Below are 509,971 nucleotides of genomic sequence, written 5' to 3'. Positions count from 1 at the left end.
TCTGAGACTACCGAGTAGCTGGGACTATAGGCACATGTCACCATGCCCAGCTAGTTTTTGTATTTTTAGTAGAGACGGGGTTTCGCCATGTTGGCCAGGCTGGTCTCTAACTCCTGACCTCAGGTGATCCATCTGCCTCAGCCTCCCAAAGTGCTGGGGTTACAGGGGTGAGCCACCACACCCAGCTGTTCTTCCTATAGCTCTTAAGGCAGATACTGTTATTCCCATCACACAGCTTAGGAAATTGAGGCTCCAGGATGTTAGGCAACTTATCAAAGTCACACTGTGAATCCAAGGTTAGGATCTAGGTCTGGGCCAGGCACGGTGGCTCACGCCTGTAACCCCAGCACTTTGGGAGGCCGAGGCAGGTGGATCACCTGAGGTCAGGAGTTTGAGACCAGCCTGGCCAACATGGTGAAACCCCATCTCCACTAAAAATACAAAAAATCAGCCGGGTGTGGTGACACGCATCTGTAATTCCAGCTACTTAGGAGGCTGAGGCAGGAGAATCGGCTTGAACCTGGGAGGTAGAGGTTGCAGTGAGCCGAGATAGTGCCACTGCACTCCAGCCTGGGAAACAGAGCAAGACTCCATCTCAAAAAAACAAACGAACAAGCAAACACCCTAAGTCTGTCTGCTTTTTCCACAGCAACACACTATGTCTCAAGGCTCCAGCCAGGCACACTGATGTCTGGGGGAAAAGCAGGAGAGGTCCTGAGTGGAGATGAGCCCCCAGAGGACTTCAGGTGGGGGATACAAGAGGATAGCACCTGCCCTTCGTGCCCTGCCATTGATTTCTGTCTAGGTGAGCCAAGTATTAGTGTGAGGAAGCGGGATGGAGAGATACAGAAAGGGGACGGGCTGGTGTGGCCAAAGGCTTATCTCAGTCCGGGGCACTGGTCAAGCTCAAGGAGATAATGTCCATGAGTCACAGAAGGATTTGCGTTTCCACCATCGCCAGACCGACACGCTCACATGCACGTCCCACCTGCTCTGATGACCAGACCCCACCCTCCTCACCTGAGACGTTACCACCCACGTAGATGGCTATCGTAACGGCCAGAGAGCCAGCCAGAAACATGGTGAAGAAGTTGCCTTTGGTTTCTCCACTGGTGACAGCCTGGGCCACAGCTCCTTGGGTGAGGAGCTGCTGAGAAGAGGAGAGATGAGGAACAGGGAGCCCAGGAGTCCAACAGGGAGAAAGGTTGGGAAGGCCAGGGGAGCAGCCAAGGAGATGAATGAGCACGGAAGACAAGCAAGGGAAGGAGAAAAGCAGAAGGAGGGAAGGGAAAAGAAATGGGGAAAGTGGAGGAAGAAGAAAGGGAAAGAATGTGGGAAAAAAGGAAGAAAAGTGACAAGAATAAAAATGATGAAGTAGGAGAGGAAAGGAGATTAGGAGAGACGAGAGGATGCAAATGAAAACTGATAGGGAGTTGAGAGGAAGGGGGACGCCAAGAGAAAGAGATGAGGACACCAGAAGGAGCCAGGAACTTTTGCCCAACCCCCTTCTTTCCTTCCCCCAGTGACCCTACCTACCATGAGTACAAACACACCCAGAAACTCTGCCAGGCACTGCCGGGCCAGGAGGCTGCATATCCGGAGGTGGCCCATGATTTCAGCCGGGGCCTGAGTGAAGACCATGGTGGAAACACCCTGTTGCTGTTCACTGCTCCCTCTGTCTGCATAGGCACACTGCCACTGTGCAGCTACTGCCTGTCCCCAGCAAAGATAAGGAAGAGACTGTTGCGGGAAGTTAGGGACCCCAAACGGAGGGACCGGCTGAAGCCATGGCAGAAGAACGTGGATTGTGAAGATTTTATGGACATTTATTAGTTCCCCAAATTAATACTTTTATAATTTGTTATGCCTGTCTTTACTGTAATATTTAAATATAAATTGTGAAGATTTTGCACTTTGGTTCACACCTATAATCCCAGCACTTTGGGAGGCCGAGGTGGGCGGATCACTTGAGGTCAGGAGTTCGAGCCCAGCCTGACTAACATGCTGAAACCCTGTATCTACTAAAAATACAAAAATTAGCTGGGCATGGTGGTAGGCACCTGTAATCCCAGCTACTCAGCAGGCTGAGGCAGGAGAATCTCTTGAACCTAGGAGGCCGAGGTTGCAGTGAGCTGAGATAGCGCCATTGCACTCCAGCCTAGGTGACAGAACGAGACTCCATCTCAAAACAAACAAACAAACAAACAAACAAAAACCATTAGCTCAATTCCTGAACAGCATCTACTGTCTGTGCACATGTGTAGGCTAGGAAACAGAGAGATAACAGGAGAATGTCTGGGAGCAGGCTATGAGCACAGAATCTGAAGTTTGCCCAATCTCTGTCTCTTCTATCCTTCATTCCCATTCATCACAGGACTAGCCTCCCCTATCCTGACAAATGGAAGGAAGTACCCTGCTTCATATACGTTAGATCTCTTGGTCCTGAAGTCAGCTCTGCAAAATAGTACTATTGCTTCCATTCTACAGATGAGGCTAGTGGGCCTTAGAACTCCCCAAGATCATACAATTTTTTGTTTCTGGTTTTTGTTTTTTTTTTCAGACAGTCTTGCTCTGTCGCCCAGGCAAGAGTGCAGTGGCACCATCTTAGCTCACTACAACCTCCACCTCCCAGGTTCAAGCGATTCTCCTGCCTCAGCCTCCCAAGTAGCTGGGACTACTGGTGTGCACCAGCATGCCCAGCTAATTTTTATATTTTTTAGTAAAAATGGGGTTTCACCATGTTGGCCCGTCTGGTCTCAAACTCCTGACCTCTAGTGATCCACCTTCCTTGGCCTCCCAAAGTACTGGGATTACAAGCGTGAGCCACCATGTCTGGCCCAAGATCACACAACTATTTCATGGCTGAGTGAATTCAAATCCAGATCTTCTGACTCTCCAACTGGTAACCCACAAAGCCTCTCATTTAGAACCTGAAGCCTTTCCCCAAACCATTTGGATGCTTGAAGAACTCAATAGGCATCTGGAGAGACTGGGCTAAAGACCATAGACTGTGGGAATGAAACTCACACATTGAGTGCTTGTACTTTCCTTATGCCAAGTGTCACACAGGTTAGAGAATACTCCATCTTTGGCCGGGCACGGTGGCTCAGGCTGTAATCCCAACACTTTGGGAGGCCGAGGCGGGCCGATCACGTGGTCAGGAGATTGAGACCATCCTGGCTAACATGGTGAAACCCCATCTCTACTAAAAATACAAAAATTAGCAGGGCATGGTGGCGGGTGCCTGTAGTCCCAGCTACTCGGGAGGCTGAGGCAGGAGAATCGCTTGAACCCGGGAGGCGGAGGTTGCGGTGAGCTGAGATCGCACCTCTGCACTCCAGCCTGGGCGACGGAATGAGACTCTGTCTAACAAAAAAAAAAAAAAGAATACTCCATCTTTGTGTCCCCTGACATGGCTTGACATGAGGCCTTCACACTCATGCTGAGCTCCACCTGGCCTTCTCTGGGTGCATGCCACTCTTGCTCTGCATGAAGTAACTGCATCCTACTTCTTCATATCTCAAGCCTCCAATTAAATGCATTCAAAGTATCTACTTGTAGACACTGGAGAAACAGTGGTGAACAAAACATAGTCTCTGCCCTCCTAGAGCTTACGTTCTAGTAGGTGGAAACAGACAATATGCAGTTTTTTTTTTCTCTTGAGATGGAATTTCACTCTTGTTGCCCAGGCTGGAGTGCAGTGATGCGATCTCGGCTCACCGCAACCTCTGCCACCCGGGTTCAAGTGATTCTCCTGCCTCAGCCTCCCGAGTAACTGGGATTACAGGCATGTGCCACCAAGCTCGGCTAATTTTGTATTTGTTAGAGACGGGGTTTCTCCATGTTGGTCAGGCTGGTCTAGAACTCCCAACCTCAGGTGATCCGCCAGCCTCGGCCTCCCAAAGTGCTGGGATTACAGATGTGAGCCACTGCGCCCAGCCAATATGCAGTTTTAAAAAATACCATATACGGGCCAGGTGAGGTGGCTCAAGCCTATAAATCTAGCACTTTGGGAGGCTGAGGCAGGTGGATCATTTTTAGTCAGCCTGGCTACTCTGGAGGCTGAGGCAGGAGAATCACTCAAATCCAGGAGGCAGAGGTTGCAGTGAGCAGAGATCGTGCCACTACACTCCAGCCTAGGTGACAAGAGCAAGACTCCCTCAAAAAAAAACAAAAACAAACAAACAAAAAAACTAATCACCACATCAAGGCAGACTATAAAAGCCAACAGGCCTTTTTGACAGCATTTAAGGAAAACCTAATCCCTTGTATCCATTGGGCATTGAGTGAAGGAGCAGCTCAAGTGTTAATTATATAAGTAGTAGATCTTTAGAGAAGGTTGAATTCTCAGCCCCTGTAGATCTCCTATGCCAAGGTTAGGGTCAAAAAGAAAAACTGTAGGATCTTGAGACGGGATAGAGACATCTAAGTAGATACAACAGAATCTTGAGTCCCCAGATTCCTCTGAAACCTCTGTCCAAGCCTGCAGAGTTAGCTCACTATATATATATATATATATATGTGTGTGTGTGTGTGTGTGTGTGTGTGTGTGTGTGTGTGTATGTGTGTGTGTGTTTTGAGACAGCGTCTGTGTTAGTCCATTTTCATGCTGCTAGTAAAAACATACCGAGACTGGGTAATTTATTACAGGAAAAAGGTTTAATGGACTCACAGTTCCACATGGCTGGGGATGCCTCACAATCATGGCAGAAGGCAAGGAGGAGCAAGTCACATCTTACATGGATGGCAGCAGGCAAAGAGAGCTTGCCCAGGGAAACTCCTTCTTATAAAACCATCAGATCTCTGGCCAGGTGCAGTGGCTCATGCCTGTAATCGCAGCATTTTGGGAGGTGTAGGCGGGCAGATCACCTGAGGTCAGGAGTTCAAGACCAGCCTGACGAACATGGCGAAAACGTGTCTCTACTAAAAATACAAAAAATTAGCCAGGCATGGTGGCAGGCACCTGTAGTTCCAGCTACTTGGGAGGCTGAGGCAGGAGGATCTCTTGAACCCGGGAGGCAGAGGCTGCAGCAAGCCTAGATGGCACCATTGCACTCCAGCCTGGGCAACAAGACCAAAACTCTGTCTCAAACAACAACAATAACAACAAAACTATCAGATCTCGTGAGACTTACTCACTATCACAAGAACAGCATGGGAAAGACCTACCCCCCATGATTTAATTACCTCCCACCAGGTCACTCCCACAACACGAGGGAATTCAAGATGAGATTTGGGTGGCGACACAGTCAAACCATATCAGGGTCTCACTCTGTTGCCCAGGCCGGAGTGCAGTAGTGCAATCTTAGCTCACTGCAACCTCCATCTCCTGGGCTCAAACAATTCTCGTGTCTCAACCTCCAGAGTAGCTGGGACTACAGGCATGTGCCACCATGCCCAGTTGGCTCACTCTTCACTTGCAAAATGATCATACAAAGGCTTCAAAGGAAGCAGGTGCTTTACAAGATGATACTCATCCTCTCCAGGATCTATCGCCACCTCCTCTCCTGGCAACAAGACAAATAACAAGGATTGAATTCTAGCAAAGACCCAAAAAGAATGTTCTGGCCTACTAAGAGAAGGGAGAAAATATATGGTAAAGGAACTTCAGGATCTTGTTAATATGTACCTGCAGAATTTGGGAGAGACACATGGAACTGGATACTGAGAATGTTGGATCAAGGGAGGTGGAACACAAAGTTAGACATGGAAGGTATAGATATGGAAGAATTTATTGATATGGGAACACTCGCCTGTGACATAGGATTTAACACCCTGGTGTAACCACCCAATGGGTTCACCTTGCCCACTGCCTAGACAGAGATGATTTATCAAGGCAGGGGAATTCCAAAAGAGAAAGAGTAATTCACACAGAGCTGGCTGTGCAGGAGACCAGAGTTTTATTATTACTGAAATCCGTCTCCCCAAACATGAGGGGATCAGAGTTTTTAAGGGCGTCTTAGTGAGTGGGGGAAGTCAGTGAGCCAGGAGTGCTGATAGGTCAGGTCAGAGATGAAATCATAAGGAGTCGAAGCTGTCTTCTTGTGCTGAGTCAGTTCCTGGGTGGGGGCCACAAGATCAGATGAGCCAGTTAATCGATCTGGGTGGTGCTAGTTGATCCATCAAGTGCAGAGTCTGCAAAATATCTCAAGCACTGATCTTAGGAGCAGTTTAGAGAGGGTCAGAATCTTGTAGGCTCCAGCTGCATGACTCCTGAATCATAATTGCTAATCTTTTTTTTTTTTTTCTGTCTTGCTCTGTCACCCAGGCTGGAGTGTAGTGGGGCAATCTCAGCTCAATGCAACCTCCACCTACTGGGTTCAAGTGATTCTCCTGCCTTACCTCCTGTAAAAATTGATTAGATCATGGCAGATGGCAGCAGTGTACCCCAAACTTAACCAAACAACAACCCCAATTGCAGTTGCTGTGTCCCACATGGTAACTTTGTAAAACAGTTTATTATAGCCCCCGGGTGTTGGTGTACGCCATTAATTTGGTTTGTGAATGTTATTTTCCATCCCAAATAGATCAGAAGGAGAATCAGAAGCAGGATCATTTGCATCCACATGGGAAGGACAACAATGTTTGTTTATGGGCTTGTCCCAAGATTATGTTTTTTTGTTTTGTTTTGTTTTGGAGATAGTCTCACTCTGTCACCCAGCCTGGAGGGCAGTGGCACAATCTCAGCTCACTGCAACCTCCGCTTCCTGGGTTCAAGCAATTCTCCTGCCTCAGCCTCTTGAGTAGGGGGATAACAGGTGCACGCCACCACGTCCAGCTAATTTTTGTAATTTTAGTAGAGATGGGGTTTAGTCATGTTGGCCAGGCTGGTCTCGAACTCCTAACCTCAAGTGATCTGCCCACCTTGGCCTCCCAAAGTGTTGGGATTAGAGGCATGAGCCACCATGTCTGGCCAGTTCTGCCTTCTTAACATTTTTTGTTTTTTGTTTTTGAGATGGAGTTTCGCTCTTGTTGCCCAGGCTGGAGTGCGATGGTGCAATCTTGGCTCACTGCAACCTCCGCCTCCCAGGTTCAAGCAATTCTCCTGCCTCAGCCTCCCAAGTAGCTGGGATTACAGGTGTACACCACCATGCCCAGCTAATTTTGTATTTTTAGTAGAGACAAGGTTTCACCATGTTAGTCAGGCTGGTCTCGAACTCCTGACCTCAAATGATCTGCCTGCCTCGGCCTCCCAAAGTGCTGGGATTACAGGCGTGAGCCACCATGCCTGACTCCAGGATTATGTTAACTCTCTGGCCCTTTGTCATAATATACTCTGAAGGCATCTTGACTACATGAACATTCTGAAGAACATCATATTAGCTCCAAAGCAAGCTTCAAAGCAAGTGGCCCAGTCTACTGTATATGTATAACATCATGCTAATCATACGGGAAGAGCAAGAAGTATCCTTGGAAAGATACATGTATTCAGAGAGTGGGAAATAAAACCCTGCAAAGTTTCAGGAAATTTCTACATTGGTTAAGTTTTTAGAGGTCCAGTGGTCTGAGACATGCTGGGATATCTATCCAAAGTCAAGGTCAGATATTGCATCTCATGCCTCCCACCACTAAGAAAAAAAGAAGTGCGATGCCAATCTTCTTAGGACTCTGGAGCAATATTTCACAGTTAGGAATACAACCCTGACCAATTTACTAGCTGACACTGAAAGACATCAACTTTGAGTGGGGCCAAAAGCAGAAAAGGCCTCTGCAGCCTTGTGACCTAGCAGAACGTAAGAGACTGGAATGTCTGTGGTTGGAGAAGATGTTGGTTTTGGTTTGGCAAGCTCTCAGAGGAGAATCATAATGTAGGCCCCTGAAGCTCTGGAGCAAATCCATGCCATCTGCAGCAGGAAAATACCCACCACTTGAAAAGCAGCTCTTGAAATGCTCCTGGGCTCCGGTAGAGACACAGAACCTGACTATAGGACATCAAGTAACCAAGTGGCCAGAACTAACCATCAAAAGCTGGGCTCTGTCAGATCCTCCATGTCATTAGGAAGAGTGGGCCCAGCAAGAACATATTGTGGCGACAGAGTGAGACCCTGTCTCAAAAAACAAAACAAAACAACAACAACAACAAAAACATTGTAAGATAGAGGTGGCATCTTTGATATCAGGCATAAGCAGGATCAGAGGGCAAAGCAAGCTTCAAAGCAAGTGGCCCAGACTCCCAGGTCACTCAGCAGTGTTGCACTGACATCTCTCTTCAGCTCTCACCTATGGCCCTGTCAGGGATCCCTGTGACTTGCTGACAGGGAAGGCAAAAGCCCAAGCTTTGCTCACAGATGGATTGGCATGGTAAACGGGGAAAAGCCAAAAAAGAGAATCCTGCTGCATTGCAGCCTCACTCAGAAGCAGCTCTGGAAGATAGTGGTGAGGGGAAATCCTTCCAGGGACAAAGATTTGGACAGTATATCTGGTCATCCCCTTTGTGTGGAAAGAGAAGTAGCCCTACATGAGAATATTCACATGGGCAGAATATTCACACAGTCACATAGTCAGTGGCAAATGCCCCGGTTGGTTCGTCAAGGGCTTGAGAAGAAAGAGTGAAAGAACAAGGACAAAAAGGTCTGAGAGCCAGGGCATGGTGGCACACGCCTGTGGTCCAGCTTGGGAGGCTGAGGTAAGAGGATTGCTTGAGCCCAGGAATTCAAGGCTTCAGTGAGCTATGATTGCAGCCCTGCACTCCAGTCTGGGCAACAGAGTGAGACTCTGTAACGATAGGAGTGGTCTTGAAGTGTACGATCTTTGTACAACATGTTATGCCCACCAGAGAGCATCCATTACAAAGGAAGCATTGAACAGATAAGTAGACAGAATGACTCAGCCATTGTCATCAGCCACCCCAGCTCTGAACAATGGGTACAATGAATGGAGTAACTGGTCGTAGAGATGGAGGTGATGCATGGGCCCACCAGCATGAGCTCTGTGATGACTAATTTTAGGTGTCAACTTGACTGGATTGAGGGACGCCTCCATGGCTGGTGAAGCATTGTTTCTGGATATGTCTATGAGGGTGTTTCCAGGGGAGATTGACATATGAGTCAGTAGACTGAGCTTTAAAATCCCCTCTTCTTCTCTCTCTCTCTCTCCCTCCAGTATATCCTATTGGTTCTGTCTCTCTGGAGAACCCTGACTAATACAAACTCCTACTCACCAAGGCTGAAATAGCTATGGCTGCTGCCAGTGTTCAATCTGTCATTAATAAACGCCAGGGCTAAGCCCCCATATGGTTCTATCCCACGAGAAGAACAAGCAGCCGTTCAGGGACAAGTTGATGACATTATACCCCACCACCTTTGACTGAAATTGACACGTATTCTGAATATAGGTTTGCCTTTCCTGCCCATAGGGTCTGCCCGTAACTAGTACCACTCTCCAAGGACTTACAGAGTGTTTGATCCATCAACATGAAGTCTGGCCGGGCACGATGGCTCACACCTGTAATCCCAGCACTTTGGGAGGCTGAGGCGGTTGGATCACTTGAGGCTAAGAGTTTGAGATCAGCCTGGCCAATGTGGTGAAACCCCGTCCCTACTAAAAATACAAAAATTAGCAGGGCATGGTGGTGCGCACTTATAATCCCAGCTACTTGGGAGACTGAGGCAGGAGATTTGCTTGAACTTGAGAGGCAGAGGTTGCAGTGAGCCAAGATCATGCCAATGCACTCCATCCAGGGCCACACAGTGAGACTCCAACAACAATAACCAAAAAAAAAAAAAAAAAAAAAACATGGAAAACAATGAAATCTGAATTACATTACTCTAAAAGATCAACATTACAGCAGTGGGGATATGGCAGTGGGCATGTGACAAAAGGATCTACTGATCTTTCTTTTTTTTGAGATGGAGTCTCTGTTGCCCAGGCTGGAGTGCAATGGCACAATCTCAGCTGACCTGCTACCTCCACTTCCCAGGTTCAAACAATTCTCCTGCCTCAGCCTCTCAAGTAGCTGGGATTACAGGCACCCGCCACCACGCCTGGCTAATTTTTGTATTTTTAGTAGAGACAGGGTTTCACTATGTTGGCCAGGCTAGTCTTGAACTCTTGACCTCAGGTGATCTGCCTGCCCCCAAAATGCTGGGATTACAGGCATGAGCCACTGTGCCAAGTTCTTTTTTTTTTTTTTTTGAGACGGAGTCTCACTCTGTCACCCAGGCTGGAGTGCAATGGCGCGATCTCGGCTCACTGCACACTCCGCCTCCTAGGTTCAAGCGATTCTCCTGCCTCACCCTTCTGAGTAGGTGAGATAACAGGCGCATGCCACCAAGCTTGGCTAATTTTTGTATTTTTAATAGAGACAGTGTTTTGCCATGTTGGCCAGGCTGGTCTCGAACTCCTGACCTCAAGTGATCCACCTGCCTCGGCCTCCCAAAATGTTGGGATTACAGGTGTGAGCCACTGTGCCTGGCCTTTTTTTTTTTTAGATGGAGTTTTGCTCTTGTTGCCCAGGCTGGAGTGCAGTGGCGCGAACTTGGCACACTGCAATCTCCACCTCCTGGGTTCAAGTGATTCTCCTGCCTCAGCCTCCTGAGTAGGTGGGATTACAGGTGCGCGCCACCGTGCACAGCTAATTTTTTGTATTTTTGGTAGAGATGGGGTTTCATCATGCTGGCCAGGCTGGTCTCGAACTCCTGACCTCAAGTGGTCCACCCACCTCGGCCTCCCAAAGTGCAAGGATTACAGGCATGAGCCACTGCGCCCAGCCTTGTTTTTTAAATTAAAGACAGTCTTGCTCTGTCAGCCAGGCTAGACTGCAGTGGCGTGATCATAGCTCACTGCAAGCTCAACCTCTTGGGCTCAAGCAATCCTCCTGTCTCAGTCTCCTAAAGTGCTGGGATTACAGGCGTGAGCCTCCATGCCTGGCCAGGAAGAATACTTTGGCATTCAGGTCATCCACTGGGATGCCTCTTGGTGCTACTGTGATCAATTCTAACAGTAAATAGAAAAGAATTCTAACAGTAAATAGAAAAGTATAGCAGCCACATGGTAACCAAAGGCACTCTCAGGATTTAGGGTCTGGGTCACTCTGCTACCCAGCTCTCTAGACCAGCAGAAGTGCTAGCCAAAGGTGAGGAGAATCTGGCATTAGTGGTACAGGAGGGGATAATGAGAAGTTCTTAGAACCTCAAAACTAATTGCAGCAGTAAAAAGGCTATAAACTTTTCCACTTAATCCTTCTCTCAAAGTTCCCCCAGGAAATGAAACCAATCAGAACGCTATAGATGCTTTTCCCCAACAGGGCAAACTAACTATAAGAAGAATGAATTGGGTCGGGCGCGATGGCTCACGCCTGTAATCCCAGCACTTTGGGAGGCCGAGGCAGGTGGATTACCTGAGGTCAGGAGTTCAAGACCAGCCTGGCCAACATGGTGAAACAACATCTCTACTAAAAATACAAAAAAAAAAAATTAGCTGGGCATTGTGGCTTATGCCTGTAATCCCAGCTACTCAGGAGGCTGAGGCAGGAGAATCACTTGAACCCGGGAGGCAGAAGTTGCGGTGAGCTGAGATTGCACCATTGCACTCCAGCCTGGGCAACAAGAGCGAAACTCCGTCTCAAAAAAAAAAAAAGAAAATTTAGCTGGGCGTGGTGGTGCACGCCTGTAATCCCAGCTACTCCGGAAGCTGAGGCAGGAGAATCGCTTGAACCTGGAAGGCAAAAGTTTCAGTGAGCAGAGATTGTGCCACTGCACTCCAGCCTGGACGGCAGAGTGAAACGCTGTCTCAAAAAGCAAAAAACAACAACAACAAAAAGAAGAATGAATCATGCGGTGGCTCGCGCCTGTAATCCCAGCACTTTGGGAAGCTGAGGCGGGTGGATCACGAGGTCAGGAGTTCAAGACCAGCCTGGCCAAGATGGTGAAACCCCATCTCTACTAAAAATACAAAAAAATTTAGCCGGGTGTGGTGGCAGGCGCCTGTAATCCCAGCTACTTGGGAGGCTGAGGTAGAGAATTGCTTGAACCCAGGAAGCAAAGTTGCAGTGAGCCAAGATCGCCCCACTGCACTCCAGCCTGGGCGACAGAGCGAGACTCTGTCTCAAAAAAAAAAAAAAAAGGATCTGAGTAGTGCAAGTGGTAAACTGTAGAAAACACCGGTGTTTCACCCAGATTCCCTTTCTAGGATCATAAGCCTACTCCCCAGCTGCTAGGAATATCAGCCACTGATGGCCCACCGCTGCCTCCCTCACTGGACATTACCATCAGCCACAGGAAATTGTTTTGACCTTTCTTTCCTGCAGCCAATGATTGGCTAATGCAGTGACACAAAATCATGGTCCCTTTGCCTTCATTTGGGACAGCTCTGAAAAATTATCTTCATTCCAGGGCTGTCTGTAAAATCCAAGGATCAGTTAAGGTTCTGCTGCAACCACATTGTGTGTCAGCTACTCCCTCTGCTCAATTCTGCCTTCTTAACTTAAAAAAAAATTTTTTTTTCTGCTGGGTGTGGTGTCTCATGCCTGTAATCCCAGCACTTTGGGAGGGTGAAGTGGGTGGATCATTTGAGGTCAGGAGTTCGAGACCAGCCTGACCAACATAGTGAAACTCTGTCTCTAATAAAAATACAAAATTAGCCAGGTGTGTTGGCGCATACACCTGTAATCCCAACTACTCAGGAGGCTGAGGCAGGAGAATCACTTGAACTCAGGAGGCAGAGGTTGCACTGAGCCGAGATCGCACCACTGCACTCCAGCCTGGGTGACAGAGCATGACTGTCCCCCGCCACCAAAATTGGTTTTTAAAATATTTTCTTCCCTCAGAGATCCCTGTTCTGAATGTTTTTATTTATTTATTTATTTATTTATTTATTTATTTATTTATTTGGTAGATATGGGGGTCTCACTATGTTGCCCAAGCTGGTCTTGAACTCCTGATCTCAAGTGATCATCCCACCTCAGCCTCTCAAAGTATTGGGATTACAGGCAGGAGCTGCCACACCCAGTCTGACTTTTGATATTCTTTAACCTGAAAGACTCAAGGAGGGTGGCTAATGGTACAAAGTGTGTGGGTTGGAAAAACTAAATGTCTTAGATTGGTTCTCCCTGGAAACAGGCCCTGATATGGAGAGTTCCATGTAGAAGGTTTATGTGGCAGTGATCTTCAGAGATACACTTGTGAAGAAGTAAAGTGGCTGGGCGCGGTGGTTCATGCCTTCCATCCCGGGCGTGAGAATCACTTGAGCCCAGGAATTCGAGACCAGCCTGGTCAACATAGTGAGACATACCCCCATTCAGGCCTGGCTCTTTTATTCTTCTTTTTCTGGTAAAGGAATAAAAGAATGGCTACTCCATAAGCAGAGCAGCCCCGGCTCTTTAACAAAAAACAACAAACACATTTAGGGCTGAGTGCGGTGGCTCAAGCCTGTAATCTCCACACTTTGGGAGGCTGAAGTGGGAGGATCACTTGAGGCCAGGAGTTCAAGACCAGCCCCCTGGACAGCATACTAAGACCCCCATCACTACAAAAAAAAAGAAAAAAAAATCAAAAGGAAAGAAAAGAATATCAAAAGTCACCATATACGGCTGGGTGCCGTGGCTCACGCCTATAATCCTAGCATTTTGGGAAGCCAAGGTGGGTGGATTGCTTGAACTCAGAAGTTTGAGACCAGCCTGGGCAACATGATGAAACCACGTCTCTACAAAAAATACAAAAAATTAGCCAGGCATGGTGGAGCATGCCTGTAGTTCCAGCTACCTGGGGAGCTGAGGTGGGAGGATCACTTGAGCCCAGGAGGTCGAGGATGCAGTGAGCCAAGATCTCGGCCACTGCACTCCAGCCTGAGTAACAAAGTGAGAGCCTGTCTCAAAAAAAAAAAAAAGTCACCATATCCTGCATCGAGATCTCTCCCCTGTCACTTTGAAAAAGAAGAAAAAATTGGTTTTATTTTCATAGTTTCTAAAGTAATATGTGCTTATTATTCTTATACCACATACTCATGTTTCCAGGTAGAAGAACTTCTATTAGACCTTTTTTTTTTTTTTTTTTTTGAGACAGAGTTTTGCTCTGTGTCATCCAAACTGGAGTGCAATGGCGTGATCTCAGTTCACTACAACCTCTGCTTCCCAGGTTCAAGCAGTTCTTCTGCCTCAGCCTCCCAAGTAGCTGGGATTACAGGCACCCACCACCATTCCCAGCTAATTTTTTTTGTATTTTTAGTAGAGATGGGGTTTCACCATGTTGGCCAGGCTGGTCTCAAACTCCTGACCTCAGGTGATCCACCCGCCTTGGCCTCCCAAAGTGCTGAGATTACAGGCATGAGCCACTGTGCCTGGCCTAGACCAGTTTTTAAAACCAGGAATACTACTATCTCATAGGGAGAATTTTGAAAATTTGTAAGGCCAGGTGTGTGAGTACACGCCTGTAAATCCAGCACTTTGGGAAGCTGAGGTGGGCAAATTGCTTGAGCCCAGGAGTTTGAGACCAGCCTGGGCAACATGGCAAAAGCCCTTTTCTACAAAAAATACAAAAATTAGCCAGGCATGGTGGTGCATGCCTGTGGTCCCAGCTACTCAGAAGGCTGAGATGGGAGAATTGCTTGAACCCAGAAGGTTGAGGCTGCAGTGAGCCGAGATCACGCTGCTACAATCCAGCCTGGGCAACAGAGACCCTGTCTCAAAAAAAAAAATTGTAGTCAGAATTTTTGTCAATGTTGTTTCACAATGGGTGGGAAAGGGGCAGTAATTCTTACATTTAGTAGTCAGAGTCCAGATATTCTAAACATTCTGCAAGACACGCAACAAAGACTTGTTCTATGTATGTCCTACATGACTTTAGAATGTCCTACCATAGTGCATATAGGTGAAAAACTTGTTTATAATTATATGATCTCAGAATGTGACTCTTTTTTGTATATAAATACAAAGTAATTTTAGCAGATTTTTTTTTTCTTTTTTTTTTTGAGATGGAGTCTCACTCTGTCACCCAGGTTGGAGTGCAGTGGTGCGATCTCAGCTCACTGCAACCTCTGCCTCGCGGGTTCAAGCGATTATCCTGCCTCAGCCTCCTGAGTAGCTGGAATTACAGGTGCCTGCCACCATGGCTGGCTAATTTTTGTATTTTTAGTAGAGACAGCGTTTCACCATGTTGGCCAGCCTGGTCTTGAACTCCTGACCTCAGGTGATCTGCTTGCTTCTGCCTCCCAAAGTGCTGGGATTATAGGCATGAGCCACCTTGCCTGGCCCTAATTTTAAAATTTTTTTGTGGAGATGGGGGTCTCCTTATGTTGTCCAAGCTAGTCTTGAACTTCTGAGCTCAAGTGATCCGCCCACCTCAGCCTCCCAAAGTTCTGGGATTACAGGCGTAAGCCACCACACCTGGCCTCTCTTTATCCTCTTATTTTGCTTTTTGTTTGTTTGTTTGTTTGTTTTGAGACAGAGTCTTGCTCTGTTGCCCAGGCTGGAGTGCAGTGGTGCGATCTTGGCTCACTGCAACCTCTGCCTCCCGGGTTCAAGTGATTCTCCTGCCCCAGGCTCCCAAGTAGCTGGGATTACAAGTGTGCGCCACCATGCCTGGCTAATTTTTGTATTTTTAGTAGAGACAGGCTTTCACCATGTTGGCCAGGCTGGTCTTGAACACCTGACCTCAGGTGATCCACCCGCCTCCACCTCCCAAAGTGCTGGGATTACAGGCTTGAGCCACTGTGCCTGGCCTGTTCTTTAAGTGTTGACATGATTTAGCAATAAAGCATCTGGACCTGGGCATTTTCTTGTGGGACGATTTTAAATCCAAATTCTTTTCCTTTTCCTTGGTATAGGTCTATTTGGATTTTCTTTTTTTCTTTCTTTAGTTAGCTTTGTTAATTTGTCTCTTTCTAGGGTTTTCTCCATATCATTTAAATTCCCTACAATTCCTTCCTTCCTTCCTTCTTTCTTTCTTTCTTTTTTTTTTTTTTTTTTTTTGACGGAGTCTCACTCTGCCGCCCAGGCTGGAGTGCAGTGGCATGATGTTGGCTCACTGCAGCCTCCACCTCCTGGATTCAGGCAATTCTCCTGCCTCAGCCTACTGAGTAGCTGGGACTACAAGCATTCGCCACTACGTCTGGCTAATTTTTTTGTGTTTTTAATACAGACAGGGTTTCACTATGTTGACCAGGCTGGTCTCAAACCCCTGACCTCATTTGATCTGCCCGCCTCGGCCTCCCAAACTGCTGGGATTACAGGCATGAGCCACCACACTTGGACAAGATGTCCCTTCTTTCATTCTTGATTTTGGTAATGTGTATGTTCTTTCCTCTTTTCTTGGGCAATCTAGCTAAAGATATGTCTGTTTTGTTGATCTTTCCAAATAACTAGTAGTATTACTCTATATATATAGTACATTTGCTTTTATTTTTTCTTTTATTTACATGTAAAAATATGGAGTGCTTCACAAATTTGCATGCCATTCTTATACGGGAGACTGGCTAATCTTCTCTGAATTGTTCAAATTTTAGTATATGTGGTAGCCAATTGTCTTTAAACAAGTTGACCGTGATGTGTCTAGGTATTTGAGGTTTATTGAGATTCTTAGATGTGTAATGTTTTTCATCAAATTTGAAAAGTTTTTGGCTATTATTTTTTTTGTTTGTTTTTTGAGATGGAGTCTCACTCTGTCTCCAGGCTGGAGTTCAGTGACAAGATCTCAGTTCACTGCAATCTCTGCCTCCCAGGTTCAAGCGATTCTCCTGCCTCTAAAGTTTTTGTTTTCTATTTCATTGATTTTTCAGTCTGGCGTTTATTATGTTCTTTCTTCTATTTACTTTATGTTTGATTTACTCTTATTTTTCCAGCTTCTTGAAGTGAAAGATTGGATTATTGATTTTATTTTATTTTGTTTTTTATTTTTTTGAGGTAGAGTCTTGCTCTGTCACTCAGGCTGGAGTGCAGTGGTACAATGTCGGCCAGCTACAACCTCTGCCTCCCAGGTTCAAGCGATTCTCTGTCTCAGCCTCCCAAGTAGCTGGGATTACAGGCATGTGCCACCACACCCAGCTAGTTTTTGTATTTTTAGTAGAGATGGGGTTTCGGGTTTCGTCATGTTGGCCTGGCTGGTCTCAAACCCCTGACCTCAGGTGATCCACCTGCCTCGGCCTCCCAAAATGCTGGGATTACAGGCGTGAGCCACCATGCCCAGCCTAGATTATTGATTGTAGACCTTTCTTTCTTTCTACTAAAGGCATTTAAGCTACAAATCTTCTTCTAAGCATTGCTTTAGCTTTATCCCTTAAATCTTTCTTTTCTTTTTTTTTTTTTTTTTTTTTTTGAGACAGAGTCTCAGTCTGTCACCCAGGCTGGAGGCTAGAGTGCAGTGGTGCCAATTTGGCTCACTGCAACCTCTGCCTCCCGGGTTCAAGTGATTCTCATACCTCAGGCTCCCGAGTAGCTGGGACTACAGGTATGCACCATCATGCCCAGCTAATTTTTTGTATTTTGTTATTTATTTATTTATTTATTTAGAGACGGAGTCTCGCTCTGTTGCCCAGGCTGGAGTGCAGTGGCAAGATCTCAGCTCACTGCAAGCTCTGCCTCCCAGGTTCATGCCATTCTCCTGCCTCAGCCTCCTAAGTAGCTGGGACTACAGGTGCCTGCCACCACACCTGGCTAATTTTTTGTATTTTTAGTAGAGACAGGTTTTCACCATGTTAGCCAGGATGGTCTCGATCTCCTGACCTCATGATCTGCCTGCCTCTGCCTCCCAAAGTGCTGGGATTACAGGCGTGAGCCACCGTGCCCAGCCTTGTTATTTATTTTGACATGGAGTCTTGCTCTGTTGCCCAGGCTGGAGTGCAGTGGTGTGATCTTGGCTCACTGCAACCTCCGCCTCCCAGCTTCAAGTGATTCTCCTGCCTCAGCCTCCCGAGTAGCTGGCATTACAGGTGCCCGCCACCACACCCAGCTAATTTTTTTGTAGTTTTAGTAGAGACGGGGTTTTGCCATGTTGGCCAGGCTGGTCTCAAACTCCTGACTTCAAGTGATCCACTTGCCTCGGCCTCCCAAAGTGCTGGGATTACTGGTGTTAGCCACCACGCCCAGCTAATTTTTTTTTGTATTTTTATTACAGTCAGGGTTTTGCCATGTTGGCCAGGCTGGAACTAGTTAATTTTTAAAAATTTTTATGTAGTGATGGTGCCTTGCCATGTTGTTCAGGCTAGTCTCAAACTCCTGAGCTCAAGTAGTCCACCTGCCTTGGCTTCCCAAAGTGCCGAGATTACAGGCATGAGCCACCACACATGGCCGTAATTTTCTTTCAGCTCTTAAAATATCTCATTCCATTGCCTCCTGGTCTCCATTGTTTCTGAAGAGAAGTCTGCCGTTAATTGTGTACTTCTTCCCCCATATTTGATGAGTCTTTTTTTCTTGCTGTCTGAAAGATCTTTTTTGTCTTTTTATTGTAATCACTTATTTTTAAATTCATTCTTCCATGCTCAGATTTTTTGTATTCATCTGTGTATTTAACACAGTAGTATTACTCTCTATATATAGTACATTTGCTTTTATTTTTTCTTTTATTTACATGTAAAAATATGGAATGCTTCACAAATTTGCATGCCATTCTTGTACAGGAGACTGGCTAATCTTCTCTGAATTGTTCGAATTTTTGTACATGTGGTAGCCAATTGTCTTTAAACAAGTTGACCGTGATGTGTCTATGTATTTGAGGTTTATTGAGATTCTCAGATGTGTAATGTTTTTCATCAAATTTGAAAAGTTTTTGGCTATTATTATTATTTGTTGTTTTTTGAGATGGAGTCTCACTCTGTCGCTAGGCTGGAGTTCAGTGGCAAGATCTCGGTTCACTGCAATCTCTGCCTCCCAGGTTCAAGTGATTCTCCTGCCTCAGCCTCCTGAGTAGCTGGGACTACAGGCACACACCCCTACACCTGGCTAATTTTTGCATTTTTAGTAGAGATGGGGTTTCACCATGTTGGCCAGGATGGTCTCAATCTCTTGACCTTGTGATCTGCCCGCCTCGGCCTCCCAAAGTACTGGGATTACAGGTGTGAGCTACACACCTGGCCTTTGTATTATTTTTTCAACTACTTTTTTCTGACCCTTTGTCTCCTCTCCTTTGGACATGTATTACATGTATATCGGCATGCTTGATGTACCACTGGCCTCTGAGTCTTTTTGTTTTCGGTGTTTTTTTGTTTTTGTTTTTTGGTTTTTTTGTTTCTTTTTTTGAGACAGTCTTGCTTTGTCACCCAGGCTGGAGTGCAGTGACATGAACATGGTCACTGCAGCCTTGACCACCCAGGCTCAAGCGATTCTTCTGCCTCAGCCTCCCAAGTAGTTGGGACTATAGGGGCACACCACCATATCCAGCTTACTTTTGTATGTTTTGTTGAGATAGGGTTTCATCATGTTGCCCAGGCTGGTCTTAAACTCCTGGGCTCAAGCAATCCATCTGCCTCAGCCTCTCAAAGTGCTGGGATTACAGGTGTGAGCCACTGTACCCAGCTGTTCACTTTCCTGCAATCATTTTTGTCTCTGTCATTCAGACTAGATTATTATTATTGATCTATCTTCAAGTTTATTAAATTTTTCCTCTGCTATCTTAAATCTGCTATTGGGTTCATTTAGTAAAATTTTCATTTCAGTTATTTTACTTTATAATTCTAGAATTTCTGTTTGATTCTTTTTTTATAGCTTCTATTTCTCTGTTGAGATTCCATATTTATTGAGTCATTGTTAAACATTTTTATTTAATTCCTTGAACATATTTATAATATGTGCTTTAAAGTCTTTGTCTGCCAAATTCAACTTCTGGGCCTACTCAGAGTCAGTTTTTATTTTTATTTATTTTTTTTTTTTTTGAGACAGAGTCTCACTCTATCACCCAGGCTGGAGTGCAGTGGTGCCATCTCGGCTCACTGCAAGCCCCGCTTCCCAGGTTCACACCATTCTCCTGCCTCAGCCTCCCAAGTAGCTGGGACTACAGGCGCCCGCCACAATGCCCGGCTAATTTTTTTGTTAGCCAGGATGGTCTTGATCTCCTGAGCTCGTGATCTGCCAGCCTCGGCCTCCCAAAGTGCTGGGATTACAGGTGTGAGCTACTGTGCCTGGACTCAGTTTTTATTTTGTTTTTTATTGTTTTTTTTTTTGGAGACAGAGTGTTGCTCTGTCACCCAGGCTGGAGTGCAGTGGAATGATCTCAGCTCACTGCAACCTCCGCCTCCCAGGTTCAAGCAATTCTCCTGCCTCAGCCTCCCCAGTAGCTAGGATTATAGGCGCCCACCACCATGCCTGACTAATTTTTGTATTTTTAGTAGTGACAGGGTTTCATCATGTTGGCCAGGCTGGTCTCAAACACCTGACCTCAGGTGATCCACCCGCCTCGGCCTCTCAAAGTGCTGGGATTACAGGCGTGAGCCACTGCACCCGGCTAGTTTTCATTGACTTTTAAAATCAGGATATGAGTTACTGTTTTTTAGGTTTCTTCGCATGTGTCATAATTTTTTTCTTGAAAACTGATCATTTTATCCTCTTCCTCCTCTAAAAAACTGGTCATTTTAGATAATAGACTGTAATAACTCTGGATTCTGTTGTATTTTTCCGAAAGGTGGTGATGCTGGTGATGCTGATGGGGTGTGTGTGTGTGTGTGTGTGTGTGTGTGTGTAATTTGGAGTTAAACCGTAGAGTCTGGATTCTATTGTATTTTTCTGAATGGTGGTGATGCTGGTGATGCTGATGTGTGTGTGTGTGTCATTTGTCTGGAGTTAAACTGTAGAGTCTATCATTCCACAGTGTGCAGCTGCTAATGTGTCTGCTCAGTTTTTATTCTCGTTTTTTTTGTTTGTTTGTTTGTTTTGTTTTGTTTTGTTTTGTTTTGTTTTGTTTTGTTTGAGATGGAGTTTTGCTTTTGTTGTCCAGGCTGGAGTGCAATGGCATGATCTTGGCTCACTGCAACCTCTGCCTCCAGGGGTCAAGTGATTCTCCTGCCTCAGCCTCCTGAGTAGTGAGTAGCTGGGATTACAGGCATGCACTACTATGCCTGGCTAATTCTGTATTTTTAGTAGAGACAGGGTTTCTCCATGTTGGTCAGGCTGGTCTTCAACTCCTGACCTCAGGTGATCTTCCCACCTCGGCCTCCGAAAGTGCTGGGATTACAGGCATGAGCCACCATGCCCGGCCATTTATTCTTGTTTTTAAAATTTTCCCACAGGGGTCAGGCATGGTGGCTCACCTTTAATCCCAGCACTTTTGGGAGGCCAAAGCGGCTTGAGCTCAGGAGTTTGAGACCAGCCTGGGCAACATACCAAGACCCCATCTCTACTAAAAATACAAAAACTTAGCAGGTAGTGGTGGCATGTACCTGTGGTCCCAGCTACTCATGAGCTGAAGTAGGAAGATTGCTTGCGACTGGGAGGCAGAGGTTGCAGTGAACCGAGATCATGCCACTATACTTCAGCCAGGGTGACAGAGTGAGACCCCTATCTCAAATAATAATAATAATAAATTTTTCCAGCCAGGTGCAGTGGCTCATGTCTGTAATCCCAGCACTTTGGGAGGCTAAGGTGGATGGATCACCTGAGGTCAGGAGTTTGAGGCCATCCTGGCAAACATGGCGATACCCCATCTCTACTAAAAATACAAAATTTAGCCGGGCATGGTGGCACCCAGCTATACTCTCAGCTACTCGGGAAGCTGAGGTAGGAGAATTGCTTGATCCTGGGAAGTGGAGGTTTCAGTGAGCCAAGATCGAGCCATTGCACTCCAGCCTGGGCGACAGAGTTAGACTCCGTCTCAAAAAAAAAAAAATGTTCCCTCAAGGATTAGAACAGGAATTAAAAGAAATTAAAGACTGTAGGCCGGTCGCAGTGGCTCATGCCTGTAATCTCAGCACTTTGGGAGGCTGAGGTGGGTGGATCACAAGGTCAGGAGTTTGAGACCAGCCTGGCTAACACGGTGAAACTCCATCTCTACTAAAAATACAAAAAAATTAGCCAGGCATGGTGGCGGGCACCTGTAGTCCCAGCTACTCGGGAGGCTGAGGCAGGAGAATGGCGTGAACCTGGGAAGCGGGGCTTGCAGTGAGCCAAGATGGCGCCACTGCCCTCCAGCTTGGGCAACAGAGTGAGACTCTGTCTCAAAAAAAAAAAAAAAATTAAAGACTGTGTAAGCAAAAACTCAGTTGTATGTAAGAAAACCCAATTCCCCCTTGAGGAACAGAAAGGGCTGGAGTCCTTTAAAATTAACTGCCTGTTTTTCTCTCTGTGGCTAGTGAGCCTTATCTCTCCATTTACCAGGCATTGTGAAGACTCTGTTTCTCTAGCTGTGCAGCTGCAAGGTCACTAGACAGATAATCTCAAGTCGTAAAACATGTTGTTCCTTGAACAGTAAGAAATAATGTAATGCATGCCTTAACTGAATAACTGTCTTTGTCTCTCGCTTCTATAATACGCTTCCCCCCGCACAGATCTCCCCCCACCCCACGAAATGCTTAAAAGGTAGCTTGACTCTTTGTTCCAGGCTCAGTCCTTTGGATGTTAATCCAACTGGGTCAGTGAACCTAAATAATTAAATAACTCCTCCTCAATCCCTCGGTCTCTCTGATTCCTTAATTATCCCGCAGCAGTATCACCCCTATGCTTACATAGCACAGTGTTCAGCCAATGATTAGAATAAGCATTGTGTTCCAACACCTCAAGCCCATATAGCATCCACTTCTGCCAATATATCTGTTTGAAGGATGAGAAGTGTATTAAAATGTGCAGCAGTGTTCAAGTCTTCCTTGTCTTTTATTTTTCAGGGAGCTCTCTGAGCTATCCTCCATGCATATGATAGTTTCCCAGTGAGCCAGGGATGTGGGAGAGCTTATCTCAGCCCTTTTGTAGTTTCCTATTTTCCAGCTAAATTTCTGGCTTTTCCACCACTGAACACAACTAGGAGTGCTACTTTGAGTTAGTACAGCTAGAGGGTTTTTTGCCTGTTTATTTCCTACCAACTTCATATCATTCAGCTGAGAACATTGTAGGCTTTTGTCCGCCTCCACCTAACTAACTCCTACAATTTCAGTCTACCCACTGTGACAGCAAACATTGCTGATTTTCACAGCCAGTTCCATACTGGTAAAACTACAGTTCCCAGCCACCAAGGAAGTTGGATGGGAGCAGCCTCAGGCAAGAAGGCTGCAAACTCACATTGCTTTTGCTTGAAGCTGTAGCAGTTTTTCAAGAATAAAAGCTCCTCAATTTGTTTTCTGCCTTGCTCAGTTTCCAGAGACTTGAAATCATTGTTTGGGGCAATTTTATTTAATTTCATAGTTTTTTTGGTGAAGATTCACAGATCCCTTTACACTGCTATAGCCAGAAGTTCCTTGGTGTAGTTTTTATTTATTTATTTATTTTAATGTATCTTATTTTTATTTTTATTTTTTTTGAGACAGTCTCGCTGTGTTGTCCAGGCTGGAGTGCAATGGTGTGATCTCGGCTCACCGCAACCTCTTCCTTCAAGGTTCAAGCGATTCTCCTGCCTCAGCCTCCCAAGTAGCTAGGATTACAGGTGCCTGCCACCATGCCCAGGTAATTTTGTATTTTTAGTAGAGATAGGGTTTCACCATGTTGGCCAGGCTGGTCTCAAACTCCGGACCTCAGGTGATCTGCTGCCTCGGCCTCCCAAAGTGCTGGGATTACAGGCATGAACCCCGCGCACGTTCCTTGGTGTAGTTTTAAATTGACATGAGTGTTACTGTGCAAACAATATGGTTTTGTTTTTTCACTCATTACTATTTTTAAGATCTCTCCATGTTGTCTTTTGAATATTTTGTATATCTGCTGAGTAGCATTCTATACTATGCAACTCCCATATTTAACCTTTCTTTTTCTTTCTTTCTTTCTTTTTTTTTGAGATGGAGTCTCGCTCTGTTGCCCAGGCTGGAGTGCAATGGCGTGATCTCAGCTCACTGCAACCTCCATCTCCCAGGTTCTAGCGATTCTCTTGCCTCAGCCTCCCAAGTAGCTGGGACTACAGGCGCCTGCCACCATGCCCAGCTAATTTTTGTATTTTTAGTAGGGACAGGGTTTCACCGTGTTGACCAGGCTGGTCTCGAACTCCGGACCTCAGGTGATCTGCTCTCCTTAGCCTCCCAAAGTGCTGGGATTACAGGCGTGAGCCACTGCACCAGGCTTATATTTAACCTTTCTACTTTGCTAATGAAAGTCACCCAAAACTGAGTTCTAACATTGAGCTTCCACAAATAATGCTGTGATAAATATTCTTGCATGTGACCCCTTATGAATCTAGACACAAGTTTCTCTGTAACGTATATGAAGGAGTTGAGGACTAAACTCTAATTTTTTTTATCTTGCCCAAATTCCTATCTAAGGGATCTGGGGAGTCATGACCTACAAATCATAAATTCTCATCAGATAGGTTTTATTTAACCCTATATATCATGATTTACTTTCCAACCTGACTCTGGTATAACATTACGAGACAAAGAAGAAAATCAAAATATTTTACCCCAAAACATGTTTCTTTGTCATATTTTAAAATGCCCCTGCAAAGCTGTTCTTTGTGGGGAAAATCTACATCCATAAAGAATCTCTATTAACATAGCCAGGGCTGGGGGCGGTGTCTCATGCTTGTAATCCCAGCACTTTGGGAGGCTGAGGCAGGAAAATCACTTGAACCCAAGAGTTGGAGGCTGCAGTGAGTGGAGATCGCGCCATTGCACTCCAGCTTGGGAGACAGAGCGAGGCTCCATCTCAAAAAAAAAATATATATATATATATATATTTATACATAAATACATATATATAAAAATACATATACATATACATATATATAAATATATATATGTGTATATATATATACATCTTTTTCTTCCAGATCCTCCCAATCCTAAAGAGACTAACTGAGATCTGAATAGGAAACATTTGTCACCTATTGTCTCCAAGGCAGCCATTATGAGACTTCAAAAGAGCTTTGGTCTCCACAATCTTTATCTTAACCTGAACATTCCCTTTCTATCTATCCCAGCTCTTTAGACAACCTTAACCAATTGTCAACCAGAAAACATTTAAATTCACCTATAGCCTCGAAGCCCCCACTTTGAGTTGTTCCACCTTTCTAGACCAAACCAATGTATGTCTTAAATGTATTTAATTGATGTGTCATTCTTCTCTAAAGTGTATAAAACCAAGCTGCACTCCAACCACTTTGTGCACAGGTTCTCAGGACTTCCTGAGGGTTGTGTCACAGGCCATGGTCAGTCATCTTTGAGTCAGAATAAATCTCTTCAAATATTTTACAGAGTTCCACTCTTTTGGTCGACAGAGTAGAATTGCTGGGTCATAGAGCATGTGCATATTTAATTTCACAAAGCTCTGCCAGATTCTTTACTACAAAAATGGAAACGGCTGCATGTCTCACACTCCAGGAGTACAGCAGGGATTTGTTTCCTCTCATCTTGGATCTTGCTAATATTTGGTATTACCGGACTAATTTTTGCCTACCTGATGGGTGTAAAGTGGTATCTCATTATTATTTTAATGTGCATTTTTCTGATTGCGTTCAAGGTAGAGGATTAATTTATACTGTTGGTATTCAGATTTCCCCTTCTGTGATTGCTTACCATGTTTATTTTTTTCCTTCCCAGGAATGGCATCTGGGTTCAGCAAACTCAGAATGAAAGTCAGAAGCTACTCATCAGTGAGTGCTTAATCATGTTTTTTACCTATTTTCTTTTTTTCTTTTTCTTTTTTTTTTATTGATCATTCTTGGGTGTTTCTCGCAGAGGGGGATTTGGCAGGGTCACAGGACAATAGTGGAGGGAAGGTCAGCAGATAAACAAGTGAACAAAGGTCTCTGGTTTTCCTAGGCAGAGGACCCTGCGGCCTTCCGCAGTGTTTGTGTCCCTGGGTACTTGAGATTGGGGAGTGGTGATGACTCTTAAAGAGCATGCTGCCTTCAAGCATCTGTTTAACAAAGCACATCTTGCACCGCCCTTAATCCATTCAACCCTGAGTGGATACAGCACCTGTTTCAGAGAGCACAGGGTTGGGGGTAAGGTCACAGATCTACAGGATCCCAAGGCAGAAGAATTTTTCTTAGTACAGAACAAAATGAAAAGTCTCCCATGTCTACCTCTTTCTACACAGACACGGCAACCATCCGATTTCTCAATCTTTTCCCCACCTTTCCCCCCTTTCTATTCCACAAAACCGCCATTATCATCATGGCCCGTTCTCAATGAGCTGTTGGGTACACCTCCCAGACGGGGTGGTGGCCGGGCAGAGGGGCTCCTTACTTCCCAGTAGGGGCGGCGGGGCAGAGGCGCCCCTCACCTCCCGGACGGGGCGGCTGGCCGGGCGGGGGGCTGACCCCCCACCTCCCGCCCGGACGGGGCGGCTGCCGGGCAGAGACGCTCCTCACTTCCCAGACGGGGTGGCTGCTGGGCGGAGGGGCTCCTCACTTCTCAGACCGGGCGGCTGCCGGGCGGAGGGGCTCCTCACTTCTCAGACGGGGCGGTTGCCAGGCAGAGGGTCTCCTCACTTCTCAGACGGGGCGGCCGGGCAGAGACGCTCCTCACATCCCGGACGGGGCGGCAGGGCAGAGGTGCTCCCCACATCTCAGACGATGGGTGGCCGGGCAGAGACGCTCCTCACTTCCCAGATGGGATGGCGGCCGGGAAGAGGCGCTCCTCACTTCCTAGATGGGATGGCGGCCGGGCAGAGACCCTCCTCACTTTCCAGACTAGGCAGCCAGGCAGAGGGGCTCCTCACATCCCAGACGATGGGCGGCCGGGCAGAGACGCTCCTCACTTCCCAGACGGGGTGGCGGCCGGGCAGAGGCTGCAATCTCGGCACTTTGGGAGGCCAAGGCAGGCTGCTGGGAGGTGGAGGTTGTAGCGAGCCGAGATCACTCCACTGCACTCCAGCCTGGGCACCATTGAGCACTGAGTGAAGGAGACTCCGTCTGCAATCCCGGCACCTCGGGAGGCCGAGGCTGGTGGATCACTCGCGGTTAGGAGCTGGAGACCAGCCTAGCCAACACAGCGAAACCCCATCTCCACCAAAAAAATACGAAAACCAGTCAGGCATGGCGGCGTGCGCCTGCAATCACAGGCATTCGGCAGGCTGAGGCAGGAGAATCAGGAAGGGAGGTTGCAGTGAGCCGAGATGGCAGCAGTACCGTCCAGCTTTGGCTCGACATCAGAGGGAGACCGTGGAAAGAGAGGGAGAGGGAGACCGTGGGGAGAGGGAGAGGGAGAGGGAGCCCTATTTTCTTGCTTTTAGTTTAGTGCCTTATTGATTTGAGGAGTGGGTTGTGTGGTCTAGATATTAACCCATTGCTTGCTTTAAATTTTGCAAACTCCGCCCTAGGTCTATTCACTATTACCTTTGATTATAGTTTCCATTATTGAGCAGGATTATTTAATTATATATATATATACAGGGTTTCGTCACCCAGGCTGGAGTGCAATGGTACGTTCTTGGCTCACTGCAACCTCCACCTCCCTGGCTCAAGTGACCCTCCCGCCTCAGCCTCCGAAGTAGCTGGGACCACAGGCACGTGCCACCATGCCCAGCTAATTTTTTGTATTTTTGGTAGAGATGGGGTTTCACCATGTTGCCCAGGCTGGTCTCAAACTCCTGAGCTTAAGCAGTCTGCCCACTTCAGCCTCCCAAAATGCTGGGATTACAGGCGTGAGCCACCACATTCAGCCCTTAATTTTTTTTTTTTTTTTTTTGAATCAGAGTTCCGCTCTTGTTTTCCAGGCTAGAGTGCAAAGGTGCAATCTCGGTTCACCACAACCTCCACCTCCCAGGTTCAAGCGATTCTCTTGCCTCAGCCTCCCGAGTAGCTGGGATTACAGGCATGCGCCACCATGCCTGGCTAATTTTTGTATTTTTAGTAGAGACGGGGTTTCACCATGTTGGTCAGGCTGGTCTCGAACTCCTGACCTCAGGTCATCTACCCGCCTAGGCCTCCCAAAGGGCTGGGATTACAGGTGTGAGCCACCATGCCTGGCCCCTTAATTTTGATATAAAAAATTAACCCATTGTCTGACTTATGGTTTGTATTTTGGGGTCTTATTTAAGAAGCCCTCCTTTGCCTCAAAGTCAGAAAGAACACAGGTTCTTCTATTACCACTATAGATTTGAGGCAGGAAAATAGGGTCTGGAGGCAGGGAACATAAGGCCAATTCACACTTCAGCTATGACAGGAAATAACCTCTCCATAGGGCCTAGGCCAAGTAAATGACTTTGTAACTTTACTTCATCCTCTCCATTTACATAGGGTGTACACCACATAACCAATGGAAACCTCTAGAGTGGTATTTAGACTCCCAAATATTTTGTAACAGGGCCTTTGAGCCCCTATGCTCGGGCCTGCTCCCACACTGTGGAGTGTACTTTCATTTTCAATAAACCCCTTCATTCCTTCCTTGCTTTGTTTGTGCATTTAGTCCAATTCTTCTTTCAAGACGCCAAGAACCTGGACACTCTCCACCATTAACAGTTTCACCTATAAGCTTTGTATTTCCAATCCATCTGAACTGGCATGCATGTAATTTTCTTTTCTTCCAGTTTTTCCAAAATCATCTCTTAAAACAATCCATCCAGGCTGGGCATGGTGGCTCACGCCTGTAATCCCAGCACTTTGGGAGGCCAAGATGGGTGGATCACAAGGGAAGGAGTTTGAGACCAGCCTGGCCAACACGGTGAAACTTCATCTCTACTGAAAATACAAAATATATATATATATATATTAGCCGGGCATGGTGGCGCACACCTGCAATCCCAGCTTCTCAAGAGGCTGAGGCAGGAGAATTGCTTGAATTCGGGAGGCAGAGGTTGCAGTGAGCCAAGATTGCACCACTGCACTCCGGCCTGGGCGACAGAGCAAGATTCTGTCTCGAAAAGAAAAAAAACAATCCATTCTTCCTCCACTGGTCTGTTGTATCAACCCTGTCAAATGTCAAGACTGCTATAAATGTATTTTCTTTACATTAACTCACTTTTTTTGCATTACATTTATAAATTTAAATTTTTAATTTATTGCTAATATATGGATTTTTTTTTTTTTGAGATGGAGTCTCGCTCTCTCACCCAGGCTGTAGTACAATGGCACAATCTCTGCTCACTGCAACCTCCGCCTCCCGGGTTCAACAGTTCCCCAGCCTCAGCCTCCCAAGTAGCTGGGACTACAGGCTTGCGCCACTGTGCCTGGCTAATTTTTTGTATTTTTAGTAGAGACAGGGTTTCGCCATGTTGGCCAAGCTGGTCTCAAACTCCTAACCTCAGGTGATCCACCTGCCTTGGCCTCCCAAAGTGCTGGGATTACAGGTGTAAGCCACTGTGCCCGGCTACATGGATATATCAAGAGTGAAATAATTAAACATTTTTCTTTTCTGTTTTTTTATTTCTTTCTTTTTTTCTTTTTTTTTGGAGGGGGGGATAGGATCTTGCTCTGTCATCCAGGCTGCAGTACAGTGGTCTAGTAATAGCTCACTGCAGCCTCAGTCTCCTGGGATCAAGTGATCCTCTTGCTTCAGCCTCCCCAGTAGCTGGAACTACAGGCATATGCCACCACGCCCAGCTAATATTTTTTGTTTAGACAGGGCTCTAAAAGGGCTGGGATTATAATCATGAGCCACTGTACCAGGACAAAGTCAAATAATTCTACAACACATGAAAAATAGCAGCTTCCTGACTTCAGTGTCAATATGGTCCATCCTTTTCCAATCCCCAGAGGCAACTATTACCAACTTTTTTTTTTTTTTTTTGAGACAGAGTCTCCTTCGGTGGCCTGGGCTGAAGTGCAGTGGTGTGATCTCGGCTCACTGCAACCTCCATTTCCTGGGTTCAATTGATTCTCGTGCCTCAGCCTCCTGAATAACTGGGACTCCAGGTGTGCACCACCACACCCAGCTAATTTTTGTATTTTTAGTAGAGATGGGGTTTCTTCATGTTGGCCAGACTGGTCTTGAACTCCTGGCCTCAGGTGATCCATCTGCCTTGGCCTCCCAAAGTGCTGGGATTACAGGCGTGAGCCACCAGCCCTGGCCAACCATTACCAACTTTTAAAATATTTTCTTTAATATTTACCATTATATACCTAAATATGCTTACAGTGATACTTACTTTTTGTTTTAGAAACTAACTATTGGCCGGGCGCAGTGGCTCACGCCTGTAATCCCAGCACTTTGGGAGGCCGAGGCGGGCGGATCACGAGGTCAGGAGATCGAGACCATCCTGGCTAACATGGTGAAACCCTGTCTCTACTAAAAATACAAAAAATTAGCCAGGCGTGGTGGCGGGTGCCTGTAGTCCCAGCTACCCGGGAGGCTGAGGCAGGAGAATGGCATGAACCTGGGAGGCAGAGCTTGCAGTGAGCCAAGATTGTGCCACTGCACTCCAGCCTGGGGGACAGAGCATGAGACTGCATCTCAAAAAAAAAAAGAAAAAAAGAAACTAATTATTGTGTTTACAGTATGGAAGATAAGGATTTAGTTACATATTGCACTGCCCACAACAAATATATGCATTGGTTCCTCCATCTTCCCAATGTAGACAAGTACTTTTTATTTTTATTTTATTTATTTATTTATTTATTTATTTATTTATTTATTTTTATTTTTATTTTTTTTTTGAGACGGAGTCTCGCTCTGTCACCCAGGCTGGAGTGCAGTGTTGCAATCTCGGCTCACTGCAACCTCCGACTCCCGGGTTCAAGTGATTCTCCTGCCTCAACCTCCCGAGTAGCTGGGATTACAGGCACGTGCCACCACGCCTGGCTAATTTTTGTATTTTTTTGTAGAGATGGGGTTTCACCTTGTTGGCCAGGCTGGTTTCAAACTCCTGACCTCAGGTGATCCTCCTGCCTTGGCCTCCCAAAGTGTTGGAATTACAGGCATGAGCCACTGTGCCCAGCCAACTACATTGTTATTAACTGTAGTCACCATGATGTACAATAGATCTCTTGAACTTATTCCTCCTGTCCAACTGAAATTTGGTATCCATTGACCAATGTCTCCCCAGCATTCACCACCCCCTAGTCTCTGGTAGCCACCATTCTACTCTCTACCTGCATGAGGTTTTTTTAAGATTCCATATATAAGTGGGATCATGTGGTATTTGTCTTTCTGTGCCTGGCTTACTTCACTTAACATAATGTGCTCTAGGTTCATCGATGTTGTAAATGACAGGATCTCATTCTTTGTTTTCTATTTTTTCTGTAAAGAATGTCTTTATTTTAGAGATGACGTCTCGCTATGTTGCCCAGGCTGACCTTGAACTCCCTGGCTCAAGCAATCTTCCTGCCTCAGCCTCCTGAGTAGCTGAGACAACATGAGCATGCTACCGAGCCAGGCTTCATTCCTTTGTAAGGCTGAATAGTACTGCATTGTGTATATATGCCACATTTTCTTTATCCATTAACCCACTGCAGGAGACTTGGGTTGATTCCTACTCTCAGCTATTGTGAACAGTACTGCAGTGAACATGGCAGTGCAGGTATCTCTTCAACATACTGATTTCAGTTGCCTTGAATATATACCTAGTAGCTGGATTGCTGGATCTCCATTGTCTTATACTTTGTGTTGCTGATAAAGTTTGAGAATATTATGATTCTTGATCCTTTAGGTTATTTTGTTATCCACTGACACAGCCCTCAGGAGATCCTGAGAACATGTGCCCCATTTTTCTTTCTCTCTCCCTCTAGAATCTTTTAAACTCTGTTGTCTCCAGTGTTCTAAAATTTCATATGGCATGCCTTAGAGTGGGTTTATTTTCACCCTTGGTGTCTGGCATGTGGCAAGTCCTTTCAGGTTAGAAAGTAATATCCTTCAGGCCGGGCACAGTGGCTCTTTCCTGTAATTCCAGCACTTTGAGAGGTCGAGGTGGGAGGATAACTTCAGCCCAGGAGTTGGAGACCAGCCAGGGCAACATGGCAAGACCACCGTCTCTACCAAAAACAAAACAAAACAAAACAAAACAAAAAACAAAAAACAAAAATTAGTCGGGTGTGGTGGTGCACACCTATAGTCCCAGCCACTCAGGCTGAGGCAGGAGGATTGCTTGAGCCCAGGAATTCGAGGCTGCAATGAGCTATGATTGTGCCACTGCACTCCAATCTGGGTGACAGAGTGAGATTCTGTCTCAAAAAAAATTAAGTAATATTCTTCAATTCTGGAATATTTTCATGACTTATTTCATTGATAATTTATGCCGTTCTAGTTTTATGTTTTTCTTTCTTTTCTTTTCTTTTTTCTTTTTTTTTTTTTTTGAGATGGAGTCTCACTCTCTCTCCCAGGCTGGAGTGCAGTGGCGTGATCTCGGTTCACTGCAAACTCCACCTCCTGGGTTCACGCCATTCTCCTGCTTCAGCCTCCCAAGTAGCTGGGACTACAGGCACTCGCCCCCACGCCCAGCTAATTTTTTGTATATTTAGTAGAGATGGGGTTTCGCCGTGTTATACAGGATGGTCTCGATCTCCTGATCTCATGATCCGCCCGCCGCGGCCTCCCAAAGTGCTGGGATTATAGGCGTGAGTCACTGCGTCCAGCCTTTTTTCTCTTATTTTTTGATCAGTTATTTTGTTTACTTTGTGGAGAGTTCAACTTTGGAGAGTTGAACTCTATCACATTTGTGGGTTTTATTTCTGTTTTTAGAGACAGAGTCTCACTCTGTCACCCAGGCTGGAGTGCAGTGGCACAATCATAGCTCATTGCAGTTTTGAACTCCTGGACTCAAGCGATCCTCCTACCTCAGCCTTCCCAGTAGCAGGGACTACAGTGTGCACCACCCTGCCTGGCTAATCTTTAATTTTTTGTAGAGACGGGTCTCACTATGTTGCCCAGACTGTCTCCAACTCCTGGGCTAAAGCCATTCTCTCCCTTCAGCCTTCCAAACTGTTGGGATTACAGGCATGAGCCACTGCACCCGGCCAAGTACATACATCTTTATAGTGCTTAGAAATATGAATCAATAGGCTAGGTGCAGTGGCTCATGCCTGTAATCCCAGCACTTTGGGAGGCCAAGGTGGGTGGATTACTTGAGGTCAGGAGTTCAAGACCAGCCTGGCCAACATGGTGAAAGCCTGTCTCCATTAAAAACTCAGAAATGTAGGCTGGGCGCAGTAGCACATGCCTGTTATTCCAACATTTTGGGAGGCCGAGGCGGGCATCTGAGGTCAGGAATTCAAGAGCCTGGCCAACATGGTGAAACCCCGTCTCTACTAAAAATACAAAAATTAGCCAGGCGTGGTGGTATGCACCTGTAATCCCAGCTACTTGAGAAGCTGAGGCAGGAGAATGACTTGAACTCGGGAGGCGAAGGTTGCAGTGAGCCAAGATCGTGCCATTACACTCCAGCTTGGGCAACAGAGTGAGACTGTCTCAAAAAAAAAAAAAAACAAATTGCCGGGTGTGGTGGCTTGAGCCTGTAGTCCCAGCTACTCGGGAGGCTCAGGCAGGAGAATCGCCTGAGCCTCCACTTACAGGTGGAGGTTGCAGTGAGATGAGATTGTACCACTGCCCTCCAGCCTGGGAAACAGAGCAAGACTCCATCTAAAAAAAAAATTGTGTACATTTAAAGTTTTTAATCTCTCTGCATAGTCTCTGTTTCTTTCAAGTTGTTTCGTTTGTCTCTACCACTCATGTTAAATGCTTTCTTCACATATCTGGTGATTTTTAGCTCCATTTATATTTGTGATGGTACTCTAAAAAGCTGATTAGAAAAAACAATTGTATTTTTATACAATAGAAGGGTTAAAAAATAATAAAAAGGTAGGAAGACTGGTTTTACTAAATAAAACTATAGTATTTTAAGGTATGATATGGGCACAAATATAGACAAATAGACTAATAGAATAGAAAGACCCAGCACAGTTGTGTGTGTGCATGTGTGTGTGTTGTTGTTGCTATTGTTTTGGGGCTGTTTTAGTTATTTATTTATTTTTACCTGGGATTACAGGTGCCCACCACCATGCCCGGCTAATTTTGTATTTTTAGTAGAGATGGGGTTTCACTGTGCTAGCCAGGCTGGTTTTGAACTCCTGACCTCAGGTAATCCACCTGCCTCAGCCTCCCAAAGTGCTGAGATTACAGGCGTGACCCACCGTACCCGGCCTATTTATTTATTTACTTATTTATTTATTTATTTATTTTTGAGGCAGAGTCTCACCTCTCGCCCAGGCTGGAGTGCAGTGGCATGATCTCTGCTTACTGCAACCTCTGCCTCCTGGGTTCAAGCGATTCTCCTGCCTCAGCCTCCTGAGTAGCTGGGATTACAGGTATGCGCCACCACACCTGGCTAATTTTTGTATTTTTAGTAGAGACGAGGTTTCGCCATGTTGGTCAGGCTGGTCTTGAACTCCTGACCTCGTGATCCCCCCGCCTTGGCCTCCGAAAGTGCTGGGATTACAGGCATGAGCCACCGCACCCAGCCTATTTATTTTTTGAGATAGGGTCTTGCTCTGACACCCTGGAGTGCAGTGGCGTGATCATGGCTCACTGCAGCCTCAAACTCCTGGGCTCAAGTGATTCTCCTGCCCTAGCCTCCCCAGTGGCTGGGATTACAGGCACATGCCACCATGCCCCACTAATTTTTTAATTTTTATTTTGTACAGATGGTGGGGGGGTCTCACTTTGTTGCCCAGGCTGGTCTTAAACTCCTGTGCTCAAGCAGTCCTCCCACCTATCCCTCCCAAAGTGCTGGAATTACCAGCGGGAGACACAGTGCCCAACCTTGTTTTTTAAAAAGAAATATTTATATATTTGTGCATATTTTTTCCAAATTGGACCCAAATTAATACCATATACAAACAAAAATTCCAGGTAGGTCTAAAAACCTAAACGTAAAACACAAACTTATAAAGATAAATTAGGCTACAATAAATCAACTTCTGTTCACCAAAAGATACAATAGAGAATTAAAAGACAGAGCTTCATTACTATCATCTCCTGTCCTTTGTTCTTGTGATATACCTCTTTAGAGAAATCCCTTTGTCATAATTTAGTGGGATTTCCAGAGGAAACAGAAGTAAATAAATATGTCAGATTTACCACTCTCTTTTTTTTTTTTTGAGATGGAATTTCACTTTTGTCGCCCAGGCTGAAGTGCAGTGGCACAATCTCTGCTCACTGCAACCTCCACCTCCTGGGTTCAAGAGGGTCTCCTGCCTTAGCCTCCCTAGTAGCTGGGATTACAGGCGCCCACCCCCACACCCAGCTAATTTTTTGTATTTTTAGTAGAGACGGGATTTCACTATATTGGCCAGGCTGGCCTCGAACTCCTCACCTCAGGCTATCCACCCGCCTCAGCCTCCCAAAGTGCTGGGATTACAGGCGTGAGCCACCATGCCCGGCCACCACTCTTTTTTTTTTTAAATATTTATTTTTTATTTTATATTTTGAGACGGAGTCTTGCTCTGTTACCCAGGCTGGAGTGTATGGTGCAATCTCGGCTCACTGCAACCTCTGCCTCCCGGGTTCAAGTGATTCTCATGCCTCAGCCTTCCGAGTAGCTGAGATTACAGGCCCGTACTACCTTGCCTGGCTAATTTTTGTATTTTTAGCAGAGACAGCAAGTTATCCGCCCATCTTGGCCTCCCAAAGTACTGGGATTACAGGCGCGAGCCACCACTCTCGGCCTTTTTTTTTGAGACAGTCTCACTTTGTTGCCCAGGCTGGAGTGCAGCAGCATGGTCATGGCTCACTGCATCCTTGACCTCATGGGCTCGACAACGTCCCACCTCAGACCCCTGAGTAGCTGGGACTACAGGCATGCACCACCATGCCCAGCTAATTTTTAAATTTTTTTGTAGAGACAGGGTTTCCCTATGTTGCCCAGGCTGGTCTCAATTGATCCTCTCCGCTCAGCTTCCCAAAGTGCTGAGATTACAGGTGTGAGCCACTGTGACTGGCCCCAGATTTGCCCCTCTTAACCACAGTACTAAAAGCTTTTGTTGTTGTGATTGGGTCTCACTCTGTCGCCCAGGCTGGAATGCAGTGGTGTGATCATAGATCACCGCAGCCTCGAACTCCAGCCTCCAGGGATCCTCCTGTTTTAGCCTCCTGAATAGCTGAGACTACAGATGTGGGCCACCATGCTCAGCTAATTTATTTATTTATGTTTTTTGAGATGGAGTCTCGCTCTGTCAACCAGGCTGGAGTGCAGCAGCACAATCTCAGCTCACTGCAACTTCCACCCCCTGGGTTCAAATGATCCTCCCGCCTCAGCCTCCTAAGTAGCTGGGATTACAAGTGTGCACTACCACACCCAGCTGATTTTTGTATTTTTAGTAGAGTTGGGGTTTCACCATGTTGGCCAGGCTGGTCTCGAACTCCTGACGTCAAGTGATCTGCCCACCTTGGCCTCCCAAAGTGTTGGGATTACAAGTGTGAACCACAGTGCCCAGCCTGCTTGAACTCCTGACCTCAAGTGATCCACCCGCCTCAGCCTCCCAAAGTGCTGGGATTATAGGTGTGAGCAACGATGCCCAGCCTGCTCAGCCAATTTTTAAAAAATATTTTGCGGGGCGTGGTGGCTTACGCCTGTAATCCCAGCACTTTGGGAGGCTGAGGCAGGCGGATCACAAGGTCAAGAGATCGAGACCAGCTTGGCCAACATGGTGAAACCCTGTCTCTACTAAAAATACAAAAATTAGCTGGGCGTGGTAGCACGTGCCTGTAGTCCCAGCTACTCGGGAGGCTGAGGCAGGAGAATCACTTGAACGCGGGAGGCAGAGGTTGCAGTGAGCCGAGATTGCGCCACTGCACTCCAGCCTGGGTGACAAAGCGAGAGTCCATCTCAAAAAAAAAAAAAAAAAAAAAAATATATATATATATATATATATATTTTAGAAATAGGATCTTGCTATGTTGCCTCCGCCTCCTGGGCTCAAGTAATCCTCCTATCTCAGCCTCCCAAGTAGCTAGGATGATAGGTACAGTCTAACACACCTGGTTAAAAACTTTTATAATGAGAAAAGGAAGCCTGGGCAACATGGCAAAACTCCGTCTCTACAAAAAATACAAAATAATAATAATAATAAAAGGAAAAAAAACGAGAAAAAAAATTAGCTAGGCATGGTGGTGTACGCCTGTAGTCCCAGCTACTCAGGAGGCTGAGGTGGGAGGACTGAGCCCAGGTCGAGGCTACAGTGGGCCAACATCGCCCCCTACACTCCAGCCTGTGTGACAGAATGAGACCCTGCCTCAAAAAGAAAAAAGGACCTAGTAACGTTTGTGCCAGGTGTATTTTCTCTAACATACATAACAATTTTTTGAGATGGAATTTCGTTCTTGTTGCTCAAGCTGGAGTGCAATGGCATGATCATGGCTCACTGCAACCTCCACCTCCTGAGTTCCAGCAATTCTCCTACCTCAGCCTCCCAAGTAGCTGGGATTACAAACATGTGCCACCACATCTGGCTAATTTTTGTATTTTTAGTAGAGACAGGGTTTCACCGTATTGGTCAGGCTAATCTCGAACTCCTGACTTCATGTGATCCATCTGCCTCGGCCTCCCAAAGTGCTGGGATTACAGGCGTGAGCCACCACACCCAGCCACATAACAACTTTTTAAGGCCAGTAAAGTAAGGGAAATTTACCCATGTGCTTCCCCAGTTACTTCATGAACTCTCCAGTCAGTGATCCCACACTCAGGGAAGCAGTTAACCCCTACTTCCACACCCACACCCTTTTTTTGGGAATCTGATGTATCCCTCTCTAGAAATTTTCCTGAAATTATTTCTAGTCATCTCCTCAGTAAGAAAAATCATTTTTCTTTTTCTTTTCTTTTCTTTTTTTTTTTTTTTTTTTTTTTTGAGATGGAGTTTCACTCTTGTCGCCCACGCTGGAGTGCAATGGCGTGATCTCGGCTCATTGCAACCTCCTCCTACCAGGTTCAAGCGATTCTCCTGCCCTAGCCTGGGATTACAGGCACCCGCCACCATGCCCAGCTAATTTTTGTATTTTTAGTAGAGACAGAGTTTCACCACATTGGCCAGGCTGGTCTTGAACTCCTGACCTCAGGTTATCTGCCTGTCTCAGCCTCCCAAAGTGCTGGGATTACAGGCATGAGCCAACGAGCCCGGCCTCTTTTTTTTTTTTTCTTGCTTGAGAAAGAAAAATCATTTTCTACTTGTGCCTGACCCTTACTTATGAAATCAGGTTTTAGATGCAGAATAAAAAATTAAGGAATAAGGAGAAGGCAGAGGACCAAGATAATTTCGGAAGTGTTGGATGGTTCTAGAAACTGAAATAGCCTTGACAAAACCAAGACAAAAAATTAGCATAAATAAAGGTTTTATTGGTCAGTTTGGGTGAGTGACAAACTGACATGGCCCCAGTTCACTATTCCACATATCCAAGCCCCTGAGGTGGCAAGAGAAGCTAAGCTTATTAATGGTGGGCAATGGGTGAGAGGTGGAAAGGACTTGAAGGCCTCTGAGGGTTAACAAGGCTACCGGGACCGGAACCAACGTCCCAGGAATAAGTCCAGGATGGAAAAGGCATCATCCAGGGCTGGAGGTCTTGGTGATTCTGGATCTAAGGAAGAAAGTCATACACGTAAATAGGCTAAATGAAAGAGACTAGGCAGAAGCAAAGGACAAGGGTAGAAGAGTAAGATTTCCCTTCCCCAAGGAATCTTGAGATGAACCCCTTTGTCTTTTAACTTACCACCCCTAGGACTGCTATCTGCTTCGTGTCGGGTTACTGTAGTCTCTGTCCGGCCCTCACTGTCCACCACAGTCCGGCGCTCCTCCACTATCTACAAAGAGAAGTCCCCACCATATTCCGAATGTTACTAAAGGTTATGCTCAGCAGTTTCTTTACACAGATCCCTGTTTCAGGGCATTCGTTCCCTGGCCATACTTTCCTTTACCTCTTTCTTTCAACTCACCCCATCTGGTTTAGTGATCTTGGTCACAGAGATGCTCTTGAAATAGGATTTGGGCTGGGGCTGTAGAACCGGGCCAAGACCCTCCTGGGAAACCTGGGAATCAAGATCTGGAAGAGCAGAGAGATGAAGAAGCAGGAGAGAAAGAGTCCAAAGGAAAAAAGGAGACAAGTGTACAGGAAGAAACTTCAGGGAGGGAGAACACACAGAACTTCAGAAGAATAACAAAAGGCTGGTAAACTTCCCCTTCCTCCAGACTTACCATTGTCCTCTCTGGTTCTAGGATGGGGGTCCATAGGCCATACATCATCAAACTGCAGAAGAAACCATAGTAAGTGAAAAGACTCCTTCCAATCTGAAATTTGAAAGGTCATAGACCTCAAACTACTCCCGAGCTCCAAAACCCCCTTCCACAGAAGAGATAATTCCATTCAGAATAGCCTTATTTACACACTCCTTCCTGGCTGTTTTATGTATCCTTCTACCAGAAAGACTTCCTGAACTGATATATTCCTATCCTCTGTGCACAATCCTGCCTTATCCAAGAATTATCTAGACCAGTGGTGTTTTTTTGTTTTTGTTTTTTAAAAGAAACAGAACACCCATCTCCCCCCAAAGAAAATCCCACAAGCTTAATATAGAAAACAGAAAACACTAAATGGAGGGCTTAGGATTCCAACCCAAGGCTATCAGATTCAAACAAGAATTGCAATCTTTGGCCAGGCATGATGGCTCACACTTGTAATTCCAGCACTTTGGGAGGCCGAGGTGGGTGGATCACCTGAGGTCAGGAGCTCAAAAGCAGCCTGGCCAACACGGTGAAACGCCATCTCTACTAAAAACACAAAAATTAGCTGGGCGTTTGGCAGGCGACTGTAATCCCAGCTACTCAGGAGGCTGAGGCAGGAGAATCACTTGAACCTGGGAATTGGAGGTTGCAGTGAGCTGAGATTGTGCCACGGCACTACAGCCTGGGCAACAGAGCAAGGCTGGGTCTCAAACAATTTTTGAGATGGAGTCTCCACCTCCTGGGTTCAACCAATTCTCCTGCCTCAGCCTCCTGAGTAGCTGGCATTACAGGCACCTGCCACCATGCCCGGCTAATTTTTTGTATTTTTAGTAGACACGGGGTTTCACCATGTTGACCAGGCTGGTCTCCAACTCCTGACCTCTGGTGATCTGCCCACCTCGGCCTCCCAAAGTGCTGGGATTACAGGCGTGAGCCACCGCACCTAGCCAGTCTTTGCACTTTATTAGTGGTCTCTCACAAGCTCTCACTTCAGGACCAGATGGGATACTCACCCTATGAAATGGCCTCTGGGAGCCCCAGTCTGGTGCTGGTTGGGGGGATTCACTTCTTGCATCACTCTCCAAGACCCCCCCAAAGATCCTGGGCTGGTGACTATCTGGATACTTAAGCATTGAGTCCCGAAGTGTCTGTCCCTCCCGTAGTCTCTCACCAGGTGTCTCTGACTCAGGACCTGGAAGTTCTGCAGAAAGGTGGCAGGTGTTTGCTGGGATGGGAAAGGACTTGGGCTCTATTAATCTCTCTGAAATCATCAGTCTTCTCACACTTCCCATCCCCCAGCTACTCCCTGCAGGCTCTTTATTTCACCCACCAACCCACCAGAAACCACAGGTTGCCCCTTAGGGAAAGCCACACACCAGGAGGATGGGAAGGCAAGGTCCAGGCCCCCATATCGCTGAAGATGCTATTGAAATCTCGTACTAGGTCATCAAAGCCGAAGTTATCGTGGAAACGTATCCCTCCTCCTGGGCTGAAGCTGAAGCCGAAGCCAAATTCCTCAGGGGGGTGCTGAGGACTATGGAACCTTGGGTTCCCACGGCCCCATGAGCCCCCTTCTTCTTCTTCTTCCTCATCATCATCTTCATCTCGAGTCATCCCTCCAAAAAAGGGATCTCTGTGGCTGAGAGTGGAGGCAGATTGGCCACCAATATTTCAGCACTATTTAAGCCATTAAATCAACTCATGGGTGGCAAAGTGGGACAAGAGCAAGGGGTCTGGGAAGCTAGGGAGAGGGTCGGAGGACTGGCTGCCACATCAAAACATTAATACAATGGCTGACAGTTCTTTTTTTTTTTTTTTTTTTTTAATCAAAGTCAGACCTCAGCTCGCAGCTCCCTTCATACACCTTCCCCCAGTTTTTCTTCAGTGTGCCCCAGTCCCTCCTCTCTCTCCCAAGGTCCTGCTCACTTGCTCACTGTCTTATTCCCCAGACCCTCACGGTCTTCCCCGCCCGGGTCCCTGTTGCATCACCCCAGGTTGGAGAAAGGCTTAGTTTGCTGTTTCTCCTCTTAATGACCGCCTTGGTTACTGTGGCGGGGTGAGTGTTCAATGTTGCGACTTCTGTCCTCTCTGCAGGAGTTGAAGGAGTGGGACAGAGGATGTTTTTCCAAAAATAAGACGTAGGGGTCAAGCTCCCCTCAGACGACCCCCACCCTTGTCCGAGCCGGACCTACTCTCACCTCCGAGGTCCAGGAAAGCCGAAAAAGCCCCGGAAGAGATCAAAGAGGCTCATTCCCGTACTGGGACGCGAACCTTTGAACCCCTCCAGTGGTCCATTCGCAGACGGGGGAAACCTGCGCAGCCCTGTGAGAAATTGAGCGAGGCGTCAGCCCACGCTACCGGAAAGCAAGCCCGCGATCCTGACACTGTCGTAAACGACGGTAAGCCGGACGTGAAATGGAGGCGGGACCGAAGGTCTTCCTCAAATTTGAAAGGCTTTATCTTTACCCCACCTTTCAGAGACCAGTTTCCGTGACGGGAGTGGGCGTGACGCACTTTCAGTTTCCTATGACCGCCTTCCTCCTAAATCTGTTCTTCTTTCTGCAGACCAACTCAGTACGAAAAGCGATTTCGAGGGTTTGACTCTGGATGGCACCCGGATAAAGCCGCCAGAGGGCAGCCCAGCCGCACAAATGGACCGGCTTGAGGGCGTCCCTCAACCACCCCACCCGCGGGGCTGGCCAGCCTCACAGCAGAAGCCACCTCGCTCCTTACTCGGGCGTTCTTTTTGACTGACCTGGGCGATGTCTGCTGTTAGAGGGATGAACAAAATGCTTTTCCAAGCTCCTTCTAGTATTGAATTTCCCAGAGAAGAGATCAAGACATAAGAGACGCATGGACTTAACTTCCTCCACCTCTCTAGCTACTAGGGAGTTTGTTATAACTATATAGAATTCTTTTTTCTAAGCAGGCTCTGCAACCAGCAAGACAAAGGATTTTTAAGAAAGCAAGGGAAGGGAAGCTAGTTGAGTCCTGAGAAGGAACAAATTGGGGGTTATAAAGAAATATCCCTTTGGTATCTTTTTTTTTTTTTTTTTTTTTTTTTTTTTGAGACAGAGTTTTCTCTCATGTTTCCCAGGCTGGAGTGCAGTGGCACCATGTCGGCTCACTGCAACCTTCGCCTCCCAGGTTCTCTCCTGTCTCAGCCTCCCGAGTAGCTGGGATTACAGTCATGCGCCTCCACGCCCGGCTACTTTTGTATTTTTTGTAGAAACGGGGTTTCACCATGTTGACCAGGCTGGTCTCGAACTCCTGACCTAAGGTGATCCGCCCAACCCAGCCTCCCAAAGCGCCTGTCCTCATTCCTTTTTAAAAGTGTTTTGTTCAAAACCTCTCCGAGACCTGTCTCTCCCTGTACCCCATCCCCAAGCCAGACCTTGCTCTAGATTCTTTTTCAAAGAATTGGGTATAGCTATGTCACAGAGAAGCATCCAAGAAGCCACTACTACAGTAGTCCATTCCTAGGGGGAATGGGCCCCAAGGTTTTGTTTTTTTATTTCGTTTTTGGGGTACAGGTGGTGTTTGGTTACATGGATGAGTTCTTTAGTGATTTCTGCGACTTTAGCGCACCCATCACCCGAGCAGTGTACACTGTACCCAATATGTAGTCTTTCATCCCTCACCCCACTCCAAGATTTAGTTCTGCCAGACGATACATGTTGCCTTCACTTCTTTTTAGTTTATTTGCCTGGACCCATCTAAGTCATACTTAAAACTCTATAAAGCATTTTTTTTCTTTGAAATGGTCTCAGCTCCTTCTTGATCCTCTCCATTTTCCACCCAATCTCCTCTATCCCTCTCCCTTTACTGCCTGAAATCGGCTGTAGATGTAGCAGTTTCTGGAGGAAATGAAGATTTGTGGTGGTTCTTTCCAGTCACCAGGTTGTGAAAGTCTTAGGGGTGAGGGGAAGGAAATCCCCTCAAGGACAAGATACTACTACCACATTAAGGTCAGGAGTTCTTAAAGGGCGAAGATTTCATTTTATTCCACTGCCTTCAGGGGCCTGCTAGAGGAGGCCCAGTTGGTACAGTAATACTTATTCACCAAGCTGGTCATCGACGAAATTGAGGATGTCCTAGACGGAGCAAGAATAGGCAGAGGCTGAAGGTAGAGGTTTTCTTTTTATATATACAAGACACATTAATCCATTAAATTTGAGGACACAGTACAAAAAAAAAAAAAAAACAAAAAAAAAACCACTTCAACTAATTCATCTGACAATGCTGTTCATATTCATGACGCCATTTTTTTGTTTGTTGTTGTTGTTGTTTTCCTAATAATAAAGAAGGAGACTTAGGGCTGTTGGGCTGATATATGTTTGGGGGTCCCACCTCCCCGCCTCATCCGTACACCACCAGGGTGAACAGGAGGAAGCAAAGGAAGTGCAGGGCCCATAGCAAAGTTTCATAATCTTGAATGCAAGAGGGGAGAAGGAATGGAAGGGGGAAAAAAAAGGAGAAAATACAAATCCTATAATACATACAACAGGGTGGGGATGGTATAGGAATGGGACAGACATGAAGCTGAGGCATGGGGTGGGCCGCTGGGGGTGGGGGGCAGCGGAAACCCCCCACATTCCTTTCTCTTTGATGCTGTTTCCATAGTTTCCAGGCTGAGAAGCCCTCTCAGAAGATGGGACCGGGAGAAGAGGGTCAGGGCCTCAGTTGGCCCCCCAGCTGTAGCTGTTGTAGGCAGACTTGTTGGTCTGGGGCTTCTGCGGGATGGAGCTGGTCTGGCTACGTTGCCCGCTGCCCGTCTGCAGGGGAATGGGAGGATCATGAGGAGGAAAAAGGTGTCTAGTTAGTGGTACAAATTTGTAACATCTTCAGGTGGAGATGTGCAAACTGTCTTGCTCTCCCATTCCCCTCACTACTATTAGAACCATAGAAAATTTGGTCTGCATAGCTGCTAAAGCCCCTTTCTTACAAGCAGGAAGGCATTTTTGACTTTTAAATAGGGAAAAGATGAAGAGGGCAAGATACCTTTAGAGACAAGGTAGTGAGTGAGTTCTACTCATTTTCAATTCTACATTCTCACACTACCCCCTCTCTCCCCTGCTCTTGGAGATGGGTGATCACAAGGCAATTTCATTTCCATTGATCCCCATTAATGCCTCAATTTGGAAAGCTGTCTTTGAGGAAGGAAGCCCTTATTCTAGCTCCAGCCACCTATAATGGAGCTCTCAAGAGGCCACTTGCATCGCCCCACAGATCCCCACCCCTACCACACATCACATCTGTGAGCCCATTTCAGGCAGGTATGAGAGGCAGTCTGAGGCCTCAGGCTCCAGATGCTGCCCCAAGAATCTTTTCCATTCTGGTAACCGAATGTTTTCCACAGCTGGGGAAGGGTACAAAGATAAAGAGGGTGTTGGGGAGGGGAGGAGGAGAGAGGAAGGGGAGGCCAGAGAGCTCAGCAAGGTGTTTGTGTTTGTGTATCCCGATTTGTGACCGCGCAGTCTTTTCAAGTTCCCTGAGGCTGTGAAGGTGAAATGGGGACTGAAAAGGAGTGGGTTCAAGCATATGATCATTCAATTTCATTACCTGCTCCTCCTGCTGGCGCTGGCAACAGAGAATCATCTGCAAATATGGTAGCTGAGGCAGAACCAGGATATATGGAAAATAAAGGGACAAACTTTGACAATAGAACTCCACCATTAGAAGGGAAAGCTAAAATGTCAGGGAAGAGGGAAGGCTGGGAGAGGAAAGAGGGAAGGTGTGACCCAGGTCTGATGGGATGAGGACAACTGTGGCACAGGAGGAGAAGGGCACCAAAGGAATTGGGCAAAAAAGGTTTCAACCCGGCCCTTCTCTGAGATTTCCTTTGCCGGCCGCTCGTGTTATGTGCGCTTGTGTCTGTATGTGCTGTGTGCCCATGACTGGCGCTGGGGAGGGATTGGGTGAAGGTGGTGGTGAGGAAGGGTAAGAAAAGGAAAGGGAAGGCAGTTTTAAGGGATAGGAAGGAAGAGGAAGGGAAAGGAGAGAAGGGGAAGGGCTATTACCTGGCCATCCTGCTGCAGGTGATGGTGAAGGATCTGAGAATGCGGCTGCTGATGGGGGGTCAGAATGTGCATAAAGGGGGCAGGTGGGTAGGCAGCAGCTGTGGCCGGATTGATGGGGCCCCCACTTCCTAGGGCTGAAGGCAAGTTGAAGGAAGCAGCAGGAGTACCGGAATGAAAACCTTGTTTCTCAAAGGACTGCTATCCAGGAGGCCAGGAGGAGACAGAGTAAAAGGGATCAGCAAACTAGTCTTGGGATTTTTCCTGAGCTCAAGCTCCCTGACCCTCAGAAAGCAGCATGGTGTCACAGAAGGCACAGTACACTTGAAGTCACATATTCAGGTCTCAGTCTCAGCTCTGCTCTTATTTAAGAACTGTGTGAACCTGGGCATACTACTCAATCTCTTAGCCTCAGTTTCCTCAGATATAAAACAGGGATGCTACAAACCTGTTGTAAAGACCAAATAGGCTGGGCATGGTGGCTCACATCTGTAATCCCAGCACTTTGGGAGGCCAAGATGGGTGGATCACACAAGGTCAGGAGTTTAAGACCAGTCTGGCCAATATGGTGAAACCCCGTCTCTACTAAAAATACAAAAATTAGCCGGGCATGGTGGCGGGCGCCTGTAATCCAGCTACTTGGGAGTCTGAGGCAGGAGAATCACTTGAACCTGGGAGGTGGAGGTTGCAGTGAGTCAAGACTGTGCCACTGCACTCCAGCCTGGGAGACAGAGGGAGACTCCATCTCAAGAAAAAAAAGAAAAAAAAAGGCTGGGCGCAGTGGCCCATGCCTGTAATCCCAGCATTTTGGGAGGCCAATGCAGGCGGATCACCTGAGGTCAGGAGTTTGAGACCAGCCTGACAAACATGAAGAAACCCCGTCTCTACTAAAAACACAAAATTACCCGGGCATGGTGGCACATGCCTGTAATCCCAGCTACTTGGGAGGCTGAGGCAGGAGAATCGCTTGAACCCGAGAGGCGGAGGTTATGGTGAGCCCAGATCGCACCATTACACTCCAGCCTGGGCAACAAGAATGAAACTCCGTCTCAAAAAAAAAAAAAAAAAAAAAAAAAAGACCAAATAAGAGGATGGAATGTGGAAGCACTTTGTAAAACTGAATGTCATATGTGAACATCATGAAATCCGAACTTAGAACTCCAGGCTGGGCATGATGGCTCACATCTGTAATCCCAGCACTTTTGGGAGGCTAAGGCGGGTGGATTGCTTGAGCCCAGGAGTTCGAGACGAGCCTGGGCAACATGGCAAAACCCTGTATCTACCAAAAAACAAAAATACAAAATACAAAACAAACAAAAAACAAAAATACAAAAATTAGGCAGGCCTGGTGGTGTACACCTATAGCCCCAGCTACTCAGAAGGCTGAGATTCCACCACTGCACTCCAGCCTGGGTGACTTCTTGAGACTGTCTCCAAAAAAAAAAAAAAAGGCAAACCAATAGTGTCCCTACCCCTTCCAATATTCCTTACAAAAATAGTAACTCCGCTGGGTGCAGTGGCTCACGCCTGTAATCTAGCACTTTGGGAGGCCAAGGTGGGCAGATCATGATGTCAGGAGTTCGAGACCAGCCTAGCCAAGATGGTGAAACCCCGTCTCTACTAAAAAATACAAAAATTAGCAGGCGCGGTGGTGGGCACCTGTAATCCCAGCTACTCAGGAGGCTGAGGCAGGAGAACCGCTTAAACCCAGGAGGCAGAGTTTGCAGTGAGCCGAGATCACACCACTGCACTCTAGCCTGGGTGACAAGGCAAGACTCCATCTCAAAAAAAAAAAAAAAAAAAAAACTCGTTGGATATTTCAAAAGAAATAAACACATACTGAGATATTTGAAGTGCTGAAGGTCTTGTGCATGAAGTGCCCCCCCAGACCCCCAGTGCTTTATAGCAAACTTTAAGTATTTATGGTGATGGGGGATAAAAGCAACATAACAAACCTGTGGATCACTCAAATGCTTCATTAGTTACTAGGTCGTCTCCTTTCCCACTCCCACTGTTATAGATTTACTCAAAGAATGGAATGAACTAGTTTCCTGTCACTCTCATACTTATTCTCTTGAAAAGTTATGAAAAAGGTTGGGAGTAGGTAGGAAAAGGGGCCAGGAGAGTTGCACAGTAAATTACATGACACGATAAACAATTTGCCACGCTTTACCTTCCTATTACGTTTCTCGTTTTTTTTCTCAGAGGGCTAAATTTTAACTTCTTAGAGGAAGTGAAGTCTAGAGAAGACCTTTCATTTAGAAAAAGTAGGATGGGTTTCCTGCCACCTCTCCTAGGGTTCTTCTTGTCCACTGTTATTTCTACCATTGCAACTCCACCTCCTCTATGTCTATCTCTTTTCCACTTTTATCCAGAGCCAGGCACCTACCTGGGTTTTGGAGTACACAGAACCCGAGATATCTGGCACGCCCGTGTTACTGGAGGTGACTGAAACACCTGGGGGAGGAGGAAACAGACAGGAGGATTAGCTCAGCTAGCTACCTGGCCCTTATTCCTGAGATGAGGTGATATCTGTAGCCTTTCTAGCTATACCAATGCAAGGGAATTTTGGTCGGTTTTCCAGCTTCAAGTTAGTCCTGAGAGGTAAGAGTTCATGAAACAAAAGCTCCCTAAGGGTTCTTTGGCCCTTCCCAGGTACGTGTTGAGTATACGTGAGAGAGAGTGAGGTAAGTTGTTTTTTGGTGGGCAAGGGGATATGACCAAACCTCACTAGCATACACTGTTTTCAAAACACTTCTGTGCCAAAGTCTAGCAGGAATATAATAAACTTTTAATTTTAATGTCCATTTCAAATCAATCCACCCAAATGCCACTCAGTTTTATTCCTGGAGACTGGGGCAGTCTGGCCCTCTCTCTTCCTGAAGTGACATTTCTGGGCTCAAAATCCATGCCTCCACTGCATAAGTACTAGAGGAGCAGTCCACTTTAATCCCCAAGGGCACTCTCATTCTCAGAGCCTCAGCTCAATTAGTCCAGCTTCTTTAGTCTTGGAGCATCTAGGCTAAATCTTCAAACTTAAGATGTAAAGGTCTAGTATCAAGATCAATTTCCATGTACACAATTTAAGCCTAAGTGTAGCGGGGTGGGGAGGGATAGGTAGACAGGAGTAGGCCATCTCCTATAGCCTAGGTGGAACACAAAAACCACGTCATTTTCAGTATACAACTTCAGCTTCTCCGTAAGATAAAAGCTCTCATACCCCAACTCTCATATTTCCTGTTGAAAAAAACTCCCTACTAACCACTACAACTTTAAAGAAACCAGAGTAGTACAACATGTCATTCTAATTTGTACTCCTCAAACAAATAAATACTCATACTATATTCCATCACCTGGGGTATAAGGCATCGGGTCAAGAAGATAGGAAAAGCCATGAAATAAATAACCTAACATCTTTTATACTTTCCATTTTGAAACAAAGATGTGAAGAAAAGTAAGTAATTTAACTAGGAATATAAAGCATGATTTTAAAAAGATATATTAGTTTTTATAAAAATAAAACAAAGCTTCAGAAAAACTTTGCCTGTCTATGCCCTTGGATCCTTCCCATCAGAGGTACACATTTCCTTCTCCTCTGCTATCAGGAACACTGATGGAAAAGAGTTTTAGAAGCAGTGTACTAGAGTGGCCAAATCACAAATAAGGAATCCTCCATTCACCCACAATTCAAACTCTAGAACCTAAATCCTCCCAATGCCTCAGACAAAGGCAGCCTTCCAAAGTTAAGCCCACCTTGAACAGTCACTTTTGAAGTGGTATCTTAATCTGGAAAACCTTCCCAACATCCTAAGTCCAGATAGTTCCTGGGAGGGGCAAACACTAACTAGGAAAAATAACGGAACTACAGAAAACCAAGCAAGAGAAAATACTTCCTCATCTCCGAAGCATCAACTGTCTAAAGACACTGAAGTAAAAGAAGGGAACGATACAGGAGTATCTTAAAGGGCTAATGGGGTATTTTTTCCATTCCCTTTTCAAACCCGAGGTGCCCATCTGGCAAATCACTGAGTAACAGGCATAACTTTTAAGAATAGGAAGTTCAGTTATGGAAAAGGCTTAAGCTAGTAAGTTCATGTGGAAGGGTGGAGAGTAAAGGTGGAATAAACAGGATATAAGTAGAACATTTTTAAGTCAAACCAAAAGAGAGAATTTATCTTTACTGCAAAGGCAAAAAAAAAATAAAAAAATAAAAAATAGCATAGTTGGTCACCTTCTGCAGTGAGGCTAGGCTGCCTATATTGGATGGAAGAAATGACTAACTGGATTCTCAAGCCGAGTGGTAGGGAGGAATTCAGCTCCAGTGTGCCCCTACCTGATCTCATTCTTTCCAGAGTTTAGGCTAAAAACAGCTTCTAGTCCAGAGGCCTTATCTTTGATATGAGGTTGAAGGGACTGAGAATGCAGGAACCATAATACTCTGTAGTAGCCATAATAATCTCAATTACAGTATTAGAGACCTAGAAAATAATGGGTACTGATTTCACTACCCCTCACCAGTTATTAGGAAGATCTTCAGACTACAGAGTTCTCTTGCTTTCCTTCCAACATCAACACCCCCTACTTATCCCCAAACAGTGACAATACCAGAATCACGTGGGCAGCAGGGCAGAGACACATGAATCTATCTCTCCCACCATGGCAGCCCCTGGGAAAGGTGGTCACACTCCACAGAGCAAAATTACTCCAAAGGGCTGGGAACAAATACAAGGAAAGCTGAATACTTTGGTTTCTAATTCACCCAGGGTGGTGATCTCACTGTCCACGTTAACTTTATAAACAAAGGGCTAATGTTGTATGCTAGCTGGACTGGGAGGGAATTAGAATTTCCATAGTCAAGGAGATATCTGACCAAACCGCTCCTGCACATCCTTAGCTTATACCCACAAATGCAAAACTGGTAATCCACGATCTCTGAAAAGCCATCAAGGGACTAAGAACAATGTTCCAGGATAGCACAGTCGCCACAGAGCCTGAGTCATCAACTAGCTTATCACTAATGACTTTATCAGATCTTAGCCACTTGGCCTTTAGGAACCAGATAGATGTGGGAATTAAGCCTTGAAAGATACTTCTCTAACAGCTCTGAAAACTCTCTCTTTTGCCTTTCACCATGACATGACACTCCAAACTTTTTTGTCCTTTCCCCCACTGCTTATGTAAGAGGCAAAGGAAAGATCTAAATGGAAAAATGAAGCAACATAAGCATGGAGAATCAGGTATTTCTACAAATAGTTTCCTTTACCAACTAATCAACAGGTGGGAAACTGAGGCTGTTTCCCCTCCCCCCACCTTCATAAAACCACCATACTGAAAAATTAATAGTTCTTTGGCTATGCTGGGGTTTGATTAAAAAGGCCACCCTCCACCCTTCATCCACAGCACAGCATTGGTTCCTAGTGTCCACAAAGACATGCACGGAAAGAACGCCAGAGTTAGCTAAAGAAATACCACAGTTTATTGAAGACTACAAATATTTTTGTTACAAGTTGAAACTACATGCCTTCCAGAAATCAAAAGCAACAGCAGGTGTGTGCATTGATGCTTCGAAGGTGCTGCACCGCTTGAACTTGAAATGGGTAAGACAGGGTCAGACACATGGGGGAGAGGGAAATGGGGGAGGGGCAAGTTCAAAAGCCCAGAAGGTATCCACCAACTCATTTCCCCAAGCCACGCAGGCCATGGCCTCAGCTCAGCAGGCTCTCCTCAGTGGTCTGGTTTCTGAAACAAGACTTCAGTGCAAATTTATACACACACACAAAACACAGCCCCCAGCCTTGGGCCAAATTAGCTCTCAGCCGTCCAGAAATGCTTGTAAGGGGGTGGATATTTTCTTCCTAAAAGGAATCAAATACATAAAAATAAATGAATGGAATGACAAAAGCCCTTTGTGGGGTTGGGAACTGGGGGTTCTCAAGGGCTGATATAATACGTTTCTGAATTCTGAAGGGAGGCAAGAAGGTGGGATTTCTAGAATCAGGTATGCCAATTCTCTTATATTATCCATCACCTACCTCTTAAAATTCGTGAACCTGGTCCAACTAAGACTTCAACCTAATGTCCTCAGAAAGGGGCCACCACTCCAAGTCAAAAGGCTTATAATCCTCCCCACCAAGATTTAGGGTGAACCTTGCTCAATGACAGGGGTGGCCACAAGGAGTCTATGTATTAAATCTCAATGGGGCTTCTCAGGATTTGTTTAATTTAACTCATGACCCACTCTAACTCATGCAGCACAGTTCAAAGCTCCACTTGGCTATCAGTTCCTAGCCCTTACTGCCTTCTGTGCTCTTCCCAATTATTGAAAACTGTGGGCAACTGACCCACCCAGAGCCCACATAAGGGTGAAAAACACATGCTGCTCTATCCAAATCACCATGAAACTGTAACTGAGCTGACAGCTTTGAAGGACAACCCCCATCCCCAACCCTAAGCAATCAGAGAAACCTACTCCTCCCCTATTCATCTACAAGTCGCTGAAAAGGTACAATTATATTATTCAAAGATTCCTTCTCACTCCCTGTCCTCCAAAAGTAGAGCACAGATGTCAGGTATGGAAGCAAGGGAGAGGCTGAGTATCTTTTAGGTAAGTACCCATCCAGAGGATTCCTACAATTCCCTCCCTGCCATCACATATGCAAAAAGACTTGCAAAGAGACCAGCCATACAAATGAAGGAACCTAAAGGCCCAACTCTCCCAGTCCAATTCCCACTCTATTAAGTATGGTCACGCCTACTCCTTTTTCTCCACAGTTTAGGTCTTCTAGCTAGGGAATAAAAAAGGACACATAAGAAAAGTAGTGCTACAAAGTGATTTAAGCCAAACCTATCGTAGGCTGCTAGCTATGAACCCATTTAATCCTTCTACTCAGTGAATACACCCCCCTTTTGTACTATCAGTGCCATACATACTATTAACACTTGCCTCCACTGACATTTCAGCAAAATCTTGGGGCTCCTTGCCCTACTTCCACCCACACTTTTGGCCAACCAACATATTCTAAAAACCAACACATACTCTTGGGCATTCCCGTCACAAATAGTGGACACATGTCCTAGTATCAAGCTCCTCTGTTGGTGCTGCTCCCACAGATACCCAAGTCAGCCAAGCATTAACAATCATACCTGGGGCAGCGGCACACCCTCACCAATCCCATTTTCTCAAGCACCAAGTCTTCCTCCCTGAAATTTATCCAATAACACCCCACAGATAACACCGAGCCAGAGACAAGGTCAGCTTACCAGTGTTGTATCCATGAGACCCATATCCACTCGGCTGTTGGAAAGGGGTGGCCGATGCATTCACACTGACATTCACACCATGCTGCTTGGAAGAGGTAGGAGCCACCTAAAGAGCAAAAAGGCCAGATTTGCAGTGACTTGGCAGCAGAATACCATCTGTCCCACTTGTCCTGCTCCAGGTACTGGCCATTCAGATGGCTACCTATCCTGATGCAAGTTGACTACAGTTTGCTTAGTGAAATTAGCTCCTTACTAACTGTTCTAGAATCTACTAATGAAGTCAAGAAATGGTAGTTTGGAGGAAGAAAAAGGGACAATGGCAGCAGGGAATGAATGAATCTGAGTGAAGCAAAGCTGTATGGTATCATATTCTCCCTTTGGCAAATTCTAAGACTAGGCAATCCCTATCCTAATTCCACCAATTCCAGCCCCATTCCCCCACCACCCTGCATCAGGCCAAAAACAGGCCAGAGGTGGAAACTGTTCCTCCTCATCCATTATTAAAGTCATTGACCCTTAAAAGCAGCTAGGATAGTGTCCAGGGCTAGGATCCTTCACCACAAGGAGTGACCAAAGCCAGGTACTCACAGGGAACACAGCAGGCCCATACTGGAAGGTGCTGGGGAGGCCCGGGACCCCTGTATAGTATGGCAGGCTGGTGTAACTGTAGCCAGGAGGCAGCGCCGGGTTCAGGAATGTCTGCTGCGTGGTATGGTGAGTCTGCGTCTGGTTCTGTTGGGGTTGGGCCAAGGTTGTGGCCGGGGCTGGGGAGGAGGCATCCCCACGGCCGAACTTTGTGAGGTCACCTGTGACAGGAGAAGCTAAATGTACCTGCCTCTTTCACCCCAATACCAATACAGAATTACCTCTTCTGATTTCACATGATTCCAGGAGATCCTGTTCAAAGACTATTAAAGTTCAATTCCTTGAATTACATTTCTTAGTGGCTCCAATTATTGTTGCTCAGCATACACTTAGCACAGTTGCTGCAAGTCAAGGACTAATGTTGAATAACTGTGCAATGCTATGGCAGGAGGCTCTTGGAATAAGGCACCTGCACAATTTCTCTGCCCACTTGTGTTCTCTTTCATCTTCCCTCTTCTTCCCTCCCCTCTTCTCCTCCATGGGGAATACCCCATGCTGGACTTGAAGGACAACGATGGATCAGGGAAAACGGTAAGTCAATGAGGACAATGATAGGTCAGGTAAAAGAAGGAGTGGCAAGGCAGTGAGATTGCCACTGTGAGTAGTAGCATAAAGGGGCAGAGATGAGCAGAGAAGACCACCTCAACCACTGTATTTCCTGGAAAAAGCTAGCAAATGGCTTGAAACTAAGTCAAGATATCACTTTTTTTGGAGATGGGGTCTTGCTATGTTGCCCAGGCTGGTCTTGAACTCCTGGGCTCAAGCAATTCTCCCACCTTGGCCTCCCAAGTAGCTGAGACTACAAGTGTGTGCTACCATGCCTGGCTAAGATATCATCTAGAAATCACAGGGAGACAACACAAAGTGGGATGAATAGGAAAAGCCATGACATGCCCAACTTTAGCAGGATTTTGAATCTACCAATCCTGATTTATCACATCCCTTCTTGCTACCAATCAGGTGTCTGCCATCAATCCCAACACTATCTCCCTTTTTATTTATTTAGTCCCATCCCAATCCTACCAGAATAAGGGTTGCTGGCCAGGCTACCATCCCTCCCAGTCAGCGGAGTAGTGGGTGTGGGAAATGGGATGCTGTAGTAATCCTAGAAAAGAGGGGAAAAAAGAGCAGAGATTCAATGTCACTCATTCCCCAGCATGAGTACTATTTCCACGGAGGAAAAAACAGAAGAATGTGAGAGTTGTGCAATTTATCCAGTCACTAATTAAGCTGGCTAGAGTTAGCACAAACTCCACATTACTCTTGCATACACTGTCCCCCCTGCCTGGCCATGAGCACAGTCAGACAAGGTCTACGGGTATGCCCACTTGAGAATACATCAAAGTCCACGAGGACCAATATTTTCAACCCTCTAGGTGTCATCCCTATCAGTTTATACCAAGCTTATTCTACTGAGAAAACAGATCATTCGATAATTTAAAGTGTCTGGGACAAACAGAAAGCACCCTGAGTGCTCCAGAGTACTTTACTGGGCTATAGAATAGGTTAAAATGTATTTACTAAGATGCCACAACTCTGATTTAAAAAAAGAAAAAAAAAAGGCTGGGTGCGGCGGCTCATGCCTATAAGCTCAGCACTTAGGGAGGCAGAGGCGGGTGGATCATAAGGTCAGGAGTTCAAGACCAGCTTGGCCAAGATGGTGAAACCCCGCCTCTACTAAAAATACAAAAAAAATTAGCTGGGGGTGGTGGTGGGCACCTTTAATCCCAGCTACTCGGAAGGCTGAGGCAGACAATTGCTTTAACCCAGGCGGCGGAGGTTGCAATGAGCCAAGATCACACCACTGCACTCCAGCTTGAGCGACAGAGAAAGACTCTGTCTCAAAAAAAAAAGTTATCTTCTGTTGGAAACCCTCCCCCAAATCCCTATATTCTAATATGCCTTAAATCAGAGTGTATGGAGGGCTGGGATGGGAAAGAGCTATGTCTGTGACGGAGATAATTCTCCCAACACTAATTTTAAGACTACTTTCTTTTCCAAAGCTCTATCCCACATACTCACCAATGGAAATCTTGTCTGAAGCATCTGCAAGTCATCATAACCATATACTTGTGGCTGAAAGATACAGACATATAGCAATAACAGGAACTGGTCATGATGTTAGCAAAACAAGGAGCCAAGAGACAAGCTAATTCAACAGAACATTCATCCTCATTCTGGGTTAGAACAGGACACGGATTATTTCCTTCAATTTTATTTAAGGAAAAAGCAGTAAAGTACACAGAGATTAAATGATTCATGAAAGGTCTTGAAGCTTTCCTTGAGCTAAATACTACTGATTCTAGTAGGCTGGCTTCTTGATACCAATAGAGTAGACACAAAACATACACGAACAACCAGTTTTACTCTCTATTCTACAAGTCTCTGTCTCTTATACTCTTCAAAATCTGGCTTAAAAATAATCTCCTCTGGAAAGAATACTTCACTTTTCTCCAATGTCAGGGTTTTAAGGTAGTGACCACAAATTAAAAATGTGTAACTGTGTTATTTGGATGTGTCATCGGTATGAAATTTATCTAGACTTTGTCTATGAGGGCAGGAACAGGTATCTTCTAAAACGTTTCCATATATCCTTCATCTTAATAGGTACCAAATACTTGAAGGTCACAGAAGATACACTAGGGCAAAAAGCTACTAATGTCAGCCACTTATTCTCAAAGTCCCAGATTGAGTCAGGAAACTTTCCTCTAACCAGGCCAGACCAGCAAACACACTCAGAGTTAGGGATTTAATCAAATCAGAGAAAATAATTCTTGGGGCCAGGAGTAGTGGCTCAGGCCTATATATAACCCCAGTTATTTGAGAGGCTGAGGCAGGAGGACTGTCTGAACCTGGGATTTTGAGACCAGCCTAGGCAACATAGGAAGACCCTGTCTCTAAAAAAATTTTTAAAACTTAGCCAGGCATGGGGATGCACACCTGTAGTCCTAGCTACTTGGGGAGTCTGAGGTGAGAGGATTGCTTGAGCCCAGGAGTTCAAGGCTGCAGTGAGCTAGCTATGATCGTTCCACTGTACTCCAACCTGGGTAAAAGAGCAAGATCTGCCTCAAAAAATAAAATAATAGTCATAATTATCTAAGAAACCAAAAAGGATTCCAGATGAACATTCTGGCCTTTGGCTTCTGAGGCCCAGAAGCTGTGTTTCAAACAGGGCAGATATTCTCATCACACATATACATACACATTGTACGCACACACACACATGCATACATGTGTGCACCATAAACCAAAGCAGATACACAATAGATGGGTTGGCCTCAGTTTAGTATTTTTTCCAAAACTGCAAAGATTAAAAACCAGTTTGATTACATGTGGCAATCCCTCATTTATTTTATATTTTAATTACAGTTGACCCTTAACACAGGTTTGAACTGCACGCTGTTTATATATGAATTTTTTCCAACCAGACACACAGATCAAAAATACGGCCACATTTACAGAATGCAAAACTCATATACATGGATTCCACAGAGCCAACTGCAGGGCTTGAGTATGTGCAAGTTTTGGTATTCACAGGGGTCCATCTGAAGCCAGAGCTATAAAAAGAGTAGCCACAACATCCTCACCTTTTGAAGAAGATCCTTTAGTCCCACTTACCGGGTAGGCATGTAACAGCCCTGGAGCCATAATATACGGATTAGGCAACAACGGCGGGACCCCAGGAGGGAGGTTGGGAGGAGCTTTTCCTAAAAGAGAAATTACATTTTTATCCCATCACACAATTACTTACCTCCTCCATCCCAGAGGAATGCCATCTGCTTATGCAAGGCTACCTGAAGTCGTAGCAACTGAGCTTCGAGTCGAGGCTGTGACAGTGGAGTTGCTGCCTAGGCTGAGGCCCAGGCTACTGCCACTATTGAGACTGGAGGAGACACTGACCACTGGGGGAGGTGCAGAGACTGTGCTGGATGTGGTGGAAAAAGTGCTGGAGGAAGAATGGAGATTCGCCTCACTCTCCACACTTGTGTGCTTCAAAAGGGGGAGCAGTGGAAGAGAGAAGAAGAAAAGAGATCAGCATCATAGGTCAGGAAAAATAAGACAATCCCTCCTGCTGAATATATTATGATGTCAACTTCCTAATTAAAGAGGCCAAGTAGGCAAGGTACCAAAGTACACCCTGCTAAAGTAGTTAGAAATAATCTCCAGCTACATATTCCTCAAGACTCATCTGGCAAGAATGGTAACAGACTCACTGCACATCATCATCCTGTTCAGAAAGACAGTAAAGCAAATGGAGACAGATTCCCCAGAGACTAACACTGGCTGATAAAGGAACAGAGAGAGTTGAGATGTAAAAAATATATCACAGCTTTCTCTCCCCAACTTTTCTTTACTAGTTGAGACCAGTTTGTGGACTAGGAAAAAGCAAAAATTCTGATTTTACATTTTTTTTGAGACAGGGTCCCATCCTGTTGCCCAGGCTGGGGTGCAGTGGTGCAATCTTGGCTCACTGCAACCCTGGCCTCCTGGGCTCAAACAGTCCTTCCACTTCAGCCTCCCGAGTAGCTAGGACTCTACGAATGTACCACCATGCTTGGCCAATCTTCAAAAAATTTTTATGGAGATGAGGTCTCACTATATTGCTCAGGTTGGTCTCAAACTCCTGGGCTCAAGCAATCCTCCTGCCTTGGCCTCCCAAAGTGTTGGGATTACAGAGGTGAGCCACTGCACCTGTCCACAATTCTGACTTTAAATCTGAAACTGTGTATTTGAATAGAGACTCCTAAAGGAGCCTTAGCCCTCATACCTCCCCAGGCTTCCGGCAAATCTGATACTTTTGTCCAAAATGGGTCCTTCCCTTTACAGGCTCAGCTTAATTCTATTAATAGTTGTTACAAATCAAAACAATAAAATTGACTCTTGGACCAAAAGCTCTCACCTGGCATCTACTTTCACAAAAATGTCCAGCCTTGCACTGATTCTTTTCAGAACTTGGGCATACCCAAGACCAAGGAAAGAGAACAGCTCTACCAGTTGGAAAGGTATGTTCTTCCAGAATTTATTAAAGCATACAAAGCCCAACTATATATTCAGTAGGGGAAAAAAATCAGAAAGTCACTTTCAGGGCTTTTAGGAATGACCCAGAGCTCAATGTTTAGGGATTCTTCTGCCTCTCTTGGCTTCCTAACATCCCTTTACTCCTTTTCCTGCAACCTCAAATCAATTATTTTGCCACCTCATGAAGAAATTTTCAATAATTCTCTCTTGGGACAATCTTACAGTTGGACAGTTCTAAGTGTAAGAAAACCACACATCCCTCTCAGCATCACACTTACCAAAAGAGTGGATGTCGAAGTGCGCCCAGAAGATGTTGATGATGAAAGGGTATTCTGCTGCGTAGATAACGTGCTGTCAGAAAAAAAGAGGCTGCCATCAGCCATAGTGCTATAGTTACGTGACCTGGAGCTTCAGTCAAGAACATAACAAGGAAATAAGACATAATATGGGACACCAAGGAGGTCTGAGATCATATGTTAAGCACAATGGCCAGCCAGGGGTAGAGAGCAGTTAAAGCAAAAGTGGATGTTGAAAGGGGAAAATTAAAACAAGCCTCCTCTGTCTTCACTTCCCACAGTTCTTAGGTCACCCACTTACGACAAAAGCAGGGCTAATGTGGTCTCTGCCAGGTCAAGGGAGTAATAAGGACCAGAGAGCTCTGTTATTGCTATTCACCAACCCCAACCTCCATCCTCACCCCAAATCACCTGCTGTGTTGTGTGGTGGTAGTATTTGGAATCTCCTCACTGTGGCTCAAGCCACCCAAGGAGGATGAATGCTGATTGGTTGTCGTCAGTAAGGAAGCTGCAGATACCGTTTCATTGAGAGGGGGGATGCTAGAAGTGGAAGGTGAATCAGATTTCACTGCAGAGCCTGTAGCACCTAGAAATTTAGAAGAAAGGAATTCCTCTCATCAGAAAAAAGGGAATGTCTATAGAGAGGTGACCACAGTCCAAGGCAGTTCCAAAGACAAAAGGATGAGTTATTTAACAATGGACTATATTAGGTAGAATCTTTTTTCTTTAATGCTGAGAATTACACAGCATGGGTCTCAATTGTCCAGTGAAGGGAACTAATGGATTATCACCATTTTAAGATAGAAAACCAGAAACTTAGGAGGGGAAAAGCCTGAAGAACACTCACCTTCAACAGATTGTGTGGTCTGTAACTGCGTGGCCTGCACAGAACTGAAGCCATTCTGGTAAAAAAAAAAAAAACAGAAGAGCAAGAAACAGACAAACTCATGTGAATGAGGAAAGTTAGCACTGATGCAGCTTTATTTTGGTCAACAAATCTTTAGGAGAAACTCTGTAAATTAACCAAAAGGATTAATATTAATACAATGTAGACTATCCAAAAAACCAAAATAGGAACAAAAATTAAACAACAAAACTGAGATATACCAACACTGTGTGACCAAAAGCAAAAGAAGGAAACCCTACAAATTGTTGAAGACACCCCAAACCTAAAACAGATAGAGGAAAGGCCCAAAGTCCACATCCAGTGATTTTTGGGGAAGGGTAAGTACAACAGTTCAGCCACACCACCTATTCCGCTGGCTGCATCTGACACTCACTCCACATCACCTCTGGCACATGCTGTCTCCCTCACCATGCCAGGACTTAGCAAGGTGAGGTCTACTGACACGCACCCAGAAATCTGGCAATCACATCTTCCCAGAAGACAGGACAGGCACTTGAGACTGATTCTACTAGAGGCAATGAATTTTTAGTACAAAGAGAATGGTTTCCTGGCTCTTCAGTCTCCGGGTTTGCTGATAAGAACTTTTAATTCACTAGCCACAGATGTGTGCCTTTTTCAAATTCTCAATCACTACTTCCAAAGTTTCTTAGCACCACTTGCTGAAAAGTAAAACACTAATATTTAAGGAATTTTTGCCCACTATTCTCCTAACCAATTCCCAAGGGTTCATGAAGCCACTACCTTTGCCTGAGTCAGGTCCTTTTGGGGTGATGAAGAGATGGAGCTGGGGTACCGCCGAGTCTGTGTGGATCTCTGTTCATAAAGAGGGCCCTGAGCATTATTTTGGGAGGTATAGGTTGTCGACTGAATTGGGCCGCTCTGATAACCAGACTCCTGACTCTGGTTAGATGAAATTGTAGAGGATGATTCACTGTGAGTAACGAAGAGAAAAATCTCAGAGAAACAAAATAGAGCATATCTACTCATACTAAGGAAATCGTGGAGATCTACTAGTGGAATAACTTGATTTGAATCAAGAAGAAATTTTTCAGCAACAAATAGAAGAATCTACCAAAATTTCCTCCTGATAACACTAGGAATCCCTACCTTCTATAGCGCCAGAGATCTGAATTAAGAATTAATCTTAAAAAAACATCTAGGCCGGGCGCAGTGGCTCACGCCTGTAATCCCAGCACTTTGGAAGGTCGAGGCGGGCGGATCACGAGGTCAGGAGATCAAGACCATCCTGGCTAACATGGTCTCTACTAAAAATACAAAAAAATTAGCCGGGCATGGTGGCGGGCACCTGTAGTCCCAGCTACTTGGGAGTAGGCAGGAGACTGGCATGAACCCGGGAGGCGCAGCTTGCAGTGAGCCGAGATCAAGCCACTGCACTCCAGCCTGGGTGACAGAGCGAGACTCCATCTCAAAAAAAAAAAAAAAAAAATCTTAAAAACATCTTCAAGTCTTCAAGGAAGAGAAAAGTCCCTTGGCTCCCCCCTACATTTTGCTGTTATAAGAAAAAGTGGACCCGGAAGCCGTGGCTCATGCCTGTAATCCCAGCACTTTGGGAAGCCAAGGTGGGCAGATTACAAGGTCAGGAGATCGAGACCAGCCTGGCCAACATGGCGAAACCTTGTCTCTACTAAAAATACAAAAAATAGCCAGGCATGGTGGTGGGCGCCTGTAATCCCAGCTACTCAGGAGGCTGAGGCAGGAGAATCACTTGAACCTGGGAGGCAGAGGTTGCAGTGAGCTGAGATCGTGCCATTGCACTCCAGCCTGTGTGACAAGAGCAAGACTCTGTCTCAAAATAAAAAAGTGGCTAAATGTCGGTATACAGGATACATTACTCTTGGCCCCTTCTATACATTATAACATGGACCCTAAGCACAGGAAAAGCCATCTTTTGTTCACACTCATTTTAGAGAATTCTGAATTCTAGGCTCCCTCAAGAACCATATAAGATTTGGGCCGGGTGTGGTGGCTCACGCCTGTAATCCCAGCACTTTTGGAGGCCAAGGTGGGCAGATCATCTCCATTCAGGAGTTCAAGACTGGCCTGAACAACATGGTGAAACCCCATGTCTACTAAAAATACAAAATTAGCTGGGCATGGTGGTGCATGCCTGTAATTCCAGCTACTAGGGAGGCTGAGGCAGGAGAATTGCTTAAACCTGGGAGGCAGAGGTTGCAGTGAGCGGAGATTGCACCATTGCACTTCAGCCTGGGCAACAAGAGCAAAACTCTGAGCCAGGCGTGGTGCCTCATGACTGTAATCCCAGTCCTTTGGGAGGCCGAGGAGGGCAGATCACCCGAGGTCAGGAGTTCAAGACCAGCCTGGCCAACATGGTGAAACCCTGTCTCTACTAAAAATACAAAAATTAGCCGGATGTGGTGGCACATTCCAGTAATCTCAGCTACTCAGGAAGCTGAGGCAGGAGAATTGCTAGAACCTGGGAGGCAGAGGTTACAGTGAGCCGAGATCACACCACTGCACTCCAGCCTGGCAACAGAGCAAAACTCCATCTAAAAAAAAAAAAAAAAAAAAAATCTGGGCTGGGCACGGTTGCTCACCCCTGTAATCCCAGCACTTTGGGAGGCCGAGGTGGGTAGATCGCTTGAGGTCATGAGTTCTAGACCAGCCTGGCCAACATGGTAAAACACCATCTCTACTAAAAAATACAAAAATTTGCTGGTTATGGTGGTGGGCACCTGTAATCCCAGCTACTCGGGAGGCTGAGGCAGGAGAATCGCTTGAACCCGGGTGGCAGAGGTTGCAGTAAGCCGAGATCGCACCACTGCATTCCAGCCTAAGCAACAGAGTGAAACTCTGTGTTTAAAAAAAAATTTTTTTTGTAGAGACAGGGACTCATTATGTTGCCCAGGCTGGTCTTGAACTCCTGGCCTCAAGCAATCCTCCTGCCTTGGCCACCCAAAGTGCTGGGATTATAAGTGTCAGCCATCACACCCAGCCCCTAAGGGGCATATTTCTACCTGTTTAGTTACAGATAACCCTAATAACAATATTTTAAAGCACTAAAAATGCTATGACTGACTACTTTCCCCCTCAGCCATGCAGAGGGGCTTGGCCTCTCCAGAGTTCTAGAAATCTCCCACAGATTAAAAAAGTAGTAAAGGTTAATAAGAGAGGTCTTATGGTTAATGTTTCCTCTACCTGGCCGTGCTGGTATACAGGCTACTTGGAGCCTGGCTTGAAGAGGCGCTCGTGGTGGGGGTGGACTCATAATCAGAAAGGACAGGCTCTGACCCAAACTGCAATGCCCCAAACTGCAGGTTTAGCCCTGAGATATCTGCTGAGCCAGGCATCTCCACAGCCAGAGCAGGAATCTATAAAGTTGAAGGAGAAGAGAAAGTAATGGCTTTAATACAACCTTACTAAAGACTAAAAAAAACCCTTCCCTTTAAATTTCCAAACTTACCCTTTTAATCTCAATTCTCAAGCCCCACACCCCTTGCCATAAAATGGTATCTACCTAAAAGTTTAAGTACCTTAGAAGTCAAGGAGGCTTTTTTCTTCTGCTGTTTCAGTTTCTGCTGAGCCGGCTGAGGGCTAGAGGACTGGTTGTCTGAAGATCCAGGCGACATCTGTGGAGCCGATGTGGATTTGCTTGGCAGAGGAGAAGACGGAGGTGGAGGTGCAGCTGTGGAGGTAGCCACTGCAGGTGACTTCTCCTGAAGGAACACCTCCATCATGGTTGAAGATGGGGTAAAAGCCTGGCGCTTTGTAAAGGGGCTGTGCACTGCTGAATCACTTGGGTTCTTCAAATCTGCAAGAGGAAACCCAGTATATGAAGCCAGAGATGCTAATGAATCTCAAGGAAATGCTATTGTCCTGCACTAGCACCATGAATGAGGACTGTAAAAATCAGAAACTCATATAAGCAGGCCCTCTTTTGGGGCTTAATCTCATTTCTATAGGTGACAATCACTGGATTACATCTTTTTTTTTTTTTTTTTTTTGAGATGGGAGTCTTGCTCTGTCACCCAGGCTGGAATGCAATGGTGCAATCTCAGCCCACTTCAACATCCGACTCCTGGGTTAAAGCAATTCTCTTGCCTCAGAGTAGCTGGGACTACAGGCGCGCGCCACCATGCCTGGCTAATTTTTGTGTTTTTAGTAGACACGGGGTTTTGTCATGTTGGCCAGGCTGGTCTCGAACTCCTGACCTCAAGTGATCCGTCCGCCTCGGCTTCTCGAAGTGCTAGGATTACAGGCATGAGCTGCCGCACCTGGCCTACAACCATCCTTAAATAAAGCCTAACTAAATCAACATTACCCTGTCTGTGTAAGACAGGAATGCACAAATTGTCCAAGTTTAAAGTACCGCAAGTTCTCATTTAACATCCATAGGTGCTTGGAAACTGGCTTTAAGCAAAAACAAGGCATGGCATATCTTGGCATAACGTTGTTTCCTTCAACATGATTTCATTATAATGTTGATGAGGAAAAAAAAATGGCCAGGTGCAATGGCTCACGCCTGCAATCCCATCACTTTGGGAGGCCAAGACCAGCAGATCGCCTGAGCCCAAGAGACACACCTGGGCAACACGGTGAAAACCCATCTCTACAAAAAATTAAAAATTAGCCAGGCATGGTGGTACAAGCCTGTGGTCCCAGCTACTCAGGAGGCTCAGGTGGGAGGACTGCTTGAGCCCAGGAAGATGAGTGAGCCAAGATAGTGCCACTGTACTCCGGTCTGGATGACAGAACTAGACCTTGTCTTATGTTTCGCATAAAGTCGCAAGAACCTATCAATGACATTAAGTGAAGACTTACTGTATAAGGTCTTAAGATGGCTAAGCCTAAGAACCTGGAGGCAATATGTTATTTTCAAACACTGAAGATAAATCTAAGGAGAATAATAATAATAATTAAAACCCCAATCAACAGAAGACTGCAACTATGTATATGGTTAAAAATTTTTCTTTTTTTTTTTTTTTTTGCGGAAAGCTAGCTTCACACTAGCTCACCCTCACTAGGGGCTGGGACCACAGGTGCACACCACCGCACTCAGCTAATTGAAAACAATTTTTTTAGAAATGGAGTCTTGATATGTTGCTCAGGCTGTTCTTGAACTCCTAAGGCTCAGGCTGTCCTCCCACTTCAACCTCCCAAAGTGCTAGGATTACAGGTGTAAGCTACCATGCCCAGCCTCTAAATGTGATGAGAAATACATAGCCTCAAATTTTATTATTCCCCAACTTCTTGAATTCAGCTTATTTGATTAGGGGAAATACATGTGGGAAGGTAACCAACTAGCTGCCCCTTTTCTTCACTTCAGGACACATTCTCCACCCCCTCCCCCTGCTAGCCTCTTGACAGTAATGCTCCAATGCTTTAAAGATTCAAGTCACTTTCCATCTTCTCACCATACTGCACCAGTGATGGGGATTGTGTCGTCGAGCCCATGTCCCAAGAGGAGGTGGTGGTGCTTCCAGACTGAGAATGCTGAGCTGCCAACTGAGCCAGGGCTTGGGCAGTCTTGAATTGCTCCAAGAACTGGGAGCCTGTAGTACTGCCGCCTTTAGCTTCACCGACATCACCAAATCCTTTCCCTAACATGCTCACCTGTAGATCAACAAAGAGATGAGAGAAACCTACAGCCAGTAACCTTGTTCAGCTACTCATAAAGACACTTATCCAGACCGAGAGCCAGTATAGATCAGGCAAGTAAAGAATACTGTCACACTGAGTATACAGCATAGTCCACTAGAGTATAGGACCTAGAGTCAGACTGTCTTAGATTGAAATCCTGGCTATGTAAGCTTGGAAAAACTATTTTTTAATCTCTCTTTCCTCATCTGGAAATAGGAATAAAAGTAAAGCTGTAGGAGGATTAAATAAATTAAAGCACTTAATACATGTATGGCACATAGTAATCACTAAAAAAACAGAGCCATTAAAACTTCATATCATCATTACTTCCTTCTCCCTGCTTCTCAGGGATAAAATTTGGCTGACTGGAGAATTTTTGTTTTTGTTTTTGTTTTTGAGACAGAGTCTCGCTCTGTCACCCAGGCTGGAGTGCAGTGGTGCTATCTCGGCTCACTGCAAGCTCCGCCTCCCAGGTTCACACCATTCTCCTGCCTCAGCCTCCCGAGTAGCTGGGACTACAGGCACCCGCCACCACACCCGGCTAATTTTTTGTATTTTTAGTAGAGACAGCGTTTCACTGTGTTAGCCAGGATGGTCTCGATCTCCTGACCTCGTGATCCACCCGCCTCGGCCTCCCAAAGTGCTGGGATTAGAGGCGTGAGCCATCACACCCAGCCGAGAATTTTTAAATCAACCAATACAATTAACATAAATGTAATATAAGATTTTACTTTTGCCATTAAGGTCCTTGCCCTTCTCATTAAAAAAACTCAAAAGAAACAACAATTAACTGGAGCCTCATCTCGATGCTGCTAATAACTAGCACAGAGGCAAAAAGGAAAAGTTAAAGGGCATCCCAACTTCTGCACTAGACAATCAAGTAGCAAGTCAGTATGATTTGATTGTTTTCTCCATGTACATACAAGTTCTATAGGGTAATCACTGGGCCGAATGCGGTGGCTCACGCCTGTAATCCCAGCACTTTGGGAGGCTGAGGCGGGCAGCTCACCTTAGGTCAGGAGTCCTAAACCAGCCTGACCAACATGGTGAAACCCTGTCTCTGCTAAAAATACAAAATTAGCCAAGCGTGGTGGCGGGCGCCTGTAACCCCAGCTACTCAGGAGGCTGAGGCAGGAGAATTGCTTGAACCCAGGAGGTGGAGGTTGCGGTGAGCCAAGATCGCGCCATTGCACTCCAGCCTAGGCAACAAGAGTGAAACTCTGTCTCAAAAAAAAATAAAAAATAAATAAAAAATAAAAACAATTAAAATTACCTAGTGTTCACTGTATTATACATAAAAATATAAAGAAACTCCCATGTTATTTAGCTCTATTAAATTTTAAGTGAAATTAATCCTCTAACATTTATTCTCAATAGAAAGGAAATTACATTATCTAACATATTGATTAGTACAGGCAACAAAAAAACAGAATAGTATTTATACTTAGTTTTCACATTTTTATTTAAAAAAAATTTTTTTTTAGAGAAAGGGTTTCATTCTGTCACCCAGGCTGGAGTACAGTGGTGAGCTCAAAGCTCACTATAGTCTTGAACTCCTAGTCTCAAGCAATCCTCCCACTTCAGCCTCCAGAGTAGCTGAGACTACAGGAACGTGTCACTGTCCCCAGCTGAAAACATCTTTTTGATATCAAAAGTCTGATTTCGTTGTAAATTTTCACAATTCCAGACATTAAGAGGGCAATTAAGAGACATAGATCACATAATCACATTTTCCAGTCATTTATCTTTAAGGGTTGGTAGTTACTTCTTGATCTTCATTACACCTTCTTACAACCTTTGTCCTATTTTCTTTCTTCTTTTTCTATTTAATCCCAACACTTCTCTCCATTTCCCTTCTCCTCCCACCTCTTCTCACCTGTTACCTTTCCTATGTGGCAGGACATCGACCACCAAATTACTAACTTAACACACACAAAAAACATTTTAAGACAACAATTAAAAACTGACCGAGTTCTGAATTAGTAGCTAGCTTGGCAGTTTTCTAGTTAAACTAATTACTCTAACTGGAAAAATAAAATTATATGCACACACATGGTCTGCTTACAACTTTAGTATCCCTCCATCAAAAAATAGGAGAGAAAAAGAGAAAAAAAGAAAAAGCAGTACTTCTCAGGACTCAATGACTATGAGAAAACTGGTACTTGTAGCATCTTTGTTTAGTTTAAATGATTCCTTTGATGTCGTTAATGACCTTGGATGTTTTAAATGCTCTGAGTCAACAAGTAATATGTCATAAGTTCTAAGTTATTTATAATATCACTACTGAAACCACACTTGTATAGCCACCTTTGGGAAGATGGGAAGGACTAGCACTTTTATCCCTATTTACATAGAAATGGAGACACAGCTAGTAAGTGGCAGAAATGGGAAGACCATAGGTTTCTGGAGGCCTTGTCTACAAATACCTGGTTTAAGTAAATATACAAGACAATTCTGATCCATCAAGAAATGGGGAACTGCTACAATCTCCCATCATAGTTTAATGAGGGCTGCAAAAGGATTAAAATGTATTGACAAGTTTATGTCATTGATTTTCTCTCAAGAGTAATGGCAAATGGTGTTCATTCAGCACAATGAGTAGTCAATAAATAATGTTAACTTATTCTTATAAGAATATTCAGTCTGTCCAGAACTAAGTCCTCTCTTAGAGCTACCCCCTATTACCCAACTCAAACATTTCTACAACCAAGTCTGCTTAAGAAGACAAAGAGGATGCTTCACCTGCCAAAAACCTGACTGTCTTTGGAAGGAACTGTGTATGTGTGCTAGGATTAGCAGGAAGGTTTGATTAGGATAAACCACGTTTCCTACTCACCATACTGTGATGAGAAAATGTGTTCCCTGAAGCAGGCTGTGATATGGCAGTCTGCTTCGAATTACTGAACACCAGAGGCTGGGCCAGAGAAGGAGCCTGAGACGGATCCAGATTAGATGAATCATTCTCCATTGTAGATGGTGTCTTCCCCAGCAGAACAGCAAGGTCAATTCTAATGGGGAAGGGAAGGGATCTTCATGAAGAATGACTGAACACGCTAACATTCCCCAACACTCAAATCAGATTAGATCAAAATGAAGCCACTTGCTGGGGCTTCTTCTAAAAGGGTTCAAACACAAAAGCCTTGAAATGCTTAAATGTCCCAAAATAACTGATGCATAAGAGTCACTACAGTATATAGCTGAATTCCACTGATGTTGCCAATAATAATGGTTAATTTTTTAAGTGAAGTTATTAATTTAATGAAATATCAAATGCTAGTTTTTGTTTGTTTGTTTGTTTCGAGAAAGTCTCGCTCTGTCACCCAGGCTGGAGTGCAGTGGTGCAATCTTGGCTCACTGCTAGCTCTGCCTCCTGGGTTCACGCCATTCTCCTGCCTCAGCCTGTAGCTGGGACTACAGGTGCCTGCCACCACGCCCGGCTAATTTTTTTTTTTTGTATTTTTAATAGAGAAGGGGTTTCACGTGTTAGCCAGGATGGTCTCAATCTCCTGACCTCATGATCCGCCCGCCTTGGCCTCCCAAAGTGCTGGGATTACAGGCGTTAGCCACCGCACCGCACCCGGCCTCAAATGCTAGTTTTAACATGGCAGCTCAATAACTCAGCCAAAACTTACAAGTACTTATCCATGATTTTAATACTGAATACCTGTCATTACCAATTCCTAAAACAGAAAATCATATACCAGAACACTGGAATCTTCAAATGGCTTTAGAACAGGGGCAGTCTGAGAGATATTTTTTCCCACAATTTTCGTAAAATTTCAAAAGTTACCTGTGGTATAATATATACTTGAGCTTTGCCTTGTTCCTGGCATGGAGCTCCTAAAACATTTAGAATTTCCTAAGTGATAGTGTCCTTTGTTACTCATAACACACTTCTTTCAACCATACCTGAATGCTAATGAGGTAGCCCAGGGTGGGGCCCCAGATAGTTTCAGGATGAGGGTTGGTCACTAGAAAGACCAGATAAGGCTGGATGCAGTGGCTCACACCTGTAACTCGGCACTTTGGGAGGCCAAAGCAGGCGGATACTTGAAGTCAGGAGTTTGAGACCAGCCTGGCCAACATGGTAAAACCCTACTAAAAATACAAAACTTAGCCTGGCGTGGTGGCGGGTGCCTACTATACCAGCTACTCGGGAGGCTGAGGCAGGAGAATCGCTTGAACCTGGGAGGCGGAGGTTGCAGTGAGCCAAGATTGTGCCACTGCCCTCCAGCCTGGGCAACAGAGTGAGACTCTGTCTCAAAAAAAGAGACCAGGTAAGAGTGTTGGAACTTTCAGAAGCCCCTCCCAATCCCACCAAATTCCAGGGGTGTAGGCGAGGTGGCTATTAAGTCCAATCACCAATGGCCAATGATTTAATCAATCATGCCTAGGTAATAAAACTCATAACAATAAGATTTGGAGAGCTTCAGGATACCTGCAGAGGACAAGGAGGTTGTGTGTGCCCCACCCACATACCCATTCATACCTTGCCCTACTCATTTCTTCCGTTTAGCTGTTGCTGAGTTGTACCTTTATAATAAACCAGTAATGGGCCAGGTGTGGTGGCTCACACCTGTAATCCCAGCACTTTGGGAGGCTGAGGTGGGTGGATCACCTGAGGTCAGGCTGGCCAACATGGTGAAACGCTGCCTCTACTAAAAATAAAAAATTAGCTGGGTATAGTGGTGCATGCCTGTAATCCCAGATACTAGGGAGGCTGAGGCAGAAGAATGGCTTGAACCCAGGAGAAGGTTGCAGTGAGCCAAGATCACGCCACTGCACTCCAGCCTGGGTGACAGAACAAGACTCCGTCTCGTCTCAAAAACAAAAACAAAAAAACAGTAACGGCAAGTAAAACTCCTGAGTTCAGTCATTCTAGTGAGTTATCAAACTTGAAAGGCGGTCATGGGAACCTCCAAATTTGTAGCTGGCTGGCAGAACCTCTGAAGTTGGGGCACTCTTGTAGAACTGAGCTTTCAACTTGTGGGGTCTGCATTAACTCTGGGTAGTTAACGTCAGAACTGAATTTTTGAGCTATCAGGCTCAGGTCTAGAAAAAATCCAAGAGGTTTCCAGCGAATTAAAAATATTCCCTGAAGAGTGTATCTCCTACCACTGATCCCTAGAGATTTAAATTCTAAAACGTTTATTAGCTGGATCCTGCTGATCCAAAGGAAAAAAACAACTGTTATACTCAGTGGGCTCAGAGAACAGGAGAATAAACTGCTGAACAGTTCTAAAAGATTCAGAAATAAATGAAAACATTTCCACTTTTGGCTCTTCTTTCCCTGACTTACTTCAAAACAAGTTATATACTCAATGCTGGTGATATGAAAGGCTGATCTTTGTAATTAAAGTGCTATTTGCAGGGAGAATCAACTTTAAAATTGTAACATATCAACTTCCATTCAGCAGATTAACTAGTACTAACTCTTAGAAGTCTCTCCATCAACTGGCGCGGTGGTTCATGCCTGTAATCCCAGCACTTCGGGAGGCAGAGGTGGGCGGATTACCCGAGGTCAGGAGTTCGAGACCAGCCTGGCCAACATGGTGAAACACCGTCTCTACTAAAAATACAAAAATTAGCCAGGCGTGGTGGCACACGCCTGTAATCCCAGCTACTCGGGAGACTGAGGCAGGAGAATTGCTTGAGCCCAGGAGGCAGAGGTTGCAGTGAGCCGAAATCGTGCCACTGCACTCCAGCCTGGCCGATACAGTGAGACTCTGTCTCAAAAACAAAAAAAAAAAGAAGTCTCTCCATCAACTTAAGAGGAATGTAATGATGTAATGTAATTTGGTTATTATTATTGACACCATGGGAGTTTACAAAGGCCAGTGCCACTTCTCTTTACAGTAATCTCAGCAGATGTGTTTAAGAAATGGTACTAAATTTTACTGCACACTTGCCTCTGACCAGCAGTGATTGTCACATTCTCCGCAGGCAGAGGCACTGAAGACACATTAGAGGCAGTGAAGATCTTGGTCTCAGAAAGCTGGAAAACAGAGGGATTAGTCACTCTTGGTGTCAGGGATGCTACAGTCAGAAACTTGGCATAGGTAAGGGGAATTCAACATCAAGAAAAAGTGAAAGCCCTATAAAGAGAAAACTATCTACCCTGAGGAATCCTGAATGGATTGACTTTCAAGCCCTTCAATATATGCTCAATAGTTTTAGCCAAAGAAAGAGTAGAAGCAAGGAACCCAATAAAATATAGTGGAGTCACATGATCATATGCATACTGAACTTACAGGCATGCTAGACATAAAAAAAAAAAAATAAAAGAAAGAAAATCCCTCTATATTTTCCCATTACAGTTCCCAACTCCCACCTCTTCCCAAACCACATTTGTCTTCTACTACTCCCTTCACAGCCCCACCCCTCCCAAAGAAAGATCATAACCAAGATGAAGAAATAAATAAAAGAAGTTCATTTTTAGCTTTTGAGCAGTAAGGGCCCAAGTGCTGCTGAATTAAGGTTTTTATGGGAGATCGTTTTAACTAGATGTTATTTTTGCCTTAATATTTGACTTTGTGACATCTAGTCCTTCCACTATTAAGGCATCAAACTTAGGTAAGCAAATGCAGGGATTAACTTTTCCTACTATTCAAAAGTTGATTTGGGTTTCAGTTTTATTTCTTGATTAAAATCGCTAAAGCACAGAAAATCCACTCTCCCCTCAATGCCCAACACCATTTATCATTCTCTGAAAGTTGCTTAAGCGGACAAGCCAAATCTCAGAAAGGAACATAATTTGCCCATTTTCACAAAGCAGTCTAGTTCATTGATTATACAATAGAAAATAATCACCCTGTGATGCTGATGCCTCTGAAATTTAAAAAACCCAGAATTGGCAACCAAAACAGTCTTCACATGTCATTTCCTCTTATCACAAAAGCTGTCTTGCCTAACTACATGAAAGTATAGAAAAGTACATAGATTAAAAATGTTAAAACAAGAGTTTATCCATGATCACTGAAAACCATAATTCACAGCAGAAGCTTGACTGTGACCAGGAATCAGCAAAATTCTTACTCAGGTAGTACTCAAATGAATTCACAGAGCTTGTTTACGTGCCACCCATCTATGAGGTTTCCAAGTTAAGTCAAGCTGGCAGATAGCCAATTCTACAGATATTCATCTCAATCACAATTATACAGTTGGGCTTCAAATAAATACAAGGGTTCCAGAGTCAACCAGATTACAAGTTTGAGGATTTGGTACCACAACACTCGCTTTGGATCCACTGCCAATCCATTACAGGACCTTATAGCAAATACTTAAATGCACCAAGTAGTCATGTACCACCAGCAGCTGTTACTCAATGCACTACCTGCCTAACTCCACTTCTGGTGCCCTACCCAACCACCAATCTCTTCCTGGGATAAATCCGACAATCAGATATTGGACTTACACAAGTGCACTTGCCCTTTCCATAGTGTGGTTCCACAGAGTCCTGTTCATGCCCAGTCTCCTTCATATAACATATGTGAAATGTTCTGGCTCAGAACACTATTTTGGATGTAAAAGTTTTGGGTCAGAATCTTAAGGGTGAATTTTGAGGGGTAGAAACATACCCATTTTCTATCCCTAAACAACACTTAGGGATAGAAGGCATTAGTGAGGAATGACCTGGGAATACCTACATCTTCATTCCAATCTTCAGTCCCCCACTCCTCTGTTGCAGTCCTCCATGCACCTGAGAATAAAGAAAAATAGTGAAGTAACTTCACTATTAAATGCCAGTACAAAGCATGTATAGAAAACATCAATGTATTAATTTTTTTGGCAGCCAAAAGTATGACTAAAATTTAGTAATCAGAAGGCCAGGTGTGGTGGCTCACACCTATAATCCTAATACTTTGAGAGGCCGAGGTGGGTGGATCACTTGAGGTCGGGAGTTCGAGACCAGCCTGACCAACATGGAGAAACCCTGTCTCTACTAAAAATACAAAATTAGCTGGGCGTGGTGGCACATGCCTGTAATCCCAGCTACGCGGGAGGCTGAGGCAGAAGAATGGCTTGAACCTGGGAGGTGGAGGTTGCAGTGAGCTGAGATCGCGGCATTGCACTCCAGCCTGGGCAACAAGAGTGAAACTGTCTCAAAACAAACAAAAACAAAAAACAAAACAAAAAAAAAGAAATTCTTGGGCTTCAAAGGTAAGGAAACACTCTTTAGAAAAGGATATCTCAGAGTACCAGGGTTTTAATAAGATTATGATTTCATAGCTACTTTCAGTTTTTGTTACAAAGCAGGAATGGGGGTGGGGGGGGGGACAGACAGACAACCACCCAATGCTCAAAGCAGTATCTTTAAGGTCCTCAGGTTGATTTAGTGGTCAATTCAGTGAAATGGCAGCAGCCAATTTAAACCATAACATGCAAACTACACCTATTTATCTAGTATAAGACAAAAAATACTGTAGGCAGTCTGAAGAAGGATAGTAGCACTGATAGAGAAACACAAATGGTTACCACATAATGGTTAGTGAAAGAGCAGTGAAGAAGGGTGGGTTTGAAACCCGAACTGAGGGCATTGAAAACTATCTGCTATGAGAATTAGATTAAAAATGCATACTCAGCAGAAGTCAAGTTTATAGATCTTATTGGTTTAACTGTATAAGAAAAGCCCCTATAGAGCTGTCCTCTTCAAAAGACAATGAACAAGACTGAAAAATCAGGTATGAATGATAGTTACTGTCCTAACCTTACTCATATAGAACTTGAAACCTGACCTGCTATGGTCATGGCACAGACAACGGGAGTATACACTGTCCTTGTGTTTGTTGGTAATACGGAAGCTGGGATACAGTTTCTACTGGAGAAATCCAAAAGCAATCAAACCACCTTCCACATTCCTTTTTTGTGCTTCATGTATACATATATTTTCAGAAAAAAAAAAATGTCCTTTCTTAAAAAATAAGGGTGAGAATTTCTAACAAGAACCAGGATTCTTCCCTTCAGCCAAAGGCACAGTAAAAACAAGAACCTGTCTGAAGAAGGGACAAGAGCACCCTTATTTTCTTGCTAGAATAATATATATTAAATAACTCTTCAATCCTTCCCTCCTACTGGAAAAAAGCTTATAAGAATGAAATGAAAAGTCTGACATTCAGATGCTGTGCCACTGAAGAGAAGTATTCTAACACCACATTAGAAGTATTCTAATACAAAGCCCATCTAAAATTCTTCTAAACATTTAATAATGCAAAAATCTTCTTTCTTAGAGGAAAATATATTCATTGTAAAGACTTTCCCAGGAAAATATTAAAATTGCACCAGGGAAATCCTAAACCACTTAATAATGACAATATTCTCAAAACCAAAGTCCAATCTCAGTACAGACAAGTTACAAACCACATTCTTTTCTCCTTCATTGATACCACACTTTCTTCTCATTGACATCCATCTTATCCTGGCTCGATGGAATCCAAGTTGCATTAGCACTTATACACAATCCTAGAGTTAGACATGATCTAACAGGTTATTTAATCTAGGCTCTTGATGCAAGAATTTTTTTCTGCACACTGATGACTTCAACTGGGATGGAAAGGAGGAACGTAGACACCTAACTGGTATGTTCCTATTCAGGATATACGGTCATGGCTGAGGAAGAGAGAGAGCTGAGGAAGCATTAAGGAACAGAATAGATGGAAATGCTCTAAACAACAGACTAGGGTTTCCATTCCATTAGCAGAAAGCAATCAGTGTAACTGTCAAATATTCATTAAATGAACAGAAAGGTAAGTGGACACAGAAAAATGAGAGAAAAAGGCAGAAAGAGAAAAAGCAGAAAGACATAAAAATGACATATCCACAGATATTTCAGCTCATAAAAATCTACAAAAATATCTGGGGCAGTTAGGCACCTGGATGTATCATACCAGGAGCAGTCTGGGGGATAATTTTGGGGGATAATTTGACCCCTCAACCCCAATGAAATCAAGTCCTGAAACAAAAAAAAAAGAAAAGAAAAGAAAAAACAACCAGTGAAATTTTGCTTGTAAATGAGAAAGTCTGCCCCAATACATAATCCCCATTGTACCTGTGGATATTTTAAAGGTAGGTTTGGATTTTTTTTTTAATTTAAAGGGGAAACTCAAGTTTGCTATCAGGAAAACACAAAAAGAAACCATGCATGAAGGTATGTTCATATCATGAAATTAACAACGACCAGGCGTGGTGGCTCACACCTGTAATCCCAGCACTTTGGGAGGCCAAGGCAGGTGGATCACTTGAGGTCAGGAGTTTGAGACCAGCCTGGCCAACATAGTGAAACCCCATCTCTACTAAAAATACAAAAATTAGCCAGGCGTGGTGGCGTGCACCTGTAGTCCCAGCTACTCAGGAGGCTGAGACATGAGAATAGCTTGAACTCAGGAGGCAGAGGCTGTAGTGAGCCAAGATCGCACCACTGCACTCCAGCCTGAGTGACAGAGCAAGACTCTGTCTCAAAAAAGAAAAAAAGAAAAGAAAAAAAAAATTAATGACAATGGGAATTCATGAAGCTATAACCAACACTTTTGCACTAACAAGACGATAGTGGCGTCACATTCAGCTACAAATCAGATTTCCAATTCCAGCCTTGCACATCTGCTCCCTTTTCTACTCAGTAGAAATTAACACACACACTACCTTTCGCTGTTTTTCCAACCAGATCCTTACTGAAGACAGCGAAGGCTAAGGACTGGGACCCCATGCCTGAATTTCTATTCACAACTAAAAACAAACTTTTCAACTTCTGCCATCTTACCTGCCAAAGATAAAAAGCCAAATACCCAGGAATAAGCTACAGCTCAAAAACAGTAACTTATTTGTTATTGAGACTGCTACCACTGCCTCTACAAAGCCATCAAGAGATGAATGAAGAACAGTTCTAATGCCTCCGAAGTATAGTAAGTTAAACTATAACAGGACATTTCGTAACTAAATGATGCAGAAATTCAAAGATACCTATCTTGTAACTCAACTTCAGCCTCCACCCATGAAATGTGTTAAAAATGAATTTATAAGATAGCAACTTGGCGAACAAAAAGCAGACGACATTCAGAGCCTCAGGAATAATATATTGTAGGAAAAAGGTGGAAAACTATTTGTGCCAAAGGCTCTCCTAAAGGCCCAGAGATCACGTATCTGTGAAAGGTGACAAGGCAAATTTAAACAGGTAAGGAGTCAAACATTTCAGGCCCTACTCATCCCCCTTTGTAAGAGGAAAAAAAGCCTTAGGCTCTCATGTGTTAGCTCAGCCAGAATGAGGCAGCTGTTCAAGAAAGCACTCCAGAGTTTTCTTACTAAAATGAACTGCTCTTATTGAAAGTGGCACACGTATCCACCCCCAAACACATCTTAGGTGTATACCACAGCTTAACATATCCTTAAACATTTATATCCAGCCCAGACGCAGGCACCAAAGTCAGTTAACAAAAAAGTAATCTTATTCAAACCCTGAATACTCCATCACACCAAGAAGGCTGTTCAACAGGGCACCAGAAAGGCTAGAGAGATTTCGAAATCTTCTTGTTCAGATACTGACATGTCCCAAAAATAAAGGGAAAAAAAGGATATTCTTATCTCAGTAACAGAAAACAAATAAATGGATAGTGTGGACTTTGATTCTAGGCCTTGTTCATCTTTACAAGCAGTGGCTTGATTAATTCTGGCTATCTTTTCAAAAGGCAACACTACCCTAACATAAACACTAGAAAATACACTTGGACCTAATAGCAGTGACATAGCATAGTTGAAAGGGCATGGACTTTCAGGGTCAAACAATGCTGAGTTCAAATACTAGCAAATTTATAACCTCTCTTTCGGCCTTAGTTTTGTCATCTGGAAAGTGATGATAAATAATGATTATTTCATACAATATCAAGCAGCATTAAGCGAAATAACATGTGTAATGTGCCCATATGCACGTTACATAAACAGTACACACAGTAATACAACTGCCAGCCCTTTCTCACCCTATCTCCATAACCAAACACTATTCTTCCACGTTTTAATGTAAGTATAATCAGAAAAAACTATTTCCTTAGATTCCCAGAGACAAGAAATGAATGATAAATGGTCACTCACTCGTCCCATCATCTGGTTCAAAGTGGCCAGTGTTGTTCCACGTATTGCCGCTGCTATTGCCATAGTTATCATCAGTATTGGCTGGCTCTGCATAATCAGCTGGGTTAAAGGTTCTGGAAAAAATAAAACTTAAGAGTCTCTGACCTCTAAGCAGCTTTGGCAAATATTAACTCAAAGAATCAAAATCTTGACTGCATCCTTCCTAGTACAAATCTGTCATGGCCCCATTCTATAATCCTGTGTGTCATCTACTTTTTCTCACTTATCACTCTACCCAAAATTTCATGGTATAATCTCAACATATATCTAAGATATTCTGAGAAAAGAACAGGTATATTGATTCAAATAAAGATATATAAAATATAGGTAATGATCCAGGTGGTAAAGGTTTATCCCTAAGAAATGAGCCCTAAGTCCCCATATCTTTCTGACCAGTCTAGAAATCATTCTGATCATTTTGGTTAAGGCTGCCTACAGTAATTTTTAAGGGAAAAAAAATTAAGACACTAGATCAATGAAACTTACCCCATTCCTTGAGCAGAAAACCTTCCTCCTCGCCTACCAGAGCCACCTAAAGAAAGAATGAGAAAAAGAGAAGAGAGATGTATTTTAGAAGTTGATATAAAACTTCCTTGCCAGGCAGGCACAGTGGCTCCCGGTGGTAATCCCAGCACTTTGAAAGGCTGAGGGCGGGCGGATTGGTTGCATCCAGAAGTTCGAGACCAGCCTAGGCAATAGAGCAAAACCCTATCTCTATAAAAAGTACAAAAATTTGCTGAGTGTGGTGGCACACACCTATAGTCCCAGCTCCTTGAGGGGCTGAGGCAGGAGGATCACTTGAATCCAGGAGGCAGAGGCTACAGTGAGCTAAGACCGCACTACTGCACTCCAGCCTGGGTGACAGTGAAACCTTGCCTCAAAAATACAAAAAACTACCCTGCCAGCTGAGGCAGCTCTGGAATAAAAAGTGGTTGATACTATCAGATGTTCTTTCTCTCTGTCCCATGTTACACATCAGTAATAGAGTAGGACAATCATTACTGTTGAGAGATTTTTCTTTTGCTCTCAGACTACCATGTCCTCAAGCAAATACAATACTAGCAATAAAGACTAGAGGAAATGACATCTACCTTCTTTCTCACTCTCCCCTTCTGCAATCTCTAGTATATGCATGACACCTCAGGAATTAACTAACTAGACTTCATGTTAATTTGTTTTTAAACAAAGTAGACCCTGGAGCCAAGTGCTGTCTCTCACACCTATAACCTCAGCACTTGGAGAGGCCAAGCAGGAAGATCTCTTGAAGCCAGGAGTTTGAGACCACCCTGGGCAACATATTGAGACTCCATCTCTACAAAAGCATTTAAAAATTAGCGAGGCGGGCGCATCACTTTAGGTCAGGAGTTCGAGGCCAGCCTGGCCAATGTAGTGAAAGCCCATCTCTACTAAAAATACAAAAATTAGCTGGGCGTAGTGACGCACGCTTGTAATCCCAGCTACTTGGGAGACTGAGGCAGAAGAATCGCTTGAACCCGGGAGGCAGAGGTTGCAGTGAGCCAAGATCGCGCCACTGCACTCCAGCCTGGGTGACAGTGCGAGACTCCATCTCAAAAAAAATTAGCCAGGCATACTGGCGGCCACCTGTAGTCTTAGCTACTAGGGAGGCTGAGGCAGGAGGATCACTTGAGCCCAGGAGTCTGAGGCTGCAGTGAGCTATGACTGTGCCACTGCACTCCGGCCTGGGTGAGAGTGAGACTACCTCCAATAAAAAAAAAAAATAAAGCAGACCATTAATGAATAAAGAGTAACCTGCCCCCAATATCCATCCCCCAACAAACTGATCACCTCTGCCTCGGCCACGGCCCCTTCTGCCTCTTTCTGTTCCTCTTCCAGAAGGCCCTCCACTCTTGGTGCCATCCAATCCATTTTCCTGACCTCGAACTGAAATAAAAATAAAAATTAAAACAACAACAACAACAAAAAAACCAAACCACAGATGGCCAGAGCACAGTCAACAGGATATATACAAATATATAAATGGTATGTAATATGGTATTGGGAATTAAAAAAACAACGAAGAGAAAATGAGCTGGAAGGATGGGAACATGTTTCTCAGGGAATGGTAATGTGCCTTAATGGAGAGCTGCAAGTCAAATTTAACTTTATAAATGACTACAGGGTAATCTCATGCCAGACTGGTGGCAGTTGGTAGAAAAGGCCACATGCAAGAGATGTCAAGGTCTCAGAACAGACGACGGCAAGAAAAGCAAAAGGATAATATAATGGTTCCTAGGTCCTGACTAGCAGGGCCCTGGCACATCCCTAGAGTCTAGACATTACTGACCCACAGCTGGTTTTGATAAAGCCCCATGCATACACTCTCGTCCACGGCTGGCACCTCTCCCCCGTCTTGGTGGCCCACCACGTCGCCGACTATAGTCTCTGTCCCGGTCTCGATTTTCTTTGCCTTCCTCATTGGATTCCGTCTGGCCACCATCCTTCTGGCCTGAGACTCCCTTCTTCTTCCCGACCATCTCCCAGGAATGCTATAGAAGGGTAGAGCATTCATATCTAATCAATATGGAGTGCTATCAGGACACTAGAGATGAAAGCTGGGATGACTGATTGACTTAACCATTCTCCACTCAGCATCCATGTCTAAAACACTTCCATTAGTTTGCTTTTACTTCTGTTTAAATATTTTATACATATCACTACAAAAAGTAAAGTCCTTTATTTTTTATTTATTTATATTTATTTATTTATTTATTTTTGAGACAGAGTCTCGCTCTGTTGCCCAGGCTGGAGTGCAGTGGTGTGATCTTGGCTCACTGCAACCTCCACCTCCCAGGTTCAAGCGATTCTCGTGCCTCAGTCTCTCAAGTAGCTGGGATTACAGGCACGCGACACCATGCCCGGCTAATTTTTGTATTTTTAGTAAAGACAGGGTTTCACCACGTTGGCCAGGCTGGTCTCTCAAACTCCTGACCACAGGTGGTCCACCCACCTCGGCCTCTTAAAGTGCTGGGATTACAGATGTGAGCCACTGCACCCAAAGTGCTGGGATTACAGACGTGAGCCACCAAGCCCAGCCATAAAGTCTTTTTTGTAGGGAAGGTACTTATAGGAAACATTGCAGGGATCACTTCCAAGAGGATTACAAAGACCTCTATCTAATTCAGTCACTTAGCATATTAGTCAAAGGACCAAGTTATTGGTCCCTATCTTTCAAGTGTTATTTCCTGGGCTAAAAAAAAAAAAGAAAAAACTAATTTCCTTCGGAGTCAGTGACCCACAACTTTTTATAGCATCATTCATACCAAATAAAGCAAAAAAGAAAATGTTTCTAAAAGTTACCTATGAATTCAGAATGAATGAGCAGCATTCTACTCTTGGGCACGTTCTCTAATCTCACCCATAAATTTAGGAGGAAAACAACTAGAGCTACCTACCTACAGACACACACACACACACACACACACACAGCAATTTCATTTAAAAGATCAGGCTGGGTGGCCAGGTGCGGTGGCTCACACCTGTAATCCCAGCACTTTGGGAGGCCAAGGCGGGCAGATCACAAGGGCAGGAGTTTGAGACCAGCCTGGCCAACACGGTGAAACCCCGTCTCTACTAAAAATACAAAAATCAGCCAGGTGTGGTGGTGCGCACCTGTAATCCCAGCTACTCAGGAGGCTGAAGCAGGAGAACTGCTTGAACCTGGGAGGTGGAGGTTGCAATGACGCAAGATCGCACCACACCACTGCACTCTAGCCTGGGCCACAGAGCAAGGTTCCATCTCAAAGAAAAAAAAAGAAAAAAAAGGGCCAGGCGCGGTGACTCACGCCTGTAATTCCAGCACTTTGGGAGGCCGAGGAGAGTGGATTGCCTGAGGTCAAGAGTTTGAGAACAGCCTGGCCAACATAGTGAAACCCTGTCTCTACCAAAAATACAAAAAATTAGCTGGGCGTGGTGGCAGGCACCTGTAATCCCCGCTACTCGGGAGACTGGGGCAGGAGAATCGCTTGAACCCAGGAGTCGGAGGTTGCAGTAAGCTGAGATCCTGCCATTGCACTCCAGCCTGGGCGACAGAGGAGTCTCCATCTCAAAAAAAAAAAAAAGAAAAAAAGGTAAGGCTGGGTGTGGTGGCTCACACCTATAACCTCAGCACTTTGGGAGGTCGAGAGATCAAGGCAGGAGGATCATTTCAGGCCAGGAATCTGAGACCAGCCCAGGCAACCAAATGAGACTCTGGTCTCTACTAAAAATTTAAAAATTAGCCAAGTATGGTGGTACACTCCTGTCACCCAAACCACTTGAAGGCTGAGGCAGAATGATCACTTGAGCCCAGGAGATTGAGGCTGCGGTGAGTCGTGGTTATGTGACTGTACTCAGTCTAGGTGACAGAGTAAGACCCTGTCTCAAAAAGTATATAAAAATAAAAATAAAAGAAGACCAAACGACAGTCGCAGCCCTGACCCCAAGAGATACTGATTATACAAAGCCTTCCATCCAGGTTTTACTTGCAGTGTTCTCCCTATATTTCCTAAATTGGTATCAGCCAATTTAACTTTCCCCAGTGAAAAATACATATCTATGATACATTCCTAACTGCAAGAGGGAAAGTCTGTGGTAAGGAAAATAAGCTTAACACCCTTGCAAAACACTCTTCCTCAGGAAAATGAGCATTGTAAACTTAAAAGTTTTTAAAAAAATGCATACCTTGATTTACACATATTTTTGTAAAAAACCTGTACAAATGGAACTTCCAGGACAAACACCAACACTATCAGATTTCTTTCCTTTTTTTTTTTTTGGAAACTTAGTCTCACTTTGTCACCATGCTGGAGTGCAGTGGTGCGATCTCGGCTCACTGCAACCTCCGCCTCCCAGGTTGAAGTGATTCTCCTGCCTCAGCCTCCCAAGCAACTGGGACTACAGGGCACCACCAGGCCCAGCTAATTTTTGCATTTTTAGTAGAGATGGGGTTTCACCATGTTGGCCAGGATGGTCTTGATCACTTGACCTCGTGATCCGCCCGCCATGGCCTCCCAAAGTGCTGGGATTACAGGTGTGAGCCACTGTGCACAGCCTCAGATCTTTATTATCTTACCATCAAACTCAATCATGGCCCTAGTGCTCAGTAACAGCTACCTAATGTCTAATCACTTTCAGAATATGGGCTGAGTATTAGATAATACAAAATTATTAACCTTATCAGGATTGATAATAGTATTATGGTAATGTAAGAGTATCCTCCTTTAAGGGAAGCATGTTGAAGAACTTAAGGGTATCAAGTATTATGTCTACAACTTCCAGATAATTCCAAGTGTCCACTGATGAGTAAACAAAATGCCACATATATGTACAACGGAATATTAGCCTTAAAAAGGAATGAAATTCTGACCCATGCCACAATATGGACGAACCTTGAAACATTACACTAAGTGAAGTAAGTTAGACATACAAGGTCAAATATTACATGATTTCACTTACATGAGATCTCTAAAACAGGCAAATTCATAGAAATAGAAAACAGGGCCGGGGATGGTGGCTCACACCTATAATCCCAGCACTTTCCGAGGCCAAGGAGGGTGGATCACTTGAGGCCAGGAGTTAGAGACCATCCTAGGCAACATGGCAAAACCCTGTCTCTACTAAACATACCAAAATCAGCCAGGTGTGGTGGCACACACCTGTGGCCCTAGCTGCTTGGGAGGCTGAGGTGGGAAAAACGCTTGAGCCCAGGAGGCAGAGGCTGCAGTGAGCCGAGATCTCACCATTGCACTCCAGCCTGGGCAACAGAGCAAGACTCCATCTCAAAAAAAAGAAAAAAGAAAAAAAAAAAAAAGCCAAGTGTGGTGGCGCACACCTGTTGTCCCAGCTACTAAAGAGGCTGAGGTGGGAGGATTGCTTGAACCCAGGTGTCCATGGCTGCAGTGATCATGCTACTGCACTCCAGCCTGGGTGACAGGGCAAGACCCCATCTCTTAATTCATTTGTTTTAAAAAGATTACCTACCCAAGACTTGGTAGTTTGTTGCTGCCTACTCTTCCAACCCAAGCCTATTATACATTACAGTTAGTGGGTCATTTTATGCTCACAGTAAGTTAGAACAACCCTGTAGCTAAATATACACCAGGAACACTCTGGAAGCTAGACTCAAAACAGCTTTTAGAATTTATGCTGCTATCTCAAAACCTGGCAAGTTTCAGGAAACTGTAACCTTTCTCCCTCCTCTGTATGCACATCTGTTGCTGGCACAAGATGGGTCAGGAGAAAGAATTACTATTATCTTCCCAAAGGCGACTTCAGTTTTCTGAAATGATCTCACCCACCCAAATACATCCAATATCCCTGGGAGCTGACTTTGCTTCCCATTGGTTTCACTAGTAGCTAGTTTATTCGTAACATAAACCTATATTCTCCAGCTTATTTTCCTTTTTGATACTGTATAACATCAGCCTTATAGCACTAGACAGAAGATGCTGGAAGGTAAGATAAAATGTGATTTGCGAAAAAACATTCAGACTTTTAAAAAAACATAAATAGCCCCACCTGATTCCCCCCATAAAATCTGGAGACAATTATTCTAGAGTAAACCCAAAACAAATCAAAAGCATATCTTGATTGGCCAGATAGTAAATATTCAAATAAGGTCAACAGTGTAAAATTTAATCCAGGATAACACTTTTGAAGAAAAAACCCACCAATTTAAATTCAATTGTTTTTAAAAGTTTTCCATTATTATTTCCCATTGTCTCAAAGAAATTGACAAACCTCCTGCATTTAGCTGGAGTGACTCTGTAGTATCAGAAAGCTGTTGTATCTGAGGCCAGGTTTCATGGCTCACGCCTGTAATCCTAACATTTTGGAAGGCCGAGGCAGGAGGATTGCCTGAGCTCAGGAGTTCAAGACCACCCTGGGCAACATAGTGAAACACTGTCTCCACTAAAATACAAAAAATTAGCCAGGCATGGTGGTGCATGCCTGTAGTCCCAGCTACTCGGGAAGCTGAGGCATGAGAATTGCTTGAACCCAGGAGGCAGAGTTTGCAGTGAGCCGAGATGTACTCCGGCCTGGGAGACAGAGAGAGACACCGTCTCAAAAAAAAAAAATTAGCTGGGTATGGTGGTGAATGCCTGTAATCCCAGCTACTCTGGAGGCTGAGGCACAGGATCACTTGAACCTGGGAGGTGGAGGCTGCAGAGAGCAGGTTCACGCCACTGCACTCCAGCCTGGGCAACAAGAGCAAGACTCTGACTCAAGAAAAAAAACAAGTTGTTATCTGTAAGGATGAATTTTGATATCTATTCCAACCAAAGAGCCCCAGTATAAGACCCAATAAATGAAAATGATTTCAAAATAATACACTGGGCCAGGTGCGGTGGCTCATGCCCATAATCCCAGCACTTTGGGAGGACGAGGCGGGCAGCTAGCTTGAGTCCAGGAGTTTGAAATCAGCCTGAGCAACATGGAGAAACCCTGGCTCTACTAAAAATGGGAAAATCAGCTGGACATGGTGGCCCATGCCTGTGGTCCCAGCTACTCAGGAGGCTGAAGTAGGAGGATCACCTAAGCCCAGGACGAGGAGGTTGCAGCATGTCAGTGTACTCCAGCCAGGGCCACAGAGTAAGACCCTGGCTCAAAATAATAATAATAATAATAATACACTGCTCATTAAAAAAACAAAATTTCTCTAGTAAGCACTGCAGGAACATTCTGAAGATCAATAAGGCAGTCAGAGGATTACAATTTGGTACAAACATAAGACAAGCATAAAAACAGAATTCTCATGAAGTGGGAAGGAGAAGTGAAAGCGACTTGTCTAAATTCCAGGGCAAGAGATCCTCCAAGATATCCCCTATCATCTCCAGGGATGGTCAGCAGGCTACAAAGCTTGTTTCTCTGCTACCTCAACAGAAGGAAGTTCAGGCAATGAAACAGTAGTGTGCAATGCGAAGCTGATATTGAGGGGAATGTCCTGAATTCAGAATCAAATATGTAAAATAAATAAAATAAAATAAAATAAAAAGAAAAAAAAACAGAATCAAGTATAGTGTGTGACTTTGTTCAACAGCAATATCCAAGGCTATCAAATCGCACCTCTAATTCAGCCTAACCCCACAGCCTGAAAACAGTCACTAGCCTGGAATAAATAATTTATTCCAGGCCAATTAGCAGAGACTGATTTCACTGTTTTCTCCTATGAGCATTATCCTCATAAAAAGGATGTAGTACACATAAATTTTAAGTATTTATAACCTGTGGTGAACAATCTCCAAGAAAGTTCCCAACTTTACTTCAAGAAAAAGGTGCTCTGCTTTAAGGTATGTTGCCATTTGCTACTTTTAGAACATTACTAGCCTCCCAATTGAGGACCCATGTCCTAGAACACTCTATAAGCACTCTACCGTGTCTGGGTTTCCTTCCAGAAGAACATTGATAGCTCTGTTGACATCTCCATTGCAGTCATGCAAAGCAATCACACATTCATCCTGGTTCTTGCCTGTAATATCAATCAACTGAAAGAGAAAAAACAGCAACCATCATGAACAGGCTTATGCTCACACTCCCAATGAAAGGAAACTAGGTGAAGGGAAACGCTATCAGTTGAGTTTGAAAAAAACAAGTTTAAAAAGCAAAAGATGAGGGCTGGGCACAGTGGCTCACGCCTATAATCCCAGCACTTTGCAAGGCTGAGGTGGGCGGATCACCTGAGGTCAGGAGTTTGAGACCAACCTGACCAAAATGATTAAACCTGTCTCTACTAAAAATACAAAAATTAGCTGGGTGTGGTGGCGGGCGCCTGTAATCCTAGCTACTTGGGAGGCTGGGGCAGAAGAATTGCTTGAACCCAGGAGGCGGAGGTTGCAGTGAGCTGAGATTGCGCCACTGCACTCTAGCCTGGACCACAGAGCAAGACTCCGTCTCAAAATAAAAAAAAAAACAAAAAAGAAAGAAAGAAAAATGATGTAGAATTTGCCTAGCAGGTTTTCCAGAACCACCCCCCCAACCCCCGCCAAAAAGGAAAACATGTAGAATTTTGGTATTCTATTTCCAAAAGCCAAATATTAACATCTGTGGTTCAGGGATGAGGTCAAAAGTATTTACAAAGCAATTAAGCATCAAATACAGAATCAAACTCTGAAACACACAGGCTTCAGCATGAATTTCCACATTTCCTATACCCACAACTGCTCAGTTTCTACAAAATGGCATCAGCAACAGGCAAGAGGTTAAAATTAAGATAAAATTTCCAAACAAAGTATCTATCCAAAGGGCTACAATAGGCTGGGTGCAGTGGCTCACACCTGTAATCCCAGCACTTTGGGAGGCTGAGGCAGGCAGATCACTTGAGGTCAGGAGTTCGAGACCAGCCTGGCCAACATGGTGAAACCCCATCTTTACTAAAAATACAAAAAATTAGCCAGGCATGGTGGTGAGCGCCTGTAATCCCAACTACTCGGGAGGCTGAAGCACGAGAATCGCTTGAACTCGGGAGGCAGAAGCTGCAATGAGCCAAGATCATGCCACTGCACTCCAGCCTGGGTGACAGAGTGAGACTTCATCTGAAAAAAAAACAAAAAACAAAACAAAGGGCTACAAAAAATTAGAGAATGAAAGCACTTATTTATTGGCCTGACCTATTATATTTCAGGTCAAAATTCTTTCAATACCTATAGTAGAAAGTATCCTGGCATCCATCTACAGTATTTGATTATGCCTTAATACTGGTATCTTTTCTCATAGTGTACAGTAAATTAGTGATACACTCACTTGTTTCACCTTCTCCTCAAAGTCAGCATCATTATGGTCCGAAATCATCTGTGCAAGTCTAATTTGTTCTGCAGTGGCCTAGGAATTGAGATGAGATCAAGAAAGCATAATCATGAGGCAACAGTTTAGAGAACAGGAACCTATTTCGTCAGCCTCCACTGCCCCAATTTTCTTTTCCTTGTAACAAATGAGCAAGTAATAAAGCACCATTTAGGACGCTTAATGGGGGATCAGGGATAGGTGCGGGTGGTGGCTCACGCCTGTAATTCCACACTTTGGGAGCCCAAGGCAGACAGATCACCTGATGTGAGTAGTTTGAGACCAGCCTGGCCAACATGGCAAAACCCCGTCTCTACTAAAAATACAAAAATTAGCCGGGTGTGGTGGTGCACACCTGTAGGTCCAGCTACTCGGGAGGCTGAGGCAGGAGAATTGCTTGAATCTGGGAGGAGGAGGTTGCAGTGAACTGAGATAGTGGCACTGCACTCCAGCCTAAGTGATAGAGCAAGACTCCACCTCAAAAAAAAAGATGCTTAAATCAGTAAAATGACAAAAAATTGAGTGAAACTGTTACAGAAAGAGTAAGGAACTCATTCACCAATCTTCACAGTTAAAGGGACTTCCGTCTTAGAATCACAGAACCGCTCTGAAACATCTGCCCCTTAATTCATATTAAGTCACAAAGCCATGTGTAAACTCTATTCTTATTTCTGTAATAACCAACGCCATCCTCTTATTCCTAGAGCTTAGAATACAAGTCTGACAATAGACTCAACACATCTTCTATATATCCAGTGTATGTTCAGATACTAGGAATTTTACTGCCCCAACTAAGTATTATAATTCTACTAGAAATCCACTTGAAAACACAGATGAAAGAAAAATGCGTAAGGGGGATGTCCTAATCTTACATATTCGATTTATCTGACCATAATCAAATATAAGTAATTCATTCACATTACATACCAACTAACATCAACCTGGTATGAGAAACAGAATATATCTACATCAAAGTTAATATCCAAGAGGTTAATTTACTCTTTAAAACTTAAAATTGAGCAATGCTCTAAGGTGTTTCATTTAATTTTGAAGAAACATAGTGAAGTTGCCAGCTCCTCATGGGAAAGGAATAATCAGGTAAGGTCTCAATGGAACCAGAGAGGAAAATAAAAGACAAGTTGGGGAAAAGAGGAGCAAAGGATAAAATCTGGAATGGAAAAGGCTTGCTAGAGAGGTATCAAGGTGGGGCAGGGCACAGCGGCTCATGCCTATAATCCCAGTACTCTGGGAGGCCGAGGCAGGTGGATCACCTGAGGGCAGGAGTTCGAGACCAGCCTGACCAACACGGTGAAACCCTGTCTCTACTAAAAATACAAAAATTAGCTGGGCATGGTAGCACACTCCTGTAATCCCAGCTACTCAGAAAGCTGAGGCAGGAGAATTGCTTGAACCTGGAAGGCAGAGGTTGCAGTGAGCCGAAGTGGCGCCATTGCACTCAAGCCTGGGCAACAGAGCGAGACTCCGTCTCAAAAACAAAAGAGAGAGATATCAAGGTGGAAGGTCTAAGAAATAGAAAGGTATTGCTAAAATGGCCCAGGTAAGAGAAGGGAAATGCTATCTTAAGAGTTATAGAGCCGGGCAGTGACTCACACCTATAATCCCATGAGTTCAAGACCAGCCTGGGCAATGCAGCAAGACTACCATCTCTACAAGAATTTTAAAATTAGCCTGGCATGGTAGTGTGCACTGGTAGTCCCAGCTACTCAGGAGGCTGAGGCGGGAGGATCACTTAAGCCCCAGAGGTTGAGGCTACAAATGAATGGTGACTGTGCCACTGCACTTTGACCTAGGCAAAGGGAGCTCCTATCTTAAAACAAAACAAAAAAAAAAAAGATAAAAAGCACAGGACCCATAATAAAGTGCTAAGCCTCATAATACAGTATTAAACAACAAAAAAGTAAGCATCTTGCCTTACAGCATGTCATGAACAGTTATCAGGACCTAAGTAAAAAAAGAGCCAAGGACTAGAAAACAAAAATAAGGAACCTAAACCAACAGTTCAAAGCACAGAATGATGCTGTACTGCATGGAAACCAGTATCAGCAGGCAACGCTATCCATGAATCCGTATGCCTTGGATTATTTACCTGTGGCCGCTGCTTGTGCTGTGTCTGGTTTTGGTTTTGAGGTTGTTCCCAGTTTCCCCGGGCTCGGTTAGTGCCCACCGATGTCATCATTTACAGTATATACAAATAACAGTATTTACAAGGTAGAATACTGAAAGATTTAAAAGAAAATTAGGTATTAAATGTGGGCAAAATATGTTTTTAACTCTCTCATCAGCACCTTCACCACCAAACACTTTCACTTCTTCAAAGGAACAAATCAATAAGATTCATTTATTCTTACAACATAATTAGCTTGATAAATTCCTTAAGGAGCTATGGCTGTTAATCCATTTTTATGTAACAAGAAATGTATAAAGCATGTGTAAGTGATGGATTTTTTTAAGAAGTTACAGCAGTTTGGTTACTAGTCCCCCATAAGCAGACTTTACATTTAACTAATAATCAAAAGCCTTTTACATAGATGCAAGTATCTGAAGTACCTTTGACAGAAGGAAAGATAATCAGTAAAGTCTGGAAACAAAAACCTTCCAGGAAGGAGATTAGTCTACACTCCAGAGAAATAATTTTAAATACTGTATTCAATCACCTAAGAAAACAGCCTTACCTGCCTTACAACCTTTTTTATGTAAGCTGCATGTGACCTCCATTGCTTGGGAAAGGACAAGTTCAAGTCTAGACTCTTCTTTGTCCCTCAAGTTTCATCTCTCTCAGTATGCTATGGGTTTGTTTTGTGTTTGTGGGGGTTTTTTGTTTTTTTAAACCACAGCCTTCAACAGGGTACGTATTAGCCCCAATGACTTTGTCCAGAATCTCTGTTCTCTGGAAAATAATTCCAACACACTGCTTTTACAGGTGCTTCTCTTGGTCTCCTAGTCCACATTTTCAAGAAACCAAAATGGCAATTACCCTCCACCACTCACCTTAATATACAGGGAATCTCAAATTTGTCTCAAACCAAAAGCATCTAGCACAAAGTTTTATTTGGAAGAAAGTGCTTCTAAGAAATCATTTTAAACTTGAGACCTTAATGCTGGCAAGATGACTTAGTTGAGTCTTTAAAGAGACACAGAACACACAGGGCCTTCCCCAAACCAGAATATAGTTTTTGTTACAAGACTTCTAACAAGGAAGGATTCTACTGAATTCAAGTTCCTTTAGTTCATACTTTGTTTTATAATACAATCTCAGCTGCTGCATTTAGTAAAAAAGAAAACATTAATCATATGATAGAGTGTTCAAAATAATAGGTTACTCTGCATTTATTCCCTTCCAAAGAGGGTAAGTTTATACTTTTCTGCTCTATATTTAATTTTTCTTGTTAATGAAACCTTATACAACGTAATTCTAGACTGCCCAGAGATATTACTGGATTTGAGTGGGAGGAAGGACTTCTAAAGAAATATGCAAGGATTAACTATTAGGGAAGTGAATTTCATCTGACTTTCTTGGATGTCACAGAGAAAGCTGACTTTTTCTGTGCATAAATTCTTCACCAAGTTGCGTCAATAGGTTGCATAGGTCTTTGTATCAAGAAAGATTTTTTTAAGGTAGCTTCTCAGGTAATTTTTAACCCATTACCTCTTCCCCCTACACATATTGGCACACAAAAGCCCATAAGTATTTCAAGCTAGAAAGGATTATTTGCTACACAGTAGCCCATTTTCCCAGGTTAGCATTATAGTCGTTTCAACTTTACAAAAAAAAAAAATGTTTAACCAAGTACCCCGAATCCAAATCAACAAGACTACATATACACATATATACGTATATATATAAAGACGAGAGGAAAACTATTTTGTTTTAAAATTGGCTCTAAGATGAAGTTTCTAATATGGCATAGTCATTTCCAACCCACTACTGTAACTTACAAATATTGACTGTTTTCTACTCCACATGTGATATCTATTTGTGAGGATAAGTTATATTGCAGGTATAAACTGCATGACTAGCTATACACTATTGCATATACTGTACCAGTCAGATGTAAACATATTAAAAAGTCATCTTGAAAGATATAATTAACCAAGAAAGAAAAAAATTCTCCTAATCACTCTTGCTAGTAACATTTCCCTCTTACAAGTGCTTCGAAATGTGACTAAGAAAATTTTTACCACCTAGTAGTGACAACACTGAGCAACAGGTCAAAAGTAAGTGATCTGGAATGGATCACTTGAGGGCACAGAATTAGTAGCAAGCAGACCCATTCCCAGCTATCACACTGGAGATGAAGAATCTTGTTACTTACTTGCTCTTTCTTAGAAAATAAAAAGATTTAAAGGAAGTAGGGTGAGAAGTATTGGAGACCAAGGAAATCGTGCGAGAGTAAACAGAGGTTTCAACACAGGAGTGCCCTTGACTCTTTTTTGAAAACTAGCTACTTAAAAAAATAGCCAGAGAAATTTCACTGAAAAAACTAAATAACAAATATTTATTGAGAATCTACTATGTGTCCAATACTTCAGGAAAATACAAAAGCAGTATGACTTAGTAGCTGCCCTCAGGGAGCTTACAATCTAATTTAAGAAACAATTCAGAAACTGAAGCTAGACTGAGTTGGGTAAAATTTGCTACCTCTAACAGAACAACTAATTTCTGTAGATGCTTTGTTGAAATGGCCCCTGCATCCCCTTCCCCACCACCTTGATATCTAGTTAGTAAGAGTACTTCCCAGTTAGGACATAGCAAGGAGGAGCTTTAAAGATGAAAAACAAAACAGGACATTTTTAGGCCTTTCATCACTAGTTTATGTGCCAGCAATATTTCCCATTCACAAAGGAAACAATCATTGAGATAGTCTAATCTTTAAGGACAATGGTGTCAGATCTCAAAGCAGTTTTATCAACTGATACACAGCCAAAATGTTTTAATTCTCTGTAATCATTGGGATAGTCTAATCTTTAAGTACAATGGAGACAGATCTCAAAGCAGTTTTATCAACTGATACACAGCCAAAATGTTTTAATTCTCTAGAAACGCTGGTTACTAGTAATGTCCATCACCTCCCAGCAAGTCACATCAGGTATCCCCAAAACAGGATATGCGGCGGAGGAAGGTAGGATGGGAGAGAAGACAAAAAAAAAGGATTTCTCCATTTAATAATCAGGGAGAGTCAAAGGCAAAAACGTTAACAATAATAACAAAAACGCCTGTTACTGTGGTGTTTTTCTTTCCACAACATCCTACACCAGAGGTGGCTACATTTCAAGAATGGTGGAAAAGGAGCAGTCTCCAGTTTGTGACATCAGTTTGCAAAGCAATTTAAGGGCTGTCCACAAGGTTAAGGGTTTGAAGAAACTGGGCATTCCTGTACCATTATGAGAAGAGTGAACAAATACCCCAGTGCTCTAGTGACGTCCCTTAAGCGTAAATACACCCTATGGGGGCCTCCATGTCCAGCTTCCCAAATAACACAATTGTTTGGGGTACCCAAACTACAGTATAAACAGGAAGCTAAAGACAGCAGCAAAAACATATTCCAAGAACTGGGTTGGTGAGAAAGAAGGGAGGGTAATAAGAGGAGCTGACAAAGAGCCTGGAAACGGAGAGGGGACGCAAGCCCACGGGTGGAGGATGGGAGGCTCACCCCCCTCAGCGCCACATCGAGAGCCCACGGGGCCAATCTCCTCCCTACCTCCCAGCCGGAACAAATTAATCCTTCGCACACCAAACTGAGGGCCACATGGGGGAGTTTGGGGGAGCTCCACCCCATCGCCCTCCCTCCCCCACGCCACCCCCAAACCAGGCCGGATCCGGATCAGAGGAGGCCCGCAGTGGGTGGAAAGGGAGGAGGCCCTCTCCTCCGCAGGCACCGGCCGGGGTGAAGAGAGAGCCCTACCTCAGGCAAGGCCCAGGCCTCGCTCGCTCGCGCTCTTTCTCGCTCTCCCCTCTCAGGCTCTAGCCGCATGGCCCCCCCTTCCTACGGCTGCTCCAAGCCCCGCCCCGGCCACGCTCCCAAATCGAGGCCCCGGCTCTGGCGCGGCCCACTAGGCCGCGAACCCAACCATAAACAAAACCTCCGGGGGCCGACTCGAGGTGGGGGGCGCCAGGGCTCGCATGACTCGGGGGGGGGTGTACAGTGGGGGAACACACGGTGTGGGGGGGCCTACCGAGGGAGGGGATACGGCGGGGGCAGGGGAGAAAAGAGGGAGGGTAAAAGGGGGATCGCGGATTTAAAGGGGCCGCGGACAATACCCGGCCCCGCCGCGCTGCCGCTGCCGCCGCCGCCGCCGCCAACGCCGCTGCGCTCCCAACTTTACCTCAGTCTCCTCCACACTGACACCCCGGGCCGCGCCGCCCCTGTCACGTGATATAAGATTCCCTCTTCCCCACCCCCTCCCTCCTTTTCCCTCTCGCGCTCGCTCTCGCGCCTTCCCCCGCCCACTTGCCTTCCTGCGTCCCTCAGCGCGTGACGCTAAAAGGGGCGCGCACGCAAGCGTGCGCGTGCCGCCTCGCCACGAGACACCTCTTTCCGGCTCCGCGAGTCCACCCCGCCTCCTTCACGGCGGCCCTGCCTCCACCACGTGACGCACGGATGGCCGCCGCTTCCTCTTACTGTCGTAGTTCCGCGTCTGAGCGCTCGACGCTCCTGGGTGCCATTGCCTGCCTGAGTCACGTGTCAGGGGGAAGCTGGAAGGCGTCGTTCTCCTTTCCCAGCTCTCCTGCCTGTCCGCCATGTTTTCAGGCCGGGTCTGGCTTGGTCTTCCCCCGTAAGGAAATGGCCGGGGAGCTCCAGGGGACCCAGGCGCCGTCGCTTCGGCGGAGCCTGGGCTGACCAGCCAGGACAGCGGGGTAAACCCGAACAATTCTGCGCGAGGTAGGGAGGCCATGGCGTCCGGCAGTAACTGGCTCTCCGGGGTGAATGTCGTGCTGGTGATGGCCTACGGGAGCCTGGTGAGGAGATTACCCCACCCCATTCCTGCTGTCGCATCTTACCCAGTAGAGACCCTCCTTTTGAGCTGTACCCCGTCTGCATTCTCCACCCACTCACCTGCGCCTATCCGGGCTTTGACTCCTTATTCCAGGAGTAGGTGGGAGTTTAAGTCACTTAGTCGGGCCGACCCGCCCTCGTTAGTCTAGAACCCTCCCTTTAACGCTAGAGCACAGACCCCACGCCTCCCTGCTGCTGGCTTCTTAGATCCACCCCCATCATAACGGCCTTGCTTTGCCCCAAGTTTTACCCTGAAACATTCCTGAGAGCCGGAATCTGGGGATTTGGAATGAAGGCATGCTTTTTTAAAAAAAAAACAAAACAAAACTGACTTTTTATTAAAGGATTTTTACATCTTTTTGGACAGGTGTTTGTACTGCTATTTATTTTTGTGAAGAGGCAAATCATGCGCTTTGCAATGAAATCTCGAAGGGGACCTCATGTCCCTGTGGGACACAATGCCCCCAAGGTAGGTCCTTAGGGCACAAGTTAAACATACTTCTCCAGATCTTTTAGGGTCAAGAATGAGATTTCCTCTGCCTTTAGTGATGACTTTAATTCTCATGTTTCTTTGCGTGCACTTGTCCTTGTACTTACTAAGTTGAGCAGGCACTGTGCGCTTTGGAACTTGGCTTACCTGCTCAGTGCTGTGGCAAGCATGTGGCTCATCCTGGAACTTCTGTTTTTGTATCTGCAGAATGAAGGGCTTGGGTCGAAGTTCCCAACTGTTTGTAGTAAAATATTTCCCAGCTCATCTTAAACTACCCAGTGTTTTTTGTTTGATTAGGATGGGGTTGAGATCATTAAGGTTAACCCAAGAGCAATGAGAAGGGTTACCTTTACATAATTTTAGACTTAAGAGGAGCTCCATAAATCATCTAATTCCACCATTCATGTTACCAAGAAGCCCAAGAAAAGGAGGCAGTTTACCAGAAGACGTATAGGAAGTGAATAACCCAGTGGTCTTTTATCTTTGTCTGTACTTTCTCCTTAGGTGACTGTCTTCCTTTCCTTGGCTTTAGCTACAGATGAAATTTTATCTCTATCCTAGAACTCTTTCCTGAGTTCCTTACATATATTGCCAACTGATTACCTGACATTTCCACTTAGATTTGTAGTAGACATCTCAAACCCAACATTTGTGAATCAGAATTATTGCTATCCCACTGCCACTCTCATTCTGCTTCTTTAGTCTTTCGCTTCTAAGTAAAAGACACCTGCTTCCCTTACCAACCCCCTTTTGTGTGGCTCTCCCCAGATCACTGGGACCCAGCTCCACTGGCTGAATTTTCCACCCTTTTTGCTCCTGTGATCTGGAATGGTCTTCAATTGGCTAGCTCATTCATTCTTTTGATCTTAGCTTAAATGTTACTTCCAAAAAAGGAATGCTTATTACCTATTTTAAAGTAGGTTCCCCCTCTCTTTATTTTCACATGGTACCCTGATTTTTCCTTCATAGCATTTACCATAATTTTTATGTTTGTCCATTTGTTTAAAACATGCCTCTCTCTTCCGCTAGACCGTAAGCTTCAAGAATGCAGGCACCATGCCAGTTTTGTTCACGACTATAAAGCCAGGACCTACACATAGTAGGTACTCAGTAATTTCTTGTTGAATGAAAAACAGGTTAGTGCCAGGGCCTACACATAGCAGGTACTCTGTAATTTGTTGCTGAATGAAAAACAGGTTAGTTGTAGAGCTAGAGCTCATGACTCCCTCAACTCCTAGAGCACTGTACTTTCATTAACAAGTGCTATTAACCTTCCCCTCTTTGTTCTTTGCTGACATAGTACATGAAAAGGCTCTAGGAGGATGTCCTGGCTTGAAACCTTAACAGTCCTGCCTGCCTCATGAGAAAGACATAGGGTTAGTTTCTAGCACATCATGAACCAATCAATACTTTGGCTATTCAGGGGTCCCTTGGTCTAGTTCAGAGCAATATTCCTTTTGCTTAAAAATTTTTTCTAAATTCTCAACCATTGCTAGTGAAAGTATAAATTAGTAAAACCACTTTGGAAAATAACTGGTCATTGTCTGGTAAGATTGCACATGTACCTAATCCATGGTCCAACAGTTTCTCTCCTACCATAGAGAAATTAAGTTTTGCTCATGTGTACCAAGAAACATGTGCAAGATTATTTATAGGGGCATTGTTCATAATATTTGAAGAAGAAACTTAATTCAAATGTCCACTTTTCAATTATTATATAGGCTGAGTGCAGTGGCTCATACCTGTAGTCCTAGCACTTTGGGAGGCTGAGGCCAGAAGATCATGTGAGCCCAGGAGTTACAGACTGCAGTGAGCTATGATTGCACTGATGCACTCCAGCATGGGCAAGAGCAAGACCTTGTTTCTAAAAAATAGGTAGTGGTATATTCATATTCTGGAATAGTGTAAAAAATGAAAAACTGAAGATAAATATATGAAGACAAGTCCTCAAAATACTTCTGAATGAAAAAAATTGCAAACATGAATCTCAAAAACATGCTGAGTGGGCCGGGCATGGTAGCTCATGCCGGTAATCCCAGCACTTAGGGAGGCCGAGTTGGGCAGATAACACTTGAGGTCAGGAGTTCGAGACCAGACCAGCCAACATGGTGAAACCCAATCTCTACTAAAAATACAAGAAAAAAATCCTAACTACTCGGGACGCTGAGGTAGGAGAATCCCTTGAACCCAGGTGGCAGAGGTTGTAGTAAGCTGAGATCAAACCACTGCACTCCAGCCTGGGTGACAGAGCGAGACTCTGTCTCACCAAAAACAAAAAAACCATGCTGAGTGAAGAAAGCCAAAATGCCGTTCACAAGAGAATATGTACCATGTGCTTCCACCCCATTTATATGAAATTCTAGAACAGGCAGAACTGTAAAAGAGTACATCATGTTGCCTGGGCTGGGAGAGGGGAGATTTCCAGGTGATGAAAATATTCTTTACTTTGATTGACGTGGTGGTGAAGGGGGTATGTTCATTTGTCAAACTCATCAATTTATATACATAAAATGAATGCATTTATTGTATGTAAATTCAACCTCAATAAAGTATATTTGAAAAATTTTGCTGGGTGCGGTGGCTAACGCCTGTAATCCCAGCACTTTGGGAGGCTGAGGCAGGTGGATCACCTGAGGTCAGGAGTTCAAGACCAGCCTGGCCAACACGGTGAAACCCCGACTGTACTAAAAATGCAAAAAAATTAGCTGGGCGTGGCGGTGTGTGCCTGTAATCCCAGCTACTCAGGAGGCTGAGGCAGGAGAATCACTTGAGCCCCGGCGGAGGTTGCAGTGAGCAGAGATCACACCATTGCACTCCAGCCTGGGTGACAGAGTGAGTCTCTGTATCAAAAAAAAAAAAAATTTAAGGCCAGGCGAGGTGGTTTACACCTGTAATCCTAGCACTTTGGGAGGCCGAGGCAGGCTGATCACGTCAGCTCAGGAGTTCGAGACCAGCGTAGGCAATATGGGGAAACCCTGTCTCTATAAAAAGTTTAAAAATGGGCCAGGCGCGGTGGTTCACGCCTGTAATCCCAGCACTTTGGGAGGCCCACATGAGAAGATCACAAGGTCAGGAGTTTGAGACCAGCCTGGCGAGCATGGTGAGACCCCATCTCTACGAAAAATACAAAAAATTAGCTGGGCATGGTGGCATGCGCCTGTAGTCCCAGCTACTTGGGAGGCTGAGGCAGGAGGGCAAGGAGAATTGCTTGAACCCAGCAGGCAGAGGTTGCAATGAGCCAAGATCATGCCACTGTACTCCAGTCTGGGTGACAGAGCAAGACTCCATCTCAAAAAAAAAAAATGTTTAATAATTAGCCATGCATGGTGGTGTGTGCCTGTAACCCCAGCTACTCAGGAGGCTAAGGCAGGAGGATCATCTGAGCTCAGGAGGTGGAGGTTATAGTGAGCTGAGATTGTGCCATTGCACTCCAGCCTGGGTGACAGAGTGTGACCCTGTCTCAAAAAAAAAAAATTTTTTTTTTAAACAAGTTGCAGAGGGATTCTTAAAGTATTTTTCCATTTGTATCAAGTTGAAAACCAGGCAAAGCTAAGCATCTTTTTTAGGGTGACACGATAAAACAGTGAAGAAGTGTATGAGGACTATTGACAAGTTAAGGTTTGGGGTGCGGAGCATTCAATGAGGGATGGGCACACAAGACTTGAAAGTTAGTGGTAGGGCCGGGCGCGGTGGCTCACGCCTGTAATCCCAGCACTTTGGGAGGCCGAGGCGGGTGGATCATGAGGTCAGCAGATCGAGACCAACCTGGCTAACAAGGTGAAACCCCGTCTCTACTAAAAATACAAAAAATTAGCCAGGCGTGGTGGCGGGCGCCTGTAGTCCCAGCTACTCGGGAGGCTGAGGCAGGAGAATGGCGTGAACCCGGGAGGCGGAGCTTGCAGTGAGCTGAGATTGCGCCACTGCACTCCAGCCTGGGCGACAGAGCGAGACTCCGTCTCAAAAAAAAAAAAAAAGAAAGTTAGTGGTAATGTTCCATTGCATAAACTGGATATTGGTTATAGGTGTTCATTATTATGCTTTTTATAATTATTTAAAATGTACATCTATGTTACCTGTATTTTGTGTATCTTATGTTTCACAATGGGAGTTTGTAAAAAGTTACAACAAAAAATTTATTTCCTGGGGCTCTGGTAACCCTCTTAGGTAAGAGAGATTAATATGAAACTGAAAATAGTAGTTGCTGCTGGGTAACTGAGAGGTGCTACCTTTAGTATCTTTTTTTTTTTTTTTGGAGACGTCTCACTCTGTCACGCAGGCTGGAGTGCAGTGGCGCAATCTCGGCTCACTGCAAGCTCTGCCTCCCGGGTTCACGCCATTCTCCTGCCTCGGCCTCCCGAGTAGCTGGGACTACAGGACCCCGCCACAACGCCCGGCTAATTTTTTGTATTTTTAGTAGAGACAGGGTTTCACCGTGTTAGCCAGGATGGTCTCGATCTCCTGACCTTGTGATCCACCCACCTCGGCCTCCCAAAGTGTTGGGATTACAGGCGTGAGCCACAGCACCCGGCCCCTTTACTATCTTTAAAATTTGTATACCATGAATTTGACTTGGCTATTTTAAAAGAAATATGTGTTAATTTTTTTTTAAAGTAGCCTCTAGCTAGGTGCATACCTGTAATCCTAGCTGCTCAGAAGGCTGAGGCAAGAGAGGCTGGGCGCAGTAGCTCACACCTGTAATCCCAGCACTTTGGGAGGCCAAGGCAGGCGGATCACTTGAGGTCAGGAGTTTGAGACCAGCCTGGCCAACATGGTGAAACCCCATCTCTACTAAGAATAGAAAAATTAGCCAGACATGGTCGTACGCGCCTATAATCCCAGCTACTCTGGAGGCTGAGGCAGGAGAATTGCTTGAACCTGGGAGGCGGAGGTTGCAGTGAACTGAGATTGCGCCACTGCACTCCAGCCTGGGTGATAGAGCAAGACTCTGTCTCAAAAAAAAAAAAAAAAAATTGGAAATAATGTTGGTGCTGTATAGCTTGAAGGATTTCTGGCACAAGTTAAATGTTCTAGCTTAGAGATGTGCAGCTTGGAGAGGTTATTGGAAAACCCAATCCCGTTCTTTCCTAAATTCTTACCTCTTATCTGGTAATTTTATTAACTACATGAGCATGGTCTCTATTTCTGTTGTCTTAGTTATTCATTAACTCTGCCCCATTTTCACATTGGTGGAAAGCAGAGTGCAGGGTAAATGATTGTGTATTCTTTTTTTATGTGAACAGGACTTGAAAGAGGAGATTGATATTCGACTCTCCAGGGTTCAGGATATCAAGTATGAGCCCCAGCTCCTTGCAGATGATGATGCTAGACTACTACAACTGGAAACCCAGGGAAATCAAAGTATGTGGCAAGCTCTTGGAATGCTTCAGTGAGGAGTCCCACAAGTCCAGAATTCCTTTTCTCTCAGAGTTGTCAAAAGCTGCTGGCAAAGCCTTAGTTATTCCTGTTATTGGATATATGTTAGATGCAGAGCCCATTTATTAGCTTGCTGGAGTTTGGGGAATTTTTTTTTTCTTTTTTGAGATGGAGTTTCACTCTTGTTGCCCAGGCTGGAGTGCAATGGTGCAGTCTCAGCTCACTGCAACCTCCACCCCCTTGTTCAAGCAATTCTTCTACCTCAGCCTCCTGAGTAGCTGGGATTACAGGCATGCGCCACCACGCCTGGCTAATTTTGTGTTTTTACTAGAGACGGGGTTTCTCCATGTTGGTCAGGCTGGTCTCAAACTCCTGACCTCAGGTGATCCACCCACCTCAGCCTCCCAAAGTGTTGGGATTACAGGCATGAGCCACCACGCCCAGCCTGGGGAATATTTTTAGGGTTATGCCTAACACCAGTCTTTTCCTCAACAGGTTGCTACAACTATCTGTATAGGATGAAAGCTCTGGATGCCATTCGTACCTCTGGTAAGGGCTACCTGACAGGGTCCATTCTAGGATCCTGAAAGCCCACCTAGGGAACAGAGTAATGAACCCACTTTGTATGTTAGGATTTGTCCTTTCTGCACATCCCTGGCTAGTAGGAAATTCTAGAGTTTTGAAAGTACTAGATTAGAGATTTTGCTGAAGGAAATGATATAAGCAGGTTATTCTCCAAAGAGTCTGGGTGTTTTGTTTTTTAAAGTTCTTCTCTTGAGACCTTTAGTTTCATGAAGTAGATGATAGTAATTTGCTTGTTTTTCCACAAAGGACAGGTGGCACCTGCTTTTTCACTAAGCCCAAGATAGATTGTTCTTGAATTTTTTCCATTCTGTCAACACTTGTCATATATGCTTTATCTCTATGAAAACAGTTTATATCTTAAACCTAGGATGGATGAGTAAGCAGGATGGTAAAATGTGTGATGACACTATCATGTGTCATAGATGTAGCTTACAACTGTGGTGTTACCACCAAATGACCACTCAGGCACAGCTTTATACCTTTGGTCTCAATCAGAATCTCCCTCTAACTCAACTTGCTCATTTCATTAGACCTATTTCTTTTTATTTTTGAGACGGAGTCTTGCTCTGTTGCCCAGGCTGGAGTGCAGTAGCACGATCTTGGCTCACCACAACCTCCACCTCCTGGGTTCAAGCGGTTCTCCTGCCTCAGCCTCCCGAGTAGCTGGGATTACAGGTACCTACCACCATGCCTGGTTAATTTTTGTATTTTTAGTAGGGACAGGTTTTCACCATGTTGGCCAGGCTGGTCTCAAACTCCTGACCTCAGGTGATCTGCCTGCCCCGGCCTCCCAAATTGCTGTAATTACAGGCGTGAGCCACTGCGCCCAGCTTCATTAGACCTACTTCTAAGTTTGGGGAATTAACTAGAAAGACTAAAGAATGGGGCAGGCGCAGTGGCTCATGCCTGTAATCCCAACGCTTTGGGAGGGCGAGGCAGACAGATCACAGGAGGCCAGGAGTTCAAGACCAACCTAGCCAACAAGGTGAAACCCTTTTGTATTTTTGTCTCTACTAAAAATACAAAAATAAGCCTGGCATGGTGGTGCACATCTGTAATCCCAGCTAATCAGGAGGCTGAGACTAGAGAATTGCTCAAACCTAGGAGGTGGAGGTTGCAGTGAGCCAAGATCACTGCCACTGCACTCCAGCCCGGGTGACAGAGCGAGACTCCATCTCAAAAAAAAAGACTAAAGAATGAGAAGAGATATCATTGTGCTGTTTTCTCCACAGAGATCCCATTTCATTCTGAAGGCCGGCATCCCCGTTCCTTAATGGGCAAGAATTTCCGCTCCTACCTGCTGGATCTGCGAAACACTAGTACGCCTTTCAAGGGTGTACGCAAAGCACTCATTGATACCCTTTTGGATGGCTATGAAACAGCCCGCTATGGGACAGGGGTAAGCCAGTTTTTTCTTCGGGGCACTAAAGAGATCCCTCAGACTGAGAGATCCTCACTCTTCCTTTCTCTTTCCTAAGGTCTTTGGCCAGAATGAGTACCTACGCTATCAGGAGGCCCTGAGTGAGCTGGCCACTGCGTGAGTTTGGAGGGGAACGTGTCAGAGGGAGCTGGTACAGTAGTGTTGGACTGTTGCCACAGTGCAGTGACCTTCATAAAGCATATAAACAAAATCCATGATACCATAAGAGTTGTCAGGTTCTAGACTATTAGATCAGTCTCTTACATTAGAAAGCAGATGCGGCCGGGCACAGTGGTTCACGCCTATAATCCCAGCACTTTGGGAGGCCGAGGCGGGAGGATCATCTGAGGTTGGGAATCCGAGACCAGCCTGACCAACATGGAGAAACCCCGTTCTCTACTAAAAATACAAAATTAGCCGGGCGTGGTGGCGCATGCCTGTAATCCTAGCTTCTGGGGAGGCTGAGGCAGGAGAATCTCTTGAACCCGGGAGGCGGAGGTTGCGGTGAGCCAAGATCGTGCCATTATACTCCAGCCTGGGCAACAAAAGTGAAACTCTGTCTCAAAAAAAAAAAAGAAGAAAAGAAAGCAGATGCAACTATACAAGCTAGTAAAAGAAGTTTTTACTAGCATTTTTCTTGTGTGCATTTTTCTTGTCTTTTGTTTAGCCCAATAAAATGTCAAAATTGGTGTAGCCTAGCAAAGGGAATAGTTTTTCAGCACACACAGGGATTCCTTCTCTTCAGAGTCTCAGCGTCCCTTTTGTGTCTTGGCCCAATAAAAGTAAGAATTAAATAACATTGGGCCGGGCGCGGTGGCTCACGCCTGTAATCCCAGCACTTTGGGAGGCCGAGGCAGGCGAATCATGAGGTCAAGAGATCAAGACCATCCTAGCCAACAAGGTGAAACCCTGTCTCTACTAAAAATACAAAAATTAGCTGGGCATGGTGGTGCGTGCCTGTAATCTCAGCTACTCGGGTGGCTGAGGCAGGAGAATCGCTTGACCCCAGGAGGCAGAGGTTGCAGTGAGCTGAGATCACGCCACTGCACTCCAGCCTGGTGACAGAGCAAGACTCCATCTCAAAAAAAAAAAAAAAAAAAAAAAAAAAAAAAGAATTAAATAACATCTATTTTTGGCCGGGCGCGGTGGCTCACGCCTATAATCCCAGCACTTTGGGAGGCCGAGGAGGGTGGATCACAAGGTCAGGAGTTCAAGACCAGCCTGGCCAACATGGTGAAACCTCGTCTTTACTGAAAATACAAAAATTAGCTGGGCATGCTGGCGGGCTCCTGTAATACCAGCTACTCGGGAGGCTGAGGCAGAAATCACTTGAACCCGGGAGGTGGAGGTTGCAATGAGCCGATATCATGCCATTGCACTTCAGCTGGGGTGACAAGAGCATGACTGTCTCAAAAAAAAAATAAAAATTAAAAATTAAAAAAATCTATTTTTACTACCACTTAAAGTATTAGTAACCATGTCTGAAACAAAGGCCATCGCTATAGAGTCAGCTGTTGAGCATTTGTGTCACAGGAGAGGATTCATGGCTTTTGTTTGGGAATGTTTTTAATACACACTAAACATAGTCTCGTATTTTCATGCAAATGTTAAAATCAAAGTTCTTGGCGAGAAAGGAAAGCCAATCTAGAGTAAAAACTTAGGCCGGGCGCAGTGGCTCACACCTGTAATCCCAACACTGGGAGGCCGAGGCAGGTGGATCATCTAAGGTCAGGAGTTCAAGACCAGCTTAACCAACATGGTGAAACCCCATCTCTACAAAAATACAAAAATTAGCCGGGCATGATGATGTGCGCACCTGTAATGCCAGCCACTCAGGAAGGTGAGGCAGGAGAATCGCTTGAACCTGGGAGGTGGAGGTTGCAGTGAGCCAAGATCGTGCCATTCCACTCCAGCCTAGGCGACAGAGCGAGACTCCATCTCAAAATAATAATAAACAGTTAGTTACCAGCCATAAAAATAATCTGTTTTCTGCTATGTTGAATATTGCTCTTTTTCAAGAGCTTAAGGGGTATGTCTCTCCTGTCTTCTCTCTGTCCCTAAAAATGAGCTACGTTGTCTTAAAAGATGAAAGGGCCAAGGCCTGGAGCAGTGGCTCACGTCTATAATCCCAGCACTTTGGGAGGCCAAGGTGGGCGGATCACTTGAGGCCAGGAGTTGGAGACCAGCCTGGCCAACATGACAAAACCTCATCTCTACTAAAAATATAAAAATTAGCCTGGTGTGGTGGCACATGCCTGTAATCCCAGCTATTCCAGAGGCTGAGGCAGGAGAATTGCTTGAACCCAGGAAGCAGAGGTTGCAGTGAGCCGAGATTGTGCCACTCCAGCGTGGGTGACAGAGCAAGAGTCTGTCTCGAAAAGATGAAAGGTCCTAGTAAAAACTGCTTAGAAGGCCAGCTGCAGTGGTTCGTACTTGTAATCCCAACACTTTGGGAGGCTGAGATGGGTGGATTACTTGAGCCCAGGAGATTGAGACCAACCTGGGCATCATAGTGTAACCCTGTCTCTACTAAAAATAAAAAAATTAGGCCAGGTGTGGTGGCTCACGCCTGTAATCCCAACACTTGGAGAGGCCGAGGCGGGCGGTTCATGAAATCAGGAGAGCGGGAACATCCTGGCTAACGTGAAAACCAGTCTCTACTAAAAATACAAAAAAAAAAAAATTAGCCGGGCGTGGTGGCGGGTGCCTGTAGTCCCAGCTACGTGGGAGGCTGGGGCAGGAGAATGGCATGAACCCAGGAGGCGGAGCTTGCAGTGAGCCAAGATCGCGCCACTGCACTCCAGCCTGGGCAACAGAGCAAGACTCCATCTCGAAAAAAAATTAGCTGGGAGTGGTGGCGACCACCTACCTGTAGTCCCAGCTACTCAGGAGCTGAGGTGCGTGTACCACTTGTGCCTGGGAGGCAGAGGTTGCAGTGAGCCAAGATCATGCCACTGCCCTCTAACCTGGGCAACAGAGTGAGACACTGTCTCAAAAAAAAAAAAAAAAAAAACTGCTTAGAGCACTGATGAAAATGAACATGTAGAAAGGCTGGAAAAGGGCATTTGGTCTAGAAGTCAGCAGAAGCCTGTTCAAAATTCACTTTCTTTGAAAGATAAATACTAGATGATTCCAGTTATATGAGATACCTAGGTAGTCAAACTCAGAGACAGAAAGTAGAATGATGGTTGCAGGGGCTGGAGAGTGGGGGAAATAGGGAGTTGTTCACTGGGTATAGTTTCAGTTTTGCAAGATGAAAATGTGGAGGTTGGTTGCACAACACTGTGAATATACTTAACACTACTGAACCATACATTTAAAAATTCTTAAGATGGTAAATTTTATGTTACATGTATTTTACCACAATCTTTTTAAAAATTATTTCTGAAGGCCAGGCATGGTGGCTCACGGCTGTAATCCCAGCACTTTGGGAGGCTGAGGCGGGTGGATCACCTGAGGTCAGGAGTTCAAGACCAGCCTGGCCAACATGGTGAAACCCTGTCTCTACTAAAAATAGAAAAATTGGCTGGGCATTGTGGTATGCACCTGCAATCCCCAGCTACTCGGGAGGCCGAGACAGGTCGCTTCAACCTAGGAGGCAGAGGTTGCAGTGAGCCAAGATTGTGCCACTGCACTCCAGCCTGAGCAACAGAGAAAAAGACTCCATCTCAAAAACAAAAAATTATGTTTGATTTGTAGTTTCTAGGAATGTTCATTGGGTTTAGTGAAGAGTATAGGCTTTGAAATCTGACAAACTTAGGTTTGAATCCCAGGTCTGTCACTTAACTAGTTTTGTGACCTCATACAAGCTAATTATTGGACCCTTAGTTTCCTAATCTGCAAAACAAGGTGATACCTATATTGGGGATACCTGTCTCTGAAAAAAAAGCTTGAGCCAGAGGCAAGAACTCTGGGAAATTGGTTTCTCTGCTGCTAGTTGTTTTTGGTATGAGTAGGTGTGTGTCAGGGTACCCAAACAGGGCCTTTATTCTGTCACCCAGGCTGGAGTGCTGCTACTTTTTTAGGGTGTGTGTGAGAGAGAGAGACAGGGTCTCAGTCTGTCGCCCAGACTGGAGTGCAGTGGCACATTCATGGCTCACTGCAGCCTCGAATTCTGGGTTCAAGCGATCCTCCTGCCTCAGCCTCCTGAGGAACCAGGACTACAGGTGCTTGCCACCATACCTGGCTAATTTTTTGCAGAGATAGGGTCTCACTTTGTTTCCCAGACTGGTCTCAAACTCCCCTGGGCTCAAGCGATCTCTGGCCTCTGCCTCCTGAAGTGCTGGGATTACAGGTATAAGTGACCATGCCCAGCCTCTCTGCTACTTTTTTTTTTTTTGAGATGGAGTCTTGCTCTGTCACCCAGGCTGAAGTGCAGTGGCGCAATCTTGGCTTGCAACCTCTGCCTCCTGGGTTCAAGTGATTCTCTTGCCTCAGCCTCCCGAGTAGCTGGGATTACAGGCACCCGCCACCACTCCCAGCTAATTTTTGTATTTTTAGTAGAGACAGGGTTTCACCATGTTGGCCAGGCTGGTCTCGAACTCCTGACCTCAAACAATCCACCTGCCTGGGCCTCCCAAAGTGCTGGGATTACAGGCGTGAGCCACCGCGCTCAGCCTCTTGTATTTCTAAGCTACTAGATGGGGTTTTAGTAACTAGTTTACAAAATAGGACAGATAGGACACAAATAACTATTTGTGACTATTGCTGCATTTATGGCCTGGGATAAGCCCTGATTTCTTTGATTAGTCCTCATTCTGTCAATGACCTCCCCTCTCTGTTCTTCAGGGTTAAAGCACGAATTGGGAGCTCTCAGCGACATCACCAGTCAGCAGCCAAAGACCTAACTCAGTCCCCTGAGGTCTCCCCAACAACCATCCAGGTGACATACCTCCCCTCCAGTCAGAAGAGTAAACGTGCCAAGCACTTCCTTGAATTGAAGAGCTTTAAGGATAACTATAACACATTGGAGAGTACTCTGTGACGGAGCTGAAGGACTCTTGCCGTAGATTAAGCCAGTCAGTTGCAATGTGCAAGACAGGCTGCTTGCCGGGCCGCCCTCGGAACATCTGGCCCAGCAGGCCCAGACTGTATCCATCCAAGTTCCCGTTGTATCCAGAGTTCTTAGAGCTTGTGTCTAAAGGGTAATTCCCCAACCCTTCCTTATGAGCATTTTTAGAACATTGGCTAAGACTATTTTCCCCCAGTAGCGCTTTTTTCTGGATTTGCATTCAGGTGTTATTCTTAATGTTTCTGTCAAAGCTTCTTAAAAATCTTCACTTGGTTTCAGCCATAGTTCACCTTCCCTGTTCCAGGTTTATTTAATTCCAAAGGTGAGAGTTGGAGTGAGATGTCTTCCATATCTATACCTTTGTGCACAGTTGAATGGGAACTGTTTGGGTTTAGGGCATCTTAGAGTTGATTGATGGAAAAAGCAGACAGGAACTGGTGGGAGGTCAAGTGGGGAAGTTGGTGAATGTGGAATAACTTACCTTTGTGCTCCACTTAAACCAGATGTGTTGCAGCTTTCCTGACATGCAAGGATCTACTTTAATTCCACACTCTCATTAATAAATTGAATAAAAGGGAATGTTTTGGCACCTGATATAATCTGCCAGGCTATGTGACAGTAGGAAGGAATGGTTTCCCCTAACAAGCCCAATGCACTGGTCTGACTTTATAAATTATTTAATAAAATGAACTATTATCAAATAAAACGTATGAATCAGTCCTTTATAGTTGTCTTTTAATAAAACAGGCATTTGATAATGTTATCTGCACATTTCTAACAGGGTATAGGGCATGAGGATTTGCCTCCAGAGAATTGGTGGGACTGTGTGCATACCCTGGACCTACGACCATACACATACTCCTTGGGACCCTAGCACAAGAAATCCTAAAATCAGGACTGTGGCCCTTGCTCATAGATGCCTGTGTCACCAACAGAAGGCTGCAGAACAAGGATTCTCTCAAGGTTTCTGGGGCAACAGGCCAGGTGGCCAATCAACTCCTAGGCCCAGGGTTATTGTTGGAGGTGTAAATGTTACTATGACTACTGAAACCTTGGTTACTGAACTAAACAGAGGAGCCTGTCAGTCTCCTCAGACTGTATCAAGCAAATCTATAGACATGTCTGTGGAAAAGATGACAAAAGTAGAAGAGGTATGCAGAGTTGGAAGGAGGGGCTGGGTTGAAGTTTGATGAAGTTTCCAGATCAATTTACTATAAGTGCATCTTTTACTGGGAAAGGCTTTTGATGTAACAAGGGTATAATGTAGTTAGTAACAGGAGTGGGAGGCTGTGTCTAGTACACAGTAGGTATTCAAATATGTGTTCTATCCAACCCCTGCGTGTTTTCTTTGATCCATTCTGAAAGTAGAGCTTTCCTCTCCCTATTTCCCCCCAGGAAATTGCTTTCTCAAAAAGGTCTATGTGGCTGGGTGCGGTGACTCACGCCTGTAATCCTATCACTTTGGGAGGCTGAGGTGGGCGGATCACCTGAGGTCAGGAGTTCGAGACTAGCCTGACCAACATGGAGAAACCCCATCTCTACTAAAAATACAAAATTAGCCCGGCATGGTGGTGCATTCCTATAATCTCAGCTACTCGGAGGCTGAGGCAGGAGAATCGCTTGAACCCGGGAGGCGGAGATTGCGGTGAGCCGAGATCACGCCACTGCACTCTGGCCTGGGCAACAAGAGCAAAACTCTGTCTCAAAAAAAAAAAAGGTCTATGTCTCTCATTAGAATAGAGGTTCTGGAGACTGAGGCAGATCAACAGAACTACCTTTTCTTGCAGAGTTTTCAAAAGGCCATGGGACTTAAGAAGACGGTCGACAGGTAATCTGCTTCTATCCCCTCCCTTTACCTTTGAGCTTGACCTTTCCACTCTGCTGTCTTCCCTGAGCCACCTCCCAACTCTGCTGCATCTCTTTAGGGGCTCATCAAGAGGAAAACAGATGCGGAAGGGGTGAGAAGCAGCCTTGTCCTCAAAGCAAATGAGATCAGCCTCTTAGTGCCTACTAGGTTAGGTGATATAGATTGGTTTTTATTGTCCCCTGCCTCATTCTCTGGAGAAAAATTGAAGCATGTTTTTATTTTCTTTTTTTATCAAGAATTCAAGTATTTGTTGCCTGGCTTTGTACTAATTATGTGGTTGGTAGTGCAGTATTTGTTGAACCAGTGAATGAGAAGATTCACAAGACTGGGCTACGTATCCTTTTCACCCTGATGAACTTTTGAAAAAACTGATGCAGCCGGGCGCGGTGGCTCACGCCTGTAATCCTAGCACTTTGGGAGGCTGAGGCAGGAGGATTGCCTGAGCTCAGGAGTTCAAGACCAGCCTAGGCAACATGGTGAAACCCTGTCTCTACTAAAATACAAAAGAAGTTAGCCAGGCATGGTAGTGTGCGCCTGTAGTCCCAGCTACTCGGGAGGCTGAGGCAGGAGAATTGCTTGAACTTAGGATGCGGAGGGTGCAGTGAGCCAAGATCGCACCACTGCACTCCAGCACTCCAGCCTGGGTGACAGAGCAAGACTCCGTCTCTACAAAAAAAAAAAAAAAAACACTGATGCAAGCCTGGCATGGTGGTTCACACCTATAATCCCAGCACCTTGGGAGGCCGAGGCAGGGGGATTGCTTGAGCCCAGGAGCTCGAGACCAGCCTGGGCAACATAGGAAAACCCTGTCTCTACCAAAAAAATTAAAATTAGCTAGGTGTGGTGGTGCATGCCTGTAGTCTCAGCCACTCAGGAGACTGAAGCAGGAGGATCAGTTGAGCTCAGGTCAAGTGATGCCACCACTGCATTCTAGCCTGGGTGAGAGAGGAAAACCCTGTCTCAAAACAAAACAAAATGAGCTGGGCACATTGGCTCATGTCTGTAATCCCAGCACTTTGGGAGGGCAAGGCAGGTGGATTGCTTGAGCTCAGGAGTTCGAGACCAGCCTGGGCAACATGGCAAGACCCCCATCTCTACCAAAAAACTTAATTTAAATAAATAAATAAGCACTGATGCCTAGTTCTTAACCCTAGGAGATTCTGATAAAAGTGGTCTGAAATGGGATAGGAGAAGCCTTTTTTTAAGGTTTCACGGGTTATATCCAGAGCTAGCAAGGATGTGAAGAAACAAGAACATATATGATTTTAATAGGAGTCTAGGTTGATACAGCCATGTTTACAAAGGCAGTTTGATAAAATCTATCAAAATTTAAATTTACATATCCATTGAACTGGCAAAAATAGGAATTTATCTTAAATATACATACTTGGAAAAGCACTAGAAGGTACATACACAAGAATGTTCATGACTATTGCTTTTATTTATTTATTTATTTATTTATTTATTGAGATGGAGTTTCGCTCTTGTTGCCCATGCTGGAGTGCAGTAGCACGATCTCAGCTCGCTGCAACCTCCGCCTCCTGGGTCTAAGCAATTCTCCTGCCTCAGCCTCCTGAGTAGTTGGGATTACAGGTGCCCGCCACCACACCTGGCTAATTTTTGTATTTTCAGTAGAGTCGGAGTTTCACCACGTTGGGGTTTCGCCATGTTGGCCAGGCTGTTCTCAAACCCCTGACCTCAAGTAATCGGCCTGCCTTGGCCTCCCAAAGTGCTGGAATTATAGGCGTGAGCCACCACGCCCGGCCTGATTACATGTTTTTTAAAAAAGAAGATGTACTTCCCAGTTTATGATAGAAACATTTTCTGAAAACATTCACAAGTAGCTGGGTGTGGTGGCTCATACTTGTAATCCCAGCACTTTGGGAGACCAAGGCAGAGGATCACTTGAGTGCAGGAGTTTGAGACCAGCCTGGGTAACAGTGAGACTCCGTCTCTACAAAAAAATAAAAATTAGCCAGGCACACACCTGTTGTCCTGGCTATTTAGACAGCTGAGGTAGAAGGATTGCTTGAGCCTAAGAGGTTGACATTGTAGTGATCCATAATCACACACTGCACTCCAGCCTAGGCAACAGAATGAGACCCTGTCTCAAAAAAATATATATGCAAAAGTTACCTGGGCGTGGTGGCACACGCCTATAATCCCAGCTACCCAGGAGGCTGAGGCAGAAGAATTGCTTGAACCTGGGAGGCAGAGGTTGCAGTAACCAGAGATCGCACCACTGCACTCCAGCCTGGGCAACAGAGCAGGACTCTGACTCAGAAAAAAAAAAAAGTAAAAACTACAGTCATTCCCAACAAAGTATATATATATATATATATATATATATATATATATATATATATATATATATATATATATATATTTGCCCAGTCAGAGATAACAACTTTTTTTTTTTTTTGAGGCAGAGTCTCTCTAAGACAGAGTCTTACTCCACCACCCAGGCTAGAGTGCAGTGGTGCAATCTCGGCTCACTGCAGCCTCCACCTCCTGGGTTCAAGTGATTCTCGTGCCCCAGCCTCCTGGGGAGCTGGGATTACAGGTGTGTGGCACCACGCTCGGCTAATTTTTGTATTTTTAGTAGAGATGGGGTTTCACCATGTTGGCCAGACTGGTCTTGAACTCCTGGCCTCAAGTGATCTGCCCGCCTCAGCCTCCCGAAGTGCTGGGATTACAGGCATGAGCCATTGCACCCAGAAAGTTTTTACTTTTCACTTAATGTATTTTTTTTTTCCTTGGGACGGAGTCTTGCTCTGTCGCCCAGGCTGGAGTGCAGTGGCACCATCTTGGCTCACTGCAAGCTCTGTCTCCTGGGTTCACGCCATTCTTCTGCCTCAGCCTCCCGAGTAGCTGGGACTACAGGCACCCGCCACTGCGCCCAGCTAATTTTTTTATATTTTTAGTAGAGACGGGGTTTCACCGTGTTAGTGAGGATGGTCTCGATCTCCTGACCTCGTGATCTGCCCGCCTGGGCCTCCCAAAGTGCTGGGATTACAGGCATGAGTCACCGCGGCCGGCCTCACTTAATGTATTTCTGTGTAGATTCAATTTTTTCAACATGTGGAAAATGTACTTTTGATTTTTTAAAAATGCCAACAGTAGATATATGTACATGCATGATGTATATTTATATTCTTTCTATATATTAAAAAACTTAAAACTGGCCTGGCATGGTGGCTCACTCCTGTAATCCCAGCACTTTGGGAGGCTGAGGCAGGCTGATCACTTGAGGTCTGGAGTTCGAGACCAGCCTGGCCAACATGGCAAAACCCCACCTCTACTAAAAATTTAAAAATTAGCAGCCAGGCATGGTGGCTTACGCCTGTAATCCCAGCACTTTGGGAGACTGAGACAGGTGGATTACATGAGGTCAGGAGTTCAAGACCAGCCTGGCCAACATGGTGAAACCTCTGTCTCTACTAAAAATATGAAAATTAGCTGGGCGTGGTGGCATGCACCAATAATCCCAGCTACTCAGGAGTCTGAGGCAGGAGAATTGCTTGAGCCCAGGAGACAGAGGCTGTAATGAACCCAGATTGCGCCACTGCACTCCAGCCTGGCTGACACAGTGAGACTCTGTCTCCAAAAAAAAAAAAAAAATTACCTGGGCGTGGTGGTGGGCGCCTGTAATCCCAGCTACTCAGGAGGATGAGGCATGAGAATTGCTTGAACCTGGGAGGCAGAGGTTGCAGTGAGCCAAGATCGGGCCATTGCACTCTGGCCTGGGCGACTGAGCGAGACTATTTCTCAAAAAAAAAAATTAAAACTTCAATGAAGATTCCAGTCTAGCCAGGGCTGAGAATCACTAGTATGAGGGAAGGGATATTAACTTTAGAGAAATTGGATTTGGGGCCAGGCGCGGTGGCTCATACCTGTAATCCCAGCACTTTGGGATGCTGAGTCAGGCGGATCACCTGAGGTCAGGAGTTCGACACCAGCGTGGCCAACACGGTGAAACCTCGTCTCTACTAAAAATACAAAAATTAGCCAGGTGTGGTGGCACATGCCTGTAGTCCCAGCGACTCAGGAGGCTGAGGCAGGAGGATCACTTGAACCCTGGAGGCAGAGATTGCAGTGAGCCAAGATTGCCTCACTGCACTCCAGCCTGGGTGACAGAGTGAGACTCTGTCTAAAAAAAAAAAAAAAAGCTGGATTTGAGTCCCAGGTCTGCCATTAAGTGACCTTGGGCATCTCACAACTTTTAGTTTCCTTACCTGTATCATGTAAAAATTAATGCCTATGGGCCAGGCGCGGTGGCGCATGCCTGTAATCCCAGCTACTCAAGAGGCTGAGGCAGGAGAATCACTTGAACCCGGGAAGTGGAGGTTGCAGTGAGCCGAGATCACACCATTGCACTCTAGCCTGGGCAACAAGAGCAAAACTCTGTCTCAAAATAAATAAATAAATAAATAAAATAACACCTATGCCACATAGTTACTGTAATGATTAAATGATATTATGTACTTAATACATACTAGGTTCTAAATTACCCTTTTAAGGATTTTACAGTCTTCTAACAGTGGGGCAGAGGTTCCAGGTGAAGAAACAGTCTTGGGCCAGGCGTGGTGGCTCACACCTATAATCCCAGCACTCTGGGAAGCCGAGGCAGGTGGATCACCTGAGGTCAGGAGTTCGAGACCAGCCTGACCAATATGGTGAAACCCTATCTCTACTAAAAATACAAAAAATTAGCTGGGCATGGTGCCAGGCACCTGTAATCCCAGCTACTTGGGAAGCTAAGGCAGGAGAATCACTTGAACCTGGGAGGCAGAGGTTGCAGTGAGCCAAGATTGCACCACTGTACACCAGCCTGGGCAACAAGAGTGAAACTCTGTCTCAAAAAAAAAGAAAAGAAAAAGAAAAAAGAAACAGCCTCACTCTATGGGTTTTTTGTCTCTACTCCTAACTCTAACCCACCCATTCAACCCCCACCTCTGTACCTGGAGCAGGTGGCGAAATTCACATACTCACTGTCTGTGGCAAATGGCATTGGGCCAGAGAAGAAACCCGTATGCCACCCTAAGGATGCAGGACACCATGGTACAGGAATTGGCACTGGCCAAAAAGCAACTACTAATGGTGAGTTCTAGCAGGGCAACCTGAAGTCTCATTCACTACTGCTGTGTGCCTTTGCCCATTGAGTTTTCCAAGCTCTTAGTGTGTGTCATTGCACATTTATCTTGTTTGCCTCTAGGTTTTCAGCATTACACCAGAGCAACACAACTCTAACTCCATTGCCAAAACTCTTTTTCATTAAGTGATTCTTTGCATCCACCTTACAGGCGGCAGGCACATGTTAAAGTCCCAAAGTATACTCTAGTTCCTGCTCCTTTCATCTTGGTGAGACTCAAAACTGCCTCTTAGATCGGGTGTGGTGGCTCAGGCCTGTAATCCCAGCACTTTGGGGGGCCAAGACGGGCAGATCGCTTGAGCCCAGGAGTTCAAGACCAGCTTGACCAACATGCCAAAACCACCTCTCTACTAAAAACACAAAAATTGGCCGGGCATGGTGGCACTTGCCTATAATCCCAGCTACTTGGGAGGCCGAGGCACGAGAATCACTTGAAACGAGGGCAGAGGTTGCAGTGAGCTGAAATTGTGCCACTGCACTCCAGCCTGGGCTACAACGTAAGACTTGGTCTCAAAAAAACAAAAAACAAAAAAAACTGCCTCTTAGTGCGTATCACTTGCCTCTCGGTACCTCTCTCTCTCCCGGGGTCCCCACTTGGTGCCATGTAACCATCTTTGTATCCCAGTTACTTAGTAGAGTTCCTGTTTCATGGTCTGTTCTCAGCAAATATTTGCTGAACATAGGGCTTTGCCTGTGGAGAAAAAAATTGGATAGGCTTCCCTCTGCTGGTTCAGCCTCTCTGCTACCACCCAGCTTTATGTCACAGCTAAGTCCAGCTCCAAGAGAACACAAATAATGGGAAAACAACTAGGAAGAAAGAATAAGAAAGGGTGGTAAACAGAGGCAAACAACACACTCTATTCTGCCCTCTCCACCAGGTCCGTCAAGCTGCCCTGCACCAGCTGTTTGAAAAGGAGCATCAGCAGTACCAGCAGGAACTAAATCAGATGGGCAAAGCTTTTTATGTAGAGAGATTCTGATGGCATCCAAAACACTGCTCTTCCATTCTCAACATGCCTGCTAACCTAGCCTTCTAGAACCTCTACCACCTTGAACCTCCTTCCCAAAACATACCTGGATCTTGCTATCTGTCAGGGACTTAAGACAGCACTTCCACTCTCACTTCTCCACTCTCTCGTTAATCCTTTGCCGCTATTTGGGAAACAATCTATGAAACAACAGTAACAACAAGAGTGACGCCTTGTGGTCATAGTGGGATTTACTATGTTGATGTAAGGGGGCAGGGGTGGGGAGGGGTGGACAATGAGAGTTGAGAATCCTGATTTGGTATAACAAATAAATTTACTTCCTAAAGGCTCAAACTTAGACCACTGGGCTCATTCTTTCATGTCTAAATCTTGATTTGTTTCAAAAGTGCTTATTTTTCAGCTACTGTAATCTTAACCTCCTGGATTTCACTTGCCATCTCTCAGATATCACTTTCACTTATCTTTTATTTATATTTGGACAAATTGTTCTGAATGTGGCTATTAATCTACAGACACCGTAGTGCTTGAGTGAGGAGGCCTGCATTTTGGGTTTTGAGTCAGCTAGTTATTGTGAAACTTTGGACAAGTCTCTTTCCACTGGGCCTGAATTCCCACCTATGCCAAGAGAGAGGATTCCAAACTTAAATGTCTCCAGGGGTCAGGCAGGTAATGTTACAGTTGTAAGGAAATAAGGAGTGGTGGGATTTGTAGGGGGCTGGAAAGAGCAGTCAAAATAAAGGCACTCAAAATTCTGAAAAATACTGAAAAGTACTGATTGACCATGTGCATCATATGAAGGCCATAGACAACTTTACTTACAAGGGTTCACTTTACAGGCTGGGTGAGGTGGCTCACACCTGTAATCCCAGCACTTTGGGAGGCTGAGACAGGTGGATCACCTGAGGTCAGGAGTTCAAGACCAGCCTGGCCAACCATGGCCAAAATGGTGAAACCCCATCTCTACTAAAAATACAAAAAATTAGCCTGGCATGGTGGCAGGCACTTGTAATCCCAGCTACTCAGGAGGCTGAGGCAGGAGAATTGCTTGAACCCAGGAGGCGGAGATTGCAGTGAGCTGAGATCATGTCATTGAACTCTAGCCTGGGTGACAGCAAGACTCCGTCTCAAAAATAAAAAGGGTCCACTTTACATGTGAATGACATCCCAAGCCAGAGAGACCCCCATTTCACAGCCAGTGACAGCTGTAGGAATACACCATGAGTCCCTGAATACACTCCCTGAACACACCATCGCTCCCTGATGTAAATGCCATTATACATTACTTTGTCCTGTGCTCTCACCTTGCCGTTGGCATCCTCACTGGTCACTCATCCTGTCCACATGATATTTTCCTGACCTCAACTCTATGTGCCTTTGTCTCCACTGCAAAACTCATACCCTTCCCTCCAACCAAGTCTGTCTCCATCCTTCAGTCTCCTACTGAATCCCCCATTTTTCTTCTAGCTGTCAGAGCTTCTTCCTCTGCCCCTACACATCCCACTGATCAAGAGGCAGTAGAGTATAAAAATAAGAGCACAGGCTTTGAAGTCAGGTGTGGGTTCAAATTCTGGCTTCACCTCTTTAATTCTTGTGTCATCATATGGAAGTAATTTAGCTTAACTGGCCTCAATTTCCTCTTCTAGGCTGGGCGTGGTGGCTCATGCCTATAATCCCAGCACTTTGGGAGGCCGAGGCAGGTGGATCACTTGAGGTCAGGTATTCAAGACCAGCCTGCCCAATGTGGTGAAACGCTGGCTCTACTGAAAATACAAAAATTAGCCAGGTGTGGTGGCAGGCCCCTGTAATCCCAGCTACTTGGGAGGCTGAGGCAGGGGAATTGCTTAAACCCAGAAGGCGGAGGTTGCAGCGAGCCGAGATTGTGCCATTGCGCTCCAGCCTGGGTGGCAGAGCAAGACTCCATCTCAAAAAAAAAAAAAAAAAAAAAAATTTCCTCTTTTGAAAATTAGGACAATACCCATCTCATAGGCTCATTTGAAGAATTAAGTAAGATAATGTATAAGCCCAGTGCTTGGCACACAGTAGGTATCCTCCATGTTCTCCCTCAGGAGATTTCTCTGTGACCCAGGTCCTCCAGAGGTTGCTTGCTGACCTCTAGGCCAGCCCTCTTATCCAATCAAATATCATTCTCCACCCATGCCCATTCCTCTGTCTGTGCTACATATCCGATATTCAACCCCCAACTCCCATCACCTCTGCTTCCCAAACCCTCTTATCTTTAGTCAATAACTACTCATGAGTGCTTACACACCAGATGACGTGGAATTCACAGCCTAGTTGAAGAGGCAGGCACTGAACAAGTAACGACAAGTATGGTGTAAGTTTTATAGGAGACAAAACATGTGACCTGGATCTGACCCAGAAACCTGAGACTGAGTCGCTCATTCCTTCTGTCTGCCTGTGTCCTCCCCGGCCCTCTATTTTCTGAAGCTTCATCTCACCTTCGCTTTTTTTTTTTTTTTTTTTTGAGACGGAGTCTCGCTCTGTCACCCAGGCTGGAGTGCAGTGGTGCAATCTCGGCTCACTGCAACCTCCCCCTCCCGGGTTCAAGCGATTCTCCTGTCTCAGCCTCCTGGGTAGCTAGGACTATAGGTGCCCACCACCACGCTCGGCTAATTTTTGTATTTTTAGTAGAGATGGGGTTTCAGCATATTGGCCTGGCTGGTCTTGAATTTCTGACATTGTGATCCGCTCACCTCAGTCTCCCAGAGTGTTGGGACTACAGGGATGAGCCACCGCACCCAGCCTTTTTTTTTTTTTTTTTGAGACAGTCTCGCTCCATTGCCCAGGCTGGAGTGCACTGGTACAATCATGGCTCACTGCAGCTTCGACCTCCTGGGCTCAAGCAATACCCCCTCCTCAGCCTCCTGAGTAGCTGGGACCACAGGCACATGCCACCATATCTGGCTTTTTTTTTTTTTTTTTTTTTTTTTTTTGTAGAGATGGGGGTCTCACTGTGTTGCTCAGGCTGGTCTCGAACCCTTGGGCTTAAGCAGTCTCTGCCTTGGCCTCCCAAAGTGCTAGGATTATAGGCATGAGCCAAATAGCCAGCTGCTCCTTCACTTTTTTTTTTTTTTTTTTTAGACGGAATCTCTCTTGTCACTCAGGCTGGAGTGCAGTGGCGCGATCTTGACTCACTGCGACCTCTGCCTCCCGGGTTCAAGTGATTCTTCTGCCTCAGCCTCCCAAGTAGCTGGAACTACAGGCACCTGCCACCACACCTGGCTAATTTTTTTGTATTTTTAGTAGAGACAGGGTTTCACTATGTTGGCCAGGCTGGTCTCAAACTCCTGACCACATGATCTGCCTGCCTCGGCCTCCCAAAGTGCTGGGATTACAGGCGTGAGCCACCACACCCGGACTGCACCTTCACTTTTTAAATCTTCCCCCATATTTGTCTCCCAGGCCGCTTATTGCTTCTTTTACACAGGCAGTATATTTTGGCGTTAGGAGAACAGGCTTTAACACTGGACAGATCTGGGTTTCAGTGCTGGCTCTGTCACTGACTGTGTGGCCTTGTGCAAATTATTTTAATTTTCTGGGTTACAGTTCTTTATGCTGTATGTAAAAAGGGAGATAATGCCTAATTCATTGGGTTGCTGTGGGGATTAAATAAAGCACTTAGCAGCAAGTAGCACAAAATGTCCAATAAATGGTAACCCATAATGATGTTTTCTTGCTCCTATGATAGTTTTTTTCCTTCATTCCTTTCCATTACATGGGCTCCCCTTACCTCCAACCAGACTCCCTCACCAACTCCTTCTATTTTGCTATTCTTCTTTCCTCTGTTCATCTGAACCCACAGAATGCCCCATCCCCTCTGCCTTGATCCCTGACCTTGGCCTCTTCCCCCAGGGCTTGTCAGTGCCAGGCTGGCTCCAGTATTGGCAGGTTGGCCCCCTACAGAGCCCATCTCTTCTGATCCTCTCTATCTATTCTGTCTGCTCTCATAACATCACCCCATCATACCCATTCAGCCCCTCTTCCCTCTGTGGCGAATGCTATAACCAGCTCCTCTGGCTCAGAGGGGCTCAGTCCTGTTTGAAATGGCTACATAGTAGATATTTCCAGGAGAGCTAAACGGCTTGTATCAAAGGCCATCTGATGTTTCTGCCTAGGTATGCCATACAAACTCTCCTTCCAAGACAGCTGCTTCTCCCCTGCATCCATATTCCCAGTCTGCCTCTCTGTTCCTCTAGTGCCCCAAACATTAAAGTCCTTTCATTCCTGCTAGTCTCTTTCCCAGCCTCTCTTCCTCCAGCTTCTGATTCTTGAATGTGGGTAAGCTTCTCAGAGAAGGGAACTAGAACTTGAGGGGTTAAGGGTAAGAAGGGAGAGCAAGAAAGTACAAATTACATACACATCCCCTTTAGGAGCCAAAAAGGAACAAAGACATAAGACAACATCACAGATGCCTACCTTGGGGCCTGTATATGCCGATTTGTTAGTCTTCCCCTGAAAGGCAAGAGCCACACAACAGGAATTGACTGGGGCTTGGGACAAGCTATTGATCTAGATCAAGGACACTGTGGAGTTGGTATATGCTGGGGTTTGGGGTGGGTGTCTGGAATGGGAACAAGGACACATGGAACAGGCCTAGGGGCTGAAGCAGAGTGTCCTCCTCCCACCCCCACACTTCCACTCAAGCCCCCCAGCCCCCAATGCAGCTATAACTTGGGCTCTTTTCTGCCACAGTGGAGAGAAGCATCTGCCTGCCACATGACATTCAACAGACCTGATTCTCTCCAAAAGAGAAATTTCCCATGTGGGAATCCGGCTGGATCCCTGTGAGGGAAGACCCTTGGAGAACGCAGCCTGGAGTTCTGGTAAAAAGCCCTAGAAGAGGAGAGGACTCCTGTGGACTGCAGGCTGCTTCCTGGCAGAAGTTTCCTCTCTTACCCTCAGTCTAAAGCCTTAGTTTCAATTCTGCCAGGCAAGGTGGGGAACTATAAGTCTTCTCTTCTGGAGCCCACGATGGAGCCTGCCAGGGAGACAAGTTATTCTTCTGTTCTGGACATCCAAGGGTGACTTTAAGGAGGATGCCTGGAGGACATGGGGAGAAGGTGAGAAGGGTTAAGCTGGCAGAAAGGGGAAGCCAAGCATCTGCAGCACTTAAGAGCAGGACGGTGCCAGGATGGTGCCTCCTGAACGGACCTCAGTAGTCTTGTGGGGGTGATCTGGGAAGGTTAGGAGTTCTGTTGGAAAGGTAAAGCAGGGTGTACAAGTCCTCTGCCCCCACCCCGGAAAGCCTCAGGGCAGCTGGAATGGCATTGAAGAGAGCAGGTGGCAATTTTGATGAGGAGCTGCTGACACGGCTGATCCTCTGGGCGCTGGGGCCGTGACATCAGGGTGAGAAGCTCTGTGTGGGAGCTCTAGGGAACGATAGTTGCCCGGATGTGGAGCCCTGCCAGGTATTCTTCCTGGTTTAGGCCAACGTGATCCAGCAAAGGCCAGGAGCTTGTAGAGGAGGAGCTGAGGCAGGGATGACACGTAGGACAATAAGCAAGAGCTGGCTGTCTTGGGAGGTGAAGAGCAGGAGCCAGTACCCTTCCTCAAGGAGATGGCTCTCCACCTAGACATGATTGGTGCCTGGTGTCTGCTCTATTCTTTCTTTGCAACTGGAAGGAAGGCAGATGACCCCCAAAGCTCTCCTGCCTGCTTCTGTGTGATATGTTTGATATTGGGTTGTTTAATTAGGAACCAACTAAATGTCAAACATATTCTTACAGCAGCAGGTGATTCAGCACCACCCTCTTTCATACTTCAATCTCTGGGGCTCCTGTCTCTTTTACTGAACCTCTTCTCTCCAGGACCCCCCCAAAAGTCCAGTAGCTGCAACCTATGTGCATTTCAATCTTAACCTAAGAGGGCTGGTGTGGGAATGGGAGAGAGTTGGAATTTGAGGATAGAATCTTTCTATTTCTTGTCCCCTTATACTAGAAGGGACATTTCTTTGCCTTTTCTTGTCCTCGTATTTTTCTCCCCCTTATTCACTTGCCCACCCCCCCCCCATTTTCCACTCCTTCCTCTCCCTGTTCCCTAACCCCTTTCCCTGGCTAATCTCCAGAGAAAGGAGACTTGGTTTCTCCTCTCTCTGTCGAGAGTCAGCTGATGGTCTATCTGCCTATCTACCTCTAGTGACTGGAAGCTCTCAATAGTGGACTCCAGCTCTGCTCTACCCACTGGCCTGGTGGGTGTCTCCGTTCCCCCATTGCTGGGGCTTAGCATTAACTCTCAGTATCCTGACATAAATGACTAACTAGAGCCATTTATATTTGTCCAATATATCTGGTCACCTTGAACAGTGCCCACCTCTCCCTTGGCATATTTTCAGGTGTATGGTGCCAGTGGACTGGTATCCTTGCCACCTGTTAGTAACAAGGCTCCCAATGGAAGAATAAACATGGTCTGGAACTAAACTGGAAAGAATAGAGCTGATAATGATGATTACGATGATGTGGTGAGTGGCAGCGTTGGGGAGAATTAAGAAGGGAGAAGATAAAGGGAAGAAGAGGAGAGAGCCACACAGACCAAAGTCTGTGTGGGTACAACAGTTCTATTTTAAGATTACTGTGGGAAAACAAAGGGTATGATCCTGTCTGGATTGTTCTGACCCTCCCCTGTTTCTCTCCCCACCCCACTTGAAGCTCTGGGATAGCCTTCAAGGATAGGGTTGGAGATTCCAACCCTACCTCTTACTCTACTCTTGTGGCTCTTGGTGGGGAGGAAAAACGTCTCCCTGCCAATCGGAGACTCCCAGAATAGCACAGCAATTTGATCTGGGGATCTGGGAGAATTGTTAAGGATCATGAGTGACCTCCCCTCTTCCCTGTGCCCAAGCTCCTTGAATACCAGGAATCAAAAGCTAAAACTCAACTAACGGAGTTTGACCAGCATTCAACACAGTCTGGGGGAGAGTGAAACGGGAAGCTGAAAGGCAACCAGGACCCCCTGGATGCAAACTGCCAACCTAGAATTGCCAAAGTACACTTCTCTATTTCAATGTTCTTCCCTCCCCTCTTCCTCTTCTTTTAAAACATCCATAGAGCTGCCCAGAATGAGTGGAAAGTTTCAGGGTCAGGGAGAACCTCTTCCCTCCCCCACTTTCCATTGTCTAAAATCAGCCTCAGCTGTTGCTAGATATTTTTTTTGCTGGTGATGTCAGTTCATCAAAGCGTCTCACCCTGTGTTCCCCCAGGAGAACAATGATGGGGTGGAGGGAGCTGGAAAGACCATATTAGGAACAAAAGGTGGAGCTATGAGCACAGATAAAGACTCAAGTCTGGGGACCTCCTGGTCACTCAGGCAGCAGCCCCTTCTTTCTTGCCCCAGTCTCCAGTTCTCCAGTGTTCACAGGTGAGCCTACCAACAGCCACTGCTCATGATGGAGGCCATCAAGAAAAAGATGCAGATGCTGAAGTTAGACAAGGAGAATGCTCTGGATCGGGCAGAGCAAGCTGAAGCTGAGCAGAAGCAGGCAGAAGAAAGAAGTAAACAGGTAGGCACTGGCATTGATCTCTCTCATCTGCTAGTGAACAAGACTGTGAAATGGAAGGGAGTTTTCATGGGAAAGACAGTGACTACTGGTGTCACCTCCTTTTTGGGGGTGGGATGGACTCCCCAGCCTCACTGGAGGAGCAGAGGATATCTAACATATCTGTCTCAGACTGCCTTTGTGACCTTGGGAAAGTCAGTGAGCCACAGTATGTCTGCTGAATTTAAGTAGAAATGGACCATGTTTTGGAAGAACCCTTGACTTCTAGAGGAAAAGGTAAGAGTTCTAGAGGGAAAGAGCATCTCTTTTCACTCAAATAGCATCACGGGCATCTACACTTTAGATATTTATCATCCAGGGGTCTTGGATGAAAACCCAGGATGGCTTGGTCATCTTAGGATCAGAGATTACAGGGTCACAGGCCAAGCTACGGCATAACTCCTGAGGCAGTGGGCTGGAAGTGGCTGGGGAGAAAGTGTGTCTCACTAGGGATGGTAACATGGAGGTTACACTCAGGGCTCCAAGAGCCCAGGGTCCAACCCTGCATTGTTGTGTTTGTGTGTTTTTGTGTGTGACTCTCTGGGCTCCTATAGCTGGAGGATGAGCTGGCAGCCATGCAGAAGAAGCTGAAAGGGACAGAGGATGAGCTGGACAAGTATTCTGAAGCTTTGAAGGATGCCCAGGAGAAGCTGGAACTGGCAGAGAAGAAGGCTGCTGATGTGAGTATTAGAGAGATGGAGGATGGGTTTAATCTACACATATAGATCTTTATGTTAATGTATGACGAAATTCCAAACACACTTGTGGGTTCATGGAACACAGACATATATACTCACATACATTTTTGCATATAACCACATGCTGGTATATTCTCATAATGGCATGTATTTTCTTTCTTAAAGACATCTCCAACATGTTAAAAGTTTTTTTTTAATACATGTAAAGGTCTCATTTATCTCCTATCACCAACCCAGGAATTTAATTATCTTTCCCAGGACCTGGACAAAGAGAGGGGACTCTAAGTTCAGAATGCTGTCACTTATCCTACCTCCTCCCCCATGCCACATTCTTAGCTTTTATGTCCAAGTCTTGGCATGTGGATATGTGTATTAATAGGGAACCTCTCATCTCTCAACTGTCCAACAAAACCAGCTCGGATTTCACAATGGGAAATGGAGGTCACACTGACCCTGGCCATATATGGGTTTATTTATCTTGGCCAATGCAGGCATTTGCCTTTATGCCATGGAGATGCCATATGAAGCATTGCTCCTAGGGCAGCAGAGAGATCCCTACAGTGACAGAGTATAATAGAAACTAAGAAAGAATCTTAGGGGGTAAAGGTATCACCACCAGACTTCACTCTATGACCGTGAGTAATTACTCAGCTTGTCTAGGGCTGAATTTTCCCATTCTCAAATAAAATAAATTCTCTTTTCCATCTCATATTATCCCATCATCATCACCTACTTTCCTTCATCTTTAACCTTGAAGTTTGCTGCAAAGATAAATGAGAGAGTAGATTGAAAAGTTTTTTAGAAGAAAAGTACCATAGGAATCTTACCAACAACAACAGAAATGTCCCAGTATTGGTGGAAACAAGTTTCTCAGTGAACTGAGTTAATAGGAAAAAAGGAGCATGTAATATTTAAAATCATATTTGGGCTGGGTGCGGTGGCTCACGCCTGTAATCCCAGCACTTTGGAAGGCCGAGGCGGGTGGATCACCTGAGGTCAAGAGTTTGAGACCAGCCTGGCCAACATGGTGAAACCCTGTCTCTAGTAAAAATACAAAAATTAGCCAGGTGTGGTGGCGGGTGCCTGTAATCCCAGCTACTCAGGAGGCTGAGGCAGGAGAATCGCTTGAACCCAGGAGGCGGAGGCTGCATGGAGCCGAGATCGTACCACTGCACTCTAGCCTGGGCAACAGAGAGAGACTCTGTCTCAAAAAATAAGTCAATAAAATAAAATCACATTTGGTTTTGGAAAATAGCTAGAAGGACAGACAGAGTGAACCATTCATAAATGCTTTCGGATCCTCATATTTGGTCTCTCTGCCATCCGGTTTCTTTCCTTTTCTTTTCCTTTTTTTTTTTTTTTTTTTTTTGAGACAGGGTTTCACTCTTGTTGCCCAGGCTGTAATAAAATGGTACTATCTCGGCTCACTGCCATCTCCACCTCCCAGGTTGAAGCGATTCTCCTATCTCAGCCTCCTGAGTAACTGGGATTACAGGCACGTGCCACCATGCCTGGCTGGCTAATTTTCATATTTTTACTAGAGACGGGGTTTCATCATATTGGTCAGGCTTGTCTTGAACTCCTGACCTCAGGTGATCCGCCTGCCTCGGCCTCCCAAAGTGCTGGGATTACAGGCGTGAGCCACCCCGCCCAGCCAGGTTTCTTTTTATTGTTGTTGTTGAGATGGAGTCTCGCTCTGTTGCCCAGGCTGGAGTGCAGTGGCACAATCTAGGCTCACTGCAAGCTGTGCCTCCTGGATTCAAGCCATTCTCCTGCCTCAGCCTTCCGAGTAGCTGGGATTGCAGGTGTGTGCCACCATACCCAACTAATTTTTGTATTTTTTTTTTAGTAAAGATGGGGTTTCGCCATGTTGGCCATGCTGGTCTCGAACTCCTAACCTCAAGTGATCCGCCTGCCTCAGTGTCCCAAAGTACTGGGATTACAGGCGTGAGCCACTGCGCCCAGCCTAAGCCACTGCGCCTGGGCTTTTTTTTTTTTTTTTTTTTTTTTTTTTTTTTTTTTTTTTTTTTTTTTTTGAGACAGAGTCTTGTTCTATCACCAAGGCTGGAATGCAGTGGCAAGATCTCGACTCACTGCAACCTCCACCTCCCGGGTTCAAGTGATTCTCCTGCCTCAGTCTCCTGAGTAGCTGGGATTACAGGCAGCTGCCACCATGCCCGGGTAATTTTTTATATTTTTAGTAGAGACAGTGTTTCACCATGTTGGCCAGGCTGGTCTCCAACTCCTGACCTCAAGTGATCCACCCACCTTGGCCTCTCAAAATGCTGGGATTACAGATGTGAGCCACCATGCCTGGCCTCTGCCATTAGGTTTCTGATCTGTTTTGTTTTCCACCACTTTCAGTGGCCAAGGAAAGTGGTAAGAATTGAATATATTATGCCAGAGGTTAGAAACACAAACTAAATATACATCATTTAAACTCATTCTTCCAAAAGTTAAGGCCAGCACAGGCTTTTTTTTTTTTTTTTTTTTGAGACGGAGTCTTGCTGTGTCACCCAGGCTGGAGTGCAGTGGTACGATCTTGGCTCACTGCAAGCTCCGCCTCTTGGGTTCACGCCATTCTCCTGCCTCAGCCTCCTGAGTAGCTGGGACTACAGGTGCCCGCCACCGCGCCCGGCTAATTTTTTGTATTTTTAGTAGAGATGGGGTTTCACCGTGTTAGCCAGGATGGTCTCGATCTCCTCACCTTGTGATCCGCCCGCCACGGCCTCCCAAAGTGCTGGGATTACAGGTGTGAGCCACCGCGCCCGGCCAGGCCGCCACAAACTATTAATTCTCCCTTCTTGTGCCCAGTGTGGTGGCTCAGACCTGTAATTCCAGCACTTTGCTTTGAGAGGCCAGGGCAGGAGAATCGCCTGAGGCCAGGAGTTCAAGACCAGCCTGGGGAACATAGTGAGGCCCTATCTTTACAAAAAATTTAAAAATTAGCCAGGTGTGGTGGCATGTGCCGGTAGTCCCGCGTACTCCAGAGGCTGAGATGGGAGGATCGCTTGAAGCCAGGAGTTCATGCTTGCAGTGAGGTATGATAATGCTACTGCACTCCAGCCTAGGTGACAGAGCAAGACCCTGTCTCTATTTAAAATGATAAAAATTCTCCCTTCTCAGAAAACTCAAAAAAACAAAACAAAACAAACAAACAAACAACCCTACCAAATCTACAGGTTACCCCTGGGCTTTGGGCAAGTGGATGGCTGGCTGGAGTTGTATAGCCTAGGTTCCTGGTATATTTGGATGGATCTCTCTGTTTCTAACATATGGGCATGAAGATAGAAGTTTTCACAAACTAGCACAATGTCAGGTTAATAACAGTTTTGTGAGAAATTGGGTAACATCAATCTGGGTCTGCTCTTAGGCTGAAACGGCTAGTATGTGGGCTTGAGGAGGTGTTTCCAGGAGCAAGAAAAAGAACAAGTCTAACCTGAGATCATGAGAAGGAGAATAACATAGAGGCTGTACGCAATACATCAAAATCATTAGGAATATAAAAGGATTTCCTGGGGATGAATTCTGTCTATCTTAATCTGTTTTACACATGTACAGACATACACATACACACACATAGCACCCCTCACCTAGATGTGGTCTACTCAGTATATTCATTTGAAAGAAGTTTCTTCATATTTACATAGGAATCCACCAAAACCCATTTAAATATGTAAAGTGAGGGTTAAAAATACTCATTCAACCCCTCTCCCCTTTGTTAGCTTTCCCAAGTCAGAAAGTACCCTCAGAGATATGCATAAGAACAAGAAACAGGAGAGGGAAGGTTGTGGCCAGGAGCAAGCAAGAAGAAAGGTTTCTTTCCTCAAAGCTAGAGTCAGCAAACTACCACCTGTGGGTTAAATCTTGCAACAGCCTGGTTTTGTAAATAAAGTTTTATCGGAACACAGTCATGCTCATTCTTGTACATACTGTCTACTGGCTTTCTTATCTCTCTGGCCACAAGACCCTAAAAGTTGGATGACCCCTGCCTCAAAGGGTCAAAGAAGGACAGTGTTTATAGGAATTGGGAGAGGTGCTGAATAAGGACCAACAAGGTTAAAAGCAGAAAGCAAAGGTAAGAGTCATCAGCAGCATAATATATGCATCTTTGGAGGGAGTATACTCTGTCCAATACAAAGGAAGTTAACAGCTCAGCTTCTGTCCTTGAGGTTAATAAATAAGTAAACAGAGCATATTATCTTGAAGTAGATATAAGCAGTAGAGAAGGAGGAGGGAGTCAATAACTACGTGTTTACACAAGCAGTTCTGGTTATCTGAGAAGCCTTTCTGAAAAGTGCAGGATTTACTAGGACTGCTTGAATAAAGAAAGGGCAAGGGTATGGCAAGGCGAGTCCAAACTTTTTTTTCCTCCCTAAATTTGTCTAACTTTGTTTTCTAAGTTGTGGTAAAATACGCATACATAAAACTTACCATTTTAACCATTTTTAAATGTCTAATTCAGTAGTAGCATATTTACATTGTTGTGCAACCACATCTAAGATCATTTTAATCCAAGATGAAATCAGATGCTGTTTAGGGAGAAACAAAGGGAAAGAGGAGTGCATTGTTAGGACATAGAGTCATAACACCATTTTTTAGGGACAGGTGGCAGGAAGGATGGGGAGAGAAGGGACAACGATGGACATATACACCTGTTGATATATTGTATTGCTGGTTACTAGGAACACAATAGCACTGGGCCCCTTGCTGTCTATCCATTGTGCTTCTAAAGGCTATCATGAGTCAGTCCATCTGTTTGACTGCATTAAGAGGAGATTATCTGCTCAAATCTACCAGTCTCAGAAATGCAGTGGTGCTCTCAATACCCTCTTGGTTTGGCTAGGATGAGGTCTTCTGCTGCTTTACCAGGGCACAGGGAGGTACAATAGTGCCCCCTGCTGAGCAGCACCCAGATGACAAAGTGTCACTTCTGCCACATCTTGATCAGACTTCTACAAAGCAAGTTAGAAAAATTCTTAGGCCATCAGGGTAGAGTCTATTAAGAGTCAGAACCCTGATCTTCCTTCCTAATTTCTGGGGGAAAAATCAGTGTGCAGGTTACTCTATTGAGAAAATTATTATCTATCCAAGTTGTTTCTTCTGAATAGTCTCATTGCTCGGTATTTCCAAAAGGTGATAGGAAAACAGAGGCTCTGCAGGGAGCATTCTTAGAACTAGACATTGAGGGCAGCAACTGTCTTGCCTACTATTCCTTTCAGGGATTAGGACTCTTCATTGTAAGTCCTGTTCCACATCCTAATTTTCTAGGAGAAAAGAGAGCTGTCCCAGAAGAAAAATTTATCACGATTACCTACTGGGAAGGTGGGAGGAATACAAAGAAATAAGAGGGAAGATAACGTTCTCAAGTCTCTTTACTATTGTGCTTCCAGAAATCCTGCATGGCAGTGCCTGTAGGGAAAGTTTCTTTTTTTGTTGTTTTTCTTTTTTTTTTTTTCAGACTGTGTCTCACTCTGTCACCCAGGCTGGAGTGCAGTGGCGCGATCTCGGCTCACTGCAACTTCTGCCTTCTGGGTTCAAGCAATTCTCCTGCCTCAGCCTCCCGAGTGGCTGGGATTACAGGCGCCTGCTACTGCACCTGGCTAGTTTTTTGTTTGTTTGTTTGTTTGCTTGTTTTTGTGGTTTTTAGTAGAGACAGGGTTTCACCATCTTGGCCAGGCTGGTCTTGAACTCCTGACCTCGTGATCCACCTGCCTCAGCCTCCCAAAGTGCTGGGATTACAGGTGTGAGCCACTGCGCCTGGTCTGTTTTGCCATTTTTTTTTTTTTTTTTTTGATACAGAGTCTCACTCTGTCACCCGGGCTGGAGTAGAGTGGCACCATCTCAGCTCACTGCAACCTCTGCCTCCTGGATTTAAGCAATTCTCTTGCCTCAGCCTCCCTGAATAGCTGGAACTACAGGTGTGCACCACCACACCCGGCTAATTTTTGCATTTTTAGTAGAGACGGGGTTTTGCCATGTTGGCCAGGCTGGTCTCAAACTCCTGACCTCAGGTGATCTGCCCGCCGTGGCCTCCCAAAGTGCTGGGATTACAGGCATGAGCCACCACATCTGGCCAAAGGGAAGTTTCTAACTCATAAACAGTTCCTTGGGGGTACTTGGAAGTACAGTGGCATTGAAATTGGTAAAAGTTGTAACAGAATGGAGGCTCAATTCTATAGTACAGTTTACAGGCACTCATGTCTGGCTGTTGCATGAAGGATCTAGTAACAGTCGTCTGTTTTTTATTTTTTTGAGACAGGCTCTCAATCTGTCACCCAGACTGGAGGCAGTGATACAATCTTGGCTCACTGCAACCTCTGCCTTCCCGGCTCAAGAAATCTTCCCACCTCAGCCTCCCAAGTAGCTGGGACTACAGACGTGCTGCCACCAAGCCTGGCTAATTTTTTAATTGTTTGTAGAGACGAGGTCTCACTATACTGCCCAGGCTGGTCTCAAACTCTGGGCTGAAGTGATCTTCTCGCGTTGGCCTCCCAAATGTTGGGATCACAGGCATGAGTCACCCCGCCCGGCTGACAGTGGTCTGTAATAGAGGATTTCTTCCTGATAAAATGGGGGCATATCTTTCTTACCTACAAAAGGAATTGTAAGTGATTATTAAATTATTTATTTATTTTTAGAGATGAGGTCTTGCTATATTGCCCAGGCTGGTTTTGAACTCCTGGGCTCAAGCCATCCTCCCACCTCAGCCTCCCAAAATCCTAGACTTACAGACATGAGCTACCACGCCCAGCTGATGATTAAATTGCCAAGTCCTGAATCATTCCAAGGTTTGGAGGGGCTGGAAGGTTGGTTAATTTGGTGCATGATGACTCTCAAAAGTAACAGGGACCTGTAATCCCAGCACTTTGGGAGGCCGAGGCCGGCAGATCACGAGGTCAGGAGATCGAGACCATCCTGGCTAACACGGTGAAACCCCGTCTCTACTAAAACTACAAAAAAAAAATTAGCCGGGCGTGGTGGAGGGCGCTACTCGGGAGGCTGAGGCAGGAGAATCGCTTGAACCCGGGAGGCGGAGCTTACAGTGAGCCGAGTTCGCACCACTGCACTCCAACCTGGGCGACAGAGGAGACTCCGTCCCAAAAAATAAAAAACAAAACAAAAATAAATAAAATAACAGGGAGCCTGACGGGGTGGCGTGCACCTGTAGTCCCAGCTACACCGGAGGCTGAGGTAGGAGGCTCGCTTGAGCCCAGGAGTTCGAAGCTGTAGTGAGTTGTGATCTCGCCACTGCCGCACTCCAGCAACAGAGCGAGATCTTGTCTCTTAAAAAAAAAAAAAAAAAAAAAAAAAAGGAGAAAAGTCTGTTCTAAATAGAACACTTAAGTTCATACCATGCCAAATAGAATGAGAATTTGTGCCATCTTGCCCATCCCTTCCACTCCGACAGTTCCATTCATTGACTTCCAGGAGACGGGAGAGAGAACCTACCTACCTGAGCCGACTTTGAAAGGAGACTGAGTGGGGCTCTTTTGAACCTGAGGCCCAGAAAGTCTTTTAGACTTTTCTTATAACTTGGTTTTGGAGTTTGTCGTGGGGTGAGTGGAAGCAGAGACTTGTAGGATGTTTATATTGTGGAGCAAATACAGTGAGGGGTGACGGGTATCGGCATTGCGGGAGTGAGGGGTCAATTGCGGGAGTGTAAGGTCAGCCGACTACCTGCAAAGGGGCCAACCATTGTGGGCAGCCAGCCTGGCGGGAGAGGCTAGGGCACGAAGCGCCGCCCAGTTACCATGGTAACACTCCCTCGTCCCAACCCCGTCCCAGTTTACTGGCCCAAGGTAAGGCCGGGAGCCGTACTCCAGGGCGACTGGGAGGATCCACTCCCTGCCGCGGCTCTCCCTCCAGTGGACTGCCTTCCCGCCTGCCTGGCGGTGGGAGGGCGCGGCAGAGGGACGTCACATCCGGGCGGGTTGGTGAGTTCCGGTATTTCAGGGCGTAGCAGGCGGAAGTAAGGGTGAGAGGAGGCTGCAACGCCGAGCGGAGGAGGCAGGAACCGGAGCGCGAGCAGTAGCTGGGTGGGCACCATGGCTGGGATCACCACCATCGAGGCGGTGAAGCGCAAGATCCAGGTTCTGCAGCAGCAGGCAGATGATGCAGAGGAGCGAGCTGAGCGCCTCCAGCGAGAAGTTGAGGGAGAAAGGCGGGCCCGGGAACAGGTACGGAGATGGTGAGGCTCATGAGGGAGGGGCAGGCGCTGGAGTATCCGGCAAGCGGAATAAGGTCCCTTTTGCCGTGGAGCACGGTCCTCTGAAGGCCGGCGGGCTCGGAGATGAAGTTGGGATCTCGGAGGATGGGTGGGGCTCAGCACCAGTAGGACACCAAGCGGACGAGGGGGAAACAGTGCTCGGGCGAGCAGGCTTGACCTTTGAAGAAATTGAGCCTTACGGGGTTTGGGGTGTGGCTTTCCTCCTCTTTTTTTCTCCACCTCATTCATTCAGTGCCTCCGATCCGGGCGCGGCCGTGGGAGGGGCTCAGCGGCTTCTCCCTCCCCCACTTCCCCATGGAGGGTGGGAGAACTTTGCTCTGGCTTGAGGTTTCCTGCCCAAGGGGTAAGAGTGGGTGGGTGCTTCTCTGTTCGGGGAGGGGCAGTACTGAACCTTCTGTGAAATGGTGAGGGTTTTGGGGTGGGAACCGTCGGAAAGACCCCGGCCTGCCTGCTGGCAGCTTTTCCGCTCCCTCCTCCTGCTCAGGAAATGAGGCAGCAGTTGGCTGAGAGGAAGCGCGGTGCCCTCCCTCCCTGGAGGAGCTCGAGGCCACAGGACCGCCTCTCATCCTCTGGCCAGGGGCCCTTTCCTCTTACGGGGTGCTCTTGCAGCTGCTACACCCACTCTCTGAATCTACGTGAAACGGCAGGGGAGGGGATAGTACTTCTCTCAACGTTAGTGCAAATGTAGGAGCCAACCAAACTTGCCTGGCCCTACCCACAATGACCTGGAAGGCAGGAACTTCTGTCAGATTCAGGCCTTTATTGCTGAAGTGTGATCAGTGCAAGCCGAACTGGTTAAGAACATTTCTTCCGAGCAGAGCTGATAAGCGAGTGTATGGCAGAGAATCAGATGGTGTGCCAGTCTCAAGGTTTCTGATTGACTTGGGCAATTTGGTGGAGACAATAATGAATTCCAGGTGACTCTAGTGGAATATTTGTTCAACTGAAAGTGGAAACATAAAATGTTGGTGGAGTGAACAGTGATTCTAGTGATTTCTTTCTTCCTTTCTTTTTTTTGAGACAGAGTCTCACTCTGTCGCTCAGGCTGGAGTGCAATGGCATGATCTCGGCTCATTGCAACCTCCGCCTCCCGGGTTCAAGTGATTCTCCTGCCTCAGCCTCCTGAGTAGCTGGGATTACAGGTGCCCGCCACCAAGTCTGGCTAATTTTTTGTATTTTTGGTAGAGACGGGGTTTCGCCATGTTGGCCAGGCTGGTCTCGAACTCCTGACCTCAGGTGATCCACCCACCTCTGCCTCCCAAAGTGCTGGGATTACAGGTGTGATCCACCGTGCCCAGCCTATTCTAGTGATTTCTTTAAACGTCTTTCTGTTTAAAAGTGGCTGATTAGTTTTAGTGTAAGCCATAAGATTTTCCAAGGTCTAGGGTGCAGTCTAATAGATGGAGCTGATACGAGTTGAGGCTTTGTTTTGGAGGATCTTGAGAGAGTAAAGTAACTGTTGCTAAAATTCAAGATCCAGTGAAAGTACTCATGTGGTTTATTCTTTGTTCTTTGTTCTTTCCCTTGGTAAGTTTTTGTTTTTGTTTTTCTTTTTGGCTGCTCCTCTGGGAAATAACTGAGAATGTTTTTGGGAGGGGGAGGGGTGGATTTCAGAAAAGGATGGTAATTGGGGGACAGCTGCCCTCCAGTTTAAATACTTAAAGATTGTTGGAATACTCACTTATTTTTATAAGTGGTCATGGAGATGCTGGGATGGGAGCTTGTTGTCTTCCTCAGACACCTTTTTCTAGGTAGATTTTTTTCCTCTGTTCAGTTTGCCAACAACTTCTTATTATCTGTGCAAGTGAGATGGACTGGCTGGGTGACTCTTTATGGCCAGTGGCACTTTCTCATCTCCTTTGTTCTGGAGACCAGATAGCTTTAAAGGGGAAGACAGAGGAACTGGCCATGTGTTGAGCTGCAGAATCTTAGGCTCAGTATTTAAATATGGACATTCTAGGAGTAGTTCTAAGGTGGGTGATTCCTGCCTCCCATCCCCCCTCTTTTTTTTTTTAGATGGAGACTTGCTCTGTAGCCCAGCCTGGAATGCAGTTGCACGATCTCTGCTCACTGCAACCTCCACCTCCCAGGCTCAAGTGATTCTCCTGCCTTAGCCTCCTGAGTGGCTGGGATTACAGGCATCCACCACCACACTCGGCGATTTTTTTTTATTATTTTATTTTTTTATTTTTAGTAGAGATGGGGTTTCACCATGTTGGCCAGGCTGGTTTCAAACTCCTGACCTCAAGTGATCTGCCTGCCTCAGCCTCCCAAAGTGCTGAGATTACAGGCATGAGCCACTGCGCCTGTCCTGGGGTGATGTTTCTTAAGCTACTTTCACTCAGAGCCTGCCAAATTTGCTTATTGAGCTGAGGTCTAGTGAGGAAGTCCTCAGAATGGGGAAGTAGAGTTATAGTTAAATATTGATGAAATCATTTCTTCTACTCCCCAGCCTGAAGAAGCTTAATCTTTTGACTTTCTGCTGCTCTGCTGAACTTTGAACCCCTACTGAGGAGGAGACACCTGTGGGAAGGGAGGGGGGTTGCTTGGGCTACCTGTTATCCTCTTAAGGCATTCTGGAATGTGGGTTTTGCAGACTCCTCCCTCCTCTGGAGCGGGAAACTGCACTCTCTGATGGTATCTCATGCTGTTAGTGGGATTGTCACTTAATTATTTTCCTGGTTACTTTGTGTGAACATCCAAGCCACCCTTGTTGGGAAGCTAGATGAGTCTAAAACTGAGACACTGGTGTTCTAGGATCCATCTTTCTTTTCTGCTCTCGGCCTGGAAATTGGTCTTTTATAATGTAGCACCTTGTCAAATTTACTTTCAGTTCTGTATTTCCTTTTTACTTCTGTCTAAATGGAAACAGATGGCAACATAATGTTTAAATGCAGTCTTTTTCCTTATCTCTTTTTTTTTGTGGTAGTGGTGATAAAAATACATGTAAAATTTACCATTTTAACCATTTATAAATGTACAGTTCACCTTATCTGTTTTTAATAACTCTCTCCTAATTGTCCCTGATATTTTTCTCTTTTTAATTTTTTTCTAGTCTAAAAAACTTAAGAGGCTGGGTGCGGTGGCTCACACCTGTAATCCCAGCCCTTTGGGAGGCCTAGGCGGGTGGATCTGAGGTCCACCTGTGGATCTGATGAAACCCCATCTCTACTAAAAATACAAAAAATTAGCTGGGCATGGTGGCGCATGCCTGTAATCCCAGCTACTTGGGAGGCTGAGGCACAAGAATTGCTTCAACCCTGGAGGCGGAGGTGGCAGTGAACCAGGATTGGATCATGCCACTGTACTCCAGCCTGGGCGAGTATCGGCACTGGGGGAGTGAGGGGTCAACTGCGGGAGTGTAAGGTCAGCACACTACCTCTGCCTCAAAAAGAAAAAAAAAAGTAATAACAAAAACCTTAAGAGTACTACCGAGGGAGTGGGCTTTGATTCTGGCCTTAATCCTAAATTCCTAGTCTCTGGAGAGGTTAGAATGCTTGACTGTTGTGTGGTTCTCTTCTATTCGTGGGCCTGGTGGACTAAGCAACCTTTCTTTGGTTGCTTTGCTTTCCTTTCTCTTTCCCCAGTACTAGAACACACACTCACAGGGGAGAGGCAGATAGCCCTTTACCCCTGCTTAGGCTCCGCCTTTGTTTACTGTGGGGCAGATAGCTCTACTCCCTTCCAACTTGCCTCCCCTTTGGTGAAGTTTAAATTCCCCAAGGACACGGTATCTCCCTGGGTAATGCATTTGTGAGCACAGTGAACTCAAATAGTCCTTTACTCACAGGGCTCAAGCCTAACTTTCTGATACTCTTTCATTTGAATTTTATCTGTGGCTTTTATCTAATAAGAGAAACCCCAGTGTGGCAGAAAGCCAGATTTAGGCTAATCCCCTTCTGTCCTTGGCCCTGTTCTGCCTGAGAGTACCATCACACTGTCAGTTTCTTGCCTGGAGGGGTTGACATATTTGGGAAATCTCTTTGGAGTGGAGGATAGCCGAAGGTGTTGTCAGCCATCTGGTAATGTGACTGAGTTGCTGGGGCATTCTACTCTTTCCCCAATCCCTCACCCAGGATCTTTGCTTCCTGGGCAGTGGAGAATCCTATTATTACTTGAAGGGAAGAACCACAGAGTACTGTATATCCTCCACACTGGGCAGAGATAGGTCAGCTGAAACACCAAAACCGCATCTGGATGGGCATGCTAAAACCTAAGATGATTAGGAAAGTGCAGAGCTTAACGTTTCCCAGGGCCACAGGTAGCCTGGTCTGCAAAAAGTAGGCCTGTTCAATCTCTTGGTACCCATTGGTATTATTTGACCTGAAAGGGACAGGCACTGTGCATAGACTCATGAGGGAAAAGTCAGCTTGTCTTCCTTGTTCCTTTAAACAAAGTATCAGATCTTGATTCTGCAGGCTTTTGTTTCATTGTAAAGAGAACTGATCCTCTGTGCTAGGAGAAAAGAGAAAGGCAAGGTCCCATTCCCTACCACTCCACCCTGGAGGGGGTCTCTGAAGCTTTTTCTAGGACTCCCATCTCAGGTTCTGCTTTTGATACAGGCTTGTTCATGTGTGCATGCTCTTAGGAGGGCACCAAGATGTGTTTTCCCCCTCTCCCTTTTCAGCCTTGCTAAGAATTCTATTGTAAATGCTGATTTGTGGGAGAAACTGCCTGAGCCAGCTTGCTGTCATGGCAACTGTACACCCCCGCCCCATAGCCTGTTATCTTCTACTCCAGTTTGGGTAACTACTGGTGAGCTGCATGATGTCTTACATTTCATGAGCTTCCTCTAAATCTAGTTGTATTTTTCGTCTGAGGGGGGTAAGTCATTTTACTAGCAGTGTCTCCTAGGTCTTGCCTGATAGCCTGACTTGCTCTTGATCCATGGCCTTGTTGGGTTTGTGAGGAGAAATGTGTGTTGTTACAGAGAACATCTATTTTTCTGGAAGAGGCAGAAGCAGAGAATACTTGTCTTTGTGGTGTTTTGAGTAGTGTAGTTAGAGGCACAAATGGTTTCTTAATGATTTCAGCTTATGTTGACTTCTCGATTTTCTTTGCCTGGTGGCTAGATTGTAGCCCCAGCCCTCTGCTTCCCTTCCTAGTCTCTTCAGCTTCTCATGTTTGTATGTGGAAGTTTTTGTGCCAGTCCTGATGGTTAAAAAGGAGTCTTTTGGTCTATATTCTTCCTCATCGGAGCTAGTGGCCCAGGCTGTTTCTATAGCTGCACCAACTCCTGCCTGCCAGGAAGAAATCAGGGTAATAGAATTCAGGCACAATCTGGGCTATAGAAGAGAGATCGTGTTTACCAGGCACTTGGATAAGCATCTGAACTGGGTGGTGTGCGGGGCATATTAAATTCTTGTATACTGTTGCAGTCAGGGTACCTCCCACCAGTAAAGGTAGCGGGGAGGCAGTCATGGAAAGAGGTTTTCCTACCATTAGAATTTATCCATCCACCTGCAGGCTGCCTCCTTCTTTCCTTGTTTCTTAGAGAAAACCCATCCAGGATGGGTTTACTTGGACTCTAACCTATATACTTCATTGTGAGATGGAGGCCAGGGGGAAGATTGTCGCTGTATTAGAGGGTGAAGCTAAGGGGATGGCTGGAGGAATAGAAAGGAGAAAATTCAGAAATTTGGAGGAATGGTAGTGGGTGTGGTGGAAATGTTCTTTCTTTTTTGTAAAGCTATCAAAGCAGATAATTTTAGCCAGAAGCAGCTCCTTGTAGCCAACTTAAAAAAGGAGTACGGGGGCACAAGTTGAAGGGCTGGTGAGTAGGCATCCCAACAATATTCCATTCTTTTGCTTTCCAGTCTGGAAGGCTATTCTGGAAGACATTCCCTTGGCTAGTTATTCTTCTGATGTGTTAGGGTAAAGTGATCATAGGAATAACGGTTTGAGTTAAGCAGCAATTAATAGGTAATCCAGGATTCCCTCTTTTTTTTTTTTTTTTTTTGAAATGGAGTTTCACCGTGTTGCCCAGGCTGGAGTGTAGTGGCGCAATCTCAGCTCAGTACAACCTCTGCCTCCCGGGTTCAAGGGATTCTTCTGCCTCAGCCTCCCGAGTAGCTGGGACTAGAGGTACGCGCCACCACACCTGGCTAATTTTTGTATTTTTTATTAGAGTCAGGGTTTCACCATATTGGCCAGGCTGGTCTCAAATTCCTGACCTCATGATCCACCCGCCCCAGCCTCCCAGAATACTGGGATTACAGGCATGAGCCACCACACCCAGTCAGGATACCCTCTTTAAGAAACCTTGCTTTTTTTTTTTTTTTTTTCCTGCTTTATGAGACACTTGAAAGGTTACTGAGGATGAGACATGCCTCCAAGCCAGAGCTCAGGCAGAAGGAACCCTTCATTGACTTTCTTTTCTGACTCCAGTGTGTTGAGGAATTTGAACTGAGTCCAGGAAGTGGGTGGTACTAACTCACTGGGCTGGGCAAGGAACTGAGTTTTAAAACACTCTTCCTGTGGAACATATGGGAGTTCGTTGATGGGAAAGGGAGGAAATATATATATATAAAGTTATGTCTGCTAGATCTTTTAACAGCTGAGCTAAGACAAGTTCTACCCTGCGAGACTCTGGCTTTTTCATGGTAGTCAACCCTGATCTTAATGTCATAGTTATTTCTTCTTTTCTCCATGCCTCTGCTTCCCTTGTCCATTCTTTCCTTCAAATGCAGGCTGAGGCTGAGGTGGCCTCCTTGAACCGTAGGATCCAGCTGGTTGAAGAAGAGCTGGACCGTGCTCAGGAGCGCCTGGCCACTGCCCTGCAAAAGCTGGAAGAAGCTGAAAAAGCTGCTGATGAGAGTGAGAGGTGTGTAGGGAAGCCTGATGGAGTGTGGATTTTAAAAGTTCATAATAGTTCTGATCAAGATTTCCTTATAGACCTGTTTTCTAAATAGCAATTCTGGCTGCGTGTGATGGCTCACGCCTGTAATCCCAGCACTTTGGGACGCTGAGGCAGGAGGGTGGCTCAAGCCCAGGAAGTTGGGGCTACAGTGAGCTCTGATTGCGCCACTGCACTCCTGGGTGACAGAGAAAGACCCTGTGTCAATCAGTCAATAAAAATAAAATACTAACTCCATCACACAGGATCTCCTTTCTATTCTGCATATTCTGTCCCCTTGAAGACAGTAAGGGTAACTTAGATGTTGTGACCCTTTTGTAATTGGTATTTCCTTACAAATTGGCCTAATGATCCTTAAAATGGGATCACCAGTATGACTTCTACTTTCTGGATCATAAGCTTCTATTTGTGAGATTAATTTCTCTAAAACAGAGGTTCTCTAAGTAAGGTCTCAGACCAGCAGCATCAGCAATACTTGGGAACTTGGTAAAAATTCACATTCTCAGCTCCTATGCTGATCTGCTGAATCAGAAACTTTGGATGTGGGGCCTGGCAATCTGTTTTTAGTAAGCCTTCTCAACGCTGGTTGCATTATTAGAATCATAGGTAGGGGTGAGGGGGGAAATCACTGGGGAATTTAAAACTGGATGCTTAGATCTCATCCCAGTTCCATTAGAATCAGTTGCAAGAGGGGTCTGGGCATTGATGTTTTTAAAGTTCTCCAGCTAATTTTTTTTTTTTTTTTTTTTTTGAGACAGAGTCTCGCTCTATAGCCCAGGCTGGAGTGCAGTGGCGCAATCTGGGCTCACTGCAAGCTCCGCCTCCCGGGTTCACGCCATTCTCCTGCCTCAGCCTCCCAAGTAGCTGGGACTACAGGTGTCCGCCACCACGCCCGGCTAATTTTTTGTATTTTTAGTAGAGACAGGGTTTCACCGTATTAGCCAGGATGGTCTTGATCTCCTGCCTTTGTGATCCTCCCGCCTCGGCCTCCCAGTGTGCTGGGATTACAGGCGTGAGCCACTGCGCCCGGCCTTCCCCAGCTAATTTTAATGTGTTCCTAGGGTTGAGAACCATGGCCCTTGAAACAAATTATAACTCATGTTTTTGAAAATAGCCAGTTGTCTCCTTGCCACATGTGAGTTAAACTAGAACAGAGGTGCTTGACAACTAAGGGTTTTCAGAATAAATAGTGCCTTTCTAAGGGTACGTTACTACTGTGCAGCTGTGAAAATGAAAGAGGCAGCTATGTGTATACTATTAGAGTAGCATGCAAATTATAGAAAGTGAGGGCCGGGCGCAGTGGCTCACACCTGTAATCCCAGCACTTTGGGAGCCTGAGGTGGACGATCACTTGAGGCCAGGAGTTCAAGACCACCCCAGCCAACACAGCAAAATCCAGTCTCTGGTAAAAGTACAAAAATTAGCCAGGCGTGGTGGGGCGCGCCTGTAATCCCAGCTACTCAGGAGGCTAAGGCACGAGAAGCACTGGAACCCAAGAGGCGGAGGTTGCAGTGAGCCTCCCTCTTTTTTTTGGTCTCAAAAAAAAAAAAAGAAAGAAAGTGAGGATAGCTGCATGCTGAATACCGGGGGGAAAAAAAAGAGTGTGGAAAACAAGTTGCAGAACCGTCTAGTATATTATTACTTTGGGGAAGCTGGGATGGGATTTTTGTGTGTATATATATATATATATATATATATATATATATATATATACACATATATTTAAATAATATTTATTTATTTTTTTGAGACAGAGTCTCACTCTATCCCCTAGGCTGGAGTGCAGTGGCACAATCTCGGCTCACTGCAACCTCCACCTCCCGGGTTCAAGCCATTCTCATGCTTCAGCTTCCCTCAAGTAGCTGGGATTACAGGCGCCTGCCACCACGCCTGACTAATTTTTGTATTTCTAGTACAGACAGGGTTTTGCCATGTTGACCAGGCTGGTCTCAAACTCCTGACCTCAGGTGATCTGCCGGCTTCGGCCTCCCAAAGTGCTGGGATTACAGGCGTGAGCCACCACGCCCAGCTGTATATATCCATATTTTTATTTAATATTTTAGTATTTAATTTCTTAATAAGTTTTTTTGGGGGTGGTGGAGGAGACGGTGTCTCACTCTGTCGCCCAGGCTGGAGTGCAGCAGTGCGATCTTGGCTTACTGCAACCTCTGCCTCCCGGGTTCAAGTGATTATCTTGCCTCAGTAGATGGGATTACAGGTGCTTGCCACCACACCTGGCTAATTTTTGTATTTTTAGTAGGGACAGGGTTTCACCATGTTTGCCAGCTGGTCTCGAACTCCTGACCTCAAGTGATCCACCTGACTTGACCTCTCAAAGTACTGGGATTACAGGCATGAGCCACTGCGCTTGGCCAGGATGTATTACCTTTATAACAAAAAGTTTTTTTTTTTTTTTTGAGACGGAGTTTCGCTCTTATTGCCCAGGCTGGAGTGCAATGGCTCGATCTCGGCTCACCGCAACCTCCACCTACTGAGTTCAAGTGATTCTCCTGCCTGAGCCTCCCAAGTAGCTGGAATTACAGGCATGTGCCACTACGCCCAGCTAATTTTGTATTTTTAGTAGAGACGGGGTTTCTCCATGTTGGTCAGGCTGGTCTTGAACTCCCGACCTCAGGTGATCTGCCCGCCTCAGCCTCCCAAAGTGCTGGGGTTATAGGCGTGAGCCACTGTGCCCAGCCATAACAAAAAATTTTAAATGAAATAATTAAACTAAGGTGTGGGAGTAGTAACATGGAATTTCCATTTGAGGGGCAGACAGAGAGGAGTGGGCTTTTAAAAGTACAGTTCTGAGACCCTTGGAGTGGAGCTGACGACACACTCCTCAGGGTGTCAGTATTGCTTTTGTCCTATTTCTGGCAGAGGTATGAAGGTTATTGAAAACCGGGCCTTAAAAGATGAAGAAAAGATGGAACTCCAGGAAATCCAACTCAAAGAAGCTAAGCACATTGCAGAAGAGGCAGATAGGAAGTATGAAGAGGTAAGTGACCTTCTGTTAGTCCCTCTCGTATCGGCCTTTTACAAAGCATAATGCGGTAAATGGCTCCTTTGCTTCACTAAGCTATACTGGGATCTTTTCCTGTAGGTGGCTCGTAAGTTGGTGATCATTGAAGGAGACTTGGAACGCACAGAGGAACGAGCTGAGCTGGCAGAGTCGTGAGTATCTAGCTCCCCAAATCTTGTCATTACCAATTTATCCCTTCCCCTTTGGCTTGGGCACTAATATGAATAAATTAGCATTCCTTCAACCTTGTTAAACAGGGCCTAGGGAATGGGAGTCATCTATAGTGCTTTTTTAGGCCCAAGAATGGTTTTAGGCTTCCTTATTCTCCTGACTAGTGACAAGTGACAAAAGAGGCTTTCTTATTTTTTGTTGGTAGGGTTTACAAATTGAGAGCAAATAAGGACTAATACATGGTGAACAGTTAATTGGAAGATCCTACTGGGTCCTTCCACCTGGGGTGGAAGACATCAAAGTGGCTATCCTGATTTAAGATCTAGTGTCTGGCTGGGTGTGGTGGCTCAAACCTGTAGTCCCAGCTACTTAGTATGCCAAGGCAGGAAGGTTGCTTGAACCCAGGAGTTGGAGGCCAGCCTGGGCGTCATAGGGAGACCCTGTCCCTAAAACAAATAAATTTAAAAAAAAAATCTGGTGTCTGTTTTGGCCACTTTGCCAATCTGCTAGGGAACCTTAGGGCAAGGGTAGATATTAACTGCTCTCCCGTCGGTACCTTCTGGGCCTTGATTAACAAAGTCAGTGCTGAATGCATATGTATTTGTGCTTCCCTCTTACATTCCCGTCTGCCAGACATAACATATCATGACCATGGTGGTGTTCTCTTCCCATTTTTTGAATTTTTTTTTTTCGTTTTGCTGCTTGTTTTCTTGCTGTGTTCCTTTTTGACCTTTCTCCCTCCCCACAACCTGGCTTGTGCCATCCCCGTGACTATCACTAACAGCCGTTGCCGAGAGATGGATGAGCAGATTAGACTGATGGACCAGAACCTGAAGTGTCTGAGTGCTGCTGAAGAAAAGGTACTAACCATTAAGCCCACAGCAAGGTTATATATGTGGTGTGGTTTTGTTTTGTTTTGTTTTTGTTTTGCAGCTGCCTCCCCTCCACTTGATTTTGTTGAGTGCTGTCTCATCTCTTCATGGAATGCTCCATTCTTTTCCACTTACTTGGCATCTTTCATCTCTTCTTTCCTAGTTGCTTCACTGCCTCTCCACAGGGTCTCCTTCCTTTGGGTGATTTGGGGGACTGTTTGGGTTGGGCATTTGTTCCCACCTCCACCCCAGGTAGCAGTTATGACTTGTTCCTGGTAGTGGATTTCTCTCAAGTGCTTTATTAGTATTCAAACATTTTTGAGCCCAGGAAGGTCTAGCTCCTGACACGTTCTATGGTAGAGGGAGGAGGGTTGATGCTTGCTCAGGTTACTTGGGAACATCTCTTCCCCAGTATGCCTTCCAACTCTCTCTACATATAGGTTCAATTCACGTCTATGTGTCTCTCTCCCTTTTTTTATTCTCTTCCTTTTCCCTTTTCCTCTCCTGTGGTATTTAAAATATTCACAGTAAGTGTTCTGAGCTGGAGGAGGAGCTGAAGAATGTCACCAACAACCTCAAGTCTCTTGAGGCTCAGGCGGAGAAGGTAGGGGCTGGTTTGTGAAAGTGACAGGCTTTGGGGCCTGGGCCCAGCCCTGCCCTTGATGAAAGACTGGAGACACGCATTCCATATATAATCCAGTGAGGCGTGTCCTCTTCCTACCTCCTTACCATGTATTCAGGTTCTGGGTTTAATGCTATTTTCTGTGCACTTTGATTGCTTTAATTAAAATAACTTCTTGGTCTCAGGTTACTGGAGTCATGTGCTCCTTAGGCTGATACTGCTGTGCTGAAAAGCAATAATCAAGGGCCCTAACAGGCTTTCTAGCAGACAGATGGGGGCAACAGACAGAATCAGCTCTGAGACCTAATGAGCAATCAAGACAGATGACTTCACTTTGCCATCATGTGGGTGTGTTTCAGTCATGTGACCTTGGGGTGCTACTACTCTTGCTCATCAAGCAGGGGAAAGGAAAAACACCTCCTTGGGTTGATCTGAATAATATCAAAGCTTAGATCCATCTTAAAAAGTCATGGAGAATTTTAACCTGAGGATCTCATGGCTCTAAAGACATAGATTTCTGAATTTCAAGGACCTATTGTCCAGAGCCAGGCCTTGCTCTTACTCTTGGACCATTCAGCACATTTAGTGCAAGAGGATATTCAATGTAAGTTAAATGTAGGGAGGGGGGTATTGCCTGTGTGACTAATTTCTACTCTGAAATTTTTAATCTACTTATCTTACAGTACTCTCAAAAAGAAGATAAATATGAGGAAGAAATCAAGATTCTTACTGATAAACTCAAGGAGGTGAGCTGAGGGGATTTATAGGGCAGAACCCAAAACATTTAGAGGTATATAAGGCATTAATATGGATTTAAACTGGCTGGTTTGGGTTCTGAAAGGTCCAGAAGTAGAAGGTGGAAGAAATAGAGATTGTTCTTCTTTGTCTTCATCTCTGGTTCTGACTAATTTCATATTTCCCCCAGGCAGAGACCCGTGCTGAGTTTGCTGAGAGATCGGTAGCCAAGCTGGAAAAGACAATTGATGACCTGGAAGGTATGGAACCTGGAGTAGGGATTGAAATAGAGAAATATAGAGGAAGACTGCCCATTAACCATTAATCTCTTTTTCTGTACACCAAAGGAAGTTGGTAGTGACTTGGCATGTATTAATATCATGTGCACTGTCCTATGCCACAGCTAGGCAAAGTGGGTCAAACTCTAGAATTGGTTTTTTAAATTTAATCTTTTCCTTTAAGAAGACTTTACCAAATAGTCTGCAATTTGTACCCTTCCCTTTTGAGGAGAATGATAATGGCTGCATTTACCTCCAATTTATTAGTCTTAAACCTTTAGTCTGTGGGTTTAAATGGAAGCCATGATTTCAGAAGGGCAAGATGTATGTCATTTCATGGCTACTTTCCACAGTTCTTTTTGCCACTCAAGTTGTCGGGTATTTATCCAATAAATGAAGTTGTGGAATAACCATATCTGAACATTGACCAATGTCAGGAGCTTTCTAAATACTTTCTGTCCCTGCAAGTTGGTAACTGCCATCCACCCTGACAAGGGAACGTACTCTTTGCTTTGAGAACTCTGATGTATGCTCCTTTGGTACACTCTCTTGGCAGAGTTGCAGGGGCAGCCTGTGGAGCAGAGGGGCCACTAATAGGTTCACATTTTGTAGGCAGAGAAGTGTCTGAATATGGATATATACTCTCTCCCTTTGCTATTTTTGTTCAATTAAGTGTTATCACTGCTAGGAATTGGGTACCTGGATGGGAGTGGTATCCTCTTGAGTGCTTTTGGTAATAGGAATTTCTAGTTATGACTGTGCCCAGGTTCTCAGCCCTTGCTGCAGTCGATTTGGAGTATCAAGAAAGGAAGTTGGTCATAGGAGAGAGTAGATCTGAAAATGTCCAGTCATGGTTGCCAGAGTAGATATTTTCCTAACTGTGGTATTAGACCCACAGTCACACTTTCCTAATTTCTAATGATTCCCTCTCTTCATCTGCTTCTGAAACTCTTCACTCTGTCCCCTCATTCCTCCCTGTGGTTCCTGTGCCTGTCCAGATGAGCTCTATGCCCAGAAACTGAAGTACAAGGCCATTAGCGAGGAGCTGGACCACGCCCTCAATGACATGACCTCTATGTAACTATCTGACAGTAGAGTGGGGCTGGGATCTTGGCTTGTGGGTGGATGGGGGTACAAGCTATGCATAGTGGTGTGCTTTGGTTTTATCCTTTGGAAACTAGAATCTCCACCCTTATCTTTGAAACATTGGTGCTGGTTATTTGTTTGGCAAAAGCTTTGGAGGCATGGCCGGGCGCGGTGGCTCACGCCTGTAATCCCAGCACTTTGGGAGGCCGAGGCAGGTGGATCACGTGAGGTCAGGAGTTGGAGACCAGCCTGGCCAACATGGTGAAACCCCGTCTCTACTAAAAATACAAAAAGTAGCCAGGCATGGTGGCAGTGCACCTGTAATCCTAGCTACTCAGGAGGCTGAGCCAGGAGAATCGCTTGAATCTGGGAGGCAGAGGTTACAGTGAGCCAAGATGTGCCACTGCATTTCAGCCTGGGCAACAGAGTGAGACCCCATCTCAAAAAAAAAAAAAAAGAAAAACATTAAAGGCTGGGCGTAGTGGCTCACACCTGTGATCCCAGCACTTTGGGAGGCTGAGGTGGGCGGATGACTCGAGGCCAGGAGTTCAAGACCAGCCTGGCCAACATGGCAAAACCCTGTCTCTACTAAAAAATATTTAAAAAATTAGTTGGGCTTGGTGGCGCATGTCTATAATCCCAACTACTCGGGAGGCTAAGGCAGGAGAATCACTTGAAACCAGGAGATGGAGGTTGCAGTGAGCCGAGATAATGCCACTGCACTCCAGTCTGGGTTGAAGAGCAAGACTGTCTAAGAAAAAAAAGCTCTGGAGGCAATTAATCTTGGATCAGAAGGAGAACCCTGACTGACTTGTAATTTTTATATTTTGTATTCATAGTTTCTTCATTATACTGTGATTTTTCTATTTGCTTCTCAAATTTAGTCTTCTCAGAAGGGATACTGCTAGAGGTAGAATCCATACAACTAAGGAAATAGGGCCCACAGAGCCAGTAACTTGGGCCCTGACACATTAAGACAAAATTCAGGCCTCCTGGGTGTGTTTAATTGGTTCCCTGATATTAAAGTTCAGGGAACTACCCAAGATGGGAAATACCAAATTCACCTAAGAATTGAGCTGAGTCCCAGAAGCAAGCCAAGTGATAAACAGCACCAAAAAGAGTTGTTGGGGCTTCATCTGTTTGCTGTGGATCCCTGATCCTTGATGCTAATCTGCCTCTTTGTATCTTTCCCACTAACCCTGAAAAGAAGCCACATTTCTCAGGCTGAAGTGTCTGGCTCTCTTTTATTATTCCTGCTGCCACCTCTTCCTTTTTTTCCTCTTCCTTTTTCCCAGTTTGCTATCTAGATTGATGCTAGTCCTTCTCACCTAGAGTATCCTTACTTTTTCATACAGATAATTATCACCGTTTCTGCTCTGTTCTGGATCTGCCCCCTTTACTCCTCGGGGAACCCAAGGCCCCACTCTCGCTCTGGATTCCATTTGGGTCAGCCTGGCTGGTCCCCAAGGCATTAGGATGGGGGAGCAAAAAGCAACTTATGTATTTTCTTCCACCCCCACCCCAAATTAAAATGTTAAGCTGCTGGAAACCTCATGCCACCCTGCATTTGTGTCATTGACAAAGCTGTTGCTGTCCCTAAGAAGGAGCCTTGGGGGTGTGATGTGGGGAAGAGCTATTGTAGGCTCCCCCTCCTCTGACTTATGTAATCAAAGCCACTTTTGTGTGTGTCTATTTTTTCTTGACATTTAAACTCAGCTGATCTGATTCTACCAGAGTGATGGATTTAGTACAGGTTACTCAGGATAGTAATTTTAGTTATACTCCTCAAGCTGAACAAGATTAAATTCCTTATTTCCAGGTTCTTAAATCATCCTGCCTGCAGTGTTTCCATTCTCTCTTCAGGTATTCCTCCTTTGGTGTGGTGTCATTGAGAAGCCATTGAAGTGACTCTCAATACACATTCTGTACCCTTTTACCGGTGGTTCAAATGGTGCATCCTCAGAACACCCAGTGAACCCAATACATTATTGCTAAGATTGACTAATTATGTCAACTCCAGTCACAGAAAAATACACAATGGATAGAATTCTGGACGGTTTTTTTACTTTTTCTTCTTTAAACCTTTCTTACATATTTGAGACTTGCTACCATTTGCCTGCTAGTGTGTGACTAGTGGGATATAAGATAAGTGATAAATTATTATTGGGAAAACTAAAATGACCAATCATGCATATTTCAAATAATGTGCATATGAGGCTAATGATTTATTACATACATAAATTTCTGCTAGTAAAATTTTCCTTGGTTCATATTGTGGAATTAAATATCAACATTTTAGAAATTCCCATTATAGGCCGGGCGTGGTAGCTCACGCCTATAATCCCAGCACTTTGGGAGGCTGGGGCAGGTGGATCACCTGAGGTCATGAGTTCGAGACCAGCTCGGCCAACATGGTGAAACCCCGTCTCTACTAAAAATACAAAAATTAGCTGGGCATGGTGGGTGGGTGCCTGTAATCCCAGCTACTCGGGAGGCTGAGGCAGGAGAATCGCTTGCACCTGGGAGGCGGAGGTTGCAGTGAGCGGAGATCGCGCCACTGCATTCCAGCCTGGGCAACAGAGAGACTCCATCTCAAAAAAAAAAAAGGAATTCGCATTCCAATTTACACAGCAGAGATTTCTTAATAGTATAGCTGTGAATTATACTAATCCAAGCACGTAAGTGTTGTTCACTTAGTACTTTAGTTTCCCAGCAGGGTATGTATTTAAAATTTGCTTTTCTTTTAGCTGGGTGCAATGGCACTTGCCTGTACTGCCTGTAGCTTCTTGGGAGGCTGAGGCAGGAGGATTGCTTGAGCCCAGGAGTTCTGCACTGTAGTGTGCTATGCAGGTCAGATGTCCTCACTAAATTTGGCATCAGTATGGTGACCTCCTGGGAGTGGAGAACAACAAGGTTGCCTAAGAAGGGGTGAACTGGCCCAGGTCGGAAATGGAGCAGGTCAAAATTCCTGTGCTGATCAGTAGTGGGATTGCACCTATAAATAGCCACTGTAGTACTCCAGCCTGGGCAACACAGCAAGATTCCATCTGTTAAAAACACTTTTGCTCTTCTTTTAAACAGATATAATCAGGTAGGGAAGTTTTCCTTAATCTAAAACTTTAAGTCATATCAAATTCACGTTTCCTTTTGTCCATTCCATTTCTTACTGCCGCATAGCCTTTGAGATTAAGGTTCAGATTCATTTATTCAGCTGACACTTCCTGGTATCTTCTAGGTATAGGATATTAAGATGGAGACAGAAATAAAGATGGAGGCACCATTCCTACTCTCAAGTTGCTTAGAATCTACTAGGAGAGAAAACATACATAAAGCTACAGATACTGTGTGATGAATGCCACAAATAATAGTGTTATGGGAATTGAGTAGAGGGGACGAGATTGATCCTAGTGGGAATGAATTGGAAAAACTCATGGAAGAAGGCATGTAATGGGTACTTCATAAACATGTTAAAACTTTTTTCTTTTTTTCTTTTTTTTTTTTTTTTTGAGACGGAGTTTGACTCTTGTCACCTAGGCTGGAGTTCAGTGGCCTGATCTCAGCTCACTGCAACCTCTGCCTCCTGGGTTCAAGCAGTTCTCCCACCTCAGCCTCCCGAGTAGCTGAGATCACAGGCGCCTGCCACCACACCCAGCTAATTTTTGTATTATTAGTAGAGGTGAGGTTTCACCATGTTGGCCAGGCTGGTCTGGAACTCCTGACCTCAAGTGATCCACCCACCTCAGCCTCCCAAAGTGATGGGATTACAGGCTTGAGCCACTGCGCCCAGCCAACATGTTAAACTTGCATATTCATTTTTATTGGGTTCCAAAAGTGGATTTTTGACAAGCAGAGTTGGGTTGTGGGATAGTGAATATTGAGCATTCCATTATTTATTTATTTTTCTCTTTTTGAGATGGAGTCTCGCTCTGTCACCCAGGCTGGATGGAGTGCAGTGGTGAGATCATGGCTCACTGCAACCTCTGCTTCTTGAGTTCAAGCGATTCTCCTGTCTCAGCTTCCCGAGGAGCTGTGATTACAGATACCCACCACCATGCCCAGCTGATTTTTGTATTTTTAGTACGGACGGGGTTTCAGCATGTTGGCCAGGCTGGTCGCGAACTCCTGACCTCAAGTGATCCACCCGCCTCTGCCTCCCAAAGTGTTGGGATTACAGGCGTGAGCCACTGCACCTGGCCTGAGCATTCCATTTAAAGAGAAACAAAATAATAAAGGCATTGATAGAGATGAGAAGGCCACAATAGCTCTAAAGGTAGATTTAGACAGAGTAGGGAACAGGTTGTGTCTTAAAATGAGGCTGAGGAGTTATAATTTTACTTGGAGTTAATGGGGATGCCACTGGAGATTTTGAATAGGATATGTTGTGATCTGAATAACATATAAGAAGAATTAATTTGGTAACTAATTTGCAGATTAGCAAAGTGATTCACTAACATGGTGTTTCTCACATTTCAGCCATTTATGTTACCATTTTTGATGGCTTTTTCCATATTCATTGCTGCCTACATTGTTTTCTTCAGATCTACTCATTTCCAGATTTATTTTGTTCTTACTTGACACAATTCTATTTTGAAATCAAAGTTTTGATGTGTTAGTGTTTTTTCCTAATCACATTAAAGTAACTATAGCAGTGAATACACCACACTTTGGAAAAAATTGGGTTAGGTTAATTTAGTTTTCTAGGAGAGAATAATCAGGGTCTGAGCTAGAGTAGTGGCAGGAGAGATAGCACTAAATAAAGACAGGCATTGTGAAAGGCCTGGCCACTTGATGTGAGGAGGAAAGACAAGGATGACTGGTTTTTAGAGTAGGAGAATTAGCCGGGTGCAGTGGCTCATGCCTGTAATCCCTGCACTTTAGGAGGCTGAGGTGAGAGGATTTCTTGAATCCAGGAGTTCGAGACCAGCCTGGCAATAAAGTGAGAACCTGTCTCTACAAAATATAAAAACTTAGCCAAACATGGTGGTGCGTGCCTGCAGTCCTATCTACTTGGAGGGCCGAAGCCAGAGGATCCTTTGAGCCCAGGAGTCTGAGGCTGCAGCAAGCTGTGATCACACTGCTGCACTCCATCCTGGGTGGCAGAATGAGACCCCCCCCAAAAAAAGAGTAGGAAAGTGGTGGGGTTAAAGATGTAGGGAGATCATGTTGTCCTGGTTTGGGGAGCTGGGGGAAGGGAAAGAAGATACGGCTGACAATCTGGCAGGTATCTGGGTGAAAACAAAATTCTAGGGCGTGAGGCAGAGAGGTTGACATAAGAGAGTTGGGAATCCATATGGGGTACAGGTAGTTTATGCCATGGAGGTAAATTAGAACCATGAAGGACAATTGCAAATACAAAAAAAAGAGGCCAGGCACGGTGGCTCACGCCTGTAATCCCAGCACTTTGGGAGGCCGAGGTGGGCGGATCACGAGGTCAGGAGATCAAGACCATCCTGGCTGACACGTTGAAACCCCGTCTCTACTAAAAATACAAAAAATTAGCTGGGCGTGGTTGCGGGCACCTGTAGTCCCAACTACTTGGGAGGCTGAGGCAGGAGAATGGCGTGAACCCGGGAGGCGGAGCTTGTAGTGAGCTGAGATTGTGCCACGGCATTCCAGCCTGGGTGACAGAGCAAGACTCTGTCTCAAAAAAAAATTAAACAATGAGGAAAACGTTATGTAAGAGGAGGAACCAAATGGAACTGATTGGAGGGAAAGAAGACGGTTGAGTAGTTCTTTAAAAAGTTCCGGGTTGGATGCTTTCTAGTGGTTTTTCAACAGAGAGGCTAAGAAGGAAGATAACTGAAAATGGGACATGCATTGATACTTTAGTAATTTGAGGGTACATTTTGAGTGTTAAGAAGTGAAGAGGAGGAGTCATTTTCAGGGGCAAAAGAGTGTATTGGTAGGAAGATTATATAGGCAATATAATTTACTTTAGAGCAGGGCTTTCCAACAGAACTTTTGGTAATGATGTCTAGTACATTAGCCACATGTGGCAGTCAAGCACTCAAAACATGGCTAGTGTGGCTGAGGGGCTAAAATTTAATTGTATTTCATTGTAGTTCATTTAAATTTGGCTACCTGTGGCTAGTGGCTATTATATTGGACAATGCATTTCTAAATATTCAGATCCTGGGCAGAAGTTGGCTTTGACATGAAGAAAGACTTCTTAGAAAGGAAGGAAGTAGACCGGGCATGGTGGCTCATGCCTGTAATCCCAACACTTTGGGAAGCCGAGGCAGGTGGATCACAAGGTCAAGAGATCAAGACCATCCTGGCCAACGTGGTGAAAACCTGTCTCTACTAAAAATACAAAAATTAGCTGGACATGGTGGCACATGCCTGTAGTCCCAACTACTCGAGAGGCTGAGGCAGGAGAGAAAAAAAAGAAGGAAATAAGAGGGAGATTGGGAGAAAAGTAAGGTGTTATAGCTCTGATCTGTGGTATCTCCTGTTTTCCTTGCGGTATGACTAGTGTGAGCCAAGGATAGAGACCAACAAACTGGGGTACCAAAGTGGACAATGAAGTACTATGTAATTAGTGCTAATGCTAAATTCATTCCTTTGTTTAAGGCTTAATATCCTTGCAGAAGCCATCCTGTGTTACTTGAGCCTGGACTAGTATTGGGGTGAAGTCAAGCATCAGAGTAAAACATTTGTCCCCTTAATGTTACCCCCTCTTAATTTCTAAGAACCACAGGCCCATTTTGCCCTTCCTTGTTACCATCATTGAGATAAGGAATAAGATGTAGTAACCCCAAGTTATCTGATAGGTACAACTGACCTATTCTGTTTGGCAGCTTTATCTTAGACCTATTCTGTTTGGCAGCTTTATCTTAGCCCCAACCAAATCTCTTCCTTTCACATGGTGTTGGTTGAATACTATCCAACTCCATGGGGTTGGTTTGTGTTTTTTTTTTTTTTTTTTTTTGAGACGGAGTCTTGCTCTGTTGCCCAGGCTGGAGTGCGGTGGTGTGATCTTGGCTCACTGCAAGCTCCGCCTCCTGGGTTTAAGTGATCCTCCTGCCTCAGCCTCCTGAATAGCTGGGATTACAGGCACGTGCAACCAAGCCCGGCTAATTTTTGTGTTTTTAGTAGAGACTAGGTTTCAACATGTTAGGCTGATCTCAAACTCCTGACCTCGTGATCTGCCCGCCTCGGCCTTCCAAAGTGCTGGGGTTACAGACTTGAGCCACTGCACCTGGCCATGGGGTTGTTTCTTAATTAGATATAGCTGAAAAGAACGCTAGACCAAATAGGTTCTCTGCCTTGCCTTTTCGTTTGTTTTGTTTTAGCTATTATCAGGGAACCAAAAACTTTAAGGAGCTAGTACTGGTCTTAATTTTTAATAACTAGAGATAGCAGAGTTAGAAACTAAGTTCAAAGTGAGAGAACAGCTGCATTTGTCTTTCTGACCTCATGCAATTCCTAGGAAACTCTGTGTTCTGTGATTTAGTCAGGCAATAAAATGCTCTCACTCCTTCTCTGTCTCTTTATTTCTTCCCTAAATGGAAAAGAATTGACCAGGCTGCTTTGAGGGATAAAGATCCTGATAACGCGGCTGGGTGCGGTGGCTCATGCCTGTAATCCCAGCACTTTGGGAGGCGGGCAGATCACCTGAGGTCAGGAGTTCAAGACCAGCCTGGCCAATATGGTGAAACCCCATCTCTACTAAAAAAAAAAAATGCAAAAATTACCTGGGCGTGGTGGTGGGTGCCTGTAATCCCAGCTACTCAGGAGGCTGAGGCGAGAGAATCGCTTGAACCTGGGAGGTGGAGGTTGCAGTGAACCAAAATCGTACCATTGCACTCCAACCTGGGCAACAAGAGTGAAACTCAAAAAAAAAAAAAAAAAAAAAGGATCCTGATAACATCCTTCTTTCCCAAGTGAGAATCACACAAACTAACTTGGTTATAGGTATTATCTAAATTCAGGCTGTTCACGAGATCTATATGTAATGTAACATCACAGGAAATTTGAGAGATTAGTTCACAAATTTCAACACCTGTTATTTTGACAAGGACGCCCCAGTGAATAAGACAGGTCCAATCTCAGGCCTCATGAAGCTTATATACCATTAGTATAGTTTTGAGTATTCCTTATTCAAAATGCTTGGGAGCAGAAGTGTTTTGGATTTTTGCTTTTTTTTTTTTTTTTTTTTTTTAATATTTGCATTATACTTTCCAGTTGAGCATCCCAAATTCGAAAATCAGAAATTTATACCAGGCATGGTGATGCACACCTATAGTTCCTGCTACTCAGGAGGCTGAAGCAAGAGGTTTGCTTGAGCCCTAGGAGTTCAGGGCTGTTGTGCACTATGATTAGGCCTATGAATAGTCACCACACTGTAGCCTGGACAACACAGTAAGACCTTGTCTCTAATACACACACACACAAACACACACATCTGTATGTGTATGTAAAATCCAAAATCCTCCAATGAGCATTTTCTTTGAGCATCATGTTGGCATTCAAAAAGTTTCAGATTTTGGAGCATTTTGGATTTTGGACTTTCAGATTTGGGTTCTCAGCCTGTATAGTGTTTGTCAATGGTGAACGTTTGTCATTTAGAGTAGGACAGTTCTGTTGATGTACAGAACAATCCTGTGTATTGCTGTCCCCTGCCCAACAGATACCTGTATGGGCCTTCTAGTCACTGTGATATCAAAACCTCCCATACATACTCAAAATCTCCCCTTGGAGAGAAGAGTGCACAATACCACCCCTATTGAGAACCATTGGTTTAATGGGGAGTGCAAGTTAAAGGTTCACCCTGATTCTACTGTTTAATACAGCTATTATTTTTAGTCATTCCCTCCCAGGCTTTTTACACATATATGCTTTCTGTTTTGATAGTGTACATAAAGTGGCAAGTATTACTGGGACCATACTGGTCTCTAGCTTCCCAGTCAATCTGGGGAGAGCCTCAGCCCACAAGGCAGGGTACCTGAGCAATGCTCACATATGCAGATGATTTTAGGACAGAAAAGTATCTTTTTCATATTGAGATCCTGAGACCATTTTGAAACGGGCTGTAAAATATAGGGAGAAACTTATTTGTGAATTTCAGAGGTTGATACTAGGAGTATACCAGGAAGAGTTTGGTTTTCCTGTCCCCAAAGTTGTATTATCCCTGTGCTAGTCAGATGTATTTGAATCTTCCATATCCCACTATCTCTTTAAAGTGTGCTTCAAATGGAAAATCCAGATAAACCTATTAGATTTGAGCACTTAGCTGCTTGTATCAGGAATGCTTGCTAAATTGTCCTTTAGCCTGATTTGTAAAAAAAAAAAAAAAAAAAAAGGAAATAACTTACTTAGTAGCTTAAATAAATATGGGATTTGTTTTTTAATCACATACATCTAGCCATGAGCAACTGTGGCCTGTTGTAGCTGGGCTTTCCATGATTCTCTTGGTCTTTTCTCTTAAGATTGAAATATGCAACTCTGGTCATCACATCCATGTTGAAGGCAAGAGGGAAAGCTAAAGTTTTCCCAGAAGCCCCCAGCAGACTATCTTTCTACATCTCATTGGTTAAAACTGGATCATATGATCACCCCTAGCTGCAAGGGAGGCTGAAAAACAACAGGATAGTCTTGAGTAGCTTATACCAGTAATTTGCCTTCCCTGGGACTAGGCACACTATTTGTTGACTCTTAACAGGTTTGGGGTTCTTTTAAAGAAGAAGAAGAAATTGAATATTTATTGGCTAGGCCACTGAAATGGGTCTATCACACAATATCTGTAACACAAAGCATTAGAAAGTATAGGAGTGAATGAGTGTGGGGATATTTCTCCCAGTATACTGTTTATAATGCTGTCTTGAATGCTTTCACAGAAAAATGTTCAGCTGTTCACTTCCATTCCTTTCAAACCCTGATTATTGTGAACACATTTCTTCGAAGCCAACTGTATTCCTTCCTTTGCCATTTCCCTTGTTTCAGTTTCTCAACCCAGGGAATAAATATTGTGAAGGAAGCATTTTTTCTCCCTCAAAATGTTGTCCTACCAACTTGTCAGTCTGAATTTCCTCTGTTGGTCTTTCCACCAACTGACTGACTCTTATTGCCCTCTATCTGAATCCTCCTTGCATCCACCCTGCCTTACAGATGCATGTTATATATACCAGCTAGTTGAAAGACTCATAATTTACTTCTGGTACTCTACTAACTTTCCCTTTTTCTCTTTCTCCTCCTCTTTTTCCTCTCCTTCTCTTGTGTTCCCCTCCTCTCCGTTGCTGCTGCAGAGCGTCTCTACAGCCAACTTGAGCGAAACCGCCTGCTTTCTAATGAGCTGAAGCTAACGCTGCATGATCTGTGTGACTGATGGGCAGGGCTCAATGATGCCCATTAAACTGAGCTTACTGCTCACACCACTGACCTGGACCCCAACAAAAAGCTGATTGTCTTTTTAAAAGTTATTATTTTGCCCTGAGCAAATTGCATTTTAATTGGGGCAGTTAGAATGTTGATTTCCTAACAGCATTGTGAAGTTGACCATTGTGAAGTTTCTGTCCCTTTAGAAGAGATTATGGGTGAAGAAGGGAGGGGCCTGAGAGATTATAGTGAGAAAACTTGCGAGAATTTTGTTTTCCACCCTTATTTGCTGCTCTTTCACTTGGGCACTGACTGTAGGATATGTTCCCTTGCATGGATGTTTTTAACAATAAAAGGACTGACTTGACAAGTTGTTGTAACTGCTTCATCGGCAGGCCCAGGAATGGGTCCTTCTGACTGGGTGGAAAAAAGGGAAGTGAAAGAAAAGTTGTGGGATATGAATATGGGTCTGTGTTGCCATCACCTTCTCTGAGTTGAAGATTTGAGTATTTTCCTCACCTCTTTAGAGCAGTCAGAGTGGTTTGCTTGCTAGACAGATTAGATTCTCCTTAATGTTCAGCTGCTGATTTTCTTTCTGACTTTTGCGTCCTTTTTCTGGTTTTATGTTAATTTCAAGTAACTGTCACAAGCTAGTTCTGTTCAATAGCTCTGCAGCAATCTCAAGGTTTGCTTACAACTACTTGTTTCAGTAGTATTCTTGGCTTTGTTTTCTTTAGAGATTATTTGACTTAACTGTGAGCGCCCTTTTATTTATCCCATCAGTTATTACTTTGGCCTCTACTTTTTCGAAAAAACATGTAGTGCATGAGGATCTTCCTGTGCTCTTTATAATCTGAGATTCTGATGTTTCTATTGTTTGCAATGTTCAAACTCCGGTGAGCCATTTCAAGAGGGTATTGTTATGTGGGCAAAACCTAGAAAAGTGGATGGCTGATGGTTAAGGCTTGCTCTTTCATTGACTGAAAGCTGAAAGTGTTGGTTGGGTGTGGGAGGGAGAGGAAATGGCTGATAAGGGCCCTAACTCCCTCACCCAGGAAGTGCAGCAACACCTACAACTTCAGTAGGCAAGCCAAAGGCCCTACAAAACTGGGTGATGTAATAGCTCACTTCTGTGGCTGAGAAGGCAGCTGCTTTATCAGTCTGCAGCTTCTCTGCAACAGGAGCAAGTCTCAAAGAGCGGGTAGACCTTGAAATTTACTTCTAGTTCTTGTAACTTCTCTCCTTTACCCCCATTAGATAAACTGAAATGCACCAAAGAGGAGCACCTCTGTACACAAAGGATGCTGGACCAGACCCTGCTTGACCTGAATGAGATGTAGAACGCCCCAGTCCCACCCTGCTGCTGCTCCTCCCTCTGACCCAGACTCCGCCTGAGGCCAGCCTGCGGGAAGCTGACCTTTAACTGAGGGCTGATCTTTAACTGGAAGGCTGCTTTCTCCTTTCACCACCCCCTCCTTCCCTGTGTCTTTTTCGCCAAACTGTCTCTGCCTCTTCCCGGAGAATCCAGCTGGGCTAGAGGCTGAGCACCTTTGGAAACAACATTTAAGGGAATGTGAGCACAATGCATAATGTCTTTAAAAAGCATGTTGTGATGTACACATTTTGTAATTACCTTTTTTGTTGTTTTGTAGCAACCATTTGTAAAACATTCCAAATAATTCCACAGTCCTGAAGCAGCAATCGAATCCCTTTCTCACTTTTGGAAGGTGACTTTTCACCTTAATGCATATTCCCCTCTCCATAGAGGAGAGGAAAAGGTGTAGGCCTGCCTTACCGAGAGCCAAACAGAGCCCAGGGAGACTCCGCTGTGGGAAACCTCATTGTTCTGTACAAAGTACTAGCTAAACCAGAAAGGTGATTCCAGGAGGAGTTAGCCAAACAACAACAAAAACAAAAAATGTGCTGTTCAAGTTTTCAGCTTTAAGATATCTTTGGATAATGTTATTTCTATTTTTTATTTTTTTCATTAGAAGTTACCAAATTAAGATGGTAAGACCTCTGAGACCAAAATTTTGTCCCATCTCTACCCCCTCACAACTGCTTACAGAATGGATCATGTCCCCCTTATGTTGAGGTGACCACTTAATTGCTTTCCTGCCTCCTTGAAAGAAAGAAAGAAAGAAGACTGTGTTTTTGCCACTGATTTAGCCATGTGAAACTCATCTCATTACCCTTTTCTGGGTTTGAAGCTGCTGTCTCTAGAAGTGCCATCTCAATTGTGCTTTGTATCAGTCAGTGCTGGAGAAATCTTGAATAGCTTATGTACAAAACTTTTTAAATTTTATATTATTTTGAAACTTTGCTTTGGGTTTGTGGCACCCTGGCCACCCCATCTGGCTGTGACAGCCTCTGCAGTCCGTGGGCTGGCAGTTTGTTGATCTTTTAAGTTTCCTTCCCTACCCAGTCCCCATTTTCTGGTAAGGTTTCTAGGAGGTCTGTTAGGTGTACATCCTGCAGCTTATTGGCTTAAAATGTACTCTCCTTTTATGTGGTCTCTTTGGGGCCGATTGGGAGAAAGAGAAATCAATAGTGCAACTGTTTTGATACTGAATATTGACAAGTGTCTTTTTGAAATAAAGAACCAGTCCCTCCAACCCTCAGACCTATTTGACTTTTATTTATTAAAACTAAATGTGCTTTCTCCACAGAAGCTATGAGGTTTGGGTTAAAAATAGCATCTTTGTGGGTGGTAGCAACAGGATTTATTCTTTATTATTATTATTTTTGAGATGAAGTTTCATTCTTGTTGCCTGGGCTGGAGCGTAATGGCTCGATCTCGGCTCACTGCAACCTCCGCCTCCTGGTTCAAGAGATTCTCCTGCCTCAGCCTCCCGAGTAGCTGGGATTACAGGCACCTGCCACCATGCCCGGGTAATTTTTTATATTTTAAGTAGAGACAGGGCTTCACCATGTTGGCCAGGCTGGTCTCGAACTCCTGACCTTCAGGTGATCCACCTGCCTCAGCTTCCCAAAATGCTGGGATTACGGGCGTGAGCCACCGCACCCAGCTGGAGCAACAGGATTTAATATAGAGCAAATGTTTAGTTTTATCATCTGTAAAATGGAGATAAGTATTGTCAGAGTAAACATGAAGATTAGAAAGAACACTTAATGTGCTGGGCCTTTTATAGGTTAACACTGACATCTCAGGCTGAACTATATACATTTTCCTTCACAACCATATCAATCCTTATAAACTATGGATTTATGCTCCTTAAAACAATATATAATGCTGATCACTACTATAAATGCGTGGTTTTAACCAACTGTACTGAAACAGCTTTGAGTTTATATTCTGTTTGGATATTTGGAGAAAACAACAAGTGCTCTCAAGAGTATTTGCTTAGAGGCCGGCTGTGTGAGTGGATAACTTTGAAAGCTGCTTTTGAGACGCCAGTGTCTGGCATTTCCTGCATTCTGGCCTGGAGGCCGGACGTGAATCTGACTTCTAGTAAAAATACACGGTTCCCTTGACAAAGTCGAGCTGTTTATCCCAGAGACTGCACAATTTTCCGTTGATAGGCATGGACCAATGCTAACTGGAAATCATTGCAAAAAGTTTTTTTGTCGGGCGGAGGGTGTGGTGTTAAGATAAACAGTGTGCAACAGAAGAAATTAAAACTGGAAGAAATTAAAGGGTTTTTTTTAGACTTTTCTGCTTGTTCCTTACTGTTAAAAAGGTCTGCCATCCAGTATTTAGGAAAGCCCTTTAAGAGAGTTTGAGGTGTTTTAGCTGGGTTTGTGCCAAAAGTTTCCATTATATTGGCTTGCTGAAGGACTGCATTTAAAAATGCCCACACATCCGAGCAAGAAGCAGGTCCCATCCCCCTCTGCTGACGTCACGCCTGTGGATTGGCTGATGGAGCTGTGAGCCGGCTGTAGTTGAGCGGGAACCCGAGACCTGGCAGTCGCCATGACTGGCTGTCCGGCGTCATCAAGACGCCGAGGCTTCGGGCTCTTTTTCTTCTTGCGTCTACACCGCCTCCTGTTGTTGTTTCTGGTTTTGCGTGGGACCCTGGCCAACAAACTTAACGTGCCACAGGTGTTGCTACCCTTCGGCCGAGAGCCAGGCCGGGTGCCTTTCCTGCTGGAGGCCCAGCGGGGCTGCTACACTTGGTGAGGGGTGGTGGGTGACAAGGATATGCACCCTCACTACCATCCAGTAAGGGTGAGGGGGGTTCCCTCTGTAAGATCCCACAGGAATACCGTGTGGGGCCGCGTGAAGGGGCCTAGCCGGTAGGGGAGGAGAGTGTGGTGTCAGTGAAGGTGGCGAGGAGCAGACCCTTGGGTGTGGCGTGTCCTACTCATGTGGTATATCCTCCAGCTGTGTGACAATCTTCCAGACGTGTGAGGAATTCTCGGGATGTGGGACTGGCCTCTTCTCTGTGTGTGTTGGGAAGGGGTGGTCACTATGAGCAGCCGTCAGGGTAAAGGGAAGCCCTGTGTTGGAGGCCACAGGTACTGATGACTTCCAATGTAAACAACTAGAGTAAGAGGAAGTTCCCCATATCTGAGGAAATTTCTGTAGGAACAGGAAAACTTGGGGTGCGAGGGTCCCCACTAACTATAGATGAGCTATTCAATGTGAGAAGGACTTAAAACACAACAGCCAAGTATTGGGGGTTAACTAAGCACTTTACATGTGTTAACTCATTCGCTTTTTGCAGTCTTATGAAGTAAGTACTATTACTCCCATTTCACAGACGAGGAAAGTGAGGCCCAGAGACTATGAAGTGTAAACTTCTGGGAATATGAGAAGATTTATCGTGGGTGGAGATGAGATCTGTCTGTATTATCAAAATTGCCCCATTTATAAAAGGGTACCCGCTTGAAGTGTGAGGACAGGGGGTACACACAACTCCGGGATAATGACTTCCTGACTGAAGATGAAGAGACATGATTTTCTGGTGTGAGAGGACCCAATGATGGGTTATGTGGTTGCCTAAGGTATGAGAGAACCTAACCGAAGTGAGCTTCAGGATGCCAGTGCATTCATCCTAGATGGAGTAGATACCCCTTTGCCATCTCCTAGGAGAAGCAATGAGGTTTGTTCCGAGTATAAATTCACCTCTCATTTTATGAGGAAGTATAAGGAAAGTGAGCTTGTAAGATGATCCAGTGTGACGTGTGTGTTTCCTGACCGTGAGGGTGATGCAAGGCATCTTTCCAGCATTGAAAGCCATTTCTTCTATCACTCCAAAAATATTAATGAGGCCAGGCATGGTGGCTCACGCCTGTAATCCCAGCACTTTGGGAGGCCAAGGCAGGAGGATTACTTGAGGCCAGGAGTTTGAGACCAGCCGGATCAACATAGTGAGACCCCGTCTCTATTTAAAATAAAAACATTCGGCCGGGCGCAGTGGCTCACGCCTGTAATCCCAGCACTTTGGGAGGCCGGGGCAGGCAGATCACTTGAAGTCAGGAGTTCAAGACCAGCCTGGCCAACATGATGAAAGCCCATCCCTACTAAAAATACAAAAATTAGTCGGGCATAGTGGCAGACACCTGTAATCTCAGCTACTCGAGAGGCTGAGGCAGGAGAATCGCTTGAACCCTGGAGGCGAATGTTGCAGTGAGCTGAGATCGCCCTGCTGCACTTCAGCTTGGGCAACAAAGTGACTCGGTCTCAAAAACATAATAATAAATAAGAATAAAAATATTTATGAATGTTTTTGGTATTTTGAGTTGGACTCACACCTCATAATTTAGGCACCTTTTCCATCCTAGATATCAGAAGCCTGGTTTCTAGGATTGAAGGAAACTTTCCTCAGAGTATGAGAAAGTCCCCTCTCATTACTAGAAACACATCAGTCGTATTTCTGCATACTGAGGGAAGAATATAAAAATCTTTTAAAAAAAATTGAGGGAGGGATATTTCTGGGACTTTGTTCAAGGGATCATTGGGAAAGTTCTCATCAATCTCTCAGTTTAATTATCGCATCCCTAAGCAATGTTCCTTCTTTAAAAAGTGTCATTTACATATACCTGGTAGTATGTAACATGGAAGAAGTGTGAGAATCTATGTTCCACTAAAAGTTAATTTTAACCCACCTATTTCACACTCTTAAGAATTTTGTTCTGGCAGGCATTCCACCCATCATGATGCAGTTACTGTTGAGCCTTTATATGAAAATGGCACCTTGTGTTCCCAAAAAGCTGTACTCATTGCTGAATCTACGCAACCGATACGCCTCAGCAGTATTATTCTTGCTCGAGAAATAGGTATGTTGAGAGCAAAAACACTATGTATCACTTCTTCTGGGGTAGAATAATCTGGTATTTTGTATAGATAGTTAACACAAATGGTGTTGGCTTCAAATGATCAAAGGGAGAATAAATGATTCCTAGCTGGCTGCAGTGGCTCACGCCTTTAATCCCAGCACTTTGGGAGGCTGAGGCAGAAAGATTGCTTGAGCTCAGGAGTTTAAGAACAGTCTGGGTAACAGAGTGAGACCTATCTCTACAAAAAAAAAAAAAAAATTATGGCTGGGGGCGGTGGCTCGCGCCTGTAATCCCCCCACTTTGGGAGGCCGAGGTGGGTGGATCACCTGAGGTGGGGAATTTGAGACCAGCCTGGCCAACATGGTAAAACCTCGTCTCTACTAAAAATACAAAAAAATTAGCCGGGCGTGGTGGCGCACACCTGTAGTCCCAGCTACTCAGGGAGGCTGAGGCAGGAGAATCGCTTGAACCCGGGAGACACAGGTTGCAGTGAGCCAAGATTGTGCCACTGCACTCCAGCGGGGCGACAGAGGGAGTCTCCATCTCAATAAAACAAAATAAAATAAAATAAAATAAAATAAAAATGAAGAGTATTAGGCAGGATTTTCATTTTTTCTTTCTTTCTTTCTTTTTTTTTTTTTTTTTGAGACGGAGTTTCGCTTTTGTTGCCCAGGCTGGAGTGCAGTGGCGTGATCTTGGCTCACTGTAACCTCTGTCTCCCAGGTTCAAGCGATTCTCCTGGCTCAGCCTCTTGAGTAGCTGGGATTACAGGCGCACTGCCACCACACCTGGCTAATTTTTGTATTTTTAGTAGAAAGGGGGTTTCTCCATGTTGGTCAGGCTGGTCTCAAACTCCCGACCTCAGGTGATCTACCTGCCTCAGCCTCCCAAAGTGCTGGGATTATAGGTGTGAGCCACCGTGCCCGGACAGCATTTTCTCTTTTTTTAGAGACAGGGTCTTGCTTTGTTGCACAGGTTGTAGTGCAATGGCACGACAGTAGCTCACTGCATCCTGCCTGGCCTGCGCAACACAGTGAGACTCCATCTCTACAAAACAATAATAATAAATAAATTAAAAGAATTTTTAAAAACCACCTAAAACCTATTCTTAAGTGGACTTTGCAATTAGATAGAACTAATCTATTTTTGTTTCCAGCTTTGGAAAATTTCCTAGTACATCTGAGTCATCACTTTTCCCCCACTCCCTTTAACCTTTTGGTTCCTAGGGAATAAGAGTCCTCTGCTATTTTTCACCAGATTTTTTTCCAACTACTAACACCTATTCTACAAATTTTGTTACTGGCCCTCTTAATGTTCTCACATGTGCAGTCAGTGACAACTATATCTTGACTGCTGCCTGGCTGAGAGGACTTGTAAGATGTCATCAATTATAAGATAAATCCCAATTGCAGAGATGTTAAAAGATAAAAAACGAGTGTCTAAGAATCAATGAAATATGGTATGATAGTCTCAAACATAAGAATCTTTGAAGACCATGTCATGCAGGGTAGCTAAAAAGGATAGAGAAGGATACGAAAGTCAGAAAAAACAAAAAACATTGATTTGGTCACATATGCGATTTTTAAAATGTAATCATTTTTAACTACACAAATTCATTCTGATATAAAAAAATTCACAGAAGTACTAGGAAAAATGTCAAATCTTGCTCTCAGCTTAACTTCGTCTGACTTGGGACCAATTTTCCAAAGTTAAGTATCCTTAAATCAACTTTCCCAATTTTACTATTAATACAATTGTGTACATAGATGAGATTCCCAGTGGTAAGGGCCAGTCTTGGTGTCCTACTAGGAGCATCTGAATGGGAGCAAGTAGTAGGAAAGGGGTGGGATTGGGCATTTTGAAAGAGAAGTGCATGCCTAAGAGAAATTGTTCATTAATTCCTTGGACAGATATTTATTGAGTTGCCTACTTTATAAGGCATATATAAAGGTAAAAAGATGTAAGCTTGCCATTGGCATTTAAGTCCTTTTTTTTTTTTTTTTTTTTTGAGATGGAGTCTTGCTGTGTTATCCAGGCTGGAGTGCAATGGCGCGATCTTGGCTCGCTGCAACCTCCACCTCCTGGGTTCAAGCAATTCTCCTGCCTCAGCCTCCTGAGTAGCTGGGACTACAGGCATGCGCCACCACGCCTGGCTAATTTTTGTATTTTTAGTAGAGATGGTGTTTCACCATGTCGGCCAGGCTAGTCTTGAACTCCTGACCTTAAGTGATCCACCCGCCTTGGCCCCCCAAAGTGCTGGGATTACAGGCGTGAGCCACTGCACCCAGCCTTAAGTGCTTATTATAAAATTTTGTTTATGATGGTTTTGGTGATAGTGTAGTAAAGAAAGTGGTCATGACAAAGATGATGGATAGACTTGAGGTGAGAGACTTAAGTGCAATGACGTGATCTCCACTCACCGCAACCTCTGCCTCCCGGGTTCAAGCGATTATCCTGCCTCAGCCTCCCGAGTAGCTGGGATTACAGACATGTGCCACCATTCCCAGCTAATTTTGTATTTTTAGTAGAGACGTGGTTTCTCCATGTTGGTCAGGCTCATCTCGAACTCCCAACCTCAGGTGATCTGCCCGCCTCAGCCTCCCAAAGTGCTGGGATTACAGGCGTGAGCCACCACACCTGGCCTTGCCCCGCTAAATTTTTGTAATTTTTATAGAGGTAGGGGTTTCGCCATGTTGCCTAGGCTGGTCTCAAACTCCTGGAGTTAAGCAGTCCACCAACCTTGGCCTCTCAAAGTGCTGGGATTATAGCCATGAGCCAACCACACCCGGCTGAGAGCATAATTTTAGGTGAAAAAGTTCACAGGGCAGATGAAGAACTGGTTTGGACAACTGAAGTGTACCTGTAGTAATGTGGACCTGTAAATAAAAATATCTGTTATATTATTTAATAAAGTTGTATTCTCTTCACTTTAAAAGTTAAATGTTTGATATTTCTCCTAATCATTCTAAATTTACTTGTAAATCATCCAAAATAATTTCATTTATTTATTATTTATTTTTATTTTTTGGGACAGGGTTTCACTCTGTCACCCAGGCTGGAGTTCAGTGGCACAAACATGGCTCATTGCAGCTATGACCTCCTGGGCTCAAGTGATCCCCCTACTTCAGCCTCCTGAGTAGCTGGGACTACAGGGGGGCACCACCAGGCCTGGCTAGTTTTTTTATTTTTTGTAAGACTATGGTAGTGGGGTTGCTCAGGCTGGTCTTGAACTCCTGGGCTCAAGCAATCCTGCCTCAGCTTCCCAAAGTGTTGAGCTTATAGGCTTGGGCCATTGTACTGGGCAGTTTTTTTTCTTTATGGTCAATGGCCTTATATTGAAAAGTTTTCTAGGCTGGGCACGGTGGCTCACGCCTGTAATCCCAGCACTTTGAGAGGCCAAGGCGGGTGGATCACCTGAGGTCAGGAGGTCGAGACCAGCCTGGCCTACATGGTGAAACCCCGTCTCTACTAAAAATACAAAAATTAGCTGGGCGTGGTGATGGGCACCTGTAATTCCAGCTACTTGGGAGGCTGAGGCAGGAGAATCACTTGGACCCGGGAGGTGGAGGTTGCAGTGAGCCTAAATGGCATCATTGCACTCCAGCCTGGGCGACAAGAGCAAAACTCCTTCTCAGGAAAAAAAAAAAAGAGAAGTTTTCTGCTGTTGAAGTAGTCAGATGAGTAAGCATTGTGTGCACAAGACTTTTCCTTTTTTATGTAAGGTCACAGCTGCTTGTGTTTGCCATTGTGCTACACATTTCTCTACTGAAAAGGGGGCTTTAATTTCTCATTTGACAAGTGCTAGATTACTCAGTGCCTGATTATCAAGTTACGGATTACCTAAGATTACCATCCCTCCCTTCCTTCCTTCCTTCACCATCCTGGAACACTTCCTTAGTGGTAATTCTACCAGCAGATCCTGTGAGATTTCAACTTACCTTGTTGTTTTTTGTTCATAGACCCCCATGTCTTTGTCTTTAATTATTTTAACTTGGGGTTCTGTTTGTCAGTTAAATGTTAATCAAGTAGAAGGCTAACTTAATTTTAAAACTTTTTAATTTAAAAATGATTTTAGATTTACAAAAGAGATGTAAAGATAATACAGAAAGTTCCCATATACCCTTTACCTAGTTTGCTCTAATGTTTCACTAATCTTCTCTAGGATTCAATTAAAGATACACATTGCTAAACTAAATTGTCATGTTTCCTTTGTCTCCTCCAATCTGTGAGTTTCTCAGTCACTTTTTTCTCTTGAGACAAAGTCTGTCTCTGTCACCAAGGCTGGAGTGCACTGGCACTATCTGGGCTCACTGCAACCTTTGCTTCCCGGTATCAAGTGATCTGCCCACCCTAACCTCCCCAGTAGCTGGGACTGCAGGCACACGCCACCATGCCCAGCTAAGTTTTGTAAAGATGGGGTGTCACCATGTTCAGCCTTTTAGTCACTTTTGATGCTTTTTTTTTTTTCTGAGACCGAGTCTTGCTCTGTCGCCCAGGCTGGAGTGCAATGGTGCAATCTCGGCTGACTGCAACCTCCGTCTCCCGGGTTCAAGCGATTCTCCTGCCTCAGCCTCCTGAGTAGCTGGGATTACAGGCACGCACCACCATGCCTGGCTAATTTTTTGTATTTTAATAGAGACAGGGTTTCGCCATGTTGGCCATGTTGGCCGGGCTGGTCTCGAACTCCTGACCTAGTGATCCACCCACCTCGGCCCCCCAGAGTGCTGGGATTACAGGTGTGAGCCACCGTGCCTGGCCTTGACACTTAAAGAGTGTTGGGTGGCCAGGCACGGTGGCTCACCTCTGTAATCCCAGCACTTTGGGAGGCCGAGGCGGGTGGATTACGAGGTCAGGAGTTTGAGACCAGGCTTGCCAACATGGTGAAACCCCATCTCTACTAAAAATACAAAAAATTAGCCAGGCATGGTGGTGTGTGCCTGTAATCCCAGCTACTCTGGAGGCTGAGGGACGAGGATTGCTTGAACCCCAGAACCCCAGAGGCAGAGGTTGCAGTGAGTTGGATTGCACCACTGCATTGCGACAGAGAGAGACTTTGTCTCAAAGACAAACAAACAAACAAACAGTGTTGGGCCAAGGGCACTAGCTCCGGAGGCCTGTAATCCCAGCACTCTGAGAGGCTGAGGCAGGAGGAACACTTGAGCCCAGGAGTTCAAGACCAGCCTGGGCAACATTAGCAAGACCAAGTCTCTACTAAAAAAAAAAAGAAAAAATTAGCCAGGCATGATGGTACGTGCCTGTAACCCCAGCTACTCAGGAGGCCAAGGCTGGAGGATTGCTTGAGTCCAGGAGTTTGAGGCTGCAGTGAGCCATGATCAAACTGCTGCACTCCAGAGACCTTGTTTAAAGGAAAAAAAAAAAGTACTGGTCAGATGTTGTATATAGAAAGTTTCTCAATTTGGGTTTGTCTAACTTTTTCTCATGATTAGCCTGGGGTTATGATTTTCAGGGAAAAAACCCACATAGAATTGAAGGGCCCTTCCCATTGCATTATTTCATGGGGTTCATGATATCAGCATGATTTATCACTGGTGGTGGTAACCTTGATCACTTGGTTAAGGTGGTGGTATCTGTCAGGTTTCTCCACTGTAAAGCTACCATTTTCCCCTTTGTATATGCTATTCATTAAAAGGGGTCATGAAGCCTAGCCCACAATTTAAAGGAAGGGGAATTGGCCTGGACAACAAAGTGAGACCCTGTCTCTACAAAAAACTAAAAAATTAAAAATTAGCCAGGTGCGGTGGCATGCGCCTATAATCCCAACCACTCAGGAGGCTGAGGTGGGAGGATCACTTGAGCCCAGGAGTTCGAGGCTGCAGTGAGCTATGATTGTGCCACTGCTCTCCAGCCTCGGTGACAGAGTGAGACCCTGTTTTTAAAAAAGCAAAACAAAAATAAAGGAAGGAGAAGTGACCTTTGCCTCTTGGAAGGAGGAGTGCCAAAGGATTTGTGCACATGTATTAACCACTGCAATAACTAATAAATATTTGAGGGAGATACTTTCATGTATCCTGTTTCTCCTTGAAGCTTTACCCACTGATTTTAGTGTTTATCCATGAATCTTAGTACTGTGATGCTCTTTTTTTGGTGGGGGGGGGAGGGGGGATGGGATCTTGCTCTTGCAGTGGCATGGACTCAGCTCACTGCAGCCTTGACCACCCAGGCTCAAGCGATTCTTCCACCTCAGCCTCCCACGTAGCTGGAACCATAGATGGGTGCCACCATACCTGGCTAGATTCTTTTTATTATTTGTAGATATGAGGTCTCACTATGTTGCCCAGGCTGATCTTGAACTCCTGGGCTTAAGCGATTTCCTTCATATATTCCATACTTATTAACTAGTATTCTTCTGAAAGAAAGATGTCTTACATCTTACAAACAACTTCTTCCCAGTTAATTTATTCAATTATTTATGTCAGTATGGGTTCATGAGTATTTATTTAATTTGGGGGCTATATTTCAATGTTATAATTTATTCTGTTATTCAGGTTTTTCCAGCTTTGGCCACTGGGGGCTCTTTCAGGTTGGCTCCTATGTCCTTTGTCCTTATCTTTTCTTTAATTTTTGTGATTGATTGATTGATTGTGCTTTCTTACTTTTTAGTTCTATGAGATGGGCCAGGGTCATCTTAGCCATTTCTTCAAGGAGTCCTGGTTCTTTATATTAAAGAATTATATTTAGTGCCTGTAATCTCAGCGGTTTGGGAGGCTGAGGTAGGAGGATCGCTTGAGGCCAGGTGTTCTAGACTAGCCTGGGTAACGTAGCAAGACTCCATCTCAACAACAACAAGAATTATATTTAGAAACCAAGATCTGGGTGCCAGTGTGCTTGTTGCTACTGGTGTATCCACTGCTTCTAGGCCCTCTCAGCAACATAACTAGGAAATATATGTATATATGCTAACTCCTGTATACACATATATCTACACTTATTTCTATATCTATCTGCATAGATATTAAAATAAACATGAGCTCATACTGATATCTTCAATTCTAATCTTGCACCTTAGGGTTTATTCTAGCCTTCCCACCTTGCTTATTGTAACTTCTTTCTCTGACAGGGAGAAAAGTGACTTTCATTATCTATGACGTATTTACTTATTTGTTCAATTCTGTTGTCTATATAAAGTAATTTCAGGATGAGTAATTCAATTTTTAATGTTTCTGTTGAAAGGAAGCATGCCATTTCCTGAAATAAGCATACTTTATTGCATCTTAGCCCTTGTTGAGGGCCATTTACCTGTATTATCCTATTAACATTCTCCTTTGATTTTTTTTTCAATGTTTAATTTTTTTTTTTGTAGACGGAATCTCGCTCTGTCACCCAGGCTGGAGTGCAGTGGCACAATCTTGGCTTACTGCAACCTCTGCCTCCCAGGTTCAAGCAATTCTCCTGCCTCAGCCTCCCGAGTAGCTGGGACTACAGGCGTGCACCACCACGCCCGGCTAATTTTTGTATTTTTAGTAGAGATGGTGTTTCATCATGTTGGCCAGACTGGTCTTGAACTCCTGACCTCAGGCAGTCTGACCGCCTTGGCCTCCCAAAGTGCTGGGATTACAGGCGTGAGCCATCACGCCCAGCCAATGTTTAATTTTTAATTTTTTGTTTTTTTGAGACAGTCTCACTCTGTCACCCAGGCTGGAGTGCAGTGGCATGATTTCAGCTCACTGTAACCTCTGCCTCCTGGGTTCAAGCAATTCGTTTGCCTCAGCCTCCTGAGTTGCTGGGACTACAGGCGTGCACCACCATGCCCGGCTAATTTTTGTATTTTAATAGAGACGGAGTTTCACCATGTTGGCCAGGCTAGTCTCAAACTCCTGACCTCAGGTGATCCACCTACCCTGCCTCAGCCTCCCAACGTGGTGGGATTAGAGGCGTGAGCCACTGCACCCGGCCTCTCCTTTGATTTTAAAATTCCTTAAAAGCAGATCTATGGTTAGGGACAGAGTTTATCCCTGATGTTTACTGGTAATTTGGGGTCATTGGAAAGTGGTCGTAACTTTGCTTTTTGGTTTTTTTGGATGAAGCTAAAACTAAATGTTACAATAGTAGAATGGAACAGCTATATAGACAGTTCTCAAATACATGGCAAATGTGGTAGGAAAGAGTGCTGTTAAAATATAGTGGTACAAAACAATTTTTATTTCATTCTCATTTTATTCTGTACTGTTTCAATTAGTGTTTCTGAATTTCATTATGGGTATATTGACTAGAACTCTGGTTGGACTGGGACTCTAGCTAGATCTAATACGGTGGTTCCCAGGCTTTTTAATCTCATGGCCCACAAGAAAAAATAACTGAAAGAAAGGAAGACAGAAAGAGACAGAAAAGTTTATTGATAGGACTGACTTACAGTTGCCACTGTTTTACTTTCCTAAATAAATACATTTTAAAAAATCTACTAAACACCATTATTTCATAAAAGAAAATTTTTTACCATTTTAAAAGTAAGACGTAGAATAAAGTATAATCCTTTAATACGACTACAACTTTATTTTATTATTCACTTTTTATTTTTTATTTATTTATTTATTTTTGAGACAGAGTCTCACTCTGTCGCACAGGTTTGAGTGCAGTGGCGTGATCTCGACTCCCTACAACCTCTGTCTCCTGGGTTCACACCTTCTCCTGCCTCAACCTTCCGAGTAGCTGGGACTACAGGTGCCCGCCACCACTCCAGGATAATTTTTTTGTATTTTTAGTAGAGACGGGGTTTCACCGTGTTAGCCAGGATGGTCTTGATCTCCTGACCTTGTGATCTGCCCACCTCAGCCTCCCAAAGTGCTGGGATTACAGGCATGAGCCACCATGCAAGACCTATTATTCGCTATTTTAAAATTTTTATTTGTTATCAGGATCTTGAAGAATTTGGAGAAAAATATTACAATTTTTATTTTTCTTATTTTTCCATGGATGAGTAGAAACATCATAGATCAGTGTTTTGGAATCTCTGGTCTAGTGCCTCTTGTTATAAAGAAAGGCTCTTATATCTTATTATTATGCTATTTTCTTCCATAGGTAAAAGCAGCAGTCATAGTCTTTCTTTTTCATAATCTTTAGAATACAGTTTTGAGTATTTGAGACATTTAATAGATTCATGACCTATTGAATTAAATACTCAGTTTTTGGGTTCATTGTAGTGACTGACCATGAGCTACGCTGTGATGTTAAGGTTGATGTGATAAACAGCATTGAAATTGTATCTCGGGCCCGGGAACTTTATGTAGATGATTCGCCACTGGAACTGATGGTGAGGGCATTGGATGCTGAAGGTAAAGAACTTCAGAGGATTCAACAAAATTACCTAAAATAAAGTAATATCTGTTTATGTTTAGCACTTGGAAACAAAAACTTGAGTGGCAAAAGTAGATTAGAAGTAATATCTATTTTCTCATTTGGAGCTCATAGATGAATAATAATTCTGAGTATAATTTAATGTATTAACTACACGTTTTCATAAAATATTCCTGCTATTGTTAGTTATCTCAGAACTTTTCCTTTCTTTTTTTTTTTTTTGGGCAGGGGGAGGGGAACAGAGTTTTGCTTTTGTTGCCCAGGCTGGAGTACAATGGCATGATCTTGGCTCACTGCAACCTCTGCCTCCTGAGTTCAAGCAGTTCTCCTGCTTCAGCCTCCTGGGTAGCTGGGATTACAGGCCTGCGCCACCACTCCCGGCTAATTTTGTATTTTTAGTAGAGATGGGCTTTCACCATGTTGGTCAAGCTGGTCTTGAACTCCTGACCTCAGGTGATCCACCCGCCTTGGCCTCCCAAAGTGCTGGGATTACAGGCGTGAGCCACCGCGCCTGGCCACTTTCTTTTTTTTTTTTGAGATGGAGTCTCGCTCTGTTGCCTAGGCTCAAGTGCAGTGGTGCGATCTTGGCTCACTGCAACCTCTGCCCTCCCGCTTCAGGCGATTCTTGTGCCTCAGCCTCCCAAGTAGCTGGGAATACAGGCACGCGCCACCACACCCGTTAATGTTTGTATTTTTAATAGAGACGGGTTTCACCATGTTGACCAGGCTGGTCTCGAACTCCTGGCCTCAAGTGATCTGCCTTCCTCGGCCTCCCAAAGTGTTGGGATTACAGGCATGAGCCACCGCACTGGCCTCCGAACTTTTCTTAGATACCCAAATCTACCACTGAGCTTCTGTTGATGGGCCCTAGATCAACAATGAAGAACACTTTTTGGAATTTATTGCTAGCTCTGTTTGATCAATCCACTTTCTATAGACCAGGAGAATTAAATGTAAATCTGTAAAAAAGTTACAATCTTGATCTAATCTTTAATGCTTTTAATACTGTATACTATATTAATGCTATAATGAGGTATTAAAAAACACTTAGGTAGTAAAAAAAAAATTTAGGTGGGACGTGGTGGCTCATGCTTCTAATTCTAGCACTTTGGGAGGCCGAGGTTGAAGTATCCTGTGAGGCCAAGTTTCCCATGGTTAATTAAAAAAAAATTATAATGTATTGCCACTTTCTTTGTTAATTACATGAGTGATTTGTTTTTTTAATCTGAAAAATGAACTATTCGGGAATTCTGGAAGCTTTTTTTTTTTTTTGGATACAGAGTCTGTCACTCAGGCTGGAGTGCGGTGACACAAGCATGGCTCACTGCAGCCTTGACCTCCCAGGCTCAAGCAATCCTCCTACCTCAACCTCCTGAGTAGCTAGGACTACAGGTGCAGGCCACCATACCTGGCTAAGTTTTTATTTTACAGACCAGGTGTCACTATGTTGCCCAGGTTGGTCTCAAACTCCTGGGTTCCAGCGATCCTCCTGCCTTGGCCTCCCAAAGTGCTGGGATTACAGGTACAAGCTATTGCACCGGGCCTGGAAAGTTTTTACAAAAATTTGTGTGGAGGGGACCAGGATTAAGGATGCTTTGTCAACCATGAGGTGGCCTTTATGTAGAAAGGAACAGGAGCATGGCATAATTATTGTCAACCAGAAGTTAATCAGCTTGAGCCCTTTTTACTTTCAGACAGCTTGTGCAGCAACATCATTTATTGTTTGTGTAGGGAACTTTCTCATATATATGTTTTAATTCATTAATGATAGTGCTTTCTATTTCTTAATGAAAGAGGCTTCAAAGTAATTTTCTAGTTAGGTTTCCCTTTCTTGTTGTAAATACCTGAATATTTTTAAATACGTGATCCTATCTTGTCTGCTTTTGGCTTGCTCTACAGGAAATACTTTTAGTAGTTTGGCAGGGATGATGTTTGAGTGGAGCATTGCCCAGGACAACGAGTCAGCAAGAGAAGAACTGTCTAGCAAAATTAGGTAAACTTGAAACCAAACATAAATCATCTGACTATGAAGAAGACATCTGCCATTAAGCGGCATGCTGAACAAGCAACCATTTGTGTGGACTTTGATGACCCTGCTATCTACTTTTTTGAAACTGATAAATTACTGAGAGAAATGTCTTTGATAGAATGAAATATGACATAGATGTAGGTACCTTTATGATCGCTTAATCTGAGTTATTATGGAGGAGTTCATGGGCTAAGTACTACACAATTATTTGAGCCAGGTATATCTTCTGGAAATTCTTTTTGTTCAAGCTACCTGCACATGCTGGAGTAGAGGGAGAAGGATGATAGTATGAAATTTTGTCTTCAGTACCAAGGAGTAGATCTCAGATCCAAGTTTTACTCCCACCACAATTTTAGCCAGAGGCTCATAAATCCCTTTCTTTTTTTTTTTTTTTTTTCTTCGAGATGGAGTCTTGCTCTGTCTCCCAGGCTGGAGTGCAGTGGCGTGATCTTGGCTCACTGCAACCTCTGCCTCCCGGGTTCACGCCATTCTCCTGCCTCAGCCTCCTAAGTAGCTAGGACTACAGGAGCCCGCCACCACGCCCAGCTAATTTTTTTTGTTGTTGTTGTATTTTTAGTAGAGAACAGGGTTTCACTCTGTTAGCCAGGATGTTCTCAATCTCCTGACCTCCTGATCTGCCCACTTTGGCCTCCCAAAGTGCTGGGATTACGGCGTGAGCCACCGTGTCTGGCCTTTTCTTTTTCTTTTCTTTTTCTGTTTTTTTTTTTGAGATGGAGTCTTGCTCTGTCACTCAGGCTGGAGTGCAGTGACACGATCTCGGCTCACTACAGCCTCCACCTCCTGGGTTCAAGCGATTCTCCTGCCTCAGTCTCCTGAGTAGCTGGGACTACAGGTGCCTGCCACCACGCCCAGCTAATTTTTGTATTTTTAGTGGAGATGGGGTTTCGCCATATTGGCCAGGGTGGTCTCAAACTCCTGACCTCAAGTGATCCACCCGCCTCTGCCTCCCAAAGTGCTGGGATTATAGGCGTGAGCCACTGCGCCTTGCCTTTATCTTTTTCTTTTTCTTTTTTTTTTTTTTTTGAGACGGAGTCTTGCTCTGTCACCCAGGCTGGAGTGCAGTGGCACAATCTTGGCTCACTGCAACCTCCATCTCCTGGGTTCAAGTGATTCTCCTGTCTCAGCTTCCCAAGTAGCTGGAATTACAGGCACATGCCACCACGCCCGGCTAATTTTTGTATTTTTAGTAGAGATGGAGTTTTGCCATGTTGGCCTGGCTGGTCTCAAATTCCTGACCTCAAGTGATGTGCCCGCCTTGGCCTCCCAAAGTGCTAGGATTACAGGCGTGAGCTACCATGCCCAGTCAAAAGTGTTTTACATTCTATAGACATTGAAGAAACTATGTTTAAAGTCTCTTAGGGACTTTTGGAAGAACCCTTCGTTTAATTCTGCTAGAAACACATTTTATTTTATGTCTTTAGGATTCTTAAATACTCCGAAGCAGAATATGCTCCCCCAATATATATAGCTGAGATGGAAAAAGAGGAGAAACAAGGAGATGTGATTTTAGTGTCTGGGATTAGAACTGGTGCTGCTGTTGTAAAAGTTCGAATTCATGAACCATTCTATAAGGTAAAAAGTTTGTGTGCTATAAATTTTCCTTACTTGTTTTTTCAAGATATGGTCTAACTCTGTTGCCCAGGTACTACAAGAATGCACTACCCGCCCTGTTTTTTTTTTTTTTTTGTTTGTTTGTTTGTTTTTGTAGAGACAGACAGGGTTTCACCAGGTTGCCCAGGCTGGTCTCAAACTTCTGAGCTCAAGCAGTCTGCCTGCCCCAGTCTCCTAAAGTGCTGGGATTACAGGCGTGAGCCCACACAACTGGCCAGTGTTATAAATTTTTCATTTAATAGTCTTGCCTATGGAAAATATAGTTTTTTATGTTTATCTATAGTAGAAGCCCTCTAGTCTGATGTGATTTGGGCCAATAGTTGGTCATTTAATTGAAAAAGTTATTTGAAGTAGGTAAGCATTAAACAATTATCTTAAACATTTTATTGCCTGATTACAATTACAAATGTGACTGGCATTTTCTCTTAAAATATATAACTACATTTTATTCACCAATCCTTGATGTAGGTGCAAGGCCTTTCTTTGACCATGAGTTCACTGATTTGAAATCTACATACACTTTCTCCAATAAACTACAGTTTCTAATTTCTTCCTTTTTTGGGGTGGGGGGGTTTCAAGTGATTCTTGTGCCTCAGCCTCCCGAATATCTGGGATTACAGGTGTGTGTCACCATGCCCAACTAATTTTTGTATTTTTAGTAGAAACAGAGTTTCACCATGATGGCCAGGCTGGTTTCAAACTTCTGGCCTCAAGTGATCCACCTGTCTCGGCCTCCTAAAGTGCTAGGATTACAGGCGTGAGCCACCACACCCGGCCCTAATTTCTAGTCAAGTAAAAATTTAGATGCAGGAAGAATTTGTGTGCAAAAATTTATATTTTAAAGGATTTTCCCTAATATTTTACATTTCTCACTTATACCTAATTGATAGTATATATTAGCAGCTTGCCTTTAACTTTTTTTGACACATTTAAATTTTTAATAGAAATAACAGTTCTCTTTTCACATGTATAGTTTTTGTTTTAATGTGATTATAATTATAAGCACAACTTGCATAAATAGGTTTGGGAAAAACAAATGTTTTTTGGTAAGCATTTAATTCAATGGCAAGAACATGAGTGTGTGGACCTCCTAGAGAGAAGCCTACCAACCTTGCATTGGGTAAATCTTCATAAAAATCAATGTGTTCAACAGAGAGTGGAAAGTAACTTAATCTGGCAAGTCAGTTAATTGGAGGTTGGCTAAAAGAATTTCTGTGTTCTACAATTGAGTCTTACCTTTTCTCATTTCAGCATACTTGACTTTTTATTTACCTACTTTTTTTCTTTTAGAAGACTTTTTTGTTCTAAGTCTGAGTATCTTAGAAAGTTAATAAGGTATTAAGATTCATAATCACTTTTTAAGGCTAGCTGAAATTATGACTTGTGATTAGGAAAGCTTTTAAAAAAATCTTTATAAAAAATTTTAAAAGAAGTTTAAAAGAAGTAAGCTTTTAACAAGAAAGATGACTGTGAGGGTTCCGTCCATGGAAACTGTTTTTTTTTTTCCTTCCCTCCCTCTTTTAGAAAGTGGCAGCAGCCTTAATACGTCTGCTTGTTTTGGAGAATATATTTCTTATACCATCCCATGATATTTATCTCTTAGTAGGAACATATATTAAATACCAAGTTGCAAAAATGGTTCAAGGGAGAGTGACAGGTAAGGTGATTTATTTTTTCTCCTATGACTCACATTTCCCAAATCTTTTCTGCTGACAAGATCAGCAACTCCACATTACATATGAAAAATACTTGTGTTTTTAGATTTTGTGGTAAAGTGTTAATTGCTGTACTTAACTAATATTAGACAGAAATAGCCCCATATCTTGAACATATTAATGGCATAGTTAGGCTGCTTAGCTTCGGTGCCAATAGGCATCTGAATTCTCTATTAAAACAACAACTAGCCAGGCATGGTGGCTCTCGCTTGTAATTCCAGCTACTCTGGAAGCTGAGGCAGGAAGATTGCTTGAGGCCAGAAGTTGGAGACCAATCTAGGCAACAGAGCAAGATCCCCATATCTTTATTATTTTTTTATTTTTATTTTTTTGAGATGGGGGTCTCACTCTGTTGCCCAGGTTGTAGTACAGTGGCATGATCATGGCTCATTGCAACATTGAACTCCTGTGCTCAAGTGATCCTCCCACCTCAGCCTCCTGAATGGCTGGAACTACAGGTTCCTGCCACCATATCAAGCTCTTTTTTTTTTTTTTTCTAGATGTAGTCTCTCTCTGTCACCCAGGCTGGAGTGCAGTGGCATGATCTCGGCTCACTGCAACCTCCACCTCTGGGTTCAAGCAGTTCTCCTGCCTCAGCCTCCCGAGTAGCTGGGATTACAGGTGTGCACCACCATGCCCAGCTAATTTTTTGTATTTTTAGTAGAGACGGGGTTTCACCATGCTGGCCAGGCTGGTCTCAAACTCCTGGCCTCATGATCCATCTGCCTCAGCCTCCCAAAGTGCTGGGATTACAGGCGTGAGCCATCACTCCCGGCCTCTTTTTTTTGTTAGAAATGGGATCTCATTATGTTACCCAGGCTGGTCTTGAACTCCTTGTCCCAAGTGATTCTCCCACCTTGGCCTCCCTCCCAAAGGGCTGAGATTATAGGTGTGAGCTACTGTGCCAAGCTGAGACCTCATCTCTAAAAATAACTAAATAAATAAAACAATTAAAGCTTTACTAGCTTTTGAAGGGCAAGTTAAGACACTTTACCAGAAGGGACCTGAATGAGCATTGCAATGATCTTTGCAAAAGTTGTTTCTTGAGAAACTCAATTCATCGACTGAAAGCTTAATATTCTGTTGATACTAAAAGTTACATTGAGCTTTTTTTTTTTTTTTTTTTTTGAGATGGATTCTCACTCTGTCGCCCAGGCTGGAGTGCAGTGGCATGATCTCGGCTCACTGCAACCTCTGCCTCCCAGGTTCAAACGATTCTCCTGCCGCAGCCTCCCGAGTAGCTGGGATTACAGGAGCCCGCCACTACGCCCAGCTAATTTTTTGCATTTTTAGTAGAGATGGGGTTTCACCATGTTGCCCAGGCTGGTCTCGAACTCCTGACCTCGTGGTTCACCCACCTCGGCTTCCCACGGTGCTGGGATTACAGGCGTGAACCACCGCACCTGGCCTAAAAGTTACATTGAGCTTTTAAAGTATGTATTGGCTCCATTAACGTTAATCTTTTTCTTACTAATGATGACCCCTCCTGCTACTCAGTTCACTAGTTTTTAAGAATACAAGCAAAACCAATTCTTTCTTTCTCTCTCTCTCTGTATATATATATTTTTAATTTTTATTTATTTATTTATTTATTTTGAGACGGAGTTATGCTTTGTCGCCCAGGCTAGAGTGCAATGGTTTGATCTCAGCTCACTGCAACCTCCACCTCCCAGGTTCAAGCGATTCTCCTGCATCAGCCTCCCGAGTAGCTGGGATTACAGGCACACGCCATCACGCCCGGCTAATTTTGGTATTTTTAGTAGAGACGGGGTTTCACCATGTTGGCCAGGCTGGTCTCGAACTCCTAACTTCAGGTGATCCACCCGCCTTGGCCTCCCAAAGTGCTGGGATTACAGGCGGAGCCACCACACCCAGCCTCCAGCAATATATTTTAACTCATATACTCCCCCCAAATGGTTACATGTAGAAATTCATCATAGCAGGAAAAACATTAGAAGCAGATCATACTCTTATTTTATGTCTGCTTCCTGATCATTCCTTTATGATCAAGAATACATCATTATCTACTGGAATGGCTGCTGTCATTACATTTATGTATCTTTCATGTCTTACAGAGGTGAAATTTCCCCTGGAACATTATATACTGGAATTGCAAGACCATAGAGTTGCACTTAACGGGTCTCATTCTGAGAAAGTGGCTATACTGGATGACAAAACAGCCATGGTGACTGCCTCACAACTGGGCCAGACTAATCTTGTCTTTGTCCATAAAAGTATCCTTTTGTTCAAGTTTTAGCTGCCAGTCTACACTTCCTTGAGCATCCTAGACATGTTCTTTGGTAAAATAATTTATTAAGAATGATTATGGCCGGGCGCGGTGGCTCACGCCTGTAATTCCAGCACTTTGGGAGGCCGAGGCGGGCTGATCACAAGGTCAGGAGATCGAGACCATCCTGGCTAACACGGTGAAACCCTGACTCTACTAAAAATACTAAAAATTAGCCAGGCGTGGTGGCGGGCGCCTGTAGTCCCAGCTACTCGGGAGGCTGAGGCAGGAGAATGGTGTGAACCCGGGAGGCAGAGGTTGCAGTGAGCCAAAATCGTGCCACTGCACTCCAACCTGGGCGGCACAGCGAGACTCCGTCTCAAAAAAAAAAAAAAGATTATAATACTACTACAGTGTTTTCCTATAGGTTTTATTTTTAATAAAGAATTATAAGTTATTACTGTCATAATTTCTAGCAGAGTAAGTAGAGAAAAGGAGTATAGTTGGAACTTGGGATCTACTAACTTCAATGCTTATTTGCAACCTCAATCAAATTGTAATTAGGGAAATAAAAAAACTGTAATTAGGGGAATGGGGAAAACGGAGTTTGGAAGAACATGTGAGAATTTTATTTAATTCTCTTTTCTATTTGTACATGATAATTGAGAAAATATGCTATTGTCTCCAGTAGATGTTTAACTAATATTTTTATTGTGTTGAGAGCAATTTTTAAAAATTCACTAAACCTGCTATGCAAGGATTGAACAAAGAAAGGTACACAGAGGCCGGGCGTGGTGGCTCACGCATGTAATCCCAGCACTTTGGGAGGCCGAGGCCGGCTGATCACCTGAGGTCGGGAGTTTGAGAACAGCTTGACCAACATGAAGAAACCCCGTCTCTACTAAAAATACAAAAATTAGCCGGGCGTGGTGGTGCATGCCTGTAATCCCAGCTACTCGGGAGGCTGAGGCAGGAGAATCGCTTGAACCCCCGGGAAGTGGAGGTTGCGGTGAGCCAAGATCGCACCACTGCACTCCAGCCTGGGCAACAAGAGCAAAACTCCATCTTTTTTTTTTTTTTTTTTTTGAGACGGAGTCTCGCTGTCGCCCAGGCCGGAGTGCAGTGGCGCAATCTCGGCTCACTGCAGGCTCCGCCCCCGGGGTTCACGCCGTTCTCCTGCCTCAGCCTCCCGAGTAGCTGGGACTACAGGCGCCCGTCACCTCGCCCAGCTAATTTTTTGTATTTTTAGTAGAGACGGGGTTTCACTGTGTTAGCCAGGATGGTCTCGATCTCCTGACCTTGTGATCTGCCCGCCTCGGCCTCCCAAAGTGCTGGGATTACAGGCGTGAGCCACCGCGCCCGGCCTGAAACTCCATCTCAAAAAAAAAAAAAAAAAAGGTACACGGAGATCTGTAATAGTCAATGAAAACAGAAGAGAATGAAGATTTAAATTCTCAGAAAATTGAAATATGATTTGGACTCCATCTCTCTGTGTTTTATTTGGTATTTTTTTTGAATATTTTAATCTGAAAGAAATTCATTCAGCAAATATCTATTATATTTCTACTATATGCTCAACATTGTTCTAAGCTCTGGGTATACAAATTGCCATTTTGTCCAGTATAGTTAGATTCTTAAAATATTATTATTATTATTATTATTTTTTTTTTGAGGTGGAGTTTTGCTCTTGTTGCCCAAGCTGGAGTGCAGTGGCGCGATTTCTGCTCACTCCCACCTCCGCCTCCCAGGTTCGAGTTATTCTCCTGCCTCGGCCTCCTAAGCAGCTGGGATTACAGGTGTGCGCCACCATGCCCGGCTAATTTTTGTATTTTTAGTAGAGATGGGGTTTCACCATGTTGGCCAGGCTGGACTTGAACTCCTGACCTCAGATGATCCACCCACTTCGGCCTTCCACAGTGCTGGGATTACAGGCATGAGCCACTGTGCCTGGCCAAAAAATTATTATTTTTGTAGAGACAGGGTCTCACTCTGTTGCCCAGGCTGGAGTGCAGTGGTGCAATCTTGGCTCTTGGCTCACTGCAACCTGTAAACTCCAGGCTCAAGTGATCCTCCCAGCTCAGCCTCCCAAGTAGCTGGGACCACAGGCACGTGCCACCACGCCCAGCTAATTTTTGTATTTTTTTATAGACACAAGGTCTCGCCATGTTGCCCACACTGCTCTTGAACTCCTGGACTCAAGCGATTCACCTGCCTTGGCCTCCCAAAGTGCTAGGATTCCAGGCATGAGCCACCACACCCAGCCAGATTTTTTTTTTTTTTTTTAGAGATAGAGTCTCACTCTGATGCCCAGGTTAGAGTGCAGAGGCATGATCATAACTCATAGTAGCCTTGAGCAATCCTCCCACCTCAGCCTTCTGAGTAGCTGGGACTATAGGCATACACCACCGTGCCATACTAATTGTGTCTTTTTTTGTAGAGATGTCTTGCTAGGCTGAGTAGGCTGGATGAACTACTGGCCTTAAATGAACCTCCTGCCTAGGCCTCCCAAAGTGCTTGGATTACAGGTGTGATCCACCACACCCAGTCTTTACCTAGCATAGTTAGAAAAGTCCTCTCTGATGAGGCGACACTGGCACAATAAGCCATGTGGATAATTGGTGAAAGACTTCTAGGGAAAGGAAAGAGCAATGGCAAAGGTTCTGAAGTAGGAACATATTTGGCATGATTAAAGAAGAGTAAGGAAGACAGTGAAGCTAAAGTGCAGTGAATCAGGAAATAGTAGAAGTAATAGAGTAGGGGAGGGGCAGATTAGGTAGGGCCTAGTAGGCTTACTCTGAATAAGAATGTCTCTACTTTGGGCACACTGTCTATAGCGTAGCCCTGCTCCAAAAGGAGCAGTACCTCTGCTACTCCACTTCAAGAAAAGTTGCCAACACCAAAAAAATTCTATCAGACTTGAAAGGTACAGTATTTCTTGTATAATATTGTTAGTTAGCAGCCTATATTATTTGTCTAACACACATTAAGGAGAGTTATTGATCCAATGTTGTTTGCTTTTTAGTCATTTTAAGGTACCTAGGACATTTTTCAACAAATACAATCATACCTACAAAATAAATTAAGTTATTCAATATTTATTGAGCCCCAACTGTGTGTCAGGAACTTCCCTGAATTCCCCAGGTGAACTTAAATGTTCTTTTTTTCCCCCATATTTTCAGTTCATATTGTTATTTTTTTCCAAAGTATCAAATATTAAAATACATTGTATTTGTCTGTTTATTTATCTTTTTTGAGGACATGGATGGTGACTATTCATAATATGTCCCAGCACCTGGCATAGAGTAGCTGGTGGAACTGTTCATGGAGATGGAGAATATAAGAGAAAGAGCAGTTTTAAGGAAAAAGATAGCGAGTTCAGTTTTTCACATGTTAAATTAAAACATCAAAACTGTGGGATAGATATCCAAGCAGAAATTTTCATTATGCCTCCGGAGGAGAAAGATTGAGGATCAAGATAGATCCTCAAGGATCAAGAAAGATTGAGGATCAAGATAGATATTTGAAAGTTAGTTTATAGATAGGTGATAGTTGGAGCTATTGTAGACAAAATCACCTAGGGAAATTATATACAGTGAGAGAATTTGGCCAAAGACAAAATTGTGTAATGCTAGCTTTTAAGGTTCGTATGGGAAAAGAGAACGTGTGAGGAGGATCTGAAGGAATGCTTAAAATGTAGTATTATAGAAAAACCAAGGATGGGCACAGTGGCTCATGCCTATAATCCCAGCACTTTGGGAGGCTGAGGCAGGTGGATCACTGGTCAGGAGTTTGAGACCAGCCTGGTCAACATGGAGAAACCCCATCTCTACTAATAATATAAAAATTAGCAGGGCGTGGTGATGCACGCCTGTAATCCCAGCTACTCGGGAGGAACTCCTGAGGCAGGAGAATCGCATGAACCTAGGAGGCAGAAGTTGCAGTGAGCCGAGATGGCACCACTGCACCCCAGCCTGGGCGACGGAGTGAAACTGAGTCTCAACTAAAGAAAAAAAGAAAAAAGAAAAAAAGAAAGAAAAACCAGAAAGAGGAGTTTCCTGATAACCAAATTAGGAATTTACAAAGAGGAGAAAACTGTTCAACAGGTCAAATCTGGTAGTGATGTCAAGATAAAGACTGAAAGGTTGTAGTAACTAGGAGGTCTTAGGTCACTTTGTCAGTAAAAACAGCTTGGCTTTCATAAGGACAAAAACAAATAAGTTTGAAAAAGACACAACGAATACTTTTTTTTTTTAAGATTGGAAAAACTTGAACATTTCTCTTAATATTTCTCTTAATTAAAGAGAGAAAGATGGCAGAGATAAGGGAGAAAGGAGAGCCAGTTGATGGAGCATGTTTTCTGAGAGGCAACAGAAAATGAGATTTGGAATGCAGATGGAAGGCTTAGATCTTATTCTGATATCTTATTCCGATATCAGAAGAATGAATTGTTTTAGAGATCTGTTGAGATGTTTCCTCATTTGTAAAATGAAGTGAATGTTGTTATTGCTGACTTTCCTTCTAGCTCTTTTCTTTTCTTTTTTTTTTTTTTGAGATGGAGTCTCGCTCTGTTGCCCGGGCTGGAGTGCAGTGGCGCCATCTTGGCTCACTGCAAGCTCCACCTCCCGGGTTCACGCCATTCTCCTGCCTCAGCCTCCCAAGTAGCTGGGACTACAGGCGCCTGCCACCACGCCTGGCTAATTTTTTGTATTTTTTTTTTTAGCAGAGACGGGGTTTCACCGTGTTAGCCAGGATGGTCTCAATCTTCTGACCTCGTGATCCACCCGTCTCGGCCTCCCAAAGTGCTGAGATTACAGGCGTGATTCACGACGCCCGGCCCTAGCTCTTATATGTTATGAATATTATGGTAAAGTACATATCAGAACTAAACCTAACTTTGGCACAGAGTTACCATAAAGTATTTAGAAGATTTGCTTTAGGCCGGGCACAGTGGCTCATGCATGTAACCCCAGCACTTTGAGAGGCTGAGGCAGGAGGATTGCTTGAGTCCAGGAGTTTAAGACCAGTCTAGGCAACATAGTGAGACCCCTGTCTCTACAAAAAGTAAAAGGTTAGCCAGATGTGGTGGTGCAGGCCTATAGTCCCAGTTACTCAGAGGCCTGAGGGTAGGAGAATCGCTTGAGTCCAGGAGTTAGAGAGGCTGCAGTGAGCTGTGATTGTACCACTGCACTCAGCCTGGGTGACAGAGTGAGACCCTGTCTCAAAAAAAAAAAAAAAAAAAAAAAATTGGGGCCAGGCGCAGTGGCTCACGCCTGTAATCCCAACGCTTTGGGAGGCTGAGGCGGGTGGATCACCTGAGGTCAGGAGTTCGAGACCAGCCTGGCCAACATGGCAAAACCCTGTCTCTACTAAAAATACAATAATTAGCTGGGCGAGGTGGTGCGCGCCTATAGTCCCAGCTACTTGGGAGTCTGAGGCAGAAGAATCGCTTGAACATGGGAGGCAGTGGTTTCAGTGAGCCAAGATCATGCTGTTGCACTCTAGCCTGGGTGACAGAGTGCAATGGCGCAATCTCAGCTCACTGCAACCTCTGCCTCCTGGGTTCAAGCAATTCTTCTGCCTCAGCCTCCTGAGTAGCTGAGATTACGGGTGCCTGCCACCACACCTGGCTAATTTTTGTATTTTTAGTAAAGACAGGGTTTCACCATGTTGGTCAGGCTGGTCTTGAACTCCTGACCTCAGACAGTCCACCCACCTCGGCCTCCCAAAGTGCTGGGATTACAGGCATGAGCCACCGTGCCTGGCCAGTTATGTGTTTCTCAGAGCAGAAGTAATTTATTCTTAGCTTTTGGATGTAGTATATTTTTGAGAACAAAGCATATTCTTAATTAGATTGTATATAGACTGATACTGGAATAAATTTATATTTCTGCCAGGATTATCTGAAATGGTAGTGGTAGAATGAGGTATAAGTGACCCAGAAGTATCTTTGATGGCATGCAGAGAACATTTTGGTATTAAACATTTACTGCAAATAACAGAAAATCAACTAGTAATTTTGAAACTATCTGTGGAGTTCTAGGCATGTTGCTGGATGGCAAGTCATGCCTCTCCCTCTGCCTCCATCAACAGTTCATCCCTTTAGCCAGAAGGTCTCTTCCTCCAGAATGGAGCCACTTCGTCCTGTTTCCATACTGGGCTCCTATGTAGGTATTTATTTGGAGAAAGGGGTCTGCAGCTACGTTAATATTAAAAGCACAAAGCATGATCTTTTTTCTCCCTTTCTATCTTCCTCAAATTGAAATTCAAGAATATCTGACTCATAAGATGACTAAGAGTCCCTCAGACTTTTTGCAGAAGTATACACATTTAAGTTTTGGCTTTCCAAAGGATAATAAAAGATAGGATTTTTGTTTGTTTTCATTTGTGCATTTGTTTGTTTGTTTGTTTTTCTCCTTTGGTACCTCACCTTTTCACCCAACTCTGGCTCACATGATTTCCTTAAGCAAAAATTAAGATGTTCATATGCGATCTGTGTCTGGACTCCCAAATTGCACCATATATGTTGTAGAGCCTGGATTTTTAGGTATTTTAGATCATACTTTTCAGAAAGGTGGATAGCTTAAATGATTTCACTAAAATGAGTGCATTATACAGCATTTCTTCAACTTTCAACTTTCATTCTGGGACTTAATTTCAAATTCAACCTTACTTTGACATGTTTTATCAAATTGTTCTGATTAAATGCTATCACAAGAGTGAAGCATGTTGAAACAGATTGTGAAAAAAATATGAAAATCCATGTAATACAATTTTGAGTTTAGGAAAAGAAACTTTATACAAGGAAAAAAGAATCTTAACGCTCATAGGCCATATGAAAACAATGAATCTGACTGAAAGAAGCTGAAATATTGCCTGACACATTAGGAATGAGCTGAAAGTATGGTTTCTTCTTGTCTACAGATATAAGTGAAAGTGTTTCTTTTTTTTGTTTGTGTTTGTTTTTGTTTTTGTTTGAGACAGGGTCTTGCTCTGTCACCCAGGCTGGAATGCAGTGGTGTGATCTTGGCTGACTGCAACCTCTGCCTCTCAGGCTCAAGCAATCTTCACACCTTAGCCTTCCAAGTAGCTGGGACTACAGGTGCGCCACCATGCCTGGCTAATTTTTGTTTTCTGTAAAGATGGGATTTTGCCACATTGCCCAGGCTGGTCTCAAACTCCTGAGCTCAAGCGATTTGCTCTCCTCGGCCTCCCAAAGTGCCAGAATTAGAGGTGTGAACCACCATGCCCAGCCTAAAGTGTTTCTTTATACCTGAGATGAGCTAAATTAAACCAGGATTTTTGGAACCCTAAATTATTATACAATTTTTTCTTTTTGGTCTGAATCAGTGTCTGGCTCTGTTGCCCAGGCTGGAATGCAATGGGCTACAGCCCACTGTAGCCTCCAATTCCTGGGGTCAAATGATCCTTCCACCTCAGTCTCCTGAGTAATGGAACTATAGCCGCGAGCCACCACGTTCAGCTAATTTTTAATTTTTTTGTAGAGATGGGATCTTGCCGTGTTGCCCAGGCTGGTCTCAAACTCCTGGGCTCAAGCAATTCTCCCTCCTTGGCCTCCCAAAGTGCTAGGATTATAGGCATGAGCCACCAGGCCAAGCCTTATACAATTTGAGAGAAGGAACTAAAAGATCTACTTTGGAGAGCTGGGTGCAGTGGTTCATGTCTAATTCCAGCACTTTGGGAGGCTGAGGCTGGTACATCCCTTGAGCTGAGGAGTTCGAGACCAGTGTGGGCAACATGATGAAACCCTGTCTCTACTATAAATGGAAGAATTAGCCAGGCGCAGTGTTCTAAGCCTGTAGTCCCAGCTACTCAGAAGACTAAGGTAGAAGGATCACCTGAGCCCAGGAGGTCGAGGCTGCAGTGAGTCATGATGACACCACTGCACTCCAGCATCTGTGACAGTGAGACCCTGTTTCAAAAAATAACAACAAAAAAATCTACTTTAGACCAGGCACAGTGGCTCAGGCCTGTAATTCCAGCACTTTGGGAGGCTGAGGCAGGCAGATCACTTGAGGCCAGGAGTTTGAGACCAGCCTGGCCAACATGGCAAAACCTCATCTCTACTAAAAATACAAAAATTAGCTGAGCATGCATGGTAACGCACACCGATAATCCCAGTTACTTGGGAGGCTGAGGCACAAGAATCAGTTGAACCCAGGAGGCAGAGGTTGCAGTGAGCCGAAATCATCACTGCACTCCAGCCTGGGTGACAAAGCAAGACTCTCAAAAAAAAAAAAAAAAAAAAAGAACCTACTTTGGAAACCATCTCCATCTATTAGTAAATTTTGCTGTTTGAACAGCTTTATAAAGGTTGTATTTTTAAATTCGTTGTAGAAAAATGTTAGCCTCTTCTAATATTTTTGTTTCTTGATTTGTGTATAGGTTTCACTGTCCAACCTGGAAACCGATGGAGTCTAGAGGTGGGACAGGTATATGTCATTACAGTAGACGTCTTTGATAAAAGCAGCACAAAGGTCTATATTTCAGATGTGAGTCAGTCTTTTTTATTTTTCTGAGCTCCTTGTAGGGATAAGATACATAAGATGTAAAGTGGACCATCTTCCTGGCTAGAAAGCCCTCTTTCTTTCTTTGATTCTAGATTTTTACCTTCGGAAAAGCAAGTTGCTAATTTATTATTATCATTAATTCTCTTCTTCTTCTTCTTCTTTTTCTTCTTTTTTTTTTTTTTTTAAAGAGACACAGTCTCGCTCTGTCACCCAGACTGGAGTACAGTGGTGTGATCATAGCTCACTGCAGCCTCCAACTCCTGGGCTCAAGCAATCCTCCTGCCTCAGCTGGGATTAAAGGCATAAGCAACCATGCCCAGCTAGTTCTGTTCTTGAGGAATGCTAAATCAGAAGTAAAAGATATAATTTGGTCAGAATTATAGAAAAGAGGTGAAATGAGTACCAGTGATAACACTTTGGAAGGTGTCCTCATTCTACAACTTCACATCCTAGATGGTTACCAGAGTTTTGTAGTGGTGAGAGTAGTAATATGAATATCAGATGTGAAGTATTGTACTCACTCTCTAGGGTCCTTATTTCATCCTGAGAACTGTCAATTTATAAAATGGTAAAAATTACACTAAAATTTGCATAAGCTTTGACTCTTGCTATTCCTGATGTTTGCCATTGATAGATCTTTCAAAAACTAGTCCCATTTTAAAATTATATCTCCCCAACTTTTAATTTCTATGAGGGAGAGCAAAAGTTTTGTTTTTATCTCTTTATTCCATGAATGCATAGCTACAGTTTTATAGATGCTTTGGGATTAAGATGACTTCAGGGAAAGAACATATCTTCAGGTTTGTGTTACTGTGGGGCTGATTTTCAGAATCTCAGGATTACATACGACTTTCCTAAGGAGTACTTTGAAGAGCAACTAACTACCGTGAATGGATCTTACCATATAGTAAAAGCCCTGAAAGATGGTGTTGTGGTAATAAATGCATCCCTGACCTCCATCATTTACCAGGTAGGAATTAAACAGACAGTGTTTGTATTCTAAGAACACTGAAGAGGCTTGGCTGACTTGTTGATTTGCAAGCAGATATATAGCATATACCACCTTTATCTTTCAGAAAAATAAACAGATAAACAGCAAATTCGTAAGTGTATACCTCTACAAATTTTCTGTTCTAATCTATGTTATTGTACATTAAAATATCTGCATTTGCGGTCATTGTGTATATATCATTTGGGGTTTCAGGTTTCATTAAAAACATTTCTTGGCCGGGCGCGGTGGCTCACGCCTGTAATCCCAGCACTTTGGGAGGCCGAGGCGGGCGGATCACGAGGTCAGGAGATCGAGACCATCCCGGCTAAAACGGTGAAACCCCGTCTCTACTAAAAATACAAAAAAATTAGCCGGGCGCGGTGGCGGGCGCCTGTAGTTCCAGCTACTTGGGAGGCTGAGGCAGGAGAATGGCGTGAACCCGGGAGGCGGAGCTTGCAGTGAGCCGAGATCCCGCCACTGCGCTCCAGCCTGGGCGACAGAGCGAGACTCCGTCTCAAAAAAAAAAAAAAAAAAAAAAAAAAAAAAAAACATTTCCCTCCCTCCCTTCCTTCCTTCCTTCCTTCCTTCCTTCCTTCCTTCCTTCCTTCCTTCCTTCCTTCCTTCCTTCCTTCCTTCCTTCCTTCCTTCCTTCCTTCCTTCCTTCCTTCCTTCCTTCCTTTCAGAGAGGGCCTCATTTCATCAGCCAGGATGGAGTGCAGTGGTGCACTCATGGCTCACTGCAGCCTGGACCTCCCAGGCTCAAGCAATCCTCCCACCTTAGCCCCCCAAGTAGCTGGGACTGCAGGCACATGCCACCACACCTGGCTAATTTTTGTTTTTGTTTAGTTTTTCGAGGCAGAGTCTCACTCTGTTGCCCAGGCTGGAGTGCAGTGGCGTGGTCTTGGCTCACTGCAACCTCTGCTTCCTGGGTTCAAGCGATTCTCCTACCTCAGCCTCCTGTGTAGCTGGGGTTATAGGCATCCACCACCATGCCTGGCAAATTTTTGTATTTTTAGTAGAGACAGGGTTTCACCATGTTGGCCAGGCTGGCCTTGAACTCCTGACCTCAAGTGATTCACCCGCCTCACCCTCCCAAAGTGCTGGGATTACAGGCATGAGCCACCACAACCGGCCACACCTGGCTAATTTTTAAATTTTTTGTAAAGAAGGCGTTTCACTGTGTGGCACAGGCTGGTCTTGAACTCCTAGGCTCAAGTGATCCTCCCATGTCAGCCTCCCAAAGTGCTGGGATTATAGGTGTGAGCCACTACACCCAGCCATGATGTATTTCATATGCACATTTCCATGTGTCATCAGGTCCACAGAGCGTACTTTATTTTTCTTTTTTTGGAGACAAGTCTCACTCTGTCACCCAGGCTGGAGTGCAATGGCATCATCATAGCTTACCTGCAGCCTCGACCTCCTGGGCTCAAGTGATCCTCCTGCCTTAGCCTTCCAAGTAGCTGGGACTACAGGCGTGTGCCACCACACCCAGCTAATTTTTATATTTTTTGTAGAGACAGGTTCTTGCTATGTTGCCCACAATGGTCTCAAACTCCTAGGCTCAAGTGTTCCTCCTGCCTTGGCGTCCCAAAATGTTGAGATTACAGGTGTGAGCCACCACTACCAGGTGCATAGAGTACTATTAATTCTAAAAATCCAAAGGTTTCATATGCCAATTTATTTACCCATGCCCCAAACATTGAATGTTTCCATTATTTCCATTTTTTTTACTGTTGTAAATGGCATAACTGAGTATCTTTGTACATTTTTTTTCTTTTGGATTATTTCCATACTGTGTAACAACAGAAATGGAGTTATTGAGTAAAGGGATAAGGAATGAATCTGTTTCTAATGCCTCCAAAATACATAAGTATCCTGATTTTTACTAGCCTGCCAAACCTGCTTTCCTCTCCCAAACCTACTTTTTCTCCAATGCTCCTTTCACTCAGTTTAGACAAAATCCGAAGTCACCCTTGACTCTGCCTTCTCCCTCAGCTTCTGTATTCAATACATTATTAAGTGCCATGTCAATTCTAAATGCCAGTCAAATCTTTTTTTTTTTTACCATCCCCGTTGTGCTCTCTCTCTCTCTTTTTTTTTTTTTTTCTTTTTGAGATGGAGTCTCACTCTGTTGCCCAGGCTGGAGCGCAGTGGCGCGATCTCAGCTCACTGCAACCTCCGCCTCCTGTGTTCATGTGATTCTCCTGCCTCAGCCTCCCAAGTAGCTAGGACTACAGGCGTGTGCCACCACGCCCGGCTAATTTTTGTAATTTTTTTTAGTAGAGATGGGGGTTTCACCATATTGGCCAGGCTGGTCTCGAACTCCTGACCTTGTGATCCGCCCACCTTGGACTCCCAAAGTGCTAGGATTACAGGCATGAGCCACCGCGCCCAGCCTCTCTCTCTCTTTTTTTTTTTTAATTGAGACAGTCTCACTCTGTCACCTAGGCTGGAGTGCAGTGGCACGATCTCGGTTCACTGCAACCTCTGCCTCCTGAGTTCAAGCGATTCTCCTGCCTCAGCCTCCCGAGTAGCTGGGAATACAGGATCATGCCACAATGGCTGGCTAATTTTTGTATTTTTAGTAGAGACAAGGTTTTACTATGTTGGCCAGGGTGGTCTCGAACTCCTGACCTCAAGTGATCCACCCGCCTTGGCCTCCCAAAGTGCTGGAATTGTAGGAGTGAGCCATGGAAACTGGCCCATTAATAACTTTTTAAACTTTTAATTTTGAAATTATTATAGATTTACCAGAAGTTGCAAAAATAGTATATAGGACAAAGAAAATGTACATATGGCTAATAGCACATTAAAAGATGTTCAGCATGATTAGTCATTAAGAAAATGCAAATCCAGATGGGCGAGTTGGCTCACGCCTATAATCCTAGCATTTGGAAGGCCCAGGCGGGTGGATCACTTGAGGTCAGGAGCTTGAGACCAGCCTGGCCAACATGATGAAACTCCATCTCTACTAAAAATGCAAAAATTAGCTGGGCGTGGTGGCGCGTGCCTATAATCCCGGATACTCGGGAGGCTGAGGCAGGAGAATAGCTTGAACCTGGGAGGCGGAGGTTGCAGTGAGCCGAGGTTGCGCCATTGCACTCCAGCCTGGGCAACAAGAGCGAAACTCCGTCTCAAAAAGAAAAGAAATACAACTGACATTGGAGTGTTGATGTTGTATATGGCAACTTCGCTGAATTAATTTATTAGCTCTAGTAGTTTTTTGTGGTTTTTTTTTTTTTTTTTTTGAGACAGGGTCTCACTCTGTTACCCAGGGTGGATTGCAGTGGCACCATCATGGTTTACTGCAGCCTTGACCTCCTGGGCCCAAGTGATCCTCCTACCTCAGCCTCCTGAGTAGCTGGGACTACAGGTGCATTCCACCACTCCCAGCTAATTTTTTTGTAGAGATGAGTTTCACCATGTTGCCCTGGCTGGTCTCAAACTCCTGAACTCAGGTGCTCCACCCACCTCAGCCTCCCAAGGTGCTGGGATTAGAGGTGTGAGCCACTGCACCTGGCCCTGGAACTGCCATACTGTTTTCTACAGTAGCTGCACCATGTTACATTCCACCAGCATTGTATAAGTGTTCCTATTTCTCCACATCCTTGTCAACACTTGTTATTTTCTGTTTTGTTTTCTTTGAGACGGAGTTTTGCTCTGTTTCCCAGACTAGAGTGCAGTGGCACAATCTCGGCTCACTGCAACCTCCACCTCCCGAGTTCACACCATTCTCCTGCCTCAGCCTCTGAGTAGCTGGGACTACAGGCGCCTGCCACCATGCCCGGCTAATTTTTTGTATTTTTAGTAGAAACGGGGTTTCGCTGTGTTAGCCAGGATGGTCTTGATCTCCTGACCTCATGATCTGCCTGCCTCGGCCTCCCAAAGTGCTGGGATTACAGGCGTGAGCCACCGCGCTGGGCCTGTTTTGTTTTTAAATAATAGCCATCCTAATGGGTAATAAGTAGTATCTAACTATGGTTTTCATTTTCCTTTTCCTAATGATCAGTGTATGGGAAGTTTTTAAACTATGAATTCAATTTTAAAAATATATATACAGCCATTCACATGTTATTTGGTAGTTTGTATCTTTGAAGGAATTTGTCCATTTTATCTAAGTGGTTGAATTTATCACATAAAGTTGTTCAAAATATTGTTTTACTAGTCTTTTGTTGTCTATAAAATCTGTAGTGATGTCCCCTTATTAATTCCTGATATTGGTCATTTATGTCTCTCTTGTTTTCTTTCTGAGTCTGGCTAGAGGTTTATAAATGTTATTGAGTTTTTCAAAGAGCAACTGTTGGTTTCATTGACTTTTCTCTATTTGTCTGTTTTCTATTTCATTCATTTATGCTTTTGTATTATTCTCTTTCTTTTGCTTCGTTTGGATTTAATTTGCTTTTCTTTTTAAAGTTTCTTTTTCTTTTTTTTTTTGAGATGGAGTCTTACTGTTGCCCAGACTGGAGAGCAGTGGAACGATCTCGGCCCACTGCAACCTCCGCCTCCCGGGTTCAAGTGATTCTCCTGCCTCAGCCTCCCGAGTAGCTGGGATTACAGGCGCCCGCCACCATGCCCAGCTAATTTTTGTATTTTTAGTAGAGACGGGATTTCACTATGTTGGCCAGACTGGTCTCAAACTCCTGACCTCAGGTGATCCACCCGCCTTGGCCTCCCAAAGTGCTAGGATTACAGGCGTGAGCCACCGCTTTCAGCCTTTAAAGTTTCTTATGGTGGAAGAACTTTATGATGGATCATTGGGTTATATCTTTCTTCTTTTTTAATATAAGCACTTCTGCCATATTCTATTGGTTATTCAGACCAATCCTAAGACAATGTATACTACATAATGGGGACTACAGAAGGGGGTGAATACCAGGAGTCAGAAATCTTTGGGGGCCATCTTTTAGTCTAGTTATCATAGATAGGTGCTCCAAATTCGTTCTGGGTTCCCTGATATTAGACTTAAATGATTTAATGAACCTGTTTCCAGTAATAAAGTGAGCACTGCTATTCCATGGCATGCAATAGCAAAACAGCTGTTTAAATTATTACCTGTAGACACACTCCAGTCAAGTGCATAGAGAAGGCAAAGCTTTAGGTAACCAACTGGTTGCTCCCCTAAAACATTACAGTGACAGTAAGGGATTTAATATGATTGATCATTGTTGCTAAATGTGCTGGATAGTGTGGGGAAAGAAAATGGTTACATCAGGGCTTTAAATTCCCAGCATGAGATCCCCATAAGAGATCTAAAAGTTTCTCTGACTATCCTTGAAGAAGATCTCACTACCAGATTATTATACCTTGTCTGCAATCATGTGATTAAAATCAACAATAAAGGGATTTTTAAAGTACATATTTATAAATTTAATAATGCACTACTTTTTTTTTTTTTTTTTTTTTGAGACAGAGTCTCGCCCTGTCTCCCAGGCTGTTGTGCAATGGTGTGATGTCAGCTCACTGCAACCTCCGCCTCATGGGTTCAAGTGATTCTCCTGCCTCAGCCTCCTGTGTAGCTGGGATTACAGGTGCATGCCACCATGCCTGGCTAATTTTTTGTATCTTTAGGTAGAGACGGGGTTTCACCATGTTGGCCAGGCTGTTCTCAAACTCCTGACCTCATGATCTGGCCACCTTGGATAATGCATTTCTTTTTTTTTTTTTTTTTAATTATTATACTTTAAGTTCTAGGGTACATGTGCACAATGTGCAGGTTTGTTACATATGTATACATGTGCCATGTTGGTGTGCTGCACCCATTAACTTATCATTTACGTTAGGTATATCTCCTAATGCTATCCTTCCCCCCTCCCCCAACCCCATGACAGGCTCCGGGGTGTGATGTTCCCCTTTCTGTGTCCAAGTGTTCTCATTGTTCAATTCCCACCTATGAGTGAGAGCATACGGTGTTTGGTTTTTTGTCCTTGTGATAGTTTGCTGAGAATGATGGTTTCCAGCTTCATCCATGTCCCTACAAAGGACATGAACTCACCCTTTTTTATGGCTGCATAGTATCCAGAATCTACAAAGAACTCAAACAAATTTACAAGAAGAAAACAACCCCATCAAAAAGTGGGTGAAGGATGTGAACAGACACTTCTCAAAAGAAGACATTTATGCAGCCAACAGACACATGAAAAAATGCTCCTCATCACTGGCCATCAGAGAAATGCAAATCAAAACCACAATGAGATATCATCTCACACCAGTTAGAATGGCAATCATTAAAAAGTCAGGAAACAACAGGTGCTGGAGAGGATGTGGAGAAATAGGAACACTTTTACACTGTTGGTGGGACTGTAAACTAGTTCAACCATTGTGGAAGTCAGCGTGGCGATTCCTCAAGGATCTAGAACTAGAAATACCATTTGACCCAGCCATCCCATTACTGGGTATATACCCAAAGGATTATAAGTCATGCTGCTATAAAGACACATGCACACGTATGTTTATTGCAGCACTATTCACAATAGCAAAGACTTGGAACCAACCCAAATGTCCATTAGTGATAGACTGGATTAAGAAAATGTGGCACATATACACCATGGATAATGCACTTCTAAATACAATTGTCCCTCAGTATATGTGGGGAACTGGTTTCAGGACCCCACATATACCAAAATCCACGCATACTCAAGTCCTACATTCAGCCCTGTAGAACCTTATTATTTATTTATTTATTTGGTTTTTTGTTTGTTTGTTTGTTTTTTGAGACCAGGTTTCCCTATTGTTGCCCAGGCTGGAGTGCAGTGGCGTGATCTCAGCTTACTGCAACCTCCGCCTCCCAAGTTCAAGCAATTCTCCTGTCTCAGCCTCCCAAGTAGCTGGAGTTACAGGCATGCACCACACGCTCAGCTGATTTTTTGTATTTTTAGTAGAGATGGGGTTTCACCATGTTGGCCAGGCTGGTTTTGAACTCCTGACCTCAGGTGGTCCACCCACCTCGTCCTCCCAAAGTGCTGGGATTATAGACATGAGCCACCTCTCCCAGCCAGCCCTGTAGAACCTTACACAAAAAGTTGGCCCTCTATATATGAGTGGGTTCTGCTTGTTTTTAAGTATGAGGCAAATTTCTTACCTTAGCACCTTTAAATGTTCTCATTTTCTTCTGAATAGCTTATAGTATCCCTTTCCCTTTACAGTTTATGGATGTCCAGGGGTCTTTCTTCTGAAAGTATGGTTTCCCTTACTATGTTGATTTTTTAAAAAACCTCTTTTATTTCAGGGAATTTTAAGCTATTTTCCCTGATTCTGATAATTAGTTTAGGTCTAGCAAAACCCTTTTCATTATTATTTCATTTTCATTATTATTGAACCATAGCAACTATGCTTATTTAATGAAGAGAAATATTTATTTATTTCTTTTATAGATAGAAACTGGTTGAGTAATTTATGAGCATACCATTTTGCTGATGTTTTGAGTATATGAATGTGTATTATAAGAATAGTCCTTATAAATATATTTTGCTCCTTTTTTCCTGCTCTTATAGAATAAAGATATTCAGCCTATAAAATTTCTAATCAAACACCAACAAGAAGTGAAGATTTATTTTCCCATCATGCTTACACCCAAATTTCTGGCATTTCCTCATCATCCTATGGGAATGTTATATCGTTATAAAGTACAGGTATGGTGTCCTATAAGGCTTCACAAGGAGATAAGCCGGTTTCTCTAATAGCTTAATTTATTGAAATTTGATTAATGTTACATTTATTTCCTCCCAATCCTAAAAGTATAACTTGGGTTTTGGTGACAACCAAAATTATACTCTTGAAAAATGTCATCTATAACAAGACTTGGTTACAGATGCTTTCTGTCTCTCTTCCCAATATCCTTTCCTTGTGAGTTTTATAAAGTTCTGTTGTGTCTTTTTTTGACATTTTGTGACACTACCATTACTTTGCCTCCCTTTAGTATTTCTCTTGCCTGTTAAGGTACTTTACTATAGTGTCACAGTTTCTTTTCTTTCTTTCTTTCTTTTTTTTTCTGAGACAGAGTTTTGCTCTTGTTGCCCAGGCTGGAGTGTAATGGTGCAATCTCGGCTCACTGCAACCTCTGTCTCCCAGGTTGAAGCGATTCTCCTGCCTCAGCCTCCGGAGTAGCTGGGATTACAGGCGTGTGCCACCACTCCCAGCTAATTTTGTATTTTTAGTAGAGACAGGGTTTCACCATGTTGGCCAGGCTGGTCTCGAACTTCTGACGTCAGGTAATCCACCCACCTTGGCCTTCCAAAGTGCTGGGATTACAGGTGTAAGGCACCATGCCCAGCCTAGTGTCACAGTTTCTAATGTGTCCAAAAATAATTTATTATATTATGTTACTATTTTGTAAACTTTATTTCACCAGTCAAGTTTTACATTTTCACTTAAATTTTATTTTCTTCCGATTGTAATTAAATGTAATGTGTGTTTTCACAGGTAGAGGGTGGCAGTGGCAACTTTACCTGGACTTCTTCTAATGAAACAGTGGTCATAGTAACCACGAAAGGAGTGGTGACTGCAGGTCAGGTCAGGGGGAATAGTACTGTTTTGGCCCGAGATGTACAAAATCCCTTTCGATATGGAGAAATTAAGGTAAACGACTCTCCAGATATTCTTATTACCCCTACAACACTACTGTCTAAATTTAAGTAATTAACACACTTTAAAAAAAGAGCCCAACATGGCTATTTAAAAATATTACTCACATTCAGTCAAGAAATACTTTTTTTTTTGGAGACAGATGTTGCTCTGTTTCCCAGGCTGCAGTGCAGTGGCAAGATCTCAGCTCACTCACTGCAACCTCTGCCTCCCCGGTTCAAGTAATTCTCCTGGCTCAGCCTCCTGAGTAGCTGGGATTACAGGTGCCCACTACCACACCTGGCTAATTTTTGTATTTTTAGTAGAGGTGGGGTTTCTCCATGTTGGCCAGGCTGGTGTCAAACTCCTGACCTCAGGTGATCTGCCTGCCTCGGCCTCCCAAAGTGCTGGGATTACAGGCATAAGCCACTGCACCCAGCCAGAAATACATATTTTAAAAATATTTCTATAACTAGGTTGAATCTTGCTTCACTTAATAGTCACTTATTTAACATCTATGTTTGTTTCCTCATAGGATGATGTTAGTATCCACCTCGAAGGTTATTATCAGAATTATTGAAAAATGTTTTTAACTGGAAAATTTGAGGAAAAAAATGATGAAATGCATTCTGTATTTATTATACTAATTATAAAAACACATGTAAAACTGAAAACAGTAATAGGTAACATTTTGAGCATTTGTTACAGTGCTCTACAAGTTCAGAGAAACTTCCCTTGTAATGAACTATAGACATGATCACTGAAAGTATAGTCTTTATTGTCAGGATTAAATGAGATAGTGTTTACTCCAGTGCTTGGCATATATTTAATATTTAATTAACGTTAACTTTTTTGTTATAGTTATACATATGATTTTTAAATGGCCTTTATAGTAACTTTATCTCTAGTGTCATATTTTGGTTTGTCAATCTGTTACTAAAAGATTGAAAACTCTTTTTTAGTATATTATGTAACCATTTTCCTATTTTTCTCCTTTATTTTTTCTTTTTTTGAGACTGAGTCTTGCTCTGTTGCCCAGACTGGAGGGCAATGGCATGATCATAGCTCACTGCAGCCTCAAACTCCTAGGACTCAAGCAGTTCTCCCGCCTTGGCCTCCCAAGTAGCCAGGACTACAGATATGCACCACCCCACACAGTTAATTTATTATTTTTGTAGAGACAGGGTCTCACTGTGTTGCCCAGGCTGGTCCCAAACTCCTGGCCTCAAGTGATCCTCCTGTCTTGGCCTTCCAAAGTGCAAGGATTACAGGTGTGAGCCACTGTACCCAGCCCCATTTTTTTTTTTTTTTTCCCTGAGATGGAGTCTCACTCTGTTGCCCAGGCTGGAGTGCAGTGGCGTGATCTCAGCTCACTGCAACCTCCGCCTTTCAGGTTCAAGCAATTCTCCTGCCTCAGCCTCCTGAGTAGCTGGGACTACAGGCACCCGCCAACACACCCAACTAATTTTTTTTTTTTTTTTTTTTGAGATGGAGTCTCTTTCTGTCGCCAAGGCTGGAGTGCAGTGGTGCGATCTTGGCTCACTGCAAGCTCTGCCTCCCAGGTTCACCCCATTCTCCTGCCTCAGCCTCCCGAGTAGCTGGGACTACAGGCATGTGCCACCATGCCCGGCCAATTTTTTGTATTTTTAATAGAGATGGGGTTTCACCGTGCTAGCCAGGCTGGTCTCTATCTCCTGACCTCGTGATCCACCTGCCTCGGCCTCCCAAAGTGCTGGGATTACAGGCATGAGTCACCGCGCCCGGCCTAATTTTTTGTATTTTCAGTAGAGACGGGGTTTCACCATTATGGCCAGGCTGATCTCGAACTCCTGACCTCAAGTGATCCGCCCACCCCGGCCTTCCATAGTGGTGGGATTACAGGCATGAGCCACTGCGCCCAGCCCCAGCCCCATTTTTAATATATGTTGCTGTTCTCTATAGGACTTAATAGTTTGCCATCACTCAGTGAACATTTATTATCTCGTAGGTATTATTGGACATTCAGAGATACATAACACATGATCCCTATCTTAAAGTATTTAAAGTATAACTAGGAAGATATATTGACATGAAAAAAGTCAAATAACATTTTAAGAAAATGATATGTGAGATATTTAAAGCCCTGTATGACTGAGAACTACTTGAATTGTACAGTAAGTGCTATTAGTTTGTAAAAGAGAAATCCTTGTGTATGGGACTATCAGAGACTATTATGAAAGAGGTGGGAACTTCAATAAGACTTTTGGAGGATGGAATAAAAGTAAGGCCCAAAGGTCAAATTTAGAGTGCTTCCTTATTTGGTAAATAAACTTTTTTCAGAACACAGCTACTCCCATTCATTTACATATTGTCTGTGGCTGCTTTCAAGCCACAGCTGCTGAGTTAGTAGTTACCACGGAGACTGTGTAGCCTCAATAAGTCTAAAATGTTTACTATCTAGCTCTTTACAGAAAGCTTTGCCAATCCTTGCTGTAGACAATGGGGAACCAATACAGGCTTTTAACAGGTCAATGGTATGGTAAGGTCTCTGTTCTGAAAGATATCTAATTATTTTTATAATCAGACAATAACAGCCATTATACTAAAAAACAAAAGATACTTGCTGGTGCTATAGACTAGTAGATTAGAATGGATTGAAGGGAGAAAGTGAAGGCAAAAACTTCAGTTAAGCTTGAACTAGTGAGATGGTATTGAGAATAGCAGGAAATGGACCAAATGATAATCTTTTTTAACAGGTAAATCAATCCGATTTGATTGAGCAGGGAAGAGTTAAACATTTAAAGCCACAGAGATGATGTGGAGGTTTCTCACTTTGCCAGCGGGGTGGATAGAAAATACAAGAGGCTGGGAGTGGTGGCTTACACATGTAATCCCAACACCTTTGAGTGGCCAAGGCAGGAGAGTGGCTTGAGGCCAGGAGTTCGAGACCAGCCTGGACAACAAAGCAAGACCCCCCCCCCCATCTCTTAAAAAAAAAATTAACCAGGCATAGTGGCACATGCCTGTAGTCCTAGCTACTGAGGCAGGAGGGTCGCTTGAGGCCAGGAGTTTGAGGTTGCGGTGAACTATGATCACGCCTCTGCACTCTAGCTTAGGCAAGAGTGAGACCCTGTCTTTAAAAAAAGAAAAGAAAATACAAAAAAATGGAAAAGATGATGAATTTAGTTTTGGATACATTTAGCGTAATTCACCTATGGAGCATCTAAGTGGATGTTTTTAATTGGAAATAGGGGTCTGAAGTTCAACTGAAAGATTAGGGCTGGAGAGTTTGCATATGGTTAGTCACTGAAGCTTTGGGACTGGATAAGTTTTCCCAGGAAGAACATATGGATCCTGTGTAATGTAAATGTCACTTTAAGAAACATAGGAAGAGGAACTAGCAGAAGAAACATAGAAAGTGGCAAAAATGACAAAATAAAAGATTTTATTTTATTTTATTTATTAATTTTTTTGAGATGGGGTTTCTGTTGCCCAGGTTCAATGCAGTGGCACAATCGTGGCCTACTCCAGCCTTGACCTCAAGCAATCCTCCCACCTCAGCCTTCCAAGTAGCTGGGACGTGTACCACTACGCCTGGCAAATTTTTTTTTTTTTTTTGAGATGGAGTCTTGCGCTGTTGCCCAGGCTGGAGTGCAGTGGTGCGATCTTGGCTCATTGCAACCTCCGCCTCTCGAGTTCAAGCAATTCTCCTGCCTCAGCCTCCCGAGTAGCTGGGATTACAGGCGCCCACTACCACGCCCAGCTAATTTTTGTATTTTTAGTAGAGACGGGGTTTCACCATGTTAGCCAGGCTGGTCTTGAACTTCTGAACTCGGCCTCCCAAAGTGCTGGGATTACAGGTGTGAGCCACCACACCCGGCTTTTTTTTTTTTTTTTTTTTTTGAGATGGAGTCTTGCTCTGTTGTCCAAGCTGGAGTGCCGTGGCCAGATCTCAGCTCACTGCAACCTCCACCTCCCAGGTTCAAGCGATTCTCCTGCTTCAGCCTCCTGAGTAGCTGGAATTACAGGCACGTGCCACCACGCCTGGCTAATTTTTGTATTTTTAGTAGAGACGGGGTTTCACCATATTGGCCAGGCTGGTGTTGAATTCCTGACCTTGTGATCTGCCCGCCTTGGCCTCCCAAAATGCTGGGATTACAGGCGTGAGCCACCACGCCTGGCCTAATACATTAGTCTTTACAGGCCACATATAGTTACTATCTCATATTCTTTTTTGTGGTTGTTATTGTTTTATTTTACAACCTTTTAAAAATGTAAAAACTGTTCTTAGCTCATTGTACAAAAACAGGTTGTATACAGGCCGTAGTTTGCCAGACCCCTCCTACATGGAGTTAGATGCTTTAAAGAGATCAATAAATTTAAAAATGTAGAGTGATATGTTTAGCACCTTGTGGGTGTGTTTATGTGTGTGTGTGCGTATATAAAAGAGACCTGGACCATTACATTGTGTATAATAGTAAATAACATATATATATATATAATGTATTTATATATGTTCATGTGTATGTAAATATTTAAGGAATGATTTCTTCTTTTTCTTAACAGTTTTAAATTTTATATATATATATATATTTTTTTTTTTAAGAGAGGGTTTCTCTCCCATCACCCCGGCTGGAGTGCAGTGGTACACTCTCAGCTCATTACAACCTCCATCTCCTGGGCTCAAGCAATCCTCCTGCCTCAGCCTCCCAAGTAGCTGAGACTACAGGCATGCATCACCATGCCCAGTCAATTTTTGTATTTTTAATAGAGACAGGGTTTCACCATGTTGGCCAGGCTTGCCTCAAACTCCTGACCTCAGGTGATCCACCTGCTTTGTCCTCCCAAAGCGCTAGGATTATAGCCATGAGCCACTGCACCTGGCCTTTTTTTTTTTTTTTTCCCCAGACAGGGTCTCATTCTGTTGCCCATGCTGGAGTGCAGTGATGCAACCTCAGCTCACTGCAACCTCCGCCTCCTGGTCTCATCCAATCTTCCCACCCGAGCTTTTCAAGTAGCTGGGACTACAGATGTATACCACCATGCTCAGCTAATTTTTAAACTTTTTTTAGAGACAGGGTCTCCCTATATTGCCCAGGGTGGACTTGAACTCCTGGGCTCAAGCGATCTTCCCGCCTTGGCCTCCCAAAGTGCTGTAATTTTTAATCTTCAGGTGTACGTGGTAGGTGTATATATTTATGGGATACATGAGATATTTTGATATGGCCATACAATGCATAATAGTCACATCAGGGTAAACGGAGTATCCATCACATCACCTCAAGAATTTATCCTTTCTTTGTGTTACAAACATTCCAGTTATACTATTTTAGTTATTTTAGCAATGTTTTTTTAGAGACAAGTTCTTGCTCTGTCACCCAGGCTTGAATGCAGTGGCAGGAACATGACTCACTGCAGCCTTGGCCTCCGGGGCTCAAGCAATCCTCCCACCTCAGCCTCCCGAAGTGTTAGGATTACAGGAGTGAGCAACTCTGTCTGGCCATTAATGATTTTTAAAAAAAATGTGTTGTTGAGGCCAGGTGCAGTGGCTCAAGCCTGTAATCCTAGCACTTTGAGAGGCTGAGGCAGGCAGATCACAAGGTCAAGAGATCAAGACCATCCTGGCCAACATGGTGAAACCCCTTCTCTACTAAAAATACAAAAAATTAGTCAGGCATGGTGGTGCGCACCTATAGTCCCAGCTACTCGGGAGGTTGAGGCAGGAGAATTGCTTAAACCTGGGAGGCAGAGGTTGCAGTGAGCTGAGATCGCGCCATTGCACTCCAGCCTGGGCAACAGAGTGAGACTCCATCTGAAAAAACAAAACAAAACAAAAAAAAAGTGTTGTTGAATTTGGTTTACTAATATTTTGTCAAGAGTTTTTCCATCATGTTCATCAGGGATATTGGCCTGTAGTGTTTTGTTTTGTTTTTAATAAGTCTTTGTCTGGTTTTTGTATCAGGGTAATACTGGCCACATAGAATAAGTTTGGACGTATTCTCTTCTCTATTTTTCAAAATACTTTGAGTAGGATTAGAATTAGTTCTTTTTTAAATGTTTAGTAAAATTTAGCCATGAATCCATCAAGTCCTGGGCTTTGTTTTGCTGGGAGACTTTTATTGCAGCTTCGATCTCATTACTTGTTATTAGTCTTTTCAGGCTTTGGATTTCTTCATAGTTCAATCTTGGTAGGTTGTATATGTCTAGGAATTTATCCATTTCTTGTAGGTTTTCCAATTTATTGGCATATAATTGCTCATAGTAGCCCCTAATGATCCTTTAAATTTCTGTGGTATTGGCTGTAATATCTTCTTTTTCATCTCAGATTTTACTTTTATTATTTATTATTTATATATTTTATTTATTTATCTAGTTTTTGAGACTGAATCTCACTCTGTCGCCCAGGCTGGAGTGCAGTGGTGCGATCTGGGCTCATTGCAACCTCTGCCTCCTGGGTTCAAGTGATTCTCATGCCTCAGCCTTCCGAGTAGCTGGGATTATAGGCGCCTGCTACCACGCCTGGCTAATTTTCGTATTTTTAGTACAGATAGGGTTTCACCATGTAGGCCGGGCTGGTCTCAAACTCCTGACCTCAGGTGATCTCCCGGCCTTGGCCTCCCAAAGTGGTGGGATTACAGGCATGAGCCACCGTGCCCAGCCAGATTTTACTTATTTGGGTCATCTCTCTCTCTCTCTTTTTTTTTTTTTTAGTCTGGCTAAAGGTTTGTCGATTTTGTTTATCTTTTCAAAAAACCAACTCTTCATTTTGTTGATCTTTTGTATTTTTTTATTTCATTTATTTCCGCTCTGATCTTTATTATTTCTTCTACTAATTTTGGCTTTGGTTTGCTCTTGCTTTTGCAGTTTTGTTTTTCTTTTTTTTCAGGCAAGGTCTTGCTCTGTTGCCCAGGCTGGAGTACAGTGGTGAGATCACAGCTCACTGCAGCCACTACCTCCCAGGCCCAAGTTATCTTCCAGCCGCAGTCTCCCAAGTAGCTGGGAATACAGGTGAACACCACCACGCCAGCTGATTTTTGTATTTTTTGTAGAGACAAGGTTTCACCATGTTGTTCAGGCTGGTCTTGAACTCCTGGGCTCCAGCAATCCACCTGCTTCAGCCTCCAAAAGTATTGGGATTACAGGCATGAACCACTGTGTCCAGCCAACTTTTCCAGTTCTTTAAGATACTTCGGCTGGGTGCGGTGGCTCACACCTGTAATCCCAGCAATTTGGGAGGCCGAGGCAGGTGGATCACAAGATCAAGAGATTGAGACCATCCTGACCAACATGGTGAAACCCTGTCTCTACTAAAAATACAAAAATTAGCCAGGCATGGTGGCGTGCCCCTGTAATCCCAGCTACTCAGGAGGCTGAGGCAGGAGAATTGCTTGAACCCAGGAGGTGGAGGTTGCAGTGAGCTGAGATTGCACCACAGCACTCTGGCCTGGCAACAGAGCAAGACTGTCAAAAAAAAAAAATACAACATTGGGTTGTTTTTTTCAAGTTTTTCTACCTTTTTTTTTTTGAGACAGAGTTTTGCTCTTGTTTCCCAGGCTGGAGTGCAGTGGCGTGATCTTGGCTCACTGCAACCTGTGCCTCCTGGGTTCAAGTGATTCTCCTGCCTCAGCCTCCTGAGTAGCTGGGATTACAGGTGCACGTTTCCATGCCCTGCTAATTTTTTGTATTTTTATTAGAGATGGGGTTTCATCATGTTGGCCAGGCTGGTCTGAAACTCCTGACCTCAGGTGATCCACCTGCCTCAGCCTCCCAAAGTGCAGGGATTACAGGTGTGAGCCACCGCACCTGGCCTCTACTTTTTTGATGTAGGCATTCATTACTATAAACTTTCCTCTTAGTACTGCTTTCACTGTATCTCATAGGTTTTGTTATGTTGTGTTTTCATTTTTGTTTTTTTCAAGAAATTTTAAAATCTCTTTCTTAATTTCTTCATTGATATGCTGGTCATTCAGGAGCAAGTTGTTTAATTTCAATGTGTTTGTATAGTTTCCAAAATTCCTCTTGTTACTGATTTCTAGTTTTAGTACACTGTAGTCAGAGAGGATATTTGACATAGTTTCAATTTTTTTGAATTTTTGAACAATTGTTTTGGACCTAACGTAGTCTATTCTTGAATATGATCAAGAATACTCATTCTTGCTGAGGAGATGAATGTGTATTCTGCAGCCATTGAATGAAAAGTTCTGTAAATTCTATTAGATCCTTTTGGTCTACATTGTAGACTAAGTTTGATGCTTCTTTGTTGATTATCTGTCTGGATAATCTGTTCATTGTTGAAAGTAGGGTGTTGAAGTCTCCAGCTATTAATGTAGTGAGGTCTATAGCTCTCTTAAGCTCTAATAATATTTGCCTTATACATCTGGATCCTCCAGTATTGGGTGTATATATATTTATGATTGTTATATCCTCTTGCTGAATTGACCCCTTTATCATTACATAATGGCCTTCTTTTTCTCTTTTTATAGTTTGTCCTGAGATCTATTTTGTCTGATATAAGCATAGCTATTCTTGCTCTTTTTTGGTTTCCATTGGCATGGAATCTTTTTCCATCTCTTTATTTTCAGTCTACATGTGTCTTTATAGGTGAAGCATGTTTCTTGTAGGCAACAGATTGTTGGGTTTTTGTTTTTGTTTTTGTTTTTGAGATGGAGTTTCACTCTTGTTGCCCAGGCTGGAGTGCGATGGCATGATCTCGGCTCACCGTAACCTCTGCCTCCCAGGTTCAAGCAATTCTCCTGCCTCAGCCTCCCGAGTAGCTGGGATTACAGGCATGTGCTACTACGCCCAGCTAATTTTATATTTTTAGTAGAGACGGGGTTTCTCCATGTTGGTCAGGCTGGTCTCGAACTGCCAATCTCAGGTGATCTGCCTGCCTTGGCCTCCCAAAGTGCTGGGATTATAGGCGTGAGCCACTGTGCTCAGCCTTTTTTAAAAAAATCTATTCAGTCACTCTATCTTTTTTGATTGGAGAGTTTGTCCATTTAAATTCAATGTTATTATTGATAAATAAGAACTTACTCCTGCCATTTTTAATTTGTTTTCTGGTTGTTTTGTGGTCTTCTCTTCCTTCTGTCCTTCCTTCCTGCCTTCTTCCTTTTTGTGAAGGTGATTTTCTCCAGTGGTATGTTTTAATTTCTTGTGTTTTATTTTTGTCAGGTTACCATGACGCTTGCAAATAAGATCTTATAACTCATTATTTTAAACTGATGACGTCTTAACACTGATTGCATAAACAAACTAACAAATTAGCAAAGAGAAAACTAATCAAAACTCTAGGCTGGTTGCAGTGGCTCATGCCTGTAATCCCAGCACTTTGGGATGCCGAGGTGGGTGGATAACCTTAGATCACCTAAGATCAGGAGTTCGAGACCATCCTGGCCAACATGGTGAAACCCTGTCTCTACTAAAAATACAAAAATTAGCTGGTTGTGGTGGTGCATGCCTGTGATCCCAGCTACTCATGAGGCTGAGGCAGGAGAATTGCTTGAACCTAGGAGGTCGAGGTTGCAGTGAGCTGAGATTATGCCACTGCACTCCAGCCTGAGTGACAGAGCAAGACTCCATCTCAAAACAAAAACAAAAACAAAAACTTCTACACTTTAATTTCATTCCCCTGCTTTTTAACTTTGCGTTGTTTCTATTTATATCTTATACTGTCTATGTCTTGAATAGTTGTTATAGTTATTCCTTTTTATAGGTTCTTCTTTTAGTCTTTCTACTCAAGGTATCAGTAGTTTAAATCTCTCTCTTTACCTCCTCTTTAAGGCCAGTAGCTCTTAGATTTGCCATTTTGTGGCCATTTTCTAGAACTTCATTCTTTTCTATTATTTTTTCTTTAGTCTCCGCTAACTGTATTTTCTTTCTTTTCTATTTTTTTGAGGCCACATCTCACTCTGTCACCCAGGCTGGAGTGCAGTGGCATGATCTCTGCTCACTGCAACCTCCACCTCCTAGGTTCAAGTGATTTTCATGCCTCAGCCTCCCAAGTAGCTGGGATTATAGCATGCGCCACCATGCCCAGCTTATTCTTTCTATTTTTAGTAGAGACAGGCTTTCACTGTGTTGGCCAGGCTGGTCTCAAACTCCTGGCCTCAAGTAATCCACCCACCTTGGCCTCCCAAAGTGCTGGGATTACAGGTGTGAGCCACTGCACTTGGCCCATGACTGTATTTTCAAATAACCTGTCCTCAAGCTCACTGATTCTTTCTTTTGCTTCATCAGTTCTGCTGTTGAGAGACTGATGCATTCTTTAGTTTTTTTTTTTTTTTTGAGACGGAGTCTCACTCTGTTGTCCAGGCTGGAGTGCAGTGGTGCAATCTCAGCTCACTGCAAGCTCTGCCTCCCAGGTTCACGCCATTCTCCTGCCTCAGCCTCCCAAGTAGCTGGGACTACAGGCGCCCGCCAACACGCCCGGCTAATTTTTGTATTTTTAGTAGAGACAGGGTTTCACCGTGTTAGCCAGGATGGTCTCGATCTCCTGATCTCGTGATCTGCTTGCCTTGGCCTCCCAAAGTGCTGGGATTTCTTTAGTATGTTAATTGAATTTTTCAGCTCCAGGATTTCTGCTTTTTAAAATTATTTCAATATCTTTGTTATATTTGTCTGATAGGATTCTGAAATCCTTCTCTTAAATTTCATTGAACTTATGCAAAACAGCTGTTTTGAACTCTTTGTCTGTAAGGTCATATAGCTCTGTCACTCCAGGATTGGTCACTGGTGCCTTATTTAGGCCATGTTTTCCTGTATGGTCTTGATCTTTGTGGATGTTCATTGATGTCTGGGCATTGAAAAGTTAGGTATTAATTGTAGTCTTTGAACAATGTGCTTGTTTGTACCCATCCTTCTTGGGAAGGCTTTCCAAGTATTCAAAGAGAATTGAGTGTCGTGATCTAAGTCTTTGGTCACTGCAGTACATATCTGCGTTGGGCGGCACCCCAAGCCCAGTAAAGCTGTGACTCTTGCAGACTTGTAGAGGTACTGCTTTGGTGGTCTTAGGTAAGATCCGGGAGAATTCCCTGGATTACCAGGCAGACTCTTGTTCCTTCTCTTTCTTTTGCCCAAACAAACAGAGTCTCTCTCTCTCCCTGCTAAGCTGTCTGGAGCTGGGGGTGGGGTTACACAAGCCCCTCTGTGGCCACCACCACTAGGACTGCACTGGGTCAGACCCAAAGCTAGCATAGCACTGGGTCCTGCCCAAGTCCTTCAGTGACCACTGCCTGGTTACTGCCAGTGTTCACTCAAGGCCCAAGGACTGTACAGTTAGTGGGTAGCAAATTCAGCCAGGCTTGTGGCCTTCGTTTCAGGATGGGAAGCTCCTCACCAGCCCAGGGCAGGTTCAGAAATTCTATTCAGGAGCCAGGGCCTGGAGTCAGGAACCTTAGAAATCTACCTGATGCTCTATTCTACTGCGACTAAGCTGGCACCCAAGCTGCAAGACAAAGCCCTTCCCAATCTTTTTATTTATTTATTTATTTATTTTTCTGGAATGGAGTCTTACTCTGTCACCCAGGCTGGAGTGCAGTGGCATGATCTCAGCTGACTGCAACCTCTGCCTCCTGGGTTCGAGCGATTCCCTTGCCTCAGCCTTCCGAGTAGCTGGGAGTACAGGCATGCACCACCACGCCCGGGTAATTTTTGTATTTTTAGTAGAGATGGGGTTTCACCATATTGGCCAGGCTGGTCTCGAACACCTGACCTCAAGTGATCCACCCATCTCGGCCTCCCAAAGTGTTGGGATTACAGGTGTAAGCCACCGCACCCAGCCCCCTTCTCGTTCTTGACTCTCCTTTGTTCAAACTGAGGGAGTCTCTCTTTGTGGCCACAACTGCCCCAGACCCGTGGCAAATACTGACTAGCTACTACCAATGTTCATTAAAGGTCCAAAGGCTCTTCAGTCAGCTTGTGAATGCTACCAGGCCTGGGTCTCTCCCTTCAGTGAAGTGGGCTCCCCTCTGGCCTAGGGCAGGTCCAAAAATGCCATCCAGGAGCCAAGGCCTGAAATTGGGGACCCCTGAAGCCCACTTGGTGCTCTACCTCACTATGGCTGAGCTGGTACTCAAGCTGTAAGACAAAGTCCCCTTTACTTTTCCATTTCCTTTTCTTAAGCAGAAGAAGTCTCTGCTCATGGTCATCACAGCTGGGAATGTACTGAGTCACACCTGAAGCCAGCATGGCACTGAATGTCACCTAAGGCCTGTATCAAATACTGGAAACCACCAAATGTTTATTCAAGGCCCAAGGGCTCTTTTTTTTTTTTAACGGATTTTTGCTCTGTCACCTAGGCTGGAGTGCAGTGGCGTGATCTCGGCTCACTGCAACCTCCACCCCCCGGGTTCAAGCAATTCTCATGCCTCAGCCTCCTGATAGCTGGGATTACAGGTGCCCGCCACCACGCCCAGCTAATTTTTGTATTTTTAGTAGAGACAGGGTTTCGCCATGTTGGCCAGACTGGTTTTGAACTCCTGACCTCAGGTGATTTGTCCACCTCAGCCTCCCAAAGTGCTGAGATTACGTGCGTGAGCCACTGCACCCGGCCAAGGCCCAAGGGCTCTTTAATCAGCAAGTGTTGAATCCTGCCAGGACAGTGTCCTTCCTTTCAAGACAGCAGGTTCCCTTCTGCCCCAGGGTGTGTATAGAAATGTTTTCAGGGAGTTAGTGTCTGAAATGGGGGCCTTGTGACTCTGCCTCATGCTCTATTGTGGCTGAGCTATTATCCGAGTTGCAAAACAAAGTCCTTTTTACTCTCCCCTCTCCTCTCCTCTCCTCTAGTAGGAAGAAGGAGAAACTCTCACAGAGTTATGAGCTGTGCACCTGGGGTGTGGGGAGGAGTGGTACAAGCACTCTCTTGGCCACCCCAGCAGGTGTCTCACTAGGTCATATGCATCCCAGGTCCACTGGCTTCAAGCTCAGCACAGCACCAGAACTTGCCCAAGAATTGCAGTCTTTGTGGCCTACACAGCCTTTCAAGTTTATTTAGGACCCCAGAGTGCTTTAGCCCACAGTGTCGGGGTTAGCTGGAACTCAGGTTCAGACCACTGGGATGGGTAATTCCCCTTTGGCTAGCGCTGGTCTAAATGCTCCTTCCACAGGCACTGACTGAATTCTGCCCTGTGTTGCTTTCCACTGTAGTAGGCAGCACTGAGCTCCAAATCTGTGCACCTGGGGGAGTGCAGTGATTGTGGAATGCAAAGTCCCACAATCACTGTACTCCCCAGGTGCACAGATTCTCTCTCTGCCCCATGTGGCTGCTGCCACTGCCTGGGAAAGGAAGAGAGGTGATGTTGGCAATTCTAGACTCTTTTCTTGCCCCTTCAGTGGCTCCTTCCTTGATATGATGTTAAAACCAGGTACTGTGATTGCTCACCTGATTTTTGATTCTTATGAAGGTGACTTCTTGTATGGATAGTCATTCAATTTGGTGTTCCTGCAGGGAGGACAATCACTGGAGGGTTCTATTTGGCCATCTTGCTTCTCCTCCTCCTAAGACTTTTTTTTAACATAACTTTCTTGAAAGATGAATTTTTCCCCTCCAGATACATGTCCTGAAACTGAACAAAATGGAACTGTTACCATTTCATGCTGATGTGGAGATTGGCCAGATTATAGAAATACCCATTGCAATGTATCACATAAATAAAGAGACCAAAGAAGCCATGGCATTCACAGACTGCTCTCATTTATCCTTGGATCTGAACATGGATAAACAAGGAGTCTTTACTCTTCTCAAAGAAGGTAAAAGTAGCCTTTTTATCTTCTCCTTCCTTTGTCTTTATTTATTTATCTTTAACTCTACCACTGTGACAGATTACTTTCTTTGTCTTTAAGGAAGCAATCAACAATTCAGAAACTACCAATTATAGTCTAAGTTCACATATTACTTTTCTTTATAATACTTTATTTTGTCAAATGCCTTGTAGTAAGTGTTATACTCCTCATTTTACAGATGTAGAAACACAGGCACAGAAACTGAATAACATTGCAGCTGGCCAATATCAGTTTTTTGTTTGTTTGTTTTTGTTTTTTGAGACAGTGTCTCGCTTTTGTTTTTTTTTTTCTTTTTTTTTTTTTTTTTGAGACGGAGTCTCGCTCTGTCGCCCAGGCTGGAGTGCAGTGGCGCGATCTCGGCTCACTGCAAGCTCCGCCTCCCGGGTTCACGCCATTCTCCTGCCTCAGCCTCCCGAGTAGCTGGGACTACAGGCGCCCGCTACCACGCCCGGCTAATTTTTTGTATTTTTAGTAGAGACGGGGTTTCACCGTGTTAGCCAGGATGGTCTCGATCTCCTGAGCTCGTGATCCGCCCGCCTCGGCCTCCCAAAGTGCTGGGATTACAGGCGTGAGCCACCGCGCCCGGCCCAGTGTCTCGCTTTTGTTGCCCAGGCTGGAGTGCAGTGGCACGATCTCGGCTCACTGCAACCTCCACCTCCCGGGTTCAAGCAATTTTCCTGCCTCAGCCTCCCAAGTACCTGGGATTACAGATGTCCACCACCATGCCTGGCTAATTTTTGTATTTTTAGTAAATATGGGGTTTTGCCATGTTGGCCAGGCTGGTCTTGAACTCCTGACCTCAGGTGATCTGCCCGCCTCAGCCTCCCAAAGTGCTGGGATTACAGGCGTGAGCCACTGCGCCCAGCCAGTTTTTATTTATTATTATTATTATTATTATTAGAGACAGGGTCTCACCACCGTGTCACCCAGGCTGGAGTGCAGTGGTGCAATCATAGAACATTGTAACCTTGAACTCCTGGGCCCAAGCTATACTGCTATCTCAGCCTCCCAAGTAGCTGGGATTACAAGTGCAAGGTCAATATCAGATTTTAGTTCACAGTAAGGTTTTCCATTTCTAGCCTCAAGCTCTTTTCTTCTTTCTTCCCCTTATATATATACCATATGTCTTTTAAGAGGAATGTAGAGCCATTTAATATATGCATACATTCAATTTATTGAAAAAGGATAAAATATCTCTTTCTAATAAAACAGAAAATATGAATAACGGTCAACATCCTTTCCTGCTATTGAACTTCTTATTTGATCCTGATCCCCATTGTTTTTTCATCAATATAATGACAGTAGTAGCATCTAAGATTTGCTTAGCATTTACTCTTTGCCAAGCTCTGTTCTGAATACTTTTTATACATTAACTATTTAATTCTTATATCTATAAGCTTGGTATCAAATTGGACTTTTGCTTTGCCCTTGCTCATTATACTACATACATACATACATATAGACACACCCTCACTCCCGGGTTCAAGTGATCTTTCCCCTCCTCTCAGAGTATTTTAATTTTTAGCCCCTTATTTCCCATGTAGGACAACAAAATCCTCCTGACTATTCTTACTTCTGGTCATCATGGCTATCAGATGGCGCTTCATGAACTCAACTTTGGTATTACTTTTTCTGCTCAAAAATTTTGAGACTTCTCATTGTCAGTGGAATGGAGCCAAAATCCTTTTAGTTTGGTATTCAAGACCACTCTACGGTATAACCCAACCTACTTTTCATGATTTCATACTTTTGCTTCATATGTGGTTCTAGCTAAATTAACTACTTTATTTATTTATTTATTTTTATTTAATTTTTGTTTTGTTTTTTTGAGATGGAATCTCACTCCATCACCCAGGCTGGAGTGCAGTGGTGCAATCTCGGCTCACTGCAACCTCTACCTCCCAGGTTCAAGTGATTCTTGTCCCTCAGCCTCCTGAGTAGCTGGGACTACATGCACGTGCCACTACACCTGGCTAATTTTTGAATTTTTTAGTAGAGACCGGGTTTCACCATGTTGGCCAGGCTGGTGTGGAACTCCTGACTTCAGGTAATCCACCTGCCTCGGCCTCCCAAAGTGCTGGGGTTACAGGCGTGAGCCACCATGCCCGGCTAAATCAACTACTTTAAATTCTCTCATATATATCTCTCATATTCTCATTTATATCTCATTTGTATTTCTTTGTTCATTCTGTTTTCTCAGCCTAAGATACTTTAAACTTTCCTTGATCTCTCCAGCTTGAAATAATCTTTCTATTTTCTAGATTTCTATAATACTTACCACTTTCTATTAATGTTTTAAGTGAATTATTTACATGTTCACTTTCCCCTTGAAACTATGAATGCTTGAGGTCATGATCTTTGCTCATATATATATATTCCCACTGTACATACAACTGTTGTCTTATATATGTCTCTCAATAGAAAGAACAGATATCAACTTGATATAAAGGGCCTAATTGTTAATGTAAGAGATCAAGATGGGTTTTGTTTGTTTGTTTGTTTGTTTTTAACAGTGTCACTCTGTCACCAGGCTGGAGTGCAATGGCACGTCTTGGCTCACTGCAACCTCCGCCTCCGGGGTTCAAGCAATTCTCCCTGCCTCAGCCTCCCAAGTAGCTGAGATTACAGGTGCCTGCCACCACACCTGGCTAATTTTTGTATTTTTAGTAGAGACGGGGTTTCACCATATTGGCCAGGCTGGTCTCGAACTGACCTCAGGTGATCCACCTGCTTTAGCCTCCCAAAGTGCTGGGATTACAGGCATGAGCCACCGCCCCCAGCCAAATTTTTTTTTTTTTTTTTTTTTGAGACAGAGTTTCACTCTTGTTGCTCAGGCTGGAGTGCAATGGCGCAATCTCGGCTCACGGCAACCTCTGCCTTCTGGGTTCAAGCGATTCTCCTGCCTCAGCCTCCTGAGTAGCTGGGATTACAGGTATGCACCGCCACACCTGGCTAATTTTGAATTTTTAGTAGAGACGGGATTTCTCCATGTTGGTCAGGCTGGTCTCGAACTCCCGAGCTCAGGTGATCCACCCGCCTCGGCCTTCCAAAGTGTTGGGATTATAGGCATGAGCCACTGTGCCTGGCCCAAGATGGTATTTTTAATATATTAAAATTCTTATATTTTCATAGCTTAATCTCCTTTAAAACTAACTGCTTGTGGCTGGGTGCGGTGGCTCATGCTTGTAATCCCAGCATTTTGGGAGGCTTAGGTGGGTGGATCACAGGGTCAGGAGTTCGAGACCAGCGTGGCCAATACAGTGAAACCCTGTCTCTACTAAAAATATAAAAAATTAGCCAGACATGGTGGCAGGTGCCTGTAATCCCAGTTACTCAGGAGGCTGAGGCAGGAGAATCGCTTGAAACCAGGAGGCTGAGGTTGCAGTGAGCCAAGATTGCACCATTGCACTCCAGCCTGGGCAACAAGAGCGAGACTCCATCTCAAAAAAAAAAAAAAAAAAAACAAAGCCAAAAACTAACTGCTTGTTACCCCACTGAAATCATATTTGTTTTGGGTTTTTTTTTTTTTTTAGGTAAGGTCTTACTCTTGCCCAGGCTGGGGTGTAGTGGTGCAATCATGACTCACTGCAGCCTTGACCTCCTGGGCTCAAGTGATCCTCCTTCCTTAGCCTCCTGAGTAACTGGGACTACAGGTGCACGCCACCATGCCTGGCTAATTTTTTAAATATTTTGTAGACACGGGGTTTCACCATGTTTTTCAGGCGGGTCTTAAACTTCGGAGCTCAAGCAATCTTCCTGCCTTGGCCTCCCAAAGTGCTGGGATTACAAGCCTGAGCCACCACGCCCTGCCAAAATCATGGTTTTTGATTCACAGGTATTCAAAGACCTGGACCAATGCATTGTTCCAGTACACATATCGCAGCTAAATCTCTTGGCCATACTCTGGTAACAGTAAGTGTGAATGAATGTGACAAGTACTTGGAGAGCAGTGCTACATTTGCTGCTTATGAACCCCTAAAGGTAAGATATTTCATGGTAAGGAACTGGCATTTCTTTTAATGGACTTAACTATGTCTGCTTATGGGCTTACTAGCTATCTGTGGTCCCCACTAAGGATCAATGACATTTATGTTCTCTTTACTTGCCACTTTTTTGTTTTTAGATCTACAGCTCTCTCCTCAAACCTAAGTCTCCAGGGAGTTTACTCCCTCATGCTTCTGTCACAGGAATATCTTTAAGTTGTATCAGAAAGTTTTAGATATTCTCCTTTCTTCTTTTTTACTGAGGTATAAAATATGTACAGAAAAGTTCATAAAGTACACTAATCTTCAGGTGCTATCTGAATTTTTACATGTGCATATATCTCTGTAAATACCGAAGTTAGTATATTAGTGTACTCTCTTTTGAAGAACCCTGAAAGATAATTTCTGTCCTATGGAAGGAAGTCAATCATCTTTTACCCTATATACTTATGGATTTTAAGCACAGAAGCCATTATATTGAGCCCTAAGGACTGGTTCATTATAATGGAGACAGTATGATAAGTGGTTCTGATGGCAGTGGCAGCCTGTCTGGAGCAGCTGCTGCCATCACGCCAGCTGCAGCAGGGAGATGCAGCTGGGGCTGCACACTCCGTGGAGCCGTTTGGAACCGACGCCAAGTGGGAGCCCCAGGAGCCCCACTCCTTCTGAGCTGGTGGGGCGGGAGCTCCCTGGGTGCAGCTTTGGCTGCCCAAGTCATGACTGCGGACCCAGGCCTCCTGCTCCACCGAGCAGGCAGGAGATGCACCCCTGCCCCAGCCCCACTACCCCCTTGCCATGCAACTGCAGCTACTCAAATGGCAGCTGTGGACCCAGGCATCCTTGTACTCTTGGGAACCCAGGAAGGCCCCTTCTGCACACTCCCGCTGCCTGGCTTCTTCCTGCTGTCAGCACCAACTCCAATCTCAGAACAAAGTTGGGCCAATCCTGGGCGCTGTCACAATCTGGCCAGATGAGCACACGCTTGGGGCAATTTTAACATGCCAGGCCCCTGCTGCCTTGGCCCCCTCCAGACTTTGGGCACCAACAAGCATAGGAGGGAAGCCAAAGAGGAGCTGAGGGCAGCTCGGCACTGGCCCGCAGGTGCCCCTTGGCACCTACAGCCTCGGTGCCATGAACAGCGGCAGGAGGCAGACAAGTTCCTGGGCAGAAGGTGCAGTATCTGGTGAGGCCCTACCTTCAGGCCAGGTAGGGCCTGAAGCCTGGGGTCCAGGCTGCCAGTCCCGCAGACCAGAGTGGGAACTTGTGATGCCTTTTCCAGACCCACCCATGGCTGCCCATGGACCAATCAGTGTGGACTTCCTCCCCTCTGATGCCCATAAAAGCTCCAGGCTCAGCCGGAGCTGGGCAGAAGACATTGGGCAACCAGCTGCAGAGAGGAGCTACCAACTCCAGGGCCTCCTCTCTGCTGAGAGCTGCAGACACTGGGATGACCAGCAGCAGAGAGGTACTACCCACTCCAGGGCCTCCTCTGAGCTATTCTGTTACTCAATAAAGCTCTTCTTCACCTTGCTCACCCTCCACTTGTTCTGCATATCTTATTCTTCCTGGATGCAGGACAAGAACTTGGGACCTTCCCAATGGCAGGGCTGAAAGAGCTATAACACAAACAGGGCTGAAACATACCCCTTGCTCACCACGTTGTGGGTGAAGAGAAGGAGAGAACTGTGACTCTTCAGGGAGCCGAGACCTGGGAGCTCCCCAAGCCAGGGCTGTGACTCCCACTTTGGGGCCCTGTGGTTCCTGGAGTCTCTAAGCTTCCAGGCACCACTGTGTTCCCCAGTGGCAGCGTGGAAGCTGCTTGCAGTGCACCTGATCTAGCCACAGGCTTGCAGAGAGCCAGTGCCCATGCTGGCACCTGGAGCTGCCTGTCCCACTGCAGCAACTGGTGTGCCTGACTGCAGTGGCTGGACCCCATGCTTCCTCACTCACACACCTGTTGCCACTCCATGCCTGGCTCACCCTTGGCAGGTGTGAGATCCAGGCTGGTAGCATGAGCCAAGCACAGCCTGCCAGGCCGAGTGGATGGAATGAGCCCAGTGGGCCCAAACAAAACTTGGGCAAAGGTGCCACCAGCCACAGAGGTTTCCAGCCAGAAAAGCAACACCCTAAGTATCCTGCAACAGTTCAAAATAAAAGTAGATAGAGACTGGCATGGTTTCTACATCCTATTTGATTCCAGCAGTAGCTAAAATTGGTATCTACAAGTTCTTGCTGATAGATACTGACAAATCCTGACTCAATGCCTCTTGGAATAAGGAGCACCCACAGGGAAAAATGTTAACACTAATGAAAGAAGTAAAGTAAGGTAAAAGAAAAAAGATAAATTATTCATTCAAATTTGCATTTTAAGTTGGCCTCATTGTACATTGTGTAGCATATATATTAAATATATGGTTCAAGTATATTTCACTAGTTCCCTGGGTGGGTGAATCCTCCTTCTTGCCTAATTAAATGCAAGTGCTTGGCTGTGGCTCATTGTAAAGTTCCATTAGGTTTTTTCTTACTTTTATCATTGTCCTTAGGCTTATTTTATATATATTGAATGTCCACAAATCAGATCTCCCCTGAATGAAAGTCGTCCTTAAAGGAAAGGAAGTGATGATGATTTTCTTTTTCTACCTAGTATGTTAGTCACGTATCTTTCCCCTTGCCTGATGAAAAACAAATTGTTTAAAAATATGTGTGTTCTACCCTTGTTATCATTACTATGTTTCAGTACATGGTACAGTTCTCAATTTGTCCTTTTATATTATCAGCTCAATTCGGTTCATCTGGTTAGTTTTTGACTATACATCTAAGAAAAAGGAATCATTTGTTTTGCTTTTTCAGAAAGGCCATCTATGAGACCTCTGTGTTTATTTTTTCCATTCATTTCTTCTGTCAAAAAAAATTTTTTTTTTTGAGACAGAGTCTCACTCTGTTGGCCCAGCTGGAATGCAGTGGTGCAATCTCGGCAACCTCCACCCCCTAGGTTCAAGCGATTCTTGTGCCTCAGCCTCCCAAGTGGGTGGGATTACAGGTGCACACCATGATGCCCAGCTAATTTTTGTATTTTTAGTAGATATGGGGTTTTGCCATGATGGCCAGGCTGGTCTCAAATTCCTGGGCTCAAGGGATCCGCCTGCCTTGGCCTCCCAAAGTGCTTGCATTACAGGCATGAGCCACCACACCTGGCCAAAAACTTGTATGGCACTGTGTAACATGTCTTTTTTTTTTTTCCTGAGACCAAGTTTTGATCTTGTTGCCCAGGCTGGAGTGCAATGGCACAATCTTGGTTCACTGCAACCTCTGCCTCCAACTGATTCTCCTGCCTCAGCCTCCCAAGTAGCTGGGATTACAGGCGTGCACCACCATGCTCAGCTAATTTTGTATTTTTAGTAGAGATGGGATTTCACCATGTTGGCCAGGCTGGTCTCAAACTCCTGACCTTAAGTGATCCACCCACCTCAGCCTCCCAAAGTGCTGGGATTACAGGCATGAGCTACCGCACCTGGCCACATGTCTTTTTGTAACACTTATTATATTCTTTACCTACTCTAAGTCTGTCTCTCCCAGATTGTGAGCTCCCCTGTGAGACAAGACTTTATTTGGATTTCTATTACTGTATCCTCATAAGTGAATATTTATTGAATTATATATACATTATTTAAGAGAATACTACCATCAGGGATAGAAATTTTCAGTTTTAATAGTACTCAATAATAAATATGACTGAACAGTTCTGAAAAGAAAGCATAGTTTGCTTACGTTTTTAGAATAATTGCTTCAACTCTCTACTTCGTTTTAAAACTTAGTCACTGTAGTGGGAGTTGAACAATGAGAACACATGGACACAGGGAGGGGAACATCACACACTGTGGCCTGTAAAGGGGTGGGGCCTCGGGAATGGATAGCATTAGGAGAAATACCTAACGTACATGATGGGTTGATGGGTGCAGCAAACCACCATGGCGCATGTATACCTAGGTAACAAACCTGCACATTCTGCACATGTATCCCAGAACTTAAAGTAAAATAAAAAAAAATTAGTCACTGTTGTGGACATTGTGTGCCATACAAAAATAACCTACACTTTGAGAATACTTCATTCCCCTAATGCCAGTTTCCTCATCTGTGAATGGGATACAACTTCTCTATACTGAATTGAGTAATACCTATCTTGTCTACTTCTTAGCTTATAAAGTTCTTGGAGAAATATGGTGAAGTGTATAGATGTATTATTTTTATATTTTTAGGGCAGAAGTTCTTTGATACGTTAGTAAAATATCAGTTTAAAATGCTTATGCATCTTATCTTTCACTCTTTAGCCTGAAAAAAATGCTTATGCAGTTATTTATACAATACCTTTTCTGCACACAACATTGTACTAAATCCCAGTGAAGAAGAGAAATACTAAAACAAATTAGGTATAAGATACTGACTCCTCTTAAGGAGTTTATATAAGTAGAGAAAACAACAAAAATTATTAGATTTATACATAGCATTTGACACACATATAATAACATTAGGAAATGAACAGGGTACAAATGAATGGTACAGATAAATACTGTAAGAGCTTAGAGGATGCAGAAGTGGTGTGGTCTAGAATGACTGGACACAAATTAATGGATAAAGTAACATAATAGTTAGGTTCAAATGATAGGTAGGATCCAAGTTAGGTTGAGAAGCATTCCAAGTGAGAGGCATGGCATACATATCTCTTAATTTGGGAATTAAGTTTAACGTCATTTGCAGCATATTCAGATAACTAGTGTTTCACTTTAGAAAATTATTGAATTCCCTAACCTATCAGGAATTAATTTCTTTAAATATCATCAGGCTTTAAATCCTGTGGAAGTGGCATTGGTGACATGGCAGTCTGTGAAGGAAATGGTATTTGAAGGGGGTCCTCGTCCATGGATCTTGGAGCCCTCCCGATTTTTTTTGGAATTGAATGCGGAGAAGACAGAGAAGATTGGAATAGCACAAGTGTGGCTGCCATCTAAGAGAAAACAGAACCAGTACATCTACCGGATCCAATGCCTGGATTTAGGGGAACAAGTAGGAAAACAGTTTTTTATAACATTTTCTTTAGTGTAATACTCCAAATCCTTTGTACTTCCAGCCATTCCTTTTCAGATTCTGCTGAATTTAGTTTATGGACTAAATAGGAAAATTCTAATTATTGATCAAATGATTGTTTTTTCTAAAACCTTATTATCCTTAAAATATACCCAGAGGTTTCAATTTGCTCATCCAAGAATTCCAGCAGTTCACGAACTAAACAAGATCTTTTTGTAGTAATGAGCTTATTTCACATTATTTGCAATCACATTATCATTATAATTCACTTCCTTGTTTTGTAGACTTTAGGATATTTGGTTTCCCAACTTTAAGAATTCAAGGAAGGGAAACTTTGAAGTATCATCTATGGTTAGCAATTTTGAGGAACTAATTAGAGCTACACTGATACGAATAATAAATATATTTTATCTCTATCAGTTGAATTATTTTTAATTATTTTTATTTATTTATTTAGAGACAGGGTCTCACTCTGTTGCCCAAGCTGGAGCGCAGTGGCACGATCTCGGCTCACTGCACCCTCTGCCTCCTGGGTTCAAGCAATTCTTATGCCTCAGCCTCCTGAGTAGCTGGGATTACAGGCACACACCACCATGCCCAGCTAATTTTTGTTGTTGTTGTTGTTGTTTTTGAGATGGAGTCTTGCTCTGTTGCCCAGGCTAGAGTGCAGTGGTGCAATCTCAGCTCACTGCAACCTCTGCCTTCCGGGTTCAAGAGATTCTCCTGTTTCGGCCTCCTGAGTAGCTGGGATGACAGGTGCACGCCACCACGCCTGGCTAATTTTTTGTATTTTTAGTAGAGACGGGGTTTTACCATGTTGGTCAGGCTGGTCTCAAACTCCTGACCTTGTGATCTGCCCAACTCGGCCTCCCAAAGTGCTAGGATTACAGGCGTGAGCAACCATGCCCAGCCATTTTTGTTTTTTTCTATAGACAGGGTTTCACTGTGTTGGCCAGACTGGTCTCAAGTTGCTGGAATCAAGTGATCCACCCACCTTGGCCTCCCAAAGTGCTGGGATTATAGGCATGACGCACTACACCCAGCTGAGTTTTAATTATTTTTAGAGGTACTGATGGATTTGCATAGTTTTCATTCACAGCTGTGCTGTACTTCTATCAAAATCAGTAACAAAGATTTGCAGTTTTACTGGGCTTGAGAATTCAAGGTATGACTGTGAAACAGCACAGCTAACCAGCACATAAGGGAATCAATGTAAGATTTTAACTTGATAAGAACTGTGCTGTAATCCATTGAACTTCATTCTATTTTATTTTATTTATTTATTTTTATATTTTAGAGACAGGTTCTCACACTGCTGCCCAGGCTAGAGTGTAGTGGAACGATCGTAGCTCACTACATAGGTTTCTTTCTAATATTTGTAGTGAACTTTACTGTATATATAACTAGCTATCAGTAATTTCAGGGCTAATTACTTATTTTGGTCCTCAATCTTTTATTGTGGTAAAATTACCATCTTTTTTTTTTGAGATGGAGTTTCGCTCTTGTTGCCCAGGTGGGAGTGCAATGGCACAATCTTGGCTCACCATAACCTCCACCTCCTGGGTTCAAGTGATTCTACTGCCTCAGCCTCCTGAGTAACTGGGATTACAGGCATGCACCACCACACCCGGCTAATTTTGTATTTTTAGTAGAGATGGGGTTTCTTCATGTTGGTCAGGCTGATCTCAAACTCCTGACCTCAGGTGATCTGCCCACCTCGGCCTCCCAAAGTGCTGGGATTACAGGCATGAGGCACCGCACCCGGCCTAAAATTACCATCTTAATCATTTTTTTAAAATGTACAGTTCAATAGTATTATGTACATTCATAATCTTGTGCAGGCATCACTACCATCCATCTCTTTTCATCTTATACAACTGAAACTCTAAGGCTGGGCACAGTGGCTCACGCCTGTAATCCCAGCACTTTGGGGAATCAAGGCAGGAGGATCACTTGAGGCCAGGAATTCAAGGCCAGCCTGGACAACATAGTGAGACCCTGTCCCTACTAAAAAAGAAAAAATTAGCTGGGTGTCATGGCAGACACCTGTAGTCCTAGCTACTTGGGAGGCTGAGGCAGGAGGATCACTTGAGCCCAGTAGTTTGAGGTTACAGTGGGCTATGATCTAGTCACTGCACTCCAGCCTGGGTGACAGTGCAAGATCCCGTCTCAAAAAACAAACAAACAAAACATATAGAAACTCTATACCCATTAAAGAATAACTCTTGGCTGGGTGTGGTGGCTTATGCCTGTAATTCTAGCACTTTGGGAGGCTGAGGCAGGTGGATCATTTGAGGTCAGGAGTATGAGACCAGCCTAGCCAACATGATGAAACCCCATCTCTGCTAAAAAAAAAAAAAAAACAAAAAACAAAAAACTAGCCAGGTATGGTGGCATGTGCCTGTGATCTCAGCTACTCAGGAGGCTCAGGCAGAAGAACTGCTTGAACCCGGGAGGCAGAGGTTGAGGTGAGCTGAGATCGCGCCACTGCACTCCAGCCTGGGCGACAGAGTGAGACTGCGTAAAAAAAAAAAAGGCCGGGCGCGGTGGCTAACGCCTGTAATCCTAGCTCTTTGGGAGGACGAGGCGGGCGGATCACCAGGTCAGGAGATCGAGACCATCCTGGGTAACACGGTGAAACCCCATCTCTACTAAAAATAAAAAAAAAAAATTAGCCAGGCGTGGTGGCGCGTGCCTGTAGTCCCAGCTACTCAGGAGGCTGAGGCAGGAGAATGGCGTGAATCCGGAAGGCGGAGCTTACAATGAGCCGAGATCATGCCACTGCACTCCAGCCTGGGCGACAGAGCGAGACTCCGTCTCAAAAAAAAAAAAAAAAAAAAAATGGCTCCCCATTTCTGCTTCACCCCAGTCCCTGGCAACCACCAATCTACTTTCTGTCTCTGTAATTTTGGCAACTCTAAGTACATCACATAAATGGAATCATGTAGTATTTTTCTTTTTATGACTGGCCTATTTCACTTAACATAATGTTCTCAAGGTTTATTCACACTGTAGTATATGTCAGAATTTCCTTCCTTTTAAAGCTGCATATGTATATATAAAATATGTACATATAAGATTATATACATATATATGTATATATGAAATTTTGTGGCCGGGCGCAGTGGCTCACGCCTATAATTCCAGCACTTTGGGAGACCGAAGCGGGCAGATCATTTGAGTTCAGGAGTTCGAGACCAGCCTGGCCAATATGGTGAAACCCCATCTCTACTAAAAATACAAAAATTAGCCGGACGTGGTGGTGGGCACCTGTAATCTCAGCTACTTGGGAGGCTGAGACAGGAGAATCGCTTGAACCTGGGAGGTGGAGATTGCAGTGAGCCGAGATCATGCCATTGCACTCCAGCCTGGACAATAGAGCAAAAGTCACTCTCAAAAAAAAAAAAAAAAAGAAAAGAAAAGAAAAGAAAAAGACATGTTGCTTATCCACTCATCCATTGATGGACACTTGGGTTGCTTAGAGTAAGGTTTTAGTGATCATGAATAATGCTGCTGTTGAGCAGGCACAGTGGCTCACACTTGTAATCCCAGCATCTTGGGAGGTTGAGGCAGGTGGATCAGTTGAGGCCAGGAATTCGAGATCAGCCTGGCCAACATGGCAAAGCCCTGTCTCTACTGAAAATACAAAAATTAGCCGGGTGTGGTTGCACGTGCCTGTAGTCTTAGCTACTCAGGAGGATGAGTCACAAGAATCTCTGGAACCCATGAGGCGGAGGTTACAGTGAGCCAAGATCATGCCACTGCACTCCAGCCTGGGCAACAGAGTGAGACTTTTTCTCAAATAATAATAATAATAATAATAATAATAATAATAATAATAACAGCAATAATAATAATAATGCTGTCAACAAATACAGCTATCTGTCAAGATCCTGCTTTTTAATTGTTTTGGGTATATATACCCAGAAGTGGAATTGCTTGATCATATGGTAATTCTATTTTTAATTTCTTGAGGAACCACCATACTATTTTCCACAGCAGCTGTACCATTTTACTTTCCTACCAACAGTGCACAAGGGTTCCCATTTCTCCAGAACCTCACCAACACTTGTTATTTTCAGTTTCTTTCTTTTTTTTTTTTTAGATGTAGTTTGACTCTTGTCACCCAGGCTGGAGTGCAATGGTATGATCTTGGCTCACTGCAACCTCCGCCTCCCGGGTTCAAGTGATTCTCTTGCCTCAGTCTCCCAAGTAGCTGGGACTACAGGCGTGTGGCAATATGCCTGGCTAATTTTTGTGTTTTTAGTAGAGACGGGGTTTCACCATATCGGCCAGGCTGGTGTTGAACTCCTGACCTCAGGTGATCTGCCCACCTCAGCCTCCCAAAGTGCTGGGATTACAGGTGTGAGCCACCGCACTGGGCCTTTGCCCATTTTTTGAATCAGTCTTTTACTATTGAGTATGATGTTAACTGTGGTAAGGCTTTTATCATGTTGAGATAGTTTCCTTCATTTCCTAGTTTGTTGAGTGAGCTATTTAGTAATTTCAGGTCTGATTAACCCTCATTTGAAGTTTCCTAATTTCTTTTTGTTTCCACATTCCGTTATTCATTACTACTTCTACTAGAGATGAGTGGAAACACAAATTAGTTTTTTCACTTTTTATCAACTTGTAACAAAATATTTGGCGGAGGAAAAGACTGAAATAATTGGTCAAAGTTAGATTTTTTTTTTTTTTCCTGAGACAGGGTCTCACTATGTTGCTCAAGCTGGTCTTGAACTCCTTGGCGCAAGCAATCCTCCTGCCTCAGACTTCCAAGCAGCTGAGATTACAGGTACACATCACCACACCCAGTCAAAGTTAGATTTTTTTTTTTTAGACAGGGTCTCATTCTGTTGCCCAGGCTGAAGTGCAATGGCATGAACATGGCTCACTGTAGCCTTGACCTCCTGGGTTCAAGCGATCCTCCTGCTTCAGTCTCCCAAGTAACTGAGACTACAGGTGTGCACCACCATGCCTGGCTAATTTTTAGATTTTTTGTAGAGATGGGGTCTTACTATGTGATGGTCTTGAACTAGGCTCAAGTGATCCTCCCAAAGTGCTGGGATTATAGGCATGAGCCACTGTGCCTGACCTAGATTTTTTTAATGTTCCAGTTGTTTTCAAATTTTCATGATATTATTAATGCCCTTTAGCATAGATAATTAAGAACTATAATGTCTTTAAGGGATTTGCCGGATTATAATGTGAAAGGGACTCTCTATACTGGAATTTGAATAATTCTAACACATTTATATTGGCATGACTGACATCAAGTATCTACCCACAATTATCTCTTGCTCTGTGACTTCCTTAAAGGTTCTCACATTCCGAATTGGAAATCATCCAGGTGTCCTGAACCCTAGTCCAGCTGTAGAGGTTTTGCAGGTTCGCTTCATTTGTGCCCACCCTGCCAGTATGTCAGTAACTCCAGTATACAAGGTGCCAGCTGGTGCCCAGCCATGTCCTCTGCCACAGCACAACAAATGGCTGGTAAGTACAGAGTATGTTTCCAACTAAGTTGGCACTTTTATATTCCGTGCTTTAGAGATAGAGTCTGGAATTCTTTGGGGTATATATCCAGAAGTAGAATTGCCAGATCATATGGTAATTCTATTTTTAATTTTTTGAGGAACTGCCATACAGTTTTCCACAGCAGCTGTACCATTTTACATTCTTACCAACAGTGCACAAGGGTTCCCATTTCTCCACTTATCAACATTGAATGAACTATTTTACTCATTACTCATTTTCTGATAGTGTCTGAGGAGAGGTGATTAAACTGATTAGAATTGGCTACACTTGTTTACTATACTTAAGTACATAATCAGCTTGTGATAATGGCAATAGACACTTGAGATCTGACTACATAACTTCCAAATTTTGCTGATATCCTTCGCTACCAAATCTTTTATTAACAATATTAATAAATAATAAAATTTACCTCTTCTCCAAACCAATCATGAAGAATAGTGATAAACAATAATGTAGCTACTAAGTAGGCAACAGGGTATGAAAAATAAATGAGTTATCTATCCTAGAAAGTAGAACATCATATTATATAATAAACAATGTTGAGTACAGGTCCAAGCTTGGGAGCATAGAAGTCATTACTTAACCTATACAGAACAATTAGTTATTCCCATTTTCTGGATGAGAAAACCGAGCCTCCTAAAAGTCGATTAATTTTCCCAGTCATAAAGCTAGAAAGGAACACATTCTGTCTGACTCCAAAGTACATGTTATTTATGCCATACTGCCTTTTATTATGAAGAACAACAGTATGGGATGTTACAGGTTGTGAACCCATTTTTTTGAGTCAGACTTCACATCAAATATTATTTGAAGTTTATGAAGGAGTTACTATTTTTTTAGAGCACTCTGAGTGGAGTAGAATAAAAGTTATCCCTATAACATCATTGTCATTCAATGGCATTTTTCTTTTCATTTGAAATAATTCAAATTTACAGGCAAGTTGCAAGAAAAGAACTTTTTTCCCTGAACTATTTGAGAGTGAGTTACAGACATGATTCTCCATCACCCTATTGACATACACTAGCATATATTCACCCTTTTTTTTTTTTTGAGACAGGGTCTCACTGCAGTCATCCAGGCTGGAGCACATGGCACCATCTGCCACCTCAACTTTCCCCAGTCAGTTGATTTTCCCAACTCAACCCCCCAGTTAGCTGGGATTATAGGTGTGTGCCACCATGCTGGCTAATTTTTTGTATTTTTAGTAGAGATGGGGTTTTGCCATGTTGCCCAGGCTGGTCTCGAACTCCTGGGCTCAAGGGATCCACCCACCTCAGTCTCACAAAGTGCTGGGATTAGAGGCGTGAGCTACCGCGTCCAGCAGATCACCCTTTTAAAGTGTTCAAATCAAAGTTGTGCAACCATCGGTGCTATCTAACTTCAGGTCATTTTCATTTTCTCCGGAAGAAACTCCATACCCATTAGCAGTCATTCCTTATTTCCTCCATTTCCTAGCCCCGGCAACCCCACTGATAGACTTTCTGTCTCTATGGATTTGCCTATTCTGACGTTTCATATGAATGGAATAATACAATTATGTGTCCTTTGTGCCTAGCTTCTTTCATTTAGCATGTTTTCAAGTTTCATTGATATGGTAGCCTGTATCAGTAGTGCATTTTTTATGGCTAAGTAATATTCCATTGTGTAGATATACTACATTTTGTTTATCCAGCCATCAGTTGATGGATATATGTGTTGTTTCCACCTTTGGCTATTATGAATAATGCTGCCATGAACATTCATGTACAAGTTTTTTTGTGAGTATATGTCTTCATTTCTCTTGAGTATATAGCTAAGAGTGGAATTGGTGGTTTGTATGTTAATTCCATGCTTAGCCTTTTGAAGAACTTCCAGCTGTTTCCAAAGTGGCTGCACCATTTTACATTTCCACTAGCAGTGTGTGAGGCTTCCAGGTTCTCCATATCCTTGCCAACAATTACTATTATTTGTCATTTTGATTATAGCCTTCCTAGTGGGTATAAAGTGGTATCTCATTGTGGTTTTGATTTGTATTTTCCACTGTCTAATTATGTTGCCCCTTTTTTTTTTTTTTTTTTTGAGATGGAGCTTCATTCTTTTCGCCCAGGCTGGAGTGAAGTGGTGCAATCTCAGCTCACTGCAACCTCCAGCCCCCGGGTTCAAATGATTCTCTTGCCTCATCCTCCTGAGTAGCTAGGATTATAGGTATGCACCACCATGCCCAGCTAATTTTTGTGCTTTTAGTAGAAACGGGGTTTCACCATGTTGGCCAGGCTGGTCTCAAACTCCTGACCTCAGCTGATCCACCCGCCTCGGCCTCCCAAAGTGCTGGGATTACAGGCGTGAGCCACTGTGCCTGGCCTATGTTGTGTATCTTTTTATGTGCTTACTGGCCATTTGTATATCTTCTTTTGACAAATGTATATTCAGATCCTTTGCCAATTTTTAATTGAACTATATGTCTTTTTATTGAGTTGCAAGAGTTCTTCATTTCATATAGTCTACATACAAGTCTCTTTTCAGATATATGATTTGCAAAAATGTTCTCTCATCACATGGGTTATCTTTTACTTTTTTTTTTTTAAGACACAGGGTCTCACTTTTCACTCAAGCTGCAGTGCAGTGACATGATCATAGGTCACTGTAACCTCCAACTCCTGGGCTCAAGCTAACTATCCTCTCACCTCAGCCTCCTAAGTGGCTGGGACTACAGTCACATGCCACCATACCCAGCTAATTTTTTTTTTTTTCTGTAGAGATGAGGTCTCACTATATTGCCCAGGCTGGTCTCAAACTCCTGGCCTCGAATGATACTCCGGCCTTGGCCTCCCAAAGTGCTGGGATTACAGGCATAAGCCACCATGCTTGGCCTCACTTTTCTAATGACATCTTTTGAAGCACAAAAGTTTTTAACTTTGATGAATCCCAATTTATCAATTTTGTTACTATGGTTGTTGTTTGTACTTTTGGTGTCATATCTAATCTAAGAAATCATTGCCTAATCCAAGGGCATGAAGATTTATGCCTTTGATTTATTCTATGAGTTTTATAGTTTTAACTCTTACATTTAGCTCTCTGATCCACTTTGAGTTCATTTTTATGGTGTGAGGTAGGGATCTAACTTCATTATTGTGTTTTGGTTTTGTTTTGTTTTTTTCTTTTCTTTTCTTTCTTTCTTTTTTTTTTTTGAGACTGAGTCTCACTCTATTGCCCAGGCTGGAGTGCAGTGGTGTGATCTTGGCTCACTGCAATCTCTGCCTCCTGGGTTCAAGTTATTCTCATGCCTCAGCCTCCCCAGTAGCTGGAATTACAGGTGCCCGCCACCATGCCTGGCTAATTTTTGTATTTTTAGTAGAGACAGGGTTTCACCATATTGGCCAGGCTGGTCTCAAACTCCTGATCTCAAATGATCTGCCCGCCTTGGCCTCCCAAAGTGCTGGGATTACAGGCATGAGCCACTGTGCCCAGCCTCACTTCATTTTTTTTACATGTTGGTATCCACTTGACACAGCACCATTTGTTTAAAAGATTATTTCTTATACCTTGAGTTGTCTTGGCACTCTTGTTGCAAATCTGTTAACCATAAACATGAGAGTTTATTTTTGGACTCTAAAATCTATTAATCTATACATCTTTATGTCAGTACCACACTGTCTTGATCACTGTAGTTTTGTAGTAAGTTTTGAGGTTGGGAAGTATGAATTTTGCAACTTTGTTCTTTTTCAATATTATTTTGGCTATTCTGGGTCCCTTGCATTTCCACATAAATTTTTAGGGTCAGCTTGTCAAAGCCAGCAGAGATTTTGATAGGGATTGCATTGAATCTGTAGATCAGTTTGAGGAGTATTGCCATTTTGATAATATTGCCTTTTGATTTATGAACATGGATGTCTTTCTGTTTATTGGTATCTTTAATTTCTTTCAACAATGTTTCCTGTTTAGAGTATACAAGTTTTACACTCATTAGATTTATTCCTAAATATTTTGCTTTTTTGATGCTATCATAATTGGAATTTTTTCTTTATTTTATTTTATTTATTTATTTTTTTTGAGATGGAGTCTTGCTCTGTCGCTGAGGCTGGAGTGCAGTGGTACGATCTCGGCTCACTGCAAGCTCTGCCTCCTGAGTTCACACCATTCTCCCGCCTCAGCCTCCCGAGTAGCTGGGACTACAGGCGCCCACTACCAAGCCTGGCTATTTTTTTTTTGTATTTTTAGTAGAGACAGGGTTTCACCTTGTTAGCCAGGATGGTCTCAAGCTCCTGATCTCATGATTCACCCACCTCAGCCTCCCAAAGTGCTGGGATTACAGGAGTGAGCCACTGCACCTGGCCTTTAGTTTTATTTTTAGGCCAGGTGCTGTGGCTCACGCCTGTAATCCCAGCACTTTGGGAGGCCGAATTGGGTGGATCATCTAAGGTCAGGAGTTCAAGACCAGCCTGGCCACTGTGGCTGGTAACTCATTGGTTATTTAGGAGTATTTTTAATTTCCACACATTTGTGAATATTCCAGATTTCCTGTTACTGATTTCTAATTTCACTCCACTGTGATTAGAGAACATATTTTTAAATTTAAATCCTCCCCCCAACCCCAGCCTTTTTTTTTTTTTAAAGAAATATGGGTCCCAGCTGGATGCAGTGGCTCATGCTTGTAATCCCAGCACTTTGGAAGGCCAAGGCAGGTGGATCACTTGAGCCCAGGAGTTGGAGACCAGCCTGGGCAACATGGCAAAACCCCATCTCTACCAAAAATACAAAAATTAGCCAGTCTTGTAACCTGGTCTCAAAATAAATAAATAAATAAATAGACAAAAATTTTTTAAAAATAAAGCAAGGTCTCCACCAGCCTGGACAATATAGTGAGACCTTGTCTGTACAAAAAATTTAAGGCCGGGTGCGGTGGCTCATGCTTCTAATCCCAGCACTTTGGGAGGCTGACGTGGGAGGATCACTTGAGGTCAGAAGTTCAAGACCAGCCTGGCCAACACGGTGAAACCCCATCTCTACTAAAAATACAAAAATTAGTCAGATGTGGTGGCATTTGCCTGTGAGTCCAGCTACTCAGGGGGCTGAGGTATGAGAATCGCTTGAACCCAGGAGATGGAGGTTGCAGTGAACCGAGATCACACCACTGCACTCCAGTTTGGGCAACAAAGCAAGACTGTGTCTCAAAAAAAAAAAAAAAATTAAAAATTAGCCAAGCATGGTAACGTGCTCCTGTAGTCCCAGCTACTGGGGAGGCTGAGGTGGGAGGATTGCTTGAGCCAGGTAAGTGGAAGCTCCAGTGAGCCAAGATTGCGCCACTGCACTCCAGCCTGGGTGACAGAGTGAGACTCTGTCTCAAAAAAAAAAAAAAAAAAAGAAAGGAAAAGGAAAGAAAAAACAACAGGGTTTACCACCCTGTTGAGACTACCACCATCTCTAAATTGCACTGGTTAACTTTTACCCTTAGTAACTGAACACAGCACAGCTGCAGTTTCATACCATTCATGACAAGGTAGCCACCCAGGAATTAAAGGTTCCTCATCCCCCACCCTTTCATCCTTTCTCATCCCAAACCACCGTTTCTGTGCCACAGTGCCATTCTATCAAATCCCACCTCAATCACACCAATTGTTCAGGAAAAACTCTCAAACTGTGTTTTTCCTCTGCCCTCACACCACCACAACAATCATTAACACAGAAGATTTCTGTTTCATGAAAAATATGAGAGAGGGAAGAAGAAAAAAGAAGACTTCTGTAACCAAACGTATGGGTTTTTTCCCCACACATCAAGCAGCAGACACCAGCTGGGTGTTCTCCAATTCAATTCTGACACTATCTACCTGGAGTTACTGTCAGATCTCACAGGTTGAGGGCTCAGTCACCAAGACTGCCCACACCTAAGACACAAGTTGCAAATCCAGGCCTCCAGAACTTCTGACCAACTGGCCTCTAGTTGGGGTTCCCCTGACCTCTTTGGGTTCAATTAATTTGCTGAAGTTGAGAGGTGAAGCCAGCTGGGCTTCTGGGTCTGGTGGGGACTTGGAGAACTTTACTGTCTAGCCAAAGGATTGTAAACACATCAATCAGCACTCTGTAAAAACACACCAATCAGCGCTTTGTGTCTAGCTAAAGGTTTGTAAATGCACCAGTCAGCACACTGTAAAAATGGACCAATCAGTGCTCTGTAAAATGGACCAATCAGCACTCTGTAAAATGGACCAATCAGCAGGATGTGGGCGGGGCCAAATAAGGGAATAAAAGCTGGCCACCGAGCCGACAGTGGCAACCTGCTCGGTTGCTTTTCTGTGCTGCGGAATATTTGTTCATTTGGTCTTCACAGTAAATCTTGCTGCTTCTTACTCTTTGGGTCCACACTACCTTCATGAGCTGTAACACTCACCACGAAGGTCTGCAGCTTCACTCCTGGAGTCAGCGAGACCACAAACCCACCAGGAGGAATGAAGAACTTCTGATGTGCCACCTTTAAGAGCTGTAACACTAACTGTGAAGGTCTGCAGCTTTACTCCTGAAGCCAGCGAGATGATGAACCCACTGGGAGGAATGACCAAGTCCAGACGTGCCACCTTTAAGAGCTGTAACACTCAAGGCGAAGGTCTACAGCTTCACTCCTGAAGTCAGCGAGACCAGGAACCCACCAGAAGGAAGAAACTCTGGACGCATCTGAAGGAACAAACTCCGTTTCTGACCAGTTCCGTAATTGGTCAAGAACCTACCAGAAGGAACCAATTACGGAAGCAGAGTGACTCATGGAACTCAGGGAAATATTTACTTATGTTTACCAGTTTATTATAAAGGATATTGTAAAGGATACAGATGAAGAGATACATAGGGTGAGATATAGGGATGGGGCGTGGAGCTTCCATGCCCTCACTGAGCATGCCATCCTCTGGGAATCTCCACCTGTTCAACTATCTACAAGCTCTAACTATTATTGAATTGTCTATTTCTTCCTCAATTCTGTCAGGTTTTGCTTCATGTATTTTGAGGCTCTGTTATTAGGTACATACGCATTTACAATTGTTACATCTTTTTAATAGATTGACCTTTGGCAATACCACAATGCAATTCTGACACCAATATGCAGTTAGCTGACTCCACGGTTTTAAAGGCACAGTTCCCAACAAGACTGCCCTCACTTCAGATGATAGTTGCAAATGGGGGGACTCACAGGCTACCCACTCTTATGACCAACAAGTTTGGTAATTTGTTAGAATGACTCACAGTTTCGTTATAAAGGATACAAATCATTTTGTGTCCTTTTGAGAAAAATCTTCAGAGAGTCCCAGACACGCAGCGTCCATGCCCTCTCCATGGGATTAGGATCTGGTGAAAACATAACAGGTGGAACACATCAATGTGTTTACCAAACAGGAAATTCCACTGAGTTTTGGTGTCCAATGTTTTTTGTTTTTTGACACAGGGTCTCACTCTGTTGCCCAGGCTGAGTGCAATGGCGTGATTATGGCTTGCTGCAGCCTCACTTCCTGGGCTTAAGTGATCCTCCCACCTCAGCCTCTAGAGGAGCTGGGACCACAGGTCTGTGCCATTACACTCAGCTAATTTTAAAATTTTTCTGTAGAGTCAGGGTCTCACTGGGTTGCCCAGGCTGGTCTTGAACTCCTGGGCTCAGGCAGTCTTCCTGTCTCGGCCTCCCAATGTGCTGGGATTGTAGGTGTGAACCACCATGCCCAGCTCCAGCGTTTTATTGGGATATTATTATGTAAACATGATTAATTATGTAAACATGATTAATTGAATAATTGGCCACGTGATTAAACTCCATCACCAGCCCTCCTCTTTTCCCTGGAGGTGGGGCTGCTATCACCTGACCCAAAACCTCATCCTTCTAATCACATGATTGGTCTTTCTGTCCTTATCCAACTCCATCCTGAGTCATCTCATTAGCATAAACTCAAATGTTATCCAAGGGGGCCACCATAAATAACAGACACAATCCTATTACTCAAGAAATTCCAAAGGTTTAGGGGTTACCTCCCAGGAACTGAGGACAACCTCTTTATTATAGATTATTATTTTATCATTATAAAATGACCTTTTCTTTAGTAACAATTTTTGTATTAAAGTCTGTTTTGTCTGATGTTAGTGTAACTACCTCAGCTCTCTTTTGGCTACTGTTTGCATGATACATCTTTTTTTTTTTTCCATCCTTATACTTGTGACCCATGAGTGTCTCTTGCAGACAACATATAGCTGGGCCATTTAAAAATTTCATTATGCTAATCAGACTTTTCATGGAACATAAAATTTATTTATACTTAATGTAATTACTGATAAGGTAGGCATTATGTCTGCCATTTTGCTATTTGTTTTCTATATGTCATATGTCTTTTCTGTTCCTCTTCTTCCATTTCTTCCTTCTTTTTCTTTTCTTTTTTTTTCTTTTCTTTTTTTTTTTTTCGGAAGCACAGTCTTGCTCTGTTGCCCAGGTTGGAGTATGGTGGCACTATCTCGACTCACTGCAACTTATACCTCCCAGGTTCAAGCAATTCTCCTGTCTCACCCTCCTGAGTAGCTGGGAATCCAAGAGCACATGCCACCATGCCCAGCTAATTTTTGTATTTTTAGTAGAGACGAGGTTTCATCATATTGGTCAGGCTGGTCTCAAACTCCTGACTTTGACTGATTTACCTGCCTTGGCCTCCCAAAGTGCTGGGTGTTTTTGTTGTTGTTATTTATTTATTTATTTATTTGAGATGGTCTCGCTCTGTCGCTTAGGCTGGAGTGCAGTGGTGCCATCTCTGCTCCCTGCAACCTCTGCCTCCTGGGTTCAAGTGATTCTCCTCAGAATCTCCTCCCAAGTAGTTGGGACTACAGGTGCACGCCACCGTGCTTGGGAAATTTTTTGGTATGTTTGGTAGAGACAGGGTTTCATCATATTGGTCAGGCTGGTCTCAAATTCCTGAATTCCTGACCTCAAGTGACCCGCCCACCTTGGCCTCCCAAAGTGCTGGGATTACAGGTGTGAGCCACTGCGCCCAGTCATTTCTTTCTCCTTCTTCCTTTTTTTTTTTTTGAGATGGAGTCTTGCTCTGTCGCCCAGGCTGGAGTGCAATGGCATGATCTTGGTTCACTGCAACCTCCGCCTCCCAGGTTCAAACGATTGTCCTGCCTCAGCCTCCCGAGTAGCTGGGATTACAGGCATGCGCCACAATGCCTGGCTCATTTTTGTATTTTTAGTAGAGATGGAGTTTTGCCATGTTGGCCAGGCTGGTCTCAAACTCCTGACCTCAGGTAATCCACCCATCTCGGCCTCCCAAAGTGCTGGGATTACAGGTGTGAGCCACCATGCCCAGCCTCTTCCTTCTTCTGTGTTAGACATTTTCTAGTGTACTATTTTAACTGCTTTATTTTTTCTTTTACTATATTTTTGTGTATATGTGAATGATATTTTACTTAGCCACTTTTGTTTACAACTGAAACTCTAGGAATTTAAAATTAGCATCCTTGCCTGTGAGCTTTCTTTATAAATACCAAAAATGTTTCAGCCTTGTGCTCCACATTGTCCTGCTATGCTTTGTCCAGATGAACCTTTATGAGCCCACTGCTCATATTCTGTTGCCCATAGTTTCACATGGGAAGACCAAGTGATCTTGACCTTGACCAAGAGATCTTGACCTTGACCAAGATCAATGGTTCATTGTGTACAGCTATTAGAATGCACCTCCTGGAACATTTTTGCTTTTTTTTTTTGTATGGCTTTTTTGAATTGGCTTAGGCAGAATTCTCATCTAACAAATAAAGATAATGTGCTTCTCATTGAACTTTTTCTCCCATTCACATGCTAGGTAGAACTTAGATTTTCTGTAAAGATTTCAGTTGAGATATGGGGACAAACATTATGATAGTTCGTGACTACCACCAACTTCAATTTCTTTGGCTGCTGTTCTATTCAACTCCCTTAGCTGAGCCTTAAGGTCCCAGTTTATTTCCAGGTTAAAGAAGAGCCTGAGAAGCCAGGTATGGTGTCGGACACCTGTAGTCCCAGCTAGTTGGAAGGTGAGGTGGGAGCTTGCTTAAGCCCAGGAGTTTGCTCCTAGCCTGGGCAATATAGCAAGACCCCTCTCAAAAAAAAATTTTAATGTAAAATTTTTATTATTTTATTTACTTTTTTTTTGAGATAGGTTTTCACTCTATCTCCCAGACTGTAGTGCAGTGCTGCAGTCATAGCTCACTGCAGCCTTGAACTCTTCGGCTCAAGTGATCCTCCCACCTCAGCCTCCTGAGTAGCTAGGACTATAGGCATGAGGCACCATGCCTGACTAATTTTTATTTTTTGCCCAGGCTGGTTTTGTGCTCCTGGCCTCAAGCAATCCTTCCACCTTGGCCTCCCAAAGTTCTGGGATTACAGACGTGAGCCACCATGCTCAGCCAAAATTTTTGTTTAAAGGAAAGAAAGGAAGTACTCCAAAGTTCTTTCCTTACAAAATAAATAAATAAGAAAAGCCTGAGCAATGCTGGCCTCAAACTTATTCAGCTTTTCATCACTGGGCTTCATGATGAACTGCATGGCCTTCTTGTTTAGTGTTGGCTTAGGGAGCTGTGTTGTTTTGAGTGATTTTATTAATTATTGCCCTAAGGATTACAATTAACATCTTAATCTTTAGTAACCTAGTTTGGCATCATACCAACTTAATTTCAGTAGTGTATAAAACCTTTGCTCCGATATAAACCCATTTCCTGTCCCTTGTTTGTGCTGTTTTTGTCATATAAATTACATTTTTATATACTATGCCCATCAAACCAGTAAATATATATATTGTTTTCTTTTTTTTTTTTTTGAGACAGATTCTCACTTCGTTGCCCAGGCTGGAGTGCAGTGATGTGATCATAGTTCACTGCATTCTCTGCCTCCCAGGCTCAAGTGATTCTCCTGCTTCAGCCTCCTGAGTAGCTGGGATTACAGGTGTGTGCCACCACATCCAGCTAATTTTTGTATTTTTAGTAGAGACAGGGTTTCACCACGTTGGCCAGGCTGGTCTTGAACTCCTGACCTCAAATGATCCACCCACCTCGGCCTTCCAAAGTGTTGGGATTACAGGCATGAGCCACTGTACCTGGCCTTTTTTTTTGGAGATAGGATCTTCCTCTGTTTTCCTGGCTGATTCATGGTTCACCGTAACCTCCACCTCCCCAGCTCAAAGGATCCTCCCACCCCAGCCTCCCTAGTAGCTGGGACTACAGGTACACGCACGCCACTGTGCCTAGCTAATTTTTGTAATTTTTTTTTTTTTGTAAAGATGAGGTCTCGCTGTGTTGCCCAGGCTGGTCTTGAACTCCTGGGCTCAAGCGATCCGCCCACCTCGACCTCCCAAAGTGCTGAGATTACAGGCTTGAGCCACCACACAGCCTATAATTATTACTTTATAAATATTTTTTTCTTTTTTCTTTGAGACTGAGTCTCACTCTGTTGCCCAGGTTAGAGTGCAGTGGCGTGATCTTGGCTCACTGCAACCTCCGCCTCCTGGGTTCAAGCAATTCTCCTGTCTCAGCCTCCCAAGTAGCTGGGACTGCAGATGCATGCCACCATGACTGGCTAATTTTTGTATTTTTAGTAGAGACAGGGTTTTACCATATTGGTCAGGCTGGTCTCAAACTTCTGACCTCAGGTGATCCACCCACCTCAGCCTCCCTAACTGCTGAGATTATAGGCGTGGACCACCGCACCCGGCCATATATTTTTCTTTTAAATCAGATAGAAAAAAAGAATAATTACAACCGAAAATACATTTATACTGTCCTTTATATTTACCTATGTAATTATCTTTTCCAGATTATTTCTTCATGGTGATTCAAGCTATTGTCTAGTGACCTTTCATTGCATCCTGAAGGACTCCCTTTAGTATTTCTTGTAAGACAGGTCTGCTAGCAATAAATTCTCTCCATTTTTGTTGGATCTTAGAATGTCTTAATTTCTCCATTTTTGAAGGATTATTCTGCCCAATATAGAATTGTTGGCTGGCAGTCTTTTTATTTTATTTTATTTTATTTTATTTTTATTTATTTTTTTGAGACAGAGTATCGCTGTGTCACCCAGGCTGGAATGATCTCGGCTTATTGCAACCTCTGCCTCCTGGATTCAAGCAATTCTTGTGCCTCAGCCTCCTGAGTAGCTGAGACTACAGGCCCACACCACCACGCCTGGCTAATTTTTTGGATTTTTAGTAGAGACGGGGTTTCACCATGCTGCCCAGGCTGGTCTCAAACTCCTGAGCTCAGGCAATCCACCTGCCTCGGCCCCCCAAAGTGCTAAGATTACAAGCGCGAGCCACTGCACCTGGCCCTTTTTCTTTTACTTTGAATGTGTCATCTCACTGCCTTCTGGTCCTCATGGTTTCTGATGAAAGATCAGCTATTAATCCCATGGAAGATCCCTTATGAGGGGTGAATCCCTTCCCTTTCTGTTTTTATGATTCTGTCTTTGACTCTGGACAGATTGATTATGATGTGTCTAGATGTAGATCTTTTTGAATTTATTCTGCTTGATGTTGATGGATTGATGTTGTTTGAGCTTCTTGAATGTTTAATGGTTTTCATCAATTTGGTAAGTTTTGGCCATTATTTCTTCAAATATTCTTTCTTCCTCTATTCTTCTATCTCCTCTCCTTCTAGCACTCCGTTTTTGCATATACTGGTACGTATGATGGTGTCCCACAGGTCTCTGATGTTTGTTCTTTTTTTTCATTCTTTTTTCTTTTTATTCATCAGACTGGATAATCTCAGTTGACCTAGCTTCAAGTTCTCCAATTCTTTCTTCAGCCTGTTCAAATCTGCTGTTGAATTCCTCTAGTTAATTTTTCATTTCAATTATTGTACTTTTCAACTTCAGAATTTCTTTTTGGTTCTTTTTTGTTATAACTTCTATCTCTTTATTGGTATTCTCTGTGTAATGTGATAGCACTTTTGTATTTTCCTTTAGTTAGTCAAACATGAATACCTTTAGTTCTTTGGACATTAAAGTTAATTAGAAGTCTGGCCGGGCACAGTGGCTCATGTTTGTAATCCCAGCACTTTGGGAGGCTGAGGTGGGTGGATCATGAGGTCAGGAGTTCAAGACCATCCTGGCCAATCTGATGAAACCCTGTCTCTACTAAAAATACAAAAATTAGCCGGGCGTGGTGGCACACGCCTGTAGTCCCAGCTACTAGGGAGGCTGAGGCAGGAGAATCACTTGAACCTGGGAGGTGGAGGTTGCAGTGAGCTGAGATCATGCCACTGCACTCCAGCCTGGCAACAGAGTGAGACTCTGTTTCAAAAAAAAAAAAAAAAAAAAGAAGTCTTTGTCTGGCCCAGGCATGGTGGCTCATACCTGTAATTCCAGCACTCTGGGAGCCTGAGGTGGACGGATCCTTTGAGTCCAGGAATTCGAGACCAGCCTGAGTGACATGGCAAAACCCCACCTCTGCAAAAATACAAAAATTAGCCATGCATGGTGGTGCATGCCTGTAGTCTCAGCTACTTGGGAGGCTGAGGTGGGAGGATTGCTTGAGTCCAGGAGGCAGAGGATGCAGTGAGCTATGATTGCATCACTGCATTCCAGCCTGGGCAATGAAGTAAGACTCCATCTCAAAAAAGGAAAAAAAAAAAAGAAGTATTTGCCTTGTAAGCTCAATGTCTGGGCATTCTCAAGGCAGTTTCTATGGAAACTGCTTTTATTCTCATGTATGGACCATACTTATTTCTTTACATTTCTAATAATCTTTTGTTAAAAACTCAACATTTTATATAATATAATGTAGCAACTCTGAAATCAGATTCTTCTCCTCCCCTGGTTTTGTGGCTGCTTTTGTTTTTTGTTTTTGCTGAGAACATTTATTTAGTGTCTTTTCTGAACTAGTTCTGTAACATCTGTACTCTTTGACCTATGTGGCCACTAAAAGTCTCTGCTTAGTTAGCTTCATGGTCAGCTAATTATTGGCAAATATTTATTTGTGTTCCTGGTATTTTAATTGAGATTATGTTAAATTTATTTATTAACTTGGAGTAAGTGGAATATTTATGATGTTGAGTCATTGAGTCATCTTGTCAAAGAATGTGTATATGTGTGTGTATATATATGTATACGTGGGTATGTCTCACATATATATGAGAGCTTAGAGACATGTTTTAAAATTGCTGTACAACTCATACTTTTTTAAAACAAATTTTATTTACAAGCTCTGTTCACTGAAAGGGCCTATAACCCAATAGTGATGTACAAACATCTGGGTTTCTAAATACTAGTCCCCATTTAAAGGAATCAGAGCCTCTTGGAGAACTAGTTGATTCCAGCTCAGTAGGGAAAGTGAACAATGAGTCTCAAACAACTTGCGTTAGAAAGCAAAGAAGTGCTCAAAGAGTAATGGTGACTTCTCAAAAAGCAGCTGGCTTGAAGGGACCCCTACTCTCCAAATTGTAGATAATCTGAGCATCCAAAAAATAATGGCAGAGGGTTGAAAAATTACCTATTGAGTACAATGTTTACTACAGTAAAAGCCCAGACTTCACCATTGTGTCATACATGCATGTAAGAAATCTGCACTTGTACCCCTTAAATATATCTTTTAAAAAATAATGACAGAAATATCAACTTAAAATTCATGATCCCAGCGGGGTGCGGTGGCTTACGCCTGTAATCCCAGAACTTTGGGAGGCCGAAGCAGGTAGATCACAAGGTCAGGATTCGAGACCAGCCTGGCCAACATAGTGAAACCCCGTCTCTACTAAAAGTACACAAAAAATTAGCCAGGCGTAGTGGCGGGTGCCTGTAGTCCCAGCTACTAGGGAGGCTGAGGCAGGAAAATCACTTGAACTGGGGAGGCAGGGGTTGCAGTGAGCCGAGATCGTGCCACTGCACTCCATCCTTGGTGACAGAGTGAGACTCCGTCTCAAAAAAAAAAAAAAAAAATCGTGATCCCATAGTGATGCTCAAGGTTACAAGAGAAAAATGAAGGAAGAAAGAGACAGAAGGAGGGAGAAAGAGAAGAAAAATAAATTGAGGAAGGAAGAGAAGGAGGGATGGAAGAGAAAAAAGGATGCTTTTTTCCAGGAAAATACCAGCTTATATAAAATGAATCATAGAATTAGAAATTTATGATTTTGTAATCCTCCTTGTAATAATTGATCCTGGCAAAGATCATCAATGGATATTAAGACTAGTAAGTGAAAGCCTGTTGGGAAATGGGATAGTCTCAAGATTTCAAATTATCACCCACAGAGGGGAAACCATACCTTTATACTGGAGAGATCTCCAGTGGCAGTCACCACCTTCAGCAGATAATCAAATTTGGCATCACTAATAGTGGTACAACCTGATATTATGTGCAAGTAAATTTTTAACAGACTCTCCAAAACAAAAAACAACGACAAAAAAAAAAAACTTAGGGGGACCCAATTTGTAACATGTGCCAAATTCTATGGTGTTAATACTCCCATCATGGCCGATTTCAGGTTACCAATATGATATCACTATTCAGAGTTGTCAAGAGATGCTAACAATCAGCTTACCTATGAGCCTGCTCCAGTATACCATTGAATTTATTTATTTATTTATTTATTTATTTATTTATTTATTTATTTATTGAGACAGAGTCTCACTCTGTCGCCCAGGCTGGAGTGCAGTGGTCCATTCTCGGCTCACTGCAACCCCCACCTCCCAGGTTCAAGCGATTCTCGTGCCTCAGCCTCCTGAGTAGCTGGGACTACAGGCATGCACCACCATGCCCGGCTAATTTTTGTGTTTTTAGTAGAGACAGGGTTTCGCCATGTTAGCCAGGCTGGTCTCGAACTCCTGACCTCAAGTGATCTGCTCGCCTTGGCATCCCAAAGTGCTGAGATTACAGATATAAACCACGATGCATGGCCCTTATTTATTTATTTATTTGAGATGGTCTCACCTAGGGTAGAGGGCAGTGGTGCAATCATAGCTCACTGTAACCTTGAACTTGGGCTCAAGCGATCCTTCCACCTCAGTTTCTCAAGTAGCTGCGACTACAGGTGCACACCATCATATGTGACTAATCTTTTTTATTTTTTGTAGGGATGTGGGTTTCATACTTTGGGAGGCCGAGGTGGGAGGATTGCTTGAGCCCAGGAGTTCAAGACCAGCCCTGGCAACACAGTGAGACCCCGTCTCTACAAAAAATAAAAAAATTCTTGCAGCAGTAAGGTGATATCACATTGTGGTTTTGATGTGCATTTCCCTGATCATTAGTGATGCTGAGCATTTTTTCATATGTTTGTTGTCCATTTGTATATTTTCTTTTGAGAATTGTCTGTTCACATCCTTAGCCCACTTTTTGATGAGGTTGTTTGTTTTTTCCTTGCTAATTTGTTGGAGTTCATTGTAGATTCCGGATATTAGTTCTTTGTCAGATGTATAGATCGTGAAGATTTTCTCCCACTCTGTGGGTTGTCTGTTTACTCTACTGACTGTTCCTTTTGCTGCGCAAAAGCTCTTTAGTTTAATTAAGTTCCAGCTATTTATCTTTGTTTTAATTGCATTTGCTTTTGGGTTCTTGATCATGAAATCCTTGCCTAAGCCAAAGTCTAGAAGGGTTTTTCCAATGTTATCTTCTAGAATTTTTATAGTTTCAAGTCTTAGATTTTAGTCCTTGATCCATCTCGAATTGATTTTTGTATAAGGTGAGGGATGAGGACCCAGTTTCATTCTCCTACATGTGGCTTGCCAGTTATCCCAGTACCATTCGTTAAATAGGGTGTCATTTCCCCACATTATGCTTTTGTTTGCAAGAATGGCCATAATTGCCAGGCGCGGTGGCTCACGCCTGTAATCCCAACACTTTGGGAGGTCAAGGCGGGCGGATCATGAGGTCAGGAGATCAAGACCATCCTGGCTAACACGGTGAAACCCCATCTCTACTAAAACTACAAAAAATTAGCCGGTCGTGGTGGCAGACGCCTGTAGTCCCAGCTACTCGGGAGGCTGAAGCAGGAGAATGGCATGAACCCGGGAGGTGGAGCTTGCAGTGAGCCGAGATCTCACCACTGCACTCTAGCCTGGGCAACAGAGCGAGACTCCGTCTCAAAAAAAAAAAAAAAAAAAAAAAGGAATGGCCATAATTAAAATAAAAAAATACAAAAAATAATAGATGTTGGTGTAAATATGGTGAACAGGGAACACTTTATGCTGCTGGTCAAAATGTAAACTAGTACAGCCACTATGGAAAACAGTGTGGAGATTCCTTAAAGACCTAAAAGTAAAGCTACCATTTGATCCAGCAATCCCAGTGCTGGGTAGCTACCCAGAGGAAAAGAAGTCATTATATGAAAAAGATACTTGCACACATGTTTATAGCAGCACACTTTGAAATTGCAAAAATGTGGAACCAACTGAGATGCCCATCAATTAACGAGTGGATAAAGAAACTGTGATACACACACACACACACACACACACACGCGATGGAATACTACTCAGCCATATAAAGGAATGAATTAGGGCCAGACGTGGTGGCTCACGCCCGTAATCTCAGCGCTTTGGGAGGCCGAGGTGGGCAGATCACGAGGTCAGGGGATTGAGACCATCCTGGCTAACATGGTGAAATCCCGTCTCTACTAAAAATACAAAAAAATTAGCCGGGCATAGTGGCACGTACCTGTAATCCCAGCTACTTGGAAGGCTGAGGCAGGGGAATCGCTTGAACCCAGGAGGCGGAGGTTGCAGTGAGCCAAAATTGTGCCACTGCACTCCAGCCTGGGTGACAGAGCAAGACTCTATCTCAAAAAAAAAAAAAAAAAAAAAAAAAAGGAATGAATTGATGGTATTTGCAGCAACCTGGATGGGATTGGAGACTATTATTCTAAGTGAAGTAGCTCAGGAATGGAAAACCAAACATCGTGTGCTCTTACTCATAAGTAGGAACTAAACTATGAGGATGCAAAGGCAAAAGAATGGCACAATAGACTTTGGGGACTCGGGGGAAAGGTGGAGGGGGGTAAGAGATAAAAGACTACAAGTTGGGTCCACTGTATACTTCTTGGGTGATGAGTGCACCAGAATCTCACAAATCATCACTAAAGAACTTACTTGTAACCAAATACCACCTGTTCCCCAAAAACTTACGGACATAAAAAAATTTAAAAATTAAAATTAATAAAAATTAAAAAAAAGTTATCCAGGTGTGGTGGCACGCACCTGTAGTCCTAGCTACTCAGGCGACTGAATTGGGAGGATGGCTTGAGCCTGGAAGGTTGAGGCTGTAATGAGCCATGGTCACACTGCTATACTCCAGCCCATGCAACTGAGAGATACCCTGTCTCAAAAAAAAAACAAAAAACAAAAAACAAAACAAAACAAAAAACTGGCCTGGACTTTACAAAAAATTCAATATCATGAAAAACAATAACAAAAAAGGGCAAATGTGCCTTTTCTAGATTAAAATATACCAAAAAGGTAAACAATCAAATACAATGCATACATACACCTTGATTAACTTCTAGATCTAAACTAAAAAACGTATAAAAATATTTTGGGGCGACATTTTGGGGAATGGAAATATTGACTATACATTTGCTGACATTGAATTAGTGTTAATATTATTGTGTGTGATATCCTGTTTCTTACATAGCAGAATGTTCTCGTATTCTTAGGATACATGCTGAAATAGTTAGGGGTGAAGTGCAATGATGCCTACATCAACAAAACAAAATAACAGCCATATATGGAAGGTGAGGAAGGAGAGGGAGAGAGAGAAAAGGCAATGTAACTAAATATTAAGAACTGGTGAATCCAGGTGAAGTGTATGTATATAGGTATTTATTATATTGTTCTTTCAATAGCTATAAGTTTGCAAATTTTTAAGGTAAAAATATTGAGAGAAAACTCGATTCCTAGCTTTAGAGATATCTTACTACCCCTTAGGCTATTGATTTTTAAATTGTTGTTTTATTACTTTTTATTTTAATGCAGATTCCTGTATCAAGACTGAGGGACACAGTCCTGGAACTAGCAGTGTTTGATCAACATAGGAGAAAGTTTGATAATTTCAGTTCACTAATGCTAGAATGGAAATCCTCCAATGAAACACTAGCCCATTTCGAAGATTATAAATCAGTGGAAATGGTAGCAAAAGATGATGGCAGTGGGCAGACCCGGTTACATGGTATTGTGAAAATATACAAGTCTTTTCATATACCTGAGTGTTTTTTTGTTTGTTTGTTTTGTTTTGTTTTGTTTTTTGCTTTAAGTTCTAGGGTACATGTGCACAACGTGCAGGTTTGTTACATATGTATACATGTGCCATGTTGGTTTGCTGCACCCATTAATTTGTCATTTACATTAGGTATTTCTCCTGATGCTATCTCTCCCCCATCCCCGCACCCCATGATAGGCCCTGGTGTGTGATGTTCCCCGCCCTGTGTCCAAGTGTTCTCATTGTTCAATTCCCACCTCTGAGAGAGAACGTGCGGTGTTTGGTTTTCTGTCCTTGTGATAGTTTGCTCAGAATGATGGTTTCAAGCTTCATCCATGTCCCTACAAAGGACACGAACTCATCCTTTTTTATGGCTCCATAGTATTCCATGGTGTATATGTGCCACATTTTCTTAATCCAGTCTATCATTGATGGACATTTTGGTTGGTTCTAGGTCTTTGCTATTGTGAATAGTGCTGCAATAAACATACGTGTGCATGTGTCTTTATAGTAGCATGATTTATAATCCTTTGGGTATATACCCAGTAATGGGATGGCTGGGTCAAATGGTATTTCCAGTTCTAGATCCTTGAGGAATCGCCACACTGTCTTCCACAATGGTTGAACTAGTTTACAGTCCCACCAACAGTTTAGTAAAAGCGTTCCTATTTCTCCACATCCTCTCCAGCATCTGTTGTTTCCTGACTTTTTAGTGATTGCCATTCTAACTGGTATGAGATGGTATCTCATTGTGGCTTTGATTTGCATTTCTCTGATGACCAGTGATGATGAGCATTTTTTCATGTATCTGTTGGCTGCATAAATGTCTTCTTTTGAAAAGTGTCTGTCCATATCCTTTGCCCACTTTTTGATGGGGTTGTTTGATTTTTTTCTTGTAAATTTGTTTAAGTTCTTTGTGGATTCTGGATATTAGCCTTTTGTCAGATGGGTAAATTGCAAAAATTCTCTCCCATTCTGTAGGTTGCCTGTTCACTCTGATGGTAGTTTCTCTGGCTGTGCAAAAGCTCTTTAGTTTAATTAGATCCCATTTGTCTATTTTGGCTTTTGTTGCCATTGCTTTTGGTGTTTTAGTCATGAAGTCCTTGCCCATGCCTATGTCCTGAATGGTATTGCCTAGGTTTTCTTCTAGGGTTTTTATGGTTTTAGGTCTAACATTTAAGTCTTTAATCCATCTTAAATTAATTTTTGTATAAGGCGTAAGGAAGGGATTCAGTTTCAGCTTTCTTTCTTTTTTTATTTTATTATTATTATACTTTAAGTTTTAGGGTACATGTGCACAATGTGCAGGTTAGTTACATATGTATACATGTGCCATGCTGGTGCGCTGCACCCATTAACTCGTCATTTGGCATTAGGTATATCTCCTAATGCTATCCCTCCCCCCTTCCCCCACCCCACAACAGTCCCCAGAGTGTGATGTTCCCCTTCCTGTGTCCATGTGTTCTCATTGTTCAATTCCCACCTATGAGTGAGAATATGTGGTGTTTGGTTTTTTGTTCTTGCGATAGTTTACTGAGAATGATGATTTCCAATTTCATCCATGAGATGGAGTCTTGCTCTGTCACCCAGGCTGGAGTGCAGTGGCATGATCTTGGCTCACTGCAAGCTCCACCTCCCGGGTTCACGCCATTCTCCTGCCTCAGCCTCCCGAGTAGCTGGGACTACAGGCGCCCACCACCACACCCAGCTAATTTTTGTATTTTTAGTAGAGATGAGGTTTCACCATGTTAGCCAGGATGGTCTTGATCTCCTGACCTCATGATCTACCCTCCTCGGCCTCCCAAAGTGCTGGGATTACAGGCATGAGCCACTGCACCCCACCCAGTTTCAGCTTTCTACATATGGCTAGCCAGTTTTCCCAGCACCATTTATTAAATAGGGAATCTTTTCCCCATTTCTTGTTTTTGTCAGGTTTGTCAAAGATCAGATGGTTGTAGATGTGTGGTATTATTTCTGAGGTCTCTGGTCTGTTCCATTGGTCTATATCTCTGTTTTGGTACCAGTACCATGCTGTTTTGGTTACTGTAGCCTTGTAATATAGTTGGAAGTCAGGTAGTGTGATGCCTCCAGCTTTCTTCTTTTTGCTTAGGATTGTCTTGGCAATGTGGGCTCTTTTTTGGTTCTATATGAACTTTTCCAATTCTGTGAAAAAAGTCATTGGTAGCTTGATGGGGATGGCATTGAATCTATAAATTACCTTGGGCACTATGGCCATTTTCATGATATTGATTCTTCCTATCCATGAGCATGGAATGTTCTTCCATTTGTTTGTGTCCTCTTTTATTTCGTTAAGCAGTGGTTTGTAGTTCTCCTTGAAGAGGTCCTTCACATCCCTTGTAAGTTGGATTCCTAGGTATTTTATTGTCTTTGTAGCAATTGTGAATGGGAGTTCACTCATGATTTGGCTCTCTGTTTGTCTGTTATTGGTGTACAAGAATGCTTGTGATTTTTGCACATTGATTTTATATCCTGAGACTTTGCTGAAGTTGCTTATCAGCTTAAGGAGATTTGGGGCTGAGATGATGGGGTTTTCTAAATATACAATCATGTCATCTGCAAACAGTGACAATTTGACTTCCTCTTTTCCTAATTGAATATCCTTTATTTCTTTCTCTTGCCTGATTGTCCTGGCCAGAACTTCCAACACTATGTTGAATAGGAGTGGTGAGAGAGGGCATCCCTGTCTTGTGCCAGTTTTCAAAGGGAATACTTCCAGTTTTTGCGCATTTCAGTATGATATTGGCTGTGGGTTTGTCATAAATAGCTCTTATTATTTTGAGATACGTCCCATCAATACCTAGTTTAATAAGAGTTTTTAGCATGAAGGACTGTTGAATTTTGTCGAAGGCCTTTCCTGCAACTATTGAGATAATCATGTGGTTTTTGTCTTTGGTTCTGTTTATGTGATGGATTATGTTTATTGATTTGCGTATGTTGAACCAGCCTTGCATCCCAGGGATGAAGCCAACTTGATCTTGGTGGATAAGCTTTTTGATGTGCTGCTGGATTCGGTTTGCCAGTATTTTATTGAGGATTTTCTCATCAATGTCCATCAGGGATATTGGTCTAAAATTCTCTTTTTTTGTTGTGTCTCTGCCAGGCGTTGGTATCAGGATGATGCTGGCCCCATAAAATGAGTTAGGGAGGATTCCCTCTTTTTCTATTGACTGGAAAAAAGTTTCAGAAGAAATGGTACCAGCTCCTCTTGTACCTCTGGTAGAATTCAGCTGTGAATCCGTCTGGTCCTGGACTTTTTTTGGTTGGTAGACTATTAATTATTGCCTCAATTTCAGAGCCTGTTATTGGTCTATTCAGTGATTCAGCTTCTTCCTGGTTTAGTCTTGGGAGGGTGTATGTGTCCAGAAATTTATCCATTTCTTCTAGATTTTCTAGTTTATTTGCGTAGAGGTGTTTATAGTATTCTCTGATGGTAGTTTGTATTTCTGTGGGATTGGTGGTGATATCCCCTTTATCATTTTTTATTGCGTCTATTTGATTCCTCTCTCTTTTCTTCTTTATTAGTTTTTCTAGCAGTCTATCAATTTTGTTGATCTTTTCAAAAAAACCAGCTCCTGGATTCATTGATTTTTTGTTTGTTTGTTTGTTTTTTTGAGACGGAGTCTCGCTCTTTCGCCCAAGCCGGAGTGCAGGGGCACTATCTCAGCTCACTGCAAGCTTCGCCTCCCGGGTTCATACCATTCTCCTGCCTCAGCCTCCTGAGTAGCTGGGACTACAGGCGCCCGCCACCGCACCCGGCTAATTTTTTGTATTTTTAGTAGAGACAGGGTTTCACCGTGTTAGCCAGGATGTTCTCAATCTCCTGACTTGGTGATCCGCCCGCCTCGGCCTCCAAAGTGCTGGGATTACAGGCGTGAGCCACCGCGCCCAGCGATTCATTGATTTCTTGAAGGGTTTTTTGTGTCTCTATCTCCTTCAGTTCTGCTCTGATCTTAGTTATTTCTTGCCTTCTGCTAGCTTTTGAGTTTGTTTGCTCTTGCTTCTTTAGTTCTTTCAATTGTGATGTTAGGGTGTCAATTTTAGATCTTTCCTGCTTTCTCTTGTGGGTATTTAGTGCTATAAATTTCCCTCTACCCACTACTTTAAATGTGTCCCAGAGATTCTGGTATGTTGTGTCTTTGTTCTCATTGATTTCAAAGAACATCTTTATTTCTGCCTTCATTTCGTTGTTTACCCGGTAGTCATTCAGGAGCAGGTTGTTCAGTTTCCATCATGTAGTTGTGCGATTTTGAGTGAGTTTCTTAATCGTATATCTGAGTGTTTCTACAATTATTTTCTTTCTTTCTTTTTTTTTTTTTTTTTTTTTTTTTTGAGACAGAGTCTCACTGTGTTGCCCAGGCTGGGGTGCAATGGTGCTATCTCTGCTTACTGCAACCTCTGCCTTCGGGATTCAAGCAATTCTTGTGCCTCAGCCTCCTGAGTAGCTGGGACTATAGGCATGTGCCACCATGCCCAGCTAATTTTTTGTATTTTAGTAGAGACCGAGTTTCACCATGTTGCCCAAGATGGTCTCGAGCTCCTGAGCTCAGGCAATCCACCTGCCTCGGCCTCCCAAAGTGCTAGGATTACAGGCATGAGCTGCCACACCCAGCCCTAAATATTTTCTTATGGGCAAGAGTTTTATTTTAGATTTTATCACGTGTCACCTTTTATCTTTGACTCTTGTATTTTTTAGAAAATGTGAAGGTAGTTTTCCTTGTTTACAAAGCTAGGGCTGAGGGGCCAACATTTCTTACAAGAACATAAAATTAAATCATTTTTAAAATATATTTCTTTTTCTTTAGAGACAGGATATTATTCTGTCTCCCAGGCTGGAGAGCAGTAGAGCAGATCATAGCTTACTATAACCTCAAACTCTTGGACTGAAGTGATCCTCCTGCCTCAGCCGCCCTAGTAGCTAGGACTGTAGGTGCATGCCACCAAGAGCAGCTAATTTTTTAATTTTTTGTAGAGACAGGTTCTCACTATGTTGCCCAAGCTGGTCTCAAACTCCTGGCCTGAAGTGATCCTCCCACCTCAGCCTCTCAAAGTGCTGGGATTACAGGCATGAGCCATTGTACCTGATTTTATTTTATTTTATTTTATTTTATTTTATTTTATTTTATTTTATTTTATTTATTTATTTACTGAGATGGAATCTCGCTCTGTCTCCCAGGCTGGAATACAGTGGCACAATCTCGGCTCATTGCAACCTCTACCTCCCGGTTTCAAGCGATTCTCCTGCCTCAGCCTCCCGAGTAGCTGGGCTTACAGGCCTGCACCACCTCACCTGGCTAATTTTTTGTATTTTTAGTAGAGACAGGGTTTCACTATGTTGGCCAGGCTGGTCTCGAACTCTTGACCTCAAGTGATCTGCCTGCCTCGGCCTTCCAAAGTGCTGGGATTACAGGCATGAGCCACCACGCCCAGTGCCTGACTCAATTTTAAAATGTATTGACTGCCTACTATTTTCCTAATATTATTTATTTGTTAGTAAATATTTATTGAAAGGCTACATGTAAGGTCCTCTGCTAGGCACTGGAGATGATGAATGAGATTGACATGGCTTTTCCCTCATATACTTATAGTCTAAGGCAGACTATAGCTGGAGAAGCCAGACTTTAAACATTACAACTGTGTTAAGTGCAAATACAGGAAGACTTGAGAGCTTCAGGGAGACCTAACCTCGTCTTGAACAGGGAAGGCTACCCTGAGAAAGTGACATTTATGCTGAGACCTGGAGTGGTGACAGGAAGAGGAAATAGCAAGAATGAGCTTAAGAAGGCGAGTGAGACTAAGTCAGAGAGGCACGAGGCATAGATGAGGTTCTAAAAAGGCAACAAGCCCTCATGCCCAAGTGCTTATTAAGCTTCTGCTTGTGTCATATTTGCTGATGTCCCATTCGCTGATGTCCCATTCACTAATGTAAGTCACCTGACAAAAACCAGAGTCAAGGTGGGTGGGACTATACAAAGGCATGGATACCAGCAGGCATGATTCACTGTGGACCATTAATATAACTGTTTAGGCCAGGTGCATTGGCTCATGCCTGTAATCCCAGCACTTTGGGAAACTGAGGCAAGAGAATCACTTAAGCCCAAGAGTGCAAGACCAGCTTGGGCAACATAGTGAGACCCCCCACCACCTCTATTAAAAAATAATAAAATATTATTTAATATATTTATGCATATAAAATATGTAGACGTGTTATATAATTTATATATAATATATACATATTATGTATAATATACCATATCATACATATATATAATATATGTACTTTAGTGCTCCCTATTCCATTGAATGGTTCTACATCTACCCAAATGCTCATCCCGGAAATCTAAAAGTTAGCTTTTGTACCACTTTCTTCTACACTGGAAGATGATTCTTCTTCACAATACAAGTCTGAATATCTCTCTTAAAATCCTTTTTTGGTTGCTATTTACTGAGCTCTCATGACATGCCAGGCACTGCACTAACTACTTTATACACTTTTTCACATAATCTTCTAACCACCATGAGAGATTGGTATTATTATCCCCATTTTGTGAATTTGTTGATTTATCATACATTTATTTAGTTCTTACTATAATTGGCTCAGTTTTAGGACCTAAGATTACAAAGGTAAATAGATGAAGCAGCAAACTCCCTGACATCAAAGCCTGTAGTCCTGACTGCTGACTATACTGTCACCATATTGTCTTCAGAGATTCCCCATTCTTTCAGGGTAAAATTTGTATGTTGTAGCTTAACAGACTGACCCTGTTTACTTCTTTGGTTTCACCTCTTATTACTATCCACACATATCCTATATTTTTCTCACCCTCAACAACTTTAGATCCCTAACTATGACAAAGCTTGTCATTCTTCTTTCCTTTGCATATATTGCATATGTTCTATTTTCTTAAAACATGCTTTTCTCACATCTTCACTGGGCTGAAATCTTCCTCTAGGAAACCTAGGAGTTTTCTGTCCCTCTATATTCCCGGTCTAAAATAAATATTCCTTCTTTGTGCTCTTATATACTATATGTGCTCTGTACGTACTTCTATAATAGCACTTATCACACTGTATTGCATTGATTGGTTTACTACTCAGTCTCCCCTCACTAAACTATGGGTTTCTTTGAAGGCAAGGATTGTGTTTTCTTCTTAATTTCTGTATTCTAATTACCTAACATAGCACCTGGCATGTAGTAGGCCCTCAATAAATATTTGTTGAATGAATGTGGCATCACAAGAAACTGCCTCACAGATTTAGGCATGATTATATATTGAGGACAAAATTAAAACTGACCTAAGTGAAGTGGCAGATTCATGTTTGTTAAATTAAAAAAAGAAAAAAAGGCCATGTGCAGTAGCTCACACCTGTAATCCCAGCACTTTAGGAGGCTGAGGCAGGAGGATCACTTGAGCTCGGGAGTTCAAGACCAGCCTGGTTAACATAGCAAGACCCCGTCTCTACAAAACATTAGCCAGGCATGTTGACGTGCACCTGTGGTCCCAGCTACTTGGGAGGCTGAGGTGGGAGGACTGCTTGAGCCGGGTAGGTAGAGGTTGCAGTAAATTGTGATTGCACCACTGCACTTCAGCCTGGGTGAAGAGTGAGACCCTGTCACACACACACACACACACAAAAAAAAAAAAAAAAAAAAAAAGGAAAAAGAAAAGAGAGAGAAAGGTGAAGAGTGAAAGAGGAAAGAAAAGAAAGAGAAAGAAAAATGAATGATTAAAGCAGAGTCAGAATATGGAAGCCTTCAAATACAAGTTTAAGGAGTTTGGATTGATCTAATTAAGAACAGTTAGCCATTTAAACACTTTGCTAAGTGACTTACATGACATGTAAATGTAGAGGACAATTTAGGAGAATGAAAGATGAAAGATCCCAAAGGACTATCCCTTTCTCACTTCCATTTGTAAATTGGACAAAAAATTACACTTGTCAGCCTATTTTTGGACTCATAGACCATCAAAGCTAGAAAGAATTTTAGATTTCGCCTGGCCCAGTCCCTCATTTAATAAAGGAAATAAGAGATAAAGTGTTTGCTCAGGGTCATATGGGTACATATTGGCATGGTCAGCACAAAAACCCAGTTTTCAGGCCGGGCGTGGTGGCTCGTGTCTGTAATCCCAGCACTTTGGGAGGCCGAGGCGGGCAGATCACGAGGTCAGGAATTCGAGACCAGCCTGGCCAACATAGTGAAACCCCATCTCTACTAAAAATACAAAAATTAGCCAGGCATCGTGGCACGCGCCTGCAGTCCCAGCTACTTGGGAGGCTGAGGCAGGAGAATTGCTTGAACCCGGGAGGTTGTGGTAAGCCGAGATCACATCACTGCACTTCAGCCTGGGCAACACAGCGACACTCCATCTCAAAACAAAAACAAAAACAAAAAACAGTTTTTTCTTATGTATTTCCCCATTGAGAGTTTTTCCTCCCCTGCAATAAAGCACCATTTGGAAAAACTGTGGCAGAATGTGGTTTTCTAGAAACACTTGCGTATTCTACATGTTATTGTTTCTCACAGGGTATTTTTCTGCATGTTTCCAGGTCATCAGATCCTTAAAGTACATCAGATAAAAGGGACTGTACTGATTGGAGTCAATTTTGTGGGCTATTCAGAGAAGAAAAGCCCAAAAGTGAGTGGAGATTATAATGTAAGAAATATAAATTAAATAATTGGAATGTAAAGCTCTTCTTTAAAAGTTGTACAACTTACATAAAGCTGAGACTATATACCTCTGTAATTCTGTTATTTTGGCCCTTGAGAGAGTCCTGGAAACTTCTCCCATAGAGCTGAAGAATTAGACATTGACTTTATTATTATTATTATTATTATTATTATTTGAGATGAAGTCTCGCTCTGTCACCCAGGATGGAGTGCAGTGACATGATCTTGGCTCACTGCAACCTCTGCCTCCCGGGTTCAAGCGATTCTCCTGCCTCATCCTCCCAACTAGCTGGGATTACAGACACCCACCACCATGCCTGGCTAATTTTTGTATTTTTAGTGGAGATGGGGTTTCACCATGTTAGCCAAGCTGGTCTCAAACTCCTGGCCTCAGGTGATCTGCCTGCCTTACCCTCCCAAAGTGCTGGGATTACAAGCGTAAGCCACCGTGGGCGGCCAAGAATTAGATGTTTATATTCACTTTTGTGGTTCTTATTATATTTCTAGGAAATTTCCAACTTGCCCAGATCTGTAGATGTGGAACTGCTCCTGGTAGATGATGTAACTGTAGTGCCTGAGAATGCCACCATCTATAACCACCCTGATGTAAAGGTAGAAGCTGTATGAGTCTAGTTAAATGGAATCATATTGGAGGGGAAGTTATTAAAATTAATAGCATAACAATTAAAAAACTTACTTATGTGTTGAAAATAATTGATACATATATGTAAAACACATATATAATAGTTGCACTGTCCTTAAAAATTGTACTTTAATAATTGTATTTTGTCTTTTGTCTATTCACTTTAATCTTTTTATCCCATATTCTTTCTTAGGTAGGTAGAAATTATTTCCTTTGAGCTATTTATAAACTGAAGCAAACAGAATATTGTTTGTCTGATTTTTCCATAGGAAACATTTAGCCTTGTGGAAGGATCTGGTTATTTTTTAGTCAACAGCAGTGAGCAGGGTGTTGTCACCATCACTTACATGGAAGCAGAAAGCTCTGTTGAGGTGAGCTCTAGAGACAGTCCCAGATTGATGGTCTCAGGCCAAAGCTCATTCTGAGGAGATTGGAAAAATTCCATTTTGTGTCTAAAACTTGTTACAGAAGTAACATTTTCCTTTCTTTCTTTAACCTATATAGATTCTTCAACCAAAAGGGAGTGCTTTTTTTGCTTCTGGTTGAACAGAGACAGTATAAGAGATCTCAGTTAGAAGATTTCCGTTAAAAGAAGTTTCATTTTTATAAGTTTCAAAGCACACATCTGTGTAGATACTTAAATATTTAAATATACTATTGACTTTATTTATTGAGATAGAGTCTCGCTCTGTTGCCTGGGCTGGAGTGCAGTGGTGCGATCTCGGCTCACTGCAACCTCCACCTCCCAGGTTCAAACAATTCTTCTGCCTCAGCCTCCTGAGTAGCTGGGATTACAGGAGCCCACCACCATGTCTGGCTAATTTTTGTATTTTTAGTAGAGATAGGGTTTTACCATGTTGGCCAGGCTGGTCTTGAACTCTTGACCTCAAGTGATCTGCCCAAAGTGCTAGGATTGCAGGTGTGAACCACTGCGCCAGGCCACTGTTGACTTTATAACATGAATATATGATGTTTTCAGCCAGGACATGACAACTCAAAACATTAACCTAACTCCATAGTCAGTATGCCAAAGGATTTGTTTTTAGTTGATTTATAGTAATAAAAATAATACCATCTATTAATATATGTATATAGTTCCTTTCTAACAGCTTAAAGTAATTTAACTTACCCTAGTCATAATATATGTTTTAAAAAGGGAAGACTAAGGTACAAATGATGTGAAAAAAACATGCTATTGTGCAGGAACTGTAGCACAAAGAAAGAAAAAACAGTGTTAGTTGGCCTAATGCTTTCTCCCCCTACTAGTGATTGTGGCATAAATGCACGCGATTTTTCTTCATGACATCCTTTCCCTATTTATAATTGAGAAGCTGAATACATATGTTGGATTCTGCTTGAATTCAATCAACATAAATTCTGCTCTTTACTATTTGTTTTTGTTTCGTTTTGTTCAGTAGAAATAGGGTCTCACTCTGTTGCTCAGGCTGGAGTGCGTGGCATGATCATAGCTCACTGTAGCCTTGAACTCTTAGATTCAAGTGATCCACCTCAGCCTTCTGAGTAGCTGGGATTATAGGTGTGTGCCACCATGCCCAGCTAATTTTTTTTTTTTTTTGAGACAAGGTCTCACTCTGTTTCCCAGGCTGAAGTGCAGTGGCACAGTCTCAACTCCCTGCATCCTCAACCTCCCAAATTCAAGTGATCCTCCCTCAGCCTCCTGAGTAACTGGGACTACAGGCACGGACCACCGTGCCCAGCTAATTTTTGTTTTGTTTTGGGTAAAGACAGGGTTTCACCATGTTGCCCAGGCTTGTCTCAAACTCCAGGGCTCAAGCAATCCTCTTGCCTCAGCCTCTCAAAGTGCTGGGATTACAGGCATGTGCCACCACGCCCAGCCTTGCTAATTTTTTTTAAAAAGTTTTTATAGAGACCAGGATTTTGCTTTGTTCCCCAGGCTGTTCTTGAACTCCTGGGCTCAAGTGATCCTCCTGCCTCAGCCTCCCAAAGTGCTGGGATTATAGGCGTGAGCCACTGCGCCCAACCTATATTTGTTAAAGTACAGATTTTGCCATAATCGGAAACATCACATTAAGTGTACATATTATGCTATGCCTGAATAATGTTACGTGACGTCTGAGAGTCCCCAGTTCAAAGAAAGCAAGATGTTTTCTATTCTGCTTTGGGTGAAAATAGTTGCTTTGATTATGCTTGGAGCATGTTTGCTTCTTTATCCAGCTACCATCTTCTTACTTCCAGTTAGTTCCATTACATCCTGGATTTTTTACCTTGGAGGTCTATGATCTTTGTTTGGCTTTCTTGGGTCCAGCAACAGCCCACCTCAGGGTGTCAGACATACAAGAGCTGGAGCTTGATCTGATTGATAAGGTGAGACATGTTTGTTTTATCTCAGAAATTAAGCAAGACTTATTCTCACTACCCAGCATTCCTTAATATAGTCTCTGCTCAGCTACTGTGTGTGTATACCAGGACTTCTGGTAATGTTAATGGAAATACCTGCCCTTAAAGAACAACATTTCAACATTAAACAGATGAAGATAAATAGACTGTTAAAAACCAACTTAAAACAATACACATAGATTAAGCTTATTTGATTGAAGGCTGACCAGGATCATTTAGCATGAAAGAAAAAAAAAGTACACTGCCCTCTAAGAGTTAGACTGCCATTGGTGAATGAGACACCTTTGCTAAAATCTTTTTCTTTTTAACTACTAGGTTGAAATAGACAAAACTGTGTTAGTGACTGTGAGGGTTCTTGGCTCTTCCAAACGCCCATTCCAAAATAAATACTTCAGAAACATGGAACTCAAACTGCAGTTGGCTTCTGCCATTGTCACCCTGACGTAAGTACCATTTCAATACTTCCTTCCCACTCTGCATATCATAAGACTCTCCCTCCTAGTGACCTGGTCAGCTTTCCCTTACCTTAGATTATTTCAGATTTTCTCCATTCCTTTTCTGTTAGAATACATTTCAGCCCATACGCTCTTCCCATATTCAGCTCTCTACAAAATATCCATTTGAGCCTGGCGTGAGGGTACATGCCTGTAGTCCCAGCTACTCAGGAGGCTAGGGCAGGAGATTCACTTGAGCCTAGGAGTTGGAGGCTCTAGCACACTATAATATAATTGTGCCTGTGAATAGCCACTGCACTCCAGCCTGGGCAACATAGCACGGCCTACATCTCTTAAAATACACACACACACACACACACACACACACACACACACACACACACACATTCGAGGTCCTCAGATGCCTTGTTTGGGGGCTAAGGTCACATGTCATTAATATTTCCATTTTCTGAAACCTCTCCTTGGATGATATCTTTTGGGGGTGCTTCAGGATAGAGGACCCTTTAAAAATATATTTAGAGGCAGACATACTGGTATTCCCCTCTGAGAAAGGAGAAATTCAGGAATTTCAGGCAATTTAGTATTTGCAATTTTACCAGTCTATTTTTATATTGCCCTTATTCCTCTGGAGCCTTAGAACAAATTTTTGCCTCTCAGGAGCCTTCCACCGTTCCCTTGAAATTTGTCTTCACTCTGGAAATTTATTTTCTTGCAATTCCCCCTAACCAGAGTTAAAATGAGCAGAAAATGTTAAGCACCTTGGAAAGATGCACCACTGGCCACTTTCAGAACCTAATCTTGGCCAAGCGTGGTGACTCATGCTGCAATCCCAGCATGATGGGAGGCTGTGGCAGGAGGATTGCTTGAATCCAAAATTCAAGACCAGCCTGGGCAACACAGTGAGACCCCGGCTCTACAAAAAATAAGAGAATTAGCCAGGAGTGATGGTATGTGCCTGTAGTCCCAGTTACTCAGGAAGCTGAGGTGGGAGGATACATTGAGTCTGGGAGGTTGAGGCTGCAATGAGCTGAGATCATGCCACTGCACTCCAGCCTGGGCGACAGAGTAAGACCCTGTCTTGAAACAAAACAAAAATCTTTCTCACCTGAAAATACATGGGTTTTTGCAGACCAATGGAGCAACAGGACGAATACTCTGAAAATTATATTCTTCGAGCTACCACTATTGGGCAAACCACACTTGTGGCTATTGCCAAGGACAAGATGGGAAGAAAATACACATCAACTCCTCGGCACATTGAAGTAAGGAAATTATCTCATCCAAAATTTGTACTTTTTCTTGCTTAACATCATTTGTCTTTTTCTGTTAGTTTATACAAGTTAAAAATCATTTGACTGGCTGGGCACAGTGGCTCACACCACCATGTGAGCACTTTGGGAGGCTGAGGTGGGAACATCACTTAAACCCAGGAGTATGAAACCACCCTGGGCAACATAGTGAGACTCTGTCTCTACAAAAATAAAAATAAAATAAAATAAATTAGCCAGACATGGTGTGCCTGTAGTTCCAGCTACTCAAGAGGCTAAAGTAGGAGGATCACTTGAGCCCTGGAGGTTGAGGCTGCAGTGAGCTGTGATTGTGCCATTGCACTCCAGCCTGAGTGACAGAGAGAGACCCTGTCTCAAGAAAAAAAATCATTTGACTGAAAAAAAGGATGGTGTCTAACTCTTGCACAACATGCAGTATTTTTGGGTTTTGTCTCTCTGTATAAAACAGTTCTTATAGAAAATTTGGAAAAACATGTGTAGTGGTGCATGCCTGTGGTCCCAGCTACTTGGGAGACTGAAACAGGAGTGTCACTTGAGCCCAGGAGGAGTTCCAGGCTGAAATAAGCCATGATCGTGCCACTGCACTTCAGTCTGGGTGACAGAATGATACCCTGTCTCTTAAAAAAAGAAAAGAAAAGAAAATGTGGAAAGCACAAATTTTAAAGGTGTTAAATGAAAATCACCTGTAATTTCACTACTTAGAGGCAACCATTGTTTTTTTGTTCGTTTGAGACAGAGTCTCGCTCTGTTGCCCAGGCTGGAGTGCAATGGCGCGATCTTGGCTCAGTGCAACCTCTGCCTTCTGGGTTCAAGCGATTCTCCTGCCTCAGCCTCCTGAGTAGCTGGGATTACAGGTGTGAGACACTGCGCCAGCCCAGCTGTTCTACTTTTATATGTGTTCAAAAAAAAGAAAGTTAACTGTAAACATAATTTTAATGATCACTTTTACTCTAGTGAGTAGATATATAACTTATTTTAGTATTCCTACTTAAATACTTTTAAATTTTTTGCTATTACACATAAAATTACATATCTTTGTGTGTAACTTTTTGGTAGATAATTAAGAGTTTTCCTTAGAATAAGATCATGATGGGCTGGGTTTGGTGGCTCATGCCTGTAATCCCAGCACTTTGAGAGGTTGATGCAGGAGCATGACTTGAGCCTAGGAGTTTGAGACCACCCTGGGTAACATAGGGAGACCCCATCTCTGCCAAAAATTAAGGAATTAGTCAGGCATGGACAGGCGTGGTAGCTCACGCCTGTAATCCCAGCACTTTGGGAGGCTGAGGCAGGTGGATCACCTGAGGTTAGGAGTTTGAGACCAGCCTGGCCAACATGGTGAAACCCTGTCTCTACTAAGATACAAAATATTAGCTGGGCATGGTGGCAGGTGCCTGAAATCCCAGCTACTTGGGAGGCTGAGGCAGGAGAATCGCTTGAACCTGGGAGGCGGAGGTTGCAGTGAGCTGAGGTCTCGCCACTGCACTCCAGCCTGGGTGACAGAGCGAAACTCCTTCTCAAAAAGAAAAAGAGAGAGAGAGAGAGACAAAGAAAGAAAGAAAGAAAGAGAGAGGGAGAGAGAGAAAGAAAGAAAGAAAAAGAAAGAAAGAAAGAAAGAAAGAAAGAAAGAAAGAAAGAAAGAAAGAAAGAAAGAAAGAAAGAAAAGAAAGAAAGAGAAAGAAAAGAAAGAGAAGGAAAGGAAGGAAAGGAAAGAAAGAAATTAGTCAGGCATGGTGGTGCACACTTCTGGTCCCAACCACTCAGGAGGCCAAAGCCGGAGGATTGCTTGAGCCCAGGAGTTCAAGGCTGCAGTGAGCTGTGATCGTGCCACTGCACTTCAGCATGGGCAACAGAGCAAGACTCTGTCTAAAAAAAAAAAAAATTTAAATGACCATGATATGTTATAAAATTGACTCTAGTTAGTTACTGTTGTCCTTTTGGTTTTCTCCTTCAAGGTGTTTCCTCCATTCAGACTTCTTCCAGAGAAAATGACACTGATTCCAATGAATATGATGCAGGTGAACTTACAGGCAGAAAAAATAAGATTTACCTTTTCTCCTTACCTCTCTCTCTCTCTCACACACACACACCTCTCTTCCTATTGATCTCTTATTTACTCTCACCCAAGTACTAGTGGATCTGATAAAGAACAAGATTAGTATTTTCCCTGACCTATGATGTACATCATATAAAAACTCTCTTGGAATCCCATGGATCATTTGCAGTACTTCCATTTCTTCTGCATTTGAGTTGATATGGGATATGTTGTTCAAGAAATGGGGGAAGATGAAGAAGTCAAGTTGCTTGGACAAAATGTTGGGAAAAGAGACATGATTTCTCCCTCATGTTCTAGGCATTCAATGGTATATTTAAATTCCAGGTAATGTCTGAAGGTGGCCCCCAGCCCCAATCCATCGTTCACTTCTCCATCAGTAATCAGACCGTGGCTGTTGTTAATAGGAGGGGGCAAGTTACAGGGAAGATTGTTGGCACAGCTGTGGTTCATGGCACCATCCAGACAGTAAATGAAGATACTGGCAAAGTCATTGTGTTTTCTCAGGTATTGGTTATTTGCTCTGCTCTGCTTCTATTCTTCTATTGAGGAACCATACTGTGGGAGATAGGGAGGCAGTGGTAATGAGGAGGGTGTCAGCAGCCCAGGAAAAGCCTTAGAGTGCCCCTACCTGGCATTCTGTCAACCAGGCATGGAAAATGTCATCTTTAGTGAAAACCCCACAGAGTACTTGGCACTGTTATAAGATATGGTTCCCATCCTTAAAGAATGCTTTGAAGAAGAGAAAAACAAATATGTCTATCTAATAAGTTTTTTCCAAATGTTTGTAATACATAACAATATATGTATTTATGGGGTACATTGCCAAGACCAGGTTGGTTGTGGAGACCCTAACCCAGCAGCACTAGAGGAATTAAAGACCCACACACAGAAATATAGAGTGTGGAGTGGGAAATCAGGGGGCTCACAGCCTTCAGAGCTGAGAGCCATGAACAGAGATTAACCCACATATTTATAGACAGCAAGCCAGTGATAAGCATTGTTTCTATAGATTATAGATTAACTAAAAGCATTCCTTACGGGAAACAAAGGGATGGGCTTTGGCTAGTTATCTGCAGCAGGAACATGTCCTTAAGGCACAGATTGCTCATGCTATTGTTTGTGGCTTAGGAATGCCTTAAGTGGTTTTCCGCCCTGGGTGGGCCAGGTGTTCCTTGCCCTCATTCTGGTAAACCGACAACCTTCAGCGTGGGCATCATGGCCATAACGAACATGTCACAGTGCTGCAGAGATTTTGTTTATGGCCATTTTTGGGGCCAGTTTATGGCCAGATTTGGGGGCCTGTTCCCAACATGTTCTCCCTTTTTATTTTTGCAAGACAATAAAAGCAAAGGCGGCTTTATCATGGTGAGCTACTTCTCTCAGAAGTCAGGATCTGCATCTGCAGACTATATAAAGGCAAACAACACAGATTAAAAGCACAATCATCATCGAAATCACAGAGCCTCCAAGTGTTTTTATCCATGTTAACAGGTTACTAGCTGCTAATCTGTCTGCAGCTCCTTCAAGCACTCCAGTTCCTGACATTAAGGTCAGGTGTGTCTGGGATGCTTTAAATATTTGTTCTTTTAATTTTGCAATATCCAAAGACAAGTTTGCAGAGTGTCCTTCTAGATGCTTTTTTATTCTTTCCCAAATTTGGATCTTATTAAGAGCCATTAATAGTTTCCACAAATCCTTATGTTTAGCCCCTAGAGCGGGCCATATCATTTGAGGTTGAAGTGCCACTACACTGCCATGTTTCCAGATAGTAGGAACTCTTGCCATACCTCTTATCATTTCTACCATCTGACCATTTTGTTCAGACCAGCTGAACATAGTGTGGCTATGGCACACAGACTGGGAGGTGCAATTCATGCTAAACATCCCCTTTGGGGACCAATCAATAATGACTGTGCAGCATCTCTGCCTGTTCTGCAGTGCAATCTTCCCAAACAAGTACATTCATTATTTCTGGCCAGATTCAATTCTGTTTACGAATAGGTTTTTGAGGGCAATATGCCTCAATTAGAGGAGCAGATTTATTATGGTAAATACTGAGATCAGAAAGCATGTGTAACTGCATCATAGAGTGATTACATCCAGGCATTATTGCCAGCCAAGATTGATAAATATGCCCAATAAGTATAATTGTTCTCTGTGTCAGCCCTTGTTGAAGGAATACTCAGAGCAACGGTGATCACCACTATCATAACTATTGTTAAATTACTCATTGTGACTGGTTGTCCCACTTTCCTCAGGTTTTCTTCCTCCATCTTTGACAGCTTCTTGATCTGTCCCCGGGTAGGTGGCTGTGTTCGACGGGTGTTGCTCATGACAGTTGGGGTCCTCCTCAGCATCAGTCTTGACATGGCTGCAACCAGGGGATCCTCGGGTTTCTCCCAGAATCTCTTCTTCAGCATCTGGCTCATGATAAGGTTTCAGGTGTCGTGATGGTATCCAAATCGGCTGTTGATTTGGTCCAGGAGAAACACAAGCATAACCTCTACCCCAAGTTATTATTTTACCTATTTCCCAACTTTTTGCTAACGGATCTCACTACCAAACCAATTGTTCTGCTTCTGTCTTTGCAGCTGGTTTCTGTAGATGCTGTTCAGCTGCTGATAGCATCTGGCCTTTAGGCAGGCTCAAAAAATTTAAAGTCAATAATGCTAGATTCAGTTGCATACGGGGGTCCCGTAGTCCCTGTTTCTCCCCTTTTGCTTTTGCAACTGCTATTTTAGGGAGAGGTTCATTCTTTCCACTATGGCTTGTCCTTGAGAATTATATGGGATACCAGTAATGTGTTTAATATTCCATATAGAGAAAAATGTAGCTAGAGCTTGGCTACTATAGCCTGGGGCATTATCTGTTTTAATAGAAGCTGGAATGCCCATCACCAGGAAACACTGCAAAAGGTGATGTTTAACAGAGGCAGAAGACTCTCTTGATTGGCCTGTAGCCCAGACAAAGTGAGAAAAGGTGTCCACACATACATGTACATAAGCTAGTCTCCCAAATGAGGGAACATGTGTGACATCCATTTTCCAAAGAGAATTAGTTTTCAATCCTTGAGGATTAACTCCTGCTGTAAAAGATGAGAAATGTACCATCTGGCAAGTTGGGCATCGCTGGATAATAGTTTTAGCTTCTTTCCAGGTAATGCTGTATCTGCGCTTTGTGACCAGAGACATTAACATGGGTTAAATTGTGAAAGTGTCGGCCAGGCACAGTGGCTCACACCTGTAATCCCGGCACTTTGGGAGGCTGAGGCAGTTGGATAACGAGGTCAGGAGATCGAGACCATCATGGCTAACACAGTGAAACCCCATCTCTACTAAAAATAAAAATAAAAAAATTAGCTGGGTGTGGTAGCGGGTGCCTGTAGTCCCAGCTACTTGGGAGGCTGAGGCAGGAGAATGGCGTGAACCCAGGAGGCAGAGCTTACAGTGAGCCAAGATCACGCCACTGCACTCCAGCCTGGGCAACAGAGCAAGACTCCATCTCAAAAAAAAAATTGTGAAAATGTCTAGCATTATATATTGTAGTAGCAACTAGGCAATCAGCCATTTGATTCCCTTCAGTTAAAGGTCCTGGAAGAGTTACATGAGCCCTAATGTGAGTGATGTAAAAAGGGTGCATTCTACTCCTAACTGCTATTTGCAATTGGGTAAATAAAGTCATCAGTTGCTCATCAGTGTGGAATTGTAGCTGAGCATTTTCAACTAACTGTGTAGAATGTACCCCATATGAAGAATTGGAACTCACATTAATAGGCATATCAAAAGCAGTCAATACCTCAATTACAGCTACAAGCTCTGCTTTTTGAGCTGAAGTATAGGGCATCTGAAAAACTTTACCTTTTGAGCCAGAATAAGAAGCTTTACCATTATTAGACCCAACTGTGAAGACATTTTCAGCATCTTCAATTGGTTTAAATTTAATTATTTTAGGGAGAATCCAATTAGTTAATTTCAAAAATTGAAATAATTTTGTTTCAGGAAAATGATTATTGAGAATACCCACAAAATCAGCTAAATGGATTTGCCAAGAAAGACTATTTATAAAAGCTTGCTGTATTTATGCCTTCGTGAGAGGGACAATAATTTTTCTGGGATCATATCCATGTAATTTGACAATCTGAGTTCTCCCATTTCCTATCATAGGTAGCAATTTGATCCAAATAAGGAGTTAGAGTCTGTGAATTAGTATGTGGAAGAAAAAAACATTCTACTAAGTCCTGCTCTTGGACAATAACACCAGTAGGTGAATGCTGAATTGAAAACATTAGCAAATCTGGAGTCTTCTCTGGATCTATTCTATCTTTTGAGCTTTATGGACTTGCTTTTCAATCAGCTGTAACTCTGCCTCAGCCTCCTTTGTTAATTGTCGAGGGCTAGTGAGACTAGGATCTCCTCTAAGGATAGAAAATAGATTACTCATGGCAAGGTAGGAATGCCTAGAGCAGGTCATATCCAATTAATGTCCCCTAGTAATTTTTGAAAGTCATTTAATGTTTTCAATTGATCCCTACATATGGTTACTTTCTGTGGCACTATTGTAGTGTCACTTACTAAGGTTCCTAAGTAGGAGTAAGGAGTAGTAGTCTGAATTTTGTCAGGAGCTATAATTAAACCAGTGCAAGAAATCGAATTTTGTAAATGATCATAATATTGGGGTAATATTTCTCGAGTGGGGGCAGCACAAAGTATATCGTCCATATAAGGAATAATGTAATACTGTGAAAATTTTTTATGAGTAGGTTCAATTGCTTGCCCTACATACTTCTGGCAAATTGCTGGACTGTTTAACATGCCTTCTGGCAACACTTTCCGATGAAAACGCTTAGCAGGCTTCAGGTTGTTTACTGCAGGAATTGTAAATGCAAACCATTCACAGTCTTGCTAAGCTAAGGGGATAGTAAAGAAACAGTCTTTTAAATCTATGACATTAAAGGCCAGTTTTTTGGAATCATAGCAGGAGAAGGCAGTCCTGGCTGTAATGCCCCCATAGGTTGTATAACTGAATTAATGACTCTAAGATCTGTCAGCATTCTCCATTTACCTGATTTTTTCTTAATAACAAAGACTGGAGAATTCCAAGGGGAAAATGCTGGAGCTATGTGTCCTTTTTCTAATTGTTCAGTAACTAAGTCCTCTAAAGCCTCCAGTTTCTCTTTACTTAACGGCCATTGTTCTATCCAAATTGGCTTGTCTGTTAACCATTTTAAAGCTATAGATTCTGGAGGCTTAACAATGGCTGCCATCAAAAATGATATCCTAAACCCTTGGCAGGAACTTTTCTTTCTGTTTGAAGCGGTTCCTTCAAACCCTGCAAGTATTTTTCTAGTCCCATACTAGGGACGTACCCTATTTCATGCATCATATGTTGACTTTGAGGGGTATATAATTGCTCTGGAATTAGAACTTGTGCTCCCCATTGTTGTAATAAATCTCTTCTCCATAAATTTAAGGGTACAGAAGTTATAATTGGTTGAATAGTCCCAGGTTGTCCATTGGGCCCTTCACAATGCAAAATATAACTACTTTGATATACTTCAGGGGCTTTACCAACTCCAACTATGTTAAATTGAGCGGGTTGAATTGGCCACACAGATGGCCAGTGCTGTAGAGAAATGATTGAAATGTCCACTCCTGTATCTACCAAACCTTTAAATTTCTTTCCCTGAATAGTTATTTCACAGGGAGGATGTTTATCAGTAGTTTGATTCACCCAGTAAGCTGCTTTGCTTTGTTTATTTGTGCTCCCAAATCCTCTTGTTTTTCACTTTTCCCCATTTCCACATACAGCACAATCAGGAGCCGTGCTATACGCTCTCCTGGCTCTGCTTTCCAGGGAACAGAAGTAGATATAACAATTTGAATTTCCCCACTGTAATATGAATCAAGGACTCCTGTATGTACTTGCACTCCTTTTAAATTTAAACTAGATCTACCTAGAAGTAATCCTATCATCCCCGCTGGCAAGGGTCCACAGACTCCCGTAGGTACTTTTTGCTGGGGCTCCCCAGGCAGAAGACTCACAGCTTTTGTGCAGCATAAATCTACTGCGGCATTACCAGCTGTGGTGGGGGACAGACATTGTACAGGGGTGAGGGAGTGGCCTGAGCCAGAAATGCCCTGGTTTGGAACAGGGCCCAGGATAGGCCCCTCATGGCATTTCCCAAAATCGGTTTCCCATCTTTATCAAACTTAGAGTGACACTGATTAGTCCAATGTTTTCCTTTTTTACACTTCGGGCATACACCTGGCTCATACTGATTAATGGCCTGTTTAAACTCTTTAAGTATTTTAAAAGGAAAAAGCTCAAACATAGCTATAATATTTCCTTGTTGATCTGGGGGGTGTATCCTAACAGGGAACTGCCAAGCCTCTATATCACCCTCTCTTCTAGCTTGCTGGATTCCTGCCTGAATAGAACTGAGAGCGGTTGCTTGAGGCGCTACTTGAACAGTCACTGGGGCAACTACTTTTTGCCCAGTGTCCTCTGGAAAAGAAAGATCTGGAGGGTCAGGCCACTCTTTTTCTTCAAAATAAGGAGGGGGTGCAGAAGGGTAGGGATGAACCTCTTCCTCTTTGCCACTTTAGCTTTAGCTGGCAAACAAACCTGCTCTTTCACCTCTTCTGTTATTTCGATATACTTTCCTTCCTCCACATCATCAGTGTGAAAATGTTCCAAGGTGGAACAAACTAGAGCCCACACTTGTTCCATTGTTACCCTGATGCTTCCAAGCTCCCCTTCTTACTCACCACAGGGATTGCTTAAGAGTACTCAGGTGTCCTCCAGCTTAGTTCCACATTCTCCAACCGTCGCTCCAATGACCCTTTGACCCAGGTTGGAGCCCCACGTATGGGCACCACTTACCGAGATCAGCTCAGTCGTGGAGACCCTAACCCAGTGGCACTAGAGGAATTAAAGACACACACACAGAAATATAGAGTGTGGAGTGGGAAATCAGGGGGCTCACAGCCTTCAGAGCTGAGAGCCATGAACAGAGATTTACCCACATATTTATTGACAGCAAGCCAGTGATAAGCATTGGTTCTATAGATTATAGATTAACTAAAAGCATTCCTTACATGAAACAAAGGGATGGGCTTTGGCTAGTTATCTGCAGCAGGAACATGTCCTTAAGGCACAGATTGCTCATGCTATTGTTTGTGGCTTAGGAACGCCTTAGGCAGTTTTCCACCCTGAGTGGGCCAGGTGTTCCTTGTCCTCATTCTGGTAAACCCACAACCTTCAGCGTGGGCATCATGGCCATAACGAACATGTCACAGTGCTGCAGAGATTTTGTTTATGGCCATTTTTGGGGCCAGTTTATGGCCAGATTTGGGGGCCTGTTCCCAACAGTATATGAGTTATTTTGATATAGGCATACAATGCATATTAACTACATCAGGGTAAATGGGGTATCCACCACCTCAAGCATTTATCCTTTCTGTGTTACAGACAATCCAATTATACTCTTTTAGTTATTTTTAAATAAACAATAACTTATTGTTGACTGTAGTCACCCTGCTGTGCTATCAAATACTAGCCCTTTTTCATTCTAACTATATTTTTCTGCCCATTAATCATCCCCATAGCCCCCCTACCCACCCACTGCCCTTCCCAGCCTCTGGTAACCATTGTTCTACTTTTTTGTTTGTTTTGAGTCGGAGTTTCGCTCTTGTTGCCCAGGCTGGAGTGCGATGGCATGATCTCGGCTCACTGCAACCTCCGCCTCCCGGATTCAAACGACTCTCCTGCCTCAGCCTCCCAAGTAGCTAAGACTACAGGCACATGCCACCACACCCAGCTAATTTTGTATTTTCAGTAGAAATGGGTTTCACCATGTTGGTCAGGCTGGTCTTGAACTCCTAACCTCAAGTGATCCACCCGGCCTCCCAAAGTGCTGGGATTACAGGCGTGAGCCACCGTGCACAGCCCATCATTCTATTCTTTATCTCCATGAGTTCAACTGTTTTAATTTTTAGCTCCCATAAATATATAAGTGAGAACATGGGAAGTTTATCTTTGTCTTTCTATGCCTGGCTTATTTCACTTGACATAATGATCTCTAGTTCCATCCATGTTGTTGCAAATGACAGGATCTCATTCTTTTTATGGCTGAATAGTACTCTGTTGTACATATGTACCACATTTTCTTTATCCATTTGTTTGTTGATGGACACTTAGGTTGGCTCCAAATATTGGCTATTGTGAATAGTGCTGCAATAAGCATGGGCAAGGTTTTTTACTGAATGTTAAAAACAATAGCAAACTAGTTATCAAAAGCATCTCTGTCCACCCCACAGAAACTCCCTCTTAGCCTAAGCTTGCTCTCCACCCTGTTGAGCAGGATGAAGTACAGATTGAAGTTGTTCAGCTAAGGGCTGTTAGGATCCTTGCAGCTGCAACTCGGCTCATCACAGCTACCAAGGTCAGTATGATGGCTCTGTTCAGGGCTCATTATTCTGATAATTGCAACTGGGCAGAATATATAGCACAATGCTGCTATTTATTTTCAGATGCCAGTTTATGTCATGGGAGTAACCAGTACCCAGACCCCTTTCTCCTTCAGCAATGCTAATCCTGGGCTCACATTCCACTGGTCTATGAGCAAAAGGGATGTATTGGATCTAGTGCCCAGGCATTCAGAGGTAAGAATTTGCCTGTTTATTGTGTTATCTTAGGGATCTTGATATTAAATTTATTTTAATTTATCATAAGTTTCTTTTTGTTTTGAGATGAGGTCTCACTCTGTCCCCCAGGCTGGAGTGCAGTGGTGCAATCTCAGCTCACTGCAACCTCCACCTCCTAGGCTAAAGTGATCCTCCCACCTCAGCCTCCCGAGTAGCTGGGACCACAGGCACATGCCATCATGCCTGGCTAATTTTTTGTACTTTTTTGTTGAGATGGGGTTTTTGCCTTGTTGCCCAGGCTGTTCTTGAGCTCCTGAGCTTAGGTGATCCACCCACTGTGACCTCCCGAAGTGCTGGGATTACAGGCGTGAGCCACCATGCTCATCCTATCATAAGTTTTAGACTGATTACTCACTCCCTAAACTACACAATATTATTACTTATTTACTTTTCCTACTGTTCTCTGAACTCTGAACTCTGGAAACCTGCAAAGCAATAAAGAATCCAAATTTGAGTATGCAGATAATACTGTATGATTATTTATTTTTATTTTTTGCTGGAAAGAGCTCTCAAAAGTGATCTTTCTTTTAATATTGTATTTATTAATGTTGTTGTAATGTTGTATTTGTGAGCAGATGACTATGTTAGATGAGTAACACTATGAATATAAAGTATATGCATAAAGTATAAAAAATAAATATACAATTTTTATTTTTTATCATGTTCAGACACACATTTGATTATATTCATAATCATGGTTGTGCTACATGCTGGGTGATTACATTAATAGTAAGAAAAGCAAATATAGAGGGCTGTAGGTGGCATTGCTTTGTTTAGCATGCTCCCAGCCCACCCTACTTGGAATTGGGGAAGAACTGGATTCCCATGTCAGGCACCATGGGTACCACGGAGCTGTAGTCGCCTATCAACTGGGCAGCTGATTCTGGACTGGGTGTCTTATATCAACGACAAGTTTAAGAACAGTGATTAATTAAACTGCCCCTCCATGGTTCCCTTTGGTATCTGGTGGTATTGGCTCCTCCCAATTCACTACCTGCTGTATCTGGAACCATAGAAGACCTCAGGATAGACATCTAGGATATCCACAGTTCAACTTGAGAGTATATTTCTCTGAAAAAAAGCTTTGATGTTTTGATGCATATAGTATTAAACCTCACACTGAAACCTGAAAAAGACAAAAAAAAAGCAAGTTTGGCAGAAACTATGTAAAGTTTGCTGCCGACAAATTTTACCTAAATGAAACTCACCCAAGGTGGTCTGAGTACAGTGGCAACCAGCTACATCTGGGTTTTACCTTAGGAAAAAGGACATGGGGCCATGATACCCAGTAGGTCACAATTCAGTGCTCACGAGAACAAAGAATTAGAGTTATATCTTGGGAGATAATAGAGGGGTTACAGGAGCTAGAATTACGAGGATATTTCGGCAGCCAGCTAAAAAGAAAAGAGAACTTTGGAAAAAGTAAAAAAAAATTTGTAATCTTTCTAAAAATATCCTTAACCTATAATTTAAGGAAACTCTAGTGGTTAGATCTTCTGTCTGTGACTTCCTAGAGTCTAGTTATACTGGAATTGTGGAAGAATGGAACTGTACTTAGTTTGATGCAATTTAATGTAAGGATTTGGCTTTTTTCTTTTTCTTTTTCTTTTTTTTTTTTTGAGACAGAGTTTCCCTCTTTTTGCCCAGGCTGGAGTGCAATGGTACGATCTCGGCTCACTGCAACCTCCGCCTCCTGGGTTCAAGCGATTCTTGTGCCTCAGCCTACTGAGTAGCTGGGATTACAGGTGCCTGCCACCAGGCCCGGCTAATTTTTTGTATTTTTAGTAGAGACGGGGTTTCACCATGTTGGCAAGGCTGGTCTCAAACTCCTGACCTCAAGTGATCCACCCACCTCGGCCTCCCAAAGTGCTGAGATTACAGGCATGAGCCACCATGCCCAGCGGGCTTTTTTCTTGAATAACAGACAGGAGTGTGTGAAAGGAGGGAATGGCTAGGCCTTGGCCTCTATTCTACTTCTCCCTTTCTTTAATTTTTTTTATGTAAAGCATCACTCTTTTCTCTAGCAGAAGAAATAATTGAGAGCCACACAGATTTTTTCTTTTCCTGCCTCAGATCTAGCATAGGCAAATTGGGTAATGAAATGGGCAATAGAAAGGCCTTCATAAGGCCTGTAATCCCAGCACTTTGGGAGGCCGAGGCAGACTTGGGATCAGGAGTTTGAGACCAGCCTGGCCAACATGGTGTAACCCCGTCTCTACTAAAAATACAAAATTTAGCTGGGTGTGGTGGCACAAACCTGTAATCCCAGCTACTTGAGAGGCGGAAGCAGAAGAATGGCTTGAACTCAGGAGGTGCAGGTTGCAGTGAGCAGAGATCACGCCACTGCACTCCAGCCTGGGCGACAAAGTGAGATTCTATCTCAAAAAAAAAAAAAAAAGGCCGGGTGCAGTGGTTCACGCCTGTAATTACACAGTGGCTCACTTTGGGAGGCCAAGGCAGGTGGATCACCTGAGGTCGGGAGTTTGGGAGTTCGAGACCAGCCTGACCAACATGAAGAAACCCCATCTCTACTAAAAATACAAAATTAGCCGGGTGTGGTGGCGCATGCCTGTAATCCCAGCTACGCGGGTGGCTGAGGCAGGAGAATCGCTTGAACCCGGGAGGTGGAGGTTGTGGTGAACTGAGATTACGCCATTGCACTCCAGCCTGGGCAACAAGAGTGAAACTCCATCTCAAAAAAAAAAAAGGCGGAGTGCAGTGGCTCACGCCTGTAATCCCAGCACTTTGGGAGGCCGAGGCGCGTGGATCACTTGAGCCCAGGAGTTCAAGACCAGCCTGAGCAACATGGCAAAACCCCGTCTCTACCAAAAATACAAAAATTAGCTGGGCATAGTGGCGCACACCTGTAATCCCAGCTACTCAGGAGGCTGAGGCAGGAGGATTCCTTGAACCCGGGAGGCAGAAGTTGCAGTGAACTGAGATTGCACCACTTGACTCCTGCCTGGGGAACAGAGCAAGACCCTGTCTCAAAAAAAAAAAAAAAAGGTCTTAATGGGCTGGGTGTGGTGGCTCACAGCTGTAATTCCAGCAATTTGGGAGGCCAAGGTGGGTGCGTCACTTGAGCCCAGGAGTTCAAGACCAGCCTGAGCAACATGGCGAAACCCCGTCTCTACCAAAAATACAAAAATTAGCTGGGCATAGTGGCATGCACCTGTAATCCCAGCTACTCAGGAGGCTGAGGCAAGAGGATTCCTTGAACCCAAGAGGCAGTGAGCCGAGATTGCACCACTGGACTCCAGCCTGGGCAACAGAGTGAGACCTTGTCTCAAGAAAAAAAAGGCCAGGCGCGGTGGCTCACGCCTGTAATCCCAGCACTTTGGGAGGCCGAGGCAGGTGGATCAGGAGGTCAGGAGATCAAGACCATCCTGGCTAACATGGTGAAACCCCGTCTCTACTAAAAAATACAAAAACATTGGCCGGGCATGGTGGCGGGCACCTGTAATCCCAGCTACTGAGGAGGCTGAGGCAGGATAATGGCATGAACCCAGGAGGCGGAGCTTGCAGGGAGGCGAGATTGCGCCACTGCACTCCAGCCTGGGCGACAGAGCAAGACTCCGTCTCAACAACAACAACAACAACAACAACAACAAAAAGGCCTTCATGGGCTGGGTGCGGCGGCTCACAGCTATAATCCCAGCACTTTGGGAGGCCAAGGTGAGTGGATCGCATGAGCTCAGGAGTTCAAGACCAGCCTGGGCAACAGAGTGAAACCCTGTCTCTACAAAAAACACACATGAGATTAGCCAGGCATAGTGGCATGCACCTGTAGTCCCAGCTTCTAGGGAGGTTGAGGTGGGAGAATCACCTGAGCCCGGGAGGTGAAGGCTGCAGTGAGCTGTGATCGCACCACTCCACTCCAGCCTGGGTAACAGAGTGAGACCCTGTCTCAGAAAAAAAAAAAGAGAGAGAGAGAGAGGGAAAGGCCTTCTTGCTCCAATGGGTAGATTTCCTACACTGTGGAAATGCCAACATTGAGAGGTTCATTTGGATTAAACAATTATAAACCACTCATTTTTTAGCATGAGACTCTTCCAGATAACTGATTGAAATCTGCACAAAGGAAATGGGATTTTTTTGTGTGTGTAGGGGACTGGGGAAAGGTGATTTTGGAACATGGGACTTTGTCGTAATTCTAGAGCACTAGAAGGAAAGTTTTGAGGGTTGTGAACAGCAAGAAGGCAGGGAACACAGGACCTGAAATGCCTACTTCAATATTTGCCTTAGTGGTGGTCCTGCCTTCCCTATTATCAGAAGTCTATCAAGTTCTAATCCTCGCTATCCAGTCTAGCCTGTAATGATAAGAGAGGCAAGTGGGAAGATGGTCAGCCAGTTTTTTTTTCTTTTCTTTTCTTTTTTTTTTTCTCTAGTTTTCATTTAATGTATTTCTGTGTGGGCTGGGCGCAGTGGTTCACACCTGGAGGCCGAGGCAGGTGGATCACTTGAGGTCAGGAATTCTAGACCAGCCTGGCCAACATGGTGAAACGCCGTCTCTACTACAAATAAAAAAATTAACCAGGTGCGGTGGCACATGCTTGTAATTCCAGCTACTCAGGTGGCTGAGGCATGAGAATCACTTGAACTTGGTAGACAGAGGTTGTAGTGGGCTGAGATTGCACCACTGTACTCCAGCCTGAGTGACAGAGACTCTGTCACACAAAATAAATAAATAAATACATAAATACATAAACAAACAAAATTGGTTCAGACAGTAGAAACTGGGATAGGAGAGAAGTAGGGCAAAGGCCAGGCTCGGTGGCTCACGCCTGTTACCCCAGCATTTTGGGAGGCTGAGGTGAGAGGATCACTTGAGCCCACGAGTTTGAGACCAGCCTGGATAACATAATGAGACCCCATCTGTTAAAAAAGTTTTAAAATTAGGTAGGTGTGGTGGCACACACCTGTAGTCTCAGCTACTTGGGACACTGAGGCAGGAGGATCACTTGAGCCCAGGAGGTTGAGTTTGCAGTAAGCTGCGTTTGCACCACGGCACTCCAGCCTGGAAGACAAAGTGAGACCCTGTCTCTCAAAAAAAGGCACAAAAAGGAAACTGCTTCCACCATTTCCATTCTTCTTTCATAAAAAAATTTGACTTTGAGGTAACATAAGAAAGAATCTGGCTGGGCGCGGTGGCTCACGCCTGTAATCCCAGCACTTTGGGAGGCCGAGGCGGGCGGATCACGAGGTCAGGAGATCAAGACCATCTTGGCTAACATGGTGAAACCCCACCTCTAGTAAAAACAATAAAAAAAAATTTAGCCGGGAATGGTGGCGGGCGCCTGTAGTCCCAGCTACTTGGGAGGCTGAGGCGGGAGAATGGCGTGAACCTGGGAGGCAGAGCTTGCAGTGAGCCAAGATCACGCCACTGCACTCCAGCCTGGGCGACAGAGTGAGACTCCATCTCAAAAAAAAAAAAAGAAAGAAAGAATCTTAGGGAGGCTTGCCAGAATTAATTGAACACTACAAACAGAGGTTACTTTAGGGGTAATTATGCTGCTGGGACTATGAAAAGAAATCACTACGAAAACAATCTCTTGTACACTATTTCTCCTCCTCCTTCTCTTCTGCTCCTCCTCCTTCTTCTTCCTTCTTTCTCCTTTATTCTTTCTTTTTTCTTCTTTTCTTCTTTTTTTTTTGATACAAGGTCTTATTATATTGCCCAGGATGATCTCAAACTTCTAGGCTCAAGCGATCCTCCTGCCTCAGCATCACAAGCAGCTGGGATTACAGGGTGTACCACTACACCCAGCTCCTCTAGTTCTTTTAGAAAGCTATTTCCAACATACATTTTCCTTATTGTTACAACAAACAAGGAAAGATTAGCCAGGCATCATGGCACATGCCTGTTGTTCCAGCTACTTGGGAAGCTAAGGCAGGAGGATCATTTGAGACTAGGAGTTCCAGGCTGCAGTGACCTATGACTGTACCACTGCACTTCAGCCTGAGTGATAGATAGAGCGAGATCCCGTTTCTAAAAAAAATAGTAGTGCTCACTTTGGCAACATACCTACTAAAATTGGAATGATACAGAGAAGATTAGCATGTCCCTTGCGCAAGGATGACCTGCAAATTCGTTAAGTGTTCTATTTAAGAGGTAGAGATAGAGAAATCAGGGTAGAAAGTTTATTCAAAGGGATAATAACAGAGAACTTCCCAAACCTAGAGAAAGATATCAATATTCCAATGTAAGAAGGTTATAGAACACCAAGCAGATTTAACCCAAGTAAGGCTACCTCAAGACATTCAATAATCAAACTCCCAAAGGTCAAGTATAAAGAAAGGATCCTAAAGCAGAAGAAAAGAAACAATATACAAAGGAGCTCAAATATGTCTGGCAGATGACTTCTCAGTGGGAATCTGATAGGCCAAGAGAGAGTGGCATGACATATTTAAAGTGCTGAAGGAAAAAACTTTTATTCTAGAATAGTATATCCAGTGAAGTTATCCTTCAAAGGAGAAATAAAGAGTTTCCAGGCCAGGTGCGGTGGCTCACGCCTGTAATCCCAGCACTTTGGGAGGCCGAGGCAGGTGGATTGTCTGAGGTCAGGAGTTCGAGACCAGCCTAGCCAACATGGTGAAACCCCCCGTCTCTACTAAAACTACAAAAATTAGCTGGGTGTGGTGGCAGGCACCTGTAATCCCAGCTAGTCAGGAGGCTGAGGCAGGAGAATCGCTTGAACTCGGGAGGCGGAGGTTGTAGTGAGCTGAGATCACACTATTGCACTCCAGCCTGGGCAACAGGGCAAGACTCCATCTAAAAAAAAAAAAAAAAAGTTTCCCAGAAAAACAAAAGCTGAGGGATTTCATCAATACCAGACCTGTCCTACAAGAAATGCTAGTGGGAATACTACAATCTGAAAGAAAAGGACATTAATGGGCAGTAAGAAATCATCTGAAGATACAAAACTCACTGGTAATAGTAAGTACACAGAAAACCACAGAATATTATAACGCTGTAATTGTGGTGTATAAACTACTCGTATCTTGAGTAGAAAGACTAAAAGATGAACCTACTAAAAATAACTACAAATTTTCAAGACAAAGACAATATAATAAGATATAATAGAAATGACAAAAAGTTAAAAAACAGGAGAGATAAAGTGCAGAGTTTTTATTAGTTTTCCCTTTCCTGTTTGTTAGTTTGTGTGTTTACGCAACCAGTGTTAAGTGTCATCAGTTTAAAGTAACAGGTTATAAGATGTTATTTGCAAGCATTATTGTAACCTCAAATCAAAAAAACCTACAACAAGCCAGGCACGTTGGCTCACACCTATAATCCCAGCACTTTGGGAGGTTGAGGCAGGTGGATTGCTTGAGCTCAGGAGTTCAAGTCCAGGCTAGGCAACATGAAAAAACCCTGTGTCTGCTGGGCATGGTGGCTTACGCCTGTAACCCTAGTACTTTGGGAGGCCAAGGCAGGCAGGTCACCTGAGGTCAGGAGTTTGAGACCAGCCTGACCAACATGGTGAAACCCCGTCTCTACTAAAAAAATACAAAAATTAGCCAGGCATGGTGGTGCATTCCTGTAATCCCAGCTACTTAGGAGGCTGAGGCAGGAGAATCGCTTGAACCTGGGAGGCAGAGGTTGCAGTGAGCTGAAATTGTGCCATTGCATTCTGGCCTGGGCAACAAAAGCGAAACTCCATCTCAAAAATAAAAAAAAAAAAAAAAGAAAAAGAAAAAACCCTGTCTCTACAAAAATACAAAAATTGACTGGGCATGGTGGTGTGCACTTCTAGTCCCAGCTACTCAGGAGGCTGAGGTGGGAGGATCTCTTGAGCCTGGGAGGCAGAAGTCACAGTGAGCCCAGATTGCACCACTGTAATCCAACCTGGGCAACATAGCAAGACCCTGTCTCAAAAGATAAAATAAACCAAAACAGATAAACAAAAATAAAATGCAAGAAATTAAAACATACCACTGGAGAAAATCACCTTCACAAAAAGGAAAACAGGAAGGAAGGAAAGAAGGAAGAGAAGACCACAAAACAACCAGAAAACGAATAACAAAATGGCAGGAAAAGTTCTTATTTATCAATAATAACATTGCATGTAAATGGACTAAATGCTCCAATTTAAAAGACATAGAGTGGCTGGGCATGGTGGCTCATGCCTGTAATCCCAGCACTTTGGGAAGGCCGAGTTGGGTGGATCACTTGAGGCCAGGAGTTCGAGACAAGCCTTGCCAACATGGTGAAACCCTGTCTTCACTAAAAATACAACAATTAGCTGGAAATCGCTTGAACCCAGGAGGTGGAGGCTGCAGTGAGCTGAGATCACGCCACTGCACTCCAGCCTGGGCGAGGAGCAAGTCTCCATCTCAAAAAATAAAATAAAATAAAATAAAATAAAAGACATAGAGTGGCTGAAAGGATTTAAAAAATAAATAAATAAGATCCAACAATCTGTTGCCTACAATAAACACACTTCACCTATAAAGACACACATAGACTGAAAATAAAGAGATGGAAAAAGATATTTCATGTTAATGGGCACCAAAAAAGAGCAGGAATGGTTATATTTACATTAGACAAAATAGATTTCAAGACAAAAACTATAGAAAGAGATGAAGGTCATTATATAATGATAAAGGGGTCAATTCAGCAAGAGGACATAACAATTATAAATATATATGCACCCAATACTGGAGTACCCAGATATATAAAGCAAATAATATTAGAGTTTAAGAGAGAGGCAGACCCCACAACATTAACTGGAGACTTCAATAACCCACTTTCAGCATTGGACAGGTCATCCAGACAGAAAATCAACAAAGAAACTTCGGACTTACTCTGCACTATAGACCAAATGGATCTAATAGATATTTACAGAACTTCTATTCAACAGCTGCAGAATACACATTCATCTACTCAGCACGTGGCTCATTCTCAAGAATAGACAATATGACAGGCCACAAAACAAGTTTTTAAAAATTAAAAAAATTTTGGCCAGTCATTGTGGCTCTTGCTTGTAATTCCCAGCACTTTGGGAGGCCAGGGTGGGCAGATTGTTTGAGCTCAGTAGTTTGAGACCAGCCTGGGCAACATGTCAAAACCGCATTTCTTCAAAAAGTACAAAAATTAGCTGGGTGTGGTGGCATGCACCTGTAGTCCAAGCTACTCAGGAGGCTGAGGTGGGAGGATGGCTTGACCCCAAGAGGCAGAGGTTGTTGCAGTGAGCCAAGATTGCACCACTGCACTCTAGCGTAGGTGACAGAGTGAGACCCTGTCTCAAAAGAAAAAAAAAGTCCAAAAAATTCAAGCCAGCAGTGAGCTATAATGGTGCCCCTGCACTCCAGCCTGAGCAACAAAGCGAGACCCTGTCTCTTAAAAATATGTATGTTCTGGCTGGGCACGGTAGCTCATGCCTGTAATCCCAGCACTTTGGGAGGCCAAGGTGGGTGGATCACTTGAGGTCAGGAGTTTGAGACCAGCTTGGCCAACATGGTGAAACCCCATCTCTACTAAAAATACAAAAATTAGCTGGGCACGGTGGTGGGCACCTGTAATCCCAGCTACTCAGGAGGCTGAGGTAGGAGACTTGCTTGAATCCAGGAAGCAGAGGTTGCAGTGAGCCAAGATCACACCATTGCACTCCAGCCTGGGCAACAAGAGTGAAACTCCAAAAAAAAAAAAAAAAAAAAGTTATACACACACACACACACACACACACACACACACACACACACACACACATGTTCCAACTGTCCTATACATTAAATAAATAAATTTTTTAATTAATTAAAAACACTGAAATTATATCAAGTGTTTTTTCTGACCACAATGGAATAAAACTAGAAATTAGTAACGAGGAATTTTGGAAACTATACAAACACAGGGTAATTAAACAATATGCTCCTGAATGACCAGTGGGTCAATGAATAAATTAAGAATTTAAATTTCTTGAAACAAATGAAAATGGAAACACAACAAAACCTATGAGATACAGTGAAAGCAGTACTAAGAAAAAAGTTCATAGGCCAGGCGCGGTGGCTCACGCCTGTAATCCCAGCACTTTGGGAGGCCGAGGCCGGTGGATCACGAGGTCAGGAGTTCAAGACCAGCCTGGCCAAGATGGTGAAACCCTGTCTCTACTAAAAATACAAAAAATTAGCCAGGCGCGGTGGCAGGTACCTGTAATCTCAGCTACTTGGAAGGCTGAGGCAGGAGAATTGCTTGAACTTGAAAGGCGGAGGTTGCAATGAGCCGAGATCATGCCACTGCACTCCAGCCTGGGTGACAAAGTAAGACTCCATCCCCCCAAAAAAGAAAAAAGAAAGAAAAAAGTTGATACCAAAGAGTGCCTACATCAAAAAAAAGTAGAGGCCGGTCACCTGTAATCCCAGCACTTTAGGAGGCCCAGGTGGGCAGATCACTTGAAGTCAGGAGTTCGAGACCAGTGTGGCCAACATGGTGAAACCCCGTCTCCACTAAAAATACAAAAAATTAGCTGGGCGTGGTGGCAAGTGCCCGTAATCCCAGACACTCGGCAGGCTGAGGCAGGAGAATCGCTTGAACCCGGGAGGTGGAGGTTGCAGTGATCCAAGATCGCGCCATTGCACTCCAGCCTGGGCAGCAAGAGTGAAACTCCATCTCAAAAAAAAAAAAGTAGAAAAAATTAAAATAAAAAGCCTAATGAAGCATCTTAAAGAACGAGAAAAGCAAGAGCAAACCATACCCAGAATTAGTAGAGGAAAAGAAATAATAAATATCAGAACAAATAAATGAAATTGAAATGAAAAAGAATACAAAAGATCAACAAAACAAAAAGTCATTTTTTAAAAAGATAAACAAAATTGACAAACCTTTAGACAGACTAAGAAAAAGAGAAGACCAAAATAAATAAAATCAGCGGTGGAAAAAGAGACATTGGCTGGGCGTGGTGGCTCACGCCTGTAATCCCAGCACTTTGGGAGGCCGAGGCAGGTAGATCACAAGGTCAGGAGTTTGAGACCAGCCTGACCAACATGGTGAAACCCCGTCTCTACTAAAAATACAAAAATTAGCCAGGCATGGTGGTACACACCTGTAATCCTAGCTACTCAGGAGGCTGAGGCAGGAGAATCACTTGAACCTGGGAGGCAGAGGTTGCAATGAGTCAAGATTGTGCCACTGCACTCCAGCCTGGGCAACAGAGCAAGATTCCATCTCAAAAAAAAAAAAAAAAGAGAGAGAGAGAGAGACATTACAACCAATACCACAGAAATTCAAAGGATCATTAAGGCTGCTATGAGCCAATAAATTGGAAAACCTAGAAGAAATAGATAAATTCCTAGATACATACAATCTACCAAGATTTAACCATGAAGAAATCCAAAACCTGAACAGACCAATAACAAGTAATGAGATCAACACCATGATGAAAAGTCTCCCAGCAAAGCAGTCTGGGCACAGTGGCTCACTCCTGTAATCCCAGCACTTTGGGAGGCCAAGGCAGGTGGATCACTTGAGGTCAGGAGTTCCAGACCAGCCTGGCCAACATGAAGAAACCCCATCTCTACGAAAAATACAAAAATTAGCTGGGCATGGTGGTGGGCACCTCTAATTCCAGCTACTCGGGAGGCTGAAGCAGGAGAATCACTTGAACCAGGAGGCAGAGGTTGCAGTGAGCCAAGATCATGCCACTGCACTCCAGCCTGGGTGACAGAGTGAGACTCCATCTCAAAAAAAGAAAAAAGTCTCCTACCAAGGCAAAGCCCAGGACCTAATGGTCTCATTGCTGTATTTTACCAAACATTTAAAGGAGAACTAATACCAATCCTACTCAAACTATTCTGAAAAATAGAGGAGGAGAGAGTACAACTAAACTCATTCTATGAGGCCAGTATTACCCTGATAACAAAAACAGGCAAAGACCTATCAAAAAAAGAAAACTAAAGGCTAAGATCTCTGATGAACATTGATGCAAAAACCCTCATGAAAATACTAGCAAACTGAATTTAACAACACATTAAAAAGATTATTCATGGCCAGGCATGAAAATTGCTTGAACCCAGGAGGCAGAGGTTGCAGTGAGCTGAGATCATGCCATTGAACTCCAGCATGGGGGACAGAGCTAGACACCATCTCAAAAAAATAAATAAATAAAATAAATGAAGAAGACACACAAAAAATGGAAAGATATCCCATGTTCATGGATTGGAAGAATCAATATTGTTAAAATACCCATACTACTCAGAGTAATCTACAGATTCAGTGCAGTCCCTATCAAAATACCAGTGACATTCTTCACAGAAATAGAAAAAATAATTGTAAAAGTTATATGGAACCACAAAAGACACAGAATAGTCAAAGCCGTCCTCAGCAAAAAGAATAAAACTGGAAGACTCATATTACCTGACTTCAAATTATATGACAGAGCTATAGTAACCAAAACAGCAATGACACTTGCATAAAAACAAACATATAGACCAATGGAACAGAATAGAGAACCCAGAAACAAATTCATACACCTGCAGGAAACTCACTTTTAACAAAGGTGCCAAGAATACACATTGCGGAAAAAACAGTCTCTTCAGTCAGTGGTGCTGGGAAAACTGGATATCCATATGCAGAAGAATGAAACTACACCCCATCTCTCGCCATATGCAAAAATCAAATCAAAATGTATTAAAGACTTAAATCTGAGACCTCAAAGTATGAAAATATTACAAGAAAACATTGGGGAAACTCTCCAGAACACTGGACTGGGCAAAGATTTCTTGAGTAATACCCCACAAACATGGGCAACCAAAACAAAAATTGACAAATGGGATCATATAAAATTAAAAAGCTTCTGCACAGCAAAAGAAACAATCAGCCAAGTGAAGAGACAACCCACAGAATGGGAGAAAATACTTGCAAACTATCCATCTAACAAAGGATTAACATCTATTATATAAGCAGCTCAAACAACTCAACAGGAAAAAAATGTAACAATCAGATTTTAAAATGGGCAAAAGATTGGAATAGATATTTCCTTCCTTCCCTTCCCTTCCTTCCTTCCTTCTTTTTCTTTCTTTCTTTTTTTCTTTCTTTCTTTTCTTTTCTTTTCTTTTCTTTTCTTTTCTTTTCTTTTCTTCTTTCTTTCTTTTGAGATGTAGTCTTGCTCTGTCGCCCAGGCTGGAGTGCAGTGGCGCAATCTGGAGTGCAGTGGTGTGATCTCGCCTCACTGCAAGCTCCACCTCCCAGGTTCACACCATTCTCCTGTCCCAGCCTCTGGAGTAGCTGGGACTACAGGCACATGCCACCACACCTGGCTAATTTTTGTATTTTTTGTAGAGACAGGATTTTGCCATGTTGGCCAGGCTGGTCTCGAACTCCTAACCTCAGGTGATCCACCTGCCTCGGCCTCCCAAAGTGCTGGGATTACAGGCATGAGCCACCACACCTGGCCTGTATGTCTCAGGAGGCTGAGGCAGGAGAGTCGTTTGAACCTGGGAGGCAGAGGTTGCAGTGAGCCAAGATCACACCACTGCACTCCAGCCTGGGTGACAGAGGGAGACTGTGTTCCACCCCTACCAAAAAAAAAAAAGTCATACAAATGGCAAACAGGTATATGAAAAGGTGCTCAACATCATTGATCATCAGAGAAATGCAAATCAAAACTACAGTGAGATATCTCACCCCAGTTAAAATGGCTTATATCTGAAAGACAGGCAACAATGAATCCTGGCAAGGATGTAGAGAAAAGGGAACCCTCATATACTGTTGATGGGAATGTAAATTAGTACAATCACTATGGAGCATAGTTCGGAGGTTTTCAAAAAACTAAATATAAAACTACCATATGATCCCAACAATCCCACTGCTAGACATATACCCAAAAGAAAGGAAATCATTATATCAAGGAGGTATCTGCTCTCTCATATTTATTGCAGCACTATTCACAATGGCCAAGATTTGGAAGCAACTTAAGTGTCCATCAACAGATGAATGGATAAAGAAAATGAGGTGTATATACACAATGGAGTACAACTTAGCCATAAAAAAGGAATGAGATGGCTGGGCGCCGTAACTCACACCTGTAATCCCAGCACTTTGGAAGGCCAAGGTGGGAGGAGGGCTTGAGCCCAGGAGTTTGTGGCCAACCTAGGCAACATAGTGAGACTCGGTCTCTACAAAAAAAAAAATTTTTTTTAATTTAGCCAGGCGCAGTGGTGCATGCCTGTAGTCCCTGCTACTTGAGAGGCTGAGGCAGGAGAAACACTTGAGCCCTGGTGACTGAGGTGGCAATGAGCCATGATTGTGCCACTATACTCACTCAACCTGGGCAACAGAACGAAACCCTGTCTTAAAAAAAAAAAAAAAGGAATGTGATCCTGTCATGTGCAACAACATGGATGATGGAATTGGAGACACTATGTTAAGTGAAATAAGCCAAGTATAGATAGACAAACTTCGCATGTTCTCACTTATTTGTGGGAGCTAAAAATGAAAACAATTGAACTCATGGAGACAGAGTAGAATGATGGTTACTGGAGGCTGGAAAGCGTAGTGGGTGGGTGGGAGGGAAGTGGGGATGCTTAATTAGTACAAAAATATAGTTAGATTAAATGATTAAATGAATAAGATCTAGTATATGATAGCACAACAGGGTGAATACAGTCAACAATAACTTATTGTATATTTTAAAATAACTAGGCCAGGTGCAATGGCTCACACCTGTAATTCCAGCACTTTGGGAGGCCAAGGTGGGTGGATCATCTGAGGTCAGGAGTTCGAGACCAGCCTAGCCAACATGGTGAAACCCTGTCTCTACTAAAAATACAAAAATTAGTCGGGCATAGTGGCAGGCGCCTGTAATCCCAGCTATTTGGGGGACTGAGACAGGGAGAATTGCTTGAACCCAGGAGGCGGAGGTTGCAGTGAGCTGAAATCATGCCATTGCACTCCAAACTGGTCAACAGAACAAGACTCCATCTCAAAATAAACTAAAATAACTAAGAGAGTATAATTGTGTCTGTAACAGAAAGGATAAATGCAGCTGGGCACAGTGGCTCACGCCTGTAATTGCAACACTTTAGGAGACTGAGGCAGGAGGATCACTTGAGCCCAGGAGTTTGAGACCAGCCTGGGCAACGTAGGGAGACCCTGTTTTTAGAAAAAAGAATTTTTTTTAAATTAGCTGGACTAATTGGCACATGGTGGCACATGCTTGTGGTCCCGGCTACTTGAGAGGCTGAGGTGGGAGGATTGCTTGAGCTCAGGAGGTCAAGGCCACAGGAAGCCATGATTTCACCACTGCACTCCAGCCTTGGCAACAGGACAAGACCCTGTCTCAAAAAAAAACCAAAAAAGGTTTCAACTTAAAGTGTGCTTGAGGTGATGCATACCCCACTTACCCTGATGTGATTATTACAGGTTCTATGCCTGTATCAAAGTATCTCATGTACCCCATAAATATGTATACCTACAACGTAGCCACAAAGATTAAAAATAAAAACAAAAAATTAACTGTAATCCCAGCACTTTGAGAGGCTGAGGTGGGCAGATCGCTTGAGGCCACGAGTTCAAGACCAGCCTGAGCAACATGGCGAAACCCCATGTCTACAAAAAAGACAAAAATTAGCTGAGTGTGGTGGTGTGCCCCTGTAGTCCCAGCTACTAGGGAGAGTGAGGTGGGAGGATCACTGGAGCCCGGGAGGTCGAGGCTGCAGTGAGCTGAGATTGTTCCACTGCACTCCAGGCTGAGTGAATTTTTAATTTTAATTTTTTCATAAGTTATTGGGGTACAGGTGGTATTTGGTTACATGAGTAAGCCCTTTAGTGGTGATTTGTGAGATTTTGGTGCACCCATCACCCAAGCAGTATACACTGCTCCCTATTTGTAGTCTTCTATCCCTCGCCCCCTCCCACCCTTTCCTGACTTTTTATTTTTAATTTAAAAAAAAATTTAATATTAAAAAAGTGAAAAAAAAAGGAAGGACACCATGTTTATTGATGAATATTTCTTAATCTATCCCTTCACTGTCTAGGTTTTTCTACAGCTCCCAGTAGAGCATAACTTTGCCATGGTTGTCCATACAAAAGCAGCAGGCAGGACCAGTATCAAGGTCACTGTTCACTGCATGAACAGTTCCTCTGGGCAGTTTGAGGGGAATTTGTTGGAACTCTCTGATGAAGTACAGATCCTGGTAAGCTTCCAAATCTAAATCTTATTTTCGTATATTAAGGATAAGAAAGTTATATTCTCTTACCATCAACAAAGAGCTTAGTCTGGATAGAGACAGATAATTGTTAGAGCGATTCCTGGAACAGGTTTGTACTTCCTAGATCTTTATAATTCCTGCTAATTGCTTGTATATAGTTTTGTTTTTTGTTTTTGTTTTGTTTTGTTTTGAGACGGAGTTTCGCTCTTGTTGCCAAGGCTGGAGTGCAATGGCACAATCTCGGCTCACCACAACCTCCATCTCCTGCGTTCAAGTAATTCTCCTGCCTCAGCCTCCCGAGTAGCATGTGCCACCAAGCCCAGCTAATTTTGTAATTTTAGTAGAGACGGGGTTTCTCCATGTTGGTCAGGCTGGTCTGAAACTCCTGACCTCAAGTGATCCTCCTGCCTCGGCCTCCCAAAGTGCTGGGATTACAGGCGTGAGCCACTGTGCCTGGCCTGTTTTTTGTTTTTTTGTGGTTTTTTTTTTTTTTTTTTTTTTTTTTGAGACAGTCTTGCTCTGTTGCCCAGGCTGGAGTGCAGTGGTGTGATCTTGGCTCACTGCAAGCTCCTCCTCCCAGGTTCACACCATTCTCCTGCCTCATTCTCCCAAGTAGCTGGGACTACAGGTGCCTGCCACCATGCCCGGCTAATTTTTTGTATTTTTAGTAGAGACAGGGTTTCACTGTGTTAGCCAGGATGGTCTCGATCTCCTGACCTCGTGATCTGCCCGCCTCAGCCTCCCAAAGTGCTGGGATTACAGGTGTGAGCCACCATGCCTGGCTTGTTTTTTGTTTTTGAGACAGAGTCTCACTCTGTCACCCAGGCTGGAGTGCAGTGGCACAATCTCCACTCACTGCAGCGTTCAGGTAATTCTCCCTGCCTCAGCCTCCCGAGTAGCTGGGATTACAGGCGTGCACCACCATGCCCGGCTAATTTTTGTATTTTTAGTAGAGACGGGGTTTCGCCACGTTGTCCAGGCTGGTCTCAAACTCCTAACCTCAAGTGATCCACCCGCCTTGGCCTCCCAAAGTGCTAGGATTACAGACGTGAGCTACCACGCCCGGCTGCTTTTATATACTATTAACATTAGAAACTATTAGTACTTGCAGGTGAGTAGTCTGGAAAAAAAAAGAAAAGAAACTGTAGCACACACACTCCCTTCAACTCCCCATATCAGGAACACAGGATATGAACACCATAGTAACTAGAGAGGGATTCATTTCTGATCCACTCCACCTGACATAGATATTATAAGTCCATTAACAATTTTTATTTAATTATTTATTTATTTTGAGACAGAGTTTCACTCTGTTGCTTAGGCTGGAGTGCAGTAGCATGATCTCGCCTCACTGCAACCTCCACCTCCCAAGTACAAGTGATTCTCCTGCCTCAGCCTCCTGAGTACCTGAGATTACAGGCATGCGCCACCATGCCTGGCTACTTTTTGTATTTTTAGTAGAGATGGAGTTTCGTTATGTTGACCAGGCTGGTCTCAAACTCCTAACCTCAGGTAATCTGCCCGTCTTGGTCTCCCAAAGTGCTGGGATTACAGGTATGAGCCACCGCGTCCAGCCGATATAAGTCCATTTAAATATATTCACAGTTAGGATAAAACATAATTCTAACTTTTGATAAGGTGTAAGAGTATGAATAGTTTCTACAGATATTCTTGGGCTAAAAGCTAAATGGCTCTGTTGTTTTTAGAATTCAAAAAACAAATTATCACTTATATGGGTCGAGTAAGTTTCACTGCCTCTGATTTTGAGACTTTTTTTTTCTTTTCCTGTTTTATTTTTTCCTTTATTTTGGCTTTGGTTCTCTGATTCCATGTGAAGTAGAGGAAGGAGCACTTTACTAGAAGGTGGAAGACCTGGATGTTATTTCATGCTAATTTAATATTATAAGTTCTTTTCCCCAAACTTCATGTCATTTTACCAGAGCCAAAATTAGAAATTTCAAAGTATTTTTATACCTAATATCTAAGCAATATGGAAGATGTGGTAAGTGTAAACTTTGCTACATGCTGAGTCCCTCAGAGTCAGAAACAGGGCTAACATTAGGTTATATCTTCTAGAATATCTAGTTACGTTTTGAGTGCCTGGTTCATTTTGGAGAGGAGTATTGTGGACGATTTTAGACTAATTAGAAGTTAGGCAGACTGTTGATTCGTAGTTGTCATTTATTTGCATGTAATCTCTTCGGGATTATACTGAAGTCTATATGTAAGTAAAAGTCATAATTTGTCTTTGCCAAAAATGAGGAAAACATTTTCTCATTATAGGTGTTTGAAAAACTCCAACTCTTCTATCCAGAGTGCCAACCAGAGCAGATTCTGATGCCTATAAATTCTCAGCTCAAACTCCATACCAACAGGTAAGGAAAAGGGAGAATAAGGAAGTGCCAGGATCTAAGCTTAAGTATTTTCAGTAAAACATTGACATAGAAAGAACACTTTTGCCTTCTAGGAGATTTTTCCCAAATAATTTTTTGTGTGAGGTGAAATTCCCATAATGTAAAACTATTGTAAAGTGTAAAATTCAGTGGCATTTAGTACATTCACAATATTGTGTATTCAGCATCTCTATCTAGTTCCAAATATTTTTATCACCACCAAAGGAGATCCCATACCTGTGAAGCAGTCACTCTTCTTTCTTTCCTCCTCGCAGCCCCTGGCAATCACTAATCTGCTTTCTGTGTACGGTATTAGCTATCCTGAATGTATTTCATATAAATGGAATCATACAGTATGCAACGTTTTGTGTTTTTTGTTTTTTTTTTTTTGTTTTTTTTTTTTTTTTGAGACAGTCTCGCTCTGTTGCCCAGGCCAGCGCACAGTGGCACAATCTCAGCTCACTGCAACCTCCACCTCCCAGGTTCAGGCAATTCTCCTGCCTCAGCCTCCTGAGTAGCTGGGATTACAGGTGCCTGCCACCACACCTGGCTAATTTTTGTATTTTTAGTAGAGATGGGGTTTCACCATGTTGGCCAGGCTGGTCTTGAACTCCTGACCTCAGGCGATCCTCCCGGCTCGGCCTCCCAAAGTGCTGGGATTATAGGTGTGAGCCACCACGCCCAGCCTTGTGTTGGCTTCTTTAAGTTAGCATAATGTTTTTGAGGTTCATCCATGTTGTAGCATGTATCAGTACTTCTTCCTTTTTATGACTGAATAGTATTCCATTATATGGAAATACCACATTTAGTTTATAATTTCATCTCCTAATAGAAATTTGGGGCTGGGCACAGTGGCTCATGCCTGTAATCCCAGGCCTCTGGGAGGCCAATGCAGGTGGATCACCTGAGGTTGGGAGTTCGAGACCAGTCTGATCAACATGGAGAAACCCCAACTCTACTAAAAATACTAAATTAGCCAGGGGTGGTTGCACATGCCTGTAATCCCAGCTACTCAGGAGGCTGAGGCAGGGGAATCACTTGAACCCGGGAGGCGGAGGCTGCAGTGAGCCAAGATCACGCCATTGAACTCCAGCCTGGGCAACAAAAGCGAAACTCCGTCTCAAAAAAGAAAAGAAATTTGGGTTGTTTTCACCTTTTGGCTATTGTGAATAGTGCTGCTATGAATATTCATTTGCAAGTATTTACCTGAATACCTGCTTTCAATTGTTTTGGCTGAATAATTATTTTTTTGAAACGGAGTTTTGCTCTTGTCCCCCAGGCTGCAGTGCAAATGGTGTCATCTCGGCTCACTGCAACCTCAGCCTCCCAGGTTCAAGCCATTCTCCTGCCTCAGCCTCCCGAGAAGCTGGGATTACAGGCACCCGCCATCATGCCCAGCTAAAAATTTTTTTTTTTTTTGTATTTTTAGTAAAGACGGGGTTTCACCATGTTGGCCAAGCTGGTCTTGAACTCCTGACCTCAGGTGATCCTCCCGCCTTGGCCTCCCACAGTGCTGGGATTACAGACATGAGCCACCACACCCGGCCTAAATAATTCTTTAATTATAAATATGTAATAAGATTTGATTTTAAAGAAATAAGCATAATCCAAAGGCAGACTTTTACCTGAGGAACAAATAATTACACACGTGGAGAATGGCAAGCAGTTTTCTCGAGTACATCCCCTAACAGTAATCCTGGAAATTTTTACTCTTTTCTCTCTGGTCAGACAGGACCCCAAAAAGATGCCACTTCCTTTCCTTGTTCCCTAGGGAAGGAGCTGCCTTCGTGAGTTCTCGTGTTCTCAAGTGTTTCCCTAATTCATCCGTCATTGAGGAGGATGGTGAAGGGCTCCTGAAAGCTGGTTCCATTGCAGGTACTGCTGTATTGGAAGTCACTTCTATAGAACCTTTTGGAGTCAACCAAACAACCATAACTGGGGTCCAGGTGAGTTCATGGACTTACTAAAAAAAACAAATAAATAAAAGTCATACCCTGGCCTTAAAAAGCAGAGTTTCTTTTTTAAAAAACTAGAAATTTTCTTATCATGCCATTAAAGAAAAAAAGAAAAAGAAAAGAATTAGAAACTTCTGTATCATGAGAGAACATGAACCAGAAAAAAAAAAAAAAAAAGGAGAAGAAGAAGAAGAAGAAACTCTCTGGGAGTCAGAAATGAACCTATAAGAGGCCAGTCTTGACATGGTTATAAGCCATAAAATTAAAATGAACTTTAGAGCCCTTGTTATAAAACAGATCAGCCTGGCCGGGCACGGTGGCTCACGCCTGTAATCCCAGCACTTTGGGAGGCTGAGGCAGGCGGATCACGAGGTCAGGAGATCGAGACCATCCTGGCTAACACGGTGAAACCCCTTCTCTACTAAAAATACAAAAAATTAGCTGGGCGAGGTGGCGGGCGCCTGTAGTCCCAGCTACTCAGGAGGCTGAGGCAGGAGAATGCCGTGAACCCCGGGGGGCGGAGCCTGCAGTGAGCCAAGATCACGCCACTGCACTCCAACCTGGGCGACAGCAAGACTCCATCTCAAAAAAAAAAAAAAAAAAAAAAAAACAGATCAGCCTAAATTTATATGATTGTCTTCCTAGCAGCTTTGGCAAAAGGACTGGTATCGGAGGAGTGTAGAATGATTGCTATCAAAATTGGCTGGGCTGGGTGACTCACGCCTGTAAGCCCAGCACTTTGGAAGGCTGAGGCAGGAGAATCACTTGAGGCCAAGAGTTTAAGACCAGCCTGAGCAACATAATGAGACCCCTATCTCTACAAAAAATGAAAAAAAAAAAAAAATAGCCGGGCTTGGTGGCACATGTCTGCAGTCCTAGCTGCTTGGGAGGCTGAGGTGGAGGATCACACGAACCTAGGAGTTCGAGGCTGCTTTGTGCTGCAATTGAACTGCTGCACTGCAGCCTGGAAAACAAAGCAACAATCTGTTTCTTTTTAAAAAATTAAGCTTTGCTACAAGAATTAAAAAATTGAGAAAAGACCTCAGAGATAAGTTAGTCTTAACACGAAAAAAAATTTTAGACATTAAACATCTACTATATACTATGTTCGTCATTGTATGTATATTATCTCTTTTAACTACCACAAAAGCCCTATGAGGTAGGCATTATTATCCCCATCTAACTGTTAACTGATAAGAAACCTGAGACCCAGAAAAGTTACATGAGGCTATGAAATGATAAAGCTATGATTCAAACGCGGGCTTCACTTACTGTATCACAGCTCTCTTACAGTGTGAAAACACAATATAGATTGTGTTCCTGATAAGTAATTGATTATTTAACCATAAATATTGAGCACTCTGCATGAAATGGATGAATTATAGTCCTTTCCTCATAAAGCTCCAGCTTCTCTTCACATTCCCACAGCTTTAAAAATTAAAAACCTGGCTGGGCACAGTGGCTCACGCCAATCCCAGCACTTTGGGAGGCCGAGCCGGGTGGATCACGAGGTCAGGAGTTCAAGACCAACCTGGCCAAGATGGTGAAACCCCCATCTCTACTAAAAATACAAAAAAATTAGCCGGGCATTGTGGCGGGCGCCTGTAATCTCAGCTACTCAGGAGGCTGAGGCAGAGAATTGCTTGAACCCAGGAGGCGGAGGTTGCAGTAAGTTGAGATTGCACCACTGCACTCCAGCCTGGGCGAGACAGCAAAATTCCGTCTCAAAAAAAAAAAAATTAAAAACCCATTTCAAGCCGGGCACAGTGGCTCACGCCTATAATTCCAACACTTTGGGAGGCCAAGGCGGGCAGATCACTTGAGGTCAGGAGTTTGAGACCAGCCTGGCCAACATGGTGAAACCCCATCTCTACTAAGAATAGAAAAATTAACCAGGCGTGGTGGCAGATGCCTGTAATCACAGCTACCTGGGAGGCTGAGGTAGGAGAATTGCTTGAATGCAGGAGGCAGAGGTTGCAGTGAGTCAAAATCATGCCGCTGCACTCCAGCCTGGGTGACAGAGTGAGATTCTGTCTCAAAAAAAAAAGAAAAGAATTTCCTATGCTGCTATGCTGTCATATTTCTTTTCACTCTGACTTAAGTCATCTCACATCAAAAGCTATTTCCTATGGAAAAGAAACATCACTCTTTATCATTGATTATAAGTCTCAGAATATGGTTGCAGCACTTCTCCAGTGCATCTTTCTCTGTACCAGTAGGTTTTGTCTCCCACAGGTAGCACCGGTGACATACCTGCGAGTGAGCAGCCAACCCAAGCTATACACAGCCCAAGGAAGGACCCTGTCAGCATTTCCCTTGGGCATGTCTCTTACCTTCACTGTTCAGTTTTATAATAGTATCGGAGAGAAATTCCACACACACAATACCCAGCTTTATCTGGCTCTGAACAGGTATGGAAGTCAAAGGAATGGTATTGACACTATGGTAGAAATCTTGCATATTAGGCTAGTATTATATAGCAGCTCCAGTAAATTCCTCTCACATTCTGAATTTGGAAGTTGATCTTTCTTTTGTTAAAAAAAATTTTTTTAAGTGAGGCCAGGTGGGTGGCTCACACCTGTAACCTCAGCACTTTGGGAGGCTGAGGAGGGAGGATCACTTGGGCCCAGGAGTTCGAGACCAGCCTGGACAACATGGTGAAACCCCATCTCTACAAAAATACAAAAATTAGCTGGGTGTGGTAGCGTGTGCCTGTAGTCCCAGCTACTAGGGAGGCTGAGGTGGGAGGATCACTTGAGCCCAGGAGGCAGAGGTTGCAGTGAGCAGAGATTGCGCCACTGCACCCCAGCCTGGGTGACCAATTAAGACTGTCTTAAAAAAAAAAAAAAAAAAAAAAGACCAGACTTAGGCAATGGTATTAGTTGTCACTTAAGAAAAAATGCAGGATATCTTAAATCTGTCAAGTTCTAATTCACTAAAAGATCCATAGGGAGCTAACTGGAGTATTATTATCAAAAGGCTTTACTGGAAAAAAAAAAAAGCCTTCCTGGGAACTATACGTATGAAGGTAATAGACTGATCCTTGGCCCATACTTACTTACTCTTTATTGTGGAATTCCTTCTGAACTTCTGAGCTGTTGAATATAAAATGTGGTAGGGTGTTCTCCAGAACTATTTTCTAACTATTGTCTCTTTTTAAAGATTTCTACCTTTAATGTCTACTTGCAGAGATGACTTGCTGCATATTGGACCAGGGAATAAGAACTATACTTACATGGCCCAGGCTGTGAACAGAGGGCTGACACTTGTGGGGCTTTGGGACCGGAGACATCCAGGCATGGCAGATTATATTCCTGTTGCTGTAGAGCATGCCATTGAGCCAGACACCAAGCTTACCTTTGTTGGAGATATCATCTGCTTCAGTACTCACCTTGTCAGCCAGCATGGTATGTATACATTCCCTTTCTCAAACTTACAATTGATAGTTGTGGGGATTAAAAAGCAGTTATTAAAAAAAAAAGCAGTTATTAATCCCTTGGACTGGTATAGTGGTTTATACCCATAATCTCAGCCCTTTGGGAGGCCAAGCTGGAGAGGTCACTTAAGGCCAGAAGTTCAAGAAAGCAATTAATCCCCTAGAATATTTTTTTCCAAATTATCTAAAATCTGAGGGACTCTCTGAGAAAGAAAATAATTTTGAGTATTTTATTATTTGTAATGTTACTGATAATTTTTAGCTTAATGCCTGTTTCACTCAATAGCCAGCCAATTAGAAGCCAGCCAGTAATATTGATCAAGAGTCTATTGGATACATAGCTCTATTTTATATTATGTAGATAGTGCAGGGTACTGTGTCTTCTCCTCCATTCCCAGCTTTTGAAGGAGGGTAATTACTATATTGAAGGACAGTAAAGGATAACAGGAAGGAAAGGGCAATAAGGCTTTAGTTCTAAGAACTAGTTATGTGTATGCTATTTTGTGAGGCACATTTGAAGGCCTAAGTCCTAACATATCATCATTGTAATAAGGTTTTTTCTTTTACCCGGATAAACTATACTTTGTTTTGTTTTTTTTTTTAGAGACAGAGTCTCACTCTGTCATTCAGGCTGGAGGGCAGTGGGCAGTGACATGATCTCTGCTCACTGCAACCTCTGACTCCTGGGTTCAAGCGAGTCTCCTGCCTTAGCCTCCCAAGTAGCTGGGACTACAGGCACACAACACCACGCCTGGCTAATTTTTATATTTTTTATACAAGGGGTTGGCCCCTGGCCAACTATACTCTTGAAAACAAAGCATTTCTGTCCTAAGTACTGAGTTAAAAATAAAATCATAAGCCAGGTGCGGTGGCCCATGCCTGTAATCCCAGCACTTTGGGAGGCTGAGGTGGCGGGATCACGAGGTCAAGAGATCGAGACCATCCTGGCCAACATGGTGAAACCCCATCTCTACTAAAAATACAAAAATTAGCTGTGCATGGTGGCACACGCCTGTAGTCCCAGATACTCGGGAGGCTGAGGCAGGAGAATCGCTTGAACCTGGGAGTTGGAGGTTGCAGTGAGCCGAGATCGTGCCACTGCACTCCAGCCTGGCAACAGAGTGAGACTCCATCTCAAAAAATAAATAAATAAAATAAAATCATAGAAAACATTTGGGAGGCCGAGGCAGGCAGACCACCTGAAGTCAGGAGTTCAAGACCAGCCTGGCCAACATGGTGAAATCCTGTTTCTATTAAAAATACAAAAATTAAGGCCGGGTGTAGTGACTCACGCCTGTAACCCCAGCACTTTGGGAGGCTGAAGCAGGCGGATCACAAGGTCAGGAGTTCAAGACCATCCTGGCCAGCATGGTGAAACCCCGTCTCTACTAAAAATACAAAAATTAGCTGGGCATGGTGGCATGTGCCTGTAGTCCCAGCTACTTGGGAGGCCAAGGCAGGAGAATTGCTTGAACCCAGGAGGCACAGGTTGCAGTGAGCCAAGATCACACCACTGCACTCCAGCCTGGGTGATGGAGCGAGACTCTGTCTCAAAAATAATAATAATAGTAATAATTAAATTATCCCGGTGTAGTGGCATATGCCTCTGGTCCCAACTATTGGGAGGCTGAGGTGGGAAGATTGCATGAGCCCAGGAGATCAAGGCTGCAGTAAGCTATGATCGCACTACTGCACTCCAGCCTGGATGACAGGCTGTGTCTCAAAAAAAAGAAAAGGAAATCATTCTTTGGTTAGGAAATGAGTGTGAATTCTTTGGGTTTCCAAATATCATATCCCAAAGTGGTGTACACTGCCTGGATGTGTACATCCAAGTAAGAACTGCTTGTAGTAATGTATGGTTTTGGCTTTGCAGCCTCTTCTGGTAACTATGGATACATATGTTTAGGTAAAGTGATGTAAATGTTGGACCTGACTTTAACATTAATACGTATTTTGGACCTTGATACAAAGGGGCTCTATACAGCTGAATCCCCCAATGCTATAACAGCTGATTTGCAAACAACCACTACCAACATGCAATCCAGGACCAATGAGCTAAACCTACTTTAAGGTTGGCAATGAGAGTTACAATCCCCTGATTATAAATCCCTTGTCAATGAAGCAGAGTATTTTTTACCCTCTCTTTTTTTGTTTGTTTGTTTGTTTTTTTGAGACAGAGTTTCACTCTTATCACCCAGGCTGGAGTGCAATGGTGTGATCTCGGCTCACTTCAACCTCCACCTTCTGGGTTCAAGTGGTTCTACTGCCTCAGCCTCTCAAGTAGCTGGAACTAGAGGCATGCGCCACCACGCCTGGCTAATTTTTGTATTTTTAGTAGGATGGGGTTTCACCATGTTGGTCAGGCTGGTCTCGAACTCCTGACCTCAGGTGATCCTCCAGCCTCGGCCTCTCAAAGTGCTGGGATTACAGACATGAGCCACCGTGCCCGGCCTATTTTTTATTCTTTTTAGCTATATTTTTGACAGGATTGTCCCATAGTCTTCCAATCTGGAATTTTGGGAGGCTTCATCATGTGATGAAGGAAAGAGCCATATGCCAGGATCAGTAATCCTGCAGGCTAAGTACAAACTCTAACCCAGTATTTGGCATTCCTCGGCCATCTTTAGACTTAAGCCAAAATAAACAAATCCTTTCTCTTGCCATGGTCACTTTTTTGCAGTCTTCTTGCTGTCATCAATCAGTAGCTCAAAGCAAATTTGTCCTTAGTAGCTTCTAAACAAAATTTATTCAGAAAGTTATCCCTGTATGTAAAAAGAGCTTCTCTTTTTCCCAAGGAGAACAGTTACATTCTCCAACTACGTAGCTCTTCTTATGATTCTTTATTTTGCTGGCATGATATACGAAGAGGAACCTGACACTGAGAAAACAGTTATCTTCAAAGCTGGCTGTTTCTCCTGGGAAGAGATATCTGCATGCTTGAAAAATTTACTGATTTGGAGTATGAATAAGTCCAGAGTGATTTATATCAAAGGCTTCAGCCAAGTGTTTTCTCTTGTCTTTTCCTAGGTGAACCTGGGATATGGATGATTTCTGCCAACAATATTCTACAGACAGACATTGTCACTGGAGTAGGAGTGGCCAGGAGTCCGGGGACTGCAATGATTTTTCATGACATCCCAGGAGTAGTGAAAACATATCGAGAGGTAAACATAACTGTATCAGAGTTTAAGAGACTAGGGTGACTATTGCCACATATGAGGATATGCATAGAGAAAATACATCTTAGGAAAGGAAATACACTCATAAAACAGATATAAAGCCAGCCAGCAAACTTTACTGGAACACAAAGCTAAACAGTGTTCAGGATTCTTAACCAGCAGAATGACTACCTGTGTTTTAAGAGATCACAGTGGGTACTGGTTGGCACTAGACACTAGACACCAGGGTAGAAGTTGAAAGACCATTTGGGAGTCTACTGCGGTAATCCAGGTGACATATGTTGGCAGATCAGGGTGGTGACAGAGGAGGTGATAAGAAGTTGATCAGATTCTAGGTATATTTTATAGGTAGAGCCAATAGAGTTTCCTCACAGATTATATCTAGAACATAAGAAAATCCAGAATGATTCAGGTTTTTGGTTGAACAGCTGAAAGGACAGCATTACCGTCAACTGAAATGGGGAAGACTGTAGGTGGAACAGTCTTGGAGGGAAAAGCAGTCATCTTTGGATATGTAAAATTGGGTATGTCTATTAAATGTCAACTGGATATGTTGAGGTTGCTGGATATAAAAGTCTGGGAGTCATTGGAATAGAGATATTTAAGGCCATTAGATCACCAAAGAATGAATGTAAAATAGAAAAAAGGCCAGGCGCGGTGGCTCACATCTGTAATTCCAGCACTTTGGGAAGCCAAAGTGGGAGGATCACCTGAGGTCAGGAGTTCGAGAACAGCCTGGCCAACATGGTGAAACCCCATCACTACTAAAAATACAAAAATTAGCCGGGCCTGGTGGCTCACATCTGTAGTCCCAGCTACTCAGGAGGCTGAAGCACGAGAATCTCTTGAACCTGGGAGGTGGAGGTTGCAGTGAACTGACATCAAGCCACTGTACTCCAGCCTGGGCAACAGAGTGAGAGTCGCTCTCAAAAAAAAGAAAAAAAAAGAGAAAAAAGACCTAAGTACTAAGTTCTGGGAGCACTTCAATCTTAAGAGTTCTGATTGCCTTTTGATTAGTGGCAAATGGAAAAAGAAAGAAACAAAAGGGAAAAAGGGAGCTCTGAGAGAAGAACCAATAAGAAAGACTTATAAGAAACAACCAGGCTTAGTGCCGTGGCTCACGCCTCTAATCCCAGCACCTTGGGAGGCCAAGGCAGGTGGATCACAAGGTCAGAAGTTCGAGACCCAGCCTGACCAACATGGTGAAACCCCGTCTCTACTAAAAATACAAAAATTAGCTGGGCGTGGTGGCACACACCTGTAATCCCAGCTACTCAGGAGGCTGAGGTAGGAGAATCGCTTGAACCCAGGAGGCAGAGGTTGCAGTGAGCCAAGATCACACCACTGCACTCCAGCCGGGGCAACAGAGTAAGACTCTCTCAAAAAAAAAAAAAAAAAGAAAGAAAGAAACAACCAGTGAAATGGGAGGAAAATCTAGAGATATGTGTATCCTGGAAGGCAAATGAAGAAAGTATTTCAAGGAAAGAGGGAGTGATCAACCATCATTACTATTAATGGGTTAAGCTGAAAATTGAGAAATGACTGATGGTTTTTGCAGTATGGAGACTGGTGCTAGTGACTTTGTTGAGTAGCTTCAGCAAAGTGACCTGAGCCCCCCCCTTTTTTTTTTTTTGTTGGAGACAGAATCTTGCTCTATTGCCCAGGCTGGAGAGCAATGGTTTAATCTTGGCTCACTGCAACATCTGCCTCCTGAGTTCAAGCAATTCTCATGCCTCAGCCTCCTGAGTAGCTGGGATTACAGGCACGTGCCACTACCCCCAGCTAATTTTTGTATTTTTAGTAGAGACAGGGTTTCACCATGTTGGCCAGGCTGGTCTCGAACTACTGGCCTCATGTGATCTGCTCGCCTCCGCCTCCCAGATTGCTGGGATTATAGGCATGAGCTGCCACTGCGCCCAGGCTTTTTTGTGCGTGTTTTTTTGTTTTTTTTTGAGATGGAGTATCGCCCTGTTGCCCAGGCTGAAATGCAGTGGTGTGATCTCAGCTCACTGCAACCTCTGCTTCCTGGGCTCAAGCTATCCTCCCACTGCAGCCTCCCTAGTAGCTGGGACTACAGGTGCATGCCGCCATGCCCAGCTAATTTTTTTGTTTTGTTTTGTTTTGTTTTGTATTTTTGATAGAGATGGCATTTCACCATGTTGCCCATGCTGGTCTCGAACTCCTGAGCCCAAGTGATAGGCCTGCCTCGGCCTCCCAAAGTGCTGGGATTACAGGCGTGAGCCACTGTGCCCAGACAGAGTGACCTGAATGAATGTTTGATTGGAGAATTGGAGAAAAGGACTTGGAGACAGTGAATATAGAAAGCTCTTTTAAGGAGTTGGGGTTAAGAGTTTGTTTTGTGGATTTTTTTTTTTATGAGAGAAATAGTGGATTGGGAATGATTCAGTGGAAACAGAAAATTTGATGTAAGTCAGAGGATTGCTGGAGGGAGTAATATTCTTGAGTAGGTGAGATAGGTAAACAATAAAGGGATTTTTTTAATGAAATATTTTCTATTCCCTTCTTAAATATATGTAATGTCTCCTTCCTCTTTGCCCAAAGCACTTCTTTGATCCTCTTTTTTCATTCCTCAAACATGGTAGCTACAACTTTTTGTGTATCTACTATGGGCTTGGCACTTCTCATCTTTTTTTTTTCTTTTAAGAGACAGTGTCTCACTGTTGCCCAGGCTGGAATACAATGATGCAATCATGGCTCACTGCAGCCTCAAACTCCTGGTTTCAAGCCATCCTCCTGCCTCAGCCTCCAAAGTAGCAGGACCACAAGTGTGTGCCAGCATACCTGGCTAATTATTTTTATTTTTTTGCAGACACAGGGTCTCGCTATGTTGTCCAGGCTGGTCTCAAACTCCTAGATTCAGGTCATCTTTCTGCCTCAGCCTCCCAAAGTGCTAGGATTATAGGCATGAGCCACTGCACCTAGCCATCTATTTTTTTTATTTTTATTTATTTATTTATTTATTTATTTATTTATTTATTTATTTATTTATTGAGACAGGGTCTTGCTGTGTCACCCAGGCTGGAGTGCAGTGGTGTGATCTCAGATCACTCAGATCCACCTCCTAGGCTCAAGTGATCCTCCCACCTCAGTCTCCTGAGTAGCTGGGACCACAGGTGCACACCACCACACTCGGCTAATTCTGTGGGGTGTGTGTGTGTGTGTGTGTGTGTGTGTTTTGAGACAGAGTCTCACTCTGTTGCCCAAGCTGGAATGTAGTGGCGGAATCTCAGCTCACTGCAACTTTTGCCTCCTGGATTCAAGCAATTTTCCTACCTCAGCCTCCCATGTAGCTGGGATTACAGGCACCTGCCACCACACCCAGCTAATTTTTGTATTTTAGTAGTGACAGGGTTTCACCATGTTGGCCAGGCTTGTCTCGAACTCCTGACCTCAAGTGAGCTGCCCACCTCAGCCTCCCAAAGTGCTGAGATTACAGGCATGAGCCACTGTGCCCAGCCAATTTTTTGTGTTTTTGGATAGATGGGGTTTCACCCTGTTGCCCAGGCTGATCTCGAACTCCTGGGCTCAAGTGTTCTACCTGCCTCAGCCTCCCGAAGTGCTGGGATTACAGGTGTTTGCCACCACATCTAGCCCAGTCTTTTTTTTTTTTTTTTTTAACATCCAGTACACCTATCACTTTTAATTGTATCACTTTTAACTCTGCAAAATAAATATGTGGGGCATGGAGGGAGGGAGAGCATCAGGAAGAATAACTAATGGATGCTGGGCTTAATACCTGGGTGATAGGTTGATCTATGCAGCAAACCACCATGGCACACATTAACCTATGTAACAAACCTGCACATCCTGCACATGTACCCTGGAACTTAAAATAAAAGTTGAAGAAAAAAAAGTATTTTCCCAACTTTGTTTTATTTTATTTATTTATTTTTATAACAGAATCTCACTCTGTTGCCCAGGCTGGAGTGCAGTGGCACAATCTCTGGTAACTGCAACCTCCACCTTCCAGGTTCAAGCAATTCTCGTGCCTCAGCCTCCCAAGTAGCTAGGACTACAGGTGTGTGCCACCACACCCAGCTAATTTTTGTATTTTTAGTAGAGGCAGGGTTTTGCCATGTTGGCCAGGCTGGTGTCAAACTCCTGGCCTGAAATGATCTGCCTGCCTCAGCCTCCCAAAGCGCTGGGATTACAGATGTGAGTCACTGCACCCGGCCCCAACTTTATAGATGAGTAAGTTACTCAATATGTGTGCACATGGTATCTGGTGCCTTCTTTTGAGGAGCTCATAGTCTAGTGGTGACATAAACAATTACATACATGGCACAAATAATTACAATAGGCAAATAAAAGTACATGTTGTGCTTGAAGACTAATGAATAAATCAGGGCAACTTCAATACAAAATTAATAAGGGTAGAGAGGGAAAATTTGGATAACATCCAAAAAGAACTTGTATTATAAGCAGATAAGAGGTTCAAGGACAGAGGTAGCATGAAAAGAGTACTAGAAAAAGAGACTGAGAAGGGATTAGGAACCAGAAAAGCAAAGAGAAACAGTGTCATAGAAGGCAAAGGAGGAAATGGTTGTGGTGTTAGATGCTACAGGGAAGTCCAAAGGTCATTCCTATTCTAATTTGTGTACTTCATCGAATCCTCATTTAATATTCACTAATTAGCAGATACTCATTAAAGCCTATTAAGTGTCAGGCATTGTGCTGGCCTCCAGAAATACAAATATGAAAAAGACAAAATTCCTTTCTTTATTAAGCCATTAATGTAACTAACTTGGGTTTTAAGGTTCTTGAATTTAAAAAACCTGTGGTAATACTAAGGAGAATGTAGAGTATATTGCATTTAAATTTAAAATATTAAGGGCTGGGCATGGTGGCTCACACCTGTAATCCCAGCACTTTTAGAGGCCGAGGTCAGTGGATCCCTTGAGGTCAGGAGTTCGAGACCAGCCTGGCCAACATGGTGAAATCCCATCTCTACTAAAGATACAAAAATCAGCCAGGCATGGTGGCACGTGCCTGTAATCCCAACTACTTGGGAGGCTGAAGCAGGAGAACTGCTGGAACCCAGGACGCAGAGGCTGCAGTGAGCCGAAATTGCGCCAGTGCACTGTAGCCTGAGTGACAGAGCAAGACTCCGTCTCAAAACAAACAAACAAACAAACAAAAAAACTTACAATATAAGGCAGAATAGTACAAGTATTCTTGAGAAAAAACAATGTACTTTGAAGTTTCAGAAAAGATTGAGATTATGTGCAACTAGAGACAAAGAGAAAATGTCCTGAAGAAAGTTGCAGTTGTTTTTTTTGTGTGTTTTTTTTGTTTTTGTTTGTTTGTTTTGTTTTGTTTTTTTGAGATGGAGTCTCACTCTGTCGCCCAGGCTGGAGTACAATGGCACAATCTCAGCTCACTGCAGACTCCGCCTCCCGAGTTCAAGCAATTCTCCTGCCTCAGCCTCCCTGGTAGCTGGGATTACAGGCACGCTCCAACATGCCTGGCTAATTTTTGTATTTTTAGTAGAGGTGAGGTTTCGCCATGCTGGCCAGGCTGGTCTCAAACTCCTGACCTCAAGTGATCCACCCGCCTCAGCCTCCCAGAGTGCTGGGATTACAGGCATGAGCCACCGCACCTGGCCTCAAAGGCATTTTAATAGGGAGTCATACAAAGGGAAGATATGTCTGAAGGAATAATTGGACCCAAGACTTCCTTCTAGAAAAAATGTTATTTTGGGCTAGGCATGGTAGTTTATGCCTGTAATCTCAGCACTTTGGGAGGCCAAGGTGGAAGGATGGCTTGCGGCCAGGAGTTCTAGACCACCTGGGGCAACATAGTGAGACCCTGTCTTTTTTTTTTTTTGGAGTCTCGCTCTGAGCCACCGCGCCTGGCCAAGACCCCGTCTTTGTTTTTTTTTTTTTTTTTTGATTCAGAGTTTCACTCTTGTTGCCCAGGCTGGAGTGTAATGGCGCAATGTCGGCTCACTGCAACCTCTGCCTCCCAGGTTCAAGCGATTCTCCTGCGTCAGCCTCCTGAGTAGCTGGGATCACAGGCATGCACCACCAAGCCCGGCTAATTTTGTGTTTTTTTTAGTAGAGGCGGGGTTTCTCCATGTTGGTCAGGCCAGTCTGGAACTCCTGACCCCAGGTGAGCCGCCCGCCTCGGCCTCCCAGTGCTGGGATTACAGACGTGAGCCACCGCGCGCGGCTGACCCCGTCTTTTGTTGGTTAGGCATGGTGACACATACGTGTAGTCCCAGCTTCTCTAGAGGCTGAGGCAGGAGGATTGCTTGAGCCTAGGAATTTGAGGCTTCAGTCAGCCATGATCATGCCACTGCACTCCAGCCTGGGTGACAGAGCAAGACCCTGATTAAAAAAAAAAAAAAGTTATTTTGTCTTCAAAGGCAAACAGATTTTGTTGTTCTCAAATATGTGGTCATGAGATGGAATCTGTACTTGTGTGAAACAGATACTTTTGGTTAAATAAGTTATGAGGGGTGGATCTGGAAGGAGTCAGATTCTCTAGGAACTTAGGTGCAGATTTTCCTTTGATTTGCTGACAGGTGGTGGTCAATGCATCATCAAGATTAATGCTCAGTTATGACCTCAAGACTTATCTCACCAATACCCTCAATTCAACTGTATTCAAGCTCTTCATCACCACTGGCAGAAATGGTGTCAATCTTAAAGGTCAGGAATCTCTTCATGGTTTCAGTGATTGTTCCTATCTTTCTCGTTTTCCCTCAATTCATTTATCCCTTTGGATTAGTAATCCAGATTTTCTTTTTATTTCAAAACTGACTCCATCTTGACAAATAAATCATAGAGCTCTATGAGACCTCAGAAATTATGACTAGACTAAGGTTTTAAAATAGGCTCATCCTAGTCACTATTGTCTTTCTAGTTTTAAAAATACAAATTTTAGGCCGGGCGCGGTGGCTTACACCTATAATCCCAGCACTTTGGGAGGCCAAGGCAGGCAGATCACCTGAGGTCGGGAGTTCAAGACCAGCCTGACCAGGAGTTCAAGACCAGCCTGACCAACATGGTGAAACCCCATCTCTACTAAAAATACAAAAACTAGCTGGGTGTGGTGGCGTGTGCCTGTATCCCAGCTACTTGGAGGCTGAGGCAAGATAATTGCTTGAACCCGGGAAGCGGGGGTTAGAGTGAGCCGAGATCGCACCACTGGACTCCAGCCTAGGCGGCAGAGTGAGACTCCATCTCAAAAAAAAAAAAAAAAAAAAAAAAAAACTTAAGATAATTTTAGTACTCTGGAGTGGTGGCTCATGCCTGTAATCCCAATTATTTAGGAGGCTGTGGTGGGAGGATCGCTTGAGGCCAGGAGTTTGAGACCAGCCTGGGCAACAAAGCAAGACCCCATCTCTCAGAAAAAAAAAAAAAATAGAGATGGCCAGGCGCGGTGGCTCACACCTGTAATCCCAGCACTTTGGGAAGCCGAGGCGGATGGATCATGAGGTCAGGAGTTCGAGACCAGCCTGGCTAAGATGGTGAAACCCTGTCTCTACTAAAAATACAAAAATTAGCCGGGTGCAGTGGCGGGTGCCTGTAATCCCAGCTACTCGGGAGGCTGAGGCAGGAGAATTGCTTGAACCCAGGAGACAGAGGTTGCAGTGAGCTGAGATTGTGCCACTGCACTCTGGCCTGGGCGACAAAGCAAGACTCCATCTCAAAAAAAAAAAAAAAAAATCTAGCCACCGTGCCTGGCCAACAGACTGACGTTTTATTCCCCAGAATCTTTCTAAAATCACTACTTATTTTATTGAGAAACCTCATGCATCAGTCCCTTTGATTTTGCTGAAGATTTTTCAAGAATGCCACTCATTGCAGCTGACCCAATGATAACAACAGTCCACTTCTTGCTGTCTATATGATTCCTCTTAAGGCACCACTTGTGATGAAGTTCTAGGGATTTGGGGCTTGAATTATATTGTAATTGTATTACAACATTGTATATGAAAAACAAATTCTCTTAGACCTAAAAGCTACCTCCCAACTGTACTGCTTTATTTTTATTTATTTATTTATTTATTTATTTATTTGAGACGGAGTTTCGCTCTTGTTGCCAAGGCTGGAGTGCAATGGCGCAATCTCGGCTCACTGCAACTTCTGCCTCCTGAGTTCAAGCAATTCTCCTGCCTCAGCCTCCCGAGTAGCTGGGATTACAGGCATGAGCCACCACCCCCAGCTAATTTTGTATTTTTAGTAGAGACGGGGTTTCTCCATGTTGGTCAGGCTGGTCTCGAACTCCCAACCTCAGGTGATCCGCCTGCCTCGGCCTCCCAAAGTGCTGGGATTACAGGTGTGAGCCACCGCGCCTGGCCTATTTTTAATAGATTTCTAACTTCCCTGTAATCTATCTTACTCCCACTGACGCCAGGCGTGGTGGGAGACACCTGTAATCCCAACTACTGGGGAGACTGAGGCAGGAAGAATTGCCTGAACCGGGAGATGGAAGTTGCAGTGAGCCAAAATCACACCACTGCACTCCAGACTGGGCGACAGAGCAAGACTTCATCTCAAAGATTTTTCAAAAAAAATCTTTGAAAAAAGACACTACCTATGTATGACATTGATAATGGAAGCCCCACTGTAGTCATTCACAAATTAGAATGCGAGGGTCTCACACTATTCTTTCACCTTGATTGAAGCAGAGGTGGGCAAACCAGCCATAACTGACCCTCTTTCTTGCTTATTTTTTTTATGCTTCAAAATTGCCTCCATATAATGGTCTCTCTTTTTACAAATTCTTGTTAGTGACAAAGCTATTTACCTCTTTTCTGCTTTTCAGGATTCTGTACCCCAAACCAGGCCTTGGCCATTACAAAAGTACTTCTTCCAGCGACCCTCATGCTGTGCCATGTACAGTTCAGTAATACTTTGCTAGACATTCCAGCAAGTAAAGTCTTTCAGGTCCATTCAGATTTCAGTATGGAGAAAGGTAAGTTACACCAGTTGAATCTGGTTTCCCCATTCTGTTTATCTATTTGTATAATTGTCCCATTCTTATTGGATTGCATTTATATCTGTAGTTTCATCTGATATATAACTGTGGAATCTTTGTCAGGCAACATTTTTGTTCAACCCGTTCAACTCTTTTTTCTTTTTTTTTTTTTTTTTGAGACTGGGTCTTGCTGTGTTGCCTAAGGCTGGAGTGAAATGGTGTGATCATAGCTCACTGTAACCTTAAACTCCTAGACTCAAGCAATCCCCCTGCCTCAGCCTCCTGAGTAGCTAGGACTACAGGCACATGCCATCATGCCTTTTTTTTTTTTTTTTTTTTTTTTTAAGAGCAACGTGATCTTCCTATATTGCCCAGGCTGGTCTCAAACTCCTGGCCTCAAGCAATCCTCCTGCCTCAGCCTCCCAAAGTGCTGGAATTACAGGTGTTAAGCCACTGCCCCCAGCCCTATTCAAATAAGTTTTAACACATGCCTCCTAGAATATCCTGTGCTTTTCTATTATAATTTACTATTTTCTTGCTAGTCCCCATTCACTCTGTGAGGCTCTGCATTGTGTCTCATTTATCTTTCATTCCCAGCATGTAGCACAGTGTTTGGATGTTTTGTTGAATTGAAAGATATTCCAAATAAAAGAATAGGATTAACAAGTGGAAAGTGGAAATAGGCATGATGTTAGGATGACTTTATGTAAATCAGCTTATCTAAAAATGAAAGGATTCATATCAAATGTAAGGTATAGGGCCAGGCGCAGTGGCTCACACCTGTAATCCCAGTACTTTGGGAGGCCGAGGCAGGTGGATCACCTGAGGTCAGGGCTTCGGAGACCAGCCTGGCCAACATGATGAAACCCCATCTCTACTAAAAATACAAAAATTAGCCAGGCGTGGTGGGAGGCACCTGTAATCCCAACTATTGGAGAGACTGAGGCAGGGAGAATTGCCTGAACCGGGGGATGGAAGTTGCAATGAGCCAAAATCACACCACTGCACTCCAGACTGGGCGAAAGAGCAAGACTTCATCTCAAAAAAAAAAAAATGTAAGGTATAAATAAGGTAGTGCTTCATCATGAGAGAACCTCTAATGCTAGATCAGGCAGTCTGAATGGTTTGGGTCATGAGCAACCACTGAAGGAAGGTTCATTCAGCAAACTGTTTATAATACCTGACAGCAGGAGAAGATGTGGAGTTACAAAGAAAAGCAAAGTAATTTTTGGTTTGTTTGTTTTTTTGTTTTGTTTTGTTTTTGAGACAGAGCCTCACTCTGTCTCCCAGACTGGAGTGCAGTGGCACGATTTCAGCTCACTACACCTCTGCCTCCCGGTTACAAGGTATTCTCCTGCCTCAGCCTCCTGAGTAGCTGGGATTACAGGCGCGTGTCACCACGCCCAGATAATTTTTGTATTTTTAATAGAGATGGGGTTTCACAATGTTGGTCAGGCTGGTCTCGAACTCCTGACCTCGTGATCCGCCTGCCTCAGCATCCCAAAGTGTTGGGATTACAGGCGTTAGACACCGTGCCCAGACATTTTTGTTTCTTTATTTTGTTTGCTTGTTTGTTTGTTTGTGTAGGGACAGGGTCTCCCTATGTTGCTCAGGCTGGTCTCAAACTCTTAGCCTCAAGTGATCCACCTCGGCCTCCCAAAGTGCTGGGATTATAGGCATGAACCACCATGTCCAGCCTAAAGCTTTTAACTTTTAGTGTTACCCTACCAGGTGATGAGTTACAGGGTAGACACATATATGTTTGTGACTTCAATTTATTGATGAAAAAATAAATCAGGCCGGGTGCAGTGGCTCACGCTCGTAATCCCAGCACTTTGGGAGGCCATGGCGGACAAATCACTTGAGGTCAGGAGTTTGAGACCAGCCTGGCCGACATGGTGAAACCCCATCTCTGCTAAAAATACAAAAATTAGCCAGGCATGGTGGCAGGCACCTGTAGCCCCAGCTACTCGGGAGGCTGAGGCAGGAGAATCACTTGAATCCAGGAGGCAGAGGTTACAGTGAGCCAAAATCGTGCCACTGCACTCCAGCCTAGGCAACAGAGCAAGACTCCGTCTCAAAAATAAATAAATAAGGCCGGGCGCAGTGGCTCATGCCTGTAGTCCCAGCACTTTGGGAGGCCGAGGCAGGCGGATCACGAGGTCAGGAGACCGAGACCATCCTGGCTAACATGGTGAAACCCTGTCTCCACTAAAAAAATACAAAAAATTAGCCAGGCGTGTTGGCAGGCGCCTGTAGTCCCAGCTACTCAGGAGGCTGAGGCAGGAGAATGGCGTGAACCCGGGAGGTGGAGCTTGCAGTGAGCCGAGATCGCGCCACTGCACTCCAGCCTGGGCAACAGAGTGAGACTCTGTTTCAATAAATAAATAAATAGAAAAAATATATAGGCCAGGTGCGATGACTCACGCCTGTAATCCCAGCACTTTGGGAAGCTGAGGCGGGTGGATCACCTGAGGTCGGGAGTTCACGACCAGCCTCACCAACATGGAGAAACCTGGCCTCTACTAAAAATACAAAATTAGTCAGGCATGGTGGCACATGCCTGTAATCCCAGCTACTAGGGAGGCTGAGGCAGGAGAATCACTTGAACCCAGGAAGTGGAGGTTGCGGTGAGCCAAGATGGCACCATTGCACTCCAACCTGGGCAACAAGAGCGAAAATCTGTCTCAAAAAAAATATATATATAAGCCCGGCGCAGTAGCTAACGCCTGTAATCCACCATTTTGGGAGGCCGAGGGGGGCAGATCACTTGAGGTCAGGAGTTTGAGACCAGCCTGGCTAACATGGTGAAACTCCGTCTTTACTAAAAATACAAAAATTAGCCAGGCATGGTGGCGGGCGCCTGTAATCCCAGCTATTTGGGAGGCTGAGGCAGGAGAATCGATTGAAATAGAAGGAGGAGGTTATAGTGAGCCAAGATCATGCCATTGCACTCCAGCCTGGGTGAAAGAGCGAAACTCCATTTAAAAAAAAAAAAAAAATATATATATATATATATATACACACACACACACACACACAGACATATGTGTATATGTGTATATATATGTATATGTGTATACATATGTATGTGTGTGTATGTATATGTATATATTTATATATATACATATATATATATATATATATATATGGCATGGTAAGAAAGCAGAAAGAGGCCAGGCATGGTGGCTCACGCCTGTAATCCCAGCAGTTTGGGAGGCCGAGGCAGGCAGATCACCCGAGGTCAGGAGTTCGAGACCAGCCTGGCCAACATGGTGAAACCCCATCTCTACTAAAAAATACAAAAATTAGCCGGGCATGGTGGCACATGCCTGTAGTCCCAGCTACTCGGGAGGCTGAGGCAGGAGAATTGCTTGAACCCAGGAGGCGGAGGTTGCAGTGAGCCGAGATCGTGCCACTTCACTCCAGCCTGGGCGGTAAGAGTGAGACTCCATCTCAGAGAAATAAATAAATAAATAAAAATAAAGCAGAAAGAAAGGAGGAGTATCTATATGAAACCTAGAGCCAAATTAAGTAAGGTTTTACAGAGGGAATGACCTTTAGAAGTATGACTAAGAGTGAACTAGATGTGAAGAGAACAGGACATTCCAGGCAATATAGGGCCCTAGAGAAGTTTGTTTTAGTTTTGGTTTAGTTTGTTTTTTTTTCCAAAAATAAGATGAAATCACTTGGGCCCAGGAGGTTGAGGCTGCAGTGAGCCATGATAATGCTACTACACCCTAGCCTTGGTGACAGAGCAAGACTCTGTCTAAATAAATAAATGAATAAAATAAAAATGAAGGCAGTTTTTGGCCAGGTGCGGTGGCTCACGCCTGTAATCCCAACACTTTGGGAGGCTGAGGCAGGTGGATTACCTGAGGTTGGGAGTTCAAGACCAGCATGATCAACATGGAGAAACCCCATCTCTACTAAAAATACAAAATTAGGGCGGGGCGCGGTGGCTCATGCCTGTAATCCCAGCACTTTGGGAGACTGAGGTGGGCAGATTACCTGAGGTCGGGAGTTCGAGACCAGCCTTACCAATGTGGAGAAACCCGTCTCTACTAAAAATACAAAATTAGCCAGGTGTGATGGCGCATGCCTGTAATCCCAGCCACTCAGGAGGCTCAGGCAGGAGAATCACTTGAACCCGGGAGGCGGAGATTGCAGTGAGCTGAGATCACGCCATTGCACTCCAGCCTGGGCAACAAGAGCAAAACGCTGTCTCAAAAAAAAAAAAGAAAAAAAAATACAAAAATACAAAATTAGCCAGACGTGGTGTTGCATACCTGTAATCCCAGCTACTCGGGAGGCTGAGGCAGGAGAATCACTTGAACCCGGGAGGCAGAGGTTGTGGTGAGCTGAAATCACATCATTGCACTCCAGCCTAGGCAACAGGAGCAAAACTCCATCTCAAAAAACAAACAAACAAACAAACAAACACTGGGCGCGGTGGCTCACACCTGTAATCCAAGCACTTTGGGAGGCCAAGGCGGTGGATCACCTGAGGTCAGGAGTTCAAGACCAGCCTGGCCAACGTGGTGAAACCCCGAATCTACGAAAAATACAAAAATTAGCCAGGCCTGGTGGCTCACGCTACTTGGGTAGTCCCAGCTACTTGGGAGGCTGAGGCAGGAGAATTGCTTGAACCCAGGAGACGGAGGTTGCAGTGAGCTGAGATCACACCACTGCACTCCATTTTGCCTGGGCGACAGACAAGACTCCATCTCAAAAAAATAAATAAATAAATAAATAATGAAGGCAGTTTTTAAGGATTTAGTGGCAGTATGTAGAATGGATAAGAAAAAGAAAAGAGGAGGCCGGGCACGGTGGCTCATGCCTGTAATCCCAGCACTTTGGGAGGCCGAGGAGGGTGGATCACAAGGTCAGGAGTTGAGACCAGCCTGACCAACATGGTGAAACCCTGTCTCTACTAAAAATACAAAAACTAACTGGGCGTGGTGGCACACACCTGTAATCCCAGCTACTCAGGAGGCTGAGGCAGGAGAACTGCTTGAACCCAGGAGGTGGAGGTTGCAGTGAGCCAAAATTATGCCACTACACTCCAGCCTGGGCGATAGAGTGAGATTCCATCTCAAAAAAAAAAAAAAAAAGAAAGAAAGAAAGAAAAGAAAAGAAAAAAAGAAAAGAGGAATAGCCTGGCCACAGTGGCTCATGCCTGTAATCCCAGCTACTCAGGAGGCCAAGGTGGGGGAATCCCTTGAGCCCAAGAGTTCAAGGCTGCAGTGAGCCGTGATCACACCACTGCACTACAGCCTGGGCAACAGATGGAGAACCTGTCTCAAAGAAAGAAAAGAGGAATAACGGCAGGGCATGGTAATCCCAGCACTTTGGGAGGCTGAGGTGGGCAGATCATTTGAGGTCAGGAGTTCAAGACCAGCCTGGCCAACATGGTGAAACTCTGCCTCTACTAAAAATACAAAAATTAGTAGGGCACCTGTAATCCCAGCTACGTGGGAGGCTGAGGCAGGAGAATCACTTGAACCAGGGAGGCAGAGCTTGAAGTGAGCTGAGATCGCACCACTGCACTCCAGCCTGGGCGACAGAACGAGACTTCGTCTCAAAAGAAAAAAAAAGAAGGCCGGGCGCAGTGGCTCACGCCTGTAATCCTGGCATTTTGAGAGGCTGAGGCAGGTGGATCACGAGGTCAGGAGATCGAGACCATCTTGGCTAACATGGTGAAACCCCGTCTCTACTAAAAATACAAAAAAATTAGCCGGGCGTGGTGGTGGGCACCTGTAGTCCCAGCTACTCGGGAGGCTGAGGCAGAAGAATGGCGTGAACCCAGGAGGCGGAGTTTGCAGTGAGCCAAGATCGCGCCACTGCACTCCAGCCTGGGCAACAGAGTGAGACTCCATCTCAAAAAAAAAAACAAAAAACAGGCAAGGATACCTGTGAAGGGGCAATAATGCAAGCATGAATTGATAAGGGTCTAGACCAGACTAATGGGTCTGGACCAGACTAGTAAGGGTCTAGCCCAGACTAATTATCCATAATTATCCAATTGCAATAATCCAAGCATGCATTGATAAGGGTCTAGACCAGACTAATAGAGAAATACTAAGAAGGGGCAGATGTCAGAGACATTTCAGAGAAGGAGTAAGCAAGATTTGGAAATGATTGGATATAGGGATGAAGGAAAGGATGTAAAGACAACTAAGGCCAGGTGCAGTGGCTCATGCCTATAATCCCAATGTTTTAGGAGGCTGAAGTGGGAGGATCACTTGAGCCCAGGAGTTTGAAACCAGCCTGGGCAACATAGCAAGACCTTGTCTCTCAAAAAATAAAATAGCCAGGCATGGTGGCGCGCACCTGTAGCCCTAGCTCTGAGGCAGGAAGATTGCTTGAGCCCAAGAATTCAAGGTTTCAGTGAGTTGTGATTGTGCCACTGCAGTCCGGCCTGGGCAAGAGCAAGACTCTGTCTCTACAAAAATAATAAATAGTCCAGGCATGGTGGCTCACGCCTGTAATCCCAGCACTTTGGGAGGCTGAGGTGGGAGGATCACGAGGTCAGGAGATCGAGACCATCCTGGCTAACAAGGTAAAACCTCGTCTCTACTAAAAATACAAAAATTAGCCGGATGTGGTGGCAGGCGCCTGTAGTCCCAGCTACTTGGGAGGCTGAGGCAGGAGAATGGCGTGAACCTGGGAGGCAGAGCTTGCAGTGAGCTGAGATTGCGCCACTGCACTCTAGCCTGGGCAACAGGGCGAGACTCTGTCTCAAAAATATATATAAAATAATAATAATAGCAATAAATAAAAATTAAAAATTAGCCAGGCATGGTGGCACATGCCTGGAGTCCTAGCTGCCTGGGAGGCTGAGGTGGGAGGATTACTTGAGCCCAGGAGTTTAAGGCTGCAGTGAGGTAGAATTGCACCACTGCACTCCAGCCTGGGCAACAGTGTGAAATTCTGTCTCTTTAAAAAAAAAAAAAAAAGACAGCTAAGGATTAATCATGGGTAACTGGAAAAACAGTTCCTACCATTGATAAAAATAATGACACCAAGAGGTGGTCTGATACATAAGTTATTAATGATGCTCAAAGCTTGTCTGTCTTTCACAAACCCTTTCCTGAGTTCACCAGCACTGACTACTTCATTCTATATCCCCAGCTCTTAATTGCCCTGCTTGTGTTATATCATTTAATATTCCCTGACATGTTGAATAAGAATGGTATTCTTAGCCAGGGAGCAGTTTCTCACGCCTGTAAACCCAGCACTTTGGGAGGCCAAGGCAGGAGGATCGCTTGAGCCCAGGAGTTTGAGACCAGCCTGGGCAACATAATGAAGTCCCTTCTCTATAAAAAATATAATTTTTTTTTTTGAGACGGAGTCTTGCTCTGTCCCCAAGCTGGAATGCAGTGGTGTGATCTCAGCTCACTGCAACGTCCATCTCAAGCAATTTCCCTGCCTCAGTCTCCCAAGTAGCTGGGATTACAGGTACCCACCATCACACCCGGCTAATCCTCGTATTTTTAGTAGAGATGGGGGTTTCACCATGTTGGCCAGGCTGGTCTCGAACTCTTGACCTTGTGATCCACCCACCTCAGCTAAAAAATACAAAAATTAGCCAGGCACAGTGGCTCATGCCTGTAATCCCAGCTACTCGGGAGGCTGAGGTGGGAGGATCGCCAGAGCCTGGGAGGTCGGGCTGCAGAATGCCATGATCACGCCACTGTGCTCTAGCCTGCACGACACAGTGAGACCCTGTCTCCAAAAAAAAGAAAGAATGGTATTCTCAGAAAACAAGTTTAGTTGTGGTTTCTCTAGGAGTATTTTTCTTTTTATTTGGCATCCTCCTCGTAGTGGCCAATATTGTGCTGATATTGAATACTCAAAACTAAATTCACATTTTCTCTTTTGCTGAATTTGCATGTCACAATTTTCCCTTCCTATCCTAATTCAGTTGGCTCAATAGAGCCTCTGAACCTTCCTGCTCAGTTTTTCCTCTTTTTTTTCCAGGGGTTTATGTCTGCATAATCAAGGTTCGACCGCAGTCAGAGGAGCTGCTACAGGCCCTCAGTGTGGCTGACACCTCAGTCTATGGGTGGGCTACACTGGTCAGTGAACGTAGCAAGAATGGAATGCAACGAATCCTCATTCCTTTCATCCCAGCCTTTTATATTAACCAGTCAGAATTGGTTCTTAGCCACAAACAAGATATCGGGGAGATAAGAGTACTGGGAGTGGACAGAGTTCTTAGGAAGCTAGAGGTATGTTAAGAACTGAACCAAAACAGAACAAGAGATCAGGAATTTGAAAAGATAGTTTTCATTCTCACTTCAAGGGCAAAAGAAGTTACTGAGTGACCTAATAAAAATTACCATAGGAAATGACAAAATCAAATGAAGAAAACCCATCTCCTTCATAATGCCAGGCAGGCTCCCAGAGTCCAAAATCTAGGTCATAAGCTTTGTCAACATACCTAAAGGAGTAAAAAAAGTAAATGATTGGCCGAGCGCGGTGGCTCATGCCTGTAATCCCAGCACTTTGGGAGGCCAAAGTGGGTGGATCACAAGGTCAACAGATCAAGACCATCCTGGCCAACATGGTGAAACCTCTTCTCTACTAAAAGTACAAAAATTAGCTGGACGTGGTGGCGGACACCTGTAGTCCCAGCTACTCGGGAGGCTGAGGCAGGAAAATTGCTTGAACCCGGGAGGCAGAGGTTGCAGGGAGCTGAGATCGCGCCACTGCACTCCAGCCTGGGTGACAGAGCGAGACTCCCTCTCAACAACAACAAAAAAGTAAATGATTTGATTGTCGGCTAGCTAGCTAGAAATCCAGATCTTGACAATTATTGTACTGTATATGTTTCAGATTGGAACATACTGATACAAAGTTGATTTTTCTTCTTTTAAATAAAAGGTTTTATCTTTTCTCCAAGGTCATCTCCAGCTCCCCAGTTCTAGTGGTCGCTGGCCATAGCCACTCTCCCCTCACTCCTGGCCTGGCCATTTACTCTGTAAGAGTGGTCAACTTCACTTCCTTCCAGCAAATGGCATCACCTGTTTTCATCAATATTTCCTGTGTACTCACCAGTCAAAGTGAGGCAGTGGTAGTGAGGGCTATGAAAGATAAGTTGGGTGCAGGTAAGCATCAGAGATTCCTATTTATAATCTAGAGAGGAAAAGAAGAAAGAATGTATTACATTAGTACCCCCCATCTGCAGTTTTGCTTTCCGCATTTCACTTAACTGTCAACCACGGTCCAAAAATAAATGAAAAACTCCTGAAATAAACAGTTTAAATTGTGCACTGTTCCAAATAGCATGAGGAAATCTCACACTGTCCTGCTCTGGTCCCCAACCATGAATCATCTCTTTGTCCAGCATGTTCACACCGTATACACTATCAGCCCTTTAGTCACTTAGTAGCAGTCTCTGCTATCAAATCAACTGGTATCAAGGTATCACAGTGCAGTGCTTGTTTCAAGTAACCCTTATTTTACTTAATAATGGCTCCAAAGCACAAGAGTGGTGATGCCTGCAATTCGGGTATGCCAAAAAGAAGCTGGAAAGTGCTTCCTTTAAGTGAAAAAGTGGAAGTTCTCAACTCAGTAAGGAAAACATAGTACGTAGAGGGTTCAATATTATCTGTGGCATCCACTGAGGGTCTTGGAACATATTCCCCACAGATATGGGGGGACAGATGTTATCACAGTTTAGTTAATGGGAAACATTCAGCCACTTGACCAAGATTACTCAAACTAGTTGAGGCATGAATCTTCCAAACCTACCCAAAATACAACCTTTAGGTAGCTTTCTTAACACTACCTAAATTTTATATTTAACTTATATATTTAAGAATAGTTGTCAGCCAGGCATGATGGCCCATGCCTTGTAATTCCAGCACTTTGGGAGGCCGAGGTGGGCAGATCCCTTGAGCTCAGGAGTTCAAGACCAGCCTGGGGAACAAGGCAAAACTCTGTATCAACAAAAAAGTACAAAAAAAAAATTACCTGGGCATGGTGGCATGGACCTGTGGTCCCAGCTACTCGGGAGGCTGAGGCAGGAGGATTGCTTGAGACCAGGAGTTCAAGGCTGCAGTGAACTGTGATTGTGCCACTGCACTCCAGCCTGGTGACAGAGCAAGACCCTGTCTCAAAAAAAAAAAAAGGAAAAAGAATAGTTGTCAGTTTAACACGAGTTTGCCAGCTTTGTAAGTATACTATTTGCCCTATTTTAAACCTTTTTTTTTTTTTTTTTTTTTTTGAGAGAGTCTTGCTCTGTCACCCAGGCTGGAGTGCAATGTCGTGATCTCGGCTCACTGCAACCTCCACCTCCCAAGTTCAAGCGATTCTCCCGCCTCAGACTCCTGAGTAGCTGGGATTACAGGCACACACCACCATGCCCTGCTAATTTTTGTATTTTTGTAGAAATGGGGTTTCACCATGTTGGCCAGGCTGGTCTGGAACTCCTGACCTCAGGTGATCCACCCGCCTTGGCCTCCCAAAGTGCTGGGATTACAGGCATGAGCCACCGCACCCGGCCAATCTTATTGATAAATGTTTTGTTGTCTTCAAAAGTATTTAAATCTTTTTGCATCAGGCAATGGGCCAATGTTAACCCTAGAACCAAGACTTAGCTTTCCCAAATCCTGATTCCAGGCATTACCTAGTTTAGAAATAATGCCACATTGGATAGGATGGGAATAGTTACGAAAAGGTGTTAGAAAAGCTAGAGAACCATCAGTCTCCTTATATTGTATTTGTCACGCCCACTTCCCCACCCCTCAAGGGAAGCTACTTAATTACTGGGAACTATCTAAGCTAAATTATAGTGTATCTCCTAATGGGAAATAGGTTTTTGCTGATGTTTACGTGAGCATCTGGTTTGTATTGATCATTATCCTAAGCACATTTATATGCTTTTGGTTTAATTCTCATAACTCTAGGAGGTAGGTATTTTTCCCCAAGAGCTGAGGAAACTGAGATGCTGGTGCAGTGGCTCACACCTGTAATCCTAGCACTTTGGGAGGCTAAGATGGAGGATCACTTGAGCTCAGGAGTTCAAGACCAGGCTAAGCAACACAGCAAGACCTTATCTCTACTAAAAATCAAAAGAATTAGCCAGGCATGGTGGCATGCACCTGAAGTCCAGGCAGGAGGTTGAGGTGGGAGGACTGCCTAAGCCCAGGAGGTTGAAGTTGCAGTGAGGCATGATCACACCACTGCACTCCAGCCTGGGTGACAAAACGAGACCCTGTCTCAGGAATTAAAAAAAAAAAAAAAAAAAAAAGGATCTCTAGATACTATCACAGAATGTATTGGAACAGAGTTTTTAAATCTAGAGACCACGGATCCCCACAAAGGTCCATAGATAGAATTCAAGGTGTCCATTACCCAAGTGGAGAAAAATTGCATCTTTTTCTTTCCTTTTTTTTTTTTTTTTTTGAGACAGAACCTCGCTCTGTCGCCCAGTCTGGAGTGCAGTGGCACCATCTCAGCTCACTGCAACCTCCACTCCCAGGTTCAAGCAATTCTCCTCCCTCAGCCTCCCAAGTAGCTAGGATTGCAGGTGCCCGCCACCACGCCTGGCTAATTTTTGTATTTTTAGTAGAGGCAAGGTTTCACCATGTTGGCCAGGCTGGTCTCGAACTCCTGATCTCAAATGATCCACCCACCTTGGCCTCCCAAAATGATGGGATTACAGGCGTAAGTTACTGCGCCTGGCCGTGCATCTTTATTTTCAATTGACCACTAACTTAAAGTTAGCACTTTCACTGATTATTAATATAGGCAGCAAACCACCATAATATCAGCAGTATTGTGTGCTTTTGTCACCAACAGAATTCATTGACTATACTTTCAGGGATCATTTCTATAGTTCATTACTAGAGAAGTTTCTCAGAATGTATAGAGAAAAAAAAGAATCCACAGATATATTCATGTTCCTACTGCCAGATTTAAAAAATATTTCTCTTAAAAATTACAGTAATTGGCCAGGTGCAGTGGCTCAAGCCTGTAATCCCAGCACTTTGGATGGCCGAGCCGGGTGGATCACAAGGTCAGGAGTTTGAGACCAGCCTGGCCAACATGGTGAAACCCCGTCTCTACTAAAAATAAAAAAAATAAATAAAAATAAATAAAAATAGCCAGGTGTAGTGTCATGCACCTGTAATCCCAGCTACTCGGGAGGCTGAGGCAGGAGAATAGCTTGAATGGGGAGGCGGAGGTTGCAGTGAGTCGAGATCGCACCACTGCACTCCAGCCTAGGACAGAGCAAGACTCTGTCTCAAAAAAAAAAAAAAAAACAAATACAGTAATCACCAGCCTGGGCAACATGGCAAAACCCCATCTCTACAAAAAATACAAAATAATTAGCCAGGTGTGATGGCCTGCAGTCCTAGCTACTCTGAAAGCTGAAGTGGGAGGATCGCTTGAGCCTGGGAGGCAGAGATGGAGTGAGCTGAGATCTCACCACTGCACTGCAGCCTGAGTGAGAAAGAAAGGCTGTTTCAGGAAAAAAAAAAAAAAAAACAGAAAAGAAAAGAAAAACAGCCAAAAGGCCAGGTGCGGTAGCTCACGCTTGTAATCCCAACACTTTGGGAAGCTGAGGTGGGCAGATCACCTGAGGTCAGGTGCTCAAGGCAAGCCTGCGCAACATAGAGAGACCTCATCTCTAACAAAAATTAAAAGTTAAAGAAAAACATTTAAATTATTCAGGTGTTAAAAAAAAAAAAAAGGCCAGCGCGATGGCTCATGCCTGTAATCCCACCACTTTGGGAGGCCGAAGTGGTTGGATCACCTGAGGTGAGGAGTTCGAGACCATCCTGGCCAACATGGTGAAAACCCATCTCTACTAAAAATACAAAAATTATCTGGGCGTGGTGGCGGGCCCCTGTAATCCCAGTTACGCAGGATGCTGAGGCAGCAGAATTGCTTGAATCTGGGAGGCAGAGGTTGCGGTGAGCCGAGATCATGCCATTGCACTGCAGCCTGGGCAACAAGAGTGAAACTCCATCTCAAAAACAAAAAAAAAGTCGGACATGATGGTGTGCACCTGTAGTCCTAGTTACTTAGGAGGCTGCAGTAAGCCATGACTGCACCACTGCACTCCAGCCTGAGACCTTGTCTCAAAAAAAAAAAAAAAAAAAAAGGCAAGTCTACAGTTTTATTGAGGATAAGGTTAGATACAAATCAGAGTGCTCCCAAAAAATGACATCCTGAGTAGGACAAAGGTACTGTGGATTTAAGTGGTCACTGATGATCTTAAAAAAAAGTTTTGGCTGGGTGCAGCGGCTCATGCCTGTAATTCCAGCACTTTGGGAGGCCAAGGCGGGTGGATCACCTGAGGTCAGGAGTTTGAGGCCAGCCTGGCCAAAATGGTGACACTCATCCCTACTAAAAATACGAAAATTAGCCAGGCATGGTGGTGGGCACCTGTAATGCCAGCTACTAGGGAGGCTGAGACAAAAGAATTGCTTGAACCCAGGAGGCGGAGGTTGCAGGGAGTTGAGATGGTGCCACTGCACTCCAGCCTGGGCAACAGAGACTCCCTCTCAAAAAAATGAAAAGAAAATGTTTCAAGATAGAGATTACAATTATAAATGGAATCAGCATACTATCACAAGTTTAGTGAAGGGAAGCATGTTACCTGGGGTTAAAGTGCACGGGAAAGGTAAACAGCATGTTTTTGTTTGTTTTGTTTTGTTTGAAATAGAGTCTGGCTCTGTCACCCAGGCTGGAGTGCAGTGGAGAGATCTCGGTTCACTGCTAGCTCCGCCTCCCGGGTTCACGCCATTCTTCTGCCTCAGCCTCCCAAGTAGCTGGGACTACAGGTGCATGCCACCACACCCAGCTAATTTTTTCTATTTTTAGTAGAGACGGGGTTTCACCATGTTAGCCAGGATGGTCTTGATCTCCTGACCTTGTGATCCACCCGCCTTGGCCTCCCAAAATGCTGGGATTACAGGTGTGAGCCACCACGCCAGGCCGCATTTTTTTTTTAAGTCTCCTCATTTTTATTACTCAAAAGTTTCATTTTTTATTTAGCTGACTGTGCTTGTGCCTTCGACACTTTCACAACAATTTTCTGCTCCTCGATAAGGAGAGCACACTTGATCCAGTCACGAACACATTTAGCACACATGGAACCCGACATGTTGTTTTGGACAATCTCGTAAGAACTTCAGGTTTTACGGCACGAATCCCTTGAAGTCTGCCTGGGCACATGCCACATGCAGATTTTGGTGCTTTCCCATCCATCTTGGTATAAAGGTAAACAATTCTATTACCAAGGGTTTGGGACAGCCTAGTTTTGTTAGAGGCTGTATTGTAGGAAAGCCTACGTTGGTATGTCAAACGCTGGACCATTCTGAGTGCCTGCAGACAACGTCCCTGGAAGAGGAAGAAGTGGTAACCAGCATTTTAAAGTAGCAGAGGATTTAAAGCATCCTTTGAAATCTAAGAGGAAGAAATAACAAGCTCAAGAATTAGAGAGTTGTATTACTCTGGAGATAGGAAGAAGTCAAAAAGACGCGGTTGAGCCAAGTATAGTTCACATCTGAAGCTCTCTTCTCTCTTACTAAGAAGGCTGGGTTTTGAATACTTCTGGCAGATACTCTTATTACTATTTTTAGTCATAAGTTTTAAAATGCAGCATCTGCTGGAGGTTGCAGTGAGCTGAGATCGCACCACTGCCCTCCAGCCTGGGGGACAGAGTGAGAGTAAAACTCTGTCTCAAAAAAAATTAAATTTAAAAAATGCAGCATCTGCCCATGGTTGCTATTAACTATTATCTTGTTTTGTTATGGCCAATGTATAGATCACTGTGAAGATTCCGCCATCCTCAAGCGGTTCACTGGCTCTTACCAGATCCTGCTCTTGACCCTCTTTGCAGTGCTGGCATCAACAGCTTCCATCTTCCTAGGTAGAGTCCTTATATTCAATAACATAGACTTTGACATGAAAACTGCCTTTTTTTTTTTTTTTTTGAGATGGAGTTTAAGTCTGTCGCCCACGCTGGAGTGCAGTGGCGCAATCTTGGCTTACAGCAACCTCTGCCGCCCGAGTTCAAGCAATTCTCCTGCCTCAGCCTCCCGAGTAGCTGGGATTACAGGCGCCGGCCACTGCTCCCGACTAATTTTTGTATTTTTAGTAGAGACGGGGTTTCACCATCTTGGCCAGGCTGGTCTTGAACTCCTGACCTCGTGATCCACCCGCCTCGGCCTCCCAAAGTGCTGGGATTACAGGCGTGAGCCACCGCGCCCAGATGAAACTGCCTTATTTCACAAATAAGGATGAAAATTAGCCACTTATCACATATAATTTTAACAAACAGTGTAAACTAAGCCTTGCTAGTCCTAGTAACGTGGTGGATTAAAGGTCCCCCTCAGCCGGGCATGGTGGCTTATGCCTGTAATCCCAGCACTTTGGGAGGCCAAGGCGGGTGGGTCACCTAAGTTCAGGAGTTCGAGACCAGCCTGGCCAACATGGTGAAACTCCATCTCTACTAAAAATAACAAAAATTAGTCAGTGTGGTGGCACATGCCTGTAATCCCAGCTACTCGGGAGGCTGAGGCAGAAGTGCTTGAACCTGGGAGACACAGGTTGCAGTGAGCCAAGATCGTGCCACTGCACTTCAGCCTGGGTGACAGAGCAAGACTCCGTTTCAAAAAAAAAAGGTCCTCAACTTACTACCAAGAAGCAACAAACTGGATTTGGCAAACACACACCACTCAGAAGTGGAAACCACTACTAAATCTTGAGGTATAACAGCTACTTTTGCTGAAATTCATAGTTAGGGATAATTCAAGTAACAAAACAGACTGGGTGCAATGGCTCACACCTGTAATCCTAGCACTTTGGGAGGCCAAAGTGGGAGGATGGCTTGAGTCTAGGAATTTAAGACCAGCCTGGGCAACACAGAGAGACTCCATCTCTACAAAAAAACTTTAAAATTAGCTGGGTGTGGTGGTGGCACACATCTAGTCCCAGCTACTAGGGAAGCTGAGGCAGGATTTCTTGAGACAGGGAATTCAAGGTGGCAGTAAGCCATGATTGTGCCACTGTACTCCAGTGATACTGTGTGTCTAAAAAAAAATTTTTTTGAGATGGAGTCCCATTGTCACCCAGGCTGGTGTGAAGTGGTGCAATCTTGGCTCACTGCAACCTCCATCGCCCAGTTTCAAGCGATTCTCCTGCCTCAGCCTCTCGAGTAGCTGGAATTACAGACACCCGCCACCACACCTGTCTAATTTTTTATTTTTAGTGGCATGTTGGCCAGGCTGGTCTTGAATGCCTGACCTCAGGTGGTCTGCCCACCTAGGCCTCCCAAAGTGCTGGGATTACAGGCGTGAGCCACCACACACAGCCTAAAAAAAAAAAAATTAACACAACACTATTGTCTACTCCATTTCCCCACTTTTTTTTTTTTTTCTGAGACAGAGTCTGGCTCTATCGCCCAGGCTGGAGTGCAGTGGCACGATCTCAGCTCACTACAAGCTCCGCCTCCCAGGTTCACACCATTCTCCTGCCTCAGCCTCCTGAGTAGCTGGGACTACAGGCACCCGCCAACACGCCCAGCTAATTTTTTATATTTTTAGTAGAGACGGGGTTTCACTGTGTTAGCCAGGATGGTCTCAATCTCCTGACCTCGTGATCCGCCCACCTCAGCCTCCCAAAATGCTGCGATTACAGGCGTGAGCCACCGTGCCCGGCCATTTTCCCCCTTTCAGCCAAAAGCTGAAAGTAACTCTAAAATGGGTTAAATTGGGATAAAAACTTCCTGTAATAGTGCCATTACTATTACTTATTTTTAAGAATTATTTTTAGCAATATTCTCATTCTAGAGTTGACTTTGCCTTTTAAGGCCTTCCTCAGATATGCCTTGTGACATTTCCTGTCCTTTTTCCAGCATACAATGCCTTCCTAAACAAGATACAAACAGTTCCAGTTGTGTATGTACCAACTCTAGGAACACCACAGCCAGGTAAAAAAGCCTCTGTCCTCATCTTTGAAAAGCTCAGATACACACGTTTAATTCACTCAACTTTTCCCTCTTCTTCTAGGTTTTTTTAACTCCACAAGTTCTCCCCCTCACTTCATGAGTCTACAACCTCCATTGGCCCAAAGTCGGCTGCAACATTGGTTATGGAGTATAAGGCACTAACCTCTGCTTGGACAAGTTTCTCTTAACTGCAGGGGAATGAAGATTTCTAGTCCTCGACAAGAAGCCTAACAGCAACTTCTACATTAAGTTTCCAGATAAGGCTTCTGAGAACTATAAATAAAGCATCCTAAGCTGTTTCTTAAAACTGGTATGTCAGACTGTATTGTAAAGAGTTAACTGTCGGCCGGGCGCGGTGGCTCACGCCTGTAATCCCAGCACTTAGGCAGGCGGATCACCAGGTTAGGAGTTTGAGACCAGCCTGACCAACATGGTGAAACCCCGTCTCTACTAAAAATACAAAAATTAGCCAGGCATGGTGGTACACACCTGTAATCCTAGCTACTCAGGAGGCTGAGGCAGGAGAATCACTTGAACCTGGGAGGCAGAGGTTGCAATGAGTCAAGATTGTGCCACTGCACTCCAGCCTGGGCAACAGAGCAAGATTCCATCTCTCTTATAAAAAAAAAAAAAAACACCAAACACAACACTTGAGATAGTATCACAGTTTAAAAAAAAAACAAATTTATCCAATGAGCCTAGGTGGTTAAAAATGCCCCCAAAGGGACTTTTAAAGTACTTGGCCACTTACGTGCCCCAAATGACTCTAATATTCTCCTCTTCCTGGTTGCCCCAGAATACTTGAGACAGGAACTTCCTAACACTTAAACAAGACAATAAACAGGATTTATCCAAAATGTGTTTATTGAGATGGTTTCCCACTCATCTTGACTCAGAGTGCTTTTAGTGCTGCTTCCTCCTGAAGGAACATCCTGGAGGAAAAAGATTCAGAGATTAGCTGTCATCAGTACAGGTATTCTGCCCACCTCTCCCAAAAAAGCAGATGCATGATGATCCACCCACAGAAAGCTACATCTTTTTTCTCAACTCTTAGCTACCTGCGCATTTGTATCACTGGTTACTTCCTATCAACTTAAGCCCTTTTATCACCCATTTATCCCCGCTTTAGACAGTAGTGCTTTGAGATTAATACATAGCTTTTGGTAGTATCTAGTTAAAACAACCAAATCCAACACTTCTTGTCTAAAAATTTACATTATAGATGATCCCTGTCACTGTTAAGACCGAAAAATCCTAAGAAATGTTTCCATTTCTAAAAATCAAACTCAAAGCCCCAAATCACATTAGTAAACCATTTACCTTCTGTAAGCCTTGCTTTTCCTCCTGTAGGCTGGCAGAGGACAGTGGAGCAGCCAACACACAAAACTACCGTTTGTGCATGGCTAAAGACCGTGGTGATTTTATAGCATCCTGAAAGAAAAGCAGATAACATTTTTTTCCTCTATTACACCCGTCTTTCCTGCACTTATGCCCAACTCATCATCCATTACATTGTTTCCCAACACAAAAAAACGTAGGGGTTGTATGTGAAATGTGATGAGAGATCACGGTGAAATGAATCACTCCTCCTAAGATGCAAAACTTTGCCAGTCTCATACATTCAAATTTTAAGAGTATCAGGGAAAATATTTTCCACAGGCGAAGAAACTGAAGCTGCTGCACAGCTTCAAGGATACGAGACAGCTAACACTACAACATTTTCCAACTGTTGAGGTCCAGTGCTTTCCCCACTACAGCAAGCCGTCTCCTCACCTGGGCATTTCACATCCATGAAGTAGGAATTGGGGCTCTGCACCAGGCGTTTCTTCTTGTGTTTCCTCTTCTCCTCTTCTGGAGAGGGATGAAGGAGATCCTTTGCGAGCTAAGAGGGACAGAAATGCAGAGATTTAGAAACCAACAGCGAAAATGGGATGGTCGAAAATAGCCCCCACTGTCACACACCGGGGAGAGCTCGCCCCTCGCCGCCCCTGGTGTCTGCGCAGCTGGGCCGCCATCTTATCTCCTCTCCGCTCCCGTCTATGCGGGTGGCCCGTGGGCCGCTGCGGTCCCTGGAGTTAATGTCCTAAGAAGTGCAGAGGGTAAATGAGGACCCTCTACGATCCGAAATCAGCGTGAGGGGAGAGTTCGGACAGAACAGCGAGATCTCCGCCGAAACCTGGACCAAAGCACTCACAGGCATGTTCTCGTGTGCGTAGGTCGTCACCGCCGGAAAGGAGCGAAAGCGGAAATCCTGCCCCTTATATAGAGCACACTACAGGAAATGACGCAAGGATCTTGTGCCACCATGTTTGGAACGTCTTACTTTGATCCGCCGCAGTGGGGAGACAAGGGAGCTGCCATTTTCGGAAGGTCTTTAACTGTTAGTTGTGACACATATGCGTCACCATGTTGAGAGGGTTACCTTGCTAATTTGAGGTCAGCGTTTGATCACTATCCAGGGATAAATGGACACTTTTAAAATTTTGTGCCATACCTTGACAGTTGGAGCCTAATAAATAGGAAAGGTTGAGGAAAACACCAGGGAGAAGGAGCCATATCCAGGACTTCCGTCCTATTTTTTAAATACCTATATTCTTAACTCTTTTTCTATTGGTTTAATTTAACAGTTTAGGCCGGGCGCAGTGGCTCATGCCTGTAATCCCAGCACTTAGGGAGGCCAAGGCGGGTGGATCACCTGAGGTCAGCAGTTCAAGACCAGCCTGGCCAACATAGTGAAACCCCGTCTCTACTAAAAATACGAAAATTAGCCAGGCGTGGTGGCGTGTGCCTGTAATCCCAGCTACTCTGGAGGCTGAGGCAGGAGAATCGCATGAACCTGGGAGGCGGAAGTACAGTGAGCCGAGATCCACTCCAGCCTGGGTGACAGAACAAGACTCTGTCTTAAATAAATAAATAAACAGGGGAGACATGGTTTGGTCAGTGAAAAGAAATAGGGAAGACTCAAGGAGATAATGAGAGGTGAGAGAATGGACAAAAAGAGATTGAATAGTTTAGCTTGAGAAGGGACAAGCATGGACACGGAAGGTGATGGGGATAAGTGAAAGATGCCTTCTTTTTTTTTATTTTTATTTTTATTTTTTTTTTAGACACAGTTTTGCTCTTGTTGCCCAGGCTGTAGTGTGATGGCGCCATCTCGGCTCACCACAACCTCCGCCTCCCGCGTTCAAGCGATTCTCCTGCCTCAGCCTCCCGAGTAGCTGGGATTACAGGCATGCGGCACCATGCCCGGCTAATTTTGTATTTTTAGTAGAGACGGGGTTTCACCATGTTGGCCAAGCTGGTATTGAACTCCCGACCTCACGTGATCCACCTGCCTCGGTCTCCCAAAGTGCTGAGAATACAGGCGTGAGACACCGCGTCCGGCCTTTAATTTTTTATAGGCAGCCAGAATAGGCTCGAGAGAGACTCCCTTGAATAATTTTTTCTTGCCCGGGCGCCGTGGCTCACGCCTGTAATCCCAGCACTTTGGGAGGCCGAGGCGGGTGGATCACGAGGTTAGGAGATCGAGACCATCCTGGCTAGCACGGTGAAACCCCGCCTCTACTAAAAATACAAAAAATTAGCCGGGCGCGGTGGCGGGCGCCTGTAGTCCCAGCTACTCGGGAGGCTGAGACAGGAGAATGGCGTGAACCCGGGAGGCGGAGCTTGCAGTGAGCGGAGATCGCGCCGCTGCACTGCAGCCTGGGCGACAGAGCGAGACTCCGTCTCAAATAATAATAATAATAATAATAATAATTTTTTCTTTGCCGGTCGCGGTGGCTCAGGCCTGTAATCCCAGCACTTTGGGAGGCTGAGGCGGGCGGATCACGTGACGTCGGGAGTTCGAGACCAGCGTGGCCAACATGGTGAAACCCCGTCTCGACTAAAAAAAAAAAAAAAAAAAAAAAATTTAGCTGGGCGTCGTGGCAGGCGCCTGTAATCCCAGCTACTCGGGAAGCTGAGGCTGGAGAATCGCTTGAACCCAAGAGGCGGAGGTTGCAGTGACCAGAGATTGAGCCATTGCACTTCTGCCTGGGTGACGAGCAAAACTTTGTCTCAAAAAATAAAATAAAAGTAAAAACAAAGGTTGGGCGCAGTGGCTCACGCCTGTAATCCCAGGCCTTTGGGAGGCAGAGGTGGGTGGATCACCTGAGGTCGGGAGTTCGAGAGCAGCCTGACCAACATGGAGAAAGCTCGTCTCTACTAAAAATACAAAATTAGCAGGGGGTAGTGCGGGTGTCTGTAATTTCAGCTACTCGCGAGGCTGAGGCAGGAGAATCGCTTGAACCAGGGAGGCGGAAGCTGCGGTTAGCCCAGATCACACCATTGCACCCCAGCCTACGCAACAAGAGCGAAACTCCACCTCAAAATAAACAATAAAAATTAAAAAAATAAAAATAAAAATAGGCCGGGCGCGGTGGCTTACGCCTGTAAACCCAGCACTTTGGGAGGCCAAGGCGGGCAGATCACGAGGTCAGGAGATCAAAACCATCCTGGCTAACACGGTGAAACCCCGTCTCTCCCTAAAATACAAAAAATTAGCCGGGTGGTGGCGGGCGCCTGTAGTCCCAGCTACTCAGGAGGCTGAGGCGGGAGAATGGCGTGAACCCAGGAGGCGGAGCTTGCAGTGAACCGAGATCGCGCCACTGCACCCCAGCCTAGGTCGACAGAGCAAGACTCCGTCTCAAAAAAAAAAAAAAAATAGGGCCAGGCGTGGTGGCTCACGACTGTAATCCCAGCACTTTGGGAGGCCGAGGCGGGCGGATCAGAAGGTCAAGAGATCGAGACCATCTGGCCAACATGGTGAAACCCCATCTCTACTAAAAATACAAAAATTAGCTGGGCGTGGTGTCGGGCACCTGTAATCCCAGAGGATTACAGGTACTCCAGAGGCTGAGGCACAAGAATCGCTTGAATTCGGGAGGCGGAGGTTGCAGTGAGCCGAGATTGCGCCACTGCACTCCAGCCTGGCGACAGAGCAAGACTCTGTCTCAAAAAAATTAATTAATTAATTAAAAAATAAATAAAAAATTTTTTTGAAACAGGATCTTACTCTATCACCGAGGCTGGAGAGCAGTGGCATCATAATCGTGGCTCACTACAGCCTTGGACTCTTGGGCTCAAGTGTTCTGCCCACTTCTGTCCCCCAAGTAGCTGCGGCTGGGACTACAGGCCACACCACCATGTATGGCTAATTTTTTTTTTTTTTTTTTTTTTTTTTTGTCGAAGCAGTCTCACTATGTTGCCCAAGCTGGTCTTGAACTCCTGGGCTTAAGGGATCCTCTCACGTTGGCCTCCCAAAGTGCTGGGATTACAAGTGTGAGCCACCGCAACAGGTCTTAGATAATATTTTCTTTCTTTCGTGTTTCGTATTTTTTTCCACCCCCAGCACACATATAGCAAGAATAATTTTTTTCTAAAGGCAGAGATAAACTTGTTTCTCTTTTACTCTCTTTCTTTCTTTCTTTTTTTTTTTTTTTTGAGACGGAGTCTGGCTCTGTCGCCCAAGCTGGAGTGCAGTGGCGCAATCTCGGCTCACTGCAAGCTCTGCCTCCCGGGTTCACGCCATTCTCCTGCCTCAGCCTCCCAAGTGGCTAGGACTACAGTCGCCTGCCACCACGCCCGGCTAATTTTGTGTGTGTGTGTGTATTTTTAGTAGAGATGGGGTTTCACCATGTTAGCCAGGATGGTCTCGATCTCCTGACCTCGTGATCCGCCCGCCTCGGCCTCCCAAAGTGCTGGGATTACAGGCGTGAGCCACCGCGCCCGGCAAACTTGTTTCTTTATACCCGTGCTGTTCATATTTCAGCTTCCTGGTTACCAAGGCTACACATTCATGGCCTATTGAGTGAGATTTCAGGAGTACTGCACCTTAAGTGGGCCATATTAAAAGATTCACGTAAAGAATGACATTTTTAGTTCAAATCTCTGTTTTCCTAAGCTATTTGGTCAGAGAAATCACACATGGGTCCCCATAAGAGAGATCGTTCCAACTGAAGCCCCAGGATGTGTCTAGGTAGGCTGTGTGTGTTGGGGTGGTGGGGCCGATTCTGTATAACTAATTTACGTTTTCACCCTGTTCCACCAGGGGGCAGACTGACTCAACAAATAACCTACTTCTGCGCATCCCGCTTTTTTCAAAGTGAATTGGGACCCATAGAACTAAGGGCTTGGACAACTAACAGTAAAATTCTAGGACTGCCTTTTACTCAGCCCCAGAAACCGATGATAACTCATCTTCTAGCTTCGTTGAATAGCATCTCCAAAACTCAGCCCCATTTTTTTTTTTCAATTTCTAGTGCTCTCCCTACCTTCACCCTTATTCCCAAAACTCTTGGTTCTCTTCCCCTAATCCCTCTAAAATTTCTCTTCTAAAATTTCTGGTCGTCGTGGTTAAACCTCTACTTCCCTTCACCCCAGCCTCTCTGGCCTCAGAATGGAAGAGTAAGGTCCTAAGAGGGGAGCTACAATTACCGAAAGGCTGTGGAAAATAGCGAGAGAGACAGGCCGGCCTAAGCTAGGAAGGGAAAACCGAGAGAACAGAGGCCGGGCTGGCAGCCTTGGCCTGCTCAAAAGGGTGGGCGGGCAGGGGGTGGAGCCCGGAGGGGTGCCGCCTCTCCTCTTTCCCGGAGCCTGGGCGGAGAGGGAGGAAAACTTCTTCCTGGCCTGGGCTCCGTGCCGCTCTGTTTGCCAACCGTCCAGTCCCGCCTACCAGTGCCGGGCGCTCCCCACCCCTCCCCCGGCTCCCCCGGTGTCCGCCATGGCCAAAGCCTACGACCACCTCTTCAAGTTGCTGCTGATCGGGGACTCGGGGGTGGGCAAGACTTGTCTGATCATTCGCTTTGCAGAGGACAACTTCAACAACACTTACATCTCCACCATCGGTGAGCCCGCTGGCCATGTCCCAGACCCCGACTCTCCTGTGACCTCCTTCTCCGGCTCCCGGATTACTAGTGACCCCACTTTTCAGTCCCCTTAGAGTAAGGCTCCTAAATTCTAGTCCCTCAACCCCTGGCTCTGACCCTTCCCCCGTGCATGTCTCTGTATAGTAACCAAACCTCTCACCTCTCTGAGGCCTTCAGGTAACTCTTCAACTGCTGCCAGCTCCTCATTTTCTTGGTACCATCGCCTTAGTCTCCCCAAATCCACAAGAACTCTTCTCTATTTTTCTCTGTTCCCCTCTTCCCCTACCCCCACCACCTAGAACTCTCTCGATCCTATCTCCATGTTTCCTGTATCCCTGTCCGCCACATCTTTTTCTCCCGATCCGATGCTAGCCTCTTTCTGTCTTGCTGAGCTTCAAACTCTCCCACTGTGTCCCCACCTCACCATCTACTTCCCAGGTTCCCTGCCCCAGTCTCCCTGCACCTCAGCTGAACAAGGGTTTGGGAAGGGTGGAACAAGGTGGCTGGGTGTGCTGGAGGGTGGCCCAAGGACTGTGATCATGAATATGCAGCCAGCTTGGTGAGGAACGTGGAAATGAGGGGACTTTTGGGGTCTCTGAGTCAGCCTGGTGACTCATCCTCCTCCCAGGGGCCCCCAGCAGGCTTGGGGGAGGTGCCCAAGTTTCTACTAAGAAGAACATTGTCTCCCCTCCTCCCTTCTCTTCTTTCTTCATCTCCTCTGGCTTGGGAAATAGACAGGAAGAGTCTCACGACAATTCTGGTTACAAAGGAAAAGGAAAAATGCCCCTCTTTCCTAATTGTCTCAAAAGTAATCCTGTTTAGCCTCAGACTTTCCTAGTGCCAAGTTTGGCCCACTAGTTAATTCACATAGACTGGCTTCAGCTACTTTTTTCCTTACTCTCTACTAGGAGGGTAGGTGGGATACCAAGAGTAGAGGGCTCTAAGAAAACAGAGAAGAGGAATGTGAAAGTAATATCTGGGGGGAGACAGAGACTGAATTCAGAGAGTTGTCAGCTGGTATAACTGAATGGACCCAAGAGGCAGCCTAAGGATTTTAAGCCTCCATGCAGAATTTTCGTCACCTTTTCCCTCCCAAAATCCATAAAATGTACGTAAAAATAGTATTCTTGCTATACAAATACAGCTTTGGGAAAATTCTCCTAGCTTGGCATTTCCAACAAGATTGTTCCCCAAGTGCCTCCCCTGCAGAATTTCTGGTGCCAGCACTGCTCCGTTCCTGTCCCTTCCATCACACAGTTTTACATGTGTGCATGCATGTCTCAACTTCAGTGCATACCTTCCACCCCTAGGAATTGATTTCAAGATCCGCACTGTGGATATAGAGGGGAAGAAGATCAAACTACAAGTCTGGTAAGTCAGTCCTCTGGGATGCCTCGCCAGACTTCCCCATTTACCTCCTACACGTTTTTCCTTCTATTTTGTTTCATTTCTCTTCCTTTCCCCATTGCTCCTTCTAGAAGTGCTAGAAGGAGCACTTCTGGCATTTCTCCGGATGCACTCAGCTGTCCTTCCATCTCTCTTCCTGCTCTCCCAACTAGTTCCAACTCTTTTGTAACTCTTGCCTCCTCTGGCTGCAGAGCATCCTCTTAATTTGACAACAAACAACTGTTCAGTCATAACATGGAAACAGGCTGTGAGCAGTTAAATGGCAAAGGCAGAATTAAGACTTGACTCTAAGTCTAGTGTTTTCTCCAAAATATGGTGAGCCCAGAGAGCCAAATATAGACCCTGAAGGTGTTTAAGTGGTATGAAGCTTAGTGGAGGCATTATGCTATGACATATAAGAGCAGACTGGTGCGCAAATCTGGTTCTTTTAGTTATCTCCTGCCTGACCTTCATTAATTATTCAGCCTATCCAAATCTGTTTCCTCTTTTTTTTTTTTTTTTTTTTTTGAGACAGAGTTTTGCTCTTGTCACCCAGGCTGGAGTGCAATGGCACAATCTAGGCTCACTTTAACCTCCGCCTCCTGGGTTCAAGTGATTCTCCGACCTCAGCCTCCCAAGTAGCTGGGATTACAGGCGCCCGCCACTAGGCCGGGCTAATTTTTGTATTTTTAGTAGAGACGAGGTTTCACCATGTTGGCCAGGCTGGTCTTGAACTCCTGACCTCAGGTGATCCACCCGCCTCAGCCTCCCAAAGTGTTGGGATTATAGACGCAAGCCACGGCACCTGGCGTGTTTCCTCATTTTTAAAATAGAGACAATAATACATGTCTTACAAGGAAAGAGTAAGGATTAGATAAAATGATACATACACAGTGCTTGACACATAGCAAACATTCAATGAATAAGCAAAGACATCTTGTTTCTTGGGCCACTACCATCTCTGGAAATCAGCTCAACTGTCTTTAATCCCGTTCCCCTTTACTGTTTCCTTATTCTGTTGCCCCACCATGTTACAAAAGCTAAATTCTTGTGAGAGAGGAAGAATTATTCCGTTGGAGAATTCTTCCCTCTATTCCATCCCATGAAAACTTCTCCTTCTTTAGGGACACGGCTGGCCAAGAGCGGTTCAAGACAATAACTACTGCCTACTACCGTGGAGCCATGGTATGAAGTGTGGGTCTGAACAAAGGATGAAGGATGAGGCTACAGAATATATTATGAATACAAAGGGTCAGGGGTTGGGGCAGGTAAAAATGGGAGGGGTGCAGTGTGGGTTGCAGAGGGCCCAACATGGCCTAGTGTTTAGACCCATGGATGCGGGGTCACTTACAGGGCAGTGGGAAGCCTCAATGGGAACATGGTCCAAGGTGAATTTTGTCATCTCCCAGGGCATTATCCTAGTATACGACATCACGGATGAGAAATCTTTCGAGAATATTCAGAACTGGATGAAAAGCATCAAGGAGGTGAGGACCCTCCAAAAGAGATGGGGAAACTGGTTAGAACCTGGAGAATGAAGGGGTCCATCAGGATAGGCAAGACCTAACTTTTTTTTTTTTGAGATGAAGTTTTGCTCTTGTTGCCCGGGCTGGAGTGCAATGGCAGGATCTCGGCTCACTGCAACCTCTGCCTCCCAGGTTCAAACGATTTTCCTGCCTCAGCCTCCCAAGTAGCTGGGATTACAGGCATGCACCACCATGCTCGGCTAATTTTGCATTTTTAGTAGAGACGGGTTTTCTCCATGTTGGTCAGGCTGATCTTGAACTCCTGCATCAGGTGATCCACCCGCCTTGGCCTCCCAAAGTGCTGGGATTACAGGCGTGAGCCACCGCTCCCAGCCGGCAGGACCTAACTTTTACTTGTCTTTTGCCCCCAGAATGCCTCGGCTGGGGTGGAGCGCCTCTTGCTGGGGAACAAATGTGACATGGAGGCCAAGAGGAAGGTGCAGAAGGAGCAGGCCGATAAGGTGAGGGCCAGGCTGAGCAATGTTCTAGAACTGGGCTGGGAGGGCCAAGATAGGTTGCATTGCAGAGGACTTGGCTGCTGTCCTTAATTCAATTCTCTTCCCACTTCACCCCTTATAGTTGGCTCGAGAGCATGGAATCCGATTTTTCGAAACTAGTGCTAAATCCAGTATGAATGTGGATGAGGTGAGATCCACACCCCCATCCCCGACCAAGAGAGGAAGTATTAGAAGGTAGATTCTCCTCCCTCCAAACTGACTCTGTTCCCCACTTTAGGCTTTTAGTTCCCTGGCCCGGGACATCTTGCTCAAGTCAGGAGGCCGGAGATCAGTAAGTTGGTTTTGCTGGACTAGGTACAACTCTGGGGTGTGTGTGTGTGTATGTATGTGTGTGTGTGTGTGTGTGTGTGTGTGTGTGTTGGTGTTGATAAAAACGGGGAGCAATGCTAAGATTTCTCATGAGGGTGGATTTACTTTAAACAGTTTATACCCTCCTACCCTAACCATCCATTCACACCATGACACCTGTGCCCTTCTCCCTCTAGGGAAACGGCAACAAGCCTCCCAGTACTGACCTGAAAACTTGTGACAAGAAGAACACCAACAAGTGCTCCCTGGGCTGAGGACCCTTTCTTGCCTCCCCACCCCGGAAGCTGAACCTGAGGGAGACAACGGCAGAGGGAGTGAGCAGGGGAGAAATAGCAGAGGGGCTTGGAGGGTCACATAGGTAGATGGTAAAGAGAATGAGGAGAAAAAGGAGAAAAGGGAAAAGCAGAAAGGAAAAAAAGGAAGAGAGAGGAAGGGAGAAGGGAGAGGAATGAATTGAGGAAGTGAAAGAAGGCAAGGAGGTAGGAAGAGAGGGAGGAGGAAAGGAAGGAGAGATGCCTCAGGCTTCAGACCTTACCTGGGTTTTCAGGGCAAACATAAATGTAAATACACTGATTTATTCTGTTACTAGATCAGGTTTTAGGGTCCTGCAAAAGGCTAGCTCGGCACTACACTAGGGAATTTGCTCCTGTTCTGTCACTTGTCATGGTCTTTCTTGGTATTAAAGGCCACCATTTGCACAAATGTTCCTGTTTTGGGTAACTTGGATTATTGTCAGAATTGTTCTCCACTCAAATCCAATTATTGTGTCTTCAAAGTGATTGATTTACCCAAATCAGGCTCGGTTTCTGTGGAACCAGGACTAATCCTACTGCTGTCTCTTCCCTAGCTGTTCTGTTGGTAAGGAAAATAGCAAAGAGCAGGAGGTAGAGTGATCTGAAGGTCTGGATATCCTCTTTCCGCCATGGGGTCCGGATGCCCTTGTGGGCAGAGCCTTGTCCTGAGCACAGGAAATTCCCAGCGAGAAGAACTCTAACAGTCCTAGCCTCAGGGAAATAACTGCACCTAGTGATTTATCCAGTGATTTGTGCAAGCTTCTTTGATTCTGCCAGCAATCCATTTAGTTATTTGATAGGCATTAATATCTGCTTTTATTAGTGAGGAAAATGAGAAGTTCATTTATTCATATATGTATATTGAGCATCTACTAAGTGCCAGGCACAATGGTCAGTTATTTTATTTATTTATTCATTTATTTTTAGGGACAGAGTCTTGCTCTGTCTCCGAGGCTGGAGTGCAATAGTGCGATCTCAGCTCACTGCAACCTCTGCCTCCTGCCTCAGCCTCTCAAGTAGCTGGGATTACAGGCGTGAGCCACCATGCCTGGCCAATAGTCAGTTAATATAGCCCTTTGGTGGTACTTACAAGCAGAGGGACAAGGACTTTTTTTCTTTTTTAAGACCGAGTGTGGCTCTGTCGCCCAGACTGGAGTGCAGTGGCACGATCCCAGCTCACTGCAACCTCTGCCTCCCGGGTTCAAGCGATTCTCCTGCCTCAGCCTCCCGAGTAGCTGGGATTACAGGCACGTGCCACCACACCTGGCTAACTTTTGTGTTTTTAGTGGAGACAGGGTTTTGTCATGTTGGCCAGGCTGGTCTTGAACGCCTGGGCTCGAGTGATCAGTCTGCCTCAGTCTCCCAAAGTGCTGGGGTTACAGGCGTGAGCCACTGCGCCCAGCCTGGGACAAGCAAACTTTAACAAAAACAGCTCTTTGGCTGGGCGTGGTGGATCACAACAGGAGTTCAAGACCAGCCTGGCCAGCATAGTGAAACCCCGTCTCTACTAAAAATACAAAAAAAAAAAAAAATTAGACAGGAGTGGTGGAGGGCGCCTGTAGTCCCAGCTACTTGGGAGGCTGAGGCAGGAGACTCACTTGAACCTGGGAGGCAGAGGTTGCAGTGAGTTGAGATCACACCACTGCACTCCAGCCTGGGTGACACAGCCAGACTCTGTCTCAAAAAAACAAAAACGAAAACAAAAACATCTCTTTGCTGAATAACAAAGATGGCAAAACTACTGGAAATGCAAAAGAAAATTCAGGCTTGGGCCGAGCACGTTGTTTCATGCCTGTAGTCCCAGCACTTTGGGAGGCCGAGGTGGGTGGATCACTTCAGGTTGGGAGTTTGAGACCAGCCTGGCCAACATGGCGAAACCCCATCTCTACTAAAAATACAAAAAAAATTAGCTGGGCATGGTGGTGGGTGCCTGTAATACCAGCTACTTGGGAGGCTGAGGGAGGAGAATCGCTTGAACCTAGGAGGCAGAGGTTACTGTGAGCAGAGTTCGCACCATTACACTCCAGCCTGGAGACAGAGCGAAACTCCATCTCAAAAAAAAAAAAAAAATTCAGGCTTGATGCACAGCATCCTTAAGTATATATATATTATATTATATTATATATTACAATGTATAATTATATATATTATATATTAAATATATAGGAAATATATAATATATATAACATGTATATGTTTATAAACATATAACATATTATATATAATATATAATTATATATTATACATATATATTAAATATATATTATAATTATATATTTAATATATAATATATTATGTTTAATATATAATTATATATAATTATATTATGTTTAATATATAATATATAATACATATTTTAATACATAATATATATATATCCCCCTTTCACCATACATAATATTTTTTACACAGCAAAATGTAATAACTTGATAAATGTAAGTATCCAAGCATTGATGAGGTAATGATAAACCTTATTTGTGGCTTATGCTTAAGTTCTTTTTTTTTTCTTTTGAGATGAATTCTTGCTCTTGTTGCCCAGGCTGGAGTACAATGGTGTGATCTCGGCTCACCGCAACCTCTACCTCCCGGGTTCAAGTGATTCTCCTGCCTCAGCCTCACGAGTACCTGGGATTACAGGCATATGGCACCATGCCCAGCTAATTCTGTATTTTTAGTGGAGACGGGGTTTCTCCATGTTGGTCAGGCTGGTCTTGAACTCCCGACCTCAGGTGATCCGCCCACCTCGGCCTCCCAAATTGCTGGGATTACAGGCGTGAGCCACTGCGCCCAGCTGTGTTTGAGTTCTGTAGTAAACTGTCCGGTAGGTTTAATTTGCTCAAGCGATGAGGAAAAGACTTGCACTTTGTGCCTCCTGGGAAAGAGACTAACGTCTTCAACATACCTTATGGCAGATATTTAATTTCAGAGTAGAGACCCCACTCTGATGCCTGGTAAGGTTATTGGAAGTGAAATATCACAAGATCTTACAGTTTGTTGTGAGATAAGGTAGGATTTGGTGAGGAGTAACAAATACTAGCAGATTTCGGCCCAAACTTCAATTATAGCTAAACATTACTGGAAAAAACCCCACAACCTACTTTATGTAACATATAACTACTCACACACATACACAAAAATAATACACACACAATTTCAGCAAACACAAATAATAATTTAAAGAAACAAATTCAAAATTAGAGCCAGGTATGGTGGCACATGCCTGAAATCCCAGCTACTTGGGAGGATCCCTGAAGACGAGAAGTTCCAGGCTGTAATGCGCTATGATGGCTCCTGTGACTTGCCACTGCACTCCAGTCTGGCAACATAGCCAGAGTCCATCTCGTTCAAAAACAAAAACAAACAAACAAAAAACGGCGAAATGAAGGCTCAGCCCTCATCAGGTTTAGGTGACAGAGCTAGACCCTGTCTAAGAAAAAAAATAAAATTAAATGAAAATTCGTTATCAGACAGTAAAGCATGAACCCACAGTGCTGGTCAAGTCACTGCAGATCTGAGTGTGTATCAAGGTTTAACTCCATAAGATGAAAAGCAGGCAATGAATCTTTGGCCTGGGTGTTGACAGTCTAGGCTCAAGCCTCAGCTTTCCCACTCATTAGCTTGCTGACCTTGGACAAGTCACTTATATTCTCTGAACTTACTCATGAAACGGAGATACATTTCATCTGCCTCTCGCAAGAAAAAGTCCTGGTAAATACACATTAGCATTTCCGTTTTACACAGAACACTGACAGATACTTTCCTAAGATCATGGAGTTAATAACCACCAGAACCTAGACTCAATACTTATGGAACTTCAAATCTCATGCTTTTCTCATTGCACTTATGATTACTCCATTATGTAGGAGCAAGGGAGAGTTGAGAGCATTTGAAGAGGTTATGCAAAGGACCAGCTCTGAGGAGTAGGCTTAGCAAAGTAACATGAGGGAAGGTAACACCGTTCATCTGTGTAGCGGAGTGGGAGCCAAGAGACAAGGAGAAAGTTTCATGTTCGTCATGTGTCTCGGATATTCCGGTTTCTGCAGGGACGAGAACGCGCAGTTTCGCCTCCATCCCTTGACCTCCAACACAGCTTCTCCACTGGATCATCGGTGGCGATGAAGGGGCGGCTGGGGAAGGATGTCAGAGAAACCAGAAGCTTGACGGTGAATCCTCGGGTTTTAAGGAGAGAGCAAAGTCCTGAGAGGGCGACGTATTGTCCCTGCTCACCTAGCCCAGAATGAACAAACACGCGCCAGCCAGGGAGCAGCGAGCCGAGAATTCGGACGAGCCTCTGCAACCGCCATTTGCCGTTCTCGCAAAGACTACCAAGACCACAATGCAACGGGGCGCCGAGCTAATTCCCAGTGAGCAGCAGGCGAGGCGCCACCGACGCGGAAGACTATAAGCCCCAGCGGGCGACGACCGAACGCCCCCGGGAACACCGGGCCCCGAGCTCGGTCCCGCGCCCGAGGATCCTCCACGGGGCTAGATGGCTGCGTCGGGGGCGGGAGCGGAGGTGAGCGGGCGCTAGGGCCGCGAGCCCCCGCCGGCCCTTCCTCCAGCGCCCTGCGGACCCCGCAGAAGGCGCTCGCCTCCCTAGCCCGCAAAAACATATCGATTTTTCTCGCTGTGGCAACGGGGACGTCCTGATAGATCCTCTGCTCCAATAGGCAACTCCGGCCTTCCCTGCCCTGACCTGGAACCTCTGGGAGGGCTGCAGAGTAAGTGCCGCCTCTGCGCTCCGACGGAGGCACGAGGCCTGTGGAGTAGGTCCCTCTGTTCCGACAGGTGCGACACTTGGCGCTCCATGCTTGCGGGTGCCGGGAGGCCTGGCCTCCCCCAGGGCCGCCACCTCTGCTGGTTGCTCTGTGCTTTCACCTTAAAGCTCTGGTAAGGAGGAGGTAAGGGGAGGGAAAAGGAGGTCACTGGAGGACAGGATCGTTCCCGGCCTCGGGGCTGGGGGAGATCTTATCCATGGACAGCGCAGGAGGGGGTGCCCTATTTTCTGGGTTTTGACTTTTGTCCCTTCCCCCAACTCCGCTACAGCCAAGCAGAGGCTCCCGTGCAGGAAGAGAAGCTGTCAGGTGGGTGATTGTCTGGGAACCCGACACGTCCCGTCGTTTGTTTTTGGTTTTAGTATCTTCCCCATATACCAAGAGCACAGGTGGAAAAGGCCGGCACCACATGGAATGAGGGCAAGCGCTGTGCCGGGAAGTTGGATGGGCAGAGCCTGGGAGAAATGTTTTCTGAATGGCCTGGGGCTGGCATTTATCTTTCCTTTCAGCAAGCACCTCAAATTTGCCATGCTGGCTGGTGGAAGAGTTTGTGGTAGCAGAAGAGTGCTCTCCATGCTCTAATTTCCGGGCTGTGAGTATCTATTTCTCTACCCTTTTTTTTTTTAAACATCTAAGCAAACACTTAAGCAACATCTTAACATCCAAGTCTTATTAAGCTGCCTTTGCATCATCTTTTTTTCTTTCTTCTTGCAGTCTCAGTGTATGTCCAAATCTGTACTTGTCTTTCCCCTGAAAATGTGCCCCTTTCTTTCCAAGCTAATGGCAGTATTCAACTGATAACTATGGTTTTTTTGTTTGTTTTTGAGACGGAGTCTCACTCTGTTGCCCAGGCTGGAGTGCAGTGGCGAGATCTCGGCTCACCACAACCTCCGCCTCCCGGGTTCAAGCGATTCTCCTGCCTCAGCCTCCTGAGTAGCTGTGACTAAAGGCGCGTTGCACCATGCCTGGCTAATTTTTGTATTTTTAGTAGACTCGGGTTTCACTGTGTTGGCCAGGCTAGTCTCTAACTCCTTACCTCGTGATCTGCCCGCCTCGGCCTCCCAAAGTGCTGGGATTATAGGCGTGAGCCGCCACACCCGGCCTCAAATAACTATGTTTTATTCACTTTTAGTATAGTAGGCTCTGGAATGGAATGTATCTTTGCCACTCCTAGACTGTTGCCCCTGAAGTGTTCTAACATACATTCGTAATCATGCAACCACCACCTCCACCATCCGCATCAGAACTCTTTCATTAGCTCTCTGTTGCCTACCACTCCAAACCATAGCAGTTGGGCACCTGCACCTTCTGAATGGCAGCCTTTTTGTTTATCCTGTTGCCCCTTCCTAACATGTACTTTGCTCCTTTTCTCCTGGCAGAAAACTACCCCTGAGTGTGGTCCCACAGGATATGTAGAGAAAATCACATGCAGCTCATCTAAGAGAAATGAGTTCAAAAGGTGAGTGCTGTTTCTCTTCTCTGAGATCACCTCCTTTGCTCCTATGACTTTAGATGGATGGTCCCACCTTTTCCCCTGGTCTGGGGGTAGCATGGAATATCTGAAAGAAGAGGGGGCCGGGCTCACACCTATAATCCCAGTACTTAGGGAGGCTGAGGCTAACAGATCACCTGAGGTCAGGAGTTCGAGATCAGCCTGGCCAACGTGGTGAAACCCCATCTCTACTAAAAATACAAAAATTAGCTGGTGTGGTGGGTGCCCATAATCCCAGCTACTTGGGAGGCTGAGGCAGGGAGAATCACTTGAACCCAGGAGGCAGAGGTTAGAGTGAGCCAAGATCATGCCACTGCACTCCAGCCTGGGCAATGGAGCGAGACTGTGTGTCAAAAAAAAAAAAAAAAAAAAGAGGCTGGGAGGGGTGGCTCACGCCTGTAATCCCAGCACTTTGGGAGGCCGAGGCGGGTGGATCACGAGGTTAGGAGTTCAAGACCAGCCTGGCCAAGATGGTGAAACCTCATCTCTCTTAAAGATACAAAAATTAGCTGGGCATGATGGCGGGCACCTGTAATCCCAGCTACTTGGGAGGCTGAAGCAGAAAACTGCTTAAACCCGGGAGGTGGAGGTTGCAGTGAGCCAAGGTCACGCCACTGCACTCCAGTCTGGGTGACAGAGCGAGACACCATCTCAAAAATAATAAGAAAGAAGACGGGATTTGGAGCCAAATTACTTGAACCCAAGTCCCAGCTCTACTCCTCAGCACTATGTTATTGGCCATATTTTCTCATCAGTAAAATTGGTTAATACTAGCTCTGCTTATCCAGAGAATAAATTAAATGATCTATTTGAGAGGGATTTATGTACTATACACACAATAGAAGCCTGGCTCTGATTTCCTCTTGAGTGTATCCTGGCTAGGCTGAAGTAGAAGGGAAATTAGAGGGAGAAGCTGTCTGGCCTTCCTTGGGAATAACTATTCCTTCCTGCCCTCAGCTGCCGCTCAGCTTTGATGGAACAACGCTTATTTTGGAAGTTCGAAGGGGCTGTCGTGTGTGTGGCCCTGATCTTCGCTTGTCTTGTCATCATTCGTCAGCGACAATTGGACAGAAAGGCTCTGGAAAAGGTCCGGAAGCAAATCGAGTCCATATAGCTACATTCCACCCTTGTATCCTGGGTCTTAGAGACCCTATCTCAGACAGTGAAAGTGAAATGGACTGATTTGCACTCTTGGTTCTTTGGAGCCTTGTGGTGGAATCCCCTTTTCCCCATCTTCTTCTTTCAGATCATTAATGAGCAGAATAAAAAGAGTAAAATGGTTTCCTTCCCTTCTGTAACTTGGAGCAGGAAGTCATGGGGGCAGAGAGGGAAAGGAGGTGGTTACTTAAGGCCCCAATCTACCAAGTCTTCCCCACCACTTCTCCCTTGTTTTCCCCCTCTTCTACTACTTATTTCAAACTTCTGGGATACAATTTCAGCTAAAACGTTTATTTCTCACTCAAAACTTATTTCCCCTCAACCCTATACCCAAAGAAGAAATAAAATCACAGATACATAACAGAAGTATTTGAGGTACCCTCTCATATATGCAAACAAATGCAGACTAGGCCTCAGGCAGAGACTAAAGGACATCTCTTGGGGTGTCCTGAAGTGATTTGGACCCCTGAGGGCAGACACCTAAGTAGGAATCCCAGTGGGAAGCAAAGCCATAAGGAAGCCCAGGATTCCTTGTGATCAGGAAGTGGGCCAGGAAGGTCTGTTCCAGCTCACATCTCATCTGCATGCAGCACGGACCGGATGCGCCCACTGGGTCTTGGCTTCCCTCCCATCTTCTCAAGCAGTGTCCTTGTTGAGCCATTTGCATCCTTGGCTCCAGGTGGCTCCCTCAGTCTGGACTCTACCACTTGGGTCTCCAGATTTTCTGTTACGTCCTTGTGGGTCAGGATATTTCTGGAAGTCACTGTGAGGTGAAGGCAAGAGGGCAGTAGTAGAGTGCTCCCCTGGGTGGGAGACCCTAGACAGGACAGGACCTCCCTCTTGCTTCTTGACGACCTTGGAGAACAGAGTCCCCCTCCCTTGCTCAGCCAGGGGTTGCTCCCTGCCCTTGCCTCTCACCTCCGTGAGGCTGGTAATCCTCAGACCCAGCTTCTGGTCGACTCTGGAATGGACTGAAGCTGGGCAGGATGATGAGAGCCAGGGAAAAAAGAAGAATCTGGGAGGAAGCAAGAGGAACAGATGAAGGGAGCAGGGGGTAGAGTGAACGGAGGCCAGCTGGGGTTATCGGATGTGGGAAGTAGATCTGGCCGGGTAGTCGGGGTATAAGGATAGAAGTGTGGGGGGAGATGGGAGTAGATAGACTAATGGTACCAAAACACAAGTGCTGGTCTGGGCAGCTTTGTTGGAAGTTTGAGCAATTAGCGTCTGCAGCTGGCGGAGCTGAGCTACCAAGGAGCTGGGAAAGGAGGAATGAAGAGTTAGTATCATCTGGGTACCAGGGGCCAAGAATGGCACCCCTGTGTGCTGTACCTGCCTTCAAAACACACATACACACACAATGCTTTCACTCACATGTTGTGCCTCTCCAGCTCCTGGACTTTTTTCTGTAATTCTTGGTTCTGTGCAGAACAGGCTGCCACCCTAGAATGTAGGGAGGTAGGACAAGGCTCAGCAACCTGAGTCCCTTACCTTGCCTCCCATGGTGAGGAAGGGGCCCAGACATGGCCCACAAGAAGCCAGAAATAACCCAGGCGTACCTGCTCTCCAGCCCATCAATGTACTCCTTCTTCCGCCGCCGACTGTCCTGAGCTGACTGCTTGTTACGGATTTTCCTCCTGACCTTCTTGAGGACCCTCTCCTCTGCCTTGGAGGCCCAGGATGTGTGAGTCCTGGGTCCTTCACCTGCCCCCAACTCCCCAATGCTTCTCCTGGGATATTGGCCCCTCAGAGGTCATGGTGAGGCCCCTGGGTTGGGATACCCTTAGGGGAAGCATGTTACCTTGGTGAGGGGCAGGTGAGAGGGCAGGGAAACCCCTTCCTGCCCCAGCAGACGCTTCTCCTCATCGGTCAGGAACAGGGTTTGACAGGGCAGCTGGGGGTAGGGGCAGGAGAAGATGCAATAGGAGTGAGGAGGGGGTCATCCCATTTGCAGCACCCAGGCTACTCCCCCCACATGCCTTCTGGAGAGTGTTTCCTCACTGGGAGACAACTTTAATCTAGAGGTGAGGTGAGGGGCAGAGACTTTAATTCAGACAGGCTCTAGATCAAGCCAAAGGGACATCCTGAGGCCAAGAAGGGAGAGAGGAGGGTATTGTCATATCCTTCACCCAGACACTGAGGACCTTGGCACTCTGAGCAAGCTAGAGAAGGCTTATTCTGGTCCATGTCTCCCCATACCCAAGAGAACCTGAAAGAACTCACTACAGTGAAGTTTGCATAATTTCCTTACAGCAAGCACATGATTCACTTTCAGTCATTAACTTCCATTTAGCAGAGTGTGTTATCCAGTTGCCCGTCAACCTCAGGGAGCTCCCTGGGGCAGTGGCCCATTCTCCCTTAGGGTCTGAGCTCTGCTTCTCAGACTCAGGTTCTGTCCCCTCTCATACAAGGAGCTTCCCAAAGGCAGCCATACGTCTCACAGCAAATCACAGGAGAGGATGTACGGAGAGTGGATGGCCCTTCTCACTAGTATTTCTTTTTGAAAGATGTATGTGGCCGGGCACAGTGGCTCACACCTGTAATCCCAGCACTTTAGGAGGCCAAGGTGGGCAGATCACCTGAGGTCAGAAGTTCAAGACCAGCCTGGCCAACATGGCAAAACCCAATGTCTATTGAAAATACAAAAATTAGCAGGGCGTGGTGGTGGGTGCTTGTAATCCCAGCTACTTGGGAGGCTGAGGCAGGAGAATCGCTTGAACCCGGGAGGTGGAGGTTGCAGTGAGCCGAGATTGCACCACTGCACTCCAGCCTGGGCAACAAGAGCGAAACTCCATCTCAAAGAAAAAAAAGATGTATGCTTCATTTTGTGACTTACAGAGAATTTACTTTGGTTTTTGCCTGCTCATGGTTTTTGGCTTTTGGCAAAACCATTTCCTGTGTGGCTTTTCCTGATGTGCCTTTCTTGTTCCTGTGACTGTTTGGTGGAACTATTAGAGGAGTGTCTCTTCCAGTCCACCTAATCAAAATCACTGAAAATGAGGCCTAGAGGGTTTCATTTAAAACAAACAACAAAAAAAAAAAAAAAAAAAGAAAAAGAAAAAGAAAACAGAGTGGCCAAGGTGGCTCACGCCTGTAATTTCAGCACTTTGGGAGGTCAAGACAGGAGGATTGCTTGAGGCTAGGAGTTCGAGACCAACCTGGGCAACATAGTGAGACTGTCTCTACAATAAAGAAATAACAAAGCATTTACAAACACCATGGTGCTTCTAATGTATACCCAAACTTAGGGGCATCAGACTTTTTTTTTTTGAGACGGAGTCTTGCCCTGTCGCCCAGGCTGGAGTTCAATGGCGCAATCTCCACTTACTGCAACCTCTGCTTCCCGGGTTCAAGCGATTCTCCTGCCTCAGCCTCTCGAGTAGCTGGGATTAAAGGCACCCGCCACCATGCCCAGCTAATTTTTGCATTTTTAGTAGAGATGGGGTTTCACCATGTTGGCCAGGCTGGTCTCGAACTCCTGACCTCGTGATCCGCCCACCTTGGCCTCCCAAAGTGCTGGGATTACAGGCATGAGCACCGCGCCCGGCCGGCATCAGACTTTTAAAGGTTCCTCAGCTCAAGATTCTAAGATGTTGGCCGGGTGCGGTGGCTCATGCCTGTAATCCCAGCACTTTGGGAGGCTGAGGCGGGCGGATCACAAGGTCAAGAGATCAAGACCATCCTGGCCAACATGGTGAAACCCCATCTCTACTAAAAATACAAAAATTAGCCAGGCTTGGAGGCGCACACTTGTTGTCCCAGCTACTCAGGAGGCTGAGGAAGGAGAATCGCTTGAACCTGGAAGGCAGAGGTTGCAGTGAGCTGAGATGATGCCACTGCACTCCAGTCTGGTGACAGAGCGAGACTCTGTCTAAAAAAAAAAAAAAAAAAAAAAAAAGATTCTAAGATGCTTAGCTTGGCTTCTGGTCCCAGCTTCAACTGCAGATTTGAAGAGAGGCTAGGACCTGGTCCCTGCCTTTTGGGTACAAGGAGTAATTTTCAGAGGAAAGGGAGGAACAGTGATCTGAGCATAGTCCCCTCTTTACCCAGCCTTGGACGCTGCCCAGACGGCCTTGAGAAGGCATCTAATGTGATACCTCTGCTACACTGTAGCACTAGCCAGTGGGTGCCTCCTGGGCAACTGTTCCAGTGGAAACATTGCTGCTATTGCTTTTCTTTCTTCCTGTACCTATAACCAGTTGGGATTCCCAGGTGGCCTGTCCCATTTCTGTGTCCTGACCCAAGGCTGAGATAATGGCTCTGGCTAAGAATACAATGCATGCAAAGTCTGGGCTTTCTCCTGAGCCCTGTCCCCAGATTCCCTCACCCCACCTTAACTGAGTTTTTGCTACCTTACCCCCAAGGGTTCTTTCTCCCTTGTCCTTCCCTGCTTTTAAAATTGTTCATGTTGGGCCAGGCGTGGTGGCTCACACCTGTAATCCCAGCACTTTGGGAGGCAGAGGCAGGCGGATCACAAGGTCAGGAGTTCAAGACCAGCCTGGCCAATATGGTGGAAACCCGTCTCTACTAAAAATACAAAAATTAGCCAGGCATGGTGGCAGGCACCTGTAGTCCCAGCTACTTGGGAGGCTGAGGCAGGAGAATCGCTTGAACCCGGGAGGCAGAGGTTGCAGTGAGCTGAGATGGTGCCACCACACTCCAGCCTGGGTGACAGAGTGAGACTCCGTCTCAAAAAAAAAAAAAAAAAAAATTGTTCATGTTAGTCGGGCACAGTGGCTCATGCCTGTAATCCCACCACCCTGGGAGGCTGAGGTAGGCAGATCACTTGAACTCAGGAGATTAAGACCAGCCTGAGCCTGGGCAACATGGCAAAACCCCAAAACCCCATCTCTACAAAAATTAGCCAGACGTGGTGGCACACACCTGTAGTCCCAGCTACTCAGGAGGCTGAGGCAGGAGGATTGCTTGAGCCCAAGATGTTGAGGATGCAGTGAGCCGTGATTGCACCACTGCACTCCAGCCTGGATGACAGAGTAAGACCCTGGCTCAAAAAATAAAAAATAGTTCAACTGTTCATGTCTCCTTGGTCTTCAGGCCCAATGCCACAAAAACCGGGGCAAAGGCAGTTCATCATCAGTTTCCATTCCCTCATCCCTTTGCTCTGTCTGTGTGATTATATATGTATCAAGGAGTAGTGGTTCTGGCTGACACCAAGACTCACCAGGGTTGTACAGGGCACTGGGGCTACGGTGCCTGCTCTGGGCAGGATGTGGGCATGAGCATCAAAGGGCAGCTCACTGACCATGCAGGAATCAGGCACCATAAATGCTGGGCTCCACTGATCTGGAGTAGAAAACAGGTAGCTGGGAGAAAGGAGACTTAGGAACACCCTGACAGCCGCAGGGCCTGGGTAGTGGCACAGGTTGGGTAAACCCCCTTAACCCCATGGTTAGGGCCAGTCCCGAAGGGCCATTTCCCCCTTCCCACAAAGAACACTGACCTAGCTGGATGGAGATAAGGCCTACATTTGGCCCAGTTTCCCCCTGCATCCTCTCCAGGGCCCCTGCCTCATAGACAACCTCATAGAGCATAGGAGAACTGGTTGCCCTGGGGGCAGGGGGACTGTCTGGATGGCAGGGGTCCTCAGAGATGCCACTGTCACTGCCAGGAGATGCTTCTGAGCAGTACACCTCATTGGGATCAATGAAAAGCTTCAAGAAATCTTCAGGCTCACTCTCTTGAAGGCCCTACAGTAGGAAAAGGTTATATATATGTGCAGGGAAGAATTTTGGAAGTCCTCCCTGACTTATGCTTCATTTTCAGTCCTTTCACTTCTTGGGCATGGAGACAGTTATTATACAACTTACGTCTATTTTGGGGGTGGTCTGTTTTCAGACCTGTCTCCAAGTGGGAGCTGAAGCCTCTTATCACAGAGTTGTGTCTCAACCCCACCCCCACTCCCACTCGTCACACTCACACAGCCACGGTCCCCACCGGACTTCCAGCCTTGCAGTCCCTGTTCCTGTAGCCTAGTTACCGGAACCTCTGGAGGGGGGCAGTGGAGTCCCAGCTCCAGGACGGATCCTGTCGAGAAGATATCCTCTGGGGGCTCCAGCCACGCGTCCAGCAGGTCAGGGATTCCGAGATCCATGCTTCTGCAGGAAGGCGTGTGGGACGGAGGGTTGCAGAAACGGAATGATGGCTGCTTACTACCCCCTACAGTTTCTGGGCTCCTCTGCTCCCTTTTCCATTATCCCCGCCCCCCCACTCCTTCCTCACTAGCAAGCCCCCTCACCTGTCCCCTCGATATTTCACCTTCAGCCCTATCCCTCAGGTTTAGACAAAGAGGCCCCCCCCAAGCATTACCTGTTCTGAAGAGCCCAGCCCTGTCAAGCCAGCATAGCCCGTTGACCTCCCCAAACACTACACCTTTTCTTTCTTCCAGGATCTCGTATCCTGGACCTGCCAGCCAAACCCCGCCCCCAGCCTTACACTACAAAAGTGGATGCCACCTTGCCAGGAGCCACGGTAGGGCCGCTGTATCTGGGAGTAGGGGACTAAGAGTCTGAGGGTCCACAAACGGAATTTAAGAAGTAGGTAGCCGCGCCCTTTCTGCTGCAGTTTTCTCTTAGCTATAGTAAATCTTCCTGAGGGTTTGGTGTCTCCTAGCTGAAGAACAGAAAAGGCTGTGACTGGAGCACAGGACTCCTGAATGCCTGTTCTGTAGCCCTCGCTTTTGCAAGAGGGAGATCATGGCAGGGTTGTAAACAAAGGCGGAAAGAGTCAAGAGACCTGCGAATTTACTAGGGCATCCCCTCGCCCACCGCGTGGCGCTCTTCCCAAAGCTGAGTCCTGATTGGAAGCTGAAGACTTAGGTTTCGGAGGGGCAGGACATCGAGCCAATGGCACACTACCCTCTCAAGGCCGCCTCTTCCGTAACTGGTCGGAGACAGTTTGGCTGTTCAGGAGAGTCAGGCCAATGGGGCCGCAGTTCTTTCTTTTTTTTTTCTTTATTCTTATTTTTGGAGACAGGGTCTCGCTCTGTTGCCCAGGCTGGAGTGCGGTGGTGCGATCACGGTTCCATGCAGCCCCCGACCTCCCGGGCTCAGGTGATTCTCCCGCCTCAGCACCGCGAGCAGCTAGGACCACAGGCGCGAGCCACTGCGTCCGGCCGGCGGGACTTATTTGTCAGGCGGGGATTGGGTTCCGCCAGCCTAAAGGGAGGGGTAAGCGCCAGAATATGAATCGCCGGGAAGCTGGGAGAAAGCTCCGGGAAACCCTGAGCAGCCAGGTTTGTCTTCGCGCGCCACGTGACTCGGAAGCTCCGGTTTCACCCAGGCGGGGAGTCAACAGCCCGCTGACCCCAGTGGAGCGGTGATCCTCGCTCGGCAGGCGGCAGGAGCGCGATGGCGGGTTTCCCCGTCCGCAAGCCGAGCAGTGTGGCGTTAATGGAGAACAGCAGCTGTGCGCACACGCTCGCTGCACGCTGCTCATTCACGGAGGGACACGGGGCAGGAAAACTGCAACAAGTTAAAAAGCCTTTTGCGTTTGTTGTCTTATTGTTTGCATACAGTTACCGGGAACATTATGTCCCACACTTGTATAATTTACAAAACGTTTTCATAAAAATTGTTCTCTTCCTTAATCCATAACAGTTCTGAGGCACACACGGCGGGTAATATTTTGCAAATTTTACCTATGAGGAGGCAGATCCATGACTAGAAAGTAGTAATACCAAAACTCAGGGTTGATTGATTATTTTTATTTTTTTGCCTTGGTCTAATGTCTGATGGTCCAGGAATTCACTTCAAGTAAAACAATGGAGGTAAACTGATACAGGTATGGTTTTCAGTAGTATTTCAGAAAAGGGTAGCTGGGTGAGTAAAACAGTAGTTTGGAGTGTGAATCCCAGAACTCAAACTGCTACTAATTATCCTTATGAAGATTTGAACGGGCTAAGGGTAAAAACGGGAACAGGGTCTAGTCAGGCATTTCCATGTTACTCATATAATTCTTACAGCAGATGGAGCTGACAAGTTTGTTTGTTTGTTTTTCTTTTGCTCTGTGGCCCAGGCTGGAGTGCAGAGGCTCGATCTCGGCTCACTGCAAGCTCCGCCTCCCGGGTTCACGCCATTCTCCTGCCTCAGCCTCCCTAGTAGCTGGGACTACAGGCGCCCAGCTAATTTTTTTGTATTTTTAGTAGAGACAGGGTTTCACCGTGTTAGCCAGGGTGGTCTCGATCTGACCTCGTGATCCGTCCACCTCGGCCTCCCAATGTGCTGGGATTACAGGCGTGAGCCACCACGCCCGTCCGAGCTGACAAGTTTAAGTAACTTTCTCAAGGTTACCCTGTAAGTAGCTGAACCAAGATTTGGATGCTTCAGCCCATGTTCTTCACACTATCAACCCACCTTGTGGGGCTTTCTCAGATTTCTTATCTGTCTTTCCCGCTCATATCTCTCCATCCTGCTCAAGTAGTGAAGAGACAAAGCAGCCTTCCTAGATTGATGCAGAGCTCCAAGGAAAGCAAAGCTGTTCTTGTTGAGATCATTCTGAGAGCGAGAAAGGTGGTTAAATACATTTCAAAGGGCTTCCTGCGGGCTGTATGTGCAGAGATGATTTGAGTGGGGAATGTAGTTAGCTTCCGTTGATGTTAGAACTGGAAGGACCCTCTGCAGTCATCTGCTTGTTTAACTTCCTCCTTGCCCCTGATTTATCAAACTCTGGTGAGGAAAACTGACTTGCCTAAAATCATACATCAAGGTAAGGTAAAATTGAGGAGATCTATTGGGCCGGGTGTGGTGGCTCACACCTGCAGTCCCAGCACTTTGGGAGGCTGAAGCGGGTGGATCACCTGAGGTCAGGAGTTCAAGACCAGCCTGGTCAACATGGTGAAATCCCGTCTCTACTAAAAATACAAAAATTAGCCGGGCGTGGTGGCGGGCGCCTGTAATCCCAGCTACTCGGGAGGCCGAGGCGGGAGAATTGCTTGAAACCTGGGAGGCAGAAGTTGTAGTGAGCCAAGAGCATGCCACTGCATTCCAGCCTGGGCAACACAGCAAGACTCTGTCAAGAAAGAAAGGAGGAAAGAAGAAAGGAAGGAAGGAAGGAAAAAGAAAAGAAATAAAGTTGCCAAGAGATTTTAAATGTTCTCATCACAAATAAATATGTGAAGTAATGCATATGTTAATTAGCTTGATTTACCCATTCTGCAATGTACATATATTTCTTTTCTTTTTTCTTTTTTTTTGAGACGGAGTCTCGCTGTGTCGTCCAGGCTGGAGTGCAGAGGTGTGATCTTGGCTCACTGCAACCTCCGCCTCCCCGGTTCAAGCGATTCTCCTGCCTCAGCCTCCTGAGTAGCTGGGATCATAGGCATGCGCCACCACGCCTGGCTAATTTTTGTATTTTTAGTAGAGACAGGGTTTCACCATGTTGAGCAGGCTGGTCTCCAACTCCTGACCTCGTCATCTGCCCGCCTCGGCTTCCCAAAGTGCTGGGATTACAGGCGTGAGCCACCGCGCCCGGCCCAATGTACATATATTTCAAAACATCATGTTGTACACCATAAATATATACAATTATTAATCATATATGACATATGTATGTGTATAAATAAACAAATATATATATTTGACAACTATAAAGGTAGAACTTGGACCAGAATCCAGGTTTCCTGACCCCCCCAGTCATAATTCCTTGTTAATGTTACCAATTACGAATAATTTTTTTTTTTGAGACGAAGTTTCGCTGTTGTTGCCCAGGCTGGAGCGCAATGGCGCGATCTCGGCTCACTGCAATTTCCGGCTCCCGGGTTCAAGCGATTCTCCTGCCTCGGCCTCCCGAGTAGCTGGGATTACAGGCCCCCGCCACCACGCCCGGCTAATTTTTGTATATTTAGTAGAGACGGGGTTTCACCATGTTGACCAGGCTGGTCTTGAACTTCTGTCCTCAGGTGATTCATCCTCGGCCTTCCAAAGTGCTTGGATTACAGGCGTGAACCACCGCGCCCGGCCCCTTAAGAAGTCTTCACATTCCTCTTTTACTTAAGGAATTACTGGGCTTCGTTTCTGGAGCCTTGTGAGAAGCATTACACTGTCCCCCCTTTTTTTTTTCTTTTTTAAAATTAATTTTCCTGTAGGAAGCAAGATCCCATCTGTCCCTTCTTTAGGCAATGAAGCTTTTTTCACCTTTGCATAAAAGAACAGCTGAGCCCCCTTTTTAAATTTTCTTTTGTCTTACCGTCCCTTGAGGCTAGAAGAGGATTCTCAAGGCACAGAGTTGTGGGCCACAAGAATCCAGGTTGAGGAAACGGTGAAAGTCCTGAGCTGAAACAACTACCTTGGGGCATTCAAGGAACAGCAAACAGCAAACCGACCGGCGAGGGTGGCGGGAGCTGGGCTGGAAATCAGGTGGGAGAACCGGCCAGACGCCCGCAGGCGCGGTACGCAGATATCCTGGAATGCGCTGGGGGCTCTTCCCTGGGCGCGGCTTCAGCACCCCGCATTCCGGTCCCACCACGTCCCCACCCACCTGGAGAAGGCGGAGGCTGCACTGAGTGCCATAAGTAGTCGAGAAGGGATGATTTTCAAGACATACCCTCTCTTTGCTTTCCCCCCTTTCCAATTCTGCCTTGTCTTTTTCCTTGTTGTGGGTGCTGGTGAGGGAAAGCAGTCAAGGAAGTTGGTCCCAAGAGGGGAATGCTTTCCCTTGGGCGCCAAGAGGCACTGACGAGGTGTCAGAGCCTTCTGAGGGACAGATGAGACTTTGGCCCAAGGCCAGGAAGATGTTTTCAGATGTGGGCCGGAAGACTTGACAATGCGGGGTCTCCCTCTTTTAAAAATATCCATATAATCAAAGCCTTTGTTGACTGGCCCGCTCCGGCCCCTCAGTCCTCCACAGATGCGCCCCAGGGCCCCAGCCCCGAGGTCCTTTTCCTAATATCCGCTCTTGCTCTCGCTCACTCTCCTCAGGTCGCCTGCTCCGCCCGCTCCCGCTCCCGATCTCTGATTGCTCCTAACTGACGTCACTCCCGGTCTGTCCCCGCCCACTCGGTGCTGCCATTGGCAGTCGGTCGTGGGTACGCGGCTCCTGTGGGGGAGGGGGGAGCTATGGGAGGGGGCGGGAATTCCCGACTCTAGGCCGGAAGCGCGCGGAGACCATGTAGTGAGACCCTCGCGAGGTGAGTGCGGGCTGTCTGGCAGCGGGGTCCATGTCGGCTGCCCAGGCCTCCCCGGGCCCGGGAACAGGAGTCCCAGCTCACGCATTCTTCATCTGCTTCCCGCGACGCTTGGCGGCCTCGCACCCCGCCTCCTGGAGCCCGGACTTTCAGGCACCGCCCTCAGTGTCGCCTCAGTCCGTCCCGGGACCGCAGACTCTTAGGGCCCCTCTCTTTGGCCATCTGCCTCTAGGTCCCATCCTGGGGCCTGAAGCGCTTGTTCTCTGCGCTGGGAAAAGGGGAACGATGGAGCGATCCAGCACCCAAACTTACCCTGTCCAGGTGGCCCACGAAGCTACCCAAGACATCTCTGCACAGCCCTAGCCTTTTTGGCTTCACCCACTCCGTTCGGGAGTTGGGGACCCGGCCTCTACATTCCTTAGGGGAACTCCAGCTCCAGGTCCTATTTGGAGGCGGCTCCTAGTTTCCTAGTTTTCTGGGGGCACCAGGTGAAAGGGTGATGAGATATCCATACAGCCTTTCTCATGCCTCGGTTTCCCCCGTGCAGTCTCCCTGAATAAGTCACTTGGGAAAGAAAGTGTGAGAAGAGAGGAATGTTCCTGGTACAGGAGTAGATGAGTCACCCTGGGTAGGGGAAGGTCACAAAGTGGCTGGGGCCAGGGAGCTGCACTCTGCTGACCAAGCTTCCCCATTCCTTGCCCCATCTTCCTTTGCATGATTTTTCCCAACCACTCTGGTCTGTCTTCCTAGGTCTGAGAGTCACTGGAGCTACCAGAAGCATCATGGGGCCCTGGGGAGAGCCAGAGCTCCTGGTGTGGCGCCCCGAGGCGGTAGCTTCAGAGCCTCCAGTGCCTGTGGGGCTGGAGGTGAAGTTGGGGGCCCTGGTGCTGCTGCTGGTGCTCACCCTCCTCTGCAGCCTGGTGCCCATCTGTGTGCTGCGCCGGCCAGGAGCTAACCATGAAGGCTCAGGTAAGCCTCTCCTTTTCCCCACACTGCTATGAATGCTTGGCTTAGGGAGGGCTCTGGGGCTGGCGGGGAGTGACCAAAGGAGGAGGGAAAGGCAAGGGTAGCCATTGTTTGGGTTGGGGTGGTCGGCCCTGGAGGGGGTTTGTTTGCTTATTCCCCTCTGTGCTTCACCCCTACCCAGCTTCCCGCCAGAAAGCCCTGAGCCTAGTAAGCTGTTTCGCGGGGGGCGTCTTTTTGGCCACTTGTCTCCTGGACCTGCTGCCTGACTACCTGGCTGCCATAGATGAGGCCCTGGCAGCCTTGCACGTGACGGTGAGCACTGGCCTGGGCATGTGACTTGCGGGAGGGGAATCACACACCTCTGGGAGTGTTGGTTTGTGGAGATTGATTCATGTGCCACTCCATGACTGTGTGGAAGACTTTTGGCATGTGGTATGAATTGTGATTTTTGGTTATGGGGCATAATTCTTTCTATGTGTTCCCTCCCCCTTCCCCATTCCCTGTGTGACCCCTACATTCCCGTTGAGACAGTAAGACACTTTTTCTCAGGTGTGTGACTTGCTCTATGGGTTCTCAGTTCTAGCTACCAGCAAGTGCTCCAAGAATCATCTTCACTCTCTCACCACTTTCCTAAAGGGCTGGAGATAGAGGTCTCTGTAGGCCTGAGAAGGATAGGAAGCGATTCCCTGGGTCTTGGTGTTGCTAACCTTTTTAGGCTTTGGCCCAAGGAAGTGGGCTGTGAGGAATGATCAAGTCCACGGCATAGGACTTGGTTTATTATAGGAAAAACTGAGGCCGTTGGATAGTGGGGCAGGAAAGTCATCCTGGGCTCTTTCCTTTTTTCCTCTAAAACTGAGGAAGTAACACTGGATGTATCCCTTTGTGTGTCTGTGACTGAGTGACCTGTGTTTCCGTGTGACTGCGTATAAGCCTGAATGTCCTGTGATATGTGGCTCTATGTATGAGTATTTGGGGAGATGGGCAATGTGTGACCTTTTCATGTATGTCTACATCAGTGACTCTCAACTAGGAGTGTGGCTTTGCCCCTCAGGAAACATTTGGTAATGTCTGGGGATATTTTTAGTTGTCACAATGGGGAGGGGGATGGAGGGAACATTGTGCCTGCTATTGGCATCTGGTAAGTAGAGATCAGAAATGCTGTTAAACAATCTACAGTGCACAAGACAGCTCCCATGACAAAGAATTATCTGGCCCAAAATGTTTTTGTTTGTTTGTTTTTGTTTTGTTTTGTTTTTGAGAAAGAGTCTTGCTCTGTTGCCCAGGCTGGAGTGCAGTGGCACAATCTCGACTCACTGCAATCTCTGGCTCCTGGGTTCAAGTGATTCTCCTGGCTCAGACTCCTGAGTAGCTGGGATTACAGGCATCCACCACCACACCCTGCCAATTTTTGTATTTTTAGTAGAGACAGGGTTTCACCATGTTGGCCAGGCTGGTCTCAAACTCCTGACCTCAAGTGATCTTCCCACTTTGGTCTTCCAAAGTGCTGGGATTATAGGCATGAGCCACTGCCCCTGGCCCCAAAATGTTAATAGTTCCAAAGCTGAGAAACTTTGGTCTACACGTAACACTGTGAGTGACACCATAATCTGTGTGTACGTATCATTCTGTGTCAGTGTTACCAATTCACTCTATCTTTGTGTGACTGAGAGTAGCCCTGTGTCTGTGTCAGACCCTAGGTCTGTGTAACTGGGCTTTCACCAGATTTTGCATCTCACTCTTCCTTCCCTGAACATTTTGCTGCTGCTTCTGCCCACAGCTCCAGTTCCCACTGCAAGAGTTCATCCTGGCCATGGGCTTCTTCCTGGTCCTGGTGATGGAGCAGATCACACTGGCTTACAAGGAGCAGTCAGGGCCGTCACCTCTGGAGGAAACAAGGGCTCTGCTGGGAACAGTGAATGGTGGGCCGCAGCATTGGCATGATGGGCCAGGGGTCCCACAGGCGAGTGGAGCCCCAGCAACCCCCTCAGCCTTGCGTGCCTGTGTACTGGTGTTCTCCCTGGCCCTCCACTCCGTGTTCGAGGGGCTGGCGGTAGGGCTGCAGCGAGACCGGGCTCGGGCCATGGAGCTGTGCCTGGCTTTGCTGCTCCACAAGGGCATCCTGGCTGTCAGCCTGTCCCTGCGGCTGTTGCAGAGCCACCTTAGGGCACAGGTGGTGGCTGGCTGTGGGATCCTCTTCTCATGCATGACACCTCTAGGCATCGGGCTGGGTGCAGCTCTGGCAGAGTCGGCAGGACCTCTGCACCAGCTGGCCCAGTCTGTGCTAGAGGGCATGGCAGCTGGCACCTTTCTCTATATCACCTTTCTGGAAATCCTGCCCCAGGAGCTGGCCAGTTCTGAGCAAAGGATCCTCAAGGTCATTCTGCTCCTAGCAGGCTTTGCCCTGCTCACTGGCCTGCTCTTCATCCAAATCTAGGGGGCTTCAAGAGAGGGGCAGGGGAGATTGATGATCAGGTGCCCCTGTTCTCCCTTCCCTCCCCCAGTTGTGGGGAATAGGAAGGAAAGGGGAAGGGAAATACTGAGGACCAAAAAGTTCTCTGGGAGCTAAAGATAGAGCCTTTGGGGCTATCTGACTAATGAGAGGGAAGTGGGCAGACAAGAGGCTGGCCCCAGTCCCAAGGAACAAGAGATGGTCAAGTCGCTAGAGACATATCAGGGGACATTAGGATTGGGGAAGACACTTGACTGCTAGAATCAGAGGTTGGACACTATACATAAGGACAGGCTCACATGGGAGGCTGGAGGTGGGTACCCAGCTGCTGTGGAACGGGTATGGACAGGTCATAAACCTAGAGTCAGTGTCCTGTTGGTCCTAGCCCATTTCAGCACCCTGCCACTTGGAGTGGACCCCTCCTACTCTTCTTAGCGCCTACCCTCATACCTATCTCCCTCCTCCCATCTCCTAGGGGACTGGCGCCAAATGGTCTCTCCCTGCCAATTTTGGTATCTTCTCTGGCCTCTCCAGTCCTGCTTACTCCTCTATTTTTAAAGTGCCAAACAAATCCCCTTCCTCTTTCTCAAAGCACAGTAATGTGGCACTGAGCCCTACCCAGCACCTCAGTGAAGGGGGCCTGCTTGCTCTTTATTTTGGTCCCGGATCCTGGGGTGGGGCAGAAATATTTTCTGGGCTGGGGTAGGAGGAAGGTTGTTGCAGCCATCTACTGCTGCTGTACCCTAGGAATATGGGGACATGGACATGGTGTCCCATGCCCAGATGATAAACACTGAGCTGCCAAAACATTTTTTTAAATACACCCGAGGAGCCCAAGGGGGAAGGGCAATGCCTACCCCCAGCGTTATTTTTGGGGAGGGAGGGCTGTGCATAGGGACATATTCTTTAGAATCTATTTTATTAACTGACCTGTTTTGGGACCTGTTACCCAAATAAAAGATGTTTCTAGACATCTGTACAGTATCTGATTCGTTTGTTTTGGGAAAGGGGTGGGCATGTGGCCAGCCTGAGAGGGCCTGAGTCCCAGATGTTTACAGCTGTTTTAAGATTCTTGGTCTCACTGTTTTCACTCAGGACCCGATAGTCCCCTTCCCTGAAGATGACCTAATTTTTCCTCCTTTGTGTCTTGGTACTTCTTTCCCGGTCTCCACCCCTCGGCTTCCCTTCTCTTCCCTCCCCTCCCTCTTCCTTTCTTCTCTCTTCAATCCCTCTCTCCTTTCCGTTCGTAGTCTCAGGGCTAATTTAGAACTACTCTTCCCAGCTTGCACCTCTCAGGGAGTAGCCGAGAGGGTGGAGCCAAGTCCCCAGTTTCCGGAGTCAGCAGGGCTGCTGGGAAGTGGAGTCCGTTTCCTCCTAGTGCTGCGTGACTGGGGATGTGAAGGAGTCTCGTAAACAAACTACAATTCCCGGCGGCCCCCGCGCGCAACAGGTCAGGGCTAGGCTGGGGCCGGGTTCGCGGTGCTCGCTGAGGCGGCGGTGGCTACGGCTGGAGGAGCCGGGCCGAGGCCGCGGCGGAGGCCGCGGCTGGTACTGGGAGGGTGGCAGGGAGGGACGGGGAAGGAAGATGGCGACGTCGGGGGCGAACGGGCCTGGTTCGGCCACGGCCTCGGCTTCCAATCCGCGCAAATTTAGTGAGAAGATTGCGCTGCAGAAGCAGCGTCAGGCCGAGGAGACGGCGGCCTTCGAGGAGGTGATGATGGACATCGGCTCCACCCGGGTGAGGGGCCGCGCCGGGGAGCCGGAGCAGAGCTGAGCAGTTACGGAGCGGAGACCGGAGAGGCGGGGCGGGGGCGGGCGCCGCAGCGAAGGAGGCGGAACAGAGCAGGGGACGCGGGCGCCGCCGTTTGGGAGGCGCAGGTTGAGGGCCGAGGGGCAGGAAGAAGGATTTTGCCGGGGGAGACCGAAACACCGGAGAGGTTCGGGGTGTAGAGGCGACTGGGGGCCGAGTACGTGAGGTGGGAGTGGGCGGAGAGGGGAGATGAAGTCCGGCGGAGGTAGGAGGTGAGTGGTCCTTGTGCATCCCTGACGGAGTCCCCTCGAGGACGCTACTGAAGCATGCCTGGTATTGGGGTATGGCCTGGGAGGAGGGCTGCTTGTCTGTAACCTGGCTCCTCTGAGTTTGTGATCTCCTCCAAACTGGTCCCTCTGCCTTCTGCGCTTTGGTGCCCCCGGGAAAGGGCCCCTTGAGTGGTTTGAACGAGCGGTGCTGTGTATAGTGGGGCAGGAAGTCCCCTCCTGCGTCCCGTCCTTTTGCTTCCTTTTTCAAATACTTCTTGTGGTTTCCTGACGTGAATGAAGGTGAGGTCCATTGCTTGGTGTTTTGTCCTGGCCTCCTTGGAGGAGAGGTAGGGTTTTGAATCCGACAACTGGGTAACCGTCCGACCATAAGTTGTGTGGAACTCTATGGTTTGCTGAGCTTTCTAGGGAGTTGGCTGCTTTGTGGGTTAGTGTGTAGGGTGCCTTGGAGGGTCTTCTATGTGTTGAGAATATTCATTCCTAGGAGTTCTTGAAAGAACTTTCAGGCCTCTGCCAGGCTGCCTCTGAAGCCCCCCTGGCTTGGTTTCTTGCTTTCCAAGGCTGGAGGTCAGAGGGACCAAGGGGTAGGAGTCCGCCTAGGTGGTATGCAGTCTTAATTTAGGGACACATTCTTCTAAAACAACAGTAGGTAAGGATATTGCAATGATTCCTCATGGCAGAGAGCTAGAAGGAATTTAAGGATTGATGGTGGAACATTACTACAACATCTCTAGCCTTTTTCTGCTGGTCTGACTGTGGTTGCATTTATGACTGTGACTCTGGTTGTATTTTTGTGTGTATCCCCCTTGACTCTGTTACTTTTTTTTTTTTCTCGTCCTTTCCCCTTTGAGTCTCTAGGGACTATGTGCCCTAGTTTGTGGGAGTCAGAAGTTAGGTGGGGAGGCAAATCTGGGAGGGTGTCTGTGCACGCATGTGCACACTTAAATGCATGTGTGTGCATAACCCACTGTAACCATTGTGAGGATTATTATCTAACTGTAGACTGCTCCCCTTTAGGAGCTTTTTCATCATGTTGGGGACAGAGACAGGAAGATGGGAGGCTGATCTTGATAGCGTGAGGCCCTGCCCTCAGGACTGTGATTCTAGCAGAGGCATGGTGGGATCTTAGGGCTCGTATGTGCAAAGAAAGGCTGTGCGAAACTCAAAAGCTGGGGCTTCTCTTTACGGTGCCTCGATCTCTTAAAAGGCCCCTTCTACCCACCTTGCTCCTATTGGTTAATTTCTCAGCTACACAGAAAAGTCTAGTGGGCATACATGGCCAGGGGACCCAAAAGTCTAGAGCTAGGGACAAGAGATCTGGGACTCAGCCTGTTATCTGGCCAGGTGGGAGGGCTCATTTGAGACAGAGATGGCCATGGGAGGCTATACCACTGAGATACTGGGGTTGCCATATATGAGACCTCAAGTGGTCTTCAAGTGGTCCAGAGGTCAGCACAGTGCTCACTAGGCTGACCTCCTGGAACAGAATGTCAGTTCTGATGTTGGCTTCTGTACAAGAGTGTGACCCTGGAAGCTCTTAGAACTTGCCCCTCCTCAGCTGCCCTCCTCCCCATGGCCTTGCCCTGGGCCTGTTTATTTGGCTGGTCGCAGGGGCTGAGCCTTGGAAATAGATGCTCACCTCTCACAGAGACAGGATGTCTGTACACAGGCTAAACCCATGCCAGGCTGTCTTACGCCTATGCCAGACATAGCTCCCCAAAGTGAGGATGAGACCAGGAAGATGGCCCTGGCCCATGCTGGAGTGGGCTGCTGCTCTCTGTCCACCCTCCTTCTCCAGGCTTCCCTGCCAATTCAAGAGCCTTAGGATTCAGTGGAAGAATGTCCCTTGGTTTTGGTGCTGTTTTTCCAGCTAGGAGAGCTGCTATTCCTTGGATGTTCTAGTTTGGGAGGTGCAGGCTTTGTGTAGCCTTCCTGAGGCTGGGCAAGTGGCAGAGCCCAGAAGCCTGTGCTCTCCAGAGTGGGAAGGAAAGAGGCTGGCAGTAATGGCTCTGTGACATCCACCTGTGGCCTTCCTCTTAATCTCTCAATTAGTCCTGGACGCATCTGGAAAGAAAGCAGAGGTTCCTAATAGGCACTCCCCCTTGTGAGTAGCCCGGGAGCTCCTGGCAGCCCCTCAGGGACTCTGCTTAGAGTGATGCCAAATGAGACAGGCCCTCAGCAGAGTATCTGTCTCTGCCTGGCAGGATGATGTCAAGCAGTAGTGATATCATTGATGAGGGCAGTCTGCAGATGGGCTCTGGTGGGTTATTTGCACCAAATCTCGGTGGACCTTTCAAACCCCAACACTGGCCTTTTTTTTCTGGCAGATAATTTCTTTATTTTTTTTTTAACTTTTTTTTTTTTGGAGACAGGATCTCAGTCTGTCACCCAGGCGGCTAGAGTGGAGTGACATAAACATGTCTCACTGCAGCCTCTACTTCCTGGGCTGAAGTGATCCTTTTTTTTTTTTTTTTTTTTTGAGACAGAGTCTCTCTCTGTTGCCCAGGCTGCAGTGCAGTGGCACAGTCTCGGCTTACTGCAACCTCCACCTCCCAGGTTCACGCCATTCTCCTGCCTCAGCCTCCCGAGTAACTGGGACTACAGGCGCCCGCCACCACGCCCGGCTAATTTTTTGTATTTTTAGTAGAGACAGGGTTTCACGGTGTTAGCCAGGATGGTGTCGATCTCCTGACCTTGTGATCCGCCTGCCTCGGCCTCCCAAAGTGCTGGGATTACAGGTGTGAGCTACTGTGCCTGGCCTAGATATTTTAAAAGCAGTGGCGGCAGCAGCATATCCTGGTGACAGAGATGGCAAGGATGGCTGAAGGAAATAGTGCTCAGGACCCTCCTGACATTCCCACTTGTTCCCCATGTCTCAGTTACAGGCCCAAAAACTGCGACTGGCATACACAAGGAGCTCTCATTATGGTGGGTCTCTGCCCAATGTTAACCAGATTGGCTCTGGCCTGGCCGAGTTCCAGGTGAGTAGACCCCAGCCAGGGAGGAGTGGAGTTTCTTAGGCTGCTTCCTCTGCTGACTTCTGTCCTTTTTGGCAGAGCCCCCTCCACTCACCTTTGGATTCATCTCGGAGCACTCGGCACCATGGGCTGGTGGAACGGGTGCAGCGAGATCCTCGAAGAATGGTGTCCCCACTTCGCCGATACACCCGCCACATATCCTTCACAGGGGACTTGGGAGTGTCTGAAAGGTAGTGGGATGGGGTTCCTCAGGGACTCATAGGAAGCACTTGAAGTGTTGTGCGTCCCTTCCTTCTCTTGGAGCTCTTCTTTACCCAGCTTCCCTGAAAAGCGACCATAGCCCCTGCGTCAGCACCTGCTCCTGTGACAAGGAGTTTTGCTCCTGAGGCTGTGCCCCCTGTCTCTGGCTGGCTCTGGCTGTCTTCACATCAGCTTGCTGCCAGAGGCAAGCCTTCCTTGTCTCCTGCTAAAGGAGATTGGGTCTCTTCTCAGATTTCTAAGTTTTCAGTCTCAGAGACCTGCATAACTGTCTCCTCCAAGCCCTGCCTGAACATTCTCCTGGATTTTTTCAGCCCCTTTAGACCTGATTCCCTTTTTCTCTTCCATTCTTTGATCCTATTGTTGTCCCTTATAGAAGAGGAGAAAGGTATGAGTTTCTTGAAACAACTTATCTGCTGCCTTCATTGTTCTTTCCTCATTTGGCCTCTCTCATCTGTCCTCTCTACTTTTTTCCTTAACTGGTGCTGTTCACATTGACAGCTCTCCCTATAGTCCTGCCTACTTATCTCCTCCCCCAGAGTCTAGCTGGCGAAGGTAAGTGTCCAGGGCGGGCAGAAGCTCCTGCCTACTCTCTGACGTGTTTCTGGAAGGAGTTGCCCCTTCTGGGTTGGGGCTGGGATTACTGGGCTAAGGTTTCAACAGTACCTCTTCCTATAACGCCAGGGCTGAGAGAGGTGGAGACAGTTGGAGTAGGTGGGTCAGAGTCCAGCCTTGGCCATGTTGACACTAGTGGTCAAGCCTCCCAGTCCAGCCAGAGCAGAACCAATGGGAACCATAGCCAGGCTGGGGTGTGTGTGTAAGGGGGAGGGGAGAATGGCAGAGGGGCAGGTGAAAATGGCAACCTTCTGTCAAGGGTGGGTGCAAGATGTAGTGTTCTGGCACTTTTAGATTTCTTAAACTCTCCCCTTGTCCATCTCACTTTCAATGCTCATACCCAGGAATGCTGCTGGGCTCCAAGATTCCCATTCAGCTGGTCCTGGCAGAGAGAAGTTTCCAGCTCTCTTAGATTGACTGGGGGAGGGGTCAATCATAGGCAGGAGAAGAACCAGAAAGAAAAGGGGATGATCTGGGTGCTCAGCCATCTTTACTTCCACCTTAGCTGCCCCACATTTTCCAACCCCTATGCCCACCTTCTTGTCCACTGCCAGCCTTCCTCCTCATGACTTTGTTTTTCTACCCCAGGACGATGGCCTGGGGCAATTTCCCTGCAGAGAAGGGGCAGTTGTTTCGACTACCATCTGCACTTAACAGGTGATGGCTTTTGCCTTCTTTAGGCCAGATCTCTTATCTGTAGTTTCTGGGGCCCTGCTCCCTCACCCCCACCCTGTTCCAGACCAGCTAGTGTTTTCCCTTGCTGGGCAGGGCTTAGGGACCAGGAAGACTGTCACTGGTGTCAGCTCATTCCTGCTCCCCCCATAGGACAAGCTCTGACTCTGCCCTTCATACAAGTGTGATGAACCCCAGTCCCCAGGATACCTACCCAGGCCCCACACCTCCCAGCATCCTGCCCAGCCGACGTGGGGGTAAGTGGCCCTGTCCCAGGGTTGGGAGTAACCATGGAGCTATTTATTTATTTATTTATTTATTTATTATTTCTTTCTTTTTTGAGACGGAGTCTCACTCTGTCGCCTAGGCTGGAGTGCAGTGGCGTGATCTCGGCTCACTGCAACCTCCGCCCTCCGAGTTCAAGCGATTCTCCTGCCTCAGCCTCCTGAGTAGCTGGGATTACAGGCATCTGCCACTGTGCCTGGCTAATTTTTTGTGTTTTTAGTAGAGATGGGGTTTCACCATCTTGGCCAGGCTGGTCTTGAACTCCTGACCTCGTGATCCACCTGCCTCGGCCTCCCAAAGTGCTGGGATTACAGGCATGAGCCACCATACCCGGCCTCCATGGAGCTATTTAAAGCAGGTAGGCAAGTGAGCACTGCAGCCAATGCCACTGTATCCCTTGCAGGTATTCTGGATGGTGAAATGGACCCCAAAGGTATGTGTTCCTCACTGCTGTGGGTACTGAATGCCAAAGAATTTCTGGGCTGGTGTTGGGATTGTGTGCAGGTTCAGGGAGCAGGACTCCTTCCCACCTGCTTCTGCTTCCTGTCCTGCCTTACTGGCTCTTTCTCCAACTCTCCCATCACCAGTCTTTCTCTTTCAAGTACCTGCTATTGAGGAGAACTTGCTAGATGACAAGCATTTGCTGAAGCCATGGGATGCTAAGAAGGTAGGAGGAGGCCACCGGGTGTCACCCACTAGTCTCTCTGCTATCCCCTTGCCATGGGGCAGGCCTTCCAGGGTTCTCTGCTGAGCACTGTCCTCATTTTCCATATTCTCCCTTCTCTCCTCAGCTATCCTCATCCTCTTCCCGACCTCGGTCCTGTGAAGTCCCTGGAATTAAGTAAGTACTCCCTGAGGTTGGCTGAGAGGTGGGGGAAGGAAGTACAGGGAGATGTAGGAGACTGATCTCTGCTCTTCCCTGACCACTGCACCCACCCTCCTATTTACATCTTTCTTTTTCTCTCCTTCCCCTAGCATCTTTCCATCTCCTGACCAGCCTGCCAATGTGCCTGTCCTCCCACCTGCCATGAACACGGGGGGCTCCCTACCTGACCTCACCAACCTGCACTTTCCCCCACCACTGCCCACCCCCCTGGACCCTGAAGAGACAGCCTACCCTAGCCTGAGTGGGGGCAACAGTACCTCCAATTTGACCCACACCATGACTCACCTGGGCATCAGCAGGGGCATGGGCCTGGGCCCAGGCTATGATGCACCAGGTGAGTGACTGTCCTGGCCATGTGCCCACTGGGTGCTGCCTGACTGGAGGGATGAAGGGGAGGTAGGTTTGAGCACCTGAGATCCTGCTGTGATCACCCACACCGCCTGTCACCTCTGCACCCCAGGATTCCCTCACGGCAGTTCTCAGCCAGTGATAACTGGTAGGTGTGGTGTTTCCTAGAAAGAAGAGGAAGGGCAGTCCCCAGATGGGCAGTGCTGTCAGGGATAGAGTAGGGAGGACGTTGTGTTGCCGCTTTCATAGTCTGGTCACTGCCACCCATTCTGGGTGGAAAGGGGCTCAGTTCCCATCAGTAATGTTGGCATCTCTGGTTTTTTGTCTGTGCCTGCAGGACTTCATTCACCTCTCAGCCACCCATCCCTGCAGTCCTCCCTAAGCAATCCCAACCTCCAGGCTTCCCTGAGCAGTCCTCAGCCCCAGCTTCAGGGCTCCCACAGCCACCCCTCTCTGCCTGCCTCCTCCTTGGCCCGCCATGTACTGCCCACCACCTCCCTGGGCCACCCCTCACTCAGTGCTCCGGCTCTCTCCTCCTCCTCTTCCTCCTCCTCCACTTCATCTCCTGTTTTGGGCGCCCCCTCTTACCCTGCTTCTACCCCTGGGGCCTCCCCCCACCACCGCCGTGTGCCCCTCAGCCCCCTGAGTTTGCTCGCGGGCCCAGCCGACGCCAGAAGGTCCCAACAGCAGCTGCCCAAACAGTTTTCGCCAACAATGTCACCCACCTTGTCTTCCATCACTCAGGTATGCGTGGCTGCCTTCCCTGCATGTCTGTCTCCCTTCCCTTTTCTCCTGCCATGTTGTTTCCCTCCCACCCTCCTTTCCTGAAATACCTACTCTATACTCATCCCCTTCCATTCCTCTGTCCTCCGCCTGCCCCATCTTTTATCCATCTTGTCTCCTCTTGCTTCACAGTGCAAACCCAAACGCTGTGGTTAAGCTTTTTTAGCTTCAAACCCTGGCTCCACCTCTTACTAGCAGTCACCTTGGACAAGTTATTTAATTTCTATAAGCCTCAGTATTTTCATTTCTAAAACAAGGATGGTTCATAAGGATCAAATGAAGTAACATACATAAAATACTTAGCACCACACATAGCCCAGGTATGCTTGACAAATAGTAGCTTACCCTTTCCTTTTATTTGCCTCCTCTGTTCCTGTCTGTTTTATATCTGTCTTTTATCTCATGCCTCTATCTTGTCCCGTCTCCTCCCCTGTATCCCCTCCTAATTTCATAGAATTCGTAGAATCAGTCAATTTCCTACTGTGGAGCCCAATTCCTTCACTTAATAGATGAGGAAAGTGGGACCTAGAGGGAAAGTGACTTTTCCAAGTTTACCCAGCAAGTTAGGAAGAGTTGAGACTAGAACTCGAAGCTCTTAGTTTAGGGCTTTTTCCACAGAGATGAAATTCTTAGCCCTTGTCTCCCTTCCTGTCCTTTTCTTCTTGTTCTCTATCTCTACTCCTCTTTTCTTTCATCCAAATGCTCTTTTCCCTCTCCTCTGCCCAACTTTTCCTCCTCCATTGCTATCCCTGGAATGTGTGTTCTGTGTTCCATCTTTACTCAGGTCCCCTCTTTTGTAGGAAAGACTGAGGCCAGATTAGCAAGGGCTCTGTTCCCAGAGTGTGGAGTGAGCTTGACTTCCCTTCCTTTCTTTCTCCTTTTCTTTCTTTCTTTTCCCACCCCCTCTGGCCTCTTCAAGGCTGTAGAACAGCAGTTCTCAACCTTAGTTCCTTATTTACTAACAATAAATAGTTCAAGTATCAAGATTTAAGAATGGTTTACTTCTAAGGCTAGGCACAGTGGCTTATGCCTGTAATCCCAGCACTTTGGGAGGCCAAGGCGGGAGTTCAAAACTAGCCTGGTCAATATGGTGAGACCCAGTCTCTACAACAAATAAAAAATTACCCAGGTGCAGTCGCGCACGCTTGTAGTCCTGGCTACTGGGGAGGCTGAGATGGGAGGATCACTTGAACCAGGAAGGTTGATGCTACAGTTCCAACTATGATTGCACCACTGTACTCCAGCCTGGGCAACAGAGTGAGGCCCTGTCTCAAAAAAAGAGAATAGTTTACTTCTGGAGTAGATTTAAAATTACCCCTGTGTTAGCCTCACTATATCACTTTCATTCTGATAGGCACTTTTTTTTTTTTGGAGACGGAGTCTCGCTCTGTTGCCCAGGCTGAAGTGCAGTGGTGTGATCTTGGCTCACTGCAACCTCCCACTTCCTGGGTTCAAGCAATTCTCCTGTCTCAGCCACCCGAATAGCTGGGACTACAGACGCCTGCTACCATGCCCAGCTAATTTTTATATTTTTAGTAGAGACGGGGTTTCACCATGTTGGCCAGGCTGGTCTCGAACTCCTGACCTCAGGTGATCCACCTGCCTTGGGCCTCCCAAAGTGCTGGGATTACAGGCATGAGCCACCACACCCTGCCAACTAATACACATCCCTGGGGTTGAGTAACTGCACTCAACCCCAGGGATGCCCGTGAGAATGTGGAATGTTGTCATGTTTGTTTTGGGAATGGTTGTAGCTAAAGAAGGTGGGAAGCTCTGACTGAGAGTTCTTGGGGTATACACTGAGCAGTAAGCTTCCCTCTTTTTACTTCTTTTCAGGGCGTCCCCCTGGATACCAGTAAACTGTCCACTGACCAGCGGTTACCCCCATACCCATACAGCTCCCCAAGTCTGGTTCTGCCTACCCAGCCCCACACCCCAAAGTCTCTACAGCAGCCAGGGCTGCCCTCTCAGTCTTGTTCAGTGCAGTCCTCAGGTGGGCAGCCCCCAGGCAGGCAGTCTCATTATGGGACACCGTACCCACCTGGGCCCAGTGGGCATGGGCAACAGTCTTACCACCGGCCAATGAGTGACTTCAACCTGGGGAATGTGAGTACTCAGGCTCCTTGCTCAAAAGCAGGGGAGTGGGTGAGGGTGGGTCAATGGGGCCTGAATGGCATGGCTGGTGCACTGTGAATGGGGAGATCTAGGTGGGGTGGGTGGTGGGGAGATCTCCTCTCCCCGGAGGTAACATAGCACTGCCAGCTTGGGGCTCCTCTCTTCCTGCGTTTGACCCTACTCCTGCCCCTCTATTTCTGCTCAGCTTGCTCTTTGATGACTTCTGCCTTGACCCGTTCTCTTCCTGGCATGCACATGCTCTGGCCCAGCAGGTACGGTGCCCATACTTACTTCGGGCCCCGTGCTCGCTTCTGTCGCTCTGCTTGCTGCCACCTCCCTCTGTCATTGCCTCTGTTCCTGGGGTGGATGAAGGTTGCTGGGCAAAGGGGATATGTTAGCAGGGCTAGGCAGGACACCAGTTCTAAATCCTACTTCCTAAAGATTTGTCTGTATGTCTATAGCTGGAGCAGTTCAGCATGGAGAGCCCATCAGCCAGCCTGGTGCTGGATCCCCCTGGCTTTTCTGAAGGGCCTGGATTTTTAGGGGGTGAGGGGCCAATGGGTGGCCCCCAGGATCCCCACACCTTCAACCACCAGAACTTGACCCACTGTTCCCGCCATGGCTCAGGGCCTAACATCATCCTCACAGGTGAATGGGGGTGGGTGGTGATGGGAAATGGAAGGAGGAAGTGACACATTCACTAATGAGTAGGAGATTGAGGGGTCTTGGAAAAGTTTACAGGACATGGGGTCCTCACCTGTCTCTTCTACCCACAGGGGACTCCTCTCCAGGTTTCTCTAAGGAGATTGCAGCAGCCCTGGCCGGAGTGCCTGGCTTTGAGGTGTCAGCAGCTGGATTGGAGCTAGGGCTTGGGCTAGAAGATGAGCTGCGCATGGAGCCACTGGGCCTGGAAGGGCTAAACATGCTGAGTGACCCCTGTGCCCTGCTGCCTGATCCTGCTGTGGAGGAGTCATTCCGCAGTGACCGGCTCCAATGAGGGCACCTCATCACCATCCCTCTTCTTGGCCCCATCCCCCACCACCATTCCTTTCCTCCCTTCCCCCTGGCAGGTAGAGACTCTACTCTCTGTCCCCAGATCCTCTTTCTAGCATGAATGAAGGATGCCAAGAATGAGAAAAAGCAAGGGGTTTGTCCAGGTGGCCCCTGAATTCTGCGCAAGGGATGGGCCTGGGGGAACTCAAGGGAGGGCCTAAAGCACTTGTAACTTTGAACCGTCTGTCTGGAGGTCAGAGCCTGTTGGAAAGCAGGGGTAGAGGGGAGCCCTGGAAGCAGGGCTTTTCCGGATGCCTAGGGGTGGGCAGTGCCAGCCCCTCCTCACCACTCTTCCCCTTGCAGTGGAGGAGAGAGCCAGAGTGGATACTATTTTTTATTAAATATATTATTATATGTTAATAAAAAAATCATATCAAACCCTTGGTGTGGTTAGTTATTTGGGGCATGGCTGGGGATCTAGGGAGTTATAGGGCCATGGGTCTTTTTATCTATTAGGCTTTTTGCATCTTCTTAGCACCACTGTGCTTTGTGGAAGGGCCCCACAGCCTCGGAATTTGTACCCAGCTGGATGTAGGCTTCCACGGCAGCAGGAAATCACTTCATGTGCCCTCCTGTCTGTCCAGGGCCCTGCTGCAGCATCAGATGGGGGCTTTGACTGATCAGACAAGTTATTCCTCTTCCTCAACCCTAGGTCTGGCAGTGAGTCGGGTAAGGAGGTGATTGCTGGCTGAGCCCACAGGTCTGAAGTGCTCCTAGGTCTCAGGGAAGCAAGCCTTCATCCTCACTCCCTCACTATGCATGCATTCACTTCACCCTCTCCACTCTTCACCACTCATTCATTTTAGTTTTAATTAAACAGATCCTTCAGTGCCATGCATGTTCTGAAGGTTTTCTCTTTCTGGATTGGGTTGCCAGCCCTTGGACCAGCCGTGTGGGCCTCTGCACCCCTCACTCCCCCAACCCGCATAGTGAGAAAAGTAGAGCCCCGCAGTTACCTTACCCCCACCTCCACTGCTCTATTCCACACCCTGCAGTCCTGGCCTCTCTTCCTCTTTCCAAAGCTCTTGTCATTTTCAAAAAAGAGAACTGAGAGCTTCTGGTTCTGGTCCAAAGGGAATGCCCTGTGCCCTAAACCTGGAAGTAGGGGGAGCCACCTGGGTCCCCGTAGACTAGACCTTCGGGACTTCACCTGCGCCCACATCATGCTTGCCACATCTGACTGCAGGACCCAGGCGGGAAGGGAGCGCGCCGCGGCCCTCTGGGTCGCCTGGGGTCAGTGTCCTGAGGCACGGGCTGGATGGTGGGAAGCTACCTGGGTGCAGGGGGCCCTCCCAGCCGCCAGGGGTCGGGCTGCAGGCGGCTGGGCTTTGGGCAGACGCTTGCCAGGGTCACGGCCGCCGGCCGAGGAGGAGGGGTGGGGGTAGCGGCGGCGCCCGCGGCCCGGAGCGGGGGTTGGGGGAGTAGAGAAAGCGGGGCGCGCGGAGGAACGCTGGGTCCCCGGCGCCGCGGGAGCTGGGAGGACCGAGCCGGCCGAGCGAGCAGCGCGGCAGCACAGTCCCCGCGTGGCGCAGCGCGGCGGGGACGCGGGGACCGCCCGGATCTCCTTCCACTGCGCCCCGCGCTCTGCGGTCCTCGGCCGCCTCTTCTTCCTTCACTCACTGCCCGGGCGGGAGCGGCGCCCAAGTCGGGTGCGCCATGTCTGGGGCCGGGTAGCCCCGCCGCCCGCCGGCCCGCCAGCTCGCCCTCCGAGCCACCCGCCAGCGGGCCGGCCGGCCGGGAAGCGCGGGACAGGCAGGTAGGGGCTGGACCGGGCTGGGCGGCAGGCGGGGACGGGCAGGAGGGAGCGCGGGCGGCAGGCGGGGTGGGGGATGGCCCCCAGCTGCTGTCCCTCACTGCACATCTGGTTCCGGTTCCTCTCTCCTGGGGAAGTGAAAGTGGAGGGGAGGGCACCTCCCGCAATTAGCTCGCCGTGCCCGGCCTCCTGCACCCCCTTCTGCTCCCGTGGGTGCCGGAGTCGGAGCCGCCCTCCCTCCCGCTTGGGTCACGCGGCGGCCGGCGCTGCTGCCGTCACGTCCTCGGCCGCCGGCGCGCCTGCTTCTCTGCCCTCCTGCTCCTTCCTCAGCCTCCTCCCCCTCGGCGCGCCCTCTGCCCCAACCCGAACTTCCCGTCACCCGGCACGCGGGCGTGGGGACCCGGAGTGGGCCCTGTGCCCGTTGTCTTCCCTAGGGAGAAAGGGCTGCTTTCTGCAGGACTCTTCCCTGGCTTGGTGAGGGGAGGCCCCGGTGCGCAGGTCCTGCGGATGGGTGCCACCCACTTGCCCCTCAGAAGGTCCCACCTAATGGCCTCTGCCTGCTGCCTTGGGCATAGGGCTCCCATTCGCCCTCAGTGGATGAGGGACAGGTCTGTGCCCCAGAATTAAATCAAGAGGCTGACGCTGACTCCTGGCTTTACCTCCCAGAAGTGGAGTCTAAATTTAGCTGGGGTTGGTGTGTGTACGTGTGTGCGTGTGTGTGTGCGTGTGTGTGTGTGTGTGTGTGTCCAGAGGCCAGGTGATGAAGAAAGCCAGCCTGGCTCTATGAGATTCCTTATTCCCTGTTCTCTGGGGGAACAGCAGGAGGTTAGCAGGACTGCACATCCTGGAACCATTCTGAGCCTCCTCTGCCTTGCTCAGGATCCTATAGTCTGAGATTCCAACTTGGCGTAATGCTGTGCTGGCACCTTCAATGGTAACCCCACCACCGCCACCGCCACCACACACACCCATAGGCTGACTTCCTCTGAGTTGCAGCTTCCCCTCCACTGTTTCAGGAAGTAACCTCCCTTCCCCTCTGAAGCACCCCCCACGCTTCTGGGCCCCTGCTGCGAGCTACCCACCAGGCTTTTTCCCAGCTTCTGCACCCTGGGGCGCCTCAGGACCCTTGGGGCTCCTACTCCCCGGGGTTGGGCCATGGAGGCAGGTGAGAACTAGGCTGTTGTGGGCCTGTTTCTGTCTCTGGGCTCCATGGTGGAGGGTGTGGGATGGCCGGGACTTGTCTCTCACAACTGCTTTGGATCTAACGAGCTACCTAAGGATCCTGGAGGTGTGAGAACACTGGATTTTGGGCCAGATTGGTGGAGTTAAGCTAGGAGAAAGGACACTTGGGTTCGTTGAAAAGACTCTTAAAGCTTGGGTTTTGTGGGCTTTCTCAGAAACCCATGGGGTCCTCTTAAAAACCTAGGAGTGGGCTCTTTAAGAACATTGGCAGGATCACAAGGTTCTTATGGTGTCATAACTAGAGTAGGAAGGTCAGAAACCCTTGAAAAGACTGTAAGGTTGGTATGATGTCATGGCCAGCATGAATGATGTCATGGAAGGCTATTACAAAAAAGATTGTGATCTCTGTGATGTTATAACTGGTGAGCCTTTAAAAGGGACACATGGACAATGTGAATGTCATAGCTCAGGTTAGCTGTGTGTGGTGGAGTTTAGGTTCTTTGAGGGGAGTGCCAGGACCATTAAGTGGGAGGGATCTGGTCTCTTTAAGAAGCTGTGGTGGGCAGTGATGTCACAGGGGGAAGAGTTCAGGATTGGCCGACCCCTTATCCTGCCTTTCTTTGGAAGGACTAGGAAGAGGAGGGGAGCAAGAGGGTACCCTGGTTGCCATGGCATCCCCAGCCTTCCTTGCTTCATCTCTCTCCCACTTGACCATTCCAGATGCAGTGAGTGAGGGGGGGGCCATGGCGGAGGAGCGGCCCCCCCGGCTGGTGGATTACTTCGTGGTAGCTGGGCTTGCAGGGAACGGAGCACCCATCCCTGAGGAAACGTGGGTTCCTGAACCCAGTGGGCCCCTGCGCCCTCCCCGGCCAGCTGAGCCCATCACAGATGTGGCAGTCATCGCTAGGGCACTGGGCGAGGAAGTGCCCCAGGGCTACACATGCATCCAGGCTTCTGCTGGGGGCCACCCCTTGGAACTCAGTGCTGGACTTCTGGGTGGAACTCAACCCGTCATCTGCTACCGCAGGGGCCGTGACAAGCCCCCCCTCGTTGAGCTGGGGTGTGTGCCCCTACCCATGCTGGCACCAGGGGAGGCTGGGAGGGACTCCAGTGAGACAGGGAGAGGTAGGACTATGGAACAAGGGAAGGGCAATGGGGATGGGAGCCTGGTGGGCCAGGGGCCAGGAAGGAAGGACTGAAGTTGTATGTACTTAGTCCTTACAGATGCGATTTCATGTGCTAGTGCTGCTCCTTGCTAGCTCTGAGAGCTTAGGCAGGTTTTTGAGCTCCTCTGGGCCTGTTTTCCTCATCTGTCAAATGGGGAAAATAATTCATCCTCATAGGATGGTCGAGATTAAATGAGATAACCCATGTGACAGACTTAACAGAGTCAGTCAGTGGTAGCTTGTATAACTATTTTTTTTTTTTTTTTTTTTTTTATAGACAGAGTCTCTCTCTGTCACTCAGGCTGGAGTGCAGTGGTGTGATCTTGGCTCACTGCAACCTTCGCCTCCTGGGTTCAGGCAATTCTCCTGCCTCAGCTTCCTGAGTAGCTGAGACTATAGGCATGTGCCACCACGTCCAGCTAATTTTTGAATTTTTAGTAGAGATGGGGTTTGACCATGTTGGCCAGGCTGGTCCTGAACCCCTGACCTCAGGTGATCCACCTGCCTTGGCCTCCCAAAGTGCTGGGATTATAGGCATGAGCCACCGTGCCCAGCTGACCCTTAGTGTTTATTAATGAGTATGAGAGCCATAGAAGGCATGCAGGATTGTTGCTGACCATGAAATAAGGCCAAAGGCCAAAGAAAGGGCACAGGATTCTGGAGGGCAGAGTTCAGCAAGAAGAGGTGGGCCCTAGTGTTAGAGTTTGACAAGGCTGTGGGTACAAGGCAAGTTCAGGGGATTAGATAGGCAGATCTGGCAGGATTGGGTCTTTGTCCTCTACCCTGACCTCTCAACATCTATCTTTGCTCTCTGTGCCAAGGGTGTTGTATGAGGGGAAGGAACGTCCCAAGCCTGGCTTCCAAGTGCTTGACACGACACCCTACAGCCACTCAGCAAACCTGGCCCCTCCAGGCCCCGGGCACCCCCGCACCTACCTCACTTACCGGCGGGCAGCAGAGGGGGCAGGGCTGCATGCCCTGGGCATCACTGACCTCTGCCTGGTGCTGCCCAGTAAGGGCGAGGGCACTCCTCATACTTACTGCCGGCTGCCCCGCAACCTCAACCCTGGCATGGTGAGTGGGGCCAAGAGCTGACACCTGGTCCTCTTGGTGTAAGAGTGGGTGTGGACACTGGGAACAAAGGGCATCCCAGGACCAAGGCTCTGACCACAGGGGTGAGTCCAGAGGGGTAACTCTGGTCTTGGGGCACTGGGATTAATGGGAGCTTTAAAGACAAAAGAACATTTAGGGGTGGTAGAGAGAAAGTGGACCCCAGAAACCTTTGTTAGCTATGTATCTGCTTGTCTCTTGCCATTTCTGGGGTAGTGGGGCCCAGCAGTGTACCTGTGCTATAAGGTGGGCCTGGCGAAGGCCAACACGCTGGTGTACGAGGCAGGTGAGTGGCCCCTTTATCCCTCCAATCCTGTGACCCTACATCCCTTTGCCCTGGTGCCTCTTGGCAGGCACCTTAAGTGTCCCCAGAGTTTACTTTCTCTTTGCTACTCGGGCCTTCTCTGGGATCCCTTGGTTCATTTCCCTTGGAGTCTGATGGACCCTGCTCCTTTTGGGTACCCCCAACTATGCTGGGGGTGCAGAGCTGCTGGGCCGCTACCCGGAGGAGGACAATGAGGCGTTCCCGCTGCCCGAGTCAGTGCCCGTCTTCTGCCTGCCCATGGGGGCCACTATCGAGTGCTGGCCTGCCCAGACCAAGTACCCCGTGCCCGTCTTCTCCACCTTTGTGCTCACGGGTGCAGCTGGTGATAAGGTGGGTGTGTGGAGTGTGGCAAGGGGTCCAGGCTATGCAGGGCCTGCCTGACTACCCTTCTGCCCCCTGCCAGGTGTATGGTGCCGCCCTGCAGTTCTACGAGGCGTTCCCAAGGGCCAGGCTATCAGAGCGACAGGCACGGGCACTGGGCCTGCTGAGCGCCGTGGAGCGGGGTCGGGCACTGGGGGGCAGAGCTGTGCGCAGCCGGCGTGCCATCGCTGTGCTGTCCCGCTGGCCTGCCTTCCCTGCCTTCCGCGCCTTCCTCACCTTCCTTTACCGCTACTCCGTCTCAGGCCCCCACCGCCTACCCTTGGAAGCGTGAGCATGGCTCCTCTGCCATTGGGAAGGGGTTAGGAAGGGATAAGGGGGCCAGGAGAGATGGGAGAGATTCAGATGTGGGTGGGGGGAGGGCTGGGCACAGGGTAAGGGACAGGGCTGCAGTGTGTGGTTATACAGTTTATCCACTGTAAAAACGCCACGGGCTGAGGAGGGGAGCAGGGCCTGAAATCCAGTCTAAACTTACTAGTTAGGTCCTGGCAAAGGGCTGTGTATGCCCAGGGAGGATTTCTTTTCTGATCTGCACAAATTATATGCATAATGGAGGTTCTGTTGGCTGATAACAGGTCTCAAAGTGGGGTTCAGGAAGGAATAAGGTTCTTGAGAACAAGTGAAAGAGCTGAGAAAATGTGGAGGGAGGACAGGGATGGACGGGGGAGTATGCTCTGACCTGTTTCTCTGTCCCCCAGGCACATCTCCCACTTCATTCACAACGTTCCCTTCCCTTCCCCACAGAGACCCCGCATCCTAGTGCAGGTGAGAGCTGAGGCTGGGGCCGGGCTGATGGAAGGAGGGGAGTTGGCATCATTACCCTGAGCCGTGGCTCTTCTTCCCTTCCAGATGTCTCCCTATGACAACTTGCTCCTCTGTCAGCCTGTATCCTCACCCCTGCCCCTCAGGTATGTGATCAGATTGTGGGGAGGGGAGCTTTAATGACCAAGGACATGGTAGGTGCTGGGCAGGTGGGTGCAGCTGTTGAGGTTTATGCAGGCTGGGTCCAGGTGGTGGCTGTGCCTGGCATCTGGGGAAGGGTCCCCAGGGTATCCTGGTGACCCTTTCCCCACCTCGGCATTGCCTGCAGTGGTGCCAGCTTCCTGCAGCTGCTGCAGAGCCTGGGCCCTGAGCTGGCTATCACACTGCTGCTGGCTGTGCTCACAGAGCACAAGCTGCTAGTCCACTCGCTGCGGCCAGACCTGCTCACCAGCGTCTGTGAGGCCCTCGTCTCGGTGAGTGCCGCCCCGCCTGGCCCATCTTCCCCAGAACCATGGTTCTTTCTGGTGCCCCTATCCCTGCCTGGACTCTTCCCTTTTCCTTCCTTGTGGAGGATCCTCAGCCCCTTTCCCTGGGCACAGCCTGCAGGAACACATAGCTTCCATCAGGAGCTCTTCTCTAGAGCCTACTTCCAACAGCCTCTCTCAACAGGCACCAACTCCCCAAGGCCAATGCCCTCTCTTTCTCTCTCCTGTGCCTCCCACTGCTGCCTCAACCCCCTGTTCACTGGTTCTCACTGCCTGGTGCTTCAGATGATCTTCCCACTGCACTGGCAGTGCCCCTACATTCCTCTGTGCCCGCTGGTGCTGGCAGATGTGCTGAGTGCCCCAGTGCCCTTCATTGTGGGTATCCACTCCAGCTACTTTGATCTGCATGACCCGCCTGCTGATGTCATCTGTGTAGACCTTGATACCAACACGCTCTTCCAGTAAGAGGCTGGGTCTCATTTGGGGGCTGCAGGGTGGTGGGCAGGAATGGGCTAGTGTGTGGAGTGCTACGGGCTCAAAAAGAGCTTCAGGCACAAAGTGAGGGAGGCTGGCAAGGAACCCCGTCACCCTATCCCAGAGCCTCGCCACTCTTTCCCCTTATGCTTTTCTCACAGGACTGAGGAAAAGAAGCTCCTCTCCCCTCGGACCCTGCCCCGCAGACCCTACAAGGTTCTGCTGGCCACACTGACAAACCTGTACCAGCAGCTGGACCAGAGTGAGAAGCCTGGGTGGGGAGGGAGGCTGGGAACTGTCATTGCCCTCAAACCTCCAGTTTGCAGAGGTCTGTGGGGAGCTAGACATTTCTTAAGGAGGTGAGTGAAGTTAGGATTGCATTTGGTGGAACTGAGGGAGATTCCAATTCCAACTGAAGCTAGAAGGAAGGGCAGACAGTATTCCTGAACATGTGGGAAATATCAAGCTTGAACCTGTTAGTTGAAGGTAATACTTTAGTTGCTACTGGTGCAAGGTCTGCCAGAGGCTGGAGGTGGAGATGGAGGCATGAGAGCAGAGTTGAGGGTAACACTATGGGAGCCAGCCCTGACTCTTAGGCTGCCCTGGCCTCCAGCATACACTGGACCTGAGGAGGAAGCATCCCTGGAGTTCCTACTGACAGACTACGAGGCAGTGTGTGGCCGCAGGGCCCGGCTGGAGCGCGAAGTCCAAGGAGCCTTCCTCCGCTTCATGGCCTGTCTGCTCAAGGGCTACCGGGTCTTCCTGCGCCCACTCACCCAGGCCCCCTCCGAGGGAGCTCGTGATGTTGACAACCTTTTCTTCCTGCAGGGTATAGAGGGCCTGTCTCTGCTTGGAGATGTATCATGGGAGGAGGTGGCGAGGGGCTGGGCTCTGTCAGAAAGGCGGAGGGGACTGGGAGCCACTCCATTGTTTATTCCTTCACTAGGCAAATGTTTTTATGGGCACCCGCTTTGAGCCATTTAACTCTTCTGGTCTTGGGGGGGAATCAGGGTACAAAGATGAAACCAGCTGTGGTCCTGCCCTCTGGAGCCCCAGGCTTGGGGTAGCCACAGTAATCCCTGTAGTGAGCAGCCCCCACGGGCAAAGCTCTGTGCAGGGACCCTGCCCTTGGAGACCCCCCCCAGTCTGAGGCAGTGGGTACAGGCAGACAAAGGGAGGGATTCTCTAGGGCCATTGTGCTGGGGGTGCTGAGCTGGTCAGCCTGGTATTAGGGTAGTTGTGCCAGAGGGTCCAAGAGATTATGGCTTTGGGCCTGAGTGGGCAGGGAGCCAAGAAGAGATTCAAAAAAGCTATGGCTGTGGTGGAGAGCCCTGGTCACACCCCTCCTCTGCCCCATTCTCATACCCCTCAGGCTTCCTCAAATCCCGGGAACGCTCCAGCCACAAACTTTACTCTCAGCTGCTGCACACACAGATGTTCTCACAGTTCATTGAGGAGTGCTCTTTTGGCTCTGCTCGCCATGCTGCCCTTGAATTCTTTGACTCTTGTGTTGAAAAGGTATCATCCCTTCTCTATGTGCTCATTGGCCTCTGCTGTCTCCCTCATTGTCTCTGTTGCCCCAAGGCCATTTTAGACGGAATCGGGCATGTTCAGGGTGGTATGGCTGTAGACCCCAGGGCCATTTTATTTTATTTATTTATTTATTTTAATTTTTAATATTTTTTTAAGTTTTCTTATTTTTCATTTTTTTTTTTTGAAACGAAGTCTTGCTCTGTCGCCCAGGCTGGAGTGCAGGGGCGTGATCTCAGCTCACTACAAGCTCTGCCTCCCGGGTTCACGCCATTCTCCTGCCTCAGCCTCCTAAGTAGCTGAGACTACAGGCGCCCGCCACCACGCCTGGCTAATTTTTTGTATTTTTAGTAGAGACGGGGTTTCACTGTGTTAGCCAGGATGGTCTTGATCTCCTGACCTCATGATCCACCTGCCTCGGCCTCCCAAGGTGCTGGGATTACAAGCGTTAGCCACCGCGCCTGGCTTTTTTTTTTTTTTTGAGATAGTTTTGCTCTGTCTCCCAGGCTGGAGTGCAGTGGCGCGATATCGGCTCACTGCAACCTCCACCTCCCAGGTTCAAGTGATTCTCCTGCCTCAGTCTCCTGAGTAGCTGGGATTACAGGTGTGCACCAATATGCCTGGCTAATTTTTGTATTTTTACTAGAGACAGGGTTTCACCATGTTGGCCAGGCTGGTCTCGAACTCCTGGCCTCAAGTAATCCGCCCACCTCGGCCTCCCAAAGTGCTGGGATTACAGGCGTGAGCCACTGTGTCTGGCCCCCAGGGCCATTGTAAACACAACTCTATATCTTAACTGTGACTGGGATGGCACTTCTGGAGTTATACAGTGCACAACCTGTGCAGCCACACACAGCTGGCCCCGTACATGTAATGTACTGTCCTCCCGTTCCTGACGCCATCTTCCCAGGCTGTGTCTCTTTCCTTGTGGATGAGCTTTCCTGGGAGATGCCATCGTCTAGACACCCTGGCTCTGCTCCATGCCCACCATCTCAACACTTGCTCTCTTAAAATCCTTCTCCAGGTCCACCCAGAGCAGGAGAAGCCTGAGCCGACACCCTTAGTGGAGCTAGAGGAGCTGTCAGGAAGTGAGCTCACTGTCTTTATCACACCTCCCGAGGAGCCTGCCTTACCAGAGGGCAGTGAATCCACTCCCCAGTACTGGTGAGAGTCTCTTAGCCTTCACATGTTCCAGGGTCCCATAGACTGGTCCAGTCCAACTCGCTTCGCCCTGTGCTGACTGCCCCGATGTTGCTTCTCTCTGCCCCTCCAGCTATGATGGATTCCCAGAGCTACGGGCTGAGTTGTTTGAGTCTCTTCAAGAGCAACCTGGGGCCCTGCCTGTGCCAGGCCCTTCCCGTAGCGCCCCCAGCAGTCCTGCTCCTCGCCGTACCAAACAGGTAAGCAGTGGGTGGACCGCACTGAGGGACCCGGATCAGGCTGAAGGCTGCTGCTGCTTCAGTTTCCTCATCTACAAAATGGGTATAACAATAATACTTAACCCATGAGGTTGTTAGGAGTTTAAATGTGCTTGGCACATAAGCAACCCTGTATAAACATTAGTTGCTATTATCACTGTCATTATCATCATCATCATCACCTCCGTCTTCTGAGCACTCTGGGAATCCAGGGGCTGGCCATGTCTTCTAGGGCACCTGCCCATGCTCAAGGGCCAGCCTCTCTGCACGGGGCTCCAGGCAGGGCTGCAGCCTGTGAAGTACAGCATCCCTTCTCCTCCTTAGAGCACAGACCCTTCCTCAGAGAAGGTGCTACTTCTTCCCACACCACTTTAGGGTCTGTCCTGGTGGCTCATGCCTTTAATCCCAGCATTTTGGGAGGCTGAGGCAGGCAGATCACTTGCGCCCAGGAGTTTGTGACTAGCCTGGGCAATGTGGCAAAACCTTGTCTTTACAAAAAGTACAAAACAATCAGTCGGGCTTGGTGGTGCGTCCCAGCTACTTGAGACTGAGGTGGGAGAATCGCTTGAGCCCAGGAGGCCGAGTCTGCAGTGAGCCAAGATTGCGCCACTGCACTCCAGCCTGGGTGACAGAGCGAGACCGTCATAAATAAATAAATAAATAGATAAGTAAGAAAGACCTGGCATTGTACTCACCCTGATGTGTCCCCTGTCCTACCTAGGAGATGAAAGTTGCACAGCGGATGGCACAGAAGTCAGCAGCTGTGCCTGAGCTGTGGGCCCGGTGCCTGCTGGGGCACTGCTATGGGCTGTGGTTCCTGTGTCTGCCTGCCTATGTGCGGTCGGCACCCTCCCGAGTGCAGGCACTGCACACAGCCTACCATGTGCTGCGCCAGATGGAGAGCGGCAAGGTGGTGCTCCCTGATGAGGTAGGCAATCTATGTGACCATGCTCATACCCAGGCCCAGTGAGCCTTGTGCAGCTGGAGAGGGCTGTGAGAGGGAAACTTGGTGGAGACTAAGGAAAGAAGTTGCAGAGCCCCAGAGCTGGGCAGATTATCTATAAACATTCGTCGAGTGAATAAGCATGTTCAGGGTTTAGCAGTGAAGACTGTAGGGTGGCAGGGTCAGCAGAAAGGGTGGGTGGCTCTGAGGTAGCCCCAGGACCTGCCAGGGGCCAGTGATGTCTGTGAGAATTGGGGAGGCAGGAAGAGGGTGCTTGCTGAGACTTTGGTTTTGGTTGAGAGTGAGTCTCCCATTGTCCTGTGCCTCTCCTGGCCCAGGTGTGTTACCGGGTACTGATGCAGCTCTGCTCACACTATGGGCAGCCTGTGCTGTCTGTGCGGGTCATGCTGGAGATGCGTCAGGCAGGCATTGTGCCCAACACCATCACCTATGGCTACTACAATAAGGTACCTACTTTGGGGTGAGGGGTGGGATGGCAGCTGTGCCAGGGTGTGTGAGGGGAGGCTGCTGCTGCTCCCCTCGCTCCTTGGAGATTGGGCTGGTACTGTTTGCCTAGGTCCTGGAACCACTGTCATCCACATTGCACTCCTGTGGTGCCTTAGCACCTACAGTTTCTCAGACGAGGCTGCTTTGATTCCCACTCATGACAGCCCTGCCTACAACTAATAGTGTCAGCCGCTAAGCCAGGCACGGGTCCATACGCATCACACATTTTACATCATTTTATCTTCACGACAGCCCTATGAGGTGGGATGATCATTATCCCCATCTTATAGAAGAGGAGATGAGGTTGTAGAGAGTTAGTAACTCGTCCAAGGTCCCGCAGCAAAGAAGTTAAGGAGTGAGAATATGGGCACAGGGCTGGGTGCAGTGGCTCATGCCTGTAATCTCAGCACTTTGGGAGGCTGAGGCAGGCAGATCACCTGAGATCAGGAGTTCGAGACCAGCCTGGCCAACATGGTGAAACCCTGTCTCTATTAAAAATACAGAAATTAGCTTGGTGTGGTGGTGGGTGCCTGTAGTCCCAGCTACTTGGGAGGCTGAGGCAAGAGAATCACTTGAACCCGGGAGGCAGAGGTTGCAGTGAGCCAAGATTGCGCCACTGCGCTCCAGCCTGGGCGACAGAGCAAGACTCCGTCTCGAAAAAAAAGAAAAAAGAATATGGGCAGAGGCATATCCATATCTCCCGAATTCAGGCCCTTAGCCATGATACTAAACTGCCTCCTGTTTTTTAGATGAGGAGACTAATGACCAAATAAATGAAATGATTTCTTCAGAGCCATATATTTTATATTTCTAAGCAGCAAGGTCTGGGTACAAATTTTCTCCACTGCCTCTGGGTTCTTCTAGGCCCCTTGGGAGGCAGCTGCTGCCTACTGTCTCTTCTGGGCTCTTGTTCCTGGCTGAGCCATTGGCCGGACAGTCCTAGACAGGATGTCTGCAGGGGAAGGGCGGTCCCTGGGGCTCCAAGACAGGGAGTGGGTATGAGGCAGGGTTAGGGTGTCGAGGTAGGCCATCCTGATGGGCACTGTGCTTGGTAGGCTGTGTTGGAAAGCAAGTGGCCGTCTGGCACACCAGGTGGGCGTCTGCGCTGGGCCAAGCTCCGGAATGTTGTCCTGGGGGCTGCTCAGTTCCGCCAGCCCTTGAGAGAACGGCAACAGCAGCAGCAGCAGCAACAGCAGCAGCAGCAGCAGCAGCAGCAGGAGCAGGTGTCAGCACATCAAGAGGCAGGCAGCTCCCAGGCAGGTGGGTAGGGCCTGGTGAGACAGGCTTGGGGATGGAGTAGCTGGGCTCAGGCAGGGAAAGGCATAGAGAGTTGGGGCTGGTCTAATGGTTGGCATTGGGTTTCTGGGGATTGATAAATTACACTTGACTGGTAACAAAAGGGATAAAAAAATTAGCTGGGCGTGGTGGCGCGCACCTGTAGTCCCAGCTACTTGGGAGACTGAGGCAGGAGAATCACTTGAACCCAGGAGGCAGAGGTTGCAGTGAGCTGAGATGGCGCCACTGCACTCCACCTAGCTACAGAGCAAGACTCCATCTCAAAAAACAAAACAAAACAAACAAACAAACAAACACAAAACGGATAAAGTTTTGCCTGGGAGGAACCCTGCAAACCCTGGTCCATCTAAGGAGCTCTATTTTGGAACAGGGGACTGGGTTCCTAGCTGGCCGCCTCTAAACCCCTTCTCGTCTTTTACAGAGCCCTATTTGGAGCGCCCTTCCCCTACTCGCCCTCTTCAGCGCCAGACTACTTGGGCTGGGCGAAGTCTGAGAGACCCAGCCTCACCCCCTGGACGCCTGGTGAAGAGTGGTAGCCTGGGCAGTGCCCGAGGGGCACAGCCCACTGTGGAGGCCGGTGTGGCCCACAGTGAGTGCCCTTGTCTGGCTCCCTCACTCCCCCAGTCAGCTTTCCTAACCACTTGCTAGTGAGGTGGGGAAGACCAGAAACAGAGTGGAGGGCGGCCCTCTGTGGTGGGTGCTGTAGATTCTGAGGGAATCTCGCCCAGAATATCATCATGGTGGGGGTGGTGGCACCAGAGTTTGTGCAGCCAGGAATTGTGTTTATTCAGGAAAGGGGAAGTTGGTGCAGAGGCTGGGGTCCATCTTCCCTCATTCTTTTCTGTGCTGCAGTGATAGAGGCCTTGGGGGTCCTGGAACCCCGGGGATCACCTGTGCCCTGGCACGATGGAAGTCTCTCAGACCTGAGCCTGACAGGGGAGGAGCCGCTCCCTGGAGGCAGCCCAGGGGGCTCAGGCTCAGCCCTGAGTGCCCAGTCCACTGAGGCCCTGGAAGGGCTAAGTGGGCGGGGACCCAAGGCTGGTGGGCGACAGGATGAGGCAGGCACCCCCCGACGAGGGCTGGGTGCCCGCCTCCAACAGCTGCTCACTCCTTCCCGCCACTCCCCTGCCTCCCGCATTCCCCCACCTGAGCTGCCTCCTGACCTGCCACCCCCAGCCCGCCGCAGCCCCATGGACAGTCTTCTGCACCCCCGGGAGCGCCCTGGATCCACTGCCTCCGAGGTAGCCAGTGAAGGAGGGTCCAGATGCCTTAGCATTAGTGGGCTTGGGGAGGGGCTACGACTGGAAGAATGCTCAAAAAGGGGGCTCTGAGGGGTGCTTGAAACACATATCCTGGGTGGAAGAGCATGGGGTTGGCTGACCATGGTTTCTCATGTCATGGTAGAGCTCAGCCTCTCTGGGCAGTGAGTGGGACCTCTCAGAATCTTCTCTCAGCAACCTGAGTCTTCGCCGTTCCTCAGAGCGCCTCAGTGACACCCCTGGATCCTTCCAGTCACCTTCCCTGGAAGTGAGGATAACCCCTCCCACACAGATGTGCTTGAACACACATAGCACACACTCACCCTGTCCAAGGCAGGAGATGGGGAGGAGGTGGGAGGGGCTGGGGAAGGGGCATGGGCTCCAGAGTGCTGGCGGCCAGACAGCACCTACTTCCCGACTCTCCCTGCCCACAGATTCTGCTGTCCAGCTGCTCCCTGTGCCGTGCCTGTGATTCGCTGGTGTATGATGAGGAAATCATGGCTGGCTGGGCACCTGATGACTCTAACCTCAACACAACCTGCCCCTTCTGCGCCTGCCCCTTTGTGCCCCTGCTCAGTGTCCAGACCCTTGATTCCCGGCCCAGGTGCCCAAGGCAGGGCAAGTGCTGTGGGTGGGAATAGGGAGGTGAAGGTCCAAAAGCTGACCCCTGCTGCTATCCCCCTGCAGTGTCCCCAGCCCCAAATCTGCTGGTGCCAGTGGCAGCAAAGATGCTCCTGTCCCTGGTGGTCCTGGCCCTGTGCTCAGTGACCGAAGGCTCTGCCTTGCTCTGGATGAGCCCCAGCTCTGCAACGGGCACATGGGGGTAAGGGCTGGGCCAAAGGGGCATGAGGAACGGGAATGTTGCCCTGTGTGGGGCCTGTGGGGTGCCAGGGAGAGATGGGCACATCTCTTGCCCTTGAGGGCAAGGGGCATCCCAAAAGCTGTTGGATGTGGTGGCTCAGTGGGAGGCAAGGCTCTGGGGATGTACATGCCCTCTACTGCCCTCCCCCTTTGTGCCTGATAGGGAGCCTCCCGGCGGGTTGAGAGTGGGGCATGGGCATACCTGAGCCCCCTGGTGCTGCGTAAGGAGCTGGAGTCGCTGGTAGAGAACGAGGGCAGTGAGGTGCTGGCGTTGCCTGAACTGCCCTCTGCCCACCCCATCATCTTCTGGAACCTTTTGTGGTATTTCCAACGGCTACGCCTGCCCAGTATTCTACCAGGCCTGGTGCTGGCCTCCTGTGATGGGCCTTCGCACTCCCAGGTCAGTGCCCCCATGTGGCCCCTGTTTCCTAAGTGCCTCCCTCATCTCTCAGCCATTTGTCCACTGTGTCCTTGGCACTGTAGAAAGAGCATAGACTGGCCAGGCACGGTGGCTCATGCCTGTAATCCCAGCACTTTGGGAGGCCGAGGTGGGCGAATCACCTGAGGTCAGGAGTTCGAGACCAGCCTGACCAACTGGGAGAAACCCTGTCTCTACTAAAAATACAAAAAAAATTAGCCAGGCTTGGTGGTGCATGCCTGTAATCCCAGCTACTCGGGAGGCTGAGGTGGGAGAATTGCTTGAACCTGGGAGGCGGAGGTTGTGGTGAGCCGAGATCGCGCCATTGCCCTCCAGCCTGAGCAACAAGAGCAAAACTCCGTCTCAAGAAAAAAAAAAAGAGCATAGACTGGCTGGGTGTGGTGGCTCACGCCTGTAATCCCAGCATTTTGGGAGGCCAAGGTGGGCAGATCATGAGGTCAGGAGATCGAGACCATCGTGGCTAACACGGTGAAACCCCGTGTTACTAAAAATACAAAAAATTTGCCGGGCATGGTGGCGGGCGCCTGTAGTCCCAGCTACTCGGGAGGCTGAGGCAGGAGAATGGCGTGAACCCAGGAGGCGAAGCTTGCAGTGAGCTGAGATCGCGCCACTGCACTCCAGCCTGGACGACAGAGCGAGACTCTGTCTCAAAAAAAAAAAAAAAAAAAGAAAGAGCATAGACTTTGGAGTCTGCTGCACCTGGTTCGGATCCTTGCCGTTTCACTTTACCACTCTGAGCCTCAATTTGGTCATCTGTAAAATGGCATAAGCACCTATCTCACTGGGCTGGTGTGTGGACAACCTTGTGCAGAGCCTGGTACCTAAACAAATGATTCATTCATATTTGTCTATTCGTTCCACCAGTATTGAGTGCTTTTTATGTTCCAGGCACGGTTTTAGGCACTAGGTATGTAGCAGATTACAAAACAGTCCCTGCTCTCAAGAGCTTACATTCTTGTGGGGGATAAGAATTCCTTTCCCACTTCTCTTTGGCTGTGTCCTGTAATGGCCCTCTGTCTCTTTGGCATCACCTGTCCGTTTCTTGTCCTCTGCCTCCCATTCGTTGAGCCTAACTGTCTCCACTATCTTGGCTCCCCCAGGCCCCATCTCCTTGGCTAACCCCTGATCCAGCCTCTGTTCAGGTACGGCTGCTGTGGGATGTACTGACCCCTGACCCCAATAGCTGCCCACCTCTCTATGTGCTCTGGAGGGTCCACAGTGAGTCTGGTATTTGGCCTGGGTGGGGAGGGTGGGTCCCATACCCAGAGGGCTCAGTGATTCTGGTGGCCTTCTTTCCTTTCATCCAGGCCAGATCCCCCAGCGGGTGGTATGGCCAGGCCCTGTACCTGCATCCCTTAGTTTGGCACTGTTGGAGTCAGTGCTGCGCCATGTTGGACTCAATGAAGTGCACAAGGCTGTGGGGCTCCTGCTGGAAACTCTAGGGCCCCCACCCACTGGCCTGCACCTGCAGAGGTATGGTGCTACCATCTGGGTGATCCCTGGTCTGTCCGGGGCTCCACACCCCTTTTCTCTCACTCATACACTTCTGCCTCCACTAAAGGGGAATCTACCGTGAGATATTATTCCTGACAATGGCTGCTCTGGGCAAGGACCACGTGGACATAGGTGAGATTGCAGGCAAGGGGCTGAGGAGTTTAGGGATCTGGGGCCAGGTGTGGGAGGCTGCGGTCCTAACATGTTGACTTCCACCTTCTTCCCTAGTGGCCTTCGATAAGAAGTACAAGTCTGCCTTTAACAAGCTGGCCAGCAGCATGGGCAAGGAGGAGCTGAGGCACCGGCGGGCGCAGATGCCCACTCCCAAGGCCATTGACTGCCGAAAATGTTTTGGAGCACCTCCAGAATGCTAGAGACCTTAAGCTTCCCTCTCCAGCCTAGGGTGGGGAAGTGAGGAAGAAGGGATTCTAGAGTTAAACTGCTTCCCTGTTGCCTTCATGGAGTTGGGAACAGGCTGGGAAGGATGCCCAGTCAAAGGCTCCAAGCGAGGACAACAGGAAGAGGGATCCACTGTTACCAAAAGTCCTGATTCCCCCATCACCAACCTACCCAGTTTGTTCGTGCTGATGTTGGGGGAGATCTGGGGGGAGTTGGTACAGCTCTGTTCTTCCCTTGTCCTATACCGGGAACTCCCCTCCAGGGTACCCACAGATCTGCATTGCCCTGGTCATTTTAGAAGTTTTTGTTTTAAAAAACAACTGGAAAGATGCAGAGCTACTGAGCCTTTGCCCTGAATGGGAGGTAGGGATGTCATTCTCCACCAATAATGGTCCCTCTTCCCTGACGTTGCTGAAGGAGCCCAAGGCTCTCCATGCCTTTCTACCTAAGTGTTTGTATTTTATTTTAAATTATTTATTCTGGAGCCACAGCCCCCTTGCTTATGAGGTTCTTATGGAGAGTGAGAAAGGGAAGGGAAATAGGGCACCATGGTCCGGTGGTTTGTAGTTCCTTCAAAGTCAGGCACTGGGAGCTAGAGGAGTCTCAAGCTCCCCTTAGGAAGAACTGGTGCCCCCTCCAGTCCTAATTTTTCTTGCCTGCCCCGCCTTGGGGAATGCCTCACCCACCCAGGTCCTGACCTGTGCAATAAGGATTGTTCCCTGCGAAGTTTTGTTGGATGTAAATATAGTAAAAGCTGCTTCTGTCTTTTTCCTTCGGCCTCCTGTTCCCTGGGTCTGGGGTAATGCGGGGATACCTTTCATTTTCCCCAGGCTATACATCTGCTTTTCTACCTTCCCATCCTTTATAGTGTTCAGGCATACCCTGCGTCCCCTGACCATGTCTGGTACCGGCTCCTTGAGGCACAGGGAGTTCTCAGAGCAGGAGAAGGGTGAATCTGGTGCTGGCTATGGTGGTGCCAGTCCGTGTGGCACTTCCGGCCCTCCCACACAATCACCCCCTTGTCCCTCATCTATACCCCACACAAAGGCTCCATTCTCTGGGGACCCTGAGCTCATCTCTGCCTTATTTCCTCTCTTCCACCTTCCCCCACCAACCTTCTCCAGTACCTCCACAGGGATGACAATCATCTCCCCAGTAGTTGGTATTGGCAGCCCTCATGCATCCTGGCAGTCATCCTAGGCTGCCTGAGTTGCTGTAGCTGCAGGCACTATTCCTCCAACCAGGGTCTCAGCCTGGCAACAGCACCAGGAAGGCAGGGGCAAAGATTAAGGGACTTGCTGCATGTGGACATCAGGAAAACATGCATCATTTTCCTTATCCCTTTGGTCCACTTAAGAGCTTTTTTTTTTTCTTGTATAATGAAATAAACACAGGAAATGACTCCTAAAAGAGCGGCAAACCAATTACCAAAGGGAATTAGCCAATAAAACAAATGCCTTGGGGAAGGAGAGCAGGCGTATCAATGGAGGAAATAACTTACGAGAGCACATTTCTGGGGGGTGACCACTGGATGGAGAGTGAGGTACTACTTCTGGATGCTGAGTCTTTCAAGCCAGAGGACCATTTCCTATCCTGTCTTGAGCATGTTAGGATGCTTTTTCAGTGTCCTAGAGGAGCTGCACAGAAGAGAACCAAGGGGCTCAGGAAATGCCATTTATTTGTCTTACTAGGAGATGCTTTCTTCAGAGGGAAATTCTCACGCCACCCCAGTTTCTCATCAGACTGCAGTCCCCAGAATAAACCTCTTCCTGTTTCATCCCCCAAAGACCTTTTCAAGGGAGGACCTGGCCTTTTAAAATGAAGTTTCTGTTGAGTGTAGTGAGCTCAGCACTGCACTGAACTATAGAGAGAATTTCAGGGCTCAGTCCCTACCATAATGGAGCATACAGTCTTACTGGTCTGGAGGGCCCCTTTGTTCACAAACAATAACAATAATGAACTCTCTCTCCCAGCTTATGCTTCTCACTTTTGGGCCTCCTACAGACTTGCAGTCAGATGGAAGAACTACAGAATTCTTTAACCATAAGAATATCTAGGCTGGGCACAGTGGTTAACACCTGTAATCCCAACACTTTGGGGGCCAAGGCGGGCAGATCACTTCAGGCCAGGAATTTGAGATCAGCCTGGCCAACATGGCGAAACCCCATCTCTACTAAAAATACAAAAATTAGCCGGGCATGGTGGCTTATGCCTGTAATCCCAGCTACTCGGGAGGCTGAGGCTTGCTTGAACCCAGGAAGTGGAGGTTGCCATGAGCCAAGATCATGCCACTGCACTCTAGCCTGGGTGACAGAGCGAGACCCTGTCTTAGAAAAAAAAAAAACAAAAATCTGGGAATTTTAATAGCAAAGTATTCAACATGATATCTGACACATCTGTGTGTCCTATGGCCTAGGGAGCTGTATGAGAGGAAGGATATGCCCAAGTTATCTGGCCCATTTTCTCTTCCCAGGCTTTGGAGTGTATAGGCTCAAGTATAAAAAATTTGGGCTGGGCGCGGTGGCTCACGCCTGTAATCCCAGCACTTTGGGAGGCCGAGGTGGGCAGATCACGAGGTCAGGAGATCGAGACCAACCTGGCTGACACAGTGAAACCCCGTCTCTCCTAAACACACACACACACACACACACACACACACACACACACACACACACACACAAAAATTAGCTGGGCGTGGTGGCACCCGCCTGTAGTCCCAGCTAATTGGGAGGCTGAGGCAGGAGAATCGCTTGAACCCCAGAGGCAGAGGTTGCAGTGAGCCGAGATTGCACCATTGCACTCCAACTTGGGTGACAGTGAGACTCCGTCTCAAAAAAAAAAAAAAAAGGTCGCCTGAGGCCAGGTGCAGTGGCTCACTCCTGTAGTATCAGCACTTTGGGAGGCCGAGGAGGGTGGATTACTTGAGGCCAGGAGTTCGAGACCAGCCTGGCCAACATGGTGAAACCCCATCTCTATTCAAAATACAAAAAATTACGGCTGGGCACGGTGGCTCACGCCTGTAATCCCAGGGGAGGCCAAGGGAGGCGGATCATGAGGTCAGGAGTTCAAGACCAGCCTGGCCAACATAGTGAAACCTCAACTCTACTAAAAATACAAAGATTAGCCAAGTGTGGTGGCACGTGCCTGTAATCCCAGTTACTTGGGGTGCTGAGGCAGGAGAATCGCTTGAACCCAGGAGGCAGAGGTTGCAGTGAGCCAAGACTATGCTGAGACTACGCCATTGCACTCCAGCCTGGGTGACAGAGTGATACTCCGTCTCAAAAAAATAAAAAAATATACAAAAAATTAGATGGGTGTGGTGGCGGGGGCCTATAATCCCAGCTACTCAGGAGGCTGAGGCATGAGAATCGCTTGAACTTGGAAGGTGGAGTTTGCAGTGAGCTGAGATCACTCCACTCCACTCCAGCCTGGGTGAGAGAGAGAGAGAGACTCCGTCTCAAAAAAAAAAAAAAAAAAAAAATTTGGCTGGATGTGAGGGCTCACGCCTGTAATCCCAGCACTCGTAATCCAGCACTTGGGGAGGCTGAGGCAGGCACACTGCTTGACTTCAGGAAGTCGAGATCAGCCTGGGCTAAATGATGACAAAACCCCATCTGTCTCCATAAATTTTTTTAAAAATTGAGGAAAATATTGTGCCTGCCACTTAATAATTTTATGATGTCATACAAGTTACTTTACTGCTGTGCCTCAGTTCTTCCTCACCTGCAAATTGGGGGTCATTTAAAGATTAACTATATAATCCATAGCTTCAGAAAGGGAACAAACAGGTAGAGCCTGCATTGGGCACAGGTCATGTCCACTACAGTACTGACCTCATGTACTTGTCTTCCTTAAAGCTCGATCATTCCAGATTGAAAGTCCCCCTCCATGGCCTAAATTTTGGTCTTGTTGAAAAGTATTTTCTCGGGTCTTACTTTTATCTTCCTTGGGCTGGTATATACTACCATGTTTTTCATATCTCCTCAAAGCCCTTGAAGGGTGGCATTTCAGACAGCAAATAATGCAATGGACTGATAATGGACAAAGAAGTAGGTTAGGGAAAGATGAATGTACCCTCAAAGAGGGCAATGACTTTGTCTAATTCACTGCTATATCCTGAGCACATGGATGAGTGCCTGATAACCTAATAGGGGCTCTATCATGTGTGTTCAATGACTGAAAGGAGTCTGAAAGCGTTAAAATATTGCAGTTAGTAGAGAAATAATTTTCAGTACAGTATAAGACCAGTACCATGGGTAGAATACCAACAGAAGCTGAATTTAGAGGTAAGAGAGTGAAATTGTTGAAAAAGCAAGGAAAGTTCTCAAAATAGTTACTATATATTATGTTGAATGCTTTAACTATATTCTTGACAGTGCCCTGAGTATTTTGAAGGTATTATTTTGTAATTCTCATAATTACCTGGTGAGCTGGGTACTCTTATTCCCATTTTATAGATGGGGAAACTAGGGGATAGAGAATAGAGATAAGTAACTTTCAGCCAAATCACACAACTGGTAAGAGGGAGAGCCAAGATCCAAACTCAGGCAATCTGACTCTTGAGACCATATTCTTTACCTGGACACCATACTAGCATAAAAACAAGTTTTAATCTATTTAAAATAAGAATTAGGCCAGGCGTGGTGGCTCACACCTGTAAATCCCAGCACTTTGGGAGGCCAAAGCGGGTAGATCACTTGAGGTCAGGAGTTTGATACCAGCCTGGCCAACATCTCTACTAAAAATACAAAATTTAGCTGGGTGTGGTGGCGGGCACCTGTAATCCCAGCTACTCAGGAGGCTGAGGCAGGAGAATTGCTTGAACCCAGGAGGCGGAGGTTGTAGTGAGCCGAGATTGCGCCACTGCACTTTAGCCTGGGCAATAGAGGGAGACTCTGTCTCAAAAAAAAAAAAAAAAAAAAAAAAGTTGAATGCTGCTTGCAGTGATGTACACCTGTAGTCCCAGCTATTTGGGAGGCTGAAGTGGGAGGATCTCTTTTTTTTTTTTTTTTTTGAGACAGAGTCTCGCTCTGTCGCCCAGGCTGGAATGCAGTGGCAAGATCTTGGCTCACTGCAAACTCCACCTCCCGGGTTCACGCCATTCTCCTGCCTCAGCCTCCCGAGTAGCTGGGACTACAGGCGCCCGCCACCACGACCGGCTACTTTTTTGTATTTTTAGTAGAGACGGGGTTTCACTGTGTTAGCCAGGATGGTCTCGATCTCCTGACCTCGTGATCTACCTGCCTCGGCCTCCCGAAGTGCTGGGATTACAGGCCTGAGCCACCGCGCCCGGCCGGGAGGATCTCTTGAGCCCAGGAGTTTCAGAGCAGCCTGGGTAACATAGCAAGACCTCATCGCTAATTTAAAAAATAAATAAAGTGGGGGCTGCGGTGGGCGCGGTTGTTCACGCCTGTAATCCCACCACTTTGGGACGCCAAGGCGGGTGGATCACTTGAGGCCAGGAATTTATGAGACCAGCCTGGGAAACATAGTGAAACCCTGTCTTTACCAAAAATACAAAAATCAGCCGGGCGTGGTCACGTGCGCCTGTAATGCCAGCTACTTGGGAGGCTGAGGTGGAAAGATGGCTTGAGCCTGGGTGGTGGAGATTGCAGGCAGCTGAGATCACGCCACTGCACTCCAGCCTGGGCGACAGAGGGAGACTGTCTCAAAGAAAAAAAAGAAAAAAAAAATGGGTGCGTCTGTGTTTGTGTAGGATCTACCTACGGCTTTAAGTTGCCATGTCCTCCATTATAATTTCATTTCCATTGCACAGCATGACTTTTAAATAATTTAAAAAACATGTTCAAATACCTGTGGAGGCTGGCGTGGTGGCTCACACACCTGTAATCCCAGCACTTTGGGAGGCTGAGGCAGGAGGATCACCTGAGGTCAGGAGTTCGAGACCAGCCTGGCCAACATGGCGAAACCCCGTCTCTACTAAAAACACAAAAATTAGCCGCGCGCCTGTAATCCCAGCTACTCGGGAGGCTGTTGAGGCAGGAGGATCGTTTGAACCTGGGAGGCGGAGGTTGCAGGAACTGAGATTGTACCACTGCACTCCAGCCTGGGAGACACAGTGAGAAAACAACAATAACAAAATGCCTGTGGAACCAGTTGTTTCTGGGTTTAAACCACTGCTTAGTCACTAACTAGCGGTCTGACCTTTGGCAAGTTACTTAACCTCTCTGAGCCTTAGTTTCCTCATCTACTTGGGTTCAAATTTCAGCTCTACCACTTAACGTGTAACTGGACAAATTTTTTGATCCTAATTTTCCTCATTTGTAAAGTAGGGATAACAGTACCTACCTCACAGTCATGAGGAATAAATACTTCATGTAAAGTTCTTAGCACAGAGCCTGACACAGTCTCTTTCCAAAAACGTTAACTACTATCATAACCTTAACACCCGGACTCTGTTACTTGGTCCCTATCCTCAAGGTGCTCCAGAAACGCTCGCTGAGTTTAGGCGGGCCTAACTGCTCCGTGGAAGCAGGGAGGCCAGCAAAAGGAGCTGGCCCTTGAGTTAATTAGGTGGAATCGGGCGGGGTGGGAGGCTGTTTCCTCGCTGAGAACCTAACCAGACCAGGAGTTCCCAAGAGAAGGAGCTGCGAGGGCTCTGCACACCGTAATTCCTCAGCAACTTGGCTAGCTGCTTTTTTTTTTTTCCTGCTGTCGTGGTTTAGTCACGACAGGACCAAGCGGAGGTACGATGAACACCAGGAAGCTCAAAGCCTTTGGCAGACGGAGACAGGCCACACCCCAAAAAGACGGCAAGGCTCAAGCGCCTAAAGCTAGTTCTATCGTGAAATTTCCTAGAGTCTGTCGCGACGAAACACCGCCCACCGCAGACCCCATCGCCGTTCGCCAGTCTCCATCTTTAGAATTGAAAGAATGAGAGATGGCCAAAGGGGAATCCCGGTTTGGAGAGACTGGGGTACGGCGGCTGCCTGGGGACCAAAACGTCTCTAAGGTAAAGTTGCAGCCTGAAGCGATTTTTTGACCCCCGACACTTAATGGGCTGTCGAAGACCCGGATGTGTCTGGGACTGGCAGAGGTACCCATTAACGCGCCCCCGCTAGACCATCCCCCCTCCTCCGTTTATGATTGGGTTTTAAGCACGCCAATCATCACTTCTCCGGCCACTCATTCTTCAAGGGTGGGGTGAAGTCCCGGCATCTAGTCTTCTACTGGCATGGCCGAGAAGATGAGGGCGGGGTGGCCGGCTTAGGTCGCCCAATGGGCGTCGTGGCGTGTGGGTAAGGCGGAGCCGAGGCGCTTGGCAGCTGCCCAATCAGCGTCCTTGTTTGTGTGGTGCCGCCGCCGCCGGTGCAGCCGTCGCCGCCGCCGCTGCCCCCGTCTGTACCGCAGTGTCTGCTCCGCCCGCCCGCCCCGGTCCGGCCCGCCCCCCTCCCCTACCCCCGTCCCTAGTCCCGTCAGCAGGGTCTGGATCCCCTGTGCCGTCGCCTCTTCCTTTTTCGACGCCTCCGCCGCCGCCTGAGGAGGCGAGCTAGCCGGGAGTTACACCGCCACCGCCAGGTGAGGAGCTTTGGCCTAGGCCAGCCTGGCCGCCCGCCCGCCCGGGGGCGGTGAGGAGCGAGGAAGGGAAGGAGGCTGGGAGGAGGCAGTGGTGGCGGAGGTGGGGGAAGGGAAAGGTGGAGGGGCGGGGGGAGGGGAAGCGCCCGCGAGCCGACGCCCGCCCGCGCGCCCCCGCCTTGCGTCCCCCTCCCCCCACCCCGGCACGGCGCGCCCCCGCCTCGCGCTCCTTCTTCACCTCATCCTCTCCCCCCTTGGCGCGCGCGACCCGGTCTTTCACTTCGGCCTCGCGCGCCCCCAGCTCGTGTCCCTTCATTTCGTCTCCTTGTACTCTTTCTCCCCTCCCTCACGCCCCGTTTCCCCCGCCATCCCCGCTTTCACTCCCTGCCTCATGCCCGCCATGCTCCCCTCCTTTCCTCTCTAGCGCGCCCCCCCCTTTTTTTTTTTAACTCTCTCCACCCCCAGTGGTGCCCTCAGGGTGCGGGGGCCGCTCCCTGCTCAGTCTTGTGTTTGCGGGCGGATGGGACGAATGGGGAATCTAAGGGTAAAGGAAGCACCAGATAATTATCTTTATTTAGGGAAAGGGATCAGGAGCGCATAACCTTACCCCTTTATTTCGTCGTCCACCGTTCGCTCGCCCTCCCGTAGGGGAAGAGAATTGTCTCAGGCTATGTGGGCACTTAGCTTCTACAGCGACTGGGCTTGTGGGACACACTGGATCTGTCTTCCAGTTCAGTTCCTGAGGGTCGGTGGAACTTACCCTTCCCTAACCACACCGGGACTTAGAGTACTTTTGGCCTCCCTGCTCTCAATTACATTGAGGAGCGAGCCACTCATGCGAGTGCAGAGGTTCAGGTGCCATTCGCGCGCCCGGTACAGCTTTCCCGTTTCATAAAGGTATGGTAGCCTCTTTGGATTCTTCCCCAGCATCAACTTCCAAACACAAGATGTTAGCTCATAGGGCTGGCAGTGAGGTGGAGATGGAGGCTTGGTGGTGGGTGGCATGTGGATGCTAACTGAGCTAGCTAGCAACCTTTTCTCTGTTGTCCCCTGGAAAATCAGGTAGCCTCCTGAGAACCAGTTTTCTCATTTCTGATAAATGCTTATTTGGGGGGCGTGTGTGTGTGCGTGTGTGTGTGTGTAAGAGAGAGAGAGAGATGGGGGGATACTTAATACATTTCAGCAGAGGCGAAGGATACTTAATATATTTCAGCAAAGGGCAAGAGCAGTGTTTTCAGGCCAGACTGCAAAAGAGGGATTTGGATTTGTAGCTGATGGAATTAAAACAGGTTTAACAGATCTGTGTTGGAGAAGAGCTGATGCTTTTGTAGTTTTTAGGACATTTTTTCTAAAAATTTATATTTTGAGTAGAAAAGCATGCATGTGGTTGTACAAAGTGAAAAGTAAGCTTCCTTCCCATCTCTGTCCTCCAGCCATCTAGTCTCCTTCCCCTCCTAGCACAGATGACTTTGATGTTTTCTGGCAGCAGCATGGTGCCTATATGTTGTTGGTGATTATCCTGTTTGGGAGTTTAGTGCTAACTTTATTGCTTTTCATTTGGTATGCTGACCTGAACTCTTCCTTGCAGTCTGATAACTTGGATTCTTATTTTGGTGCTGGAGCAGCCTTTCAAGTATTGTCCTAGAGTAGTATTTCTGTCAGTACTTAGTTGGGAAGGAGGCCACTTCTGGAGGTGCTATGGAGGAGTTCAGTATATTTTGAGGGAAGGCCCACACTTGTTGGATCGTGCTGCTTTTTTTGTGACGGATATCTAGTCCCTGGCCATTTGGGAATGGACTGGGTCAAGGATCGGATTCATATAAGCAGATAGCTTATATGAATAACTAGTTGATGGTAAGGCTGTCTTCACTTTTTAGGGGAATAGAGTTTTTTTAGTCCAGTGGCAGTGATAGTCATCATGGAACAAGGTAGAAAAGTACTAATCAGCAGGAATCAGAAGGCTGAATCTATAGGCTGAGTGACCCAGTTTGAGTAGAGGTGAGGCTTACAGACTTTTGTCCTGCCTATTATTCCTTACTTGAGAACACTCTCCATGAGGTGAGAGTGATTTGTAGTTGACAGCAGCATCCATCTTTATGACACTGTGGTTTGCCTTCCCTGACCGTATGTGATGTGTGTTAACTTCCTGTTTAGAGGCAGTCCCAGTAGGGTCTGAATATAGGCTGCACTCAAATACTTTTCTAGGAACAGTGTTAACCAGGTTCCCTGATCAGCCCTTCAAATCTAAATTCTGGCAGTAACTTTTACTGCTGTGCTTAGCATAGGGCCACAGGGTGGTGGCAGAGGGAAGTGTGAGGAATTTGTTCTGAGCCTCACAACCTTAAAGTACTTTCAAAAGCTTGTATGCTGTCCCCCATTTTGGGGTTTTGCCCCCTTCTCCCCTTTTTTTGCCAGACGGGCAAGGCTGGACCTCCAGGTTGAATTTTGGGGACCATTGTGTCAGTGAAGGTATCCTAATCATGTGTTGAGACCTCTGAATTCATCTCACCTTTAAGCAGTGAGTCTTGTGTGTTGCATGTAAAGCATTCCTCCTGTTTCAATTTACTGATTCTTCTTCCTTTCCTCCCCCACCCACCAAGCTGGAGGTGCATGTGGAGGAAAACAGCAGCTGTGCTGTCCTGATTTCTAGACTCTGGAGCATATTCCATGTTAGCCACCCCATTGGGAGTCATGCTGACAAGCAGCCCCTCTGCGCTTAACTTAGAAGGCTCATGTTGCTTGGCTCATTGAGAAAAGCCAACCAGCTTTGGTTGATTAAAACAACTGCTAGAGAAATCGTAAGATTTGAGCCATAACTGGGACTGAGGGACTTTCTTTTCCAGACCTTTGCAGTACTTAAAGCCCTGCATTATTACATATCAAGGCACAATAGCCAGACATTTTCTGAGGTAGTTTGGAGGGAAAGAAAAAGTAAAGACACACACCCAGATTGACTGTAAATCTAGTCCTGGCATAAAGCTGTCCACCTCTTGCTTGGGGAAAAAATCCAGTCTATCAGACAATACCACATAGAGTTGCAGTTCTCCTGCTTTTGGCTAAGCCTAGGAAAAGATATATAAGGAAGTTCAGTTTATGTTACAATGACTGGATTTTGTGGTGTATCTTCTATTAGCCATATTATTTGGTTTATCCTCAGTAGTCTCTGTGAAGCTTTTTCTGTAGGTCCTGTTTGGGGATTTTGGTGGCTCCAGAATCCTTGAAGCAGCAACCTCCTTTCTTTGTGTAGCAGTGATGAAAGCTTCTGAAGAATAGGTCTGATTTGAAACAGACCCCTCCTCATGTTCCATCTTTTACCTTCTCCCTTGTGGATATATGAAATATTCCTGTATAGCTTGAATTCATCCAGTAAGAAGGGAGTGTCCCAGGGTCATTAGGGCTTTTAACCTGTCTGAGGTATTTAGATGGTGGCTTGGTAATGTTTGCTGTCTCTCACAAAATCCCCCTTACCTTTGCCATTTACCTAGGTTGCCATCAGCTGGCAAGAAACTATCAACAGTTTTGGGTTATAGTACAAAAAGCAGCAGATTACTAAGAACACATCATTCGTTACTTTTGAGATATGAAGTGGTCAGATCCAGACCTCAAAGAATCATAGTAACTGCAGAAGCATCTTTGACAATGTGTGAACTTGTTATTAATAATAACTAGTAAACTGCTAAAGAAATTAAGGGAAATTATAGCAATTCCATATTCCTGAGCCATTCTCTTACTGTTTTTCACACCTGGCTAGTTCCATTTTATTTTATTTTATTTTATATTTTTTGAGATGGAGTTTTGCTCTTGTTGCCCAGGCTGGAGTGCAGTGGTGTGATCTCAGCTCAGTGCAACCTCTGCCTCCTGGGTTCAAGTGATTCTCCTGCCTCAACCTCCCAAGTAGCTGGGATTACAGTCACCTGTCACCATGCCTGGCTAATTTTTGTATTTTTAGTAGAGACGGTTTCACCATGTTGGCCAGGCTGGTCTCGAACTCCTGACCTCAGGTGATCTGCCCACCTCAGCCTCCCAAAGTGCTGGGATTACAGGCATGGAGCCATTGTGCCCGGCCTTAGTATCCATTTAAAAAAATAATTCAGGTTACTGTTACCTAAAGCTGAGAGTCGTACTTTAAATCTTTTGATCAAAGCTTTCTTCGGCTTGTCTCATTTCAAGGGAGGGTGGAATTTATAATCTTTAAAAATACATGCTGGAATGTTAGTAGGATTTAGATTAGACACCAGGATTAATAAATTCTCATTATAATTGTGAAGGATTGCAAATGTTAACTGAAAGACTTGTGCATCTCTTGCCCAGAGGATTTTTATAATGTTAGCATTTTTAGAGTATTTAAACTCAAACTTGCTGAAAGAGAGGGGATGAACTAATATGTGGCAGATTGGACTAGTGGAACACAGGTTGTGGAGAGCCTTGAAGTCCTGGGTTGAATTCTAGCTTTGTGATTTATTAGCTAACTGATTTTGGGTAATGCTACTAATTTTTGAATTCTCATTTCTTGCAGACAGAGTAATGCCAGTCCTTGCAATAGCCTTTAAGGCTTTACATGGTTTGCCCTCCCCAACCTCTTCCATTTTTGATCGGCTGTCATCTTCCCTCTTGCTCTCTCCATTCCAGCCACACTGACTTGCTCCTTGAATGCTGATCAGTCACACTCTATCTTAGAACCTTGGCAGGTTCCTAAGACCAAGTGATTCCTTCTAGTGGGAAAACAGCTAGGTTTCCCCACAGAGAATGGCTGATTGCCTCACCTCCTTAACGTCTTTGCTTAAATGTCACCTTTTTAATGAAGTCTTATCCTTCCTTTCTTTAAAATTGTATTGTCAGTTCCCATCCCTCATGCTTATCCTTGCCTGCTCTATTTTCTTTTTCATAGGACTTAACACTTTTATAATATATTTATTTGTTACATTTATTGCCTATTGGTTCTCTTTCTATGATGTAGGTCTTAGAAGGCATGGATTTGTTTTGGTAATTTGTTTAGTGCCTAGTACAGTGCCTGGCATGTAGTTAATAATAAATGTTTGTTGGCCGGGGTTGGTGGCTCATGCCTGTAATCCCAGCACTTTGGGAGGCTGAGGCGGGCGGATCACATGAGGTCAGGAGTTCGAGACCAGCCTAGCCAACATGGTGAAACCCCGTGTCTACTAAAAATACAAAAATTAGCTGGGCGTGGCAGTGGGCACCTGTAATCCCAGCTACTTGAGAGGCCGAGGCAGGAGAATAGCTTGAACCTGGGAGGTGGAGGTTGCAGTGAGTCGAGATTGCACCATTGCACTCCAGCCTGGGTGATAGCGTGAGACTCAGTTTCAAAAAAAAAAAAAGATATGTGGGGCATGGTGGCTCACACCTGAAATCCCAGCACTTTGGGAGGCCGAGGCGGGTGTATCATGAGGTCAGGAGTTCAAGACCAGCCTGGCCGAGATGGTGAAACCCCATCTCTACTAAAAATACAAAAATTAGCCAGACATGGTGGCAGTTGCCTGTAATCCCAGCTACTCGGGAGGCTGAGGCAGAGAATTGCTTGAACCCAGGAGGTGGAGGTTGCAGTGAGCTGAGATCGTGCCATTGCACTCCAGCCTGGGTGACAGCGTGTGACTCAGTTTCAAAAAAAAATAGGCCGGGTGCGGGGGCTCACACCTGTATTCCTAGTACTTTGGGAGGCCGAGGGGGGTAGATCACGAGGTCAGGAGTTCAAGACCCGCCTGGCCAAAATGGTGAAACCCCATCTCTACTAATAATACAAAAATTAGCCAGACATGGTGGTGGGCGCCTGTAATCCCAGCTACTCGGGGGGCTGAGGCAGAGAATAGCTTGAACCCGGGAGGCAGAGGTTGCAGTGAGCCGAGATTGTGCCACTGTGCTCTAGCCTGGTCAACAGAGTGAGACTCTCTCTCAAAAATAAATAAATAAACAAATAAAAGTTTGTTGATCCAATAGGAATAAAAATAACCTGTCATACTAATCTCATGTTTGTATGTAACAAAAGTATGAAATACAAGCATAAAATGTTTTGTGAACTTTAAAGCATAATGCAAATAATGATGAAATTATTGCCTTCCCGTTAAAATGGTAAAATACACTTGATTATTGAAAAAAACTTCATATATATTCAATATATTATCATTTCTCTCCTAAACTCCAGCCCTTTGTTTCCGGTTGTCTACTGTGAGCTAGACGTATCTATACCTTTGTATCAAGTTGGTACTCAAACTCAACATTTCCAACATCATTTCTTCCCTGTGATTCATTGAGTCATCTAAACCAGAAATGTGAGCATCATTGTCACTTCTGTCTTACCTATTACTTTCTAAATATTTCTGAATCTAGCTTCTTCTGTGTCTCCATTGCTGTTCTCATTCAACAGCTCTTATTTTGGGATATTGCCTTGATCGCTTACACATCTGTTTATAGTCTTACTCTCTTTTTCTTTTTTTTTTTTTTTTCTTGAGGTGGAGTCTCACTCTGTCACTGGAGTGCAGTGGTGCAATCTTAGCTTACTGCAACCTCCACCTCCTGGGTTCAAGTGATTGTTCTGCTTCAGCCTCCTGAGTAGCTGGGATTACAGGTGTCTGCCACTACACCCAGATAATTTTTGTATTTTTAGTGGAGACGAGGTTTCACCATGTTGCCCCAGGCTGGTCTCAAACTCCTGACCTCAAGTGATCCGCCCACCTGGGCCTCCCAAAGTACTGGGATTACAGGCGTGAGCCACCGCACCCGGCTGTCTTATTCTCTTGTAAACTCTCTATCATCGTGCCTTCAAAATAGTCTAACACTTACTGATTATTCTACTTTCCTCATCTTAAAAGTATTTAGTAGTTTCCAGTTATTAAAAGATTAAAATGTAAACTTTGAGTGGTATTCAAGGCCCTTTATGTTGTTGGTGTTTGCCTTCCTATCCAGCCCTACTTCTGTACCTTATAGTTAATGTGTGAGCAAATACAGTGGTTTTTCTTTTCTTTTTTTTTTTTTTTTTTTTATATAGACAAGTTCTGGCTCTGTTGCCCAGGCTCCATGGAGCACAGTGGCACGATCTCGGCTCACTGCAACCTCCACCTCCTGAGTTCAAGTGATCCTCTTACCTCAGCCTCCTCAGTAGCTGGGTCTATAGGCCTGTGCCACTTTGCCCAGCTAATTTTTGAAATACAGTTCTTTTTAATTACAGGTAGCTTCTGAATCTCATAAAGAATGCCACTTCTTCTGGGAAACCTTCCCTGACTTGCCCAAAGAGAGTTAGATACATTTTCTTCTTTGCCCTCATAATTTTTATTAAGTTTATTTTTATTTATTTATTTTTTGGGATAGAGTCTCGCTCTGTCACCCAGGCTGGAGTGCAATGGTGCAGTCTTGGCTCACTGCAACCTCCGCCTCCCAGGTTCAAGTGATTCTCCTGCCGCAGCCTCCTGAGTAGCTGGGACTACAAGCATGCCACCGCGCCCAGCTAATTTTTGTATTTTTAGTAGAAACGGGGTTTCACCACGTTGGCCAGGCTGGTCTTGATCTCTTGACCTTGTGATCCGCCTGACTCGGCCTCCCAAAGTCCTAGGATTACAGGCGTGAGCCACCGCCTCCCGGGTTCAAGTGATCCTCCCGCCTCAGCTTCCTGAGTAGCTGGGATTATAGGCACATGCCACCACACCTGGCTAGTTTTTGTGTTTTTAGCAGAGTCAGAGTTTTGCCATGTTGGCCAGGCTGGTCTCAGACTCCTGGCCTCAGCTATCCATCTGCTTTGGCCTCCCAAAGTGTTGGGATTACAGGCGTGAGCCACTGCTCCTGGCCTTTTTTTTTTCTTTTGAAACACAGCCTTGCTCTGTTGCCCAGATTGGAATGCAATGGCACAGTCATAGTTTAGTGTAACCTTGAACTCCTGAGCTCAAGCAGTCCTGCCTCAGCCTCCTGAGTTGTTGAGACCACAGGTACACACCACCAAGCCTAATTTTTAAATTTTTTGTAGAGATGGGGTCTCCCTGTGTTGCCCAGGCAGGTCTTGAACTCCTGGCCTCAAGTAGTCCTCCTGCCTTGGCCTCCTAAGGTGTTGGGATTACAGGTGTGAACCACTACACCCAGCCTTGCTGTGTCTTTTTACTATTGTATTTCCATTGCCTAGCATGGTGCCTGTCACCTAAAAAATATTTTAAAATATTTGCTGAATAAATACTCCTATGGGTTTAGAAAATGCAGCATAAATTTAGAAATGCCCCTTCTGTTATGTTCTGGGAACAGAACAAGGGTTGGAGCCTTGGTTCTGCCATTTACCATCTGTGTGACCTTGGTTGAGTCACTTGAAGTCTCTGAGCCTTAGTTTCCTCAGCTTAGAAATGAGAATCAGTAACTGCTTTATCTATTTCGCTAGGTTTCTTTGTCAGTCAAATAAGATAATGCATGTAAAGGTTACTTTATAAACTGTAAAGCACTGTATTATTTTTAATCATTATGTGTTTACACAAGTTGAGCTTTGCTCACAACTCTTTTTTTTTTTTTTTTTTTTTTTTTGAGAGTCTGGGGGCTGGAGTGCAATGGCATGATCTCGGCTCACTGCAACCTCCGCCTCCCGGGTTCAAACGATTCTCCTGTGTCAGCCTCCCCAGTAGCTGGGATTACAGGCGCCTGCCACCATGCCCAGCTAATTTTTGTATTTTTAGTAGACATGGGGTTTCACTGTGTTGGCCAGGCTGGTCTCGAACTCCTGACCTTGTGATCCGCCTGCCTTGGCCTCCCAGAGTGATGGGATTACAGGCGTGAGCCACTGTGCTCGGCCCCTTGTAACTCTTGACTAAATTTTTTCTTCTTTTTTTTTTTTTTTGACAGAGTCTTGCTCTGTCATCCAGGCTGGAGTGCAGTGGCACGATCTCGGCTCACTGCAAGCTCTGCCTCCCGGGTTCACGCCATTCTCCTGCCTCAGCCTCCCGAGTGGCTGAGACTACAGGTGCCCGCCACCATGCCTGGCTAATTTTTTTTGTATTTTTAATAGAGACAGGGTTTTACCGTGTTAGCCAGGATGGTCTCGATCTCCTGACCTCGTGATCTGCCTGCCTTGGCCTCCCAAAGTGCTGAGATTACAGGTGTGAGCCACAGCACCCAGCTTAGGCCAGATATTTTTTAGAAACATCAGTGGTATGAGGGCTGCCATTTTTCCTCCATGAATTCGAAGGCAAATATTGCAGTTCAACCAGCTTAGCCTTCACCTTCAGTGCATTCCCAGGAGGATAGTTGTAACTGAGCTGGTGCCCCTGCCTTTCATCTAACAGGCTAGAAACAGGAGAGTAAGGTTTCAATTTTGTTAATGAGCAGAAACCCTTGCTTTCTGTAAAGATGGCAGTATCACACTAAGAAAGCTGTAAAACTCACCATTGTTTCTCTTCTGTGAGGCATGCAGACAGGCCTGGGGATCAGAGGAGAAAAGGAACAATACCTTTGATTATTTTTTTTCCAGTCCTTTAAAAGTTTATATGTAGGTCTTGAAATTAAATCAAAACTTTAAGAAATTTGTCCTGGCTGGGTGTGGTGGCTCACACCTGTAATCCCAGCACTTTGGGAGGCTGAGGCGGGTGGATCGCCTGAGGTCAGCAGTTCCAGACCAGCCTGGCCAGCGTGGTGAAACCCTGTCTCTACTAAAAATACAATTTTTTTTAGAGACGGAGTCTCACTCTTGTTGCCCAGGCTGGAGTGCAGTATCGTGATCTTGGCTCACTGCAACCTCTACCTCCCGGGTTCAAGCAATTCTCCTGCCTCAGTCTCCCGTATAGCTGGGAGGTGCCCTCCACCACGCCTGGCTAATTTTTGTATTTTTAGTAGAGACAGGGTTTCACCATGTTGGCCAGGCTGGTCTTGAACTCCTGACCTCAGGTGATCCGCCTGCCTCGACCTCCCAAAGTGCTGGGATTAGAGGTGTGAGCCACTGTGCCCAGCCTGTCCTGTCTTATAAAGGCGTAAAGGTTATCTGAATGATGTTCACTCCTAGATTCCAAACTTTTTATCTAGCAGTGTGAAATTTTAATCTACCAGTAAAGAAATTGAAAAAATTTGCTCAATAGGGTAACATTTTTTAAGGAGGGGTGGTTTTCCAATCACTCTTTAACATTTACATGGCTAGATTGATGTGTTGCCATCAAAAGGATTGAAACAGTTGGTCACATGTATTGCTACTGCCGTGGACAGGTTGGCCAGAAGACCTTTGAAGTATTGCACCGTTAGGTTCTGTGAAATTTGGTGTGAATAGCATGACATTCTTTCTGTGCACTACAGTTTGGCCTTTAATAAGTGTCCATGCATAAATTTATGTGTTACTGTGTCATTCTCTTATTTTATAATTCAGATAGTAATTCTCAGTTTCTCACCTGAGTGTATAGAGAATTTGAAAGTTTTGCTTATTTATTTATTTTGAGACGGATTCTTGCTGTGTCAACCAACTTAGCCTTCACCTTCAGTGCATTCCCAGGAAGATAGTTGTAACTGAGCTGGTGAAGAAAAAAAAATTCTTCAATTTCTTTTGAGAACTCATGAATTTACATATATAGGTACCACCCTTTATGAACATTTTGATTGTTGCATGACTTTGTACTATGAAAGCCTTTAAATCTACCTAATATTATACTGTAAGTTCCTAACTTTGTCAAATATATTGGGTAGATATCACCGAAGAGTATAACTAAGGTTAGAATCTGGGCATTTTTAATTTCCAAATTAAACTTTCTATTCTGGCTCCGCGAATACTTGATAATTACAGGGAGAGTAAAATAGAATATGATAAAGTTTTATCAAAATAGAAAAATTAAAATGTAGCTTATGTGTGACTTTTGTGTTGTGTTCTAGATTCAGTTGTGTTGAGGGTATAAAAGGACTGATGAATAAAGGATACTGTTATGGTGCACGGAGGTATTAGAGGAGGACAGTGAGATTTTTACCCATTATTTTATAGGTTTATAAATTGAGTGAAGAAGGCTTTGGAAGTTGGCTTTGTTTTTTTTGTTTTTTGTTTTTTTTTGAGATGGAGTTTCACTCTTGTTGCCCAGGCTGGAGTGCAGTGGCGCGATCTCTGCTCACTGCAACCTCCGCCTCCCGAGTTCAAGTGAATCTCCTGCCTCAGCCTCCCGAGTAGCTGGGATTACAGGCGCCTACCACCATGCCCGGCTGATTTTTTGTATTTTTGGTAGAGACAGGGTTTCACCATGTTGGTCAGGCTGGTCGCGAACTCCTGACCTCAGGCGATCCACCCGCCTCGGCCTCCCAAAGTGCTGGGATTACAGGTGTGAGCCACCACACTTGGCCCGGAAGTTGTGCATTTTTAATTCTGTTGTTAATTTTGTTGATGCACTGCTTAGTAAATCTTTAATGAGCTGCCTAAACTGTGTCACATTAGCTCTTTCTTTTGTTGGTTATTGTGAAGACTTTGTTGATTTGTGTGTATGTGTATCTCTCTCATTCTCTCCTCTTGCTCTCTGTCTTTCTTTAAAAAAAACCAACCATTCTCAGTGTTGTGTATAAATTGAATTTTTGTGGCTGGATATGAGCAAATAGTATTGGTGGTACTTTTAGTGGATATTTTTCATTTAATTTCTTGAAAGCTTTTCTCCTTTGGTTAAACTAGAATAGCTTTTGCTCTTTTTTCACTTTATTCCCTGGAACATCTGTGTTCCAGAGAATATGCTTGAATTTCTCACTGATACTCTTAAAGCTTCTGTGAACCGAAATATTTTAGAGATATATTTCTCTACCTTCTCACCTGTAGGGAACACCTTTTATTGTACTATATACAGATGCTCTTTGATTTACGATGAGGTTATGTCCCTGTAAACTTATTGTAAGTTGAAAATAGCCTAAGTCAGAAATGCATTTAATACAGCTAACCTACTAAACGTCATAGCTTAGCCTAGCTTACCTTAAATGTGTTCGAAATGCTTACATTAGCTTACAGTTGGACAAAATTATTTAATATAAAGCCTATTTTATTTATTTATTTATTGTATTTATTTATTTATTTTGACACAGAGTCTTGCTCTGTCACCCAGGCTAGAGCACAGTGGCGCAGTCTTGGCTCACTGCAACCTCTGCCTCCTGGGTTCAAGTGATTCTTCTGCCTCAGCCTCCTGAGTAGCTGGAATTACAGGTGCTCGCCACCACGTCTGGCTAATTTTTGTATTTTTAGTAGAAATGGGGATTCACCATGTCGGCCAGGCTGGTCTTGAACTCCTGACCTCAGGTGATCCACCCACCTTGGCCTCCCAAAGTGCTGGGATTATAGGGATGAGCCACTGCGCCCAGCCCAAAGCCTATTTTGTAATAAAGTGTTGGATATCTTATGTAATTTATTGAATATTATACCAAAGGTGTAAACCAGAATGGTTGTATGTGTACTTGAAGTACAGTTTCTACTGAATGTGTATCACCTTCACACCATCGTAAAGTCGAAAAATTTTAAGTTGAGCCATTGTAAGTTGGGGAATGTACATGCTTGGCAAGTGGTCTTCTAATCTGTGTGTGAAAATCACTAGTAGCTTACCAATTCACCATGAATTCCTTGTTTATTTTTAGGCAGTATTTTAGAAAGCTTACATATCTATACATATAACATTACTTTTTAAAAAATTATTATTATTATTATTATTTTGAGACGGAGTCTCACTCTGTTGCCAGGCTGGAGTACAGTGGCGCATTCTTGGCTCACTGCAACCTCTGCCTCTTAGGTTCAAGCAATTCGCCTGCCTCAGCCTCCTGAGTGGCTGGAACTACAGGCATGCGCCACCATGCCCAGCTAATTTTTTTTTTTTTTTTTTGAGATGGAGTCTTGCTCTGTTGCCCAGGCTGGAGTGCAGTGGCATCATCTCGGCTGACTGCAACCTCTGCCTCCCAGGTTCAGGCGATTCTCCTGCCTCAGCCTCCCAAGTAACTGGGATTACAGGTGTGTGCCACCACACCCAGCTAATTTTTTTTTTTTTTTGTATTTTTAGTAAAGGTGGGGTTTCACCATGTTGGCCAGGCTGGTCTCGAACTCCTGACCTTGTGATCTGCCCCCCCGCCCCCTCAGTCTCCCAAAGTGCTGGGATTATAGGCTTGAGCTACCACGCCTGGCCAAATTTTGTATTTTTAATAGAGACAGGTTTCACCATGTTGGCCAGGATGGTCTTGATCTTTTGACTTGTGATCTGCCTGCCGTGGCTTCCCAAAGTGCTGTGATTACAGGCATGAGCCATCGTGCCTGGCCTTAAAAATTATTTTTAATGTGGCCGGGCATGGTGGCTCACGCCTGTAATCCCAGCACTTTAGGAGGCCAAGGCGGGTGGATCATGAGGTCAGGAGATCGAGACCACAGTGAAACCCCATCTCTACTAAAAATACAAAAAATTAGTCGTCATGGTGGTGGGCGCCTGTAGTCCCAGCTACTCGGGAGGCTGAGGCAGGAGAATGGCGTGAACCCAGGAGGCGGAGGTTGCAGTGAGCCCAGATTGCGCCACTGTACTCCAGCCTGGGCGACAGAGCAAGACTCCGTGTCAAAAAAGAAAAAAAAATTATTTTTAATGAGACAAGATTTTGCTCTCTTGCCCAGGCTGGAATGCAGTTGTGTGATCATGGCTCACTACAGCCCTCACTTCCTGGGCTCAAGTGATTCTTGCGCCTTAGTCTCCCAAGTAGCTGAGACCACAGGCACATGCCACCATACCCAGCTAATTTTTAAAATAAATTTTGTGGGGATGGGAATCTCGCTGTGTTGTCCAGGCAGGTCTCGAACTCTTGGGCTCAAGCAGTCCTCCTACCTCGGCCTCCTAAAGTGCTGAGATGTAATCCGTGTTCCAGAGCACTTTGGGAGGCTGAGGCAGGAGAATTGCTTGAGCTTAGGAGTTAGAGGCTGCAGTGACCTAGGATTGCACCACTGTGTTCCAGCCTTGGGGATAAAACACAACCTTGTTTCTTTCTTTCTTTCTTTTTTTTTTTTTTTTTTTTCCAAGTATGTTTCTAGGCCAGGTGCGGTGGCTCACACCTGTAATCCCAGCACTTTGGGAGGGCCAGGCGGGCGGATCACCTGAGGTCAGGAGTTCAAGACCAGCCTGATCAATATGGAGAATCCCTGTTTCTACTAAAAGCATAAAATTAGCTGGGCGTGGTGGCACATGCTTCTAATCCCAGCTACTGGGAAGGCTGAGGCAGGAGAATCGCTGGAACCCGGGAGGCGGAGGTTGCAAGATTGCGACATTGGATTCCAGCCTGGGCAACGAGCGAAACTCCGTCTCAAAAAAAAAAAAAGTATGTTTCTGGTGTCAAAAAGTCCTGGGTTCAAATTTCTGCTCCACCGTTTAGTTAGTTGTAAGATCTTTTACTTAACTTCTCTGTGCCTGACAGATTGTAAATGTCCAGTAAATGTTAGTTATGTTTTACTTTTCATTTTTTAAAATTTTATAGCGATGGGGTCTTGCTGTGTTGCCCAGGCTAGTCTCAAACTCCTAGGCTCAAGCAGTCCTCCCACCTTAGCCTCCCAAAGTGGTGAGATTACAGGCATGAGCCATGGTACCCAGCCTGTTAGTCATTCTTGTAAAAAAGATAATGGTAAACCTGGCACATAGATGTGTGCGTGCGTGAGTGTGTGTTTGTGTTAAAATGTACATAACATAAAATTTACCATCTTAGGCTGGGCGTGATGGCTCACGCCTGTAGTCCCAGCACTTTGGGAGGCCAAGGCAGGCAGATCATGAGGTCAGGAGTTCAAGATCAGTCTTAGCAACATGGTGAAACCCAGTCTCTACTAAAAATACAAAAATTAGCTGAACGTGGTGGCGCATGCCTGTAATCCCAGCTACTCAGGAGGCTGAGGCAGAAGAATCGCTTGAACCCAGGAGGCGGAGGTTGCAATGAGCCGAGATCATGCCACTGCACTCCAGCCTGGGTGACAGAGCAAAACTCCATCTCAAACAACACAAAAAAAATTAGCTGGGTGTGGTGGCAGGCATTTGTAGTCCCAGCTACTCAGGAGGCTGAGACAGGAGAATTGCTTGTACCTGGGAGGCAGAGGTTGCAGTGAGCCGAGCTCACGCCACTGCATCCCAACCTGGGTGACAGAGCGAGACTCCATCTCAAAAAAAAAAAAAAAAAAATTTACCCTTTTAAAGTATACAGTTTAGTGGCATTAAATACATTGATGTTGTGTAACCAACACCAGCATTAATCTCCAGAACTTCTTCATCTTCCCAAACTGAAACTTTGTATATATTGAACTATAACTCCCATTCTCCCCTCTCCGCAGTTCCTGGCAGTCACCATTCTACTTTGTTTCTATAAATTTGACTACTTCAGGTACTTCATATAAATGGAATCATACCACATTTGTCCTTTTGTGTCTGGCTTATTACACTGAAAATATCTTCATGATTTATCCATGTTGTAGCATGTATCAGAATTTCATTTTTTAAGGCTGAATAATATTCCTTTGTATGTAAATATCTCATTTTGTTTATCCATTCATCGGTTGGTGGATATCTGGATTGTTTCCGCCTTCGGCTGTTGCAAACAAGGCTGCTGTGAACATGACTGGGCAGATATCTGCTTGAGTCCCTGCTTTCGATTGTTTTGCGTATAGGATATATATCCAGAATTGAAATTGTTAGATCATGATAATTCATGATAATTCGGTTTTTGAGTAATTGTTACAGTTTTCCACAGTAACTGTATCATTTACATTTCTGTCAGCAATGCACAAAGGTTCCAGTCCCTCCACGTCCCTGCCAACACTTGTTATTATTTTTTGTTTGTTTGTTTTTGAATAGGAATTCTAGTGGATGTGAGGTGCTGTCTCATTGTGGTTTTGATTTGTAATTCCCTAAGATTAGTGATGTTGATCATCTTTTCAGGTGCTTATTGGCTATTCGTATATTTCCTTTGGAGACATGTCTATTCAGATCCTTTGCTTAGTTTTTAATTGGGTTTTTGTTGTTGTTTTTGTTTCTAAGTTGTAGGAGTTCTTTGTATATTCTGGATTTTAATCCATTATCCACATATATGATTCTCATTCAGTGGGTTGCCCTTTCACTCTGTAGTGTCCTTTGATGCACAAAAAATTTAATTTTGATGAAGTCCAGTTTATCTGTTGTTTTTTTTTCCTTTTTTGCCTGTGCTTTTGGTGTCTAATAAATCATTGTCAAGTCCAACATCATGAAGCATCTAAGAGTGTTAGCTCTTCTGTTTAGTCTTTCATTTATTTTGTGTTTTTTCTCATTTTTTTAAATTTACTTTTTGTATTGTATCATTTTTGTATTGCTGTAAATGTGTTACAGCAACTTGTAAAAGAACAATATTTTGTGTTAATTTTTTGTTGTTAAGACAGAGTCTGGCTCTGTCGCCCAGGCTGGAGTGCAGTGGCACAATCTTGGTTCACTGCAACCTCTGCCTCCCAGATTCAAGTGATTCTCCTGCTTCAGCCTCCCGAGTGGCTGGAACTACAGGCACACGCCACCACACCTGGCTAATTTTTGTATTTTTTAGTAGAGATGGGGTTTCACCATATTGGCCAGGCTGGTCTCGAACTCCTGACCTCAAATCAAGTGAGATCAAGAGAGCCTCTGGCTCTCCAAGTGCTGAGACTACAGGTATGAGCCACCACGCCTGGCCCCACACTGTTTTGTGTGTGTGTGTGTGGGGTGCGGGGGAGGGGAGCTTTTTTTTTTTTTTTTGAGAGGGAACCTCCCTCTGTCACCAGGCTGGAGTGCAGTGGCGTGATCTCGGCCCAGTGCAACCTCCGACTCCCAGTTTCAAGCGATTCTCCTGTCTCAGCCTCCCTAGTAGCTGAGATTACAGATGTATGCCACCACACCCAGCTAATTTTTGTATTTTTAGTAGAGGTAGGGTTTCACCATGTTGGCCAGGCTGGTCTCGAACTCTTGACCTCAGGTGATCTGCCCACCTCGGCCTCCCAAAGTGCTGGGATTACAGGCGTGAGCCACTGCACCCGGCTTTTTTTTTTTTTGTTTGAGAGACTGGTTCTTGCTATGTTGCCCAGGCATGGTTTCAAACTCCTGGGCTCAAGCAGTTTTCCTGCTTCAGCCTCCCGAGTAGCTGGGATTACAGGCAGGTGCCACTATGCCGGGCTACCACACTGTTTTGATTACTGTAGTTACGTAGTAAGTTTTGGAATCAGGAAGAATGAGTCGTCTGACTTTGTTCTTTTTTTTTTTTTTTTTTTTTTCCAAAATTGTTTTGGCTGTTTGGGCTTCCTTGAGATGCCATATGAATTTTAGGATGGGTTTTTCTTTTCACATAGTTTTTTACTTTGGGCTAAAAATCTGAATGGGATTCTGCTCAGTTATAGATAGTTTTTATTTCACCTAGGCCCTTGAATCACTGTATTTTTCTTATTTTTTTTGAGACCGAGTCAGGCTCTGTCACCCAGGCTGGAGTGCGGTGGCGTGATCTCTGCTCACTGCAACCTCCACCTCCCGGGTCCAAGAGATTCTCCCTGTCTCAGCCTCCCAAGTAGCTGAGACTACAGGGCGCCTGCCACCACGCCCGGCTAATTGTTTGTATTTTTATTAGAGACGGAGTTTCACCATATTGGTCAGGCTGGGTATTTTTCTTTATGTATTGTGTTGCTCTTGGCCAGGTGCAGTGGCTCATGCCTGTAACCCCAGCACTTTGGGAAGCTGTGGCAGGCAGATCACCTGAGGTCAGGAGTTCGAGACCAGCCTGGCCAACATATAGTGAAACCCCGTCTCTACTAAAGAAGACAAAAATTAGGGCCAGGGCGGTGGCTCATGCATGTAATCCCAGCACTTCGGGAGGCCAAGGCAGGCAGATCACCTGAGGTCAGGAGTTCGAGACCAGCCTGACCAATATGATGAAACCCCGTCTCTACTAAAAATAGAAAAATTAGCCAGATGTGGTGGCAGGCGCCTGTAATCCCACCTGCTCGGGAGGCTGAGGCAGGAGAATTGCTTGAAGCAGGGAGGCGGAGATTGCAGTGAGCCGAGATGTGCCACTGCACTCCAGCCTGGGTGACAGAGCAAGAGACTCTGTCTGAGAAAAAAAAAAAAATTAGCTGGGCCTGGTGGCACACGCCTATAGTCCCAGCTTCTTGGGAAACTGAAACAGGAGAATTGCTTGAACCCATGAGGTGGAGGTTGCAGTGAGATGAGGTCATGCCACTCTACTCCAGCCTGAGTGACAGAGCGAGACTCTGTCTCTCAAAGAAAAACAAAAAGAAAAATTATGTTGCTCCATACATCTTTGCTCTTATAAATGAATCATTTTGTTATGGTTGGAGCACTTTCTTCTTGTTTTAAAGTTTGTTTTCACATTTTAAAAAATTAAGATATAGAGTGAAAACTTTCTTGTCACTGTCTTTTAACTTCCTAGTTTTAAACCCCATCACTGTTTTTCCATTTCTATCATATTAGAGTTTCTTTATACATATACAAGCTAATATTTATTTATTTATTTATTTATTTATTTATTTATTTATTTGAGATGGAGTTTCAGTGTTTCACCCAGGCTGGAGTGTAGTGGCGTAATCTTGGCTCACTGAACCCTCTGTCTTCCAGTTTCAAATGATTTTCCTGCGTCAGCCTTCCAAGTAGCTGGGATTACAGATGCCTGCCACCACGCCCGGCTAATATTTGTATTTTTAGTAGAGACTGAGGTTTCTTCATGTTGGCCAGACTGGTCTCGAACTCCTGACCTCGTGATCCACCCGCCTTACCTTCCCGAAGTGCTGGGATTACAGGCGTGAGCCACCGGGCCTGGCATATCTATTTATTTTTAAGACAAGGTCTCATGCTGTTGCCAACGCTGGAGTGCAGTGGTGCAGTCACGGCTCACTGCAGCCTTCACTTCCCGAACTCAGGTGATTGTACCACTTTAACCTCTCAAGTAGCTGGGACCACATGTGCGTGCCACCATACCTAGCTAATTTTTTGTATTTTTTGTAGAGAGGGGATTTGCCATATTGCCCATGCTGATTTTCAACTCCTAGGCTCAAGCTGTCTGCCCGCCTCAGCCTCTCGAAGTGCTGGGATTACAGGTGTGAGCCCCACACTTGGCCAATGTTAGAACTTTATTGGGAAAGAATATTTAGGCATATGGTAAAGAGTATTTAGGTATATTGTAATATGTCCTGTTAACAGAAATTCTGTACTTTTCCTGTTGCTTACAATTCTGCTATTTAATGATTTTCATCGCTATTATTTTGTTAACATTGAACAATTTGAGTACTACTAGTACTCAAAAGTACTTTAAAGTATTTAAACTTAGTTTAGGAATGCTGATTGCCTAGTTCATGAAGTCTTATTTTATAATTTCATCTGTAATCCTGAATCTCAAACTATGGCAGAAAATCCAGGGCTCTGAGCAATGATATGAGTTTATTTTTCCAATTTCTGGAGTGAAGATTCCAGATGCTTTTCTCTGTCTTAGGCCTATTGTCTCGAAAAATGATAGTTAATTGTTCTGATAGAGAGAAAACTTGGGTCTGGTCTCTTGTCCTGCTTGTCAGAGCTGCTTACTTTGTAACCACTTTTTTTTTTTTTTGAGATGGAGTCTCGCTCTGTCGCCCAGGCTGGAGTGCAGTGGAGCGATCTCGGTTCACTGCAAGCTCCGCCTCCTGGTTTCACTCCATTCTCCTGCCTCAGCCTCCCGAGTAGCTGGGACCACAGGCGCCCGCCACCACGCCCGGCTAATTTTTTTGTATTTTTAGTAGAGATCAGGTTTCACCGTGTTAGCCAGGATGGTCTCAATCTCCTGACCTTGTGATCCCTCTGCCTCGGCCTCCCCAAGTCCTGGGATTATAGGCGTGAGCCACCGCGGCCGGCTGTAACCACTTAAATCTGCTGGTTGTGGGAAACTGCAAAGGCCTCCACATAACATTTCTTGTATGCCTACTATGTAAAGTAGTATGTAAAAGATATAAACATAGGTACGTTAGAGGATATAAAGATAAATTACAAGAAGATGCAGTCAGTAGACTAAAGACTACATGTATTAAAAGACTGCAGCTGGGCTTGGTGGCTCACACATGTAATCCTAACACTTTGGGAGGCTGAGGTGGGAGGACTGCTTGAGCCCAGGAGTTCGAGACCAGAGTGGGCAACAAAGTGAGACCCCATTTACAAAAAATATAAGAAAACTTAGCAGGGTATGGTGGTATGTGCCTGTGGTCCCAGCTACACAGGAGGCTGAGGTAAGAGAATCCCTTGAGCCCGGGAGGTTGAGGCTGCATTGAGGCATGTTTGAGCCACTTCACTCGAGCCTGGGTGACAAGAGTGAGACCCTGTCTCAAAAAAAGGAATACAATAATTATAATACTAGGTATAATATGTTTGTAAATTAAGTAACTTGCATATTAGGAACAAGTACCCCTTAAGTAGGAATTATACCCTCATTCAGCACTTTTTACACCTTGGCTGTAAGTATGATAGGCTTACCAAATCCTGAAAATTCTTTTTTTTTTCTTTTTTTCTTTTTTTTGAGATGGAGTTTCGCTCTTGTTGCCCAGGCTGGAGCGCAGTGGCGCAATCTTGGCTCACCGCAACCTCCGCCTCCTGGGTTCAAGTGATTCTCCTGCCTCAGCCTTGCTGAGTAGCTGAGATTGCAGGCATGTGCCACCATGCCCAGCTAATTTTGTATGTTTAGTAGAGATGGGGTTTCTCCATGTTGGTCAGGCTGGTCTCGAACTCCTGACCTCAGGTGATCCGCCTGCCTCAGCCTCCCAAAGTGCTGGGATTACAGGTGTGAACCACTGTGCGCGGCCTTTTTTTTTTTTTTTTTTTTGAGACGGAGTCTGATTGGCCCCTGCTCTCCTCCTGATTATCCCTGTTGCCCCAAGGCCATTTTAGACAGGACCGGGCACGTTCAGGGTGGTATGGCTGTAGACACCAGGGCCATTTTATTTAATTTATTTATTTATTTATTTATTTATTTATTTTTAGCAAGAGTTTTGCTCTGTCTCCCAGGCTGGAGTGCAGTGGCACGATCGTGGCTCACTGCAGCCTCCACCTCCTGGGTTCAAGTGATTCTCCTGCCTCAGTCTCTCAAATAGCTGGGATTACAGGTACACGCCACCATGCCTGGCTAATTTTTGTATTTTTAGTAGAGATGGGTTTCACCATGTTAGCCAGGCTGGTCTCAAATTCCTGACCTCAGATGATCCACCTGCCTCGGCCTCTCAAAGTGCTGGGATTACAGGTGTGAGCCATCGGGCGCAGTTGGACATTTTAACCAAAGAAAAATCAATCAGCTAGTTAACTTTCATGGAAGTATCAAAATGGTGTTGTCCAGTGAAGTCTCATCTTGAATAAATTTAACTCTAATGCACTTCCCCTCTACGCATCACTCTCGTTATTAAAGTTCCTGATTCTCATTTTGCCTTGGAGATGTGATAGTTTTATTTATTTATTTAGAGACAGAGCCTTGCTTTGTCACCCAGGCTGAAGTGCAGTGGCATGATCTTGGCTCACTGCAACCTCTCCACCTGGGTTCCAACGATTCTTGTGCCTCAGCCTTAACATACAAACATATAAATTTTTTTTTTTTTTTGAGGTAGAATTTTGCTCTGTTGCCCAGGCTGGAGTTCAGTGGCACTATGGCGGCTTACTGCAACCTCTGCCTTCCGGGTTCAAGGGATTCTTCTGCCTCAGCCTCCTGAGTAGCTTGGATTACAGGCACAGGCCACCACACCTGGCTAATTTTTGTATTTTTAGTAGAGATGGGGTTTTGCCAGGTTGGCCAGGCTGGTCTCGAACTCGTGACCTCAAGTGATCCACCCACCTTGGCCTCCCAAAGTTCTGGGATTACAGGTGTAAACCACCACGCCTGGCCAGTTTTTATGATTTTTAAATGATTGAAAAAAAATCAAGAGATTATTTTGTGACATGTGAAAATTACATGAAATTCAGATTTCAGTGTTTATAAGTAAAGTTTTATTGGAAATAACTATGCTCATTTTTTTTCATATTGTCTTTGGTTGTTTTCATGCTGCTACAATGTCAGAGTTACTAGTCACAACAAAGATGTTAAGGCCTCCAAAACCTAAAATATTTACTATCTGGCTAAAGAAAAGGCTTGCTGGGCCTGGCTTGATGGCACACGCCTGTAGTTGCAACTACTTGGGAGAGGCTAAGGTGGAAGGGTTGATTGAACCCAAGAGGTTGAGGCTGCAGTGAGCTGTGATCTCACCACTGTACTCTAGCCTGGGTGACAGAGCAAGACCCTGTCTCAAAAAAATAAAGAAAAAGAAAATAAGCTTGCCAGTCTGTGATGTAGGTGAATTCTGGTCCCAGATTAATGGTCATATTACTGGATACTCAAGCTATTCTTTTCTTTTCTTTTTTTTTTGAGACGGAGTCTCTATTGCCCAGGCTGGAGTGCAATGGCATGATCTCGGCTCACTGTAACCTCCGCCTCCCTGGTTCAAGTGATTCTCCTGCCTCAAGCCTCCTGAGTAGCTGGGATTACAGGTGCGTGCCACCACGTCCAGCTAATTTTTGTATTTTTTTAAGTAGAGATGGGGTTTCACCATATTGGCCAGATTTGTCTCGAATTCCTGACCTCGTGATCCGCCTGCCTCGGCCTCCCAAAGTGCTGGGATTACAGGCATGAGCCACTCACTGCGCCCAGTAAAAAAAAAGAAATTTTTAATAGAATATATATATGACATTTGCAGCTCATTGTTTTAGTGACTGTATAATATTTCATTGTATGGATATACCTTAATTTACCTAATCTGTCCACTTCTGAGGAACAGTTAGGGTGTTTGCAATTTGTGTATACGTGTGCTATGATAACCAGCCTTCCAGTGAAACATCTTACATAGATCTTTACACATTTAAGTATATTTGTAGGTAAAAGTTCTAGAAGTGTAATTAATGAACCAAATGGTATGCCCCTTTACAATTTTGTTAGACTTTAAGTTATTCTCCAAAAATTTGTACCAGTTTACAACCGCACCAACAGGCTATAAGAGTTTCTGAAACAACTCAATTGAAATGTAAACTTGAGAGAAGTAGTGTGGCTGGCCAGCAATGAGAACTGTCTGTCTTCAAGTGCCTTTGGGAACACTTATATACCTTATTAGCATTTCCTTTCAAAAAAAACAGTTGTCTTTGGATTTTGATTGTCAGGCATGTGACTACAGCCCAATTATTGGAAAGAGAAGAAGGAGGCTTTTTTTTTTTTTCTTTTTAAGATGGAGTTTCGTCGTCGTTACCCAGGCTGGAGTGCAATGGCGCGATCTTGGGCTCACTGCAACCTCCACATCCTGGGTTCAAGCAATTTTCCTGCCTCAGCCTCCCAAGTTGCTGGGATTACAGGCATGTGCAACCACGCGTGGCTATTTTGTATTTTTAGTAGAAATGGGGTTTCACTATGTTGGCCACGCTGGTCTCGAGCTCCTGACCTCAGGTGATCCGCCCACCTTGGCCTCCCAAAGTGCTGGGATTACAGGTGTGAACCAGTGTGCCTGGCAAAGGAGGCTTTTTAAAATTTTTATTTTAAGAGACAAGATCTCGCCATGTTGCCCAGGCTGGAATGCAGTGGCTATTCACAGGCATGGTCACTGCAGCTTCGAACTTCTGGGTCAAGCAGTCCTCTAGCCTCAGTTCCCCAAGTAGCTGGAATTACAGGTGTGTGCACCATCGCACCCAGCTGGAGTATACATTTTAAGATAAAAATTGTCTTCTTTGAAATGTTCCTCAAATGTCTCAACTTTTAGTCTAAGTGTAAAAGTTTTGATAATCTGATTTCTTGTCCTCACAATCTTTTAAAATCAGGGGCAACTTCAGGAGTAAGGAGCATGTACGGTTCCTAGTTGAGCTTCTAATTGGCAGAGGCAGAGAGCCAAACACAGCTACATCAGCAGGGTCATACTGTTTTCAGGGAATGGAGATGTTAAGGCAGGTAAGGGCAAATTCCTAATAAAAGTTAGATTACTTTGCTGACTGATTTTCTTGCTCTAATAGGTCACTTGTCTTTCTCCTCATCTCATTTTTCTGCTTTTACAGTGAAGGTGATTATTTTATTCAATAGATTTAGGTTTTGTTCAATGAATTTAGAACTTACTGGGAGGCTTTCACTTGCTCAGAATAGGGTCAGAGTAGGAAGGTTATCTTTGTTGGTGCCTCAGCCTCCTGAGTAGCTGGGACTACAGGCGTGCACTGGCACACCTGGCTAATTTTTTTTTTGTATGTTTAGTAGAGATGGGGTTTCACTGTATTGGCCAGGCTGGTCTCCAACTTCTGGTCTCAAGCAATCTTCCCACCTTGGCCTCCCGAAGTGCTGGGATTACAGGCGTGAGCCACTGTGCCCAGCCAAGATTGGAATCTTTTAAATACCTGCCAGAGCTATATGATTTGGGATTGGTATTTTTGTAGTTTATTATAATTTCTTTTTTCTTTTCTTTTTGTTTTTGTTTTTCTTTTTTCTTTTTTTCTTTTTTTTTTTTTTTTTGAGACAGGCTGTTACTCTGTTGCCCAGGCCGAAATGCAGTGGTGCAGTCATAGCTCACTACAGGCTTGAACTTTGGGTTCTAGCAATCCTCTCTCTCCTTAGCCTCTCTAGTAGCTGGGACTACAGGCATGTGTTGTTATACCTGGCTAATTTTTTTGTACTTTTTGTAGAGATGGGGTTTTACCGTGTTGCATAGGCTGATCTCAGACTCCTGGACTGAAGCGATTGGCCTGCCTCAGCCTCCCAGAGTGCTAGAATTATAGGCTTTAGCCACCGTGCCTGGCCTGGGTTTTTTTTTTTTTGTTTTTTTTTTTCTGTTTGTTTTTTGAGACAGGGTCTCATTATGTTGCTTGAGCCAGTCTAGAACTCCTAGCTTCAAGCCATCCGTTCGTCGAGGTCTTCCAAAGCATCGGGATTACAGGTGTGAGCCACCGTGCCAGGCCCAGGGAACGAAATATTTGAATATAGAAACATATATAGTTACTGAGGAAGTGCATCGTTTTCAGCAATTCTTTAAAAAAATTTTTTTAAATATATTGGCCAACTGTCTAGCTTTGAGACCTTAACCTATATAGCAGGAGTGGTGATCTGAATCCATTACAATATAGTTGATATTTTTAGAAGACATAAATTCTGGGTCCCTATAGAAGAAATTTTTCTTAAGCAGAAACTTACACTTTAGAGCAATATAATGTAGTTTTGACTTTTTGTAGAAAATATGTACTTAGTCTCTTATCAGTTATTTTCCTGAGAAGCACTCATCTTTCTCTTGCACCCACATTGGGTAGTCTGAGATAGTTAGCACCAAAAGTCAAGTAATCCTATTTGAGGTAACTCTCTTTTGTTCACATATCCCAATCTTGCATAAGATCATTCTGTTCTCATCGTATTAGAAGAAACAGAAAAGCCAAAATCAGATGATTTGAGTACTTTTCATCTTTTCTTCTTATTTTTAAAAAACAGGTGTTTTGGTGTTTTGGCCAGGCGCAGTGGCTCACGCCTGTAATCCCAGCACTTTCGGAGGCCGAGGTGGGCGGATCACGAGGTCAGGAGATCGAGACCATCCTGGCTAACACAGTGAAACCCCGTCTCTACTAAAAATACAAAAAATTAGCTGGGTGAGGTGGCGGGCACCTGTAATCCCAGCTACTCGGGAGGCTGAGGCAGGAGAATGGCGTGAACCCCAGGGGGTGGAGCCTGCAGTGAGCCGAGATCGTGCCACTGCACTCCAGCCTGGGCGACAGCAACACTCCATCTCAAAAAAAAAAAAAAAGTGTTCTAAGAGCTATTTTAGTTCCCAAAGCCATAACCACAGTATTTTTTAATTAACTGGAAGTATTTGTTTAACCAATTTCTCTTTTTGAAAAGATCCTTCAAAAATGGGTCTTACTAATGTTGCCTTGGATATAAAAAGCAATGAGTATAAAATCTGTAGTTTGATGACATTTTTTCCCTTAAGAAATTTATGGATGTGTTAGCAGAATATAGCATGATCTCCTGAACTCTCTGTAGTTAATATTTCAGTCAGTATTAGGAGTTGCTTCATTGACCTTGAAAATTTTCTTGTTCATGGTTGGGCACAGTGACTCATGCCTGTAATCCCAGCACTTTGGGAGGCCGAGCCAGGCGGATCACCTGAGGTTGGGAATTGGAGTCCAGCCTGACCAACATGGAGAAACCCCATGTCTACTAAAAATACAAAATTAGCTGGGTGTGGTGGTGCATGCTTGTAATCCCAGCTACTCAGGAGGCTGAGGCAGGAGAATTGCTTGAACCCGGGAGGTGGAGGTTGTGGTGAGCAGAGATCATGCCATTGCACTCCAGCCTGGGCAACAAGAGCGAAACTCCATTTCCAAAAAAAAAAAAAAAAAAAGAAAATTTTACTGTTCACTCTTACAGGACCTCAAGCCATTCTGTTTTTATGGTCCCTCCTACTTTCCCTTTTGTTTCAGATTATCCCCTTTATCTGACCTATTTGTTGGAGTGGAGAATCCAGTTCTTCTTTGAGTGGTGCTTTTGATTCAGGATAGGCAACTATCTTAATATTAGGAGCCAGGATCTGTTTTATGCCTCATCTCATGCAGCTTTCTTTAATGCTATTTAGAGACTTCCTTGTTAGATGGATTTTTTTTAAAATATATTTTTAAGAGACAGAATCTCATTCTGTTGCCCAGGCTGGAGTGCAGTGGCTGTATCATAGCTTACTACAGCCTAGAACTACTGGGCTCAAGTGATCCTCCCACTTCCTCCTGAGGAGCTGGGACTACAGGCGCATGCCACAGCACCTAGCTAATTTTTTTTTTTTTTTTTTTTAAGACAGAGTCTTGCTATGTTGCCCAGGCTGGTCTTGAACTCCTGGGTTCAGGTGATCCTCCCACCTCAGCCTCCCAAAGTGCTGGGATTATAGGCATGAGCCACTACACCCAGCCCAGATGGATTTTTGAAAAGCCTTTCTTATTTCCAGAGTCAGAGGTATAAAAGTCTCAATGAACAGCGTACTCAGCCCTAACCTTAGCTGTGAGCATCAGACTTAGAATCTTTGTAGATAAAGAGAAACAGGTAACTGAAGCTATATGGATAAAGGAAGGACCCAAATACTGCATATCTTAGATTCAAGAGTACATCATTATATTGTCAATAAATTTTTAGTAACATGTCTCCTTTGCCCCTCAGATGTCTCCGTTCTTTTTATTTTTTCTTCTTTTTTTTTTATTTTTATTTTTGTGGGAGACGGGGTCTCACTCTGTTGCCCAGGCTAGAGTGCAGTGGCACGATCGTGGCTCACTGCAGCCCCAATCTCTTGGGCTTAAGTGATCCTCCCATATCAGCCTCCCAAGTAACTGGGACTACATGCATGTGCCACCACGACTGGTTGGTTCTGTACCTCTTGTACCTGACTGTCATCAGCATTAAGCCAAGGAAATACTGCCAATCTCTTGTTTATCAGTTTCTGTAAACTTTTTTTTTTTTTTTGAGATGGAGTCTCGCTCTGTCACCCAGGCTGCAGTGCAGTGGCGCGATCTTGGCTCACTGCACCCTCTGCCTCCCAGGTTCACCTGATTCTCTCATGCTTCAGCCTCCCAAGTAGCTGGGACTACAGGCACGTTCCACCACGCCCAGCTAACTTTTTGTTTGTTTGTTTGTTTTTGAGACGGAGCTTCGCTCTTGTTGCCCAGGCTGGAGTGCAATGATGTGATCTTGGTTCACCGCAACATCTGCCTCCTAGGTTCAAGGGATTCTCCTGCCTCAGCCTCCCAAGTAGCTGGGATTACAGGCATGTGCCACCACACCTGACTAATTTTGTATTTTTAGTAGAGATGGGGTTTCTCCATGTTGGTCAGGCTGGTCTTGAGCTCCTGACCTCAGGTGATCCACCTGCCTTGGCCCCCCAAAGTGCTGGGATTACAGGTGTGAGCCACCTCGCCCAGCCTTTGTTTGTTTTTTTGAGACGTAGTCTCGACCTGTCACCCAGGCTGGAGTGCAGTGGAGCAATCTCCACTTACTGCGACCTCTGCCTCTCGGGTTCAAGCGATTCTCCTGCCTCAGCCTGCCAAGTAGCTGGGACTGCAGGCGCGTGCCACCATGCCTGGCTAATTTTTTGTATTTTTAGTAGAGACGGGGTTTCCCCGTGTTAGCCAGGATGGTCTCAATCTTCTGACCTCGTGATCTGCCTGTCTCGGCCTCCCAAAGTGCTAGGATTACAGGCGTGAGCCACTGTACCTGGCCCGTAAACTTTTTTTTTTAACTGAGGTATAATGTACATACAGAAAAGTAGTTTAATTGTAAGGTGACCACCCAGATAGAGATATAGAAGACCCAGAAGTCTTTTTTTGTTTTTTGAGACAGAATCTTGCTCTGTCGCCCATGCTGGAGTGCGGCGGCACGAATTCAGCTCACTGCAACCTCTGCCTTCTGGGTTGAAGCGATTTTCTTGCCTCAGCCTCCTGAGTAGCTAGAACTGCAGGCGTGTGCCACCACACCTGGCTAATTTTTGTATTTTTAGTAGAGACGAGGTTTCACCATGTTGGCCAGGCTGGTTTTGAACTCCTGACCTCAAGTGATCTGCCCGCCTCAACCTCCCAAAGTGCTGGGATTACAAGCGTAAGCCACATGCTCAGTCCCAGAAGTCTGTTTTATGTTCTCTCCTAGTCATTACCCTCCTCCACTCCAACAGGTAGCCACTATTCTGACTTCCTCTGGTAGTATTTGTGTTCAACTACAAGCTTGAGACTTGGTAATAATTGCCACAAACCTCCTTGAAGATAAAGTCATGTTGGTGGTGTTTAATATAGTGGTTCCAGTTAGTATGGGGACATTTTTTGGGTTTTTTTTTTTTTTTTTTTTTTTTTTTAGATGGAGTCTTGTTCAGTCACCCAGGCCAAGTGCAGTGGTGCGATCTCGGCTCACTGCAGCCCCCGCCTCCCAGGTTCAAGCGATTCTCCCGTCTCAGCCTCCTGAGTAGCTGGGATTACGGGCACCTGCCACGATGCCTGGCTAATTTTTATATTTTCAGTAGAGATGGGATTTCACCATGTTGACCAGGCTGTTCTCGAACTCCTGACCCTGTGATCCACCCACCTTGGCCTCCAAAGTGCTGGGATTACAGGCATGAGCCAGTGTGCCTGGCCAAGAATAAACTTTTCTAAAAGTTCAGTTTTACTTAGGGGAAGGGGTAAACTTATTTTATTTTTTTTTTTGAGACAGAGTCTTGCTCTGTTGCCCAGGCTGGAGTGCAGTGTTGTGATCTCGGCTCACTGCAACCTCTGCCTCCTGCAGCTCAAGCAATCCTCCCACTTCAGCCTCTTGAGTAGCTGGGACTACAGGCATGTGCCACCCTGCCCAGCTAACTTTTTGTCTTTTTTTGTAGAGACTGGGTTTCGGCATGTCACCCAGGCTGGTGTGAAACTTCTGGGCTCAAGTGATCTGCCTGCCTCAGTCTCCCAAAGTGCTGGGATTACAGATGTGAGCCGGCCCGTGCCCAGCTGGGATAAACTTTTTAAGGTGAACATTTACTGCCCTGTAAAATGATAAGCCTGCCTACTATACCAAATCCTCGTAACAACAGTCAGAATTTTGACAAATCTTTATGTCACTGAATTGAAGAAAAGTGTCACTGTTTTTCCTGTAGGTTCCATGTGCTCATCAATGCTAATGGGCAAATCTCAGCTAATAGACTGCTAGAAGTTTCCTCTAGGTAAAATCCAGACCAGACAAGTTTTTCCTCTTGTACTGTGTTTAGGTACAGCCTCACAGAACTTGATCCACTCCTCTGCATGAATATTTTCTTCCCTCATTTCAATAAAGAAGATTTCTTGGCCGGGCGCAGTGGCTCACACCTATAATCCCAGCACTTTGGGAGGCCGAGGCGGGTGGATCACGAGGTCAGGAGTTCAAGATCAGCTTGGCCAACATTGTGAAACCCCGTCTCTACTAAAAATACAAAAATTAGCCAGGCGTGGTGGCACGTGCCTGTAGTCCCAGCTACTTGGGAGGCGGAGGTAGGATAATTGCCCGAACCCGGGAGGCAGAGGTTGCAATAAGCCAAGATGGCACAACTGCACTCCAGCCTGGGTGACACAGGGAGACTGTCTCAAAAAAAAAAAAAAAAAAAAAAGGTTTCTTACAAGTCTACTGGATACTGTCTAATGTTGGGCCCATTTTGATGACAAAATTATTTTATAATATTGTTGGACAGAAGCGATGAATGTCCAGAATTTCACATTGGCATATCTTATCCATCAATTCTGATTTTAAACTCCTTGACCATTTACTAGTCAATTGTTATGAGCAGCTATGTATTCATGTATCCCTCTACAGTCTAGAGAGTTCTAGGTGAGTGATGATGCTTTGACCCTGAAAGACCCCTTTACTTATCAGTTTATTTATTTTTCCCTTGGATTCAATAGGAGGGAATACTTATTAGTATGTTTAATATTTGGTCAGCTAGATCTTTTTTCCTAGATATCTGATCTTTAGCCTTTAGTGTGTCTTACCTTAACTAGTGGTAGTGTTCTATATACTATAATAGTCTTGTTACCTGTTTTACTCTTGAGTTTTGTGAGTGACTTATGCTGCTTCTAGCTAGGCCTGGGGATTCTGTCCCTAATTGTCTTGTCTTTTCTTTTTTTTTTTTTTTTTTTTTTGAGACGGAGTCTCACTCTGTTGCCAGGCTAGAGTGCAGTGAAATGATCTCGGCTCACTGCAACCTCCGCCTCCTGGGTTTAAGCAATTCTCCTGCCTCAGCCTCCCGAGTAGCTGGGACTACAGGCGTCTGCCACCGCCATGCCTGGCTAATTTTTGTGTTTTTAGTAGATACGGGGCTTCACCATGTTGGCCAGGATGGTCTCGATTTCTTGACCTCATGATCCGCCCGCCTCAGCCTCCCAAAGTGCTAGGATTACAGGCATGAGCCACTGCACCCGGCCATAAACTCTGTCCCTAATTTTCATTGTGCTTATGTCTTTTAGTAATTATGTTAAATCTAGCCATTCCTTTTATTTTTAAATTTTAGTCAGTTTTTGGATAGGTGATATATGCACATGGTACAGAATTTACAATTGGAAAAAGTTTACAGTAAAAAAGGACATCTCTTTCTTTGGAGACAGAACTTAATCTACTTCTTTTCCCTCCCCTCCCCCCCCCCCATACTTACCTCCTCTTACCCTTCCCCTCTCCTTTTTCCTTCCCTTTGCCTCTCCCCCCCACCTCTTTTTTTTTTTTTTTTTTTTTTTTAAACGAGACAGAGTTTCACTTTTGTTGCCCAGGCTGGAGTGCAGTGGCACGATCTCAGCTCACTACAAACTCTGCCTCCTGGGCTCAAGCAGTTCTCCTGCCTCAACCTCCCAAGTAGCTGGGATTTACAGGTGCCCGCCACCACACCTAGCTAATTTTTTATATTTTGAGTAGGGATGGGGTTTCACCATGCTGGCCAGGCTGGTCTTGAACTGCTGACCTCAAGTGACCCACCCACCTTGGCCTCCCAAAATGCTGGGATTACTGGCATGAACCACCACTCCCGGCTGCCTTCCCTTTTTTCTTCCCTTTCCTTTTTTTTTCACCTCTTTCTTTCCTTTCCCTTCCCTTTTTCCTTTCCTTTCTTTTCCTTTTTTATTTGTGTGTTTCTTTGAGGCGGAATCTCGCTGTCGCCCAGGCTGGAGTGCAATGGTGCGATCTCAGCTCACTGCAAACTCCGCCTCCCAGGTTCAAGCAGTTCTCCTTCCTCAGCCTCCTGAGTAGTTGGGATTACAGGTGCCCACCACCACACCTGGCTAATTTTTGTATTTTTAGTAGAGACGGGGTTTTGCCATGTTGGTCAGGCTGGTCTTGAACTCCTGACCTCAGGTGATCCTCCCACCTCGGCCTCCCAAAGCGCTGGGATTATAGGTGTGAGCCACCGCACCTGTCGGCACATTTTATTAAAGAAAAACTTTGCATGGTTTACTTTTTGCCAGTCTGTTCTGGCATGCGTTTAATGATAGCAGAATCACCTGGGTTAACGATAGCCAGTGTACAAACTCTGTAGTATTTTCTACATGCCTTACAGTTATTGTCACTGTAATGATGGATGCCAGTTTTGGCCAACATGGTGTTTAGTACTCTGTTTTGGATTTCCTTAAAGATGGGCAGTTGGTGAGGATGACCAATTTCACTTTAAATAAGTTGGAGCCTAGAGTTGATCAACTCCAGCCGCTTTTTCATCCTCTGCGGCCACCAGCTTTCTGTCTTAGGTTCAGGATGGCCCCCAACCAAGAGCAGCTGCCAGGCTGGCTGGGAAGCAAGAAAGCCTGTTTCTTGTTCTGTCGTTTTTTTTTTTTTTTTTGAGACGGAGTCTTGTTCTTTCGCCTAGGCTGGAGTGCAGTGGTGTGATCTTGGCTCACTGCAACCTCTGCCTCCTGGGTTTATGCGATTCTTCTGCCTCAGCCTCCTGAGTAGCTGGGACTACAGGTGCGTGCCACCACGTCCGGCTAATTTTTTGTATTTTTAGGAGAGACGGGGTCTCACTGTGTTAGCCAGGATGGTCTTGATCTCTTGACTTTGTGATCACTCGCCTCGGCCTCCCATAGTGTTGGGATTACAGGTGTGAGCCACCACACCAGGCCTCTTATCTTTCTTTTTTTTTCTTTTTTTTTTTTTTGAAACAGAGTTTCGCTCTTGTTGCCCAGGCTGGAGTGCAATGGCGCGATCTTGGCTCACTGCAACCTCTGCCTCCCGGGTTTAAGTGATTCTTCTGTCTCAGCCTCCCGAGTGGCTGGGATTGCAGGCATGCCCCCATGCCTGGCTAATTTTTTGTATCTTTAGTAAAGACAAGTTTCTCCATGTTAGTCAGGCTGGTCTCCAACTCCCGACCTCAGGTGATCTGCCCACCTTGGCCTCCCAAAGTGCTGAGATTACAGGCGTGAGCCACCGCGCCCCACTGGCCTCTTATCTTTCTATTGATAATGTAGATGTTTGTAAATTTCCTGTGACTTTTTTTATTTTGTATTCTGAAGAACTTACATACCCAAATAGAGTACAAAGTAATTAACTTTCATGTGCCCACCACAAGCTTCAAAAATTACTAACATTTTGCTATTCTTTACAGTTAATTTTAATGTTGAAAATACAGAGAACATATGAAAATAAGTAACATGTGAGTGTATTTTAAATTTGACGTTCACGCATCTACAACTTTCCTCTTGCCAGCTGTTTCCTTTTATGTTGTCTCCATCTTTCTCATTAGTGTAATTATGAGGGGGGTTAATTGTGTGATTGTCTTGAAATTCCGATAATTGGATGGCTCACAAGTCTACCAAGTTTGAGTGAAGTAAATTCTGAACTTGCCTGCCCAGAGTGATTTATAAATATACATGGTACATTCTTTGTTTTGTGTGTTTTTTTTTTTTTTTTTTTTTTTGGAGACGGGGTTTCGCTCTTGTTGCCCAGGCTGGAGTGCAATGGCACGATCTCGGTTCACCAGAACGTCCGCCTCCTGGGTTCAAGCAATTCTCCTGCCTCAGCCCACCGAGTAGCTGGGATTACAGGGATGTGCCACCACGCCCTGCTAATTTTGTATTTTTAGTAGAGATAGGTTTTTTCCATGTTGGTCAGGCTTGTCTCGAACTCCCGACCTCAGGTGAGCCACCACACCCGGCCTGATACATTCTATTTTTATTCAATAATTAGATCTAGTTCTAGTATAGCCTGTTGAACATAGCAATTCAGTGAGGTGATTATTAAAGTGGAGGGCAAATTAAAAGATTTATGGAAGTCACTGACTGTATGGCTGTGATAACTTACATTTTAGTCTTAGGTTTTCTATTATTACTCCTCATGGTTTGGGGCTCTTAAGTCAGAGATTGAGTAGAACGTCACTATATAGAGGGTAGCTATATATTTTTTTCTTTTTTGCATTGTTTATGATTTCAGAGGATAAAGATAAGAGCAACCTTCACAACAGAAGTGAAAGATGAGAAGCTTAATGTAGAGTAAAATGTCTGAAGCTCTAAGTGAAACTGTTGATAAGCTGGGATTTCTACTCTTGGAACGCTAGAGAGGAAGAGACACTTAGATACTTAGTAACAGCAAAAAGCCAGGCCAAAAAGTAGAACTCAAGTGCTTAGAAACTCTGTGGCAAAAGAGATAAACGTGACTACTAAAACTACTTTCTCTTTCGTCTGTGGCACTTAGTTGATAACAGTTGTTAGCACATTTAGATGTTCAAGTTTAATTTTTGTTGTCAGAAAAGTATGAACATTTGTGACTTGCCTAAAAAGAACTTGGTCCCCCTGCAAAGATAGAGGGAAGGTACAGATCGGAGTGAATGAAAATAATCAGCAATCAAGTATTAAGAAATGAAGTATTTGCACACCTCATCACTGGGAATCAATAGCATGCTGCTGATACAGGATGAGAATAAGTTAGGGATTTAGGACTATTCTAGTTAGGTACTATCTTGTAGACACTACTAGAGATACTTTGTCTTTTGGAAGACAGAAATTATTCTGTAGGTATTAAATACTAATATAATGCTCCATATGATTTTCATGGTTTTTTTTCCAAGGATAGGCAGTGGAATCCCCCAGTTGCCTTAGGAAAATGTATACCACCCTTACAGAAGAGATTGGCCTAGACACATCTTGTGCTGTATGATAAATGAAAAAGTTGATCTGTTTATTTTCTCTGTTCCTGTATGATGATTAAGTCATTGAGTAGTGTATGGCAGTAATTTTTTTTTTTTTTTTGAGATAGAGCCTCACTGTGTTGCCCAGGCTGGAGTGCAGTGGCGCGATCTCAGCTCACTGCAACCTCCGCCTCCCAGGTTCAAGTGATTCTCCTGCCTTAACCTCCTGATTAGCTGGGATTACAGGTGCCTGCCACCATGCCCGGCTAATTTTTGTATTTTTAGTAGAGACAGGGTTTCACCATGTTGGCCACGGTGGTTTCCAACTCCTGTCCTCAAGTGATCCAGCTGCCTTGGCCTCCCAGAGTACTGAGATTACAGGCATGAACCACCACACCCAGCCTGCAGTAATTTTTTATGCTTATTTGCAATACTTGAGTCAATAGAAGTCTTGAAGGCCTCTACAGTTATCTTACTTCCTGTAAACCCATAATGAGTTAACACATTAAGGAATATGCTTTGACTGTGTACAGTGGCACACACCTTAGTCCCAGCCACTGGGACAACACAGCGAAACCTTGTCTCTTTAAAAAAAATAAAATAGGAGTACTACTTTGAGAACAGTACTCCCTAATTTAAATGCTGTCTCAGGACTCGAAGTCTTGTTCTCATTTCTTGTGTCTGTGTTAAGAACTAGTCCATATTCTGCATTATAAGGTAGTGTACCTAGTTTTTACTTTAGCCAAAATTTTGATAAATACATCTTCCCAAATAGTGGTAGACACTTACTTCACTTGTCAATCAATCAGTCATTGATTGGTAACTCCCAAGTGATTGAAAACTGACTTCCCTTGTTAGACTAAACTGCCTTTTTCCAGAGAACTCAGCAGTGCACATTAGGTTGGGTGTGATTCCCAATTTGTGTATCAGGGATTGGGAAAGCAAATGGTTTTCTTTGTATTAGTGCTTGATTGCCTGGTGTGCTATTTCTAAACATGTGGAGAGGAATCCTCATCTCCAAAGAACTGATGTTTTCTTTTGACCAGTTGAGCTATTTTCTGTTTAATGAAGAAAAAATGTAACTTTTTGACCATATGAATGGGGTTTGGCTGTTCTGTGATCTGATTTGTTGTTGTAATAGTAATTTTGAAGCATTGTGGTCTGATTTCTCCAAATAGACTGGACCGACTCAAAGCAGACAGGACTATAAGAAGTAGGAGAGGACTAACAGCTAGATAAACAAATTTTGGCTTGTATTATTGGACACCAGTGAATAATTTTAAGTGTAAGTTAACCATTTAGCCATGTTTCAGCATAATGTTGGCTTTTTAAAAAAACAGCTATTTTTCGGCCAGACGCAGTGGCTCATGCCTGTAATCCCAGTGCTTTGGGAGGCTGAGGTGGGCGGATCATGAGGTCAGAAGATTGAGACCATCCTCGCTAACACAGTGAAACCCCGTCTCTACTAAAAATACGAAAAAAAAAAAAATTAGCCGGGCGTGTTGGCAGGCACCTGTAGTCCCAGCTAGTCGAGAGGCTGAGGTCCCAGCTAGTCGGGAAGCTCAGACAGGAGAATGGCGTGAACCCGGGAGGCAGAGCTTGCACTAAGCTGAGATAGCGCCACTGCACTCCAGCCTGGGCGACAGAGCGAGACTCCGTCTCAAAAAAAAAAAAAAAAAAAAAAAGGAAAACTATTTTTCAGCGTTTGTAATGGTTCTAATACTGATCTGATTGCTGAGTCCAAGGATATACAGTCATGCCTCACGTAATGGTAGTCCCATAAGGTTGTAACATCATACTTTTGCCATACATTTTCTATGTTTAGATATGTTTAAACAAATACTTACCATTGTGTTATAATTGCCAGTATAGTAACAGACTATACTATATAGGTTTATAGCCTAGGAGCAATAGGCTATACCATCTAGGTTTGTTTAAATACACTTTACAATGTTCACACAACGGTGAAATCACCTAATCATGTATTTTTCAGAATGTATCCCTGTTGTTAAGCAACACATAACTGTATGTTAAAATGGGGACAAAGATTTAACAAGTTATTTATAAAATTTGTAAAGGGCAAAGATAACGACTGTTTTTGCCAGTTTATGATATTACTGAGTTTTTGTTAAGTGGTTCTATGAAGTTTACATTTCTTTTGTAGGAGTACCTTTAAGCATTCAGTTGCAATCAATTTGAACTCTGTTGCCTAAGCCTGGATATCACCTCTTTTCTTATGCTATTCTTTGTGATTTGATCCTCCCAGACAGCATTTATCAAATTCTTTTTGTATCTAGGTTGTACATCTTTAGATCTTTAGTCTTCCTTTTTTTTTTTTTTTTTTGGAGACGGAGTCTTGCTCTGTCGCCCAGGCTGGAGAGCAGTGGCGCCGTCTTGGCTCACTGCAAGCTCCGCCTCCTGGGTTCACACCATTCTTCTGCCTCAGCCTCCTGAGTAGCTGGGACTACAGGTGCCCACCACCACGCCCGGCTAATTTTTTTGTCTTTTTAGTAGAGATGGGGTTTCACCATGTTAGCCAGGATGGTCTCAATCTCCTCGTGATCCACCCACCTTGGCCTCCCAAAGTGCTGGGATTACAGGCATGAGCCACCGCGCCCAGCCCACACTCAGCTAGTTTTTGTATTTTTAGTAGAGACGGGGTTTCACCATGTTGGCCAGGCTGGTCTCGAACTCCTAACCTCAGATGATCCACCTGCCTCTGCCTCCCAAAGTGCTAGGATTGCAAGTGTGAGCCACCATGCCCAGCCCCTTTTTTAAAATTTAAATATTTTTCCTTTACTTGTCACTGACTTGAAGCTCATGTCCTTAGCTTTTCAGAAGTAGTCCTGGGTGAAATCATCTATGAGTGGAGATCATACATGTCTGTCAGAGACTTTATGTGTTTTTACTTCCATCATATTTGGCTAATATTTTCTTTAATCCAGTGGGTAAAGTGGAGATTGGCAAGGCAAGCATGGTTACCCTGGAGAACTGGGCTTTTGAGTGCTGAGAAATGCTCAAGGCATCGTGGTATAGTGGAAAGCATATGGGCTTTGGAGCCAGCCTCTAATTGTGAGCTGTATGAGTGACTTCATTTAAGCTTTTTAAAATTTCACTGAATTAATTTCCATATCCAGAAGATGGAGAACAGGGCCGGGCACATTGGCTCACACCTGTAATCTCAGCACTTTGGGAGGCCGAAGCGGGAGGATCTCTTCAGGCCAGTAGTTTGAGACCAGCCTGGCCAACATGGTGAAACCCTGTCTCTACTAAAAATACAAAAATTAGCTGGGTGTGGTGGCAGGCCCGTGTAATCCCAGCTGCTTGGGAGGCTGAGGCAGGAGAATTGCTTCAGCCCGGGAGGCAGAGGTTGCAGTGAGCTGAGATCGCACCATTGCACTCCAGCTGGGCAACGGAGCGAGACTGTCTCGAAAAAAAGAAATAAATAAAAAGAAAATGGAGAAAAGATCCTACCTTCCTGGCTTGGTGCATTAAATGCTCAGTGAATGTAGATCTTTTTCTTAACTTTAGATAATTTGGTATTCTTTAGGGTATCACAACTTGAGTAATATTTACCAAGAGGAAGTTTTTTTGTTTTTGTTTTTGAGATGAAGTCTCACTCTTGTCCCCCAGGCTGGAGTGCAGTGGCACGATCTCGGCTCACTGCAGCGTCATCCTCCCAGGTTCAGACGATTCTCCTGCCTCAGCCTCCCCAGTAGCTGGGATTACAGGCACCTGCCACCATGCCCGGCTAATTTTTTTTTTGAGGTGGAGTCTCGCTCTGTCGCCCAGGCTGGAGTGCAGTGGAGCGATCTCAGCTCACTGCAAGCTCTGCCTCCCGGGTTCAGGCCATTCTCCCGCCTCAGCCTCCGGAGTAGCTGGGACTACAGGCACCCGCCATCACCACGCCTGGCTAATTTTTTTGTATTTTTAGTAGAGACGGGTTTCACCGTGTTAGCCAGAATGGTCTTGATCTCCTGACCTCGTGATCTGCCCGCCTCGGCCTCCCAAAGTGCTGGGATTATAGGCATGAGCCACTGTGCCTGCAACGCCAGGCTAATTTTTGTATTTTTAGTAGAGATGGGGTTTCACCGTGTTGGCCAGGCTGGTGTCGAACTCCGGGCCTCAGGTGGTCTGCCCGCCTCAGCCTCCCAAAGTGCTGGGATTATAGGCGTGAGCCACCACGCCTGGCAAAGAGGAAGTATTTTTAAATTTAGTTTTCACCTCACACAATTAAGTACTTTGGTTTTGGGTGAGTATGATTTAGCTGAAAAGAGTAGGGTCTCTGCCCACTATATAGTTCTTAATTTTCCAAGGCTCTGAAGGTACCTCTGGACTACTAATCAATCCAACATATAGAGGGAGATATAGTAAACGTAGAGTACTGCCTCAGCCTCTACAATGTTGAAGATTTAACTCATGGCAATCAATGGTAATTGCTACAGACAGCTTAATTGTATCTAAGCTTTTTATATTAAAAACTGATAAAAAAGAAAAAAAAAAAAGACCAGTGCAGTCAGATGTATTCAGCAGACTCACGTGGGAATTATCTTTGAATGGGTTGTTAAAAAATAGACAATCATACTTACCATCATCAACATGGAACTAGTGAGCTTCAGTTTAAAATTCATAATTGGTTTCCTGTGGAAATGTGATGAATGAGAAGAAATAATCTATTTTGCTTGCGACATTTATCATGTTTTCCTTTATGTTGTAAAATGATAGCAGTGTCTAGATCTGGATACCTCTGATGGTCTCCTATTAAGAGGACCTTATTGTGACTGAGATAGTACGGTATCAACCACTTGAAGCTCATGTTGTGTTGTAGATAAAGGGTTTTCCTTTGTAGTTTGTAAATTGTTGAATTTCTTATGCCAGTGGCCAGTACTACTTAGTTTTGATTTAGCTCGGTGTTAGTTTTCTGAAAATTGAAGTTAATATTATATGGCTCAGGAAAACTTTTATTTAGAAATAATATTTTTGCGTAGGGTGAAGATTATTTTTCTCCATGTTTGCTAGAAACTTTAATATTTGAGAACAAGGGCTTTGTGAGAGACTCTGATGGAGGCAGTAATTATGATGTGAATTTCAGAGGTCCAAATGAGGCAAGCATTTGGAATGACATATTCATGGGAGATATCAGTTGAAAAGTAAGAAAATCCCTCCCCCCTTGTTATTCCTTGTTACAATTTATAACTAGTTGATCAGATAGAGAAAGATCCTAGAGCAAAGGTCCTCAGCCAATAGATCTCCAAGAAAACAATTACCATTGCCCTTCTTCCTCTTTGGTTTACTTAGATTTCTTCCCCACTATTTTCTGACCCCATATCAGCACTTTGGGGAAGTGAAAAGTCCTTATAAAATGATTGGAACAAGTTGCTCTAAAACAGGAAAGGGAAAGTTAATCAGAGACCAGGCTTAGGTATGTCTAGCATCTGGATTTGTCTATAGAATGACATAGGGATGTGTGTGTGGTAAGTGGGATGTGGTAGGTGAGGAGGTGCTAGAATGCAAAGAGTAAAGTGTTCTAGCTATGACACAGGAAAGTGGAATAATATTGCAATCATACTATGGCTGGGCTTAAAGCATTAAAAAATTTTTAAATTGCAGTAAAATATACATAACAAAGGCCTAAGCTGTTTTTAAAGAATGCATGGGTACTGTCTTGACTACTTTGCTGTGAAACCTTGCTATGCTTTGTGTTAGGTGCGGATTCAGCTGCCCTGAACGGTGTCAATGGATCGGGTTAAATCAGATGTCCTATCTGTGGGACAGCTTCAGGAAAAAAGAAAAATTAGTGAATACACCTGCTGTCTTATTAGTACCTGTTCCCTAGCACTAGCAATAGGGATAAAGAAAAGAAGTTTGGTGGGCAGTATGTCTTCATTTTGTTATAATTTGGGGTGTGCTTTGGTATTGATGCTGTGATTTCCTATCTTGGATGTTGGCTTTGGAAACTAAACAGTTAAAGCATCATGATTTGAGAGGAAACTAGCTCTCATTCATGAAGACAAAGTTTGGCACTAGGCTGCAATGATGGGGGGATAGTTAGGGTGGGGAGACTAACAGACTTTTTTGTACCACAAATGACTTTTAAAAATTAAGAGATAATTCCATGTCCTGAGGTTATAAACCGGCTACAACTGGTTTTTCTCTCCCTCCCTCCTGTCCCCGCTAGGCATCATGGGTAAAAGTAAGCATCCCCCTGTTTCTTTTGTTTAATATAACAGTACACCATGTGATTGGCAGGGCAGTGCCCGCTTGGAGACCGGGTTTGTGCAGGGCTCTCAAGGGGGCTGGCACGCATGGGGGCCACCTCTGTGCTACAGAAAGAGCTTCTCTTACGGTAGAAAAGAGACGATAGAACAGAGAAAGAAAGGGGACCCTCCACACACACACGACCCTCCACACACACACACACACACGAAAAAAACCTAAACCCATCTCATTATTTTCCTCCTTTTTCTGTTCTCTTTCTCTATTTCTTATCTCTCTCACTTTTCTGGAAGCTAGAGGAAGGAACGGAAAAATGTATACCTCTAAGTAGTTTTAACTGTCTTGCCCTCCCCAATCCTTATTTTTCTTTGCTAAAAGCAGAAACTCGAAATCTCTTCTGAGTTCTTTCTAGTAGTTTTTGGCTATGTGTAGAAGGTAATATGCTGAGGTTTCTAATGGGATTGAAGTAATAAACACTGTTGCTTTAAAAAAATTTGTTGCAGAATTATTGTTTCTCATACAAAGCTCCTTTCGGTTTGGATCTTCTTTCCCTCTGCTTCATCCATTTGCTATAATGGTAAGGGTCTCTGGCTTCTAGTTGTCTTCAAGCTGAAGCAATAAGGAGAGTGTTTTATTAAGGTTTTCTCTTTCTCCTTCCTCCCCTTTTTAAAATTTCTTTTGTCTGTAGCAGTGATGGTTCTAGCCTCCCCCTTACCCTCTCTACCCCTCCCCTTTTCCATGTCAGCTCCAACCCTGCTCTGTGAATGGAGTCAACCAGCTGACTGAGTGTTGGCATCATGCCAGGGGCTGCAAAGCAATGAGAATGTGCGCGCGCTCGTGTGTGTAAGTGTATACAGAACACAAAGGGAAAGGCCTGCAGTCTAGGAAATCACAGGCCATTATATAAGGAAGTCTGCGTCATCTCTGCTTGCTTGGGCTGATGGACAAGGAGAGGGAGGGGGGAGGCTTAGAGCAAGAAAAATACCCTTTTGACACATCCACACATACACTTTTTTCCTTGCTGTCTTAGAAAGAAAAAGGTATTTGTGTTGTGGCAAAACGAGAGAGCTTCTGTGTGCAAGTGTTATTGACCATGTTCCTAGTAGAAGTAGTAACTGTCCTGGATCTCCTTTTTTATTTTTTTATTTTTTTGAGACAGGGTCTCTGTCACCCAAGCTGGAGTGCAGTGATGTGATCACGGCTCACTGCAACCTTGACCTCCTGGGTTCAAGCTATCCTCCCAACTCAGCCTCTTGAGTAGCTGGGACTGCAGGCGTGTACCACCACACCTGGCTAATTTTTGTATTTTTTATTGAAATTTGGTCTTCCTGTGTTGTCCAGGCTGGTGGGTCTCTTCTTTCTGTTCCCATTCAAAGGTGTATGTGCTTGAGAAAAGAATGATTAAAAGAGAAATGCCTCCTGGATTTTACAGCTGTAGTTTGTTAAGATACTTAGGGGTGAGGAGCAAGGAGGCAGGGGACAGGCCACATTGTGTGGCTTTTTTGTTTTTTGTTTTTGTTTTTGTTTTTGACAGTCTCACTTGGTAGCCCAGGCTGGAGTGCAGTGGTGTGATCTTTGCTCATTGCAACCCCTGCCTCCCAGGTTCAAGTGATTTTTGTGCCTCTGCCTCCCGAGAAGCTGAGATTACAGGTGCCCACCACCACACCCGGCTAATTTTTGTAATTTTTTTTTAGTAGAGACAGGGTTTCACCATGTTGGTCAGGCTGGTCTCGATCTCCTGACCTCAAGTCATCCACCTGCCTCGGCCCCCACGGTGCTGGAATTACAGGCGTGAGCCACTGCGCTTGGCCGACTGTTTCTAATCATTCAGAATTGCCAAGGGTACAGGGGTGGGTGGGGGAGAGGGGTTGTTCTTAAGGAGAAGCAAAAAGCCAGATAATAGAGCAAGTAATATCTATTAACTACTCATTCGAGACTCCCCCTTCTTTTTTATTTCTTCTTTTCTGTTTAGTATGATATTATCAAAATGCGGTATTCTTTCCCTGCCATCTGCCAGAGTTAGAATTGTACAAAAGGACAGTCAAACAGCACATGGAAGGAAGGAAAAATTAGAGATTGTTCTAAGTGTCCATGCATTGCAAGTGTTACAATTTTGGGGTTCAGTTGTAGTGATTGTGTCTTTCATTGGCAATTAGGGGATCAGCATTCATTTAGAAATTATAATTCTGCTCAGTTTAGTATGATGTCTTTTTTTTTTTTTTTTTTTTTGTAGACAGTGTCTCGCTCTGTTGCCAGGCTGGAGTGCAGTGGCGCATTGTTGGCTCGCTGCAACCTCCGACTCCTGGGTTCAAGCGATTCTCCTGCCTCAGCCTCCTGAGTAGTTGGGACTACAGGCCTGCGCCACCATGCCCAGCTAATTTTTGTATTTTTAGTAGAGACGGGGTTTTTACCATGTTGGCCAGGATGGTCTCGATCTCTTGACCTCATAATCCGCCCGTCTTGACTTCCCATAGTTCTGGGATTACAGGCGTGAGCCACTGCACCCGGCCTGATGTCTTTTCTTAAATTCTCTTTATGTGCCTCCTAGGTGTGATATTTATGAAGCAGCTTTTGTGTTAGGTGAAAATGAGAAAGTATATTAAAGAATAAAGTATGGGGCCGAGAGCGGTGGCTCATGCCTGTAATCCCAGCACTTTGGGAGGCCGAGGTGGGTGGATCACATGAGGTCAGGAGTTTGAGATCAGCCTGGCCAACAAGGTGAAACCCTATCTCTACTAAAAATAAAAAAATTGGCCAGGTGTGGTGGCTCATGCCTGTAATCCCAGCACTTTGGGAGGCTGAGGCGGGCGGATCACGAGGTCAGGAGATAAGAGACGATCCTGGCTAAGACAGTGAAACCCTGTCTTTACTGAAAATACAAAAAATTAGCCGGGCGTGGTGGCTTGCGCCTGTAGTCCCAGCTACTCGGGAGGCTGAGGCAGGAGAATCGCTTGAACCCGGGAGGCGGAGGTTGCAGTGAGCCAAGATCGTACCACTGCACTTTCAGCCTGGGCGACAGAGCAAGACTGTCTCAAGAAAAAAAAAAATTAGCCAGGCATGGTGGTGGGCACCTGTAATCCCAACTACTCGGGAGCCTGAGGCAGAAGAATTTCTTGAACCTGGGAGGTGGAGGTTGCAGTGAGCCTAGATTGCACCACTGCACTCCAGCCTGGGCGACACAGCAATACTCTGTCTCAAAAAAAAAAAAAAAAAAAAAGGAATAAAGTATGGGTCACACTGTTACAGTTGGTTTTATGTGAGTTTATTTTTGCTTCTGACCATTCAGAATAACAGCACTGATGGGGAGAGTTGGGAATGAGAGGGAACTTTCAAACTCGTTAATCCTGTAGTAAGAGTTTTTATCAGGTTGCAGTCTAGAGGAAATTCCTTAATTTGATTGGGAACTTGTATATTTTTGTTAAAGCCTGTAAATTTCTCTTCTTGCCACATCTTTACAAGCAATAGTCTTTGAACGTCTGTATTTTTTGGTGTTAATATCTGTGCTTTTTTTCCTTTTGTTAGGAAGTGAATATGAGGTTATTACTTTCTTTAAGGATTGTAGGATGAGCTGGTCACAGTGGCTCACAGCCGTAATCCCAGCACCTTGGGAGACCATCGCAGAATTGCTTGAGCTCAGGAGTTTGAGACCAGCCTGGGCAACATAGGGAGATTCCATCTTTACAAAAAATTAGTCGTGGCATGTGCCTGTGGTCCTAGCTACTCGGGAGGCTGGGGTGGGAGGCTGCAGTGAGCCATGATTGCACCACTGCACTCTAGCCTGGAAAACAAAGTGAGACCCTGTCTCAAAAAAAAAAGAAAAAAAAAAAAAGATTGCAGGATGGGACCTACCACAATGGTTGTTCTGCTTATTCCCCAGGCTGCCTGCAATTATTTCCCCACCCCAAGGAGCTGGAGCCTACTTTTCTAAGTCCCTTTATAAGTAAACTAAGGAGTATTATTTCCTAGTCTGTTGAGTACTGAAAGACAAAATAGCAACAGACCAAACTTGCTACAACCTAGAGGCTAGGTAAAGATTCATTCATTGTTGTTGTGGGATTACCTAGTTCTTAGAAGTAATAATTACCCTTTTTTTTTTTTTTTTTTAAGTTTTTTTGAGATGGAGTCTCACTCTGTTGCCCAGGCTGGAGTGCAGTGGCATGATCTCAGCTCACTGCAGCCTCTGCCTCCTGGATTCAAGTGATCCTCCCACCTCAGCCTCCCAGGTAGCTGGGATTATAAGCATGTGCCACCACACCCGGCTAATTTTCGTATTTTTAGTAGAGACGAGGTTTCACCATGTTGGTCAGGCTGGTCTGGAACTCTTGAGCTCAAGCAGTTGCCCCACCTCAGCCTCCCAAAGTGCTGGGATTACAGGCATGAGCCACCATGTCCAGCTATATCCTTTATTTTTACCTTTTCTCTTGATGTTAGGAGCCAGATTAGTGAGGATAATCTTAGTGATTATGTAGTCATAATCAGCAAGGCATAAACCAGTACCTTCTCTTAAAGGATAGATGAGAAATTTTTTTTTTTTTCTTAACTCTCATAGGCCTTAATTGCTGTTTTGGAGTGGCTGAAGAGTAATTTTGAAGTGTATGTGAAATCTGCCCTTTGGCCACGTCTGTCCCTTTAATTCTATTTATTTATTAGAGACAGGGTCTCACTCTGTTGCCCAGGCTGGAGTGCAGTAGTGTGATCATAGCACACTGCAGCCTTGAACTCCTGGGCTCAAGTGATCCTTTTGCCCCAGCCTCCCAAGTAGCTAGGACTGACTATAGGCATGTCACCATGCCTGGCTAATTTCATTATTATTATTTTTGGTAGAGACAGAGGCTCACTGTTTTTCCCAGGCTGGTCTCAAACTCCTGGCCTTAAGCAGTCCTTCTGCCTTAGCCCCCCAAAGTGCTGGGATTATAGGCATGGGCCAATGCAAAGAACCTTTCACTCTAATACTGCCTGTTCTTCTTTTCTTTTTTGAGGCGGAGTCTCGCCTTTCACCCAGGCTGGAGTGAAGTGGCACGATCTTGGCTCACTGTAACCTCCACCCGCCGCCCTCCCCTCACCAGGTTCGAGTGATTCTCCTGCCTCAGCCTCCCGAGTAGCTGAAATTACAGGCGCCTGCCACCATGCCCAGCTAATTTTTGTATTTTTAGTAGAGACGGGGTTTCACCATGTTGGCCAGGCTGGTCTCAAACTCCTGTCCTCAGGTGATCTGCCCGCCTTGGCCTCCCAAAGTATTGGGATTATAGGCATGAGCCACCGCCCTGACCTCTCATATCACCTTTTCTAAATGATTGTCTGGCACATTTGCTTTCGTGTATGTCAGAACTTCTGTGCTGATTTGTAAGGTGACAGTAGGAGAAAGCTGTTTACCTCCTGTTCATTACCTCTAGGCAGCACACTCTAACTTGTCACATTTAAGCATAGCGACCTTTACAATCCTTGGTGCATATTACTGAGCAGTATGTTACCCACTGCAAGGTCATCTAGGCTCTTTCTTTCAAGAATGTGAGCCAAAGGTTTGTGTAGTAAACTCAGTGATACAGAAAAGACACTGTAAGAGCATGTAAACAGTAATAGTCTTTCATAAGAATTACTCTCTTACCAGTCTGGTTGGATCGGAAACCAAAAATGACAATATAGATAGCATAGTACGATGGTTAAGGACATTGACTCAGGTAAGACAGTCCTGTGTTTTAACCACGCCCAGCCATTTAAGGACTGTGAAATCTTTTTTTTTTTTTTTTTTTTTTTTTTTTTTTTTGAGACGAAGTCTCACTGTGTTGCCCAGGCTGGAGTGTAGTGGCGCGATCTCAGCTCACTGCAGTCTCCGCCTCCCGGGTTCAAGCGATTCTCCTGCCTCAGCCTACTGAGTAGCTGGGACTACAGGCATGCGCCACCACACCCAGCTAATTTTTGTATTTTTTAGTAGAGGCGGGGTTTCACCATATTGGCCACGCTGATCTGGAACTCCTGACCTCATGATCCGCCTGCTTTGGCCTCTCAAAGTGCTGGGATTACAGGCATGAGCCACTGTGCCTGGCCTGGACTGTGAAATCGTATGAAGTTACTCAGTTTATCTGTTTTTCTTTTCTCTCTAACAGGAGGATAATTATATCTCCAGAGGTTCTAAATGAGATAATGCATTGTGAAGCACTTTAGCGCAATGCCTAGCACATAGTAAGAGCTCAGTGAATGTTAGCAAGATAGATATTCCTGTCTGTTGGGTTTGTTTATACTATTTTCATTGTTCTTACTAGTTTATTTTAGCCAGCTTGTGGCTACCTTTTTTTTTTTTTTTTTTTTTTCCCTCCAAACTCGTGGTAGGTCTATTGACCTGTATCAAGATCAGGAGTCAGCAAACTATAGCTGCTGCTTGTTTTGGTAAATGAAATTTTGTTGAAACACAGCCACACCCACTTGCTTACAAAAGCAGAGTTTAGTACTTGCCCCACAAAGTCTAAAATGTTATTATCTGGTCCTTTACAGAAGAAGTTTGTAAGAACCGCATGGTATAGATCAAGCTTGTCTAACCTGCAACTCTTGGGCTGCATGCGGCCCAGGACAGCTTTGAATGCAGCTCAATACAAATTCAGAAACTTTCTTAAAACATGAGATTTTTTTTTTCTTCCAGCTCATCAGCTATCTTTAGTGTTAGTGTATTTTATGTGTGGCCCAAGACAGTTCTTCCATTGTGGCCCAGGGAAGCCAAAAGGTTGGATGCCCCTGGTCTAATCAAGAGTCTTTTTTTCCTAGAAAAGTGACCTATGAAGCAAGTTCTAGAAATCAGAAGAGAAATAATGAGACTAAATTTGGCTGGGCGTGGTGGCTTACACCTGTAATTCCAGCACTTTGGGAGGCCTAGGCAAGAGGATCACTTGAGCCCAGGAGCTTGAGACCAGCCTGGTCAACACAACAAGACCCCATCTTTGCTTACAAGAAAAAATGCTGGGCATGGTGGCATGTCCCTGTAGTCCCAGTTAGTTGGGAGGCTGAGGTGGGAAGATTGATTGAGCCTGGGAGTTTGAGGCTGCAGTGAACCATGAGCTGTGATGGAGCCACTGTGCTCCAGCCTGGGTGACAGAACAAGACCCTGTTTCAAAAATAAATAAATAGGCTGGATGTGGTGGCTCACACCTGTAATCTCAGCACTTTGGGGGGCCAAGGCGAGTGGATCACCTGATGTCTGGAGTTCAAGACCAGTCTGAGCAATATGATGAAACCCTGTCTCTACTAAAAATACAAAAATTAGCTGGGCATGATGGCATGCACCTGTAGTCCCAGCTACTTGGGAGACTGAGACAGGAGAATTGCTTGAACCTGGGAGGTGGAGGTTGCAGTAAGCCGAGATCGCGCCACTGCACTCCAGCCTGGGTGACAGAGGGAAACTCCGTCTCAAAAACAAAAACAACAAAAAAACCCCAAAAATAGATAAATAAAAATTTAAAAATAGACTAGACTTACATGGACTAGAAGGAATTAATCATTTCAGATTTTTAGGAATAGGATTTTGAAGAAGGGAGGGTCTATTGACATGGCTAATAAGCATTAGGTGAAGGAAAGTACCGTTTGAAGTTGGTTAGGCAGTAACAGCACTTATTTTTAATCTCTTAGGGGCACTTCATAGTAGTGTGTTGTCTTAGTCCATTTTCTGTTGCTATAACCTGAGACTGGGTAATTTATAAAGAAAATAAATAAATTTCTTTCCCTCTCTCTTTTTTTTTTCTTTTGAGACGGAGTGTTGCTCTGTCTCCCAGGCTGGAGTGCAGTGGCACTATCTCAGCTCATTGCAACCTCTGCCTCCTGGGTTCAAGCGATTCTCCTGCCTCAGCCTCCCAAGTAGCTGGGACTACAGGCACACGCCACCACACCCAGCTAATTTTTGTATTTTTAGTAGAGATGGGATTTCACCATGTTGGCCAGGATGGTCTCAGACGATCTCTTGACCTCATGATCCACCCTCCTCGGCCTCCCAAAGTGCTGAGATTATAGGCATGAGCCACCGCACCCGGTCCCCTCCCTACCTTTCTTTCTTTCCTCTTTCCTTTTTATTTATTCTCTGTCACCCAGGCTGGAGTGCAGTTGTGCAGTCATAGCTTATTGTAGCCTTGAACTCCTAGGCTCAAGCAGTCCTCCTGCCTCAGCCTCTCAAGTAGCTAGGACTACAGGCATGTGCCTTTGCACCCAGCTAAATTGCTTTAAAAATGTTTTGTAGAGATGGGGTCTCACTATGTTGCCTAGGCTGGAGTGGAGCTCCTGTACTCAAGCAATATATCCACCTTGGCCTCTCAAAAGTGCTGGGATTACAGGCATGAGCCACCATGACCAGCCCCAAGAAATTTATTTCTCACGGCTCTGGAGGCTGGAAAGTCCAGGGTCAAGGGGCCATATCTGCTGAGGGCCTTCTTGCTGGTGGGGACCTTGCAGAGTTCCAGAGTGGCACAGGGCATCACATGGTGAGGGGACTAACGAGAGACAGCCACATTGGCTTTTATTACAGACCCACTCTTGTGCTAACTAGCCCCTTCTCTGAATAACCCATTAATCTGAGAATGGCTCAAGCACTTCCTAAAGGTCTCGCCTCTTAACACGCCTGCATTGGGCACCAAGTATCCAACAGATGAACTTCTGGGGGACACATTCAAATCGTTGCGGGGTATTAAAGCGAAGTACAAAGAAGAGAGATTTGCTGTCAAGTAGTTTGCATTAAACTTGGAAATAAATATGAATTGGTAGGTTACCTATTAAACAAGTGTGTTAGAGTAGCCTAGCAGTTTTCAAAGTGTAGTCTGTGGAATCCTAGAGAATAGACTCCTTTCATGGAGTCTGTGAGATCAGAATAGTTTCATAATAATACTAAGTCATCATTTGCCTTCTTCCCTGTGTTAACATTTGCAGTGATATCCAAAAGCAATGCTGATTAAAACGTTAGGGTAACCCTGAGCAATAGCACCAAACTAGTAGCAGGCATTGTGTTCTTTATTGTCATGCAGTTTAAATTTGCAGTAAAAAAAAAAAAGTTTCATTTAAGAATGTTCTTGATGAAGCAGTAAAAATTAATTTTATTTAATCTTGACCTTTTAGTACTTGGCTTTTGAATATTTTGTGTGATAAAATGGGAAGTACTCAAAAAACACTTCTGTTATATATTGAAGTACTGTGGTTGTCTAAGGAAAAGTACTTTTACAGTTATTTGGGTTTCCAGCTAACTAGTTGTCTTCTTCATAGAACAGCATTTTTACTTGATGAAAGAATAACCAACAAAGTACGTTATTTAGACTTGGGTATTTGGCAGATGCTTTCTTGAAAATTTTCAAGGAAAACAACTATTTTTGCCCAGTGATAAAATTAAAGCAAAAATGAGAATTTTGGAAAGTTTATATACTCCACCATGAGACGGTCCACTTCCCAGTTAGTTTTGTGGGGTTTTTTTTTTTTGATATTATGTAATATGTCAACCTTCGAAAGAGCTGCATGACTTAGTGAACTAGAAGTTTTCACATGACCAATATATTATGTGACAAAATCAGATTTGGTGAGAGATCCACTCAAAGTATAAAGTAGACCAATGTATTTTAATGTAATAATACAAAAGTTCATTGATAGGGTTTCAGAGTTCACATTTGCTGCTAACCTTTAGAAATTACTGGGTTGCTTTTTTTTTTTTTTTTTTTTGGAGACAGAGTCCTCTGTCACCCAGGTTGGAGTGCAGAGGCGGGATCTCAGCTCACTGCAACCTCTGCCTCCCGGGTTCAAGTGATTCTCCTGCCTCAGCTTCCCAAATAGCTGGGATTACAGGCACACGCTACCACACCCAGCTACTTTTTCATATGTTTAGTAGAGATGGGGTTTCACCATGTTGTTCAGGCTGGTCTCGAACTCTTGGCCTCAAGTGATCCGCCTACCGCAGCCTCTCAAAGTGCTGGGATTACAGGCATGAGCCACCGCGCCTAGCCTAGGTTGCTTTTTAAAAATTAAGTTAAATTTCACATAAACATCAAATTAACTTTTATTTATTAATTTACTAATTAATTTATTTTTTGAGACAGGGTCTCACTTTCTCACCCAGGCTGGAGTGCAGTGACACGATCTCAGCTCACTGCAGCCTTGACCTACTGGGTTCAAGTGATCCTCCTGCCTCAGCCCCCCAAGTAGTTGGGACTACAGGCACGGGCCACCATGCCCTGCTAAAGAATTAACCATTTAAAAGTGTACAATTCAGGCTGGGCACGGTGTCTCATGCCTGTAATCCCAGCACCTTGGGAGGCTGAAGTGGGCGGATCACTTGAGGCCAGGAGGTCGAGACCAGCCTGCCCAACATGGTAAAACCCGTCTCTACTAAAAATACAAAAATTAGCCAGACTTAGCAGTGCATACCTGTAGTCCCAGCTGCTCGGGAGGCTGAGGCAGGAGAATTGCTTCAGTAATATCAAGGAAAATATCCACGATTCTAATAAATTTAAGAGGCTGTTAAAAATGCCTCTTTCTCTGGCTGGGTACAGTGGCTTACACCTGTAATCCCAGCACTTTGGAAGGCCAAGGCAGATGGATCACTAGGTCAGGAGTTTGAGACCAGCCTGGCCAACATGGCAAACCCCATCTCTACTAAAAATACAAAAAAACAAGTGGCCGGGTGTGGTCGCTCACGCCTGTAATCCCAGCACTTTGGGAGACTGAGGTGGGCAGATCACAAGGTCAGGAGTTTGAGACCAGCCTGCCTGACATAGTGAAACCCCGTCTCTATTAAAAATAGAAAAATTAGCCGGGCATGGTGGTGCTCACCTGTAGTCCCAGCTACTTGGGAGGCTGAGGCAAGAGAATCACTTGAACCCGGGAGGCAGAGGTTGTGGTGAGCCGAGATCGCGCCACTGCACTCCAGCCTGGGCAACAGAGCGAGACTGTCTCAAAAAAAAACAAAAAACAAAAAACACCAGGCGTGGTAGCACCCATCTGTAATCCCAGCTACTCCAGAGGCTGAGGCAAGAGGGGAGGCAGAGGTTGCAGTGAGCCAAGATCGTGCCACTGCACTCCAGCCTGGGCGACAGAGCAAGACTCCGTCTTGGGGAAAAACAAAAAAAACCTCTCTCTAGTATCAGTATGAAATAATGGGTTCTCATATATACACATATACACAGGTTTGAGTATCCCTTATCTAAAATGCCTGAAACCAGAAGTGTTTCCAATGTTGGATTTTTTTGGATTTTGGGATATTTCTGTATACATAATGAGGTATCATGGGGGTGAGACTCAAGCCTAAACACAAAATTGATTTGTTTCATATATACCTTAAACATATAGCTTGAAGGTCATTTTATAACAACATTTTGTGCATAAAGCAAAGTTTTGACTGCATTTGACAGCATTTTGATGTGGAATTTTTTTCACATTTTGAAGTACTTTGGATTTTTTCCTTTTTTTTGAGACGGAGTCTGGCTCTGTCACCCAGGCTGGAGTGCAGTGACGCGATCTCTGCTCACTGCAAGCTCTGCCTCCTGGGTTCACGCCATTCTCCTGCCTCAGCCTCCTGAGTAGCTGAGACTATAGGTGCCCGCCACCACGTCCGGCTAATTTTTTAAATTTTTTTAGTAGAGACGGGGTTTCACTGTGTTAGCCAGGATGGTTTCGATCTCCTGACCTCGTGATTCTGCCCGCCTTGGCCTCCCATAGTGCTGGAATTACAGGCGTGAGCCACTGTGCCTGGCCGGATTTTTTCCTTTTTTTAGTAAAAAGTAGAGACAGGGTGACCAGGTACAGTGGCTCATGCTTGCAATCCCAGCACTTTGGAGGCCGAGGCAGGTGGATCTTTTGAGGCCAGGAGTTCGAGACCAGCCTGGCCAACATGATGAAACCCTATCTCTACTAAAAATACAAAACATTAGCGCTGGGCATAGTGGCAGGCCTTTGTAATCCCAGCTACTCAGAAGGCTGAGGCAGGAGAATTGCTGCTGGAATCTGGGAGGCAGAGGTTGCAGTGAGCCGAGATTGTGCCTGGATGACAGAGCCAGACTTCATCTCAAAAAAAGGAAAATGTAGAGACAGGGTTTTGCCATGTTGTTCCAGCTGGTCTTGAACTCCTGGGCTCAAGGCATCTGCCGCCTCAGCCTCCCAAAGTGCTGGGATTATAGGTGTGAGTCACCACACCTGGCCCAATTTGGATTTTCTGATGAGGGATCTTCAAGTGGTACACACATATGCAAATATAGATATAGAAAAAGATATGGATGTTACGTGTGTATGCATGCATTTTATTTCCTTTTCTGAAAGGGCCTGGAAGTAGTGACACCACCTAGCAGTGAGCACACCTGACACCAGATCTTGGTTTCGCAACACCATTCTCCAATAAGAGGAACCAGAGCTGCTTGGAGACATGGCTAGGGCAGATAAAAAAAGATGATGAACCTGGAACATCGTGTGGATACCAGAAGCTAATAAATTGCCAAAAAAGTAATAGAGAACCAGCTTGAAGGAGCTTTCAATGGCCAGATCTGGGACAGTTTGAAAAACAAATAATGATAAATAGATTATAACCCATGGGGTAAAATAAATATCCATAAGTTTATGCTGCTATAAATAAATATGGGAAAGAAAACAATTGTTTTCTGCAGTGAAACTCAAGTTGATAAATAGAAAAGGAATAATGGAAACATTAGGCAAATACTACAGTATTTGTTGCAGGCAAGAGTTGTCTTTTTTTTTTTTTGAGATATAGTCTTGCTCTGTCGCCTGGGCTGTAGTGCAGTGGCACTATCTTGGCTCACTGCAACCTCTGCCTCCCGGGTTCAAGTGATTCTTCCGGCTCAGCCTCTCAAGTAGCTGGGACTACAGGCACCCACCATCATGCCTGGCTAACTTTTGTATTTTTGTAGAGAGGGGGTTTCACCATGTTGGTCAGGCTGGTCTTGAACTCTTGACCTCAGGTGATCTGCCTGCCTTGACCTCCCAAAGTGCTGGGATTACAGGCGTGAGCCACTGTGCCCAGCAAGAATTGTCTTTGTATGCTAAAATTAATATGTGGAATTTTGATTGGAGATGGGATATTTACACAGTGGCTTCTAAGTATCTTGGCTTCGTCTCTACTAAAAATACGAAACTAGCCAGGTGTGATGGTGCGTGCCTGTAGTCCTAGCTACTCGGGAGGCTGAGGCAGGAGAATGGCTTGAACCCAGGAGGGGAGGCTGCAGTGAGCCAAGATGGTGCCACTGCACTCCACCCTGGGTGACGGAGCAAGAATCTCTCAAAAAAAAAAAAAAAAAGTATATAGTATATATATTAGTGGGAAAACTGGTGACATGTGAATAAGATCTGTAGAGTAGTTAATAAACACTATTGTTTCCTGGTTTCAATAATTGTACTGTGTTTATATGTTAACATTTAGGGGAGCAGGGTGAAGAATATTTGAAACTTCTGTAAGTCTAAAATTATTTCAGAACTTAGTTTTAAAACATAAGTTTATTAAAGACTTTAAATTTTTTAAAAAAGAACTCCTACCTTCCTGTGTATCTGTGTGAGACCACATCCACCCCCACCCCGTCCCCCATGCTGTTAACTAGAACAACATCACTGCACATTGAATGCAGAGGCAGCTATGAGAATCCAGCTGTCTGCTATTAAGCCAGACATTAAAGAGATTTGTAAAAATATAAAACAAGGCCACTTTTCTCACTAAATTGTTCTGTTATTTTGGAAAATATTTTTCATAAAGAAGTTATGTTAACATGGAATGGGTTTATTTTTAAATGCATTAATAATTTTAAAATTTTTATTTTCTTTTATTTATTTATTTTTTTTTGAGATGGAGTCTGCCTCTGTCCACCCAGTCTAGAGTGCAGTGGCACGATCTCAGCTCAATGCAACCTCCTCCCTCCCGGGTTCGAGCAGTTCTTCTGCCTCAGCCTCCTGAGTAGCTGGGACTACAGGTGTGCACCACCACGCCTGGCTAATTTTTGTACTTTTTAAGTAAAGACGGGGTTTCACCATATTGGCCAGGCTGGTCTTGAACTCCTGACCTCAGGTGATCTGCCCACCTCAGCCTCCCAGAGTGCTGGGATTATAGGCGTGAGCCACTGTGCCTGGCCTAAAATTTTATTTTAATTCTGTTTCTAATATGGTGACTCTTTTTTTTGTTGTTTTTTGAGACGGAGTCTCACTCTGTCGCCAAGGATGGAGTGCAGTGGCACCGTGTTGGCTCACTGCAACCTCTGTCTCCTGGGTTCAAGCAATTCTCCTGCCTCAGCCTCCTGAGTAGTTAAGATTACAGATGCTCACCACCATGCCCGGCTTGTATTTATATTTTTAGTAGAAACAGGGTTTCACCATGTTGGCCATGGTGGTCTTGAACTCCTGACCTCAGGTGATCCACCCGCCTCAGCCTCCCAAAGTGCTGGGATTACAGGCTCACGTGAGCCACCGCGCCTGGCCTCTTATGTGACTCTTTTAGTTACTGCTCTCTTTGGGGTCCTTGATTTTATTTATTTATTTATTTAGAGACAGGGTCTTGCTCTGTCACCCAAGCTGGAGTACAATGGTGCAATCATAGCTCACTGTGACCTCAAACTCCTGAGTCCAGACACTCCTCTTGCCTCAGCCTCCCAAGCGGGTGTCTTCCATAATCATTCATGTCAGATTATTTTCTCTGATTTGCCAAATTTATTTCTAACCTCCTGGTTGCTAACCTTGCCAGATATATTGTAGTATAATAAGCAGTTTGGGGTCTGATATGTTCTGTTTGTTTCTGTCATGTAAGGAGATCAGTGTGGTTTCTTTTGGTTCTATGTTATCTAAGTCTCCTCTTAGAAATAGTAGCGTTCCCATACCACACCGAGGTGTGCTCTTCTCAAGCCCTTGTCCATACCCTTTTCCATTCTGACAGTTAATTCCAACCTCTAAGGTAATCCTATAAAATGGTATATTGGAGGCCAGGTGGCGGTGGCTTGAGTCTGTAATACCAGCACTTTGGGAGACTGAGGCAGGCAGATCACTAGATCAGGAGATCAAGACCATCCTGACCAACATGGTGAAACCCCGTTTCTACTAAAAGTACAAAAATCAGCTGGTGTGGTGGTGTGCGCCTATAATCCCAGCTACTTAGGAGGCTGAGGCAGGAGAATCTATTGAACCCGGGAGGCGGAGATTGCAGTGGCTGAGATTGTGCCACTGCACTCCAGCCTGGCGACAGAGCAAGACTCCGTCTCAAAACAAAACAAAACAAAACAAGGTACATTGGAAATAATTTCACTTCTTTGTAGCATCAAAAATGAAACCTTTTCTGTACCCATTCTGCTTTTCTTTAGGGCCTTTTACCCCCATTTGAGGAATTTGCAGTTTGGTTTGTGTGTGTGTATAAATTCATTAGGAAACTGAAATGGAGAGGTTATATCCTTGGGAAGTGCAGAATAATTACTGGGATTGATTGATAATAGGAAGCATTAGATAGCTTGGAACGAGCTCAGCCATCTGGTTTGCATTAGGGCAGGTTGGAGATGGTGCAAGACCATTGCTATGTGATTTTTGCCAGAAACTGAAAGTGCATTTTGTTTACAGTTTAGAAGACAAATCGTCTTTCATTCACCTGTACAGTTGTAAGTAGAGGACACAGGCCCACTAATCTCAGAAGCTTGGTTGAGAAATAATTTATTTGGATCATTATTTGCTCTTTTAAAATACATGAATTGTCATTAGAGAATATAGCTAGGCTGCTACTGGATTAGCTATACTTATAACATTCTCACCTCTCTATTATGACTAATTTAGTGTACAGAGCTATGAATTTTTTTTTTTTTTTTTTTTTTTGAGACCTAGTGTCACTCTGTTGCCAGGCTGGAGTGCAGTGGCACCATCTCAGCTCACTGCAACCTCCGCCTCCCAAGTTCAAGCGATTGTTCTGCCTCTGTCTCCTGAGTAGCTGGGATTACAGCTGTGTGCCACCACACATGGCTAAGTTTTGTATTTTTGTATAGACAGGGTTTGACCATGTTGGCCAGGCTGGTCTTGAACTCCTGACTTCAGATGATCCGTCCGCCTCAGCCTCCCAAAGTGATGGGATTACAGGCATGAGCCACTGTGCCCGGCCTCAAACTTCTGGGCTCAAGCGATCTACCCACCTCAGCTTCCCTAAATGCTGGGGTTACAAGTGTGTGCCACTGCACCCCGTTGAGACCGTTCTAAGGTTTAAATCATTGCTCTTTCCCTGTCATGTCCACCTCTCAGCTCTTGTTTCTCTAAAGAGCAAAATGTGGTTACCCTTATAGGCTGCTGAATTCAAATTGCCTCTGGTATTTTTAGTCTGATTATGAGAATAATCTGGTAAATACTTGGTTTATATATGTGCTAGTGTTTTTATATGTTATTCTTATGGCAGACAATAATTGATTAAAAGTCTTTACTTATGTAACAGAATGTTCCACGTCATCACCATCGGTAAAATGTAGTTGGCATTGGAATTGAAAGCCACTTACCATCCTTGGTGTGGTAGAAGGGGAGTGTCCTGGTCATTAGAATTAGATGTAGATTTTTTTTTAAATTATTTGTTTTTGAGATGGAGTCTCACTCTGTCACCTAGGCTGGAGTGCAGTGGCACGATCTCAGCTCACTGCAACCTCCGCCTCCCATGTTCAAGCGATTCTCCTGCCTCAGCCTCTTAAGTAGGTGGGACTACAGGCACGTGCTACCACGTCCAGAAAATTTTTGTATTTTTTAGTAGAGACGGGGTTTCACCATGTTGGCCAGGCTGGTCTCGAACTCCTGACTTCAGGTGATCCACCCGCCTTGGCCTACCATAGTGCTGGGATTATAGGCGTGAGCCACTGTGCCTGGCCAGAATTAGACGTAGATTTTAATCATGACTTTCCTATTTGTTGTGTTTCTTGGACAGGTTTATACTAAATAAGAAATTATGTAGTATACTAAATAATACTATTTTTTTTGAAATGGAGTGTCTCTCTGTCACCCAGGCTGGAGTGCAGTGGCGGGATCTCGGCTTACCGCAACCTCCGCCTCCCAGGTTCAAGCAATTCTCCTGTCACAGCCTCCCAAATAGCTGGGACTACAGGCACACGCCACTGTGCCCAGCTGATTTTTTGTGTTTTTAGTGGAGACAGGGTTTCACTATGTTGACCTGGCTGGTCTCGAACTCCTGACCTCAAGTGATCCGCCCACCTCAGCCACCCAAAGTGTTGGGATTACAGGCATGAGCCACTGTGCCTGGCTGTATTTAGTATTTCTGAGTCTCAGTTTTTTCATTCATAGAATGGGTATAATATGGACTTCATAGGAATGTTCTGAGAATTAGATACTTGGTTTTTTGTTGTTGCTTTCTTTCTTTCCTTTTCCTCCCTCCCTCTCTTTCATCTCTTTCTTTTCTTCTTCTCTTTCTTTCTTTCACAGGGTTTTGCTTTGTCACCCAAGCTAGACTGCAGTGGCACAATCATAGCTCACTGAAGCCTCGACCTCCTAGGTTTAATTGATCCTCCTGTCTCAGCATTCCAAGTAGCTGGGACTATAGGCATGCGCCATTGTACTCAGCTAATTTTTAAATTTTTTGTAGAGACAAGGTCTCCCTATATTGCCCAGGTTGGTCTAGCATTTCTGAGCTTAGGCTCTCCTCCCGCCTCCACCTCCCAAAGTGCTGAAATTACACATGTGAACCTAAATACTGTTTTTTTGGTTCTTAGCTCTCACCATTCCGATAATCAGCATTCATTCAGATGTTAATCCTTCTCCTGTATCCCCTCTCACCAAGCCCCCAATACATACCTTGTTACTTGTCTTCCTTTTGGAGTGCACTTTCTCCCAACTGTCCTCAGACTTGTGTGATGAATGTATCACTTACAACATGTTTTGTCTGGGAAGAAGAGGCTCTCAAGTATGTGTGTGTGTACAAATTTGAGATCATGCTTTTCAGAGCATTGTGAAGGATCTCTGTTCAAAACTCTGCTCCCCTAGTGCCTATTATTATTACTTCCATGGTATAAAGGATAAAAAGAATTTTTTGTTTTTCTTTCATATAAAAAATATTCCTAAGGAAAGCCTACATCCGTTCTACTTTGCATGAAGAAAAACAGGATTTTTAGGCCGGGCGTGGTGGCTCATAACCTGTAATCCCAGCACTTTGTGAGATCGAGGCAGGTGGATCACAAGGTCAAGAGATCAAGGCCATCCTGGCCAACATGGTGAAACCTTGTCTCTACTAAAAATACAAAAAAATTACCCAGGCATTGTGGCACGTGCCTGTAGTCCCAGCTACTCAGGAGGCTGAGGCAGGAGAATTGCTTGAACTTGGGAGGCGGAGGTTGCACTGAGCCAAGATCGCACAGCTGCACTCCAGCCTGAAGACAGAGCGAGACTCTGTCTTGGAAAAAAAAAAGAAAAACAGAATTTTTATAGATGAGTACTGGAGAAGGTTGGAAAAATGTAGCTAACTCCTATTCCTTTATTTAATTATGTACTTAGATTGCTTACTTTCCTGTTGTTTTTTTTTTTTTCTTATTTCTTTCTTTTGAGACGGAGGTTCACTGTCGTCACCCAGGCTGGAGTGCATTGGTGTGATCTTGGCTCACTGCAACCTCCACCTCCTGGGTTCAAGTGATTCTCCTGCCTCAGCCTCCCAATTAGCTTGGATTACAGGCATGCACCACCACGCCCAGCTAATTTTTGTATTTTTAGAATTTTGCATTTTTAGTAGAGACAGTTCAAGACCATTTTGCCAGGCTGGTCTTGAACTCCTGACCTCAGGTGATCCACCCGCCTCGGCCCCCCAAACTGTTGGGGTCACAGGCGTGAGCCACCGTGCTCGGCCACTTTCCTGTTTTTCTTTGTGAAAGTTTGGAGCAGTCATTCTTACAGTGCCTAGTAATAACCAGGAGAGAGTAGTAAAAATGCAGATTCCTTAGCCCCACCCAAATAAATTTAATGTCATGAAATAGGGCCTGGGAAGCTGCATTTTAATTTATTTTTTTCTCTTAAAAAAAGTATGCCAGGCGCAGTGCCTCATGCCTATAATCCCAGCACTTTGGGAGGCCGAGGTGGGCAGATCACCTGAGGTCGGGAGTTTGAGATCAGCCTGACCAACATGAAGAAACCCTGTCTCTACTAAAAATACAAAATTAGCCGGGTATGGTGGCGCATGCCTGTAATCCCAGCTACTTGGGAGGCTGAGGCAGGAGAATTGCTTGAACCCGGGAGGTGGAGGTTGTGGTGAGCTGAGATTGCACCATTGCACTCCAGCCTGGGCAACAAGAGCAAAACTCCATTTCAAAAAAAAAAAAAAAAGAAATAAAGTAGAGATTGGCCAGGCGCAGTGGCAAATTAACGCTTTTTCTAAATACTCTCAATTTCTGTGCTTATCTTTTTGCAGTTCATGGAACTGCAGTGGTCAGTGGCCCACACTTTGAGTAACATTGCTCTTCAGAAAATAAAAATGATTGTGTGTGGAAACTGGCAAGCTGGAAGCTAGTTTCTTCTACAAGCCCCAAGAAGACTGATTTTTTCGTCTATAAAATTGAGACAGTTTTACTGCTTTGCTCATCTTTATAGGGATGTTATGAGGATCACATAAGATATAATGTATGTAAAGGCTGGGAGTGATGGCTCATGCCTGTAATCCTGGCACTTTGGGAGGTTGAGGCGGGCGGATCACCTGAGGTCAGAAGTTCGAGACCAGTCTGGCCAACATGGTGAAACCCCGTCTCTACTAAAAATAAAAAAATTAGCTGGGTGTGACGGCATGAGCCTGTAACGTCAGGTACTCAGGAGGCTGAGGCAGGAGAATTGCTTGAACCTGGGAGGTGGAGTTTGCAGTGAGCTGAGATCACGCCGCTGCACTCCATCCTGGGTGACAGAGCAAGACTCAGTCTAAAAAAAAAAAAAAAAAAAAAAAGGATATAATGTATGTAAAATACGTTGTAAACTGAAAAACTAATGTAAGTTATATTCTTCACATTTCTTGAGCAGGTACTCTTTTAGCAACTAGGTATATAGAGATACATGGCAGGGAGCTTATTATTCACATGTATATTAGCCACAAGGTTGCAGTATGCGGAATTGTTTCTGTATCCTAAAAATTTTCCTAGACTTGTGCAGTCCTTCTCTAAACTTTAGTGATATGCATATATATATATACACATATATATACATATATACATATACGTACATACATATATACATATACATATATATACATATGTGTATATATATATATATTTTTTTTTTTTTTTGAAATGGAGTCTCGCTCTGTTGCCCAGGCTGGAGTGCAGTGGTGTGATCTCAGCTCACTGAAACCTCTGCCTCCTGGGTTCAAGTGATTCTTCTGCCTCGACCTCCAAGTAGCTGGGACTACAGGCGTGCACCACCACGCCCGGCTAATTTTTTTTTTTTTTAGTAGAGATGGAGTTTCACCATATTGGCCAGGCTGGTCTCGAACTCCTAACCTCGTGATCCTCCCATCAATCCCAAAGTGTTGAGATTACAGGCATGAGCCACTGTGTCCGGCCGTATTTTTTAAATATATAACTTAATGATGTTTCTTTGAAATGTCTGAGAACCTTTTTTTCCTCTTTTTTTATGTATATATTTCTGATTTTTAAAATAAATAGAGATGGCCCGGGGTGGGAGGCACAGTGGCTCACTATGTTGCCCAGGCTGGTCTTGAACTCCTGGCCTTAAGTGATCCTCCTGCGTTGGCCTTCCAGAGTGCTAGGGTTACAGGCATGAGCCACCAACCTGGGCCTATTTTTACTTTTCTGACAAGTTCTTGAAGGTTATAATATATATATTTTTAATGGATTAGAAGCAATTTGGAGGCAGGCGTCCTTCTCAGTTAAAGTTCTGAGACTCCTTGTATATGGATCCGTTTCTGTTAATCTTAGATTACCCTTTCTTCCGACTTACTCTCAGCTTGAAGTTTGCTGCCTGAAGTAACTCCACACACTTTCTCTCCTCTGCCTAGCTCCTCTTTTTAGAGTATGTTTGCAGGAGACAGAGACCTTTAAAGCCAGTTCATTCAACAAGAAATGTTTTGAGTGCCTGTTATATACTGGTTAGGTGAAAAAGTTAAGAAAATGGGCTGGGCCCCGTGGTTTATGACTTGGAGGCCACGATGGGAGGATCACTTAAGGTCAGGAGTTCAAGAGCAGCCTCAGCAACATAGCAAGACCTGTCTCTACCAAAAATTAGCCATGTGTGGTAGCATGCACCTGTAGTACCAGCTACTTGGGAGGCTGAGTCCAGAGGATCACTTGAGTCCAGGAGTTGGAGATTGCAGTGAACTATGATTGTGCCACGGCACTCCAGCCTGGGTGACAGAAAGAGACCCTGTCTCTCAAAAATAATTTTTTTTAAGTAGATAAGAAAATGAATTTTAACTACCAGTGGCAGTGAGTCGTGCCTGGAATCTTAATGTTTTGGGAGGCCAAGGTGGGAGGATCACCTGAAGCTGGGAGTTTGAGACCAGCCTGGGCAACATAGCAAGACCCAATCTCTGCAAAAAATTTTAAAGTTAGCTGGTTGAGGTGGCACGCACCTGTAGTCCTAGCTCTTCGGGAAGCTAAGGTGGGAGGATTGCCTAACCCTAGGAGTTCAAGGTTACAGGAAGTTTTGATTGCACCACTGCACTCCAGCCTAGGTGACAGAGTGAGGCCCTGTCTTTTGGAAGAAAAAGGAAAGAAAATAGTTTAACTACATACCATTCATGACTTCTGGGTGCTCACAGTTTTCTAAGGGAAATGGACAAGTAATTCAGTAATAAGACACAGAAAATGACATGTTTCCAAAATTCCTTGACAGGCCGAGTGCAAGTGGCTCACACCTGTAATCCCAGCACTTTGGGAGGCCAAGGCAGGTGGATTACTTGAGGTCAGGAGTTCGAGACCAGCCTGGCCAACATGGTGGAACCTTGTCTCTACTGAAAATACAAAAATTAGCTGGGCGTGGTGGCCACACCTGTAATCCCAGCTACTTGGGAGACTGAGGCAGGAGAATCGCTTGAACCTGGGGCAGAGGTTCCAGTGAGCTGAGATCGCGCCAGTGCACTCCAGTCTGGGCAACAGAGCAAGGCTCTGTCTCAAAAAAAAAAAAAAAAAAAAAAAAAAAAGAAAAGAAAAGAAAATTCCTTGACAGCACAAAGAAAGGAAAAATTGCCTGGAGGAATGGAGATAGGGATGACCATATAATTTACCCTCCAAACTAGGACGCTATTAAAGGTGAAAGGAACATTGTTAATCATCATGAGAGAATAAACTGGGACATGTTCTATACAAACTAGGACATATTATTACTCTATTCATAAAAGTAATGTCTATGGTCTTTTTTTTTTTTTATTATTTTTTTTTGAGATGGAGTCTCACTCTGTTACCCAGGCTGGAGTGGAGTGGTGCAGTCTCAGCTCACTGCAGCCTCCACCTCCTGGGTTCAAGCGATTCTCCTGTCTCAGCCTCCCGAGCAGCTGGGATTACAGGCTCGTGCCACTACACCTGGCTAATTTTTGTATTTTTAGTAGAGACAGGGTTTCACTGTGTTGGCCAGGCTGGTCTCGAACTCCTGACCTCAGGTGATCCACCCACCTGGGTCTCCCAAAGTGCCGGGGTTATAGGCATGAGCCGCCTCGCCTCGCCTTGCATGGTCTTTTTTTTTTTTTGAGGTGAAGTCTTGCAGCCACCCAGGCTGGAGTGCAGTGGTGGAATCATGGCTCACTACAGACTAGATCCCCCAGGCTCAAGCAATCCTCCCACCCCAGCCTCCTGAGTAGCTGGAACAACAGGCACACTCCACCACACCTGCCTGATTTCTATTTGTATTTTTAGTGGAAATGGAATCTTGCTATGTTGCCCAGGCTGGTCTTGGACTCTTGAGCTCAATCATCCTACATACCTCGGCCTCCCAAAGTGCTGGGAGCCACTGCACCCTATATAGTCTTAAAGTACCACCCTCCGTCTTGGATTTAGCACTTCATCTGTACCTTTTTACTGTTGCTTGCACAGGCTAAATGCTATCCTGTCTCAAGCAACATCCTTGCTGTGACCTCTACTTGTTACCTCCTCTCCCAGATATTTGCACAGTTCACTTCTGCCCTTAATTCAGGACTTGCTCAAATGTTATTTTTTCTGACAGGACTTTCCTGACCATACTTTTAAGAATAGTCTCTTCCCCTACCCTAACACCACTCTCTGACCCCTTTTCATGTCTAATTTTTTTAATGATACTTACAAATACATAACATACATATATACCCACATACATATGCAATTTGATTGTTTCTCTTTTCTTTTTTGGAGATAGGGTCTTGCCTTGTCACCTAGGCTGGAGTGTAGTGATACAGTCATGGCTCACTTCAGCCTTTACATAGACCCAAGTGATCCTCACGCCTCAGCCTCCTGAGTAGCCGGGGCTTTGTTTATGAGACATGGTCTCGCTCTGTTCCCCAGGCTGGAATGCAATGGCATGATCTCGGCTCACTGCAGCCTTGACCTCCTGAGCTCAAGCGATCCTCCCACCTCAGCCTCCTGGGTAGCTGGGACCGCAGGTGCATGCCACCATCCTGGGCTAATTTTTCTATTTTTTGTAGAGATGGGGCTTTGCCATGTTGCCTAGGCTGGTCTTGAACTCGTGTTTTTTGTAGACATGGGGTTTTGCCATGTTGCCCAGGCTGATCTTGAACTCTTGCCCACCTTGGCCTCCCAAAGTGCTGGGATTACAGGTGTAAGCCACCATGCCCCCAGCCTGATTTCTGGATTTTTAACTCAATAAAGGGAATGATGATGTCTTTATTATAAATATGGACTATAAGAAGAGAAATAAGTTAGATTGGAAGGAAGGATATCCCGTCACTCTCCCATAACTCACCAGGCAGAAGAAAGAACAACCTTATAGGAAGGGGGAAGAATTCAGAACTATCTAGTTTGAGACCTTGATCCTATTCTTGAAGTCAGCCACATTTTAACATTCTTGTTACTGGGCCTCTTCTCTATTTGAGAGCAATTGCATCTCCAGATTTCTCCAGTTACTATATTATCCTTGAATTCACTGTCAAATTATTTGTATTTCTTACAATACTAGGTAGGTGCTTCAAAACTGAATGATTTCAAAAGAATCTTCACTTGACCTCTTCAATGAGATGGAAGTTCTTATTGCTTCCAGCCTTCAGAAAGAAGGTCTTGTTGGATTATCTAATTCAGAGTTTTAAAAAACATTACGTAGGGGTAAACAGGTCTTGGACCTCTGGCTGATTGATGTCTCCTGTGGCAGAAGGCAAACTACAAAGGAGCTCTTCTTCACATGTAAGAATGGATGATGATTTCAGCGCTTCTTGATTATAAATATCTTAAGGACTCATGTTCCAGGACCATTCCAGAGACATCTCTCTCTCCTTTTTTACCTCCCACTTTCTAACTTGATAAGGGGACTATAGTGAATATAGTGACTAAGTTTTACATATTTTATCAATGTGAAAAGTTTATCAGGTGCCACTAATTTAATTAGTGCCTACAGTAGAAAAGGGCATCCGTTTTCTATGAAGGGACACTATATCAAAGGCAAGTTATAATTACACACACACACATTTGAGAGTCTCCCTCTGTCGCCCAGGCTAGAGTGCAGTGGCGCGATCTTGGCTCACTGCAACCTCCGCCTCCCGGGTTCAAGCGATTTTCCTGCCTCAGCCTCCCGAGTAGCTGGGACTCCAAGTGCGCACCACCACACCCAGCTAAATTTTGTATTTTTGGTGGAGACAGGGTTTCACTATGTTGGCCAGGCTGGTCTCAAACTCCTGACCTCAGGTGATCCGCCTGCCTTGGCCTCCTAAAGTGCTGGGCATTGCTGGTGTGAGCCACTGCGCCCGGCCAATTTATATATATATATATATATATGCATATGCATATGTATATTTAAGTTATGCTTTATAAGGAATTATAAAGCATACTGTTTATTCCTTTTTACATACAAAAGGAAGACATAGTAGTCCAGGTTTCTTATCTGATATGTTTTTTCCCCAAGGCAAATAGGGCTGTGATGATTAACATAATCATTTCAGTCTTCAGATGAAACCCTATCATCTGCATGCAAAAAGGAATTTAATCCCTTACAAGCCAACAAGTAACCATATCCATAGTATCTGGAGGGCTAGGCTACTTGCATTTCATACTGCTCAATTAAATGTCATGGACTGTCCATGTTCTGCCACATTACTTTCCAGTTCTGAGTGGTCAAGTTAAAGGCATTCTTTTTTCTTTCTTTCTTTTTTTTGGTTAGTTGGTTTATTTATTAGAGATGGGGGTCTCGCTATGTTGCCCAGATCTTGAACTCTTGGCCTCAAGTGATCCTTCCACCTCAGTTTCCCAAAGTGCTGGGATTACAGGTGTGTGCTACCGTGCTCAGTAGACATTTTTAGAAAAAGGAATCCATTGTGTTCAGCTTATTTGTTTTAATTTTTTTAATCTTAAAGTTTTAAATGTTTTTAGTTTTTAAATTTTAAATTGAAAATATTTAAGCATATAGAAAAATAGAGTAGTACGAGCAACAGCTGTGTAACTACCATCTTGTTCAGCAGTGAATATTTTGCCATATTTGCTTGGCACATACCAATATGCTGTTGATATATAGCATAAACATTTTTTCTAAACCACTTCAAAGTAAGTTTTAGACTTTCACCTCTAAATACTTAAGATTGCTGTGGTAGGCAAAATAATGCCCCTTCTCCCAAGATGTCTATACTCCAGCCCCCATAACCTGTGAATATGTTCCGTTTCATGGCAACAGAGAATTAAGATGGCAGATGGAATTAAGGTTGCTAATCAGTTGACCTTAAAATGTGGAAATTATTCTAGATTATCCAGGTGGGCCAATATAATCATAAGGGTCCTAAAGGAGGCAGAAGAGTGTCAAAGAGTTGGCAGTCAGAGGAGTAGGCCTGATACTTGAAGATGAGGAAAGTGGCCATGAACCCAGCAGAGTAGATTGTCTGTAGCAGGGAACAGCAGGACAATGGATTTTCCTCTAGAGACTCCAGAAGAAATGTAGGAGCTGACTGGGCACGGTGACTCATGCCTGTAATCCCAGCACTTTGGGAGGCCAAGGCGGATGAATCAGTTGAGGCCAGGAGTTCGAGACCAGCCTGGGCAACATGGCAAAAACCCATCTTTACAAAAAATACAAAAATTAGCTGGGCGTGGTGATGCGCACCTGTAGTCCCAGCTACTCCCAGTCCCAGAGGCTGAGGTGGGAGAATCGCTTGAGCTGCAGGAGGCAGAGGTTGCAGTGAGCCGAGATCATGCCACTGTACTCCAGCCCAGGTGACAGAGCCAGACCCTGTGTAAAAAAAAAATATATAAAATAAGTAGGAGCCATACTCATACCTTGAATTTAGCCTAATTAGACCCATTTTAGACTTAATGACTTTCTGAATGAAAGGTAATACAATTTGTATTGTGTTTAAGCCACTAAATTTGTGGTAATTTATTATAGCAGCCATAGAAAACTAATAGTAGGCTGGGCTCACGCCCGTAATCCCAGCACTTTGGGAGGGGGAAGGTGGGTGGATCACTAGAGGTCAGGAGTTTGAGACCTGCCTGGCCAACATAGGAAAACCCTGTCTCTACTAAAAATACAAAAATTAGCCGGGCGTGGGGACACCTGTCTGTAATCCCAGCTACTCGGGAGGCTGAGGTGAGAGAATCACTTGAGCCCAGGAGGCAGAAGTTACAGTGAGCTGAGATCTTGCACTCCAGTCTGGGCAACAGAGCAAGACTCTGTCTCAAAAACAACAACAACAAAAAAAAAAAACAAAAAGAAAGCTAATGCTACAGTTACGTTTCAAAAAAATACGGACAATCTCCTATTCAACCACAATACCATTATAACCAACAAGATTAATAATAATTCCCTAATATTATTTAATACTTAGTCCATTTGAAAATTTACCCAGTTCCCCATAGTATCTTTTGTAGCTGTGTTTAAACCAAGATTCAATCAAAGATTATACATTATATTTGATTATGTCTGTAAGTCTCTCTTAACCTAGAACAGTCTGTATCACCACCTCTTTTTTTTTATATCAACTTTTTTGAAGAGACCGTGCTCATTGATTTGAAATATGTTCCACATTGTAGATTTGTCAGATTGTTTCCATGTTAATTGTCTCAATGCCTGCAGTGAAAAGTTTGATCCCTACGGTAAGGTAACAGCAAGATTGTTCCATTGTTAAGATGTGTTTTTCCTTTTGCAATTAGTCGTCTGTGGAGTTATTTTGTTTATATGAACTGAACTAGTTCTTATGAAAATAAATGTTAAATTTCCAGACCAGCATATTTTATAATGGCAGTATAATAGACTATATAACCTAAAACACTTCTGCTATTTCATTACAAAACACCTAGTAATGCTGGATGAAATGTAACAACTATTTTTTAATTTTTAAACAAACTTTTAAAAATGTATAGCTAGTTGAGCCTGAAAGAATTAAGGAAAATTCTCAGGGACTGCAAATGAAAGAGGAACTGAAAATGAGCAGTATGCATGTTACTTAATGCTGTGGTATTTCTGGGTGCTTTGCCTAGTCTCAGTTACTGAAAGGCTTGGTTTTTGTTTGTTTGTTTGTTTGTTTTTTGAGACGGAGTCTTGCTCTGTCGCCCAGGCTGGAGTGCAGTGGCAAGATCTCGGCTCACTGCAAGCTCCACCTCCCGGGTTCACACCATTCTCCTCTCTCAGCCTCCCGAGTAGCTGGGACTACAGGTGCCCACCACCAAGCCCAGCTAATTTTTTTGTATTTTTAGTAGAGACGGGGTTTTACCATGTTAGCCAGGACGGTCTCGATCTCCTGACCTCACGATCCGCCCGTTTCAGCCTCCCAAAGTGCTGGGATTACAGGTGTGAGCCACCGTGCCTGGCCTAAAGGCTTCGTTTTAATGTCCATGAGCCTTAGGCCTGTATGGAACAGAGTTAGAAATGCAAATCTCTATATAAAGCAGGGAGCCTTGAAGGTTCATACTCAAGAGAAAGGAAGGGACCACAGAAAATTCCATCTACTAGTTTGAGGAAACAAGGAAACTTCTGTGTCTCAGCTTGGGCTCTGGCTGGGGGTAGATGGGAATGTCTCCTGAAAATTTATGTTTGGACTCAAGAATATACAATAAGGAAAGGATCAATAGGGCAAGGATAGTCCCTCCAACAAATGTTGTTGGGAAAAGTGGATATCCACAGCAAAATAATGAAATTATCTTGTACTGTACACAAAAATCAACCCAAAATGGATTAAAGAGTTAAACATAAGACCTGAAACTATAAAACTCATAAGAAGAAAACAGGGAAAAAGCATTATGACATTGGTCTTGGCAATGATTTCGTGGATATGACATCAAAAACACAGGCAACAAAAGCAAGTGGAACTGCATCAACCTAAAAAGCTTCTGCACAGCAAACAGCAGAATGGAAAGGCAATCTACAAAATGTGAGGAAATGTTTGTGAACCATATATTTGATAAGGGGTTAATCTCCAACATATGTAAGGAACTCATACAACTCAGTAGCAAAAAATATATGTATATTAAAAAATAGGCGCTTCACTGCCGTCCGTTGATTTATTTCTCCAGGAAGAAAAATGGCATCTGTTGCAGTTGATCCACAACTGAGTGTGATGACTCGGGTGGTCAACCTGCCCTTGATGAGCTCCACATATGACCCCATGTCCTCAGCCCATGTCAGTACAAAGGACCAGTGTCCTACTTGAAGTCTGTGTGTGAGATGGCAGGGAAGGGTGTGAAGACCATCACCTCGGTGGCCATGACCAGTGTGCTCTGCCCATCATCCAGAAGCTAGAGCTGCAAATTGCAGTTGCCAATATCCGTGTCTGTAAGGGGCTAGACAGGATTGAGGAGAGACTGCCTATTCTGAATCAGCCATCAACTCAGGTTGTTGCCAATGCCAAAGGTGCTGTGACTGGGGCAAAAGATGCTGTGACGACTACTGTGACTGGGGCCAAGGATTCATCACAGGGTTGATGGACAAGACCAAAGGGGTAGTGACTGGCACTGTGGAGAAGACCCAAGTCTGTGTCAGTGGCAGCATTAACACAAGCTTAGGAAGTCAGATAATGCAGCTCATGAGCAGTGGCTTGGAACATGCGCTCACCAAATCAGAGCTCTTGGTAGGACAGTACCTCCCTCTCACTGGGGAAGAACTAGAAAAAGAAGCAAAAAAAGTTGAAGGATATGATATGGTTCAGAAGCCAAGTTGTTATGTTAGACTGGGATCCCTGTCTACCAAGCTTCACTCCCTGTCTACCAAGCTTCACTTCGTATGAGCAGGCTCTCAGCAGGGTTAAAGAAGCTAAGCAAAAAAGCCAAGAGACCATTTCTCAGCTCCGTTCTTCTGTTCACTTGATTGAATTTGCCAGGAAGAGTGTGCATAGTGCCAATCAGAAAATTCAGGATGCTCAGGATAAGCTCTAGCTCTCATGGGTGGAGTGGAAAAGGAATATTGGATACGATGATACTGATGAGTCCCACTGTGCAGAGCACATCGAGTCACGTACTCTTGCTATTGCCTGCAACCTGACTTAGCAGCTCCAGACCACATGCCACGGCCTTCTGTCCAACATCCATGATGACCACAGAACATCCAAGGTCAGGCCAAGCATATGAGGGTGATGGCAGGCGACATCTACTCAGTGTTCTGCAATGCTGCCTCCTTTGAGGAAGTGTCTGACAGCCTCCACTTCTAGCAAGGGGCAGCTGCAGAAAATGAAGGAATCTTTAGATGACTTGATGGATTTCTTGTTAACAACATGCCCCTCAACTGGCTGGTAGGTCCCTTTCACCCTCAACTGACTGAGTCTCAGAATGCTTAGGACCAAAGTGCAGAGATGGACAAGAGCAGCCAGGAGGCCCAGCGATCTGAGCACAAAACTCATTAAACTTGCCCCTGTCACCAGTGAATGATGCGGCCAGCCAGTTAACACCTTTCGTTATGTTGAAATTAACCCTGCTAGGCAACCCTAAATTGGGAAGCAAGTAGCTAGTAAAAAGGCCCTCAATTATAGTTATTTCCAGCTGGATTAAGAGCTTTAAAGTTTCTGGCTTTAGCAGATGATTTCTGTTCACCTGGTAAGAAAAGAATGCTAGGCTTGTTAGAGCCTAGCCAGAACTCACAAAAAATTCAAGTGCACTTATGTTCTCATTCTGTGGCCATTGTGTTACCCTCTGTTACTGTTTGTGTTGAATAAAAACATCTTCATGCGGGCTGGGGTAGAAACTGGTGTCTGCTCTGGTATGATCTGAGCAGGCCTCTTTACTGATTTATCTCATGATGATTGCTTGTACAACTTGATTTTAGTTTTTTATTTCTCAAATAGGAATACTACCTTTGAATTCAATATAATTCACTGTAAGATTAAAAAAAAAATGGACAAAGGACCTGAATAGACATTCTCCAAAGAAGACATAAAAGTGGCCAAGTATATGAAAAATTGCTCAACATTGCTAATCATCAGAGAAGTACACATCAAAACCACAATGAAATATCATCACTTCACACCTGTCAATGTCAAGATGGCTATTTTTTTTAAGTGGCAAGGGAGTGAAGAAATTGGAACCCTTGCACACTGTTGGTGGGAATGCAAAATGGTACAAGCGGCCACTATGGAAAACAGTATGGAGGTTCCTTGACATATTAAATATAGAACTACCAGATGGTCTAGCAATCATGCTTCTAGATATTTATCCAAAATAAAATCAGGATCCCAAAGAGTGACAACATGGATGAAGCTTGAGGACATTATGCTAAGGGAAATAATACAGTCACAGAAAGATAAATAACTATGTGAGTCTACTTATGTGAGGTATCTAGTCAGATTCATAGGTTGACAGAGTCAAATGGTGGTTGCCAAAGGCTGAGGGGGAGGAGAAATTGGGGAGTTGCTAAACAATGTATGTAAAATTAATGTCAAACGGGAAAAAGCTCTAGAGATCTGCCATACAACACTGTACCTATAGTCAACATTAATGTATTGTACACTTGAAAATTTGTTAAGAGGGTAGATCTTGTGTTAAGTGTTTTTACCACAATAAAACAAAAAAAAACTTTTTTTTTTTTGAGGTGGAGTCTTGCTCTGTCACCCAGGCTGTAGTGTAGTGGCGCGTTCCCGGCTCACTGCAACCTCCGCCTCCTAGGTTCAAGCGATTCTCCTGCCGCAGCCTCCTGAGTAGCTGAGATTATAGGCGCACACCACCACGCCTGGCTAATTTTTGTTTATTTAGTAGAGACGAAGTTTCACTATGTTGGCCAGGCTGGTCTCAAACTCCTTCACCTCAAGCAATCCGCCTGCGTAGGCCTCCCAAAGTGCTGGGATTACAGGTGTGAGCCACCGCACCTGGCCAACAAACAATTTTTTAAAAATTAAGTATGGGCTTATTAGGCTGAGCGCAGTGGCTCACACCTGTAATCCCAGCATTTTGGGAGGCTGATGTGGGCGGATCACTTGAGGTCAGGAGTTCGAGACCACCCTCGCCAACATAGTGATACCTGGTCTCTACTGAAAATACAAAAATTAGCTGGGTATGGTGGCGGATGCCTGTAATCCCAGCTACTCAGGAGGCTGAGGCAGGAGGATCACTTGAACCCGGGAGGTGAAGGCTGCAGTGAGCCAAGTTTGTGCCACTGCATTGCAGCCTGGGCAACAGAGTGAGACTCTGTCCTAAAAAGGAAAAATAATTAAGTATGGGCTTATTTGTGTGGGTTTAAATTATTATCACCAGCTTGGTCTGAGATCCCCAAACTGGGAAATGAATATAAAAAAATTATTCAGGACCCTGTATAATACCCTTGGGGTAACCAGCGGAAGCATATGTAAAGCTACTCTGGAGGAACAGATCCACAGTTTAAGCCACACAGGATTCTAACAGATAAAATCCCACTGAATAACCCACTTGATTGTGACAAGGCTCATAATCAAAAGTGACAAAAAATAAGAAAACAGCTCATTTACCATGAATAAGAGTCACAGATACACTACCTCTCAGGACTAGATCTCCAGTTCATTGACTATAGACCATAGAATAAGTGCATTTAAAAGGATTAAATACAGCCAGGCATGGTAGCTCATGCCTGTAATCCCAGCACTTTGGGAGGCCAAGCCAGGCGGATCACCTGAGGTCAGGAGTTCAAGACCAGCCTGGCCAACATGGTGAGACCTAACCTCTGCTAAAAATACAAAACATTAGCTGGGTGAGGTGGCACATGTCTGTAATCCCAGCTACTCAGGAGGCTGAGGCAGGAGAATCGCTTGAAACCGGAAGGAGGGGGTTGCAGTGAGCCAAGATCACGCCACTGTACTGCAGCCTGGGTGAAAGAGTGAAACTGTCTCAAAAAAAGAAAAAACAAGGTCAAATTTAAAATATATTTGGAAGGTAATGCTGATAGAGTTTACAGATAGAATGCATGTGGGTATGAGAAAGAGGAACTAAGAATGACTCCAAGTGTTTGGTTTGAATAGTGGTGTCATTTGCTAAGATGTGTAACAGTAGGGGAAGAAACAATTTTGGACATAAGATTATAAAATGCCTGTTAGATATCTGCTATCTTGTGAATGTTTGTCCCTCCAAAATTCATGTTGAAATTTAATTGACATTGTAATAATATTAAGAAGTGGGACCTTTAAGAAGTGATTAAGTTGTTAGGGCTTTACCCTCATGGGTGGGATTAATGTTGTTATAAAAGGGCACCCTCTCTTTGCCATCTGCTATGTTATTAGATGGCAAGAAGGTCTTCACCACATGCCAGTACCTTGATGTTAGGCTTCCCAACTTCTGGAACTGTGTGCCAATAAATAGCCAATAAACTTCTGGTCATTATAAAGTGCCCAAAGCTGGGTACGGTGACATACACCCATAGCCCCAGCTACCTGGGATGCTGAGGTGGGAGGATCATTTGAGCTCAAGGAGTTTGGCAACATGGAGAGACTCCATCTCTAAACAAAACAAAACAGAACACACACACCCACATACCCCTATATAAATTACCCAGTCTGGGGGAGGGGGGGGGTTTGTTTGTTTTTTGCTTTGTTTTGAGATGAGTCTCGCTGTTGCCCAGGCCAGAGTGCAGTGGCGCGATATTGGCTCACTGCAACCTCTGCCTCCCGGGTTCAAGCAGTTCTCTGCCTCAGCCTTCTGAGTAGCTGGGATTACAGGCACCCACCACCACACCTGGCTAATTTTTTTGTACTTTCAGTAGGGACGGGGTTTCACCATCTTGACCAGGCTGTTCTTGAACTCCTGACCTCATGATCCACCCGCCTCGGCCTCCCAAAGTGCTTGAAGTACAGGCGTTAGCCACCATGCATAATGGACTAAGACAACACCCAAATGGAGATGTTAGGCAATTGACTACATGAAGAGAGTTTCGGAGGAGAATGACAGCTAGGAATATCAATTTGAGAATTAGTATATAAATGCTATTTAAAACCATGGGAACACTTCATTTTTACAGTTAGAAGGTGGAAAGATGAGTAGAAACTAGTGAAGACTAAGAATAAAGGATCATGAGTGTAGAATAAGACCCAGAGATGTGAAGTCCCAAAAGCCAAGTGAAGAAAGCAGTTCAAGAAGGAAGGAAGATTGAGTTGATAAAATGCTGCTGAAAGTTCAAATAAGATAAGGATTGGTAAATAATTATTGGACTTGGCAACATGAAGGTAATTAGTGACCTGGAAAAAATAATCTCTTTATATTGAGGGAATAAAACCTGAACTGAAGTGGTTTTAAGCCAGAAGAAAGAGACAATGAGTATAGGTAACTCTTGAGGAATTTTGCTGTAGAAGGGTTCAGGGACATGGGGCAGTGACTGGAATACGACAGGAAGTCATGGGAAGAATTTTCTAAGGTGTAAGAAATACTATACCAAGTTGGTATGGTGAGGGGATGATTCTCAACACTGGCTAAATAATAGAACTAACTGGGGAATTTATTAAAGGATAGCTGCATGAGTTCAATGGCAGACTGATTAAATCAAATCTTTGGGAATTGGACCATGGTATCAGTATGTTTGTTTGTTTTACAGTTACTCAGATGATTCTAATATGCATCCAAAGTTGATCTGCTTTGGAGCAGATCAGTCAAATTAACTCGTTATATAAGTTAAACAGTATATCCAACACAGTTGAAAATTAGGAACAATAGAAATTACACAGAATGCAGCATAGATATATTAAAAATGGAAAATATGAAAAAAAGAGATGAGACATGGACAGTAGAATGAGATGGTCCAAGATATATCTCATAGGAGTTCTAGGGAAGGGTAGAGAAAATGGAGAGTAGCAACATTCAAAGAGATAATAGCAGAAAATTTCACAGAATTTCTAAGTATATGAATCTTCAAGGAAAAAAAAAATAGTGAATCCTGAAAGAATAACACTAAAGACAAAGATCTTATGAAAGCAGCCAAATAGATTACTGTGAAGGAATGAAAATTAGGCCGGGCTCAGTGATTCATGCCTGTAATCTCAGTGCTTTGGGAGGCCTAAAGAGGAGGATCACTTGAGTTCAGGAGTGAGGCTGCAGTAAGCTATGATTTTACCAGTGCGCTTCAGGCTGGGTGATAGAGGGAGACTCCATCTCAAAAAGATGTGGTCTTTTTTACTTATCTACAGAAGTGTGTCTAGTTTCTCAGCTGTAAGCATTCAGAGGTCAGGGACTAAATACAATAATTAAGTACAATGTTGCAAAAATACTGACATTAAAAATAGAAGTTCCAGGCCAGGCACAGTAGGTCAGACCTGTAATCCCAGCACTTTGGGAGGCTGAGGCAGGCGGATCACTTGAGGCCAGGAGTTCAAGACCAGCCTGGCCAACATGGCGAAACCCTGTCTCCACTAAAAATACAAAAACTAGCCAGGTGTGGTGGTGCACGTCTGTAGGCTCAGTTACTTGGGAGGCTGAGGCACAAGAATCACTTAAAACCAGGAAGCAGAGGTTGCAGTGAGCCAGGAGATTGTGCCATCGCACTCCAACCTGGGTGACAGAGCAATACTCCGTCAAAATAAAATAAAATAGCTTTGACTGTATGTAACACACTAATCATGACTAATTCGTTGGAACTAAAAATGAGATAGGACTGAAATAAAAAATAAGAATTTAATAGAAGGCATAAAAGAGCAAGAAGGGCCAGGTGCGGTGGCTCACGCCTGTAATCCCAGCACTTGGGGAGGCCGCAGCAGGTGGATCACGAGGTCAGAAGTTCGAGACCAGCCTGGCCAACCTGGTGAAACCCCGTCTCTACTAAAAATACAAAAATTAGCCAGGAGTGGTGGCGGATGCCTGTAATCCCAGCTACTCGGGAGGCTGAGGCAGAGAATTGCTTGAACCCAGGAGGCGGAGATTGCAGTGAGCCGAGATCGCGCGACTGCATTCCAGCCTGGGCGACAGAGTGAGACTCCATCTCAAAAAAAAAAAAAAAAAAAAAAGAACGCAAAGAACAAGAAGGGGTTGGACACGGTGGCTAATGCCTGTAATCCTAGCACTTTAGGAGGCTGAGATGGGAGGATCACTTGAGGCCAGGAGTTCGAGTCCAGCGTGGCCAATATGGTGAAACCCCATCTCTACAAAAAAAATACAAAAAGATTAGCTGGGCACTGGTGGCACACACCTGTAATCCCAGCTACTTTGGAGGCTGAGGCAGAAGAATCACTTGAACCTCGGAGGCAGAGGTTGCAGTGAGTCAGGTTCACACCACTGCACCCCAGCCTGGGTGACAGAGTGAGACTGTCTCAAAACAAACATAGCAAGAAGGAAGCACAGAACAAGCAAGGTAAATAGAACAGAAGATGGTAGAAATAAAACTAAATATGTTAGTGATCATGAGAAGTGTAAACTAGTCAGTTTTTTAGAAATGGTTTAATGGAAAAACAAATTCAGATAAATACTGTCGAAAACATAAAGGTGTAGAAATTGAAATTAACAACGAAAAAAATGTTGTAGGTAAATATTAACCAGAAAGTTAATGTCACCATACTAATATAAGACAAACTTTAAGGCAAAAAAAGTTATTAAGGGAACAGTTTTGGGGCGGGGGGGGGGCGGTAGTTTATAGAGATAGTGTCTTGCTCTATTATCCAGTGGAGTACAATGGTGCAATCATGGTAAACTGCAGTCTCAAACACCAGAGCTTAAACAATCCTTCCACCTCAGCTTCCTGAGTAGCTGGAACTGTGGACGCATGCCACCATGCCTGGTAATTTTTATTTATTTATTTATTTATTTTTTTGAGATAGAGTCTTGCTCTGTCACCCAGGCTTGAGTGCAGTGGTGCAATTGCTCACTGCAGCCTCAACCTCCCAGGCTCAAGCAGTCCTCCCACCTCACCCCCCCTTGCAGCCCCCCGCCAAAGTAGCTGGAACTGTAGGCGTGCACTACCACACCTGGCTAATTTTTTATATTTTATAAATGTGGGGTTTTGTCATGTTGCCCAGGCTGGTCTTGAACTCCTGAGCTCATGGGATCCACCCGTCTCAGCCTCCCAAAGTGCTGGGATTATAGGTGTGAGCCACCACCACGCCCAGCCTAATGTTTTAAATTAATGGTAGAGACAGGCTATCACTATTTTGCATAGGCTGGAATTTTTTTTTTTTTCTTTTTTTTACTGATACAGGGTCTGGCTCTGTTGTCCAGGCAGGAGTTCAGTGGCTTGATCAGGCTCACTGCAGCCTCAGCCTCCTGTGCTTGAGCAATTCTCATTGAACTGTCTTGGCACCCTTGTTGAAAAATCAATTGACCGTAAATATTAGGGTGTATTTCTGAGTTTTTTTCCATTGATCACATATCTGTCTTTAAGCCAGTACCACACTATTGTTATATCCATTGTAGTTTTCATCTCAGACACTGGTTTTCATCTCTAGAAGTTTGATTTGAGTCTTTTTGTACATCTTCCATTTCTCTGCGTAACTTTTTGAAAATATGGAATGCAGTTACAATATTAATATCTGTTTTAAAGTCATTTTAATTCTAACAGAATTAGTTCTGGGTAAATAGATTTCTTCTGATTGATTATTCTTCTCATTAGGGGTCATGTTTTCTTGCCTCTTTGCAAGCCTGTTAATCTTTTTTTTTTTTATTATACTTTAAGTTTTAGGGTACATGTGCACATTGTGCAGGTTAGTTACATATGTATACATGTGCCATGCTGGTGGGCTGCACCCACTAACTCGTCATCTAGCCTTAGGTATATCTCCCAATGCTATCCCTCCCCCCTCCCCCCACCCCACCACAGTCCCCAGAGTGTGGTATTCCCTTTCGTGTGTCCATGTGATCTCATTGTTCAATTCCCACCTATGAGTGAGAATATACGGTGTTTGGTTTTTTGTTCTTGCGATAGTTTACTGAGAATGATGATTTCCAATTTCATCCATGTCCCTACAAAGGATATGAACTCATCATTTTTTATGGCTGCATAGTATTCCAAGCCTGTTAATCTTTAATCAAATTCCAGATATTGTGAATTTTATATTTTTGGGTGCTGGATTATTTTTATTCCTATAAATCTTGAGGGTTGATTTGCAATTCAGTTATTGTATTTGTCAACTTTGCTTTTTTTTTTTTTTTTTATAATTTGTTAGGCCAGTACTTAAACTAAGCAGTACTTAGTTTAGGGCTAAAAATTCCCTAGTGCTAAGGTAGGACTTTCCTGTGCACTCTACCCGATACCCCATAAATTGAGTTTTTCTAATCTGGCTACTAAGAACAGGCACTATTCCTGGCCCCATGTGAGTTCTGGGTAGTGCTTGCTCCATTCCTTTCATATGTTTTTTTTTCCCCCAGTCTTGGATAGTTTCCTCAGTCACATGTGCTGATCAGCACTCTGATATCCTCAGTATTTGAGGGGATCATTTTGCAGATCTCTGGGCTTCTGAGACTTTCTCTGCAGCTTTCTCTGCTGTGATACTCTGTCCTTTGAAATCTGGCTGCCATTATCTCATTATGTTCTCTGCTCCATCTCTTCAACTCAGGAGTTTCTCAGGCTGTGCCTCAATCTCCCTCCCCTCCTGCATCATGTCCTGGAAACTCTCTTAAGGCAATAAGCCAGGCCAGTTGTAGAGCTCACTTCATTTGCTTCTTGTCACTCTGGGATCACTGTCCATTGTTGCCTGATGTCCATTGTTTTCAAAACCCTTGTTTTTATGGTTTTTGTTTGGGTTTTTTTTTTTTTTTTTTGGTGGTGGTGGTGGTTCTTTTAGGTGAGAGGGTAAATCTCTGGTCTCTGTTGAATCATCTTGACCAGAAGTGGAAATTGCAGCATTGGTTTTAACATCAACAAATTGATCCCTAAATGTTGAGGTGGAGAATGGATAACTAATTGTATATTCCTGCTGTGGGATTCTACACAGCAGTTAAAACAAATGAAGTAGAGCTTTATGCAGTTACTTGGACAAATTTTAAATATAAAAAATTGAAGGCTGGGCATGGTGCCTCATACCTGTAATCCTGGTGCTTTGGGAAGCCAAGGCAGGAGGATCGTGTGAGGCCAGGAGTTCAAGACTAACCTGGGCAACATGACAAAACCCCATCTTTACAAATAACTTTTTTTTTTGTAAATGTCGCTTCTCCTCTAGTGGCTGAGGTAGGAGGGTGCAATGAGGCCAGGAATTTGAGGCTGCAGATTGCTAAGATGGTGCCTGTGAATAGCCACTGCACTCCAGCCTGGGTAACATAGTGAGACCCCATATATTAGCCAAGTGTGGTGGTGTGCACCTGTAGTCCTAGCTGCTTGGGAGGCTGAGGTGGGAGGATTGCTTGAGCCCAGGAGGTCAAGGTTACAGTGAGACATGATCACACCACTGCATTCCAGCCTGGGCAACAGAGTGAGATACTGTCTCTTAAAAAAAAAAATGCCAGGCACAGTGGCAAAAATTAGCCTGGCATGGCAGCGTGAGCCTATAATCCTAGCTACTTGGGAGGCTGAGGCGGGAGGATCACTTGAGCCCAGGAAGCGGAGGTTGCAGTGAGCCGACATGGTCCACTGCACTCCAGCCTGGGCGACAGCGAGACTCTGTCTCAAAAAAAAAAAAAAAAAAGGCTGGGCGAGGTGGCTCACGCCTGTAATCCCAGCACTTTGGGAGGCCGAGGCGGGCAGATCACCTGAGGTCAGGAGTTTAAGACCACCCTGACCAACATGGTGAAACCCTGTCTCTACTAAAAATACAAAAAAATTAGCCAGGAGTGGTGGCAGGCGCCTGTAATCCCAGCTACTCCGGAGGTTGAGGTAGGAGAATTGCTTGAACCCGGGAGGCGGAGGCTGCAGTGAGCCGAGATTGTGCCATTGCACTCCAGCCTGGGCAACGAGTGAAACTCCATCTCATACATACATACATACATACATACATAAAATTTTAAAAAACAAAAGCAAAAACAATATTGGAAAGAAAAATGAAGAACAGTACAGAAGTGATAATTTCTAAAAATATACAAACTATGCTATATATTATTAATGATTACATGTATATGCAATAAACTTATTTAATATTTATGAGAATGGAAACAACATCTGAAGGAGGAGAGAGGGCGAGAAAGGGTTGAGAGTGAAGTTACACAGTGCTTCAGATTTATCTAATGTTTTGTCTCACTAAAAATAGGAGACCACATAGATGACTAACAACTAGTATCTAAAATACATAAAGAACTCTCAAAACTCAACAGTAAAAAGGAACAGCAAAGAGCTCGGTTAGGAAATGAGCAAAAGACATGAACAGAAGTTTCACAGAAGAGAATTACAGATGGCAAATAAACATGTAAAAAGAACATCATTAGCCATTAGGGAAATGAAAATTGAAACCACAATGAAATATTACCACACACCTATCCAAATGGCTTAAGTAAGAAATAATGACACCAGCCAGGTGCAGTGGCACACACTTCAAGTCGCTTCTCCTCTAGTGGCTGAGGTAGGAGGATGGAATGAGGCCAGGAATTTGAGGCTGCAGATTGTTAAGATGGTGCCTATGAATAGCCACTGCACTCCAGCCTGGGTAACATAGTGAGACCCCATCTATTAAATAACAGTAATAAAAATGACACCACCAAATGCTGGTGAGGGTGTGAAAAACCTGGATTTCTCATACATTGCATCTGGGAATATATGATGGTATAGCTACTCTGGAAAACAGATTGGCAGTTTCTTATAAAACCGAACATTCACTTACCATATGACTCAGCAGTTGCACACTTAGGCATTTATCCCAGATAAATGAAAACTTTTCTACAAAAACTTTCCCATGAATGTTCATAGCAGCTGTATTCCTAATAGCCAAAAACGGAAAACAACTCAGATGTCCTTCAGTGAGTAAATAAACCATGGTACATCCATACCATGGAATACTACTCAGCAATAAAAAGGAATAAACTGTTGGTACTTGCAGCCACTTCGATGAATCTCAGTGAAATTATCCTAAGTGAAAAAGGCCAGTCCTAAAAGTTACATACTCTATGATTCCAACTTTATAATAGTTTGAAAAGCAAACATTTTAGAAATGGAGAACAGATTAGTGGCTTCTAGGAGTTAGGAATGAATGTGGCAGGAGATGGGAGGGGATAGGGTAGATGTTGTTATAAAACAGTTAACACGAGGGCTCCTTGAGGTGATGGAACGGTGCTGTTTCTTAACTGTGATGATGGATACATGAACTTACAAATGTGACAAAATTGTGTAGAACTAAGTACATACAAATGAATACTAATAAAATGGGAAATCTGAAGATCTGCTTATTGTATCAATGTTGATATCCTGCTGGTGATATGGTACTATAGTTTTGCAAGATGTTACCATTGGGGGAAACTAGATAAAGGGTACATGAGATCTTCTTTATCTCCATCTTTTTTTTTCTTTTTTTCTTTTTTTTTTTTTTTTTGAGACGGAGTCTTCCTCTGTCACCCAGGCTGGAGTGCAGTGGCCTGATCTCGGTTCACTGCAACCTCGGCCTCCTGGGTTCACGCCATTCTCCTGCTTCAGCTTCCTGAGTAGCTCAGACTACAGGCACATGCCACCACGCCCGGCTAACTTTTTCTATTTTTAGTAGAGACGGGGTTTCACCGTGTCAGCCAGGATGGTCTTGATCGCCTGACCACATGATCCGCTCTCCTCGGCCTCCCAGAGTGCTGGGATTACAGGCGTGAGCCACCGTGCCCGGCCTATCTCCATCTTTGAAATATTTTATAATAAGAACAATCTCTTCAGTGTGCACAGTAAAATTCTCTGTGACCATTTGAGACAAATCAGAAAAAATAGTGGAAACATAAAAATGAAAATTTTCTGCTTATTAATATTTACTTCAAAGTTTTTAGATTTTAAAAAGATAAACTAGAACTTATGAAAGTATTTTTTTAAGAATGTATTTTCGGCTGGGCCCAGTGGCTCACACCTGTAGTCTCAGCACTTTGGGAGGCTGAGGCGGGTGGATCACCTGAGGTCGGGAGTTCGAGACCAGCTTCACCAACACAGAGAAACCCTGTCTCTACTAAAAATACAAAATTAGCTAGGCGTGGTGGCGCATGCCTGTAATCCTAGCTACTCGGGAGGCTGAGGCAGGAGAATTGCTTGAACCCAGGAGGCGGAGGTTGCGGTGAGCCGAGATCGCGCCATTGCACTCCAGCCTGGGCAACAAGAGCAAAACTCCACCTAAAAAAAAAATAAGTATTTTCAGCAGGGCGCAGTGGCTCATGCCTGTAACCCCAGCACTTTGGGAGGCCGAGGCAGGTGGATCACCTGAGGTCAGGAGTTCAAGACCAGCCTGGACAACATGGTGAAACCCCCGTCTCTACTAAAAATACAAAAAATTAGCCGGGCGTGATGGCAGGTGCCTGTAATCCCAGCTACTCAGGAGGCTGAGGCAGGAGAATCGCTTGAACCTGGGAGGCGGAGGTAGCAGTGAGACAAGATCGTGCCATTGCACTCCAGCCTGGGCAACAAGAGTGAGACTCCGTCTCAAAAAAAAAAAAAAAAAAAAAAAGAAAGTATTTTCATTTCTACTTAGGATTTTAAAACCAAAACAGCTTTTTGTTTGAGACAGAATCTCGCTTTGTCGCCAGGTCTAGGGTGCAATGGCATGATCTCAGCTCACTGCAACCTCTGCCTCCCAGGTTCAAGTGATTCTCCTGCCTCAGCCTCCCAACCAGCTGGGATTACAGGCACGCACCTGCCACCAGCCCAGCTAATTTTTTGTGTTTTTAGTAGAGATGGGGTCTCACCATGTTAGTCAGGCTGGTTTCAAACTCCTAACCTCAAGTGATCTGCCTGCTTTGGCCTCCCAAAATGCTGGGATTACAGGTGTGAGCCACTGCACCCAGCCTTCAAAACAGTTTTTTAAACTTACTTTTTATGTGTTAAATACTAGGACTGTTGTCTCCTTCATTATAAATACTGATAACTTTTCATAAGTAACATAACCATCTTATGATCTTTTAGACTATTACTACTTTAAACTTTTAAGTTACATTATATAACTATAGGCTTCACTTTCATCATTTTTGAGAATTAGAGGTTTTCCAACCTAGCTAACAATTTAGATTTTTCTGTTCTCTGATGTGATGGAAGAACAAAGAACAAATATAAAGGGCCTTGTACATTGCCTTGTGAAGACCAGGTACTCCTATATATGTTAATTTATTTTGTTCACCCTCTTCATTCCCCTATCCTCTGTCTGCCTCTCAGGATCCTCTTAAGTCTTTGCTGCAAATCCAGGTTTTGGTTTAATGTTGTCAGAAACTTTACAAGCATGAATGTAGAGCTATTTCATTTGGCATTCTTGTTTCTTATAGGAGTCCAACAGCAAGTTTAAAGTTGGACATTTTTCTTTTTCTGCTCTAGTTGTTTGACACAACTACTCTCTTCCTTAAACTTTCTTTTTTTTTTTTTTTTTTTTTTTTTTGAGACAGGGTCTCGTTCTGTCACCCAGGCTGGAGTGAAGTGACCTGATCTCAGTTCACTGCAACCTCTGCCTCCCAGGTTCAAGTGATTCTCATGCCTCAGCCACCTGAGTAGCTGGGATTACAGGCATGCACCACCACACCCGGCAATTTTTGTATTTTTAGTAGAGACAAGCTTTTGCCATGCTGGCCAGGCTGATCTCGAACTCCCAGCCTCAAATGATCTGCCATCCTTGGCCTCCCAAAGTGTTAGGATTACAGGCGTGAGCCACTGTGTCCAGCCTCTGCCTTCTTATATACTGCTTTTCATCCTCACATTTCAGTAAAGAGAAAATTCACCCAAAGGCAAAAGCTGAAGCCAGGAAATAATCCTTTTCTCTGACCCCAAATCTAAGTCACCAACTCCTATCAATTCTATTTTCTTCCTCTGAATGTAAAAGAGAAAATATGCACATGGTGGCTCGCATCTGTAGTTCCAGCTACTCAGGAGGCCGAGGCATGAGAGTCGCTTGAACCCGGGGGCCCAGGCTTCAGTGAGCCATGATTGCACCACTGTACTCCAGACTGGATGACAGAGTGAGACTCAAAAAAGGGGGAAAAAAAAAGAGGCAGGGCGCGTCTCTTTGCAGTGAGCTGAGATTGTGCCATTGCACTCCAGCCTGGGCAACAGAGCAAAAACTCCATCTCAAAACAAAAAAAAAGGCAGAGAAAATGAGTTCATGTAAACATCCAATTATGTATTTTTGTTATATGCACATCTTTCTATTGGAATGAAATTCTGGAAAACAGTAATCTAGTCGTTTTCCAAAAATCTTTACTCCTAATGTCTGACTTTGACACATAGTGTATGATTAATATTTGTGGGGTGGATGGATGGATAGATGTGCAGATACATGAATACACAGTACTTGCTTCTTAAGATGTCTGGCTCTGAGAAGGGTGTTGTACTGTGTAATAGATTTTGGAAATGAGCTAGACCTGTGTTGTAATTCCAGATTTACTTTCTAAAGCTTTGCAGTTGGGATACATCTCTTCCCACCTGTGAAGTAGAAACAATACTACCTACTTAGTAGCTTGTTGAAAAGATTTAAGTAAGTTTCTTCTCCAACTGGAATGGAGAAAAAAAATATATAAGTAAGAATACGTGATAAAGTGTCCAATAGCATGTTTGGATTTAAGTGGGTGGTTAAGAAATAGTATTTGTTATTATTAGGATCACAGAAGAAACAAAAAAAGATTGGTTAGGCATTAAAAGGCAATATGCAACATTCATTTTACAAAATTTTCTTTTTTTTGCAGAGGAATATTTATGTGATAAGTTTTCAGTGAATATTATTTTTACAGTTTTATAATAGGGGACATAATTTAACTGTAGAATTTTTTTTTAGTATATTTACAAAGTTGTGCAACCATCACAACAGTCTGTTTTAGAAGAACATTTCCGATCACCCTAAAAAGATCACGTGTACCCTTCCGTAATCAGTTATGTTGGATTTTGTTTTTGCAATTTTGTTGTGGTAAAATATATGTAACATGAAATTTACCATCTTAACCATTTGTAAGTATATAATTCAGTGGATTTAAGTACATTCACATTGTTTTGCAACCATCACCACTATCTACTTGCAGAACTTTTTCTTCATCCCAGAGACTCTGTTCCCATTAAACAATCACCCCTCACTCCCCACCCCTACCTTAGCTGGAAACCTCTATTCTACTGTGTTTTTTTTTTTGTTTGTTTTGTTTTTGGGGTTTTTTGTTTGTTTTTGTTGTTGTTGTTTTTGAGATAAGGGCATCTTACTCTGTTGCCTAGGCTAGTCTTCAACTCCTGACACTCAAGCATTCCTCCCACACCAGCCTCCCAAGTAGCTAGAATTATAGGCACTTGCCACCATGCTCAGCCCTCTATTATACTTTCTATCTCTAGGTACCTCATATATGTGGAACCATACAATATTTATCCTTTTGTGTCTGGTTTATTTTACTCGCATAATGTTTTCAAAGTTCGTCCATTTTACATTGGATTTTGAGGGAGGCATGGTTGTGAGTGCATAAAGTTGAGGTTTATAGATTAGTAAAGACAAAGAGTAGCCGTGGATAGATTGGTCAGAATTCTCAAGCTATCTATTAGGAAAGACTTACCTCAGACATTCAGGTATCTGGGTTCTGGTTTCTCACAACCTCTGATGGGTCAGTTTCTTTCTTGAATCATTAATGTATAGTAAGGGGAAATTATTTGACTTACTTTCAGCTGTTTGTATAATTGTCAATTCAAGGAGCCAAGGTAATGATGGCACCCCAAACTCTAGCTCTAGGTTATTGAATTTTGTTGTTTTGTCATATACTATCAGTGCACGTGAATATATCTCAAAACTTAGAATACTGTAGTATATCAACTTAAATGTGTATATCTTGCTATGTGTACTTAAGAGACAGGGTCTTGCTCTGTCACCCAGGCTGGAGTAGAGTGGCGCAATCATAGCTCACTGCAGCCTCAAACTCCTGGGCTCAAATGATCTTCCCACTTCAGTCACCATGCCTTTTTTTTTTAACTTTTTTAGGCTGGGTGCAGTGGCTCACGCCTGTAATCCCAGCACTTTGGGAGGCCAAGGTGGGCGGATCACTTGAGGTCAGGAGTTCAAGACTAGCCTGGCCAACATGGAGAAACCTCGTCTCTACTAAAAATACAAAAATTAGCCGAGTATGGTGGCGAACACCTGTAATCTCAGCTACTTGGAAGGCTGAGGCATGAGAATCACTTGAACCTGGGAGGCTTGCAGTGAGCCGAGGCTGTGCCACTGCACTCCAGCCTGGGTGACAGACTGTCTAAAAAAAAAAAAAAAAAAACAAATTTTTTTTTAGAGATGAGTCTCCCAGGATGGTCTCAAACTCTCAGCCTCCAATGATCCTCTTGTGTCACTGGGATTACACACACAAGCCACTGCCTTACTGTGTACTTTTCTAAAGTATAGACATACCTCAGAGATTTTGTATGTTCCATTCCAGACCACCACAATAAAGCAAATATTGCAATAAAGCAAGTCACACAAATTTTTTGGTTTCCCAGTGTATATAAAAGTTATGTTTAGGCCAGACGCAGTGGCTCACGCCTGTAATCCAAGCACTCTGGAAGGCTGAGGCGGGAGGATTGCTTGAAGTCAGGAGTTTGAGACCAGCCTGGTCAACATGGTGAAACCTTGTCTCTACTAAAAATACAAAAAGTAGCTGGGCATGGTGGTACGCGCCTGTAATCCCAGCTACTCAGGAGGCTGAGGCAGTAGAATCGCTTGAACTCAGGAGGCAGAGGTTGTAATGAACCGAGATCACGCCACTCCACTCCAGCCTGGACGACAGAGCAAGAGTCTGTCTCAAAAAAATAATAATAATAATAAAATAAAAGTTATGTTTACATTATGCTGTAGTCTATTAAGTGCAATAGGATTATGTCTAAGAAAACAATGAATACATCTTAAATAAAAAACACTTTCTTGCTAAAAAGTACTAACAATCATCTGAGCCTTCAGCAAGTCATTATCTTTTAGCTGGTAGAGTGTCTTGCCTCCATGTGGATGACTGCTCACCCATTAGTGTGGTGGTTGCTGAAGGTTGGGGTAACCTGGCAATTTTTTTTTTTTTTTGAGATTACAGGCATGAGCCACTGCGCCTGCCCAACCTGGCAGTTTCTTAAAATAAGATGATGAAGTTTGCCACATGGATTGACTCTCCTTTCATGAAAGATTTTCATATAGCATGCGGTACTGTTTAATACCATTTTATCCACAGTAGAACTGCTTTCAACATTGGTGTCATTTCTTTCAAACCCTGCTGCTTTGTCAACTCAAGTTTATGGAATATTCTAAATCTTCTGGTGTCATTTCAACAGTGTTCACAGCATCTTACCAGGAGTAGATTCCATCTCAAGAAACCACTTTCTTTGCTCATCCATAAGAAGCAACTCCTTATCCATTCAAATTTTTGTTTTTTGTTTGTTTTTTAAAGAGACTCAGTTGTGGTCTGTCACCCAAGCTGGAGTGCAGTGGCATGATCGTAGCTCATTGTAGCCTCAAACTCCTGGGCTCATGCGATCCCCTCACCTCACTCTCCTGAGTGAGGTGCATGCCACCGTGCCCAACTAATTTTTTTTTTTATTTTCTGTAGAGATAGGGTCTCACTTTGTTGTCCAGGTTGGTCTCGAACTCCTGGGCTCAAGTGATCCTCCTGTCTCAGCCTCCCAAAGTGCTGGGATTACAGTGCTGGGATCCCAGCTGTGCCTTGCCCAGGCTCCCTTCTAATTGTAGTTTTCTTGCTGTTTCTACCACTTTTGCAGTCATTTCCTCCATTGAAACCTTGAACCTGTCAAAGGTCATGTATGAAAGTTATAATCAACTTCTTTCAAATTCCTGTTAGTGTTGATAGTTTTAGGCCGGGCGTGGTGGCTCATGCCTGTAATCCCAGCAATTTGGGAAGCCGAGGCAGGCAGATCACCTGAGGTCGGGAGTGCGAGACCAGCCTGACCAACATGGAGAAACCCTTTCTCTACTAAAAATACAAAATTAGCTGGGCCTGGGGTGGCACATGCCTGTAATCCCAGCTACTCGGGAGACTGAGGCAGGAGAATTGCTTGAACCTGGAAGGTGGAGGTGAGCTGAGATCGCACCATTGCACTCCAGCCTGGGCAACAAGAGCAAAACTCCGTCTTAAAAAAAAGAAAAAGAAAAGAAAAATGTTAATAGTTTTACTTCCTCCTGCAATGGTAAATAATTTCCAGGAGGTTTTTTAAATTTTTATTTTTATAGAGACAGGGTCTTGGCTGGGCGTGGTGGTCATGCCTGTAATCCCAGCACTTTGGGAGGCTGAGGTGGGCGGATCACGAGGTCAGGAGTTCGAGACCATCCTGGCTGACACGGTGAAACCCCATCTCTATAGCAAAAATACAAAAAATTAGCTGGGCGTGGTGGTGGGCGTTTGTAATCCCAGCTGCACGGAAGGCTGAGGCAGGAGAATGGCATGAACCCAGGAGGTGGAGGTTGCAGTGAACTGAGGTTGTGCCACTGCACTCCAGACTGGGCAACAGAGTGAGACTCTGTCTCAAAAACAAACAAAAAACAACCAAAAAAAAACATAAAAAAAAAGAGAGAGAGACAGGGTCTTACTGTGTTGCCCAGGCCAGTCTCAAACTCCTGGGCTCAAGTGATCCTCCCACGTTGGCCTCGAAAGCACTGGAATTACTTTTGTGAGCCACCATGCTTGGCCTGAAATATATTAATATTTCTTTTTTCTTTTTTTTTTTTTTTTTTTTGGAGACTGAGTTTTGCTCTCGTTGCCCAGGCTGGAGCGCAGTGGCATGATCTTGGCTCACTGCCACCTCCCCCTCCCAGGTTCAGGCTATTCTCCTGCCTCACCCTCCCATGTAGCTGGGATTACGGGCATGTGCTGCCAAGCCTAATTTTGTATTTTTAGTAGAGACGGGGTTTCACCATGTTGGTCAGACTGGTCTCGAACTCTTGACCTTAGGTGATCCACCTGCCTCGGCTTCCCAAAGTGCTGGGATTACAGGCGTGAGCCCCCATGCCCAGCAATATTTCTTACATAGTAAGACTTGAAAGTTAAAATTACTCCTTGATTCATGGTCTGTAGAGTGGATGTGTTAGCCACATGAAAACAACATTAATCTCCTTGTTCATCTCCATCAGAGCTCTTGGTGACTGGGTGCATTGTCAATGAGCAGTAATATTTTGAAAGGGATCTTTTTTCTGAGCAGTAGATCTCAGCCATGAGCTTAAAATATTCAGTAAACCATACTGTAAACAGATGTGCTGTCATCCAGACGTCGTTGTTCCATTGAGAGAGTGCAGGCAGAGTAGATTTAGCCTAATTCTTACCTTTTTTCTAAGTGATGGAGTCTTGCTATGTTGTCCAGGCTGGAGTGCAGTGGCTATTCACAGGTGCAATCATAGTGCTCTACAGCCTCAAAATCCTGAGCTCAGGCAACTCTGCTGCCTTAGCCTCCCACATAGCCGAGACTACTGGTGTGCACTACTATGCCCAGTTTATTTAACATAATTCTTAAGGGCCTTAGAATTGTTGGAATGGTAAATGATCACTGACTTCAATTTAAAGTCACCAGCCATATTAGCCTCTAACAAGAGAGTCAGCCTGTCTTTTGAAGCTTTGGAGCCTGGTATTGACATCTCTCTATGAAAGTCTTCTAGTAGAAGGCTATTTTATCTACATTGAAAATGTGCTGTTCACATGGGCTTATAGATGAAAACAGTAGACACTGAGTACTCCAAAAAGGGGAGGAATGGAGTGGGAGATAAGGGTTGAAAAACTACCCATTGGGTACTATGTTAGCTATTTGGGTGATGAGTTCAATAGAAGCCCAAACCCCAGCATTATGCAGTATATCCATTTAATAAATCTACACATGTATCCCTTAAATCTAAAATAAAAATTAGAAAATTTTAAAAAGGGAAAAAAATGTACTGTTAATGTGTCACTTTTGTGGGTTATCTCAGCTAGATCTTATGGATAACTTGCGTTAGCTTCTACATCAGGACTTGGCTACTGCTGTACCTTGTACTTTGGTGTTATGGCGTGACTTCTTAAACCTCATGAACCAGCCTCTGCTAGTTTCCAGCTTTTCTTTTGCAGCTTCCTCATTTCTCCCAGCCTTCACAGAATTGAAGAGAGTTAGGGCCTGATTCTGAATTACGCTTTGGCTTAAAGGAATGCTGTGGCTGGTTTGATCTTGCCAGTGCACTAAAACTTTCTCCATATTGCCAGTAAGGCCTTTGCACTTTGCCATTATTTGTGTGTGCATTGGAATAGCACTTTTAATTTCCTTCAGGAACTTTTCCTTTGCATTCACAACTTGGCTAACTTTTTTTTTTTTGAGATGGAGTCTTGCTCTTGTCGCCTAGGCTGGAGTGCAGTGGTGCGATCTTGGCTCACTGAAACCTCTGCCTCCCGGGTTCAAGTGATCCTCCTGCCTCAGCCTCCCAAATAGCTGGGATTACAGGCATGTGCCACAACACCCGACTAATTTTTGTATTTTTAGTAGAGACGGGGTTTCACCATGTTGGCCAGGCTGGTCTCGAACTCCTGACCTCAAGTGATCAGCCCGCCTTGGCTTCCCAAAGTGCTGAGATTACAGGCGTGAGCCACTGTGCCTGGCCTTGTTTTCCTTTAACAAAGTATCTGCAAAGCACAATAAAGTGAAATGCAATAAAATGAGGCATGGCTGTACTTTTTGCGTCTAGGCGTATAATCAGTTGAGTGGCAGACTTTTCCTACTCTGCCCAACTTACCATGGTATGTCCAGTTACTGCTCTCACTTATATAGTGTTGATTGAACTACTAAAGACATTGTTAACTATAGAGTTAGGGTAGTGGTCTATAGCACTCCACTTTCTAGTCCCTCCATCTGAAGATATTTTTCAGAGGTAAATTGGGAGGTGAAGTGTGATAAAAATGTTCTAAAGTTGATTATAATGATAGTTGCACAGCTCTGAATATACTAAACATCATTGAATTGTACACTTTACATAGGTGAATTGTATGATATGTGAATTATATCTCAGTAAAGCTATTCTTTTTTTTTTATTATTTTACTTTAAGTTCTGGGATACATGCACAGAACCTGAAGGTTTATTACATAGGTATACATGTGCCATGGTGGTTTGCAGCAGCTATCAACCCGTCATCTAGGTTTTAAGCCCCACATGTATTAGATATTTGTCCTAATGCTCTCCTTCCTTTTGCCTCCTACCCCCCAACAGACCCAGGTGTGTGATGTTCCCCCTTCCTGTGTCCATGTGTTCTCATTGTTCAACTCCCACTTACGAGTGAAAACAGGCAGTGTTTGGTTTTCTGTTCCTTTGTTAGTTTGCTGAGATTGATGGGTTCCAGCTTCATCCATTTAAACTGCAAAGGACATGAACTCATTCTTTTTTTATGGCTGCTAAAGCTATTCTTTAAAAAGGGAGGGAATTAAGAAGCATTAACCCAAAATTCAGAAGTTTGGGTTGTGACTTTTATCTCTAAAAGGTGTATTTCTGCCTATAATCCCAAGTGCTTTGAGAGGCTGACGCAGGAGGATCATTTGAGCCCAGGAGTTCCAGACCAGCCTGGGCAACATAGTGAGACCTTGTCCTACAAAAAACTAAAAAATTAGCCCAGTGTGGTGGCACGCGTCTCTAGCTACTCAGGAGGCTGAGGTGTGGAGGATTGTTGGAGCCCTAGAGTTTGAAGCTGCAATAAGCTATGATTGTGCCACTTGCACCCTAGCCTGGGTGATAGAGTGAGACCCTGTCTCTCAAAAATAAAAATAAAAAGGCCGGGCGCGGTGGCTCACGCCTGTAATCCCAGCACTTTGGGAGGCCGAGGCGGGCGGATCACGAGGTCAGGAGATCGAGACCATCCCGGCTAAAACAGTGAAACCCCGTCTCTACTAAAAATACAAAAAATTAGCCGGGCGTAGTGGCGGGCGCCTGTAGTCCCAGCTACTTGGGAGGCTGAGGCAGGAGAATGGCGTGAACCCGGGAGGCGGAGCTTGCAGTGAGCCGAGATCCCGCCACTGCACTCCAGCCTGGGCGACAGAGCGAGACTCTGTCTCAAAAAAAAAAATAAATAAATAAAATAAAATAAAATAAAAATAAAAACAGGCCGGGCACAGTGGCTAATGCCTGTGATCCCAGCACTTCAGGAGGCCGAGGCAGACAGATCACAAGGTCAAGAGATTGAGACCATCCTGGCCAACATGGTGAAACCCTGTCTCTACTAAAAATACAAAAATTAGCTGGACGTGGTGGCACACACCCATAGTCCCAGCTACTTGGGAGGCTGAGGCAGGAGAATTGCTTTGAACCTGGGAGGCAGAGGTTGCAGTGAGCTGAGATCTCACCACTCCACTCCAGCCTGGCAACAGAACAAGAGTCCATCTCAAATAAATACATAAATACAAATATAATAAAGGGTGTGTGTTTCATTTTTTGGTCTTGTTTTGTTTTTGTTTTGAGACAGTTTCACTCTGTCACCCAGGCTGGAATGCAGTGGTGTGATCTTGGCACACTGCAACCTCCACCTTGCAGGTTCAAGTGATTCTCATGCCTCAGCCTCTCAGGTAGCTGGGACTACATGAAAGCTCCACCATGCCTAATTTTAGTATTTTTAGTGCAGACAGGGTTTCACCATGTTGGCCAGGCTGGTCTCGAACTCCTGATCTCAAGTGATCTACCCACCTCAGCCTCCCAAAGTGCTGGGATTACAAGCGTGAGCCACTGCACCCGGCCCCTGTTTCGTTTTATTTATTTTTCATTGCAACTGGAAAAGAATCTTTTTAATTTAATTCATTCATTCATTCGTTGATTCTTTGAGATGGAGTCTCACTCTGTCGCCCAGGCTGGAGTGCAGTGGCGAGATCTCAGCTCACTGCAGCCTCTGCCTTCTGGGTTCAAGCAATTCTTTGCCTCAGCTTCCCAAGTAGCAGGGATTACAGGCGCCCGCCACCACGCCCAGCTAAGTTTTTATATTTTTAGTAGAGATGGGGTTTCACCATCTTAGCCAGGCTGGTCTTGAACTCCTGACCTCGTGATCCACCCTCCTCGGCCTCCCAAAATGCTGGGATTATAGGTGTGAGCCACCACGCCCAGCCCTGGAATAGAAAAAAATTTTAAGTACTCCATTTTTACAAATGAAATTGAAACTTGGGAAGGTAAAATAACTTACTAAATATTTGACCTGGTTAACATAAGTAGCAATTTTAAACTGTGTTTCTTTGACTTAAAAGATTTTCTTACTATTTTATCTTTGCTGTTTCCTACCAGGACAACAAACCTGGATTTGAAAGTGTTGGAGAAAATCTAAATCTGAATTTGCATTTAGATTTTTTTTTTGTTGTTTCCTGGAGAGAGAGCCTCGCTGTATCGCCCTAGCTGGAGTTCAGTGGTACGATCAGGCTCAGTGCAGCCTCAACCTCCTGGGCTCAAGCAATCCTCCCACCTTAGCCTCCCAAGTAGCTGGGACTACAGGCATGTGCCACCATGCCTGACAAATTTTTAATTTTTTTGTAGAGATGGGGTCTCACCATTTTGCCCAGGCTGGTCTTGAACTCCTGGGCTCAAGCCATCCTCCCACCTCAGCCTCTGGAGGAGCTGACAATACAAGTTGAGCCACCATGTCCGGCCTACATTTAGATTTTGTTAGTGTAAAAAAAATCAAAGTGAAAAGGGAAGATAATGATTAATTAGCTTGTCGTTAACACTTTTTCTTCATGAGTAAAGAAAAAAATAGTGCTTCTTATCAGGCTAAGCACCTGAGTTCTTCATTTTAAAAAGCATCTTAAATGTCTTCAGATTTTGAATCTGCTAACCCTGGTGACATGCAGTTTACCTATATAACAAACCTGCACATGTACCCTTGAACATAAAATAAAAGCCAAAAAAAAAAAAAGATTTTCAATCTGTATCCATGTAGAATTAAGGGCACGTGTCAACAGGCCTTGCTTATGTAGATTTAAGTTTACTTAAATTGCTGGGTTGAATGCCCAGAAATCTCCTTTAATATAAATGTTCTAGGACAATATCAGGTAGGACATAGCTTAGTTAACTTTGAACTTTGTGTGTGTGTGTGTGTGTGTGTGTGTGTGTGTGTGTATGTGTGAGAGAGAGATTCTTGTTAATAACTTCACCATTCCACCTTTTTAAAAATGGACTATTTAAGGGACTTTATTCTGATCTTACTTGTATTTTTCTTTCCATAGGATGGATAGAATGACAGAAGATGCTCTTCGCTTGAATCTGTTGAAGCGGAGCTTGGACCCAGCAGATGAGCGAGATGATGTCCTGGCAAAGCGACTCAAAATGGAGGGGCATGAGGCCATGGAACGTCTGAAAATGTTGGCATTGCTCAAAAGGAAGGATTTGGCAAATCTTGAGGTGCCACATGAGTTACCCACCAAACAGGATGGCAGTGGTGTCAAGGGCTATGAAGAAAAACTTAACGGGAATCTCAGGCCTCATGGAGACAACAGGACTGCTGGAAGGCCAGGCAAAGAAAACATCAATGATGAGCCTGTGGATATGAGTGCTAGACGGAGGTATGGCTCAGTTCAGCTGCCTCCAGGGATAGGGTCGTCTCATAAAGCCTGTGAAAATGGAATGAATTCCAATGAGAGGAGGGTGTTTTTCATCCTAAAGATTCTTAAAAGAAGATATATCATCGAGTTTGACCATAAATTCATTTTATTTCCAAATGAAACCAGGTGCCTCAAAAACTGCTTAGCCTACAGAGAATCGTAGTTCTTACTCTTAAGAGAAAAAATGGTCATTTCTAGATAAAGGGGGCACTAGAGAGCTGATAGGCCAAATGGAAGTGAGTTAATATATACCTTCATTCTAATCTTCATGGCCGTCTTAGGAGGAGAAAAATAGTCTTTTTGTCAGATAATTCCAGGAGTTTTAGGATGTATTTATTGTGGAGTCCCAGCTTTTATTACATCCAAAAACATGGGCCTAGCTTTTCTTGTGTCAGAAAGCAAATTATCTTCATGTGGTAAGTCTCTGCATTCTTGCTGTATCTGTACCACTTCCCCCAGCTCCCCCATATACATATACATTCACTTGTACATGTATGTTACTCTCTCTTTCACTCACACATGCAACATGTTTTCCCAGGCCTTTTTTTCTGGTGTCTTTCAAGGTTGAGTACTTGAAACTGTAGAGCACACAGTAAGGAGAGGTACCTGGAACTGGCCAATGGTTGAGTCTCCCTGTGCAGTGAATCATAGTATAGATAACCCTAGTTGGGGTTTTTTTTTTCTTTTTGTTTTTTATGAGTTTTTTTGGTGCTTTTTTTTTTTTTTTTGAGGCAAGGTCTCGCTCTGTTGCCTAGGCTGGCGTGTAGTGAGTGGCCTGATACCCTGGATTCAAGCGATCTTCCCCCCTCAACCCCAACCCACACCCCACCCCCCTTGAGTAGCTGGGACTACAGGCACATCCCACCATGCCTGTCTAATTTTTGTATTTTTATAGAAACAGGTTTTTGCCATATTACCCAGGCTGGTCTCGAATTCCTGAGCTCAAGTGGTCCTCCCTCCTCAGCCTCCTAAAGTGCCGGATTATGGACATGCACCACAGCATCCAGCCAGTTTTTTTTTTTTTTTTTTTTTTAAGATAGGGTCTCACTTTGTCACACAGTCTTGAGTGCAGTAGCATGATCATAGCTCATTGTAACCACCAACTCCTGGGCTCAAGTTATCTTCGCGCCCTAGCCTCCCAAGTAGCTGGGACTACAGGTGTGCATCATCACACCCAGCTAATTTTTGAATACTTTTGTAGAGACAGAGTCTCACTATGTTGCCCAGGCTGGTCTCAAACTCTCAGCCTCAAGTGATCTTCCCACATTGGCCTCCCAAAGTGCTGGGACTACTGTTGTGAGCCACCACACCCAGCTTATAACCCAAGTTGTGTGTGTGTGTGTGTGATGGAGTTTCACTCTTTTTGCCCAGGCTGAGTGCAATGGTACGATCTAGGCTCACTGCACCCTCCACCTCCTGGGTTCAAGTGATTCTCTTGCCTCTCTACTCCCCTAAGTAGCTGAGATTACAGGCGCGTGCCTGCACACCCAGCTAGTTTTGTATTTTTAGTAGAGATGGGGTTTCACCATGGTAGCCCGGCTGGTCTCGAACTCCTGACCTCAGGTGATCTGCCCACCTCTGCCTCCCAAAGTGCTGGGATTATAGGCATGAGCCATCACACCCAGCCAACCCTAGCTTTTAAAACATTCAGTTTAGGCTGGGTGCGGTGGCTCACGCCTGTAATCCCAGCACTTTGAGAGGCCGAGGCGGGTGGATCATGAGGCGGGTGGATCACGAGGTCAGGAGATCGAGACCATCCTGGCTAACACCGTGAAACCCCGTCTCTACTAAAAATACAAAAAATTTGCCAGGCATGGTGGCAGGTGCCTGTAGTCCCCGCTACTTGGGAGGCTGAGGCAGGAGAATGGTGTGAACCCGGGAGGTGGAGGTTGCAGTGAGCCGCGATTGCTCCACTGCACTCCAGCCTGGGCGACAGAGCGAGACTTCGTCTGAAAAAAAAAAAAAAAGTCAGTTTATAAATAGTTCAGAAACAGCTGATAGCTGTGAGAATTAGTCTTCAGTGTTGAGTTGCCCTCCAAATGACCTTGCTGAGTTTGTTGTAGGACTCATCCAAAGCAGAATCTCTAAGAAGCTGGACTGGTGGAGAATGAAGAAGAAAGAAATGGTTATAACTTTACACATGTTACTTTCTCTACCTTTTGATGTCTACTTACTGGTCTTGTCCCAGGATTATTTTTTAAAACCATGCTCCATAAGCAAACATTATTCTTGGTAGTAACATTAAAAACTCTTAGTAAGCGGTGGCTCACACCTGTAATCCCAGCACTTTGAGGCCGAGGCGGGTGGATCACCTGAGGTCAGGAGTTTGAGACCAGCCTGGCCAACATGGTGAAACCTTGTCTCTACTAAAAATATGAAAAAATTAGCCAGGTGTGGTGGCACACACCTGTGTTCCTAGCTACTTGAGAGGCTGAAGCGTGAGAATTGCTTGAACCCAGATGGTAGAGGTTGCAGTGAGCTGAGATCGTGCCACTGCACTCCAACCTGGGCAACAGAGTGAGACTCTTGTCTCCATTTTAAAAAAAAGCAAAAACAACCACAAAAAAACCTCTTAGGAAACCTCAGGCAGATTCCCTAGAGGTCCTGGAAGAGGAGAAAAATACTTGTAAGTTATAGGTAGTGCCAGCAGAATATTATATAAGTAGGTTCATTTTTAGATTGTTTGCAAGAAAAGGATATGGGTGAATGAGATCATGAACCTGAGCAACCTACTTGGCTTTTATAATCTCTCTTACCCTTCTGGAGCAAGTAACTTATCCCACTTCATTGGGGAGAAAGAGTTAAAGAAATGTTAGGTGGATTCTTCACATTCCAAATTGGAACTTTTAAATGCATTTTTCTTTCCTTTCCTTCTCTTTCCCTTTCCTGACAAGGTCTCACTCTGTTGCCCTGGCTGGAGTGCAGTGTGGCATGATGTCCGTTCACTGCAACCTCCACCTCCCAGGCTCAAGCAATCCTCGCTCCTTAGCCACCCAAGTAGCTGGGACTATAGGCGTGTGCCCCTGTACCCAGCTAATTGTTTTGTATTTTTAGTAGAGACGAGGTTTCGCTGTGTCACCCAGGCTGGTCTCTAACTCCTGGACTCAAGTGATCTGCCCGCCTTTGCCTCCTAAAGTGCTGGGAATACAGGCATGAGCCACCATGCCGGGCCCAACATTTTTCATAGAAACTTTGTTAACACTCTTTTTTTTTTTCCTGTTTTCAGTCCTGCTCCTGTAGACATTTTGATAAGATCTTATTAATGGTATTGGAATTGTATTATATTGCAGATAGATACAGTATATGTTAAAAAGTCAGACTTCCTGAAAACCCAACTTTTTTTTTTTTTTTTTTTTTTTTTAAAGGCAGAGTCTCGCTCTGTTGCCCAGGCTGGAGTAAAGTGGCGCAATCTTGGCTCGCTGCAACCTCCGTCTCCTGGGTTCAAGCGATTCTCCTGCCTCAGCCTCCTGAGTAGCTGGGACTACATGCTGGCTAATTTTTGTATTTTTAGTAGAGATGGGGTTTCGCCATGTTGGCCAGATGGTCTCGATCTGCTGACCTTGTGATTCACCCGCCTTGGCCTCCCAAAGTGCCGGGATTATGGGCGTGAGCCACCACACCTAGCCAAACCCAACAATTTTTTTAAAAATGTTATTTTGGGGTGATTTTTAAAAATCATTTAAAGAGATGAGGTGTTGCTGTGTTGCCCAGGCTGACGTACATTGGCTGTTCACAAGCACTGTCATAGTGCACTATTTCCTCAAATTCCTGGGCTCAAGCAGTCCTCCCCACTTGGCTTCCTGAGTAGCTGGGACTATTAGGCATGGGCCGCTGTACCCAACATGGGGTGATCTTTTGAAACACAATCCTCTGGAAGCTTGGGACTCCAGATATACTGACAGCTATTTCCACTTAGCCCCGAGATGTATAAGAATGAACAAAACTGCTGGGCACAGTGGCTCACGCCTGTAATCCCAGCACTTTGGGAGGCCGAGGCGGGAGGATCATCTGAGGTCAGGAGTTCGAGACCAGCCTGGCCAACATGGTGAAACCCTGTCTCTACTAAAAATACAAAAATTAGCCAGGCGTGGTGGCGGGTGCCTGTAATCCTAGCTACTTGGAAGGCTGAGGCAGGAGAATCGCTTGAACCCAGGAGGTAGAGTTGTAGTGAGCAGAGATTGCACCACTGCACTCCAGCCTGGGTGACAGACCAAGACCTTGTCTCAAAAAAAAAACAAACAAAAAAACAAAAAAAAAAAGCAAAACCGATAGATTCCCAGCAAGGAGAACCATAGTTTCTTTGATAGTGATAAAAAGAGGAAAGGGCTGGGTGCAGTGGTGCATGCCTGTATTCCCAGCACTTTGGGAGGCCAAAGTGGGAGAATTGCTTGAGGGCAAGAATTTGAGCTCTGTCTGGGCAACATAGTGGTACCTCATCTCTACCAAGAAAAAATGAAAGAATTTGAAAGCAGAAGGCAAGAGAAGTTCTTAACATAATAGCCATGTCATAATAGCCTAAATATCTTATTTTGCCATCAGTTGGGCAAGTTACGATACCTGTGAAATAAGGTATGTATGAAACCAACACTACTAATGTTTTAGAATTCTAGAGAGACACAGCAGTTGTCTGCTTAGTTGTTTTTACTACTGGGATAAGGATTAGGAGCTTTATAGCTTCTGAGAATATGCCAGACTAAGTCACAAGTGATGTCACACCAAGTGGGTCTTTTAATAATATCTCTCTAATAGGTAGGAGTTCATACTTAACTACCCCAAATATTGTAAATTATATATATGTTTAGGAAAAGAGCAAAATAATTTCTCTCTTGGAATGTTTAACAAATGAGGCCAGAATCCTAGTTCATTAGTTTTTTAAAATTAAGAAATGAGGCAGGGCATGGTGGCTCACGCCTGTAATCTCAGCACTTTGGGAGGCCAAGGCAGGAGAATCACTTGAGCCTAGAAGTTTAAGACCAGCCTTAGTAACATAAGGAGACCCCTTCTCTACAAAAAATTTAAAAACTAGCTACTCAGGAGGCTGAGGTGGGAGGATCGCTTGGGCCTAGGAGATTGAGACTGCAGTGAGCCACAAATGATTGCACCACTGCACTCCTTCCTGGGTGACAGAGTGAGACCCTGTCTCAAAAAACAAAAGAAAAAATAAATACAAGAAAAGAGGCTGGACGCGGTGGCTCATGCCTGTAATCCCAGCTCTTTGGGAGGCTGAGGCGGGCGGATCACGAGGTCAGGAGTTTGAGACCAGTCTGGCCAACATAGTGAAACCCCGTCTCTAAATACAAAAATTAGCCGGGTGTGGTGGCGGGCACATGTAATCCCAGCAACTCAGGAGGCAGGAGAATCACTTAAACCTGAGAGGAGGTTGCAGTGCGCCGAGATTGCACCATTGCCCTCCAGCCCCGGTGACAGTGCAAGACTCCGACTCAAAAGAAAAACAGAGAGGCTTTGGCTTTGCCTTATCTGTGCTATCTACCTAATACCGGTGTGTTTATATCTGGGAATAAAATAATCATTTAAAGTTGTTCTCAGATATAACTTCCTGATAAATGGCATACAGTTCCCAAATCTCCATCCAGTAATATCTCTGTCTTGGTACTGGGCAGTTCCTAAGCAGTTAAGTGGCACTCATTTGAGCAAGGAAGAATTCCTTACCTTAGAAATAATCTGTAATGTATATATCCAGCCAGGACCAGAATAGAAAGAGCTTCTAAATGAAAAATCTTCCAGATTCCAAAATTACCGGTGTTTTATTTTTTATTTATTTTTAATTTTTTTGAGACAGAGTTTTGCTCTGTCACCCAGGCTGGAGTGTAGTGGTGCAATCTCGGCTCATTGCAACCTCCACCTCCCAGGTTCATGTGATTCTTGTGCTTCAGCCTCCTGAGTAGCTGGGATTACAGGCGTATACTACCATGCCCGGCTAATTTTTGTATTTTTAGTAGAGACAGGGTTTCTCCACGTTGGCCAGGCTGGTCTCAAACTTTTGGCCTCAAGTGATCTGCCCACCCAAAATGACCCATGTTAATCATAGAGGGGGAGTATAAAGGAATATAGAAATGAGAAGTAAATCACGCTTTAAAAATGAATTCAGGCCGGGCACAGTCGCTCATGCCTGTAATCTCAACACTTTGGGAGGCCAAGGCAGGCAGATCACGAGGTCAGGAGTTTGAGACCAGCCTGGCCAAAACGGTGAAACCCCGTCTCTACTAAAAATACAAAAAAAAATTAGCCAGGCGCGGTGCCGGGTACCTGTAATCCCAGCTACTGAGGCTGAGGCAGGAGAATCACTTGAACCCAGGAGACGGAGGTTCCAGTGAGCCGAGATCGCGCCATTGCACTCCAGCCTGGGCGACAGAGCCAGAATCCATCTCAAAAAAAAGAATGCAGACACTTTATTCAGGCCTGTTACTCCTCATATTTGGGGTTAGAGAATGAAAGGCTCTTTTCTCCCTCTAGTGGCTTTTTCTGTATTTCTACCTTCTCAGCTTGCTGTGTCTGTGGCCAGCAATCTAGACAAATTTAATAGTTCACAAGATAGTCATTCTTACCTTTCTATCCTCCTATTCTATTTCCTTACCTAAGTTTGGTTGATTTTAGCAACTCAGATTTACCCTGTTAGGAAATTGCTTATTCCAGTGATCGGGGTTCCCTGTTCAAAAGTATCCATGTCCTGGCTGGGCATGGTGGCTCACACCTGTAATTCCAACACTTTGGGTGGCTGAGGCAGCAGGATCACTTGAACCCAGGAATTCAAGACTAGCCTGGGCAGCATAGCAAGACCCCCACCCCTTACAAAAAAATAAAAAATTAGCCAGGCACAGTGGTGTGCACCTGTAGTCCCAGCTACTCAGGAGGCTGAGGCGGGGGGAATCTCTTGGGGCCAGGAGTTTGAGAATGTAGCAAGCACCACTACACTCCAGCCTGGGCAATAGAGTGAGACCCTGTCTCAAAAAAAAAAAAAAAAAAAAAAAAAAAAAAAAATTCCATGTGCCAACAGCAACTAGGACAAGAAACCCTGAGAAGTGGACAGCTAGCGATCTGTGATCATTAAGGGTTTAAGTTGATTGTTTAAGGCCAAAGGGGAGGCCAAGGCGGGAGGGTCGCTTAAGACCAGCTTGGGCAACATAGTAAGACCCTGTCTCTACAAAAAGTACAAAAATTAGCCGGGCGTAGCGGCACATGCCTGTAGTCCCAGTTACTCAGGAGGCTGAGGTGGGAGGATCGCTTGAGCTCAGGAGGTCAAGGCTGCAGTGAGCTGTGATCGGGCCACTGGACTCCAGCCTGGGTGACAGAGTGAGACCCTGTCTCAAGAGGGAAAAAAAAAAGGACCAAAGAACAATTGCCCTCGACCTATATACTACCAACTACGCTGACAATCTCAAGGAAAGTAGGATCTGGGAATGTATCTTTGAAATTAGAGGAGAATTAGAAGATACAGTCACGGATTTGGGAACCTGAGGCAGTTAGAGTTTCCGGAATTCTTGTTACCTAGGTCTTAAGCAGTATGTGCCATTTTTTATCATCTTACACAAATAAGCATGATGCTTTTAAGGCTAACCCCAGAATGACCTAAATGAGAGTTATCTAGTAAATAGGATTAGGAGTAAGAGGAGTCAGTGCAGGAGATTTAGATTTCAAAGTAATTTCTAGACTCTTTTTGAGGTAAGATGCTGGATAAAACTCTGGTAAGTAGATGCAAGTTCAATATATTTGGTTCTGGAGGTTTAATCCTTTTCTGTAAGGCTGTAGACAATATTCTTGGCACTATTCCCTCAAATTATTAATACTTCCTTCTTTTGTGTACTCTTCAGTACCTACTCTTGACAGGATAGACTATTCTTTTTTTTTTTTTTTTTTGAGACGGGAACCTCGCTCTGTTGCCCAGGCTGGAGTGCAGTGGTGCAATCTTGGCTCACTGCAACCTCTGCCTCCCAGGTTCAAGAGATTCTCCTGCCTCAGCTTCCTGAGTAGCTGGGACTACAGGTGCGCGCCGCCATGCGCAGCTAATTTTTTATTTTTAGTAGAGACGGGGTTTCACCATGTCGGTCAGGCTGGTCTCGAACTCCTGACCCCAGGTGTTCCACCCGCCTCGGTCTCCCAAAGTGCTAGGATTACAGGAGTGAGCCACCGCACCCGGCCCCCCTTGGATTTTTTTAATTCAGCATAGAAGTTTTCTTAACTTTTGTTGGAAATAGCTTATTTTTTCCCTTTCTTGTCTAGTGAGCCAGAGCGAGGAAGGCTAACTCCCTCACCAGACATCATTGTTTTGTCTGACAATGAGGCTTCCAGTCCCCGTTCCAGTTCCAGAATGGAAGAAAGACTCAAAGCAGCCAACTTAGAGATGTTTAAGGTAAAAAGAAAGAAAAATTTCTTTCTTCTTGTTATGCTCCTTCTATTTTATTTAATTCCTCAAGAGATTTAGTTCTGTTTTTTGACTATTTACTCTTTGGATATAAATACCCATTGATGAAAACTTTATAGTAACTCTTGACTTCAAGGGCTTTCAAAAGGAACTATTAGAAGCAAGTGGAGACGACAGTTTGAAAAGCATATATGTAGGCCATTATACTCAGTGTTATTTATCTTTGGAAAATGAAAACAAAAGTTCATAATTAAGTCATATAAAGTAAACTCTTGGCTGTAAGGATACTTTCTGCACTCTAACCTAAGTAACTGAATATGAAGGGATTCCTAAGTTTTTATGTATATCTAGAGGAAATGTGGCTTTAAGAGATTTAGGAACATTATTTTAAAAGAAGACAATGTTTCTCTTTAGTCATTCTTCTTTTTGCCAGGAATCTGGCTGATTAGCATTTATACGTGGTCTGTCCTTTAATTCTGTAAGCATTTCTTTGAGTACCTACTGAATGCCAGGCACTGTGCCAGACTCCAGTGATACAAAGATAATCCTATTGCCACTTCTGCTTCTTGTGGAAGATGAAGGTTTCAGAGCTAAGAAGTAAAGATTGTCTCTTGCAGGAAGGAATTCTGGGTACCTTGCTGCCATAGCTGAAAGTCTTCTTGTTTCCTTAGGGGAAAGGCATTGAGGAGCGGCAGCAGCTTATCAAGCAGCTGAGGGATGAGCTACGATTGGAAGAAGCCCGACTGGTCCTGTTAAAGAAACTGAGACAGAGTCAGCTACAGAAAGAGAATGTGGTCCAGAAGGTAATGTGCCCTAGAAATAAGGGACTAAGGGAAAGGAAAGAAAAACTGGTTTGAGAGTAGGTTCCCCCAGGTAGGTTCAGTTGGGTGGCTCATTTCTTCTCTGGGTCCGTAGTTTTTTAGTCTGTAGTAGTAGTGATTTTTTTTTTAATCTTAGGCCTTAAGAAAACCTTGACTCCCAGCCAGGTGCGGTGGCTCACGCCTGTAACTCCAGCACTTTGGGAGGCCGAGGCGGGTGGATCACGAGGTCAGGAGATCGAGAGCATCCTGGCTAACATGGTGAAACCCCATCTCTACTAAAAATACAAAAAATTAGCCGGTCATGGTGGCGGGCGCCTGTAGTCCCAGCTACTCGGGAGGCTGAGGCAGGAGAATGGCGTGAACCCGGGAGGTGGAGCTTGCAGTGAGCCGAGATCAGGCCACTGCACTCCAGCCTGGGCGACAGAGCAAGACTCTGTCTCAAAAAAAAAAAAAAAAAAGAAAACCTTGACTCCCTTTTTCTGGTTTTTCCTCCTGATTGACAAGAACCTCACACTGACCAGGAATTTTTAAAGTCTAGAAATGTACCAAATTTCCACCTGTGATTATTGGCCACAGTCTTATTTTCTCTTCCCTCTCCCAGACTCCAGTTGTACAGAATGCAGCATCTATTGTTCAGCCATCTCCTGCCCATGTGGGACAGCAGGGCCTATCTAAGCTTCCCTCTCGGCCTGGGGCCCAAGGGGTTGAACCTCAAAATTTGAGAACATTACAGGTATGTGACCCATAGTGGGATCTTAGTGTTGGAGGGCCGTGTCTAATCCTGTCTCTGTTTTTGGGCTTTTGTGAAGATTATAGAAGAACCTGGCCATGATAGAGGTGTTATTACTACTGATTGTTCTGTTGGCCCATTATGGCATGATTTAGTCTTCAGTAGAAGGATGAGTAACTTTCATGTTTCCACTGTAGTTTTTCTTGTCTAGAGAATGCTTCCAGCTTCTCTAGAGAAGGGGTAGATAGTTTTCTATCTAACCCTATAGGATTAGATAGTTTATACCAAAAAAAGCCAAGGACTTCCCAGCCACTAATCAGGGTTTACAATGATGGTAGATTTATCCCATAGACCATTAAATGAAATTACCAAGTCTGGCTGTGTTCCTGTGTTTCTACTTAGCTATGTATTATAGGCAGTGTTTTCCCTTTTGCATTTTGTGCTGTATTATACACAGCGTACAACCTGTGATTAGTTCTTTTCCTCTTCTTCCCCTCCAGGGTCACAGTGTCATCCGTTCAGCTACCAATACCACCCTTCCACACATGTTGATGTCTCAACGTGTTATTGCACCAAACCCAGCCCAGCTACAGGGTCAGCGGGGCCCGCCTAAGCCTGGCCTTGTACGCACCACAACACCCAACATGAATCCCGCCATCAATTATCAACCGGTAAGAGAGAGCTGAGCCCTAATGTGGAAACAGAGAAATCCCTTTGTTTGCTTTGCTTGTCGAAAGGGCCATAGGTTTTAAGTTTTTATACATAGATAAACTCTAGGACAAAAATGGTTATTTTGGTAGGGATTTAATTGAGAGCAGTCCCAAAAGTAGAAGCTTTGAGGAATTATATTAAAATAGTAGTGGAGGAGAGAGGTTATACAGCAGAGCAGCAGTAAGCTAAAAATCTGCCTAGAAGAGAGTGATCTAGGGAATAAGAAGCACAAGGATGTGTGACAGAAAGCAAAATCTTATTTCTGTCTCTTTTTTGTTTGTTTGTTTGTTTGTTTTTTGAGCTGGAATCTCACTGTGTTGCCCAGGCTAGAGTGCAGTGGCATGATCTTGGCTCACTGCAACCTCTGCCTCCTGGGTTCAAGGAATTTCCAGCTAATTTTGTGTATTTTTCGTAGAGACAGAGTTTGACCATGTTGGCCAGGCTGGTCTCAAACTCCTCACCTCAAGTGATCTGCCTACCTCGGCCTCCCAAAGTGCTGAGATTATAGGCGTGAGCCACCACGCGTGGCCTTTATTTCTCTCTTAGCAATGTTAGCTCATGGTCATCATCATTCTCCTTTCCTATGTGTCAGAGTTCTTTTTCAATAAATAAGTTGACCACCTCCTATTTTTGGAGAAGCTAAGTAGTCCAAACCAGGATCAGACAGTGTCCTCTGCCAAGAACGTAAGAATTGGCCCTTTCTCCTGCATACCATGATTGACCGCATTCTCAATCTATTTCAGCAGTCAAGTTCTTCTGTTCCATGTCAGCGTACAACATCCTCTGCCATCTATATGAACCTTGCTTCTCATATCCAGCCAGGGACGGTGAACAGAGTGTCCTCGCCACTTCCTAGCCCCAGCGCCATGACTGATGCTGCCAACTCACAGGCTGCAGCCAAATTGGCTCTTCGCAAACAGCTGGAAAAGACACTCCTGGAGATCCCACCCCCTAAACCTCCTGCTCCCTTACTTCATTTCTTGCCTAGTGCAGCCAATAGCGAGTTCATCTACATGGTAGGCTTGGAAGAAGTCGTACAGAGTGTCATTGACAGCCAAGGTAAGGCTGTTTCTTCTAATCAATCTATTTAAGCAAGTGGTTGCCAAGCCTGATTGACATAGGCAGAGTATCAGAGGGTACTGTACAATATTAAATAACTTCTCCTTCCTGTTACCAAACCACCTCCCTCCCTTCTTTACAGCTGTTTGGGAGCAACATGTTAGAAGCGGAGTGTGTGTGTGTGTGTGTGTGTGTGTGTGTGTGTGTGTGTGTTTTGTTTGAGATGCAGTCTCGCTCTGTTGCCCAGGCTGGAGTGCAGTGGCACAATCTCAGTTCACTGCAACCTCTGCCTCCTGAGTTCAAGCAATTCTCCTGCCTCAGCCTCCCACGTAGCTGGGACTACAGGCACGTGGCACCACACCCGGTTAATTTTTGTATTTTTAGTAGAGACGGGGTTTCATCATGTTGGCCAGGCTGGTCTCGAACTCCTGACATCAGGTGATCTGCCCACCTCGGCTTCCTAAAGTGCTAGGATTACAGGCATGAGCCACTGTACCCCGTCAGCCGGCCGGGGCCAGCCTGCCTATGTATCTATCTATCTATCTAATCTATCATCTATCTAATCTATCTATTCTATTCTATCTAATCTATCATCTATCTTTCGGCTTGTTTTTTTTTCCCTTCAGCAGGTCAGCTATCATTGAGGCTTGATATTTTTATTTGGATTTTATCTATCTTGTGTGTTTTTTGTAGGACAGTAAGTTCTCACTTAACATCATCAATAGTTTCTTAGAAACTGTGACTTTAAGTGAAACAACTACGGTGAAGGGGGTCCTCAAATAACATCATTTTATTATAACATTAGTAAAAAAAAAAAGATTGTTTTTGTTGTATGTTGTTTCACTTAAATCATAGTCTCTGAGAACCTGTCAACAACATTGAGGACTGACTGTATTTTGTTTAGTTCTTTTAAATGGTGGCTAGCATGATGCTTGCATAATTTGATAAATAGAACTTCTCTTTTCTTTTTTTTTTTTTTGTTTTTTTTTTTTGTTTTTTTGAGACAGGGTCTGACCCTGTTGTCCAGGCTTGAGTGCAGTGGTGTGATCTCAGCTCTCTGCAGCCTTGACCTCCCAGGCTCAAGCCATCCTCCCATTTCAGCCTCCTGAGTAACTGGGACCACTGGTATGCACCACCATGCCAGTTTTTTTCTTTGTTGGTTTTTTTTTTTTTTTTTTTTTTTTTTTTTTTGAGACAGAGTCTTACTCTGTCACCCAGGCTGGAGTACAGTGGCATGATCTTAGCTGGCTGACTACCTCTGCCTCTTGGTTTCAAGCAATTCTTTTTTTTTTTTTGAGATGGAATCTTGCTCTGTTGCCCAGGCTAGAGAGTGCAATGGCATGATCTCAGCTCACTGCAACCTCCACCTCCTGGGTTCAAGCAATATTCCTGCCTCAGCCTCCTGAGTAGCTGGGATTACAGGTGCCTGCCACCACACCTGGCCAATTTTTGTGTTTTTCTTAGAGACGGGGTTTCACAATGTTGGTCAGGCTGGTCTCGAACTCCTGACCTCAGGTGATCCACCTGCCTCGGCTTCCCAAAGTGCTGTGGTTACAGGCATGAGCCACTGTGCCCGGCGCAAGCAATTCTTTTGTCTCAGCTTCCAAAGTAGCTGGAATTACAGATGTGTGCCATCACACCTAGCTAATTATTTCTGTTTTTAGTAGAGATAGGGTTTTGCTATGTGGGCCAGGCTGGTCTCAAACTCCTGGCCTCAAGTGATCTGCCTGCCTCAGCCTCCCAAAGTGTTGGGATCACAGGTGTGAGCCACCATGCCTGGCCTGGAACTTCTGTTTTTAATGTGAGTGTTTTTGCAACATTGTACTGAATTACTGTGTTTAGTCTTCTGTGAATGCTTACAGTTGAGAAACACACACTTACATAGATAACTAAGAAAGACCTTATAAAAAGCTGTAAACCAATACTAAACCATACTATAGAGTATTAACAACATACAGTCTAGACTAACTGAAGTTATTAAACTTGAATTTCTAAACAGGTAGACTTCTGGGAAAGCCTGCCAGTAAAGTGCCCAGAGGAGTCAGTATTAGCTATAAATAGATCACAAAGTGAATAATTCAGACACTGATAACTATTTAAAACTATAAATGTATATGACAGGGATAAGTACAGTCTTTGGTAAGGAGATATTAAGAAGCAAAAGTATTGGTTGAGTTAGAGTCCTTTGACTTTGAATTGACACAGTATTTTCTTCTCAGTGTGATACAGTAGAAAATCAGGAAACATCCCAGCTTTATCAGTTAGAAGCTACCTTTGTTGTTGTTGTTGTTGTTTGAGACTGAGTCTTGTTCTGTTACCCAGGCTGGAGTGCACTGGCACAATTTCGGCTCACTGCAACCTCTACTTCCCAGGTTCAAGCGATTCTCCTGCCTCAGCCTCCTGAGTAGCTGGGATTACAGGCGCGTGCCACCACGCCCGCCTAATTTTTTTGTATTTTTAGTAAAGACGGGTTTTCACTATGTTGGTCAGGCTGTTCTTGAACTCCTGACCTCGTTAGCCGTCCACCTCAGCCTCCCAAAGTGCTGGGACTGTAGGGGTGAGCCACCGCACCCAGCCAGAAGCTACATTTCTTCGACTTCTGTCCTCATTTGTAAATGAGGATGGTACTGTCTGAATTCCCTAAAGTGATACTGTTATAATCAGATGAAATAAAAGTATTTTGTAAATTATAGAATATCCTTTTTGTAAAGTCTCTTTCTTTAATTCAACAGAATAAACTCCTGGAAAAGATCTATTTGATTAAGAGAAACAGAGGAGATAGGAAATGTAAAGCCACTGACTATTTTTGTTGGTATCTAGGCAAAAGCTGTGCCTCACTTCTGCGGGTTGAACCCTTTGTATGTGCCCAGTGCCGCACAGATTTCACCCCTCACTGGAAGCAAGAAAAGAATGGTAAGATTCTATGTGAGCAGTGTATGACCTCCAACCAGAAAAAGGCTCTAAAAGCTGAACACACCAACCGGCTGAAAAATGCATTTGTGAAAGCCCTACAGCAGGAACAGGTAAGAATTCTGACTGCTCACTGGCCACCTGTCCCAGTTTGTTTTTTCCAAAGGGTCGCGCCTTCTAGTTTGCAGGAGTGGTTCATGTGATCCCTACAGGTCCACAGGTTCCCTTTTTGTCTCCTTATCATTGTGTCCTATTTCCATTTGAGCGAGTATTCTGATTAAGAACATGGTAAAATATAATGGCTGAGGTTAACAGAAAGGGACAGAAAGCTTGGGACTCTTGGCTTTTCCATAGCACTCTATTCTCATCTTCATTTTTTCCTAAAACAAATAATAGATTTTGGTGGGAGGAATTTATATTTGTGCTATAAATCTCTTTGAAACAGTTATTTGCAGTGCGTGTTTGATAAGAAATGACGAAAGAAAGAGTGAATTATGAAGTAGCCCAGTGAAGAGTAGTGGTTCTAGAGTATGTGAACATCTCATGTAGCAGTTATAGGATGAGAATATCTTAGAGAAGGAAAAATGTGTTGGGAAACTCAGATCCTTTTCTTCCTATTTCCCACTCCACCCATCAGAGTCCCTTGTTTGAGTAGCATCATGGACTTTTTGGAAGATCGGGTAGGCAGGAGTCAAAAATAAAACCCCATTTATGCTCTAGGACTGGTGGTAAAAAATAAATAAATAAAAATTTTTAAAAAGAGAAAAGAAAAAGTGATAAAATAAAACCCCAGTAATTCATCAGCCTTAATTATATCAGTTGGTTCATCACCTCCAGCCAACTTCTTAGAGCCAGCTTTCCTGGAGAAAGAGAGGAGGATCCCTTGATCATTGAAGCAAGTTAGCTGCTTATACCCAGAAATCTCAGTGTACCACCCCCACCAAACTCTTTTGCCTTTTCCATATTCCACCAACTAGCCAACAACATTAGAGGTAAGAACACCTCCAGGTTTTCTGGTTAGGAAATTGGGTGGGCCAGGTGCAGTGATTCATGCCTGTAATCCCAGCACTTTGGGGAGGCTAAGGTGAGAGGATTGCTTGAGCCCAGGAGTGCCAGACCAGCCTGGGCAACAAAGTCAGATTGTGTCTCTGTTTAAAAAAAAAAAAAAAAAAGGAAATTGGGTATTGGGTGCTGTCCTGCTCAATCACCTGATGTGATGACTCCCAACAGGAAATTGAACAGCGATTACAGCAGCAGGCAGCCCTCTCCCCCACTACGGCTCCAGCTGTGTCCAGTGTCAGTAAACAAGAGACCATCATGAGACATCATACGCTTCGGCAGGTAAGGAACTTTTTGCCTGATCCTGATTTCTTTAGAAGATTTATCAGCCATTTATCACAATTTGTCCTTTCTATTGTGGGAAATCATAGTCTTCTTCTGTACTCCCTTATCTTTGCCCCCGCTTAACATTCTATCATATCAAAGTTGTATCCACTGTCTCCTCATCATTGCAGGCTCCACAGCCCCAGAGCAGCCTCCAGCGTGGCATACCCACATCTGCCCGCTCCATGCTTTCAAACTTTGCACAGGCACCCCAGTTGTCTGTGCCAGGTGGCCTCCTTGGTATGCCAGGTAAGAAGGATTAATCTGAAAATGTTTCTCATGGGTCAGCTGTTAGTTAGTATACAGTTCTGTAGCAGCCCCTTTAAGGGAATTGTTCCTTTACTTTCTGTTCTTTCTTTAGGGCATACACTCTCACTCTTCTGTTACTCAGCAAATGTTTGCTAAATTCATATTAAGTGCCACCCACAATGCACTAGGGTTTTGGTGGTGAAAATGACCCAGATCCTACCATTATCAATTTAACTTTTAATATCCCTTCAGTAGACATGTGGTTATTGATCTCTTTTGGCCGGGACAGCAGGGTTAACTGTTCTGTTTGAATGATCCAGGGATGCTTCTGCACAATCTGCAGCCTCAAAATCAAAGCTGATTTAATGATTCTATCTCTCTGTCTTATTCATCTTCCTCTCACCACTGTTTCACTTGTCTCTCCCATACCATCAGAAGCATGTTCATTATTCTTGGTAGGACCGAAATTTCAGGAAGTCCCCTTTTCCTAAAGCTTAGGAATATGAGTGGGGATTGAAATAAAGTTGCTGTGCAGGGCGCGGTGGCTCACACCTGTAATCCCAGCACTTTGAGAGGCCGAGGCAGGCGAATCACTTGAGATCAGGAGTTCAAGACCAGGCTGACCAACATGGTGAAACCCTGTCTCTACTAAAAATACAAAAAATTGGCTGGGCGTGGTGGCTCATGCCTATAATCCCAGCACTTTGGGAGGCCAAAGCGAGTGGATTACCTGAGGTCAGGAGTTCAAGACCACCCTGGCCAACATGATGAAACCCCATCTCTACTGAAAATACAAAAAATTAGCCCGGCGTGGTGGCTGGTGCCTGTAATCCCAGCTACTCGGGAGGCTGAGGCAGGAGAATCGCTTGAACTTGGGAGGTGGGGCTTGCAGTGAGCTGAGATTGTGCCACTGCACCTCCAGCCTGGGCAACGAGCGAAATTCTGTCTCAGATAAATAAGCAAACAAAATTAATTGGCTGGGTGCAGTGGGTCATGCCTGTAATCCCAGCACTTTGGGAGGCTGAGGCCGTTGGATCATTTGAGGTCAGGAGTTCAAGACTAGCCTGGCCAACATGGTGAAACCCCATCTCTACTAAAAATACAAAAAATAGCCGGGCAGTAGTGGCACGCGCCTATAATTCCAGCTACTCTGGAGGCTGAGGCAGGAGAATTGCTTGAGTCTGGGAGGCAGAGGTGAGCGGAGATCACACCACTGCACTCCAGCCTGGGTGACAGAATGAGACTGCATCTCAAAAAAGAAAAAGAAAGTTGCTGTTGAAATAAAGCTAACCAAGTGTGACCAGATACTGGTAAATTCTGCTTCCTTTCCATCTCCAACTCTGCAGCCCGAGGGTAGAGTGGAAGGGAATGTTATTTCCTCTTTTAATACCTGCCCTCCACTTTTGTCTCCTGGGTCCAGGTGTCAACATTGCATACTTGAATACTGGCATCGGAGGACACAAAGGCCCCAGTTTGGCAGACCGACAGCGTGAATACCTTTTAGACATGATCCCTCCCCGGTCTATATCGCAGTCCATCAGTGGACAGAAATAACGCCTGTTCCACTTGTACTGCCCCATCCTTGAATCCTTTATCCCTTTCCTCTTTCATTCCCCCAACTTCTGTCGCATGCAGTGCCTGTACTGGTGCCTACCATACACGGAAAGCAAAACAGAAAAACAGAAGACAAAAAATAGAGATCAGCAAGAAAACACACGCCCTGCCCTGCCACCTCCCCTTTATTTCACACTGCTGCGATCTGTTCTTCTGCCGCTCTGTCTTCTCTCTTCAGTTTTCTTTAACAGTGAGGTGGATCTTTACCTCTGATAGAGGTCAGAATGAGGTCCTGGGGAGAATCTAAGCCCTCCGATGTGTGTTTCTAAAGTTGTTTTATGCTATAATTATTACCATTTTTAATGATGTTGTGTGTCCTCCCTTTGTTCAGTGGACGGTTAAACCTTCCCCCACTCAACCAATCTTTTTCTTTTTCCTTTTCTTCCTTTTTTTTTTTTTTTTTTGTAAACACAAATGACATTCAGTTCAATGATACGAGCATTGCAGATTGCAGTAGGGGTCCCAGCTGCCAAGTAGGACATGACTAGGAGTGTTAGGGGCAGAAGTTTTGAATGCACTTAACCGGAGGAGGGCGCAGGGTGGGGGGTATCAAAGAAGGACGAATAGCACCCTACCTGTGGGTGTTTGGGGGCTGGACAATTTGGGTGGCAGTGTTTGGTACTGAAGTTGGGCTCTAAGAATGAGGGGAAAGAGCCTGGGGAGGAGCTTAAAACTCAACCACTCTGGAATTTACCCATAGAAGACGGGAAGAAAGAGGTATGAAGATGGGCTCAATTATGAGCCAGGGAGGATTGAAACTAGGTCCTGCCTTTCTGTATCTTGGGGAAATAAGACCGATCTCCTGACCCCATTGGGAACACGGAAGTCTATTCCAGGCCAACCAGCCCAAAATTATTTCATCTTGTATTCTTTGTAAAATTCTCCCTCACCCCACCCTGCTTTTAAAAATTCTAATCTATCCCCTCTAACCATAGCCCCATCTATAATACAGAGGAACGGCTGTTCCAAGGCTGTTTGCTGGGTGTCCCACAAGTTGGGTGGACATAAATGAGTCAAGTGACAACAGGAGGAAATAGACTTAGACGAAAGAAAGGATTTCTCTTCCAACAGTTGAGATTCGCATATTTGCCTATTCTTTCACCCTCTGAGTGCCAGGAGATGAGAGGCTGGGGGTACACAATCAGGTTGGAGTCCTGTCCTTACTCTGCTGCACCAGCTGCAGAACCAACTGCTCAAAGCCAAACAGCTCATGGCAAAACCAGCTTAGGACCTCTGCTGTACAAATAGTTGCTTCCCACTGCCCCCCGCCCGCCCCCAGAATGATATTAATTTTGCCTTTTTTTTTTTTTTTTTTTTAAGCGCTACTAATGTAGAGAATGAATTGAATTGTGCAATGTTGCTGTTCTGGGGACTGGGGAGATTAGCATCCCATTTGCCCACACTGTGGGAAGACGGAGTGGACCAGGCTGTTTTTGAAGTAAGGGAAGCCCCTTAAAGGTACGGGTTTCTGCTCTTCTCATAGTGTACACCCACCTGCCTCTCTGGCTCCAGAAGCTGCCAGAGTGCACTGGGGGGAATGTTCTCAGCAGAGAAGAATGAGGAGAAGTTTAATATTTTGCCCTTGAAAGTCACCTGAGGAAGTTTCCCCACTTTTATTTTTTAAAATTAAGTAATTTTTTAAAGAAGGCACTTTTAAAATTAACACACACATGAACTGCACACCTTCCCCATAAAATTTGGAGGTGGGGTGGGAGAAAGAGCTAAAATCAGGCTCAGTTCCCCTACTCTGGCCTCTACTCCCCACACCCCAGTGCCACTGTGGGTGACTATACTGGCCCTACGGGCCTTCCTGGCTTTTTTCTTTCCTCCCTTACCCCAAATTCATTGAGCACTTAAAGGAGCAGAGATGCAGCCAGTGTCTGGGCTCCCCCAGTGGTGAAATGATCTGGAAGCTAGATGCTAGTAACAGGTAGTGATTGGGTTTTTTGAGTATTTTTCCGGGGAATGTGGTACCCCTGACTGTAAGTGGTGGGAGAGGGAGGGGGGTTAATGGAACTGGGTCTGGGATTATTTTAAAATTATATATATATATATAAAGATATATTCTTACATCTTTTCTTTGCCCTCTGTGCTTTGAAAGCACTGGATAAATTGTTTGGTTTTGCTTTTCTCTCTTCCACAAAATTGGAAGCTTTTTTTAAAAATGTTTTCCCCACAAGTCATCTTGCCTTGTGGCATGTCTGTCTAGCCTCTTCCTCCCTCCCTCATGATGAAGTGCCATTTCTGTTACGTCTCCCTCTCCCCAAGCTCAGAGGTGCTCAGAGGTACGAGATGCCCAAGTTTGTCAGTTGAGATTAAAAGTAAGGAACAGAGAATGTGCAATACCGTCTGGCTGGGGGCTGTCCCTGCCCTGCCCTGAGCTGAGTCCTTTCCCTGGGAGCCAGGCCACCTTAGAATGGGGTTTGGAAGTAAGATGTATAGAGTTGGGGAATCATGGAGAAGGAAAGCCTATAGTCGAGTGCCTGCTTAGGTGCTGAGGTCACAGGGGAGATGGTGGAATCTTCCCTGTTTTTATCCCCTCAGGGTCAGTTACATAGAAGCTGCTTCTTGACTAGTATAGCTCGGTGACCCTTTGTTCAACCGCTGAGGTTTGATTTCTTACCCTTTCTTCTCCCCATTTTCATACTCTTCCCAGGGATTAGTGATGGAGGTGAGGTCTCCCTAATCATGGTAAAGTGTTAACCTTCCACCTCCTCCCTTCCCTCCTCCTTCCTCATCCTTCTGTCTTCCTCAATTCTCCGTCTCTTTTTTTTCATCACTGATTGCCTTGTGTCCCTCCAAGTCTACTTGTTACTATCCATCTCCAGGCTCTGGGCCGTGTAGACACTAAACCTCATGCCCTAAGGACAGGAGGAAAGACCCTCTGTTTGGAGCATTATTAGTAGAGTGAGGATCCCACCAGTTCTGCCTGGCTTCCTCCATCCCCAGAGGCACTAAAAGCAGTATTTTAAGGTTGGTGTCTTACTCCCTGGAAGCCTGAAATGGGTGGAATAGCGGTAAGGCTTGAGTAAAACTAGGGGACAGAGGTTCTTATTTGTCGATTTTATTTTATAATTTGACCACAGCATCTGAACTCCCTCTCTCCCTGGAATAAGTATTTTTCCCACATTTTTGGATATATGTATGGTAGACAATTTTTTTTTAAGACACAGAGATAAATGTTTTCCTGCTTTGGTTACCTTTCCTTTCCCCTTTAAAAGGAATTAGCTATAGAACTGCTTTGTAAAGATGCTTCTTGATATTTTACTTTTGTTCCTTTTCCCTAATCATTCCCTTTTCTCCCCACTCCTCCAGAAGGCATAACCCTTCTCTCCACACCCCCTACCCCCACCCCCGTCCTAGGCTCCCATCCTTTCCATCAAGACCTTCATTAGCTTATGATATTTGCTGCCGAGATGTTATAACAAGGACTCGTTCATGTATATAAGCTATTTCTTGATCCATTTAAAAGGAATTGTACATTGTGTAGAAAAAAAAAAAAACCTGAAAAAGAGAAAAAAAAGCCCTAGCCATGGATATTGTGAAACTGTGTTATGTCATTTTGTAATGTGCCCGTTTGTGTATGATCCGTGCAAAAGGGTTTCTGGGGAAGGGGAGGGGGTAGGGAGGCAGGGCTGTGGAGGGTGGGTAGGGGAGTGGGCCGGGCCCAGCACACTGAGACTGGCAGCTGCTCCAACCCCATCCCTCCTTAGAGATGCCACCTCCCCCACCACCCACCCCTAATTTGTGCCTTGCCTCCCCACCCTGGAGTAGTCCCTCCGGGTCACCAGCACTGCCTTGGCAGAGCCCACTCCCTACCCTAACCTGCCCACCCTCCCTATCCCCCAGCATTAGGTTGATACTGTGGGGAAGTGCTGGGGGCTGGGAGGTAGCCGAGGAATGGGGCAGTTCCCGGGGGCATCGAAACCAAGTATTATTATGAATTGTAATTGTATTTGCACTGTTTTTTTCCTCTGATTGCATCAGCATATATACAATATACCTATATAACAAAATTCAGTGTCAAGCTTTCTTATGCAAGGGATTTCCCCCACCCCACCTCCTCAAAAAAGAAAGAACCTAGTCTTATGGGCCTTTGAGGGTGGATTGTCAGGGGATGATAGAAAGGATTTTAATAAGTCATCCTGAGGAAATTTCACCTAGTGAGAGCCACATCCATCTGCACAGCCTTAGGCTGCGTGAACCGAGGTGAGGCTGAGCTCCTGTGAAAGCCAAGACCTCCTGGTCCAGGACTTTGTAGAGTAAAAAGAACCACCAACACAAAAGGGGTTGAGGGGGCTACAATCTGGAGACCTGGGGTCTCCTACTAACTTGCTATATGATCTTTGGTAGAGTTAATTTTCTGAGTATCAATTTTCTTATCTGTGAAGTGAAGAGGGGGATCATCTGGCCACCAAGTTTAAAATTCTATACTTCTCACCTGCCAAAACCAAAAAACAACTTGAGGTGAGGAAAGTGTTGGGCCCAGAAACCAGGGAGGAACTGAAAGTGACTCGCGTTGAAGTGGTTATGTGTATGACAATGCTCTTGGAGAACTGCCAGTCCTCTATGGTTACCCTTGATTTGGGAGAGGCAGCAGAGTCATGTCCAGGGCATCAGACCAGTGACATCTTTGCCTTTATGCCTCTAGTCATCTGAGGGCGGGGACTAGGCCTCAAGCCCCATCTCACAGCCAACCACAGAGCCCTTAAGGGTGGTTGACAATTGAATGCCCCAGGTTGGTGCTTTAGTTATTTACTCCCTTTGTGAGCTACAGGATGTGTAACTTTTCCCCCATCTTGGTGATAAAATAGGAGAGCGCAGACACAGCCCACATTTTGTCTCCTTTCCTCAGATTTCATCTGAACCCCGCTAAAGGCAGCTGTTTCACAGTCTGTCTCCTTCAGGGGCCCAATTTCCCCACAGCCTGGGCTGAGTACTCCTACTCTCTTCTTTAGGTTCTGGGCTGATAAAGCCTGGAGAGGGTACAGGGTGATGGGTGAAGCCCTGGTGAAGGTGAAAGGATAGATTGGGGTTGGGGGGTGGGGAGCAGGGAGGTGGGATGGGGAATGGCCTTCCCTGAATAGGGTGGGTGGGAGGGGAACAAGACCCTTTTGCACAACTCTCTTTAAGTTTCCTTTATTTCTTTTTTAACTCATTCTGATTTTCTGCATTGTGTTTGGGAAATAAAATGAAAAAACTAAGACCAATAGAAACTGGTTTTCAAAAAGGCAAATACACTCCCATCTGTTTCAGATGCTGCTGAGCATTTCAGCAGTGACAGATTCAAATAATAAGCTAATTTTTGGAGAAAGGATTAAAAGAAAAAAAAACTTTGTAATATTTATCACTTGCAAGCTATGTTTAATAAAGAAAGGAATGGTTTCTAAAACTTTCCTGTGGCTTGTGCTTTAGTTATGGGGCTGGGGGTGGCAGTTTGGCGGGAGAATTTTCAGGGTAATTGGGAGATGAGCTATGGCTGTCTTCCCTAGTCAGTCCAGCCACGGACTGAGTACCTTTGGTTTGTATCCTTCTCTTTGATTGTGATGATTGTTTAAAGCCCTGACCTACTTCTGTGTTCTTGTTCCCCTCCAGCTCTAGCTGGAGCCAGTATTCTGGAAGCCACCAACCCCACTTTAGTTATCTGATGACTTTAGGTCTAATGGTATCATGGGGAGGGGGCTGGGTCTCCATTCTCTCCTAGGGAAAGGTGTCCCCTAGCAGTGCTTGGCCCTTCCCACCACACTGCTCTGGTCTCTAGTGACAGAATCCTTTAGCCAGGCACAGTGCTGCATGCCTATAGCTACTCAGGAGGCTAAGGTGGGAGGATCACTTGAGCCAGGAGATCAGCCTGGGCAATGTAGTGAGACCCCATCTCTATAAAAGAAAATAAATAATCTTTTGTAACATGCTTGTTCCTCTAGACGGTTGCCTTATTTACCAGCAGGGGTTCACATTGCTGTTTTCTAGTAAACTACCGAATAT

The 509,971-nt window shown here is 45.0% G+C and overlaps 14 protein-coding genes, 2 long non-coding RNA genes, 5 other non-coding genes and 8 pseudogenes across 155 annotated transcripts, besides 62 other annotated features; 17 read left to right on the top strand and 12 right to left on the bottom strand.

Annotated features, from left to right (window-relative positions):
• RNU6-121P (RNA, U6 small nuclear 121, pseudogene) lies at positions 16,355-16,453 on the bottom strand (annotated as a pseudogene).
• Positions 18,502-18,600, bottom strand: RNU6-239P (RNA, U6 small nuclear 239, pseudogene; annotated as a pseudogene).
• On the bottom strand, positions 25,576-25,643 carry LOC124904806 (small nucleolar RNA SNORD59). The gene has a single exon (XR_007067387.1). It is a non-coding gene; the product is annotated as a small nucleolar RNA SNORD59 (small nucleolar RNA).
• On the bottom strand, positions 38,228-41,474 carry HAX1 (HCLS1 associated protein X-1). Of its 2 annotated transcripts, none has more exons than NM_006118.4 (7): positions 41,327-41,474; positions 40,505-40,767; positions 40,142-40,329; positions 39,102-39,153; positions 38,843-38,949; positions 38,620-38,710; positions 38,228-38,487 (listed from the first exon to the last, which is right to left on the bottom strand). In NM_006118.4, the coding sequence occupies exons 1-7, from the start codon at positions 41,377-41,379 to the stop codon at positions 38,402-38,404; spliced, it is 840 nt and encodes a 279-aa protein (NP_006109.2). In that variant the 5' UTR covers positions 41,380-41,474; the 3' UTR covers positions 38,228-38,401. The 2 variants fall into 2 exon arrangements, with proteins under 2 accessions (NP_006109.2, NP_001018238.1); NM_001018837.2 differs by having other exon boundaries at positions 40,505-40,623.
• Positions 41,411-41,580: an enhancer, noted in NCBI's record as "active region_1775". NCBI's record gives its function as "activates an Ori minimal core promoter by ATAC-STARR-seq in GM12878 lymphoblastoid cells {active_cell/tissue: GM12878}" and the evidence as "EXISTENCE:reporter gene assay evidence [ECO:0000049][PMID:35858748]".
• Positions 41,718-41,858: a silencer, noted in NCBI's record as "fragment chr1:154244721-154244861 (GRCh37/hg19 assembly coordinates)". NCBI's record gives its function as "represses an EF-1alpha promoter that drives an FKBP-Casp9 reporter gene in an ReSE screen in HepG2 liver carcinoma cells {active_cell/tissue: HepG2}" and the evidence as "EXISTENCE:reporter gene assay evidence [ECO:0000049][PMID:32094911]".
• On the bottom strand, positions 42,593-93,931 carry UBAP2L (ubiquitin associated protein 2 like). 52 transcript variants are annotated; one of them, XM_047435869.1, is made up of 28 exons: positions 93,859-93,931; positions 88,890-89,019; positions 86,744-86,821; positions 85,378-85,488; positions 79,344-79,512; positions 78,812-78,907; positions 77,492-77,537; positions 76,967-77,079; positions 72,538-72,590; positions 70,801-70,886; positions 67,728-67,899; positions 64,666-64,864; positions 62,785-63,062; positions 62,450-62,622; positions 60,014-60,203; positions 59,213-59,267; positions 58,777-58,951; positions 58,348-58,420; positions 56,845-57,040; positions 56,669-56,757; positions 55,073-55,126; positions 54,074-54,155; positions 52,994-53,211; positions 52,406-52,511; positions 47,535-47,602; positions 45,149-45,346; positions 44,691-44,741; positions 42,593-43,222 (listed from the first exon to the last, which is right to left on the bottom strand). In XM_047435869.1, the coding sequence occupies exons 2-28, from the start codon at positions 88,977-88,979 to the stop codon at positions 43,184-43,186; spliced, it is 3,258 nt and encodes a 1,085-aa protein (XP_047291825.1). In that variant the 5' UTR covers positions 88,980-89,019; positions 93,859-93,931; the 3' UTR covers positions 42,593-43,183. The 52 variants fall into 52 exon arrangements, with proteins under 52 accessions (XP_047291825.1, XP_047291831.1, XP_005245725.1 ...); XM_047435875.1 differs by having other exon boundaries at positions 45,149-45,343; XM_005245668.5 differs by lacking the exon at positions 93,859-93,931 and adding an exon at positions 93,128-93,254 and having other exon boundaries at positions 79,311-79,512.
• Positions 54,241-54,376, bottom strand: SNORA58B (small nucleolar RNA, H/ACA box 58B). Its single transcript, NR_145714.1, has one exon. It is a non-coding gene; the product is annotated as a small nucleolar RNA, H/ACA box 58B (small nucleolar RNA).
• Positions 80,419-80,918: an enhancer, noted in NCBI's record as "H3K4me1 hESC enhancer chr1:154205661-154206160 (GRCh37/hg19 assembly coordinates)". NCBI's record gives its function as "activates a minimal SCP1, AML or CMV promoter by ChIP-STARR-seq in naive H9 embryonic stem cells {active_cell/tissue: H9 hESC(naive)}" and the evidence as "EXISTENCE:reporter gene assay evidence [ECO:0000049][PMID:30033119]".
• Positions 92,645-93,392: an enhancer, noted in NCBI's record as "NANOG-H3K27ac-H3K4me1 hESC enhancer chr1:154193187-154193934 (GRCh37/hg19 assembly coordinates)". NCBI's record gives its function as "activates a minimal SCP1, AML or CMV promoter by ChIP-STARR-seq in primed H9 embryonic stem cells {active_cell/tissue: H9 hESC(primed)}" and the evidence as "EXISTENCE:reporter gene assay evidence [ECO:0000049][PMID:30033119]".
• Positions 92,975-93,124: a silencer, noted in NCBI's record as "silent region_1351". NCBI's record gives its function as "represses an Ori minimal core promoter by ATAC-STARR-seq in GM12878 lymphoblastoid cells {active_cell/tissue: GM12878}" and the evidence as "EXISTENCE:reporter gene assay evidence [ECO:0000049][PMID:35858748]".
• Positions 93,375-93,814: an enhancer, noted in NCBI's record as "active region_1774". NCBI's record gives its function as "activates an Ori minimal core promoter by ATAC-STARR-seq in GM12878 lymphoblastoid cells {active_cell/tissue: GM12878}" and the evidence as "EXISTENCE:reporter gene assay evidence [ECO:0000049][PMID:35858748]".
• Positions 93,375-94,140: a biological region, named in NCBI's record as "NANOG-H3K27ac-H3K4me1 hESC enhancer GRCh37_chr1:154192439-154193186".
• Positions 93,393-94,140: an enhancer, noted in NCBI's record as "NANOG-H3K27ac-H3K4me1 hESC enhancer chr1:154192439-154193186 (GRCh37/hg19 assembly coordinates)". NCBI's record gives its function as "activates a minimal SCP1, AML or CMV promoter by ChIP-STARR-seq in primed H9 embryonic stem cells {active_cell/tissue: H9 hESC(primed)}" and the evidence as "EXISTENCE:reporter gene assay evidence [ECO:0000049][PMID:30033119]".
• Positions 93,513-107,383, top strand: LTAP1 (lipid transport auxiliary protein 1). 9 transcript variants are annotated; one of them, NM_001297718.2, is made up of 7 exons: positions 93,513-93,684; positions 94,166-94,267; positions 99,529-99,646; positions 100,157-100,210; positions 101,479-101,645; positions 101,725-101,783; positions 106,455-107,383. In NM_001297718.2, the coding sequence occupies exons 2-7, from the start codon at positions 94,205-94,207 to the stop codon at positions 106,648-106,650; spliced, it is 657 nt and encodes a 218-aa protein (NP_001284647.1). In that variant the 5' UTR covers positions 93,513-93,684; positions 94,166-94,204; the 3' UTR covers positions 106,651-107,383. The 9 variants fall into 9 exon arrangements, with proteins under 9 accessions (NP_001284647.1, NP_001092086.1, NP_056264.1 ...); NM_001098616.3 differs by having other exon boundaries at positions 93,513-93,761; NM_015449.4 differs by lacking the exon at positions 94,166-94,267 and having other exon boundaries at positions 93,513-93,761.
• Positions 93,985-94,054: a silencer, noted in NCBI's record as "silent region_1350". NCBI's record gives its function as "represses an Ori minimal core promoter by ATAC-STARR-seq in GM12878 lymphoblastoid cells {active_cell/tissue: GM12878}" and the evidence as "EXISTENCE:reporter gene assay evidence [ECO:0000049][PMID:35858748]".
• A 386-nt stretch (positions 107,384-107,769) lies between the features above and the next one.
• Positions 107,770-115,018, top strand: CFAP141 (cilia and flagella associated protein 141). Its single transcript, NM_001010979.3, has 4 exons — positions 107,770-107,828; positions 108,465-108,505; positions 113,515-113,644; positions 114,575-115,018. The coding sequence occupies exons 1-4, from the start codon at positions 107,796-107,798 to the stop codon at positions 114,674-114,676; spliced, it is 306 nt and encodes a 101-aa protein (NP_001010979.1). The 5' UTR covers positions 107,770-107,795; the 3' UTR covers positions 114,677-115,018.
• Positions 116,465-116,694: a silencer, noted in NCBI's record as "fragment chr1:154169885-154170114 (GRCh37/hg19 assembly coordinates)". NCBI's record gives its function as "represses an EF-1alpha promoter that drives an FKBP-Casp9 reporter gene in an ReSE screen in K562 erythroleukemia cells {active_cell/tissue: K562}" and the evidence as "EXISTENCE:reporter gene assay evidence [ECO:0000049][PMID:32094911]".
• Positions 120,360-120,438, top strand: MIR190B (microRNA 190b). The gene has a single exon (NR_030600.1). It is a non-coding gene; the product is annotated as a microRNA 190b (primary transcript).
• On the top strand, positions 122,003-158,795 carry TPM3 (tropomyosin 3). 17 transcript variants are annotated; one of them, NM_152263.4, is made up of 10 exons: positions 122,003-122,201; positions 122,792-122,917; positions 137,855-137,988; positions 140,902-141,019; positions 141,125-141,195; positions 142,615-142,690; positions 143,392-143,454; positions 143,634-143,703; positions 144,720-144,798; positions 146,163-152,290. In NM_152263.4, the coding sequence occupies exons 1-10, from the start codon at positions 122,085-122,087 to the stop codon at positions 146,164-146,166; spliced, it is 858 nt and encodes a 285-aa protein (NP_689476.2). In that variant the 5' UTR covers positions 122,003-122,084; the 3' UTR covers positions 146,167-152,290. The 17 variants fall into 17 exon arrangements, 15 of the variants coding, with proteins under 15 accessions (NP_689476.2, NP_001351611.1, NP_001351608.1 ...); NM_001364682.1 differs by lacking the exon at positions 142,615-142,690 and adding an exon at positions 141,999-142,074; NM_001364679.2 differs by lacking the exons at positions 144,720-144,798; positions 146,163-152,290 and adding an exon at positions 156,382-158,795.
• Positions 130,980-131,199: an enhancer, noted in NCBI's record as "active region_1773". NCBI's record gives its function as "activates an Ori minimal core promoter by ATAC-STARR-seq in GM12878 lymphoblastoid cells {active_cell/tissue: GM12878}" and the evidence as "EXISTENCE:reporter gene assay evidence [ECO:0000049][PMID:35858748]".
• Positions 131,314-131,940: an enhancer, noted in NCBI's record as "H3K27ac hESC enhancer chr1:154154639-154155265 (GRCh37/hg19 assembly coordinates)". NCBI's record gives its function as "activates a minimal SCP1, AML or CMV promoter by ChIP-STARR-seq in naive H9 embryonic stem cells {active_cell/tissue: H9 hESC(naive)}" and the evidence as "EXISTENCE:reporter gene assay evidence [ECO:0000049][PMID:30033119]".
• Positions 132,914-133,910: an enhancer, noted in NCBI's record as "H3K27ac-H3K4me1 hESC enhancer chr1:154152669-154153665 (GRCh37/hg19 assembly coordinates)". NCBI's record gives its function as "activates a minimal SCP1, AML or CMV promoter by ChIP-STARR-seq in primed H9 embryonic stem cells {active_cell/tissue: H9 hESC(primed)}" and the evidence as "EXISTENCE:reporter gene assay evidence [ECO:0000049][PMID:30033119]".
• Positions 147,554-147,856, top strand: RN7SL431P (RNA, 7SL, cytoplasmic 431, pseudogene; annotated as a pseudogene).
• Positions 157,912-158,089: a silencer, noted in NCBI's record as "fragment chr1:154128490-154128667 (GRCh37/hg19 assembly coordinates)". NCBI's record gives its function as "represses an EF-1alpha promoter that drives an FKBP-Casp9 reporter gene in an ReSE screen in K562 erythroleukemia cells {active_cell/tissue: K562}" and the evidence as "EXISTENCE:reporter gene assay evidence [ECO:0000049][PMID:32094911]".
• Positions 158,696-159,196: an enhancer, noted in NCBI's record as "H3K4me1 hESC enhancer chr1:154127383-154127883 (GRCh37/hg19 assembly coordinates)". NCBI's record gives its function as "activates a minimal SCP1, AML or CMV promoter by ChIP-STARR-seq in primed H9 embryonic stem cells {active_cell/tissue: H9 hESC(primed)}" and the evidence as "EXISTENCE:reporter gene assay evidence [ECO:0000049][PMID:30033119]".
• On the top strand, positions 158,987-321,413 carry NUP210L (nucleoporin 210 like). Of its 8 annotated transcripts, none has more exons than XM_047433904.1 (40): positions 158,987-159,261; positions 161,215-161,367; positions 170,526-170,657; positions 172,579-172,672; positions 174,151-174,301; positions 175,865-175,997; positions 178,131-178,289; positions 184,758-184,826; positions 186,686-186,792; positions 187,640-187,780; positions 195,295-195,432; positions 196,223-196,378; positions 209,893-210,091; positions 213,960-214,105; positions 218,947-219,168; positions 224,509-224,682; positions 243,638-243,830; positions 252,429-252,517; positions 253,057-253,161; positions 253,462-253,563; positions 255,410-255,538; positions 255,887-256,014; positions 257,156-257,288; positions 259,271-259,333; positions 259,696-259,875; positions 267,734-267,814; positions 267,903-268,034; positions 284,049-284,207; positions 286,506-286,597; positions 288,387-288,561; positions 290,806-290,981; positions 291,760-291,977; positions 295,034-295,170; positions 301,733-301,859; positions 303,982-304,131; positions 312,118-312,368; positions 313,043-313,247; positions 318,923-319,027; positions 321,014-321,088; positions 321,168-321,413. In XM_047433904.1, the coding sequence occupies exons 3-40, from the start codon at positions 170,633-170,635 to the stop codon at positions 321,266-321,268; spliced, it is 5,220 nt and encodes a 1,739-aa protein (XP_047289860.1). In that variant the 5' UTR covers positions 158,987-159,261; positions 161,215-161,367; positions 170,526-170,632; the 3' UTR covers positions 321,269-321,413. The 8 variants fall into 8 exon arrangements, with proteins under 8 accessions (XP_047289860.1, XP_011508424.1, XP_011508425.1 ...); NM_207308.3 differs by having other exon boundaries at positions 159,030-159,261; positions 161,231-161,367; XM_011510122.2 differs by lacking the exon at positions 170,526-170,657 and having other exon boundaries at positions 161,231-161,367.
• Positions 159,197-159,697: an enhancer, noted in NCBI's record as "H3K4me1 hESC enhancer chr1:154126882-154127382 (GRCh37/hg19 assembly coordinates)". NCBI's record gives its function as "activates a minimal SCP1, AML or CMV promoter by ChIP-STARR-seq in primed H9 embryonic stem cells {active_cell/tissue: H9 hESC(primed)}" and the evidence as "EXISTENCE:reporter gene assay evidence [ECO:0000049][PMID:30033119]".
• MIR5698 (microRNA 5698) lies at positions 209,511-209,582 on the top strand. Its single transcript, NR_049883.1, has one exon. It is a non-coding gene; the product is annotated as a microRNA 5698 (primary transcript).
• Positions 215,516-216,016: an enhancer, noted in NCBI's record as "H3K4me1 hESC enhancer chr1:154070563-154071063 (GRCh37/hg19 assembly coordinates)". NCBI's record gives its function as "activates a minimal SCP1, AML or CMV promoter by ChIP-STARR-seq in primed H9 embryonic stem cells {active_cell/tissue: H9 hESC(primed)}" and the evidence as "EXISTENCE:reporter gene assay evidence [ECO:0000049][PMID:30033119]".
• Positions 216,017-216,517: an enhancer, noted in NCBI's record as "H3K4me1 hESC enhancer chr1:154070062-154070562 (GRCh37/hg19 assembly coordinates)". NCBI's record gives its function as "activates a minimal SCP1, AML or CMV promoter by ChIP-STARR-seq in primed H9 embryonic stem cells {active_cell/tissue: H9 hESC(primed)}" and the evidence as "EXISTENCE:reporter gene assay evidence [ECO:0000049][PMID:30033119]".
• On the bottom strand, positions 234,138-234,681 carry RPS7P2 (ribosomal protein S7 pseudogene 2; annotated as a pseudogene).
• On the top strand, positions 274,081-274,187 carry RNU6-179P (RNA, U6 small nuclear 179, pseudogene; annotated as a pseudogene).
• Positions 275,691-275,912: a silencer, noted in NCBI's record as "fragment chr1:154010667-154010888 (GRCh37/hg19 assembly coordinates)". NCBI's record gives its function as "represses an EF-1alpha promoter that drives an FKBP-Casp9 reporter gene in an ReSE screen in K562 erythroleukemia cells {active_cell/tissue: K562}" and the evidence as "EXISTENCE:reporter gene assay evidence [ECO:0000049][PMID:32094911]".
• Positions 306,643-306,904: a silencer, noted in NCBI's record as "fragment chr1:153979675-153979936 (GRCh37/hg19 assembly coordinates)". NCBI's record gives its function as "represses an EF-1alpha promoter that drives an FKBP-Casp9 reporter gene in an ReSE screen in K562 erythroleukemia cells {active_cell/tissue: K562}" and the evidence as "EXISTENCE:reporter gene assay evidence [ECO:0000049][PMID:32094911]".
• LOC124904673 (uncharacterized) lies at positions 315,952-316,036 on the top strand (annotated as a pseudogene).
• Positions 318,108-318,510, bottom strand: RPL34P5 (ribosomal protein L34 pseudogene 5; annotated as a pseudogene).
• Positions 321,948-323,341, bottom strand: RPS27 (ribosomal protein S27). Of its 3 annotated transcripts, NM_001349946.2 has the most exons (5): positions 323,301-323,341; positions 323,069-323,189; positions 322,880-322,988; positions 322,427-322,537; positions 321,948-322,038 (listed from the first exon to the last, which is right to left on the bottom strand). In NM_001349946.2, the coding sequence occupies exons 3-5, from the start codon at positions 322,896-322,898 to the stop codon at positions 322,010-322,012; spliced, it is 159 nt and encodes a 52-aa protein (NP_001336875.1). In that variant the 5' UTR covers positions 322,899-322,988; positions 323,069-323,189; positions 323,301-323,341; the 3' UTR covers positions 321,948-322,009. The 3 variants fall into 3 exon arrangements, with proteins under 3 accessions (NP_001336875.1, NP_001336876.1, NP_001021.1); NM_001349947.2 differs by having other exon boundaries at positions 323,069-323,341; NM_001030.6 differs by lacking the exon at positions 323,069-323,189.
• Positions 322,417-323,616: an enhancer, noted in NCBI's record as "BRD4-independent group 4 enhancer chr1:153962963-153964162 (GRCh37/hg19 assembly coordinates)". NCBI's record gives its function as "activates an origin of replication core promoter dependent on BRD2, P300/CBP, MED14 and CDK7 cofactors, and independent of BRD4, by STARR-seq in HCT116 cells {active_cell/tissue: HCT116}" and the evidence as "EXISTENCE:reporter gene assay evidence [ECO:0000049][PMID:35650434]".
• Positions 322,423-323,403: an enhancer, noted in NCBI's record as "NANOG-H3K27ac-H3K4me1 hESC enhancer chr1:153963176-153964156 (GRCh37/hg19 assembly coordinates)". NCBI's record gives its function as "activates a minimal SCP1, AML or CMV promoter by ChIP-STARR-seq in naive H9 embryonic stem cells {active_cell/tissue: H9 hESC(naive)}" and the evidence as "EXISTENCE:reporter gene assay evidence [ECO:0000049][PMID:30033119]".
• Positions 323,101-323,460: an enhancer, noted in NCBI's record as "active region_1772". NCBI's record gives its function as "activates an Ori minimal core promoter by ATAC-STARR-seq in GM12878 lymphoblastoid cells {active_cell/tissue: GM12878}" and the evidence as "EXISTENCE:reporter gene assay evidence [ECO:0000049][PMID:35858748]".
• Positions 323,395-332,453, top strand: RAB13 (RAB13, member RAS oncogene family). 4 transcript variants are annotated; one of them, XM_017001959.2, is made up of 8 exons: positions 323,395-323,476; positions 329,322-329,382; positions 330,522-330,582; positions 330,807-330,884; positions 331,295-331,384; positions 331,503-331,568; positions 331,659-331,712; positions 331,927-332,453. In XM_017001959.2, exons 3-8 carry the CDS (start codon positions 330,580-330,582, stop codon positions 332,002-332,004), a joined length of 369 nt encoding a protein of 122 aa, XP_016857448.1. In that variant the 5' UTR covers positions 323,395-323,476; positions 329,322-329,382; positions 330,522-330,579; the 3' UTR covers positions 332,005-332,453. The 4 variants fall into 4 exon arrangements, 3 of the variants coding, with proteins under 3 accessions (XP_016857448.1, NP_002861.1, NP_001258967.1); NR_073553.3 differs by lacking the exon at positions 323,395-323,476 and adding an exon at positions 327,764-328,086; NM_002870.5 differs by lacking the exon at positions 323,395-323,476 and adding an exon at positions 327,764-327,990.
• Positions 327,661-328,162: an enhancer, noted in NCBI's record as "H3K27ac hESC enhancer chr1:153958417-153958918 (GRCh37/hg19 assembly coordinates)". NCBI's record gives its function as "activates a minimal SCP1, AML or CMV promoter by ChIP-STARR-seq in primed H9 embryonic stem cells {active_cell/tissue: H9 hESC(primed)}" and the evidence as "EXISTENCE:reporter gene assay evidence [ECO:0000049][PMID:30033119]".
• Positions 327,680-327,849: a silencer, noted in NCBI's record as "silent region_1349". NCBI's record gives its function as "represses an Ori minimal core promoter by ATAC-STARR-seq in GM12878 lymphoblastoid cells {active_cell/tissue: GM12878}" and the evidence as "EXISTENCE:reporter gene assay evidence [ECO:0000049][PMID:35858748]".
• Positions 328,476-328,705: an enhancer, noted in NCBI's record as "active region_1771". NCBI's record gives its function as "activates an Ori minimal core promoter by ATAC-STARR-seq in GM12878 lymphoblastoid cells {active_cell/tissue: GM12878}" and the evidence as "EXISTENCE:reporter gene assay evidence [ECO:0000049][PMID:35858748]".
• A 2,489-nt stretch (positions 332,454-334,942) lies between the features above and the next one.
• JTB-DT (JTB divergent transcript) lies at positions 334,943-336,360 on the bottom strand. Its single transcript, NR_186180.1, has one exon. It is a non-coding gene; the product is annotated as a JTB divergent transcript (long non-coding RNA).
• Positions 335,956-336,250: a silencer, noted in NCBI's record as "tiled region #11874; K562 Repressive DNase matched - State 1:Tss". NCBI's record gives its function as "represses a minimal TATA promoter and a strong SV40 promoter by Sharpr-MPRA in K562 cells {active_cell/tissue: K562}" and the evidence as "EXISTENCE:reporter gene assay evidence [ECO:0000049][PMID:27701403]".
• Positions 336,259-336,308: an enhancer, noted in NCBI's record as "active region_1770". NCBI's record gives its function as "activates an Ori minimal core promoter by ATAC-STARR-seq in GM12878 lymphoblastoid cells {active_cell/tissue: GM12878}" and the evidence as "EXISTENCE:reporter gene assay evidence [ECO:0000049][PMID:35858748]".
• Positions 336,310-336,958: an enhancer, noted in NCBI's record as "H3K27ac hESC enhancer chr1:153949621-153950269 (GRCh37/hg19 assembly coordinates)". NCBI's record gives its function as "activates a minimal SCP1, AML or CMV promoter by ChIP-STARR-seq in primed H9 embryonic stem cells {active_cell/tissue: H9 hESC(primed)}" and the evidence as "EXISTENCE:reporter gene assay evidence [ECO:0000049][PMID:30033119]".
• Positions 336,429-339,834, top strand: JTB (jumping translocation breakpoint). The gene is made up of 5 exons (NM_006694.4): positions 336,429-336,933; positions 337,090-337,127; positions 337,328-337,410; positions 338,198-338,277; positions 339,268-339,834. Exons 1-5 carry the CDS (start codon positions 336,851-336,853, stop codon positions 339,422-339,424), a joined length of 441 nt encoding a protein of 146 aa, NP_006685.1. The 5' UTR covers positions 336,429-336,850; the 3' UTR covers positions 339,425-339,834.
• Positions 336,539-336,588: a silencer, noted in NCBI's record as "silent region_1348". NCBI's record gives its function as "represses an Ori minimal core promoter by ATAC-STARR-seq in GM12878 lymphoblastoid cells {active_cell/tissue: GM12878}" and the evidence as "EXISTENCE:reporter gene assay evidence [ECO:0000049][PMID:35858748]".
• Positions 337,608-338,257: an enhancer, noted in NCBI's record as "H3K4me1 hESC enhancer chr1:153948322-153948971 (GRCh37/hg19 assembly coordinates)". NCBI's record gives its function as "activates a minimal SCP1, AML or CMV promoter by ChIP-STARR-seq in primed H9 embryonic stem cells {active_cell/tissue: H9 hESC(primed)}" and the evidence as "EXISTENCE:reporter gene assay evidence [ECO:0000049][PMID:30033119]".
• On the bottom strand, positions 339,744-346,616 carry CREB3L4 (cAMP responsive element binding protein 3 like 4). Of its 12 annotated transcripts, none has more exons than XM_024453343.2 (10): positions 346,219-346,616; positions 345,404-345,581; positions 344,927-345,173; positions 344,648-344,769; positions 341,267-341,359; positions 341,025-341,131; positions 340,840-340,908; positions 340,639-340,723; positions 340,387-340,483; positions 339,744-340,231 (listed from the first exon to the last, which is right to left on the bottom strand). In XM_024453343.2, exons 2-10 carry the CDS (start codon positions 345,575-345,577, stop codon positions 340,038-340,040), a joined length of 1,188 nt encoding a protein of 395 aa, XP_024309111.1. In that variant the 5' UTR covers positions 345,578-345,581; positions 346,219-346,616; the 3' UTR covers positions 339,744-340,037. The 12 variants fall into 12 exon arrangements, 11 of the variants coding, with proteins under 11 accessions (XP_024309111.1, XP_047302783.1, XP_024309112.1 ...); XM_047446827.1 differs by having other exon boundaries at positions 345,464-345,581; XM_024453344.2 differs by having other exon boundaries at positions 346,341-346,616.
• On the top strand, positions 345,919-354,993 carry SLC39A1 (solute carrier family 39 member 1). 7 transcript variants are annotated; one of them, NM_001271960.2, is made up of 5 exons: positions 345,919-346,019; positions 350,400-350,506; positions 351,356-351,574; positions 351,753-351,883; positions 353,349-354,993. In NM_001271960.2, the coding sequence occupies exons 3-5, from the start codon at positions 351,388-351,390 to the stop codon at positions 354,003-354,005; spliced, it is 975 nt and encodes a 324-aa protein (NP_001258889.1). In that variant the 5' UTR covers positions 345,919-346,019; positions 350,400-350,506; positions 351,356-351,387; the 3' UTR covers positions 354,006-354,993. The 7 variants fall into 7 exon arrangements, with proteins under 7 accessions (NP_001258889.1, NP_055252.2, XP_047273964.1 ...); NM_014437.5 differs by lacking the exon at positions 345,919-346,019 and adding an exon at positions 346,378-346,717; XM_047418008.1 differs by lacking the exon at positions 345,919-346,019 and adding an exon at positions 346,378-346,717 and having other exon boundaries at positions 350,400-350,608.
• Positions 345,935-346,054: an enhancer, noted in NCBI's record as "active region_1769". NCBI's record gives its function as "activates an Ori minimal core promoter by ATAC-STARR-seq in GM12878 lymphoblastoid cells {active_cell/tissue: GM12878}" and the evidence as "EXISTENCE:reporter gene assay evidence [ECO:0000049][PMID:35858748]".
• Positions 345,935-346,915: a biological region, named in NCBI's record as "H3K27ac hESC enhancer GRCh37_chr1:153939664-153940520".
• Positions 345,943-346,444: a silencer, noted in NCBI's record as "fragment chr1:153940135-153940636 (GRCh37/hg19 assembly coordinates)". NCBI's record gives its function as "represses an EF-1alpha promoter that drives an FKBP-Casp9 reporter gene in an ReSE screen in HepG2 liver carcinoma cells {active_cell/tissue: HepG2}" and the evidence as "EXISTENCE:reporter gene assay evidence [ECO:0000049][PMID:32094911]".
• Positions 346,059-346,915: an enhancer, noted in NCBI's record as "H3K27ac hESC enhancer chr1:153939664-153940520 (GRCh37/hg19 assembly coordinates)". NCBI's record gives its function as "activates a minimal SCP1, AML or CMV promoter by ChIP-STARR-seq in naive and primed H9 embryonic stem cells {active_cell/tissue: H9 hESC(naive and primed)}" and the evidence as "EXISTENCE:reporter gene assay evidence [ECO:0000049][PMID:30033119]".
• Positions 346,085-346,194: an enhancer, noted in NCBI's record as "active region_1768". NCBI's record gives its function as "activates an Ori minimal core promoter by ATAC-STARR-seq in GM12878 lymphoblastoid cells {active_cell/tissue: GM12878}" and the evidence as "EXISTENCE:reporter gene assay evidence [ECO:0000049][PMID:35858748]".
• Positions 346,405-346,624: an enhancer, noted in NCBI's record as "active region_1767". NCBI's record gives its function as "activates an Ori minimal core promoter by ATAC-STARR-seq in GM12878 lymphoblastoid cells {active_cell/tissue: GM12878}" and the evidence as "EXISTENCE:reporter gene assay evidence [ECO:0000049][PMID:35858748]".
• Positions 349,779-350,978: an enhancer, noted in NCBI's record as "BRD4-independent group 4 enhancer chr1:153935601-153936800 (GRCh37/hg19 assembly coordinates)". NCBI's record gives its function as "activates an origin of replication core promoter dependent on BRD2, P300/CBP, MED14 and CDK7 cofactors, and independent of BRD4, by STARR-seq in HCT116 cells {active_cell/tissue: HCT116}" and the evidence as "EXISTENCE:reporter gene assay evidence [ECO:0000049][PMID:35650434]".
• Positions 349,779-351,282: a biological region, named in NCBI's record as "BRD4-independent group 4 enhancer GRCh37_chr1:153935601-153936800".
• Positions 350,190-350,469: an enhancer, noted in NCBI's record as "active region_1766". NCBI's record gives its function as "activates an Ori minimal core promoter by ATAC-STARR-seq in GM12878 lymphoblastoid cells {active_cell/tissue: GM12878}" and the evidence as "EXISTENCE:reporter gene assay evidence [ECO:0000049][PMID:35858748]".
• Positions 350,328-351,282: an enhancer, noted in NCBI's record as "H3K27ac-H3K4me1 hESC enhancer chr1:153935297-153936251 (GRCh37/hg19 assembly coordinates)". NCBI's record gives its function as "activates a minimal SCP1, AML or CMV promoter by ChIP-STARR-seq in naive and primed H9 embryonic stem cells {active_cell/tissue: H9 hESC(naive and primed)}" and the evidence as "EXISTENCE:reporter gene assay evidence [ECO:0000049][PMID:30033119]".
• Positions 350,510-350,679: an enhancer, noted in NCBI's record as "active region_1765". NCBI's record gives its function as "activates an Ori minimal core promoter by ATAC-STARR-seq in GM12878 lymphoblastoid cells {active_cell/tissue: GM12878}" and the evidence as "EXISTENCE:reporter gene assay evidence [ECO:0000049][PMID:35858748]".
• Positions 350,830-350,889: an enhancer, noted in NCBI's record as "active region_1764". NCBI's record gives its function as "activates an Ori minimal core promoter by ATAC-STARR-seq in GM12878 lymphoblastoid cells {active_cell/tissue: GM12878}" and the evidence as "EXISTENCE:reporter gene assay evidence [ECO:0000049][PMID:35858748]".
• Positions 350,930-350,999: an enhancer, noted in NCBI's record as "active region_1763". NCBI's record gives its function as "activates an Ori minimal core promoter by ATAC-STARR-seq in GM12878 lymphoblastoid cells {active_cell/tissue: GM12878}" and the evidence as "EXISTENCE:reporter gene assay evidence [ECO:0000049][PMID:35858748]".
• On the top strand, positions 351,683-351,752 carry MIR6737 (microRNA 6737). The gene has a single exon (NR_106795.1). It is a non-coding gene; the product is annotated as a microRNA 6737 (primary transcript).
• Positions 355,262-355,461: an enhancer, noted in NCBI's record as "active region_1762". NCBI's record gives its function as "activates an Ori minimal core promoter by ATAC-STARR-seq in GM12878 lymphoblastoid cells {active_cell/tissue: GM12878}" and the evidence as "EXISTENCE:reporter gene assay evidence [ECO:0000049][PMID:35858748]".
• On the top strand, positions 355,491-366,428 carry CRTC2 (CREB regulated transcription coactivator 2). Of its 9 annotated transcripts, none has more exons than XR_007095721.1 (14): positions 355,491-355,758; positions 358,937-359,038; positions 359,114-359,230; positions 359,787-359,848; positions 360,497-360,565; positions 360,734-360,837; positions 361,269-361,298; positions 361,453-361,532; positions 361,657-361,706; positions 361,841-362,085; positions 362,437-362,843; positions 364,719-364,988; positions 365,203-365,269; positions 365,459-365,560. XR_007095721.1 is itself a non-coding variant. In NM_181715.3 (14 exons), the coding sequence occupies exons 1-14, from the start codon at positions 355,606-355,608 to the stop codon at positions 365,992-365,994; spliced, it is 2,082 nt and encodes a 693-aa protein (NP_859066.1). In that variant the 5' UTR covers positions 355,491-355,605; the 3' UTR covers positions 365,995-366,428. The 9 variants fall into 9 exon arrangements, 8 of the variants coding, with proteins under 8 accessions (NP_859066.1, XP_005245003.1, XP_016856066.1 ...); NM_181715.3 differs by lacking the exon at positions 365,203-365,269 and adding an exon at positions 365,774-366,428 and having other exon boundaries at positions 361,468-361,532; positions 365,459-365,645; XM_005244946.2 differs by lacking the exon at positions 365,203-365,269 and adding an exon at positions 365,774-366,428 and having other exon boundaries at positions 365,459-365,645.
• Positions 355,712-355,861: a silencer, noted in NCBI's record as "silent region_1347". NCBI's record gives its function as "represses an Ori minimal core promoter by ATAC-STARR-seq in GM12878 lymphoblastoid cells {active_cell/tissue: GM12878}" and the evidence as "EXISTENCE:reporter gene assay evidence [ECO:0000049][PMID:35858748]".
• Positions 356,022-356,071: an enhancer, noted in NCBI's record as "active region_1761". NCBI's record gives its function as "activates an Ori minimal core promoter by ATAC-STARR-seq in GM12878 lymphoblastoid cells {active_cell/tissue: GM12878}" and the evidence as "EXISTENCE:reporter gene assay evidence [ECO:0000049][PMID:35858748]".
• Positions 356,082-356,301: an enhancer, noted in NCBI's record as "active region_1760". NCBI's record gives its function as "activates an Ori minimal core promoter by ATAC-STARR-seq in GM12878 lymphoblastoid cells {active_cell/tissue: GM12878}" and the evidence as "EXISTENCE:reporter gene assay evidence [ECO:0000049][PMID:35858748]".
• Positions 356,362-356,411: an enhancer, noted in NCBI's record as "active region_1759". NCBI's record gives its function as "activates an Ori minimal core promoter by ATAC-STARR-seq in GM12878 lymphoblastoid cells {active_cell/tissue: GM12878}" and the evidence as "EXISTENCE:reporter gene assay evidence [ECO:0000049][PMID:35858748]".
• Positions 366,814-366,883: an enhancer, noted in NCBI's record as "active region_1758". NCBI's record gives its function as "activates an Ori minimal core promoter by ATAC-STARR-seq in GM12878 lymphoblastoid cells {active_cell/tissue: GM12878}" and the evidence as "EXISTENCE:reporter gene assay evidence [ECO:0000049][PMID:35858748]".
• On the top strand, positions 367,209-384,602 carry DENND4B (DENN domain containing 4B). 17 transcript variants are annotated; one of them, XM_047435916.1, is made up of 28 exons: positions 367,209-367,283; positions 369,706-370,045; positions 370,973-371,225; positions 371,478-371,547; positions 371,747-371,916; positions 371,990-372,234; positions 372,663-372,729; positions 372,814-372,872; positions 373,055-373,199; positions 373,497-373,672; positions 373,847-373,947; positions 374,299-374,514; positions 375,058-375,203; positions 376,240-376,379; positions 376,489-376,615; positions 377,355-377,561; positions 377,915-378,043; positions 379,139-379,343; positions 379,801-379,968; positions 380,232-380,620; positions 380,784-380,906; positions 381,073-381,242; positions 381,326-381,461; positions 381,663-381,899; positions 383,039-383,156; positions 383,246-383,411; positions 383,500-383,564; positions 383,661-384,602. In XM_047435916.1, exons 1-28 carry the CDS (start codon positions 367,214-367,216, stop codon positions 383,804-383,806), a joined length of 4,584 nt encoding a protein of 1,527 aa, XP_047291872.1. In that variant the 5' UTR covers positions 367,209-367,213; the 3' UTR covers positions 383,807-384,602. The 17 variants fall into 17 exon arrangements, with proteins under 17 accessions (XP_047291872.1, XP_011508521.2, XP_047291868.1 ...); NM_014856.3 differs by lacking the exon at positions 367,209-367,283 and adding an exon at positions 367,385-367,802; NM_001367466.1 differs by lacking the exon at positions 367,209-367,283 and adding an exon at positions 368,847-368,968.
• Positions 367,274-368,173: a silencer, noted in NCBI's record as "silent region_1346". NCBI's record gives its function as "represses an Ori minimal core promoter by ATAC-STARR-seq in GM12878 lymphoblastoid cells {active_cell/tissue: GM12878}" and the evidence as "EXISTENCE:reporter gene assay evidence [ECO:0000049][PMID:35858748]".
• Positions 367,274-368,195: a biological region, named in NCBI's record as "H3K27ac hESC enhancer GRCh37_chr1:153918384-153918884".
• Positions 367,695-368,195: an enhancer, noted in NCBI's record as "H3K27ac hESC enhancer chr1:153918384-153918884 (GRCh37/hg19 assembly coordinates)". NCBI's record gives its function as "activates a minimal SCP1, AML or CMV promoter by ChIP-STARR-seq in naive H9 embryonic stem cells {active_cell/tissue: H9 hESC(naive)}" and the evidence as "EXISTENCE:reporter gene assay evidence [ECO:0000049][PMID:30033119]".
• Positions 368,664-368,713: an enhancer, noted in NCBI's record as "active region_1757". NCBI's record gives its function as "activates an Ori minimal core promoter by ATAC-STARR-seq in GM12878 lymphoblastoid cells {active_cell/tissue: GM12878}" and the evidence as "EXISTENCE:reporter gene assay evidence [ECO:0000049][PMID:35858748]".
• Positions 369,034-369,133: an enhancer, noted in NCBI's record as "active region_1756". NCBI's record gives its function as "activates an Ori minimal core promoter by ATAC-STARR-seq in GM12878 lymphoblastoid cells {active_cell/tissue: GM12878}" and the evidence as "EXISTENCE:reporter gene assay evidence [ECO:0000049][PMID:35858748]".
• Positions 378,863-390,730, bottom strand: LOC101928059 (uncharacterized). Of its 4 annotated transcripts, none has more exons than XR_922160.3 (4): positions 390,141-390,730; positions 387,665-387,862; positions 385,333-385,468; positions 378,863-379,367 (listed from the first exon to the last, which is right to left on the bottom strand). It is a non-coding gene; the product is annotated as an uncharacterized LOC101928059 (long non-coding RNA). The 4 variants fall into 4 exon arrangements; XR_007066631.1 differs by having other exon boundaries at positions 378,863-379,354; XR_426846.5 differs by lacking the exon at positions 387,665-387,862.
• Positions 388,824-388,997: a silencer, noted in NCBI's record as "fragment chr1:153897582-153897755 (GRCh37/hg19 assembly coordinates)". NCBI's record gives its function as "represses an EF-1alpha promoter that drives an FKBP-Casp9 reporter gene in an ReSE screen in K562 erythroleukemia cells {active_cell/tissue: K562}" and the evidence as "EXISTENCE:reporter gene assay evidence [ECO:0000049][PMID:32094911]".
• Positions 390,056-390,350: a silencer, noted in NCBI's record as "tiled region #4321; HepG2 Repressive non-DNase unmatched - State 1:Tss". NCBI's record gives its function as "represses a minimal TATA promoter and a strong SV40 promoter by Sharpr-MPRA in HepG2 cells {active_cell/tissue: HepG2}" and the evidence as "EXISTENCE:reporter gene assay evidence [ECO:0000049][PMID:27701403]".
• Positions 390,658-390,897: an enhancer, noted in NCBI's record as "active region_1755". NCBI's record gives its function as "activates an Ori minimal core promoter by ATAC-STARR-seq in GM12878 lymphoblastoid cells {active_cell/tissue: GM12878}" and the evidence as "EXISTENCE:reporter gene assay evidence [ECO:0000049][PMID:35858748]".
• Positions 391,028-391,347: a silencer, noted in NCBI's record as "silent region_1345". NCBI's record gives its function as "represses an Ori minimal core promoter by ATAC-STARR-seq in GM12878 lymphoblastoid cells {active_cell/tissue: GM12878}" and the evidence as "EXISTENCE:reporter gene assay evidence [ECO:0000049][PMID:35858748]".
• GATAD2B (GATA zinc finger domain containing 2B) lies at positions 391,131-509,378 on the top strand. 3 transcript variants are annotated; one of them, NM_020699.4, is made up of 11 exons: positions 391,131-391,370; positions 485,755-486,090; positions 494,368-494,497; positions 495,181-495,312; positions 495,932-496,063; positions 496,561-496,731; positions 497,515-497,830; positions 500,651-500,853; positions 501,971-502,081; positions 502,255-502,372; positions 503,793-509,378. In NM_020699.4, exons 2-11 carry the CDS (start codon positions 485,756-485,758, stop codon positions 503,924-503,926), a joined length of 1,782 nt encoding a protein of 593 aa, NP_065750.1. In that variant the 5' UTR covers positions 391,131-391,370; position 485,755; the 3' UTR covers positions 503,927-509,378. The 3 variants fall into 3 exon arrangements, with proteins under 3 accessions (NP_065750.1, XP_047282071.1, XP_047282073.1); XM_047426115.1 differs by lacking the exon at positions 391,131-391,370 and adding an exon at positions 397,279-397,651; XM_047426117.1 differs by lacking the exon at positions 391,131-391,370 and adding an exon at positions 414,855-415,247.
• Positions 399,096-399,390: a silencer, noted in NCBI's record as "tiled region #2699; K562 Repressive non-DNase unmatched - State 17:Gen3'". NCBI's record gives its function as "represses a minimal TATA promoter and a strong SV40 promoter by Sharpr-MPRA in K562 cells {active_cell/tissue: K562}" and the evidence as "EXISTENCE:reporter gene assay evidence [ECO:0000049][PMID:27701403]".
• Positions 408,929-409,430: an enhancer, noted in NCBI's record as "H3K4me1 hESC enhancer chr1:153877149-153877650 (GRCh37/hg19 assembly coordinates)". NCBI's record gives its function as "activates a minimal SCP1, AML or CMV promoter by ChIP-STARR-seq in primed H9 embryonic stem cells {active_cell/tissue: H9 hESC(primed)}" and the evidence as "EXISTENCE:reporter gene assay evidence [ECO:0000049][PMID:30033119]".
• Positions 432,776-433,070: a silencer, noted in NCBI's record as "tiled region #14566; K562 Repressive DNase unmatched - State 14:Gen5'". NCBI's record gives its function as "represses a minimal TATA promoter and a strong SV40 promoter by Sharpr-MPRA in K562 cells {active_cell/tissue: K562}" and the evidence as "EXISTENCE:reporter gene assay evidence [ECO:0000049][PMID:27701403]".
• On the top strand, positions 460,652-462,481 carry LOC645965 (adipose differentiation-related protein pseudogene; annotated as a pseudogene).

The sequence above is a fragment of the Homo sapiens genome, chromosome 1 (genome assembly GCF_000001405.40).
Source record: "Homo sapiens chromosome 1, GRCh38.p14 Primary Assembly".
Classification (NCBI taxonomy): domain Eukaryota; kingdom Metazoa; phylum Chordata; class Mammalia; order Primates; family Hominidae; genus Homo; species Homo sapiens.
Note: the sequence above shows the minus strand (reverse complement) of the source record. Positions and strands in the feature narration are given on the sequence as shown.

Bases quoted from the DNA above. Each gene is read 5' to 3' on its own strand.
- HAX1 (NM_006118.4), bottom strand. From the start codon at position 41,379: ATGAGCCTCTTTGATCTCTTCCGGGGCTTTTTCGGCTTTCCTGGACCT. The intron at 40,330-40,504 runs GTGTGTGGCTTT...ACCTTTCTGCAG, and splicing joins CTTGCCTTCCCATCCTCCTG to AACTTCCAGGTCCTGAGTCA. The intron at 38,950-39,101 runs GTAAGTCTGGAG...CTGCTCTTCCAG, and splicing joins TAGAACCAGAGAGGACAATG to ATCTTGATTCCCAGGTTTCC.
- UBAP2L (NM_001375612.1), bottom strand. From the start codon at position 88,979: ATGATGACATCGGTGGGCACTAACCGAGCCCGGGGAAACTGGGAACAA. The intron at 59,268-60,013 runs GTAGTGGCTTCA...TTTTTTTACCAG, and splicing joins AGGACCTGACTCAGGCAAAG to AATGGCTTCAGTTCTGTGCA. The intron at 53,212-54,073 runs GTAGGATTGGGA...CTCCTGTCACAG, and splicing joins GGCCAGCAACCCTTATTCTG to GTGACCTCACAAAGTTCGGC.
- LTAP1 (NM_001098616.3), top strand. From the start codon at position 93,696: ATGGCGTCCGGCAGTAACTGGCTCTCCGGGGTGAATGTCGTGCTGGTG. The intron at 93,762-94,165 runs GTGAGGAGATTA...CTTTTTGGACAG, and splicing joins TGATGGCCTACGGGAGCCTG to GTGTTTGTACTGCTATTTAT. The intron at 99,647-100,156 runs GTATGTGGCAAG...TTTCCTCAACAG, and splicing joins GGAAACCCAGGGAAATCAAA to GTTGCTACAACTATCTGTAT.
- CFAP141 (NM_001010979.3), top strand. From the start codon at position 107,796: ATGTCTGTGGAAAAGATGACAAAAGTAGAAGAG. The intron at 108,506-113,514 runs GTAATCTGCTTC...TACCTGGAGCAG, and splicing joins CTTAAGAAGACGGTCGACAG to GTGGCGAAATTCACATACTC. The intron at 113,645-114,574 runs GTGAGTTCTAGC...CCTCTCCACCAG, and splicing joins CCAAAAAGCAACTACTAATG to GTCCGTCAAGCTGCCCTGCA.
- TPM3 (NM_001364679.2), top strand. From the start codon at position 122,085: ATGATGGAGGCCATCAAGAAAAAGATGCAGATGCTGAAGTTAGACAAG. The intron at 122,202-122,791 runs GTAGGCACTGGC...GGGCTCCTATAG, and splicing joins CAGAAGAAAGAAGTAAACAG to CTGGAGGATGAGCTGGCAGC. The intron at 142,691-143,391 runs GTAGGGGCTGGT...CTTATCTTACAG, and splicing joins TTGAGGCTCAGGCGGAGAAG to TACTCTCAAAAAGAAGATAA.
- NUP210L (NM_207308.3), top strand. From the start codon at position 159,059: ATGACTGGCTGTCCGGCGTCATCAAGACGCCGAGGCTTCGGGCTCTTT. The intron at 253,564-255,409 runs GTGAGCTCTAGA...TCTTACTTCCAG, and splicing joins AAGCAGAAAGCTCTGTTGAG to TTAGTTCCATTACATCCTGG. The intron at 312,369-313,042 runs GTATGTTAAGAA...CTTTTCTCCAAG, and splicing joins GAGTTCTTAGGAAGCTAGAG to GTCATCTCCAGCTCCCCAGT.
- RPS27 (NM_001030.6), bottom strand. The intron at 322,538-322,879 runs GTGAGGAGACGG...CTTTTCTTTCAG, and splicing joins CATGGATGTGAAATGCCCAG to GATGCTATAAAATCACCACG. The intron at 322,039-322,426 runs GTAAATGGTTTA...TTTTTCCTCCAG, and splicing joins AAAAGCAAGGCTTACAGAAG to GATGTTCCTTCAGGAGGAAG.
- RAB13 (NM_002870.5), top strand. From the start codon at position 327,867: ATGGCCAAAGCCTACGACCACCTCTTCAAGTTGCTGCTGATCGGGGAC. The intron at 327,991-329,321 runs GTGAGCCCGCTG...TTCCACCCCTAG, and splicing joins CACTTACATCTCCACCATCG to GAATTGATTTCAAGATCCGC. The intron at 330,583-330,806 runs GTATGAAGTGTG...GTCATCTCCCAG, and splicing joins CCTACTACCGTGGAGCCATG to GGCATTATCCTAGTATACGA.
- JTB (NM_006694.4), top strand. From the start codon at position 336,851: ATGCTTGCGGGTGCCGGGAGGCCTGGCCTCCCCCAGGGCCGCCACCTC. The intron at 336,934-337,089 runs GTAAGGAGGAGG...ACTCCGCTACAG, and splicing joins GCTTTCACCTTAAAGCTCTG to CCAAGCAGAGGCTCCCGTGC. The intron at 338,278-339,267 runs GTGAGTGCTGTT...TCCTGCCCTCAG, and splicing joins AAGAGAAATGAGTTCAAAAG to CTGCCGCTCAGCTTTGATGG.
- CREB3L4 (XM_024453343.2), bottom strand. From the start codon at position 345,577: ATGGATCTCGGAATCCCTGACCTGCTGGACGCGTGGCTGGAGCCCCCA. The intron at 341,360-344,647 runs GTGAGTCTTGGT...CCCTACCCCCAG, and splicing joins CAGTGCCCTGTACAACCCTG to CTGCCCTGTCAAACCCTGTT. The intron at 340,724-340,839 runs GTGAGTGAAAGC...CTCCTTTCCCAG, and splicing joins GAGCTGGAGAGGCACAACAT to CTCCTTGGTAGCTCAGCTCC.
- SLC39A1 (NM_001271960.2), top strand. From the start codon at position 351,388: ATGGGGCCCTGGGGAGAGCCAGAGCTCCTGGTGTGGCGCCCCGAGGCG. The intron at 351,575-351,752 runs GTAAGCCTCTCC...ACCCCTACCCAG, and splicing joins AGCTAACCATGAAGGCTCAG to CTTCCCGCCAGAAAGCCCTG. The intron at 351,884-353,348 runs GTGAGCACTGGC...TTCTGCCCACAG, and splicing joins TGGCAGCCTTGCACGTGACG to CTCCAGTTCCCACTGCAAGA.
- CRTC2 (XM_005244946.2), top strand. From the start codon at position 355,606: ATGGCGACGTCGGGGGCGAACGGGCCTGGTTCGGCCACGGCCTCGGCT. The intron at 359,231-359,786 runs ATATCCTTCACA...GGTGCTGTTCAC, and splicing joins TTCGCCGATACACCCGCCAC to ATTGACAGCTCTCCCTATAG. The intron at 365,646-365,773 runs GTGAATGGGGGT...TTCTACCCACAG, and splicing joins GCCTAACATCATCCTCACAG to GGGACTCCTCTCCAGGTTTC.
- DENND4B (XM_047435912.1), top strand. From the start codon at position 367,214: ATGCTTGCCACATCTGACTGCAGGACCCAGGCGGGAAGGGAGCGCGCC. The intron at 380,621-380,783 runs GTAGCCAGTGAA...ATGTCATGGTAG, and splicing joins CTGGATCCACTGCCTCCGAG to AGCTCAGCCTCTCTGGGCAG. The intron at 383,157-383,245 runs GTGAGTCTGGTA...CCTTTCATCCAG, and splicing joins TGTGCTCTGGAGGGTCCACA to GCCAGATCCCCCAGCGGGTG.
- GATAD2B (XM_047426115.1), top strand. The intron at 496,732-497,514 runs GTAAGAGAGAGC...AATCTATTTCAG, and splicing joins CCGCCATCAATTATCAACCG to CAGTCAAGTTCTTCTGTTCC. The intron at 497,831-500,650 runs GTAAGGCTGTTT...GTTGGTATCTAG, and splicing joins GAGTGTCATTGACAGCCAAG to GCAAAAGCTGTGCCTCACTT.